Source organism: Lissotriton helveticus, chromosome 11, assembly GCF_964261635.1.
Source record: "Lissotriton helveticus chromosome 11, aLisHel1.1, whole genome shotgun sequence".
Taxonomy (NCBI): Eukaryota; Metazoa; Chordata; class Amphibia; order Caudata; family Salamandridae; genus Lissotriton; species Lissotriton helveticus.
In genome coordinates, this window is record NC_136072.1 from 358,896,589 (window position 1) to 359,473,304 (window position 576,716).

At 45.6% G+C, this 576,716-nt stretch overlaps 1 protein-coding gene across 1 annotated transcript; it reads right to left on the bottom strand.

The window, feature by feature from the left end:
* Positions 1-60,779: 60,779 nt before the first annotated feature.
* TM4SF19 (transmembrane 4 L six family member 19) lies at positions 60,780-356,799 on the bottom strand. The gene is made up of 5 exons (XM_078667357.1): positions 356,619-356,799; positions 270,321-270,398; positions 234,172-234,356; positions 203,730-203,919; positions 60,780-61,764 (listed from the first exon to the last, which is right to left on the bottom strand). The coding sequence occupies exons 1-5, from the start codon at positions 356,793-356,795 to the stop codon at positions 61,687-61,689; spliced, it is 708 nt and encodes a 235-aa protein (XP_078523483.1). The 5' UTR covers positions 356,796-356,799; the 3' UTR covers positions 60,780-61,686.
* Between the last annotated feature and the right edge of the window lie 219,917 nt (positions 356,800-576,716).

A 576,716-nucleotide genomic window follows, 5' to 3' on the forward strand; every position in this document is an offset into this window, starting at 1 on the left:
TCAAGGTTGTCTAAGATTTCGGAGTCAAAGCTACCATATTGGGGCCATTTTAGAACACCATCTTTCCTGGTGTATTTAATCCATACTTCGTTGTAAGTGATGGGGCCTACCCCATGTTTCACATATAGCTCGTAAGTCGGAGTTCCAACTGGAGGAACCGGACATGAGTCCTCCAATCGGGAGTCCCTATTATTATTACCAAGACAAAATAAATTCCCAAGTCTAAGACTAGGCATCTTCGCTCTCTAGTCTAGTTCCAAACTTCAAAGGATTATCGATTACGATATTTCTCGTGAATACACGAGTCCTTCGGTTTTGGTGCTTGCAAGTACCAACACAAACCTTTGTATCCCAAGGATACCCAAAACTAAGTCCAACTAAGGACTGGGAGACGCTCCACTTATACTTAACTGAAATATCGATGACGTCACCAGAAGACTCGTCTCAGTGTTTCGCTCTACCAAAAACTTCAAGGGTCCAAATCAGGGCGATAGCCAGGGCAGCAGTCCTTGTAGCCGTCGGGAAGCGGGGAACCTCGCAGCAAAGACCTTCGGACCACGTCGACATGCAGGGGTCGATGAGGTGGTTGGCCGTCCTCCGGAATTTCCACACGAAGCTTCTCACGATCTTCAGGCTGACTGGTACCACTGGAATCGCCCCAAATTTTAGGCGCCAACTGAGGTACTGGGTTTTTAAGAACCGGCACAGAACCGGTAACCCAGTGGTGCCAGGGAATCAACACCCAGAGACCTCGGGTTCTTCCTGATCCAGACCTACAGAAACTCTGAGTCTTCTAGGTGAAGTCAAAGATTAGTTTATTGGCTGCAACCAAGGTAACAAGTGTCCTAGAAGTACAACACGGGTATATTCTCAGGAGACTGCACACTTTTGCAAAGTCAGGCTTCTCTTCTTATACACAGTTTTAGGCCTGGTTGTAAAGTAAATCGTTAACATATTTCTAATACAAAGAGAAAGCAGAGTCATGATGACATGTCCATATTTCACTTCGTGCTGCCTACAACAAATCATTTGGCAAGGCCCAACATTTCATCAGATATCACTGGACCCCTAATAAAACCGGGCACCTCCCCACCATAAAGTAAGTGAAGCAAAAGAGTGAAGATAGATGTGAGCGAGATATGGCAGGTGTGCGCGCTGAAATGGTTTTATGGTTTGCTGAGCCTAGATGCTATCTTGCTTCGGCCACTGGGAGGGAACTGACCTAACGAGTTCGGCCTGGGGCAATGGTTCCAACTTGTACTGAGGTCATGGAAAAGTCGATTAAGGTGTACGTGTCCTTGTGGAATTGAAATCAACTGGATTAAGGCCTATGTAAAGGGCAACATATAAATGAAGCCAAGGTTCAGAATGCAAATGACGATTTCGAGGTGAAATCGCCACTCGAATATGCTGAAAATATATGTACATGATGTACTCGTCATTCTCGGTCTTTTGATACAAAATTCTTCATGTTTCGACGAAGTTTTAATTCTCGAGTAATTATAAGAAATCCAGTTTTTCAGAACCTCAACTCTGGTGACTGAGTGAAATATCTATCTATTGTTTCCACAACTCTGAAGATACGTTTTTTTATCTTGGGGAAACAAAGTTGTCATATTTATGCGGTTGTCAGAAACTAATCCCTTCTTGTTTATTCGAGAAAGTTTCTAGTGACCTCTGAGCTAGCTGGCACTCACAATTAAATCTAATATATTCGATAGAGACCTAGTCGACCTCAGTCCTACGTCAATTCTATAGGATATCTTATTCCAATGCGCAAAGCCTATTTGGAAAATAGGAACTACCCTACAGTTTCATTTAATCCTTAAACCACACAAGAGATCTCCTTTCTCTTCCTGAGCCACTAACACTAGGGTCCCTTTGCAAGTTAGTGTTCATGCTTTGCTCATCACCACACCTCTGTTTGGAACATCTCTCCATATTCCACCATTTCCCCTCACTCAGATTGACAGATCTGCCCTTGAGAACAATAATTTGCATTGGCTTGGAAAATTTGGAATGCCCCTTCTCAACTATACCAGGCAATCTCACCTTAACCCAATCTCCTGCTTTAACAAGCATTGGCATAGCCAATAGGTTTCGCCATTGGGACCTTATAAGTGGTTTGTTATCCAGCACAATATCCTTGGGGCAACAACATCAACTGTTGCATGGCTAAGCCAGTCCTACCCTTACCATCTTCCGTAAACTCTTGAATACCTGGTTATTCAATCAATGAGTCATCTGGTAGTTATCCATCCCAGGCAGTCCGATATGCGCCGAGACACCTTCGGGTAGTTGTGCGCAATAAAAATCTCAAAAACATAAACATAAACAAACATAAACAATTATAAGGTCCCAAAGGCAAGGCTTATTGGCTATGCCAATGCTTGTTTCAAATACTGTGTACCTTATTTTGTGGTTGCCTGCTGCAACTGTATGTTTTCTGAATATTTTCTACATATTTTTCTTTACAAACATATGCTCACCCCCCTTAGCAGCATTTTTACTTTTTATACATTTAATTTCCATTGCATGTACTTGCAAGACATATATTTGAAAAAAAACTTTGCATTGTCTTACCATCCTTATTTGAAGCACTGCTGTCATGTCCATAAAAACGTGATTTCAATGCATTATAAGAATCCAGAGGGATTTAAAAAAACAGCCGGGAAAGTGAAAATCTAAAAGAGTTTTGGCATTAATCTAGTCTAAATAATAAGTATGTCATAAAAAGAAGCTTAAGCATTCATTTAATCAAAGAACTGTGTATTCCGTATAAATGGACCACTGCACAGTCAGATCAGACTCCTCCTCTATATTCTGCTTAAATAAATACTTTCAGTATGCTGGGAGCTTAATGGACTTGGAAAAGAATTCCCTGATTGTTCAAGACAAATTATCCTTACACAAAGTTTTTTTAAATTAAAACAATATTCCTAAAGCTAATTTTAATGCCAGAATCTATATTTGCCGTCAAGAAATTATTCCAAATGACAGCCAAGTATGAAATTGGAAGAAGCAGGCCAATTGTCATCCGTCCATCAGACTCCTAAGACGCTAAAGCATTTTAAAAGGAAAGGTTTAGGAAATAACTGAAGTGCTAAACCTAATGGATACCGTTCATCATCATTTTCATGTTGTTTACCATATATATGCCAGTGTAACTTAGTATTTAATTACACACTGGTTAGTTCACGTCCACAAGTCTAACAGCAACAGTCCTTGTGAATTGAGAATTAATGAGAGTCCAAGAGGACTATGTACTTGTCTGCCTGGGGTGTTACAAACATGTTTTGGGCCCATTCCGTAGGGGTGAAGACTGGCCCTCAACTGTACTGCATGTTCTAACTAGATCATAGGAGTGTGAGGAAATGAAGTACTTGTGGATTAGTATTTCAATTGCTCGTTTTAAAATCCAGAAGATCCAAGTGTAATGCAGGTTTCCTCACTTGACCACATTGTGTGATCCTAGGCACATCAATTCATACAGGAAATTAGCACACCACCCAAATCTGACAAAAGTAGGAGCATTGAGAACTAAGCTGAGGGCATGTATACAATGAGATATAATTAACTGGACCTTTATATATTTTTTCACAGTAGTATGTATGCACATGGCCACAGGAGGAAGGGGTGGAGAGAAGTTAACAGTGCGAGGAGTCACTCATTCCTGGGGCAAATAAAGAGAAGATTAAAGTGCCATGTTCTTAAATTATGATATTATAGATTGATTCAGCCACGAACTTTGGAAGAAATAAGCGATACTGCACTTAATTTTTGACCACTGGTTCTGAGTCGAAACCTGTTGGCTAAAAGAAGGGGGGGGCAATGTACAGACCCTTTTTGAGACTACATACATTGCACACTTCAAAAGGATGTGCGCCTTACCTTTTGCTTAAAAATTGCAATACATTTGAGTTTTTTTGTTTTAGCCAACTCCCGGCTTTATAATGCTCAGAATATATCAAAAGAGATGAAAACATCCCTGGGCTTTTTTAAATTGACGTTGTACGAAATTTTTAAGTGTGTCCTCCTCAACATCAGTTAAGTTTTCTTCAAAACTCTGAAAGTAAAGGCTGCAAATGGTAAATAATAAAAAAAGTATTCTCCAATAGTAGGTTTTGTGTAAAAATAAATTGGAGCAAAAATTTGCTTTTGATCCAAGAATTCCTGTCCATAAGTTTTGTAATAAAATTCTTAGGCAATTAAAGTTTTGGCAAGTTTAGGAAACCATTCCATCTTCATGAAGCTTGCAGACCAACAGAGTGATTTAAAGTTCACCTCTTCCTGCCTTTAAAGCACCAGCCGATGTTTCTTTATTAATACTTATGTTTTAGTGAGTACAATTTCTGAAGAAGAGCCTGCTTTCTTCCTTAAAATGTGTTCACACACATCTATACGGGTGTGTATTATTTGTTTTGCCTGCAGGGTAGCTCAGTGAGATTAGCACCTTGCTGCTGAAACAGGCAGTGGCCGCGAGTCAGGAGTTCAAGTTCCCGACAACGTGAAATCATTCATCCATCCTTTCGAGGTTAGCAAAGGGAGGACCATTAAAATAGATAAAAGTAACATTTGCTGTTCACAGCTCATACAATTGTAGAAATGCGGAATACGGTATTAACATAAAATATATAGTTTTTTTATTTAACTCTAAAGTGAAGCTCGTTGGTGAAAGGGCTGCAGATATTTTAAAGACAACGAGCGATGCCTGTTATCTATTGCAGGCCAATTTACAAAACAGGCTCTTTTCAACCGGTGTCAAATTGTTGTGTGAATACACAAGGTTGGACAAGGAAGTCTCATCAATGGCGCCCAGAAAACACGCAGAAGTTCCACAGACGAGAGAGATTTCCAGGATTACCTGCGAGGAGTACACCAGTTCCATTCCGCTTCTTTAAATGGAATTTATCTGATGTGGCTATCCGGAAGGTCTGGCAAGGATTCTCCCTCTTGGATGCTCGCTCCTAGGTCCCCTCTGGATTAAAAGGGAAAAAAACATCTTGACATGGAATGAATACACAAGACATCTCTGGTTTGGGATTTCCTTAACCGAGCTTCACGCTCTGTTGTCGATCGAGAAATAAACTAAAAGTGAAAATGCACCATGTATCCATCGCAAAGCGCTTGAGAGCCTCTTTGGGGGTAAGAAGCGCTGACATGCCTTCATTCCTGCATACAACCAATTCAACCTGCCAGTGTTTTAAAAGAATGTCCTTTTCAATGCGTGTGTTTGACCTTTGGTGAGAATGTTACAGTATGTTATTATTCTAAAACTTTAAGTATTGATTTTAAATCCACGTCCGTTTCACTTCCTTGAATGACTTTGTGGCGTGTGATATGTCACTCTCTCCACAGTGCAGAGCACTCTTCCCTCACCCCTCAGATCTTGTCGAAAGCAGTCCGGCTCTATATGCAATTCGTTCGATCGTGCATGAACACTGACGTTTTTAGTCCGGGTGTTAAAGGAAGTCACGAAAATCTGTACACAATCTTGCACTTTGGCACCTATGCTGACAAAGTAGGACTGACCTTTGTGGCAAATCCATCTTCGCACGAGTACCCCGCAAAGTCAAACTCATCTTACTGCAAAAAACCACAAAGCTGGGCTTTAAATATCATGAAATAAAGCAAGCGTGTTCGACAAACCATGCAGCAACAGAAAGCCTATTATCAGGGCTGGTGCTACATTAAGACAACTGCAGACAGTAGCCTTCTAGTGTCACCACAAATAGCCACAAGAGTGCATTTGGTGGCAAAACATGGTCTAACAAGCATTGGCTGTAAAAGTAATGCGGCGTGCGGGCGTGAAAATACTGGCTCACTGAGAACAGCAAAGCGAAAGTGAAAATGATCGCGATTAAGTGCGGCGAGCCATGCGCTTAATGAGCATGACGAGGAAAGTCATATGGCGCCTCTGCCCGTAAGCGTGCGCCCGCGCACACAAGCTGTAGTCCGGCCATGGTAGCATTTTTTGAAGCCCTTACTAAAAGTCTCTCCAGATCAGTGCATGTGCTGAGTCAGGCGATACCTAAAAAGTGCTTGTCTTCTTTCCTTGATCGGGTCCCTGATAACATTCTTGCTTTTTGGCATCTCACAATTCTCCTTCACCAATTCACGCTTAACATTAGGTACACTTAAATCCCACATCTAAGGTCTAACCAATTTGGTGGACACCATTATACCCTTTAGCAAGACAAAGGGAGACTCCTTGGTAGTGGCACTAGGTGTAGCCCACAACAAGTTTACAATCTCCTTCTTCCAATTCAATCCACTGGCCACCAACAATTGTATGCTGTCCTTTGAAACCCTGTTACATCGTTCCACTAAACCATCACTGCGGGATGATGCAAGGAAGTGGTGATGTGCTTAATGCCCCAGTGACTCATGAACCCTTGAAATTCCTGGGCCATAAATTGCACTCCATTGTCGGTGACCAGTTCATCAGGAGCTTCTTCTCTCAAAAATAGGGACTGAATGAATTCTAACACCTCTTCAGCGTTGGCAGACTTCACAAATTTCACCTCAGGCCACCTAGAACCATAATCCACAGCTAGTGAGCCGTACCTGTTCCACTCATCCAAGACATAAATGGGTCCAATGATGTTTAAACCTAACTTGAACCATGGTTTGTCCGGAATAGACACCACTTCAATAGGATTAGGGAAAGTGACCTGGGTTTGTCGTTAACTGCACACGCCACACAATCTCTCTTGAAATGTTCAACTTCCCGATCCATCCCTGGCCACCAGAAGATTTTTCTGATCCTCCTCTTCATGGCCCTCATGCCTACGTGACCTTCATGGGCCAGTGCCAAAATCTTGGTCTGCAACTCCGTGGGACTACCAGCATATCCATTCTTCTCAAAACTCCCTTATGCATTCTTAATTCTGGAAAAACGTGTTTGAAAGAGCTGGCTTCTCCCTCCTTGGGTACCCAACCTTTACCTAACATCCCAACCGCCACCTGAATAATGCCATCCTCTTCCATGGTGGTTTTCCATTCTTCCTCAGATATGGAGCGAAACATGGACTGACCCAAAGAAGCCACCAAGCAAAAACCATCATCTTCCTGCTCCTCTACCTGCACATTGGAGAAGTGGCAACCTGGATAAACAATCTGCAAACACGTTCTTAACCCCAGGAATGTATTCCAGTTGAAGCTCCATCAACCTGTAGTGCCACTTGGCAATACGGGGAGTGGCATTGCTGGCACCCTTTGTGTTGAAAAGAGTTAACAAAGGCTGGTTATCCATTTGAATAATGAAGTGAGAACCCCACAAGTACTGCCTGAAATAATTCACACCCCACCAGCAAGCCAGGGCCTGAGGCTCTATTACCAAGTAGGGGCTTTTCACACCTCTCGAGGTGCTGGATGCAAATGCAACCACTACTTCCTTGCCCTCTCTTTTTTGGGGTAAAACAGCACCTAAACCATGCTGACTGGCATCCGTGATCACAATGGAAGGATCATGCATATCAAAAGGTTGAAGGGAAATGGCACAACTTAACTCCAGTTTTATTTGTTGGAATTCTTGCTCTTGCTCAGATGACCACACAAAGTGCTGGTTTCTCTTCATGAGTAGTCTCATGTTGTGTGCTTTTTCGCTGCACTTGGGAATGAACCTGGCATAGAATTCCAACATACCAAAAAACATTTGAAGCTGATCCTTGTTTTGTGGTGTGGGGAAATCTTTTATGGCCTTTACCAAATCCTCCTTCTGTTCCACTCCTCGAGCAGACAGCCTATAGCCTATGGATTCCCTCTCAAATAACTCCACTACTCTGATACATATTCTAATAGGGAACGCCAAACACAAGGTCACTAAACTGCAAACAGAGATTATCAATCTAGAGAAAGAAATTGTGGCCTTAGATCTTAAGGAGGCAACAGAAAAAACAATGTTATTTTGAATGAAATACTTACAAAACATCAAAATGAAATAAAAGAAAGATAAACAAGACAATTGAAACGTGATGAGGCCGACTATCGGGAAGGCCGAGTTTTTACTTTCGCGAGAACGTATGACAAACTAGTGCAGAACATCCAACGTGTTGACAAAACTGCCTCAGTAGATAACATTTCTATCTCCTCAAGTTCAACATCAATAAACAGCATTGCCACTAGTGAAAGTGAGGTAGAAACCGAGGGAGTGCAGCATCTGATCAGGTACCCGGCGCGTCCAATTTTTACGCGAAATCCAAACCATAATATGCGAGAATCGCATGCAATAAAGAGTGATTCCAAAAGACGTAAAACCCGCCGAGGGAAGAGAGCCAGCCAAGGAAGAATATAAAAAGAAGTTGAGATCCGGAGACGGGAAGAAACAATAACAACTAGTCAGGTGGTCCAGTAAGGCAATGTATCCTCTAAACCTTTAACAAACGACATGATCTCTCTCCTTAGTAAAGGCCTAAATTTCAATCCGCCTGAACAAGGAGACTCGTGCAGAGCCAAAATCGATCTATTCAGATTTATCAGAGGCCTCAAACTCAAAAAACATTTTGCTGGGGCACCACCAACCAATAGATCCAATATGACTACACTAGACGCCAATCCTTGTAGCTTTCAAAGTATCAACGATCTCAAAGAAACACACCTACTATTATCGATAGCGGACTGTAATGACCCTACTTACACTTTAGAAGATCTGTTCCATAATTTGGACATAGACACTATTCAAACCATAGCTAGTTGACTCAAAATGAATTCCAAATGGACACCCACTCTCCCAGGTGGTAATCCAGTGGACACTTTTTACAACCTAGTTTTACAGGACATAGAAAAATATGACAACAAACATAGTGCCACTAAATACAGAGGCAGAGATAACCTAACAAGACAAGAAAGATTGGCCCTAAACACCTTGAGCGCTGACACTGAAATAATAATTAGGGAGGCCGACAAGGGCGGGAATGTGGTGTTCATGGACAGGTCCGACTACCACAATGAAATCCTCTCCCAACTTCAAGACACTGCCTGCTATGAATTACTTGGTTATAATCCTATGGGCCCACTGACTATCCTCATTAATAAACATCTGAGTAAATGACACAGCCTGGGCATTATTGACGATAACGAGGCAATATACATGAAGGTTTCCAGATCAACATTTCCATGGTTGTACACCCTCCCTAAAATTCATAAACAATCGGTCTTCCCCCCCCAGGCAGGCCGATAATTTCCGGGATGGGAGGTCCCACTGAGAAACTCTCCCAGTACGTAGAACTAATTTTAAATCCCATGGTCCAGAACCTCCCTTCTTTCATACAAGATACTAAACATATTCTAAGCATTTTGGCAGACATTCAATGGCAACCAGGCTTAATCATGGCCACTATGGACGTTGTGTCACTGTACACATCTATCAAACCAGACATGGGTCTACAAGCCGTGACAAAATTCTTACACAATAGACCACCTACCCTATGGCAATACACAAACATGCTACTCTCCATGATGACCATCATCCTAAATAACAATGTGTTCATGTACGACAAACAGTGGTATAGGCAGACGAGGGGAGTAACAATGGGCTCCAAATTTTCCCCTTCTTTCGCAAATCTGTATATGGTCTCTTTGGAATCTGAATGGATATGGGGAAGAAAAGGGTCACAATGGACAGATTCAATCCTGTACTGGGGGAGGTATATCGATGATTGCCTTCCCCTCTGGTCTGGCACCCAAGACAGTCTTGAGGATTTCTGCAAACATCTGAATAACAACGACATTGACATGAAATTCACATGTGAATTCAGTACCACCAGGGTCACTTTCCTGGATGTAGAAATATACACCAAGGACAACCATTTGCAGTCTTTTCTTCCGCAAGGAAACCTCTTGCAATGCGGTGTTGCACGCCAAGAATTCTCACCCTCCACATCAGACCGAAAACATCTCCCTTGGAGAATTTGTTTGCGCCAGACGCAATTGCAGCGAGGACTCAGAATTCCAGAAATGTGTGAAGGACATGGAGATGAGATTCTCCAATAGAGGCTACAAACCGCAGATCATAAATAAAGCATCCAGAAGAGTCAACAAACTCCACAGAAACACCACACTCAAGAAATAAAAGAGCCGATAACCAACAACACTCAACCGGTCAGACTAATAATGGATTACAATTAAATCAGCTTCACTGTGAAGAAAAGTTTCAATAAACATTGGAAAATATTCCTTGGTGACAATTCTCTCAAGGAAGCTGTAAGCACAAGACCTCTAATCACTTACAGGCGAGGCAAGAATTTGAAATGTAGGCTCAGCCCTACCTTACCACGAACAACCAAGATGACCACATGGCTCATGCCACATTCAAGGGCTTCTTTAAGTGCGGATGCTGTGGTGTCTGCAAATGGGCATGCCATGGAACCAAGAATTTCTATGGTTACAACAAAAAGAAATACAACATCATTCACAACATCACATGCAACACCAAATACGTAACCTATGTGCTAGAGTGTACTTGCAAAAGCCAATATGTGGGCAGCACCGTACAAGCACTAAAAGAACGCATCAGTGAGCACGCAAGAGCAATCCACCAACAGGATGCACGCTACCCAATGGCTCTACATATTGCTTCATGCCCCTCGCAAGGCCCACACAAAAGATTTTAATTCTTTGGAATAGATGTCACAGAGGCCAACATAAGAGGGGGCAACCGAGAACTCAGGCTCAGACGCCAAGAAGCAAGCTGGATCATGCGCCTACAGACAGTCCGCCATGGGCAAAATTCGGATCATGAATTACAATACTTTTTGGGAAACGGATAGACAATATTGGAATATCCAGTGTGTATCTTGTACGCCATTAGCTTTCTTTCGAACCCAACCTATAGCCTTTTTCTCCACTACTATTTAAGGAAAATAATGCAAGTATTATACTGTATAGATGATTTATGTTTACTGAAACAGGCTTGCCCAATAATATTTTTTAAGGGGAAAAAAATACAAATTGAAGAGGGAAAAAAATCATTTTTTTCTATTGCTTAAATATTATTATTTAGATGATTTATATTTACTGAAACAGGCTGGCCTAATTTGCCTTAATTTGCACCTAATTGTCATAAAGTTGTCCGTAAACTGGACCACAGAAATATTGCACTTTAGCCCGATTGTTTAAATTTTGTTGTTTACCTGTGGCCTATACGATCTATAGACTGTCTTACTTGCTTTCTCATGATTTTCTGTGCTACAAGAATAACGTCCGCTTTAAACTTTTCTCGTCAGGCCAAAGTGGAGAAGCAAATTATTCAAAAGGAGGTTTCAGATCTTATGCAGATCGATGAGGGAGTTTTTGTGGAATGAATCTAGTTATATTGGCTATAGTAGGCCAAAAGGGCCATCTGATGGGATCTAAATTCGATAAACACATATTGTTGGCCTAGTATATACACAATATAACCCTGCAACTGTATAATTATATGATTAGAGTTCATTGTAGTAGCATAATAACCAATGATTCACTTTTTAGCTCGTATGCTCCTATTGATATGACCGGAGCCATTTTGTTTCGTTTCTCCCTGTACAAGTGCTGTTTCCCTGAAATCACGTGATCATGCTTTCTGCTCGAAACTGCGTAGGCCAGTCAAGCCGCCTACTCCATTTGTTAGCTTGTAGCTCAAGGAAACCCAAGGTCACACCTGCCCTTCTTGTAGGATGCGTACATTCTAGCAGAGCCCATTCCTGTACTCCCCGGTCTACAGATAGACAGGGAGGCACCTTACTGACCTGCCCCCGGAATAGCTTAGGCCTAGGCTACTAGCAAATCAATTGTGCCTTATATGGGTATTCCTCTTGGCTTACTGACAAGTTGTATCTTTCCTTGTAAGGTGGCATTGTGGATACATGAACGTATATATGCTTTGTATCTTGAATATGTAGTCAGTCTCCTATGCGCACCTCCGAGGGTCGTGTAGACTGAGGCTCCCCTGGCAGGGCTTGCGTTTGATGAATAAACGTTTGAACCTTCTCCATTGCCGACTGAATTATTATTACTGATATTGGTATATGGGCTATTGGTAAGTATAGTCCAACAGTATTTAATTTGTATTCCTTCAGTTGGCGACTCCGCCGGGACTCCACGATAGGGTCGTCCCCTCCTCTAAACAAGGGTGACGGGACAAGGAGGAGTTCTGGCCGAGTGGGTGGACAGAAAGAGGATCCTGATTTGAAACACCCGTTTGTGGTATGAAAACAAGCCGTTCCACTCTCGAGCCCAGTATCCCTCCCAGCTACTGAAGACCCTACGCCGGAGTCCTACGGGCTTAACCCGAGAGAAGAACGGACTGTGTTGGTCTGTATAGGTGTCGGCAGTGGAGAATTCGCAATCGACCTGAGTGCACCAGATGAGTGACATTTATGATTAGATTGGATAAGAATCACTCAGAGGAAGTGTTTCTTTTTGACGACAGTTAACTGTTTTTGTTTGAAGGTGGCCGGGGAAGCCGGACCACGAGGGAATCTGAGGATCTTCCGTTGTGGCGAAGGGGCTGCACGGGTGGGTACCTCATGGGCTTCTTTGGTGAAAATTTGAGACTACACATGATGCCTTAGCGGAGTACGGCGTTACTCGCTCGGCCGAATCCTCTCCGGGAAAGCCCTGGGAGCAACTGTTATGGTATGTTATGTTAAAAAGACTTCTATAGCGCACAGCTGCCCCAGCAAAGGGTCGTCCCGGCGCTTAGGATAGGCAGAAGAAACACAACACTAAAGAGAACAACAGAGAAACCAGAAGGGATAAATTACTAAGGTGCCAGAGGGAACAAAAAGGTTTTAATATCCCTCCTGAACTCAAGCAAGTCATCGAGGGCACGAATATGACATGGAAGTGAGTTCCAGAGTTTAGCAGCTAAAACACGAAAGGATCGTCCACCTGTTCTGCAGAGCTTAAACGGTGGGACAACAACCAGATTTTGGCCAAAAGACCTCAGAGATCGAGAGGGGACGTAGGGGGTAAGAAGATTCTCAAGAATCGGAGGGGAGGACAATTTGAGAATCTTAAAGGAGAGACATAAGGTCTTAAAGTCAATCCTTTGCACCATCGGTAGCCAATGGAGTGTACGAATAGTTCCTTTTACAGAGCAGAACCTCGGTAGACCTACCACGGCCCTAGCCGCAGCATTCTGAGCACGCTGTAACCGGGCAATTTCCGCTTGATTGGCCCCTAACAGGAGTGAGCTGGCATAGTCAAGTTGTGATAAAATGCTTGCCTGAATAATCAACTGCCTAGTAGGGGCATACATTTTTTTTAATACGGGCCTCAAACCGCGTAAAATCCCAAAACAGGTCGCTGCTACTTTTTTTTGTTTGGCCACAGAAAGTAAGGGTCGGGTCTAGCCAGACACCTAGATTTTTAACCTCCGAGACCGGGGTAGGAGTGACACCTAACTCTGGGGGCCACCAGGTATCGCCCCAGAGGTTGCTCTGCTTGCCCACAATCAGGACCTCCGTTTTCTTGGCATTGAGCTGAAGACAGTTAGCTGTCATCCAGCCGGCCACTGCCAGGAGACCATTTCGAAACTTAAGGGCATCAAGGTCGGAGTTCCCACTAAGAGAAACCGCCAGCTGCGTGTCGTCAGCGTAGGAGACAACAGTCATACCCCAAAGCTTAGCGACCGCAGCCAGCGGCTGCACATAAAGATTAATTAATGTGGGGCTCAATGCCGATCCCTGAGGAACTCCCAATTCCAAAGGGTAGGGTTTGGACTCAAAGGGCAAATTGGCAACCCTGAATGAACGATCTGCCAGAAAGGACCGGAACCATTTAAGTGCAATGCCAGAGACACCTGCATCTCTGAACCGTTGCAACAGTATCGTGTGGGAGACTGTGTCAAACGCGGCACTGAGGTCAAGTAACACCAGTGCTGCAGTTTGACCAGAATCCACCACAGTCCGCAGATATTCTGTCATCGAGAGTAAAGTTGTCTCGGTGCTGTGGCCAGCACGAAAACCATTCTGGGAAGAATCCAAGATATTGACCCTCTGCAGATGTTCAGATAAGATGTTTACATGGGCCTCCGCGACCTTCGCGGCCCATGGAAGAAGAGAGATGGGTCGATAGTTCTCTAATTTGAGGAGATCCAATGTGGGTTTCTTCAAGATGGGAGTGACATAGGCCTGTTTCCATTTCGATGGGACTATGCCTGATGAAAAAGATAGGTTTATAAGATGGCGCACATGGGGCAGACATCGGGTAGCGGATTCTCTCAACGGTGCCGGTCTAAGTGGGTCAGCAGGGGACCCAGATTTTACCTTGGTTGCCAAGCTGTCGAATACTTCCCCAGACATGTCAGGGAAGATCGAGAGGACCACATCGGTGGTACAGCAAGGTCTCAAGCCCTCAAGGCCTCGCTCACTGAGGTGGAGCTAGGGAAGAAGCGGTAGATGGTCTGCACCTTTTCAAGAAAGAAGGCCGCTAAATCTTCACAATGAGCCACCGAGCAGATTTCAGCTGCTGGGGCTCTCTTGGCAGTCAAATCTTTAAGTACTTTAAAAATCAGCTTCGAGGGATTGAAGCAGGTTTTAAACTCTAGAGCCTAGTAGGCTGCACAGGCTCTGCAAATGGCTCTATGATAGATTTTAACTTTAGAAAGATACAATACTTTCTTCTCAGCCTCATAGGTTTTACGCCAGCACCTTTCCGCTTGTTTACAAGCTTTTTTCAAAGGGAGTAAGGTACTATCGTACCATGGGCTGGGCTCTTGGGAGCGACATTTACTCTAAGTGGCAGGGATCAGAAGATCAAGAGCCCGAGTAATCCAGTCGCAGAATAGATCATAGCCAAGTTCCACATCAGTGAAAGGACCAAGCGGATTTTCATCAAGTAATCTGTGAAAATCTATAAGCTTTTTTTTTTTCCAGGGGCGTTTCAAGGCAACTTTCTCTAAGGGTTTAAAGAGGGGGTCCTTGAGCAGGAGATGAAATTTCACAAGAAAATGGTCAGTCCAGGCCCCTGGGCTGGGCCGCGACACCTTAGCTCCTGTTAGATTTGTAAATATGGGGTCCAGAATATGTCCGCCCTCATGCTTAGGGTGGATCACCAGCTGGCTAAGCTGTAATGCCTCCAGGTCTGCAAGAATGTTGCTGATAGCTGAAGTATGGCAAAGGTCGAAGTGGAGATTAAGATCTCCAAGGACACTAAAATTAGCAGAGCTTATCGCGAGAGAACTCACCAGTTCTGGGAGAGCCTTCCTGAAAGCAGTGTCATTACCGGGAGGTCGATAGATCAAAAGTCCCGAAAAAGAGAAGTGATGGTTAACCGTTATGCTAAAATGTGCACATTCACAGCCATCCACCTTCAAAACCTTCCAGGTACAGGGAAAGCAAGACTTAACTATCACGGTAATACCCCCACCCCTAGAGTTGCGATTATGGGTGTAAATGGAGTATTCCGGAGGAATAGCAAGATTCCCTATAGCTGTCGCTTCATCCTGTAGCCATGTTTCAGTCATGAAGAAAATATCAGGGGCCCCATTGGTAATAAGATCATATATACCGGAATGGTGTTTAGCCAAGGATCTGACATTAAGACTCCAGACTATTAGATCACGAGGGGCCTTCGACTCTCTATGCAGAGATACCTCCGAGGGAAGTCCAGCTAAGGCTGAGATAGGAGCTGATATCTTAAGGGAGAGATTACCACATGCACATTGGATGGGCCCTCACAACGGGTCAACCAATCCCGAAGTACAATGTGGGGACCAATGCCGAATGCTCAGAAGCTCATTCCTCGAGTACCTTACCTCGATTGATCTGAGACTGTGCAGCGTTCCTGGCGCTAAGCGCTTCCTTAGCGCTGACTGGCGCAGACGGGCAGGACTCTAGCACGACTTCGGCGCAAGTACGGCGCTCCCGCTGCGCATCACCGCTGCGCGTCTTCATGACAGGTTTGAGTAGGGGACTCGCCTGCACGCATGAGCACTAGAGCGCTCACCAAAATGGCGCCACAACACGTCCCAACCTACCCCCAAGATGGCCGCGAAGCGTGTATACCTGCCGAAAGACCCGCTAAAGCAGCCGTGAGTGTGACGATTACAGTGCAGGTAAACGCTATGATTCCAATAAAAACAGGGTATAATAAAGAAATTTAAATAAAGATTTGACAAAACAGGGAGTTTAAAAAACGCGCTCGCTTTCGCAGTTTAAATCGCCCAGAGTGTGGTGTCTAAATGTCCAGCGTTACACACACATACCTTATCCAAGGCCAAACTGCCAGAAAAGTTAATCTTAAGTAGGGGACTCGCGTGCACGCATGAGCACTAGAGCGCTCACCAAAATGGCGCCACAACACGTCCCAACCTACCCCCAAGATGGCCGCGAAGCGTGTATACCTGCCGAAAGACAAGCTAAAGCAGCGGTAGGTGTGACGATTATAGTGCAGGTAAGCGCTATGATTCCAATAAAAACAGGGTATAATAAAGAAATTTAAATAAAGATTTGACAAAACAGGGAGTTTAAAAAACGCGCTCGCTTTCGAAGTTTAAATCGCCCAGAGCGTGGTGTCTAAATGTCCAGCGTTACACACACATACCTTATCCAAGGCCGAACTGCCAGAAAAGTTTGTCTTAAGTAGGGAACTCGCCTGCATGCATGAGCACTAGAGCGCTCACCAAAATGGCGCCACAACACGTCCCAACCTACCCCCAAGATGGTCGCGAAGCGTGTATACCTGCCGAAAGACCCGCTAAAGCAGCGGTGGGTGTGACGATTATAGTGCAGGTAAGCGCTACGATTCCAATAAAAACAGGGTATAATAAAGAAATTTAAATAAAGATTTGACAAAACAGGGAGTTTAAAAAACGCGTTCGCTTTCGCAGTTTAAATCTCCCAGAGCGTGGTGTCTAAATGTCCAGCGTTACACACACATACCATATCCAAGCAAGTAACCGTCTTTTGTGAATATCTAAATAACGAAATTATCAGGAATAAATAAATACACATCTCTCAGGCCCAAAACAGGCAAGTATTAAAAAGGTTTACGATAGAACGCCGTTCTAAACACTTCATGATTTATAATCCAGAACATAGTGTGTGCCTAAATAACCACATATCCTGGCGTATAGAACTAGGATCTAATAAGAGCTAAAAAGAGTAATCTACTTTTAAATCATGTCTACAAGATTACCTTATGTATTTAAAAGGCAATCAAGGCCTTCCGATATCTTAAGGAGCTATCAGGACTCGGGGCTGTGAACCGAAACGGAGAAATAAAATAAAATAACATGCCAAGCAATCCTTTTGTTAGTACCTATATCGTTAAGCAGAAATACTGCGATTACCCTCAGTAAAAAGATCGATGACTGCAGATTTCTGATATGCTAATAGTTTTCAAATGGAAGTGGCTGCAAGGAATAGACAAAAAGACAGTATAAACAAGCGGGCTCCATTATTAAAGAAAACCCCCATCTGAGCTCATATGGAGAAACATATATTTTTATTTAAGGGATTACCTAATATGTGAAAGCCGCAGATTTTTAGTCCTCTGGTATACTGATGATTTACAGAGCGCGAGGCTGCATGGATAAGCAGTAATTTTACGTGGCGCAAAGCTTTGATAGTGCTTTGCCAATAGAGACCAGAGGGGAACAGCGTCCTACGTCATGAAGAGAGGTGAACTGGGTAAGCTAGGGTTCTGGAGCTGCGCGCCCAGATGCCCGGCCCAACCAGCACAGGACCATGGGATGGCCTGTGAGAGGGTTTGTGGTTCACCTATCAGGTGCTCTCAGAACAGTCTGACGACTGTTCCCTTTGGTGAGATTTGTTGGTCTGGAATTCTTTTGAATCGATTCCCCGAACAGGAGTCGACGGGCTCTGTTCGTATTTGAAGACGTAATTTCCATAAACTAGACTTTGAGGAATATTTGCCTTGCACCGTTTTACAGCACTTTATTGTGACGACTGAATGAAGAGTGTATGAGTGGCTGATGAAAAGGGACGCGTCCAAGTGGGCATGTATTTTGAGATGTTGTGAATAAAATCGTGTAAGTATTATTATAATGCCTTGTTTTAGCAAAATATGTTTTGGTTGCTGTTGTCGGAGAGGTACACGGCTGGAAGAAAGACAGCCTGCCCCTACCGAGGGCAGCCCCAGTTCCGATATGTATGTTAAACATGGTCTACAGACGATTCTATTTAATACCCTTTGGAACAAGTATACCAAAGATAATTCGGAGTTACAATGGCCTCTTACGGGGTCTTTTGATGAAAAAAAGATTAATTATATACAGAATAAATTATTCATGAAGAAAAGCCGTCAGTCGATGTTTGACTCCTTGAATTTGTGGTTGAAGGAGGCAAAAAGACGACGAATCAGAGAAGAGAAGTTGGGAAGGTTGAAATCGGGTCAGACGATCACTCAGAAGGCAGTGGCATACGATAAGGGAAAGGGGGAGGAGAATATTGAACGGATGGATAGGCAGTTTCGGTTAGAGACCGATAAAAGCTATGTGGCTAGACCAGAGACAGGAGATGAATTAGAAGAATTTCTGGAAGCCCGACCACCTCCCCCTTATGCCCCACAGGGCTTGTACCCAGCCGTACCCTTGAAACGAGTTGATTAGACGGGAGCCGCCTCGGCTGTCAAAACACAGATAGGGGCGGTCACCACAGCCCCCACTGGCGGATCGGGACATGATGTTCCGCTTTCCCTTCCTTCTCTTCGACAAACTACCACACCCTTAATATCACTTCAGCTGTCCCTTCTCCCTTGCACACTGTGTTTCTCTCCCCTCCGACTCAGACTACTTTAGATCTCCGAAATACAATTAGTCCGGGTGCCACGCCCAAGCGACCGTTGTCTGACTTGAGTGATCAACGAGCTTTCACTCGGTCGCTGTTGGGACTGGAGGAGAGAAGAGCCATTATAATTCAGGCATCCCAGTAGATGCGGAATCCTATTTATACTTTGGAAGATATTTGGAGCACCATGAAGGATTTTCAACCCGTTGCACAGCAGCTGGCTCTAGAGAGCAATGCGATCCGATTGATTTCATTATGGGAACAGTGCTTTGAGAAAGGATTTCCTCCTCAAATACTGCATGATATCAGGGATCATGCTCATAAATTTAGTCTCCAAATTGAGGAAGTATATCAGAATGTGACAACGCTTTTGCATTATCGGGAACGGATGCACCGAAAGAGTGCCGAGTGGGGAGCGCAGCACCCCATGAGAGAGGTGCATCCTCTCTTTTTCCCCGGAAGTACCTGAAATAAGGGATAATGGGGGCAATGTCACTAGGGCACGAGTGGACGCTAGGCTTCAGGAACAATGGTTCTACACCCCTTGGAAACGAAGTGAGGTCCTTACGTTAAAAGCCCAGCTCCCTGACCCCCGTAAAAACCCTACAGCTTATTATAAGGAATCGACCGAAGCTGCCAATTCCGCCATTATGACTATAGCTGACATAGAGCTATTTTTTGGTCTCTTGATTCTGGTAGATATTTGGAGACAGATACATGATACAGACCATGCCCGGGAATTAGGAGGAACGTGGGATTAATTAAAGAATTGGGATAAGGAACGGAAGCCCGGTGAGAAACCCTGGGATGAAGTATTAGCAGTACCGGGTAAAATTGTTACATATATGCAGACTCTTCTCCCTCCTAGAAAAGTAGATTGGGATAAACTAACAGCATGTAAACAGAAAAAGTATGAAAGTGTGTCGGATTTCTTTACTAGGTTTGAAAAGGTTTTCATAGATTTCAGCTGCCAGGACCTTTCTACCGAGGGAGGAGTACGATTATTTGTGAATAGATTTGTTACAAATGTACTCCCGGAGGTTATGTCCCACCTCCAATCGGCTGAGAGTACATGGACTACGGCTGCTCCGTCTGTCATTCTCAGCATGGCCCAATATTATGAGCATTGTGAAAACGAGAGTAAGGAAAAGTCAGAGAAAAAGACTAAGGATCTAAAAACTAGAGTGCTATTGCAGCAAGTAAGTAGAGGACAAAATTCTGGACGAGGGATGCGAGGTTCGTTTCAGAGAGGTACAATGCCGGGTAGAGGTAGAGGAGGTCCTCCGAACATTGGGATAAATCAATGTTCTTATTGTAAACAGGAAAGTCATTGGAGGGCGGATTGCCCTCTGTTGTCGGTAAGGAATGGATCCAGTAGAGGGCGAGGAAGGGGTCGAGGGAACATAGACCGAAATAGTATGCGACGAGAGGACACGTAATATGAGGGTTCACGGAAGAATTATTTCGATGACCCCCAGAACAGGCAGTACTACAATGAGACTTATCAAGACGATAGGTATGACGGACAGGATTATGCATGAGACAGCCATGGACAGAGCGGGGGCCATATTACAGTACCAGTTGACCAAGAAGGACCTTATGTAGAAGGGGAATTGTTGGGTACATCGGGAAAGTTTTTAGTGGATACTGGAGCGATGAATAGTTCAGTCGCCCATACATTGGTCCCGGGGGCTGCTCTGTCTGGCCAAAATAATGTATCAGTGGGATTGTCTGGAATACCGGTGGTAAGCCCCGTTTCGAAACCTCTGCCCTTCACCATAGGCCCAATTTCTATGCATACGCCTTTTCTCTTGACCTCTAATTGCGGTGAAAACCTTTTGGGTTTAGATATTTTGAAGAAATTACATGCACGCATTTATTGTTCCCCTGATGGTGTTTTCTTGACTATGCAGAAACCACCTGTGAAAGTAGCTCAATACTTTGCTAAGACTGAAACTCTACCCCCTGAGTTTTCTATGATTCCCCAGACACTGTGGGCTACAGGGGAAACTGATGTTGGTCTGTTAAGAATAGCCCCTGTGTCAATAACCTTGAAACCAAAAGCCCAGCTGCCCCGCATTCCTCAGTACAAGATTTCACCGGAAGGTGAACAGGCCTTGCTCCACATTATTCGTGACCTCGTTGAACGAGGGGTGGTGGAAGAGACAGCAGCTAATGTATGTAACAGCCCAATTTTGCCGATTCTGAAAAAGACGCCGATTGATGGTGCCCCGGATTATAAGACTGCATATCGTTTTGTAATTGACCTTAGAGAGGTCAACAAAATAGTGGTCCCACAGTATCCAGTGGTGCCAGATATTACGGCGATTCTTACAATGATTCCTCCCACGGCTAAATATTTCTCAGTAATTGACCTAAAGAACGCTTTCTTCAGCATTCCGATTCATCCTGATAGCAGACATATCTTCGGATTCTCATCAGGTGGCGAAGCTTTAGATTTACGCGTGCACCCCAAGGCTATACAGAAAGCCCTAGCATATATAGTCAGGCCTTGAAGGCAGTACTTGATGAGTTAATTTTGCCAGCAGGAAATTCAATCATCCAGTATGTGGATGATATTTTGGTAGACTCCGATACAGAGGACGGCTGTAAAGAAGCAACGGTGATGTTGTTGAATCATTTGGCTAACAAAGGAAATAAGATCTCCCTCTCTAAATTTCAATATTGTCGACAGGAAGTGACCTACCTTGGCCACTTACTGTCGAAAGCGGGGAGACGATTGACTCCAGAGAGAATATCTGTAATTACTAATATGTCTGTACCTCGTACCCAACGTGATGTTCGTGCTTTTCTTGGTATAACCTTTTACTGTCGCCAATGGATTCCTAACTATTCACTCCTCTCTAAACCCTTGTTGTATTTGACGACCAAAGATGTGCATGAAACCCTACCCTGGACGGATGAGTGTCAGGAAGCCTTTGACTCTTTGAAATCTGCTTTATGTTCTGCACTGTCTTGGGTTACCCCGGATTACCGGAAGCCTTTTTCACTTTATGTGCACGAGGTGGACGGTTGTTCGCTTTCAGTGTTAACCCAGGGTTTCGGTTGAAAGCAGAAACCCTGTGCATTCTTTTCATCGGTCTTGGATATAGTTGCACGAGCCCTTCCAAGTTGTCTGAGGGCCACTGCGGCAGTAGCGGTGGCCATCCGACAATCAGAAGGTATAGTTTTGAACACGGACCTCACAGTCATGGTACCGCATGCTTTGGATATTCTGTTAAATAGAACTAAGACCCAGCACCTTACGAGTGCTCGTTTAACGGAACTAAGACCCAGCACCTTACGAGTGCTCGTTTAACGGGATACGAGTTAACATTGTTTGCACCACATATTACGATTAAGAGATGTGCTACGTTGAACCCAGCAACATTATTGCCTCTCCCTTCCAATGACAAAAGGGAGGATACCCATGATTGTATATTTAGAACTGAGGAAGAGACAAAAGGCCGTGTAGATCTCACTGACACCCCTTTATCAGTACCCCAAGGAGAGCTGTATGTTAATGGTTCTTGTTTTAAATTACCCGATTGTACTGCAACAGCTGCATATGCTATTACAATAATGAAAACGGTGGTGGAAACCGCTAGGATTTCGCATCACTCAGCTCAAGCAGCTGAACTAATAGCCTTGTTACGACCATGTGAATTGAGCGAAGGACTAAGGGTAAATATTTTCACAGACAGCCAGTACACCTTTGGCTTTGCCCATAGCTTTGGGAGGCTGTGGAGGGAGAGGGGTTTCTTTACCACACATGGTCAGAAAATTCAACATGGTCCTCTAATTGATCGATTGTTATTTGCCTTGACATTACCATAAAAAGTAGCCATCATTAAATGCAGCGCTCACAAGAAAGTCATTGATTCCACCGGAAAGGTAAAAGCTTTTGCTGATTCGATAGCTAAAGAATCAGCCCAAACTAAGATGACTCCCATGTTTCCTAGTGCTTCGGCTCGGTGGGTGGCGAAAACATCTGTGTTTGATAATACCATTGAAAGTGTAAAAGAGTTGCAAAAAGAAGCTACCATAGACGAGGCACAGAGATGGGAACAGGAAGTAGGAAAATTAGACAAAAATGAATGTTGGATAGATCGAACTGAGAAGCAGCGATGGTTACTCCCTAATGCATTGGTATATGCTGTAGTGACCATGGCTCATGGCCCAGCCCACATAGGAGCAAAAGGTATTCGTGCCGTGTTGGACCCAGTCTGGAATAACCCAAATATTTCTAAAACCGCAGCGCATGTAGTTAAATACTGCCCTGTGTGTCTATGTTACAACCCTGGGGGCAGAGAATCTGTTCTGAGTGGAAATTTTGCACCACCATCCCTGCCTTTTGAAGTCATACAAGTTGATTACATACCAATGGAGCGAGTGAACAATTTGAAATATGTGTTAGTGGTGGTTTGTGCTTTCAGTAAATGGGTTGAAACCTATCCCACCAAAGAAGCCACCACGGTCGCAACTGCAAAAGCCCTTGTTAGGGAATATTTCCCACATTATTGTTTGCCCCGGATTATCTGATCCGATAATGGGACGCATTTTAACTCCCTGTTGGTTCAAAGTGTTTGTGATGGTTTGCAGATTAAGCAAAAATTTCATGCAGCCAGGCACCCCCAATCAGCTAGTCTTGTTGAGAAATATAATGGCACGTTGAAATTAAAGATGGCAAAAATCTGTGCCAGTACTGGATTAAAGTGGCCCGACTCACTACCTTTAGCGTTATTGTCTTTAAGAACAACCCCCCACACGAGGACTGGGTTATCACCTTACGAAGTAATTTTTGCCCGTCCTGCTAATGTGTGGGGAGTCCCTAGGCCCAGGTCTTTCAGAGACATTGATTATCCTTTGATGATAGACTATTTGTATGCCTTGACTAAAGATCTGCGTTCTATTCATCAGTAGGTATCCAAGACATTGCGGCCGCTATCAGAGGATCCTGGACATAGGTTGGAACCGGATCAGTGGGTCCTGGTGAAGAATTATCAACGTAAATCGAGTTTGGAACTGAAAAGGTCTGACCCTGGACGAGGTCGGCGGTGAAAGTGCATGGACGCAAGCACTGGATACATATCAGTCACCTGAAACACCTGCCGCTACCTTTGCCCTTTGATTTGCAAAACCGTGAAGGACTCTCGAGCCAAGAAGGTGAATTGCTGCAAAGCTTTTGCCCTTTTCAGATGCCCAAGAAAAGGGGCAGCCGAGTGAAGTGTTGCCCTCAGGCGAAAGGGCGGCGGCTTGACCAGCGGAGGCTGTTGTTTCTGGTGCATCACAGTGTCCGAATGCATCTGATACCCTTGCAACAAAATTGTTTTCTGACCAGGAGCCTGAACATACGACCTGCGGCCCCGAAAACAGCACGGTACCCCAGATTCTCATGGTAAGAATTAGGGAAAGACTTGAGTTGAAGAACATCAGATAGATTTACTGGGTTACTGAGCAAGACACTGGACTTAACACGTTGAGAGCTTGGAACACTGTGCTGATTAGCTCTGTTCAGAAAGAAAGACTGAGTTAAGGGCTGCGGTTGTTCCACGGGAAGAGGAAAAGTTGTTTCCCTTTTTGATGAATGGTAGAAGCCTAACTGTGAGGCTTTAAATGGACACAGGGAAGAAGATCCCTCAGTGGGAAGAAGAACCCCTGTGGTGGTGTGCGTGCTTTGTGGATACAAAGATAGTTTTTGGACTTATAGAGAGGGACCGAGTTAAATTTGGACTTATAGAGAGTATGTTTCCTTTTGCCCGATTTGCAATGGAGGATGATAGACCGCTAGCTCCTAGACGATATGTGGATAACATGCATTTGTTTTCCGGATGGCCCACCAGAGTGAAGGTGGCATTCGTTGCTTTTATTGTTACAATCACAGTGATTTTGATGTGTGTATTCGTTTATTTAGAATTCCAACATCCTGTACAGAAACTGCTAGGAACTACTGTTGCCCCGGAAGAACACCTCTTTTATTCCTTGCCCTCTCATAAGGCAAGACATAGAGAAACTTATGTGAAAAATGCTTCTATTGAAATGTTGCATCAGACTCATAGCACCACGAACAAAACAAATTGTTGGGTTTGTGGGTTACTGCCATCAGTAATGCATCAGCATGAATTATTCATTTCCCTACCGTTGTCTTATTTAGCTAGCTGCGAAGCCTGGTTCCAATTATTATCGTTGATGTATTCTCATTATGTAGCTGAACCAAAGATATATACTGAAAGAGATTATGAAGCCATTTTGAAGTATGTAGAACAACATCAAGGATTTGATGCAGATGGAAATGGAGGAGAAGGATCCCTAGATCCCAATGCTTGCATGAATGTATATACAGATTATAAGAATATGACTTGGTTGCAAGAGGAAATGCAGGATTTTGAACTTTTCAATTACACTATGTATTTTCAGCATTTTAAAGAGCGAAATGTCACGAATGATAAAGCCTTGCCGATCCCCATTATTAATACCACCTCCCCCTTTTGCATAAAAGGCAGAGGCCATGTTAAAGTAGGAAAGAGTAGATGTAATTACACTTACACTTTGCAGGTATATAGTACTCCACCTATGATTACCCCTCCAGATGTATATTTCGTGTGTGGTGAAAATGCGTATACTTGGCTCCCAAGGGGATGGGCAGGGCGTTGCTATCTCTCGTTCCTCTACCCTCCAGTTTATATTGCCCCCCCTGACTACCACAGGACACATCAGTTGGTCCGGAGGGGGTAGTGGCTAACCGGAACATTAGGAGTTTTGATACTGACAGTACTGACCAGACAGATACCTCCCTGCAGCAGTTCGAGGATTTCGCCAAAGGTCTCACCCCCTTTTGGGGACCTATATTTAATAGTCGCAGTATAAGACGCTTGTCTAGAATAGTTGAGAACGTGGTCCAGACCACAACTGGGATCTTAACGGACATTACTGTGGAGCTTCAGGCGACTAGGCTTGTTTCGCTTCAGAACCGGATGGTTCTTGACGTCATCCTCGCAGATAGGGGCGGAGCTTGTCGCGTGATCGGCAGCTCTTGCTGTGTGTACATCCCTGATTCAGCCCCTACCATTCATCTTGCAATACAAAAATGAAATCGATTAGCCAGCGAAGCACATGTGGATAATGGTACCTGATCCCTTAGTAGTTAGTTTTGGGGTCTTTTGGCTACTTGGGGTTGGAAAATATTTATGGTGCTTGCTGGAGCTTTTGGAGTAATATTTACTTGTTGCCTATGTCTCCAATGTGGCCCGGCTTGCTGCTCTTTCTGTGCTACAAGAATAACGTCCGCTTTTAACTTTTCTTGTCAGGCCAAAGCGGAGAAGCAAATGATTCAAAAGGAAGTTTCAGATCTTATGCAGATCGATGAGGGAGTTTTTGTGGAATGAATCTAGTTATATTGGCTATAGTAGGCCAAAAGGGCCGTCTGATGGGATCTAAATTCGATAAACACATATTGTTGGCCTAGTATATACAAAATAACCCTGCAACCGTATAATTATATGATTATAGTTCATTGTAGTAGCATAATAACCAATGATTCACTTTTTAGCTTGTATGCTCCTATTGATATGACCGGAGCCATTTTGTTTAGTTTCTCCCTGTACAAGTGCCGATTCCCCTGAAATCACGTGATCATGCTTTCTGCTCGAAACTACGTAGGCCAGTCAAGCCGCCTACTCCATTTGTTAGCTTGTAGCTCAAGGAAACCCAAGGTCACACCTGCCCTTCTTGTGGGATGCGCACATTCTAGCAGAGCCCGTTCCTGTACTCCCCGGGCTACAGATAGACAAGGAGGCACCTTACTGACCTGCCCCCGGAATAGCTTAGGCCTAGGCTACTAGCAAATCAATTGTGCCTTATATGGGTATTCCTCTTGGCTTACTGACAAGTTGTATCTTTCCTTGTAAGGTGGCATTGTGGATGCATGAACCGTATATATGCTTTGTATCTTTAATATGTAGTCAGTCTACTCTGCGCACCTCCGAGGGTCGTGTAGACTGAGGCTCCCCTGGCAGGGCTTGCGTTTGATGAATAAACGATTGAACCTTCTCCATTGCCGACTGAATTATTATCACTGATATTGGTATATGGGCTATTGGTAAGTATAGTCCAACAGTATTTAATTTGTATTCCTTCAATTATAAGTTTTAATTTTCACAATTTTCACTCCTAAGCCTACCTAAACTCCTGCTTTATATTTTCTTTCCTCACGCGATGGCTAGCACAGCTATTCAGTTCATTTTGTCATAGCTACAGAAGCCTCGAACACCACAGCACCTTCATTGTGCTTCCCTCGTTTTCGTACTGCATTATGCTTTTTATTTTAAAGGTTCTCTGAGACCCCTTCATAGTTTCCATTACAGTGGAACAAACATACCCACTTCCGGTTTCATGGAAAGTGCGGTTATCGCTCTAGTTCTCCATTCAGTTTTGCCCGAATTTTCCTGCCATATCTGGCTATTTCTATCTGACTTTGGCTGCGAGCGGTGTTCTCCCACACGGATGAGAAACACCCCCGTTCTATCTACTTTGGCCTCTTCATCTAGGTAAGCTCGATCCCCTTCAGCTGTTTGCACTCCTTTTGATTAAGGGACCGTTTCAGAGGCTACATAATTTCGTGCTTCTGTTTCCTTTAGATTGCCAAAAATACGACGGATGTACCCGCCCGTTGTTTATTTTACCTTCCTGTTATCTTTGACCGACAATCCATGGTACTTAACCCGTTAATGCCAGGTTGGAATTATCACCGGCTACCCAGTAAGTTTATATTATCACCTTGCCCTGGTTTGTTTGGATTTGATTCCTTTGCCCATGATTTGTTCTGAATGATCTAATTTCCATTCACTCCATCCCTTTCCTCTCCCCCACAGAACCTATTACACTCACACCGCCTACAGGTATTTACACTGATTACTTGAGCCCCGCGTTTCATTTTCCTTCAACTCTGTCCAGGGACATTTCTTTTCTGCTTTAATTTCACTTCTGCTGTCTATGTTAGGTATATTTACCAAAATGTTACACTTAATGTCATTGGGCATGTTTTGACTAGTCATATATTTAATTCTGCCTGCGCTGGATGAATGTTAATGACATGTTCCTCGACCCTAAAACTCTGTTCACGAACAATTATTTTGCTTTAATTGCACTCCTGCTGCACTTCTTAGTAAATTTAGCAAAATATTGTAGTTAGGCATTTTTTAATTGGTCATATATTTAATTCTTCCACGGTTGGATGATGGTCATTGTCTTGTCCTTTTCAATCTTGATATTCCACCCTTTTCCGGAGACAAGTAGCTTGTCAACAACGGGACCGTTTATTTAATATTTTTTCTTACGGATCCCTGCTACCGATTTTAATGTCAATTTGCAATGTACCAGAATGAAAGGAGAATGTTTTGATTTGTTTTCACGTAACTAGTCTAGTCATTTCGTTCCAAAGTTGGCTTTATTAATATCTGTAGGAGAGTAGGGTCTGCTTTCCTATGGGCACCCCAATTTTTGCTTTTTGCTTAACTGGTTTTTGACTTAATGTGGCTGTGGGCCTGCTAATCAGACCCACAACCTGCTGTTCTCTCTCTAAATTCAACACAATGTACTTTAGGTACATCACCATTTGGGTATTGGATCACCTTATGAGCCCCTGTACAGTGTACTATAGGTACCCAGGGCATAGGTGCATCCAAGGCCTACCAGGGGCTGCAACATATCTTTTTCCACCCCTGGCTGGCCCTCCAAACTGACGCAACTGGCTGATCACTCAGCCGGGGCAAGGTCGTGTAATCACCCCTAGCTTAGATATAGTATACCTATATCTAAACCTATATCTGGACACATATATACCTATAAGTCACTCCTATGGCAGGCCTTAACAATCCTGGAGGCAGAGTACTTGGTTTTATGTGAGATGGCGCTCTAGCATGAGCTGAGCCTGTCTGCAGCTTTTGGAACCATTCCTTATAGCTGTTCTGGGATACTGCCATACCATATACTCTTAAGTGCAATATAATCCTCTCGGTTATTGCTAACTTTGGTTTGGCTTTATCAAAACATTTAGTGTAAGGTGTCATACACTTTGGAATACTACCCCCTCGCCAGTTCTGGCGACGGGGGTAGCATTCCAACCTTCTAGAGGGCTAAGACATGTGGGTAACAGTAAATGCGGTTAAAACTAACCAGAGCCTCAGCATCACAAAATGGATGCTGCTGCCACAGACACGGGTCTGGCCTCCTGCTGCTGACCGAAACTCCGGCAGGGGAGGCCTGGACAAATGGTATCCTGTCACAGGGAGGTGTTACACCACCCTAGACAGGAGATAGTGGATTGAGGCAGGCAGGGCGAGTGAAACTAGACACTGCCTGGGGCGCACAAGGCTCCCCATGCATAGCCCAGTTCAAACCGGTCCCGGGGCACTCCAGCCCCAGCGCGAAACTGGACAAAGGGGAAGGGGTGTAACCACCCCCTTCCTGGGTCCCACCCATAGGAGGGACCTAGCAGGTAATCCAGCCCCTTGATTTGGAATAAAGGTAGGAGCTTTGTCCATAGACATTAGATTATCCTGATAGAAACTTTGATACAGAACTCTGGACCCTTCGACATCCCACTTGACGTGGAAGACTGAAGAATCTCCCTTGTGGTCAAGGAGTGACAACCCTGTGCAAACAGGCACCATCCAGCGCCCAACGGTTTGCTTTGTTGCAGCATCCAGATTCCCAGACATCCAACAGCCCAATCCACAGCCACAGCAAAGCTGAGACCCAAGGAGGCGACGTGAGACGTGGGACCGGCCATCTTGAAAAGACTGCAAAGTGCTGACCGTGCAGCCCCTGAGGTACCCTTGAAGCTGTGCATTGGGGTTTGAGAAGCCCCAGCCCCATGCAGCTCGTGCACTGAAGATCACTCCTCCACACTCAAAGAGTGCTGTGTGGGGCCCTTTTGCATTTTCCTGCTTGACCCGTCTGTCCGGTCACTTGCCTGTTGGCTAGTGGCCTCTACGACGACAAAACTACAAAACTACTCTGCTGGTCTAGTTGCTCCAGACTGGCCCTCGCTCCCCTGAAAAGGAGCAGCAGCTCTGACCTTGCTGGTCCAAGTAAGAAGCGATCTTCAAATCGTGCGTGGGTTGCCTTTGCCAAGGCCTGTTGACTCTGATCCGGAAGCCAACACCGCCGACAGCGAGAGCCTTCGTGGGACAGCTTGTGATCCACTCCTGATCATCGTCGATGCCCCCGAGTCCACGTGGCAGCGGAGACAAGCTTCTCAACAACCATTTGTTTGCGCCCGACATCGCCTGGTTCCTTCCTGGTTCCATCCTGGTCACTGGCCAGTGACCCAGACCCTGTCCCCTCTGCTTTCAGGTACTCTACATCTTCGATCCACCCTTGGATCCACCCGGACACTTCTCTCCTGGCCGCCTGCAGCATCTTCATCTCCAGGCTCCATAGAACTCCACGACGAAACCCGACACACTTTGGCACCTATGCACCCGCTTCCTGTGGGTGAGGTAATGATCAAACACCGGTGCTCCTGTAGTGGTTTACACCTCTAGTGTCATAGTTTAAAGTGGCTAAGTTCTAGTCCAGACGGAACACTTCCAAAACAATAACATTGTAACTTTTACTCACCATTGACTTTGCATTGGTGCATGCGTGTGCTTTTAGCGCTGCACCCGAGTCCCGCAGGCCTCTCCCGTCCTAACTGCTGTTAGTCCAGAGTAGCCCCAGCGATTCCCAAGGCCCTAGGCCTTACCATTGTTCGAAACGTGGTTCTTATACCACTTATTTAGTATATGGTTTAAGTGGCCACCGGGCCTATCCATAACTGTGCAACTTTTGTATGTTTAACTGTGCTTTTGTTTAAACGCTTGTGCCTCTGCCCTAATAAAGAGTACAGAGGATTATTCTAGTAATAAATACATATATTTTTATAATATATAACTTGTGTGGTGTCCTTTCAATTGATATTACAGGATTGCATATGGTAAAACAGCTGGCTTCACATGCCCTCTTGAGTTAAGCCTAAGACTGCTTAGTCCATGCTACCCCTTGGATAGCTTGTCTATAAGGTTGACTTTACAACCACCACCATAAGGGTTGTTTGGACTGATACTAGGTGCTCACTACAATAGTGAACATCATACATCAGGCCAACTTCTCACATTGGTGTGCAGCGGTTGGGATTTGAGCTTGCTGTTGTTTTACCAATTGTAATCTTTATATCATTTGAATAATCACATTAACCCCTTCCAGGCTGATGACGAGCTGGGCTCGTCATGAGGTAGCCTCCTGCTACGCTGATGACGAGCCCAGCTCGTCACGTAACATGCGCTTTTAAAAATCTCCGCGTACGAGCGGAATTCCGCCCGCACGCATGCGGTTAAGTACCATAGGTACATATAAACAAAGCTTACATACTTAAGTTCTACTGAACTTAGTATTTGTAGACCAAAGGGCTTAGCACACCCTGACTACAACTCACTAGCAAGGTTCCAGTAGGAAAACACATAGTGTAGGTAAGTGCACACACTTACACCTCACTAAGTCATGTGCACTACAAGGGGGCTGAAAAAGGGTCACAACCCTGCAATTCCTATCCTGATACAAGTCCTAGAGAAGTATGATCTTGAGACGTCTACTGCAGGCCCCTCAGGTAATCCAGGAGATGGAATAACACCCCTAGATGATGACCCCATCACCCCAGAGGTAGAAGATGTGGAGGTAGATGAGGGTCAAGATTCAGATGATCAAGGGGATATCCAGGTCCAAGTTAGGAGGCTTAGCCATGCTAACTTGAGCCTACATGGGCATGGAGAGGTGAACCACCTTTCCAGACCTAATAGGAGAATACTCCCTGGCAATAGAAGAGAGAGACCCCTTTCCAGGGAATCTAACCTTTCTAATGCCTCAAGGGCTTCTCAAAGGGGAATTACTTCCCCTCAGAGGAGAGAGCATAGGGCTAGGATGAAGGCTGTCCAACTCCAGATAGAGAGGGAAGAGATAGCCCTGGCCCGAGCTAAACTTTCTTTAGCAAGGGAGCAAAAATTGAGTGGATTAGATTCCACTGGTGGCAGCATTATCCCTAAAGATAAAGACAGGTCCTATGAACATAGAAACCTGACAAAGAGTGTGCCCCCCTACAAGGAAGGGGATGACATCCACAAATGGATGACTGCTCTGGAGAGAGCCTGCATGGTACAGCAGGTTCCCCAAGACCAGTGGGCAGCAATCTTATGGTACTCCTTTTCTGGGAAAGGGAGAGATAAGCTCCTCACAGTTAGTCCTGGGGATACTAAAAACTACACTGTCCTGAAGAGTGCTCTTATTGATGGGTTTGGCCTAACCACTGAGCAATACAGGTTGTTGTTCAGAGATACCCAAAAAGCTCAGACTCAGGACTGGACTGATTTTGTTGATTGTGCCACTAAGGCTCTGGAAGGTTGGTTACTGGGAAGTAAAGTTACAGACTATACAGGATTGTACAATCTAATAATGAGAGAACAGATCCTTAATAATTGCCAGAACCAGTTGTTGCATCAACACCTGATTGACTCAGATCTGACCTCTCCCCAAGAATTGGGAAAGCAGGCAGACAAATGGGTCAGAACCAGGGTTAAGCAGAAACCCCAGAACCATGGAGGTGATCAGAAAAAGGCAGACCAGAAGGGTGGAGATCAGAAACAAAAAGACCAGAAGTCTTCTTCAGACCCCCAAAATACTTCTAATGAGGGGGGGTCCCAAACTGGAAATAAAAAGAAGAAGAATGATGGCCCAAAGAAACCTTGGTGCAATACCTGTAAATCAGTTTCACACTGGGGTAGTGAATGCATTATGAAAGGTACAGCCCCTACCACTACAGCCCCTAAGGCATCTGCACCCCCTAGTACAGGTAGCAGTGGTAGTTCCCAGCCTAAGGGTGTAGTAGGGTCAACCCTGGATACTGAGATGGATTTTGGCCTAGTCAGGCAGTTCTGATCTGTGATGTGGACATGGCAATGTCCACTACCATGAGTCCCAATACATTGGACAAGTACAGGCAGACACCTTTAATAAATGAAAAAGTGGCTCAGGACTACAAGGACACATGTGCCAGTGTCACTATGGTGACACCTAACTTTGTGGACCCTGGACAAATTGTACTGGGTGAAAATTACCTAGTGACCAATGCTAGCATTGCCACTACTACACATAGTGTGGCTGTTGTTAACTTTTCCTGGGGAGGGGTAACTGGCCTCAAAAGAGTTGTGGTGAGTGCAGACCTCCCAGTTGAATGTCTTTTGGGCAATGATCTAAAGGATTCCTTATGGTAAGAAGTGGAGTATAGGACTCATGCAGAGCTGCTAGGTATTTCAGCACATGTCCTTGCTGTAACCAGGTCCCAGACCAAGAAGTGCCTACCTGAACCTGTGGTGGATCTTGAAACTAGAGACCAACCACAACCCAAGAGAAAGAGCAAGAGGGTTAAGGCAGTGCCTTCCACCTTGCCCCAGGTTGAGGATCAGCCCTCTCAGGAGGATGATTCTGTGATCCAAGAGGAGATGTCCTGGAAGAACTTGAACCTGATCAGGTTGAGTTTCTGGGGACAGGGGGACCCTCAAGGGCAGATCTGGGGCAGGCTCAGTTAACTTGTCCTTCTCTGGAACCCCTCAGACAGCAGGCTGCTGCTGAGGCTGCTGGGAATGCTCAAGGTACCCATAGAGTGTATTGGGATGATGGGCTCCTTTATTCAGAGGGTAGAGACCCCAAGCCTGGTGCAACCAGGAGGTTGGTCATACATCTGCAATTTAGGGGCTTCCTTCTCACCTTGGCCCAAGAAATTCCTCTAGCAGGACACTTATGCCAGAACAAGACTTGGGAAAGACTTGTCCCTCACTTTCACTGGCCTCACATGTCAGAGAATACTAAGGAGTTTTGTCGCTCCTGTGACACCTGCCAAGCCAATGGCAAATCAGGTAGCACCACAAAGGCCCCCCAAATACCCCAAGCAGCATCTGGGCACAGATTTATACTGGTGGTAGTGGATCATGCCACCAGGTATCCAGATGGTTGGAACCCAAAGGAGATAGGTCTATAAAAACGTGGTGAAGGCTAGACCCTTGTTCAGAAAAAAGCACACAATTTGCCTAAACCACACTTACTTAAACGAAAAAGCATTTTGAGGTTAGAATAATATTTATTACATTCCAACCAGGCATGCTTATTCAATGCCAATTATTTGTACATTTTTTTAAATGTATTTTCACATCAATAGGCAGAAGTGAAACGGACTGTACATTCAAATATTTACATCACTATACAAATTGATTTAATACACATGAAAACAATGTCAAAAAAATACAAGCATCAAACATCCTACAAAGAAATTAATCCATGACAAAACAACACTATCACATACATATAGAATCAATGGATGAAACAATCAAAAGAATGGGGAATATAGTCAACTAAATGACTCTAAATTGAAAATTTCTGGACTGGCTAGTCTTAGTGTTATTTGTTAATAATGCTCTATTCCACCAAAGCTGCCGACGCGTTTCGAGACCAGGATAAGCGTTCCTGGGCTCTCATCAGGGCTTTTTTTCTTTGTGTCTAGAAGATGCAAAGAAAAAAGCGTTTTACTATTTAGATAAAATAATAGCCTCTATTCCAAAATTGCATACACTACTAGTTTGTACATGGATAGAATCTACATACCAGGCTTTTTTTGGGGGATCGAGAAGGCTTATGGGACTTGTTTTCAGGTTCGGAAAAACCGGGGGGGTCACTCATTTTCTGTGGGCAGGCAAATTTGTCTGAAAAATCAGGGTTTAATTGATTATAGTTGGCTAGGCGTGTGCGTTTATGCCTAGTGAATAAATGAATAACCGGCATGACGTTTGCCAAACACTGACCTTGGTTGTGCCGCCAACAGGCGAAGTGGCTTATGAAGTATAACCATCCGTGTTATTTCCTAACAAGGGTAAAATGAGCGCATGTAAGTAAGTTTGAAAAGGGGAAAGTAATTGAAACCTCATATACATTATTAATGAGCGCTGTAGGGTGGCAGCTGCCTACCTTGTGATTACTTCGTTATTCTTCAATGAAATGTGTTCGCAGCAATCGCGGTCCTGTCAAACGAAAGGAACGCTTATGAAATATCAGACGGAAATCGAGTTTTGGCTTGAAATTGGAAACTTTAAAGCAGAGCATTACCTTGTCCAAACGGACTTTCTCAGAAACTGTGTGCCTCGAGGTTTCAATCAAGATGGCCGGCTGGTGTAAGTTCTGGATTTATTTAAATCGGGCCCAAGTGCATTGTGGACCTTGTAGTTTTTGCAGATAAATAATCGTGGTTTAACGAGTGGTTATTAAATAAATTGGATAAACTGTTATTTAACGTAAGTGCGGAAGCCACAATATGTTTGAGTGGAATGTGGGCGCTAGGTTATTGAAAAGTTAAACTGAGGATGAAAAAGCGTATGTGGTGCAATACAGGTGTGGTGCACTTAAATGCCCTTCGTATTTGGATTCAGTGTATATTGTATTTACGTATTGGTGGAATGCCAGGATCCCCTTTAGTAATTTTAAAAGTGTGTTTTTACAGTGAATAGAAGAGCGGGCCCACTGGACCAGCTTGGCAAGTCAAACCTGACAGAAAAGTCACGCCCGGGTTGCACGCTATTAAATTTCAAAATCAGGTATGCTTCCTTTTGAAGCAAAATCCGTTCGACATCATGGCATTGGTTCATAGATTTTACTGTAAATAAGACAGACCACTTAAAGTCATGCTCATCTTGTCCCTTTTCTAAGAAGTGCTCTACCATGGGAGCTGACGTTACTTTCTTCTTGATACGGGACCGGTGCTGGCTGATCCTGTGGTTAATCTGCTGGCTAGTCTTGCCAACATACATTTTAAGGCAAGGACACAATATCGCATAGACCACATTTTTGGTCCTACAATTAGAAAATTCTGTATGGGACCATGTGTAAAATCCTTGCCTTCGATTGTATTTGGGCAAGCCACACAGTTCCCACACTTGTGGTGGCCCTCAATAGGTTTTAAATTCCATTGTGACAGCAAGTCGCTTTTTGGCTTTGGTGTTGCAATATCAGCTCTGATCAGCTGTTGCCCTAAGCTCTGATTCTTTTTGTAGGCAAAAATCGGTTTCGGAAAGGGGCAATCAAGCCTTTCCAAAAGGTGCCAATTCTTCACACAGCCTGTCTTACTTTATGTGTGTCAGGACAAAACGTGGTGACACACACGAGTTTGTCTAGCGGTGTGCGTTTCTTGACCTGCAGGAGGCATTCTCGAGGCGTATATCTAGCTCTTTTGAATGAGTGTTTTAAGAGTTTTTTTGGATACCCTCTTTCTTGCATGTCAGAGCAAAAATTGTGGGCATGTTTGTCGTAATCTTGTATATCAGAGCAATTCCTCCTGATCCTAAGCAGTTGCCCATAGGGCAAATTGGATTTGAGGTTTCTCTGATGGGCACTTCTGTGGTATAAAATTGCATTCCTATCTGTAGGTAGGCTTTTTAAAAAGGGATGTTTTTAATTGTCCTTGATCACATACAAGCTCAACGTCTAGGAATGTCATGCGACTGGTGCTGTGTTAAATGGAAAATTGGATGTCTCTATGTCTCGTATTCAGCCAACTGTAAAACCCCATTAGTTCGGTCTGGCTCCCCTGCCACAGGAGCCAGACGTCATCAATGTAGCGATACCACTGTGTGATATGATGTTTAAAGGGGTTGTTCACCTCTACAAATTTCTCCTCGTACTCTGCCATGAAGAGCACTGCCATCTCTGGGGCATAAGGACACCCCATGGCAGTCCCCTTCAATTGCATAAAGTACTCACCATTGAAGGTGAAATAGTTCCTTAGCGCTATTTCCGCTAGTTCTAAAATGAAAGAAGTAGGGACCCTATGGGGTCTTTCTCTTTTGTCAAGATATATTTGCATGACCTCTAATGCTTCCTCTTGGGGGATTTGAGTGTAAAGAGATGTAACGTCTAGAGTGACCATTATTTGTGACTGGGCATCAAATGGAGTACCTTCCACTTTGAGTAAAAAATCTGTCGTGTCCCTAAGATAAGACTTTACCTCACTCAGTAAAGGCTTTAAGAAAAAATCAACGTATTGTGCTAGTGGTTCCAGGCAGGAATCACACCCCAAAACAATCGGGCGGCCTGGAGGCTCTTCCAAGCTCTTGTGAATCTTCAGTAGAAGATAAAGGACAGGAGTCCCCCGCCGAGGCAAGACGACCCGACTGACCTACGACACCGCCACTCTCAACGCACTCAATGCCGGCCGGACCCACGCCTGCTGCTGAGCCACCCCGAGACGCACCCACGGACCCTTCACCTGCTGCACCTGCAAGTTCACCTGCCTACGAACCTGCCCCGCACCCGCCAAGACAAACACCAGCAGCAACCACCTCAAGTGCATCCTGATCAACACCCGCTCCGTCCACAGACACGCCGTGGAACTCTGGAACCTCCTCGACGCTACATCACCGGACGTCGCCTTCCTCACGGAAACCTGGATGAACGCCTCCTCTGCACCCGACATCGCCATCCCGGACGGGTACAAGATCATCAGGAGGGACCGCATCAACCAGACCGGAGGTGGCATCGCCATCGTCCACAGGAACACCATCCGCATCACGACCGATGCCAACGACTCCTTCGCCGCAGCCGAACATCTCCACTTCCAGATTCACACCGACCCTAAGACGACCCTCAGAGGCACCCTCGTCTACAGACCCCCGGGACCACGCACACAATTCAGGGAAGACATCACAGACTTCATCAGCCCGCACGCCCTCCCCTCCACTGACTACATCCTCCTCGGGGACCTCAACTTCCACTTGGAGAACAACAAGGACCGCAACACCACCGCCCTGCTGGAAAACCTCGCCAACCTCGGACTCAAGCAACTGGTCAACACCCCCACCCACTACGCCGGCCACACGCTTGATCCCGTCTTCTCTTCCAGCAAGTACATCACCTTCAGCCACGCCACCGGACTCCACTGGACCGACCACAGCTGCGTCCACTTCAGCTTCAAAAGATCCACGACCTACCACCACCCGCAACAGGTACCTCACAGGAATTGGAGCAAGATCACCGCAGACCAGCTCACCACCTCCCTCAGCTAGAGCCCACCCACCAACACAACGGACCCCAACGAAGCAGCCCGCAACTTCACACAGTGGCTGACCGCCTGCGCCGACGACCTCGCGCCACTAAAGAACCCTCCCAGCAGACCCAGAAGCAAGAAGGCATCCTGGTTCACCGACGACCTCAAGGACTCCAAGAAGACCTGCCGCACCCTCGAGAAAGCCTGGCTCCTCGACCGGACCACCGACAACATGACCGCCCTCAAACACGCTACCCGCAAGCACCACCAGCTCATCCGCACCACCAAGAAGAAATCCCTGAAGGAACGACTGGACAACAACGCCCACGACAGCAAAGAGCTCTTCACTATCGTCAAGGAGTTCTCCAACCCCAGCACCGGCACCAACGACATCACTCCGTCACAAGACCTCTGCGACTCCCTCGCCTCGTTCTCCCACCGCAGGATCGCCGACATCCACAACAGCTTCGGCGCCCCACCCACGCACCCAACCGTTGAACCAACGCCCCCCACCGCCACCCTTCGCACCTGGACCACGGTGACCACCGAAGACACAGCCCGCACGATGAACACCATCCACTCCGGATCACCGACCAACCCCTGCCCACACCACGTCTTCAACAAGGCCGACTCCACCATCGCACCCCAACTCTGGAACATCATCAACGCCTCCTTCAACACCGCCACCTTCCCGGAGAGCTGGAAGTACGCCGAGATCAGCGCCCTCCTGAAGAAACCTACAGCGGACCCCACCGATCTCAAAAACTTCCGCCCCATCTCGCTCCTCCTTTTTCCTGCTAAAGTCATCGAGAAGATCGTCAACAGACAGCTGACCGCCTTCCTCGAGACGAACGGATCCCTCGACCCCTCGCAGTCCGGCTTCAGAGCCAACCACAGCACCAAGACCGCCCTCATCGCAGCCACCGACGACATCCGGACCCTGCTCGACAAGGGGGAAACAGTGGCCCTCATCCTCCTGGACCTCTCCGCTGCGTTCGACACGGTCTGCCACGGCACCCTAGTCCAGCGCCTCAGCAACATCGGTATCCAAGAGAAGGCACTGGAGTGGATCATCTCGTTCCTCGCCGGAAGAACACAAAGAGTCCGCCTCCCCCCGTTTCGCTCCGAGGCCACTGAAGTCATCTGCGGCGTCCCGCAAGGATCTTCACTCAGCCCCACCCTCTTCAACATCTACATGAAACCTCTCGCAGCCATCGCACACCAGCACAACCTCAACATCATCTCTTACGCCGACGACACCCAGCTGATCCTCTCCCTCACCAGAGACCCCGACACCGCCAGAACCTGCCTACACGAAGGGATGAAAGACGTCGCCGAGTGGATGAAGGACAGCCGCCTGAAACTGAACTCGGACAAGACGGAAGTCCTCATCCTGGGATCTTCGCCCTCCGCCTGGGACGACTCCTGGTGGCCCCCAGCCCTGGGCACCGCACCCAAGCCAACCGACCACGCACGCAACCTGGGCTTCATCCTGGACCCCTCCCTCTCGATGGCCAGACAAGTCAACGCCGTCTCCTCCTGCGTATGCTTCGCAAGATCTTCCGCTGGATCCCGACCGAGACCAGGAAGACTGTCACCCAGGCACTCGTCACCAGCCGGCTGGACTACGAAAACGCCCTCTACGCCGGACCACAGCCAAGCTACAGAAAAGACTCCATCGCATCCAGAACGCCTCCGCCCGACTCATCCTGGATGTCCCCCGACGCAGCCACATCTCCAGCCACCTGAGGAACCTGCACTGGCTCCCCGTCGACAAGAGGATCACGTTCTGGCTCCTCACCCACGCACACATGTCTCTCCACGACCTGGGCCCCAAGTACCTCAACGACCGCCTGACCTTCTACACGCCCACCCGCCAGCTACGGTCCACCAGCCTCGCCCTTGCAGCCGTACCACGCATCCGAAGAGCCACCGCCGGAGGAAGATCCTTCTCTTACCTGGCTGCCAAGACTTGGAACTCCCTCCCCATCCACCTTCGGCTGACCCAGGACCATCTCGCCTTCAGGAAACAACTCAAACCTGGCTGTTCGAGCAGTAGCATACCCCTCCCCCAAGCGCCTTGAGACCCTCCCGGGTGAGTAGTGCGCTATACAAATGGCATGATTGATTGATTGATTGATTGAGTCCTTGGAAATTTCTTAAGAAGAAAATCATATTCTTTACTACCTAAGAATCTGCCTTCTTTACCAAGTTCTAGAATTTGAGCAATCTGTCCCTGAATTTGCTTCACTGGGTCCTCAGATAGTGAACGGTACCAAGTATTATTTTTAACTTGCTACTCGCCTTCCGCTAGATACATCTGGCGGGGCCAGATTACTACTGCCCCGCTCTTATCAGCTTATTTTATAACAATCGAAGGGTCTTCTTGTAAAGATCTTATTGTCGCCCGTTGTTTTTGGCTCATGTTCTGTTTAGTATTACTCTTGGTCTTCTCCATTTTACTGATGGCAGATAACAGCACCTGCTCAAACGCTAATACTTGTTTGGGAATGTTGTTGTGTGGTACAAACCTGGATTTATTTCTCAACCCTGTTGGTTCCATATTTTCAATGGATGTTGTATTTGCAAAGAAGGCCTTGAGTCTCACCTTGCGGCAAAACTCAATAGCCTCCATTTTAAGCTTTGTGTAATCTGTTTTCTTACAAGGGACAAACTTGAGACCTAAATTTAATACTGTCTCTTCTTCAACAGAAAGTGCCCTTGTAGACAAATTCACTACCGTGCTGGCGCCACCTACGATTTGTAGTGGTTGTTCCGTGTGCTCATATCCCATGGTACCTTGTATCTGGGCTTGGGTTGTTTGCCTTGGTCTAAAAAAGACACACCCTTCTTTTTGTTCCTATTGTCAGATTCAGATGAATCCGATGACGACGTGCTTAAAAAGGTTGTGAATCTATTCCTAGATCGGCCTGGGTAACTTGATAGGGCCTGCCACGAGTCTGGCTGTGAATAGTAGTCGTCTCGTAGAAAGGGGTAGAGCTGTTCAATTTTAAAAGCCTTGATGTCTCTTTCGTATTTATTACTTTTATCGTTAATAGTGTTGTCCTTAAAGACCTGGATATCTTTCTCTATCTTTTCTAGGAGTGACTTAGCATCAGTGACCACCTGGCTGGTCTGTATAGCCTTTGTGAGTTCCTCTATTTCTTCCTCCTCCTTACGACAAAGCCTTTGTGCAGTTTGAATGGTATGGACCATCAGGTCCCGACTGCACTTTGTATTGATGAAACTGAAGCCTTTTTTGTATTCCGGATCTTCAGTGAAGATAACGGGGACGTTCTTAACCTGGAGGCCCCAAGGGATCGTGCCTCCCTTGAGGTGCTTAAGGAGAAAGTGCCTGTGTAGTTCAGTCCTTACCTGTTTTTTCCGCAGTCTGATCAATTTGTCAGACTCGTTCTGTTGTTTGGCACTAGTACTGAGTGAGGCTGTAGCAAAAGGAGATGAGGCTATCAAGTCCTGAATCTGGCTTTCACTAAATGACAGAGTGTCCTTTTCTGCCATAATTAAGAGAGACGTATAGTCTCTCTAACTAATATTTATCAAAAAGATCGGAGACCTCTTCCTATCCTACAATCTCTCGCGGATGAAAATCCGCCCTAAAGTTGGAACCCAAAGGAGATAGGTCTATAAAAATGTGGTGAAGGCTAGACCCTTGTTCAGAAAAAAGCACACAATTTGCCTAAACCACACTTACTTAAACGAAAAAACGTTTTGAGGTTAGAAAAATATTTATTACATTCCAACCAGGCATGCTTATTCAATGCCAATTATTTTTAAAAAAATTTAAATGTATTTTCACATCAATAGGCAGAAGTGAAACGGACTGTACATTCAAATATTTACATCACTATACAATTGATTTAATACACATGAAAACAAACAATGTCAAAAAAATACAAGCATCAAACATCCTACAAAGAAATTAATCCATGACAAAACAACACTATCACATACATATAGAATCAATGGATGAAACAATCAAAAGAATGGGGAATATAGTCAACTAAATGACTCTAAATTGATAATATCTGGACTGGCTAGTCCTAGTGTTATTTGTTAATAATGCTCTATTCCACCAAAGCTGCTGACGCGTTTCGGGACCAGGACAAGCGTTCCTGGGCTCTCATCAGGGCTTTTTTTATTTGTGTCTAGAAGATGCAAAGAAAAAAGCGTTTTACTATTTAGATAAAATAATAGCCTCTATTCCAAAATTGCATACACTACTAGTTTGTACATGGATAGAATCTACATACCAGGCTCTTTTTGGGGGATCGAGAAGGCTTATGGGACTTGTTGTCAGGTTTTTGAAAAAGCGAGGGGATCACTCGTTTTCTGTGGGCAGGCAAATTTGTCTGAAAAATCAGGGTTTAATTCCGGGGTTCCCAAAGTGTGCGCCGCGGCACCCCGGTGCGCCGTGATGGGAAGCCAGGGGCGCCGCGGCGCCACCCAGGATGTGGCTCCTTTGTGCTGAACGTGATCCCAGCCCTCGACCTCTGCATTTAAATGGCTCAATTAAGAGCTCGGTGAGGTTACGGAGAGTGCTGTTAACATCTTGACAGTGCACCCGAGTAAAAAAGCAAGCTTTACATGGAAGGGTTTAGAAGCCTCTTTATTTAGCGTTATGATAATGCAACTTTGCTTACATTTTGTAAAATTTCTGACAGAATGCAGTCTAAAAGCAGTTTGTATTGTAAACAGTTGTGGCTCATTGTGCTCGTGCTCTTAAACATGCTTGTGCATTTAAAATAATCAGTGTTTACCACAAAACGCTGTCACCTGTGTATGACACTTCTTGTGTACCAGTTACCTATAAAATGGTTTGGATATCGCATTGCCTGGGATCATTGAGGCAGCAAAACTACACTTCTCTGTGTGAGTTAATATCGTAGTTTTGCAGGAAGTAGGAGTCATTTAATATCTTTCTTATTTCTGGCCTTGTAACGATTTTTATTCTTAACTTGAAAAACCAATGCATGTGAGAAAGCATCAGACATTGTCCCTGTCGCCCCTTGTTGGTATATGGAGGTGGAATAACATTTAACACATGTAACTTCCCTCCAGTAACTCATGGAAATTGTAACTATGCTCTGAAATAATGTTCGTCCTCATGTAAAGCGCTCTGATACCTCCGAGTCTAGCCAGCGCTATATAAAACTTTTCAAATAAATAAAATAAAATTAAAAAAACTGTAGCAGCGGGCGAAATGGCTAAAACTGCAGCTGCCTAAAGGAAGAGATAGATAAAATGCTGTATCCCATAAAATGGTACAAAAGGGGGTGGTGATGGACGGAGCATTTCAAAGTGAGAAAGGGACTCGCGTCTGAGCATACTCTGCCATAAAATGTGCAGACTTTGTCTCCTCGACTTCCGAAGCACGATTAATCGAACGCGCGTGTTCCCAAGATTGCACATCTGACTCGGCGCGAACAGATAGGTTTTCCTTGGGCACACGTTTGTCTCTGAAATGAAAAGTTACATGAATTCGTAAGACATGACCATTGTGTTTTTGTGTGTGCAATTTTACAAAACGGGACAAGACGCAAACGAGTATCGTTTTGCATATATCACATGGTTCCTAGGGTTTAAGTGTGCTTCATGAGACAGTGAAACGTAATTGCAATTAAAACCAAGCAGAAAAATCTATACATTAAGATACATATCAGAACGTACACCCTTTGGTTTTATTTTTATTTAATGCGATTTTATATAGCGCAAACATTACCGGAAGGTGTCAGAGCGCTTTACATAAGAACCAGTTGCGATACATAAGGACTTAGGATTACATGCGTTACATAAAAGATACAAGCAGAAAAAAATTGCAAATGTACAAGTTATAAAGTCGCACAGGGAAGAGACAAATATTAAAAATTGCAAATGTACAGGTTGTAAAGTCACTCAAGGAAGAGATACAAATGGATAAGCTCTAAGAGTCACATAGGAACGGTAGAGAGTACAAAGGTCTACCTACTGCGGTGGTTCCCAAAGTGTGCGCCGCGACACCCCGGTGCGCCGGTAAAAAAATGGGTACGCAGACATAATATCGAACTTTTAATATCGAAGTGACATAATATCGAAGTTTAAATATCGATGATGAAAAATATCGGAATCACAAATATCGATTACAAAAATATCGTAATAAGTATGTGCGCTGAAATATCGATAACAAAAATATCTAAGTAAAAATATCGTTGTAAAGAAATATCGATAAATAGTAAAAATATCGAAATAAAATATATAGTAATAATTATGTAGTAATATGTGTTATTGTTGTGTAATAATTAATAATATTTAGAATTTATTAATAGTAATGTGTACCTATAAAATATAATAAATAAAAAAAATAAAACATATATAAATTTAGGAGCGGGATGTTGGGTTAATAGGGGATAAGGGTGGGGAGTGTATTAAAAATGTATATATTTTAAATATAAAATTGCTGAATTTTTATTTTAATTAGAAAATATTAAAAAAAATTATTAAAATATAAATTTTATATAAAAATTAATTAATTGATCTATAAATTTAGGAGCGGGATGTTGGGTTTATAGGGGATAAGGGTGGGGAGGGTTTTAAAAAAATTATTAATTTTTTTTATTTAATTGAAAAATATAATAACATTTAAAAAAAATTAAAAATTAAAAAAATTTAATTTTAAAAAAAATTCTAAATTTTTAAAATATGTTTTCAAATATATTTTTTACAACATTTTATATTTGAAATAGATGTTATTTTATAATAATTATTTTTAAATAATATAATATAAAAATGTTTATTAATAAATATATTTAAATAGGAGAAACATTTTAAAATGGTTAAATAATTCTACATAAAAAAAGTTTTTTTATTTTTAAATTTTTTGGGAAATTATTAAAATAAAAATACAAAATATTTTATAATTTAAAAATATATATTTTTAATTTTTTTAAAAAATATGTAAAAACATTTATAAAACCAATATGTACATTAAATACAAATTAAAAATTTCGATTTTCGATAAAATTTTGAAATAAATTGCGAAATTTTTTCTATAACATTTCTCAATATTGTTCTACTTTAAAATATAGTTTAACAAATTATTTGATATAAATAATTGGAATATTTTTTTACATTTATTTAATATTTACACATTCGGATTAAGTATATTTGTTTGTTGAGTGTATGGAGTGAGTAAAATTGTTAACAATCTATATTGCTGTACAGTTTTGTATATTATACTACATTTGAATAGTGAAAATAAAAATTATTAATTAGAAAAGATTATTTTTTAAACATTATTATTGTATATAGTGTTTAAGGTATGTATTTTTATTTAAGTAAACATATATATATATATGCATTTTATGTACCTTGGAGTGGGAATGTAAATGTATATGTAAATAGTGTGCTAAAGTATTCCTAATTAATGTAGAATGGAGTAGGAATAGTAAATTATATATAATTAGTGTCCACCATCTATCTCTAATTAATGTAGACTGGAGTGAGAATATTAAATTATATTTAATTAGTGTCCAGCACCTAACCCAAATTTATGTAGACTGGAGTGGGAATAGTAATATCTATTTAATTAGTGTCCAGCACCTACCTCAAATTAATGTAGATTGGAGTGGGAATATTAAATTATAATCAATTAGTCTCCAGCACCTACCCAAATTTAATGGTGATTGGAGTGGGAATATTAAATCATATTTAATTATTGTCCAGCACCTACCCCAAATTAATGGTGAATGGAGTGGGAATAGTAAATTATATATAATTAGTGTCCAGCATCTACCCCAAAATTATGTACACTGGAGTGGGAATAGTACATTATATTTACTTAGTGTCCAGCATCTACCCCAAAATAATTTAGACTGGAGTGGGAATAGTAAATTATAATTAATTAGTGACCAGCACCTACCCCAAAATCATGTAGACTGGAGTGGGAATAGTAAATTATAATTAATTAGTGTCCAGCAACTACCTTAAATTAATGTAGACTGGAGTGGGAATAGTAAATTATATTTAATTAGTGTCCAGCACCTACCCAAAAATAATGGTGACTGGAGTGGGAATAGTAAATTATATTTAATTAGTGTCCAGCACCTACACCAAAATAATGTAGACTGGAGTGGGAATAGTAAAGTTATCTAGATTGAAATGTCATTAAATAAAAATTTTAGTGAAGTAAAATATTGAATACTGTAGTGTTTTTTGGAACAAAATAATTTTTTTATTAACATGAGAACGAACAACAATAAACATTAGTATAACATATATTTTTTACATTTATATTTATTAATATATTTGTGTAATTTGTGTAAATTTTATTAAACATTTCAAACAATCTTGGTAATATTACTTAATTCAAAGAATACATATTTAATAAAGATAAGTATTGTTAGAAGTGAATAAAATGGGAAACAACCATTACAACGCAACTTTTACAACGCACTACCATTACAACGAAATTTTTACAACGCAAAAACTATTACAACGCATGTATTTACAACGCATTTTTTTACAACGCAGGTACCTTTACAACGCATACCATTACAACGTAAGTATTGGTAAGTATATAATTATATTTAATATTTTATATGGTAGGTTTTTTTTAAGGGATATTTTTAAGGGTCCAGTTTCAGTTTTCAGTTTTGGGGTAAAGGGGTATTTTTAGGGTTCAGGGTCAGTTTTGGGTTTTTGGGTAGAGGGGTATTTTTAGGGTTCAGGGTCAGTTTTCAGTTTTTGGGTAAAGGGGTATTTTTAGGGGTCATGCTCAGTGTTCAGTTTTTGGGTAAAGGGGTATTTTTAGGGTTCAGGGTCAGTTTTGGGTTTTTGGGTAAAGGGGTATATTTAGGGTTCAGGGTCAGTTTTCAGTTTTTGGGTAAAGGGGTATTTTTAGGGTTCAGGGTCAGTTTTCAGTTTTTGGGTAAAGGGGTAATTTTAGGGTTCAGGGTCAGTTTTCAGTTTTTGGGTAAAGGGGTATTTTTAGGGTTCAGGGTCGGTTTTGGGTTTTTGGATAAAGGGGTATTTTTAGGGTTCAGGGTCAGTTTTGGGTTTTTGGGTAAAGGGGTATTTTTAGGGTTCAGGGTCAGTTTTGGGTTTTGGGTTTTTGGGTAAAAGGGTATTTTTAGGGTTTAAGGTCAGTTTTGGGTTTTTTTGGGGGACAGGGGTACAGGGTTAAAATAAATTTAAATTTAAATTAATTTAATTAAATGAAATTACATTACATTAAATTAAATTAAATTATATTATTTTTAATTACTAAATTTTATATAAAATTAATTAAATGTATTTAAAATTCATTAAATTATATTAAATTAAAATAAATTATATTATTTTCAATTATTTTAAAATAAACAAATTTTTATATATTTACCAATACTTACGTTGTAATGGTATGCGTTGTAAAGGTACCTGCGTTGTAAAAACATGCATTGTAAATACATGCGTTGTAATAGTTTTTGCGTTGTAAAAATTTTGTTGTAATGGTATGTGTTGTAAAAGTATGAGTTGTAACGTCATACATCCAAATAAAATATACAGTTTGAAAAATACATATACAATGTATATATTCAAATACATGTTGTTAGTAAACAATACTTTAGTATTTATATTAATATAAATATATTAATATTACATTTTGTAACAAACATTTTAATTGAAGAAAATATTGTAGAATAGATTTATTTATATACATTTTGTTAAACATTTTGTTAATTTTTTTTACTCCATTTCAACATTTTTACAATTATAATAATAAATATTATGTATTTTATAATATTTATTTTTATAATTTTACAAATTGTGTACATTTTTCAAAGTAATTTAATACAAATAAAACATTACTATTTTTTCATAGTATTCCTTGGTTTATTAAATTAACAAATACTTTGCTTGCATTAAATAATAAGTGTGTAATTTCTATCATTTTCTTTAGTTTTGGGTCCTTTATTTTGTAACCGCTTTAGGTCGTTTTGTGTCATTTTGAGGAAGTTCAGCTAGCGGTTGGGAAACACTTCACGTCTCTGAAGGTAAGGTTTATTTAATATGTTTTAACTGTGTTTTAAATTAATTTTGAGAGTAGTTTGGTCGTATTTAGTGTTGTTAGAAGTAAATGTGTTGTATTGGCGATTATGATATGTTGTGTTTGCGGATGTACATTTAACGTACTTTTTAGTGTTGTATTGGCTTGTGTGTAGAGTTAGTGTTTCGATGTTTACGTTTATTATTCGAAATATTATGTTGCTATTACTTTTAGTAGAACTGTATGTGTTATTTTATGTGGGTGGGAATATTTCTTTTATGTCTTTCACTTGCAGGAGTTCCTGATGTCCGAAGGAAGCGTTTTTTTTTGGGGAGAAGTGTTCGTTAGTTTTATTAACTAATAGTTTGTAGACACTTCTTCAAATTTTTCGGCTTTCCTGGAGCGTTTTTTCTACATTTTTACATCTTTCGGGTTTTTTATGGTATTTCGAAAGAGCTTCGTGGAATGGATTTATCTATTTTGGGACACTTGTATTTTTTCATTTTTTTTGGGGTAACTGGTATTCGAAACTGGATTATTTTGGCGGAAATGGATTCTACATCATTTGGAATATCTTTGGTAAGTTTTTTTTAATTTTTATAATTGTGGGTGGGTAATGTTCTAATGAATATTGTTTAGTTTTATTTATTTCAAACATAATTAATGTGTGTATATATATTTAATTATTTAATATATATTCCATACATTAATTTTTTTCAAAATAAATTATATGAATGTAATATTATTGTATTAGAACATTTTTCTATTGAGATTGTTTGTGGCTTAGAGTAGTTTACAGTAGTGTTTTGGCTATTATATTGAGGTATTCCATGCCTGTTGTGCTAGGGTACAGCTTTACTTGTTGTTCTAGGTATTTGTGCATTTGTTTTGTTTGTTTGGATGTTTTTGGAGTTAGTTCAGTAATGGATTGCTGCATTCTGAATTCCTGATAACTTTGCTCTTTTTGGAGGCATGTAATGAATTTTTCTAATGTTGGTTTAGTTCGGCCTGTTGATTGGAGGAAGGCATTGTGCCAGCCTTCAACTGCGTTGTTTGTTTTAGATTCTCCATTTAAGGTGCTTCTGTAAACATTCCACCAGGGTATTAAGAATTTAGGATTTCTCCCGTGGCCAGATCTATGGAGTCTACCTATCCAAGTGTCCTCAAAGTAGTCTAAGAGAGCACTTAACTTTGCTTCATTTTGTTTGTAAAATGGACTGTCTATTAAAAGGTTGTAGTGTTCGGCCACATCTGTTTCAGGGACGTAAGCTAGTGCTATCAGTTTTTTTATTTGATATGCAAAAGATGAGCTTGTAGCATATTCTATGCTTAGAATAGTTTTTTGTAAATGCCTCCAAAGACACTGATTAAAATGATAATAGCAGCCTTGGATACAGGTATGGGGGTGTATTTTTAAAATAGCTGAGAGCATTGCTTGTTCAAAATCCAGTATAATTTTTTAGGGGAATAGTCATTTGTTTTTTGTTTGATAATGTTTAATAAATCCATATATGTTGAATTAGTTGTATTTGGAAGCAGTGCATATAGTAGAGGTATGTTACAGTTTTGATATAAGCCATGTATTGTGTAAAGTTGGTAGAAAGGTCTGGGACAGATGTTAAAAGTACCGTCCATCATCCAAAATTGGCATTGTTGGAGTTTTATTAAATTTATAGCAGTACCAAAGATTATTATTCTTTTCTCATTGTTTTTATTGTCGTAAATTATAAAAGGTATTTTGTTTAAAGTTATAGTTTGGTCATGAGTTAAATTTATATCACTATATGTTTTAGGAGGTGGAGTGGTAGTAGTAGTTGCTTTTTTGGTACGTGATATTGTTCTTTTGAGAGAAATTATATTAGGCATTTGGGTAGTGGCTGTTTTTGGGATTTGTGGAATTTGTTCTTTTAAAATTAGGCTTGTAGGTTTTTGGGAACCTGTACTAGCTTCTTTAATGTTTTCTAATGCTGTTCTGACTTCTATTTCTGTTACATTTGGAGGGTGGTTGTGTTCCCTGGTGTAAAGAACAGTTGCTTCTCTAGTTGTTGCTCTTCCATAACATTTGTTAGAGTAATATTTGCAACATTTCCAATTTACTTTCATCCCAAATTGTTTCTCTTGGGTATAAGTATAACCCATGTAGCAGAGTAATAGTTTCCCTTTTTGACTGGTAACAAATTCAGCTCCTTCTGTCATTTTCTCCTTTTTAAATCTATAAGAAATATATGGTATAGTTATAATAGTTATAGTTATATGTATTTTACGTGGGAATTATAAATTTCTATATTGAGCATGCTTACCTTTGGTTGAAGTTTAGTCTGTGATTTTGATGTTCTTTACTCTTTTCCTTGTGGTCTGTCTTTTATGGTGTTTTTTTGCTAGAAAAAAAACATTTATTTGTGTTAATTGTTTAGTTATATTTTTTTGGGTAGCTTTTACATGTTTTGCTATAAGTTAAAGCTTTTACTTATTTTATCTTTTTGAAAAGTGTTTGGATATACTTACTTTGGTAGTTGATTCTTTGTTTGTTGAATTCTGTTCTTTGATATTTGTTGTTAGTGGATGTTGTAGTGGTGCTAGAAAAAAAGAAGGATATATGCATAAATTATTACTATATGTTAGCAATTTTTAATTCTTTAGGAGTTACTGTTTGTCACATCATTTAATTGACTTACTTTGTATTAGTTGCTTGTTATGCAGAGTTTTAATGCTGTTGTAGGTGTAAGGCAATCTGTTCAATTTTCAGTTGTGGCCTGTATTTTCTTTGATGTCTTTATCTGTAAAAAAAAAAAAAAAAAAAAATCCATATTTAGAAACATATTTTTGGTAGCAGATCTGTTTGCTGTTTTAATTTTAAAGCTTCAATTAATTAATGTTGTTCGAGAAAAAATAAAAAATGATTACTTTGTTAGTAGTTTTGTAGTTTTCTTCTTAGTTTTTTCTGTTCTTTAGTAGTGAAGTTTTCTGTAGTGGTAGGAGATAATATACAATACATATGTATGAGTAATTTGTCCATTTTACTAATTGTGTAATTTTAGCAGTTCCTTTAATTAAGTTACATTTTGTTACTTACTTTCAATCCTCTTAATGGTAGGTTGAATCTTAGTTTTCTTGTAGGCGTCGTCAAATGTATCCACAATATTCTTTCCTGTCTTCTACTTTTCTCAGGTAATTTGTTTGTGGGATGTAATTGTTTATATAGTGTTTAGGAGTTAGTAATTAGTTAGCTATTGGTGAGATTATGTTTGTACTGTTTTGATTCGTTGGTTTGTATTTTTGAAAAACTGTTGGTGTAATTAATTACCATATATGGTAAACGCTAATTAATGTTGAGCATACATACCTTTATATAATATGTTAAAGAAATAACGTATAAATGTGTAAATCATTTATTATTAAATGTGAAAATATGTGTATTTATAAATTGTTGTAAAATGTTAATTGTAGTGCTAATAGTATTTTTTTAATGTTTAAAAGTGTTATAGAATAATAATAAAATTGTTCGATATTGCTTAAATAACGATATTATTGTAGCCGATATTTTTACTCTCGATATTTTTAACGTACTGTTTATAAATTTTATTTATCGATATTTAAATATTGCGATATATATGGGGTCGATATAATTGATATCGATGTTTATGTATTGCGATATTTTAATTTCGATATTTGTGTATGTGATTAAATAAGTATAGGATGACGATATATTTGATGTCGATATTTTAGTGTCGATAATTTTGTACTACGATAATGTGTGTTTCGATATTATGTCATAGATTCCAAAAAATGGTGGGGAGCCACGGCCAACTGCCAATTAGGTTAAGGGAGCCACGGGTCAAAAAAGTTTGGGAACCACTGGTTTAATTGATTATAGTTTGCTAGGCGTGTGCGTTTATGCCTAGTGAATAAATGAATAAACGGCATGACGTTTGCCAAACACTGACCTTGGTTGTGCCGCCAACCGGCAAAGTGGCTTATGAAGTATAACCATCTGTGTTATTTCCTAACAAGGGTAAAATGAGCGCATGTAAGTAAGTTTGAAAAGGGGAAAGGAATTGAAACCTCATCTACATTATTAATGAGCGCTGTAGGGTGGCAGCAGCCTACCTTGTGATTACTTCGTTATTCTTCAATTAAATGTGTTCACTGCAATCGCGGTCCTGTCAAACGAAAGGAACGCTTATGAAATATCAGACGGAAATCGAGTTTTGGCTCGAAATTGGAAACTTTAAAGCAGAGCATTACCTTCTCCAAACGGACTTTCTCAGAAATTGTGTGCCTCGAGGTTTCAATCAAGATGGCCGGCTGGTGTAAGGTCTGGATTTATTTAAATCGGGCCCAAGTCCATTGTGGACCTCGTAGTTTTTGCAGATAAATAATCTCGGTTTAACGAGTGGTTATTAAATACATTGGATAAGCTGTTATTTAACGTAAGTGCAGAAGCCACAATATGTTTGAGTGTAATGTGGGCGCTAAGTTATTGAAAAGTTAAACTGAGGATGAGAAAGCGTATGTGGTGCAATACGGGTGTTGTGCACTTAAATGCCGTTCGTATTTGGTTACAGTGTATATTGTAATTACGTATTGGTGGAATGCCAGGACCCCCTTTAGTAATTTTAAAAGTGTGTTTTTACAGTGAATAGAAGAGCGGGCCCACTGGACCAGCTTGACAAGTCAAACCTGACAGAAAAGTCACTCCAGAAAAAAGGTGAATTTCTTACAACCGCGCTATCTCCGAGAGGTTATTGAGCCCGGTTTGCGCGCTATTAAATTTCAAAATCAGGTATGCTTCCTTTTGAAGCAAAATTCGTTCGTCATCGTGGCATTGGTTCGTAGATTTTACTGTAAATAAGACAGACCACTTAAAGTCATGCTCATCATGTCCCTTTTCTAAGAAGTGCTCTACCATGGGAGCAGACGTTACTTTCTTCTTGATACGGGACCGGTGCTGGCTGATCCTGCGGTTAATCTGCTGGCTAGTCTTGCCAACATACATTTTAATGGATACACAACACTGGGTATGGGCTCCCAGACAGCAAGGCCAAACCCTGCCTAGTTTATACTATAGAACAACTGCCAATGCTGCCGATATGAGTCACAAGAATTCTATTTATATTCCCATCACACAAATTAAACACTATGAGGGCCAAATCGATTTTTTGAATTAATCTTGAAGTTTTAATTGATATTCAATCTATTACTTTTTCATTTGTTTCAGCGGATTTTATACATTACAAACAATAAAAAACATATCTACAAAAACATTAAATCAACATACATATCCCTAGTCAATACAGTACCCCTTGGTATCATTCATCCACATTCGCTCTCAAGAAGTTCTCACATTCAACACATTCATACACAAATATTTTACTTACAACAACCATTTTTTCACTCACTTGATCTCTTTGGGGGACTTTCTCTACTGCTGAAAAGAAATTAATGGAAGACTGTTTTAACTATGATGTTAAGTGCGTGGTCACTCCCTGTTATACTGTCACTGTTGTAAAACTTCTTACCTAATTGGGGATTAAAACTTCAAGATTAATTCAAAAAATCGATTTGGCCCTCATAGTGTTTAATTTGTGTGATGGGAATATAAATAGAATTCTTGTGACTCATATCGGCAGCATTGGCAGTTGTTCTATAGTATAAACATACATTTTAAGGCAAGGACACAATATCGCGTAGACCACATTTTTGGTCCTACAATTAGAAAACTCTGTATGGGACCATCTGACTCCTTGATGTGTAAAATCCTTGCCTTCGATTGTATTTGGGCAAGCCACACAGTTCCCACACTTGTGGTGGCCCTCAATAGGTTTTAAATTCCATTGTGACAGCAAGTCGCTTTTTGGCTTTGGTGTTGCAATATCAGCTCTGATCAGCTGTTGCCCTATGCTCTTATTCTTTTTGTAGGCAAAAATCGGTTTCGGAAAGGGGCAATCAAGCCCTTCCAAAAGGTGCCAATTCTTCAGCACAGCCTGTCTTACTTTATGTGTGTCAGGACAAAACGTGGTGACACACACAAGTTTGTCTAACGGTGTGCGTTTCTTGACCTGCAGGAGGCATTCTGGAGGCGTATATCTAGCTCTTTTGAATGAGTGTTTTAAGTGTTTTTTTGGATACCCTTTCTTGCATGTCAGAGCAAAAATTGTGGGCATGTTTGTCGTAATCTTGTATATCAGAGCAATTCCTCCTGAGGACCACAACGGCTCCTGTTGTGGCAAGGGCCCTACTTGGAGTCTTCTCCAGAGTGGGCTTTCCAAAGGAGGTACTTTCAGACAGAGGTACCAACTTCATGTCTGGATATTTAAAAGCAATGTGGAAAGAGTGTGGAGTGAACTATAAGTTCACCACATCCAACCATCCACAGTTCAATGGGCTTGTTGAAAGGTTCAACAAGAACCTAAAGGGAATGATAAAAGGGTTACCTGAAAAGCTTAGGCAAAGATGGGACATCCTTTTACCCTGCCTACTCTTTGCTTACAGAGAGGTCCCACAAAGGGGGGTTGGCTACAGCCCTTTTGAGCTTTTATTTGGACACCCTGTAAGGGGTCCCCTGTGTCTTGTGAAGGAAGGATGGGAGTTACCTCTCAAAAAGCCTAAACTTGATATAGTGGACTATGTACTTGGTCTCCGTTCCAGGATGGCTGAATACATGGAGAAGGCTACCAAAAACCTTGAGGCCAGTCAAGAATTACAGAAGGCTTGGCATGACCAAAAGGCTGTGCTGACTGAGTACCAGCCAGGACAGAAGGTGTGGGTATTGGAGCCAGTGGCCCCAGCAGCCCTCCAAGACAAATGGTCTGGACCCCACACCATACTGGAGAAAAAGGGAGAGGTCACCTACTTGGTGGACCTTGGCACCCCTAGGAGCCCCCACAGGGTGCTCCATGTCAATAGATTGAAGGCATATGTGGACATGGCAGACATGGGCTTGCTCATGGCAACAGATGGGGACCAGGAGGAAGAGAGTGACCCTCTCCCAGACCTGTTATCCCAAAACCCTGAAGATGGTTCAGTGGATGGAGTAGCCTTGGCAGGCAGCCTCTCTGACCAGCAGCAATGGTTCTGCAGGCTCACAGACATATGTTGTCTCTAACACCCAGTCAAACTAACTGGTGCACCCATGAGGTGGACACTGGTGACAGTCTGCCTGTGAAGGATAAAATCTACAGGCAACCTGACTATGTCAGGGATTGTATAAAGACTGAGGTGCAGAAAATGCTTGAGCTTGGAGTGATTGAGCCATCAGAGAGCCCCTGGGCCAGCCCAGTAGTCCTTGTGCCAAAGCCTCATACCAAAGATGGAAAGAGAGAAATGAGGTTCTGTGTGGACTATAGAGGTCTCAATGCTGTCACTAGGACGACAGATGCTCACCCTATTCCAAGAGCAGATAAGCTCATAGATAAATTCGCTTCTGCCAAATTTCTGAGCACATTTGATCTGACAGCTGGCTATTGACAAATCAGGTTAGCTGAGGAGTCTAAGGCCACAACAGCTTCTCAACCCCTGGAGGTCATTATCAGTTTGTGGTAATGCCCTTTGGTTTGAAGAATGCACCTGCCACTTTCCAAAGGTTGGTGAACCAACTCCTTGCTGGGTTTGATGACTTTTGTGCAGCTTATCTAGATGATATTGCTGTCTTCAGCTCCACCTGGGAGGATCCCCTGATCCACCTGAAGAAGGTTTTAGAGGCCCTTCAAAAGGCAGGCCTAACTATCAAGGCCATAAAGTGCCATATAGGGCAGAGTAAGGTTGTGTACCTCGGCCACCTTGTAGGGGGGGGGGGTCAGGTTCAACCACTGGAGAGTAAGATCCAGACCATACAGGACTGGGCTCCTCCAACTACCCAGACACAAGTCAGAGCCTTCTTGGGCCTGACTGGGTATTACAGGAAATTTCTAAAGAATTATGGGTCCATTGTGACACCATTAAATGATCTGACATCCAAAAAGATGCCCAAAAAGGTTCAGTGGACAGTTAGCTGTCAAAAGGTATTTGATGACCTGAAGAAGGCCATGTGCTCTGCACCTATCCTGTAGAGTCCTGACTACTCCAAAGAGTTCATTGTCCAAACAGATGCTTCTGAGTTGGGGGTGGGAGCTGTGCTTTCACAACTTAATGTAGATGGTCAAGACCAGCCCATTGCTTTTATTAGGAGAAGGCTGACCCCTAGAGAGAAACGTTGGTCAGCCATTGAGAGGAAGGCCTTTGCTGTGGTTTGGGCCCTAAAGAAGTTGAGACAATACTTGTTTGGCACTCACTTCAAGATTCAGACAGACCATAGGCCCCTCTTGTGGCTAAATCAGATGAAGGGTGAAAATCCCAAACTGCTCAGGTAGTCCATTTCCCTACAGGGGATGGACTTTACAGTGGAGCACAGACCAGGAACTGACCATGGCAATGCAGATGGTCTCTTCAGGTATTTCCACTTAGAACATGAAGACGTATATGGTTAAGGTTAAGTTTAATGTCCCTGCGTTTGGGGGGGTATGTAGGAGAGTATGGTCTGCTTTCCTATGGTCACTCCAATTTTTGCTTTTTGCTTCACTGGTTTTCGACTTAATGTGGCTGTGGGCCTGCTAATCAGACCCTAAGCCTGCTGTTCTTGCTCTAAATTCAACACCATGTACTTTGGGTACATCACCATTTGGGTATTGGATCACCTTATGAGCCCTGTACAGTGTACTATAGGTACCCAGGGCATAGCTGCATCCAAGGCCTACCAGGGGCTGCAGCATATCTTTTGCCACCCCTGGCTGGCCCTCCAAACTGACACAACTGGCTGATCACTCAGCTGGGGCAAGGTCGTGTAATCACCTCTTGCTTAGATATAGTATACCTATATCTAAACATATATCTGGACACATATATACCTATAAGCCACTCCTATGGCAGGCCCTTAACAATCCTGGGGGCAGAGTGCTTGGTTTTATGTGAGATGGTGCTGTAGCATGAGCTGAGCCTGTTTGCAGCTTTTGGAACCATTCCTTATAGCTGTTCTGGGCTACTGCCATACCATATACTCTTAAGTGCATTATAATCCTCGGGGTTATTGCTAACTTTGGTTTGGCTTTATCAAAACATGTCGTGTAAGGTGTCATACACTTTGGAATACTACCCCCTCGCCAGTTCTGACGACGGGGTAGCATTCCACCCTTCTAGAGGGCTAAGACATGTGGGTAACAGTAAACACGGTTGAAACTAACCAGAGCCTCAGCATCACAAAATGGATGCTGCTGCCACAGACACGGGTCTGGCCTCCTGCTGCTGACCGAAACTCCGGCAGGGGAGGCCTGGACAAACGGTATCCTGTCACAGGGAGGTGTTACACCACCCCCGACAGGAGATAGTGGATTGAGGCAGGCAGGGCGAGTGAAACTAGACACTGCCTGGGGCGCAGAAGGCTCCCCATGCATAGCCCAGTTCAAATCGGCCCTGGTGCACTACAGCCCCAGCTCTGGCACGAAACTGGACAAAAGGAAAGGGGTGTAACCACCCCCTTCCTGGGTCCCACCCATAGGAGGGACCTAGCAGGTAATCCAGCCCCTTGATTTGGAATAAAGGTAGGAGCTGTGTCCATAGACATTAGATTATCCTGATAGAAACTTTGATACAGAACTCTGGACCCTTCGACATTCCACTCGACGTGGAAGACTAAAGAATCTCCCTTGTGGTCAAGGAGTGACCACCCTGTGCAAACAGGCACCATCCAGTGGCCAACGGTTTGCTTTGTTGCAGCTCCCGCCGGAGCTCGAGCGACAGAGATCGACAAGAACCGGATTCCCAGACATCCAACAGCCCGATCCACAGCCACAGCAAAGCTGAGACCCGTGGAGGTGACGTGAGACCCATGTTGAAAGGAAAAATAAAATAAAAGAGCAGCCCGAACGTCCTCTGACACTGAATAATGAGTGTTGGAGCCTGAGAGTGTTGCTGAACCTGAAACTCTGTTGCTCTTTCCTGATTAAACAGTATTTGGGTCTGCACGATATGATCTGCACCCACGACCAACCAAAAGCACGATATCTGTAGTGCCTGCCGCAGAGGAGAGACACTGGTGCACTGCCATGAGACATTGAGACTTTCGAGGGAGCTGTGAGTGTTTGCCAGGAGGGCACTCCAACAGATACTAAGAAGCACTATTTTCATGGAAAGGCCTGGATCGAGAGGCCCAACGCCTAAGAAGACAATGGAAGCAGATTTGATGGACGATAGAAGTCTACCAAAGAGGTTTAGAACGGACTTTGGGCATAGTTGCACAAGCGATTCCAGTGCAATTGTATAAAGTGGGTGTTAGATATGTTCCCATTTGCCTGAATTGCCATGGAAGAGGAAGTGGCTCCGCCCCTAGCATCCACCAGAAGTGAATTTGTGTGATTGTTCTTACTGTTCTGCTGGCATTGTTTTAGAGTAGTGTTCGGTTTAGTAGAACAGCGTCAAGTCCGTACTCTGAAAAAGAGTATCCCCATTTCACCTGAGAGCATTGATAAGGATCGCCACTGTCTCACCTGAGTATATCTATGACCCGTTTGATTCCACACAAGGACTGACACAGATGGAGTGATGATAGTATCTACTAGCTGTAGGGCCCATGGATTGCTTCCCATTCTGATTAGCAAAAGATGATCTGGTTTTGTCCCTATTCTTGCTATATGTGTGTAGGTTGAGATGCCTAATTATGGTGGTATATATATTTATTACACTCTAAGTTAAGTAAATTAGGTTATGAAGATGTCCTAGAGTACAGTGCATTGCATTAGAGTTAGATCCTGAGAGAAGGACGGAGAAAAAGGTATCGTGCATCTAAGTGCTTGCCTGAATGTAATGAGGTAAGCATGAATGTTTCCTGGCTAGATAAGAAAATGAAGTGTAGGGTTTCCAATGGTTCAACATGACTGAGTACTCCAGGTCTCTCCATTAGCAGAATGTTTCCCATGAGCAAGTCAGTGTTTTTGTGTAATAACATGTGTATTCAGTTGAATTAATTAGACATATATAATGTGAAATGTCATTATTTGGATATGTATCCGGATATCTGCATATAATCAAGCAGAACAATATTATTTCATCCATGTCATCCAACAGAATAAGTTGACCTAGGCCTTAGGCCTCAATTTGTATTTTCCTCATGTAATCTCCTTGGCTTTCAGTGAAATGATTAATTAAATGAATAATGGTTTTGTGCAAGGTAGTGGTGATCTCACCCCTCTGCAGGCAATGGAATGTCAACTTGTTAGTTTCAATGGAACTGATAGAGAGAATATTTGAAGACTGAACTGCTTTAGTTAGCTACATCATGCTAAAAGGGGCGTTCTGAGGGATAAAAATCATGGGCCATATGTATCAAGCAAATTCGCATTCGCAAAGGCCGAAATTCGCAGAATTTCGGCCTTTGCGAATGCGAATTTGCTCAATGGTATGTATGAATGCAAAATGAATTGGATTTAAGGAATCGCTAAAAATGCGATTCCTTATCTTGCGAAATTGGCCAATCTGCGATTAATCGCAGATTTCCTACATTTGCAAGTTTTCTGTTTGCGAAATTCGCAAACGGAAAATCGCATATGTAGGAAATCGCAGATTAATCGCAGATTGGCCAATTTCGCAAGATAAGGAATCGCAATGATATGTATGAAAAAATCGCAATTAGCGAATTTTAAAAATTCGCTAATTACAGAATCGCAATTACCACCAAGTAGGAGCAGGTGGTAACCAGGTGCAAACTATTTAAGCAGCAACAGAATTCCACAAACTGTTTACCACAATGGCAGGGCTTTACCTCACAGCTAGGAGGATGCGTCTGAGAGCTGCTGCACAGAGGAGGCTACGCCAGGAGAGGATATTCCGTTTGCGCATCAGCATCTCCCAGCGCCTTGAGGAGGAGCTCTACACCCATTACAGGCTGGAGGAAGATAGCATTAATGATTTAATTGCAGAACTCAGACCCTACCTTGAACACCCCACACGCAGGACAAATGCCATCTCCACTGAAATACAGGTCCTGTGTTCATTACACCTGTTTGCCTCTGGAAGTTTTCAGGGGGTGATTGCTTCAGCAGGAGGGGTGTCACAAAGTGCCCTTTCGCGATTCTTCCATGCCTTCCTAGATGCCAAGGTTCAAAGGATGCCACATCACATTTACTTCCCCAGCAAACCACAGGCAATAGCACAGACAAAGCAGGACTTTTATCAAATCTCGCATTTCCCACACGTGATAGGATGCATAGATGGCACACATGTTGCTATACCCCCCCCCCTCAAGCAATGAATACATCTTTAGGAACAGGAAATGCTACCACTCACTGAACATTCAGGTGGTGTGTGATGCCAAACACATCATTACTGACATTGTAGCAAAGTACCCTGGCAGCACACATGACGCATTCATCTTCCGTCACAGTGGGATATACCGTAGACTCTCAAGAGGGGAGTTTGGCGAGGGATACCTACTCTGTAAATACCTTCAGACATAGGGATCATTTGTAACAACTACCATGTGCATTTCACAGACTAACCTTTTATTTCAAACCCACAGGTGATAGTGCTTATGCAGTACGGGATTTCATCTTGACTCCCTACCTCAATCCCAACAATGCTAGTAAACGCAGGTACAACAGGGCACACATTGCAACCAGAGGCACCATCGAACGGACATTTGGGATCCTGAAAAGCAGATTTCGGTGCCTCCATAAAAGTGGAGGTGCACTCCAATACAGCCCCAATACGTGTTGCAAAATAGTGGTGGCTTGTGCCATGCTGCATAATATTGCCACAAGAAAAGGGACACCAGTGGAGCTGAGTGACTCAGGATCCTCTGACGTTGACGGGCCTGAACCAGGACGTATGGTAGCTGGTAGAGCTGTTGCAGCGGCTGGCCGCCAGAGGCGTGATGAGATTACGCGCAACTATTTCTAGGTAAGAAAAAAATACACAAAGCCAAATCATGTACGTGTGAATGTGTTTTTTTAATCCTTACTTGCAGGATATATATTAACAGAAAACGTTCAGGCACAGTAGTCATACTACATATGTGTGGCACATGTTTCAGTCACAGTGCTCAGAAGAATAAAAGAGTGACATTAGAGTGAGATGATGCACAGCCTGATGCTAATTTGAAGGAGTAGGCCTATTGGTCCTGCCACTACGGCGCCTCTCTAAGGTGGGTGGTGGGGTGGTGCTGCTCCGACTGGACTGCATATCCTCTTCACTTGGAGTTAGTACTCCAGGGCCTGTTGTGCGTACTTGGCGCAACTCATCCACAGCAGTTGTTACTTGCAAAAGTGCATTTGCAATGTCCTGTGCAGTATGTGTGAATTGCCGCTACATCTCAATGCTGCGCCTGGCCTGGATGCTTGTTGTAGCCGCCAAGCGGTTGATGGCCCGGGTATACAAATCTTAGCGTTGCAAAGCTCCGCGCCTAGCATCACCCTCTGTGCGCAATTCCTCACATACCGCCTGTAGGCCATCCCTCAGGTCATTCCTCAGTCCCCTGAAGCCTTCCCTCATCTACCTTTGTAATAGTTTAATGTTTTTGGCTTGCAGGCGCTGCACCTGCAACATATTGAGTTCCAGGCCGGAAAAACAGAATCCTCGCCCTTCAACATTGTTGGTCGTGCGCCATCTGCGCCTGGCTGCATTTCGTGGGACATGCTGGTCTTTTGCAGGTCCCACTTGCTGTGCCTGTGTGTCATCATTGGTAACATTTTCAACACTTGCATCTACATCATCCTGTATTGGCGCAAGTGGTCTTACAATGTGTCTCCTCTTATGCCTGTGAGTGGTCACGGGGCTGTCCTCCCCGTCAGTGTTCACATCTTGGCCGGCATCTCCTGAGTCAAAACTCTCACCGACTGTCCCACTGCCTGAGGGCTGTGTTGATGATGGTGCTGTGGACAGAACAGGACACATTAATTGACTGTACTAACTTGCACTGTATAAATACATTTTTCACACCTATTTCATTTACATTGGTGTATTGTTTCCCTGTCATGACCTGCAGAATATATGTTTGACTATTTTAGCACCAATTTTCGCACTTTGATTTACATGTGACTACATCTCCCATGATGCATTGCTATGTCTCTCTAATAAAAGAGAGGGACCCCAACAACCAAAGGTGTAGGGTTCCAAAAGACTGTAAGTCAAGAAAATTTCCCCTTTGGATAAAGTACAAACCAGATACTACACTTACAACCTCATCCTTATCAACAGGGTTAGTTCACTCCACATAGCATAACAAGAGCAAAGATGATGCAAAAAATAGAAATTAAAAGCGTATACAGTTTATTTTAACATTTATAAAAGAAGAAAATACAATAAAATGATTGCAAACATATCCTAACACAATAAAATAGTTGCACAAAAAATCATGACACAGTGGGAATAATACATAGAAAATGATTCTATATAAAAATAGAAGAGGACACAGTAGTCAGACATAATTAAATCAAACTCCAAATTGTACGTATATCTTGAGTGGAGAAATTAATTCGTCCAATGACTTAGCCTGTCACAATTCAAATTGGCATTGACGCGTTTCGGTTTGGCAACTTGATTAAAAGCCAACACCTTCTTCAGGATTAAAATATAAATTCCCACATTTTACTGTACATCTGCAAAATACAAAGTATAAAATATAAGATACACCATATATGACTTAACACTATTTCTTCATCACAGTACAACATAATGCTCCTGCATGCTATGTGACACTGTAACCCCATACATTCAGACCGTTTTAACTTTCATCTTACATATCGACTCATGATTCATAATATACTTCAGGCATATAGCCTTGTTCAGATGGATTTATACAGCCTTGTCCATCATTAGAGGGTATACAAAAGTACTTTCACCTCTTAAAGCAGACGTTATCTTTACCTACTTATTATATACAGATAGTCCGTATTATGAACATTCAAACCTCATAGAGGTATATCCATTACACAACATTACATTTATCAGGGCAGTGTATCAAAATTTGATATTACCTCATTCAGGATATACAAGACCCTCCAAAAAACTCCAGTGCTTTGTCCAACCCTTCTTTTTAGGCAGGCCACACAAAGTGGAGCCGTCTAAAGAAATTATATACATATCAATATTTGTATCATTATAGTTTCTTGTCATATTATACATGAAGCTCACCTATTATGATTTCTTTTGACTCGTCACAGGGAGGACCGGCGATAATAAACCGCAAACTCTTGTGGTTCTACAAAACGGATCAAGGGAGAAGAATGTTCATACACCCCTTATTTTTACCTTTCCTATGTTTTCCACAGAAGGATCTCATTTATAGTAAAAAAAAATAAGTCCCATACATATCCAGCTATATATAGCCGTTATGCAGTTGCTGCGGTATAGATAGGACCCCCTGATTATTTAACTGCATTACGGCTATATATAGCTGGATATGTATGGGACGTGTTGTTTTTTTACTATTAATGAGATCCTTCTGTGGAAAAACATAGGAAAGGTAAAAATAAGAGGTGTATGAACATTCTTCTCCCTTGATCCGTTTTGTAGAACCACAAGAGTTTGCAGTTTATTATCGCCGGTCCTCCCTGTGACGAGTCTAAAGAAATCATAATAAGTGAGCTGTATGTATAATATGACAAGAGCCCCTTGCTATATGACTAAGAAACTATCATGATACAAATATTGATATATATATATTATTTCTTTAGACGGCTCCACTTTGTGTGGCCTGCCTAACAAGAAGGGTTGGACCAAGCACTGGAGTTTTTTGGAGGGTCTTGTATATCCTGAATGAGGTAATAACAAATTTTGATACACTGCCCTGATAAATGTAATGTTGTGTAATGGACATACCTCTATGAGGTTTGAATGTTCATAATACCGACTATCTGTATATAATAAGTAGGTAAAGATAGCGTCTGCTTTAAGAGGTGAAAGTACTTTTGTATATCCTCTAATGGTGGACAAGGCTGTATAAATCCATTTGAACAAGGCTATATGCCTGAAGTATATTATGAATCATGAGTCGATATGTAAGATGAAAGCTAAAATGGTCTGAATGTATGGGGTTACAGTGTCATAAAGCATGCAGGTGCATTGTGTTGTACTGCGATGTAGAAATGGTGTTAAGTCATATATGGTGTATCTTATATTTTATACTTTGTATTTTGCAGATGTACAGTAAAATGTGGGAATTTATATTTTAATCCTGAAGAAGGTGTTGGCTTTTAATCAAGTTGCCAAACCGAAAAGCGTCAATGCCAATTTGAATTGTGACACGCTAAGTCATTGGACAAATTAATTTCTCCACTCAAGATATACGTACAATTTGGAGTTTGATTTAATTAAGTCTGACTACTGTGTCCTCTTCTATTTTTAATTAGAATTATTTTCTATGTATTATTCCCACTGTGTCATGATTTTTTGTGCAACTATTTTATTGTGTTAGGATATGTTTGCAATCATTTTATTGTATTTTCTTCTTTTATAAATGTTAAAATGAACTGTATACGCTTTTAATTTCTATTTTTTGCATCATCTTTGCTCTTGTTATGCTATGTGGAGTGAACTAACCCTGTTGATAAGGATGAGGTTGTAAGTGTAGTATCTGGTTTGTACTTTATCCAAAGGGGACGTTTTCTTGACTTACAGGCATTGCTATGTCTGCCTGTGTGCCTGCTCTGGACTACCTATCTTGTTTCCTGATCCTTGGTCACAGCTTGGGGGTGTTTGGGGGTGTAAGGGGTGTGAGGGCATGCTTCTTACATTTTCCAGATGCTGGCTGGTCAGAGCTGTCAAGATCAGCCACTCCTCCCACACTCTCTGGTTGCAGGGTCCCCTCCACCAGTTCCTCAAGGGGTGTGGAGTCAGAAACAGATGAGGTCCCACCACCTGTTATCCTGGACTGCTCCAGCCTGGCAGCTAGTTTTTCTTTGGAGCGCAGGTGCAGGTCATACCAGTGCTTTCTGAGGTCCTCCACACTCCGGGGTGTCACACCCACAGCATTCACCTTATGCTGGATTTCTTCCCAAATTCTCCTTTTGCGGCTCTCTGGCACCTCCCTGGATTTTTTCCCAAATAATGATTCATGGTTTGACACCATTTCATTTATCAAAGCCTCCAGTTCTGCCTCAGAAAATGTTTGCTTTCTTTTCCTGGAAGTTTCGCTTTCCTGCTGCTGGGATTCCTGCCTGGGCGTGTCTCCACTTTCAGCCATGTTTCTCTAGGAACACAGTACACTCTCCCAAACACACCTTCACTCTGCCTCTGAATCAGGAACTCAGGTGCAGCATGGGTAGTCAATCACTTCCTGGTTGTGATGTCATCATGCTGCACCAGAGTACCTGATTGGCTTCATTGCGAAATTCGCAAAATTGCGATTTTTTGCAAAAATTGCGATTTTTCTGTGCGATTTTGCTATTTTGGCGATTCCTTAATGTTAAGGACTCGCACTAGGGAAAATCGCAAATAAATAGCGATTTCTAAGGAATCGCTAATTATTTGCGATTTCTTTCATACATACCGATTTGCGAATCTGAATGTGCGATTCTGTAAAAATCGCAAAAAAAGATTCGCAAATCGGTACTTTCGTACATATGGCCCCAGATTTGCCGTGCATAAGGGGTATTGGACCTATGTTCTGTAAGCATGATGTATCTATATGTATACTTTCCGCTTGATATATAGGTCTTTTTGCTAGGAAGAAACTCTCTTTTCCTTCTCTAAATCTGCTGCTAGAAGAGAAGGCCAAGAACCATACAGACATAATTTTCAGCACATGTGCTCGAGCACGGGATGCGATCACGTGCTGATCACGTGTTGTTTTCAAGCTCCCTGTTCATCTGAGTTACTGGTAGCAGCTGAAGATAGCCTGTTTACTTTACTCTTTTAGACTCCAGGTCGCATCTGGCTTTGGGAGTGATTAGAGCATTCCTGAAGGCGCCGCCTCTTCTTTCCCAAGCACTGAGACAAAAGGGAGTTACCCCTCCTGCCCTCCCCAGTAATAGATAGCTATGCCTTTGTTCCTATCCAAGCTGTGCCATATATGGTCGTTTCCTGGAGCTAGGGGGCCAACTGGTGTTTTCCTTTTACAGTGATTATATGTGTTGAACTGAAAAGTATATAACCTCATGTTTGAATGCAAGCCAGCAGTCTTCTCTGCGCACCTGATGGGTGAGGGTCAGAGAGGCTCCTCTATAGAGTATTTTTGCTTAATAAACGGTTGAACCTTTTTCACTGCCAACTGACTGAATATTTGGTAATGGTATTAGGACTATAGGTAGGTATAGTCCTTTATGTTATTTTTTATGGTACTTCACTTGTTCATTGAGGAGAGGGCAAATATTATTTAACTCTTTGGTGGTGTTGTATTTTTATTCTCCTCAACATGTATTTCTCATGAAATTTTCTTATTGCCTCCGCATATGCCATGTCTGACAAGCTTGGTTTGCGCTACTGCTTTCCATGTTGTATTGCTACTTTCTGCTTCTAGTTGTCAATTGTGAGACTATTCTTACAATTGCTTCATACCGCGTTGCCACATCAATACGTTACTGTAGAGCGTCTATGAAGCGCAACACACAAATGTCTACTAATAAGAATGGGAGTAAAGTACCTGAACAACCGCTCTTCACAGAAGTTTTGAAGCAATCTACTGCTATGCCAACGAAGGAGAACTCGTCCTCTTCAACAAATTTACCCCAAGTTTTGCCCTCTCATAGTGAACAGACATTAAAGGATACCATGCAATGTATATTACATGAAATTTCTGGGGTCAACCGTCGATTGGAAGGTATGGACCTCACAATTGCATCTCTGGCTGAAGAAACTTAGTCAATTAGAGCAGACCTCACAAATCTTCATACCAGAATTGAAAGACTTGACTCTAAAATAATGGCCATGGAAAATCACCTTGATTCAGTCTAAAACACAGAAGAAGATCTTCTCTTTCTGCACAGTAAAATCATTGAATTAGAAGATCGCAGTAGAAGAGACTATGTCCGCTTCTTTGGATTTCTGGAAAATATTGAAGGACACAACACAAACATATTTCTCTGTGATACCCTTCCAATAATGACTGGCATCTCCTTTACTCCACCTCTTGAAATTCAATGTGCTCATAGAATTGGCCCTCCACGCACAGACCTGCAGCACCCCCGAGGCCGATTATTGCCATGAATGAATGAAAAATGTATTGTTCAGTTGCTAAAAACTTACAATTAAAAAAAACATTATACAATTCTTCTTACATTTCATACATTATTAAGAACACATAATTAAAATAAACTTTTCATCAATGTATAAAACCAAGTATAAATAAAACCATCCTCATTGTCCACAATTAAGCAATTTCTTCTCCACTATTTCTTTAAACTTCAGAAGTCTATCCGTAAATTGCAAGCTTTCTCCTTGTAAACTGGGTATGACTACTAGTGGACATGTTCGTATAATTTGACTATTAAAGTCTGACCTTAGCAGCCTCCTACGTTCCTCTATTAGTGCAGTGCAGCTACAGATGATATGCCAAATGTCTTCCCTCTTGTAATAACAGAGGCGACACACCCTCTCACTACTCATCAATTTCCATATAGGGGCGTCTCCAAGAAATCGGCTATTTCCAAATCGGAGATTCATCAGCTTCAACTTTGCCCTTTGGCTATTTGAGTCTCCTAAATATCTTTGGGGTTTTAGCATACCATACGAAGCAATAACTGTCCATGCATGGGATCTCTTTGCCAGTACTGCTTTATCCCATAAAGACGAACATTTTTGCTGCACCCATTTATAACTTTATTAAAAGCCACCTGTGAAAGAGGTAAGGCCCGTAGTTGTTCCGCATTGAATGTATCTATCGCCAGTATGAAATATTCATGTGCCTGCTTAGGTTTATTATCGCATATTGCCTCCCACACCACTATCATAAGCGAGGAATTATTATCCCTTCTAATTTTGTGGCAGAAATTTAAATAAGCTCCTAAGCTATTTAGGTTCTATCGTTTAAGTCCGAACTCAAGTCAGATTTGTGCCGGTGAAGAATGTCGCGGAAGATTAAACAGACGTCAGTAGGTCTCTTTCACTAGCTTATCTATGGTGTTGTCAGCACAATCTCTTAAGGTCTCTACTCCATCTGCAAGAGTTGGCACATGTTTAACTGTCATAATTTGTAATAGTTGGTTATGGGGAAGCCCTTAAGTTATTCTGAAGTATGGAAAACTCAGTAATTAATGAGTTGTTTCTTCTCTGTAGTGCAGCGCACTGGTTTTTATCTGTGCCCCTAGCATCTATTATAACACCCAGATATCTATATTCAGTGACCGATTCTAATACAGTACCTTCCATTCTCAATTTTGGTCTTACAGCCAACCCTCTAGTCACCAGCATAGTTTGTCTTTTTTTAGTTAATCTCTAGGCCATGAGTGGAGGCGTATTGTGCACTTTCATTAATTAATCTCTGCAGACCCACCTTGGTATAGCTTATTGAAACAATATCGTCGGCATAAAGTGAATGTGAAACATTAAAACCTGCAAAAGTCGGAGAGTGAGAATTAATTTCACTAAGCCTTGATGAAATCCCAGCTAAATACAAGTTAAATAAGGTTGGGGCCAAAACACACCCCTGCTTCAGCCTTGTCCCTTATCACCATTTGTTTTTGGCCCAAACTTACTCTTGTCCAAGTATTAGTATATAGCAATTGTATCGCTCTCAACAAACTCTGTGAGATTCCCATTTTCGTTAATTTGTTCCAAAGAATATTTCTGTGCACTGTGCCAAAAGCTGAGCTAAAATCACTCGTAGCCATCTGCCTGTGCATTTTGGGTTTCATTTGTTCCTGCTACCTGGCTACCAAGGATCAACACTCTACTGCTCTGAACGCCGACTTTGGGCACAACAGACTCTACCTTATAGGAGCGGGACTGCGAGGACCAGCTAACACTGCGCTTGATGATCTAACGTAACTGGTGACTATTCCCGTCTCCAGTAGTACCTATTTAGACACGCCCATACCCGCGAGTCGCGGGACGCGCGCGGGCAAGCCGGGTTAAGCCTGGGACAAGGGCGGGACCATCTGAGGCCGTCCGAAGACGATCGAGGCCGGGTCGGGCATCCCCCCTAATCTTTGGGTCTTGGGTATTGTCTTTATTGTCTATACTGTTTTAATCTTTTTGTATCTTTTATCGTGTTTATAGTTGTTGGTACCTAGGCAAAATGGCTCAACGCTCTAGGAAGGGTCGTAATGTTACCCTCTCTACTACGGGTGGGGTGGTCACAGGTACTATTGACCAATTCATTAAACAGGCTGCAGTGGTGTTAGAAAAAGAGATAGCCCTTACTGAGAAACGCTTGTCTTTAGACCATTTAACAGGAAAGCGCTCCTCATTGGGTATAATTGGGTCAGCAGTTACCCCCGAACATCCCATACCAAAAGACACTTTAGATATTCTGAGCCCAAGATCCAGTTTTATGCAGGGAGAGACAGACAATACAGTGGCTTGTTCCATTCTAAGTTCAACACCAATTAGTACAGTTTCTAGTAACTCGCGGCGTATTGTTTCTACATCTTTCTCGCCACTTAGACCTCCACCTAAACCTATAACCCCGGTGCCACCAGCGAGTACAAATACGAAAGTTACTTCTATATCCGGTAAAAGAAAAAGAGGGGGTGGTCCCCAGAAGGGTGCCACAGCCAAAATCTCAAAAAAATCCAATTTAAACCAGGCTCCCCAACAGTCTGTGCAGCTTCCCTGCCCGCCCATGGCCTCTTCAGACATTTCCCAATCAGTTGCCCAAGATAGCATTAATGAGGGGTTCCTAGAAAAAAATAGAAAAGTTAGTTAAATCCTTGATGCTACCGTTACTCGAGAGAATGAGAATGATTAATTTCACACTGAACTAGCTAGAAAAACTAGTTACAGCGAATACCAGCACACTGGATAGGCTAGCGAAAGTTATGGAGAGTCCTAAGGCATCAGTTTCTGCTTCCCAAGTCACAGGATTTAGTAGTTGCAGTAGGGCTGTCCAACCAATTACTACTGCAAACTCTGTTACTCAGTCTGCCCAACCCTGTGTGGAGAAGTGCCCTGCAGAGAGCATTACATCTGGATCTACCGGGAACAAGGGTGTGGGGGCAGGTGTGGTGGTTAGAAAGCAACCCGCACCGTGTGCTCAAACAGTAGAAAGTCAGCCTAGTGGGCCTGTTTTCGTGGGTAATAAGGGTACTCTTCAGTGGCTTCCTTGTATAAATCTTCCCCCCGAGTCAGTACCCTATACGATTATTTTGGTGGGAGTACCAGGGATTGGTGCTGAGAAAGTTGAAACACACAGGGAATTGAGAAACAAAGTCATCTTCTGGCTTAACAAGAATAGAACACTCCCCCCCTTTTCCAATACAGAGATATTAAATGTTAGGAGGGTGAGTTGGGTGGGTAGTAGTGTCAAGGACCTAGAAGGTGACTGCGTTATTGTGAACTTTAGAGACCCTTGGGTAGTTGATTTTATTCGCAGAGAACCAAGGTTTGGGAGAGAGGGAGATATCCAAACCTTAGGTTTAAACTACTTCTATGTTGGTGTAAAATGTGGTCCATCCTTCCCCTCACATTATATACGTAAAAGGAGACCATGTGGTGTAGGGGAACAGCATTTACGACGCGGATGTTACACAGCGCGCCGTTACAATGCGCTTTTTTCAACGCAAGTCGTTACCACGACTTGCACTGGAGGGCGCTTCAGGACAAGGAATTTTTAAATTTACTATCCAACACCTTCCCTACTGTAGGTAGGCTGGTGTTGGAATAGTAAATTAAAAAATTCCTAAGTCCGCACCCCCTCCAACGCAAGTCGTGGTAACGACTTGCGTTGAAAAAACCGCGTTGTAATGGCACGCGGTGTAAAAGAACGTGTTGTAAAGCCGTACAACCTGTGGTGTAAGTCCTTTTGACAGGGTGGTGCACCACCTCCCCCTGTCAAATCGATTTGAGCCTTTTATAGGCTTAGAGGGGGTAGACTGACTTACACATTCTATTGGTGGTACTACTGAGTCCCAGGCGATAGGCAGTGACGCTAACGCAAGCATATCCGGTGGAGAGAGGGACCATCTAGTGGTTGGCACACCGGCGGGTGGTGAAATTGCTGGAAATGGCACGACGTCTGGTGTCTCTTTAGAGGTGGAGACTGTAGTCCATATTTTGAACGTTTTGGATAGGGTGTGGATATGCCGTCCTTGGGTTCCTCGGTTGAAGAGACCCTTATAGTCGGTGGGATGCAAACAGGGTTAAACCCGAGGGTGACTGCATATATTCAGCCAATTACCCAGGATGCTTTGCTTAAGATTGTTTCGTGGAACATCGCATCGAGTAAAACTGCTATTAGCGAGTGGGCTGATTTTGTGGATGACCACGACATCCTAATTTTCCAAAAAAAGCTGGGCCCCTGATCCTGTCTACCGTGTGGGGTATAATTTTCATAAACCCGCTACCAGGAGTCTAAGGGGTAGACTGTCAGGTGGTCTAACTATTTGGGTGAGGCAGTCGCTTAGCTTTAGGCCTACGGAAGTATTAGTGCACAGCCGGGACATTCTCGGGGTAAGGTTGACCGGGCCTAACCACATGGAAATTGTTATTGTAAATATTTATGTTCGTGGGCTACCAGGGGGGCGGAGCCGGGGTATTTTAAATGAGCTAGATCTCTTCCTTGACTTCATCGGGAGGGAAAAGTTTGTGGTTGTGGCAGGTGACCTAAATTGTACCTTCGAACCCCTGCCCTTTGAGGGGGATGATATTTTTGCAGAGGAAGATGCACAATGGAATATTCCAAGACTTGATATAAAACCTATTAAGAAATTGACTGAGGCTGCCTTACAGTGGGCGGGTCTGTGCCTTGAGTGGGGACTAAGAGCTGTCAATGGACGATCCAGTTCCGACAAAACTGGTCGGGCAACATTTGACAATGGTATCAATTCTACTCGAATTGATTATATCCTAATTAAGGCAGAGTACTGGCCCTATCTAGATGATATGACAATCTACGCTCGCCCGGAGAGCGACCATAACCCGCTCCTCCTTAGTTTAAAAATTGAGGGTAGACTGGAGAGTAACGTACCTACCGAGATCGCTACCGCAGAGACCCTCCTTTCAAATGATAGGCGTAGGGTCCAGTAGAATAGGGAAGTAGACGACCCCCTGATTTTGGGAAGGATCTCTAATGAGGTCTCTTCTACTATGACCGAGCTACATGCACTGGCCGAACAGGAGGTCTTGACAGTGAATATTACTGCACTCCATGAAAAGCTCTTTGGTGTTTTGAAAACACTTTGTTCTAAAAATGCTAAACCCGGTAAACCATTATCCTATAAATCAGGGAAAAAATGGTACAATAACTCATGCCGTCAGGCGTACAGTTCTTTGGTTAAAACTTTAAAATCTCTAGTTACAGTTAATATCAGGAAAGCAGGGTATGAGTATAAAAAAGCTTAAAGGCAGGCCAAGAAGGACTGGGATGAGCAACATTGGCAGGATTTATTCGAAGCAAGCAGCTCGAATAGCCAGACAAAGTTTTGGCAGATCGTCAAATGGGGTAGTACTGACGAAATGCAGCTTCCAGTAAATCTTGTGTCTGCAGCAGATTGGGTAAAACACTTTGAGTCCCAGTTTAGGGGTTCTGATCCAGAAACACCCTGCACTCCTCTTGACCATTTTCTAAAGGGTCCGACTATGCGCTCCCCTTTAGTGTTTATTTGTAAGGATGTAGAGAATGCACTCAGATTGGTACAAGCTGGTAAAGCACCAGGCATGGATTGCATTCCGGCCAAATTATTTAAACATGATTCCCCAAACTGGGTGCCTTATATCACTCTACTAGCTAATGCTATCGTGATGGGGGCCCCAATCCCGGATTCTTGGCGGGGGGGGCGAGATATTACCAATATTTAAAAAGGGGGATCGTTCGGCCCCGGGGAATTATCGTCCCATCAGCTTAATAGACGCCATTCAGAAAATCATAGCAAGGATGGTGTTAGCCAGGATTCAGGTATGGATGGACCAAGAGAACGTTCTGTCCCCACTACAGGCAGGCTTTAGATCCTGTGTCATTACGATCGACCAGGTGTATAGATTCCTTCTAATTTATTGGAAGGTGGTTACTTTGGGTGGTGGAACTATTTTTGCAGCATTTGTGGACTTAAAGTCTGCTTTTGATTTAGTTCCAAGAGTTAAGCTATGGGATGCATTAGGATCTATGGGAATTCCTCATGAACTTTTGGAAATAGTTATTAGATTACATGAGGCAAACTTTGCACAGGTTAGATGGGGTAATCAGGGGCAGGTGACTGAGAGATTCCCCGTCACCCGTGGTGTACGACAGGGGTGTGTTCTTGCACCGACACTGTTTTTGTTATTCATTAACAGGGTCGTGCAGTACTTTGCTGAAACTCCAACAGACGCCCCTTCTTTAGGTGGCACAAAGTTCCCGCTTCTTATTGTTGCGGATGACACCCTTATTTTATCAAAAACCCAGAGGGGTCTTCAGACCGCATTAAATAAGTTTGAGGAATTTTGCCAACATAATGACCTTCAGGTCAATGTCACCAAAACAAAATTCATGGTACTGACTAAAAATAGGCCGGGTAAGGGCCATGTTAGCATGAATGGTCATGAGCTAGAGCAGGTGAATGTTATGACATACCTAGGGGTTGTTTTGGAAAATAGGCTTAGATGGAAACCCCAGCTTGATGTACTTTCCTTGAAGTTTGCCCAGCTGACAGGGTGCCTAATTAAGGAGCAGAGAACATCCCTGACTAAAAGGATAGGTCCGGCGTTAAAAATATATAATGGCAAAATAAGTTCAGCAATCTTGTTACGGGGCGGACTTATAGGCTTCCTCTGATCTTTCTTCGTTAGTCAGAGTCCAAAATAAATTTCTCCGTAATCTAGTTGACCTTCCCCAATTCAGTCCCATGAAGCCCCTGTTGCTCGATCTGGGTTGCCACTCCATTGACGATGTTGCCCGTTTTAGAACAGTAGCTCTGTGGAGGAGAATCTGGACGACTCCTGATCTGGCACTTTTTGCAAACGAAATTTCGGACCTTAGATCCATAGTGGGGTCAGGTAGCCTTCCCTGGTTTAAACAAGTAAGAACACTTTTGGAAAATATGGGTCTTGGCCAGTTGTGGTCGGCACCAACCAATGATGTTTTTCCCACCAAAAATGAATTTAAAGCACTATATTGGGCTACTGTAAGACAGCAACTCATCACCCAGACAGATCCCACCTCTTTGACGGGTAGATTCCTGGTACACAAACTCGACCCCTCTTTAGAGGCCTACTGGGATATCATCACAAAGAGTGCGGATAGGAAGCTATATCATCAGTTTAGGGTCTTGTCGCTCCCCTTGAGATCTTTTACTAGTAAATGGCGTGGACAGTCAAATGAGTTTTGCCCATGGTGCAGGGATCAAAAAGAGTCAATAGGCCATGTTCTCTTTGTTTGCCCCGAGTATTCAGCTCCCCGGAGAAAATGGCTACAACCGATTTGTATAAACATGAGAACACGGGAGGGGTTGGAGGCACTATGGCTATTACGGACCAATACAACAGACCCAGTGGCTATAGCTGTGGCAACATTTCTGGGGTGGTGTTGGATCTTCAGAGCTAAGCACCCAACAGTCAGATAGTCGACCACCTGTTTTAATATCGTTGTTATGCATTTTCTGACATCTTTAAATTTAATCATGTCTTTTTATTGTACATAAGCATCTTTGTATGTCATTTGTAGTAGACTTACTTTGAGGTGCATTGTGCTTGGGGTTTAATTTTTATTCATAAATTCCTAATGTTATGATGGGCTGTTTTTAACAATGGTATTTATTGCATCACTGTGCTAAGTTGAGAGCAGAGTTTTTATGTTTGTCTTTTACAATGAAATACTTTAAAATAAAGACGTATGAACTGAATAAAACATAAGTGAAAGTTCATCTTATGGCTCCTGGCCATTTCCATTATAAGAACTAGCATTTGAATATTAATAGTTGTCCCCATGCCTTTAATAAACCTTGTTTGATTTTTTGGGAGTAAATTACTGGCAGCAACCCAAGCGGTGAGTTCTGTTAGCAGACACTTAGCAAAAAACGTTATTATCGATTTTTGCCAGTTTTCTTCGTCATGAGCAAACCCGACAAATATTGACTGCAGCTCGCTCACAAGGCTCTTTTCTTTTTAAGGGTCATAACATTCACGTAGCAGCAGACTTTTCTAAGGAGACGAATGAACGCAGGAAGGCATTTCTCTCCATGCGACCTCAATTACGTCAGCTGAACATCAAGTATGGGTTGTTTGAACCTGCGCGCTTCTGTATCACCAGAAATGGAGAATCCAAGGAATTCTATGATCCTGAACTTCTACAAAAATTTCTAGATGATGTCAAATCCCAGGATATGGGAACACAGCCCTCACATTGTGATCAGTTCCAACCATCTTCCTTTCCCTCACAATTGCCGGTGCACAGTCCACAAGCATCTAGTAACTCTAGGCAGCGGGGTAGAGATTTGAACAGAGTCAATTGTTTCCAGGAAGATAAAAACTCAGCTTTACATTCTGTCTCTACACTTTATTTTTATTTTTTTAAACTTTATTTAGCAGTTTTGAAAATGCAAAGCAGAGCACAGAGTTCAAGTGTATTACATATAAAGGTACAGTTAGACATATCCATTTCAGAAAAATCATTAAGGCACAATAGGGCGGCGCAACGGTAATCACAACACAGTTGTTGTATACTAAGACCCCACCAATATACCCGTTAGTCCTACACTCAAAGGAGACCCCTTCCGACCCTTCATTAGTCCATGCAGTCCCAGTTAGATCTATAGTTCCACTTATCATAGTATGTAGGGCATATACACTCACATTATGAATACTACGTCCCTTGCAACCCACCCCCGTCGGCTCAATGACTTGCTCTTGTTGCATAGGAGGGCCTTGCTGCTGTGACGCAAGAAACTTTCGGAACGGCCCCCAAATATCTTTGGGTCTAGAAGAAGTCGGAACAGTACAGGCATACAAATCACTTTTTGTTGAACAAGCTGCTAAGCTTTGGATTTATCCAGTCGTTGTCAGTGCTCTCGTGCTGCCCCAAAAAATAGCAACTTCTATTTTAGCTAGGAGTAGGGAGATGGCAGCAAATCTGCGAACTTTTAAGGGAATCTGTACCACATATCCCAGTAGTGCTATTTCCTGCAGAGGTACCATCGGGATTTGTATCATTTTGCTTAGAAGTTTATGGACTTCCACCCAGAAAGCGTGGATTTGTGGGCAAGTCCAGGCAAGATGTGAAAAGTCTGCTTGTGGGGCCTGGCACCGCCGACAGGTGTGGGGTCTAGAAGGATCTATCTTGTGTGTACGGGCGGGTGTAACAAATTCTACGCTGGAATTTAAAGTGTATCCGCTTATGTTTGCTGTTCAATGACACTGTTCTGGTAACCCTAAAGCATGCCAGACACTGTTCGTCCGTGATTGGGTTGCCTAAGTCTGACTCCCATGCTGAACGCACCCTTACATCGTCCACTGGCACCAGGTCAGAAAATGCCCTATACATCTGGGATATAAGGTGGAGCCCTTTGCTGTTGCCTATCACTAGTGTGAGGGGGGAAATGAAGGGGGTTCCAGCAGATAGTCTGGAAATCTATCTCGTAACTCTGAGCGTAGTCTAGCCAGAATGAACCTGTCCATGAACGTAGCCTCTGAGAACGTGGATATATCCTCCAGGTCAAACACATGGCCCGTGGGAAAGAGGTCTCCTAGTGTGTGAATGTTGATTTTGGTACAAGTTCTTTGCACCAGTTTTTCACTTGTGATAGGTAATAATTGGGCATTTGGTAGGGGGAGAGAGGAGGAGTACAGTGTCTGTGTGCGGGTGACTCTGCTCAGCTTGTGCCATGCCCAGCTGGTGGTGGAAACTGGTTGTATAACGTTAGGATCTCGAGGGATACCAGTGGGCAGGACCGAGGCTCGTGTGGTGGGTAGGACGAAATCCGATTCCTGACGGAGGTAGGTGACTCTAGCATCTGGGTGATACCCTGTGTGTGGGAAACTGCACTGTACAACTAAATAGTTTAGGTGTAGATCAGGGACCCCATATCCCCCCGATCACAGGGAAGGCTCATCACTTGCCATTTTACCCTGGGTGTCTTGGTGCCCCATACTAGCTTAATTTACTGTTATGTAATTGTCTATTTATATGCTTTGCTATAGTTATTACTATATGTTATTTTCAATCCTGGTCTCTATTCATCAATATTATTACTAGATTTAATTTGTTCGCCTCTTTATGTTAATATATCTATACATACATTGTTAGATGATTTATAGTCAGTATCACTTTCCTGACGTGAGATGTTCATTTGCCAATTATCAAATTATTTGTTGCATGTTTAGACATAGTTCATAGAAAACGACATGCGTATTCTTCGTCCTCATTCACTCTCAGAGGTATTGGAATTACTTTATCTATATATGTATGTTTTATCATTAATATATTGCTCAATGAATTACAGTTAGTATTGGTATTTATTTTCTTTTCATGTCCGAATTTTATGATTATGCATGCTTCCCCATCATTCAATAGTGTAGTACGTTACCTTTTCATTGTAGTACACCATTTCAATGTATATTTCTCTAGTTATTGTTTGGATATTAAGTGCTAATACACTTCGTGTCTTTTGTGCCCTTTTCATTATGAGTTTTCATATTAGTAACTCGCATTTTATTAGAAGTTACTGTTATTTGAACCCCTCATAATTCTGCCATCATGTATTGCACTCTTCCTATACTATATCCCTATCGTTTTACCATGTTACAGTTTTGTTTGTCACTATTGCATTCATAGAATGTGACATGATCCTAAGGGCATGATCTAATGTAGTTATTTTAGTATTTGGTTGATTAATTATTACTTGTGGCATTCTCAAATTGTCTTCATTACTCTTCTATCTTCTTTTATTGTACCTATATCTCTGTCAATTCATCCTTATGGGCTCCCTACCTTACACTGTCACCTACTCGGCTGATTTATACTTTTTTTTTTTCTTTTCTTTGATGGGGTCCTATCCCGCGGTGGTGCTCCAGTGCGCCCAGGCCCGCGGTTCACAGTCTAGGTTTCCCAACTTTCTTCATATCTCATTCACTTCTTTTAACTTCCCTACCCCCCACATTCCTCTCTTTATATTTATTCTTCCAAATAAACATTTGCCTCATTTTTACTTGAATATTAACGTAACTCTATTTTGTTTGATCTTTATTTCATTTCTAAAGTTTCTTTTCTTTTTCTTCCATTTTCTTCTCCTTTCTTTTTCTTTTGCATTATTATCCTATACGTTTCTGATACTGTGCCCTTTTTTCCTCACTTAATAGCCAGAGTAACTTCCCCTCCTATTCTGCCCTTTCCCCCCCTTTTCCATATACTTCTTCTTTATTATTGTTTGTTTACTATACTAATTATTACGATCTTTTGAATATTTTTTATTAGGACTCATGCTCATCCTTTATCTGTTATTACATGGAATGTACACGGCCTCACCCATTACATTAAAAGGGAGAAAGTTCTCTCTTATTTGCATTCCAAACATGTGGACATAGCTTTATTGCAGGAAACACACGTGGATGAAATGGAGTCTAACAAACTCAGTAGAGACTGGGTTGGGACGGTCATTCATAGCAGCATACATAAAAATGACTCTACCAACCCTAACCCTGTCCGTAAATGTGGAGTGGCTATTCTTATCATAACGATTTCCAAGACATGGTCAGATCCTGATGGTCGCTATGTCTTCGCTAAATTACAAATTGGGAATTCTTCAATTTGTCTTGGATCAATCTATGCTCCCATTGGTACTAAAAAACAATTTTTCCTTCAATTGAATCGTCTTCTTACAGAGATTAATGCTTCCCAATATCTCCTCGGAGGGGACTGGAATTTGGTACAAGATCCTATCCTCGTCAGTTTGACAGGGTTAATGCAGCAGATATACTCTCTGATAATGGTTTGGTTGACCATTGGCATCTCAGTCATCCACATAAGGAATATACATTCTTTTCTTCATTGCATGGCACATTCTCCCGTCTAGATTACTTTCTTCCCTCGCACAAAGCAGTTCCATTGGTCACAGATTCTAAAATTCTGGAAGCTGCCTTATCCAATCACTCTCCTGTTCTTCTAGCTCTAAATTTAGGATTATCGAAACCAGGACGCAAACCATAGTGAATGAGTCTACAGAAATATAGGACACCTGGGGGTAAACTTCATTTGCAATCTCATCTCCAAGATTATCTCACTATCAATGAGGACTCCGTCTCTTTTAAGAGAACAGTTTGGGTAGCAGCAAAAGCCACCATTAGAGGACAGTTCATGTGGAATGCTGCTCTTATTAATAAGAAAAATATTGCAAAACAAACAGAATTAGAACGAGACATTCGACATTACTCTCAATTATATCTATCGGACCCTACTTTACAAAATCGCTAATTATTGGAGCAAGCACGCATGTCCCTTAATAGTCTCTTTACATCTAAGGCTGAGTATGCGTTGCAAAGGATGAAAGAGAGACATTACGAACAAGGAGAAAAAGCTGGCCGATTGTTGGCTGTACAATTACGTCAAAGAGAAGCTGCTATGGCTATTCCAGCTATTAAGTCAATTCAAGGTGAAAAACTCACCAGACCTCAGGAAATAGTTAATGAATTTGCCTCCTTTTATCAATCTCTATATACCCCAAGTAATCAACTTGATTTGGATAAGATGTCATCTTTTCTAGCGGAGCTGAATCTTCCGCAGCTTTCTGATGATGGCAGAGCCTTACTTGAAGGTAATATCACAAGAGAAGAGATTTCTTCGTCTATCACTGCTCTGCCTTACCATAAAGCCCCTGGAGAGGACGGTTTCCCTGCCGAAGGTTATAGATGGACTGGTCACAATATGATTGATACTTTACATGTTGCGTTTCTAGAGGCTGACAAAGAATCCTCCTTGGGCCCCCTTTCTAATAAAGCAATTACAGCTGTTTTACCCAAACCAGGCAAAGACCCTCTTTTATGCGGAAGCTATCGTCCTATTTCCTTATTAAATTCTGATATTAAGATCCTGGCCAGTATTCTTGCATCCCGTCTTTGCAAAGTATTGCCCTCCTTCATACATAATCCCAAGTGGGCTTTGTCCCGGGCCGTTCCTCCAGAAATCATCTTCGCACATTGCCTCACACGTTATGGTCTGCTAAACATCTTCCAGAAGATGCCTTGGCCCTTTCACTTGATGCTGAGAAAGCATTTGACCATATTGAATGGGAATATCTCTTTACAATAATGCACAGATTTGGATTGGGTGACCAATTTATTAATAAAGTATGTTTATTGTATGATAGCCCATTAGCTCAAGTCAATTGTGGGGGCTTTTAATCTACCCCATTTCCAATTCGCAGAGGTACAGGTCAGGGTTTCCCGCTGTCCCCTCTTCTTTTTCTCTTAGCGATGGAACCCACGCTGCTGAAATTCGACAATCTGATGATGTTACAGGTGTCCCCGTTCCAATTGGACATTCTAAAATTTACTTATATGCAGATGACATTCTTCTTACTCTTACTAATCTTCCCCGGTCTCTCCCAGCCCTTCTTCAAATTATTAATGATTTTTCCTCCTTTTCCGGTTATAAAATAAATTGGGACAAAAGTAAAGCATTACCCATTTCAGTTGGCACTACGAAATCAGCAATTTATGGATTCCCTTTTCACTGGCAATCTTCACACCTTAAGAATCTAGGAATTTCCTGGAGGCTCCGAGGTTTGACCTCTATTATTATGCAGCACAGCTCCTGCCGGCCGCGAGGTGGTTCGCGGGCGCGGACAACTGGGAGCTATGGCTCCTGGCAGGCAGGGCGGACGAGACAACGTTGCAGGTGGCTCTGATGAAGGGACGGGGAGCAGACGAGGCCCTGCCCTATGTGGTGTGACATGCCGCAGGGGTCTGGCAGCGGTTTGTCGAGAAGATCTTGCGGCGGGCCCCCTTTCATAAGGAGCTGCCGGTGTGGATTCTGGCCCGGTGAAGCAAATGGAGGAGAATATGTCCTTCCGGGACTGGCAGGACGGCGGATGTGAGACTCTGGCGGACCTTTATCCAGACGACTCCTTCGTGTCCTTTGAGCGAGCTATGGAAGCCTTTGACCTGAGCAGGGGACAATACCTGCACTATAGGGGACTCCAGGAGATGGCGAGGGCGACATGGCCCCAGTTTCCAGAGGCGCCCCCGTTGACCCACTCCCTCAACATCCTTCTTTCCTGCGGCAGAGGGAAGCGGCTGATCACATTACTGTACTCAGCCATGCGACGGGATTCGGCCCCGCCGGTCGCGCCGTCTTGGGTGGCCTGGGAGGCTGACCTGGGGATTACTTTGGAGCCGGGCCAGCGCAGACGTATTGGGCTCCTGACTCGGAAGGTGTCCTGCAATGCGCGGTTTAAACTGATCCACTTTAATTTTGTACATCGCACTTACATGACCCCGGTCTCCCTGAACCGTATCTCTGCAGATAGGCGGGACAACTGCCTTAGGTGTGGGGCGGAGAGAGACGGATTCTTACATCTGGCCTGGGAGTGCCCGCGAGTCGGTGGCTTCTGGGAGGAGGTGGTGGAGCACATTGGCCGTGTCACGGGTCTCCGGATTGCCCTGACTCCGCTTCATTGTCTCTTGGCCCTGGTCCCCAAGCCCAAAAAGAGGAATTTGTCCTATAAGCTGCTACAGTTGCTACTGGTGTTGGCGAGGCGGCGCGTGGCCATCACTTGGATGGGGCAGAGGGCCCCCGAGCTATCCCTGTGGCTCCGAGACGTTAGGGAATGGTCCTTGGCTGAGGAAACACACATGCAGCGCACGCGCCGAGATGAGAGGCTTCAGGAGGACTTACTAGCATGGAGAATGATGTGTGCTGAGGGGTTGCCCAGTGATGACTCGGATGCCACTAGTGCCGAGCTGTTTACCCCTGAGGAGTCTGGATCCGAGGAGGAGGTAGCGGGAGGCAGGGGGGGAGGGACCTGTTTCTGGGTAGTGCCCTATTGGACGCGTACTAATGTTCCATATTGTATTGCTATGCGATTTGTCTTGATTCCCAGATGTTTGCTTATGACTGTGATGGCTGTACCCTAATGGGCCATGTGGAGGTAATCAAACTATTTACACATACTTTATTAGCGATGCCAAGTATAGGGGGGTTTGTTTGTTGTTATATGTTAGATTGTGGTTTTATTGAAAAACTAAATGTGAAGGACACTGAGAGATAAGATCAATGGGAGACATGTGAGGGGAAAAAACAAAACAGCGGATACTAGCGATACATATGTAGTTCATGCAAACATTTATGTTTTTCGTTGTGGCACTCTCCGACTTTCCGCCGCCTGGCCTCCGGGCTGTGGGCTACACGGCTGTGTATTATCCTGTATGATAATTTTGGCTATTTTCATTTTTCAGTGCCTATGAGTAGACTTGCTTGATTGTATTTCCTCTGCTCTCCGCAATAAACATTTTTTTTTTTTAAAGAATCTAGGAATTTTGATTAATAAAGGTTTGAAAAATATGGTTGCAGACAATTTAGCTCCTTTATTTTCTCAAATGCAGAGGGATTGGTCACCAGGGAGTGGAAAGCTCTAGGATTATCTTTGTGGGGTAGAGTTCAAGCGATTAAGATGGTTACTCTACCAAGATTCATTTATGTTTTAGGTATGCTCCTCCTCTAAATTCCTTTAGCTACTCTTCGATCAATTGATTCCAAGATAAAGCTCTTTATTTGGGCCTCAGCTAAACCGCGTCTTGCTGCTGCTAAACTAAAGGCCCATCAGTTATATGGAGGCATGGGTCTTCCATCCATTGAACATTATTCACTTGCCTTAGACATTTCCCAACTCTCATATTTTTTACCCAAATCTAAAGACATTCCACAATGGGTATCAGTTGAACGTCATGTCCTATCTCAAGATTCAGGACTTTCTCTTTTATATGGTAGTGGTACTAGTTCTTCCGATCCGAAAAATCCGATCTGAGCAGAGGCAGAGGGGTCATCGCATATTAAGTCTAACTCCGCGAATACGTATTAAAGCCCCCTTGTGGAATAATTCAGCTATTCGTATCAATGGTCGTACTTTATGGCCTTTATGGAAAGAAGCCGGCATTTATTCTCCAGATCAACTTCTTCATAATGGAGACTTTAAAACTTTCCCCCAACTTTGTGAGGAATTTTATCTTCCAATCCAGCATTCCTCTAAAAATACGTTCAACTTCAACAATGTCTAAAGAAACAATTGGGTTCTTCACCTTGGTTGCTTCAGGTTTCTCCAATATTATCTTATCTGCAACTATGGAGGAAGTTTAAGGGGGTGACCTCTGGTCTTTATAAAACCTTTTCGCTCCCTCTTTTTTCGCAACCTCTTTCTCATACTCTTCGGACTAAATGGCAATCTCGCTTATCTATCTTGTATTCTACTGCTCAATGTGATCAAATTCTAGAGGGGTTGCACAAAGGTGTTCGAGAGGTGCGCTCTTTTCCATGATTGGCACTGGTCACCGGCTAAACTACATCAAGCTGGGTTATTATTGCATACTACTTGCTGGAGATGTTCCAATCCTGGTTGTGACATAGTACATATCATTTGCGAATGCCCACGCACCAGACCCTTTTGGACCTTCGTTGGCAAAACTTTGAACTCTACAATGGCATTCATTTTACCACTTACACCTGCACCTGCAAGCACAGCACAGGGGTGACTCCAGTCCGTGTTTTCGCAGCGTCCGCATCCTGCATTCTGCATTCGGCAGTCAGCCGAGGCGAGGCGAGGCAGGCGGCAGGCACTGTCACGGCTGCGGCCCACCTCCCTGACCTCCACCCAGTTCCTCATCGCAGCCGGCAGTATCATCTGCGCTGCTCTGCCACGGCGAGGGAGACGCTTTGCTTCCACCGCTCTTGCACCCGCTCCCGCTGTCCCGACCTCCGCCTTCATTAGCGGCTGGCGTGGACCAGGACTGCTGAGGGCTGTAAAGCGGATTGCGGTGTTCCGTGTAGCGGCCCTTCCTTGGCCCCCTTGTGACACCTGTGCCCCTCCCATGGCCTGTGGCTTGTGGCCTGGGGGGGCATGGTGGCAGTCTATCACCATCTCTTCTAGACCTCCGCCCTCCGCCCTTCATCCACCACCCTAGTCTCTCGCCCCCAGTAGCAGCCACTGCAAGGCTGTGAGCAGGGCAGCGGCAGAGGGTGGCAGGTGGGGCGAGGTGGGGCAAGGTGAGGGTGAGGTGTGGGGAGCTGAGGTGCTACAGCATGACCCAGAAGTTGTGACCCGGCAGAAGAGGCAAGACACTGCGGGATCTCTGGACCCCTGAGACATCAGAGACAGCAGAGGCAGTAGACACGCGGACACAGAGGAGAGGCAGATTCAAGACACTCAGGGGGAAACTGCAACGACGAAATAGTAAGTGGGAGCCAGCGAAATTTGGGGGAGAAAGTCCGGCCGTTGGCGGTCCAGTGCAAGTCCCCGCAGAGGTGGTCCGTCTATATCAAGCATTGCCGGCAACTCTGCCAGAGCGTCCTGCCAGCTCCTCTAGCCCACTCCAGCTCTTCCACCACCTTTTACTAATCACTTCAAAAAAGACTGTCTGAAAAAAAAAACACCTCTTGCAAAATCAAACAATAATAACGGTCATCAGTTCCATCAGTACCAGCTCTAACACTGCGACCAACACATGGGAGGGTCTAGAAGGAAAAACTAGGAAATATTAGACATTCCGATCGCTCTGGACCCTAGAAAACCGGTCACCCAAGAATCATCTAAGGATCATCTAAGGGTCATCTGGCATTAGCAAGCAGGCAGGCTCTTAATATATAATAAAAAATAAAATAATCCCATCAAATCACCAACTCAGCAATCAATGAATTCACCGGAGAGAAAAAAAATCAGTGAAAACAAGTAAATAATCAATAATATCTGCATTACAATACAACAAAGCTACAGCAAAAAAAGTCAAGGGCTCATATTAATTCAATCTATCAATCTATCAATTAAGTAATCGCTTAACTAACCTCATTCACTTTATTCCTTCAATCCATCAACCAACCAACCCGAACCATTACCTTAACCAATCGACAGGAATCACCAGGAATGATCAGGAAGCCCTGCAGCCCTTTAAATACATTTTTTTTTAAAGTTCCCGGGATGAGAACAGGACGAGTAAGGAAAGCCCCATCAAAACCCTCTCAAAAAGGTGGAAAGAAATCGGACCTCCGCGATCTTCTGGTAGAACCCTCAATGGCATCCTCGCCTCACCAAACATCAGCAAATTCAAGGAAAGCTTCCAATCCAGGGCCTGTACACGCCTATCTAACCGCTGAGGAACAAACACTTGGCTCTAAAGAACAATCCAAACCAACAAAAATCAAGGCCTAATTAAGGTACTAATTTAGGACCACAGTACCAGCGATAGCATGGAAGAAAATAACAAGCACCCTGGACAAACAACAGGTACCACCCTCCCCCTCCTCCCCCCCCCCCGCAGGTACCCACCCTTGTAGCCTCAAAGCTATTGCCACATCAAATTACGGTTCTGCCACTGATCCACAGGGTTGCAGGAGGGCCTGACAACTCAAGGCAATCCGGTGCTTTATCAACAACAGAATCTCCATGCAAAAGCCCCCGAGAAGCCCTGGACGTCAGTCAATCACAACAGGCTCCCTTTCAACCCTCAGCTCAACATACAACTCATCTAAAACAAGCCTCTCCCAACGTATTCATCCCTAGAGACGTCCACCCGTCAACTTTTCAACTATTTTTAAATTTAAGCCTGCTTTCTCCATCTGCATTTTACTCCTCAACCGAATCTAAACCTGACAAGCTACGAAAGAGTCCCAAAGTCTTACTATCACAGGTCATGGCCTACTCGCAAGCCTTTTTCAGCAACCCAGACCAACCAGTATCGGAATGTTTTCTGGTCAAGGTGAAACAAGGGGATCAAGCCGACCAAACGGTCATCCGAGAAGGGTCCAACAGCAACATAATTCACAATTCTTTAGACCTATCGTTCTTTACTACTGAACCCAAAGAGTCTGAAAGGCAGGTCAGTTCTCCTCTGGCCAACCTTAATAACCTATGGTCCCAATTATTACAAACCTTTCAAACAACGTCAGCTGCACTAACATATCATTCAGACAAGATGGATCTGCAGGTGCACCTACTAAACACACTGGCCGTGTACACCGCTGGGATCAACCAAAAATTGGAGGCGCTCAAAGCTCTTATGAAAAAAGCCCAGTCCGAAACTCAACTGGTGCAATCAGTGTGCTGCTGCTACCCTAACGGAATTAAAGAAGCCCTTGGTGTCCGAGCCCTTAACTCAGGCACCTAGCCAGGCACAGGGCCCACCTCACTTGAAGTTCCAACCTGTCCCCCTTCCCTGAACCTCACGGAGACAGCAGACGCTAAATTATTCCCTATCGAACCATCCAAAAATCATAATTCACACCAGTTGTTGAAAAGGGAAAAGAAAAGACAACGAAAACGCCGGAATAAACAAAAAATTGGCACAACAACTTCAAACATGAGTAACACCTCTAGGAGCAACTCAGCGCCCTGAGGAAATGCCCCCTCGACATTATTTTCGAAAGGAGAACAGACGAGCCCGCAACTAACATCGAATCAGTTGCCCCCACAGACAGAACCTTCACACCAGACCAGTCAGCCGTCAGGGTTTCCTCAAGCCATCTGACACCCCCTCCAGCCATCAATACAAGCAAACCCGGTTCTAAACATCCACCAACCAAGCACCCACCATTGGAAGCAGAGCAATAGAGTTCTGCAACTCTCCAAATGCCAGCTCAAGAAGCTAGTTTCGCTCATCTTCTTACTGTTGAGGACAACAAATCACGTACACAGAGTACAGCCACAGAACCTGGTCGTAAGAATCTTACGAACTCAGCAAGCTGTCGCAAGTTGGTGGCCACAAATAAAAGTCATCTTTCACAATCCCCAATCATCCATTATGGCGAATTGCTTCTTCCAGCATTCACTATAACCACATCATCAAGAAAGCGCTTCGAAGAAAAATCAAAGCGAACACAGCCAGTAATGCCTAAAGAGCCCTGTGAACCCCCAAGCAGCACCCAAAACACCAAACTGCTGCTCATTCCAGAATTTACCTCCAGAGGCCCTCACAACATCCTCAATCGAGGGAATATACTAAAACTTTTCAAATCACTACCAGACCTAAGCCACCTACAATCGAGAGACATAATCGCTATTGAATTCATTCCATCTACCGGATCTAATACGGCTGAAGCTACGCAAGTAACACTGGTAACCCCGGCAACCCGGGATTTGGTCTTGACGAAAACTGACCAATTTAAATCCTGGGGTATAACAACAATACTACCAAGTGCCCCTCGTTACCCCTCAATACTGGAAAACAACCAGGCCCGTACTTCCAGCTCCTCCTTAGCCCCCTATTCTGTACTGAGGGCCGCAAGAGGCAGCTCACCAACAGTAATCGCAGAGCCCGCAACCGACCAGCGAAACCTTGACGGAGCAGACTGGCTATGGCTGACGGGGGTTTTATCCAGAAACCAGACCGATTGAACCGCCATTAATTACGGTTTAACGATTTCCTCCTGGAATATCAATGGATTTGCGCAGGAAAAACAATCTGCCGCCATCCTGGACTTTTTGAAAGAATACAACATTCTCCTTTTACAGGAGACATGGGCAAGAGAAAGTATCCCAATATTGGGCTTCCTCGAGTTTATGACAACCACCACCTGGAATTCCAAGTTCGGTAGACCAAGTGAAGGTCTACATATCAACAAAATTATCCAAATGCATTAAACAGATTACATTTGAGGAGGATTGGCTCTCTGGAATAATTCTGGGAAGTTCACTCACGGACCCTCAGCTGCTCATCCTCAACGTCTATATCTCCCGCTGCACCAAAAAACCCCAAAATGGACAGCTTGATTAACTCCATTTGTGACCTAATTGGCAAGTATGGCAGCAAACCAAGTATCATTTCAGGTGATTTCAAAACCAATCTTTGCTGCAATCTTGCCGACGACACAGGACCGGACCCCCCCAAGAGTCCCTCCATACTTTTGTAGTGTAGTTCCTATCTTCCCAATAGGCTCTGCGCATTGGAATAGTACCTACAGCAGTAAAGGCCTAGGCCAGACGTTAACTAGGTCTACTACTGTCGATACTAGACTTAATTTTTGGGTTTGCCAGCTAAGCTCAGAGTTCGCTAGAAACTTTCTCGAATGTTCAAGGAAGGATTAACTTCCCTGATTAGACAAGAAGGGATTTCGTTTCTGACAACCATAGAACATGACAACTTTGCTCTCCCCTAATCAAGAGTCAATCTCGAGAGTCGTGTGAGCACAAGGCAATTATTTTACTCAGTCAGTACGTGCATTCTTAGTCTCATCAGAATGTAGAGAAAAGGAAGAGACGGGCGTGTTCAATAAAAAGGTGTTATTTATTGATCAGTCTCTTTTCTCATACATGAGAAATGGATCGATATTATTGCAATACTTATAGTTAAGTAAAGTGCATACATTAAAAGCAATAGTATAAAATAATACTGTAAAAACATTGATATGGTTTCTGAGCCATATGATGTTTAAAATGATTAAAATATATTTACATACACATATACATTTGACTAAACGTACTCAACTGGTGTTTCTAAATACGCCTACCCCGTGTACCTGACCTAAGTCTAATGCGTGGGCGGGAATAGAAAGTTTACAGTTTAAGTTAAGTTTGTTTTTGCCAAGTGAATAACTAAAGAATTCTCTGTGAGGGGTTATTCAGTTCTGTACCTGGAATTTAGGATGAATGAGGAATGGTATCTCTTTCTCTGCTCTCGATATTCCAGGCTGCCTGCGAGGGCTGCCCGAAAGCGCCGGTGCTGTGTCTCTCGGCTTGAGATAGCAGCGCGTCTCTCAGCGCGTCAGGAAGGCGGGGCTGCGCCAGCGGGGTCTGCTTCTGCTCTCGGCTTCGGCAAGTATGGCTGCTCCGTCTTGTCACCACGCGTGTGTTTGCATAGGGCAAGGTCGGCAATATTTATACCTTAAAGGTGCCGAGATTGACGTAAGGATGGACATAGGTACGTCAATAAAGATGTCATACGACTTGCTCGTTAGCACATTCTTTTGCAAAAGTTCTCTGCGAAATCAAAACAATGGCCGCACGGATTATCCAGGTTGTCATAGGTTTGATTTGTTATGAGAACGTCGTATGCCTTATCAGGGGCTGGAGGAATGTCGCTTGTCTAATTAGATCTCAAGCGTTATGACCTAATCAGATAACACGTTCCTGTGCCGTAGTGTGACTGCGTCAGATAACGGTATCTGCATCATGGGGGTTTTCTTGCCTCATGGGCTGACTGTTAGTTAACTTGATAGTTAGTTTAACCAGAATAGGGTCAGGAATAGGGGGACTGATTCAGAACCTATAGAAATACACGACACCCACTCCACGCTAACTATGGTCATATCTACTAATCTATGCATAGTATAACATAGTACAACATACTATAGAGTATAGTGTATACCTTACCACCCCAAAATACATAAATGCATTTCGAAATTTTCAAATATACTGAAAAATTGCAGTCATATATATTGTATGCACTTAAGCTATGAATTAAATGCAAAAGTAAACACGCATTTTTATGCATTATTGCTTATCGGTATATGAGAAATACACATGAAATGGCTCTTAATATGGCTATACAGAAAGGAAGTTCGAGACCATTTCATCACATAATAAAATATTTGTGAACCTACCAGCGGGCAGCTAAAGTCTATATAAAGTATCTAAAAATAGAAATCTTAGTTCTCTAGGAATAGTTTCTTACTTTAAGCAGAAGATCAGTGTCCCGGGAAAAAATATGTAGAAAAATATTTTAAGGGGCATGCTGAAAAAATTGCTGTCCGTGAACTGGATTGTAATTGTTCATGTGACTTTATTTTTAAAGTTGAAGGCCGAATTCAGGGAACGCCGTGTGCGAGTTTACTCAAAAGTCTCTATTTCTGTTCTGGAGAGAACATCATATCATTCAGGCTTTCGAAAAAACTGTCAACAGCTTCATGGGAAAGTTCCACTAAGTCGGAAATAGGGGTAACCATGCATTCGTGCGCATGATTGTCTCCATCGACATTCTGATTTGCATTGCTGACAGAAGGTCGTACCTGTTCGATGCTGCTTTCATCTTGAACTTCACTACTCTTCAATCGCAGTGGTGAAGATTCCAGGAATGCCGTCATCAGGATTGGCAGCCTTTGAGGGCAGCACAAAGCGTGAACCTTGGTAGGAACCAACAGTGTATCTGCATCCACTGGCGCATCCGATTGTAGCGTCAGACAGGTGTCTAACACGCATTCTTCTCCGCATAGCAGACACCTTAGTACAGGTAAAACACACCTTTGCCACATTGGTCGAAATGATAGAAACCAAGTCATGTTTAGGTCTCTAAGCCGGGAGAGTCCCAGGATTTTTGATATCCGGTCCCGGTATCCAATGGCTAGGATCGTATCTTCCATTGTCGCGAGAGTTTGATCTGTGACATGGGTTGCCATAACGAAAAATAAGGACTAGGAATAGGATTCCTGCAATTAGTCCCAGGATCAGGGGAAGTCCGCCAAAAATCGAATGGACGAAATCTGGAAAAATACCCAGTATGGCTTTGAATGGTGTTAATGCCATCGAAAATACTGTCTTAAATACCTTTGAGACCCCAGTGGTATCAGAAATATTTAAGATTTCGCTCAGGATTTCCGCGAAATGTACGGGGGAATTAGTTGATAATAATGTATGTATCTCTGCAGTCGTCCTTGCGACTTGTAGATCATATGTTTCTTTTGATGACGTGAGCCTTGTAGGCGTCTGAAGAAGCACTGTTTTCATTCTGCTTAAAGTGTCTATTCGAATAGAAGTAATTTTCAAACTGGGCCATGCCCTTGCCTCCCTGTCTGGAAAGGAGCTGGGGAATAAAGAACGTCCACAGCACTTGACCTTCGCCGTTGTAGTTACTAGATAAGGAGTCCCGGGCATAAGACTGCAACATCTGCGGTCTACAATAAGAATGTAACTCCCATTATAGAGTCTTTGAAAGAATGGTTCTATTTCAGTTGCAGGTGCGCCTTGCTGGTGACATGAAAGGTTGTATGAATTCCCTTCACAGGCTCCATGCAAACTAATTCCGTTACACAGAAGCGTGCCGCTTAGTGACATAGCACAATTGTTGCCACTAAGAAACACTTTCTGTCCTTTATTACTGACACATGCATGTGAATAGGGCAGGTTCCATGTTGTTTTAAGGTACCCCTTTCCCAATTTCTCGTACATGCCAGCCTGTATATATTTTTGGCAGTATTGAAACCTGAAGGTTGAGATTGGAATATTTATGATTCCGTGGATTATCCATTCACTGACAGGTCGTTCTGACATTGTCATTGGTAATCTTTCTAGTTTTTCAATGCTCAAGATTGTATAATCAGCACCCTTTTGCGCCATACCGATTTGTCTATCAGTAAGGTTAAAGATTTGAAATAGTGACGTTGTGTTGATTAAACGCCAAGGCACATAGCCTGAACGCAGATTTTGTAACGTCCAGCCAAGCTGTACAATAGAACGCAATTGTGACTGAGCATGTTGTAATAACAGTAAGTCTTGCGATAATATATCGATTGCTGAAGACACAATGCTGTCCAATGAAAAAATTCTGGAGGACAGAGTCATTAACCCATTGTCCACTACAGAAAGTGATTTTTCCAAATTGATACGGTCAATTTCCCGTATTCTTTCTGCTGTTTCAATTTGAGTAACCTTCCAGGCCTCATTGTATGCTGCATATACAGAGGCTGCTATGAAACGCTTTTGACGCTGTTTGCGTGGTCCCAGTATGAAATCACGCAAGTCAGCACCATCAGTAAGTAAAGTTAGGTGTTGCTTAATTTCAGGCAGTGTGGAAGTCTGTAGCCATTGAAGGCATAATTTGCCCACACTGTAGGTTGTTATTATCCCTGGGTGATGTCTTTGGGGATATCTAGGGTCTGGCCTGGTCATTTTGAAACCCTGTGTTTTATTCAGGAATCTATCTTGACAGTTATTTGTATCTGTGGGCCAGATCAACCATTGTTTCCAATCAGGATGTGTTCTGTTTTGGTTAAGTATATGGTTTACGTCTATCTCTTCATCTGTATCAGAGCTATTGCTAAACATTGTTGGCTTTGGAATAGACGGTTTAATTAAATCTTTAATTTTCGCTAAGCCAAGACAGGTGGTTTGTTGAACAGTGTCATTTAAAAATATCATTTGTTCTGGGATCATGCAGGCTCTAAACAAAGCTTCTAAACCCTGTACTTGCCATTCTTTTGTACCCCAAACACTTTTCAAATCAACATTTTTGTCCCAATAATCAAATCCAAAAGTATTCATTTTTTCAAAGAACGAATCTGAATATATCAATTTTGTGTTGGTTATCATGGTTTTCATCCCTGTCTTGTTTGACAATTTAAAATAAAATGTTTCAGCATTACTTGTGTTAAAACCTGAAAAATATGAATATTTGTCATAAACAGTTCTAGAGCTCCCTTTTGGAGGTGTAGCACAATGTTCCCATTGATTATAATTTAAAACATTTCTAGGTTGTGCCGATTTATGTAAAAAAATGGTTACCATAATGGTTATAGCAATACATACTATCATAATTTATAGAACCTTGCAAATAATCATGTTTTGTAAATTTAGCAGACATTACTAAATCAGACATCATATTGTTAATGCTTTCGAAGTCCCAATCATCAGCAAATGAGTTTGGTTTTGCAAAATCACTCAAAGAGATCTTGATTTGGTGTGGATATTTCAGGATTTCGACCGGACCATAAATTTCATAGTCTGTGTTGTCCCAGGCTACCCCACCAGGTATCGGATTGGCTGTGAAGTTGGCTGAAGAAAGTTCTGGAGAAAGTTCTCTTTTCTCGACGTGTGAAGATGTGTGTGGTTTGAGGACCAAGTTGATGTTCTGACTTGCTGTGTCCATTTTAGCATATTTTCCCTCAATGAAGCGTCCCAAAGTAAATACCATGATGAGCCAAAGTATGAGGATAAATGCACCAAAACCCACCCAAAATTCAATCCATGGAGAAATCAGATATGTTTCTTTCAGTTGTTTCAAAAGTTCCTTCGCTTTGTCTTTAAAGGATTTTGATGATGGCTGTGTCTTTGATTCACTGAAGCCGTCAGAGGAATCATCGAAGTTGATGAAGTAACCAGATGCAGTTCTGTCAATTGTTCCAATTGGTTCAGGATTTTTGTTTTTTGCATTTTCACTTGGTACTTCAGTATAGATTGGTGTGTCTCTGCTAAATGTCTTTATTTGGGTTTTCAGAGGTCTGAGTTCTATTGCATTGTTGCATAGTCTTTCTTGTTCTTCTGCAGGCGTTTCGAATGTGATGAGCCTCTTTGTTAGGACCTCTGTACTGGTAGCAAACCTTGGTGTTCTGCTACTTATTGGGAGTCCACTTGGCCTACTGTTTGTTATCGGCCACATGTTGTGGTTTTACCAGGTCGATGGATACAACTCGGTTCTCCTTTTTTCCAGCAAGTGGCGGTAGTACAACTGATCTTGTCCCGTTGACAGACAAGACAGGAACTGCTTTTCTGTAAGAAGGCCCAAATTCCTTCTTTACCGCGATCTTCTCCCTGACTAGATCCCCGACTTTTGGAATCCAGACAGGTCTTGCTGGGACAGGTGGTGATTCTTCAGTGGTCGTTGGCTGTTGTTTCAACTGTATGTTGCTCAGGTCTTTTCTTGTTTTGTTTAAGTCCTGCAAAATAGCCAAACGGTCTTTGACATCAAAGGTTTTTTCTATTACCACTGAAGTCTGACTATCAAGGTCAGAGATCAACATCCTAGTTCCGAATAATAATTCGTACGGACTGAATCCCTTCAGAGAATTTCTTGGCAAGTTATTTAGACTTCGTTGGACACTTATTAGATGTTTGACCCACCCAGCTCCCGAACCTAATATCCTTTCCATTATAGATTGTTTTCTGCCTTGGTTTTTTCTTTACACCATCCCGTACCCTCAGGAAGGAAGTGAGAAGATTCCCGCTGGGCTGTGCTCATTTGGCCATGTTTCCCCCCCAGGCTGGATTGCCTGAGTGAAAACAATGGTCGAACGTAGCATGCTCTTAGCGTATATGCCATTTAGACTCGCAAATCTTGTATAATAGTCCGGACGTCAGCCGAGTGCTGGTGATCTACATTATAAGTGGAAACTAGCCTGTATATGTTAATCGCAAGCCATTCTTTTTGCTGGTAATATTATCTGCCTTGATACGACGAGGTATTAAACTGCTTCTCTCCCCACTGCGATCTCTGTTGCAGTTTGGGCAGTTTTTTACAAACATGGTGTAGTGCAGGCTCATGCCTGGCCACCAGTACCGTGATTGTAATTCTTCCAGAGAATCTTTTAATTTTAAGGTGTCTGTGACCCTCGCCCATGTGTGCGTCTGCGATTAACAAGTTTCTCCTGTCCATGTTTGGAATCACTCTATCCCCCACTCCAGGGATTCGAGCAAAAGGGACGGAGTTTGCATCGATTATGTATGTATAATTGAGTGGATAGTTGATCGGTAACGCTGAGCAGTCGCCTTTTGATGACGTTTTCACCGCCAGCATTGTTTCACCGTCAATGTATTTTAATGTACGCTTTTTTCGATCTACGGGAGCCGGTTTAGTGGCTGCCGCTGCGGCTGTTTCAGCCAATGAATTCCCCACAACGTGAACGCCATCACGCTGATGACTCAGTGAGTGTGTCACGTGAGTCTTTGGTAGTTCTTTTTTCAAAAGAGCTACTTGTTCCCAGAGCAGTTTCTGCTTTATTGGTGCATCTGTGTCATCTTTGTAACCGTTCTGAATCCATGTCTGCAAATCCTTGTTATATGCTTTGACGCAGTAATATGAATCTGACACTATAAGTGTCGGGAATTCGCGATCCGCATTATCTAGCGCCATTTTCAAAGCTATTATTTCAGTTTGTTTTTCTGAATTCGTTTCTACTGAGTGTGATTTTGTTAATAGAGGTCTTAGTTTACCTCCGCGCCACACTTCTTTTGTAATCTCACATGTGGGGTTGTATGCTTGTTCTCCCCAAACGGAGGGTTGAGCATGTCCGTCTGTATAGATTACACAGGCGTAATGTCGTAGAGGCAGAATGTCGATTGGCAGAGGATACGTCTTTTCATACTTTAGATTTTTTAATTCTTCTAGTTCTTAAAAAATTGTGAACCAGGCTATACTTGATAATTCATATCCTTCGTATAGAATTTTTAGATGGGCAATTCTGGACTTTTTGAAGTTGAATTTGTAACCCTCTGCAGCGAACCCAAGTATTATGGTGTTCACCCTTTTCAAGTGAGTCTCCAAGTCATCATCTGTTAAGTAAATGTCATCGACATACGATAACGCTTCATCATCATATAGTTGTAGTAATTCTGTTACTCTCGCTGAGAATACCCCCGGGCTGTTCTTGTACCCCTGGGCTAACCGACAGAATTGTTTTTGAGTGCCATTTACTGAGAATGCAGTTAAAGATCTGCTCTCTGGTGCTATGTTTTGACAAAAGAATCCATTGGAGATGTCCAAGGTTGTTTTGTATTTTTTGCGCACTATGTTATTCATTAGTGCAGCACTGTGTGAGTTTTGCACTGCAAAGGTTTTGCAACATGTGTTAAGGTGTCGGTAATCCAAAACTAGACGGTACGAATTGTCTGGTTTGGAGACCGGAAACAAAGGATTGTTCATTTGTGAGGTGCAAGTTTCAATCACCCCCTGGTATTCTAGCTGATCTAGTATTTCATTTACCTGTTTTTTAGCTTCTTGCTTAATTGGGTACTGCCTTTGTGCAGTAGGTTGTGATTTTAACTGGATTTTGTGAGGAGGAGAATCCTCATCCCATCCTACATGATTTTTATATAAAGCAGGTGCTAAGGCCACTGCCCACTTTCTAGCAAGTGTGTATTTTTTATGAATCGGTATTTGATTCGAGAAGGCAGGCATAATTACTTCTTCGCCATGAGGGCACTCCCTGACAAACTCTGGTGGCCAGTCTTTTTCAGCTAGAAGGATGTCATAGCCTTTGGAGAGGTTATCCCAAAATAGTCCCCTTATTTTCCTAGTCTTATCTCCCTCTATACGTAATGTTATCTCGTATATTTTGTGGGGCTTGCTAACTCTGGTGTCTGCAGTTTCCACTTGAAGGTATTCATTCGTGTCCACTGTCTCCAGATGATTCATAAGGACTTTGCGAGCTATGCTCACCTCTGCTGCGCTGTCTAGCATTGTCTGAGCCCACTCTCCGTTTTTCAGTTGTGTCCTCAGTATTTTCGGCATTGTTAACTACCTTGATACTGGCTACCTTCTTTTTTGGAAATTGTAATTTCTTTTTTAGCTGAGCAGATTCCTTGTCTTTGGACTTGGCGTGCTCTTTTGATCGTCCTCTTCTTTCCGATTTCTGCGAGGAATTCTGAAAAGATTGAGAGGGACGTGTATCATTGTCTTGATATCTATCAGGTTTTTTAATATTATCCCTATTTCTAAGGTTATATCTATTCCCAGAGGGGTCACTCTGCGGTGACCTCTGTCTTTGGTTTGGAGATTTCTCTCTTCGCCTCGGAGACCTTCCTCTGGACTGGAATTTCTTTTCTTTAGGATTGGATTGTTTGTTTCCATCCCAGTTCATTTTTGGTGAATTATTATTATTAAAAAATATTTTTTCTGGACTTGTAGTCAGTTGCGGTTTTACTGGTATTCCACCTAGACTATCTCTGCCTAGTTCTTCATAGGATTTTTCTATGATTCTGGCAATTTCAGCTGGTTGGTCTGCTCTATCTGTCTCTTTTAACCTCTGGCGGATCGCCACGTTTGCTGCTTCACCTTTTATGTTGGCTAGTAATATAGCCGAGACCTGCTTGAAGTCTTTTAGTAATTTCATACCAAGAGTTAAAGCAGGTTCTGGACCGTATTCATCTTGAATTTGTTTTAGCACATCTGGTATTACCGAAATGGATGGAACACCGTGCGTTTTTGTGTAGATGGAAGCAAAGACTGTATCCCAAGTGTCACAGTCCTCTATGTGTGGTGCGATTCCCATTGGGAGACATATAGTCAGAATCCTGTGTTTTTCTAGTGGGGTGGTGTCAGGAAACACCGCCTCTATTTGGGTGATTTTCTGTGCCAACCAGAATGGTATCTGTTCCCGTTTAGCTGGAACTTTACCTAGGCAGGATTGGATGTTCTGTGGTGTGATTTTATTTGTGTTCCCCTGGTGAGGGGTCAGCTGTGGAAGTTTAATCGCTGGCTGAATTGTTGAAGTCCGCATTACATACTGAACTAATTGTCTATGAATTTTTAGTAGTTGTTTTAGCTGTATTAACAGCTCTGCTGCAGGCATTCTTTCGATGTCTGGATGTGGTGTGTATCCGGCTAAGACCGGCAACGTTGCTCCTGGTCTTCCTAAAGGACCGAGCCTTGTAATGTGATTGTTATGTTTTAGGGCGCCATCAAATAAGAGCAAATGCTCTTGGAATTTGAGTGGTACTTCCACCTCCTCGAAAGGAGTGTACGTTTCAGGAGGTTCCTCTACTTTGTAATAGTGGAAGTACTTTGTTACAGCATTTGCTGCTGGAAAATGTATCCATGAATAGTATACATCTGTCTGCCGATATTCGTGTGCCTCAATTACGAATATGACTGTGCCACCTCTAGGTGTCAGTCCATTTTCTATAAGTTTTAAGGTTATAGATCTCCTTTTAATGACCGGAATGAGTATTATATCCGCGTCTGCTGCTTGCATGGTAGCATCAGCATCTGCGAGTTCAGTTGCTAATCTAACTGCCTCTCTTTCATCATCACTCTCTGCCATTTTACAGACAGGATGGTATTATGTTTGTTTGCAGATCAGGTTTCTTTATGGAACAAAGATTAGATGTACAATATTTTGGAACTGTTTATCCTTCAACGTTGACTTGACCAAGAACCATACATAGGAGTTCCCTCCTGCGAGGTTTTGGAGGATATAACCTTTCACCCACTCCAGACGTCTTTGGAGTATTTGGGAAAAGGGGTCTGAGTGAGAAAGCACGACTGAGTTACTCTAAATGTCTTACGTTAGTTTTATCGCCCTTTCCAAACGCGTTTGGCGCCATGTAGTGTAGTTCCTATCTTCCCAATAGGCTCTGCGCATTGGAATAGTACCTACAGCAGTAAAGGCCTAGGCCAGACGTTAACTAGGTCTACTACTGTCGATACTAGACTTAATTTTTGGGTTTGCCAGCTAAGCTCAGAGTTCGCTAGAAACTTTCTCGAATGTTCAAGGAAGGATTAACTTCCCTGATTAGACAAGAAGGGATTTAGTTTCTGACAACCATAGAACATGACAACTTTGCTCTCCCCTAATCAAGAGTCAATCTCGAGAGTCGTGTGAGCACAAGGCAATTATTTTACTCAGTCAGTACGTGCATTCTTAGTCTCATCAGAATGTAGAGAAAAGGAAGAGACGGGCGTGTTCAATAAAAAGGTGTTATTTATTGATCAGTCTCTTTTCTCATACATGAGAAATGGATCGATATTATTGCAATACTTATAGTTAAGTAAAGTGCATACATTAAAAGCAATAGTATAAAATAATACTGTAAAAACATTGATATGGTTTCTGAGCCATATGATGTTTAAAATGATTAAAATATATTTACATACACATATACATTTGACTAAACGTACTCAACTGGTGTTTCTAAATACGCCTACCCCGTGTACCTGACCTAAGTCTAATGCGTGGGCGGGAATAGAAAGTTTACAGTTTAAGTTAAGTTTGTTTTTGCCAAGTGAATAACTAAAGAATTCTCTGTGAGGGGTTATTCAGTTCTGTACCTGGAATTTAGGATGAATGAGGAATGGTATCTCTTTCTCTGCTCTCGATATTCCAGGCTGCCTGCGAGGGCTGCCCGAAAGCGCCGGTGCTGGGTCTCTCGGCTTGAGATAGCAGCGCGTCTCTCAGCGCGTCAGGAAGGCGGGGCTGCGCCAGCGGGGTCTGCTTCTGCTCTCGGCTTCGGCAAGTATGGCTGCTCCGTCTTGTCACCACGCGTGTGTTTGCATAGGGCAAGGTCGGCAATATTTATACCTTAAAGGTGCCGAGATTGACGTAAGGATGGACATAGGTACGTCAATAAAGATGTCATACGACTTGCTCGTTAGCACATTCTTTTGCAAAAGTTCTCTGCGAAATCAAAACAATGGCCGCACGGATTATCCAGGTTGTCATAGGTTTGATTTGTTATGAGAACGTCGTATGCCTTATCAGGGGCTGGAGGAATGTCGCTTGTCTAATTAGATCTCAAGCGTTATGACCTAATCAGATAACACGTTCCTGTGCCGTAGTGTGACTGCGTCAGATAACGGTATCTGCATCATGGGGGTTTTCTTGCCTCATGGGCTGACTGTTAGTTAACTTGATAGTTAGTTTAACCAGAATAGGGTCAGGAATAGGGGGACTGATTCAGAACCTATAGAAATACACAACACTTTGCATCCCAGTCAATTCCTGTTGGAAACAAATCTTCAACATTGGGTGAATATGTGGCAATGCAGTTCAGCAGCTTAGGATTTACCTTATTGAATGGGTGCCTCCCCACCGTCATCCCGCCAGCATGGACCCAGTCAGATGGCAGATCCCTCTCATTTTTGGACTTTACTCTAGGGAGTAGAGAAATACTGCCCTGGATCAAGAGCTATCAAATTGCACCACAAGGAGAGAGTGACCACTGGGCACAAATATTAACACTATCCACCAGCACGCTACACCATCAAGAACTGGCCCATACCCACTTAGGCAGCCACACAGAGGACCTAAAGCGGATAAAGTGGTCAGATTTCATGCCCTATCCCTGATGGAAAAAAGCAGAGCCCTATTACATCAATCCCTAGAGCTAAATACTCATGTCGTTAGTTGCTGGACCTCTCTTACAAATATCCTTCTCAATGAACTGCCACTCAAGAGGGGCCCAAGAAACCAAATCTCTCAATTTTACATCTCAAAAGCCACAAGGCAATTAAGAACCGAGATGAACCGAGCACTCCGTCTATCAAGAAAGAACCCAAGCAATAAAATCAACTTAAATAACTACAAGCAAGCCCAAGCAGCTTGTAGAATCGCTACACAAAAGGAAAAACTTGTGGCCTCGGATCAATTCTGGCTGAAGCTCATCTATGAAAGCAAAAATCCTAACCCGAGCCAATTCAGGTCTGTTGTAAATAGGAGCAAACAAAGTACAAGTGGGTATGGCAGTGCAAACATTAGCGAAGCCGTCTGGAGTAAGTTTTTATCACTTCACTTTGGAAACACCAACAAAAATTAAGCTTGCACCAATTCCTCCAGCCCTGTAAACCCTATGATCTCCCCCCCGGGACGGGAGTCCCGGAGGCGAGCTCGGCCTGCAAACACCCCATCTGAAGATCCGACACACAAGGAATCAATTAAAAGGAACGATACCTCACTAGAGCTCACGGTGACGCCTGATGCCTTGAAAAACAAGATCTCACGCTTCATAAGGAAAGCCAGAGCCGAAGGAGCCCCAGGCCCAAACGGCCTCCCTCAAGCCATGTTCAAATCTGATGTCAGCCTATGGTCAGAATACCTGACCCCCTTGTTTTTCTATTGTAGTCTATATAACACGGTCCCAGAGTCCTGGAGAGGTGCAATCATTCACCCAATCCACAAAAGTGGGAAGAGAAACGAGCCAAATAATTACCGAATGGTCGCACTTCTCGACGTGGAGTCTAAGTACTATGCAAATATTCTATTGGAGGAGCTACAGTCCTGGGCCGAAACAACCGCGCGCCTTCCTTTTAATCAGACGGGCTATGTGGCCAACACCGGTACTACAACCAATCTGTTAACACTAACATGGAGAAAGCGACAGTCCAACATATCCAGCTGCAGTGTTGCTTTATAGACTTCAAAGCGGCCTTCGATCGTGTGCCCACGGGTCTGTTAAGGTGGGAAACAACCTTTACAACGCGGTCAAAACACCGTAATACATTCACAACGCTGCTTTTACAACGCAAGTCCACTGGAGGGCGCTCTAGACTAAGGAATAGTGTGATTTACTATTCCAACACCTACCCTACTGTACGTAGGCTGGAGTTGGAATAGTAACTCATGCTATTCCTAAATCCAGCACCCTACAGCGCAAGTCGTGGTAACAACTTGCGTTGTAAAAGCTGCGATGTAATGTACTGCAATCATTTTGATCGCGTGGTAACATCATACATCCATTATGGCAGAAACTAAAATCGTGGGGCATACCCCAGCCCCTTCTTCAAGTAATAATCCAACTCCACACAGAAACATGGATAAGAATCAAGCTGGGTGAAGGCTGCCACGTCTCCAGGAAGATTCAAACCAAAACTGGCGTCAAACAAGGTTGTGTATTGGCCCCCACTCCTTTTTAATTTGTTTATATCTGACCTTTCTCCAGTTCTCGACAGAGTAAACTGCCACCCTCCTCAACTAGAGAGGATCCGCGTCAACAATTCGCTTTACGCCGATGATTTGGTGTTGTTAAGTCACATAAAAGTGGGTCTCCAGAGGCTACTGGATGAACTGCTACCTTACACTACAAGAAACCATCTGGAGGTTAACCTGTCAAAAACCAAAACTATATCTTTTGGGAAGCAAAAAAGGTCAATAGAAAGGTGGTACTTCAACAAAACAAAGCTAGAATCAACCCCAGTTATAAATACTTGGGCATCTTTTTTGACACTAGAGGTACTTTTATCAAGCACAAAGAAACATTGAAAGCTAAAGCCCTGTCGTTAGAAGTGGCCGCTGCAAAATTGGCAAAACAGCTATTAGGTCCCAGCCAAACTCCCATGCTGAAAGTAATGAAAGCTAAAGTAATGAACTCCTTGGCATATGGACACGAGATCACCAAGGGCACAACCAGTATATTAATAAACAAGTTAACAACAAACATTTTTAAAAGAGCCTTTCAGTTGTCAAAATCTGCCTCGCCAGCCCAAGTGAGACTCGAATTGGGACTCCAAGATCACCATGGAGGGGAGGCAGGCGCATTCATTAAACTATGTCACAGACTGCGCCACGCCCAGGAGGGTTCCTTGGAGGCCCGACTCTGGCAGGAAATACAGAAAATTGGACCAGCCACAAGCATCGGCAACTCTTGGATCACAGTTTACAGCTATTAGGTGCAAAAGACCTCTGGGACATAAACCCCTCTCACTCGGTGTTAAAGACCTTTATTAAAAAATCTGTTAGATTGTGGTCTTTTCACTCGGACAGGGCAATACTGTCAAAGAGGAGACCCGCCTGGGTTGTAATCGCCAATTTTAAAGTGGGTGTTCAGCCGCTCTACCTATCAAGCACATACGCACTTTTTTGGAAACACCCTTGAGGATGGGTGAATGGCCCTTTCTGAAGAACCTTCCCGAATGGCGCCGTGTAGTAGCACTGTATGCAGGTTGTGTGGCTATCATTCTGAAACAATGGAACACATCGTCTGTGCATGCCCTGCACTGCTCACGGCCAGACGGTCACTGCTGGGAGGTCAATGTATTACGATGGGAGCTCGATCTTGCCGCCAAGCCATATTAGCCGCTCTTAACCCTGACAACACCAAGCTAAACATTGAGCTTATGAAATTCATCCATAAAGCGTCATAACTACTTCAAGCCACAACCACATCCAAATCCTCCTCACCATAGTATGGCGGCTGAGGTAATAGACTCAACAATCAAATTCGAGACTACAAGAAATCCAGAGTGATGTCCTTCATCAGAACATTATTAGCCCATAACGGCCTCCCTAATTTTAAATCCGCAGTTTTTAACATTTATCCCAGTCATTTTTATCATTCAATTATTGTCATGTTTTAAATTGTAAATGGTTTTTTAAACCAATCAATAAAGAGTATTATTATCCACCTGCCACCATTATTTTACATGACCTCTGTGGTTTTCCAAAACTTTCTAAGCCACAGACTCGTCTTTTTCACACTGCATTGGCTACAGCGAAAATTTGCATTTTACCCCATTGAAAGTCTCCATCTGCTTCTTCTCAGGAAGAATGGTTGGTGGCAATGATGCAGACAGCCTTACATGAGCGCACAATTTACAATCTTCAGGGCCAAGTTGACATCTTTCTTCAAACTTGGTCCCCCTTTTTGAAAACCACATTGGATGACGAGCCTAATCCCACTCTCTCTTCTAATGTACTTACTTTACCTACTTAATTTTATTATCTCATATTCTTTCCCTATACTTTCTCATTCTCTTTACCCTTTATCTCCCCCCCCCCAGTTACTCTGGCGCTGTTCTGTTTTATTTTCCATCTTTTCTTTCTTTTAATTTTGATTATATTTATTAAGTCATTCCATTACTTATATATAGGGTACATTCATACATTTTGGTATTGTTATTTCATATAACAGATTATAGAGTATGCACTGTTAACCTCTTTCCTTATTCCTATTACTAGGTATAAATGTAATAATCTATCAATTCATATAACCATATTTCACTATTTTACAAGTAATGTTCTCATTTACATTATTTGTATGTTTTTATTTCTCATAATATTATTGGTTTCTATTTTTAACTGCTCTGCTGTTTTATGAAATTGACATTTGCCATGTATTTTATTGCATAATTCAACACAGAATTTCAACACAAAAAAGAAAATGAATGTCATTGTGTAATATAACTGGTGCTCATGTAAAGCGCTCCAATACCTCCGGGCCGGGTTTGCGCTTTATAAACAAAGCTGCGAAAGTGACTCCTCTCCCTGGGCCCCTTTTACTTCTGTAAGTCTCCCGAGTGTATGTGGTTGTCTCTTTTCTTGATTGTACGCTTTTCCTTGAGTATGTCTTAGAGGGTCTCTGGGTGTCCCCCCCTTCTTTTAGTGCCTGAGATTTAGTCTACTGGTTTTGTGAGTCTTTTAACTTGCTGTTGCTGCAGTCTTTCCACCCTCACTGCACGGGAGTAGATGCCACCAATCCAACTCTTTCATGTGTAAGCAGCCCTCCACTTTTTCCCACTAGTGACCGCCCATTGTCCACTACCGCATTTTTAGGCACCTTTACTGTGGCATAGTTTATCTCCCTTGCCATCTAAGTAATTGTTAAATGGCCCTCTGCATATGTAACCGATTTGTTTAGTCCTGACTTTTACCCAACATTAGCAAGTGGACTGTGAGTTGTAAGGCTATATTTCTGGGAGGAAAAGTGAAATAACAAATTCCATAATGGAAAATGGTTTGATTAAAAAAACAAAGAATGGTTGGTTGAGTTTAGACTCTGATACTGTCCAGGGGCCATATTACCAAAAGTGTCCCAGAGGCGGAATGGTTGTGTGTGTGTGTGTCTGCTTTTGCATACTAGGAGTATTACAGAAGGGGCTGGTGATACTTGTGTGGCCCATCTCTAACACAGATTGCACCAGAACACATGTAGCGCCGGCCCAATCTCAAGAGTCGTTCTGCCCCCATGTAAATGAAGAAACACTTTGTCTCTGCACTCATGTGCATCTTGGACACAGGCGGAGAGGCAAAGGATCTGGCAGTGGGCAGACTGACTGTGTGCCACAAACAGGTGGGGCACAGTCACTGTGCTGTGTGGGACACCCCTCGGGTGGGGAGAAAGTGGGCCTGTGGACCCCCCCCCCCCCCCCTCCACACAACCCCTCCCCAGTGGAGCAGTACAAATGCTTCAGCTCTGATGCTACCCTTTTGAGTTTGTGCGTTATGGTCACAACTTGCAGGCTTTCGAGGGCCACTCTCTGACCTGTTCAGTTTGTGAGCCAGGACCATGTCAGCTGTGAGGTGTCACCCACGGACTGCTCTTGGAGCTAAAATCTGTGGTGCAGTTAGTGGCCCCCTCGTGTCTGCTTTCTTTGGTCAGGCCCTGTCGTCCATGTGAATGAGTGCGTTTTTGAGCTTCTGTCTATCCTTGCTTAGCCTAATCATGATGCTGTGTTTATGGAATGCGATGAGTGTGAGTGCTGGCTATTATTAAGTTTGGACCAGGAAGCTGAGTGGAGAGGTCATCATACTCCAGATTGGGTGTCCGGCATGCTACTGACACGACAAGTGGTCGGCTGCCTGCATATTGCAGATATTTACACCTCCTACCTCCTTCTCTTTTTTACCTTCTGTGAAGCGTTCATTACCATGCTCTACACAACCGCCTACAACATGCTGGCACATTGAATGTGGTTCAAAGCACTGCCCTCCATAACTGACAAATGCAGCCTTATTGTCCACAGGAGTTCCTATTGATTCATCTCATCTCGATAGCAGATGAAATCCCCCAAGGCTCTCGCCTCTCACGAGTATTTTTAAACGTCTATGTAATACTGGTAGGAATCTTTCTGGTAAACTCAGACATCAGCTTTCGCTAGGATACAAATGACACCGAGCTTTAGCTCAGGATCGCAATCGAATCTTGGCATCACCTTTCCTCGTAACTATCCAAACCATGAAGCCCATGGCCTGCCTCAGACAAAGTCTCCCCAAGATTGATTTCATGTGGTCACCCACTGCCTGCTCTTTGCGACCAGACCGTGCCTTTGTCTCGAGAGCCACCCTTGCAAGCATTACAAATGCAATAGGTCTCGCCTTTCATTAAGTTAAAGCCATTTGCTTTGCTATACATTAGCAAAGCAAATGGCTTTAACTTAATCAAAGGCGAGACCTATTGCATTTTCAATGCTTGTTTCTTATCATGAAATTGCTAGTAAAGCAGCACAATTCAGCACTAAAACCGCAGCCCATCCATTTGCAGAAACGAATTCCACTGTTTTAACGTATTTTGTGGATGTGTAAGGGCATATGTACAAGGGGAGTGCGCCACCAGAACGTCACTTTTACCAACGTTCCAGTGGCACAATGCCCTGATCCACCCTTACAAAGCGGTGTTAAGCCACTTTTTGTAGCTTAACGCTGATTTGTAAATATTGTACCCTTTCGTGTCTGCGTGAAAGGGGCATGGAATGGATGTTGCTGTGTGTTACACTGCAACACCCATTGCTTTTTGACGTTGCCCCAGATTTACAAAAAACATTAAATCTGAGGCAGCACCAACAATTAACACCATGCAAAAGCAGGCGTAAGATTGGCGCAATTAGGAGAAATACATTTATTTCTCCTTGTTTTTGCTTTTTCTATGTGTGCTGCATTCTGAAGCACACGGAGAAAAAGCAACTCGCCATTAATGATTATTTTTAAGCATGAAAGTGTCCCGACATACACAAAAACAATCCTTAAATAATAGCGATTTGCTACTTCTATGTGGGCTGTGTTCTGCAGCACAAATAAAAGTAGCAAATCACCATAATTTATTGTTTATGTGCAGGAAAGGACACTTTACAAGGATGTGTGTGTTGGCGCTAGGCAGCTATTTTTAGTGCCAGCGCTATGAAAAACACAGGGGTGGGCCGTATTCTTGTAAATATAGCACATCCCTGCATTTTGGAAATGGTGCAGCACGGCACTTCAAAATTTTCCGCAGCGCCACTTCCTTGTACATATGACCCATAGTTTGAGTACTGTTCTACAGAAGAGTAGCAAATCACCGTAAATAAAGATTTTACATGGCGTCTCTATCATTATCAAATGTTCCTGTAAAGTCTATGGAAATATCCTTGCTAAGAGAATTGATAATATATAGAACGGAACAACAGGGCTCTGTTAGAAGACGGCAAACTGCCTCTAAAACAACATTTCTGTAAGATTTTCTATCTACAGCTGAGCACGAAGGTGAAAAATGGATCACCATAACATTGGACACCAAAAAATAATATGACAAAGTGGAATGACACTTTCTAATAATATTTGTGAGATGGCATATGAGAGAAGTTGGCCTGGCATATGATGTCCACTATTCTAGTGGGCACCTTGCACCAGTCCATACGACCTGTATTGATGGTAGGTTGTAAAGTCAACCTTATAGAAAGCTATCCTAGTGGTAGCTGTGGAGAGCAGCCTTCAGGCTAAGACTTAGAGGCGAGATAAGCAAGTTGTTTTACCAATTATAATCTCTTGAATTACCAAATGAAAGTACAACACACAAGGTATATATAAAATATATATGTATTTATTCTAAAAACAACGCCGCTGGTCTTTTTATGAGGTCAGAGGTAAAAGTACAGTACAAGGAACTTAATTAGCATATGATAAGTTGCACATTATACGATTTGCCCTAGGGTCCCGAAGAATCTGTGACACCAGACATGGACTTCCAGACATCTCTGAAGCTGACACGAGCTCCCAGCAAAGTGGAGACCTGTAGCTGACATGAGAGACGTGGGACCGGAACTCCTGGACATCCTACATCTTTGCAATTGCCCCTACTTACCGAAGTCTCAGGATTGTCAAGGCCTGCCATAGGAGTGACTTATAGGTTATGTGTCTATATGTAAAGGTAGATATAAGTATACTATATCTAAGTAAGGAGTGCTTACACCACCTTACCCAGGCTGCAAGTGCAGACCTGTGGTGCCATTTTGGAAGCCTGTCCAGGGGTGGCATAATACATGATTCAGCCTCTGGGGAACCTATGCCCTTGATACCTAGGGTACCATATACTAGGGGCTCACAAGGGTCACCCAGTAACCAATCTGGTATGTACCTAATGTAAATGCAATGAATTTGGAGAGGAAAGCAGATAGGCTGGGGCCCTGAATAGCAGGATCCCAGCCAACTAAGCCAAAAACCATCAAAACACCAAGCAAAAAGTGGAGGTAACCATGCAGTCAGATTCCACCTTCATGGTGGATGCAATTATTTAATCTATTGGCTTTCGACAGGAAGTTGAAAGCCAAAACATTTCTTTTTTCTATCCAGTGATAATACCTTTCATCCACACTGGATTATAATGCTGCTAGAATGACTTAACAAAACAAAAATTGCAACCATGCTACACAAACGTGGTATACATGAATGGAAGAGAGTACACAGTATACATTTATGTTAATGCTATGTTTCTTTTCCCATTACATTCCCCAGACTCAATGTCCAAACTCAGAGAGTACTGATATGTGCAAAGTAGATCAAAGCAGATATCTCTAGCAGAGGTCTATTTGGGAGACAAGCATTATTTTAAATATCCGAATTCCTTTCACAAAGAATCTCCGGGATACTGCCCTATCTATTAGGCCAAATGCACCCATGGATAAATACATACAATGGGAAATTACCACCTCCATCCATAATTCCAGTCTACCAACGCAGTGGCATAGCATGGGGTGGCGGTCCACAGGGGCCGGTTGCCCCAGGTGCAAAATTCTTATGGGCGCAAAATTTTAAAGGAAAGTATTGCACCCCCTGACCCATGGACCATTAGCCCTTCCTGAGCTAACAGTCCATGGGTTAGAGCGAACAATACTTTCTTTTTAAATTTTGTCCCGGTGCTGGCAAATCACACTTTGCCACTAAGCCAATGTCCAACCCCGCGCAGGAGGCCACAGGGCAATCAAGAGTAATCCTGGGCTTAGCACTACGATACGCTCGCGTAGTTTGCGCAACTTCGCACTACGCGAACTGCACATAGCATAGTGCGAACGCGCGTAGCGTAGTGTAGTGCAGCGGTAATTTTTTGCTTGCTCGTGGTCCTCAACATCATATTGGCGACCGCGAGCAAGCAAAATGACATCCCGGCGAGACTTTTTCCTCGTTCGCAATCAGCAACCTCAAGTTGCCGATCGCGAGCGAGGAAAATAAACCTCCCGGAGAGATTCTCAACGCAGGAAGGTCAGGTTTCTCATTGCGAGTGGTCGCGCATGCTCGCGACTGCTCGCGATGAGAAACTACCAGTTCGCGTGGAGAAAGTTGCCACTCGAGTAAAAATATACTCGAACGGCAGAAAACTACAGCTCGCACTGTGCAAGATGCCGTTTTCAATGATGCTTGTCCGCACTGTGCAATCATTGAAATCAGCATTTTGCACAGTGCGAACATGCTACTACGCAGTTCGCGTAGTGCTATGCATAGTTGGCATAGTGCGAAGTGCACTTCGCGTAGCTACGCGTAGCACTACTTCACGAACTACGCCCACCCTTAGTCAAGAGCTACTTTGTTCCAGATTTGGGGGCTGAGGTGGTTTCCTCCGCTGTCTAGTGACCTGTCCTACTATAGCTCTCCAAACTGGATGAAGAACAACCTTCTCAGGGAAGTTTGTGTGGGATTACTCAGGCTCAGCACTCAACCCCACCCCCAGCAGTGCTAGAAGTTGAATGTCGAGCTCATTGCTTCTCTTTATAGGAGAAAAGTACTTTATTACACAAAAAGAAGGATACTACACACTGCAATCATGTTGGACTACCCACATCTTGGTGCAAATCATATGCACTTCCAAGTGGATGCTCAGTCTAGATACTCTCCAAACCCCCTCCTCCCTCTACTCATTATCAAGGTCCTGGGATCTTTGGGATTTTGTGTTATACTCTTTACTTTGGGGTTGCAGCACTCTTCCCAGTTCTCTTAACACACAGTCACTGAGGGCACTTACCCCTTTGAGCTGCTCACCCATTCTTAACAGTGCAGCTCCGGCTACAGTGAAATGTCCTGCAAGCTGTGTATTCAACAACTGTGTGGAGGGGCCTGAACGCACAGCAGGCAGCAATCCCGATTTCAGGGAGCAGCTGCCAGCAGCATAGCAAGTCTCTGGACAACTGCAGCAGGAGCAGGTGCTTTGACTGTGACCCTTTTCCAGGCTGTGGCGGTTCTTTGGTGTAGGCGAGTCTCTATGATTCAGCAGGCACAGTCCTGTTGTTCCCATGAATCTTAGTCAGTCACACTGGGGCCTCCCAGCAATAGGCAGTTAGTAGTCCTCTTTTCGAGCTGCAGGGTTCCGACGTTGATGGCACATTTATGGGTACTGTCTTGGGACAAATGGCTGTAGCCCGATCATGCAGTGATCTTTAGTGCCTTAGCTGGCAAGCACTATCCTCAGCACAGAGGGCAATACGGTGATGAGCTCTCTAGGCACACTTTGCGGGGACCTCTCAGTTACAGTCTTCGAATCTTCAGAACAGTCGGACCTTATGACACACAGGGCCCGATTCACAGAACTAATCGGAGACAGTAGTAGTAAAGTTAGGGTTTTGTCTTAAATTGGACTTAAGACAGACTCAAGACATATTTAAGACAGACTTAAGACAAAATCCTAACTTTACTACTCCTGTCTCAGATTAGTTCTGTGAATCGGGCCCAGACTCAGTAGTGTTGCGGTCACACCATCCAGGGTTCACAGTTTCATAGAGGGTGCTGAATGTCGATTTCAATCCCAGGCTTCTGTCAGGCCGGCCAGTGGAAAAAACTCACCTTGCGTGGTTGCCTTGGTGGCGACAACAGGTACAACATGAGGAGACCCATGTTACACTTCAGCAATGCTGTGTCTCTTCTGATAAAGCTGCACAGTTTGATCAACGCTCCTAATCGTGTCGATCAGTCAAGTTGTGGGGCTCTGTTGGATGGACCAAGTAGGAGAGTAGGGTCTGCTTCCTATGGTTACCCCCACTTTTTGCCGAGCTTCACTGGTTTTTCGACTTTAGTCTGGCTGTGGCCATGCTAATCAGGCCCACAGCCTAGCTGTACTCTCTCTAAATTGATACCATGTACTTTAGGTACATACCAGATTGGTTACTGGGTCACCCTTGTGAGCCCCTGTATAGTGTACCCTAGGTACCCAGGGCATAGGTGCACCCTAGGCCTACCAGGGGATGCAGCATGTATTGTGCGACCCCCTGGCTGGCCTTCCAAACTGAAACCACAGGTCTACACTTGCCTATCTGCTTTCCTCTCCAAATTCATTGCATGTACATTAGGTATGTACCAGATTGGTTACTGGGTGACCCTTGTGAGCCCCTAGTATATGGTACCCTAGGTACCAAGGGCATAGGTTCCCCAGAGGCTGAAGCATGTATTATGCCACCCCTTGACAGCCTTCCAAAATGGCACCACAGGTCTGCACTTGCAGCCTGGGTAAGGTGGTGTAAGCACTCCTTACTTAGATATAGTATACTTATATCTACCTTTACATATAGACACATAGTAACTTATAAGTCACTCCTATGGCAGGCCTTGACAATGCTGGAGGCAGAGGGTTTGGTTTTGTGTAAGAGGGTGTCCTAGCATGAGCTGAGCCCCTCTGCAGCTTTCAGAACCATCTCCTTATAGCTGTTCTATGCTATAGCCATACCATATACTCTTAAGCGCATTATAATCCTCGCGGTTATGCTAACTTTGGTTTGGCTGTATCAAAACATGTCGTGTAAGGTGTCGTACACTTTGACATACTACCCCCGCCAGTTCTGGCGGCGGGGATAGCATTCCACCCTTCTAGAGGGAGAAGACATGTAGTTACTGGTTTACCCGGTTAAAGTTAAACAGAGCCCTGGCATCACAAAATGGATGCTGCTGCCACAGACACGAGTCTGACCTCCTGCTGCTGGACGAAAGTCCGGCAGGGGAGGCTTGAACAATAGGTTTCCTGTCAGGGGAGGTGCTGGCACCTCTCCAGACAGACTTTAGTGTATTGGGGCAGGGTGGGTTGCATTCAGTGAATGCTTTTCAGACACTGCCTGGGGCACACAAGGTGCTCCATGCATTTCCCAGTTCAATCTGGTTGCTGGGGCACTCTGCCTCAGCTCTGGCACGAAACTGGACAAAGGGGAAGGGGTGTAACCACCCCCACCCCCTGTCCTCCCATAGGTGGGACCCTAGAGTTATTCCATCCCCTATTTTTCCTATAAAGATAGAACCTCAGTCACTAGGACTTCGGATTACCCTGGACGAAACTCTGCAATGTATATCTTGGACCTTCGACATTCCATATTTACTGGAAGACGGAAGAAATCTCCCTTGTGGTCAAGGAGTGACCACCCAGTTCAAACAGGTACCAACTGTATCTTTGCCGGTCTGCATTTTCGAGGCTCCCGCCTGATCCCGAAGAATCTGCGACACAGGACACGGACTTCCAGACATCTGACGCTGACTCGAGCTCCCAGCAAAGCTGAGACCCGTAGCGGACCCGAGAGACGTCGGACCGGAACTCCTGGACATCCTGCATTTTGCAAACTGCACCTACCATGGCCTAGCATCTTCCTGTCGCCATCCTGATCACTGGCAAGTGACCCAGACTCTGTCCCTTCTGCTTTCAGGTTCTTCAGATCTTCAATCCACCCTTGGATCCAGCCGGGCACTTTTCCTCTGGTCGCCTGCAGCATTTCTTCGCTACTCTCCATTGGAATTGACGACGAAAACAGACATGAAAAGACACCTATGCACCCGGCTTCTCTGGGTGAGGTAACACGTGTACTTCAGTGCTCCCGTGGGTATTGACTCTCCAAGTGTCCTAGTCTAAAAGGGCTCCATCGTAGTTAAGCTCCTTGTGCCATTAATCTTTAGAACTGTACTTTGTTCATTCTACATAGAAAGTCATTGCTAACCCGCGACTGTGTTTAGACACTGCATGCGGCTCCCGTGGGACTCCTACATTCTAACCTTTGGTTGTTCTGAGTAGCCAAAGCAATTCCTCAGGCTCTAGGCCTGCTTTCTATTCCACATGTGGTTCTTATACCACTATTTTAGTGTATGGTTTGTGTGGCCCCTAGGGCAAAACATATACTGTGCAACTTATCGTATGCTAAATCAAGTTCCTTGTATTGTACTTTTACCTCTGATCTCATAAAGAGTGCAGAGGGGTTGTGTTTAGATTAAATACATAAATATTTGATATATACATTGTGTGGTGTGCTTTCATTTGATACTCAAGAGATTATAAATGGTAAAACAACTTGCTTAACTCACCTCTAAGTCTTAACCTGAAGGCTGCTCTCCACTGCTATCACTAGGATAGCTTTCTATAAGGTTGACTTCACAACCTACCATCAATAAGGGTTGTTTGGACTGGTGCAAGGTGTCTCACTAGAATAGTGGACATCATATACCAGGCCAACTTCTCACAGACCACTCCACCAGGGTCAGCCCCTTCCATTGGCACTTGTAATGTCGTGTGAGTTATCAATGTCTCCTGATGGACTATGTAGAACTGAGACAAAAGCGTTAGAGCATAGTGAAGTGAATTCAGGTTTAGAATGCGCAGTTCACACTTACACACAGGAAAATAAAGGCCTGTTACCCTAAGCTCTGTGTGTGGTGAAGTCATTAGCGGATACCCAGGCTGGGGAAGCTGGTACAACTTGAGACAAGATAGGGGATAAGCAACCCGAAGATCAACAGTGCTCTCCCAGAGACTTTGCCGTGGTCCAGCAAACTGCATGTGCGTGCCACATGTACCTCAGCTGAAGTGCCAAACCAAAGCTTGGAGTATGTAGAGGTAAAGCTCAATTCCATCCTGTGAAAAGCATTGGAAGTTAATGAAAGCTACATTGAGATGTCTACACATCATTGGCCAAGAATGTAATGGGAAGGCCGTAAAGAGAAGTACCTCACTAATACACAACCTAAAGTCGTACATCATACAGAGTGATAACGCTTTGAGAGAGCACCAACTAGTGACAGTGAATTGCAAGATAACACTGCTATTAGAAGCACTGCTTGGCACAGATCAACCAGGTGTCAAGCAGTACAAAGAGACGCTTACAAACAAAGCAGGTTAAGGACAACAAACGGTCATCTGCTCACCAGAACTGAGTGAAGAGAGTCATAAGATCACTTAGCTGGGTGGAATGGCCCCGGAAGAAGTGGTCAGGGTTGTGTTTGTGGAACTATCCATACCCTAAGAGGCACACCATCATAGTTGCTGGGAGGCAGCTCAGAACAACTCCAGAGATCTCCAGAAAAGTGAAGGGCACCCAAGAGGGAGGTCATAATATCTAACAGGTGGACATTGAATCCACTTTCTGGCTCCTCCCACTGTGCCCTGAAAAAGTGACCTGGTTGTTAGAAAGGCGATCCCGGGGGAGGCAGAAGATGTCTGACTGACCACCCCTAGGTCCACCCCTCCTTCGGGAAGTGGCCGAGCGTTGTCGAGAGGCCTCCTGGGTGAGGTCCCTCTCCTATAATCGTAACAGCAGAGTAATCACACCACTACAAATGGACACCACACAAGAGGATAGTTTCTTAGGCTTTATCAGTAAAAAGAAGGTTGATTATCTTCGGCAATATGTACAAGCGGATCGAGGGATCCGTAAAGTCTCGGTAACAGGGAACAGGGGGTAGCGGGACAGTCTTAGCACCGGATGGGTACAGGGATACCCTGCGCACAGCTCTCAATCCTCGAGCTGGGGGGTTCCGTAAGGTCGAGCCGCGGCAGCGCCAGCAGGGCTCCAAAGGTGGTTTCAGCGAAGATGGACCGCGGCAGCGCCAGCAGGCTCCAAAGGTGGTTTCAGCGAGGATAGGCTGCGGCAGCGCCAGCAGGCTCTGAAGATGGTTTCAGCGAGGATAGGCGGCGGCAGCGCCAGCAGGCTCCGAAGATGGGTTCAGCGAGGTTGGGCGGCGGCAGCGCCAGCAGGGCTCCAAAGATGGTTTCAGTGAGGTTGGGCCACGGCAGCGCCAGCAGGACTCCAAGATGATTTCAGCGTTCAAGGTAGTGAGTTCTTCTCGGGGTCAGCCGCGACAGCGTCAGCAGGTCTCTCGACTCCAAGATACAACTGGCGTCCTAATCCAGGGCTAGCCCAGATATAGGACTGGAGTCCTTTGATGTCCGGACCCTCACGCCTGGGGGCCAGAGGGGCCGGGATGAGGGTGTCCAGACACCCAGCAGGGGTGTTGAGCCAGCGCCCAGGGAGGCCGGAGGGCGATCGATACCAGGCGTCCGGGGACGGCTGGAGGGCCATCGAAACTCCCCTCCTCTTAGATCCGTCGAGTGGCCACTCTACCACCTGGGTGGATCTTGGTGCCTCGATGTCGGGGCTTCGCTGGGGCCGTGGCCGGGGTCGGGCTGAGGCCACGTGCTCGGGGCGTGATGGGCCCAAGATGGAGTCGGGCCTGAATTGGTGGTCCGGAGTAGTAGCCGGACCTGCAGCGGTGGGGCGAGTAGGGTTCGCCGGGTTCCAGGGGGGAGAGCCGTGGGATGCCAGGGTGGCTGCTCTCGTCGAGAGTTCGTGGAAGGTTTTGCCAGAGGGGACGACAGTGGGGCGATGGAGGGCCGATGTCGTCCCGGGCCCGCCATGCGGGAGGGGTAGGACCACGCCACGAGGCCGGGTCCAACACACGTCCCCTCCAGCTGAAGGCAGGGAGAGTCACCCATCTTCTTGGGGGTTCTCCTCGCCGAGGCGGAAGAAGCGGGACAGGCCATCAGCATTGGCGTGGTCGTTGCCAGGGCGATGCTCCACAGTGAAGTCCATTCCTTGGAGGGAGATGGACCATCGCAACAGCTTTGGGTTCTCGCCCGCATCTGCATCAGCCACCGCAGGGGCCGGTGGTCGGTCTACACCCGGAAGTGGGTGCCGAAGAGGTAGGGCCGGAGTTTCTTTAGGGCCCACACGACGGCGAAGGCTTCTCTCTCGATGGTGCTCCATCGTTGTTCTCTAGCCAGCAGGCGCCGACTGATGAAGGCCACAGGAAGGTCAACTCCCTCAGTGTTAACTTGTGATAGGACCGCTCCGATGCCGTGCTCCGAGGCGTCGGTTTGGACCACAAACTCTCGGCTGTAGTCGGGGGCTTGGAGCACAGGGGCGGTGCTCATGGCAGTCTTCAGAGTCTCAAAGGCTGTTTGGCACTCGGGGGTCCAGTGCACCTTCTGGGGTTGCTTTTTGGATGTTAGTTCAGTGAGAGGCCCCACAATGCTCCCATAGTCTTTTATAAAGCGCCGGTAATATCCCGTGAGCCCCAGGAAGGCTCGGACGGCTGTCTGGGTGGCCGGTGGCTCCTAGACCACGATGGCGTCAATCTTTGGTTGGAGGGGAGCCACCTGGCCGCTCCCTACTTGGTGCCCCAGATAGGTCACAGACCCTTGGCCTATCTGGCACTTGCTGGCTTTTATTGTCAGTCCGGCCCGTCGGAGGGCCGTCAGGACCTCCCAGAGGTGCGTCAGGTGCTCGTCCCAGTGGAGGCTGTACACCGCGATATCGTCCAGATATGCGGCACTGAACTCTTCTAGCCCCACTAGCACCCTATTCACCAGTCTCTGGAAGGTGGCCGGGGCGTTTTTCATACCGAAGGGCATCACCCTGAAATGGAAGTGGCCATCGGGGGTCGAGAAGGCAGATCGCTCTTGGGCACCAGGGGTGAGGACGATCTGCCAATACCCGGCCGTGAGGTCGAAGGTGCTGAGGTACCTGGCGGCCCCCAGGCGATCGATCAGTTCATCGGCCCGGGGGATGGGATGGGCGTCGGTCCTGGTGACGGCATTCAGCCCCCGGTAGTCTGGGGGGGCGCCGGGGGCGGCGGCTTTAGGGACCAGGATGACTGACTGGCCCAGGGACTGTCTGAGGGCTCGATCACCCCCAGGGCTAGCATCTTGGCAACTTCGGACTGGATGCAGGCCCGAACTCGGTCGGGAAGTCGGAAAGCCCGGTGTCTCATGGGCGGGCTGTCCCCGGTGTCGACATCGTGGACACACCACTGGGTGACCCCGGGAGTGAGTGAAAACAGGTCCGCAAATTGCCCCAGCAGCTTTCGGCAGTCCTGGTGCTGTTTGGGGGTCAGGGCGGAGGAGAGGAGTATTCCCTCGACGGAGCCGTCTTTTTCAGAGCACTTCAGGAGGTCGGGCAGGGGCTCAGAGTCGTCTTCGGCTCCGTCATCCGTAGCCAACAGCAGGCTCAGTTCTGTGCGGGCAAAGTGGGGCTTGAGCCGGTTGGCATGCAGAACCCGGAGGGGGTTCCTGGGGGACTCCATGTCCACCAAATAGGTGACGGGGCTCTTGCGCTCCACCACTTTTAAGGGCCCCGTCCACTTGTCCTGGAGGGAACAGGGTTCGACCGGGGACATGACCCAGACCTGCTGGCCCGGCTCGAACTCGATGGACGAGGCGTTCTGGTCATACCAGCGTTTAATTTCCTCCTGACTGGCATCAAGGTTGGCCTCGGCAAGTTTCCGGAACTTCTGAGTCTGGTTGCGGAGGGTCAGGAGGTACCGGTAGACATCAGGTGGGGCATCTCGGACTGTAGTCTCCCAGCCTTCTTTGACCAGGCTGAGGGGACCTCGGACAGGGTGTCCGTACAATAGTTCAAAGGGGCTGAACCCCAGGGACTTCTGGGGCACCTCCCGATAAGCGAACAGGAGGCAGGGCAGCAGGACGTCCCATTTGCGGCGTAGGGGCTCTTCTAGGCCCTTGATCATCCCCTTGAGTGTTCGGTTAAACCGCTCCACAAGTCCATTCCCTTGGGGGTGATATGGGGTGGTGAACTTATATGTGACCCCGCACTGTTGCCACAGGGACCGCATATATTTGGATATAAAGTTAGTGCCCTGATCACTCACGACCTCTCGGGGGAATCCGACTCTGGAGAAGATCCCCATCAGCGCCCGGCCCTCCACGGGGGCCGTTATGGTCCGGAGGGGGATGGCTTCTGGGTAGCGGGTGGCATGGTCCACCAGGACGAGGATGAAGCGATGTCCCTGAGAGGTGCGGGGGTCCAGGGGCCCCACTATGTCGATCCCCACTCGTTCGAAGGGGGTGGTTACCACGGGAAAGGGTTGGAGCGGGGCCTTGACTTTTCCCCCGCTCTTCCCGCTGGCTTGGCAGGTCGGACAGGTTCTGCAGTGATTGTGCACATCGTTGCGCATTTTTGGCCAGTAAAAATGGGTCACCAGGCGGCTGTAGGCTTTGTCCTGCCCCAGGTGCCCGGCGAGGGGCACGTCGTGTGCCAGGTTTAAGAGGAAGTCTCTGAATCGTAGGGGGACCACCAACACTCGGCTGGCCCCCAGTTCGGCAATTTTCTGCTCGCTGTAGAGGAGATCGTGGTCCCAATAGACCCAGTGGCACCCTGAGGGGTCTCCGGCGGCTTGAGTGGCGGCTTGTTGTCGGATTCCCTCGAGGGAGGGACAGGTTTTTTGTTCTTGCCGGAACTGTTCTCGCGTGGGGCCACTTTCTTGGCGCCATTGGGCTCGTTCGGGGAGGTGGCCGAGCTCGGTGATGTCTGCATGGCTGGGCCCCCGGGGGCCGGGCTCTGGGTCGGCGTCCTCGGGGACGGCGGGCAGCGGAGGTGCGGGCCACTCCGGTTCTTCAGTCGGGGTGTCTTCGTTCGGGGCGGTGGCCCGGGCGGCCATGGATCGGGTGGTCGCAAAGACCCACTCGGGAAGGCCCAGCATCCCCAGATGCTCCCTCCGCTCTACGTGGGCTCAGGGGGAACGTTCCAGGTCGTTCCCGAGGAGGCAGTCCATGGGGGCATCGTCCCGGACAGTCACTTTCAGCATGCCTGACACCCCTCCCCATTCGAAGGGAATACGGGCCATCTGGCACAGGCTCTCGGAGTTGTCTGCCGACCGTACTGGGCACAGGACATTGGGCAAGATCTGGTCGGGGGCCACCAAATGGCAGCGGACAGCCGTCACGCTGGCTCCAGTGTCACCGAGGGCTTCGGCCCGGTGTCCATTAATGGTGACCCATTGGCGGTACTTTTGCGTGTTGCCTTGGATCGGGCCCGGGGGATCATGTCTCTTTCACCTAGGCACACCAAAGACATAACGGCGGGCTCCCACTCGGCCTGGTCGGGGTCATCGTCTTCTTCTTTGCCTCTTTCTTCGCGCAGGGCGGCAGCCGCGAGCTTGCGGTTGGGCGGACCGGTGGGGCCGGGCCGTGTGTTCATCGAGCAGAGGGGGTCATTAGCATAGTGACCAGGCCGCTGGCATCTGTGGCAGGTAACGTTAGGGCGGGGCCCCGGTCGTGCTGGGGGGGGCCCTCTTCTGGCCAGGGATGGCGAAGTGGAGGTCGGGGGTGGCCCCGCGGGGGCGTCTCGGCCCCGGTTCTGGCCTCCTCCGCCGCCTCGCGGCCGGTGGCTCCCCGGGAATCCTCGGCCGTAGTCGCCCATCGGGCTCCGGGGGACTCGGGTGCTCACCCATCGATCGGCCTCGACGGCGAGTTTACGTGGCTCGGTCAGTTTGCTGTCGAGGAGATGCTGCCGGAGTTCGATGAAACAGTTGTAGGAGAGGTGTTCCCACACAATGAGGTTGAACAACTGCTTGTAGGTGGTGACCTGGCTGCCTTTAATCCATCCCTTTAGGGCTCTACTATAAAAGTTTACGTACTCCACCCATGTGGTACTGGGGAGTTTTTTACAGTCTCGGAATCGCTGCCGGTACATTTCGGGGGTGAGTCCGTAGCGAGTGAAGAGGGCAGCTTTCATGTGTTCGTACGAGGTCATCTCGGCATTGGGGAGCTCTAGCAGAGCGTCTCTTCCTTCGTTGACGAATTTCCCCCACAAGCCGGCGCCCCAGTCCTTGAGGGGTACTCGATGGGCGGTCATGGCTACTTCGTAAGCTTTGAACCACTGTTGGATGTCGTCGTTTTTATAGTACTCTTTGACGACATCCTTGGGGATGTGAACTTTCGTGTCCACAGGAGGAGGCGAGTTCCTGCTCCCGGAGGCGCTGGCCTCACTCGTTTTGGACTTGATTTCAAGTTCTTTAAGGCCACGTTCGTGCTCGAACGTGAGTTTCTTTTCTTCTAGGTTTCTCTGCCTCCGTTTCTCCTCAAGGTCTCCTTCCAGCCGTAGTTGCTCAAGGGGCTATTTTTCTTTCAGCTAGCTGCAGTTCTCTGTCCAGCCGGAGTCGGGCGAGCTCCAATTCGTGGAGCCGGTTCCTCTCTCGCTCTTGGGCGTCTTCGTGGGAGAGGCCCGTGTCTATGTTTGCAGGTCTTTCCCCCGCTGGGGTTGCGTCGGTCTCCGGGGGTCCGTTCGGGCCGGGTCATCTTCGCTCTGGGGTGGCGTCGCTCCTGCTTCCACCCATGTTTGTAGGGCCGACGTGAAGTCTTCTTTGGTGTTTAGTCCAGTGGTAGCGATGCCCAGGTCTTTGCAGAATTGCTTAAATTCTTTATGACTGTAATCTTCCAACTTTTCTTTCTGAAACTCTGCGGTCGGTCTGGTTTCTTTGGTAGACATGGTCGCGGTGTATTTCTGTCGGTAGTGGGTGAGTCACTCTCTGTACGATTTGCGTTGGCTCGGATCGCACCGCCTGCCACCAATGTTAGAAAGGCGATCCCGGGGGAGGCAGAAGATGTCTGACTGACCACCCCTAGGTCCACCCCTCCTTCGGGAAGTGGCCGAGCGTTGTCGAGAGGCCTCCTGGGTGAGGTCCCTCTCCTATAATCGTAACAGCAGAGTAATCACACCACTACAAATGGACACCACACAAGAGGATAGTTTCTTAGGCTTTATCAGTAAAAAGAAGGTTGATTATCTTCGGCAATATGTACAAGCGGATCGAGGGATCCGTAAAGTCTCGGTAACAGGGAACAGAGGGTTGCGGACAGTCTTAGTACCGGATGGGTACAGGGATACCCTGCGCACAGCTCTCAATCCTCGAGCTGGGGGGTTCCGTAAGGTCGAGCCGCGGCAGCGCCAGCAGGGCTCCAAAGGTGGTTTCAGCGAAGATGGACCGCGGCAGCGCCAGCAGGCTCCAAAGGTGGTTTCAGCGAGGATAGGCCGCGGCAGCGCCAGCAGGCTCCGAAGATGGTTTCAGCGAGGATAGGCCGCGGCAGCACCAGCAGGCTCCGAAGATGGGTTCAGCGAGGTTGGGCCGCGGCAGCGCCAGCAGGGCTCCAAAGATGGTTTCAGCGAGGTTGGGCCGCGGCAGCGCCAGCAGGACTCCAAAGGTGGTTTCCGCGAGGTTGGGCCGCGGCAGCACCAGCAGGACTCCAAGATGGTTTCAGCGTTCAAGGTAGTGAGTTCTTCTCGGGGTCAGCCGCGACAACGTCAGCAGGGCTCTCGACTCCAGGATACAACTGGCGTCCTAACCCAGGGCTAGCCCAGATATAGGACTGGAGTCCTTTGATGTCCGGACCCTCCCGCCTGGGGGCCAGAGGGGCCGGGATGAGGGTGTCCAGACACCCAGCAGGGGGGTGGAGCCAGCGCCCAGGGAGGCCGAAGGGCGATCGATACCAGGCGTCCGGGGACGGCTGGAGGGCCATCGAAACTCCCCTCCACTTAGATCCGTCGAGTGGCCACTCTACCACCTGGGTGGATCTTGGTGCCTCGATGTCGGGGCTTCGCTGGGGCCGTGGCCGGGGTCGGGCTGAGGCCACGTGCTCGGGACGTGATGGGCCCAAGATGGAGTCGGGCCTGAATTGGTGGTCCGGAGTAGTAGCCGGACCTGCAGTGGTGGGGTGAGTAGGGTTCGCCGGGTTCCAGGGGGGAGAGCCGTGGGATGCCAGGGTGGCTGCTCTCGTCGAGAGTTCGTGGAGGGTAGTGCCAGGGGGGATGACAGTGGGTCGATGGAGGGCCAATGTCGTCCCGGGCCCGCCATGCGGGAGGGGTAGGACCACGCCACGAGGCCGGGTCCAACACTGGTCATGTGGGACTTGTTCCTGGAGAAGTTCAATGGGTACTTAATATGGAGGGAAGGATGGGTAACTGCCAGAAAAAAAGCCCTCTTCACAGATGCAACAGGCTGCCAAGCGTTGGAGCAATATTAGGAAAGGCATGGTGCGCTGGGAAATAGCCCAATAGGTGGAAAGAGTTGGGCTTCACAAAGAACATCACCTTCCTTGAATTGTTGCCCACAGTGGTGGCACTGATAGTCTGGCGGGAAAAGTTGAGAGACATGAAACACATCCTCTGATCTGACAATCTAGGGATGGTGTATGTAATAAACAATGGTGCTGCCAGATACCCTAATATACTGAGACTTCTGAAGTACATGGTGAGGTTACAATTGGAGGGTACCCTCAACATAAAGGCAAGGCATGTGTCCAGGGTTGAGAACTCACTGGCAGATGGACTCTTCCATTTACAGATGATCACGTTCAGGAACCTAGCAGAGGCAGAACAGCAGATAATCCCTTTCCCATAAATTTTGTGGGAGCTGGCGGAACAGACTTGTCAAATGAAATTGAGCATGCACTCATAACCAGTGCAGCAAGGATTTATAAAACAAATACACAAGCACAGCGATGCAAATGACAGGGCTCCAGACACTGGGGGACTCTGGAGCCATAGCTAGAGCTGTGTGATGTTTCATTGAATGGGCATACCAACAGAAAAAGCCAAAATCATGGGTACAGGCCCATATAGAGGCAGTGGGTCATTTGCTAATTTTTCAAAATTGATCACAGGGAAATATCCTACCACCTCACACTACATAAGGGCAGCAATGAAAGGCTGGAAGTGCCTAGAAGCAAAGAGGCAGGACATGAGATGACCCACAGATTAAAAAAGCTGGCCCAGATCATGGATGCACTCGGTGGATGGTGGCACACTGACTTTTCTCTCCTGTTCCCATGTCCTTTCCCCCGTGTTCCCCCTCGTCCTCCTTCCCTGATAATCTGCGGCATCTTCTGGGCCACATCACCTCTATCGGGAGAGGTTATTTTATTTATTGTTTTTCCGGTTATCAATGTCTACGTAACGTTTGTTCTTGTGTTTTGAGTGTCTGCCATTTATTGCAGTATTATACCTCCACTTGTACTTTGTACGCTTTTTGTAACTTGCACACATGTCACTTTTTCCTCCTGTAATGTACCGTTTGCTACCTCCTGTGTTTTGTTTGCTCACAATTGTCACTTTTGCCTCATGTAACTTAATGTTTGCTTTTGTAATTTGTTCACTTGTAATTTTCTCCTCATGTATCATTACTGTTCTTAATGTGAAGCGCTCTGACACCTTCAGGTAAAGTCTGCGCTATATAAAAACGCACAAAATAAATAAAGAAATAGATGAATCGGAGATCTCCCTTTTCAAGGCTGCTTACACCACAGAGTTTTTTGAGTCATTCAGGGGGAGCAAGCGTGTGTCCCCAGCAAAAAGGTAGGTGGGCACAGCATGCCTGCAAGAGATGGATGTACAGTCAGTGTTGTCATAGTTGGAGCTACTATTGAGGAAATCAAAAATGGGCCAGCAGGGGGGCGTGGCTTGGACGGCAGGAGGAATGGCCGCCTAGTCTCTCTACGCGATACACAGGACTCAACAACGCGGCGAAAACAGTGTGTAGCAGGTCTAGAATTTATGACCCAAGGACAGATCCGGTGAGCGCTACACTCCGCGCACCTCATGAGCGATTCAACTTAGCCGCTCAGCTTCCGAAAACGGGTTGGGCCGACAACCTTGATGCAGCCCGGGTGACGCGAGGCACAGCCGCCATCTTGAGGACGGGGACACCGATCGGATACGGACGGTCCGTACAGACACATCAATCCCAACTAATACACGGGTGACATCATGAGGTGAGAGCTGCAAAGCACGGTGTCTGTGTGGAGCTCCGGGGGCCACAAATGTTGCGGGACTCTCTCATTCTAATATTGCCTGCCTGACCCTAAAATGGCGTTATAAACATAACGCGATGTGCACATGAATTAAGCCTGCGCCTTACCGCCCAACTCCGACCAACACAGCGTGCCCCTTTACTGCGGATCCCCCATATACTTATGTGAAGTCATACTAATAAGTAGGGCCACCTGGTGAACTAGAGGGAACCCACAACCACCCCATGCAGCCTGACCTCAAGATGGCGGAAAATGTGACACTTTCACTCGATACCAGGCCCTGTGACTGAAGCCAGTCTCACTACCACCAGGCTCAGGGTATGAAGCCTCGTCAACATGGCAACATGGCAGCGCAGTGCTCAGTGGGGTAGACCACGGTGACAAGTGCATGGCTTATTTAAGCAGCCGGATAATATGTGCCCATACAGCATCAGCCAGCAATCAATAGGCAAGCTCAAGCAGGTGCAGATGTTAGTGCGCAATCATCAGTGATATCAGTGATATCAATTACCGTCTGTGCCAGGTATAGCGCTAATCACGGATCCCTGAATCACGGCCCACCTGCGATAGTCCGAGCTGACCTGTCATCTGTCATCCGGCTCCACTACATTACTCTCAGTGTCTCAGTGACAATAAGGCCCATTTCACTCTGTCAAGGTCTATCAAGGTCAACGCTCTTAGGCACACAAGGCTCGTACCATTCGCCATACCTATTATCACAATTGCCTAAACTCTGTCTATAACTCTCCTCACTGGTCCCTTTGCTCGGTCAACCGCTACTATCTCGGAGCTATCTATTTCAAACAGTGATCCAGCACAGAGCCAACAATGGCGGACAGGGATTCCAAAAACAAGAAGGTTCACCCAGAATCCTCCATTTCGGACTCGCCCTTTAAAAATAAAAGAGATCTATCTGGCACCCTAGACACGATCCTAAAAAAGCTGGCGGACGTACATGACCTTGCCAAATCTATGAATAGCAACACCGACTCGATGCAACTTGAACTCACCGCAATCAGAGCCGACATGAACGCCATGAATCTCCGCCTTGACGAAACCGAACAAAGGATCAGCGACACCGAAGATAAAGCTTCAAACAGTGCCAAAATCATCCAACACCTCCAAGCTACTGCCAGTGACCTCAGATGCCAAACTACTGAATTGGAGGATCGCAATAGGAGGGGCAATGTGCGCATCTTTGGGGTGCCTGAACATTCAGAAAAAGATGCAGAATCATGTGTGTCATTCCTAGAAGCATGGATCCCAACAGTCACCGGGATCAAGTTCCAACATGGGCTGGAGCTGGACAGAGCCCACAGAGTACCGACTTTTTCACAACGTACGACAAGATGCCCCCGTCCGCTCATATGCAAACCACTCCGGTACCAGCACACGGAAGCTATCCTACAGTATGCCAGGAAAAGTCAACACATCACCTGGGAAGGAAACCGCATCATATTCACTCAAAATTACTCCAGAGAAACAGTGGGATTACGAAAAGGCTTCCTGGCTCTACAAGAGAAACTACGCGCTAGAGACATCCAATTTTCTTTTGCAGGTCCAGCAAAATTCAGGATCATAGACCAGGGGCGGCCACGTTTCTTCTGCAATCCACACGACTTGTCAAGCTACCTAAATGACTCACCTCAACAAGAAATGGACTTGCAGGTGGCCCATCCAATAAAAGAAAACCAGAGTCTCACGACAAAGGAAGTCAGGATTAACTTCACTGATATTTACTTACAGTTCTAAGCATTGGCACCATTGTATATCATACCAGGATCTACACTTCCAATCTGCCTTGCTTTCTAGAGTTGTCTTATTAGCGTCGTCACTCACGGACTACATCGCAGGTTCACCTTGACTTATGTTCCGCAATGTCTGCATAACTGTCTTCCTGCTTATTATGCCTTCTGTACTCATATCACTAGTAATGTCTGCCTGGCATAGTCCGATGATCAGGATCTGTAGCGCTGCTACAGGCTTATTCCTGTTTACCTGTTTGTGGCGGACCAACTGCAATCTAAATAGCAACCTACCAGTTGTTTTATCATTATATATATCTTACCTATGAGGAATAGTCTGCAGTTTGGTCCGTTCAAACTGAATAAGTAACCTCAGGTTTTGGTGGAGCAAGAACACAAGCTAGTCACTCTATGTAACATGCTCGGACTCCAAAAGAAAGGCCGGTTGCTTCTTCCTTAAGCTTCTAGTCGCTGTGGTAGCTTCTAGTGTAATCACTATGGTAGGCGATCCGCTAGACAGAAACACCTATACAGTGTCTCAGGTGGAATGTTATTGCTCTTAAAGTTTAAATGTTGATAAGGGTTTGCTTTCTAACAAAGTATGAAAGTCAGTATTTTTCGCACACATAAGAATAGAGAGGTGGTTACGACCTCACTGTTTCAGTTACCTATGCATTTTCCTGTGTGAGCTTAGACAGTACTGCCGTCGCAGCTCTTAAGTTCGAGTTTCAGGGGGGGAGGTGGTGAGGGAGGGGGGAAGGGTTGGGGTGGAGGAATGGGGGGGTGGGGTAGGGTTGGGGAGGTGGTGGGAAGGGTGTTTGACATTGGGGGGTAAATAGGGATGTTTCAGTATTGTTTTTGCTGTGCTCTATTCTCTTCTCTCCTTATTCTTTTCCTCTTTTCTTACTATCTTTCCTCTGCTGCCACCATGGGCACTTTCCGCACACGACTCGCACCAGACATGTGTCCTTATCTGACATAGATCCTACTACACATGTCCTACCACCGAGGACAGAAGCATACCACATAACTCAGATGTCTCTCTCTGACTTACCCAGCCCGAAAAAACTGTCAATCATTCCCACACCTGTAACAGGTCTGCCCCAACACACATACCTTTTCAATCTCTATCATGGCTCCAGATAAAAGTTAAGCAGCTTCTCTGAATATAGTCTCACTAAATGTTAAGGGGCTTAATCACCCAGTCAAACGTAAAAAAAATGTGGACTATCTCTCAGGAAACGCCACGAATTATAGTGAATTTCGGCGCTAAGATTATACACATAAGCGGTCTATTTCCATAACCAAGACCCACAGACTAAATAGGGCTGTGCCTACGACGGTGGTTAAGAGGAGCATCCGCTACCGTTCACTTCCACATCGCCTATTACCCGCCCACAACGATACAGGTTTTATTTAAAACAACGGGAGGGCTCTAATCATCTTGTGCATGGTGCGGCTTTTATATCTTATCAGAAGAAAGAAAAAATCCCCCGAACCACACTAAAGGTCAGAGGCCTTTATTCCGTGTATCGTGCCAGATTTCAACAAATAAAGAAACGCGATTGATTCTGGGAACAGTTCTCTTGTTGTACATACCTGGGGAAACTCTATTACCCCATGGTTACGACAGACATTGTGTTTAGTCTTGAGAAAGGTGGCAAAAATCAAGAAAATCCACCGAAACGCATCGACGCTGTCTAGTTCTGTATAATTCAAGACTCTATCATCGTTGTAGATATACTGATTTAAATACACGTCATCGGTGCTATAAACTAGGAGTCCGAATATACTAGTAGTATTGTACAATCTTTATGTCTTACTGTTTCTGTCTTCTTGTACCAATTTTGCGGGTCATAATTGAATGTTATGAATTTTATGATTTGTGTTGATATGTTTTTTTAAATCTCCAATAAGTGTGAAGTCCAATTTTCTATTGTATTTTATTGTATTTTTTATTGTATGTATACATAATAAATTGCGATCCCTTTTTTAATTAAATTTGTGAACTTGTTTATGTATCTTTGTAATTTAGGTTTTGATTGTTCTTGCCAAATTCTATATAGTCTTGTTCAAGGGAATTCCACTTTGTTCGGACTATCTATCTAAAACTAAAGGCGATATAATTCTCCTACAGGAGACCAAGCTATTCCAGGAGGATGCAGAATTCTTTAAACAACACTGGACCTCACTCACATTATGTTCCCCGGCTACCCACAAAAAAAGAGGGGTGATCACCCTTATCGCCAAAAAATCTAATCTAGCCCTGATCTCTCATTCTACCGACGCGGAGGGCAGACTAAATATTGCTCACCTCCAAAGGGATGAAGACCATATACACGTGGCAAACATTTATGGGCCAAACGCAGACCTCCCTGAATTCTGGGAATATGTCTCGCAAGAACTAGAGAACATCCCTCAAGATGAGCTCCTAATGGTGAGCGGGGACTTCAACCTCCCACTTGATCCCCTACTGGACAGGCTAGCTAAGTGTACTTATCACCCCTCACGCTCTCATGAGGCACTGTCGCGATTATGCTCTAAATTCTACCTACATGACTCGTGGCGTCTACAACACCCGGACGGACGTGACTACACCTTCTACTCCCCACCACACAACTCCTACTCGAGAATAGATTATTTATTGATCTCAAACCCTTCACACATCTAATTGACGAAGCAGGTATAGCCCCTATCTTGGTGTCAGATCACTCCTGCATACACATGAAGCTAGCAGGGTCACATACGCTTATCTGTCCGAAACGGTGGCGTCTCAACGAGGAGATCTTGTTGGTCCCTGAGAACAAGAGAATTATAGAGCTCGCCATACAACAATAGTTTGAAATAAACTCCCGCCCAGAATCGGATACCGCAATAGTATGGGATGCCTTTAAGGCCACAATAAGAGGTACACTAATAGGAATTAGGGCTCGAATGAACAAGGACCTGAACTCTGAATTGGACTTCCTGGAAAAAGAAATCAGACAACTGGAGACTTATCACACCTCTAATTTAAATGACAAGGCGACTGTTGACCGCCTGACAAACCTGAAATATAAGTATAACGCCATTCTTAGCAAAAGGGCAGGGATATGGATTAATAAATTCAAGGCGCAGAAACTCTGCGAAGGTAAAAAGGCAGGGAAACTCCTGGCGTCCTATCTTAAGCACAAAAGGAAACAATTCCACATCACCTCTATTAAGGATCAGGCCAACACCACCTTTACCAAACAGAAAGATATCCTGCGCACTTTCCAGTCTTTCTATGAGGATCTATATAAGAACAAAAATCAATTCCACTTAGAAGAATGCACTAATTATTTAAAATCAATACACCTACCTCGTATATCTGAGGCTGATAAGACTAAATTAGGGGCCCCATTCACACTTAAAGAAATCTCGAACGCGGTCAGGTCACTAAAAATAATAAGGCTCCAGGGCCTGATGGCTTTACAGCTAATTTCTATAATACTTTTGAAGACTAACTCAATCCCTCACTCCTCAACCTGTTTCAATCCTTCTCACAGAACAACAGATTCACCCCCTCGATGAGCCAGGCGACAATAATAGTGATACCAAAGGACGGAAAGGACCCACTGTTGACAAAGATTATAGGCCGATCTCCCTCATAAACTTAGATTGTAAGATTTACGCGAAAACATTAGCCTGCAGATTAAACTCCATCTTACCAACTCTAATCAATAGCTCCCAAGTGGGATTCTTAAAACACAGGCTATTAAATGACAATACAAGGCTCCTATGCCATATGCTAGAGAAACCAAAATCTCTGACGCCCCCGCAGTAGCAATTACACTTGATGCGGAGAAGGCGTTCGATAGGGTGTCGTGGCCCTTTCTGCGCCAGTGCATGCAAATATTTAACTTGGGAGACGCGTATATTGACATGGTTATGGCACTTTATGCCTGTCCTTCCGCAAGAATTGCCATAAATAGCTCGCTCTGAGAACCTTTTCAACTGGAACAAGGGACCAGGCAGGGTTGCCCCTTATCACCTACCCTTTTCCTGCTAGTTTTAGAGCCACTCCTTCGCGACATACAGCAAAACAACAACGTTAGCGGGATTGCGTTAGGTGACAGGAGAGTAAAGCTAGCTGCCTATGTAGGCAACATCCTGGTGGTTACTGAACAGCCAGAAATCTCTATAGCAGCACTGATGGATTCTATTGTATCCTACTCCACACACTCGGGTTATAAGCTAAATCGCGATAAATCGGAGGTCCAAACTCTTTTTTTTGTAAAAACTATTTTTATTGGCAATCATATCCAAAAAGAGATTGATACAGTCAGCAAAATGATGCATTGAATAATGACAATTCAGGATGATAACACTTTTCGTATACTAAGCCATTTATAGAACAACCCCCATAACAATCCCCGCCCCTCACCCCTCCCACCCTTGTCAGTGCGCCCTCCGTCCTTCCCTAGTGAGCTTGTTACCAATAGATACTCTCCCTCCTGTCAAACCACCAGATGTAATCTAATTCGATGGGGGAACCCTCCCCCCAGAACCCTTGTCATGGATGTAGTAGTCGTGTGTCACTTGGAAGTAGGGTTCCCTCTAAAGTATCACTCCTATGTTGCCGCCCCATCTTCTTCCTCACTCAGATTACCCTCAGGATGCTGGAGCGCCACCACCAAGGCCTCCCATGCTCTAGCTACATCCAAGGCCTTGTCGTTGTCTAAGCGCCTGGCCTGTTGCAGTCGTAGTGTGCCCTCAGCCCTCGCCCAACGCAGCAGAGCGGCCCTCCAACGCAAGTAGCTGGGACCCTGGTTGGACTTCCAGTGCATGGTGATCTCTCTTTTGGCTAAAATCAGGCCCAAATCATAGAACTTGCTAGTGACCCGTGTCCGGGGGGTGTGAGGGAACCATAACAATAAGCAAGTGCCCATATCCACCTCTATCTGCCGGTCCGTGACAGCATTCAGGCAAGCCAGCACCGCTCCCCAGTAACCAGTCAGCCCATCACAGGACCAAAACATGTGTGCAAAGTCCGCTCCAGCCGTCCCACAGCGTGGACAGAGCGAGGATGCGCCCTCAAAATATTGCGAAATCTTAACTGGCGTCAGGTATGCATGGTGCAGCGTAAAGAACTGGACCAATTGGAACCTGGCATTCCTAATGCCCTTCAATGTGCGGCGTACCAGCTGCGGCCACGTCGAGTCAGGGATCGGTCGCCCAACATCACACTCCCATTTGGCTCGTAACCCATCCATGGGCAGTAGGGTTTCAGTCGAGAGCCTCCGATAGAGGCAGGTGACGACCTTGTAAGTACCGGCCGCCATGACCACATATTGGCAGCTCACAAATGTCGGTGGCTTGATGAGCCCCCCCTTCCAGTGTCTCTGAATACCGGCCACCAGCGCAGCGTGTAGCAAGTAATCACCTCTCGGGAGGTCATAAGAGTCACGCAACTCCTGGAATGTAAGCAGCGTACCGTCGTTGTAAAGATCACCAAGCATATGCAATCCCAGTTCCTCCCAGGTTGCCAGCGCAGACCAGTCACCCCCATGTGAGAAGGCCGTGCACATCCCCAGTGGAATTTCAGGGGCATACGGGCGAGCAGTACCCGAGCGCCTATGGCAACGAAGCCAACAGCTGCGAAGAGTACGCTCCTCCAGAGTGAGCTGGGTACGGTTCATCTTCTGGCCCAGAATTATAAAAGAGATGACATGTCTGGGGAACAATCTGCCCTGTATCCCCTCCGGTCCCCGGAACTCCAAAGCCACCGCCTGAGTAAGCCACTGCAGTTGCGCCACCAGGTAATACCATTCGAAATCCGGGACCGCGAGCCCCCCATCTGCTCTAGGGCGCATCAAAGGGGCCAGCGCGATGCGCTGCCTGCCCGACCCCCAGATGAACCCGAAGGTTAAAGAGCGGAGTCTGCTAAAAATCGACGCCGGGACCCAGATTGGTAGGGTGCGGAACAGATACAATAAGCGTGGGAGCGCCACCATTTTCAGTAATGCCACTCGCCCCGCGACCGACAGAGGCAGCGTCCGCCAGAATCCCATGGAGCCCTGCAGGTTCCTGATCGCTCTTTCAATGTTACCCTCCAAGAGGGCCTGTGAAGAGTGATAGATATGCGCACCCAGGTAAGGGAGGCAATGGTATTCCCAGCGCAGGTCACCCTCCGGCTGGGACTCATCGTTCTTCAGCGTCAGCGGGAAAAGACAAGACTTTCCCCAGTTGACTCATAGTCCCGAAAGGCAGCCAAAATCAAGGAGCAAGCGCTCGGCACCATGAAGGAAGCTGCTGCTGTCTGCCAAAAACATCAAACAGTCGTCTGCATAGAGGGAGATGTAATGGGAATCACCTCTCAGCGAGAGACCTTCATAAGCTTGGCCCATCCGGGTGTGAGCCGCAAGCGGTTCAAAAGCCAGCGCGAATAATAGAGGGGACAAGGAGCATCCCTGTCGCGTCCCCCGACCGACCGGGTACGCGGCGGAAATGGTAGCACCCGTCTTGACTCGAGCAGTGGCTGCAGCATATAGCAAGGCAGTCCACTTCACAAACCGCTCACCCAGTCCAAAGGCCCCCAGTACCCGGAGCAGGTATGGCCACTCTACGCTGTCAAAGGCCTTCTCGATGTCAATCGAAAGGACAGCGGCCTCAGGTAAGCCTTCAACATTGCCCCCCATGACCCGAAGCAGCCGACGCACACAGGTGGCAGTGGTGCGTTGGGGGATAAAGCCCGCCTGATCGGGGTGCACCAAAGCCCGCATGTGAGCAAGTAGCCGCGTTGCGAGAACCTTACTCAGGATCTTATAGTCAGTCGTGAGCATGGAAAGCGGGCGATAGGCTGAGCAAGAGCTGGCATCGCCACCACGCTTCAGTAAGGGTATCACCAAAGCCTCGCGAGTGGTCGCAGGTAAAGCCCCAGTATCCCAGGCTTCCCGGTAAACAGCATGCAACCGCGGGATCAACACATCCGCGTAAGTTGCATACAATTAAATCGGTAGACCATCCACACCAGGGGCCTTGCGGCGAGCCATGTGCTTGATAGCTGCGCGTATCTCCCCTTCGGCGATTTCCCCGCCTAAGCGGTCCACATGGTCCTGATCGAGCTGGGGAAGCCGCGCCGCAAGCAAGAAGTCGTCAAGCTACGCAGGTGCACTCGACATCGTGCTCCTATAAAGGCGTTCATAGTGTGCCAAGAATTGGGTGTTGATCTCCGACTGAGTGTAGACCAGGGCCCCTCCGGGGTAGCCAAAGCCACAACCGGAGTACCGCGAGTCCCAGGATTGGCCAGCCAGGCCAGTAGGGAGCCCACCTTGTCGCGTTCAGCATGGGCTCTAACAAGATACTCCTTATAGTCGAAGCAGCGGAGCTTCTCCATCTTGGACGCAACCTCCTCTCGCGCAGCTGTAACGGCTCAGTGAGCCTCAGGAGTCGTATGACTACGTCGCTCCTCCGCGCGCAAGCGATCCTCACTCAGTGCGACGTCCTGCAGGAGGGTCTTGCGGGCTCCCGCGGTAGCTGAGATACAGACTCCCCGAAACACCGCCTTAAAGGCGTCCCACTGTGGTAAATTAAATTACCTGATATCTAATTTCTATGTGGTAAAGTTCAATAAAATAGCTCAATCAAAATAAGAGACACAGAGTCCGTGGCGTCTGAGTTTTAAGGGGTTTTATTCCATAAAATGGAATTGGTTCGAACCAGGTAGCATGATCCATCACCACGAGGGTTCAGGAAGGGAATCATGGACATGTACAATGATTTATTAACAGTACGCAGTATATATAATATCATTACAGTGGTGATGGGTTCAGAAGGCGTAACGGCTGAAAGAAACAAGATAAGAAACATGTGCGTAACAATATGTAATCAGAAGGCGTGCACAAGGGTGTACACGGAGGTGGGTGCCAGAAACGTCACATAGAAGAAGAAATATTTCAGCATTACAGTCATAGAAGTGGGTGGATCCCTAGAGGAATCCTGCAGTGTCAGCAGAAATATATGGCAGAGATGCGCGCGCAGCAGCATGACGTGTGACTGACGTGGAACTGGAGGGTGAAGGGGACTTGACATTTAACGCTAGGATTAGAGACAGAAGTCTGGTGGGTCAGATCAACTTGTTCCTAAATCATATCTGGTATTTTGTGTTTGAAGAACGGTATTATCTAAAGAAAAGGTCTCTCGGGCAGAGGCTATTCTATACTGACTGCTAATGCGTGCATGTGTGTCTACGTGTAATGCGAGGGCTATGGGCCTACCATGGCAACAGGAGCTATGAATTACGTACATGGAGATAGAAAAGCCGGGCACTTTACTCTGCAGCTGGGGGGATGTTTACCTAAACTACTAGACAGGAATGTATTTTCGAGGAGCGGAGCAGATAACTTGAAGGCTGAATACAGTTTTGGCAGGCAGTCAGGCAGAGCCGGGCACCACTTGCCGCGTAGAGAGTAAGTCAAAGTTCAGGGATGCAGATGCAGGTCCTCGCTGCAGTTTTCAGAGGCAGAAGTCAGGAAAAAGGCTCAATGGCAGAAATCAGGGCCTTCGCCAGAGCCATGAAAACATGAAAGTGCACCACGTAAAGACGGTGGCACGGCACACTTAGGAACTGAATTATTGATCCATTCATGGCGGATTAGAAAGAGGACATGTTAACGTTGGACGCAAATGTATTTGCGTCTTCATAGCGGGTTATGGAGGGAACTTACATGCGCTTTAGGCACATACATGGAGCCGTTGGGGTACGTAGTAGGGGACACAATTGAGCATAAAAATTCATATTACCTCATTCCCTCCTTGTCCCCTACGGACCCTTCATGATATATCAATCTTCATTAATCCATCTATGTGTTCATATAACATCATTTGCTCTTCCTTTTTCTGACGGGAATTTGAATTTGAACTTGAATGGGGAATACATGATGTGGCGCACAAACCGCATATCGTCGGCCCACATTGTAGACATAGGCAACAACTGAATACTATGAGAAGGGCTATCCCTAGGAAGGATAGGACTTTCCATCCCCAAGTGGATAACACGCTCCAGAACCAACCGGACCAAGTCCAGGTGCCTGGATTCTGGTGTATCTGACTAGCAATTTTGTGAAGACGGGTAATGGCTTTATATACTGAAGGTGCGTTTTGTGGAATGAAAATACAGCAACTCGATCCGATGACTCTACAAGCTCCGCCCCTATCGGCCAAGATGACGTCAAGAACAAGACGATTTTGAAGGACAGCAAGTCTCATAGCAGACTGTTCCTCTGTTAAATTGCCTAGGGCGGAAGTAGTTTCATTCACTACTGCTTCAAGGGTTCTGGTCAATCTACGTATCAGTTTACTATTCGAGACAGTACCTAAGTAGGGAAAGAAACCTTTATTGAAATCTGTATATTGCTCCCATGCCGTTTCAGTATAATCGACAATCGGGAGTTCTCTCTTGTGTCTAGTATGTACTAGGTGGGAGTTCCTATGATAGTCAGGTGGGGCTAGAAAAACAGGTGGCAGAAGGAATGCAATGTAACAAGTACCATCCCAATCTAGGGGTAAACGTATGTATGCTGTATGGCCACAAACAAAATAGGAATGACGGGAAGCTTTGAATGTAGACTTGCCTTTATCACTGAATTTGACTACAGTGGTACATTCGCTATGACCTAGGTGCACTGAACCATTCTTTCTGACACATAATTCACCTTTAACAGGTAATACTGACATAGAGGGTAAGTCTGGCTTGGTTTCGGACTCGACATTCAGAATCATGAGGTTAAGTGTAAAATTACCTAATCCATATACTTCGTTTTCTAGATCGGTCCCTGTCCTTTTGGGAAGACCCTCCTTGTCAGGGAAACATACTTTGTGCAGAACAGTGTTCAGATTTCCCCATACCCAATTGCCTTGGTAAACTACGGAATCAGAATCTAAGGAATTTATTAAACTAAACCATGCACCACAGGAACCATTGTGTGTGAACGGGTATGGAAAGAGGGGCAGAACTCCCTTGTATTTCTGATAGGGGGGGAGTCGGCCACATATCCAACAATTGGTAGCATTGCTGGTCTGATGGGAATGTTGTAACATACTAATGAATGTATTGTTGCGCAGCGCAAGTCTGTATGCCAATTCATGCGGGGGTAATTCACTGAAAGTGTGCTCGATAGTAACATTTGAAGAAGAATGTGTATGCTTGAAAATAGGGTAGTACAAGTTTAACAGTATACTTGCAGCAATAATCATAAGACTCAGAAAAAACATAATCAATAATGTCACTATGCAGTGACTGTGAAGAGATTTACAATATTCACGTTTCTTGAGCTGTTTCTGTCTATCTCTCTCTCTATCGGGGTCTAGCGGGAACATGTCAGAATCAGGTCTAACCGATTCACCTAGGGGAGGACTTAAACAATTAAACTGTCTGACTTGCTATACCTCAGTTTGGATTTATACTCCTCGGACGGAGTTTTCTCTATCAGGGGAAGTTTAGAGTCACTGAAATCTGGGCAGTCCTTAGAGGGGGAGGGCTGAGAGTCTGTAACTGGAAGCAGTCCATGAAATATCTTGACGTGGCTGGAGTGGAGCCACCCTTTTCGGCCCTCGACCTTGATTGCAGTCCTCGTGGTTAGCAGGACAAGTTTCGGCTCCTGCCAACGGGGCTCCAGCGGACTCCTCCGATCAAAGTTCCTAATGAGGACAAGATTCCCCGGAATGATCCCATGTGGCTTTACATCGGTGTTGTCGGGAAAGGCTGCAGCAACCTGTGAATGACATGATTGTAGTGCAGACATCAAGGAGGCAAGGTAATCTGTCAGCATATTACAGTCAACATCTGTGATTTTTCTAGGCAGAGGAGTCCCCCACATATTCGGTGGCCTGCCAAAGACCACCTCATACGGGGATAGCCCTGTTCTCGAATGTGCTACCATCCTCATGTAGAAGAGGGCAACGGGTAATGCAACTATCCAGTCTACGCCCTTTTCTTTGCAAATCTTGGCGAGACAAATTTTCAGAGTCTGATTGTGACGTTCCACGAGACCTGCTGCCTCGGGATGTCGGACACAGTGAAACTTCCATTGATAGCCGAGCAGGAGTGATACCTGTTTCATTAACTCGGACGAGAATGGCTGACCGTTATCTGAGTACACGACACGGGGCAAACCGTACCGTGGGAAAAATTCACGTACCAGCTGCTTGGCAGTGGTCGGAGCAGTGTAATCTGGGACTGGATATGCTTCTGTCCAACGGGAAAGTGCACAGACAACTACGAGGACATATTTAAATCCTCGACAACGTTCCATCTGGATATATTCCATCTGGAGGACTTCAAAAGGGTGATCGGGAGGATGAAATCCACCTTGCTCTACGGGAATGCTTTTACCTGGGTTGAACTGACAACAGATCATGCAAGTACGCACTTTCTGCTTTGCTGCTGCTCGTAAATGTTTATTGAACCAAAGGTTTTGAATACTGTCTAACATGGCTTTCTCTCCTAAATGTGCAGGACTATGTGCTGTGGTAATAATAACCTGAACCATAGAGTCGGGGAGAAACCATGTGGCCTTTCCCTTCGTCATCCATCCCTGTTCTGTCTGGATCCCTCCCAGTTCAGTCCATTTCCTGATTTCGTCTGGTGTAGCATGTGTCTGTATGTCAATTACATCTAGGGCGGGATCCTTAACTGTCATGCAATGAGTAGGTGTCGGGATTATTGTCTTTGTCAAATCAGGTGTGTGAGTCTGTGCTGTGAGCTTGGCGGTTCGGTCTGCCAGGTCGTTGCCCTGGGAAATGTTGTCAGTGACTTTAATATGTGCTTTACACTTCATGATGGCTATTGCTGTAGGCAAATGTATTGCTTCTAACAGAGCTTGAATGAGGGGACCGTGCTGGATCTTGGCACCGTGTGAAGTTAAAAAACCTCGTTCTTGCCAGAGGACTCCGAAGTCGTGTACAACTCCGAATGCATAACGGGAATCTGTGTATATGTTAACTTTCTTGTTCTTGGCTAGAATACAAGCTTGGGTCAGAGCAATGAGCTCTGCCGGTTGGGCTGACAGGGTGTCAATACGATGTGTTTCTATGACATCAGTTTCTGTTGTTACTGCATATGCAGCCACTAACTCTCCTGTGCTTGTTCTCATACATGAACCATCCACATAAAGTGTCAGGTCTGGATCTGGTAATGCGGTGTCTGTCAAGTCTTGTCTGGGTTTCGTCATGATGGTAATGACTTCGACACAGTCATGTGCCAAAGGGTCTGTCATATTTAATGGCAAAAGTGTAGCTGGATTCAATGTGTTACAGCGTCTGATTTCTATGTGTGGCTGAAATAATGTCAATTCATAACCTGTTAGTCGTGCTATAGTCAAGTGCTGAGTCTGTGTACGGTTTAAAAGAACTTCCACGGAATGTGGAACTTGTACTGTCAATTGGTGTCCTAACACTATAGAATCACTTTGTCTGATTGCTAGAGCTGTTGCTGCTACTGATTTCAAGCACGCAGGCAAAGCCTGGGCTACTGGATCTAATGTGCTGGAGAAATAGGCACACGGTTTGTGTGACCCTGCTTGGTCTTGAGTGAGGACTGACAATGCAGTACCTTCACGTTCTGTGACAAATAGTGTAAAAGGTTTGCTGTAACTTGGTGTCGCTAAGACTGGTGCTTGACATAAAGCTTTCTTTAATTCGTCAAAAGCCTGTGTATGTTCCTGAGTCCAAGGGAGGACAGTCGATGACGCTGCCTCCTGTGTTGTCAACTGTATAAGTGGCTTGGCTAGAAATGCATACTGAGGGATCCATTGTCTACAATAAGAAGTGAGGCCTATAAAGGCCCGCACCTCCTTCTGTGTTCTGGGCTGTGTCATATTTACAATTAACTGGATACGGTCGGGTGTTAGCTGTCTCCCCCATTTGGACAGCAAGTGCCCAAGGTAAACCACTTGCTGAACACAGAATTGCAACTTCGAAGGGGACACCTTGTGTCCCTTGTCAGCCAGAAAATGTAAGACTGTCAGTGAGGCATGTTCACATTCGTGTTCACTTCGAGCGGTGATCAACAGATCATCGACGTACTGGAGTAGGGCAGTATTGTCAGGCATGTGGATACTGTCGAGCTGTCTTTTCAATGCTTGGCTATAGATGCTGGGGCTTTCTGTGAATCCTTGAGGTGCGCGTGCGAATTTAAAGCTTCGACCATTTAAACAGAATCCGAAAAGGTATTGGCTATCCGGATTAATGGGGACACTAAAGAAGGCGTTCTTCAGATCAATTACAGTAAAGAACGTGGCTTCAGAATCAATTGCAGTCAATAAAGACGATATGTCTGGGACCACAGGATACTGTGGCACAATGCATTTATTCAATTCGCGCAAATCGATCACTAATCGATAAACTGGTGGTGCACTTGGATCAGTGCGTTTAAGAATCGGAATGATAGGGGAATTACAGATATTGGAGTCGGTCTCTACAACCACTCCTTGGGCAATGAGTTCGTCAATGATTTTCAGTAAAGCCACTACAGCATCTGGTGGTAACTTGTATTGTCGAATTCGGGGTAAGACAACTCCTGGCTTGAGTGTAACTCGATATGGTGTAATGTGCATACAACCTACATCAGTTGGGCTTTGTGCCCATAACTGTGCAGGAACATTCTGTAACCTGGGATCAATATCTCTCAACACATAGTGACCTTTAAAGTCACGTAAAAATAATCTAACTCCTTCCGGAGAACAACATATGACTGCTCCTAGAGCCTTCAGTGTCTTGATACCTAACAAGTTTTCTGGACATGATTTCGTAAGCAATAAGTCTGTAGTTTGTGATAACGGACCAATTGCTAGAGGAACTGGTTTTGATACTTCATTAATAATAGGTTTTCCTGAAAAACCAAGGGAAACATTCTGTGAGCCTGAGAGGGGTGCCCCTGGAACCTCGTCGTGACTTATCGTTGTTCTGCTTGCCCCTGTATCAATCAAAAACTTTCTATCTTTCCCTAATACCTGACTATGTACATAAGGACCCTCTTGATCTACAGGAATCTCAATGAGAGGCAAGCCAACTTCCCTCTCTAGGCTGTTTCATGTGTATCGCTGATACTCGGGATAGTCAGTTTGTGCATACTGGTACATCTGCTGAGTTGCGTGTTGTGTTGAGGCAATTGGCTGTGGCTGGGGTACCGCTATGGTCTGTACTGTCTGTTGTGGAGCATGCATAGGCTGTACATTCTGGGGTACGTGTTGGTGAACCTGATCCTGTCTAGGAGGACGCGGTCTCTCCTTAGTTTTGCCTGTTGCTATATTGTATTTTAAAACAGTGCATTCATTTATATAATGGCCTGGCTGTTTGCAGTAGTTGCATGTCCCTTTAACGGGAACTGCTGACTTATTGGACTGTGTCATGCCGTTTTTCTGACTGTCAGCTGGAACTGACTGAGCAACTAACATTTTCATTTTTGTGTCTTTCATACGTCTTTGTTCATGATCATGTTCTTCCCTGACTCTGTTCTGGTGGTACTGTAACATTTGTAACATCTGGGAAGGCGTGTTTGCTTGCCATGTGCTCTCGACTTTTAATACACGATTCTTAACTTGAGGCAAGGAATTCTCAACTAGTTTCATTACAAAAAGATGTGGGTATGACTCACTACTTGGTTTCAGGCCACTATTAATATTAAAACATTTCTCAAACCTAGAATAAAAATCACTAGTGTCTTCATCGGGTTTCTGTTTGCAGGCTGAGATTGCACCCCAGTCTTCCTTTTTAGTTGACAATAATCTTGGCAGAACCTGTACTAACAATCCTGGTAATGCTTTAGTTTTGTCCCCAAGCCCTAGACCTGGGGTTCGAGCCGTTTCTTCATTCTCTAATGCAGCCCAATCAATCTTTTGCTCTCCCACCTCCCAGTCTTTTTCTTTGAGTTTCTCGTAAATACCGGCAGGCAGTAATACTTTCAATATTTTCATAATGTCGGGATAGGTATAGTCTCCCATAAGTAACATGTCTTTTATTTCACGGTGAAAACCTGCTGGATCTTTATCATGACTAGGTACTATCTTCTTCATTTCTAATAATTCCATTTTAGATAACGGTGTGTACACGAAAACACGTCTAAGGGTGTCATCGGCATTCTGGACTGGATGTACTTCTCGTAAGGGATTCTGTCGGTCGAAGTAAAACATTTTCCTTTCTGGGGGTGGGGTTGAAACAAACTGTGGGTTCAAGAAAGCACTATATCTGTGTCGCTGTTCTAGAATTACTTTAATTAGATCGGTACCTAGACCTCTCCATTTATTCATGAGTAGTTCTATTAGTACATCAGATAAGGGACCTGGATCAGAACGTTGGCATTTATACAATAAAAGAAGGTGTTGTATCATGTACATACCAGCCAGTCGCTGTTCGTCTGGGGACAGATTCAAAAAGGTTTGTGCTACTGTGTCATCATTATACATACTAGAATTGTCAGCCCATTGCACTGCTGACCTGGCTAATTCTTGTTCATCCATAGAATTGAGTACATGGTACCCCATCCGATGTTGAAGTACCTTATCGGCAGCCTGAAATAGATGTTCAGGCGTTTTCGGATTTGACATAGCAGAGTGAAAAAGTCGCTTGCTTTCTGGGCGTAACGTTTTATCAAAGGATCTACCCTTACCTACATAGGCTATCGTGTCTTGACTTATTTGCTGCGATGTTTCTACTGTTTTCTCTGATTCATCCTCCTCCTGGGAGGAGGCTAGATCGTCTGATTCGAGTGGCTCCTCAGTTTCTCGACGAGCATGTATATCTATGATTTCTTTACGGACCTTTCTAACCATAGCATGTATACTTTTCTCTCTATCATGTTTACCCTCAGCCATGTTCTGACTCCATCTGTTCAATTTATCCATCTCACTTTGTGGAAATCCTGCCTGATCTTGTTCTCTTATCAGACAATTTACCCAAAATCGCATAATTAAACCTTTGTTCTCAATTTTCTGACGTGACATGGCGTCACCAACACTCTCGGGTCCTTCTCCTGTTCTAATAAAGTGATACATTTTGTCTAGATGTTCTGGCATTTCTGGTAACATTATCAGATAATCTGTAACTCGTCTTAAGCGTAAGGACGCTAACAACATGGGTCCTGACGTACCAGGCACAGTGTCGTATCTACAATCTGTAAGCTGTTGTCTGAGCTGTTCTGCTGCGGCACCTTTAGGTGTCCGCGCCATTGCGAAATCTCTCATTGTCACTCGATGTAACTGCGGCGGGGTTCGAAAACCTCCAGATGCGCCTCCTGAGCCGGAGGCTTGACCATAACCTGGCTGCGTTGGGACCTGAACTATGCCAATCCCAAAAGGATTAAGGGTATTTATAGGGGGTGCAAGATTCGGGACCAAAGCTGCAGCGAGGACCTGCTGTTGCGGACCCGGGGGCTGCTGATTATGGGGTGCAGGTACATGTGGGACAGGTACATGGGCAGGTGCATGAGTATAAGCTGGGGCTGCATCATCCAAATAGGAAGAAAGAAAAATCTCTGCTGCGGTCTTGTGACGTAATTTAGTCGGAACCAATGGAGGGGGCAGATTCTTTGGTACTTCTGGGGTCGCCTTGGGCAGGCCCTCGGCCCGAACTGGATACATGCCATTATTAAGCGGACTTAATTGTCGGTCTACTTGTTCTGTTCGAACTCGTATACCTTCCTTGACTAATTCGTTTTCTCGAGTCTTTTCTGAATCTTCTCTATGTTTCTCTGCTTTTCTGAATTCTTTTTCTGTGCGTCTATGTGATTCTTTACGCCATAATTCTATGGCGTCTTTCTGTGACTGTCGGGCTTTCTTTTTCAATAATGCTTCCTCTACTCTCATGATGCACTCGGCATCCCATGTTCCTGAAACAGGCCATTTATATTTCTCCTCTAAGTGTTTGGTATAATCGACCCACAAGTCTAAGTACAGTATGGCATCTAAGCCATGCTTGTGGTACATAAAGTGCCCTGGAGTGTCCCTAGGTGGAACAGGTACTGCTTCTTCTAGAATCCCCTTTCTAGTTCCTAACCGTCGTAACTTACTGAACAGCGGCATTTTTGAACCTTGATACTTGATACTTATTCGAACTCGAACACCATAAATACAATATACACAGTAATGTAGATCAAACAATCACTCATACCACGACATTAAAACCACATATTAACTAGTAACATTTACTGGATGTACTGCTAAACAGCACAGATACACTGCTAAACAGTGCAGACCGGGTCTATGTACCCAAACCCGTCTCGACCGGGGCAAACTAATGCACCCGTCTAGATGCGTCCCCAGCAAAGGTACTCACCGGGAAGCACGGAACAGAAGGCCTCGGAAAACTCGACACTGGACTGGACTCGACTCGACTCGTGACGTAGGTACTTCGGAACTTCGGAACTGGTGGGCCTCAAGACACCTCGGACCTTGCACTCTCGGCTGGACTCGGGTCGGGATCCTCCGCACTCCTCACCGCCTCGTCTGGGTATCAATCGCAGTCTCAGTCACCTCCGTTGGCCTGAGGGAGATACAGGAAATCCTGTGGATGCGCATGAGTGTCCGTCCGGCTGTGGCAGGGGACTAGGGCTGCAACGCACCGCCGGCGCGTAAGGTGGGGGAGTGTCCCATCTGGGGTGCCAATTTCTGTGGTAAATTAAATTACCTGATATCTAATTTCTATGTGGTAAAGTTCAATAAAATAGCTCAATCAAAATAAGAGACACAGAGTCCGTGGCGTCTGAGTTTTAAGGGGTTTTATTCCATAAAATGGAATTGGTTCGAACCAGGTAGCATGATCCATCACCACGAGGGTTCAGGAAGGGAATCATGGACATGTACAATGATTTATTAACAGTACGCAGTATATATAATATCATTACAGTGGTGATGGGTTCAGAAGGCGTAACGGCTGAAAGAAACAAGATAAGAAACATGTGCGTAACAATATGTAATCAGAAGGCGTGCACAAGGGTGTACACGGAGGTGGGTGCCAGAAACGTCACATAGAAGAAGAAATATTTCAGCATTACAGTCATAGAAGTGGGTGGATCCCTAGAGGAATCCTGCAGTGTCAGCAGAAATATATGGCAGAGATGCGCGCGCAGCAGCATGACGTGTGACTGACGTGGAACTGGAGGGTGAAGGGGACTTGACATTTAACGCTAGGATTAGAGACAGAAGTCTGGTGGGTCAGATCAACTTGTTCCTAAATCATATCTGGTATTTTGTGTTTGAAGAACGGTATTATCTAAAGAAAAGGTCTCTCGGGCAGAGGCTATTCTATACTGACTGCTAATGCGTGCATGTGTGTCTACGTGTAATGCGAGGGCTATGGGCCTACCATGGCAACAGGAGCTATGAATTACGTACATGGAGATAGAAAAGCCGGGCACTTTACTCTGCAGCTGGGGGGATGTTTACCTAAACTACTAGACAGGAATGTATTTTCGAGGAGCGGAGCAGATAACTTGAAGGCTGAATACAGTTTTGGCAGGCAGTCAGGCAGAGCCGGGCACCACTTGCCGCGTAGAGAGTAAGTCAAAGTTCAGGGATGCAGATGCAGGTCCTCGCTGCAGTTTTCAGAGGCAGAAGTCAGGAAAAAGGCTCAATGGCAGAAATCAGGGCCTTCGCCAGAGCCATGAAAACATGAAAGTGCACCATGTAAAGACGGTGGCACGGCACACTTAGGAACTGAATTATTGATCCATTCATGGCGGATTAGAAAGAGGACATGTTAACGTTGGACGCAAATGTATTTGCGTCTTCATAGCGGGTTATGGAGGGAACTTACATGCGCTTTAGGCACATACATGGAGCCGTTGGGGTACGTAGTAGGGGACACAATTGAGCATAAAAATTCATATTACCTCACCACTCCAGCGCCCTACTCGACGCCGTGCCCTCATTAGCAGTAAAATAGCCTTCCACCCCGGTACGTTCATCAGCTTTAAAAGCCGCGTCCTCCAGCGCCAGCGGGTTCAACCGCCACGTTGGGATAGCTTGGCGCTGCCGTGTCCATTGGACCACCACCAAGCAAGGGTTATGGTCAGATATCGTTTTAGCCAGGTATTCGCTGTGGCGGATCAAACACTGAGCGTCCGGCGAGCAGAGAATGCTGTCAAGTCGAACATGCAGAGCATGCGGGGGGTGGAGTAAAAGGAAAAATCCCTCTCAACAGGGTGTTGAGTACGCCATGCATCGACCAGGCCCCAGCTACCTTGCCACTCTCGCCTACTCTTCGCTAGCCTGTGAGCTGCTGACTGTGCCAGTGGTGGGTGAGATCTGTCTAATTCCACATCCAACACAGAGTTAAAATCCCCCCCGAGCAGGACCGTATTAGCCAGGACTGTCGCCAGTTTCCCCGACAATCGTGTGAAAAAGGGAGGCTGCTCCACATTCACGGCGTAAACACTGCAAAGCGTCACGTCCCTCCCATCCAGTCGGCCCTGCACAGCTACAAATCTCCCCTCAGGGTCTACCACTGTCACCAAGGGCTGGAAGGGAACCCCTGCTCTCACCCAGATTAAAACTCCCCTTGCAAAGGCCGAGTACACGGTATAAAGCAACTGACCCCGCCACCTGCGCTGCAAAGCCCGCCCCTCCGTCTGGTCAATATGCGTCTCCTGCAGGAAAGCTACTTGAATACCCCTGCGAACAAGATAGGCATGCACTTTATGACGTTTCAGCATGAAATTCAGTCCCCGTACATTCCAGGTTACACACTTCAGCTCAGGGAGGGTCCCCATTCACAATAACAGATACAGTTCTAATGAATGAAAAAACTCCAGGCGCACTGACCGCACTCCAAAACCCGAGTCCCAAAACCGCCCAACAAACCCGTATCCCACCCATCCCCAGAATAGGCACTAAACCGCAGAAACCCATCCAAATGAAAAAGTCCCAAAAAGAACAGCCTCTGGCAACTACCAGAGTCTCACAATAGGTGTGAGATGGGGGGGGGGGGGTTCGGTACCATAACCACGAGCCCCTACATACCGCAAACCCGGCCTCCCCCAGTACTTCCCAGGTGTCCCACATCCCCACTGTGTCAGTGGCAGGAGCCACTAAGCATACGAGGTAGCAGCCCAACAACCCTTAGCCAGCCCGGGGTAAACTTCCCCCTCCCCAACTCATAGCATGATCACATCAGCATATACGATACCACAGCGGGGGGGCACAGGGGTCATTCGTCCAGCAAGCCATCTGCAGTCCCAGGAGTGACATGAGGAGGCGCAGGGCCGCCACCGCCCGAGCCTTCCGACGTCCCATCCTCAGAGCCCCTGCGGGAGCCCGACTCCATCGCCGACACCGACTCCGCCGTCCTGGAAATGGTAGAGACCGCCCGGAGGGCCTCCCTGCGTTCCAGTTCAGTTTGTGACACGGAGGGGGTCCGAGCAGTTGGTGGTCGCCTCCTGGTTCTCCTGTTCCGTCGAGGCTTCGGTGCGGCGTCTCGCAGCTCCCCAGAAGGCAGAAGAGCATCTGCGCCGGCCCTGTACAGTTCCAGCCAGTCCCACACCTCTTCAGGCGAATTGTAGAAGGAGGATTTGCCCTCCATCATGATCCGCAGGCGGGCCGGGAACAGGAGAGAGTAACGGATACCCTCTTCATGGAGAGCCTTCTTGACCGCCAGGAAGGTGGAACGCAGCCTCTGGACCTCCAGGGAATAATCTGGGTAGATGGAAACACGGGCATTGTCCACTTGGTAGGGCCCCAGTGCTTGAGCCTTCTGCAGTATGATGTCCCGGTCTCTGTAGTGCAGGAGGCGCGCCACCACTGGCCGAGGAGGCCGACCAACAGCAGGAGGCCGGCCGGCACACGGTGAGCGCGCTCCAGCGTGTAAAATGGCGTCAGACCCTCCGGGACTACCACGTAGCGCAGCACCACGCGTATATTGTTGCGGCAATTGCGTCCCTCCACATCCTCTGCCCTCTTCTCAAGCAAGTGTACCCGCTGCTGCAGTTCGCTCAGAGAAGCCTCAGATGCCTTGTGAGAGGGCTCCCGTGTGTCCAACCGAGCCTCAGCTTGTTTGACCCGGTCTGCCAATTTGCCGTGATCTGCTCGCAGAAGCCCCAAACTCGTGGATACCTGAGCAATGTCGTGATGCAAGGCCTCTCTGGTGTCAGTGATGGCTTTCAAGATCTGATCCAGTTGGCTCTGCGGAAGGCCAGCCGCCGAACCACCGGGCAGAGCAGGGTCCTGACCGCTCACCGAGTCCTCTGCAGGGTCAGGAGGTGGTTTCAGGCGCTTCCCCATGGCGGCAGCCGGTCTCCAGCGCTCGGTCAACAGGCGCGGGGCACTCCTCAAGTCAGATCCACCAGGAGTCCTCACTGAGCCGGTGGGCCAGAGCTCATTCACGCAAACCAAAGGTCCGCCTCCCCGGCCGCGCACGTGGCAGCACCACCGTGAGTCCTCGGGTCTAGAATCCCACTCCCAGCACTGGCCCGGTGTACCGCCCAGCCCCGGGCAAATGCTGCTAGTAGGCTCCGATGTTGCGTCGCCCCTCCGCACAGATGTATGGGCAACCGGGTGTGCGGCGGCAGGCGCGCCCGCCTCAGCGCCGTAGTTTCAGTGGTAGGCGACGCCTGCCCCAGCCAGGAGGCGCCAGCGCCCCCGCTCCACAGCAACCGGTCACTCCCGGTACCAGGCCCCGCCAGGCCCCCAGCCACTCCTCCAGGGCCCCAGCCCCACACGCCAGCTGCAACCGGCAAGTCCACCATGCAGTCCCACAACTGAAGAGGAGTGCAGTCCCGCAGGCCGCGGCCGCCACAGGAGCCCACAGTGTCATCTCCCCGGGCCCTCCGCAGTCGCCAGGGCACACCAGCGCTGCAGCTCTGCCGTCCAGTGCAAGCAGAGCACCCCCACAGAGGCACCGCAGCGCCAGGCAGGCCCTGGGCCGCACGCAGCCCCGAGAGTCCGGGCGGCAGCCCGCCGAGGAACACAAGCGGCCAAGCGGCGAGCGGGCAGTCCCTCTGTCGCCGCGTCCGCCGGGCCTTAACTGCCGCAGGAAGCATGGGGTCCTCTCCCCGCGTGCACATCCCACTGGGCACCACGTCGATCCCTCGCCGGGTCGGCTCGTCATCCGCTGCCGCCGGTGAGCCGCAAAGTCGGGGGCCCCCAACTCTCACCGCAGGCAGCGACCGGCCGGCCCTCACTGCCAGGCGGCCACACAATCAATTGAGGCCGGGGATGATGCCGGGCGCACAGGCCGCAGAAGATGGCCGGCGCCATCCACAGGATCTCGCTTGCGGCTCGTCGGTGCACCGCCGCCGAGCCGGACTCGCAGCTCCGGGCCGCACCTCGATGTCCGCGGCTGGGGAAGCGGACAATCCTAGTCCGTTAGGGAGATCAGGAGAAAGTGCAACAGGATAAGTGGGGAAGGCAGGTACGGAGCACGGAGCTCACACGTCCATTTTTGCCGGTGGCTAAGCCACGCCCCTCGGAGGTCAAAACTCCTAACATTTTTACCAACAAAGAGGTGTTAGGCGACTAGGGACTCGTTTGGCAAAGTTGCTACATAAAATATTTGGGTATAGAGTTTGGCAGCTCCACTATCGAGACCCTCCAGCACAATGAAAACCTGACCCTCGAAAAAATTAAAAAGCAGCTAGATGGATGGTCTCCCGCTTCATCACCTGGTGGGGCAGGCTCGAGACCATCAAGATGATGATTACACCACTGGTAAATTACCTAGTCACCATGCTCCCTCTGTTGTTGTCCCAGGAATTCCACCATAAATTAGACAAGGCCCTTACTAACTTTCTTTGGAAAGGAAAAAAAGCACGCATCAGCCTTCAGAAACTTAGACTAGATAAGTCCATAGGTGGAGTCAACCTCCCTGACTTCAAGAGATACCAAATAGCCTTCTTAGCTAAGCAAGGCTCCTACTGGCTGTCCCCCCCGTGGATTATTCGCCTGTGTGACTAGATATAGAAACGGCTCTACTGGGAGATATCCATCCCATCTCGATCATATCAATGAGGGTAAACCAAATCCCTTGCTCAAAATCCATATTCACTAACTCCAAGCTAGCCCTATTTAAAATTGACAAATTGCTAGACACAACAATAAGAAGATCTAGATGGGAATCGATCTGGAAGAACCCTAACATCACATATAAAGGCAAACCGCTGTACAACCACACTTGAATTAAGTGTGGCATTCTCTTCCCCCACCAACTCTACGATGGTGCCTACCCTTGCCCTTTACAGGAATCCAATCAAAATTTGGTATTGATGCTGCCAATTTTTATATATTCCTAAACATAAAAACAGCCCTTACAAAAGCGGGATTGTCCCCCACACCTCCAGCCCTTCTCACATTTTTCTCCAGTCTAAATAGACTAGGCCACCAGGTTGCAAGGCTGTATAAATTGCTAAGCCCACAGTCCTCCAGACTAAATGAAAAATCTACACAATTTTGGTCCTCTCTCGCCTCTTTCTCCATTTCTGAGCCAGAGTGGTCAGCGATGTGGAAATCCTGTATGAGCCCTAAAATAAGCCCTACGTTATCACAAACCAAGTTCTGGCTCATGTACAGGGTCTTCTGGACGCCCGCTCACCTCTATACTCACAAAATCAGCCCGACACATTCTGCTGGAACTGCAAGCGGGCTGAAGGGAATTTGGATCATCTTGTCCTCCAATGCGACTGCGTCTCATCCCATTGGGACAGAGTATTTAACTTCATCCACAAACTGTTCAACATCAAGCCCTCCAAGGAACACCCTTACCTTGTTTTTGGCTTTGTTAAGGAACCCCAGCTCCCTGAACCAGACAGAGCCCTACTAGACCTCATACTCATGGCGGCTGTTAAGGTCGTCCTAAACGAATCACTGACATATTATCGAAAGACACATTATCGAGATGCTAAAATATCGACACAAATATATCGGAAGCATTAATATCGACATCCTATACTTAACTATACATATACCAAAATATCGGAAACATAATATCGATATACATAAACACCGATGTCAAAATTATCGACTACATACATATCGAAGACCATAAATATCGATCACATTAAAATGTATACACAAGTACTAAAATATCGATTTCACTAATATCGTCCACAATAATATCGTAATTTAAAATATATCGATAATATTAAATATGTATATAAACATAATTGCTATCGCCAAAAATTATTATTTTCTATAAAATAAACACCTCTCATTTATTTATACATTTTAAATAATTTTTTTAATTCAACAACATATAATAATTATTATTTATATTTCGAAAATATTTAAAAATATTTATTTTATTTACTTGTAATCATAGACGGTGGCAGAGTCTCTACGCCGCTTAGCCATTCAAGCTACCGCGATTGTGCCCGTTCATATTCTACTTGTGGTGGGTGTAAAAGTAAATTGCCTGTCTTTGAATAATACTCGTTTTTAAAAATTAAATCAGTTGAATCACTAATGATGTTTTTAATTGCGCACTGATACCTTGTGACACGCATACCTTTTAAACCACGCACATATTGACACTGGGGTGATTAATACCTCACTGCCCTTTTCTTGAGTACAAGGAGGAGGGAAACGATATTTACCTACCTAAAGGAAGCCTGTGCTCGTCTTTTCTCCTGACCCGCCCCGTTCTGACGCGGTAACCAGTACCGTTGCGCGGAGGGCGGGCCAGGGAGAGCCAGTCACTTCCTGCCGGGACACTCCTCGAGCGGTTAGCGCTCTAGTGCACCTATCTGGAGGGCCTATTTAGGCGGAGCCCAGACCTATGTGAACTGCGGACGTGAGACGGTGGCAGAGTCTCTACGCCGCTTAGCCATTCAAGCTACCGCGATTGTGCCCGTTCATATTCTACTTGTGGTGGGTGTAAAAGTAAATTGCCTGTCTTTGAATAATACTCGTTTTTAAAAATTACATCTGTTGAATCACTAATGATGTTTTTAATTGCGCACTGATACCTTGTGACACGCATACCTTTTAAACCACGCACATATTGACACTGGGGTGATTAATACCTCACTGCCCTTTTCTTGAGTACAAGGAGGAGGGAAACGATATTTACCTACCTAAAGGAAGCCTGTGCTCGTCTTTTCTCCTGACCCGCCCCGTTCCGACGCGGTAACCAGTACCGTTGCGCGGAGGGCGGGCCAGGGAGAGCCAGTCACTTCCTGCCGGGACACTCCTCGAGCGGTTAGCGCTCTAGTGCACCTATCTGGAGGGCCTATTTAGGCGGAGCCCAGACCTATGTGAGCTGCGGACGTGAGACGGTGGCAGAGTCTCTACGCCGCTTAGCCATTCAAGCTACCGCGATTGTGCCCGTTCATATTCTACTTGTGGTGGGTGTAAAAGTAAATTGCCTGTCTTTGAATAATACTCGTTTTTAAAAATTACATCTGTTGAATCACTAATGATGTTTTTAATTGCGCACTGATACCTTGTGACACGCATACCTTTTAAACCACGCACATATTGACACTGGGGTGATTAATACCTCACTGCCCTTTTCTTGAGTACAAGGAGGAGGGAAACGATATTTACCTACCTAAAGGAAGCCTGTGCTCGTCTTTTCTCCTGACCCGCCCCGTTCCGACGCGGTAACCAGTACCGTTGCGCGGAGGGCGGGCCAGGGAGAGCCAGTCACTTCCTGCCGGGACACTCTTCGAGCGGTTAGCGCTCTAGTGCACCTATCTGGAGGGCCTATTTAGCCATCGCCCCTTGAGAGCGCGCAGCGATCGCGCGCAGCATCGCCGAAGCCACGCCGAAGACCAGCCTAAGAGCTGCCCGTCTGCGCCCGTCCGCGACAGGACGAGGCAGAACAGAGGCACAGAGGCTATAAGGCGACCCCACGATGCTTCCCGACATCGAAGGTATTAACCTTGTCACTTACTCACCCCACACCCTCCGACTGTTACAGCCAAGGGTGAAGTGTGATACACGGTTACAATATAAACAGCTTGAAGGGAGTTTTTCTTGCCTCCAATGTCGTTTCCAGTCAGACTCGACAGGAAATAGCATTTGCGACAAAGCTACTATCACTATTACTCCCCCAGAACTTAAATGTCTCCTTTTAAATGTGCGTTCCATGCCTAAGCACCAACTACAGATTTGGGATCTTATTCATGCAGAACAACCTGATCTTTGTTTCTTTACTGAGACCTGGATGAAACCCCATACAACACCTGCTGTTGTGTTGGGTGTTCCCTCAGGATACAGAATTATGCATGTTGATAGGCCCAATAAAACAGGAGGTGGCTTAGCGATTATATGTAAGGACACGTTTAAGACAACTATTTTAGATAAAATATGTAGTCCAACGTTGGAAATCATGATTTTTAAAATCACATTAGGAAGTACTTCCTGGAAAGGAGCCCTCTTGTATCGTCCACCCACTCCTAATCCTGACTTCGCCCTGCTCCTTCTGGAAACACTCGCTCCCCATATAAAAGCCAAGGAGGATTTTATCCTCCTCGGGGACTTTAATATACATATGGACGTCCCAGAATTGGCGGAAACTACTCATTTAACTACTGACCTATCTCACCTGGGGCTTAAAATAAGCAACAACGGTGCCACACACATAGGTGGGCACGCCCTCGACCTTATATTCTCAAACTGCACCAAAATACGTTGTCTTCCTGCTAAAAAGATCCTTTGGTCAGATCATTTTTTGATTGAGTTTTATCTGGCTGGACCGATCAATCGACCTCAGAAAGCTCTGCCCCCGCCTATTCTTCGTCGAGAATGGCATAAAATCTCAGTGACCAATTTGCACAAATACTGGGTGCAACCGACTGTCACGGATGCAGATACTGCTGAGTCTGCATTAGAGAAATTTAACCAGTCCCTGAAATCTGCTATTGACACCATTGCCCCCCTTAAACTACACAAACAATTTCCCCATACCAAACAGGAGAAATGGTATACAGCTGATCTTAGGAAAGAAAAGCAAAAATGCAGAAGCTTAGAAAAAATATGGAGAACATCTAAAAATGAAGAGGCCAGGAAAGCTTTTCACGAGGCTCAGTCAGCATATTACAAAAATATAAAACTAGCCAGGAAAGTCCACTTCTCCGCTCAACTGGAGGAGGCAGGGAACTGTCCGCGTGAATTATTTAAAATTTTGCAAAATTTTATTAAACCCACAGCCACTGAAAGTACCGATGATGCTTCTCAACCACTCTGTGACGAAATTTCTGAGTTCTTCGAGGAAAAAATAAATTTGATCTATGACAAAATTTTAACCTCTAAAGGTGGGGTTACTACACCCATTCCCGAAGTTAAACTCGGCACTCAGGCCACAAACTCCCTGTTTGTCATTCCCCCCGTCACAGACCTAAATCTGGCAACACTTATTGGCCATATGAAAACAGGTTCCCCCAGCGACCTCCTTCCTGCCAAAATGGTGGCCCCTTTGATTTCCATCTTAGGCCCCTCGATCCAGGCAGTTATCAACACCTCCCTGGCCAAAGGCCAAGTCCCCATGGAATGGAAGACTGCGGTAGTAAACCCAATCCGGAAGAAGGCGACCCTACCCTGGACGGACCTATCTAACCTCCGACCTATCTCTCTCTTGCCTTACATCGGCAAGTTAACAGAGAAGCACGTGAACACCCACTTTTCCAACTATATCGAGACAGCGGGTGGCCTAGACCCTTCACAATCTGGTTTTAGGCCCAACCATAGCACCGAATCCGCCCTACTGGCTGTCACCAATAACATCAGGATGACGCTTGATAGTGGAGGGTCGATGATTCTGGTGCTATTGGACTTATCCGCTGCCTTCGATACGGTGTCTCACGATTTGCTTCTCTGCCGGCTGAGAGAGATAGGATTGGGAGGTACGGCCCTGTCCTGGATGGAGAGCTTTCTTTCGGGCCGCTCTCAAGAAGTCAGATTGGGCTCCCATAAATCCATCGCCAGGGAGCTCACCAGGGGTGTGCCACAGGGCTCATGCCTAAGCCCCACATTGTTTAATGTGTACGTGGCCCCCCTGGCTGACCTAGTGAGATCCTTTGGGTTTATACCGGTGTCCTACGCCGATGACACCCAACTTCTGTTCCCTTTTAAGACCTTCTCTCCTGCTTTACAAAGAACCTTCGCAGAAGGCATGAGGGCAGTTTCCAAATGGATGGCCAACAACTGCTTACAGTGCAACGTGACCAAAACAGAGGTTGTACTCTATGGGGAAGCAGTAACACTATGGTCCAATGAGTGGTGGCCGCTTGAACTAGGACCTGCCCCTATTCCTAAACAGACCATAAGAAATCTGGGAGTGCTATTTGATCAGTCACTGACCTTCAAAGATCACGTCAACCAGGTTGCTGGTACCTGTTTCGGGGTTATTTCTCTGCTGAGAAGGGTGTTTCCTTTCCTCCCAGATCACCACAGAAAGACCTTGGTCCAGGCTCTGGTCGTCAGTAGACTGGACTACTGTAATGGCCTTCTTTTGTCAGCTAATGAAGGCCAATTTAACAAACTACAGGTGGTCCAGAATACGGCCGCGAGGTTAGTCATGAAGGCTCCATCCAGGACTCCCTCCCGGCCACTACTGATGGAACTTCACTGGTTGCCAGTGCGACTGCGGACCAAATTTAAAATCTTGTGTACAATTCACAAGTGCCTGATGGGGAAAGGGCCGAAATATCTCACCACAGCCTTCCTTCCTTATGTTCCTGGCCGCTCACTACGATCGAGCAACCTCCAGCTCCTTAAGGTTCCAAAAATTAAAAAAACTCGCCAAGGAGGCAAGGCTTTAGCATACACAGGGTCTGTTCTCTGGAACACCCTGCCCCTCGCACTAAAACTAAGTACGGACCACCTGTCTTTCCGAAAAACCCTGAAAACGTACCTTTTTTCCAGCATTTAATTCATTCCCCTCCCACCACCCACTAGAACTGTTTTGGGCAGAGTAGCTGGTTTTCTTTTGTATGGCAAAAGCGCGGAGATACCCCTTCGGGGGTCTATTCAGGCGCTATAGAAGCATATAAATAAATAAATAAATAAATTACATTAACCTTATCTAACAACATGAAAATCCTAACCAAAATTCAAATATACTAACTAACCAATAAACACACAGAAATACTAAATTAACCAATAGCAAACTAATTGCTAATTACAATACTCTATATAAACAATTATCCATTAAACACAAACCACATGCTAAAAAAAACGAAAGGAGACACATCTATGGATGAATTGCACTACAACGACAAGAACATCAAAATTAGAAGAATTGATTCATGACTTTCAAGTAAGTAAATCAAATAATAAAAATATATTTTACTACTAAAATGTAAATTAATTACTAAATATGCACTTTTCCATTTCTCAATTAACTACAGATTAGTATACTAAGATATACCACACAACTGATTTATAATTAAATAAAACGCTAAAATTTGTAAATATATTGTCTATATTTAAAACACATTTAAATCTTTTTAATAAAATACAAACCATATTATGAAAATCCTATACTTTTTTATTTCTCTTCTAACGCTGCAGATAACTATCCTAACAAATACAAGAATACAGAACTCAAACATAAAGATACAACTAAGAAAGTAAGTATAATGACTCACTAAATTAAAAGCTAAAATCCAAATAAATGAGGACATTTTGTAACTAATTATACATATCTCCTTTCTATGTTTTACTACCACTACAGACAATTCGACAGACAACAAACAGAGAAAAATACTCAGAGAACGAAAGATACACAAAGCTAAGTAAGTATATTCAACATCTTCATTAACTAGTAACATGTTTAAAATGAAACACTGGTTTACATTTCTAAAACATAGGAAAATTTGTATTTCAGAAACGACTACATAAGACTATACGACAAAAGAATACGACAAACAATAACATTATACAATTAAAAAGAACACTTACAAAGTAAGTACCTCCAAATACAAAACTAAGAGTTAAAACGCCAAAAACAGCACATGTTCTAATTAATAACAAATGTCTACTTTTTTTCCCTCCTAAAACTACAGAAAACTCTACTGTCAAAAACAAGAAAATAAATTACCAATTCACAAAGATATAACAAAATAAGTGTGTATATATAATAGCGAAAGTAACAGATAAAATGATAAAAACCTAAAGACATGCTAACATTTCTAATAAATCTTTTTTTTTTCCAGATACTACTACAGAATACTCTACTAAGAAATAACAGACAGCTCTACTCCAACGTCCTATCTAAAGTAACAAAGTAAGTATATTCACAAATTTTTATAATATCCTAAAGTAATTAGCAGCCAATTTTATTGAAAAAATGGCCCTGAAACTCTAACAATCTGCAAAAGCAAAGCATTAAAATTACTCTTATTTTTACCTTACAGATCAGAGACAAACAGAAAACACAGTCAACAACCGAAGAATAAAGCATATCAAAATATTTCACAGATTTGAACAAATTGTAAGTATATACTAAAGTATTGTTTAATTAATTATTTTTATACACAAACATTACCATTTACATAACTAATAAATATATCTCTTGTAGATTTACAAACAACAAAATGACTGAGGGAGCAGAATGTGTGACCAGCCAGAAAGGAAAGCTATTACTCTGCTACATGGGTTACACTTATACCCAGGAGAAACAATATGGGTTCAAAGTAAATTGGAAATGTTGCAAATATTATTCTAACAAGTGTTATGGAAGGGCAACAACTAGAGAAGCAACTGTACTTTATACAAGGGAACACAACCACCCACCAAACATAACAGAAATAGAAGTTAGAACAGCATTAGAAAACATAAAAGAAGCAAGCACAGGTTCCCAAAAACCAACCAGTGTCATATTAAAAGAAGAAATTCCCAAAATTCCTAAAACAGCAACAACACAGATGCCAAATGTTCGTGCACTAAAAAGAACTATAGCACGAACAAAAAAAAGTACTACTACTACCACAACACCTCCAAGAACATATAGTGATATAAGTTTAAATGCCAACCAAACCATAACTCTAAACAAACAACCATTTATCATTTACGACAATGAAAGCAACGATAAAAGACTTATAATTTTTGGAACAAATCTTAACTTAATAAAACTTCAGCAAACTCAATATTGGATGATGGACGGGACTTTTACCATTTGTCCCAAACCATTTTTCCAATTATACACCATACATGGCCTATATAATAACTGCAACATACCTCTTCTTTATGCACTACTACCAAATAAAACTAATTCCACATATATGGAATTATTAAATATAATCAAACAAAAAACTAATGACTATTCCCCAGAAAAAATAATCCTAGATTTTGAACAAGCAATGCTTTCAAGCATATTGAAATTACACCCCCATACCTGCATTCAAGGCTGCTACTACCATTTAAACCAGTGTCTATGGAGGCATCTACAAAAGACAACCTTAAGTATAGAATATGCAACAAACTCATCTTTTGCATATCAAATAAAAAAACTCATTGCACTAGCTTATGTCCCAGAAACAGACGTAGCAGAACACTACAACATTCTAATAGATAGCTCCTTTTATAAACAAAATGAAGCAAAACTGAGTCCATTTTTGGACTACTTTGAAGACACCTGGGTAGGCAGACTCCATAGATCTGGCCACAGAAGAAATCCTAAATTCCTAATACCCTGGTGGAACGTTTACAAAAGCACCTTAAACGGAGAATCTAAAACAAATAACGCAGTGGAAGGTTGGCACAATGCCTTTATACAGTCAACTGGCAGAACTAAACCAAGTTTAGAAACATTCATTAAATGCCTTCAAAAAGAACAAAGCTACCAGGAGTTTAGAATGGAACAATCCATTACTGAACTAGTCCCTAAAACATCTAAACAAACCAAACAAATGCACAAATACCTAGAACAACAAGTAAAGTTATACCCTAGTACTAAAGGAATTGAATACCTAAATTTAATTGCCAAAACACTACTCTGAATAAATAATACCACCAAACAAGTACATAAAAATGGAACGTAAGCAATTAAAACAACATCAAAATCTTTATTTTCAAAACTCTTAAATGTATGCAATATATTTCATATTTTTTGACATAAATATGCACACGTTTCTTACAATGCATTACTATAACACAGAACAAAAATTATAAATACATTACCCACCCACAAAATACAAAAAAATAAATAACTCACCATGCATGTCGACAATCCAGGAAATCCTTCTCCCCCAAAATAATCCAGGTAGTGTAAAATGTTCCCAAAAAAAAATGCAAAATTGCAAATGTACCAAAAATCGATAATCCATCTAACGAAGATCCTTTGGAAAACCATAAAAATCCCGAAAATTGTTCAAAAATAAAATAAACGCTCCAGGAAAACCGAAAAGTTTGAAGAAGTGTTAGAAATGCAGTAGTTAATAAAACTAACAAACACTTCCTTAAAAAAAAACGCTCCTTCCGAAATGGCAAACACCTAGAACAGAAACATATAAAACATACATTCCCACCCACATAAAACTACACATAAACAACTACTAACATTAGTATTAACATTATATTCCTAATACTTATACTTTAAACATCTATATAGTAACTCTCCAAACAAGCCTAAAAAACGGTAAAACTACGTGTACCTACCACACGTAAATAAACAATAATAAATCCTGTAATACCACTCACTTAAATCTAACAACAATAAATATCACCACACTAGTCTCAAAAATAACATTAAATACACATAAAACATATAAAACAAACCTTACCTTAAGCGACGTTAAGTTTCTCCCAACCGCGAGCTGCTCTCCATCCAAATGACACAAAACGACCTAACCCGGTTACAAAATAAAAGACCCAAAAGCAACAAAATAGTCCATAATGACAAATATATTAATTAATCTGTGTAAAATGACCTTCAATATTTGCAAAATTAGTACAATATTTAACACAATGTTTTTTTTCTCCTTATATTAAATAATTGTGAAATATGTAGTAAAACTGTAAAAATAAATATAATAACAAAATGTTTAATATTAATTTAAAATTTTTGAAAAATTTAATGTAATGTTACAAAATTTTGTTATGACAATTTTCAAAATGTATATAAAGAAACCTATGTTAAAAATAAAATGTATCGAAATACATTGTTTAAATAATTGATATTAATATATTAAATATTAATATTAATACAATAATTGTATTTACTAAGAACATATGTAACACTATAAAAATGTGATATGACATTAAACAATACTATGTTTTATTTTTCTCATTTAAATTTTTTTTTTACATTTATATAATGTTTTTGTTTCAAAAATATAAATTTTTCACAAATGTCAATAATATATGTTGAAAATAATTTACTCTGCAAATTATACAATACCTAATAAATTTGCCGCTCGCAAAGGAGTGTTTGCTGCTTGGTCGTCCTGCCGTTTTTTAAATGCCCAGGAACTGTGCTGGAAAGTGAAGAGGCGCTCCGCTGAGCGAAAAGGGAGAAGGTGAAATCGTAAGGGGGACGGGACTGCGAGGCTCAACAGGCTGTGCGCACAAGATCTAGCACACCTGCTGCCTCTTCCCGGGTCTCCTCCCCTTACATTCCTTCCGGCATATGAACTGGCACTAGGCACGCGTGAGCGGAACGCGTGTGCGGAACGAATCCCGGGACAAAGCCCGGACTAAGGGCGGACCCTCCGAGACACGAGGAGCCAGGGGCCGGGCATACCCTCTTGCACATCAGGTACTGTTTGTTCCCTACTTTTCTTTCTCTCTACGACCATCGCTTATTTAGACAACGATTGCTTATCAGTCAGAGATGGCGACTACCAACATTGATCCACCCATGCAGGGCAATCAGGGGTTGCTGCATAATGGGACTCTGGATAGCTACTTTTCCAAACCAACATCGGATTTAACACAGGATATAACTCGTGAGATTGTCTTGGCGGAGCGGCGGGCTGATCGGCGCCGATCCGTGGAAAGTATAAAGAAGGGATCTGTTTCCCTACTCCCAACTAATGTGACTGCATCCTTTGATACCGCCATTGATATGATAGCGACTGAGCCACCCCTTATCTTGGACAGTTTGCTCCCAGAATTTAATACAGTTGTTCTTTCACCTGTCACTGTATCTGGGTCGGATATTATCAGTTTGCCCGGAACACCAACGGCGAGTAGCTCATCGACACTAAAGGGAGATGTTTCATCACAATTGTATGTAGCTCACAACAAGGCAAAAAAATTGCCGGTTGCGGGGAAAATTTATGGTCCACCACCGAACAAAAAACAACGTAAAAGGTGGGATCCTTTGCAACCGAAATTGACCTGCTCAGACTTTGGGAAAAAACTGTCTAAGGTTGTCAAGAATCCCTGCGTTGTTCAAGTTGATTTACAGGGCCCCCATATTATATCTACTCCCTTAGACCAACCTAATACATCTGTGGATGTGGAGGATAGTATGGTCACTGACGCAATTGATGATGTTTACATTGAAAACAAGGGTTCTGTGTCCCTATTTGATATTGAGAACTTGATTAAATCTTATTCTGCATCCATATTAGAAAGGTTGATGGAAATGGAGTGTAGATTGGTTAAAATTGAAAATGTATTGGTCAAACAAGACTCTGTAGGCCATAAAGGTGTTAGTAATGTGGTTAGTAAAACATCGAACGTTGCACCCCAAATCTTGGCACCTATAGCCCAACCACCTCCATCTTCTTCCTATCATGCTGTGGTAAGCCCTTCCCCAATCCCAGTTGTCCCTAAAACTTCGGGGAACATAGTATCAGCGATTGTTCACCATCATGCATCCCCCAGTTCTTCTCAATCGAAAAGTGCTGATTGTCAGCAGGGTAATGCCAAAACCACAAATAAATGTAGTGACAATACATCTAAAATCACTAGCAATTCTTCCAATCTGGTTTTGGCAAACCCGATAAGGGAAACTAGGGAAACTAGTCACAACTGGGGTAAACCAAAAAGGGTTCTGCTGCCCGAACTTCCACCAGAGGCAGTACCCTACGTGGTAGTTCTAACAGGTGTGCCGGTCCTGGAACCAAACCAAAAAGGGAGGGTTTCTTCCAATTAAAGAATAAGATTATGCATTGGCTAAGAATGTATAGGCCAATGGCAAATCATATTAATGGGGAAATAGTCCATGTTCGCCGTCTTGGATGGTTGGGGGGTAGACCCAAAGACATAGACGGGGATGTGGTGGTTGTCAACTTTAGGGATCCCATTGCAGTACACTACATATTGAACTGGCAGATGGGCAGTTCCAATAACACGATAACCCCCAGACCCTTAACGTATTTTTATCCTAGGTCAGTGGTGTTTCCATCCCAGTATCCCCCCCCACATTGCTCAACTCAAACTCAGCCATCTAACTACCCCTTCGTACAGAATGCCGGGTATGTCGGGAGTAATCAATATGCGCAGTACCCTTTGATTCAACAGGGTGCAGGAAGCACGTATTATCCCCCTTGTCTTATGACAGCCCCTGACCCCCTGGGTTGGAACCATGTTCCGGTTAGAAACCAAAACTTCCAAAATAGAAGGATGGACCATCTTAAACCCTTCACGCCACTGGAAACGTCAAATCGTTTTGATGTTTTCAGTGGTCTTGACAACTGTGATTGAAGTTTAACGAATGGGGGGGTTGAGGGAAGAGACATGAGTCATTGCATGGTTCCTGGCCCTGCAATAGTGTGTAGCCCATTGCCAATTGTAGTGCCAAGGCCATTAGTTAGATCTGCTACTGACATTATAAATATTTCCGAAGAACAGGTGGTACTATTATGCCCTCCAGGGAACTTAGTTTCCGGGGAAACTTCCCCGGCAGCTAAGCTGATGTCGAGGGCTAATGTATCTACACCCTCAGCACCTGGGGTGCCAGTTAACCTGGTTTGTTGGAATGTAGCTGGGGTTGCTAGTAACCTGAGGGACCCCGAGTGGGCTGCTTTTATAGAATCTTTTGACTTCTGCCTACTCCAGGAAACATGGGCTGTTGATATTCCCCATAGGGTGGGTTACAAGACTTATGGCATTGGGGCAACACCATCTAGAAGTGGTAGAGCGTCGGGGGGTCTTTTGATTTGGGCAAAAATTAATTTAAAGGTTAATATTGAGCAGATAGACGTGAATTCCGTAGATATCCTAGTCTTAAAAATAACAACCTCCAATGGGAATAAATTATTCTTAATAAATATCTATAATAGGCCGGCCCCCTCTTCAAAGGAATCCCTGATTGTTTTCCAGCTGGATTGTTTCTTGAGAGGGCTGGATCCTAGGGAGGATTTTGTTATTTTGGCTGGGGATCTGAACTGTAATTATGAGCCAATTTCGGGTTTAAGTGAGATTTTCGAGGAAGAAGACCAGGTGAATAAGATCCCTCTGCTTGGGAACTCTAAATCGGTTAAGTGCTCTACTTTGGCTCTTCAGCTAACTAAACTATGTACAGAGCACTTTATCAGGGCTTGTAATGGTCGGTTACCGTCTGACATCTCAAAAAAACCAACCTTTGCTAGAAACAGCTATAAGAGCAACTTGGATTTCGTGATGGCTTCTATCCCTCTTTGGCCTTATCTCGTAGATCTCGACATATTGGAGAGGACTGAAAGTGACCATTTTCCTGTAAATTTGTCCTTAGATGCAGCACTGTTTAGTGATTCTTCATCCGAGGAAGGTGCTGGTGATGGAAATGAAATTCACATTAGTAATAATAGGAGATCGCTCAATTGGCCATTTATTTTGGACCATAGCGATTTACTCAGTGAAATATATTCACTTTTTGCTGGGACATTTGCTATATATTTGAGCTTAACACCTGAGGAGGAAGTAAAAACCTCCTTTTTGGCTATACATCAGGAGTTTTTCTCTAAACTAAAATTACTGGTCACTAAAATGCCGAAAAAAGCTCAGCAGAAGACCCAGAATCTGTCACACAGCAAACCCTGGTATGGTAGATCTTGTAGAGAGTCGAAGAGGGAACTGATAATTGCGATTAAATCCAAGTCACAATTTGATGTTCACAAAGCTAGAAACAACTACAAATCTGTCCAAAAGATATCAAAAAGAGAGTGGGAGGAAGAGAAATGGGCGGATTTGCTGTCAGCCGCAAGGTCACGCAATACTGTGGTTTTTTGGAGGTTGATAGCAAATGGGAATAATGCAGGAAGGGTGGTTAAGGACACTTTCTTAGACGAGCAAACCTGGGTAACCCATTTTACTAACTTGTATAGTAAATACGACGATCCTAATTCAGTATCTAATATAGCAAGTTATGTAATTCCAGCTGATCCGCTTGTTTTCAACTTAGGGGAAACCGAGCTGGCATTAAGCCAAGTTAAAAGTGGGAAAGCCCCAGGTTTGGACAAAATCCCTGGGGATCTTTATAAGCACGATCCAAAAGTATGGGCACCCTATATTAATTATCTGTGCAATAAATTATCATGTAGCTTAGAATTCCCTGAAAGCTGGAAGGGAGCGGAAATTGTTTTAATTTATAAAAAAGGAGATAGGAAGGACCCTTGTAATTATCGGCCTATTAGCTTAATGGACATCCTGCAGAAAATTTACTCGCGTCATATTTTAGCACGAGTGAGTATTTGGTTGGATGAAAACTCATTCTTGACTAAATTTCAAGCCGGATTCAGGACGAAAGTCAGCACTATAGATCAGTGCTTTAGATTCTGCTGCCTCTACTGGAAGTACGTAATGATAAAAAAGGCCCATCTGTACGTTGCCTTTGTGGATTTAAGGGCAGCGTTCGATTTGGTGCCACGTGACCTCCTTTGGAAAACGTTGAGTGCAGCTGGTATGCCAGATAATATAGTTGCACAGATCATAAAATTACATGAAGGGAACTTTGCGAGAATTAGATGGGGTCCAAATGGCGAACTTTCCAGGAAAATCCCGATTGAACGAGGAGTTCGCCAAGGATGTGTTCTGGCCCCCACACTTTTTTCCATTTTCGTAAATGATATTCCCTCATATTTAGAAAGATGTATAAATGATGCTCCCAAATTGCATGGTGAAAGGGTAGCATCTCTATTATTTGCTGACGATACAATCCTGATTTCCCAAACAAAGAATGGTTTGCAGACTTTATTGAACACTTTTAATGAATATTGCTGTCAAAAGGGGCTAGAGATTAATGTTAAGAAAACGAAGTATATGGCCCTGAATCCAACCAAACCTGATAAGGGGTGTTTAATGTTAAAAGGAGTGAAGCTGGAGTCAGTGCCCCACTTCTCATATTTAGGGGTGACGCTAGATTCCAACTTCACCTGGAAAGCTCAATTGGAAAAAAGTAAATTAATATTCGCCCAGAATGTTAAACCAATACTTAGAGAGCAAAGTTTAAGTACCAGTAAAGCGGTGTTTCCAGTAATGGAACTTTTTAAATTCAAAGTCCAATCATCAGTGCTCTATGGTGCAGAACTGTGGGGGTCGGGTTCCAAGGAGACCTTCAGTGTCCAAGATAATAATTTTCTGAGAAGCTTGGTAAGGGTACCGAGAGGAACCCCATTAGTACCTCTGCAATTGGACCTTAATTTTAAAAGAACAGACCACCATGTTTGTATTAGACCTCTTATGCTATGGGTAAGATTGTGGCATGTCCCTGAATTACAAGACTATAGAGAGGGGCTTATAGAGATTATGGCGCTGGACACCCAGAAAAAAATCCCATGGCTTAGACATGTCAGCACCTGGTTTAACAACATAGGCCTGAAACATTTTTGGGAGAACCCTGAATTATTACCTTCCAACCCAAAATTAGTCCTGAAAAGGGCCTTTTGGTCCTATGTAGCAAATATGACTGTGAACTCCATAACTAGCGGTCCACTGGTTTCAAAATTCTTGAACTTTAAGGATGAACCGTTCTATGAGACCTTTATGGACGAAATAGAGCCTCCACTTGCCAAAACGTTGTTTTTAAAGTTTAGATACGGTAATCTAGTATTGAAATCAACCTTGGCTCGTTGGGCAAGGAGCCGTGATCCATCTTCTGAGGCATTGGACGAAGTTTGCTCACTCTGCGATAACAATCAAATAGAGAATGAGCAACATATTCTTTTTTTTTGTCCCCTGTATGGCCAAGAAAGAACAAGATGGATTAAACCAATATGCCTATTATTAGGCTTGAGATCCTACCGTCAGGCTCTGAGAATTTTGACCACAAACACTTCACAGCAGATAACATTTAGCGTTAGTAGATTTTTACTTTCTGTTTGCCACCGCAGGAAAAAAATGGGTCACAAGTTGTAACCAAGTTTCCCACTTCTATGGACCTGAATTATCTTTGGACTTGAATTATGGACTTGAACTCGTTTTTAATAGCACCGCTCAACTGAAATCGCTCCTAAATTTATTGATACGTCCTTCTATCTTGCATGATTTTTATTTTTATGCTCCAAGAGTCCTTCTACATGTTTTGCACAGTTATATAATATGTTCTGAAAACCTTTTAATTGTATGTTATTATTAATTCTTTTATTGTATTGTATTGCGTAAATTGTTCTTTTATGGCGTTAAGCCGAAATAAAGAGAATTGAATGAATAATAAATTTATGTTGTTTGAAAAAATTTATTAAGTGTGTGTTTTACTATTAATATCATAAAAATGTTTTTTTCCCATACACAAAAATAATATATATTATTTTATTATACATAAATCAACAACTCTTCCCAAACTAATCCACATATATATCAATTAGTTACTGGACACTAAATAAATATAATTTACTATTCCCACTCCAGTCTACATTAAATTGAAGTAGGTGCTGGACACTAATTAAATATAATTTACTATTCCCACTCCAGTCTACATTAAATTGAAGTATGTGCTGGACACTAATTAAATATAATTCACTATTCCCACTCAAAACTGACCCTGAACCCTAAAAATACCCCTTTACCCAAAAACTGAAAACTGACCCTGAACCCTAAAAATACCCCTTTACCCAAAAACTGAAAACTGACCCTGAACCCTAAAAATACCCCTTTACCCAAAAACTGAAAACTGACCCTGAACCCTAAAAATAGCCCTTTACCCAAAAACTGAAAAGTGACCCTGAACACAAAAACATACCCCTTTACCCAAAAACTGAAAACTGACCCTGAACCCTAAAAATACCCCTTTACCCAAAAACAGAAAACTGACCCTGAACACTAAAAATACCCCTTTACCCAAAAACTGAAAACTGACCCTGAACCCTAAAAATACCCCTTTACCCAAAAACTGAAAACTGACCCTGAACCCTAAAAATACCCCTTCACCCAAAAACTGAAAACTGACCCTGAACCCTAAAAATAGCCCTTTACCCAAAAACTGAAAAGTGACCCTGAACACAAAAACATACCCCTTCACCCAAAAACTGAAAACTGACCCTGAACCCTAAAAATACCCCTTTACCCAAAAACAGAAAACTGACTCTGAACACTAAAAAAACCCCTTTACCCAAAAACTGAAAACTGACCCTGAACCCTAAAAATACCCCTTTACCCAAAAACTGAAAACTGACCCTGAACCCTAAAAATACCCCTTTACCCAAAAACTGAAAACTGACACTGAACACTAAAAATACCCCTTTATCCAAAAACTGAAAACTGACCCTGAACCCTAAAAATACCCCTTTACCCAAAAACTGAAAACTGACCCTGAACACTAAAAATACCCCTTTACCCAAAAACTGAAAACTGACCCTGAACCCAAAAAATACCCCTTTACCCAAAAACTGAAAACTGACCCTGAACACTAAAAATACCCTTTTACCCAAAAACTGAAAACTGACCCTGAACCCTAAAAATACCCCTTAAAAAACAAAAACATATAATTTACTATTCCCACTCCAGTCTACATTAAATTGAAGTAGGTGCTGGACACTAATTAAATATAATTTACTATTCCCACTCCAGTGTACATAAAATTGAAATAGTTGCTGGACACTAATTAAATATAATTTACTATTCCCACTCCAGTCTACATAAAATTGAAGTAGGTGCTGGACACTAATTTCATATAATTTACTATTCCCACTCCAGTCTACATAAAATTGAAGTAGGTGCTGGACACTAATTAAATATAATTTACTATTCCCACTCCAGTCTACATAAAATTGAAGTAGGTGTTGGACATAAATATAGCAAATGTTTAATTGTTATATATGAAAAATGTTCTCATATTATAACAGTTTTAATTTAAAACTAAAAGACTATAAAACAAAATGATTTTTTAAAAATATTATATAAAATATATATATATATTTTATCATTTTTATACAAATCTAAATATTTATTTTAGAAATTTAAAATTTACAAATCAAAAATCAAAATGCGAAATTTAAAATTTTAATAATAAAATTTAACAATATTTATAATTATTAATACATATATTTGTAAAATTGTTATATATTTTTAATAAAAAATATATGTATAAATTTTATTTAGATTTTTTAATTTGTTATATATTGTACTATATTTCTAATCATTATATATTTATTAATAAATATATAATCTATATTTTGAAAATTTTATGAATACATATATTTTTCAAAATCTTTACATATTTTATTTAAATTTCGAATTTCGAATTTCGAATTTCGAATTTTTATTTGTATTTTGTAAAATATTACATTTTTTATATTAATTATATAAATATTTAAATTATATAATCAATATTTCGTTTTTTTTATACATATATTTTTCCAAATTTGTTAAATATTTTATTAAAATTTCGAATTTCTAAATTCGAAAAAAAAATTACAATTTTAAAATTGTTTTTTTTAATTTTATAATCATTACATAAATATTTAAAAAAATATATTATATTTTAGAAATATAATTTTTTTTAAACATATATTTTTAAAACACTTCCCACCCTTATCCCCTATAAACCCAATAATCCGCTCCTAAAAATATATATGTATTTATAATTATTATAAGATAAAAAAAATGTAAAATATTTTTTGTTCAATAACATTAACTGATTTCAATAAAATATTAACTTAATATGCATATTTTTTACTATTATGTACTATTATACGATATTTTTTTGATTCGATATTTTGTCTTCCGATATAATTACTTTCGATATTATTATAAACATACTATTTACGATATTTTTGTATACGATATTTTTTAGTTCGATATTTTTGACCTACGATATTTAAAGTTCGATATTATGTCAGTTCGATATAATAATTTCGATATTATGTCTGATTACCGTCCTAAACAATTGGAAAGACACCAAATAGGCAAGCTATGCTTGCTGGTTAAACTGGGTGATTAACCTCAGAGGGGCAGACAACATCACTCTCCAAACCACACCATGGCGACTCTCACGAAGGAGAATGTGGGACTCACCTGATATCTACTTTAACACCCATAAACCTCCATGATTTGCCACTCCTCCTGACTTCCTGAACTCCACGGAGTCCTTGTCAATCACACAGGACATACACATCTTGGGTTATACTGGAATGGTCAGAACCGCTTTGCTGCATCGTGGCGCTTTCCTTTCTCTTGTTCTTTTCTCTTTCCTCTTCTTCTATACGTCTATTCTCTCTTTCCTCTCCTCCTCTTCCTCTTTGGCCTCCGTCTCAATACGGCCTCTTAAATGAGTTGTGGTACTCACAAAAATTCCCGGTCACATCTGAATGTAACAATGTCCACCACGGTTAACCCTTCTAATGCTTTTGTCTGCCATATTCATCCATATGACTCTACCCCTGTTCAGATGTATTCTCACCTGCACATACAATGTATTCACATTATAGTTTGTCGTACTAAAATATTCAATAAAAATGTTTTAAATAAAAAAAAAAACGGACGAGCAATGTAAAGGGTCCTGGGTACAGCTGCATTACCTAGAAGACCCCAGTACTGTCCTGTGTGTTGCTTGCATTCCTATATGGCAGTTTCCCCCACGCAGAATGGGACTACTCTTCAAGCACAAGAACGGGGACCTTCTGAGCAAGTTTAAATTCACTGCAGGTATGGGCTAAGCAATCGAGCGGGCAGGCCTTCCATCTCCTTATTTGGGCCGCACTCATTCCGGATAGGGGCAACAATGATGGCCACACAATACGGGATGCCAGAGGCAGGGATCAAAGTGGTGGGCAGGTGGTACTCCAACAGGTGAGGCCCCAACTTTTGTCTCCATGCATGGACATCGCGACATGCAAATTGACCGTTGATATTGTTGACTTGGCAGGGGTCTGGCTCAGGACAGCTTGGGTGGTCGATCATTCATCTATCCACCAGATGCAGGAATAGAACTGCAGAGGAATCGTACTTGCAAGTTGGTCAGAGGCCACCAGCATAAGATGGTGGGAAACCCTGGGGATGAGATGGAGGCAGCTGGTGGCAAACCTGGCCAAGCTACAGGCAACAGCCACAAAATACCCAGATATTCAAATAATACACCTGGGAGGCAACAACCTTTCACAGCTTGGGAGGAAGGACCGCCTACATGACATCCAGTTAGGGCTGCCAGAAGCTGCGAGGTCCTTTGGCAGTGCCACCATCATGTAGTTGGAAATCATTCCCAGGCAGAAAAGGCGGGGGCCAAATCGGATGGGGCAGTGGATAAATCCAGGAGGACACGTAACTCCACAGTCAGCAAGTTCTGCAAGGCAAATGCCTTTGAGAGTATCAGGCACGGCCTGATTAACCTGAGGCGTCTGGATTTGTATGAAGGAGATGGAGTGCACCCATCAGTTGAAGGCATCAAGATGGTCTGGTTAATCTGTAGGCAGCCTTGATGATGGCTGGCTGTGCCTAAAAAAAAATATATAAGAAAAAAGCAAGGAATAAAACCCCACACATGGGGAGCTGCCTAGGGATATGAGCCCTACAGGTGGCGGTAAAAAGAGGAACAAGTATTGGTAAAGGAGGCACACCGGGGGGCAGTGTGCCAGATGAAGGCCACTTACCTGGGGATGCCTTACAGCAGGGTAAGCCGGCTGATCGGTAGAGGACCTGGAGCACGGCTCTCGCAGCCGACAGATGGCAGGGCACCAGTGGACAGACAAGGTAGCGTGTTGAGCCATACACCAGTGAGATGCTACCCCGCCTTGCGGTCAGAGGAGAAGTCTAATGCAAAAAAGCATTATTACTCCACAAATCTGACATGTATTATTGATGGCATAGCAACAAGTAAAGAATCTTATGAATTATATTTGGAGTTAGAGAAAACGTCATTGCTTTATGAAGGGGTATGATTTATGATCTTTCAGATAGTATCATAAATCCCTTTGACAGGGTCATGAAACAGTCAAAGTAATTTATCACCCTGTCAAAGGGATTTATGCCTGCAATGACATGCAGTTACCAAATATACATAATAATAAATCTGCAGCAAAGAATTCCCAAAAGCACAACCCATGCCTCATGCCCTTTTATCATAAGTCAATGTATGTAAATGTTTGAAGTGTGCCAATTGTAAGAGTTATATTAGAGGCCGCCCATGAAATGGCATAAAGGGACAGCACAGTTACAGTCGCAGGGGCCTGTAAACATTTTTTGTTTGTGCCATATCACATCATGCAGCGTTTGAGGGGGTTGAGGTAAAAAAGAGTGCCAAGAATGGCACAAACCTTTGGGCCGATCAGGGGTGCAGTGATGTTTTGAACCCCTCTATGGGAGAGCACCAATGCAGCACAAGCTGGGGTGAGAGATGGGTTATAAGGGCCATTGCCCCCTGACTGCCCTAAATTAAAGGAGTGGGAGCAGCGTGATATTCAAGCGGAAACCCACCCACCCACACCTAGAGCAGAAGCAATGTCGCCGTAGCTTGAGGGGGTCAAAAGAGGAACAAGTGTTGGTAAAGGAGGCACGCTGGCATTATGGTGTGCCAGATGAAGGCCACTTACCTGGGGATGCATTATAGCAGGGTAAATTATTTGACGGGTGTAGAAAGCAAAGCACGGCACTCGCAGCCCAGACCAGCAGAACAGCAGGGTGTAGTGTTGGGCCCTAGGCCCACTACACAGGGCACCAATGTACAGACAAGATAGCGAGTTGAGCCAGCCACCAGTGAGAGGCTGCCCCTCCCCTCACGGTCATAGAAGAAGTCCAACGCAAAAATATTTATATACCAACAAAATTGACATGTTTGATTGATGGCACAGCAACAAGTAAATGATGTTATGAATTATTGCAGGAGTAAGTAAGCATTTCTTTATTGCCAATTAGTTAAAATCTTTGAAATATAAAACAGAAATGTATCAACTAAAAGCATTAATAAGATTAGAATGTGAGAAGTTAAACAATGGCTGCATTAAAACACTGAGGCGAGGCCACATTATGGACAGCTGAAGATCAGGTTAAAATAGATGATTACATTAGAATAAACGTCACAGTCAGACTGGGCAACCATGAGTGCATAATTAATAACGCGTAGTGGCATGGTTGTAGCTAGTGGAGCATGTTGTGTTTCAGCATACCGAGACTCTCCGCTTAGAGGGCATGTAAAAATAATTGACCAGTGCTAATTAACTCATATTATCTTTCATGGAGAATAAATTTGATTAACAGGGTGCAGATGCCATATTGCAAGGGGGATAGGGGTAGGACTCATCCCAGACAGGTTATCGTGCAATGCCTATAATCTGGTGCGGATTACATACCGTTTGTTGCTGCTTTTGCACAAATGTTGATATACTAAATAAAGTGCTTACCATCGAAGTGTTCGTTGTGGTTTCCCCGGAATAGAGCCAAAACTCATTACATTCGTTATTCGGCGTTAGTTGAGGGAAGCTGGCATTTGTTGTGTAAACAGCCTGCCTACATAGAGCTGAAACCTGGTAGCCTTGCATGATAACTGAATGGAGTGTCTGTTCATTGTGTCATCACTGCAGGGTGGCAAGACCGGATCTGAAAAAAAAACCTTAAAGCAGGACATAGCAATTTCCGCCTTCACTGTAATAGGGGGGAAAACACACACACAAAGTGAAGTAAGCTTTGCTGGCTATGTCCAGCCTATGCTTCTCCAGGAGTGTACAAGGTCCTTTGATCGAAATATGCCCAGTCGAAATAGTAGCAGTTGGTGTTGAATGGGTGCTGCAGTGTGGTTTGTCAAATATGGTTGCAGGCTCCAAGAAGTGTAGGATTACAAAATTGCCGAGGCTTGCTATTTCTGGGCAAGCTCAGCCTTTTCAATAATCTGAGATTGTTGGTTTATGGCCTTGTTAATGATTTATTAGGTCTTGCCTGAGCCAATGCGCTTGCGCATTGCTCCGGCGACATCATAGTAAGCGTAAAAGAACAGTCTACCAAAACGGTTTTCGATCGCATACTCTTCATTAGGCTTCCCCACACCTCCCCGGTTCACCAGGGGATTTCTCCCGATTGTTGTGGAGGGAGGAGAGGAACAAACACCACTTCCGGGTTAGAAGGGAGGAGGGGGCGGATCTCACCGGCAAGCGCTCTACAAAACCTGCCACATCTCAATCGCGCTGCGGAAGCATGCTTAGGCAGAGCAGCGGCTGCTCTCTCCGGTACTGTTGCCACCTTTTAAAAATTATTGAACCAGTATTTTAAAATTGTATAATGCGCCACTTTTTAGATTTTAAATCCGCTATTCTAGCAAACTTACCCGCACTCCTGCCTGCACCCTTTGACACCCGGCTTCCCCGCACCTCCCCGGTCCACCACAGGATTTCTCCCGATTGTTGTGGAGGGAGGAGTGGAACAAACACCACTTCCGGGTTAGAGGGGAGGAGGGGGCGGATCTCACCGGCAACACCTCATATATTCAGATGCCTTTCACTGCACGCAGCGGGCACGCCAAAGGCAAGCCCGTCTGCGCCCGTCCGTGGCTGGCTAGGGGCCTGGGGCCACAGCCCCTGTCCGTCCGCACGTCCACATCAGGAGCTACAGTCCAAACCTCCTATACAAGCTAAGGGAGAAAATACTCCCCCCATGCCACTTCTCTTGGGACCCAACAGAGCAACATACTATCTGCCCTCAGTGTGGGTTTCAACTTCTACCTACACCCCCAACTAAAACCTCACAACATAGTATGTACCTCTTAAATTGCAGGTCTCTTCCTAGGCACTCCCTTGAAATCTCAATGCTACTAGAGGAGCTAAACCCTGATGCTCTATTCCTCACAGAGACATGGCTGCACGATCAGTCGGGAATACTTTTATATCACCCACCCGACGCCCAAGGGCAATTCCCTCTTGCCCTTCCATCCATCATAGCAAATCTTGCCTACTGCCCTTCTAACTTCACTCTCTTAGGAGACCTCAATGCCCACTTTGAGGATCCCAATGACTGCAACACCAGAGAAATATTCTCCAGCCTATCCGCCCTTGAGCTTACATAACTAGTGTCCTCACCTACCCATCTTAAAGATCATCTCCTTGACCCTATCTTCAATTATTGCTCGGACTTACAGATTGGAAATCCTTCCCCCCTTCCCTGGACAGACCACTTCCTTATCCCTCTCATGTGGACCGTCCCAAATCTATGCTCATCCAAGCACGTAGCAGTTCGCAAATGACGGAACTGACTGGAGAGGCTCGAAACCACCAAACCACCCAACACCTCCAACACCACCCAGGGGAATGAGCATTATAATAAGTGGATCACCAACTCACTTGACCTGGTGCCCCCCCTTAAAACCACTGAACCTAAACGCTGCAATACGACTGCCCCTTGGTATTCCGCTGCACTCCGGGAATCGAAACGTATCTGCAAAAAGATCGAGAGGAAATGGTGCCTAGACTACTCACCCTCTAAAAAAGTGGCCTATAGAGCCGCAATCAATTCCTACAAAGCCAGCATTAAACTCACACAAGCATCCTTCTTTGAGGAAAAAAAATCGCTAAATCAGCCTCAAAACACAAGGAACTATACCGCATAGCAAAATCCCTCCTTCAACTACCTGAAGAGCCTAAAGATTTTGCAAATATCCAAACCCACTGTGACAACATAGCTGAGTTCTTCCTCCCTCCTCACTGGTACGATCCCACTCCCCTGGAAGCAAGCCATGGTCAAAGCCCTTCTAAAGAAATAAAACTTGGATCAAAACAACCCTTCTAACTACCGACCTATCTCCCTACTGCCCTGGCTAAGCAAACTCCTAGAAAAACATGTCAACACGGTGCTAACTAACTTTCTAGAGTCCAACACACTTCTGGACCCCTCCCAGATGGGATTCCGCCCCCTCCACGGGACTGAAACCGCTCTGGTCGCAGTGACAGAAGAGGCCAGGAGGATCCTGGATAATGGAGGGTCGGCAGCCATCATTCTCCTTGACCTAAGTGCCAGCTTCGACACTGTAAACCATAACATCCTACTGCACCTACTTAGCGGGAAGGGAATTTCAGGAATGGCAATCACCTGGTTTAGGTCCTTTCTCCTCAACCGCGCATTCCAGGTATTCAAGAGTGAATGTACCTCCCCCAGCAAACCCCTGAAATGTGGGGTACCGCAGGGCTCCTCTCTAAGCAGCTACCCTTTTTAATGTTTACATGAGCCCACTAGCCGAGATCGTCTGCCCCTTTCCATCCACATCTGGGAGGGCCAAAGGGGGTCTGAGTATATATATATCTCAAATTTGGTGACGATAAACAAAATAACGTTTTTTAAAATTAGAACCCAATTACCAAATAATAATCCTTGAGATGGATAAGCAAAATGTGTTTGCCTTGATTAATTTTTACATTAATGTACAGAAGGAACATCTGGTTGACGTCTTAAGACAACTTAGAAACACCATGCAGGAAATTCAGAACGGTAGTAGCCAGAATGTTGTATTCATATTGGGGGGGGGGGGTTTAACATGACATCTGTACGACTAACAACAACCTAACATGTGGCATGGTTGATGAGGACAACGATAACCTACCCCACTTCCCCCATACAGTACATGGAGATTCTTTAAATTATGTATTATTTGTCCTGGAATTGGGCTTCGCAAACACATTGTGCTCCCCACCTATTCCATTTACTCAGACCTTCAATGGGAGAGGTTTAAGTGCAATCATAGATTTTATACTAATCTCAAAAAGGTATGCCTACCAAGTGATAAGGTTTGGAATGCATAAGAATGCTATCGGCGATCATTTCCCTAGGAATGTGGTCTTATCTCTTCCCATAAAAACTCGTAGACGTAACATTAAGAGGACACATGGACCACAAAACCTGGTAATTGACAAAATAAATGGTTATTCCCTGAAATGGGATAAAGTTGAACCGCAGTAGCTTACTGAAATAGTGGTGAAGAAATCCCTTGATTCCATTCTGAAATGTCTAGATCTTTCCACATCACATGAGGAAGTCTTAAAGACCTATGAAAAAATAACTGAAACAATTTAGGAATCGCCGAAAGCTCAAGCAAAACTGAGAAATAGGACGAACAAGGGGTGGTTTAATAAAACATGCACAAAAGCCTACACAGAGTTAAAAACCGCACTACATAAAAAAGAAAGAGATAGGCAGGAGATCTTACAGCTTAGAAGGGCCTATAACCGGGCCGTGAAATCACGGAAAAGAGAATTAAAAAAAGAAACCAGGGCCGATCTACATAAGGCAAGTGTCGACAAGGATAGTATAGCCTTTTGGCGTGTGGGAAAATCACCATTTTTGACAACAGAAGATACCCCAAGTATAGAAATAGCCATTGATGAAAGGCACTGGGTGGAAAATGTTTCTAAGATCGCCGGCCATGTTGATAAGGAGAACGATAACGTAGTAAACCTCGTCAGCCTTACGACTGTTTTATGTTTAATGGACCCTCCTCAACCTCTGGATATCACCTTGGTAGAGATAGAGAGTGCAGTAAAGGCTAGTAAAGGGGGAAAAGCGCCAGGCCCAGACGGTGTTCCAGTTAATATCTCTAAGTACAATATGGAACTATGGATTTCCCTACTAATGAGTGTTAGAAGCTTGTTGTGCAGTCATTGAATCTTGGTCAGACTCCATAATGGTACCGATATTTAAGAAGGGAGATCGACAGAATCTGGCCTGTTACCGCCCTATCTCACTGTTGGACTCGGTGGGCAAAGTGGCAGGTCGTATAGTTCTAAACTGTCTCCAACAGTGGGCAGAGGAGAACAACGTGCTATCAGACCTTCAATTTGGAGTCAGGGAGGGGCTAGGTACAAATGAACAGGGCCTCAACCTAACCCTTTTTAATGGTAAAATACGTGAAGGCGAGAAGAGGAAAACTGTACCTGGCCTTTGTCGATCTGACAGCCGCATTCGATTGTGTATCCCATGATAAATTTTGGAGCATATTAGAGGAAATGGGAGTGGAGACCCCCATAACCTATTTTTTAAGAGAACTCTATGGCAACGCAAAAGCCCAGGTACGTTAAGGTATTAATATAGAGTGAACAGACTCGTTCCAAGTGGAGAGGAGGGGTCAGACAGGGCTGCGTTCTGGCACCCTTTTGATTCACATTATACACTAATGGTTTGGAACAAGCCATGTTGAAAGGGTGCCGGGACTTACCACAGCTACAGAAAAGCCCCATAGCCGACCTACTCTACGCGGACGATGATGTAATCATGGCTCGTACTCTGTTAGGGTTACAATGTGCAATCAATAGTTATAATGAGTTCATGAAAAACCTTGATCTAAGAATAAATATTACAAAAACTTTTATTATGAGTTGTGGGACAGGTGGACGGAAGCAGAAGAATATTTACATAGAGCAGAAAAAAGTAGAGTGTACTTCTACATACCCCTATCTAAGTATTTTCATTGAGAACAAAGGCACATGGCGTCAAGCGATTAAAGCAAGGAAACTACCTTTCATGAGAACGACGACGGCCCTAGTGAATTTTTCACACAAGTTAGGCAAGAGTACTCCTGCTGAGATGCTTCAAATTTACCAAGCCAAGTGTGTTAGCACAGCGATATATATGGGGCTGTGGTCTGGGGATACTGCACTGTAAAACCAGAAAGTGGAAAATTCCTTTTTAAGATATCTATTGGCGGTCCCACGAGGTACCTCAACATATGTATGTCACACAGAGTTGGGGATACCTTATATAACAGACATAATAAAAGTCCAACCGGTATTATTATGGCACCGGATTTGTACATTCCCAAGAACAAAATGTAATCAAACATTTTGAGGGATAGCCTCAGTCTAGAAAATATTTTAAAAATTGGATGGCTTACGTATATAAAAGATTTTTTGACTGATCTGGGTTTATATGATTACTATAAAAATCCTATACTGATAGGCTCTATCCACAGGAAAACTTTTAAAAGGATTTGCTTGACCCACATGGAGGAGAATAGATTTGCCTCCGAAGCCAACAAACTTACCGTACAAAATAACCAAATGATGCAGACTACAATAAGTATCCAACCCTATCTAACATATACATTAAGCGGGTTCGATAGATTTGTGTTATCACGCTTTAGATTTGACATATTTCACCGATAGGTAAGCTTTTCGACAACGAATGATTGGGCAAAAATGTTGTCAAACTGCCCTTGCGACACGGTCACGCCCCAAACATCAATGCACACTATCATATTCTGTAAATTTTTCAAGGAGCAAAGGAAAAAGTTGATAAACCCAATATTGAAAATATGGGGTATAAGACAATGTCGTCCAGCATACTTTGCACTGCAATTGTTAGATATGGATTGTTTTACGAGATAAATTGCACAATTCTTGAAAGTTATTATTAGACACAGAAAGTATCTCTGAAGAATGTCTGATTCTGAATTCTGTTTCTCAGCTTTTGTCCTTTTTTTAAACTATTTATTAGACTTTTTTATATTATGTGCTTACTTTTTAAATTGGTCTATGTCATTTATATTGCACAAATAGAGATGAAATGGAATTATAAATTCATGTTAATATCCTAAATGTTCCACGATTATAGATTAATTTTTTGAAGTTGGAAACTGTTATTGTAACATTGCGCTTTTATGGTTTTTAAAACTTGTAAAATGGAAACCGAATAAAGCTGAATTTACTGACTGACTGACTGTTCATTCATGCATGCAGATTTGAATATTTTTGGAATGGTCTGTATATTCACACTTGCATCTTTTGTTAACTGATACTACCTATTCAATTTACTAAAACGCTTGCTTGTTCTTTGATTGAACTACAGATAATGAGACAATACACAGTCTATTTACTTTCATTTTTAACTAATTACACTCATCCGCTGTTCCCGACTTAATATGTTGGGAATAACCTCCCATCCTCGGGGCACTATCCTCCTAGCACTTGTCACTTGTTTCATTGCGCTATTGGCTATTTAACTTCATTCAGACACATGGTGCCGCACATTCTCATCTGTTTGCCCTCACTTATACTTTTCTGTGATTGTATCACTTGTGAAATTCAGGACGATCTTTTAACCATCTTTGCTATCTTGAGTTTCAATCCTTCACACAGGCTTCATCTTGTTCAATCCTCTGTTTTCACCATCCGTTTAACCGCAATCTTCTTCACTGGACATCATCTCCACTGCCAACCATAGATACGTAATCCATCATGGTGGCAGGTTCAATTTTTATCATTATTCTCCTAGGAGTGGTCTCCTCATGTTTTCTTTGCATTGTGGTTGGATTTCGAGCCAACCACAGCACCGAGACCACCCTCATCTCAGCCACAGATGACATCAGGACCCTGATGGACAACGGAGAGACAGCCGCTCTCATCCTCCTGGACCTCTCGGCAGCCTTTGATACCGTCTGCCACCGCACCCTAATAACCCGCCTCTACAACACTGGGATCTAAGGAAAGGAAGGCCCTGGACTGGATCACATCGTTCCTCTCCGACAGAACCCAGAGAGTCCGCCTTCCTCCCTTCCGCTCCGAGGCCACCAAGATCATCTGCGGCGTACCCCAGGGCTCCTCACTCAGCCCAACCCTCTTCAATATCTACATGAGCCCCCTCGCCACCATCGCACGCAAACACAACATCAACATCATCTCCTACGCCGATGACACCCAACTGATACTCTCCCTCACCAAAGACCCTCTCACCGCCAAAGCCAACTTCCATGACAGAATGAAAGATGTCGCAGAATGGATGAAGCACAGCCGTCAGAAGCTCAACTTGGACAAGACGGAGGTCTTCATCCTCGGACATCCCCTTCCGCCTGGGACGACTCCTGGTGGCCCACAACGCTGGGCACTGCACCGACACCCACGAACCACGCACACAACCTGGGATTCATCCTGGACTCCTCCCTCGCGATGACCAAGCAAGTCAACGCAGTCTCGTCCTCATGTTTCAACACCCTGCGCATGCCCCGAAAGATCTTCCGGTGGATCCCTACCGAAACCAGAAAGACGGTCACCCAGGCCCTCGTCACCAGCCGACTGGAGTACGAGAACGCCCTATATGAAGGAACCACGGCCAAACTTCAGAAACGCCTTCAGCGCATACGGAACGACTCCGCACGACTCATCCTCGACATCCCTCGCCACAACCACATATCCGCCCACCTGAGAAACCTGCACTGGCTCCCCGTCAGCAAGAGGATCACGTTCAGGCTGCTCACCCACGCACACAAAGCGCTCCACAACATGGGCCCCGAATACATCAACAACCGCCTCTCGTTCTACACCCCCACCCGCCAGCTCCACTCCACCAGCCTCGCCCTCGCCACCGTCCCACGGATTCGCAGAGCCACCACCGGAGGAAGATCGTTCTCCTACCTGGCAGCCAAGCCATGGAACTCCCTCCCAGCACACCTACGACTGACCCAGGACCATCTCACCTTCAGGAGACACCTCAAGACCTGGCTATTCGAGCAGTAGCGGCACACACCCCCTCCATTCAGCACCTTGATACCCTCACGGTGAGTAGCGCGCTCTACAAATGTATTGATTGATTGATTGATTGATTTCGGAGACATTCTCCCCTGACGAAGGGCTTTATTATTGCCCGAAACACATCAGGAGACTTGTTTTAAATGATGTGATCATTCAACCATCCATCTTTAAAGCATCTGTATCAGATATGAAGGATGAAATATCGATACAAGAATAAAAGTTTCATCATGATATAAACTCACAGAAGACTTGTGATTACTCGTTAATATATATCACTGCAACTTAGATTTCTCACTCAATCGATTGGGGTCTCTCAGCTGTGCTCAGGGGGACGCCCCCTAATTTAGGGGACGCTCCCTACTTCTTCAATTTATCACACTCACTGATCAGAGAGTGATACCCTTGAAGCACGCTGCAACTTATCAATCAGAAGAACATTTCTAAACAAGCTGTGCGCGTTCTACTACACGTTTTCAGCTAGAAAATAATGCCATTTTATCCACTATATAGACATCTTGAATGACACATTGATATAATTACAGGGTCACTTTGAAATAAAATTCGATATTTAAGGACTTCATGTTTATTGAGAGCATTGCGATTATCATCTGTAATTCCAACTTCCCTGTCATTGTGGAGCTGGTGACTAGTTAATACGGCCACATGTTGTTAAACTAAACCACAATGTAATCATTTATAGATCTCATCATTAAATTCACCTACTACCAGGATCTCATATTTGCTATATCAGCTAACAATTGAAAACAATTAGTCAACTTGTTTCTTTACATCTTGATGACGCGAAGGCTCAATGTTTAATAATGGAGATATGACAGGTAAAAAAGTTCACTCCCTAATAAAAGTGCCTAAATCAGTGTCAGTGATTCAGAGAAGAGTGAGATCTTACAATTAGATTCTGCTAACATCAGGCTGCCAGATGGGCACACATACTTCCTCAGTATTGCTGATGGCACAGAGAATTCCAAAAAAGCTAAGTTTGACAGAAAACTATAATTTGCACCCTGATGATATGGATAGCAGTGCCCAGCTATTGGGGTTTTCCCTATCTAGAAAAAAAGGTGATATTTTTCTTTACAGCAACAATGACAACTGCATACCGCTAGCATCATCCTTCTCTTCTCTAAAAAATAAACCTGCTACTGATGGAGCAAAGTTTAGCACGTACAGAAACTTGCTTGGACTCAGCCCTCTCGAAATAACCTATCATTAATTAATCAACATGTTTTGTTTACTAATATTTGCATTACACAACATATTTAGTATCTACGGGGAGCTTTACTATGTGCCTTTACTAACAGTAACCCGAGTGTCTTAAAATGGCTGCCGAAAACGCGGGAACTCTTCTGCACATGCGTCTGCCACATCTACGTGGTGTGACGTATCTGTGCTTTTGGAGGGAACTTCTTGCTTTTGCGCACTAGTGCCAAGATGGCCGCTTCATGTCTCACACATTTAAGCATCTGCTGCTGCTTGTACTAAACTGTGTTCGTTCAGCTTAACTATTAATGCTATAGTATAAATAAAATAATGGGGCTAGAGTAGAGATAAGTGGTATACAGTGTATTCATTAATATTTTCTATTGTAATTTGTTTTTCTTTAACTTTGTTATTAGCTCTTATTTGGGCCCAAGAGTGACACAAACTCCATATTGAAAAAGCTGCGCCTGCGCAGATGATCCTTGAAAATCCTGGAGTCACTGTCATTGAATGCCTGCCAACACTCATCTTACCCACGATGTTCCTGAGAAACTGTCCCTTTGACCTCAGGAGAGTAAAGAAAATGAACTTTATCAAATACAATGTATTTAATTTGAAACCAATATTGCTGGGTGGAATAAAAGTGCATGGGAAAATAAATTATGGGCGGGAACTTGATCAATATAATTCAATGAGAAACTACCTCATCTTAGTATGGTGTGATGACCTCTCCTCGTCTTCCTGACCAATCACTGAAGAAGAACACATAGATTTGCAACATTTAGGAGTGGTACATTGCCCTGGAAGTAATATAACTAAAGTAGGTTTAGTTAGAGAAATGTGTCCGACTTGTCTGAGTAGCTGACCTGTCACTGACCCAACGCATGCTATAGGAGATCGAGAGCAGAGGTGCTGGCCGAGCACTCTGTCAGAAGAATCGAGGTATTGCTGAGGGAGATATATCGATTACCCAGTCGGGGTACCTAATTTGGTTTAGAGAGGGGTGTGACGCTGGCGTTGCACTTAGCGGAGGTCACCTGTCCTGATCTACACCTGTCCTGTCCTGAGGGTACCTGATTAGTCGGGAGCCCTATCTTTGCCGCAGCCCATGGCCAGGGTTGGTCCTCACATCATTCTAGGTAAAAATGATACATGTGGTATGTCTTGTGCTATTTCCTTTTCTCACCCTTTCCAGGTACCAATGTCTAAAGGTGTTACTGTGATTTCTTGCAAACTTTATGTCCTATTAATCATATTCTTTCTTGTGAAGTTTATGGTCACTGTATTATGGACAAAACTTATCAAAACGTGCATAGATAAAGTGTTTACAATTTCTCCTGAGTCTGTGGTTATTTACAGGAAAGGTAAATGTGTTAAATACTACTGATTATGCTAACACCCTTTCGATCCTTAGGACTTATAGCATAGGTGACAAAGGATTGGTAAGTCATGGTTTAGAGGTATAAGTCCTAAACTGAATCAAAGTACTGATAGGCTGTAAGTAGAAGCAGGACTACTAGTTCAAAGTGTAAATGTTTAAGGGCCCAGGTGAGTATGGTAATTGAGCTGGTAGTCCCGCGCGCCATCAGTATACTTTTCTGGCACCAGAGCGACGGTTAGGGTTTAGTTAAAGATGTAAATGTAAATGTAATGTAAATATATTGGACTTGTAAAGCGCACGGCTGCCCGTAAGCGTCCCGGCGCTTGCTTAGGGAACCCGTCCTGGTATTCCCCTGTGAGAAACCCCCGGCAGGGGGTCCACAAGGTGAAAGCCAGGCATCCCGCCGCGAGGGGCCGTAGTGGAGATTAAGCAAGCTATTGCCCAGAGTCGCAGAGTGTGACCCCGTGAGTTGAGTAGGCACCAGAGCGAGAATTGTCGAGTCCGTGGAATTTTGAGCCCGAGACCCGCCGAGGCAGGGAATCGAACCCTGGTCCACGGTTGATCTCAGCTTCCAGGTCTGCCGCCTCTAACCACTGAGCCACGCTTCTCCACTATAGGATAAGATAGGTAGTTAGTTGCGAATTGATTGTTGATTTTATTGATTTTTATGTACTAACCAAACCCCTTTTGTATTGTTATTTGTTGTTTGGAAATCCCGGGATATTGAATACCGGGTGGTAAATGGAAACCACGCTGCAGTGAGGTTACTTGCCTTGATGAAGTAAGTGCGTAAAGTTAGGTAAAGCTTGAAGCACTAGTTAAGGATTATTTTCTAAAAAAGTGAGAGTGATTGATAGCAGAGGAGTTCGCTGGTGAAACTTTGGTCTTATATCACCTAGAAAGGGTCATTCTAAAGGAGTAACAGGTTATTTTTGCTTGAGTGAAGAGTGAGCGGAAGGTTGTTTTACTCATAGTGCATGAAGAGTAGACGGAATTGGGTTTACTCGATGTGAAAGAAAAATTGTCTTTTCTTTTGGATTTAGTCAATCAGGCACAATAACGAATGTTTACATTTTGTTAATTAATGAAATGTGTAATTAGAGTTTGAAAGAAATTTGTTATACCCTACTTAAATGTATAACATTTACTCTAGCCCTGCTGCCTCTAGCTGCTCAGCCAGAGTGTGAGTTGGCCATTGGAATGTTGGTGTGCCTGTGATGCGTGGAATGCCCGGGTGTCTGAGTGGGATGAATGTTGGCAGTTAGAGATGGGCTAAGCAGCTAGGCAGGCTGCTCATTGTGGGGCTGGTACCACACTAGGCTGGCTGGAATCAAGACAGATGTAACCTGATCTGAAGTGATAATAAAGAAGACCTAAATATACATCCTGGCTCCTGGTGTATTTCTACATAGGACACAACATAATTTTGGCGACGAGGATGGGATTCGAACCCTAGAAACTCTTGGTGCATCAAAGAAACAAAAGAACTAAGGAACTACAAGAGTAACCAAGAGATCCTACAAACTACTACTACTACAAAGATTGTATTTCCAGGCAAGCCAGCGCCAGCCCCACCAGTGTCCTTCCAACAGACAGCCCCAAAGAGCACTGTCACCACCAACTGACACTACAGCCTGGGAATACTACAGCCACGTAAAGGATTACAGTGAGTTGGAGGAGTAGTTCAACTACAACCAGATTTGGTGTTCCAGCCTCAAAGGTTCACAGTGAGTTGGAGGAGTAGTTCAACTACAGCCACATCTGGTGTTCCAGCCACATGGTAATGTACAAAAGTGTTTGCGAGTTGGATGGTTAGCCTCTCTACAACCAGGTGTTGGTGTTCCAGTCACATCGTGCAAATGTGTCTACAGTGTCTTTTAAGATTCAGACACAATTTTAAAGTGATTTATTCACAGTAGCTGAGATTTAAAGTACTTCCTAGACTACAGAGATCTATATTGCAAAAAAGTATTGTGTCACAACGATCTCCCTTCAGTAGTAGCACAGTTGGACAATGTTTTATGCCTGACAAGAATTTTAACAGAGATTGTGACCAGTATTTCAACCAAAGGCAGTACCTCTACCAGATACTATGTGCTACTGTGCAGCTGCATGTTTAAAGAAAGGAGGGACCTGCCTCTACTTCGTCACTCTCGGGTGACTATTCTTGAAGCCAGGTGCCAGCTCTATGTCTTTGTGTACCCCTTGGCTTCTACACATTGGCCCCTGTCTACATGGGTACAGAGATCTCTTATGCGTGCTGCTTTTGGGTGTGCTGTTTGAAGATTTGAGGGTCAACCTTCTTGTCTGGACGGTTGGTGGAGGGTGTAATGATGCCTGTCTGCTGTGGAGCAGAGTACCACAGTGACTGTCTCATGCACTAGAGTCTGCAAGTGTACGTTTGGTGCACTGTTTTGGTGATCCTGAAGTCTGCACGTGACGCTGTGCTACTTTTGGCGTTTTTGTAGCCGAAGTTGTGTTTCAGCTCTGGGACAAGCCCAAAGACTGGTACGTGTGATTCCCAAGCACAAGGCACGTGAACTATGTTTTTTAAAAATCTTTATTCATTTTGGTCCTTATGCTTTATGACCTGGTGTTGTTGCGCAAATGGTTGTTCAACTGTCGCGCATGATTTTAAAAGATTGGGACACAAGCCGTTAGACGCGCGAGCACGTTTACCCTCATGTACAGCATTTTTTTCAAAAGCAATTCAAAGTATGAGCTTACCTGTTTGTAGACAGCTACAGTCTCGAGGAACATCTATGACGCACGTTCGCAGCTCTGTGGAACTTCTGTGAAGCGAAGACCACCGCATATTCGTGGATTGAGTACGACGTTTGTGCTCCTGCTGGTGGATTCAATTAACGATGTTTGGTGCACGCCTGTGCCTGCAGCCATCCGGCGCATTGCACGTAGCGTGCCACCATTTTCAGATCGGCAGCTCCTTTCAATGCTGACGGATCCAATTACTCTGCTGCCAATCACACTGTTTCAATAAAGCTTAAATACTTTGTGTGGTGTAATACGTCATCTACGTTTTTATTGAAGTGGATTTGGAAGTTTCGGCGCAGAGTTTTTCTTGTCGGTCAGCTAGGTGGCAGAAGAATTTTCTAGAGAAGTAAGTGGATATGCAAATGGTAGTTACAAGACTTGCCTCCATTTCATGTATGTCGGAGGTAGTATGCATTGGATATCATTCCCGCATTGTTCTTCATTCATTTTACACGGACCTTGTCAACTGTAAGAGCATTTTATACATATGCCACATGTGTTGCAAGGACTTTGAGCAACGTTTTTGCGGCACAAGATTGTGTTTCTTCTTTGTGAAGATATGTTTTGGTATTTCTAGATCCATCTTACAGTACCCATATTTCCTTTATGCCTACTTTGGTAACCATATTGCCGTGTTCTGTGTTAATGAATTACACTCACAGATCGCACTGTTAGGCTTTGCTATGGGGCACTTTGTTCATTCCTACGAGACTGTGTGATTTATTATATTGTAAAGTGGGTGAATATCGAATTGTACCTGGTGCACATTTCGACACTTCTTTGGTTGTTTTGCATTTTTTTTAAAATATTTTCCACAGTGTTTGTAGAAATTTTGTGTGAGACTTATCTCACAGATGTGGAAGAAAGTAGTCTTGCTATTTGGTTTGTGCTGTTGTGTTTTCTCTTCCTTGTGCAGGGAAAATGCTTTCTTACCACAACTCGGGTGAAATATCGTTCACCGGCGTGGGCACAGTTCAGTAGTGTCTTATTTTATGTTTTATTATTTGTTACTCCCACATGGGGGTATGTAATCTCCGCGAGGGGTTTGGGACATGAGTTAGTTCCCATACTTATGTACCTGGGTAAACTCCTACGCAGGGTTGGTTGTGGATTTTTAATCCCTTTTACAGTTGCGCGCAGTACAATTGTACATACCTTTATGGTTGGTTCTATGGGTGATGACCCATTAATTTTTGTTTCCCTTACTCTTGGGATTGAAGTCGCAAGGTGTTCTACCTTTAGCACTGTTCTATGTTACGCTTATGGGCATTTGTGTTGTGGGGTCTTTTACCCTTGTGTTATAGTGCTTTACGTTACAGCATATGGTACAAAATGCTACATACTGAAATATGTTTAAAAATTCACTTTTCAAGGGGGATGGGTGATATTGCTATTCAAATGTATGTATCTTAACCATCCTTTCTTTACTTAATGGTTCTTTCTCCTGTGATGTTTTGTCTTCATTGCTGCATCCTAGAGATTTGTACCATTATTGATGTTTCTTGTTTTTATGGTTCTATCTTCTTTGATTCTTTGTCCATTTGCTGCATCTTTGAGATTCGTTCCATTACTTTACCTGTGCTTAGATCTCTAGTTTCCTTTTTGCTTTTGTTTAAGGAAAAAGGGATAATGTTATACCCTACTTAAATGTATAACATGTACTCTAGCCCTGCTGCCTCTAGCTGCTCAGCCAGAGTGTGAGTTGGCCATTGGAATGTTAGTGTGCCTGTGATGCGTGGAACGCCTGGGTGTCTGAGTGGGATGAATGTTGGCAGTTAGAGATGGGCTGAGCAGCTAGGCAGTCTGCTCCTGGTGGGGCTGGTACCACACTAGGCTGGCTGGAACCAAGACAGATGTAACCTGATCTGAAGTGATAATAAAGAAGACCTAAATATACATCCTGGCTCCTGGTGTCTTTCTACATAGGACACAACAAAATTAAGTTGTCGTATTACCTTGCAAAGGTGGAGTAGTCGCGGGTGCTGCACTGACTTCATAAAGAGCTGCGCTGGGATTGGTAGAAACAGCGGGTGTGTAGCCGTGAGAAAATTGTAAAGGAGGGGTGAGTGCAGAGAGTGGACTCACGTCACAGAAAAGCCGTACAATCATTGGTTAATGCTGCTTGTAAGTCAAAACCTCATTGGTCATTGAAAAATAAGAGATGCACTGGTATTTGAGAAATATTTCTGCAAAGTAAACAAAATAAAATAATTTAATTAATTTAAATTTTGAAGAATATTAGAAAACAGTATATGTGGCATTTAGATCCAGCAATCGTAGGAAATCGTCCAGATAGAAGATATTTAGGTTTTGCACGAGAACAGAGAATTAGAGGAAGACCAAACAACATGTAAGGAGAAAAGAGAAAATTGTGGTTTTTGCAGAAAATCAAGAATTATGTTTAAAAAGATAAACCAGTGAAGCAGGAATTATTATTCCACCACCAAAAACGCCCGCATCGTACATGATGATATAAAGAGGCTACCACACTTGATTGTGGTTAGAGAATTGGATAGAATATACCAAAGACCATGGCATATTAGCATTTTCAGAACATGGTACATTTAATGGTAGAATATTGCACAATTTACGAACTCGCATGAATGACTTAGACCCTGAACCAAGATTAACGCAATATAAAACCCTAGAAGAGTGGGAGACAAAGACTTTTGAGCGAGATAGATCTTCAGGTGACAGAAATTTTTGCAGATTTTATCCCAGATTTCCAAAAGATACTAGAGATAAAAACATGAAACAATGGATACAGTCTATGCTGGTGGAAGGATTATATCCTGTCTTTACCACAGAAGAACCGACTAGAAGTAAATGTACTGAGAAAACAAAATGTTTAATGACTAGTGGTGGTGATTCAGATGATGATTATTTAGAAGATTTATTAATGAAAAATCCACCACCTTACCAGGAAGAAACTAATAAAATTACGCCTGGTGCTCCAATTTTACAACCACCTTTGGTTCCGCAGATTATACATGAAACCTCATTGGAAAAGGTACTACAAGAAAGAGAGAAAGAAGCATTAAACAAACAGCGTTGTGAGTTAATACAGAAAATCACCCAATTATATACAAGTCCTGAAGCCCTGACAATACCAGTAACTATAGGTCCCACAGTTCCTCTATATGGAGATAAGCAAACCAGTCCTAAAACTCCCATGTTGACTACATCCATAGTACAGCCTAGGAAAGAAACCCTAATAGTTAATGATCAAGCAAGTGAATGCAAGTCCGTAATTTCCTTGATAGATTTACCTATACGAGAACCAGTGGGTGAGTCAATCAGGAAAATTACTCCTCGATGTACAAAGGAAGTTCAGATTGAAACATCCTCAGGAATGAGAGGTGCAACTGTAGTAAGCCCTGACGAATTGGAAAGGTGGACCCGAGACATAGAGAAGACAAAATCATAGCCAAAGGTATTGGATATATTCAAATTAAGGGTAGAATTGGAAGAAATGGTAGCTGGAAATGTAGGATTGGAAAGATGAAATTCTTTTAATGAAGATGAATTGTTGTTTATATGCAGCAGTATTACTCGAAATAGGAAAATATACTGTGAAAAGTTAATGAATCTGGCTTCTGAAATGGGAATTGACATTAGTAAATCAAAGGTTTTACAGAAACCGTATAGAGCTGAATTTTCTGACAAAGATTTAGAAAACATGACGAAATTGCAGATAAAGGAATTGTTGTCGTTGTTGCAAAAATGGAGATTTAGACAAATGGAAAGCCAGACGGACAAAGAAAAAGGAAGAAGCACAGGCAAATTAAACTACATCTGAGTATTTACTAAAGGAAACAGAAAAAGTCAAAAGGTTGTGTCCAATGAGAGAAGTGCCAGGTGGCGGTTATGTACATGTCCCATGGTCCTCACAGGATATTTTATAATTTACTAATGATTTCCCAAAGCTTAGAGAAAAACCTGTTGAAAGGTACCGGCAAGTTGAAAGGTTTGTGAAGGTTTCGAAGGTACTGTTAAAAAGTTTTAGATGGTTTATTTGACATTGTTGTTCCAGCTGATTTATGGACCGAGTGTAAAATTACAGTAGATTGGCCAAATGATGAATACCCTAGACATCCAAAAACAGGAGCCCCATCAGAAGAGGTAATGAAAAATAATCAGGTAATAACTTATTTAAAGGGACAGATTCCACCAAAGGAAATAGACTGGACTAAAATTGACAGAACCACTCAAAATAAAGATGAATCTGTACATGCATATTATTAACGCCTATTGCAGGTATTTAAACTGTACAGTGGTTTAGAAAATATTGACAATAAGGACATGACACATTTTATATATCGTTTTGTATCCGGACTAAAACCAGAAATCTCTCAAATGATTAAAGAACGTAAATTATGTTGGCAAGCAAAGCCTTTCGACGAAATTCTCAAGTATGCAAAATACCGTGAGGATGAAATTCATAATAAGCGAAAGAAATTAGAAGAAAAGGTAATGTGCCTCAAGTAAAAATGGCAGAACAACAGGAACTTCAGTTAAGTCAGAAAGCAAATAATCAGAAAAAAGGGGATGGCCAAAGCGAAGGAAGTGGAGGTAAACCCATAGGAAAGATGAGTAAAGAAGAGGTAAAGAAAAAGTTTCCCTGTCATGGGTCCGGAAAATTGGGGCATTGGAAAAACAAATGTAAATTAATACAGAATAATAATGTCCAAAATCAAAATTTAAATGCACAGATGCAGAATGAGGTGTGAATGAGAAAGCCACAACAGGTAATACAGAATCAGTTACCTCAAGCCCCTATGCCAGATTTTGAGAGTCAAGGCAAATACAGTATGGACACCAGATTTCGGGAGGAAAGTGGTAAGAAAAATACGGTAACACCACAGTTTTTTTTGCAGGACACATTCTTTGAAACAGAAGATTATTGACGGTGCCTGAGAGGGGGGTAGAGGAATGCGTACTTTGCGAATCCTTACCGGTAGATCAGTCAGGTCCTTACATTGAGGGAAAAGTGGAGGGCAATGACGTTACCTTTTTGTTGAGCACTGGTGCTACTCATTCTACTGTGAGAACAGCAGACATCCCAAACCGACCCCTCTCGGGAGAAGCAATCCAAGTAGTGGGCATTTCTAATAAACAAATTAGGACCCCTGTCACATAACCAATGGAAGTCTGTATCAGTAATTTTAAAGAGATGCACAAGTTCATGGTGTGCGACTCTAGCCCTGTAAACTTGTTAGGAAGGGATTTACTATGTAAGATGAACTGTACAATCTTTTGCACACCAAATGGTGTTGAAATTCAGACTCCAGATGAAGACTGAGTGTATGAAATGATGCTAGCCAAACAAGAAACAAAAGTTAAAAAGATGTGCCTAGAAGATTTACCCGAAGAACTAAAAATCTTTGTGAATCCTCATGTGTGGGATTTTACTGGAAAAGAAGTAGGTTTAATGGCAAATGTCGATCCCATAAAAGTGATGGTAAAAGAAGGTGCCATTTACCCAAATATTCGACAGTACAAAATGAGTTCAGAAATAAAAGCAGGTGTCGCAAAGGAAATAGAGCATTTGGTTGAACAAGGCATTCTAGAAGAAATAATGAGCAGTCCTTGCAATTCACGTATAATTGGCATAAAGAAACCAAACGGAAAGTACAGGGTGGTCCAAGACCTCTGTAAAATTAATAAAATTGTCGTCCCATGTTGCCCAGTAGTACCGAATCCAGCTGTGATTCTGTATCAAATACCATGAAGAGCAGGATGGTTCACTGTAATTGATTTATGTCATGCCTTCTTTTCCATTCCATTGCATCCAGATAGCACATTTTTATTTTCGTTCACATTTAATGAGCATTTTTACGTTTTGAATCGTGTTCCATAAGGGTACACGGAAAGCCCATCCATCTTTAACCAGATTTTGAAAAGATGTCTTGAATCACTGGTGCTGCCCGGACAATCTGTTCTGGTGCAGTATATCAATGATCTATTATTAGCATTGAGAACCGGAAATGACTGCATAATTGATTCCATTGCATTACTGAACCATTTAGCAAAGGGTGGACATAAAGTGTCCCCTGAGAAATTGCAATACTGTACAACTTCAGTTAAATATATGGGACACCAGATAGAAAGAGGGGTCAGGAGAGAGACATTCGAAAGAATCAAAATAATTCAGAACATGAAGCTACCCCAAACTCAGAAAGAAATTAATGTTTCTCAGAGTTGTAGGTTACTGCAGGCAGTGGATTGTGGGATTTGCAGTGCTAGCCAAACCATTGATTCAACTTACAAAGAAACGGGCAAAAGATCCAGTCGAATGGGATGATGAACGCATGACTGCTTTTCTAAAATTACGCAATTGCCTGTGTGAAGCACCAGCATTAGGAATGCCTGACTACTCAAAAGAATTTGCATTATTTTGTGACACAAGAGACAATTGTGTTCTTTCATCCTAACCCAGACCCATGGGTAAATGCGACGTCCTGTGGCATATTTTTCTCCCACATTGGACCCAGTGGCATCAGCATTGCCAGGTTGCCTGAAATCAGTAGCTGCAACTTGCATGAGTCTTGAAAAAAGTGAATCCTGTATCAGTGTATGTCCCACATGCAGTCGTGATTCTGTTAACCAGAACACGTACTCAGTACTTAACTCCTAGTCAGATGACTAACTATGACAGTGTCACGATCGCGGTTTTCCCGAACTACGTTTCCCGGCATGCTCTGGGCCGGAACTACCATTCCCGAGATCCTCCGCGACGCGCTGCATTCTCACGATGAACTAATTTAAAGAGAATGGCGGCCGGGGATCGGTGTCGGGTATTCCAGTCCGTGAGCCGTTTCTGTATTGGATTACGTCGGTCATGGTGCGGTAAGGGTGCTTGCACCACAGACCTTCGCAGCAGATCGCTGGTTGTTTCATTTTGGTTCCTGTTTGCTTTGTGGCTTAACGATAACGGCTGTTATCGTGGTTCTAGGCCTATGATTTGGTGTTCTGTGGAAATGACTCGGTTGGCATTTTCAGCCAACGGTGGTGATTCTGTTTGGTGCTAGCAGACATTGGGTAGCATCCAGTGCTTTACTGGGTTGCTTTACTGTACTTTGGATTACGCCTTGTACCCAGCTAAGAAGCATTAGTTGGGTGTTGTGAACCTTCACGAGTGCCAGTAGGAGCTTGGCGTGTTGACACCTGAACTGTGTTTAAAGGCAATGCGCTTAACTTTTCTTTAGGTGTTAACTGTGTATTTACCTCTTCTATTTAACAGGGGTTCTGGAGGTGTAGGCTACACTCTTCCCCTGTGAGGTTTAGTGGAGTCAATACTTAGGTATGTTATATGTCATGTATAGTTGGATGTGTATATGAACGCAGGATCTCCTTTTCCGAAGTATATCACGTTTTCTCCTGTCTTTTTTGCATCACTTTAGTTACACCGTACCAACCCCTACGTTGCCTCTACACATCTACAAGGATTTATTATTCTTTTACAGGTATAGCTCTTTACAGTACTTTCAGGAACATTGTGATGTACAAAGCATAGGAATCTAGTCTTATGTGTATGTTCTGTTTATGTCTTTCAGCTCTCCCTCCCTGCTGTCCCCTTCCTTTCCTTCCCTGATCTTTTCTATTATCCCCTCACTTAATCCTGTCAATGCTCAGTGCCATTACGGCAATTCAGGCGTTGGCTCGATTTAGAGGTGGGCTTACCGATCGACAAACCGATCCTGAGGACACAATATAACAGACAGGTATTAATGGTTCAGAAAATATGACAATAGTCAGGTGTACTATTTTAAACCCAGCAACACTGTTACCAAATTCCCATTTTGAAGAAGTAAGGGAGGAAGTCGAACATGATTGTGTCGACCTCACTTAATTCATTACTAAACCACGCCCAGACATACAAGAAGAACCTTTAAAAGATCCCGAACATGAGCTATATGTAGATGGCTCATGTATGCGACATGAGGAAGGAGGCCTGAATGCTGCTTATGCTGTATATACATTTTCTGGTATAGTCAAAGCATCCTATTTACCAGGAGTCAAGTGTGCACAAGTAGCCAAATTGATTGCTTTAATAAAAGCGTGCAAAATTGGGAGAAATTGGAGAGTAACCATTTACACTGATAGCCAGTATGGTTATGGGGTTGTGCATGACTTTGGCCAACTATGGATGCAAAGGGAGTTCATGACTTCTTCAGGACCCCCTATTAAACATTGACAGTTTGTAAAAGAACTACTTGAAGCAATTCAATTGCCAAAATAATTAGCCGTGGTCAAGTGTGCTGCTCACCAATCTGGAAATGACAAAGTGACAGCTGGTAATCGTTATGCTGAGCAAGTAGCCCAACATTGTGCCAGATACAGAATGACAGTAAACAAGAAAATCGCTGCATGTGGAATCAGCTGCCAACTTATGCTGTTGAGAGGAGTAAATACATGGGAGGAAGTGAGAGATTTGCAAAACTAAGCAGAACCCAAAGAAAAGGAAGACTGGGAGAAAATAGGGAGACCAGTACTACCTGATTGTATGCTTGCACCAATGGCCGGGATGCACCATGGGGACTCACACATAGCAGAGATGCTATGATAAGACTGTTTAGACAGGATTGGTGTAATGCAAGGTTCAGGAATATAGCTGAGAATCTTTGCCAGAGATGCTTAATTTGTCAGCGAATGAACCCTGGTAAGAAAACTGTGGTTTGTCCCAGGAAAATTGGGGCGGCAGAAGGCCCATGTATAAGACTACAGCTTGATTTCATTCAGTTACCTGTTTGTCGAGGATTAAAATATGTTTAGTCATCATTTGCTTATTTTCCAAATGGGTAGAAGCATACCTAACCAGGAGGAATGACAGCTTAACTGTGGCCAAGCTCTTTTAAAGAGAGCTCATTTCTCTGTTCGGTTTTCCAGTAACGATTGAATCAGACCGAGGGTATCATTTTAATAATGAAATAATTGGGCTGATTTGTGAAGCATTCAAAATTGAGCAAAAGCTGCACTGTGCATACTGCCAGGCGGCTTCTGGAGTGGTAGAACAACTGAATGCCACGATAAAAGCAAGATTGGGAAAGATGTGTGAATCTACCCAATTGGAATGGCCTGATGCTTTACCTCTTATCTTGATGGGACTCAGAAGCATTCCAGACATGAAAACAGGCTTCAGTCCTCATGAAATAGTCATGGGAAGGGCAATGAGGCAAGCATGTGTGCCAGGACACAAGCTGGTAACTATATCTGATGATTTAGTGTTGGAGTACTGCAAAGAGTTGGCTGACCAAGTGTGTTCTATCTCTCACCAGGTTGGGGAAGACGCTGTGGCCAGGAAATCAACTCCAGCACATAATTTGAACCCAGGAGATTGGGTAGTGATAAAAAAAATATCACACTCTGGAATCTTGCCTAGCACCAAGGTGGGGAGAGCCCTGTAGAGTGATACTGGTTATCACCACAGCTGTAAAGTGCAAGGGAATCCCAAACTGCATCCACGCCAGCCACACAAGAAGAGTAACAGCACCTGACAAAGTTGAGGCTGAAGGTTGCGCAGCTGAAGGGTCTCAAGAAGTTGATCCTGAAGCAGTTGACGAAGAACAACCGAGCACCAGTCAGGATGAATGGATTCCAGTGGTCGATATACCTGAAATAAGAATAAGTACAAGAAGCCAAACGTATCTAGACAGTCAGAGTGATAGTGAGGACGAGACAGGAATAGAAGAACGTACTCAGATTACAGAAATCAAAGCTAATGGTAATCTTGAGGAGGACCAGATAAAGAAAGAGCAATATGCTCATACCAACGAAACACTCACCAGAACACCTGTCTCCGAGGAGGGACAGATAGGTACAAGAGAAAATGCACAGGCAAAAGACAATCAAGAAATTGCAAGACCTGTGAAGGACCAGACAGGATTAGTAAAACGGGCTCAGGAAGAAGAACAAATTCCAGGCCCAACAAAGCAATATCCTGAACCAGGTCAGACTGGTGTTGAAGAACCCATCCCGGCAGAAACGTCAACGGTAATAGGCCCTGGACAAGGTCAGATAGAGAGGATACCTGAAGACGATGAAAATCAAATTGTGCCACAACTCAAAGAAAACAAAAGAGCATCTGAAGAAACTGAAAGCACAGTGCCAGCTAAAAGACTCAGAAAAGGCGGTAAATGGCCTGGTTTTCTTAAAAGACAGAAATATCGCCTAGTCACAATAAATGAAGAACCTGAACAAGTGGATGAAGTAACCAGTTGAATTGATCCGTCAACAAGTAATCAAAGACGAAGAAGTCCATGCTTGAAAAGGCTGAACAATAAATTCAAAGGTCCTGAATAGACTAAAGTTATTCTTGAAGAATTCGAGAATCTGGAAATCAGTGATGAAAGTGATGAAGAATTGATTGCTGATCAGTCTATCGAATAAGTGAGACCAACTTGAGATAAATTTACGGTAATATTATGTGTGAAATTTTACAAAGAGGGGCAAAGACTCCTTATTAAAAAATGGCTGATACTAGAGTTACTGGAAACTCGAAAATAAATTGTATAAAGACATGCTGTAGAATATGCATATGTAGTGTATTATTAGTGCTTATAGTATGGCTAGGACCGACAATAGCAATACCTTACTTGATGGTTGATAAACAGAATGACACTAGTATACACGGAAAGGTAGCACACCAAAAACAAGATAGAGTAGACTTAGAAGCACCAGATGAGATAGAAATGCATCACTTTAGAAATAAAAACAAAACAGAGATGAATGTGTTTGCTAACCTATCAGTACATTATATAGAGGCAATGAAAATTAGTGATTGCTATGTCTGTATGAAATTACCAACATCAGTAGCTGAAGGGGTTACTTACCATCATTTACCACTGACATAAGATATTACCTGGTGTATAGTAACTAGTTTGTTTTATAGAACAGGAAGGTTACAGTAATATTATTATAACCTAGATGTCATTTTTCCTGAAATTCCTATACGTGTAAAAATGAACCCTGTCCTTAGTGCTAAACATGCCCAGTTCTTTGGTGATTTTTCTCTAACAATGAAAACAATAGATATAGCTGAAGCACATCAAAGCAACTTAACCTGTAGATTATATGAAGAAGAGAAAATATATTTAAATTTAGTAGAGAAAAGGAGACAGGATTTCCATAGAAAAGCCACTGAACCAAAACCCAAGATACCCAAATGGACTGAAAGGGAAGAATTTATGGCAACTGGCAGGACTCATGCTGCTATGTCTCTGGATTTTGAAAAGAAGGGGAAAATCTGTCTTCATAGAGAGAAAACGGAGTATAACAATGTATTCATCGGTTCCAGTGAATGTGAACACAATTTCCTCATAGTTGGAGGTTGGGGACTAAAAGGGAGAACTGATCCAGTATTTCCTGGAGTCTATTATAATTGTGAGAACTAAGCTTATTTTAAGTTGCCTGATCATTGGTGTAGGAGTTGCTATTTCGGAATAGTATTCCCAAAGGTATACCATGTAAAAAGAATCACTGGAAGCAATGAAAACTATAATGAACTAACACGACATAAAAGAGCTCGTTTTTCAGAAATTGTAGGTGATATATTTAGTGCATTGATATCTTCAGTGGGAGTAATTCTGAATACACAAAGAATTTGTAAATTGTCTACAGTGGTGGATCACTTATCGACTGACACTTCTGGAGGATTCTTATTGATCAATACTGAATTGGTTGCGATCAGATCAATGGTTTTACAAAATCGACTTGCTCTTGATATATTATTGACAAAAGAGGGAGGAGTCTGTAGAATGTTGAAGGCGCAACATTGTTGCACTTACATACCGGATAAAAGTACTGAAATTGGAAAGTATATAAGAAGTATTACTCATTTGGAAGAAGAACTGAAACCACTGGAGGTTGATAGTGCATGGGAGAGACTAACTGATGGTCTCACCTCAGGAGGTAGTTGGCTTTCTAATGTTGGTAGAAGCATTGTAGGTAAAGTACTGATGCCAATAATGGGAATATCACTATTAATTTTGGTGATAATGATTTGGTGCAAATGCTGCAGAAACTGAAAAAGGTATGCAGTTAATGAGAACAGAAAGAAACGAAAATTAGATGAAATTCAAATGGAGGAGTTGAAAGGGGACATTTATAAAAGAATGAAAGGATTTCAAAAGAAAAGAGAAATGAAATCCTAAAGAAATAGAGGAAATATAATTGGGAGAGTACTAAAGTAGGCATCTGGTTCCGTAATTAGTGATGATATAAAATATCATCAAAGAGGGGATTGATGGAGCAAGGTTTCGCACGTACAGAAACTTGCTTAGACTCAGCCCTCTCAAAATAGCCTATAATTAATTAATCAACATGTTTTGTTTACTAATATTTGCATTAACCAACATATTTAGTATCTAGGGGAAGCTTTACTATGTGCCTTTACTAACAGTAACACGAGTGTCTTAAAATGGCTGCTGAAAATGCGGGCACTCTTCTGCACATGCGTCTGCCACATCTACGTGGTGTGACGTATCTGTGCTTTTAGTGGGAACTTATTGCTTCTGCGCACTAGTGCCAAGATGGCCACTTCATGTCTCACACATTTAAGCATCTGCTGCTGCTTGTACTAAACTGTGTTTGTTCTGCTTAACTATTAATGCTATAGTATAAATAAAATAATGGGGCTAGAGTAGGGATAAGTGGTATACAGTGCATTCATTTATATTTTGTATTCTAATTTGTTTTTCTTTAACTTTGTTATTAGCTCATATTTGGGCCCAAGAGTGACACAAACACCATATTGAAAAAGCTGTGTCTGCGCAGATGATCATTGAAAATCCTGAAGTCACTGTCATTGAATGCCTGCCAACACTCATCTTACCCACGATGTTCCTGGGAAATTGTCCATTCGACCTCAGGAGAGGAAAGAAAATGAACTGTATCAAATATAATGTATTCAATTTGAAACCAATATTGTTGGGTGGAATAAAAGTGCATGGGAAAATAAATTATGGGTGGGAACTTGATCAATATAATTCAATGAGAAATTACCTAATCTTAGTATGGTGTGATGACCTCTCCTCGTCTTCCTGACCAATCACTGAAGGAGAACACATAGATTTGCAACATTAAGCGGTGGTACATTGCCCTGGAAATGGTATAACTAAAGTAGGTTTAGTTAGAGATATTTGTCCGACTTGTCCGAGTAGCTGACATGTCACTGACCCAACGCATGCTATAGGAGATCGAGAGCAGAGGTGCTGGCGGAGCACTCTGTCAGAAGAATCAAGGTGTTGCTGAGGGAGATATATCAATTACCCAGTCGGGGTACCTAATGTGGCTTAGAGAGGGTTGTGATGCTGGCGTTGCAGTTAGCGGAGGTCACCTGTCCTGATCTGCACCTGTCCTGTCCCGAGGGCACCTGATTAGTCGGGAGCCCTATCTTTGCCCCAGCCCGTGGCCAGGGTTGGTCTTCACATCATTTTAGGTAAAAATAATCCATGTGGTATGTCCTTGTGCTATTTCCTTTTCTCACCCTTTCCAGGTACCAATGTCTAAAGGTGTTACTGTGATTTCTTGCAAACCTTATGTCCTATTAATCATATTCTTACTTGTGAAGTTTATGTTCACTGTATTATGGACAAAGACTCAACAAAACTTGCATAGATAAAGTGTTTAAAACTTCTCATGAGTCTGTGGTTATTACAGGACAGGTACATTTGTTAAATACTACTTATTAGGCTAACACCCTTTCAATCCCTAGGACTTATAGCATAGGTGACAAAGGATTGGCAAGTTATGGTTTACATGTATAAGTCCTAAAAGGAATCAAAGTACTGATAGGCTGCAAGTAGAAGCAGGACTACTAGTTCAAAGCGTAAATGTTTAAGGGCCCAGGTGAGTATGGTTATTGAGCTGGCAGTCCTGAGGGCCATCACTACCATCTCTTAAAAGCATTAAAAGCAATATTGTGAGAGACATCCTCTAACCAAAGTACATATGTATTTTATGTGGTATTTGCCTAGTGAAAAACAAGCAGAAAGGTGGGATATGCCCAGATTGTGATCCATGGTTCTTAGTATTCCTTTCATTACATCTGAGACAACCAATGTCAAGAGTGCAGAGGTAATATCTTTGCTGCGTAGGTCGCCAATGGAATTGTGTTTCTTGATATGAAAGACTATCTACCTGATTATGAGTGCCCGGGAGTGTGGTGTGCTATTTATCACACCCAATAACATCAGGTATCCAGGGATTGGAATTAATTGGTTATGATAAATAGCACCTATAAAAAGGCCTTCCAAGAAAAACAGGGACTAACATATATTTCCACACAAAAATCTTCATGTTCAGGTATGTATCAGGCCTTTTTCACAAGCTAAATGTCATCAGGCTCAATCTTCTGAAATGCAACTGGTAAAATTTCAGGGGTTCTACCCTCTTGTGATTGCGAACCATGCAGGAGAGTTTCACAAGCACTCACACTTGTTTTGGGTGAAAGACTTTGCCTGGTCGGTAAAGTGAAAAAGTACATTTAGGGCCAGATGTAGGTAATCCTAATTTACCGTTTCTAAAATACCAAATTTTACCGATTCGGTATTTCAGAATCGGTAAATGGGATGTAGCTAATTATTTGGTCAATTTTACCGAATCGATATTTATCGAATCTGTATTTACCGATTCGGTAAATACATACAGCCTGATTCATGTACGGGCCGTTTTGCGTGTCCCTAATAGCGATTAATAGCGACTCGCTATTGAGGAAACGCAAAACGGCATTCATGTACTTTTCGGGGAAAAAATAGCGACTCGCACGCGGGCGCTAAAGCCGTTAGCGACCGACAAAAAACGCAGAAAAATCGCTATTTCCGGCTACCTGCGATCGGGATAGCGACTCGCAATCCCGATCGCACGGGATAGCGACTCGCAATCCCGATCGCACGGGATAGCGACTCGCAATCCCGTGGGATCGGGAATGCGAGTCGCTATCTCGCGGGATCTGGAAAACGGGAAGACGCATTACGAGCACCGTGATGACATCACAACCAGGAAGCAGCCAAATCCCACCCCCAAACAACACAGTGACGCTATCAGTCGAGTGTTGAAGACCGAAAGCTGCCGCTAAACTGCCGTTAGCGACTCACAACCCCGCCGAAATAGCGACCGCCATGTCGGAGGAACCCCAGCCAGGCCCCAGCAACAGCGCTGCCCGCAAGCGCAAACTGAAATTCTCCGAACAGGAGCTGGAGAACCTCATCGAAGGGGTGGTGGCCAACCACGACCAGCTGTTTGGTGCCAACTCCCGGAGGGTCCCAGAGCAGGAGAAGAGGAGGATCTGGGTTGGGATTGCCTCCAGTGTGAACTCTGTGGGCGTTGCGGACAGGTCTCTGGAGGAACTCAAAAAGCGGTGGTACGACCTCCGAGGCCGTGCCAAGGAGAGGGTTGCGGAGCGCCTTGGTGAGGCATCGGACACCGGAGGTGGTGGACCGACTGTCCCACCCAACACCCCCCTGGAGGACCAGGTAGAGGACACGTTGGAGAGGGAGGCGTGTGTTGGCGTGACCCCTCTGGACTCCTCCCGCCCCACCCAAGACACCCAAGGTAAGTGGCATGCGACTGCGACCCTGTCCCCTATGACCGCCCCTGACCAAATAGGCTCACTCATTGGCCCTTAGTCATGCCTATGTTGTGCATCAGGAAATGCCCTGAAGCATTGTGGGAGACGTAGTATGTCCACAATGTAGTAGTACCACAATGCGGCCAGAAAGGTTCCGAAGTGCGCAAATACACAGCCACCCAGGGAATGACACCCAGCATGCATGTAACATCTGCACGTCTGACAGTCACATGCACCTAATGAGTATCCACTTACCCTCACAGGTGCGGGAGACAGCAGTGACAGTGAGAGGCTGCTGATCGATGAGGAGGCCCAGGAGGAGGAATCCCTACCTGAGACACAGCCACCAGCCCCTGCAGCAGCGCCAACACCAGCAGCCAGGCCCCCCGCCTCTGCTGCATCAACACCTACAGGCCCACCGGCTGCCAAGGCCAGGCCCCCCGCCTCTGCTGCATCAACACCTACAGGCCCACCGGCTGCCAAGGCCAGGCCCCCCGCCTCTGCTGCATCAACACCTACAGGCCCACCGGCTGCCAAGGCCAGGCCCCCCGCCTCTGCTGCATCAACACCTACAGGCCCACCGGCTGCCAAGGCCAGGCCCCCCGCCTCTGCTGCATCAACACCTGCAGGCCCACCGTCTGCCAGAGCCAGGCACCCCACCAATGTGCCTCCAGTGGCTGCGGCACCTGCAACACCAGCTGCAACAACACCTGCAGCACGGCCAATAAGATCTGGCCCAGCCACATCCGCTACACAGCGGCCCAACAGCAGGCGGGGCAATGGGCATCTCCATGCCTGCCTGAGCGTGTAGCGGCGCATGCTCCGCATACACCAGCGGCAGTCCCAGCAGCAGGGAGCAATCCAGCTCCAGCTCCATAAGACAGGCCGCAATGTGGCTGGAGTCGGGGAGAGGATGGACCGCATGACGGCGGCCATGGACCGCATGACGGCGGCTATGGAAGACAACACTGCAGCGCTGGTGAAGCACCGCAGTGTTGCAAGCAGGCGCCACCACCAGTTGCTGAGCCGGCTGTCCACCTACAGCCGCTCCAATTATGTCTCGGCAAATGCCACCACCCTGCTTGCGCGGCGCTCCCTGACCCAGCAGCACCAACTGGTCCAGTGCTGCGAAGATATTACCCGGGTGCTGGAGCATTTGACCACCGCCGTCACCGCACTGCACGCACCTGTGCTACCGGCAATTGTGGGGGGTGATGATGCTAGTGAGGGTGCCTCCAGTGTCAGCAGCCACTCTGCCACGCAGGCCCCCCCACCTAGGCGCAGCACAAGGGCTACGCCTGCTCCAGCTGCCCAGGAGGAGGAGGAGCCTCCCAGGCGCATGCAAATTGTGCGCCGGAGGCGCCAATGACATTGTGTCAGGGACACAGGCGTAGGCTGAACTTAAGCCTGCCATGGACCGTGTCATGCAGTATGCATGAATACTGCATTTTGTAAATAGTTGTTTCCAAGACGCATTATTTTTTGTGATAATAACAAATACATTTATTTTGGTGCACACATACGCCTTGTGTAATCATTACAGTTTGCATGCAATTGTGATATGTGGGGTGGGGGAAGGGGGTGGGCTAGAAATTGTTAGCTGTGATGTGGTTGCGACGTCTGTGGCCTTCAGCTGGGTTCTCCCCGCGTGCATGGTGCGCATGTGCTGGTGGCCGGTCGTCCCCCTCAGATTCACTGCCTGAGATGTCAACTGGTATCCGGCGCTTGGTTGCAATGTTATGAAGCATTGCACAGACAGCCACAATGCGGCAGCACGCTGCAGGACTGTAATACATGGCCCCACCTGTCTTGTGCAGTATACGGAACCTGCTCTTGAGCAGGCCAAATGTCCTTTCAATACAGTTCCTTGTCCGGATGTGCGCAACATTGTAGCGGCGTTGCTGAGGTGTGGCAGGGTTGAGGTAAGGGGTCAGGAGGTATTCCCGTAGGGCGTAGCCACTGTCACCTGTATGAGAGGAGCAGATGTTGATTGCCTGTGCAGCGCAGTTACTTCATAGCAATGTGACATTGTCGACAAAGTGTACTTACCGAGTAGGTGTCCTTCCCCAAACTCTCCCCTGATCAGTCGTGTGTGGAGTCCGCTGTGCCTGAAGATGAAGGAGTCATGGGTACTCCCTGGGTACTGGGCCACAATGTCAGTGATGATGGTCTTGGCATTGCAGACCATCTGTATGTTGAGGGAGTGGTACGACTTCCTGTTGCGGTACATATACTCCGTGCCAGCTGGTGGGCAGATGGCTACGTGGGTACAGTCTATGCAGCCAAGGACATGGGGAAAATGGGCAACATTATAAAATTGTAGTTTTGTGAGGTCCAAATCCTGTTGGCTCGTGGGAAATGTGATGTGCCGGTGGAGCTGGGTGAGCATGGCGTCAACAAAAGTGTGGAGGCAGCGTGACATGGTGGGCTGGGATATCCCCCCAGCAGCGGCTACTATGCCCTGGAAACTGCCGGATGCCAGGAGGTGCAGGCTGCACAATACCTGCACATGTGTGGGCACAGAATTGTTTCGCCTTGTTGGGTGCTGCATGATGGGGTCGAGTTCTTGTATCAGCCAGGTGATCATTTCCCCATTCAGCCTGTATTTAGCATAAATCTGTTCTCTGGTTTGCCCCAGCAAGGTGACCCGCTGCCGGTAAATCCTTGCCTGCCTCATGCGTCTCCTCCGTGCTGCTCGCTGTAGCCTTCGCCGCCTCACCACCATGTACATCCCAGGCATTGTGGAACGCCTATTGCTGCTGCTGAATGTCCTTATGTGTGATTGGTCAGGCCTGGGCCTGTTGGTGATTGGCTAACAGTTTTTCAAAATTTGGTTAATCATGGCTTTTATGGTTACCACCTGCTTTGAGTTGTCCTTAAATTGCGCCGCGCAAATGTGCGATTTAGCGCTTTTTCGCTAATGTATTTCTTTCATGAATGCCGATTGAGACAATATTGCGTTTCGCTATTCAATTCGCAGATTCCGTGGTTGGTCGCTATTTCATTATCGCTAATGCTCGGCTTCCCGGAGTCTGCGACTTTTACAGCGTAATCGCTATTCCGGTCGCTATTATTTTTTAGCGATTTCGCTATTTCGTACTTGAATGCCGATTCCGTGTTTTGCACCCGCAATTGCGTTTTCGCAGCCATTGCGGGCGCTATTTCGCTTCATGAATCAGGCTGATAATCAGTAATTCCCATTCATTCCTATGGGCCTGGAGGCCCATAGGAATGATTGGGAACTACCGATTCCGTATTTACCGAATTGGTAAATACCGATTTGGTAATAGGGGGACCATGTTCAAGGGTGGCAGGGTGTCACATTGACACCCTGTTGCACCCCTGAATAGTGCATGTGTGCACATGTGGCACACATACATGCCCTGAGGGCATGTATGTCTGCCAGATGGCACAGTAAAAAAATCACAAAATTGCTTTTTATTAAGGTTTTCGATATTTACCACCAACCTTTATTTGGTGGTAAATACCGAACCCTTAACTGTGCAATGCACTCATTTGAGTGCTCCCTACATTTCAGATTCGGTAAATTTACAGATTCGGTAAATTTACCGAATCGGTAAAATAGGGCCCCTACATGCCATTTCTTAAATGCCGGTCGGTAACGGCCGAAATCGGCCATTACCGAATGGTATTTTGGCTCCTACATCTGGCCCTAGGTAATTTACCGATTCCTTAAATTACCGAATCTGAAATTTAGCCACCTACATCCCAAATGCCCAATACCGGTCGGTAACGGCCGAAATTCTGTAATTTCGGCCGTTACCGACCGGTATTGGGCCACCTACATCTGGCCCCTAGTTCTGACTTAAGTTCTCACTCCAAAAGCGCTAGCACTGATCTGCCTAGAAGTGGATAAATAAACATTCATATTGTGAAATAGCATTAAAAAATAAAAATAAGATATGAGCTATTTTAAACACCACATCCGGGTACCCTGAATGCATAGTGCATAAATAAGGTACGCCTAGAACTTGGCAGGCTCAGCAAATGTAGGGTGCCTTTACAGGAATAAGAATTAAGTGGGCCATAAGGATTCACTCTTACCTTATTATGATCGCACAAGCCACAGAAGCAACCAAAGAGACTATTGATGATCTGGATAGCAGAAAGCAGGCTCTGAAGTGCGCCAGCTATGCAGAGGATGGAGAAAAATCCTACATTCCATGGGACAATCTGCTGTGGCTCCAGGCAAACCGAGTCCCAGAGTTTGTGGTCAAACAGGTAATGGGGAGAACTGAAAAGGTGAAAGACAGTGTTTCAGTTGGAAAAGCTAGAACCTGTGGCTATGTTGGTCATGGTTCACGGTAAAAGTATGATAGTTGCTATGGTGAGGTTGAAAATTATCAACAGTGTGGATAAACACATTTTGGCAGCATAATACTACTATTAGCACCCTTACATTGAAAACATAGGAAGTGGAGCTGGAGCTGCATCTTACCTGAAAGATAGATTGGAAAAAACACAGATCAATTCTCCTGCAGCACTCTATTTGCCTCATGTGAAGCAACCAGTCTGGATAAAAATGCTTGTCTTCTACCTTACCTGAAAGATAGGCTGAAATAAAACCAGCTCCATTCTCTTGCTATGCTCCTTTTGCCTCTTATGAATCCCCCAGACAAGCTACAGCTGTCAGGGGTCCTGCCTTGCTTTTGCTGAGAGAGAAGCCCAATCAGCCCAAAAAGAAGAAAAAGTCAGTTTTTCTTGAGAGCTGGGTACTGTTGCGCCAGTGATGTAACTGGTGTGGGGGTGGATAGACCACAGAGTCCAGGCAGGCAAGGTCTTTAGAGAGAGACCACCTGTTATGGAACTGGTTGACACACACCCTGTTTCTGTGTCCCCTTTGTCCTAGGCCCGACATGTGGTAGGCCACTTCACTGCTACCTGAAGAAGCAGCACTGATCAGTGGGTTGGTGAAGCCCTTCGACACAACAATTGGCGATTAGGGTGGTCAAGCCCTCCGTCCATGTCACCTCTCTTCGGTGTACCCCCTTGTGCGGTGGTCGTGTGCTCTGCAAGAGGGTGTGCTGCTAGTGCCGTGCGGCAAGGCTTTTGTGAAAAACAGTGCACGACCACTGCTAAGTGTACCCTGTGCTGCAGGAACAACACGCCTGCATGAGCGATGCAGAGAAGTTCGCTCCTGCTGTTTTCCCCTTCCATGAGGAGCACCCTGAGGTATGGGGCTAGACGATGCAGACCAGGCGGAAGGAGCACTGCAGGGAGTGGCTGGGGTGATCCTGCGCAGTCAGGGCCAAGAGGCAGGGGCATGGTGTGAGCTCCTGCTCAAGTGCCTATCAGCTGTTCAATGGTGCTGCCCCAGACATCCAGACTCCCAGGGGACCATTTGATGCACAGTACTACTTCTCAAGTATCCAGGTTGACCTGCCCAGCAGTAAGGTGAGTCAACCCCTGCAAGTCCTGCATAGGCTGTTCCAGCATTTTGCCCCTCCAGAGGCAGAAGGCTTAATAACTGTGTTCTCCTTCCCAAAGGGCATCAAGTCTCGCTTGGTGTAGTCTCCCCAGAAGAAGGGAGAAGATGCCAGTCTGATCTCTGTGCCACTCATCCACACTTCAATGCAGAGCACGTTGATCATTATAATGGTGAACATTCCCACCATTGAGCCATTCTTAGAAGCTGCTCCATCTGTGCAAGGGTCCAGGTGGAGAGGGTTGAGCTATACTTTCGAGGGATTGAGGTGGTTGACAACAGGAATGATACTACACCTGGGAGGCAAGGCCATTACCAGAATCTCTAAGACACCAATGGAAGTGACCCTGAAAACACACACTCAATGCTTTTTTCAAACCTATGGCTAAACAGGACTCTGAAAGATTTGATTCATCTTTTGCCAGGCCAGGCAGCAAGAAAAAGAGTCCATTGATATGTTTTACACTAGGCTGAAAGACTTGATGAGAATGTGTGATTTTGCCAATGAAGGGGGAGAAAATATACGAGATCAGATCATTCAAGGATGCGCATCAGCAAAGCTTAACAAACGCATCCCACAAGATTACAGCATCTCCCTTGTGGACATTTTGACCATAGGCAGAACCAAAGAACTGCCCAAAGCCAGGGCTTCACATATGGAAGCTCCCCTCCAGAAGACTGCAAAATCCAAATCTGTCAACACCATCATACCTTCATTGACACCAAAGAAACCCAAAGCAGAAGGATCATCACCAAGACCTTGTGGGTATCACGGCCGCTCCATGCACCACCTAACCAACTGCCCCTCAGAAGGTAAGAAGTGTGCAGGGTGTGGAAAATACAAACACTTTGCAAAAGAATGTCGCCCCAGCAAAGGGAAAGCAAGCCTCTCCACTGTTAATACTGTGTCCAAAACACACAAACAGAACAGCAACATTGATGATAATGAAGACGCCGAACACACCGTTTACTCTGGGTTCACGACCGGGATGGCAATGCAACCTCAATGACACTCAGAACAATGCCTGATACAGGTGGGAGTACACTCTGTACTAGCAACTGTGGACCCTGAAGCATCCTTCAACCTGCTATCTACAGAAACTTACTAGATGCTACAACCTCTATAGCTCCTCCAGAAAACGTCGATCAAAGTCTTGGCATGCAGGCAGAGTAAGCCCCTCATCATAAGAAGGAAGTTCTGAATGTTCATCACTAATGGGTCCCAATCCCTCAATTCTTTCGTTTCTGTAAACGCGGAGGGTCATGGCGTACTGCTGGGGTGCTGAATGGTAAAAGCACTTGGAATCATCACATTTGCCTTTGGAGTTAATCAAAAAGGAGATTCACACATTTTAGCAGAATTCCCTGAAGTGTTTGAAGACTTCAGGGGTTTGAAAGGCAAAGAAATAAAACTCCATATTAAACGATCTGTTCAGTAGGTAGCCCTGCAACACCAGAGAATCTCCTACCATATGAGTCTCAGGTTGACAAAGAGCCGGAAAAGCAGGAAGCCGTCGGGATATTAGAAACGGTGTCTGGACCCACCCCGTCAATGTACCCCATTGTGGTGACCGGAAAGCCAAAGCAACAGGATGCGGTACACATATGTATAGACATGAGGCTCCCAAATGTGAGGGTCAAAAGGGAACATCATTTTAACCCATTGATGACGTGATTAGGGCGCTGAGTGGAGCGTGCTGGTTTTCAAAGGTGGACCTCAGATCTGGCTACCATTATCTCCCTCTAGCAGAGGAGTCAAGATACATTATGACTTTCTCACATGGGTTTGTGGCAATACCAAAGATTGAACTTTGGCATCTCTAACACTGCAGAAGTTTTTGAGAACATGATACGAGAACTTCTGGTGGACCTGCCGGGAGTAGTGAATGTCAGTGATGACATTTTGGTGAATGTGAAATGTGTCTCAGAACACAATGATTGGCTGCAGATTGTCCACGTATGGATAAGAGACTCAGGACTCACTATTCACCATAGCAAAATGTAGTGGCTCAAGCAATTATTCAGCTTCTTTGGATATACTTTCTCACCAGAGGGGGTGGTGCTGATCCTGAAACGATACACAACATCAAAGTGCTGCAGTCCGACCTGCCATGATGTCTGAGGTCCGTAGCTTTCTGTGCATGGTCCATTATTGTGGTTGTTCTGTACAGGATCTGACCACCTTGATGAAACCTCTTCAGGAGCTCACCAAGTCAGCAACTATGTGGCACTGGGGAGAAGAACAAGAATGATCTTTCCATGCCCCAAACCAGATCTTTTAGCTGACATCACTTAGATGTAATGATCCACAGCAGGAAACTAGCATTGTGGTTGATGCCAGTCTGAAAGGACTAGGAGTGGTGCTGATAGAGAGACCCGATAATGGTGAATGGACACAAGTAGCGTTTGCAAGCCAGTCCTCTGCGGAGACAAAGCAGCCATACTCTCAAATGTAGAATGAAGCAACTGCAATACACTGGGGTGCCGGCACTTCCATCTGTAGGACTAGGAGTGGTGCTGATAGAGAGACCCGATAATGGTGAATGGAAATAAGTAGTGTTTGCATGCCAGTCCTTTGCGGAGACAGAGCAGCCATACTCTCAAATGTAGAATGAAGCAACTGCAATACACCGGGGTGTCGGCACTTCCATCTGTAGGTTTATGGCCAATGGTTTGTGGTCACCATCCTTCACAATAACCCCTATTCCACTCTTCAGAGGGAATTCGTCAAAGCCACCGCCACAAATTGAAAAATGGATGCTTCAGCTCCAGGAATACAATTGGCAGGTGGAATATCATCTAGACACAACCAACCTGGCCCATTACCTGTTGCAGCATCTCTAAGCAGCCACCCTGAAACAGAAGGAAGAAGCCAATGAAACCAAAGAATACGTGGGGTACATAGCCTCTGCCAATCTCTGAGGAACAGATACGGCAAACCATAGCTCATTAAGAATGCCTGGAAAGAGTGAACAGATGGCAGAAGGGCACAAAAAATGAGGGGAAAACAAGTGGAACAGAGGGCTAAAAGGCACAAAAAACGAGTGGAACAGAGGGCAGAAGGGCACAAAAAACAAGTGGAACAGAGGACAGAAAGGAACAAAAAATGAGCGGAACAGAGGGCAGAAGGGCACAAAAAACAAGGGGAAAACTAAGTGGAACAGAGGGCAGAAAGGCACAAAATACTAGTGGAACAGAGGGCAGAGGGCACAAGAAATGAGGGGAAAATGAAATGGCACAGAGGACAGACGAAGGGGTTTCAACCCCGAAATGCATTGGGTTTTGAAAAATTGTCTTGTAAAGATTATACAGTTGATATAATGTTTTGACCTTTCGATATTGAAAATGTATGTATGAATACCATGTATACTTTGTGAATACATTTGAATACAACAATGATAAAGGCTTTGAATAATGTCTAAGTGGAAAATTTCATTTAGTAGTGCACACTAGAGTCCTGGTAATCTAGCGATTCCGGGCCATTCATACTTATTACCACAGTTAGCAGGCACTGATCTAGTGCTGCACACATACCGATCAAGCATTTAAGTTTTATTTAAGCAGAGTGCAATACCCACATCTATTCATTCGTTGATACCCTACTGCAAACACGGGTTATTTGCACCACCGCCAAGATGTCATTTGATACAATTGCAGCAATTACCGATAATCGAGCAAATACCAAGGTTTACACACAAGATGAAGCAGCTCAAATCTACAAACTTATTAAGGAAACCAAAACTTTTGATGCCAAAGGAGGATCTGTAGTACAACAATTGAAACAACTTGAGTATTTATCAAAACGAGAATTGAATCAACGATTGCATGCATCAACACTTATTCAGTACCACCGAGTTAAACGAATCCCGAGAGGCCTCAGACTTGCCATACGGCCAATGTTATACAGACTGAACAATAACCCACAATTCATGAACAAATGGTTCGAAATACTAAATAAATGCTCTTTGGATCTGATCCTTCTATTGGTTGAAGAATTAGCCAAAACAATCAGCGATTTGAAGAGGAGATATTCAATGTAAAGAAGGAATTATCCGCCAAAATGGAGGAAGAGCCATGGAGCAAATTCCTAGAGGACATAAGATAAAACTGGACAAATATGGAAAAGAACTGCAGGAGACAAAATTACGCAAGTTTAAACGCGATACAATTGATTATAAATTAAATGAAGCATACACTTGGGCCGAGGTATATGCCAACAGACGCTACACCGGTAAGAAACAACAAGCAACATCATCACAAGAGAGTGTGGTTTCAGACAGTGAAGCGAGTACCTCAAGACAACCCTTAAATCAACAACAGGCTCATACAAAGGAATCGCAGACAAAAATCAACGGTGGATTTGACACCCACATCACCACTTGATCCTTTTTTAGAGAAGGGTCCGCTCCAACACAAACCTCCAGATCAGGAGTCGTCACAACCTGGCGACAAAAGACGCGAAGAGGAAAAGGCAAAGGAAAAGGAGAAAGAGCTGGCCAAGAAGACGGGTTTGCGCAGTCAGAACAGAACTTAGTTATAAACATCTCCAACTATCCTCTATCTAAATTCAAAGAGAAATTACTAAACAAAGGACCTTCGTTTGTAAGTACGTACTACACCAATGAACTTGAAACTGAAGTGGCTTTCTTTAAATTCATGTGAACATTGCGATTAAAATATTTCTTCACCATCTTGAGCCCAGTCACAACACTGGATAATACCACTGAGCAATTTAAGCCTAGAAGTAACTTTATGGCTCCGGTGTCGCATAAGAGCTTGGACACATTTGAAACTCTAGTCAAAGCGGATATGAATAAAATACAATACAGAAGCAACTTAAAGAATTTGACACGAGCAGAGCATAGCGCCATATGTGCCTTGGCTAAAAACAAAACAATTGTCATCCAAAGGGCAGCTAAGGGTGGAGGTCTGGTAATTATGGACTCGACGTTTTACATCCAAAAAGGCAATGAACATATACACGACGACAAAACATACGCCAAACTTAAACAAGATCCAACATTGGAAATTGCACAGACTTTGGATGAAATTCTAAACAAAGCAGAGGAGCTAAATTGGATAAATAACCATACCAAGAGATATTTGAGACAACTATTTCCGAGAAGACCCAGAATTTACTTTTTGCCTAAAGTGCACAAAGACTTGTGTAACCCCCCATTCAGACCTATTGTGTCTGGTTGTTCGTCAATTTTTGAAAACATAGGCATCTTCATAGACACGCACATGCAAGCTTTCATCCACGAATGGCCGACATATTTGGAGGATACATCTGATTTTTTGCGAAGCATAGCAGCAATTGAGTTACAAGATGACATGGATTTGATATTGTGTGCAATAGATGTCGTATCATTATACACATCAATACCTCACCGACTAGGACTGGAAGCGATGGAGTGGGCTTTGCTCGCAACAGACAAACCAATGGAAACTCAATACTTAATAATGCAACTTTTGGAATTCTGTTTGATCAACAGCTACTTCACATGGCAACAAGAATTCTACATTCAGCTCAGTGGCACAGCCATGGGTTTTCCCGGAGCATGTATATATGCAAATATATTCATGGCCAAGTTTGAATTTGATTACATTCTACAGGACAGCACTTGGAAGGAAGGAATCATATACTACAAACGCTACATTGATGACATCATAATCATCTGGAAAAAATCTGCCGTAGAGCTTCAACAGAATATCAAAAGCTTGAATCTCGTAGACCCAAGGATACAGTTTACAAGCCAGATGAGCAACACATCCATACCATTCCTTGATGTCATGGTGGAAATATCAGGAAACACAATTCAAACCAAACTGCATAGAAAAACCACAGATAAAAACACAGCACTATTGCATGGAAGCTTTCATCCACCAAATTTGATAAATAATCTTCCTATATCTCAATTTATGAGAATTAAGAGAATATCAACTGATGATGATCAATGTGCGAAGAGTATGGATCACCAAAAACAACGTTATCTAGATAGGGGGTACCCCATAAAACTGTTGGAAGCACAAATCGACAAAATCAAGACAATACCAAGATCAGTATTGCTACAAAAGAAAGAGAAGGTCGCGAATAAACGAATGGTTTTCGTTTCAAAGTTCTCTACAGCATCAAGGGAAATAAAAAGAATCATACAAAAAAGATGGGAAATAATTCAAGCTGAAAAAGATTTCGGGACAATATTCATTCATAAGCCGCTGTTCGCGTACAAAAGATCCCGTAACTTAAAAGAACTTTTAAGCAAACACAAAGAAGGTGAAGCAGAGAGTCTGCACCCAGGAATTTACAAAGGAACCATGAGATGTTTCAATTGCAAGAACTGCAATAATGTCATAACAGGAAATACGTTACTGCACCCATGCACAGGAGAAGGAATTCAGCTAATTGTAATTCAGAGCACGTAGTGTATTCAATAAAATGTCCTTGTGGACTACTTTACATCGGGAAGACTGATCGTAAATTAAAAACACGACTCTCTGAGCACAAAAGTCGCATCAGAAATAAAAATATCACTTCTCCGCTTGCAAAGCATTGGATTGAGATGAGACATACAATCGCTCAACTGCGATTTCAAATAATAGAACTTGTACCTCAACGTCTAGGCATGGATAATGCAAAAATTCTACTTCAACGAGAAACTTTTTGGATTCGTAAAATGCAGACAATGGTCCCGAATGGTCTCAATGATAAGATCGAAATGGCATGTTTTCTTTGAGAACAAATAAGACTATTCATGCTAAAAAATAACTGAACCTTAAGGGCTTCCAATAACACGGTGGCACACACATATTCAACATGCAGGAATAGTTCAAAGAAGCGCTACAGCGAACCTTGTTTCAGATAAATTGTAGACGGTAATATTGTAGAATGTAAATAGGCAGAGCACGAAAGTAATATATACTGGCCAGAATGTTATATTTTGTGTTTTTGTATATGTTTCAAGGATCAATTCTCCACTGTTCATTTCATCGCAATGTTTGATATATTAATGAACGAGCTTTCCATGCTATATTAGAAAATAATCCATAAGGTCCCCATTCACCTCAAACTAGAGAGATTTAAATTTCGAATCTTTTATTTTCCACTTCTCAGCGTATAACCCGCAATTATTAACGAACTAGTTTTCTTCTTTAATAATGGCAATCGTGTTTAACATGACGTGAATAGTTCTAGGTGTGTTACCACCATGTCACCACAACGAGTGAACATACTAAAAAACGGAGATAGTGCGATAGTAATTTGGGCAACCTTATTTCGGATTAGACTTTGCTTTGAAACTCAGTATGGACGCGAATACTGGAGACATCAATTTATTGGTTATTTACACAGAATACTATCTTATTTCACTGCCAACTCAAAAGGTAGTATTTACCTCTTTAATAATGGCGGCCGTTTTTCGCCATGATACGAATAGTCCCTCATCTATTACCACCATAGTACCTTCGTGAATGAACACATTAAAGAGCTGAGATAGCGTGCGAGGCATTTGAACAACCGCTTGAGGGAAACACCTGTTTCTGGGCAATCGAGTCGGGCACACAGTTGCTGGAAGGACTTTCAGTACAACTGGTAAGGGAAAACGAAAGAAAACGCTGGCAGTTTCACGTGTTTGTTCCGTTTTAGTTGATATATTTTTTACTCATCTCGGTTCCCCTCCATTTTTTTCCTAGTGTGTTGGACGTGACTAACACACGCGAGACCGCCGACAACTTTAAGAAGGCTCACAGGTAAATTTTCAACTAAAGCAAGGACTGAGGTCCTTCGTAAATTCGGAACTTATATCTCAAGCAAATACCCATTTATTTCACTGCTTGGTCTTTTCTAGATTCGCCAAATAAGCAACTCTAACCAAGATTTATAGGTGAGCTATTTTGTCTTATTTCAATGCCCATCGCCTGGGCGCAAACTTGAAGGGGAAGAGTATGGTACTTAACAATATTAAGTATGAGCAATCATGCTCAGAGCTTCAGTCAAATTTTCACGTATTTCAAATATCTTGCTTTACAGATTACCTACAAATATGATACAGGTAACATTCTCACTTCTTTCAGTCACGCAGCATTAAATTTTCTATAGGCCAGTGGCACTAAAATTTTTTACCTTTAAAATCAAGAGAACTTCCCTCTAATTTTGTTAATTTTTAATTTAGATCACCCTTAGTACAATGGTACGAGCGGTTTGATATTGAAACGACTGACCTCTAATTAGTGGTAAGCAACCTAGAAATTTTAAGCAATTAAGCAATGTAATAACTAAGAAGGCATCATTAGTAATGAAGTTTCCTTTTTTCCTTTCTTTAGACCCCCGACGAAGGGGTTTCAACCCCGAAATGCATTGGGTTTTGAAAAATTGTCTTGTAAAGATTATACAGTTGATATAATGTTTTGACCTTTCGATATTGAAAATGTATGTATGAATACCATGTATACTTTGTGAATACATTTGAATACAACAATGATAAAGGCTTTGAATAATGTCTAAGTGGAAAATTCCATTTAGTAGTGCACACTAGAGTCCTGGTAATCTAGCGATTCCAGGCCATTCATACTTATTACCACAGTTAGCAGGCACTGATCTAGTGCTGCACACATACCGATCAAGCATTTAAGTTTTATTTAAGCAGAGTGCAATACCCACATCTATTCATTAGTTGATACCCTACTGCAAACACGGGTTATTTGCACCACCGCCAAGATGTCATTTGATACAATTGCAGCAATTACCGATAATCGAGCAAATACCAAGGTTTACACACAAGATGAAGCAGCTCAAATCTACAAACTTATTAAGGAAACCAAAACTTTTGATGCCAAAGGAGGATCTGTAGTACAACAATTGAAACAACTTGAGTATTTATCAAAACGAGAATTGAATCAACGATTGCATGCATCAACACTTATTCAGTACCACCGAGTTAAACGAATCCCGAGAGGCCTCAGACTTGCCATACGGCCAATGTTATACAGACTGAACAATAACCCACAATTCATGAACAAATGGTTCGAAATACTAAATAAATGCTCTTTGGATCTGATCCTTCTATTGGTTGAAGAATTAGCCAAAACAATCAGAGATTTGGAAGAGGAAATATTCAATGTATAGAAGGAATTATCCGCCAAAATGGAGGAAGAGCCATGGAGCAAATTCCTAGAGGACATAGAGATAAAACTGGACAAATATGGAAAAGAACTGCAGGAGACAAAATTACGCAAGTTTAAACGCGATACAATTGATTATAAATTAAATGAAGCATACACTTGGGCCGAGGTATATGCCAACAGACGCTACACCGGTAAGAAACAACAAGCAACATCATCACAAGAGAGTGTGGTTTCAGACAGTGAAGCGAGTACCTCAAGACAACCCTTAAATCAACAACAGGCTCATACAAAGGAATCGCAGAAAAAATCAACGGTGGACTTGACACCCACATCACCACTTGATCCTTTTTTAGAGAAGGGTCCGCTCCAACACAAACCTCCAGATCAGGAGTCGTCACAACCTGGCGACAAAAGACGCGAAGAGGAAAAGGCAAAGGAAAAGGAGAAAGAGCTGGCCAAGAAGACGGGTTTGCGCAGTCAGAACAGAACTTAGTTATAAACATCTCCAACTATCCTCTATCTAAATTCGAAGAGAAATTACTAAACAAAGGACCTTCATTTGTAAGTACGTACTACACCAATGAACTTGAAACTGAAGTGGCTTTCTTTAAATTCATGCGAACATTGCGATTAAAATATTTCTTCACCATCTTGAGCCCAGTCACAACACTGGATAATACCACTGAGCAATTTAAGCCTAGAAGTAACTTTATGGCTCCGGTGTCGCATAAGAGCTTGGACACATTTGAAACTCTAGTCAAAGCGGATATGAATAAAATCCAATACAGAAGCAACTTAAAGAATTTGACACGAGCAGAGCATAGCGCCATATGTGCCTTGGCTAAAAACAAAACAATTGTCATCCAAAGGGCAGCTAAGGGTGGAGGTCTGGTAATTATGGACTCGACGTTTTTCATCCAAAAAGGCAATGAACATATACACGACGACAAAACATACGCCAAACTTAAACAAGATCCAACATTGGAAATTGCACAGACTTTGGATGAAATTCTAAACAAAGCAGAGGAGCTAAATTGGATAAATAACCATACCAAGAGATATTTGAGACAACTATTTCCGAGAAGACCCAGAATTTACTTTTTGCCTAAAGTGCACAAAGACTTGTGTAACCCCCCATTCAGACCTATTGTGTCTGGTTGTTCGTCAATTTTTGAAAACATAGGCATCTTCATAGACACGCACATGCAAGCTTTCATCCACGAATGGCCGACATATTTGGAGGATACATCTGATTTTTTGCGAAGCATAGCAGCAATTGAGTTACAAGATGACATGGATTTGATATTGTGTACAATAGATGTCGTATCATTATACACATCAATACCTCACCGACTGGGACTGGAAGCGATGGAGTGGGCTTTGCTCGCAACAGACAAACCAATGGAAACTCAATACTTAATAATGCAACTTTTGGAATTCTGTTTGATCAACAGCTACTTCACATGGCAACAAGAATTCTACATTCAGCTCAGTGGCACAGCCATGGGTTTTCCCGGAGCATGTATATATGCAAATATATTCATGGCCAAGTTTGAATTTGATTACATTCTACAGGACAGCACTTGGAAGGAAGGAATCATATACTACAAATGCTACATTGATGACATCATAATCATCTGGAAAAAATCTGCCGTAGAGCTTCAACAGAATATCAAAAGCTTGAATCTCGTAGACCCAAGGATACAGTTTACAAGCCAGATGAGCAACACATCCATACCATTCCTTGATGTCATGGTGGAAATATCAGGAAACACAATTCAAACCAAACTGCATAGAAAAACCACAGATAAAAACACAGCACTATTGCATGGAAGCTTTCATCCACCAAATTTGATAAATAATCTTCCTATATCTCAATTTATGAGAATTAAGAGAATATCAACTGATGATGATCAATGTGCGAAGAGTATGGATCACCAAAAACAACGTTATCTAGATAGGGGGTACCCCATAAAACTGTTGGAAGCACAAATCGACAAAATCAAGACAATACCAAGATCAGTATTGCTACAAAAGAAAGAGAAGGTCGCGAATAAACGAATTGTTTTCGTTTCAAAGTTCTCTACAGCATCAAGGGAAATAAAAAGAATCATACAAAAAAGATGGGAAATAATTCAAGCTGAAAAAGATTTCGGGACAATATTCATTCATAAGCCGCTGTTCGCGTACAAAAGATCCCGTAACTTAAAAGAACTTTTAAGCAAACACAAAGAAGGTGAAGCAGAGAGTCTGCACCCAGGAATTTACAAAGGAACCATGAGATGTTTCAATTGCAAGAACTGCAATAATGTCATAACAGGAAATACGTTACTGCACCCACGCACAGGAGAAGGAATTCAGCTAATTGTAATTCAGAGCACGTAGTGTATTCAATAAAATGTCCTTGTGGACTACTTTACATCGGGAAGACTGATCGTAAATTAAAAACACGACTCTCTGAGCACAAAAGTCGCATCAGAAATAAAAATATCACTTCTCCGCTTGCAAAGCATTGGATTGAGATGAGACATACAATCGCTCAACTGCGATTTCAAATAATAGAACTTGTTCCTCAACGTCTAGGCATGGATAATGCAAAAATTCTACTTCAACGAGAAACATTTTGGATTCGTAAAATGCAGACAATGGTCCCGAATGGTCTCAATGATAAGATCGAAATGGCATGTTTTCTTTGAGAACAAATAAGACTATTCATGCTAAAAAATAACTGAACCTTAAGGGCTTCCAATAACACGGTGGCACACACATATTCAACATGCAGGAATAGTTCAAAGAAGCGCTACAGCGAACCTTGTTTCAGATAAATTGTAGAAGGTAATATTGTAGAATGTAAATAGGCAGAGCACGAAAGTAATATATACTGGCCAGAATGTTATATTTTGTGTTTTTGTATATGTTTCAAGGATCAATTCTCCACTGTTCATTTCATTGCAATGTTTGATATATTAATGAACGAGCTTTCCATGCTATATTAGAAAATAATCCATAAGGTCCCCATTCACCTCAAACTAGAGAGATTTAAATTTCGAATCTTTTATTTTCCACTTCTCAGCGTATAACCCGCAATTATTAACGAACTAGTTTTCTTCTTTAATAATGGCAATCGTGTTTAACATGACGTGAATAGTTCTAGGTGTGTTACCACCATGTCACCACAACGAGTGAACATACTAAAAAACGGAGATAGTGCGATAGTAATTTGGGCAACCTTATTTCGGATTAGACTTTGCTTTGAAACTCAGTATGGACGCGAATACTGGAGACATCAATTTATTGGTTATTTACACAGAATACTATCTTATTTCACTGCCAACTCAAAAGGTAGTATTTACCTCTTTAATAATGGCGGCCGTTTTTCGCCATGATACGAATAGTCCCTCATCTATTACCACCATAGTACCTTCATGAATGAACACATTAAAGAGCTGAGATAGCGTGCGAGGCTTTGGCAAACCGCTTGAGGGAAACACCTGTTTCTGGGCAATCGAGTCGGGCACACAGTTGCTGGAAGGACTTTCAGTACAACTGGTAAGGGAAAACGAAAGAAAACGCTGGCAGTTTCACGTGTTTGTTCCGTTTTAGTTGATATATTTTTTACTCATCTCGGTTCCCCTCCATTTTTTTCCTAGTGTGTTGGACGTGACTAACACACGCGAGACCGCCGACAACTTTAAGAAGGCTCGCAGGTAAATTTTCAACTAAAGCAAGGACTGAGGTCCTTCGTAAATTCGGAACTTATATCTCAAGCAAATACCCATTTATTTCACTGCTTGGTCTTTTCTAGATTCGCCAAATAAGCAACTCTAACCAAGATTTATAGGTGAGCTATTTTGTCTTATTTCAATGCCCATCGCCTGGGCGCAAACTTGAAGGGGAAGAGTATGGTACTTAACAATATTAAGTATGAGCAATCATGCTCAGAGCTTCAGTCAAATTTTCACGTATTTCAAATATCTTGCTTTACAGATTACCTACAAATATGATACAGGTAACATTCTCACTTCTTTCAGTCACGCAGCATTAAATTTTCTATAGGCCAGTGGCACTAAAATTTTTTACCTTTAAAATCAAGAGAACTTCCCTCTAATTTTGTTAATTTTTAATTTAGATCACCCTTAGTACAATGGTACAAGCGGTTTGATATTGAAACGACTGACCTCTAATTAGTGGTAAGCAACCTAGAAACTCTAAGCAATTAAGCAATGTAATAACTAAGAAGGCATCATTAGTAATGAAGTTTCCTTTTTTCCTTTCTTTAGACCCCCGACGAAGGGGTTTCAACCCCGAAATGCATTGGGTTTTGAAAAATTGTCTTGTAAAGATTATACAGTTGATATAATGTTTTGACCTTTCGATATTGAAAATGTATGTATGAATACCATGTATACTTTGTGAATACATTTGAATACAATAATGATAAAGGCTTTGAATAATGTCTAAGTGGAAAATTCCATTTAGTAGTGCACACTAGAGTCCTGGTAATCTAGCGATTCCAGGCCATTCATACTTATTACCACAGTTAGCAGGCACTGATCTAGTGCTGCACACATACCGATCAAGCATTTAAGTTTTATTTAAGCAGAGTGCAATACCCACATCTATTCATTAGTTGATACCCTACTGCAAACACGGGTTATTTGCACCACCGCCAAGATGTCATTTGATACAATTGCAGCAATTACCGATAATCGAGCAAATACCAAGGTTTACACACAAGATGAAGCAGCTCAAATCTACAAACTTATTAAGGAAACCAAAACTTTTGATGCCAAAGGAGGATCTGTAGTACAACAATTGAAACAACTTGAGTATTTATCAAAACGAGAATTGAATCAACGATTGCATGCATCAACACTTATTCAGTACCACCGAGTTAAACGAATCCCGAGAGGCCTCAGACTTGCCATACGGCCAATGTTATACAGACTGAACAATAACCCACAATTCATGAACAAATGGTTCGAAATACTAAATAAATGCTCTTTGGATCTGATCCTTCTATTGGTTGAAGAATTAGCCAAAACAATCAGAGATTTGGAAGAGGAGATATTCAATGTAAAGAAGGAATTATCCGCCAAAATGGAGGAAGAGCCATGGAGCAAATTCCTAGAGGACATAGAGATAAAACTGGACAAATATGGAAAAGAACTGCAGGAGACAAAATTACGCAAGTTTAAACGCGATACAATTGATTATAAATTAAATGAAGCATACACTTGGGCCGAGGTACATGCCAACAGACGCTACACCGGTAAGAAACAACAAGCAACATCATCACAAGAGAGTGTGGTTTCAGACAGTGAAGCGAGTACCTCAAGACAACCCTTAAATCAACAACAGGCTCATACAAAGGAATCGCAGAAAAAATCAACGGTGGACTTGACACCCACATCACCACTTGATCCTTTTTTAGAGAAGGGTCCGCTCCAACACAAACCTCCAGATCAGGAGTCGTCACAACCTGGCGACAAAAGACGCGAAGAGGAAAAGGCAAAGGAAAAGGAGAAAGAGCTGGCCAAGAAGACGGGTTTGCGCAGTCAGAACAGAACTTAGTTATAAACATCTCCAACTATCCTCTATCTAAATTCGAAGAGAAATTACTAAACAAAGGACCTTCATTTGTAAGTACGTACTACACCAATGAACTTGAAACTGAAGTGGCTTTCTTTAAATTCATGCGAACATTGCGATTAAAATATTTCTTCACCATCTTGAGCCCAGTCACAACACTGGATAATACCACTGAGCAATTTAAGCCTAGAAGTAACTTTATGGCTCCGGTGTCGCATAAGAGCTTGGACACATTTGAAACTCTAGTCAAAGCGGATATGAATAAAATCCAATACAGAAGCAACTTAAAGAATTTGACACGAGCAGAGCATAGCGCCATATAAGCCTTGGCTAAAAACAAAACAATTGTCATCCAAAAGGCAGATAAGAGTGGAGGTCTGGTAATTATGGACTCGACGTTTTACATCCAAAAAGGCAATGAACATATACACGACGACAAAACATACGCCAAACTTAAACAAGATCCAACATTGGAAATTGCACAGACTTTGGATGAAATTCTAAACAAAGCAGAGGAGCTAAATTGGATAAATAACCATACCAAGAGATATTTGAGACAACTATTTCCGAGAAGACCCAGAATTTACTTTTTGCCTAAAGTGCACAAAGACTTGTGTAACCCCCCATTCAGACCTATTGTGTCTGGTTGTTCGTCAATTTTTGAAAACATAGGCATCTTCATAGACACGCACATGCAAGCTTTCATCCACGAATGGCCGACATATTTGGAGGATACATCTGATTTTTTGCGAAGCATAGCAGCAATTGAGTTACAAGATGACATGGATTTGATATTGTGTACAATAGATGTCGTATCATTATACACATCAATACCTCACCGACTGGGACTGGAAGCGATGGAGTGGGCTTTGCTCGCAACAGACAAACCAATGGAAACTCAATACTTAATAATGCAACTTTTGGAATTCTGTTTGATCAACAGCTACTTCACATGGCAACAAGAATTCTACATTCAGCTCAGTGGCACAGCCATGGGTTTTCCCGGAGCATGTATATATGCAAATATATTCATGGCCAAGTTTGAATTTGATTACATTCTACAGGACAGCACTTGGAAGGAAGGAATCATATACTACAAACGCTACATTGATGACATCATAATCATCAGGAAAAAATCTGCCGTAGAGCTTCAACAGAATATCAAAAGCTTGAATCTCGTAGACCCAAGGATACAGTTTACAAGCCAGATGAGCAACACATCCATACCATTCCTTGATGTCATGGTGGAAATATCAGGAAACACAATTCAAACCAAACTGCATAGAAAAACCACAGATAAAAACACAGCACTATTGCATGGAAGCTTTCATCCACCAAATTTGATAAATAATCTTCCTATATCTCAATTTATGAGAATTAAGAGAATATCAACTGATGATGATCAATGTGCGAAGAGTATGGATCACCAAAAACAACGTTATCTAGATAGGGGGTACCCCATAAAACTGTTGGAAGCACGAATCGACAAAATCAAGACAATACCAAGATCAGTATTGCTACAAAAGAAAGAGAAGGTCGCGAATAAACGAATGGTTTTCGTTTCAAAGTTCTCTACAGCATCAAGGGAAATAAAAAGAATCATACAAAAAAGATGGGAAATAAATCAAGCTGAAAAAGATTTCGGGACAATATTCATTCATAAGCCGCTGTTCGCGTACAAAAGATCCCGTAACTTAAAAGAACTTTTAAGCAAACACAAAGAAGGTGAAGCAGAGAGTCTGCACCCAGGAATTTACAAAGGAACCATGAGATGTTTCAAGTGCAAGAACTGCAATAATGTCATAACAGGAAATACGTTACTGCACCCACGCACAGGAGAAGGAATTCAGCTAAGACATTCAGCTAATTGTAATTCAGAGCACGTAGTGTATTCAATAAAATGTCCTTGTGGACTACTTTACATCGGGAAGACTGATCGTAAATTAAAAACACGACTCTCTGAGCACAAAAGTCGCATCAGAAATAAAAAATATCACTTCTCCGCTTGCAAAGCATTGGATTGAGATGAGACATACAATCGCTCAACTGCGATTTCAAATAATAGAACTTGTACCTCAACGTCTAGGCATGGATAATGCAAAAATTCTACTTCAACGAGAAACTTTTTGGATTCGTAAAATGCAGACAATGGTCCCGAATGGTCTCAATGATAAGATCGAAATGGCATGTTTTCTTTGAGAACAAATAAGACTATTCATGCTAAAAAATAACTGAACCTTAAGGGCTTCCAATAACACGGTGGCACACACATATTCAACATGCAGGAATAGTTCAAAGAAGCGCTACAGCGAACCTTGTTTCAGATAAATTGTAGAAGGTAATATTGTAGAATGTAAATAGGCAGAGCACGAAAGTAATATATACTGGCCAGAATGTTATATTTTGTGTTTTTGTATATGTTTCAAGGATCAATTCTCCACTGTTCATTTCATTGCAATGTTTGATATATTAATGAACGAGCTTTCCATGCTGTATTAGAAAATAATCCATAAGGTCCCCATTCACCTCAAACTAGAGAGATTTAAATTTCGAATCTTTTATTTTCCACTTCTCAGCGTATAACCCGCAATTATTAACGAACTAGTTTTCTTCTTTAATTATGGCAATCGTGTTTAACATGACGTGAATAGTTCTAGGTGTGTTACCACCATGTCACCACAACGAGTGAACATACTAAAAAACGGAGATAGTGCGATAGTAATTTGGGCAACCTTATTTCGGATTAGACTTTGCTTTGAAACTCAGTATGGACGCGAATACTGGAGACATCAATTTATTGGTTATTTACACAGAATACTATCTTATTTCACTGCCAACTCAAAAGGTAGTATTTACCTCTTTAATAATGGCGGCCGTTTTTCGCCATGATACGAATAGTCCCTCATCTATTACCACCATAGTATCTTCGTGAATGAACACATTAAAGAGCTGAGATAGCGTGCGAGGCATTTGAACAACCGCTTGAGGGAAACACCTGTTTCTGGGAAATCGAGTCGGGCACACAGTTGCTGGAAGGACTTTCAGTACAACTGGTAAGGGAAAACGAAAGAAAACGCTGGCAGTTTCACGTGTTTGTTCCGTTTTAGTTGATATATTTTTTACTCATCTCGGTTCCCCTCCATTTTTTTCCTAGTGTGTTGGACGTGACTAACACACGCGAGACCGCCGACAACTTTAAGAAGGCTCGCAGGTAAATTTTCAACTAAAGCAAGGACTGAGGTCCTTCGTAAATTCGGAACTTATATCTCAAGCAAATACCCATTTATTTCACTGCTTGGTCTTTTCTAGATTCGCCAAATAAGCAACTCTAACCAAGATTTATAGGTGAGCTATTTTGTCTTATTTCAATGCCCATCGCCTGGGCGCAAACTTGAAGGGGAAGAGTATGGTACTTAACAATATTAAGTTTGAGCAATCATGCTCAGAGCTTCAGTCAAATTTTCACGTATTTCAAATATCTTGCTTTACAGATTACCTACAAATATGATACAGGTAACATTCTCACTTCTTTCAGTCACGCAGCATTACATTTTCTATAGGCCAGTGGCACTAAAATGTTTTACCTTTAAAATCAAGAGAACTTCCCTCTAATTTTGTTAATTTTTAATTTAGATCACCCTTAGTACAATGGTACAAGCGGTTCGATATTGAAACGACTGACCTCTAATTAGTGGTAAGCAACCTAGAAACTCTAAGCAATTAAGCAATGTAATAACTAAGAAGGCATCATTAGTAATGAAGTTTCCTTTTTTCCTTTCTTTAGACCCCCGACGAAGGGGTTTCAACCCCGAAATGCATTGGGTTTTGAAAAATTGTCTTGTAAAGATTATACAGTTGATATATTGTTTTGACCTTTCGATATTGAAAATGTATGTATGAATACCATGTATACTTTGTGAATACATTTGAATACAACAATGATAAAGGCTTTGAATAATGTCTAAGTGGAAAATTTCATTTAGTAGTGCACACTAGAGTCCTGGTAATCTAGCGATTCCGGGCCATTCATACTTACACACAGAGGACAGAAAGGCAAAAAAACAAGTGGAACAGGGGGCAGAAAGGCACAAAAAATGAGTGGAACAGAGGGCAGAAGGGCACAAAAAACAAGGGAAAAACGAGTGGAACACAGGACAGAAACGCACAAAAAACGAGTGGAACAGAGGGCAGAAAGGCACGAAAAACGAGTGGAACAGAGGGCAGAAGGGCACAAAAAATGAGGGAAAAACGAGTGGAACAGAGGGCAGAAAGGCACAAAAAACAAGGGGAAAATGAGTGGAACAGAGGGCAGAAAGGCACAAAAAACGAGTGGAACAGAGGACAGAAAGGCACAAAAAACTAGGGAAAAACGAGTGGAACAGAAGGCAAAAGGGGCACAAAAACGAGTGGCACAGAGGGCAGACGGGCACAATAAACTAATGGCACAGAGGCAGAATACAGAAATATAGGGGCAGCTAAGAACAAAAGGCAGAATGGGCAGAGAGGCACGGGGGCAGCAAGGGGAACAGAAGGGAAAACTGGGCAGGGACACCGGCAGCGAGGGGTACAGAAGGAAAGACCGAGCAGAGAGAGCACGGGGACAGCGAGGGGAACAGAGGGAAGAAAAAGGGGCACGGACCACGTACAGGCAGCGGGGAAGACAGACAGCAGTCACAGACACAACAATGAAAATACAGGCAAGACAATAAATTTGCAAACTGCCCTTAAGACCCCTACTGTGGCTCTGTACCTCCGGGTAGGTCGCTTCCCTACCGCTGCAGCGCCACCTGGGCCTTTGCCTGTGACCTCCTCCTCCGTGCCAGCCGCCTGCTCTGCTGCCTCGGCTGACCTGCGCCGGCCCCCCGCCTTGCTCCGCCCGGGTCCCCTCCTGGGAGACCCTCCCTGCATGTCTGCTGCCACCTCTTCACTTCTGTACCCCCGTGTGCCAGTGCCTGCTTCCCTTTTATTTCTGTACCCCGTGTGCCTGTCGCCCCTGGTTCCCTTCTCACCTTCGTTCCGCTGCTCCCCCGTTTTCCTGCTGCTGACTCCGGTGCGGCCCGCCCCCCGTGCCCATTGGCTGTCCTGACCTCCCGCCTCCCAGCTGATCCCTCCTCCCTTCTCCCACTTATGGAGGCCGCCGCATGGCCGCACAGCGGACGCGGGCAGCGGGCGCGCCGCTTGCACACAGAAGGCGCGCCTAAGACAAGCCCGTCTGCGCCCATCCGCGCCTTGATCGCGCCCATCACCAGAAACCCTGGCCCCCACCAGACCCAGAGGACGGGACTGAGATACGACTCCACGGCCCTCCACGCACTCAACATCAAGCATCCACCCGCCTGCTACCGAGCCACCCCGAAGCGCACCCACAGACCCTTCACCTGCCAAGCCTGCAAATTCACATGCCTCCGAACCCGCCCAACACCCTCCAAACCCAGCAACAACAACAACAACCACCTCAAATGCATCCTCCTCAACACCCGCTCCGTCCACAAGCACGCCATAGAACTGTGGGACCTCCTCGACACAACAGCACCAGACGTCACCTTCCTCACGGAAACCTGGATGAATGCCTCCTCGGCCCCCGACATCGCCACAGCCATCCCGGACGGCTACAAGATCACCCGGAAGGACCGCGTAAACCAAACCGGAGGAGGAATCGCCATCGTCCACAAGAACAGCATCGACATCACAACCGCCACCGAAGGCACGCTCCTCGCCGCCGAACACCTACACTTCCAGATCCACACCAACCCCAAGACCACCCTCAGAGAAACCCTCATCTACAGACCCCCGGGACCACGCACACAATTCAGCGAAACCATCGTCGACTTCATCAGCCCGCACGCCCTAGCCTCACCAGAATACATTCTCCTAGGAGACCTGAACTTCCACCTGGAGAAAAACAGCGACAACAACACCACCACCCTGCTCGACAACCTGGCCAACCTCGGACTCAAACAACTGGTTGACACACCCACCCACCTCGCCGGCCACACGCTCGACTCCATATTCACCGCCAGCAACCACATCTCCTTCAGCCACTCCACAGAACTACACTGGACCGACCACAGATGTATCTACTTCACCTTCAAAAAGAACACATCCCACCACCGCACACAACAGATCCCCCGCAGATGCTGGAGCAAAATCACCACAGACCAACTGCGCTCATCACTAAGCCGGAACTCGCCAGCCAACACCACCGACGCCAACGACGCAGCCCGCAACCTTGCACAGTGAATCACCAACTGCGTCGACGACCTCGCACCACTGAAGAACCCCCCAGTTCTTACCGGCAACAGAAAAACGCCATGGTCCACAGACGCTCTCAAAGAATCCAAGAAATCCTGTTGAACCCTTGAAAAAACCTGGCGCCACTAACAAACTGCAGAGAACATGACACGCCTCAAGAACGCCACCCGCGAGCACCACCAGCTTATCAGAACCACCTAAAGGACATCATTCAAAGAGCGACTAGACAACAATACCCGTAACAGCAAGGAGCTCTTCAGCATCGTCAAAGAGCTCTCCAACCCCAGCGCCAGCAACAACGACGTCACACCATCACAAGAACTCTGCAACTCCCTCGCCACGTTCTTCCACTGCAAGATCGCAGATATACACGACATCTTTGGGCCCCAGACCCCGCCTACAGCTACCAAACCAGCGACCCCCACCTCCACTCTCAGCGTTTGGACCCCTATCAGCACTGAAGACACCACCAGAGTCATGAACTCCATCCACTCCGGCTCCCCCTCCGACCCTTGCACCCATCATATCTATAACAAAGCCGACACCATCATCGCACCCCATCTCCGGAACGTCATAAACAGCTCGTTCACGTCAGCCGCCTTCCCCGAGAGCTGGAAACACGCAGAAATCAACGCCCTTCTGAAGAAACCCACGGCGGACCCCAGAGACCTCAAGAACTTCCGCCCCATCTCTTTTCTTCCCTTTCCGGCCAAAGTCATTGAGAAGACCGTCAACAAACAGCTGACGGCTTTCCTCGAGGCTCACAACCTGCTCGACCCGTCTCAGTCCGGATTCCGAGCCAACCACAGCACCGAGACTGCCCTCATCTCAGCCACCGACGACATCAGGACCATGATGGACAATGGAGAAACAACCGCCCTCATCCTCCTGGACCTTTTGGCAGCCTTCGATACAGTCTGCCACCGCACCCTAATAACCCGCCTCTCCGACACCGGGATCCAAGGAAAGGCCCTGGACTGGATCACCTCGTTCGTCTCCGACAGAACCCAGAGAGTTCGCCTCCCTTCCTTCCGATCAGAGGCCACCAGGATCATCTGCAGTGTACCCCAGGGCACCTCGCTAAGCCCAACCCTCTTCAACATCTACATGAGCCCCCTCGCCGCCATTGCACGCAAACACAACATCAACATCATCTCCTACGCCGACGACACCCAGCTGACACTCTCCCTCATCAAAGACCCAACAACCACCAAAACCAACCTCCAGAAAGGAATGAAAGATGTCACAGAATGGATGAGACTCAGCCGTCTGAAGCTGAACTCAGACAAAACGGAGGTCCTCATCCTCGGACAATTGCCCTCTGTCTGGGACGACTCCTGGTGGCCCACAGCACTAGGCTCCGCCCCGACACCAGCGGACCACGCACGCAACCTGGGCTTCATCCTGGACACATCCCTCACGATGACCAAGCAAGTCAACGCCGTCTCGTCCTCCTGCTTCAACACCCTACGCATGCTCCGAAAGATCTTCAGACGGATCCCTACCGAAACCAGAAAGGCTGTCACCCAGGCCCTAGTCACTAGCTGACTGGACTACGGAAACGCCCTGTACGCAGGAACCACCGCCAAACTTCAGAACCGACTACAACGATTACAAAACGCCTCCGCACGACTCATCCTCGACATCCCCCGCCACAGCCACATATCCACCCACCTGAGAAACCTGCACTGGCTCCCGTCAACAAGAGGATCACGTTCAGCCTCCTCACCCACGCACACAAAGCACTCCACGACATAGGACCCAAATACCTCAACAGCCACCTCTTGTTCTACACCCCCACATGCCAACACCGCTCCTCCAACCTCGCCCTCGCCACCGTCCCACGTATTCGCAGAACCACCACCGGAGGAAGATCATTCTCCTACCTAGCAGCAAAGACATGGAACTCCCTCCCCACGCACCTACGAACAACCCAGGACCATCTCACCTTCAGGAAACACCTCAAGACCTGGCTCTTCGAGCAGTAGCAGCAGCGGGCTCTCGAACAGTAGCAGCCCCCCCTTCCCCTTCCAGCGCCTTGAGACCCCCATGGGTGAGTAGCGCGCTCTATAAATGCTTGATTGATTGATTGATTGATTGAAAATGCACCATCTTTTCACTTTTTAAAGTAAACGTTTTGAGTGCCATTTGGCGCCGCAGACACGCGCGGTTTGGTTCCTGGCGCACATAGCCATGATTGCAGCGCACAGAGACCCTCCACTGCCGCACACATAGGAAAAAAATTAGAGGGAACATTGCTCATGAATAGGGTACTCCACGGACATCAAGCCTATTCATCCGCCTATCTGGATGACATTGTGATTTATAGCCGCATATGGGACGATCATCTATCCCATTGTCAGAGGGTCTTTCAGGCCCTTAAAACAGCAGGCCTGCACGTGAACTCAAAAATATCCTGGGTGGGCTTCCAGAAGGTCAGGTATCTGGGTTACCTCCAAGGGAATGGGCTTATTGAACAACAACAAGAAAAGATCAAAGTTATCTTTGATACCCCCTTTCCAACTACCAAAAGAGAGGTCAGGGCTTTCCTGGATCTACTGGGTTAATATCGACGATTTATCCCCAGATATTCGGAAATAGCAACACAACTGACAGATCTTTTGAAGAAGCAGGTGAAACCAAAAGACCTCCTAAACCCCTCATCCCAGGCCATGCATGCCTTGTAAGACCTGAAAAACGCCATCACCTCCAGTCCCATCCTAGCATCGCCCAATTTTTCTGAACCAATCTTTCTACAGATGGATGCCTTGGATCATGGGTTAGGTGCCGTTCTCTCACTGGTGTCTGCCAACGGTATCAAAAACCCTGTAGTATTCATCAGTCGCAAGCTGTTTCCTTATGAACAGAGATACCCAGTGATCGAGAAAGAGTGTCTCACCATTAAGTGGGTGGTCGATAAATTGCGTTGCTAACTGGAGGGCTCCTGTTTTATCTTGTGCACGGACCATGCTCCCCTGTAATGGTTGAGCTAAAACAAGGGGAACAATACTCGAGTTTTGAGTTGGTTTTTTGTCCCTTCAACCCTTTTCTTTTGAGGTGAAGCATCGTAAGGGGGTCGATAACGGGGATGTGGACTTCCTTTCCTGTTGTCCTCTGCTCCCCGATCGGAATCAGTCTTGGGAAGGGGTGTGTCACTACGTACCTGGAAGTCCTATGACTGACGATCTATTCCCCTCTTACGTGTCTCCTCTTCTCTATTTTCAGTCCTCACCCAACGCGAGCATGCAAGACCAACACTGGACCTTTAATGAAAAGCCTTTCCTGGATGCACGAGCAACCCATGTGGCCTAGACACGAGAACCAATCAGGAGCCCAACAGAGACCGCAACCACCTTGATAGGCGGCCTGTTCCTCACTGGCGTGGGCAATGACTGGAAACTGAAGAAGTACTCCGAGAGCAACGCCCAGAAGAGCTGCGAAAACGGATCGCCAGCCAGAGAAATCCCCGAGAACCGATGAGAAAACTGGCGGGAGACCCCCTACGGACCGAACTTCAGCACCGCATAGCCATGAAGGGAGCCGGACCCCATTCGGCACTACGAGCTGGCCCTAGAGCGTGGCTATCTGAGCTACGTGCTCGTTTCAGTAGTTTTGCTGGGGGCTATAACACCTCTCCTGTTAAGAAAGGATGGGACAACCAATAGCGCTGCATACAGGAGGGTGCCGGTATAGCTCTGCAACAGGGAAGCCAGGCGGGCAACCGTCGCATATAGTGCGACACTGGTGGTAGTTCGAACCGGTGTTTTGTAAACCTCCCTTCAACCCCAAATTCCCTACAACTCTCCAAACAATAGGACATAATCCTCATAAGGTCATTCTCTTCTTTCCCTGAGGGTCATCCCTGACAGAGAAAATCAACAAGCATTTAAAATGCAATGGTCTCGGCTTTGTTAAAGTTAGAGCTATTGGCGTTGCAAATGGCATATTTTTCTTTTTTTTTAAACAGAAATAAATGGTATTGTCATTTACAATGGCAATAGGTGAACATTAGAGAGTAGTAGAGAGTATTAGCGGACACAGAGACACACACACACACACACACACAGACACACACACACACAGAGCCACACACACGCACACACACAGAGCCACACACACACACACAGAGCCGCACACACAAACACAGAGAGCCACACACACACAGACAGAGCCACGCACACACAGAGCCACACACACACACAGACAGAGCCACACACACACACAGACAGAGCCACGCACACACAGAGCCACACACACACAGAGACAGAGCCACACACACACACACACAGAGCCACACACACACAGCCACACACAGACAGACAGAGCCACACACACACAGCCACACACACACAGACAGAGCCACACACACACAGAGAGACACACACACACAGAGACACACACATACAGAGACACACACACACACACAAAGAGCCACACACACACACATACACAGAGCCACACACACACAGACAGAGCCACACACACACAGAGCCACACACACACACAGACAGAGCCACACACACGCAGAGCCACATACACACAGCCACACACAGACAGACAGAGCCACACACACACAGCCACACACACACAGACAGAGACACACACACACACACACACACACACAGAGCCACACACACACACACACACGCACACACACAGCCACACACACACACACACAGAGGCACACACACAGAGAGCCACAAACACACACACAGAGCCACACACACACACAGAGCCACACACACAGACAGAGCCAAACACACACAGAGCCACACACACACACACCAGCCACACACACACACAGACAGAGCCACACACACAGACAGAGCCACCCACACACACAGACAAACACACAGAGAGCCACAAACACACACACAGAGCCACACACACACAGAGCCACACACACAGACAGAGCCACACACACACAGACAGAGACACACACACACAGACAGAGCCACACACAGACAGACAGAGCCACACACAGAGCCACACACACACAGAGCCACACACACACAGAGCCACACACACACACAGCTCTCTGCCCAGTAACGCCCTAGGGAACAGAGGCACAAAAAACCGGATCACAAGCAGGGAACAGAGGCACGAAAAACCGGATCTCAAGCAGGGAACAGAGGCACAAGCAGGGAACAGAGGCACAAAAACCAGATCACAAGCAGGGAACAGAGGCACAAGCAGGGAACAGAGGCACGAGCAGGGAACAGAGGCACGAGCAGGGAACAGAGGCACGAACAATGAACAGAGGCACGAAAACCGTATCACAAGCAGAGAACAGAGGCACGAAAACCGTATCACAAGCAGGGAACAGAGGCACGAGCAGGGAACAGAGGCACAAGCAGGGAACAGAGACACGAGCAGGGAACAGAGGCACAAGCAGGGAACAGAGGCACAAGCAGGGAACAGAGGCACAAACACGAAACAGAGGCACAAACAGGGAACAGAGGCACAAGCAGGGAACAGAGGCACGAACAGGGAACAGAGGCACAAAAACCGGATCATAAGCAGAGAACAGAGGCACGAAAACCAGATCACAAGCAGGGAACAGAGGCACGAGCAGGAAACAGAGGCACAAGCAGGGAACACAGACACGAGCAGAGAACAGAGACACAAGCAGGGAACGGAGGCACAAGCAGGGAACAGAGGCACGAGCAGGGAACAGAGGCACGAAAAGCGAATCACAAGCAGGGAACAGAGGCACAAGCAGGGAACGGAGGCATGAAAACCGGGAACATCAAAATACAATACTACACTCACGAAAACGGAAATGGCTTAGTTGGTAATTGGCTGGGGGTTCACCTATGAGGAGCGAGCAAAATAGAAATCGGCCCTTGGAAGCCACATGACCCAATTCAGGAGGCGTCCCTGTAAGGTCTGCAGGGTGTCACCAAGATCAGGCAGCACCTAGGGCCTCCACTCAGGATCTTTATTGTGCCCACTGATCCAGGGTCATCACTGGGTCACAGTGCTTCAGATGCCGACACCCCTTCTATGGGTCCAGGCCAGGGGTCCCTAGAAGCCGCAGATGGAACGTGCATTCACTGCGAGCCTTCGTCACCAGTTGTTTGCTGCTCCGGAATACCCTGGGCACAACAGCGTGCCCTCTGCCCAGGTGGTCCCTATAATGTGGGTCTTCAGAAAACAGGGAAGCTCGTCAGTTAGTCGCACGTGCCATGCACAATAAAAGAGCCCGAGCCTGGGGTGCCCTAAGACGGCCACGACCCCGCTCTGCCTGCCTGAGTGCACTCCAGCCCTGGCCTGCCCTGGCACTCCTGGCCCCTGGGCCGCTCCCCTGCTCGCTGTCTCACAGCCCATTTCCACTGGGTAAATCCGGCCTCCACCCATGCACCACCCCCCCAACGCAGTGCCGGCAGTTCTCAGATCTTCAGCCCCGATAGCAGCGATGTTACAAGCAGCTTACGCACCAGAGCAGCACAGCCGTCCGCCACCTCGCAGCCAGCACGTTACCAGAGCGGCGTGCACCAGTCCACAGATGCCCCTCACTGTTATTGCTGGCCCCACGCAGCGCCCAAGTCTATATGTGGGCACAGGTTCCCACTGCCAGGCACAGGGCCCGACCGTACCGCCCGCCGCCTCTGTTCTTTTCTCGGCCTCAGTTCACACAGAGGTTCTCATGCTTCCCAACCTCTGAAGCCACGGAGCGTGTTGCGAGTTTACCTGCGTGCCTATCTGTGCCAGGCAAACGTGGGCAGCGGGCCACCATCTGCTTGCAGGCTCTCTTCAACGGCGTCTCCTCCCTGGGGCTTTTCCGGACTCCTGCCTCCCCCACCACCTGTATGGAGAATGGCACCGGAGCAGGGTCAGACCTGCAGCGGAGCACACCTCGAGCGGGAGTCAGCGGAGTCTGGCTGAACGTGCATCTGCCCCCACAGGCGAACAAGCGAATCAAGAATAGATCATAACAAAGCACGCCCCTCATCACGCTGCCTGCACGCGCCAGGCGGACCTCTGATTGGTTAATAAGGAACAGCAATCAGAGAGCCGACTTGAGCGTGCAGGCAGCGTGATGAGGGGCGTCCTTTGTTACGATGACGTCAGGGAGAGAAAGAACACGAAAAACACACCCCCAAATCCCATCTTGAACTGAGTGACGCCCCTCTCCTCAAATGGCTGGCCTCCATTTAGGAAGCCAGCCAATGGAGAAGAGGGGCGTGTTCAAGCCCCCCATACTGTAAACATAAAATCTCGGCTGCGCGACACTGCTGCGCAGTGTACGCTAGGCCGAGACCTAAAAAGAACCAACCCCTGCGGACCCTTATTCGAGAAGAAGGAGAAGAACCGTTTCTGTGTACCCTTATAGAAATTAAAGCCAAGTTCTAAAGAGTAAAGTGCCACAAGGAGATTGTTTTTTTTTTACCTATCTTGCTGTTAAGGCACAGCTCCTGCTCCCACAAGCCCTCTCAAGTCACACAGCTCACCTGTAGAAGACTGTAAGCTGGCAGCACACAATGCTTCTTTGTCGGTCTGTACAGTAGCCATAGCTCGCAAGTGTGCATTCTGATTCACGTTCTCAACCTTCTATCCAATGTGTTAAAATAATAATAAAGATGATAAATCTTGGGAGGTGATACGGGACACATTTGCCGACTCACTGCCTTAAAAAAGTGTTTCAGCAGAGGACTGAGCACTCTTGCTAGAAAATGCCTTGCAGGAAAGACGTTGGACCAATAGGGCCCGCAGTACTATGATCTGAATAGGTTGAATAATTTGAAACTCAAGAGAAAAGGAATTTAAACATACCCCATAGGGACTTAAAATTTGAAATGCATGAATGCAACTTATATTTTCTACAGTGCACGCTCAAGTTAACACATTGACACAAATGAAAAAATGAAAAAGCGGCACACATCCAGTCACATTCTGGGGCATTCATATAGATACATTTTTGATAAACTCAGCACCAATATACAATGCTTACAAACTCCCCCATACTTTTGTTACTCTTCCACAAATATACGCACACACTACAGGCTCACTTATCTGCGTGCACTCACACAAGCACTTGTGCATGGAAACATGGTCATATTCTCTAACATGCAGGGTATTTTTTTCTCATACCTGCTGAGGAGTGCCATCTTTTCACTGTCTGAGAAGGGAGAACCCCAAATCAGGGTCCGGGTCTGATTGCATAATGGGTCATAGTGCAGGCAGTAAGGCCCAATCACCAGCCCTGCACTGGCAATGCCAAAATTAATAGCCGATCCTAGCAGTGCCAGCCCAGAAAACAGCATGGACAGGAACATCTAGAAGAAAAAAACATAGATGGTCTAGCAGAATTTTTCAGCTCAATTACAAATTCACAAACAAGCAATGGCAGTGATGGGACTGGTTGCGATTTCTAGACAGAGTCAGGCGTTGCATGATAATCAGTGCAGCTGAGGAAGGACTGGATTGGTTATAGGACACTGTCAACAGTGACAAATTAGAAAAAAAACAATCCAAAGGCGAGGTTAGCAATGGCACAAGATAATATTCAGAAAAAAGTGTGACATTTTGAATGTTTAAAGTATGTATTCAAGTGATGGATAGTAATATATTTTTATTTGTTCTGAAGAAGGTGGTTGTGATTGAGTAAATCCACCAAAACGCGTCGGCAAGCATAATTTGTACATTTCTGCTGCCTCCAATTTTTGAAGAATTTTTATTTATGAATGCAAGATCTCAGATGTATGATGAATAGTGTGGTGAGAAATATTTATGTCATTTTATTTTGGATGATTTGTCTTTGTTTTGAACGTTTTATTGATTTTCTGCGATTCAAATTTATAAATATATCACATTTTTGTATATCCATGTTTTGTTTGCATTTTTGCACAATCTGCACTTTAACTAGTTCTCATGTTCTGTTGTTTTTCTGTCCTTGCGATCTTGCCCCCTTGATTTGACAGGTTTCTCTCTTTTTGTTTAAGGGGGCAATGGAAGCCAGGACTAGGGCGGTCAACCAAAACCAGTGGCAAAGGCCATTTACATAAATTGACGTACAGAAACTGACAAAATGACTGGCTTTTTATTAGATAGGGACATTGCTAAAACACTTGAATGGGGTTTTAAAAAAAGTTTCAGGCTTAATTACCAAGGTCATAGAGGAAAAAAGTGGGGGGATAATTTGAAATTAGCACGAGCATCACAAAATGTGGTTGTATGGCAGTATACGTTGAAGAAAGAGATTCATGAATAGAGAGTTGTGTGCTCATTTGACAACTGGCCTTTACCAGATTTGATAATATTCTCCTGTACAGGGATAGATGATGGTATGCGAAGTGATGGTGGAGCACTGGTTAAAGCAGGTGAGGAGCATTGGAGCATTACCGTCTTGGAGTTTTTTCCATTATTGGTAACTTTAGTTTTGGTGGGCAAAAATGTTATCTTTAATGTGTGTAACTAAACTGTGGTGGTTCTTGTTGATGGCCGAAAGGCTAAGAATGTTAGAATGCTGGAAGGGTTGCATATGTTCATGATGAACAGTTTCTGTCCATCAACTGTGTTTTTTGCATGATGAACAGTTTACATACCATTAATTTTAGGGTCAAACATTTGCCAGAACCATATTAAAATAGTTGAGGTCCCTGGGAGTGGACTTGGAAAAGACCGGAATGCCAAGGAGATTAGGGCTTAAAAAGCAGAGGATCGAGAGCTGAAAACTCACTGGCCCTGTGAAGTTAAATTTAAGCCTGGCGAGAATTCTTGGTTAGTGGAGCACAGTGAAGGGTTGTTTCTAGGGCACAAATGATGGATAGAAGAAATTATGTGGTTTGGATTATGAAAAGTTTAATTGAAAATAATCTAACAGTGGTAGTAATTGCAGTTAAACTGTCAGGCAATTCATCCTATACAGAGTATTTTGAGGGTATGACCAGTCTGAAGGTGAACTGTGCAAAAGGATTTTGGCAGGGTAGGCTAGGAACGCAATTTTTCCTCAACAATAGAAAATCCGTCACTCAAACTGTTGTGGGAATTTGGGAGTTTTGAATGTATACTGTTATTCGGATTTTGAGTTTGTTATTTAGGCTTTTTATGGTTTGGTTATTTTTGACAGCTTTCATGGTTTCTGAATTAATAGGTACTAAGAAGGGGGAAGGGCTTTCGCGCTGGGAGGATAAATGTGTAGATGTAATTTGGCTTTGAGATTGAGCCAATATAAAAGTGATCAACTGTGATCAACTGTGTAAGGAAGGCAGGTTTCCTTTAATATGATAAAGAGAGTACATTCTGTCCACTGGCATTCAGGTGGGCTTTTCTGCAGGCCCAGATTCATTCTTAAGGGAAAGTGTTTTGCAATAAAGGTGGAGGTGACATGGTAGCTTCTTAAGTGCCTGCCTTTTTAAGAAAACCTGTGAGGCTATTTGGTGTATTGGCCGAACAGTTCAGAAACACCCATTGGGAGAATGGTAACCACTGATATGTCTTGGTAGGCGTTTTCCTGGAATTTTCTATGAATGAGATAAGGCACATTGTGAGATGGAAATGTGCTTGGTCTGACTTCTAGATGAGAATGTTTTTCATTAAGTTAGGTGCTTGCGCTGCCTTTATTGACAGCTGGTCTCTGACATGGGTTCCCCCAACCTACTAGTCCTCCATCTGGGAGAAACGATTTGGTGCAATGGTTGGGAGTAGCATTCAAGAAAGTCGTGAATGCATACTTGTTGCTGATAAAGCAGTTCAGGCTGGTAGTTTTCTTGTCAGAGACAAATTTTTTCTAAAGATTTTGACAGAGAACATTAATCCAAGTGCTATTGAGAAGGCTCACATGAACCTGAATAGGGAGATGCAGAGGCTTTGTAAGAGCTAAGTCATGGGCGTATTAACTTTTGGTTCTTTAGAAGGCTATTACAAGCTTTTGAGGTAGAACCTATGGCTTTAGAGCGGACTTTGTCAAGTTGAGGTCTTGGCTATGAAGTTTAGGTGGCATTACTGTTAAGGTTGGTGGGGTTAGGACCCAGTGAAAAGGGAACACTTAGTTAGGATTTTCCAGGTTGGAGGGAGGGGTAACTCACAATTCTGTATTCCGAAGTGTTTGAACGTTACTGAGCAGCTATGACGCTCTGATGGAGAAGATGTTGTCCAGATATTAAAGGTACTTGGATGACGGCTAGATGGGTAGGATTAAGGATTTAGGGAAGGTGAGAATTAAGAGCATTGGTGTGCTAACTGACACTGGTTGATTGAGGTTGTTACTTGTTTTTTGGGGTGTTTGGGGCAATAGGAAGAATAAAAGTGGGCTAATGCAAGATGTTTTGGGATGTATTATTGAGGTGCGGACTTTATATTGCTTATGTGATGTTTATATGATGACGTATAGAACTGTCCTATTAAAGCGGCATGTTAAATTACAAACTGCCTCGGTTGTGGCTATTTTTTATTTTAGTGTGTGTGTGAGGGTTTAAAGATGTGTTGTGTGTGTGATACACCACTCAGCACCCTAGAATCACACTGCCACACATGTTCAGTGAAGATATAACTCCTGTGGCCAAGTACCAGAGGAGCGCAAACCACAGGCACACTACCTTTGGACCTCTAATTTGGACCTGTCAAGCCAGCATGTTATGTTATGTTATGTTATAACGCTTTTGTATAGCGCACGGCTACTCGAAAAGAGTGTCCCGGCGCTTTCCACTGCAACTCAAGATAAAAATAACACAACACAGCAAGAATAAGAAAAGATCTAAACAGAAAACGGTGAGAACAGCCTAAAGATTAAAAAGCCAAGTCTTCAGGCTCTTCCTGAACTGGAACAAATTGGCAGTGCTGCGAAGCGTGAGAGGGAGCAAATTCCACAGCTGAGGAGCTTTGCAGCTGAAAGAGCGCCCTCCCGCGCGAGCCTTCCTCACCCGCGGGACCACTGCTTTATAAAGGGATTCTGAACGCAATGAGCGGACTGGTCGATAGAAGGCGAGTCTCCGCCGCAGGTATTCGGCCCCAGGTCCATACAGGGCTTTGTGCATCAGGGTCAGGGACTTGAACTGGATCCGCTTCCGGATGGGCAGCCAGTGTAGCGCCTCTAACAGCCCGGAGGCTCGGGCTCGTCTACGCAGACCAAAAATAGCCCGGGCGGCCGAATTCTGTACCACCTGTAGGCGCTGGACTAGGTAGTTAGGGAGGCCGAGAAAAAGGGCATTGGCGTAGTCAAGCCTTGAGCCAACGAGAGCCTGCACAGTAATCCGCCTGTGCTCCTCAGACAGCAGGGGCAGGAATTTGCGGAGCATTTTCAGAATTCCATAGCAGGTGCCAGCCAGACCCAGAATGTGAGTTCTCAGCGACAGCTCGTTGTCTAGCTTGACACCCAGATTTTTTGCTACCAAGGAAGACTGTGCAGGAGGGCTCATGTCAGACGGCCACCAATGCTGCCACTCCGGATCGGCTACGCAACCAAAGAATAGAACCTCGGACTTGCTTGAGTTGGCCCTTAGACTGCTCCGTTGGAACCAGTCAAAGACCAGAGCAAGTCAGTCCCGAATTCTCCCTCCATCAAACTCCTGATCTTTCTCGCATGTGAAGAGGAGTTGCGTGTCGTCGGCGTAGGAGACGATCTGGGCCCCATATGCTTCCACCAAGGCCGCCAAAGGGGACATAAAGATGTTAAACAGCGTGGGGCTCAACACAGAACCCTGTGGAACCCCAACTCCCAGTGGTGGCATCTCGGCAGAGCTCTGGGAAACCCAGACCGTCTGGCGGCGGCCTTCAAGGAAGGATGTGAACCACCTGAGCGCCGTCCCCCTAAGGCCGATGTCGTAAAGCCTCGCTAGGAGCGCCCTATGGGGGACGGTGTCGAAGGCCGCCGATAGGTCTAACATGACCAACATGGCCCTCCCGCCGACATCCAGAGTCTCCCTGATGATCTCAGTAACTTCTAGCAAGGCAGTTTCCGTACTAAAATTAGGGCGGAAACCGGATTGAGATGGGTGGAGCAGATTGTTAGCTTCCAGAAAGCTCGACAGGACACCGTGGACGTGTTTTTCCGTGATCTTCGCGAGGGCCGGAAGAAGTGAAATTGGCCTATAATTGGCCAGAACCTCGGCGTCGAGACCCGGTTTCTTTAGGAGGGGATCACCATCGCTCTTTTCCAAGAGCTAGGGACCCTCCCCTCCCTCAAGGAGGCATTGAGGATGGGATTGACTAGCGGGTTCACCACCGCCGCCATCCCAGCCAGGAATTTGGCGGGGCAGGGGTCAAGTGGCGAGCCAGATTTCAGATTGGCCAGCAGCTGCCTGGACCCATCGCTGGATACAGCAGGGAAATCAGACAGCACCGCCGCAGGTGTATGCGGAAGTCCGCAGCCCGCCCCGGTGACGCCGCTTCCATCCTCCGGTCCTTCCACAAAGGAGGCCTGAATCGCCCTGATCTTATTAGTAAAGAAACCGGCAAGATCACATGCCCACGCATCCGAAGAGACTAAAGGGGGCGATTGGGAGCTAGGGGTCGTGAACTCCTTCACAATAGTGAAGATCTCCTTACAGGAGTTCGCAGAAGCCTCGATCCTCCTAGCCAAATAGTCCCTCTTAGCTCCCAGGATATCCCGATGGTAGGCCTTCACCACCGCCTTATAGGCGAGTTTAGCCTCCCCATCATACAGAAGGCGCCAGGCCCTCTCGGCCACCTTGCATTGGCTACGAGCCACACGAAGCGCCTCTGTAAACCACGGTGCAGATTGCCGTGCCGCCGTGGACCGGGGGGCTCCCTTAGGGGCCAGATCATCCAGCCTATCAATGAGCCATAGCTGTAAAGCCTCCGTGTCGCTTTCCAGATCGCCCGAAAGATGGCAAGGGTGATCTAGAAGCGCCTGTTCCAGCATATCAGGTGTCACTCTGTACAGCGCTCTCGAGGCTGGTCTAGACAAGGCAGATGTGCTGTTATCCAGCCGCGCATTCTCCAGCACCGAAAATCTGATCAGCCTGTGATCGGTCCAGAGCACCGGCAGGGTGTCAACCTCCATAAGAGGGACAGACGAAAACACCTGATCCAGGGTATGCCCCTTCTCATGTGTTGGCCCTGACACGAACGGTATAAGACCCAGCGGAGATGTAATATCCAACAATTTGGCCGCATCCGGGTCGTCCGCTACGTCAAGGTGGAAGTTGAAATCACCAGCCACGACGCAATGCTGTGAGGTCAGCACCAACTCAGAGACAGCTGTCTGCAGATCTTCCAGGAAGGAACCCACAGGGCCTGGTGGTCTATAAACCAGCAGCACCTTCAGAGCCTGGCCCGGGGACAGTCTGAGCGTGAAGGCGAGCGACTCAGTGCTCCCAATGGAGTTCAGGGGAAGCACTGAGCAAGAAACGCTCTTTTTCACCACTACCGCCACTCCCCCACCTCTTCCCTTCCCTCTATCCTGCCGAAAGATATTGTACGCCGAAGGAATGGCTGAGAAGACATCCGGGTTGGAAGCCTCTCCCAACCAAGTTTCGGTCAGTAGCAGACATAGGGGATTTTCCCTAACAAGAAGGTCGTAAATATGCAGGGCATGGCAACCTACCGACCTCGTGTTCAGCAACAAGCAGAGATGCTGTACGCCAGCTGTTGCTGGACAAGGGACAGTGGCACGAGTCCAGGAAGGCGTCCAGCCACAACCCGGGCAACGTCGTTTACCCTTAAATCGCCCCGTAAAAACGGAACGGCAGGAGCTAGAGTGGCTCTGGAATTATTGAAACCAGGGTTTTCAGTAACTCTGAAGGGGTCAGGGATATAGTGTGGGGGGTTGAAGTTAACGTGGAATCGCGGTTTGGGCCCTGAGGATCCAGTAAGAAATGGGGAATTACTGGGAGTATCAGAATTTCCGGGCCCAATTCTCCTAGTAATTCATAATTTTCACATTCGCTTCACCCGTCGATTTCAGCTGTTCTTAGCAGCCACAATCTCCAGATGAAACAAAATAGATCTGCGGGGCTGCCAGAAACCTGGTAGAAAGAAAAGCCTGATTGGAATTACCAGGTACCTAGTAATGAGGTTTTTAATATAATGTGGAGTGAAAATAAAGAAACCCAAGTAGCACATTTTAAATCTGTATGAGAAGTGGAGCTAAATGTTTTTTCTTCGCAAACCTTAGCATTTGCATAATGTTTCAGACAAGAGCAAAACATTTTGTGAACTGATTTTTCACAATTCTTCTAATGGGATACTGGTAGAGCGCAAACAATTTTGGATCATTTCTAAAATTGAAAGACAGACGGACACAAGTTTAAGGCTAAATTACTTTACTCCCTACAATTTTACCTAAAGAACAGCAAACATACAAACTCGTTTTGCTTTAATATTTGCCCTAGTGAATTTGTTTGGGGGAAATACGGCTCATTAGTACCACTTGTTTGCTTCACTGCTTATCACGAAAAGCACAAAAATAGTGTGAATGAATTTGCTCTCAGAGACCTCATTTGGGGGTCATAGGGCGAACCTTGTCTTACCCCTTGTGACCCCTGGTACTACCTGTGCAACCCCTAGCCTCAGAGGTGGCAAAAGCAGTCTCATAAGCAAAAGGTAAACGGTGCCCTGCTACTCAAACTGGAATCCATGTCCTTTAAGTAAGAATTTTCGGCAAAGTAAGTACCACATCATCTGCATAGGAAAGATGCAATAAAGGTAGCGCTCCCAGGTTCGGTGGGTGGGAGTTGATCTCAATGAGCTTTTGGGACAAGTCGGACATAAACAAATTGAAGAGCTGCGGGGCCAAAACACATTCTTGCTTCGGACCCTTGTTAAGTGTGAACTTTTCTCGACTCAGGAGTCGTCGCCTATTTTCATTCTTAGCCAAGTTTCAGAGTAAAATAGCATTATGCCTCTTACTGTTCTTTCAGGAATCTTCCACTGTCTGAGTTTATTCCACAGAAGTTGCCGATCCACACTGTCAAAGGCCACTTTTAAGTCTACAAAACAAAGATGGAGTTTTTTTTCTTCTTCTTTCTGCAATAAGGAAGAGTGGTAGAATATTGGTGGTTGTTCCTATCCTCTTTTTTAAACCACTCTGATTTGTTGGGCTCAAGATAAGTTTGTCCGTCCAGGTGATCAGATCAGCTAGAATCAAAGAGGCATATTTTGCCTCTCCGTCTAGCAGCGCAATAAGCCAGTAGTTTGTTGGGTTAGTTCTGGCTTCCCTTTTGAATATGGTGTAATGATGGAGCCTTCCCAGCTAGTTGGCATTTGATTTAATACTTCTGTCTCTTTAAAGAGTGCAGCCAGATGGTTGCTCCAAAACTCTGGGTCATATTTGAATATGGCTTGAAGGATCGCATTTGGCCCTGGAGCCCCTTCTCTTTTTTTTCTTCTTATGATGTTAGTTATTTTGTCTGCTAGTGGAGTGACGGGTCTGTTTTGTTTTCGTTTGTTATGGCTGTACTTTCCATACTACAATTAGACTGTATTGGTGTTCTGGTCAGCGTCACTCGATCTTGCCATTTTGGACCCTCTTGGTTTTTTTTGTGGAAGTTGTACAGGTCTAATGTTGTCTGTAAATGTATTTGATATAAATTGGGCCGGATCATGGTCTTGTAAATTAGAGGCTATGGTGTTCACTGGTCTATTCAAGTTGTTTATCATTTCCCAGAAGCTGCTCGAGTTGGTTTGCCTTGCTATAAACAGTAATTTGGACCAGAAAGTTTCTTTACGGTTTCATTGGTCTTCCCAAAGTTGTTTTTTGTACTCTTTCCTCAGTTGCCAAACGGTCTCCCATGCTATTTGGTCCAGGGGCGGTACTCTTAGTTTTCTGATAAAAATTTTTAAACTCTTGTTTCATGGTTAGGACTCTACTTGATACTGCTTTGTAGTTTGTGTTTCTTGACGCCCGATTGTTAGTTTTTGTCATTAACCGCATGCGTGCGGCGGCTTTTTTCGCGCTGTGCGGCGTTTTGAAAAAAGCCGCGTTACATGACGAGCTGAGCTCGTCATGAGCATGCGAGCGGCGCAACTCATGACGAGCTCAGCTCGTCATGAGCACGGGAGGGGTTAAAGATGTCAAGTTTAATATCAAATACGAATAGAGATGGACATTAGCAAATTCAATGTAAATAATATTTATTTCACAGAAAACAGCCAGTCTAGGTCCTGAAGAGAACCTTTAAATCATAGAGTTTATAAACCCGTCGACGACAAAGGTTAGGGCAAGTATATTTTGTTGTAATTGTTTGTAAAAACAAATTCTGTAAAAAATTCCGTTAAAATATTTCTTCTTTTGTAAAAATTGTTTTTCATTGTTTCAAATGTCTGTATATTGATTCAGCTATGCTTTTCACTTTCAGTGAATATATTTGTTTTTCTATAAAAAGAAAGGTCTTCGTTGAAAATGAGAAGAGTGGTTCTGTAGGATATATCTTTCAGTATAATAAATGAATATATTAATATTTGTATAGTTGGATGTGAAATACACAGGCCAAGATCAAGAGTTCATTTGACTTGGTCTTTTGAAATCAGTGTTTTTAAACTATCACAGCCAATTACTATTGTTATTGAGCTAGGGTCCAACCCCCAGTACATAAACTTTCTAAAAGTGGCATTTTCAAACTTATAATCAAAACCTTTAGTTTACCATTAAACAGGGTATTTCATTACAGTTCCAAAGACAACAAACATGGTATAGTATCCTGCTCCAAATGGGAAATTACAGCTTATTAAATGTAATAAGGAATCACCAATGTTATTAAGCCTTACAGCATGGAAAAAAGAATTTAGGAGTTTTTCACTACCAAAACATGTCTAGCCTTTTAATTACACAGAATACTGCCTAATGGGCTACCTAGGGCCTACCCTAGGGGTGACATATGTAATAAAAGTGAGGCTCAGGGCTTGGAAAGGAGGTTTTAATTGCAAGTCAACATGATAGTTTAAAACTGCATTCAGGCTACAGTGGAAGACCTGGGTCAATCAATCAATCAATCCATCAAACAGGATCCATGTTTAAGGGCGATACTTGAGTGCTGCATGGCCACAAGTAACATTCAATTACACGCCCTGGGCATCTGGTATACCCCTCTACAAGGGGTTTACAAGCAAATTAACCAAACCAATCAGGTGTAAACCAATTCTATCATGTTTAAAGGAGAGAACACAAGCACTTTAGCATCGGTTACTAGTGATAAAGTGCACAGAGACCTATGGTCAACAAAACTGAAGTCAGCAAACAGTAGAGGGCAAAGGTAAAATGTTTGGAGTGGGCCCTGCAGAGAGGGGCAGGTCCAAAAGCTACTGAGAGAAAACATGACACAAAGCCCTATAGGCATGAGAACACAACCCACAGGTGAGGAAGTCACCACACAAGTAGATATAGATATGGCATTTAGACACTATTACCCCCAATCTAAACTCAGTGGGCCCTGAGCTGGCCGATGACCAACTACTTGATTATGGCCATGACAAACCTGTATCCAGCACTGATCCACAGCAACGCAGTGAACTCAAAGGATAGATACAGTTAGAATAAATCCAAACTACCATCACACAAAGAGTGAAAAAAACATTATGGGGACAGATGGCTTGCCCATTGTATTCTATTCTACATACAGTGCTCACCTGACACTGAAGCTACTCCAGGTATAAGATGAAGCAAGGGACGAGGAAATACTACTGGTTCTTAAGGGAGGTGCTGATAGTAGTGGTTTCTAAACCGGGGCGAGATCCTACGAATGTGAAATCATACAGGCCACTATTCCTGCTCATCTTAGATTACAAGATACTGAGCAAAGCCCCAGTGAACAGGCTATTGCCAGTTGTTGGGTATCTGGTCCTCTCGGACCAAAACGGTTTTATACCCAAAAGGAATTATATTAGGCGATTACTGTACATCATGGGTGACCACACAACTGCCAATGCAGAAAGCCTGGCTGTATCATAAGAAGTAGAAAAGGTGTTTGATACCACAAGTTGGTTCAATTGAAAGAGAGGGTTTTTAGGATGGGGGAAATACCGGGCACTCAGCCCCTCTTCTATGCATAGGTATAATGTAGTGATGGTAAGGACGGTGGTGCAATAAGGCAAGGGGATGAGCTCTGTAACCCCTCAATAGTGTGTAGCCAAACCACACGCTAAACAAAGACAACTGAATGCCTACTGCACCCACCAAAAGATATGTACAAATTTGTGCCACGATGGACACCTGAATGTTCAAATCGCAGCTGTCATAGAGAACACCAATATCTTTTGTGATCAAATCTTCATTCAATATTCTTTAGAGCCAGCCAACACGAGTTTCGTCGCATTGGAATGTAATGATTCCGCGACTCCTCAGGGCTGAAAGATTAGGGTGGCGCACCACAGGTCGCTAGGCCGGTGATATTTCCAACCCAGCCCCGCTCGAGACCAGGTTAAAAGGTGTGGGTCCGTTCACAGACTGCGCGATTCTCAAGGTGAACCTTGTTGTCGGTTAATCGTCATCAAAAATATTCTATGGCGATGTGATCGGTGTTGGATTCTTCAAATAGGATTTTCTCTTGTTAAATATTAAGGTAATGCCTGTCCTGTCAATGGGATGACATAGGTCAGGGAGTGCGAGAGCTCCCAGTCGGTATATCGCCCCGGTGGTGGGAAATACTTCGGAGCGTGTTCTCCGGCCGAGTTGCGGTGAACCTTGTTCCGAGTTCGGACCCGGCTCTAAAGAATATTAAATGAAGGTTTGATCACAAACCATCGGAGCCGCGTTGAGGGGAAGAGGGCACATCGCATCCTAAAATACTCATCACTGAACGTAGTGTGAGAACCCCCAACAACAGGCATAAGGCTCATGAGGAATTTTGTGATCAAACATTAAGTCTATAATACACGCCAAATGGGCGAATAAGACTACAATACTGAACAACGAATTAGGTACATAACACCTATAGTTCACCCCCTTGTGCAGTTCCCGTCCTGAAGAAGGAGTTTTTGACTCCGAAACATGTCCATGTAGACGCACTAAAGAGGTTGATGTACATAATTATACACTAACAACCTCCCACTGCACCCTTTTAATGATACCAGCCGGGGGCTTAATAAAAGTCTATTTTTCACCCCACGAGCCAGGTATTCTTTTAAAACCTCACCACTTCACCACTCACATTGATTACCCCACACACATCCACACATAGTCCACAGATAGTGCTCCCACGTAGTCGTCGGTCGTAGCACGCCGCATCCCGTAGAGGGGTGCGAAGACCACGATGATGAAGCATGACACCAAGGGGCCTGTTGGTGTGTGAGGGGTATTTAAACAACACTGTGTGCTCCCCACCATAGTAGGGACCGCAAGAACCCCCTGTCTTAGTGGATTCCATTTTGTTTGTAAAAATATTACCGGGGAGACTGAATCCACTCTTTCTCTCTCCCTCCCTCTTTTGTTAGTTACTTGATCACAAAAGACATTGGTGCTCTCTTTTTTTTAATGAATTTTATTTTTCAGTTCATAGCATTAACATAAAAGCTCACTTAAATAACACAATGTTCGGTGTGCTGTAGGGAAGGCAGATCAAAAAACATAACAAAACTAAGCATTAATTGGCTATACAAAGATACTCAAAATACAGTTATTGTTCCAAGCAAAGAAAAAAAAATATTTAACAAATCACACACTTTCCAAATGATGTATCATAGGCTGCCAAATCTGAACCCCTAGTTGTTTTTTTTCGGTGCCTTAAGACGGTAAAGATTAAATTCTGTATAAAAAACATTATAAAACTTCGCTCGCCACATTTCATACGTAGGCGCCTCCGCTTTCAGCCACATTGAGGTGATGCATAGGCGAGCTACTGACATGGCCATGAACAGAAAGAATCTATATGGATAGTACTGTTGACATATATTACCATTTCTACATAGCCCAAGCAGCAACATCTCTTTAGATAGCATGATGTTTACATTAGTAAGATGTGACAAAAACTGTTCAACTGATGAAAAATAAGGTGCTAACACATTGCAATCATGAAATATATGCACTATGTCGGCATGCGGTATATGACAACTAAAACAATTCCCTGCATGGGCACCGCCCCACTTCATCATTTGAGCAGGTGTATAGTACAAATTAAATATAGTTTTATAATGCTGGGATCGCAAAATGGCAGTCAGAATAGCTTTGGAAGCCAAATCAATAGATTCTTGAATAAACGGGCCAGAAATACTCAGCCTAATACTCCATTTCGCGTCGTGAGCTGAAATGTCATCACGATTGTGTTGCAAGCAAAATATTATACAATGTCCCAATCCTAGCACGTTTAGACATAGCTTCAAATTGATCATTAACTACTATAGGGGTTGTTTCAGGGTGCTTAAAACAGAAGTCCCTTAGCTGCAAATATTTAAAAAAAATCATTCTGCAAGATTTCATATTTGTCCCTTAACTCCATAAATGACAACATAGTACCAGAATTGAAAATATCCCCAACTTGACAAACCCCTTTATCCCGCCATGTCCTCATCTTAGCGTCCCAGAATATTAATGGAAGTAATTCTATAGAGTCGAGTGGGGTATAATAATTACTTCTATTAGGGGAGATAGCCTTGCACACCCATCTCAGCCCTTTAAATGCAGCAAATACGATCTTAAATCTAGTTTTTTAATAATAACTCTGCTCGATAAATTTAAGCAATAAATGTCGCGAGTGGTCTCCCAATATCATCAAATAAATATTGGGGGTTTCAAATGGCCTTGTCTCTCCACCGGTTACCAGAATATCAATCTTTTGTAAAAGGCAGGCAAAAAAATAGAAACAAAATTAGGCACCCCCCACCCCCCTCTAGAAAGTGGTAACGTCAAATATTTGGAAGCCCACCGGGCCTTCTTCCATCCCCAGATGAACCTATTGGTAATAGATTGTAACATCATTAATTGCTTATGTGACAACTCTAGTGGTACTGTCCAAAAATAATAAAGTACCCGAGGTAATATGCACATCTTCAATACATTGCATCGCCCAACCAAAGAAAGATGCAAACATTCTACCTTTTCAAGTTGCCTTTTAACCGTACCTAATATATCCGCCCAGTTAACGGCTACAATTTCTTGAAGGGACATCCTAATCTTAATCCCCAGATATCGAGCCTCTTGTGTCACTCGCGGCTCGCCGGGGCATAATCCTGGGGTACAAACAACCTGGGTTTTTGAAAGATTTAATTTGTACCCGAATGATTTCCCGTACTCAGAAGTCACACGTTCATTTTCCAATAACACTCGTTCCAGATCAGATGTAACTATTGCTACATCGTCAGCATATACTAGAACGCATACATAGTAGTTCCCCACCACCATTGATTGTATAGCCTGCGAAGTTTCAATAATACGTAACAAAGGTTCAATATACATCGCGAATAATAGTGGTGAACATGGGCATCCTTGCCTTGTGCCATGCATGATATATACATAGGCAGATTCATGACCCATTGCGCAAATCTTTGCACTAGGTCGCTTATACATCGTCTGGAGAGTGAGCAGGAACTGAGGCCCAAACCCCATTTTGCACATAACTGCCCAAAGAAAAGCCCAAGCGACGCGGTCGAACGCTTTTTCAGCGTCTAGGAAGATTAAACCAATATTTTTATGAAGTACTGCAGCATAATCTAGCACGGCAACAACTTTATGCAAATGGTTCACAGTACTCTCCCAGGTAAAAAACCATGTTGATGGCGGCTTTGAACTAACCGGGATGCTAGAATTTTAGAGTACACCTTGGCATCGGCATTTATTAACGATATAGGCCTATATGAGCCAGCCAGTTCAGCAGGCTTATCTTTCTTCTTAAATACAACAATATTTGCGTTGTCCCAGGATATAGGGGGATTGCCTATCTAGGCAGCAATAAAAGTAGCCAGCATATCGTCTTTTATTACCGGAAATAGAATACGATATACCTCTAAAGGCAGTTTATCAGGTCCGGTTGCTTTTCCATGTGCCAAGTCCTCAAGTGCAGACTGTAATTCTGTCATAGAAATAGGCGCCTCTAGCTCCTCTCTTATCATATCTCCCACCTCAGGTAGATCTATACTTAACAGGTATTGTTCAATCAGATCTTGGAGTACAACATCTTGAGTATAAAGTTCCTTATAATATTGCTGGAATATCTCCATTATACCCTCTAAAGAGGCCACTAAACGACCCTGGTTATCTAACAGCCCCTCAATTCTCTGAGACACTTGTCGGCCCCGGAGTCTTTGAGCTAGACATCTGCCCAAGGTTTCACCGGACTCGTATCGCTCAGTTTTATTGATTTTATACTGGATTGCTATGTCCTTGCTCCAGACACTATTAATCTTTGCCTTACAGCAAGCGACCCTGGTCTGAGCGATCTGACTGTCACTGTTAGTACTAATTACTAAAATTAAGTCTCGCTCAGCCGTTTTTAAATCTAAAATCAAATTTTCAATTAATTCTTTCCTTTTACGTTGTTGAGTCCAACCATAACTACAAGTTTCCCCCCTTATGCCGGCCTTAAAACAGTCCCAAACCATTGCTTGAGAAGCAGTAACCCTATTGCATTCAAGAAATTGTTTGGCCCATAATTGAATATGGCATATGTAATCCTCCTCTATTAGAAGTTTTTTAGAAAAAGTAAATGAACGTTGTGTCGGTGCGAAATTAAAGCGGGCAAGGTCCATAACTACAGGGCCATGTTCTGATGTTATACGTGGTGTAACCTGCATCTTGGCCCATACCATTAAAAATCTAGGCACAAAAAAATAATCTAACCGAACAAACTTATTGTGGGGAAAAGAAAAAAAAGTATATCCCGGGTCCCCCGGGTTAGCCAATGACCATCCATTAACCAAGCCATGCTGAGCCAATAATTGTTGGAGTGCATAAAACACTGTTGGCTTCCGACTCTTATAGTTAATAAATTGGGCATCCCAAATAGATGGCTCGCTGTGTATATTAAAATTCCCTAATAATACCAGGGGGGTATCCCACAAAGCAAGCTCAACATGCAAAAAATCCAAAATCTGCACTTCATCAACATTAGAACCATACACCGTGCAAACTGTGATTTTATTACCCCCAATTATACACTCTATGATAGCCCAGCGGCCAAGGTTATCCACCTTAGTTTTGCCTGCCACTACTAGTGCTTGCCGTCCCAAGATTGGAACCCCTCGATTCACTGTAACTTGTCTAGATGCAGCTAGTAGTGAATATCCCAATTCAGTTAGTACTTTCCGGTTCCCCCAGGGTATATGGGTTTCCTGAAGGCAAATAATGTCAGGATTAATTAATCGTATCTCCTCCCTCATGCGCCTCCTCTTCATCACATTGTTCAGGCCACATACATTAAATGTACATATCCGTAAATTATTATCAGCCATTATCATTGTCAACGAATCGCTGGTCGTCACAACATTCTCCAAATAAAATTGCTCCTGAGTCCCTACAGCAACCACTGTGAACTGAATTTTTCCCCTTTTCACCCAAACCCCGTGACTTCCCATTCCATTACCCTCAAAAACCCACACCCTCCCTGCAAGGCCCTTCCCCATAACTAAGGCAATAGGGCCTAGCGCCCCTTGATGAGTGTGAGCGTCTCTCTGAATGCTCGGACATACCCATATAAAAAAAAGATAGTATTACAGTAGCATTAGTAAATTAATCCATAACAATATACCAAGCCTTTAAGGCAAAGACTGCAAATACTCTTTAGCGGAGGCCTCAGACGTGAAATAGCGAGTTTGGCCCTTATTCACAATTTTGAGAGTTGCGGGTAGCAGAAGAAAGGCCTGCAGGCCCTTAGATTGAGATGGTGCAATTAGTTGTCGCAGCTGCCAGCGCTTCTCAACCGTTGAGTGGCAATAATCTGGGCGTACGAAGAATTGAATCCCTTTACCGGATCACTTTTTTTCAGGACGCGCAAGATCATATAGAGCCTATCTTGCCAGAACGTTATTCAGTGAAATTAATATAGCACGGGGTGCACAACCTGGCCTGTTTGTACATTTCTTGCCGGTCGTTGACGGGATGGAAATTGATGTGCCCGCTGGACTTCTTGATCCCAATTCCATTCTCTCACATCCGGAAAAGCCTCCTCAAATAATTTGATTATAAATTTGTGGACATCCTGACTTTCAAGGCCTTCAGGGACACCAAGGACACGCAAGTTATTGCACCGCAGTCAATTCTCTAGATCAGCGAGTTTATTAAGGACATCCTCCCTACCAGCCTTGATGTCAGCAACTTCCTCCCTTTGGCTTGTCATTTGATCTTCAAGCACAGATATACGCCCTTCGGCTTCAGTCATACGATCGGTAAATTCATTGCAAGATTTGGTCAGGCGGCGCACATTATTTTGCAGCTTACTACAGGCTGTATGTATTTTTAAGTGTTCTGCACGTGCCTCAAGCCTTTGGTCTGTGACGGCTCTATAGATTTCTTCAAGTGACACCGGACCCGTTTGCTCCAAAGCAAAGTCACCAGTTGCCTGATCAGATAGATTCATGTGTTCCACCGACAGCTCCTCAGCAGAGAGATCCCAGTCAGGAATTCTAGAAGTAAGTGCTTCGTCCCCCTCGACCCTTCTCCTCCTAACTGTAGATATCGCCTCTACAGATATCGCCCCAGCAGTTACACCAGATGTATTATTACTTGCATCCATTGAAGCCATTGCACTGGGTGTAATGCCACCCGACCCTCCTTCATGAAGTGAAAGGTCGTCTTCAAACTCCTCGTCTAAAGCTGAGCCATCAGAGTGCTCCAAAGGGAAAAGAATTCCCCATCCTTACTACTCGCCCGGTCAAGTATATCCATTGCATCATCTGTAATGGCTTCTTCGACCAAATTCAAATCATCAGGCTGGTCAAGAGTTTTATCTACTATTGCTGTATGAAGTACAGAGGGAGGTTGCGCACGTGATAAAGGGTCCACCGGTATTGCAGGTGTTGCAGGTGTTACAGCCGCTGCATTGCCTTCGTCGTTATTACCAATAATGCTAACATCAAGCGTCGCAGTTCCTGACGCATCAGCTTTCTTCCCAGTATTAGGCTGAAACATTTGTGGTATCTTTAGAGCGGGCTGCCCCGGAGTTTCAGAAGCCTTACTAACTTGAACTTGATCTTGAGCCAATTTAGCAGCTAGTGCAGCACGAGTACCAACCAGGCTCTCCCCAATAGGTCTGATTTTTCCCCCATGTGCTGTTTTAGGTGGCATAATCAATAAAGAAAGTCTCTGCAGGAAAGAGATGAAATGTGGACTAGAATAGCAACAGGCTTCTTCAAGAGTTCAATGTGAGCTTTAGTTACACAATCACTACAATGTATCGTATCGTCGGGTTTGTTCAAAAGTTAATACTACTAATAGCTGCACCGCTACAATGTATCAATGTGGCAGATTACTCAGGAGCCCAGGGAGTCACTTAGTCCACTCTGCTCTGCTCAGCTTACACTCGGCAATCTTTTTTTTCTTCTTCAAAAACTCTGTAAGTTCTGTAGATTTTAGCAAGACTCCCCCGATCCTCGTTTCCAACAAGGGAGAAGTATTTACCGCACTGCCAAGTCGTTTGTTTGTATAAAGAGCGCTGCCTCATTTCCAACAAGCAGCTCCCAGCGGCCAGTGGCCACCATCCGCCGCCGCAGCGTCGGCCGAGTGCCGACTCCCGAATCCGGGGGAGGAGCGGCGTCAATCAGTCCGGCGAGAAACCGGCAATGAAGCAACAGGGAAAAGCAGCCCAAAATCGTCCATGAGAAGGGCTAACTCCTGACGAGAGAGCTCAGATACTGCAAACCGCAAATATCACACGCCGCCGACCTCCACTAACAACGTTTTGGGAAGTCCGAGCGGAGCCGCTCACACAAGCGTCTGCACTGCAGGCACCATCTTGCCCTTTAGTTTCTCAGACATTGGTGTTCTCTCTGACAGCTGCGATTTGAACATTCAGGTGTCCATCGTGGCACAAATTTGTACTTATCTTTTGGTTTGTGTGATACAACAAGTTGGCACTATTGCCTGGCTGTTCCTGAAAACACTGGCACGGGCCCAACATTCCTAAGTTCAATCAATCAATTTATATCCTAATTTGTTTACATTTAAAACCATAAAAGCATACATCTGAATCATAAAAAACAGTCCATAAAAACAGAGCAACCATAAAGAGAAACATTACAATTTTTGCAGCATAATTAATCTTGCTGTAAACTCCTGAGGGTAATAACAGCTTTTGAGAAACATGCAACATTAAAAAGAATAAACTTATCCGGTAGCATCTGTAAAAACAGGAGAGGTGGAAGGACTTGTAAAAAAAACTATCTCTGAGTAGTGGAACAATTAAGGTTCTTCTGGGCACAGAATATAATTTTAAAAACCTGATAAAATGCATTGTGTCCTCCAGAGACCTAGGGGCATATGAATGAGCATCCCGTTTTGCGAATCTCAAATTGCGATATTTTGCAAATTCCAGTTTGAGATTCGCAAAACGGGATGTATATAAAAAAAATCGCTAATTATTAGGGATTTCTTAAAAATCGCAAAAAAGTCTCAGAAACATGATTTGCGATTCCTTAATTCCGAAATTCGCAAATTCAGAAATCGCAAAAGCTGGAATCTGCAAAACAGGTGCAGCCTGATGACATCACAAACAGGAAGTGGGAGTGATTTGCTGCACCTGATTGCCTGAGCCACAGTCAGAGGCTGTTTGGAGAGTGTGATGAGTCAGCACAGCAAAGAAACAACCCAAATGGTGTCCAAGAAGCAACATGAGGGCAAGGAGGGAGAAAAAAGGAAGAGAAAACACAAATTTTCTAACAAGGAGCAGGAGGTGCTCATAGAGGAGATGGTGTGCAGCCATGAGCTCCTCTTTGGAAAAAAGGCACTGCAAGTCCCTGAGTCCAGGAAAAGAAAGATTTGGCTGGACATTCAAGAAAAAGTTAATGGTGTGGGTGTCACTCATTGCACTGGGGAAGAACTGCGAAAGAGGTGGTATGACATGCGGCAAAAGTCAAAGGAGAGGGTGGCAGCCAGACTGAAGCAGTCGAACAAGACCGGGGGAGGATCATCCACAGCAGCAGAGCCAACACCCATTGAGGAGCTGGTGGAGTCAACCCCCATGCCTGAGAGCGTCAGGGGTGTGGCTGACATAGACAGCTCCGACCCTGCAACTAGCAGCCAAGGTAAGATGCATGCCAAATATATCTGCACAGATCCCCATCCCATGCTCACTTTCAGGAATGCGCAAAATAGAAACAACACAAGTCACTCCAGTCCACTTCTTACAGAACAACCAGCAATGCATCATGGGAGACGTAGTAAGATGTATGATAGTGTGTCCATGAGACATAGGAAATCAAATGCAACATGTGGATCAGTGATAAGGGAATAAGACAGTGTCAGAAGTTAGCCAAGACAAATTGTAGAAACTTTATTGAGTGCAAAATGCAGACAATGACACAAACTCATGTATTCCCCTTTACATCCACAGCACAATCCAGGGCACTTGATGACAGTGCAGAGGGAGATGACTTTGGAAATCCGGAGGACCAGGCTGATGATGGGGACTCAAGTGAAGAGACAGAGCACACAACAATCATGTGCAGGAAGTGCACACATGTGCCCCCACTGCCTCCATTGGAGGATGACGGAAGCCACAGGGGAGGAGAGTGAGCAAAGAGGCAAGGCAGGGTGTGCCACACATGCGTGGGCAGGAAACCCCACGAATAAGTGTGCCAGGAAGGGAAACACGCAGGTCAAGGCCCAGGACCAGCACTGCCATCGATGAAGAACACACAGTCTTTGCAGGTCTTGAAAACAGCATGCTGCACGTACAGCGGCTGCAACAGAAATCATTGCGCTCCATTAATAGGCAGCTCAGCACACTCAACAAGAATCAGCGCTACATGGGGGAGGGCATCATGGTCATGGCAGGTGCCATGCGTGACCTCTGTGACACTCTGAAGCATAACCAAGACGCTAGAGACAGGGCTGCCCAACGTGCCAACGCACAGCTGCATAACTACATAAAGGCGGTTAACCGCCTGTGCACCACTGCCAGCAACTTGACCCGTCGCAGCATTACCATGCAGGTGGAAATGTCACACTGCTGCCACGACATTGCAAGAGGCCTGGCACACGTCACCAGTGCAGTTGAGCAAATGCAGACGGCAAACTCAGGTGGCACAGCACTCATGGTCTCTGGAGAGAGTGAGGAGACATCAAGTAGGAGTAGCGAGACACCAACATTGCCAGATGCAAGAAGGTGCAGTGGCAGACAGGGTGCAGTACCTAGGTACCCAACGGAGGGCACTCAGCCTGGAGACCGACCAGCACCAATCTATCACCAGAGGAGGCGAACTGTACAGTGAAACAGTTGCGTCAATGGGTGATGCCACCAATTAATACATATTGAACACTTTTTTGGTAACTACCTGCACTGTGTGCATAACGTGCTGGGTACAGTTACCGTGAATGTGTTTGAACTATGAATAAACACAGCACTGATTTCAATCATTTATTTTGCCTCATGTCATCATTACTTACCTAGAAGTAGTTTTGTGTGATCTCAGTCCATCTCAGACATCCGGCAGCTGCCCCAACTCCTGATGCTGGTCTGCCAGGGGGAGCAGGGCAATCGTCATCCAATGTGTCTGTATTGGTCACGTCAATTGTGGTGCCTTTCCTCATAGCCATGTTATGGAGCATTGCACAGCTTGCCACGATTTTCCAGCAGGTCTCAGGGCTGTATTGCAGTGCTTCTCCGCTTTTATGCAGGCACCGGAACCAGCTCTTTAGGATTCCAAATGAACGCTCTATGACACAGCGCGTAGATCTGTGTGCCCTGTTGTATCTCCTCTCCCTTGCATTGGCTGGATCCAGATACGGGGTCAGGATGAAGTCCCGCACTGCATAGGAACTGTCACCTGCATGGATAGACACACTAGGTAAGTCAATGTCCCCCGCCCGCAGGAGATGTAGTGGATGGATGGATGTGTGCCATGCATTTACCTAGCAGGTATTCCTCTACAAACTCTCCAGCACTCAGAGGTCTGTGTATCCCACCATGTCTAAAGATGAAAGAGTCATGTGTACTGCCAGGGTATTTAGGTACAATGTCATTGATGATATACTTAGCATTGCACACAATCTGTATATTCAGGGAATGGTAGAATTTACGGTTTCTGTAGACATATTCAGTTGCTGATGGGGGTGCGATGGCCACATGGGTCCCATCAATGCAGCCAATGACGTGGGGGAAACGTGCAATCTGGTAGACGTCAAGTTTTGATTGCTGTAATGCCTGTTGGGTGCTGGGGAAGTATACGTGATGTGATAGCCTCTGCAAAATTAAGGGACGGGATGTGTGTTTTTAGGGGAATAGTGTGGAGAGTGTTGTAAGAATGTTAATTTTGAAAATTTAGATAATTTAAATTAAAATTATTTTACTTTTTTTTTAAATTTAAAAAAAATTCAAATTGTGGAATGTGAATTTAAAGGGGAATAGGGTGGCGAGTGTTTATAAAAACTGAAATTGTAAATAAATTAATTCAAAAATTTGATAATTAAACAACATTTTAAAATTTATAATAAAATTATGGATTTTGATGTGTGTTTTTAGGGGAATGTTGTGGGTAGTGTTTTAAAAGTGTGAATTTGTAAAAAAATTGAAATACATTTTAAAACTTTAATTAAAAAACAAATAAATAAAGTGTTTTTTTATTTATATTAGTTCTGTGTTCAGTACTTTCTTTGAGTTTATACTTGGTGGAGTGGGAATACTTAATTATTTTAGTTTTGTGTCCAGCACCTTCCCTGAGTTTGTACTTGGTGGAGTTGGAATAGTAAATGATATGGGTTATGTGTACAGCACCTTAGTTGAGCTTGTATTTGGTGCAGTGGGAATAGTAAATTATATTGTTTGAGTGTCCAGCATCTTCCCTGAGTTTATACTTGGTGGAGTGGGAATAGTAAATTATATTGTTTGAGTGTCCAGCGCCTTCCCTGAGTTTATACTTGGTGGAGTGCGAATAGTAAATTATATAGGTTTATTGTCCAGTGTCTTCTATGAGTTTATATTTGGTGGAGTAGGAATATTCATTTATATTGTTTGAGTGTCCAACACCTTCCCTGAGTTTGTACTTGCTGGAGTTGGAATAGTAAATGATATGGGTTTTGTGTCCAGCACCTTAGTTGAGTTTGTACTTGGTGGAGTGGGAATAGTACATTATATTGTTTGAGTGTCCAGCACCTTCCCTGAGTTTATACTTGGTGGAGTGGGAATAGTAAATTATATTGTTTTAATGTCCAGCACCTTCCCTGAGTTTATACTTGGTGGAGTGGTAATAGTAAATTATATTGTTTGAGTGTCCAGCACCTTCCCTGAGTTTATACTTGATGGAGTGGGAATAGTAAATTATATTGTTTGAGTGTCCAGCACCTTCCCTGAGTTTGTACTTGGTGGAGTTGGAATAGTAAATTATATGGTTTGAGTGTCCAGCACTTTCACTGAGTTTATATTTGGTGGAGTGGGAATAGTAAAGTATATTGTTTGAGTGTCCAGCACCTTCCCTGAGTTTATACTTGGTGGAGTGGGAATAGTAAATTATATTGTTTTAATGTCCAGCACCTTCCCTGAGTTTATACTTGGTGGAGTGGAAATAGTAAATTATATTGTTTGAGTGTCCAGCACCTTCCCTGAGTTTATACTTGGTGGAGTTGGAATAGTAAATTATATGGTTTTTGTGTCCAGCACCTTCCCTGAGTTTATACCTGGTGGAGTGGGAATAGTAAATTATATTGTTTTAATGTCCAGCACCTTCCCTGAGTTTATACTTGGTGGAGTGGTAATAGTAAATTATATTGTTTGAGTGTCCAGCACCTTCTCTGAGTTTATACTTGGTGGAGTGGGAATAGTAAATTATATTGTTTGAGTGCCAAGCACCTTCCCTGAGTTTGTACTTGGTGGAGTTGGAATAGTAAATTATATGGTTTGAGTGTCCAGCACTTTCACTGAGTTTATACTTGGTGGAGTGGGAATAGTAAAGTATATTGTTTGAGTGTCCAGCACCTTCCCAGAGTTTATACTTGGTGGAGTGGGAATAGTAAATTATATTGTCTTAATGTCCAGCACCTTCCCTGAGTTTATACTTGGTGGAGTGGGAATAGTAAATTATATTGTTTGAGTGTCCAGCACCTTCCCTGAGTTTATACTTGGTGGAGTTGGAATAGTAAATTATATGGTTTTCGTGTCCAGCACCTTCCCTGAGTTTATACTTGGTGGAGTGGGAATAGTAAATTATATTGTTTTAATGTCCAACACCTTCCCTGAGTTTATACTTGGTGGAGTGGGAATAGTAAATTATATTGTTTGAGTGTCCAGCACCTTCCCTGAGTGTATACTTGGTGGAATTGGAATAGTAAATTATATGGTTTTTGTGTCCAGCACCTTCCCTGAGTTTATACTTGGTGGAGTGGGAATAGTAAAATATATTGTTTGAGTGTCCAGCACCTTCCCTGAGTTTATACTTGGTGGAGTGGGAATAGTAGATTATATTGTTTGAGTGTCCAGCACCTTCCCTGAGTTTGTACTTCGTGGAGTTGGAATAGTAAATTATATGTTTTTGTGTCCAGCACCTTCCTTGACTTTGTACTTGGTGGAGTGAAAATAGTAAATTATATTGTTTGAGTGTCCAGCATCTTCCCTGAGTTTATACTTGGTGGAGTGGGAATAGTAAATTAAATTTTTTGAGTGTCCACCACCTTCTCTGAGTTTATATTTGATGGAGTGGGAATAGTAAATTAGATAGGTTGATTGTCCAGCGCCTTCCCTGAGTTTATACTTGGTGGATTTGGAATAGTAAATTATATGGGTTTTGTGTCCAGCACCTTAGTAGAGTTTGTACTTGGTGGAGTCGGAATAGTACATTTTATTGTTTGAGTGTCCAGCACCTTCCCTGAGTTTATACTTGGTGGAGTGGGAATAGTAAATTATATTGTTTGAGTGTCCAGCACCTTCCCTGAGTTTATACTTGGGGGAGTGGGAATAGTAAATTATATTGTTTGAGTGTCCAGCGCCTTCCCTGAGTTTATACTTGGTGGAGTGGGAATAGTAAATTATAGGGTTTTTGTGTTCAGCACCTTCCTTGAATTTGTACTTGGTGGAGTGGGAATAGTTAATTATTTGTGTTCACTGTTCTGTACCTTGGTAGAATATATAGTTGATGGAGTGAGAATAGTAAATTATTATATTTGAATGTTTAGGATTTGGTGAGAGTATGTAGTGCCTATTTGGGTTATAGATTGCTCCATTCGGAGTTCTTGGTAGCTTTGTTCCTTTTGTAATGCTTGAAGGAGTTTATGTAGGGTTAGGGGACCTCTGCCTGTACCTGCTTGGAAAGCATTGTGCCATCCTTCGACGGCGTTGTTGCTTTTAGCTTGTTTATTTAGTGTGCTTAGGTAGACGTTCCACCAGGGGATTTGGAATTTTGACTGCCTTCTGTGTCCGGATCTGTGTAGTCTCCTTACCCATGTATCTTGTTGTAGCAAACATTATAATAAGTTTTTCTTTAGATGCATTGTCATATATGATGAAAGGTTCGTTATTATGGCTTATTGTTAGTTCAGGGGGAATTTGGATTTGCTCAAAAGTTTTTGGGGCAGGTGATGTAGCTGTAGTTGTTCTTTTTTGACTAGATATTGTCCTTTTTAGAGAATCTATAGAAGGGAGTTGGCTTGCTGCATGTTGTGGGAGAGTTTTTAGATGGTCTTTAAGAATAGTTGTAGATGGGCGGTTTGTGTTAGTGCTTGCTTCTTTTAGTGAGTCAAGCATTTGTCTAATTTCTATTTCTGTTACGTTGGGAGGGTGGTTATGTTCTGTTGTGTTAGTTACATTTGTTTCTTGCGTTACAGCCCAACCATAACATTTATTACTGTAATATTTGCTGCATTTCCAAAACACTTTCAATTGATGTTGTTTTTCTTCGGTATATGTATAGCCCATATAACAAAGAAGCATTTTGCCTTTCTGAGAAGTTATACATTTAGGTTCTTTTGTCATTGTTCTGTTTTCTTTCTATAGTAAATTAATGTTATATCGAGAAATTTAGAATTGGTTTAGGTTTATCATTACATATATCACATTTTCACAGTATATTTACCTGTTTTTCAGTTGTTTGGAGGGCTCTGCTGTGTTTTTTGATGCTTCTCTGTTTGTTTTGTTGATGGGTCTGTTGGTAAAAGTAAAAAGATTCATTTTATATGTTTTGTTTAGCATTTTTGGATTCCTTTCCATTTGGACGTTTTCTTCCTAAGTTTAGTTATATAAGTTGTCTCTGTTATTTTAGTTACTATACTTACTTTGTTTTTAGAGTTGATAGGATTGTAAATGTTGGCCTTTTTTCCTTAAATTTTGGGATATCTGCAACACATGGTAAACATGAAAGAAAATGATTAGTTTATTGTTTAATTTTTATTTCTAGGTTTTAGTGCTAGGCTTAGTAGTTAATGTTAGGTATTGGTACGTTTTGTGGAACCAAGTGGTATCTAATTTTGTGTTTTCTTTCTTTATATAGTGTTTCAATTATGTGTTGGTTGATTTGATTGGTGTATTTAATTGTTTGGTAGTTTTTATTGGTTGTTTGAGGTATTTTGAATTTTTTGGGTGGTTATGTGGTTCGTTTTGTAGAAGAGGTAATGCTTTTTTATTGTTGAGCTTTTATTAATCTTTATTTTTATTTAATGTTGTTTTGTGGTGTGAGGTGTTTAATGTTTTATATGATTATATAATGTGAAGTTCTTGTATTATAAAAATGTTTTATATGTTATAAATGTTGCTGTTTATTTATTTATACATTGTAGTATGTTTTATTTTAGATAAGTATGCTAATTTATGTTACCATTTACTATGTATTTTTCGTGATATATTCGTAATTTTATTATGTATAGTGAAGTCGATAATATTTTTGACGATATTTTAGGGGTCTATATTTTTGTTTTCGATATTTTTGATGTTTTATATGTTAGAAGTCGATATATTTCCCGCAGCGCCGGTAGAGGCATACTGTGAGGGAAGCTGTTCCCGCTCCAGGAGGAGCCCCGCACCACTCGCCTGATTGACGCACAGGACTCCATTGTCCAGGAGCCCGTGCAGGATCAGCACAGCGTAGAGGCACGCCCACCCGCCCACCGGTGCACAAAACACCTCGCCGGACCCGCTGGCGCGGGTCCCGCAGCGCCGGTAGAGGCATACTGTGAGGGAAGCTGTTCCCGCTCCAGGAGGAGCCCCGCACCACTCGTCTGATTGGCGCACGGGACTCCATTGCCCAGGAGCCCGTGCAGGACCAGCACAGCGTAGAGGCCCGCCCACCGGTGCACAAAACATCATCAGGCTGACGCAGCGCGGAACGCAGCGCAGGACCAACGCCGGACGAAGCCCGGACAAAGGGCGGGCCCTCTAAGGCCCTCAGAGGCCAGAAGAGGCCGGGACGGGCTACTCCACCTGACCCTACCATTGGATGAGGTATTGAGACGCACTTTACGTTTTTGACTTGCTCTGTACTGCTTATTGTCGTTTTTGCGGGGGATCGTATACTAAACATGTCCGTTTGGGAGGAGCTCAATGCCTTATGTGGCACCAAGTATGTCCCGGATGCATCACCCCCCCCAAGTATTACAGTCGTGGGCAATAATTTTGACAATGCAAACGGTACTCCGCGGGACCTACCTCTATCTTTAAACAAAGACAAAAATGAGCCCATTGCTCTGTCTCGGGGTTTCAATATTAAAAGGAAGTATGATGGGGCAAATGTCAATGAGAACCCACCAAAAACTCAAAAGTTATGCACCGGCCCCACATCATTCCCCTCTAATTCAACCACACCTATGGCGGATATGGAAGTGGACATAACAGATGACCCTGTACCGACCACCCAACTGACTTTGCTGGCTCAGCTCGAGCAATTGTTCCTATCGGCTATATCACCTTTGGTTACAAAACTTAATGACTTGGGGGACAGGCTGACTAGCATGGAGATACAAATTAAAAGGAATATCTCACCAACCAATAAGTTGGTAACACCCGCTTATCCTAATCCTCCCACCACCCCTGTTAAGTTCAAGTCAACTACTCGTAAGAATGTCCAAACCAACATACTTCCTCCTAACTCACCTACCGCAACAGCTTCCAAAGTGGCATTGAAACCATTGTCAATCAATTACTCAGTGGCCAGAGCCGATCCAGTAAGAATGCCACATATTAACTTACCTCCCGAAGCCGCCCCATACGTGACTGTCCTCTCTGGGGTTCCCTCACTTAGCCAGGGAAAACACAAATCATACCAGGACCTGCTAAATAAGGCTATTTTTTGGTTACAGAACAAAAGACCTTTGCCACCTGATCTAGACGGTGGAATCCTGTGCGTCAGGAGGGTGGGGTGGATAGGTACGTTCCCCAAAAACACCTCTGGGGACCTGGTGTTAATTCAATTTAAGAATAAGAACACCACCCCATACTTACGATCCTGCCTGCCCAACGAAGGAGATGGCCCCATTTGCATCTGTGACTTGCATGACTTTTACCCAAGTATCCCACACATTCCGTTACCCAGATTAATGGCAAAGAAATACAACCCCTGGGGAAGGGGACCCTGTGCATCTAGCACCACTAACCATCTAGTCTCTAACAGATTTGAACCATGGCTTAAAAATTGTATTTTCTGATAACCAAATTTTAAGAGGCCACTCATGTGTACCAGCTCAATTGACTCGATTGTAAGCAATTAACAAGTGAAGTGCCGATATAGGTTTGCCCGACGTTCTTCCCCTAAACATTAGCTATTTTATGGCACTGTATGCATGACCCTTCTTGTTTCTTTTAGAGCTGTTATGAAATGTTTTATATTGATTAGCTGATCCGTCATATCCATTTAATCTTGTTTCAATAGTTGATATTAACTTTGTAATGAAATGTTAAGGTATTTATCTTTGTATTGTTGCTGCTTTCATGATTTTTTTTTAAAAATCGAATAAAGCTAATCTGACTGTTGAGCTTTTATTAATCTTTATTTTTATTTAATATTGTTTTGTGGTGTGAGGTGTTTAATGTTTTATATGATTATATAATGTGAAGTTCTTGTATTATAAAAATGTTTCATATGTTATAAATGTTGCTGTTTATTTATTTATACATTGTAGTATGTTTTATTTTAGATAAGTATGCTAATTTACGTTACCATTTACTATGTATTTTTCGTGATATATTCGTAATTTTATTATGTATAGTGAAGTCGATAATATTTTTGACGATATTTTAGGGGTCTATATTTTAGTTTTTGATATTTTTGATGTTTTATATGTTAGAAGTCGATATATTTTACTTGCGATATTTTTTAGGGTCGATAATGTGTTCGATATTTTTTGTGTACGATATTTTTTACTCGATATTTGTGCAGTTTATTGTTTAAGTTTTGGTAGTCGATATATTTGTACTCGATATATTTACGTCGATATTTTTTGTACTCGATATTTGGTCCGTCGATATTGTTTCAGTGATCCCTGAAACTGCCCAGGTGGAGCTCTGCTTCAGCAGCTGTGAAAAACTCCATTGGCTACCAATCTACAAGAGGATCCTATCAAAGGTCCTACAAATAGTTTTCAGATCCTTAAAGTCCACCTCACCCAAATTCCTCACTGTTCAATTTTGCCACGACAGGACTCATAGAACGCTAAGATCATGCACTGCCAATCCCTTGAAGACCCCGCCCTGCAGACTCAAATCCCAGGGGTAATGTCCTTTATGGTGCTAAGCTCTAAAGCCAGTAACCAACTCCCCAGCTCTCTCCGCTTCATTGATACTGAAGATACATTTGAAAAAATTCCCCTGATGCTCTCTGACACTCCTTAATCTAACCATTCCTTCTTGTTTTTCCTTCTCACCTTCCCAGAGCTCTCACATAAGGATCCTTGTCGGTACCCAGCTTAGCACCAGGATGCTCAGCTGCAAGTGACAGTGCACTCTAAAAGTTCAATAATCATTCATTCATATGCGCATGGTACGAAAATAGGTGTATGACTACAAAATGCTTTATTTTTAAAACTGAATAAAGAAATGTAAACAAAAAAGCAGAGAATCCCCATGCAGGTAAACATCCAGCAACAGTTGACCTCACTTCCTGCAGATCATCTGAAAAGCCTGAGGGTAAAGTCTGAATATCACTTATAATAGAAAGATCTGTAGTGGTGGATATGTTCAAATGTTATAATTTTTTTAGAATACAAAATGCTGATAGTGAGAGAAGATGGGATTCTGCCAATTAATATATTGCAAAGCTATGTACACTAAGGAGTCTATTATGATGGCGGGCGGACCCTGGGAAATGGCCCACCCGCTAAGGGTACGGCGGTCCCGCCTGCACGATTAGGAGGCGCCCGCCACCCTGGTGGGCGCATTCCACATTTTTTGTATGCGGCGGGCGGTGATGTCAGCAACATCTGCCACAATACAAAAAAGGCATGTGTGCATTTGCATGCACTACATGGCAGGCACCGCACGGTGCCTGCCACGTCACCCATGCAAATGCAGGGGGAGACATGTGCCCCCCTCACCCCCCCAACATCCTGGGGGCCCGCATCAGGCCCCCAAATCAGTAAACCACATGCCTTTCGTGGTGGCAATACCGCCACGGAAAGGCTGCTTCCCGCTGCCTTCTTAATAAGAATGGCGGTGTCTAGCAGACACCGCCACCATATCAGGCCCCTTTTCCGCCCGGTCACCTGTGTGACCAGCGGAAAACCGGCAGACGGTCTTTCCATCTGCCAGGGTCCCCCCGCCATACTAATATGGCGGGGGCAAATGGGTGGCGGGCGGGGTATGATGTAGAGCGGATCGCCTCGCCCGCATGGTGGTGGCGATCCGCCCTACATCATAATGGACCCCCAAGTGCGGGGATTGAAATCCCCCTGTCAATTTATGAGCACCCTTGCTGTCTGTTTTTAAAGTACGTACTAGGCCATATTCAGGGATTTACATTTTGCCATTAGTTCCTTCCAATTGGAGGATTGTTTGGACTCCTGTGGCAGCCAACAAGCTTGAACTGATTTGACCATGAAGATTATTCTCCACCCCATGTGACTGTCATCAGTAGTAATCACTACTGGAGTCGAAGGGTTTAGAGAAACTCCAGACAGAACATGATTGTCTGTCAACCACCAATCCATGACTGTTTTTTAATTTACTGACAAACTGGAACTAGAAGCTTTGTGATTTCAAGTGGGATAGAAGATAGGAAATATTAGGTTTGTATTGAGGGGACTACTTCTGTTGTGACTGCAAATAAGCTCTGGTCACTTAGTCAGACCGGGGCTATCACTTCCTGAGATAGCGAAACTTATGAAAGTAGATGATCAGACACTCTTGCCCTCATCATCTCATTAATCGATTGACCAAATAATTTCTGTCCTGAAAGAGAAACATTGGAAATCCAGACTTTCTGGTTCACTTCAATCTTTGATGGGTTAGTCATGATCAGTGCTTAATTTGTAAAATATTGAGGGAGGGTGCGCAAAAGCTTTTTTGGGGGAGGCCACACCCACTTCCCCTAGCTCCACCCACTTCCTCCACTGGCTCTACTCTTCTCTCTTTTTGCTCTATCCACATTCACAACTGGCACTGCTGAAAGCCAGATGTAATACCCGATCAGAATTTCAGCAAGCAAGACTTCTTCATGTAAGTGTTTGATAGGAGGTTCCCCATGCCCCAGAGAAAATTTTAGGAAAGAAAATCAAATCAAAAAGTGCATTTTAGGCACAATTATGGAACAAATTTGCTCAAATGACTAATGTACTGAAAGGACACACATCAAATATTCCAGCGCTCTATGCAGAGATTTGAGGAAAGGACTATAAATAGAGTATGTGCAAAGGTGTAGTATGTTGTCATTTATAATTGTGTGTCACAAGTTCAAAGATACAAGTTTTACATATCTTACATTGCAAAATAAACCAAAATGTTCTGAAAACACCTTTGAACAGAGAAATTAAATAAAATCATACTATGCACTTGAATGAGCCACTTGTCACTTCCAGTGGCTGAAAGGATTTGGTTAATAATTAGTTGAGTATTCCCTCAAAGAAATTCATTTAGAGAAACAATAAAAAAGATTATTACCAATTGGGCTTAGACTGGATTCGATCTTTCCTCTCAGGCAGAAGACAAAGAAGAAGACTCCGGCCCTTCGTCTCCGACACTACAGAGATCAGATACAGAGTACCCCAAGGAACCTCCTTCAGCCCCACGCTCTTCAATATATACATGGTCCCCCTCACAAGCATTATCAGAAAACACAGACTCAACATGGTCTCATACGCTGACGATACCCAGCTCATTCTCTCCCTCACCAAGGAACCTGACATCACCAGGCAAAGTTTCCAAGAATGGATGAAAGATGTTGCAACCTGGATGAGCAGCAGCTGCCTGAATCTCAACTCGGAGAAAACAGAAGTCTTCATCCTCGGCCCCACCCCCTCCGCTTGGGACACCACCTGGTGGCACCCCACCCTCGGAAACCCACCCACCCCTACAGACCACGCGCACAACCTTTGCATCATACTCGACTCTTCACTCACCATGAACCGCCAGATCAATGCTGTGTCCTCCACATGCTTCAACACCCTCTGCAAACTCTGCAAGACTTTCAAATGGATCCCCCTGACTCCAGGAAGACCATCACCCACAAACTCATCACCAGCAGACTTGACTACGGAAACGCACTCTACACCGGAATCAACAAAACGCTCCTCCACAAACTCCAAAACGCCACAGGCAGACTCGTCCTCAACATCCCACGACATGACCACATCACCCAACACCTCTGTGACCTCCACTGGCTCCCAGTGAAAAAACAAATAACCTTCAAACTGCTCACACACATCTACAAAGCCCTCTACAACATTGGAACCCAATACTGCAACAAAAGAATCTCCTTCCAAGCCCCCAAGAGAAACCTCCAAGCTGTCTACCTTGCCCTAGCCATGATACCTGCATCCACAGGGCCAGAGTGGGTGGCAGATCCTTCTCCTACACCGTGGCCAAGACCTGGAATGAACTCCATCTCCACATCAGACGAAGCCCGACACTGCACCTATTCAGAAAGGATCTTAAGACCTGGCTCTTTGGATAACCACAGAACTGCTCCAACTCACCAAAGGTATTCGGAATCGATCACTATCAAATATGAATAGGCTGAAGGTTTATTAGTTGTCTGCAGAATTGGTCACTTTCAGAGAAGTGCAGAATAAAAGACTATCAGTTGTAGAGAAGGGGCCATTAGCATAAGTGTGCAGAACGAAGTGCATGCAGAGGTGTTCACAGTTCACAACTAGCAGAGGTGCACAGACTGGAACATATTGCAAAGATGCAGAACAGAATACTCACCATTGTTCGGATGGGAGCACCATCAGGCGAATCCGATATAGAGCACTGTCAAAGGAGTGCAAAATGGCGCACTAGTTGAGGAGTGCAGAATGGAGTACTATCAGAAGAGTGTGGAATACAGCACTATGAAAGATGAGGAAATTAATTAATGTATTGTAAGCTCAGAATAGAGCACTACCAGAGGAGATCAGAACTGATGTCTTACAGATGTGTGGAGAATGAATCCCTTGTATAGGTTCGCAGCATAGACTTCTGTCAGAGATGTAGAGAACTGATCATTAGCAAGATGTAAATAATCTAAAACTGTCAGTTTTGTGCAGAAAAGATCACTACTGGAGAAGTGCAGAACACTTCACCAGCAGGGGTATGTAGACTGGGTCAGCATTAGATACATGCAGGAGGAAGCTATTTCAGTACACTGTATTTGCATAATAAATCACGACCAGAGACATGTGCAGAATATACAATTTGCACGGATGTGCAGCATGGAGAATAGTCCCTGTTATTCAACATGTGGCAGAACAGAGCATTATCATTTGTGTCCAGAGCGTAGCAAAAGTGCACATAAGTTTATTTTTTTGGTTAAGGACAATCTTTTAGTACAGAAAGGTTATTTAAAAACATTTTCTATGGACCTTTAGTAGGTAATTAATGGCCCGTTCTCGTAAGTCGAGTATGGATATGCATGAAGTAATGTTGGCAAGGCCAAGATGTTTGGCGATGACCACCAGCATTTTAACTTTGGCAATCCGTGTTTTGTTTTTGCAAAACCTCTATTATTACGGAGGCAGCCAGGCCCTCATCAATCTAAAAAAACATTGAGTAAAAGGAAAAAAAGCTTTTGGTCCCTAAAGGCGCAAATTGCTATAGTATTCCCTGGCACTAATGGAAACTTTTTTGCGTGCGGATGTGCCCTTTGCGAAAAGGAAACATGTTGTGACTCACAGTAAAGACAGAAAAAAGCTGATTTGGGCTGTGGGGGGAGTAAACGCGAATGACAGAACAACAGGCTGAAGTCCGTCGGAAGACCCGTATAAATAACTATCTGGCAGATGCATCAAAGTTATGTTTTGCGAGTCCTTAATAGCAAATTTTAAGGAATCTCTATTAAAGACTCGCAAAAAGGGATGCATGTAGGAATCGCAATGTTATTAGCGATTCCTAAACATTCCTTATTAGCGATTTGGTAATAGCTAATCGCTCATAAGGAATGGCTTTCCCATTCATTCCTATGGGCCTTTAGGCCCATAGGAATGAATGGGAAAGCCATTCCTTATTAGCGATTAGCTATTACCGAATCGCTAATGTTCCGCTATTTCAAGGGTGCCAGGGTGTCCAAAGACCACCCTGTTGCACCCCTGAAATGGACCTGTGCACAAATGTTACACACACACATGCCCTAAGGGCATGTGTGCGCGCAACATGTAACTTTGAAAAATGCACAAAATGCATTTTTCAAAGTTTTAGCAAATTACCACGAAGTTCAACTTCATGGTAATTTGCTCCCCCTATTAGCGAATTCGCTATTTTTTTGGGTTTCATGCATTGCATTTAAGGAATCTCATTTTGGGATTCCTTAAATGCAAGAGCAATTTAAGGAATTGCTATTTAGAGATTCATTAAATTGCGATTTCTGCATTGGGATGATGCATCCCAAATGCAAAAATACCGGGAGCAAACGGCCATATTCTGAGAATCTGCCCGTTTGCTCCCGGTATTTTCTTTGATGCATCTGCCTGTATGTTATACACATAAATTTAGTAAAATCAGAACGTCAATCTAACACCCAATGTAAAAAGCCAATCCATCTGGTGTTAGCTTCAAGCCTCTTGCCTTTGCTATTTCTTTTTTGCATTTTTTTTGTAAATCAATATTGCAAATAGTGAAGGTTGACATCACTGATGGAGAGGCTTGCAAGACAGACAAAAAGGGTTGTATAGACAGTTTTGCTGGATAGATATTTAGATAGATAGATAGATTTAATTAGTGATATAATAGTTAAATATCTATATAAACTCGACATACAAGAGAGTATTAAAAGCAATACAAATTCATACAGGAGACCAGTTATAAATGCATTCACTGTGTGAACCTTAAAATGAGAATAGAATAGATTCAAATAGACCCAATCTAGTATAGTCTGAAATAGTAGCAATTGGATAAGAAAAGGCAGCTCCAAACGGAATTTACATCATTAGCAGGAGCAGGAAATTATCATGTTGGAATGTGTCCTGTGCTTTGAAGAAAGCATTCTGCTATCACATCAGGCTCTAAACACAAGGCCAATAATTAAGTAATATGTACAAACAAAGACACTGGCACTGAAGGAAACCCTGGCTGCGGATGTGCTCCTTGTGAAAGGACAAAATAAAGTCACTCAAAGTTAAGTTATCCCGTTGCTGAAATAGACTGAACCATTGCCCCATGCTGTGTGCTTTAGTGGCCGTAAGCAAAATGTAGATGGCACCACAAACTAATGGATGAAAGAGATGACTGAAAGACCCCTTAAGTAAGCCCTACAAACTCTGTACCCCTTTTGAACCCAAGCTATGGTGATAAAAAAGAACAAACAGTCAGTAACTGCACCAATGTATATCTGTGCATAAACTGAATGTACTCTCTTGAGGTTTTGCGCTGCCATTTACCAACCCATACGTGGTGGTAAAGGCACATGCAGACTAGAAAATATCGAACACAGAAATGGTTGAAATATTTCATAAGCACGTTATTAACTGGTTTTCAAACAAAAATAACAATTTAGAGCAAAACTTCAGATGACCTCTGGCACAAATATTATTTGCACCATTCAATTTTTGCAGCATTCTTAAATTTGCTGACTATTGTAATTCCTAGGTATAAAAGGTATGATGGCCCTAGCAGGGCACATGACAAATAATAACGTTCACAGAGATGGTAACTCATTTTACTTACATCCCAGAGGGGTCCACAGCATTTGAAGAAGTGGAGTTTGCTTCCTACAGCTTTAATGTGAGTGGCTGCCAGAAGCACCTAGGAACGCAAAGGGAGACAGAAGTTTATGCACGAGGAGCTGGGCTAATATTATCTAGCATGCTTCTGAGCTACGAGTTGGCACTAAGGAAAACTGAGACAGTTGGTCCATTCGGACCTCCTTCCAAGTTAGCTGAAGATTTTTTAAACACTTTTTATTAATTTTAATTGTAAGGTCAGATGAAACACCAACAATTGTGTTGATTATCGTGGATGACAGTAATATACACTTACGTCAACCACGTCCTTCCAAAGATATGAGAAAAATACATCCATGTCTTCCAGGTGGGTCTGAAATACATGACTTGAAGCATTGTCTTTAAGAGAGCCCGTCTTTTGCTTTAATCACCTCTTAGCGCTTATAGGTGATCAAACAAAAAGGGTGTTGGAAAACTCTATGTGCTCAGCTCAGATGATTCATGTTCCCTTACTCAAACCCATAGCATGTAATCAATTTCTTTTGGTTAACCCCTTCCCCTTTTTACCAATTTCTCCACAGCAATGCACAAGTCCACGTTCCTATTAAATTCTGCAATTATTGGCAGTGCGCCACGGTACTCCACAGTTGTGTTAAGCCACTTCTTTAATATCAGCTCTTGGTTAACAAAGAGTTACTGGTATATATTAACTTCCTGTTTACCTCAAATGCCCATCTACATGGTAAGCACCTCCCCCCCCCCCCCGGGTAAACTATCTGCAAAACCGCCTAGACAGATTTGAAGAGTAGTTATTGCTGAGCTTGAGGATGGCATGGTTGAGCAGCCCAAAACCTTGCAACTGATTGAGAAGCAAGAAGCAGCCTTAGAAGCTGATTAGGACCGCGGAATGTCAGAAGACCTTTGAGGACCAGACGAGCACTATATGATGCACCTGAATGTGGTTAGTCCCTAAATGATGTAAATAAAGAAGTTTGAACAGTCCTGGCTTAAATTGACATTAAGGGCAGAGTTTGTCCAGTGCCTTTCATTAGCCATAGACTATTTTCTAGGAAACAGAATTAGGTGACCATTGACCAAGACTGTTTTGGATGAGTAGGTTCTGACTTTCCTCTTTATTACCAAATATGTGGTGTAGGCATATCACATACCACTCAATTGGTTGATGGCAATGACCAGTGAGAATTACAAGTTGATTAGATCATCTATTGCATTACAATGCCTTAATTTCACAGTGCCTCATAGGACTGCAGGTGAAGTTTCCTGCTGGGTTTGCCAATCCAACAACCAGGCTTTTCTAATGAAGAAGCTGAGATCTGGGTTGTCAAATTAAAGAGTAGCATCTGTTGTGATGGGGATGTCCCCTTTATCGTATACAGACACAGACCCCTACCCTGAGTACCCAATTACAGGAGTTGCCTACCCTATTTTTTGCTGCTGATTACTGTGAGAAGGTGGCTTGGTTTATGCTGTCCACTAGTTAAAGTGGGTACAATAAATCAATCCACACGACCCTTATGATGTATGAGGTCAAAGATAAACTTTAGAAAGCTATCCTAGTGGTCGCTGTGGGGAGTAGCCTTCAGGCTTAATCTCGAAGGAATGTAAAGTAGCTTGTTTTACCAGAATATCACCACCTGAATGACTAAATGAAAGGAGAATCACACAGTAGTTATATAAAAACATTTATTTATTAATATAACGCCCTTTACTAGTCTCTACACAAGATTAGAACACAAAGCAGACAATACTGAATCAATAGAACATTTGTAAGTTGCACAATACACAGCGGGCTCCAGGGGGAGACCGAACCATATAATAAAAAATGGTATAATAATCACGACTTGACTAGACACGTTGCCTAGAGCACGTAGAATCGCTGGGACCCCAAGGAACCACCCAAGGTAGTGACACAGGGGGCCTACTTAGGACGGGTGCAGTGAGGAAACACGACAGCGTGCTCCGTACAACTCTATGGGAGAGTCATGGTTGTAATGTTGAAGTTTATGGACACTTCTACGAGGACTTCAAGCAAACCCTTTGGAACATAGGAGGTTCTAGAGCCAACCCACCAGTAAGTACCAAGGTACCCGTGTTACCTATCCCAGAGGAGCCGGTGAATAGGGGTCAAGTGGTATCGGAAACCTTTGTCGTTTTCAATAGAGAGCTGGCAGGAAGTACTACTGCTGGGAAGGCGAAGAGTGTCCGGTGTAATCCAAGCCTGGATTCTAGGTGAAAGGATCCTGAAAGCAGAGGAGACAGAGTCGGGTCACTTCAGGTGACCAGGGGCTCGGTAGACAAATGCCCACCGATGTAGGGTGCTTCAGGTGCGAAGAAAGGATGTATGACTCTGCAGCCATGGGGACCAGGAGACGTTGAGGTGAGCTGTCCCACGAAGCATGTCGAGTGCTGAGAGGTTGATGTCCTGCTGGAGCACCAACAAGCCTTGGCAAATGCACCCCACGGAGGGAGGACATACAGACTATGGTGTGGACCTGCAAGGTCCAGGGGCCTCTCCAAGCAATGGGATGTCAGGCACATCAGGAGCAACCAGGAAAGCCCCAAAACACACATGGTGACTCTCACCAGGACCCACAGACCAACGGACCAGGGATCCTGAGAAGACTTCAAGCAAGTCTGCAAAGCACCAGCCCACGGAGTACTCACTGCGAGGAAACCGGATTTCTTCAGTGCAGATACTGCTTGGGTCAGGTCTACTTGGAGTCCAATGCACAAGCTCAGGGGTCGCCAACAAGCATATGCACTTGCAAATGTATGCTGTGCACAAGGGTTTGGGTCACGCAGTCCCCACAAGGGATGCTGGTCTCAGAATCACAAGAGGGCAGACCGACCTCAGTAACCTTCCAAAACCAACCTCCTGTGTTGCTGAAATCTGCAGAGTCCTCAGGAGCTAGGGAGATGCAAGCCGGTCAGATGCTCTTAGGTGCCTGCTAGTGCAGGGGAGTAACTCCTTTATTCCAAGGGGGATTCTTCAGTCTTCCAGCATTGTGCAGGCAGTCGAAGTACTTGGTTTCTCCTTCGTAGAATCTTATCCAGGTAGAATCTAAAGTCCTTTAGCGAGGTATCCCACTTTATACCCATAGGAAAGGGTTGGACAGATTCAGGGGACCCTCCCTCCTAAGGGAGGGGCAGGACAGAGGGGTGACTACACCTATGTCCTTTGTCCAGTTTGGCACCAGAACAGGAGCCAATGGCTCCCAGAACTGGTTTGAGCTGGACTATGCACAGGGACACCAAATGGGCCCCCAGTGCAGACTTTCTGGCACTCTCAGAGTGCACTCACCAAGCCCCAATACACTAAACCCTCTCTGAGAGAGGTTCACACCTCCCTGTGAGAGGATACCTATTGTCATGTTTTCCTCTGCAGGAGTTTGGCTCAGCAGCAGGAGAGCAGAATTGTGTCTGTGGCTGGCTGTGTCCATTTTGTGCTGCCCGGTTCTAGAAAGCTGGTACTCTGTAGACCGGTGACCCACAGTTGTGGTTTCAGAAGGTTGGAATCATACCTCCCACACCAGTTACTGGTGTGGAGGTATGATTCCAAGGTGCTTGACACCAAACACAACATGTTTCTAAGCAGCCGTTTTAAAGTTAGCATTTACAGTGAGGTTATAATGCAACTTAAACTATATGTCTGGCTGCATCACAGACAACCCCGGAGAATGGTCTCCGAAGGCTGCAGAGGGGCTCTGCTCATGCAGGGGCACCCTCTCACGTAAAACCCAGTGCCCTGCCTTCATGATTGATAAGGCCTGTCAAAGGGGTGACTGATAAATTTTTAAGTGTAGTGATTTAGATATAGTGAACCTATATCTAAGTAAGTGGTGCAAGCACCAACTTACACAGGCTGCTGTAGCAGACCTGTTGTGTCATTTCGAATGGCCTCTCGTGGGTGGCATAATACATGCTTCAGCCCAAGGTAGGCCTCTGGGGTACCTATGCCCTGGGTACATGGTGTACCATATACTAGAGACTGATAAGGGTACCCCAGTATCAAATCCGGAGTTTACCTAAAGTACATACATAGCAATGTAAGGGAGAAAGCAGATAGTCTGGGGTCCTGAATAGCAGGATCCCAGCTGGACTAGTCAAAAACCAGACAAACCCCATGAAAAAATGGGGGTAACCATGCCGGCAGATCCTACCTTCCTACAATTACTGCCGCAGAGACACTAATGATAAGTCAGATGCAGAAATCTTATGCTGATTGTGTCCATGTTGTGGGAGTGCTAGTTTGGACACAGCTCTAGTGCTACTTTCTGTGAGAAGCATCACTTTACACCAGTTGTCTCTGGAGAGCAACCGGAGAAGGTGAGATGAAAGACAACCATCCTAAAAATTTTCTGAAGATTGAGACAGTGGATCCAATACCCCTGTTTTTGTCTAGAAATTGTGTCTAAAGTGGGGAACAAACAACCCCCTTTGTTCCAGTTCCAAGTTCTTCGTGCCAAGGAAGAATGTTTATCCCAGAATTACTCAAAGGAATGCTGAGTGGCTGCCTACCAGCCAGCCTCTTAGAGATAAAGGGACATTACCTGAAGGCTGCACTTTCTGCTGGAGATACTGAGGGTCTGCCTTTTACATAGAAACCTCTCTGCCTGCTGAGAAAGGGAAGGTGACTGTTTAGCCCTCAGAAGGAGAGGCTGTCTGGGAGGAGAATCCCAGCTTTTTCTTGGTCTGAGGAATACCCATAGAAAGTGAAGGGCCTGAGAAACCAAAACTAGGAGAGAACCATGCTACAGAGGGTATCCCAGTCTCTCCACAGTTCTTGGTGAGAACCGTGAAACACTATGTACTTCCTTGCATCAGCCTGCGGCACGCTAAATCTAACTTGCATGTGCATTTGGCCGGGACAGGGCTGTAACTGCCTACCATTTGGTTCAGCTAGGGGTGGCTGCAACTTCCTCATCATGTGTATCAGCCGGGTTTGCATCCGACATTGCTGGGCATCCATACTTGATGAAGACAGAACCTGTGCTCAACCTCTCCGGTGGCTGCTGCTGAAGCACATAGGATTACAGCAAGCCCCAATCTCGGGTCAGACTGTTTCCACTCCTTTCTTGCTGAGGTGAGTGCGATAATTAACGATAATAGGGGTAAGAACAAGAGTAGACAAATAAATAAAAGCATACTTTACTTGTGAGGAAAAGTATTCTGTCCCTGATCCTCATTCGTGGTTCTACCAAGACTTGCCGGGGGACAATCCTATATAGGTCATCCTGGTCTTCTTAAAATAGAGATAATAAAAGTTTTAAGGGAAGTCACATAATACTTACAAAGCAAAAAATTAAACATGTCCTGTGGAAACTTAGCATCGCAGCCACAGGAATCTAAAATCTGACCTCTACTACACCCGCGTGGCTCTGCCAAAAATAGGTAGAAATGATCAAAGCGAAACCTGGTCAGTAAGAAATACTCATATGTACCAAGAGGCCCTAGAAGATATAACCCAGTCGATTGTACAGTTTTCAAGATAATGAATTTGCGGGAACTAGGTTTCCTCAGTTCGCGCTCTTCCCTATCTAGTGTTCTTTGTTTATGAAGTCTCCCTCACCCATCCCAGGTCTTTCTTGATCACTGTGTCTAGATTAGTAAATAAGTTGGTTCTTCTCAGTCTTTCAAAACCTCTCTTTATATAGTTAAGCCAAGGAATGTGGTGAGCATGGTCAAGAGCCATGCACTCCTGCAAAATCAATTTACTTGAGGACGGACCTTCATTCAAGCAGGTCTTTAACCATAGTATTAAGAGGCGAAGAGCCAATAGATCTGAAAGGTAGGGCACCCCCAGATCCAACCGTGAACCGATAAAGGTTTCTAGACGGGTGTCCCATCTGCATCACATAGGATTTGGAATTGTTTATTGACAGGTTCAAATCCACCATGAAGGAGGAAAAAGAGTTACGCAGTACTTGCAGCCCTCTTGCGGGTCAAGACATAAGGACTGCATCACCCGCGTATAATAAAACCGGTAGGCCACGACGACCCACCTGAGGGTAATCTATCTTTTTATCTAATAGAACTTTTTCCTATTTGTTAATATACAAATTGAACAAAAAAGGGGCTAAAATACACCCTTGACTTACTCCTCTTCTTATTGAGATCTGACGGCAGACCCTGAGATCTTGTGAATATCTAACCTCAGCCTTTGTGTCTCTGTGGAGGTCCTCCACGAAATGAACTATATCCCCAAGCACCCCGATGGGCAACTAGGTCTGCCAAAGCTTAACTCTGTTCATGTGTTCAAATGCAGACAACAGATCCATGAAAGCCAAATAGATGGTACCGGGGCAGGCAACTGTATATTTATAAATAAATTGAGGCACTGAGCTACAGTGGACCGTCCAGGACAGAACCCGTACTGGACGTCAGTCAAAATATCATTTTCCTCTGCCCAGCAAGTTAGTCTATCTAGTAGAACTCGACCCACCACCCTGACCACAGAGTTCAATAAAGAGATTGGTCTGTAGCAATGAGAACTATCTAGATGACCTTTTTTGAATACTGGCACTATGGTGGAAATTGCCCAAGATTCAGGTGGGCCCGTTTTATTACTGCATTGATGACCGCTGTGAGGATGGGTGCCCAAAGGCATGGGTCAGGATTTATAAAGATCTGACGGGATGCCATTTGGGACCGGGGCTTTATTGTTTGACAACCCGACAATACATTTCTTGACCTATTCTACTTTGAAGACCAATACTGAGTTCCATACCTCACATCCATTGAAACTGTTTAAATCAGAAGGACATTGGAACATGGCTTCAAAGTGGAGCACCTAATCCCCCTCTGTGATATGGGCGCCTACTGCTTTTCCTACATCTTCATTAAAAAATAGGCTATTTATTATACTCCAAAACCTAGAGATATTTTAAAGAGTACTAACCTCGATTAGCTCCTTCCATATTTCCACCTTTAACGTTGCCCTGCGTCGAGGTAATTCTGTCTTATGCTCCCTTCAACAAGTTCTATTTAAAGTGATATCTCTTGGACTCTTGCTCAGTGCTTCCTTTAATTTCCTAGCCGCACAGGAATAATCAGAATCAAACTATCTAGGAGCCTGGGTAACAGGTTGTCGTGTGGGAGCACTGAGAAGGTCTCTTACATTAACCGAGATAATATTAAAGGTTTCAATAACCTCGTCTGAAGCAGTTAGTGGTGCTATGCACAGAGCTAACTCATTAAAACACAAGGTGGTTAGTGATTCATAAAGTGACTCTTGGGTTATCTAGGCCCATTTTAGCCTTCTTTCTTCATCCTCATTTTCAATACTCCACTCTGCCCAACCCCCCTCTGTGAGCTAGTAAAGGCCCACGAATGTGGACACGTAAAGGGTTATGGTCACTGTGTATGCTGGCCTTGATGGTAAATCCTGAGATTTGTTTGAGGAGAGGATTTGATACCAAAATGAAATCAATAAATGAACCACCTCCCCACCCATTGCCTTACTGCGGGGACCTATTGTGCCCATCGCCCGAGATAAATCGAATTCATGCAAAGGTTGTTGGTTGTTTATCAAGACTACTGGCCGCTTGCTTCTGAGTTGGGGATAATTCAGCCCCCCAGTGCAAGTAACCACAATGAAGGGTGAAAGAGGTATGTTCTAGCCAGCCATACAGCCGGCCAAGCCCTCTGCTTCTTGTGCTACAGTACTAATTGATAGATTGCTGTCGTTATTTGGGGATCACGGGCGTCCTGGGAAAATTAACAAGAATATGGTTAGTAGGGAACTGGAAAAACCCTGGGTTACCAGCTCTGTCTCTTTATCAAGCACTCCAGCCGCCCTCAGTAGGAAAGAATTCATAGTCTCTACTGTGCCTCGTGCGGCACTCCCAGATTCCTTGATCACTTTGCATTTCCCCATAGCAGATCCAAACAAATGTCCACACTGCAGTTCTTCAATTGTGGGTGTACAATGAGCTGTAACTGTGCGTGTACTATAAGTTGGAGCACGTAAATCCAGTGGGGACTATAGCACACAGTAAAACAGCCAGGGCAAGTCTGAGGTGCCTTAAGATCAGTTCAGAGAGTCCACAAATCACATAGGCACTGTAACACTACAGCCAGCGACAAATAAATGTTGGGGTACCAAAAGTATAACACCAGGTGAGTTGAATGATCCAGCTGCAGCTCTGGCTATGATCAATGCCGACCTCCACCTCTCTTGATAAGCCGAATAGTGAGTTGTTGCAGTAAGATGTTAAAATGTTAAGAAGTAAAGAGACCAAGAGGGTAGGCCCAGGCTCATGGGCGTCCGCATACTTTTTTTCCGGGGGGGAGGCAACATTTTAATATCATCACTCGCCTTCCAGGGGGGGGCAAACTTTTAACTTCATCACTCTCCTTCAAGGCACATTAAAGGCAGACGGCCCATTGTCATTCTTTATGTGATGATCAGCAGCAGACAGAATGACAATGGGCCTGTCCACAGTCTGCTCGAGGTCAGGGAGGAGCTGCTGCAGCCTCTAGATCAAAGAGAAGTGTGAGAGGCCCCAAGTGAGAGAACATTTAAACTCCTGGGGCTTCTCGCAGGGGAACAGCCTGCTGTAATCGTGAAAATTATGGACCAAAGGCGTCCATAAATGGAATGAGACCGGCGATCCAGCGGGCGGGGGGAGGCAAGTGCCCCTCCTTTCCCTCCCCTGCGGATGCCCATGCCCAGGCTTCTCCGGTCTCTGACGGGCGCAGACGGGACTGCCCTTGGCTCGTGTGCGTCCCACACCGTGAGAGGCAGACTGCGCTTTTCAGTTCAGCGCGGCGTCCCACTGTGCTCCTCCTTCTCTGCAACAAGAGTTCAGGGACACAGAGTCCACACACGGCAGAAGAGTCAGTGCCACAACAAGAATGGATCTCCTGCACCGTGGAAGGCAGACTACACTTTTCAGTGCGGCACGCGGCAGGCATCTTGCTGTGCTCCTGCGCTTTTCAGCGCAGTGCCGTCGTCCAGCTGTGCTCCTCCTCCTCCGCAACAAGAGTTCTGGGAGACCGAGTCCCCACACAGCAGCAGAGTAAGGGCCACAAAAAGAACGAATTTCCCGCGTCGCGAGAGTCAAACTGCGCTTTTCAGTGCGGGCGTCCCGCTTTGCTCCTCCTCCTCCACCACCTCCCAAACAAGAGTTTTGGGACACCGAGTCCCCACACGGCCGCAGTGTCAGTGCCACAACAAGAATGCATTGTCTGTCATTTTTCTGGAGTATTAGCCATTTTTTAAAGTTTGTCAAAGTTCTTTCTGCATGGGGCCGGAAAGAAGTCTGCATCACCTAGAGGAGGACATAAAGGTAATGAACGCGGTCTGCTTCCTCCAATCTGCTTCCAGCTGCCATTGTGCCAACGTAGAAACTGAACACGGTGCACTCCTGTGGTAAGCTCTGGGTTATTTAGGATGGTTATCACAGCATTCCATACTCGAAAGACAGAGCTCATGACCAGGTAAGAGTAAAGTCCCCATGCCCTATGCTTTCCATGAAGCAAGGGTTCAATTCAATTCAAATCAACTTTATTCGCATTTGATAAATGCATGAAAGTACAAATATTAAATACACAACAGATAAAACATATGCAACACATCTATTAAAAATTTTAAAAAACAATGCTGGATGAATTTAAAAAACGGCCTCTAGACCGTCTCTACAAAAAACAAAAGGCACCTACTTCAAATGTAATAACACCGCAACATAACACCTACAATACATTAAGATCTGTGTCCGAGGAAACATCATCAGATATAACATCCCTTCTTGTAGATGACTTCTTTCTAATCTGTAAGATTGATTGCAGGAAGCACGCTGTCATATGGCATATAAATGGGGGTTCTAGAGAGCTTATTAAACCAAGAGCATAAGAATGCAAATTTAAACTCAGTTTTCCCAGCATAGGAATAATAAAAAAAATCTAGCTTATAAAATAAGTAGAAGGATAAAATATTAGAAATTGATTGGGTAGGCCTCTCATTTCATGGACAAGGGGAATAATTGATATAATGAATAAAACCTGAGATGGGTAGCCAACCATTAGAGCAAAGATATTCAATCGTGACCGGCCTGACGCGCTCAGAGACGGTCGCTCCCCAAGCTGCCTGCTGCTCTTGGTATCGTAACTGCTTCTCTGTGCCTCCCGCTAACTGCCGCTTGACACAACGCTAGAGCGTGTTTAAGTGATTAATTATCGCGCTTGTGTACTCCTCTAGCTGCCGCCTAACATAACGCTAGAGCGTATTTATTTAATTAATTACCACGCTTTATACTCCTCTAGCTGCCGCTTGACATAACGCTAGAGCGTATTTAATTTGACATAACGCTAGAGCGTATTCAATTTAATTAATTACCGCGCTTTGTCCTCCTCTAGCTGCCGCTTGTCTCTACGCCTCACCACTCTTTTGCCTCATCGAGTGCTCTGAACTAATAGTGCCTGCCTTCCAGCTGCCGCGTGTAATAGCGTTTTACTATTTAAAACCTTTGCAGAGTGTTTGGAGCCGCTGCTGACGATTTCCCTACTCTCACTATTAGTAGCAATCACTATTTACATTGTTGTGCGCAGGGCAGGTAGAATACGCGCTGTTGTGGCTTTGACCCCATTTGACTGAATTGGAACATCGCGCCATTTTGTGGTTGTTGTTGTGCCTCGGAGCCCATCTCCTACGACCCGATCCCGCCTCCCACCATCCATATATGACAGATGCTTTCGCGTGCAGCGTTCACGTGCAGCGGTCGCGCCCCATGCGCGTCGAAGGTGCGCCAAAGGTAAGCCCGTCTACGCCCGTCCGCGCCTGGACCTCGGCCAGCGCCAGACCCCCTGGTCCCCGCCGCTCCCAACCCTCTAGAGTCACATATGCTGCCGCTACTCTCCTCGCCCTCTACCCCGGACGTACACCACTATGCTGCGAAGCTATTCCAGGACGTACCCATGGCCCATTCGCCTGCCTCCCCTGCAAGTTCAACTGCTTCAGAACACTCACCAAATCCACGTCCTCCAAGCACAACTCCGACTCTAACCGCCTAAATTGCATCCTGCTCAACACCCACTCGGTCCACAGACACGCAACAGAACTCTGGGACCTAATCGACACTGCGTCACCTGACATCGCCTTCCTTACTGAAACATGGATGAACACATCATCAGCTCCCGACATCGCCATAGCCATACCGGATACTTACAAGATTATCCGAAAAGACCGCACCAATCAAACAGGAGGAGGCATCGCCATCGTCCGCAGAAACACCATCAAAATCACAACCAGCTCCGACGACAATCTTGCAACCGCCGAACATCTCCACTTCCAGATCCACACCGACCCCAGGACCACACTTAGAGGCACCCTCATTTACAGGCCTCCAGGCACCCGCACTCAATTCAGCGATGACATCACGGACTTCGTCAGCCCACACGCCCTCGCCTCCGAGAACTACATTCTTCTAGGAGACCTCAACTACCACCTTGAAAACAAACACAACAGCAACACCACCACCCTTCTGGACAACCTGGCCAATCTCGGACTCAAACAACTTGTTGACACCCCCACTCACACAGCCGGACACACGCTCGACCCTATCTTCACCTCCAGCAAGCACATCTCCTTTGATCGCACTACAGCTCTCCACTGGACGGATCACAGCTGTGTTCACTTCCGCTACAAAACCACCCTGACCCACAACCGTCCACAACCTTTTCCCCGGAGAAATTGGAACAAAATCACCACCGACCAACTCCTCACATCACTCAACCAAAACCCTCCCACCCTCTCAATGGACCCAGACCAAGCAGCCACCAACCTCAGGCAATGGATTACCCACAGTGTGGACGAATTAGCACCCCTGAAAAAGCACCAGATGAAATCAGCCAGCAAAAAGGCTCCCTGGTTCAATGATGAACTTAAAAAATCCAAGAAGCTATGCCGCACCATGGAGAAAAATTGGAGAAAAAACCCAACCTCAGACAACATGGCCTCCCTCAAGACAGCCACCCGCAAACACCACCAACTGATTCGAACCGCCAAGAAATCAGCATTCAATGATCGCCTCGACAACAACACTCATAACAGCAAGGAACTCTTCAATATCGTCAAAGAATTCACCAACCCCACCGCAGCATCTAACGACATCACTCCCTCCCAAGACCTCTGCGATGCGCTATCCTCCTTTTTCTACAACAAAATTGCCGACATCCACAACAGCTTCGAGAATTCTCCCAGCGATCAACCAGCACCACCCCCTTCATATCCTACTCCTCCAACTAACTACCTCAGCGCCTGGAACCCAATCACCACTGAAGACACCATTCGCCTCATGAACTCAATCCACTCTGGCTCGCCTTCTGACCCCTGTCCCCACCACATCTTCAACAAAGCTGACTCCATCATCGCACCACACCTCCGCGATGTCATCAACTGCTCTTTCAACTCTGCCACCTTTCCAGAAAGCTGGAAACACGCCGAACTCAGCGCCCTTCTGAAGAAACCCACAGCAGACCCCTCAGAACTGAAAAACTACCGACCCATATCCCTCCTCCCTTTCCCGGCCAAAGTCATCGAGAAAGCCGTCAACAGCCAGCTCGCCGCCTTCCTTGAATCCAACAACTCCCTTGATCCATCTCAATCCGGGTTTCGAGCCAAACACAGCACCAAAACCGCCCTCATTGCAGCGACCGACGACATCCGAGCACTCCTGGACAACGGAGAAACAGTGGCCCTCATCCTACTCGACCTTTCCGCCGCTTTCGACACAGTCGCCTCAGCAACATCGGAATACAAGGAAAAGCCTTGGACTGGATCATCTCATTCCTCGCAGGGAGAACTCAAAGAGTCCGACTTCCCCCATTCTACTCAGAGGCCACCGAAGTCATCTGCGGCGTACCTCAAGGATCCTCACTCAGCCCCACCCTCTTCAACGTCTACATGAGTCCTCTCGCTTCCATCGCACGTCAACACAACCTCAACATCATCTCTTACGCCGACGACACCCAGCTAATCCTTTCCCTCACCAAAGACCCCAACACCGCCAAAACCAATCTTCACGAAGGCATGAAAGAAGTAGCCGAATGGATGAAACAGAGCCGCCTAAAACTCAACTCAACTCAGACAAAACGGAGGTGCTCATCCTAGGATCTTCCCCCTCAGCTTGGGACGACTCTTGGTGGCCTTCCGCTCTGGGCACAGCACCCACACCCACAGACCATGCACGTAACCTTGGCTTCATCCTAGACTCCTCTCTCTCGATGTCCAGACAAGTCAACGCCGTCTCGTCCTCCTGCTTTAACATACTTCGTATTCTCAAAAAGATCTTCCGCTGGATCCCCCCCGTGACAAGAAAGACTGTCACCCACACACTGGGCACGAGTCGACTGGATTATGGTAACACACTTTACGCCGGAATCACAACAAAATTACAGAAAAAACTCCAGCGCATCCAAAACGCGTCAGCGAGACTCATACTAGACATCCCGCGCCAGGATCACATCGCCGGACATCTGAGAGACCTCCACTGGCTTCCCGTCAACAAGAGAATTACTTTCCGCCTTCTCACCCACGCACACAAGGCCCTCTACAATCTAGGACCCGAATGCCTCAACACTCGACTATCCTTCTACAAACCCACCCGCCAACTTAGATCGTCCAATCAAGCCCTCGCCGCAGTCCCGCGCATCCGGAAATCCACCATGGGTGGCAGATCCTTCTCCTTCCTGGCTGCCAAGACCTGGAACTCACTCCCTTCCCACCTCCGCCTTACTCAGAACAATATCTCCTTCAGAAAAGAACTTAAAACCTGGCTATTCGACAAATAATGAACCCCTTCCCCTAGCGCCTTGAGACCCTCTGGGTGAGTAGTGCGCTATACAAATGCCCGAACTTAATCTCATCCTCAACATTAAAAATCAATGCAAGTTATTAGAGACAAAAGGAAAATAGGAGGCATGACCCAATAGTACAGAGGGTAATGCCTGGTTAGTTAGTATTGTAAGTTTTCACTGGTTTTGTTGCCACCTATCATGATCTGACTTAGCAATGAATACATCTTTTGGTCTTGATTTGGGGAGCAGAAAACAATGAGATGGCGATTCAAACAGGAATAGTAGGTCCATATCTCTAAAGGTCCGCTTTACATAGGCTAACCGAGAATACTGGCCGCTCGGTGAAGAGTGAGTAAATCCCCAAGCACCATTTGGTTCAATGTAACTGAGTCCCTTTTCCAAATAGTTAGCCATATTTATAAACAGTAGGTGTAGCTCTTCATGAACAATGATGTTCGGGCATGAGGGTGGGATTGACAGCAAATTTTTAAAGAATGTATCCATCCTCAACCACCTGGGTAACATCAACTTGAGCTGCACCCCAAATTGCAGCACCATATGATGCTGTAGATGCTGATTATGCAGGATAGATGTCCAACATTTCCTTACACGGTGTCTTTCCTAAATTGTAAGCAAATTCCCACAGTGCCGCTAAACTTTTTTTCATGTGTCATCCTGTTTAAAACCATTGCCGACCAATTTAATTTAGCATCGAAAAATATTCCCAAATACATAAAATTCTCCTCACGTTCCAGTGTTTTAGTATCAAATTGAAGGGGCATTCATTTTTTCTTTCCGGTACCAACTACCATCACAAAATGTTTTTATTTATTTACCAAAAGTCCCAATTTTGCCATATATTCTTAATAAATACCAATGGATCGTTGAAGGGCCATAGGAGAACTGACCATAAGAACCGCGCCATCGGCATATAGCAGTGTAGCAGAGTATGCCTACAACTAGGACGTCCTTACAGACAGTACTAAGTACTTTGCTTAAATTATTAGTGTATAACAAGAAGAGGAATGGGGCAAGGACGCAACCCTGACATACGCCCTTTTCAATTCTGAAAGAGTTTGTACATTTTCCCTGTGTCCCGTATCTAATTACAGCCTCTGTAGAGCTCCCTAATAAAAAAAGATTATGGAGTTACCCATGCCCATCAACTTCATGGCACACCACAATTTGCAGTGGATCAGGTATTCAAAGGCCGCGGATAGCTTCATAAAGGCCAGATATAGATGATATTTCTTTGCACAGGCAAATTTAGCTCCTATTAGGGCTACATTTAAACACATACCCCTTCCCTGTCCAAAACAATATTAAATTTCAGCCATTACATTATTCTCAACCACCCAACTCTCCAACCTATTTAGTAACAGTCTCCCCATTAACTTGAATGTACTATCCAGTAAGGAGATTGGACTATAATTAGATGGATTCAAGAGATCTCCTTTCTTAACAATTGGAATGAACTATGATAGTTTCCACAATGACGGGGGACCCGTTTTTGCTACAGCACTAACAACTAGAGTCAAAAGAGGGGCCAATAATGTTTTTTTGCAAGAAAGATATCCAGTGGAACACCATCTGGTCCGGCTTCGTTTATGGTGGGTGATTGTAAAAGGGTGAGTTCAATTTCCTCATATGAAAACTCCAATGCCAGAGAAGTAGAAGAGGAAGTCACTGAAGGCGTACCATTACCTTCTGATTGAGCATGGAATATATATTGAAAGCATGTTAACCAAGTAATTTCATCTACATGAAGATCAAGAGATGGACCCCCCCTTTCAAGAGTGGAGCATTGGTCGCTTTCCAGAAAGCATTGCTGTCTTTACTCAGTGATGCTTGTCTCAGACTTTCACATGTTTCCTCCCGAAATTGTCTCTTCCTCACTCCTCTTGCCACTTTGGGCCAGATGTAGGTAACTTCCATTTAGAGAGTCCTTAATAGCGATTTTTACCAAATCGCTATTAAGGACTCGCTAAATGGAATGTAGGTAGGAATCGCTAAAATATTAGCGATTCCTTAACATTCCTTAATAACGAATCGGTAATTGAGATTCGATATTAAGGAATACCTAGCCATTCATTCCTATGGGCTAGGAGGACCAAAGGAATAAATGGGAAGAGATTCACTATTAGCGATTCGGTATTACCAAGTTGCACCCCTGAAATACGCTTGTGTGCACATGTGGTGCACATACATGCCCTCAGAGCTTTTATAAAGGAAATCGCAACTTACCACCAACTTGAAGTTGGTGGTAATTAGCGATTCCTTAAGGCTGAAGTGCAATATTTTTAGTGCTACGTATATTGCATTTAAGGAATCGGTATTTCCGATTCCTTAAATGCAAGAGCAAACTAAGGAATTGCTATTTAGCGATTCCTTATTTTGCAAGTAGGTTTGAACTCACCTACATTACACATGGCTAAATACCGGTCGGTAACGCAGTAATTTACTGAATTTTGGCGTTACCGACCAGTATTTAGCCACCTACATCTGTCCCTTTATATTTTGCCCTAAGGTCTCATCAGTTTTAGATTTCTAGGACGTATTTTAAGGGCATTCCACAATTCTCGAGATGCCTTAGAGCAGTTAACCATAAGCCATTTAGTAGACTGTGAAGACTTTTGAAAGACTGGTCAAAATAGATGGGTTCTAATACAAGTAAAAATGTTACTGAGAGCGACCACCACTTGTAAGCTACTTGTTTGTGGCTCTAAGCAGATTTGAATACCCAGGTAACATTTCCCCTACAACCAAGGGGAATAAAGAATTAGAATCATTTTTTTGCCATTTTAAAGTAAAACCCTTTATTCTAGATAAAAGCGGTATAGGGCAGAGAGTGAGCTTGGTTTACTAAGATATGACCAGGCGAAGGAACAATGAATTAGAGCATGGTCACTAATTTTGGTCAGATGCACAGGATATTCTTCACACATTTCTTGAAATTTGCAGGGATAATTCTAAAATCAATTGTTGAGGTAAAACCAGACAGCAAAAAGGTTGGGATCATTTGTTCTGTAGAAAGGTATAATGGATTTATTAATACTAAGTCCCAAATCAACAGAAGGCTATTTAAAATGTTAATATATTTGTGATGATTGAAATGGGTAATCACAGATTCACTCAAGTCAATTTTTCTACATGTATTCGTATTTAAAGCCAGGGTTCCTTCCAGATATGGGAACCCACCACTGCCTGGTCCATGGAACATCAGTTTTCCTAAGTAAGCAGCCTGCTCCGTTCTACTAAGAACCGTAACTGTGAGGTCTGATAATACCGGAGCAAGGAAGTCCTTGCGAGACCACCCTCACGGGTTGAGCAGTATATAAGATGTTTGTGGAGACAAGGCTTCTTCCTCCTAAAAACAACCCTATTGATGTCTACCTGCATTGGTCGAAGGGCGAGTTTAGGCGGGGCCATCAGAAGGGCTTGAAACAGGTAAAGAATACATGGTAAAATGGTCATTTTAGTGGCTGCAACTCTGCCAAGCTAGAAAAGTCCACATGCTCCCAATTATGTATATCTGACCAAATATGATTGGCCAAAGTGTAATTTATAGAAAAAAAAATTGGGATGAAATTTGGAATTTGATCCCAAGGTGGGGGATAAAGTCAGAGGCCCATTCGAATGGGAATTTGGAACATAGAAGATGTTAAATCGGAGGCAAGACAGAGAGATTCAAGATTTGTCATTTTTACATGTTGACCTTGAAGCCAGAGATGGCACCAAAGGTCTGAAGCTCCATGACCAAGGCAGAGAGAGATACCTGTGGGTTCAAGATGGCTAGGATCACATCATCAGTGTAAAAGCTGACGAGGGGCTGTTCACCCCTGAACTGGATACCAGTGATATCAGGATGTGCTTATACATGTTGGGCAAGGGGCTACATATACAGGGCAAAACGGAGGGGAGGGTTCAGCCCTGTCTTGTGCCACAACAGACATGGGATGAGAGTCTGTTGAGGCACACCACTGCCCAAGGGGAGCTGTAGATGCGTTAAATCCATCGTATGACCCTATTTCCAAGGCCTAAAAGCTCCAGGGTCCTAAAGAGGTAGAGCCAGTGGACTCTACTAAACACCATATCCACATCTATTGAGAGGAGAAGGGCTTTACTTTGTGCTCTCAATACTTTATCTAGTAGGTGATAGATGCCTCCAGTATTGTCTCCACATTGGCATGCTGGTATGAAGCCAGCTTGTTCGGAAGAGATCAACCTTGGCATGTGAGAATTAAGAGGCTGGGTCAGTATGCTTGTGAATCATTTGGCATCAATGTTTATTGAACAAATCTTTTATTGATTTTAGTCAAATGGTGCTGTCACACCTGAACACAGCCATTCGCCTACAACAACAGGGGCCGTCGGCTAAGAAGACCTGCCACATACATATGTATCACAGTGTTGCTTGCAGTCCAACAATTGGTAGGCAGGCGATACTAAAGGCCCAGTAGAACAGGCAGGGAAAACGGAACATTAGACAACCTATGCTATAGCAAGCCGACCTGCCAGAATCTGCTGACAGTAAAATAAGAAAAGCCCATAACACAAAGGAATAAAAAGGAGAAAAGAAGGAGATCGGAGGGGGAGAACCGTATCTAGTTTACATAAGGAACGTGGGAAGGGGGGAGGAGCCAAGCTGGCGACCGAGATGGCTGCATAGACGCTCGGCTCCGTGAGCCTTCTCACCCCGCGCATACATCCTGGCAAATATCCTGAGTCGTACCGGCATATTTAAGTAGGCGAAGGACAACTTTCACTGACCGTTTGCTCCTGAGGCTTTTACGTGCGGCAGACCCGTGGAAATGTTCCCGGTCCTTCACGGAGCTGGGACCGGGGTGTCGAGTGAGGAGAGTAGCCGGCCGCGACTTCGACAACAGCGGCCTCTGGTGGAGGTGGGGAGTCGGCCGGAGGGCACCGAAGATCTGATGGGCCGATGGCGACAGTGCCGACCCAGTCCATCTAGCGGAGTGCCTTGTGGGATGTGCGGTAAAGCAGGATCGAGGGGAGTGCACGATACTTGGCCCCCTTTCCAGTGTTGTGTCCGGGCATGACTAATGACTTCTCCCGGACTCGGCGGGCAGCTCCCCGGGAGCGGCAGAGATTTTGTTTAGCCTTTTAGTGACCCTTCCCTGGGAAGCCTGCCTTGACCTTCGGGGTCCTCGTGGTGAATCCTGTTGCGCCCTGGTGTGGGGCCCGGTCCCGAGGTGAGGTGGAGAAGGACGAGGCCAGATCAGCTAAGATGGCGGATGGCACCCTCTTACGCAGACCACATCTGGGCAGAGAAGCTGCTGTGCGGGAGAGTCCTGGGGTCTGGCGACACGAGATGGAGCCCACGTCCAGAGATATACTGGCTGCGCTAACAACCCTGCATATGACCCTGATCCGGGACGCCCGGGATCTGGGAAGAAGGATGGCCGCCATTGTTGTCCCACCGTTCCACACGGACATAGTTCGATCTCAAGGAAGCGCCGATGTGCCTGCCTCTGCGTCAGTGATGAGTGCTCCAGCTACGCCTATGTTCGTGGAGACGCTGGAAGACCCGGTTCATGAGATCGCTTTGGACAGATCTGTTGTACATGTGAGTGACTCGTCGGGGCACTTATCTATTCGGCGGCTGGGGAAACAACGTCGATCTATGGTTTGGGCTGCCCCGGCGGCGTTTCAGCGCTTACCGGATGGTGTGACTCTCTTTCCCTGGCTGGTGAGACTGTGTTCGGACTGGAGGATGTTTTCGGGGTCGATACTGACACAGTTGGATTTCCGCCATACATATTCGGCTGGGTTTTGGTGGCTGAAGTCCCATGGAGTAACAACACTGCCCGGTCCGCCCGGATCACTTGGACCCTCCACGCTGCTCTGTATGCCGATTGATAAGTGGATGTATGTTGGTACTACTGATAGAAAAGGCCAGGGGTGAGACCGTCTAGGACATAGTGGAACTTATTGTTGGCTGACGGTGATTTGGGGGACACTCAGCGGAGATGTTATTGATTGTGCTATCGGTGATTAATGTTTTCCATGGCTATTCTGATCTTGCTTTTAGGATGTTTACTGTGCGCGGTGGTGGGGGGGGGGGCGGGTGGCCAGATCGATGGCCCTTCCCCACATTTTTCCTCTTTTTCTTCTTTTTCTCTTTTTCTATATTTCGGGTCTCTTATTTAGGGCGACAGGCTCGCTGCTGGGGGGGGATAGGCCGTAGCCTTCTGCAGGGTGGGGGGTAGGGGGAAGGGGTTTGTTAATTTGTCCTTTCTTTGTTTCTATGGCCCTTTGTCTTTCTTCCTTTTTGGTGTCGTCTTTTTTCATGTTTCCTACAGTATGTTTCGTTTTGAGGGGTGGGGTGCAGCTTTGCTACAAAACATGTTTGTTTTTACATTTATCCTGACTTATATGCCTTACCCCAATACTTCAAACGTATTTGCACTATTTGCGGATTTCCTGCTTTATGCTTGCTATTGTAGGACCTTGTATGACCGTGTGGCATTGATTCTGAGTTTTTCTTTATTGTAAAATGAACCTTCTCGAATCCTGAATCTTGCATTGTACGCTTGAATACAAGTTATATCCTGGACACTTATTAGACCCCGATTTTCGGGCTGCTGTATTCTTCTATATTGATTTGCTGTACTTACGACTTGACTAGCGGCCGGCCGGGGTGGTTGTAGGCCCATGCGTGTATTTACTTGAAGTAACAATAAAGGTTCTAAAAAAAAACAACAAAAAAAAGAAACGTGGGAAGCTCCTCAGAGCCCGATGAAAGCCACCCAAACTTCCCTGCCCGCTCAGGTCGGGCCAATAAGACTGGAGGAGGAGGGATAAGGAGCAGCACCTGTAGTAGTTTGGGGGCTTGTAACCTCGTGCAAGTCCTTTGTGAGCATATTTATAAGAGGGGCCCAAAGTTTGAGGAATTCCTGGAAATCCTGGTCCTGGCTCAAAGCAAGCCTTTCCATGGCCACGATCATCAGGAGCCTGTGTAACCAGGCCGAAAGATCCAGTACTGTTGCGGTCCCCTAGTGGATAAGGATAGCTTGGTGTGCCACAAGCAGGGCTAGTGCTATCTGTCTGCCTCTGAGAGATCGCAGCAGGAAGGTGATTGGATTGGACAGTCCTAGCAAAGTGTAGGCCGGGATGTGAGGGATTTCAGTTTCGAATGTAGCATCGATGTTGTAAGCACCTGGTCCCAATACCTTTCCAACCGCAGACAGTGCGATAAGAGGTGCGAGAGGGGGCCCGTCAAGCCACAGCCCCGCCAACATTCTTCTGTGGTTTTTGTCCCAATGGTGTTTCCTCGCTCGTGTGAGGTACCAGTAGGTTGCTACCTTGAACGCAGACTCAGTACCCCCAGTATTGTAACCTGTCTGGTGAGCCCTAGAGTAAATATTGTCCCAATTCTTATCTGTGAAGGCCTGTCCCAGTTCTGCTTCCCATCTAGCCTGCCCGCATGAGTGCTTCCCTGTCGCGCATGGAGCCAGCAAGGTATAGCGTTCTAAGATAAGGTGTTTATTGTCAGACTTGTGTGCTATCCATTGTTCGAACGGCGTGAGTTTACGCGAGGCGTGGGAATGGAGGGCCGGTGAAGAAGCCCAATGGTGGAACTGGAGGTAAAAGAACTCATCCATCAGGGGGAGTGAAAGATCCCGGTGAACCCGATCAAAGGGGATAATGCCACCTGGGTCAAACAGGAGGCCCAAGCGCTTGAAGCCTGCCTCTCTCCACCGCTGGGCTATGGCACTCCTACATCCCGGAGGGAAATCTGGGTTATCTACCAGCGGAGTCATGGGAGAGGGAAAAGTTGTTAGACCCCTCGCCAGTGCCACCGCATCCCATACTTTCATTGTTGCTGCCGTGACTGGGGAAGGATAAAGGCCCCATGAACGGGCACGGCGGGAGAGCCACAGTTCCCGCCAGACGTTCACTCCTGCCACGGCCTGATCCATGAAGGTCCAGTATTTCTCCGAAAGGGGTTGATTCCACTCCAGCGCATAGCAAAGATGTGCAGCCTGGAGGTATCTAGAGACCAACGGTAACTTTACTCCTCCTTCAGTTTTGGGGCGTGATAGTTGTGCTATAGATTAACACGCCTTCTTGTCACCCCAGATTAATTGGTTTAAAGCAAGCTGGATAGTACACAGAGATTTAGGTGGCGTTGTCAGCGGGAGGGTCTGGAAGAGGTAGAGTATGCCCGGTAGGATTGTCATTTTGAACGCCGCCGAGCGCCCAAACCAAGACAAATTATGCTTAGCCCATCCTATCAATTCTTTCTTCCACTGTGACACCAAGTAAGAGTAGTTAAGCTCTAGCAGGCGTGGAATCGATGGAGTCAAAAGAATGCCCAGGCAAGGCACAGGATGATCGGACCAATGCAAGGGGAGGGACTGTTTAAGAGTTTCTGTGTGGTCTTTTGGTAGAGCGAGATTAAGGACCTGGGATTTGCCAAGGTTAACCTCAAAACCCGAGATCTGCCCAAAGGAGTCAAGTTCATCTACGAGTGCAGGAAGCGAAGAGGAGGGCTGCGCGAGGAAGAGGATGACGTCATCCGCATAGAGGCTTATTGTATGGGTCTCACGCCCAAATTTGATGTCATGGATGGCAGGATGATCCCAAATTTTCGGCGCCAGGGGCTCCATATAAAGAGCGAATAAAAGAGGCGGGAGTGGGCGCCCTTGCCTCGTACCCCGAGCTATCACAAAAAAAGAGGAGGACATTCTGTTAAAATGTACAAAAGCCCGGGGAGCGTGGTAGATGCACTGCACCCATTGGACAAAATGGGGCCAAACCAAAGCATCGCAGGATGTCGAAGAGATATGTCCAGCATACTCTGTTGAACGCCTTTTTGGCATCTACTCGAAGAATATCGCAGCCTTTCAGGAGCAGTGGACAACATCAATTAGCTGAAGCAGGCGTTTGGTGTTATCGCTACCTTGGCACGTGGGAATGAAGCCCACCTGGTCCGGATCTATCAGACCCGCCATCAGGGGGTTCAATCGAGTTGCGAGAATCCCCGTAAAAAGCTTCACATCAATGTTGAGCAACGAAATTGGGCAATAAGAACTACACTGCGGAGGATCTTTATTGGGCTTAAGGATCACAGAGAGAAGTTTTATAAAACACAGCAGGGCTATGAGTACGAACATGAACAGATTAACCTTAATACAGAACCTTGCGCATAGACACCCCAGGACCCCGATTGAACCTTAAAACTATCCATCCCACGCCCTATCGGGTGTTAACCTGACTATGATTAAAAAGCACCATTTGTAATCAGTTTCTGTCCGGGAGTAAGACGTATCCAAGGGAGGTATAACACATGCTGCAGTAACAACTAACCGGGTGTTCATATGACACCAATGCAACCACCATAGATCTCTTCCGCAGCACAAGCTTGAGCGGTTAATAAGGATCGCCGGCCACATAGACGCTTTGTGAACAAAGGAACACATGACTGTTCTTTTGCATATCTTTATGTAAAGAGATAGTTTGTGAAATTAACCTGAGTGAGCAGCGCTGTATCACGCATGCGCCATTTGCATCAGGGATCGCTTGTGTGGAATGGACAAGGGAGAGCTGCATTCAGCGAGAGACACTGATCGTATGCGCAAGCCCTGTAGAGACCGTGAAGTAAGCACAACTGTAATTGAACCGGGCAAAGACGGGCTGACGCGAGTAGTGACTCTCCTGAGACGCATGCGCTCTAAGAGGTCTTTTCACAGAGCGAGCACCGACAAACCCATATTAGGCTGCACCCGACCTTCCAATTAAGCAATAATTAACCTTAAATTGCAGACAAACCATATTTGGGCCCATCCGGCACACCCAGTCCAGTAATTAACCAATTTCAACCCAAACGAGGAGAGTATAAAAGCCAGCGATTCCCATACCGGTCATTATCGTCAGAGCCGGCAGAAGGGGCAGTTTAGGAGACATTTCCTCGCTGAGAACCTCGTGAGTATGAAAGAGACAGCTAGTACCGCCTCCATAAGGACTATGTAAGTACTTACAACCCACTAATGTACACCTCTGTCTCAGGCAGCAGATTGGCTCAAAAGACCCCGAAGCCAGGCTCATGGAGCGACAGATCAAGGTTAAAACAGTATGTAGATACCAAACATTGCTTTTGGTTGAGAGGCTAGGAGTCACTAGTCACTGTACAGCGGTAGCATTAACCTCTTCACCACTGTATGATATCATTCTCTTAATACCAATCCAAGAGTATGTTTAGTGTGTTCTGTGTGTTTGTGTATAAGTGTTTGTGAGTCATGTCTCCTTTTTTCACAAGAGGCACAATATTCATGAATAGCATGACGAACTGACCTGATTTTTGAACCGCACAGTGATGACCACATCCTTAGGTATTCTTTTCCTTTTTCCTTTGGTTTTTATTAAAGATGTGGACCACCACAAAAGATTTTTTGTCCCCTTCTTTTACAGGTCCTCACAACAGCGGCAATCGGCTAAGTACATTGTAATACCTGCACTATTGACCTCACTTTTTACAATTTAGTTGGAAAGTAGAGAAACATGAGTAAGGTGGGGATTTGTGTACCCCAGTCCTGAAGAAGGTGCTTGGCACCGAAACATGTTGACGCACACAGGTAGGAGTTAATGCACATTGTTTTGCATAATCTATCTCCTCACCTTTTTTAATAATACCAGCACGGGGGTCCATTAAAATGTTCTTGTTACCCCACGAGCCAGGTATTTTTTAACATCACTTTTTTAACAAACCCCACTATTTTTACTCACATAATCATAAAAATAAACCCCTCACCTGCACCACACATAGTCTGTATTAGTGCTCCCACGTAGTCGTAGGTAGTAGCATGCCGTACCCCGTTGAGGGGTACGAGGACCCCAATGATGAAGCAAGACACCAAGGGGCCTGTTGGTGTGTGAGGGGTACCAAAAACACCAGGGTGTTCCCTACAATTGTAGGTAACACCATCTCTCAAGGAGTGGATTCCTTTTATTTAAACGTATATGCCCAGGGAGAACGAATCCATTTTCAACTCTCTCTCTCCCTCCATTGTTAGTTATATGATATTTAGGCAGCGCACAGCTGCGGGAGCTCCCCTATCCCTTTTCTAGACACTGACACTCACAACACATAATTTACACAAGACAAAACGATTACAAACACACATGATGGATTCAGAACATGGACTGACCTTTGGCGAGGAGGTGATAGATGAGATACTAACAGCCATCAACCCTTTCGAAGGCCTTAGTAGTACTGAACCAGGAGCCAGTGTGGCAGACTGGGATGAACTAATGAACGTAAGGAAGGCGCAGATCAGAGCGGCACTACATGGTTTGCTGATGACCGAATACTTGCGGACCAAAATTGCACCCCAGGGATTACTGGTGAAAAATGAACCTTTCATTTTTCAGAACGATAACGTTTTAAAAAAGGAATGGTCACTAATCTCGTGGCATTGTACACGGGATTGGTTGGTCCTGATAGTAAAAACAGCTACCAGGATCGCACAGGAACTAAAAGTGGACATCCAGAAAATTGAGGTGCAACTGAGGTCATACCAAAAACCTGCAGAACTTAAAAAGAGACTGGAAGAATTATACCAGCAAATGTCGGATTTTGAAGCAACACTTAAGCAAAGTAAATTTAAGACACTAAATAAAGACAAGGATCGTTTCTCTCCTGAGACCGCATACCATTACACCAAAGACGATTATGTCTCACGCAACACAAACAGCGACATCGATAGCGGCGGGTCCGACAGTGGTTCGTCCAGCTCAAGCAACAGCGGTTACCAAAGACAGAGGGGAAACCAAAGATATCAGGGACAACAGTTCCCGAGACAAAGAGGATGGAGAGGGTACCCAAACCAACCGTACTACCCACAGTACAACGGCCCTTTTCCACCATCCAGTATGGCCCACTACCACCCGGCCAGATGTACCCACAATGGGGCCCTGATTTCGATCCAGGTTTTTACAATAACCAGCCTTTTTTAGCCTCACGCCAGGGAACACGCAGAGGCAGGAACCGGAGAGGCAACACTGTCACCTGGCAGGACCCAAACCAAAACCAAGAAGATCCAAGAGTCAACAGGAGAAGCATGACGGGGGCCCTCCCGAGCAATCCATCAACAAGCCGGAAGGGGACCTAGTGATTAACATCACCCCCTGGGAATTGACAACAACCAACGGGCCATTCTCAACAAAGGGTTAGGTTTTGTCCCGACAAACAAATTGGACTCATTTAAACTCCACACCGAAATGCAGGAGTTCATACGCAAAATCAAATTGCAGGTTTTCTTTAAGGACAAAGAGAAGATGACAGAGACGGACACAGGCCTGAGACCAAAGTTCACATTCACACCCCCAGATACAACATTACCTATCGAGGTCCTGACATTTGAGAAGGCAGTAATGAAGGAGTTGAAAGAGCTTGACTCATCCCAACGGAATGGCTTTCAAAACACCAGTCTCCTTGAGCAGGAAGCCATCTGGGAATTGACAAGCAATAAAGAACTGACCATCAAACCTACCGACAAGGGAGGAGCCATAGTGATCCAAAGTAATACCAGCACGGGGGTCCATTAAAATGTTCTTGTTACCCCACGAGCCAGGTATTTTTTAACAGCACTTTTTTTTAAAACCCCACTATTTTCACTCACATAATCATAAAAAATAAACCCCTCACCTGCACCACACATAGGGGCCGATTAGGATGGCGGTTTTTCCGCATCCTCCGGGCCGGCGGAAGTGTCCGCCGGCCTGGAGGATGCGGAAAAACCGCGGCGGAGACTCCAAAGACCCACCGCCAAATTAGGATGGCTGGTGGGTCTGGAATTCCGTCCGCCGCTTTTCCGCCGCTGTCGGCTTCCGACCGCGGCGGAAAAGCTATAACATGGCAGGCGGTGTCTATGAGACACCGTCCGTCATATTATGATGTTGGTGTAAATATGCTTTTCCACGGCGGCTTTTCCGCCATGGAAAAGCATACGGACATTCACTTTGGGGGCCCGTTGCGGGCCCCCTGGGTGAATGGGGGGTGGGGGGTGCACATGGGGGGTACCTATGGTACCCCCCTGCATTTGCGTACACAAAGTAGCAGGCACCGTGCGGTGCCTGCCGCTTTGTGCATGTAAATGCAACACATGCATTTTTAACATTGCGGCGGGTGCAGCTTGAAGCTGCACCCGCCGCAATGTTAAAAATAGAGGATGTGACCGCCACCCTGGCGGTCACATCCTAATTGCCATGGAGGGACCGCCGCTGCCCATGCGAACGGTCCCTCCTACTCAGGGGTGGCGGACGGACGCAAGTCCGTCCGCCATCCTAATCGGCCCCATTGTCTGTATTAGTGCTCCCACGTAGTCATAGGTAGTAGCACGCCGTACCCCGTAGAGGGGTACGAGGACCCCAATAATGAAGCAAGACACCAAGGGGCATGTTGGTGTGTGAGGGGTACCAAAAACACCAGGGTGTTCCCTACAATTGTAGGTAACACCATCTCTCAAGGAGTGGATTCCTTTTGTTTAAACGTATATGCCCAGGGAGAACGAATCCATTTTCAACTCTCTCTCTCTCCCTCCATTGTTAGTTATATGTTTTATAAAACAAGGCAGGGAAGCCGTCAGGGCCGTGTGATTTATCAGGTTTCAGCCAGGAAATGGCGGCGATTACTTCGTCCAGCCTAATGGGGTCCTCTAGTTGGTCCGCCTGCGTGGGCAGGAGGCGAGTGAAATTGCTGGACTCAAGGTAAGCTTGTGCTTCAAGGGATTTGCAAGGCTCTGTGCTGTAGAGAGACCGGTAAAAGCTACAGAATTCTTCAACAAACAGGAAGTCCAAACGGACCTCCTCACCAGTGGGCCAAGTAAGATGAGGGATATTCCCTGCTATAGTCCTCGCATGCAGTTTCTGAGCTAACATTTTCCCACACTTGTCACTGCCCAGATAGAATCTGTGGTGGAGGCAAGAAGCGCAAATTCCGCTTTATCCAGGTCCAATCATTTAAGAAGCAGCCACTTCTTTTCTAAGGAGCTCCAGACCCTCTGAGCTCCTGTGTGTTTATGTATTGCCTCTAGTTCCGAATCTTCCTTCTCAAGTTCTGACTGGGCCTCCCGACGTTTCCAGTTGTCTGCCGAGGAGATAGCAAGCATTCCCCGTGGATGACCGCTTTTCAGAGCTTCCCAAACGGAATGCAGGGACGCCTCCCCATTATCGTCGTGTTGGAGATAGTCTAAAAGCTTGGTACTCACGCCTTCAACTATGTGAGGGAAGTGCCTTCTCGCAAGCGCCAGCGGGAAGGAATACGCTCAACCCCTTCTGGAGTCAGGGATATGGAAATGTGTGCATGATCTGATAGAGAGGGGGGGGCTATTATGGAGTTGCTGACCTCAGGGAGGAGCATCGGAGAGACCCAAAGCATATCTAAGCGCGCATAGGATTTATGGGCTGCAGAGTAGTATGTGTAGTCCCGGAGATCTGTATGGTGTATGCGCCATATATCAGGAAAGCCATTATCGGCCATCCACTGTTTCCCTTCCGGGGAGAGAGCCCTCACCTGAGAGCAGCGCTGTCCCGAACAATCCCATTCACCATCCATGACTAAATTGAAATCCCTGCCTATCACTAAAGCAGCGTCCGGGGAGGAAAGACCCTCGGAAATATGACGGTGAAGAAAAGCTTCCTGGTGAACATTAGGTGCATAAATGTTGAGTAGTGTGAAAATAGTGGATACCTATTGAATGCGAAGTGCTAGGACCCTACCTTTGAGCTCGTACAGAGTAGACAGCACTTTACCCTCAAACTTAGTCCCAAGCAGAATAGCTACCCCATTCTTCTTAGAGGAATCAGAAGATCAGTATTGATGGGGAAAGCGCCGCAAGCGCATACGGGGGTGTCTTTGGTAAGTAGGTGGGTCTCTTGTAGGAGTAAAATGTCTCCATCGGACTGTTCTAATAAAGAGAGAATCGCTGTTTGTTTTGTAGGGTGGTTAAGGCCCCTTACATTGAGGCTGACTATCTTTAGAAGTCTAACCATGGCGGGTAAAGACTATGAGGAGGTGGCACAGCATGGGTACAGGGAGTGGAGCATGAACTGTGGGCGGGAGGGAACACAGGTCCTCGACTGCAGGGTGTGATCGCAGAGACAGGTACGGGGCCCCAAAAGAAAAGGCAATAAAAAACTGAAGGAAAAACATTCCATAAAAACTCAATCCCAACAAGAAACCGTAGACAACAGTTTGTCTGGTAGGCATAGCCTAAAGGGAACATGGTCCTGAGGAGGACCGTAGTGTAGGAGTCTTGGAGAACCAAGAGCCGCGGAGAGGCACCCATGTGGATCAGAAGACGTGGTCATCCCAATTGCCCCTCCAGCCGCACTTCATGACATCCATCTCCGGTGGTCTTGAGCTGAAATGTTCAAGGGGAAGCTGAGCGACCTTGAGACTGGGAGAGGGAAGAGAGCACTGCCTCGCGGCCTTTTGCTGCTTAATCCGGATCAGGCTTCAGGGAGGCCGAGGCCTTTCCGACTGTCTGCCAACGGGGCAGTTGCTGCAGAGAGCGTATCCTGGGGCTGTCTCTCTTAGTTGCATCGCCATCCTGATCTAGTCCCAGCAACTCCACACCTTCCCGCAGCGAGTGGATCTGTCAAAGCCTCCCCTGGTACTTAAAGATTATTTGGAAGGGGTGGCCCCAGGAGTATGGGATGCCTTTGTCACGCAGAAAGGAGGTGACCGCTCGGAACTCCCGTTGCTTGGCCAAGGTGGAGGCGGCTAGGTCCAGGAGAACGTCCTTGGAACTGTATTGGCTACATCGGCCGAGCCCTGCGTAAGATCTGCTTTTTAAGCTGGAAGTCGTTCACACACACATGAGGATATCTGGTGGGGGTGCTTTCTCTTCCCTAGTAAGGCCCGCACGTAGTACTCGATCCATCTGGATTTCTTGTTGACCATCGTCACCTAGAACATGTCTAAAGAGGGCCAGGACGTAGGACCGCAAGTCTTCTCCCTCTGCTTTCCAGGGCACAGCACGAATGCGGACATTATGCCTCCAGGAGTGGTTGTCCATGTCTTCCGCATGTGCCTGGCGGTCCAGTGTCTGGTCCTGCAGCCGCAGCACTTCCTACTGAAGTTGATGGAGATCGCCGTCTCACATCAATTCATGTTCCTCCAGGACCTCCACCCTTTCGCCAATCTCATTGACATCCCTCCTGCCCTCTTTGAGGTTGGCCGTGAGCTGACCTTTAAGGTCCAGGATATCTTCTTTGATGGCGGTGAACAGTTCCATCATGAAAGCCTTTGTGGCCTGTTCGTTCACGCCTTCCACCAACTTGGAGTGGCCCGGTGCTGGGGAGCCTGCCTGGGTGGTGTCGGAGGAACCAACTTGCTTCACTAAGAGGTCCTTGGGGTTTTCTCTCTTCGGGCTCGGGCCGCTGCCATAGCTGATCAGTAAGTCGGATTTATGCGACCACAGGGGCCGCAGATCGGGAGCTACTGAAGCGTGTAGTGTGCAGCACTACTCTCGTTTCCAGGGCCAAGCGGCAGGCCTCCTATCTGCACCAGGAGCTCAACCTTTAATCGCTTTAGGGCTGGTGAATACAGTATGTTAGCGCCCTGACTGGTGCCGTTGCTGTGACTCCTCGGTGTAGCGACCAAACCAGCCCCTAAGAGACCGAGCTGTCATTGTCACCAGGAGGACCCAACTGTTAGCCTGCCAATAGGAGGGACAGGTTTGGGCACCCCCCCTTTTTTGAATGCCAATAGGAGGGAGCACGTGCGAGTATGGGAGATCGCTCGTGTAGCAATCTGTCTGAGCACCTTCTCACGAAAGAACACAACCGTCCACAAGGCCACCAGGAAGCTGCGCGTGGCCAGCGCTATTGAGACTGCGGTAGAGGAGCCAAGCCGGCCCTGCCCCGGAAGGAACCAGGGCCTGTGTAGAGAGGAGTGAGGTCTGAGTCTCTTGGGCCTCTGAGGCAGGGTTGTGGCGAAGATCCCAAAGACAATGCAAGGTGTTCTCCCTGACGCAGGCCGAAGTGTCACTCTGTAATTGGAGGTCCAAAGTGGTGACAGGCGCCTGAAGGAGAGTGGCAGTTCACTATGTCCCCGGAGTCACCACTCGAGGGTCCATCAGGCACCCGGGAGAAGCACACAAGTCCGTAGGCCGCAGCTCCTGTCAGGAGATGTATTGGAGAAGGCAGCAGATTGCGGGTCGCGGCTCCGGCTGGCCTGGCACTCCCGCCGAGCTAATGGCGGCCGAGGGGAGAGGTCCACAAGCAAAATGGCCGATGCTCAACAGTTTTGCCCCGAGGAGGAGGGCAGCCCACAGGGCGATGGAGGCCAGTGTCAGTATTCAGAGACAGGCAAAGGGGGCAGGCTCACCCTCAACAAAGTCTTTACGCGCTGGGCCCCAAAGCGCTGCCGCGAGCTGGTGAAAGGGAGGCACCGCCTCAGCAGTCCGGTGAGCGAAATGGTGGGCACTCACCTACCTCCGGTCCGGGCCGCCATCGTGTCTGCACGGTCCGTCTTCAGTCGAGCCACCAGGCGTCGCGAGCCAGGCCCCGGAAAGGTCTCCTCAGAGGCAGCCTCGCGGAGCACGGGTACAGCGCTGCCGCAGTCCTCGCGCTAGGCTCACTGGGAATGTAGTTGTAGGAGAGTAGGGTCTGCTTCCTATGGTCACCCCTACTTTTTGATGTGATACTCTGGTTTTTCGACTTTAGTGTGGCTGTGGGTCTGCTAATCAGACCCACAGCCCAGCTGTTCTCTCTCTAAATTGATACCATGTACTTTAGGTACATACCTAATTGGGAATTGGGTCACCTTTGTGAGCCCCTGTATAGTGTACCATAGGTACCCAGGGCATAGGTGCATCCTAGGCCTACCAGGGGCTGCAGCATGTATTATGCCACTCCTGGCTGGCCATCCAAACTGACACCACAGGCTGATCACTCAGCTTGGGCAAGGTGGTGTAATCACCCCTTTCTTAGATATAGTATACCTATATCTACCCTTGTATATAGACATATATATATACCTATAAGTCACTCCTATGGCAGGCCTTGACAATCCTGAAGGCAGAGTGCTTGGTTTTATGTGAGAGTGTTCTTTAGCATGAGCTGAGCCCTTCTGCAGCTTTCGGAACCATGTCCTTATAGCTGTTCTATGATATAGCCATACCATATACTCTTAAGTGCATTATAATCCTCGTGGTTAATGCTAACTTTGGTTTGGCTTTATCAAAACATGTTGTGTACGGTGTCAAACACTTTGGAATACTACCCCCCCCACCCCCCCACCAGTACTGGTGGCGGGGGAAGCATTCCACCCTTCTAGAGGGAGAAGACATGTAGTTACTGCTTTACCCGGTTAAAGTTAAACAGAGCCTCAGCATCACAAAATGGATGCTGCTGCCACAGACACAAGTCTGACCTCCTGCAGCTGGACGAAACTCCGGCAAGGGAGGCCTGAACAACAGGTTTCCTGTCGAGGGAGGTGCTAGCACCCCCCCAGACAGCCTGTATTGTATTGGGGCAGGGTGGGTTCAATGGAAAGATGCTTTTCCAGACACTGCCTGGGGCACACAAGGTGCTCCATGCATAGCCTGGTTCAAACCAGTTGCTGGGGTACTCCAGCCCCAGCTCTGGCACGAAACTGGACAAAGGGAAAGGGGTTTAACCACCCCCTTCCCAGGTTCCACCCATAGGAGGGACCTAGCAGGTAATCCAGCCCCTTAGTTTAGTATAAAGATAGGAGCTGTGTCTAGAGACATTAGATTATCCTGGACTGAAACTCTGAAATGAAACTCTTGGACCTTCGACGTTCTATTCCGACTAGAAGACTGAAGACATCTCCCTTGTGGTCAAGGAGTGACCACCCTGTGCAAACAAGCACCACCAGTAACTTGCCGGTTTGCTTTGTCGATGCTCCTGCCGGAACCTGAAGACTCAGCGACTCAGGAACTAGACATCCAGACTTCTCCGACTCCGACCCACATCCATAGCAAAGCTGAGACCTGTGGCGGACACGAGAAACGTGGGACCGGACACCCTGGACTACCTGCTCTTTGCTAACCTGTGCAGCTTCTGAGGTATCCTTGAAGTTGTGCATTGGGGTTTGAGAAGCACCAGACCGGAGCAGCATTTGCACCGAAGCTTAGCCCTCCACATTCCACAAGTGCCGTGTGGGCCCTGCTCCTGCATTTCAGCTCGACGCGTCTTCCTGGTTGCTAGCCTGTTGGCTAGTGAGCTCTCCGAAGACTTTCTTTTGAAAGTACACTGTTTGCCTTATTGCTCCTGGCTTGCTTCAGCTTCCCTGCAAAGGAGAAGCTCCCCAGACCTTGCTGGTCTGAACTGAAGCCATTCTTCCCTTCCTGTGTGGATTGCATTTGCCAAGGCTTGTTGGGTCCAATCTGGATACCGACACCGCAGTCAACTAAAACCTTCATGGGACAGCTCGAATCCAGGTACTGGTTATCATCAACACCTCCTGGTCCTCGTGGCTGCAGAGACAAGCTTAACCTTCTTCACCTGAATCAGCTTGACATCGCCTGGTTCCTTCCTGGTTCCTTCCTGGTCACTGGCTAGTGACTAGTGACCCAGTCCCCTCTGCTTTCAGGTTCTTCACATCTTCGATCCACCTTTGGATCCACCCGGACACTTTTCTCCTGGTCGCCTGCAGCACTTCTTTGCAGCTCTCCATAGCAAACAGCGACGAAACCCGACACGAAAAGACACCTATGCACCCGGCTTCCCTGGGTGAGGTAACTCGAGTCCTCCGGTGCTCCCGTGGGTGTTGACTCTCGAAGTGTCGTAGATTAACAGGGTTTTAACGTAGTCCATCCGGAAGTGTCCTTAATCTACTACTTTGTAACTTTTATGTTACTATTATAACTTTATGGTAACTCGCGACTGTGTTTAGACACTGCACGCGTCTCCCGTGGGCCTCCTACTTCCAATCCCTTGGTTGTTCAGTGTAGCCCCAGCGATTCCCTAGGCTCTAGGCCTATTCACTATTCCTGAAGTGGTTCTTTACCACTTACTTAGGATATGGTTCGTGAGGCCCTTAGGGCAGAATTGTATTTGTGCAACTTAGAGTATGCTAATTGAGTAACTTGTGATGTACCACGATCTCTGACCTCATAAAGAGTTCAGAGGGGTTGTGTTAGTAATAAATACATATATATTTTGATATATACCTTGTGTGGTGTCCTTTCAATTGATATTCAAAGGATTATAATTGGTAAAACAGCTTGCTTCACATGCTCTCTGAAGTTTTAGCCTCAGACTGCTGGTCCATGCTACCACTAGGATAGCTGATCTATAAGGTTGACTTTACAACCACCATCATAAGGGTCGTTTAGACTGGTGCAAGGTGCCCACTAGAATAGTGGACATCATATACCAGGCTAACTTCTCACAGTAGTTGCCTCCGTCGCCGCTTCCCGCTCAGGCCCGGCTTGGGTCAGGTCTTCAGCTCGTGTAGGGAGCGACCCTTGACCTTGCCAGGTAGGTCGCTCCCCCCCGCTACAGCTCCGCCAGCGTTTGAGTGCCCCTGTGCCCAGCTGCCCTGTTGCCTCAGCTGCTCCTCGGTGCCCATTTCTTCCCTTCTGTTCCCCACTCCCTGCCGCAGTTCCCGCCGCTGCTACCCCTGCGGCCCCACCTCCCAACACCCATTCGCTCGCCCCTGCCACCCGCCTCCCAGCTGCTCTTCCCTCCCACCTCCCCATAAAATGGTGGAAACGCCGCTGGCTCGCCAAAGGCGTGCCTAAGGCAAGTCCGTCTGCACCCGTCCGCGCCTGGACCGCGCCCAGCGCCAGAACCCCTGGCCCCCGCACCAGCCGTGTTGACCACCTCCGATACGATGCCAGCACCCTCATAACTCTCAACCCAGGATGAACCCCCACCTGTTGCAGAGCCACCCCGAAGAGCACCCACGGTCCCTTCGCCTGCCAGAACTGCAGTTTCTCCTGCACTTTAGACACAGAGACTCCCGCCATGACAGAACACAACCGGCTCAGATACATCCTGATTAACACCCACTCCGCATGCAAACACTCCATCAAGCTCTGGGACCTGCTCAACACCGCGTCTCCAGACGTCGCCTTCCTGACCGAGACCTGGATGAACTAAACCTCCTCCCCAGACATCGCAATAGCCATCCCAGACGGATACAAGATCGCCCACAGAGACCGCACCAACGGAGTCGGAGGAGGAATTGCCATCTCCACAAGAAGACCATCAGGGTCTCAACAAACACCGACGACAGTCTCAGCACCACCGAACACATGCACTTCCAGATCCACACGGACACCAAGGCCACCCTAAGAGGCACCCTTGTCTACAGACCACCCGGACCCCGACCACATTTCTGTGACACCATCGCCGACTTCATCAGCATGCACGCACTGACCTCCACCAACTACATCCTCCTTGGAGACCTGAACTTCCATTTAGAGATCAACAACGACAGCAACTCCTCCACCCTGATAGAACCCTCGCCAAACTCTGACTGGAACAGCTCGTCATGTCGCCCACCCACATCGCCAGACACATGCTCGACGCCATCTTCTCCTCAAGCCCACGCGTCTCCTTCAGCCACGTCTCCGAACTCACCTGGACCGACCACCACTGCATCCACTTCACCTTCTGGAAAGCAGTCGCACATCACTGCACTCTACAGATCCCCCGTTGCTGCTTGGGCAAAACCACGAAGCAGAACTACAGACAAACCTCGCTCTCAACCCACCTGTGAGAAGTTGGCCTGGTATATGATGTTCACTATTCTAGTGAGCACCTTGCACCAGTCCAAACAACCCTTATGGTGATGGTTGTAGAGTCAACTTTATAGACCAGCTATCATAGTGGTAGCATGGACAAAGCAGTCTTAGGCTAAACTCAAGAGGGCATGTGAAGCCAGCTGTTTTACCATATGTAACCCCTTTAGTACCAAATGAAAGGACACCACACAGGTTATATATATAAAATATATATGTATTTATTACTAAATTAATCCTCTGAACTCTTTATGAGGCCAGAGGCACAAGCACATAACAAGATACTTAATTATCATACAATAAGTTGCACAAGATACAGTAATGCCCTAGGGGCACTTCAAACCATATTCTAAAGTAGTGGTATAAGAACCACGTCACGAACAAAGGATAGGCCTAGGGCCTGGAGAATTGCTGGGGCTACGCTGTACTACCAAAAGATAGGGAGCAGGAGGCCCACGGGATGCGTGTGCAGTGTCTTTACACACATGCGAGTTACCATAGAGTTAGAATGAGAACAAAAGAATTGGAAACTAGTTCTTTTAGGTCACTTCCGGATGGACTAGGAGAAAGCTACAGAAAACTAGGACACTAGGAAAGTTAATACCCACAGGAGCACCAAAGCACTCGCGTTACCTCACCCACAGGAAGCGGGTGCATAGGTGTCAAAGTGTGTCGGGTTTCGTCGCTGAATCCTATGGAGCCTTGAAGAAAGATGCTGCAGGCGACCAGGAGGGAAGTGTCCGGTTAGATCCAAGGGCGGATTGAGGATGAAGAGTACCTGAAAGCAGAGGGGACAGAGTCTGGGTCACTAGCCAGTGACCAGGAAGGAACCAGGAAGGTACCAGGAGATGTCGTGAAGCAATCAGGTGATGTCGTGAAGCTTGTCTCTGCAGCCACGTGGACCAGGAGGTGTCGACGATGACCAGGAGCTGGATACGGACTGTCCCACAAAGGCTCTCGCTGTCGGCGGTGTCGGCTTCCGAATTGGAGTCAACAAGCCTTGGCAAAGGCAACCCACGCAGGAATCGAAGATGGCTTCTGGATCAGACCAGCAAGACCTGATGGGCTTCTCCTTTTCAGGGAAGCAGGGACCAGTCTGGAGCAACCATACCAGCAGTGTAAATTCAAAGGTTCATCGTCACAGAGGCCACTAGCCAATGGACAAGTGACCGGACAGATGCGTCAAGCAGGAAAATACAGAAGGGTTCCACGCGGCACTCGTGGAGTGTGGAGGGCTGATCTTTGGTGCAGATGGTGCTCGGGGCTGGGGCTTCTCAATCCCCAATGCACAACTTCGGGGGTGCCTCAGAAGTTGCACGGAAAGCAATTCGCTGGCTTTCCAAGATGGCCGGTCCCACGTCTCTCGTCGCCTCCACGGGTCTCAGCTTTGCTGTGGCTGTGGATCGGGCTGAAGGAAGTCTGGAAGTCCATGTCTTGTCAGGCTCTGTGCTCGGGCTTCTGCGGGAGCATCGATAAAGCAAACCATTGATCGCTTGATGGTGCCTGCTTACACAGGGTGGTCACAAGGGAGATTCTTCAGTCTTCTATCTTCAGGTAGAACGTCGAAGGTCCAGAGTTTCATTTCAAGTTTCAGTCAGGATAAATATAAAGTCTCTTGACTCACTCCTACCTATATACCAAATTTAGGGGCTGGATTACCTGCTAGGTCCCTCCTTTGGGTGGGACCAGGGATGGGTGTGGTTACACCCCTTTCCCTTTGTCCAGTTTTGGGCCAGAGTTGGGGCTGGAATGCCCCAGCACCGGTTTGAACTGGACTATGCATGGGACACCTTGTGTGCCCCAGGCAGTGTCTCATTTCATTCAGCCCTCCCTGCCCCAATACACTATTGCCTGTCTGGGTGGTGCTAGCACCTCCCAAGACAGGAAACCTATTGTCCAAGCCTCTCTCACTGGAAGGCCTCCCAGCAGCAGGAGGTCAGACTTGTGTCTGTGGCAGCAGCATCCATTTTGTGATGCTGAGGCTCTGGTTAACTTTAACCGGGATTAGTAGGAGCAACATGTCTTCTCCCTCTAGAAGGGTGGAATGTTACCCCCGTCGCCAGAACTGGTGAGGGGGTAGTATTCCAAAGCATATGACACCTTACACGACATGTTTTGATAAAGCCAAACCAATGTTAGCATTCAACCGCAAGGATTATAATGCACTTAAGAGTATATGGTATGGCTATATCATAGAACAGATATAAGGACATGGTTCCGAAAGCTGCAGACAGGCTCAGCTTGTGCTAGAGCCTCATCTCACATAAAACCAAGCACTCTGCCTTCAGGATTGTTAAGGCCTGCCATAGGAGTGACTTATAGGTGCATATAGGTCTATATATAATGGTAGGTATAGGAATACTATACCTAAGCAAGGGGTGATTACACGACCTTGCCCCAGCTGACTGATCAGCCAGTTGTGTCAGTTTAGATGGCCAGCCAGGGGTGGCATAAGATATGCTGCAGCCCCTGGTAGGTCTTGGGTGCACCTATGCCCTGGGTACCTGTGGTACGCTGTACAGGGACTCATAAGAGTGACCCATTTCCCAATTGGTGATGTACCTAAAGTACATGGTATGAATGTAGAGAGAGAACAGCTGGACTGTGGGTCTGATTAGCAGGCCCACAGCCACATTAAAGTTGAAAACCAGTGAGGCAAAAAGAAAAAAGTGGGGTGATCATAGGAAAGCAGACCCTACTCTCCTACATACCCCCCCAAACGCAGGGACATTAGACTAACCTTGACCAGTTGTGTCTTCATGTTCTAAGTGGAAGTACCTGGAGAGACCATCTGCATTGCCATGGTCAGTCCCTGGTCTGTGCTCCACTGTAAAGTCCATCCCCTGTAGGGAAATGGACCACCTGAGCAGTTTGGTATATTCACCCTTCATCTGATTTAGGCACAAGAGGGGCTTATGGTCTGTCTGAATCTTGAAGTGAGTGCCAAACATGTATGGCCTCAACTTCTTCAGGGCCCAAACCACAGCAAAGGCCTTCCTCTCAATAGCTGACCAACCTTTCTCTCTAGGGGTCAGCCTTCTGCTAATAAAAGCAATGGGCTGGTCTTGACCATCTACATTCAGCTGTGAAAGCACAGCTTCCACTCCCAAATCAGAAGCATCTGTTTGGACAATTAACTCTTTGGAGTAGTCAGGATTCTTCAGGATAGGTGCAGAGCACATGGCCTTCTTCAGGTCATCAAATGCCTTTTGACAGCTTACTGTCTATTGAACCTTTTTTGGCATCTTCTTTAAAGTCAAGTCATTAACCCCTTTGATGCTGATGACAGAGCGGTTCCGTCATCAGCATCGGTTGGGCTATGCTGATGACAGAACCGCTCCGTCATCGGCACAGCCCTCGGGGGGCGCTGTCGCTCCGCCCCCCGGGGCATTGATCATAGTCTTTTAAGCAGGGGTGGCAGCGGAAGACTTCCCGCTGCCACCCCCGGGCCACCCACGCTTCCTGGTGACGTCAGCACGCGCTGACATCATCAGGAAGTGCTGGACGCGCTGGAAGCCATTTCTTTCCAGCGCGTCCAGCGAACAGGTAAGGTTTCTGCTCTCCGGTGGAGCGCGGGGGACGTTTCCTGGTGCCTTGAGGCATCGGGGGGAGGAAACACTGTTTCCTCTCCCCTGATGTCCCAATGCAGGGCATTCCTGGTTCATGATCGCGCACACATCCCAGGGATGTTTTTTTGAAGAAAGGAAGCAACCCCTTGGCAAGGGTTGCTTCCAGGGGACAATTTTAAATCTTTAGACTTTCTGGGCAGATCGCGCGTTTTTTTCGCCGAATCTGGACCGGGGGGGGGGGGGCAGAAAAGCCCACTAGACACCAGGGCTTATTGTTTTTATGAAAAGGAAGCGACCCCTTGGGCAAGGGTCATTTCCTGGGGGCAAAGTTATAATTTTAGACTTTTCTGCCCCGCCCGTTTATTTGGCCGAATCTGGAGCCAGGGGGGGTAGAAAAGCCCACTAGACACCAGGGATTTTTTTTTCTTGAAAAGGAAGCGACCCCTTGGGCAAGGGTTGCTTTCTGGGGGTAAAATAATTATTTTAGATTTTTCTGCCCCCCCTGGGGTCAGATTGGCCACTTTTTTGGCCAAATCTGGACCCAGGGGGGGTAGAAAAGCCCACTTGACACCAGGGATTGTTTTTTTCTTGAAAAGGAAGCGACCCCTTGGGCAAGGGTTGCTTTCTGGGGGCAAAATAATTATTTTAGATTTTTCTGCCCCCCTGGGGTCAGATTGGCCCCTTTTTTTTGCCAAATCTGGACCCGGGGGGGGGGGGGTAGAGAAGCCCACTAGACACCAGGGATTGTTTTTTTTTTGCAAAGGAAGCGACCCCTTGGGCAAGGGTCTCTTCCTTGGGCCCATAGTTTTTATTCAATATATTCTGCCCCATAATTTTGCCTTTTTGCCCTCAGGAGGAAGCAAAAAACCCTACTAGACACCAGGGAAATCTTTTTTTTTTAAATGGAAGCGACCCCTTAGGCAAGGGTTGCTTCCAGGGGGTCCAAATTTTAAAAAGATTTATATTCTGTCCCCCATTGGGACAGACACCCCCATTTGTGACATAACCTGGGACATAGCCTGTTGTAATTTGTATTGTTTTTGTTTTCTAAAGTGTAACATTTTCTTTTCTCTGTAGACTGTTGCAGTGTGCGGTTCCGTTACTGGTGGTTCTGCTGTTTGTGTAGTTGCATGTGTTTGGTAGAGATCTTTTTTGTTCAATTTTAATGTAAATGTTGTAAAAAGTGTGTAATAATACGAGTATGTTTGGTTTTTGTCTTTTGTGATTGTAAAACATGTTTTGCATTTGTGCTTGATGTGTACTTTGCTTTCTGTAGATGTAAGTTTTTTTTTCTTCTTTCTAGTGGGATATTGTTGCCTATTTGCTGTGTCTTTGCAGAGTAGGTGCTGGTGAGTGTAGCTGTCTCGTGTAAGTGAATTTTATATTTTTTCAGTATATAGATCTTTGTGATAAAGGCTTACATTTTTTTACTTACTTTGCACAGTGTTGGTTGTTGAGTTGTTTGTGCAGACTCCTTTCTTAGTAAGGATAATGGCTAGCCGCCGGATTACTGCTCAGCAAGTTGTTGGAATACTTTTTGATTCTTCCTCTGACCATGGTCCAGAGACTGACTCTGATTCTGAGGCAGAGGTGGGAGGTGAACATTCAGGTAGTGGGTTTTCTCTACACATGGCTTCATCTGATGATGAAGATACTCTGAGTGCTGATGAAGCTACTTTTGGTGTGGATGAAGTGCCTGTGTTTGCGGAGGACATTGCTGTGCCGATAGTGCAGCAAGAGGCATCTGGGCTGCAGCCTGGGGCTGCTAGACTTCCAGTTGGTGTAGTGATACAAGAGGCAGCTGGGAGGCAGCCTGAGGCTGCAAGACTTGTCGTTGAAAGTTCTGACCTCTGGGTTGCCCCAGGCATGGTGCAGCCGGCATTGCCTGAATTTACTGGTGTTCCAGGGTGTAGGGTGAACACTGAAAACTTTTTGCCAATTGATTGTTTCAAGTTGTTTATGGATGATGTGTTTTTGGCAGAGATTGTAGAGCAGACTAATATGTATGCAGAACAGTTTTTGAGGGAGAACAGTGCCAGCCTTAAGCCCCACGCTAGAGCCACCCGGTGGACTCCCACAAATTTAGAGGAGATGAAAAAGTTTTTGGGTTTAACTTTTTTGATGGGCTTGCTTAGGAAACCATCAATGGCTTCATATTGGTCTACTAGTCCCTTGATGGCAACAGCTATATTTCCGGCAGTCATGAGTCGTGATAGGTATTTGCTTCCGCTTCGGATGATGCATTTTGTTGACAATGGTTTAGCTTTGCCACGAGATCACCCTGATTGTGACCGTCTTTTCAAGATTCGGCCTGTCATTGATCATTTTGCTGATTGATTTCCTGAGATCTTTGCTCCTGGGAAAGAAATTGCAGTGGATGAGTCTTTGGTGTTGTTCAAGGGCTGCTTGGTATTTAGGCAATACATTCCTAGTAAGAGGGCACATTATGGAATTAAGCTTTATATGCTGTGTGACAGTTGGACTGGATATGTCTCTAATTTCAGGGTGTACACCGGTAAGGAATCCAGGATTAACCCCCCTGGTTGTCAGTCCACTTTTGGAGTGACTGAGAAAATTGTGTGGGAACTTGGTAGAGGATTTTTTAACAAAGGCCATCATTTATATGTAGATAACTTCTACACTGGTGTGCGGTTGTTCAGGAAATTGGACACTGTTGCTTGGGGCACAATCCGCTCTAACCGTAAAGGTTTCCCAAAATAACTTGTTTGTCAAAAGCTTGCTAGGGGACAGTGCAGTGCATTGCGTTGTGAGGAGCTTCTAGCTGTGACGTTTTCAGACAGGAGAGGTGTATACATGTAGACTTCCATACATGATGAAAGCACTGAACCGGTGACTGTTTGGGATCAGGTTGCAGAAGCGTGCAAACCTGTGTGCATTTTAGACTATAAAAGGCACATGGGTGGTGTTGACAGTAGATCAGAGGTTGGAACCGTATGCTGCTCTTCGTAAGGCTTACATTTGGTACAAGAAGTTGGCTATCCATCTTTTCCACTTGGCAACCTTTAATGCTTTTGTTGTGTTTCAGCAATCTTGTCCTCAGTTAAAAATGACTTTTGTAAAGTTTCAGGAGTCTGTAATAGGCAGCCTTGTTTTAGTGGAACAGGCAAGTGTTCCTAGAGTTGGAGTGGTGGAGGATGTTGCCAGATTGAAAGATCGCCACTTTCCCGATCAAATTCCTCCTACAACCTCAAAAGACTTTCCCAGTCGGAGATGTAGAGTCTGTTGGCGATTGACACACAACTGATCCTCTCCCTCACCAAGGATCCCCTCACTGCCAAATCGAACCTCCAACAGGGAATGAAGGCCATTGCCCAATGGATGGAGCATAGCCGCCTCAAACTAAACGCAGACAAGACGGAGATCCTCATCCTCGGGCCCAACCACTCGGCATGGGACGACTCCTGGTGGCCCGCATCACGGGGAACACCCCCCACACCCACCACCCACGCTCACAATCTGGGAGCCATCCTCGACTCGAAACTCACCATGACCAAACAAGTCAACGATGTCTCCTCCACTTGTTTCAACACCCTCCGTATGCTCCGCAAGATCTACAGATGGATCCCGACAGACACAAGGAAAACTCAGGCCCTAGTCAGCAGCAGACTCGACTATGAAATCGCCCTCTACGCCGGAGCCCCGACCAAGCTCATCAACAGACAAAGAATCTAGAATGCCTCTGCACGCCCGATTCTCGATGTCCCATGCCACGACCACATCAGCCCCCACCTGAGTAACCTGCACTGGCTCCCTGTCGACAAAAAGATTCTCCTTCAAGCTCCTGATCCATGCACACAAGGCACTCCACAAGACCGGCCCAGCCTGTCTGCACAGTCCGTCTTCGGTTGGGCCCCCAGGCACCGCATGCCAGTCCCCGGAAAGGTCTTCTCAGAGGCAGCCTCGTGGAGCACGGGTACAGTGCTGCCGCAGTCCTTGCGCTAGGCCCACCGGGAGTGTAGTTGCCTCCATCACCGCTTCCTGCTCAGGCCCGGCTTGGGTCAGATCTTCAGCCTGTCTAGGGAGCAGACATGGCAGCAAAGAACCTCCCAAGCTTCATCAGAGGTTCCGCAAGCCGTGGAGCATTGGTTCTCATCGGGAGGATGGGGCAATAACAAGGCTAATGAATGGCGAAGCTGGAGGGACAGAGAAACACGTCCTACCGAGCCGCCCTCTTGGCCACGCTGAGGTTCTGAAAATCTGGATTTGTATAATTATTCTGGACTCGAGAATTAAAACTTCGTCGAAACATGACGAATTTGGTATCAAAAGACCGAGAATGACGAGTACATCATGTACATGTATTTTCGGCGTGTTCGAGTGACGATTTCACCTCGAAATCGTCATTTACATTCCGAACCCTTGGCTCCCATTTATATGTTGCAATTTTCATAGGCCTTTATCCAGCTGAATTCGATTCCACAAGGACACATACTCCTTAATCGTCTTTTCCATGACCTATACAAGTTGGAACCATTGCCCCAGGCCGAACTAGTTAGGTCAGTTCCCTCCCAGTGGCCGAGCAAGATAGCATCTAGGCTCAACAAACCATAAAACCATTTCAGCGCGCACACCTGCCATATCTCGCTCACATCTATCTCCACTCTTTTGCTTCACTTACTTTATGGTGGGGAGGTGCCTGTTTTTATTAAGGGTCCAGTGATATCTGATGAAATGGTGGGCCTTGCCAAATGATTTGTTGTAGGCAGCACGAAGTGAAATATGGACATGTCATCATGACTCTGCTTTCTCTTTGTACTAAAAGTATGTTAACGATTTACTTTACAACCAAGAATGTTTTGCCCGAAGCCTAATATTGTGTATAAGAAGAGAAGCCTGATTCTGTGAAGGTGTGCAGTCTCCTGAGAATATACCCGTATTGTACTTCTAGGACACTTGTTACCTTGGTTGCAGCCAATAAACTAATCTTTGACTTCACCTAGAAGACTCTGAGTTTCTGTAGGTCTGGATCAGGAAGAACCCGAGGTCTCTGGGTGTTGATTCCCTGGCACCGCTGGGTTACCGGTTCTGTGCCGGTTCTTAAAAACCCAGTACCTCAGTTGGCGCCCAACGTTTGGGGCGATTCCAGTGGTACCAGTCAGCCAGAAGATCGTGAGGAGCTTCGTGTGGAAATTCCGGAGGACGGCAAACCACCTCATCGACCCCTGCATGTCGACGTGGTCCGAAGGTCTTTGCTGCGAGGTTCCCCGCTTCCCGATGGCTACAAGGACTGCTGCCCTGGCTATCGCCCTGATTTGGACCCTTGAAGTTTGGTAGAGCGAAACACTGAGACGAGTCTTCTGGTGACGTCATCGATATTTCAGTTAAGTATAAGTGGAGCGTCTCCCAGTCCTTAGTTGGACTTAGTTTTGGGTATCTTTGGGATACAAAGTTTTGTATTGGTACTTGCAAGCACCAAAACCGAAGGACTCGTGTATTCACGAGAAATATCGTAATCGATAATCCTTTGAAGTTTGGAACTAGACTAGAGAGCGAAGATGCCTGGTCTTAGACTTGGGAATTTGTTTTGTCTTGGTAGTAATAATAGGGACTCCCGATTGGAGGACTCATGTCCGGTTCCTCCAGTTGGAACTCCGACTTACGAGCTATATGTGAAACATGGGGTAGGCCCCATCACCTACAACGAAGTATGGACTAAATACACCAGGAAAGATGGTGTTCTAAAATGGCCCCAATATGGTAGCTTTGATTCCGAAATCTTAGACAACCTTGAAGTAAAACTCTTTAAAAAGAAAGCCCGGCCGGCGATGTTTGACTCTTTCCGCTTATGGCGTAAAGAAGCCAAACAAAAAGAAATTAAATTAGCTAAGAAAAATAAGAGAGAAGGGGGACTTTCAGTAATGCAAGCTGCTGTGCAGTTTAAAGATAATGAAGAAGAGCAGATGAATGAACAGTTGCACAGACAACGTAAACTGGCAATAGATAAGTGTTATCCAGTTTTGCCGTCTCTTCAGCAAGAGGCAGCAAAAGAGCATGAAAAAGACCCATTAATGTCGCATTTACTAAATTCACCACCCCCCTATGCGCAGAATGCCACAGCACCCCCGCAACCTTTAGTTGTGCAAACTACGCCTCCTGCTCCTCAACAGCACCCACCAGCTGTTCTTCAGCTGGCTCCTACTTCTTCGGTGCAGCCTCCTCCAGGCCCACCGACCACTTCTACGATTTTGCCTACTATACCTCTTACGTCTCCTAATGCCCCCTCTACGATTTTGCCTAGTGTCCCCTCTATTTCCCCTGATACCTCTTCTGCTATCTCTACCCCTACCTTATCTCGCCCCGTTTTTCCATCTGTTTGTCCTTCAGTTTCACCTTCCATTCGGCAGAAAATGGCCAGCACTGTTACTAACTTTCTTTTACCTCTTTTCGGGTCGCCTACCACGACCCCTAACATGGGAAGAAGACAGTTGCGAAGTCGATTGCCCGATTATCAAGAGAGAGACTCACTGAATAGTTTAGCACGGAAATGGGTCATGGACACTGTGAGATATGATGTACAGTCTGTCATGGAAGTCTTCCATCAATGGGAAGCAGCGACCCAGAGATATGTTTTCGAACAGATGTGTGTTTTCCTTTGCGAGGATTTAGAAGACAATGATCAGGAATGCATCCCACAGGAGATGTGTCGTGTACGGTTTAAGTTCGGAGAGGGTATGATTGTAGGTCCAGATGTGGAAAAAGCAGTTGAAATGTTGTTATCATATCGAAGTAAGGGAAGCAGTTCGGGGTCACCGTCTGAATCTAGTACATCCAGTAGGAAAAAGGCGCGACAATACCCTATGAGAGAAGTTCCCCCACAATGGAGAGAGGGTGACACAACAGCTAACCCACCTATTCTGCCACACTTCCAGCGTGTATGGGTACATGTCCCATGGAAGCGAGCTGAAGTTTTAGCACTCAAACAAACATTACCCGATCCACGTAAAAATCCTGCAGGGTACTATAAAGAGTTGTCACAAACTGCTGGGTCATGTATAATGAATTTAGCCGATATCGATATGTTATTTGGGAATGTTGTTCCACAGCCTTTATGGGGTAAAATCCGCCATATAGACCATGACCAGGAATTAGGTGACTCATGGGCTAATATTACTGCTGCAGATGCCCGACAAGTTGGTGGTGCCAAGCCTGAGCCTTTGATAGCAGAACTCCCTGGTAAAATAGTAGATTACATGAAAACGATAATGCCTGCAATACGCGTAAATTGGGATAAGTTGTCTGCATGCAAGCAAAAGAAAGAAGAAACTGTTTCAGATTTCTTCACCAGATTTGAAGAAACATTCGTTGACCACAGCGGTCAGGATGTGACCACAGAAGGTGGTCAGAGATTGTTTGTCGACAAATTCGTGCACAATCTACTTCCAGAATTGTGTAAAAAATTAAAAGATTCAGAAAGTTCTTGGGCAGTCTCATCTTCAGCCCAGATATTGGCTACCGCACAATATTACGAGAATAGGGACAAAGATGAGAAAGATAGAGTAGAGAAGAAAACTAGAGAACTGAAAACGAAGGTTTTGCTACAGCAAGCATATCCGCCACGTGGTGGTGGTAATCAAAATAATAATGGTCAGAATCACTACCAAAATACTTTTCAGCAGCCTCAACAGTATCAGAGAAACTCGCAACGATTCGAGTATACTCAACCCCGTGTACCTGTAGGCCCCAACCAGTGTTTATATTGCAAACAACAGGGTCATTTCAAGTCTAATTGTCCTATTCTATTACAACGTGCAAATGGAGTTTCTGGTGTTAGAGGTTGTGGCAGTCAGCAAGCACCTAGAGGTAGAGGGCGTGGAAACGCCCCTCAGGACACACGTCCCCTTCCACCACAAAACTCTATGAACAGGTTTGATCAGCAAAATAACGTATCTGACAGGACAGCTCAATACTACGTTGATGATTATTACACAGAAGATGAGCAGTGGGAGAATAATGATTGCTAGGACAGCCATAGACAAAGAGAGGGAGTTGTTTCAGTTCCAGTAGATCAGAGTGGACCTTACGTTGAGGTGATTACATCAGGTGTGTCAGAACCTTTTCTGTTGGATACTGGTGCTACAAAGAGTTCTATTATGCACTCCAAACTCCCTGGCGCACCTTTGTCTGGCGAAATGAACGTTTCTGTAGGTTTTTCTGGCGCCCCAGTTAGAAATCCGATTTCTGACCCTTTGTCTCTTTCTGTTGGTCCCTGCGAATTCGAAGCACCCCTCATACTGACAACAGGTTGTGGTGAAAATTTGCTAGGATTGGATTTGTTAAAAAGATTGTATGCGACTCTGTACTGTTCTCCTTCAGGAGTACAACTTACTTTAGGTAAGAAAGTGGTTTCTCCCATGTATTTGTCGAGAGATGCACTTCCAGCAGAATTGTCACTTCTCCCAGATATTCTTTGGGCTACTGGTCCTAATGATGTAGGCCTTTTAGAAATTCCACCATATGTTGTAACATTGAAATCCAATGTCAAAATGCCACGAATTCCCCAATACAAAATATCTAATGAGGGTGAAAAAGCTTTGCTAGCGATTGTTTACGAATTGATTGAAAAGGATGTGATTGAGGAAACACGAGGCAACGTTTGCAATAGTCCTGTTCTGCCTGTTTTAAAACTAACTGACCCTTCTCAGCCACCTGTGTACAGATTCGTGATTGATCTTCGAGAAGTAAATAAGATAGTTGTGCCACAATTCCCAGTTGTCCCCGACATTACCACAATATTGACTATGATTCCAGCTTCTGCTTCGTGGTTTTCGGTGATTGACCTAAAGAATGCTTTCATCAGCTTAGGAGGTCGAAGCTTCCGCTTTAAACGCGCTCCTCAAGGCTACTGTGAAAGCCCCTCAATATACAGTCAAGCCCTGAAAACACAGCTTGACACGATTACTTTGCCTAAAGGTGCCACTCTTGTACAGTATGTGGACGATTTGCTCATTGCTGCAGATACTGAGAAAATTTGTAAAAAGGCCACATTGACATTATTGCGTCATCTGTGTGATCTGCATCACAAGGTGTCACTTTCCAAGCTTCAACATTGCCGACAAGAAGTGACCTACTTAGGTCACCTCTTATCGAAGGAGGGAAGGAAACTGACACCAGAAAGAATTCAGGCAATAGCGAAATTGAGTGTGCCAAGAACACAGAGAGAAGTGCGTGCTTTCTTTGGCATTACATCGTACTGTAGACAGTGGATTCCAAATTTTTCGTTATTGGCCAAACCCTTGGTGGCATTAACGTGTAAAAATACACCCAATCCCATTCCTTGGTCTGAAGAGTGTCAGAAAAGTTTTCTCGAATTACGCACAGCATTATGTTCGGCTCCTGTGTTAGGTACCCCCAACTACAGTAAGCCTTTCACATTATATGTCCACGAGAAGGAGGGCTGTGCATTGTCTGTGTTGACTCAGTTATTCGGAGGTAGACAGCGGCCATGCGCCTATTTTTCGACCACTTTGGATCCGGTAGCACAAGCATTGCCAAGTTGTTTAAGGGCCACAGCAGCAGCAGCTGTTTCTATTCGACAGTCTGCAGGTCTAGTAATGAATAATACACTAATCGTGATGGTCCCGCATGCAGTAGACACATTGTTAAATAGGACCAAGACACAGCACTTAACTAGTGCTCGACTGTCTAGTTACGAATTGACACTGCTAGCGAGCCATGTGCACATAAAAAGGTGCAGTACCCTAAATCTAGCCACATTGTTACCAATTGCAGAGGAATCAGATGCTTTAGAGCAGCACGATTGTTTCCTCACAACAGAGGAAGAGACAAAAGGGAGAGTGGATTTATTTGACACTCCTCTCGCTGAATGTGATGGTACGTTATGGGTGGATGGTTCATGCTTTAAGCTCCCAAATGGGAACGTGACTGCAGCATATGCTGTCACAACTTTGCACACAGTCGTTGAAACTGTACGAATACCACATGGTTCAGCTCAAGCAGCAGAATTAGTCGCACTAACGAGAGCATGTGTATTGTCTAAAGGAATGAAAGTGAATGTCTACACCGACAGCCAGTATGCGTTTGGAGTGGCTCACAGTTTTGGACGATTGTGGAGAGAACGTGGGTTCCTGACTTCGCATGGAACTAAGATTCAGCATGGTCAGTTGGTGAATGAACTTCTTGAATCACTGACCTTGCCCCTGCAAATGGCGATTGTGAAATGTAGTGCTCACAAGAAGGTGACTGATGATGTTGGTCGTGGGAATGCATTTGCTGATGAGACCGCTAAGGAAACGGTAAAGAATGTGATGAGCCGAATGTCTGTTGCCGGCCCTGAAAGATGGACTGGTGATGTTGGAATATGTGAGGACACGATAGAAAGTGTGAAGTCCATCCAAGCTGAGGCCACAGAGAAAGAGTTGAGCACGTGGAGAGAGAGTACGGGTAGAATGGATGCAAATGGTTGTTGGATCGAATTGACAGAGCATCAGAGATGGTTGTTACCCGATGCATATGTGCTTGCAGTGGTTACAATGGCTCATGGAATTGCTCATATCAGCGTGAAAGGGATTTGCGAGTTGTTGGCCCCAGTGTGGAAGAATTCAGGGATTCCCAAGTGTGCAGAGAATGTTGTCAAGAATTGCATGGTATGTCTGAAGCACAATCCTGGTAGGGGAACCCCAACTCCAGCTGGTCATTTTGCACCTCCTATGTATCCGTTCGAGGTTTTGCAGCTAGATTTCATACACATGGAGAGGTGCAACAACTTAAAATACATGCTCGTTGTTGTTTGTGCTTTCTCGAGATGGGTAGAAGCGTATCCCCTAAAAGACAATACTGCCTTGTCCACAGCAAAAGCCCTTGTGAAAGAGTACTTCCCCAGGTTTGGAATGCCTAGAATGGTCTGGTCTGATAATGGAAGTGAATTTGTGGGTCGTGTGATGAAAAGAGTGTGTGAAGGGCTAGGCATTAGGCAGAAGTTCCACGCTGCAAATCACCCTCAATCAGCTGGATTAGTAGAATGTTACAATGGCACGCTTAAACTTAAATTGGCCAAAATCCAAGCGAGCACAGGTCTTAAATGGCCTGACGCTCTACCCTTAGCACTCCTATCCACCAGAATGACTGTGCATTCGCGAGTGAAACTCAGCCCTTATGAAATTGTCTTTGGCCGGCCAGCCAACATATGGGGAGTGCCTAGGCCCACGAAGTTCAGCGAGCTACAACACCCTATTTTGCTTGACTACTTGTATGAATTGACGGCTAAATTGCGTGTTTTGCATCAACAGGTCCACAACACCCTGCCTCCGGTCTCTGAGACTCCAGGTCACTCCATTGTCCCTGGATCCTGGATTCTCGTGAAAAACTTTCAAAGGACAAAGAACGACCAGCCCAGGTGGACCGGGCCGCACCTCGTCCTTCTTTCCACAAGGTCAGCAGTTCGAGTGGAGGGGAAGGCCAACTGGATCCACGGGGTCCACTGCAAAAGAATTCCTTCACCTCCGCCACATGACCAGTCGGTCCAGAAGGGTGTCACTGACTCAGAGCTTACAACTGTGCCATGTATCATACCTGTCAGCGATGACCGTGTAAAAGGAACTAACCCTGAATGTGAAAGCAAGAACATTTTTCAAAAGACTGTGCCACCACCAGAACGATTGAACTCTTTGGAGCCTGAACTGCTGTTTCAGGACCAGACAGTACCAGGAAAAAGACGCTATAATCTGAGACCGAGAAAAACAGACTAATAAAAGTGATTCCTTTTTACAATTTGTAACTAAGATCCATGGACAAATAAAATACTTCTTTTTCCCCCAAGGCCTATTTTTTTTAAAAGTGCAGATCTCCCATCTAGGTAACTTGCTTATTTTTGTTTTTTTCGAACCGCCATCCGGGTTCCGCTGCTAGGGCCGCGGTTGATTAAAGTCTTTGGGGTGCAGCTGACGACGTTAGGTCGGTAGTTCTGGTTGGTCCAAGGGAGTTACCCTAGACTGACGGAAGCATCCTTTAGCAGAGGCAACCTACCACCGCGGGCAGCACCTTAGAGAGGATGGAGTTTCCTGATGTGGAGAGACCTGCCAAACAAATGAACTTTAAGCAGAGACTGTGTAACACGATGACAAAGAAAAGTTTTATAATATTGTGTATTTTTATGCTATCCAGCGTAATGATCTTTTTGATAAGTTATGTTTTATTCTCTTTCCATGTAACATTTGTGCCCACTGCATCACCCATACCTCCTCCTACTGTTTCCTCTCATTCTTTTCACCCTCTGCCTGACCACGAGTCAAATAGGAGATTAGAATTCATTAATAACTCCTTTGTTCAGTTATTACACCAACACCAACTTGCAATGAACACAACTAACTGTTGGGTGTGCGGTCTCATACCCCACACAACGGATAAAGGTATTCCCTATTTGGTCCTGCCATTTAGTCACAATGGTTCAGTATGGGCATATAGGACCATGTTCATATATGCACGAGAAGTCCAACCCCTACGTTCTGTAAAGGACAACCTCAAGACTAGCGCCCTAGTCAAAGGTATAGTTGACATGATCAGGGAAGTAACTTCTTATGAAGACACTCCGGATGATGAAATACTTGCATATGTAGGTTGGAACGTGACCGGATATGGAACTACTTTAAGTGAGAAACAGCAAGCTAAAAGACCCTCCCCAATCTGGATCGTACCCCATCAGGGTCACCTGTGTCTGCAAGGTATTGGCAAGAATCCCAGAGCTCAGCTAGGGAAAAGTATCTGTACAGAAACTTATGTTTTCGGATCTCAGACTTCCCCTGCGTTTTTAGCCGCTAAGGGTACTTATTTTATCTGCCATGATAGAGCCTATACATGGTTGCCCCCTGACTTCTCGGGCTCATGTTTTGTTTCATTCCTGTTGCCTCCCACCTACACAGCAGCAGCGGATTACCACGGGACAAGGGTAGTTAGAGGTGTTTTGAGTAAAGAAGACACTGCAGGTCAAGAATTTGGGGACTTTGCAAAGGGTTTTCTGCCGTTCTGGGGATCAATGGCTAACAGCAGAAACATAAGGCAATTAACAAGGGTAGTTGAGTCCACTGTGACTGAAACTGCTGGTGCCCTTACTAACTTGACTGCTGAGCTCCAGTCAGATCGACTTATGACCCTTCAGAACCGGGTCGCTTTGGATGTTATACTTGCAGACCGAGGTGGAGTATGCAAATTGATCCAATCTAGTTGTTGCATTTTCATCCCAGATAATGCTCCAACCGTGTACAGGGCCATCTCCAAACTACATAAGATTTCTGAATCTATTCATGTGGAAAAAGGAGATTGGTCATTAATGGGATGGTTCTGGGAACTGATATCTGCCTGGGGATGGAAAATTCTGATGGTCATTGGGATGGTCTTAGCCATTCTTTTCCTGTTCTGTCTGTGCATACAGTGTGCTCCTGCAATGTGTGGCCTCTGTGTTACATCATGTGTAAGGAAGCCTGTGTCAAGAGATGAACTAAGTACTAGAATGATGTTACAGCAACATCTCAATGACTTTAGGAATATAGATCTGGACTCAGACTAACATGAGGATAGATTAATTGCCTATGTAAGGGCAAAAGGAGGGATTGAGGTTCTGAAAATCTGGATTCGTATAATTATTCTGGACTCGAGAATTAAAACTTTGTCGAAACATGACGAATTTGGTATCAAAAGACCGAGAATGACGAGTACATCATGTACATGTATTTTCGGCGTGTTTGAGTGACGATTTCACCTCGAAATCGTCATTTACATTCCGAACCCTTGGCTCCCATTTATATGTTGCCCTTTTCATAGGCCTTAATCCAGCTGAATTCGATTCCACAAGGACACATACTCCTTAATCGACTTTTCCATGACCTATACAAGTTGGAACCATTGCCCCAGGCCGAACTCGTTAGGTCAGTTCCCTCCCAGTGGCCTAGCAAGATAGCATCTAGGCTCAACAAACCATAAAACCATTTCAGCGCGCACACCTGCCATATCTCGCTCACATCTATCTCCACTCTTTTGCTTCACTTACTTTATGGTGGGGAGGTGCCTGTTTTTATTAAGGGTCCAGTGATATCTGATGAAATGGTGGGCCTTGCCAAATGATTTGTTGTAGGCAGCACGAAGTGAAATATGGACATGTCAGCATGACTCTGCTTTCTCTTTGTACTAAAAGTATGTTAACGATTTACTTTACAACCAAGAATGTTTTGCCCGAAGCCTAATATTGTGTATAAGAAGAGAAGCCTGATTCTGTGAAGGTGTGCAGTCTCCTGAGAATATACCCGTATTGTACTTCTAGGACACTTGTTACCTTGGTTGCAGCCAATAAACTAATCTTTGACTTCACCTAGAAGACTCTGAGTTTCTGTAGGTCTGGATCAGGAAGAACCCGAGGTCTCTGGGTGTTGATTCCCTGGCACCGCTGGGTTACCGGTTCTGTGCCGGTTCTTAAAAACCCAGTACCTCAACGCCCCCTGGTATCAATGTTTAACAGGGATATAAGCCTGTAAGACCCACATAGCGTCAGATCCTTGCCTGGTTTAGGGATGACTGAAATCGAGGCCTCCAGCATAGAATCCGTGAGGGAGCTCGTAGTGGAGAAGGATTTTAAAAGTCTGTTGAGGATCGGAGCTAGCTCTTGGCAAAAGGTTTAGTAAAATTTCAGAAGGAAGTCAATGGACTCCAGGGAATTCATGTGTTTCAGGCAAGCTATGGACCCCATTACCTTGTTTGTGTATGACGGATCACTCGGATAGACAAAGAATAAAACGTGGTCTTCAGGCGATGCGCTATGAATCGACCAAAGCGATTGCTACCAAGATAGAACTTGTGCATTAGATAAACTAGGAGGTATTCTGCTCTGTCTAAATCTAATCATTTGAGGAGAAAGCATGTTTATCCCAGCTCTCACCAGACCAGTGGAGCCCTGGCGCGCATGTGGATTGCCTCAAGCTCTAAAACTTTCAGCTCAAAGATCTGCTGTTTTTCTTTCCGTGAATGAGTCCCAGAAGCGGATATGGCGATAAATTCTATGCAAACTACTAGCTTAATGCCTCCCACAGGGAGGCCAGTGTGGCCAGTGTGACCTGATCAGTATCATTGTACTGTAGGTAGTCTAGGACTGTCTTCTGTGTGGCTGTATCCATTGAGGGAGGGAACTTACTTACCTTCGGTAATGCTTTTTCTGGTGGATACAGTATCGGCCTGTGGATTTCTCACCTTTCGAATAACCCTTGCGCCAGCATTCCACTGAAACCCATTTTCATAGTTCTCCCAAGTCAACAAGGATTTCACAGAAGCGCTGCTCCGCTCGCGACTCTGTATGATGTCATCGGAGCCATAAGAAGACCTCGTCGGCGTGCTGACTTCAGTTCCACTCATTTATTCCGTGCCTTCTAGGCGAACGGGTGAACCAACATCATTTCGCAAATATTCACAGTATACAGCATATGCACCAATATACACAGTATATTATTTAAAGGAGAAAAGAGACTGGAAATATTAGACATTTCCTAGCAACAAACTACATCTAATTTCAAAAGACAATGAAATACCAGTAATGTCAAATACAAAATTCCTTTCGGTATAGAAAGGCAGACAACGGGGAGGTGGGAGGGTCAGTGAGGAATCCACAGGCAGATTCTGTACCCACCAGAAATAGTGTCACCAAAGGTAAGCAACGTGTTCTTCTGATGGATACATTTGCCTGTGGATTCCTCACTTTTCGAATTGAGTCCCCAAGCAGTCCTGCTCCCAGAGGAGGGTGTCCGCCTACCTATACTAAAACATCTTACAGCACAGAAAGTACAAAACGATCATCCCTCCTCACCTCTGAATTCAAGCAGTAGTGCGTCACAAAGGTATGGAGGGAGGCCCATGTTTCTACCTTGCATATGACTACAACAGGGACACTTTTAGCTAAAGCCGAAGAAGAAGACTTAGCTCAAGTGGAATGAGCAATAATACCTTCAGCCGGCTCCTTCTTGGACAAGGCATAGCATATCTTAATGCACAAGATGATCCACCAGGGCAAATCTTTGAGGTAGTCTTTGTCTCCCCACCCCCCGTTTTAAAAAGTGTCCGCAGATTATCATAGCTGTCAGAAAATGACCAGTGAGGGATGTTATCAGCTCAGCCTGCCCCGTGCCAAAGGCAAGTTTATCTATTACATCTTGACGCTCTTGTGCTCGCGCCTCAGGGCCAGAGCGTGGGAGCTGCTGGCGCCTTCCCGAGGTCTGATATGCCAATGTTTGTGTCAGAGAGTCACAAGGGGAGCCTTGTAGTGGAGCAAACTCTCTTCTCAGAGAGGCCCAGGACCCGGTGAGCCTCTTTCAGTGATAAAAGTTAGTGGAATTGACCCTCGCAACAGAAGATCAGTCTTAAGGGGTGTCCCAATCTGTAGGATACCTCCTTGGTATGTAGGAAATTAGTCTCTGGCCTGAATTCTCTGTGACGTTGGAGGGTACCGAGAGAGACATCCTGAAATAGGCCTATGGTGTGCCCTCTTAAGTTGATGGGTTGTTTCATTCTGGCGGCTCTTAGACATGACACAAGCCAATATGTCTGAGTACTAGGGCTCTGCACCCGAGGGCCAGCAGACCCTGTGGACCATATTGAGGCGCAGTTCAGAGTTGTAGTCCCACTCCAAGATGGAGCAGAAAAGCACCTGGGTGCATTTTGTTATGTCAGTGCTCTCTGCCCCTGATGGAACCCCTCTGAGAGGAAAGGAATTACAGCTGGACCGATTTTCAAGATACTCTGTCTGAGCCCTTAGCGCATCTTGTCCTTCATGCAGGCGTATCATTTCTTGACGTAGTATCTCCAACTCTTTTCACATTGGAGGACAATTAAAACTCAAATGGAGAACGGGATCTCCAATTGAGGACAGGTTTTTATTGCATTTTCTGCATGCTTTGTGAAAGGTCATTTTTAAGAGGTTGAAGATCCATCTTCAGGGAGTCAAAAAGAGAGGCTACAAAATCCTGAGACACTGGGGCATGTTCTGCATCCAGCAGTTCCATCTGCTCAGTGTGAAGGGGGCTGCTACTTTTTTACGCTGAGTAGGCGTAGAGCGGGTGAGCATTTCCCTGACCGATTGGGCCAGCTTGCCTTTGGAAGACGCCATTATGAGATAGAAGTAGATGAGGCGAAAGTAGAGCAGGGTAGACATGCCTATGTGGCTTCAGCCGGGAGGATTCTTGTTCTACATGTATAAGGTGGGGCAAGCTATGTTGAGGAACTTCCAAAGAAGCAGGCCACACTGTTGTGCATGTTGTGGCACAGTAGGGGCAGGGAGCAGGATGCACCCTGAGTTGAGTTGACCACAGGGCTCAGCAATTCACCCCACAGACTGGTACTGGCAGTCTCAGTGGAAGGAAGTAGGAAGTAGGAGAACTGTGAGCAGGAAGGCAGGTCACCACCTCTGTACAGGGTGCTGCCGTTCATCTCCCTCCTGAGGTCTTAGTTTTTGAAAATCAAGTGTTGCGGGAACTTGATGAATTACAAACTAAAAAGATCTTCTATAACATGAATTGTAGCAAATCAGAGATATTGGCCCTTAAAAATCTTTCCTCCAATCCAGTAGTAACTGTGAAACTGGCAGATAAGGGTGGTGGAATTGTCCTATGGGATACATCCAAATACGATCAAGAAGTGATGAATCAATTGTCGAATCGATTACACTATAGACCATTGGAAACTAATCCCACCCTTAGACTTAAACAGCAGATTCATGAAATAACACAGGAAGGCCTTGATGAAGGATGGCTATGTTAGAACAAATTTGAATTTCTGAATAATGACCAAAATAAAAAAATTCCCAACATCTACATACTTCCTAAAGTACATAAGTCACTGATTAATCCGCCCGGTAGACCAATTGTGGCAGCATGTGGCTCTATATTAGAGCCCCTAGCTAAATATGTAGATGTATTTTTGCTTCCCCTGGTAAAGAATACTCCAGCTTCATTAGAAACACTATGGATTTGATATCGAAGGTGGAAGGGCTAGCATTTAACCCTGAAGAACAACTCCTTACCACCTTCGATATCGAATCCCTTTACACGAATATACCACAGGACGAAGCATTGGAAGTAATGAAATTGGTCCTGGATTTGAGAGATTGTCCACATCAGGTGCCTACTGAATTCATAGTAGCACTGGCTAAACTGTGTTTGAAGAATAATTTCTTCAGTTTTAAAGAAAATTTCTACCTACAAATATTTGGAGTGGCGATGGGCTGTAGCTTTTCGCCCGAAATAGCCAATCTAGTCATGTCCCAATTTGAACTCAAGTGGATATATAGCGACACCAACCCATTTAAACATCATGTGGAATTTTGGTGTCGCTATATAGATGAAATTGTTCTAATCTGGAAGGGGGACAAAACTCAATTAACAGATTTCCATAATTGGCTTAACTCTCGTACACAAGAGTTCAATTTTACAGTCTCAAGTGACAAGGAGAAAATTAATTTTTGGGACGTATATGTCCAACATGATGAGGGTCATCTATCCGTTAGTTTGTATACCAAACCAACAGACAAAAATACATTGCTACATTTTACCAGCAACCATCCCCGGTCTTTGAAGGATAACCTTCCCTATGGTCAATTCCTCCGGGTTAGGAGGAATTGTAGCTCTAAGGATGATTACTTTTACTATGCTGGAAAATTGAAAGAAAACTTGTGTCTAGGGGTTACCCAAAAAGATTAGTGAAAGTGGCATTAAAAAGGGCATGGTATACCCCATGAGAGACGTTACTGGTACCAAAAACACATGAAAAGATAACACCTCTTACATGTGTATTAACATACGACCCAAGAGCCAATAAAGTCAAAAAATTGATTCTAAAAAATTGGAAATTAAATGAAGAATTGGGGATACCGAAACCGTTGTTTGCTATTAAAAAAGGTAAAAACATTTGAGACCAATTGGTGAAAGCTACTACTAAAATATTGCCCCCACACGAGATACTCGAGACTTTCTGAAATTGCCTCCTATAATTGGACATTATAGATGTCATAATTGTCTGGCATGTGGATCAACAAAAGATTCAAAAGAAATTGAAATTAATGGGAAAATCCACTACCAGAGATCTTTCTTCAACTGTAATACAAAGTACACCATATACTGCATAAAGTGCCCGTGTAATACATTTTATATAGGACAGACAGTTCAACCGGTCAAAAAACGCATATTACAACACAGGTCAAGAGTGAGATGCAATACACCAGGGGCTCCTTTGGTGACACATTATCAAAGATACAACCACTCAGAAACTGATATGGAGTGGTCAGTACTATGCACAGTGACCAACACAAACAGAGGAGACGCTGAGACTAGATTAAACCGATTGGAGGCAAGACTAATTGAGAAATACCAGACAGCTAGAACAGGTCTTAATGACAGAGATGAGATCTGGGCATTACTAGAATAATGAGAAGGAATGTGTACTATAATAAGGTGCTGTTTATCTGTAACTAATTGAAAAGATTGTGAGAGGTGTTGGCATAATACGGGGCTATAAGGGAATTGAGGAATAGAATTTGGTAGATATACAGAGTTTTAAACTATTTTTAAGAAGATGCCTTAGGCGGGAGTACTTTGTCCACACAGGATATTCCCCTTGATTTGGACTGCTTTAAGTCAGACTGCTTTACGATAAAGACTGCCATAATATATGAGAGAGTGAGACCTCTGTCTTTTTCTATGTTGATTCAAATAAAGTTGGTAAACATTGCGGTATTTGTTAAAGAGAGGAGAGCCGGGTGTATGTTAGCCCCTTGTTCGTGCTTAATACGGAAGCAGTGGAGGCTACTTAGAACACAGAATACCTGCGCCGGTCACACTTGGGATTGTGATGGCGACCTGAGAGGATTCCCTTACGTACTCAGGATCGGCTTTAAGGTATTTGGGTGTTAAATTCCGGAAAATACGTCCTTCTTAATCGGAAAGCCTAGTGTGGAATAGAGAGTGATTATGTAACATTATTCCCTAGGGATTGTTCCGGAAACATAGGAATTTAGAAATAGTGAAGAGTTCTCATTTCGGCGTTCATTGATGGAGGGTAAGTCTGAGAGGACCTTTAACTATAGCGAAAGGATTAATTTAGTGGACACATGATGATTTATTGGTTGTTTTACTCGTTCCCTTACAGCTATAACGAGAGAGTGGCCTGGGAGGGATTGCGATATCCGAGTATTGAGACTGCGGATGTATGTATCAATTCCCGTTTTAGTTTTGGTCATATAGGGGGATTATTAACTGCACGTAGGTGATTACACGTGTGGACTGTTTATTGCTTTAATCACTGGTATTTGTTTGGTTCTGGTCTATGGATTTACTTTATAGATGGCTCCCGAAAATAGCTATTGAACGAATGGGTAGGTCTCTTACACTTTGGTGCAAAAATTAGGGTGATTACATTAGGACTAGTTTTATGCCATTCACCTCGAGAAAGTAGACATATCATTACTTTAGATTGCTTAAAATGTATAGATATAAATATAGATGTGTAGAGACGTTGAATGATATCCCTTGATATGTATATAGAATATATGTAAATATATGGCATTTGATTTCTTTAGGTAGAATTTGGTTTGCCCTTAAAGTCCTGATGAGGCCTAAAATGATGAAATACTGAAACGCGTCGACACAGTTGTTTTGAAGGCACCATTGCAAAAAAATGTGTTCTGATTTGGAATACAAGACAATGAACTGTAAGGAGTGCTAAAAGTAGATAGGTTAAAATTATTATACCTTAGACGGTCCTATTTTGGATTGGTGACCTGAAAATAAGGAATGTTTTTGTATAATTGCGTTGACAAACATCCTTTTTGATATTAATATGGGCAAAAGAACATAAAACATGGTTCAAGGAAAATTATGTCTGTAAATATATAAATTTGTTTGTTTATTTTGTATATATGTATGAGTTGTGTATATATTTATGTTAAAAGTGAGATACAACTAATCAAGTGAAAAAATGGTTTGTTTAAAAGAAATATTTAAACCATATAAGGGGGTATTATTTGTTTTGAATGGCCGTTTAATTGGTGAAACCCTAAAAATGAACACAAGCCAATATGTCTGAGTACTAGGGCTCTGCACCCGAGGGCCAGCAGACCCTGTGGACCAAATTGAGGCGCAGTTCAGAGAAACCCTAAAAAGAATTTCATGATTTATTTCTAAGAAAAATGATTTAATCAAAGAATGGATAACTTATGGTATCCGTTCTGAAAATAAGATGGACATGTAATGATTCCGTAGGCTTCACTTTTCTTCTATTGTTCATCTCCCATAAGGCGAGTGAGGCAGGACTGCGCTGGGAAAGATCCTTCAAGACCCTGCCTTAGCTTCAGAGGCAGGTAACATGCCCAAACACTGGGAGCCCAAAGGGGCCCAGCAACTCACAGTAGGTGTGGATGCCACAAGGGACTGTTAGAAAGGCGGTCCCTGGGGAGGCAATAGATGTCTGACTGACCACCCCGAGACCCACCTCTCCATATGGAGTTGGCCGAGCGCCGTCGAGAGTCCTCCTGGGTGAGGCTCCTCTCCTAGGATCGTAACAGCAGAGCAATCACACCACTACAAAGGGACACCACACAAGAGGATAACTTCTTAGAATCTTTATCAATAATAGCGATTGGTTCTCTCAGTAGTATAATCAAACGGATCGAGGGATCCTTAAAGTCTCGGTAACTGAGGAAAAAGGGGTAGCGGGACAGTCTTAGGACCAGCAAGGTCGGGCCGCGGCAGCGCCAGCAGGCTCCAAAGATGGCTTCAGCGAGGTTGGGCCGTGGCAGCACCAGCAGGCTTCGAAGATGGTTTCAGCGAGGTTGGGCCGCGGCAGCACCAGCAGGCTTCCAAGATGGTTTCAGAGAGATTGGGCCGCGGCAGCGCCAGCAGGACTCCAAGATGGTTTCAGCGAGATTGTGCCACGGCAGCGCCAGCAGGCTTCGAAGATGGTTTCAGCGAGGTTGGGCCGCGGCAGTGCCAGCAGGCTTCCAAGATGGTTTCAGCGAGATTGTGCCGCGGCAGCGCCAGCAGGCTTCGAAGATGGTTTCAGCGAGGTTGGGCCGCGGCAGCGCCAGCAGGCTTCCAAGATGGTTTCAGAGAGATTGGGCCGCGGCTGCGCCAGCTGGACTCCAAGATGGTTTCAGCGAGGTTGGGCCGCGGCAGCGCCAGCAGGCTCCAAAGATGGTTTCAGGGTTCAACGCAGCGGGTTCTTCTCGGGGTCAGCCGCGACAGCATCAGCAGGGCTCTCGACCTATTACAGAGCTGCCCCAGATATAGGTCTGAAGTCCTTTGATGTCCGGACCCTCGCGCCTGGGGGTCAGAGGGGCCGGGATGAGAGCGTCCAGACACCCAGCAGGGGGTGGAGCAAGCGCCCAGGGAGGCCGGAGGGCGATCGAAACCAGGCGTCCGGGGGCGGCTGGAGGGCCATCGAAACTCCCCTCCTCCTTGATCCGTCAAGTGGCCGCTTTACCACCTGGTCGGTTCTTGGTGCCTCGATGTCGGGGCTTCGCTGGGGTTGCGGCCGGGGACGGGCCGAGGCCACGTGGTCAGGACGTGGAGGGTCCAAGATGGAGTCGGGCCTGCGAGGATGGCCCGGGTAGGGTCTGGACCAGTAGAGTGGGGCGAACAGGGGTCGCCGTGTTCCGGAGGGGGAGAGCCAGGGGTCGCCAGGCGTGGTGGCTCTCGTGAAGGGTAGTTGCGTCGGGGAAGACAGGGGTCATGGCTGTCCCGGGCCCGCAATGCGGGGAGGAGTGGGACCGTGCCACGAGGCCGGGTCCAACACACGTCCCCCTCAGCTGAAGGCGGGGAGAGTCACCCATCTTCTTGGGGGTTCTCCTCGTCGAGGCGGAAGAAGCGGGACAGGCCGTCGGCGTTGGCGTGATCGTTGCCGGGGCGATGCTCCACAGTGAAGTCCATTCCCTGGAGGGAGATGGACCATCGCAGCAACTTGGGGTTCTCTCCTCGCATCTGCATTAACCACCGCAAGGGCCGGTGGTCCGTCTGCACCCGGAAGTGGGTGCCGAAGAGATAGGGCCGGAGTTTCTTGAGGGCCCACACCACGGCAAAGGCCTCTCGCTCAATGGTGCTCCAACGTTGTTCTTAGGCCATCAGACGTCGACTGAGAAAGGCCACAGGCTGATCAATTCCATCGGCGTTGAGTTGGGAAAGGACCGAGGCATCTGTCTGTACTATGAATTCCCGGCTTTAGTCGGGGGCTTGGAGCACGGGGGCAGTACACATCGCTGTCTTTAGTGTCTCAAAGGCGGCCTGACACTCGGGTGTCCAGTGCACCTTCTGGGGCTGTCTTTTGGAGGTGAGTTCGGTTAGGGGGCCCACAATGCTCCCATAGTTTTTCACGAAGCGCCGGTAATACCCAGTGAGCCCCAGGAAGGCTCTGACTGCTGTCTGGGTGTCCGGGGGCTCCCAGGCCATGATGGTGTCGATTTTGGGTTGGAGGGGAGCCACCTGGCCGCTCCCCACTTGGTATCCCAGATAGGTCACGGAACCTTGGCCTATCTGGCACTTGCTGGCTTTTATTGTCAGTCCGGCCCATCGGAGGGCCGTCAGGACCTCCCAGAGGTGCTTGAGGTACTCGGCCCAGTGGAGGCTGTACACCGCAATATCGTCCAGGTAGGCGGCGCTGAACTCTTCCAGCCCCGCCAGCACCTTATTCACCAGCCGCTGGAATGTCGCAGGGGCGTTCTTCATCCCGAAGGGCATCACTCTGAAGTGGTAGTGGCCATCGGGCGTTGAGAAGGCGGAGCGCTCCTGGGAGCCCGGTGTGAGCCCGATCTGCCAGTAGCCGGCGGTGAGGTAGAAGGTGCTCAGGTAGCGGGCCGCCCCCAGGCTGTCGATCAGTTCATCGGCCCGGGGAATGGGATGGGCATCCGTCCGGGTGACGGCGTTCAATCCCCGGTAGTCGACACAAAACCTTAGTTCAGGGGTGGTGCCAGGGGCGGCGGCCTTGGGGACCAGGACGACAGGACTGGCCCACGGACTGTCAGAGGGTTCGACTACCCCCAGGGCCAGCATCTTGGCGACCTCGGATTGGATGCAGGTCCGAACTCGGTCGGGAACTCTGTAGGCCCTGTGTCGCACAGGTGGGCTGTCCCTGGTGTCGACATCGTGTACGCACCACTGGGTGACTCCGGGGGTGAGGGAAAATAAGTCTGCGAATTGTCCCAACAAGTTGCGGTAGTCCTGGCGCTGTTCTGGGGTCAGAGCGAAGGAGAGGGTGACTCCCTCGACGAAGCCGTCTTTCTCGGAGGTGCTCAGGAGGTCTGGTAGGGGCTCTGAGTCGTCTTCGGCCCCGCCATCCGTAGCCATCAGCAGGCTAAGCTCCGTGCAGACAAAGTGAGGTTTTAGCTGGTTGGAGTGGAGAACCCAGAGGGGGTTCCTGGGGGATTCCATGTCCACCAGGTAAGTAACAGGGCTCTTGCGCTCCACCACCATGAAGGGCCCCGTCCACTTGTCCTGGAGGGCACATGGTTGGACCGGGGACATGACCCAGACCTGTTGGCCCGGTTCGAACTCAATGGAAGAGGCGTTTTGGTCATACCAGCGTTTCATCTCCTCCTGGCTGGCCTCGAGGTTGGCTTCGGCCAATGCTCGGAACTTCCGAGTCTGATTTCGGAGGGTCAGGAGGTATCGGTAGACGTCGGGGGGAGCATCTCGGACTGCAACCTCCCAGCCCTCTTTGACCAGGCTGGGAGGTCCCCGGGCGGGGTGTCCGTACAATAGTTCGAAGGGGCTGAACCCCAGGGACTTCTGAGGGACTTCCCGGTAGGCGAAGAGGAGACAGGGCAGCAGCACGTCCCACGGGCGTCGCAGGGGCTCTTCCAGGCCCATAATCATCCCCTTAAGAGTTCTATTGAAGCGTTCTACCAAGCCATTCCCTTGGGGGTGGTAGGGGGTCGTAAACTTATAGGTGACCCCGCACTGTTGCCACAGGGACGTCATGTATCGAGAAATAAAGTTTGTACCCCGGTCACTTACGACCTCTCGAGGGAAGCCCACCCTGGAGAAGATCCCCATCAGCGCCTGACCCACCACGGGGGCTGTCACGGTCTGGAGAGGGATGGCTTCGGGATAGCGGGTGGCATGGTCCACCAGGACGAGAATAAACCGGTGCCCTTGGGAAGTGCGAGTCTCCAGGGGCCCTACAATGTCTATTCCCACCCGCTCGAAGGGGGTGTTGACGACGGGGAAGGGTTGGAGGGGGACCTTGTGCTTCCCTCCACTCTTCCCGCTGGCTTGGCAGGTGGGGCAAGTTCGGCAGTGATTGCTCACATCGTTCTTCATCTTTGGCCAGTAGAAATGGGTCACCAGGCAGCTGTATGTCTTGTCCTGCCCCAGGTGACCAGCGAGAGGTACATCGTGTGCCAGGTTCAGGAGGAAGTCTCTGAATCGGAGGGGAACTACCAGCACCCGGCCGGCCCCTAGTTCGGCAACCTTTTGTTCACTGTAGAGGAGATCGTGGTCCCAATAGACCCAGTGGGACCCCGATGGATCTCCGGCAGCTTGAGTGGCGGCTTGTTGTCGGATTCCCTCGAGGGAGGGACAGGTTTTCTGCTCCTGTCGGAACTGTTCTCGGGTGGGGCCACCTTCTTGGCGCCATTGGGCCAGTTCCAGGAGGTTGCCGAGTTCAGCGATCTCTCCCCCGGGGGCCCCCAGGGGCTCGGGGTCTGGCTCGGCGTCCTCGGCTACTGCGGGCGGCGGAGGTGTGGGCCACTCTGGTTCCTCAGTCGGGGCGTCCTCCGTCGGGGCGGAGGCTCGGACGGACATGGAGCGGGTGGTCGCACAGACCCACTCGGGAAGGCCTAGCATCCCCAGATCCTCTCTCCGCTTGACGTGGGCCCAGGGGGAACTTTCTAGGTCGTTCCCGAGGAGGCAGTCCACGGGGGCATCATCTCGGACAGTCACTTTCAGCATGCCGACACCCCTCCCCACTCGAAGGGAATACGGGCCATTTGGCACAGGCTCTCGGAGTTGTCCGCCGACCGTACTGGGCACAACACATTGGGTAGGATTTGGTCGGGAGTCACCAAGTGGCAACGGACGGCCGTCACGCTGGCTCCGGTGTCGTGGAGGGCTTCCGCCCGGTGTCCATTAATGGTGACCCATTGGCGGTACTTCTGAGTGTTGCCCGGGATCGGGGCCCGGGGAATCATGTCCCTTTCTCCTAGGCATACTAGGGACATAGTGGCGGGCTCCCACTCGGTCTGGTCGTGGTCGTAGGTCTCTTCTTCACCCCTCTCTTCTCCCAGGGCGGCGGCAGCGATCTGGCGGTTTGGAGGGCCGGTGGAGCCGGGTCGTTGGTTCATGGGGCAGAGGGGGTCGTTAGCATAGTGACCAGGCCGCTGGCATCTGTGACAGGTAACGTTCGGGCGGGCCCCTGCCGTGCTGGGGGGGCCCCCCTTCCGGCCAGGGACGGTGAAGTGGGGGTCGGGGGCAGCCCAGCGGGGAAGTCCCTGGTCCTGTTCTGACCTCCTCCGCCGACCCGCGGCCAGTGGTTCTCCGGGGGATCTCGACCGTAGTCTCCCATCGGGTTCCGGGGGACCCGGGTGCTCACCCATTGATCGGCCTCGACGGCGAGTTTCCGTGGCTCGGTCAGTTTGCTGTCGAGGAGATGTTGTCGGAGTTCGATAAAGCAGTTGTTGGAGAGGTGCTCCCATACAATGAGGTTGAACAGCTGCTCGTAGGTGGTGACCTGGCTGCCTTTGATCCACCCCTCTAGGGCTCTACTATAGAAGTTCACGTACTCCACCCATGTAGTACCGGGGAGTTTCTTACAGTCTCGGAATCGCTGCCGGTACATCTCGGGGGTGAGTCCGTAGCGCGTAAGGAGGGCAGCTTTCATGTGTTCATAAGATGTCATTTCGGCGTCGGGGAGCTCTAGCAGGGCGTCTCTCCCTTCGTTGACGAACTTCCCCCACAAGCCGGCGCCCCAGTCTTTGGTGGGTACTCGATGGAAGGTCATGGCTACTTCGTAAGCCTTAAACCATTGTTGTATGTCGTCGTTTTTGCAATATTCCTTGACGACATCTTTGGGAATGTGGACCTTATTGTCTGTAGGGGGAGGCGGGCCCCGGTTCTCGGAGGCGCTGGCTTCCCCATTTTTGGCCTTGATCTCAAGCTCTTTTAAGCCCCGTTCGTGCTCGAACGTGATCTTCTTCTCCTCTAAGTCTCTTTGCCTTCGTTTCTCCTCGAGGTCTCCTTGCAGTCGTAGTTGCTCCAGGGCTATTTTTTTCTCGGCTAGTTTTAGTTCTCCGTCCAGGCGGAGTCGGGCGAGCTCCAATTCGTGGAGCCGGCTCCTTTCTCGCTCTTGGGCGTCTTTGTGGGAGAGGCCCGTGTCTCCGTTAGTATTTCTTTCCTCCGCTGCGGTTGCGAGGTTTTCTCGTTGCACATCTGGGACCGTGTTTTCTTCGCCCTGAGGTGGCGTTGCTCCGGCCTCCTCCCATGTTTGTAGGGCCAGCTTGAGATCTTCCTTGGTGCTTAGTCCAGTGGTAGCGATGCCCAGGTCTTTGCAGAATTGTTTCAATTCTTTATGATTATAGTCCTCTAATCGTTCCTTCTGGAACTCCGTGGTCGGTCCGGTTTCTTTGGTCGTCATGGTCGCGGTGTGTTTCTGTCAGTAGTGGGTGAGTCACTCTCTGTACGATTTGCGTCGGCTCGGATCGCACCGCCTGCCACCAATGTTAGAAAGGCGGTCCCTGGGGAGGCAGAAGATGTCTGACTGACCACCCCGAGACCCACCTCTCCGTATGGAGTTGGCCGAGCGCCGTCGAGAGGCCTCCTGGGTGAGGCTCCTCTCCTAGGATCGTAACAGCAGAGCAATCACACCACTACAAAGGGACACCACACAAGAGGATAACTTCTTAGAATCTTTATCAATAATAGCGATTGGTTCTCTCGGTAGTATATACAAACGGATCGAGGGATCCTTAACCCCTTCCACGCTAATGACAAAGCCAGCTCGTCATGGGCGTTACCTGCGCTGCGCTCATGACGAGCTGGCTTTGTCATGTAAAGTGTGATTTATGAGTATTCAGCACACAGCGGGAATACCCGCTAGCGCTGTAGTGGTTAAAGTCTTGGTAACTGAGGAAAAAGGGATACCGGGACATTCTTAGGACCAGCACGGTCGGGCCGTGGCAGCGCCAGCAGGCTCCAAAGATGGTTTCAGCGAGGTTGGGCGGCGGCAGCGCCAGCAGGCTTCGAAGATGGTTTCAGCGAGGTTGGGCCATGGCAGCGCCAGCAGGCTTCCAAGATGGTTTCAGAGAGATTGGGCCACGGCAGCGCCAGCAGGACTCCAAGATGGTTTCAGCGAGGTTGGCCCGTGGCAGCGCCAGCAGGCTCCGAAGATGGTTTCAGGGTTCAACGCAGCGAGTTCTTCTCGGTTTCAGCCGCGACAGCGTCAGCAGGGCTCTCGACTCCAGGATACAACTCCCGACCTATTCCAGAGCTGCCCCAGAAATAGGTCTGGAGTCCTTTGATGTCCGGACCCTCGCGCCTGGGGGTCAGAGGGGCCGGGATGAGAGCGTCCAGACACCCAGCAGGGGGGTGGAGCCAGCGCCCAGGGAGGCCGGAGGGCGATCGAAACCAGGCGTCCGGGGACGGCTGGAGGGCCATCGAAACTCCCCTCCTCCTTGATCCGTCAAGTGGCCGCTTTTCCACCTGGTCGGATCTTGGTGCCTCGATGTCGGGGCTTCGCTGGGGTTGAGGCCGGGGACGGGCCGAGGCCACGTGGTCAGGACGTGGAGGGTCCAAGATGGAGTCGGGGCCTGCGAGGGTGGCCCGGGTAGGGTCTGGACCAGTAGAGTGGGGCGAACAGGGGTTGCCATGTTCCGGAGGGGGAGAGCCGGGGGTTGCCAGGCGTGATGGCTCTCGTGAAGGGTAGTTGCGTCGGGGAGGACAGGGGTCATGGCTGTCCCGGGCCCGCCGTGCGGGGAGGAGCGGGACCGCGCCACGAGGCCGGGTCCAACAGGGACAGGCCCCGCAATGGAGTAGGATGGGCCCGTAACGGAGTAGGCCCCGATGAGAGAATGCCTGGTCTAGACAGTGCTGCGAAGGGGCTGAATAGTAAGGGCTTGCCCGGATCTCTGAAAGTGCAGCCCGCTTTAGGATCGATCTCCTCAGGGCTGGAAGGCAGTCTCCTTGTTGAGCCTGTGCTGGGCTGTGTTATCAACGCCTGGGTAGTTTGCCAGATGTCCCAGCTGTGCCAAGTCACATAGCAGAGTGGCTTGGTTGATCTCATCTCGCCACCCTAGTGTTGTGAATGCTATATGCCAATATTTAACGGTCTCTGAGGTTGGGATGGTTTTTGATGCCTCTCTCGCTTCCCCATAGATGTCTCTAAGGTGGCCCGATCGCATATTACACCTGTCCATCCTATAGGCCAATTTGTCCTGTGCTAGGTGGACCCAGTGGTTATTCACTGTAAGTTGTGCTGTCCAGTAATAGTACTGAAGCACCAGAAGAGCAATCCCTCCATCATACCAGCTCCTTGTCAATTTTTGTAAAGCTATCCGTGGTGTCCCTCCATCCCAAAGGCGCATTCGCAGCACCGCTTCTACCACTCGAAAATATGTATGCGAAACGAGATAGGGTGTATTTTGTAAAATATATAAAAAGTATGCAATGCCATCATTTTATATAGGTAAGCCTTTTCTAACAGCAACAAGGGTAAAGGCCTCCAATGCTGTGCATCTTCCCAGAGTCGACGCAGGGGTTCTAAATTGCACTCACAAAAAAAATACAGGGTCTCTGGTAAATCCCAAATATGTAAATTTCTATGTCACAACTCTTGCTGTACATGATCTGGGATGTTGTGGTCTTGGGCCACGGAGGACATTTATCAGCCACTTATAATATACCCTAAATAATTTTGATACAAGGTAAAAATATGGAGTATCCTGTGTAGGGAGAAGTAAGGGTTTGCCCGTAGAGAAGAATATCATCTGCATAAAGAGAGATCTTATATACAAAAGTCGTACCCATGCAAAAAATAATTGGTCCAAACCCCAATCTCTCAAGGAGAGTGAATAGGGAGGGCCACTCTATCATGACTAATGACACTACAGCAGCCTCCTCCTGAATATTTTACTCCCTTCCCAAAACTACATGAAGGCGTCCCAGGTTGAATACAGTATTTCTACCAGGCCTGAATCCTGATTGATCCGGATAGATCAACTTATTTAACACTGGAGCTAATCAGGTTGCCAGCATTTTCGCAAAAATCTTAATTTTCATTCAGCAGGGAAATTGGTCAATAAGAAGTGCAACTCTCCGGTGGCTTACCGGTTTTAAGTATCACTACAATATAGCAAGTCTTTGATTATCTGGTAATTTCCCGATTTTAAGACTTTCCTGATACATCTTCACTAGATAAGGGGCGGTCTTGAATGCAGTTAATTTATACAATTCAATAGGCAGGCCGTTCAGGCCCATTGCTTTCCTAGCTTTCAGCGGTTTTGATTGCCTGAACTTCTTCACTATCCGTAAGGTCTGTCTCTAAACTATCTTTGTCAGGTGCCCTCAGGGAGGACATGTTATGAGTGACTAATGGCTCCCCTGCGTCATTCTTGGTGTTTCGTGACAACGGCGTATGTAGCATCCTGACGTGACTTCTGTTGTTGGGACCATAAACTGCCCGCTCTTACCTGCTGTTCTACACGTGACTGTACTGCTGGTTCTCTGACTCTTCATAGTCCAGGGGACTGCAACGATCACTGTTACGCTGTTTGGTTGTACCGGGACCACAACTCCCAGAGTCCCTGTGGGCGCGGGCCCATAGCGTCACCAAAAGCGCCGGAAAGTGCTTAAGAACACAGAGGCTCTCCCGCAGCTCGGGACGTGACTTATGTTGTTGGGCCCATATACTGCCCGCCCTTACCTGCTGTTCTACATGTGCCTGTACTGCTGGTTCTCTGACTCTTCACAGTCCAGGGGACTGCAGCGATCACCGGCGCGCTTTTTGGTTGTACCGGGACCACAACTCCCAGAATCCCTGTGGGCGCGGGCCAATAGCGTCACCAAAAGCGCTGGGAGGTGCTTAAGAACACCGAGGCTCTCCCTCAGCGCGGGACGTGACTTCTGTTGTTGGGACCATATACTGCCCGCCCTATCCTGATGTTCTACACGCGCCTGTACTGCTGGTTCTCTGACTCTTCACAGTCCAGGGGACTGCAACGATCACCGTCACGCTGTTTGGTTGTACCGGGACCACAACTTTCAGAATCCCTGTGGGCGCGGGCCAATGGTGTCACCAAAAGCGCCGGGAGGCACTTAAGAACACCGAGGCTCTCCCGCAGCGTGGAACGCGCGCGGGCGTGCCCGAGCCAAGGGCGGGCCTGTCCGTGCCCGTCGAAGCCCGGAGGAGGCTGGGCTGGGTCCCCCCTTGTTCAACCACACATTGGCTACCAACTCACAACCTGTCAGTGACTGAGAACTGGTAACTGTTGAACTCTCGCTACTGCGTTATTTTTGTAATTAGCCCTTGCTCTTACAACACTAATATGAGCAAGAACACACAAAAGGGGTTTGTTGGGACACTAGACGCCTTTCTGTTGAGAGCTGAATCTGTTCTCATTAAAGAGATTGAGCTCACTCAAAGACGGTTATCACTTGATCCACGTAGGGTTTCAGCTGGGGCTCCTCCTACCAGTGTAAAAGAGTGGGTTGGTTCAACAACGGATCAATCTGTACATCTACCCTCTGGCCCCATCCCTTTGGTGGTAATTGTACCCGGTTCCCCGTCTATAGCGAGTGATCAAAATTCCAGCATTTCCTCCCCTGATATTATTCTAACTCGCCAGCAACGTCAATCCCAGGCTAAAAAGGGTGAGGGGCGGGACTCACTTGCATCTAAAAAGAGGAAGGCGGGTGGGCTCCCTACTACCCTGCACCAGGCTAACAAAGTGGCTAAAACCAAAGGGCCCCCTCTTGGGAAAAAAGGGACATACAGGAGGTTGTCATACCCAAGATTTTAACCCCGTCACCAAGTAATCCCACGATTTGTTCCAACCCGATGTGCTCTGATGTGGAGGTCAGACTTATTACTAAGTTTGAGGAATTACTGCAGGCAAAGCTTGATCCATTGGCTTCAAAATTGACAGATATCAGCCAGAGACTAAGCAAGATAGAACACCATTTATTGGCTAGTATCCCTAGTTGCACTTCAGCTACTAGTAATGCCCCAGCTTTAGTCCCACCTGTTTCAAATGTTTCCGCTGGTTTACTCACCACCCCTAATGTGTCGGTAAGCTCGCATGTGGTAGAACTCCCCCAGGATCCGAATGTTAATACACTGGATCACAACCCACCAACATCAGGTAGAGGTGCTACATTGGGGCCCGTTAGTCACAATAGGATTTGAGTAGTTCCCATCACAATGAAATCTTAAACTTACCACCTGAGGCAACACCGTATTCTATAGTTCTTTCTAATGTTCCCCACCTCCAACATGGTATTAAGGAAAACTGGGTGTCACTGAGGAACAAGGCACTCTATTTTATAGACTCCAACACAGGATTGGGGGGTCAGTTATTTAGGGGCTACAAAATGGCACGTAGAGTTGCCCGGATAGGAAATTCTAATAAAACTAGCAGAGGCGACAGTGTGGTGGTCAATTTTGGATCTCCCCATTTAGTTAAGTCTATCTTGGATAGGGCTGGCTCATGGCATTTGAGTGAGGAAAGCACCAACATCCTACCCCTGGGGTATTTTTACAGAGATAATCGGTCGATACATTTGGCAGTAGGTAATGCCAATAGGGTTCCATCAGCACAGGGGCCTTATGAGTGCAATGCTCCAACCTTTAATAGATTCGATTCATTTACCAACTTGGAGGACATTGACTGACTGGATCTAGCGCCCCAGGCAAATGATGTTTCCCGACGACGGGTCTGCGTACCTAGAGGTTTTGAGGTATCTAGCCCTTGTGGTGAGGATTATAATGCATCTCAAACTCACTGTCTGGGTAGTGAGGTTGCACCGAAGTCCAGTGTCATAGACTTTGGCCTTTCTCCCTCATCTCTTTTGTGACCCTTGGTTATTTTTATTGTTTGTACCGCTGTCTCCCCCCTGCCCCCTCTTGCCCTCTGTGCCACCTTTTTCCCGCCCATCGCGTTCCCCGTGGCCCCTGCTACCCATTGGCCGCCCTGTTCACGCCTTCCAGCTACTCCTCTCTCTCCCCCTCATATGGAGGCCGCGCAGCGGCCGCACAACGGCCGCGCACAGAGGACGCGCCGCTGCTGCGCCGAAGGTGCGCCAAAGGCAAGCCCGTCTGCGCCCGTCCGCGCCTGGACCAAGCCCAGCGCCAGGATCCCTGGCTCTCACAGATGCCAGCCCACGCAACTGAGTTACGACGCTGCCACCCTCCACGCACTCAACACCAGCCGGACTCCCGCCTGCCACCGAGCCGCCCCGAAACACACGCACGGACCCTTCACCTGCCAAGCCTGCAAATTCACCTGCCTCTGGACCTGCACCACACCCGCCAGACCAGGCACCAGCAACAGTCACCTCAAGTGCATCCTGCTCAACACCCGCTCCGTCCACAGGCACGCTGTCGAACTCTGGAACCTCCTCGACACAACAGCACCGGACGTCGCCTTCCTCACAGAAATCTGAATGAACACCTCCTCAGCCCCCGACATCGCCATAGCCATCTCAGATTGCAACAAGATCACCCGGCGGGACCGCATCAACCAAATCGGAGGAGGCATCGCCATCGTCCACAGAGACACCATCCGCATCACAACCAACTCCGACGAAACCCTCACCGCCGCCGAGCACCTCCACTTCCAGATACACACTGACCCCAAGATCACCCTCAGAGGGACTCTCATCTACAGACCCCCGGGTCCACGCACACAATTCAGCGAAGCCATCGCAGACTTCATCAGACCGCTTGCCCTCACCTCCTCAGACTACATCGTCCTAGAGGACCTCAACTTCCACCTGGAAAACAACAATGACAACAACACCACCACCCTGCTGGACAACCTCGCCAACCTCGGACTCAAGCAACTGGTAAACACCCCCACCCACTATGCCGGCCACACACTTGACCCAGTCTTTTCCTCCAGCAACCACATCTCCTTCAGCCACTCCACCGGACTACACTGGGCAGACCACAGCTGCGTCCACTTCAACTTCAGGAGAACCACGACCTACCACCACCCGCAACAGGTCCCCCGAAGATGCTGGAGCAAGATCACCACCGACCAGCTCACTACCTCACTGAGCTAGAACCCTCCCACCAACACTACGGACCCCAACGAAGCAGCCAGCAACTCACACAGTGCCTCACCAACTGCGCCGATGCCCTTGCACCACTGAAGAATCCTCCCAGCAGACCCGGCAGCAAGAAAGCCTAGTGGTTCACCAACAACCTCAAGAGCTCCAAGAAATCCTGCCGTACCTTCGAAAAATCCTGGTGCCACAACCAGTCAACAGACAACATGACAGCCCTCAAGAACGCCATCCGCAAACACCACCAGCTGATCCGCACCACCAAAAGAACAGCATTCAGAGAACGACTGGATAACAACACCCACAACAGCAAGGAACTCTTCAACATCGTCAAAGAGCTCTCCAACCCCAGCACCAGCAACGACATAACACCCTCGCAAGACCTCTGCAACTCACTCGCCTCGTTCTTCCACAACAAGATCGCAGACATACACAACAGCTTCGGCGCCCAGACCACGCACCCAACCACAGAACCTACGCCCCCCACCACTACCCTCTGCACCTGGACCCCCATCAGCACTGAAGACACCACTCACGTAATGAACACCATCCACTCTGGCTCCCCAGCCGACCCCTGTCCACACCACATCTTTAACAAAGCCGACTCCATCATGGCACCCAAACTCCAGACCATCATTAACAACTCCTTTGCATCTACCACCTTTCCAGAGAGCAGGAAGCATGCGGAGATCAGCGCCCTCCTGAAGAAACCCACCGCGGACCCCACGAACCTCAAGAACTTACGCCCCATCTCGCTCCTCCCCTTCTCCGCTAAAGTCATCGAGAAGACAGTCAACAATCAGCTAACCCCCTTCGTCAAGACAAACAGCTCCCTCGACCCATCACAGTCCGGTTTCTGAGCAAACCACAGCACCGCGACCACCCTCATCGCAGCCACCGACGACATCAGATCCCTGCTCGACAACGGGGAAACTGCTGCCCTCATCCTCCTCGACCTTTCGGCCGCATTCCACACAGTCTGCCACCGCACCCTATCAACCTGCCTACACCACGCCGGGATCCAAGGAAAAGCTCTGGAATGGATCACCTCCTTCCTCTCCAACAGAACTCAGAGAGTCTGCCCCCCCCCTTCCGCTCAGCAGCCACCAAGATCATCTGCGGCGTTCCTCAAGGTTCCTCGCTCAGCCCCACCCTCTTCAACATCTACATGAACCCCCTCGCAGCAATCGCATGCCAACACAACCTAAACATCATCTCCTACGCTGACGACACCCAGCTGATCCTCTCCCTCACCAATGACACCGCCACCGCCAGAGCCAGCCTCCAGAAGGGAATGAAAGACATCGCGGAATGGATGAAGCTCAGCCGTCTGAAATTGAACTTAGACAAAACAGAAGTCCTCATCCTCGGACCATCCCCCTCCACCTGGGACGACTCCTGGTGGCCTACTGCACTGGGCACCGCCCCCAAGCCCACGGACCACGCACGCAACCTGGGTTTCATCCTGGACTCCTCCCTCACGATGACCAAGCAAGTCAACGCCGTCTCGTTCTCATGCTTCAACACCCTGCGCATGCTCCAAAAGATCTTCCGGTGGATCCCCACTAAAACCAGAAAGACGGTCACCCAGGCCCTCATCACCAGCCGACTGGACTACGGGAAAGCCCTCTACGCCGGAACCACAGCCAAACTACAGAAAAGACTCCAGTGCATACAGAACACTTCTGCACGACTCATCCTGGGCATCCCCCGACACAACCACATCTCTGCCCACCTGCACTGGCTCCCCGTCAGCAAGAGGATCACAGTCAGGCTCCTCATCCACGCACACAAGGCTCTTCACGACATGGGCCCCGAATACCTCAACAACCGCCTCACGCTCTACACACCCACCCGCCAGCTCCGATCCGCCAGCCTCGCCCTCGCCACCATCCTACGGATTCGCAGAACCAACACCAGAGGAAGATCTTTCTCCTACCTGGCGGCCAAGACGTGGACCTCCCTCCCCACCCACCTACGGCTGACCCAGGACCATCTCTCCTTCAGGAAGCAACTCAAGACCTGTCTCTTCGAGCAGTAGCAGCACCCCCCCTTTTTCCCCCAGCGCCTTGAGACCCTACCGGGTGAGTAGCGCGCTCTATAAATGTTGTTGATTGATTGATAGACTTGGCTGGAACCAGTACTCCCAGCAATAACGTTACATCCCCACCTTTGTTAAATACTGATATAGGTCCCCCACAAAGTTTATCTATGTTGCCATCTGCAGTCCTCAAAATAGTGTCCTGGAATGTTGCAGGGCTTATAAGTAAATCAGATTTTACAGAGTGTCAAAAGTAAATGGAGGCAGCACCAAAATTTGAAAGTAAATCAATGGAGCCAGAAGTTTATTCCAAAGATAATTTTTCTTTTTATTTTCTTATTTCTCAAGGTGCACAAGACAGCCAACGCGTTTCGCTCCAAAAAGGAGCTTCGTCAGGGCAAATATGATGAACGATAAGTCTTTCAATACTGCAGTCAGGATGAATAAAGAAGTTCTAACCAATATGATAAACCACGGAACTATGATAATTAGTCCTAGTCGGAAGTAAGATTATCACATAGGGCCGACTAGTCAGTATAGATGTCATGGGCAGTCATGGGCGGACTGTTCCAAAATATGTATTGATATTCTAAGTGTAGTGCATAGAGCAACATTTGCGCAGTCCTTGATAAGCTGCCATACCACGAGCTGCAGGAAGAGATTACAGCACGAACAGCCCAACGCGGAAAGGTTCGAGTGTTTCCGCGTTGGGCTGTTCGTGCTGTAATCTCTTCCTGCAGCTCGTGGTATGGCAGCTTATCAACTGCGCAAACGTTGCTCTATGCACTACACTTAGAATATCAATACTATGTGATAATCTTACTTCCGACTAAGACTAATTATCATAGTTCCGTGGTTTATCATATTGGTTAGAACTTCTTTATTCATCCTGACTGCACTATTGAAAGACTTATCGTTCATCATATTTGCCCTGACGAAGCTCCTTTTTGGAGCGAAACGCGTTGGCTGTCTTGTGCACCTTGAGAAATAAGAAAATAAAAAGAAAAATTATCTTTGGAATAAACTTCTGGCTCCATTGATTTACTTTCAAATTTTGGTGCTGCCTCCATTTACTTTTGACATTTCTCGTCTGGGATTCCAGTGGGACTCAATCACAGCAGGTCCTGGAGGTTTACAGCACAACTATATATACAATTTATGGGACTTTGGAAATCTGAGGTGCTTGCTAGTTGATCCGCTGTGGGACATTGGTCTTTAGATTTTACAGAGTGGATTACCTACATTGAAGAACACGATATCATATTCCTTCAAGAAACATGGGCGGTGGACAAGGTGTTTCACGAGGGATATTCTAACTTCTCTAAACCTGCAGTACAGGGAGAAAGGGGTAGACCGAAGGGTGGGCTGTCAATTTGGATTAGGCAGTCTCTACCACACCAACTTGAGGAGATTCCAATTAATTCTATGGATATTCTCACCCTCAAGCTATCCCACGGCAACATTTGGAATACTCTTCTTATTAATGTCGATTCAAGGGGTTTACAAGGTGGGAAGATGTCTGACACAGTAGATACATTAGATGTCTTTCTAACACACCACAAAGGGACCTGCATCATTATTATTGCAGGAGATGTTAATTGCACTTTCGAACCACTTGACTGAGGATTCTAATTTTAGCCAGGAGGAGGACGTCCAGTGGTTAATCCCTTTACTGGACATTACCCTGATTAAAAAGTGGACTAGAGCAGCGCTTCAGTTAAAAGCTCTGTGCCTAGAACATAGGTTAAGAGCTGCCAACGGCCGCACGAAGTCAGATAAGCAGGGGGCTGTAACTTTTAGCATAAGGGATCGCTCTAGACGGATATACTACTTTCTGGTTAACTTAGAATTGTGGCCAGATCTGCTCGATATGGTGGTTGTTTCCCGGCCTGAGAGCGACCATAACCCTCTTGTAGTCTATATGCGGGAAGCTGCTCTCAGCATTTCGGAAGTACAGCATAACAGACTTGACTACAAAGAGGCCCAGTTGACTAACGACACCAGACATCTTAAATGGTGTAAGGTAGTACTAGACCCGGCGAAGCTGCAAGCTATGAATTCTCTGGTAGCAAATTATACTGCTACCCTTCAGGCTGAGGTTGTAACTGGGTTGTCCAGGGATGGAGCGGTTCATATACATGAGCATTTTTTTAATCAATCAAAGGATTTTTTTATCGCACAGAATTTAAAAGGCCATGTATCTTCCAGGTGTAAAGCAGTACCATGGTATAACTCAGACTGTCGTGCCGCCTACAAACTACTAGCTGCTGCAATAAGGAGTAAGAACCAGGACTGGATAAGAGAAAAGCGGCAGGGTTGTAAGTTATCCAAACGTAAGGCACAACGAGATTGGGACAAGCTACATTGGGCGGAACTCCGCCATGCCTGTTCTGGAAGGGACATGTCACGCTTTTGGCATCTGGTGAAATGGGGGAGCGCGCTTCTGCCACAGCTCCCACCAATCATGTGGTGCCGGACCTGTGGGTTTCACATTTTAACGGTCAATTTGCAAATAACTCAGGCACACAGGATTTTTTTTTGTAATGCCCTCGTCCCCCCTCCCACTTAGTATCTCTAGCAAGGAAGTAGAAGTAGCACTCCTCAGAGTTCCAAAAGGGAGGGCGCCGGGTCTGGACTGCATTCCTGCAGATCTTTTTGTCCAAGACCTGGCATCATGGTCTAAATAAATCCAACTTTTAATCAATGCCATCGATCAAGGGAGTGCGGTTCCTAGTTCCGGGGCTGGTACTGTTATTCTCCCAATTTTTTAAAAAGGGGATCGGTCACTCCCAGGTAACTACAGACCGATCAGTTTGATCGATTGCATTCAAAAAGTGGTGGCTAGAGTGATACATGGGAGACTACAGACATGGTTGGACGACTGCCATGTTTTATCAGACCTACAAGCTGGCTTCAGACAATGTATAAGTACAGTGGACCAGGTGCTAAGGTTCATTCTTATCTACTGGTGTACTGTTACTTTGGAGAAAGGTGCTGTTTATGCAGCTTTTGTGGATCTAAGATCTGCATTTGACTTAGTTCCTCGCTCCAAATTGTGGCACAGCTTGTTAAAGCTGGGTATACCTTTGGAAATGTTGTCGTTCGTAATTAAATAGCATACAGATAACTATGCCCTGGTTAGGTGGGATCCGGCTGGTCATACTACAGACAACTTTCCTGTTGAGAAGGGGGTTAGGCAGGGGTGCGTCCTTGCACCTACCCTATTTTCCATCTACATTAATGGGGTTCTGAAATATTATGAAGATTGCCCAACGGATGCCCCGTGTATAGGTGGAAAAAAGATACCACTCCTACTGTTTGCCGACGATACTCTCATTATATCTAAAACAAGACAGGGCCTTGAACGTGCCCTAACACGCTTTGAGGAGTTCTGTGAGGACCTTGACCTTGCGGTCAATGTTGACAAACAAGGTTTATGGTCCTCCAAAGCCCTTCAAAGCCCATCGGCGCAGTTAGGATGCGGAAAGATGCATTGGAACTAACAGAGACTTTTTCATATCTTGGGGTAATACTAGATAAAAAGTTGAGCTGGAAGCCTCAAATCGATTGCTTAATGGTTAAACACGCTCAACTTTCGGGGGTGTTGCTTAGGGAATTTAATTGTTACCACACCAAACCGGTGGCCCCAGTACTCCAGATATATAACTCTAAAGTTAGTGCAGCTATTTTGTATGGTTCCGAGTTGTGGGCGTATGTGAACTTGGACGCTTTAGTAGTAATCCAAAACAAATTCCTAAGATCTGTAACGGGTCTGCCGCAATCAACCCCCCTAATTCTGCTCTATTTGGACCTGGGGTGTCACTCTCTAAGAGATGTCACCCGACTTAAATCAGTTTTATACTAGAGAAGACTTTGGGTGACTCCCGAATTGACCCCCTATGCATTGGCGGTCCGGGAAATTCGTGATCTGGATGTGTATAACAAAATTGAGTGGTTCAGGGGTATTACATACATTCTTACCGAGTTGGGTTTTGTTCACCTGTGGTTTTTCCCTGAGGGAAGTGTATTCCCTACTAAAAAAGAGCTCAACACAACATATTGGAACTGGATTTATTCTCGACAGTTTGCGTCAACCAATAGTCCCACACTGTCTAGCACCTTCCTATATACAAAGTCAGAACCCCGATTTGAGCAATATTGAGACCTAATTACCTCTACCCGTGACCGCAAGCTTTTTCACCAATTTAGAGTTGGTACCCTACCAACCAAGGCCTTTAGTTCCAAGTGGTTTGGGTCTTTAGACAACAATAATAAATGCCCATTCTGCCCAGACAGGGTAGAATCGGTGGCCCACATCTTTTTCGCATGCCCAGCTTATTACAACTCGAGGCGATACTGGCTCAAACCCGTTTACACCGCGATGGGGATCAGGGATCACAGCGAGGCATATAGATTATTTAAATCTGCTGTGGATGGCCCCTATGTGGTTACTGTAGCCACGTTTCTGGGCCGCATGTGGGTCACTCGATGGGCTGAAGGAAAGCGCCTGTAATTGTTATTATGTGTCTTCCCACACCTGTATATGCATTTATATTGCTCTTTTTAACCTTTTGATGTATTTCTAATTATGAACTGCTACTGGTCTACTGAAAGGAAGGTTTTTTATCCTAGATTTATAATTTTTATAGTTTTAATGTTGTTTTATGGGATCTCTATCACAGTCACGTGTATTGGGATAGTGCAATGATGATCATTCCCTTGATTCTGTATTCTATATTTTTATATATATTGCGCCGACTTTTGTGATTTTTTTAAAATCGAAATAAAGTATATGATGATGCAAATGCATCAGCTATTCCCTGTCTGTCCGTAGTTGACTCTCTACTGTCTGAAATAATCTCAAATACCTATTTAGAAGCTGCTTCCCTTTAATCCAACCATGCCAGAAGTTTGCCCGCTCTATCACCTACCTCAGATAAGCGATGTAAGGTCGCGCTGTGTTTTGCTCTGGCTGCCTCCTTTGCAATATCTCAATACTCGATCTGTTTACCTGGTAGCCTGCACTATGCATCTGTGTGGTCTGGCAATAACAGCTCAGACTCCAATTTCTGGATCTCTCCTTCTAACGCCTCCAGCTGCTTCAGTTTCTTTTTATCTATGACCCGCTATTAAGGAAACCTCTTGACCTTTTATCACCTGAAGGCCTCCCATAGAACTTGGGCTGATTCTACAGAACCCTCATTTTCTTGACAACATCAGTGCATAACCTTTTGTTGGTTGGCAAGGATGAGTGGCACCTGGATGCAGGTCTTCTGCCATAAATTGAGCAGAGCCTCATGATATGAGATTCCCCTCGGTGGGGTTCACCTCACCGAATATTGGAAGTTGTGCTGCTAGCCCAAACATATAATCAATATGTGATAGACTCCCATGCATGCCAGAAGGAAAGGTATACTGGCAGGCTAGTGAATGGCGCATGTCTACCAGGCCAATTGCCAATAGAAAGTCCACTAGGACCTTTCCGGAGAAGTCTGCCTGTCTTGCAGGCCGCGGTACAAAAGGCCAGCACTCCATTTCTCCACTGACAGCTGCATTACAGTCTCCCCCAAAGAGCAGCTTTCCCTGCAGCAAACTGACAATGAGAGAGCCCAGGTCTGTGAGTGTGGGGCATGGAGTCTCGGGGGGATGTAGAGAGAGATTATGTTCAGCGTCCGCTCCTCCCAATGTCTTGATAGTGCCACGAATCACCTGTGTGGGTCATTCGTTATTTTCTGTATGCAAATAGAAAGGATTTGAGCAGAAGGATACCCACCTCGCTCGATCCTCTAGTATAGCCTGCATGCGCTGCTAATTTGTAACCCCATCTATTAAGTACACAATAGGTGGCTCCGGGTAAGTGTCATTTTAAGTGTTGTAGCACCACCCTCCCTTTTAATATTTATCCGCCCGACCATTCACATTCCAAGGAAGGATTTTAAAGCTGCAGGAGCCTTGGATAGTATTCGTGTTACCATGCATATATAGCATCTGGACAATTCAGCCGGGATACGGGGTCCTGGGAGAGATTATTTTTCTAAGCATGGAGTGCCTGGAAACAGCATGTGACCCCTTACACACATCCATGGGTCTGCTTGGGAGATGCCCTGCCTTGCACTGCCCAATTGATTGAGACATTTGCCATGTAACAATATCACGGCCATCAACATACCCAGCCAATTAAACACATAAAAACAACTTAAGTAACATTCCCCCTCCCTGCCTCCCTGCATCGTGGACCTATAACCTCCCTCCCCCAACTTTGCAGGGCGCATGTGTACCCTATCTCTCATGTCCTGGTGTTAGGGAGTATGTCTACACCTGCCGCACCCACCCAGTCACACATGTAAAGGGTTTACTAGACCGCAGCAGTTCAGTTGGAACCCGGCAGGGTCCCAGGCCATCTCAGCATCACTTCACAAAATCAAAAACTCAGGGCAGCAAAGCAGGGAAGTGGTCTTTAGGTAGTCCCTTGAACCCCAGGTAGTGACATTGCATGGATGCCCAGTGGGCCCTAGTGAGTCCAAACTTACTATCTCTGTCCAAGTTACTGTGTGGCCCCACTAGACGTATACGGACCCTGGAACATCCCTGAGTCTTAACAGATCCAGATGGAATTCCTATGGTGGTAAAGTGTCAGAGGTTCCCTCCTCAACAGCATCTGTCTCCTGACTTTGATGTAGTCTCTGTTGCCGCCTTTCCTTGTTTCTTTTCTGACCATGGGTATTAGGTCCTCTACTCCCTGTGTGTCACCAGTCATCAAGCTAGCTCCAGGCTTCTTCAGGAGAGTAAAAATCTATGTCTTCTCTCTGCTGCCACTCGGAGCTTGGCCAGAAACAACATTGCATATTTTAGTTTTTTCTCCCGTAGCGCCTTCTTAACTTTCAGGAAGGAACATCGCAATCTTTGAACTTTATTCGTAAAGTCTGGGAAAAATGTGAATGTGGCATTTTCATATTAGAGTGGGGGGCAGAGCGAGCAGTCTGTAGTATTACATCTCTGTCTCTGGTCGTGGTGGGCCCCCGGATTTCAGTGGGCTTACTCCACAGAGAAGTAATTAGAAAGAGCAGGTGGCTGCAGCTGTTTTTATAATACAATCCTTGTCACAGAGATCTGAGGCCAGGCCTTCTACACGTTCTGGCACCCCTAGGATTCTGACATTGTTTCTGAGTGTGCATCCTTCAAAGTCTTCAAGTTTCACCTCCAGCGTAGCAGTGGTCGCCCAAAACTCTTTTACTGGAACTTCAAGCATTCTTGTGGAGGTTTGGAGCTTGGCTATAGAGCCTTCGGGGGGCCTTGATGCTGAAGCCCAAATTGAAGAGGTCGGCAAGCATCAATGTAACTTCAGAAGCGACTGTGTCAATTTTATTTTCCATGGCTGAACGTACCCCTTGAATCACAGCCATTATATCTTGTACTGTGAGGGCTCCCTTCTCCGCAGCAGGTCTCTGCTGTTGCTCATCTCATCTCTCGGCTGGAGCATCTATCTTGGGCTGTGCAAATGTAACCAGCTTTGTTTGGCGCTCTGGGCCCTTTGTGTCATGACATCGTATTTGACTGGTACTATGCACCACGGCCTTCGGACCGCAATGGCAGGGCACCCTCGCCTGCCCCTAATAAAATGGTTTGTGGGATGGTGGAGTTGCACACCCACCACTCTGTTGCTTCACGTCTCTGCACCCTGGTGTAGGATTGCGCTTGTCTATGGGGATAATCTCACCGGAGCGGAGGGCAGTGCCCGATCGTAGTGCTTGGCAAGGTGACTCCTCTCATATACACAGGGCTGTTCCATAAAGCAATTCACAGCAGGCCGCTCCCAGCCCCCAGCTCAATCCAGTCCTATCGACCTTTCCGGGCTTACTTTGTGCCCTGCATCCCGGGAGAACTTGAATTCACAAATTTGCTCCTTGAAGAGGGGAGGGTGGGGGGACGCCCCAAGACATCTTTGTCCACCAAAAATGTTGTAGTGAGGGGCCACAGAATCACTGACCACCACTGTTTCACTTGCAGAACTCAAACCAAGCCCTTAGCCTTCAGGGCCCTCCATTGTGTAGGTCTGAACAGTGGGGCCTCCGCAGTAGACCTCTGCATCACTGCCCCACAGTCGCCGTCTTGGCCAAAGAATGGCCCCATGTCTTCACCAATTGCCCTTGTGTGATGGCTGTCCCCCCACCGCAGGCACATTTCCTTTGCCACTGCTTCCCTGCGGAGCGGACTGTAACTGGTGTCTGCTTTAGCCCTCGACTTGCATGCAACCGTTCACTTTGTTTTGATGGATAGTTGTGGCACCCCTCCACCTCCAGCTTCTGGCAGGCTCCCGGCTCCAGGACCCCCTCACCTGCCCCTCAGTAGCAGTCAGTTCTGCCGTCCCAAAGGTAGTGCTGGCCCTTTTGGTACCACCACCTGGCTACACACTGCAGAGCAATCCACCTCTCGTTAGGCCGCACCTCGTGGCCACAGCCTCTCCAGGCAATGTCCTCTAATGATCTGATGTGGGGATCAGGAACGCAGTTGAAGCCTCTGGTGCAGCAAAGGGTCTTCTCTACACCGCCAAGCAGTGTGACAATCGTATATTTGTATGGATATTCAGCGATTTATATGCAGGTCGCCAGAGCTCGCTTAAGATGCAGCCATCTTGGCTAACTTCTAGCCACGCTCCTTCCCAAGAGACAGATCTTGGGGTCTAATAAGTTCTGTTTAACCCATTCAGATTGAAAGTAAGTCTGTAATGGTGACAAAGAATTTCCCAAGACCAAGCATGACCATTCCATGTGTGTAAATGTGGTGTAAGGGCCTGCACATCTATGACAGGAATCTGGTACCAAGGGAACTATTTTATGCAGTCTAGTATGGGATACATCTGTGCGATTAAGATAATTATATTCTAGCAATTTAAGCCAGGCATTTCATGGAGCTCTTCCCACATGTTTAAATGTGTTTGCCCAGTCCTCATCTGTGAATGTTATACCAAGGTCTTATTCCCAACCAGCTCTGAGAGCTGAAAGCTTCTCCAAGTGAACGGATTTCAGAGATATACAGAAAGGAGAGACCATATGGTGAGCCCTTTCTCTGAGTGTCAGTAATTTGTTGTCTACCTCAGGCCCCTCACAAGAGGGACCCCAAATGGATCAGTTTACATTTCAAACAATTAATCAATCACTACATTTATAAAACGTGCTACACACCCGTGAGGGTCTCAAGGCGCTGGCGGGGAGGGGGGCCGCTACTGGTCGAAGAGCCAGGTCTTGAGGAATCTTCCGAAGGCCAGCAGGTCCTTAGGCTGTCGTAGGCTGGTGGGGAGAGCGTTCCAGGTCTTTGCGGCGAGATAGGAGAAGGATCTTCCGCCAACTGTGGTTTTCCGGATACGGGGAACTGTGGCGAGGGCGAGGTTGGCTGAGCGGAGGTTTCGGGTGGGGGTGTGGAAGCTGAGACAGTTGTTGAGGTATGTGGGTCCGGTGTCGTGTAGGGCTTTGTGTGCGTGGATGAGGAGTTTGAAGGTGATCCTCTTGTTGACGGGGAGCCAGTGCAGGCCTCTCAGGTGGGGTGTGATGTGGCTGCATTGGGGGCGCTGAGGATCAGTCGTGCCGAGGCGTTCTGGATTCGTTGAAGTCGTCTCAGGAGCTTGGTTGTTGTTCCAGAGTAGAGGGCGTTCCCGTAGTCGAGGCTGCTGGTGATGAGGGCCTGGGTGACGGTTTTTCTCGTGTCAGGAGGGATCCATTTGAAGATCCTGCGGAGCATGGGAGGGTGTTGAAGCAGGACACGGAGACGGCGTTGACTTGCCTGGCCATGGAGAGGGTGGAGTCGAGGATGACCCCCAGGTTGCGTGCATGGTCTGTGAATTTTGAGTAAATTGTTACATATTGGGTTAAATTGAAAATGAATGCAATTGTACTTTTTGTGAAATGTTTACTTTATTACATATATTGTATAATACTGAATACAACCTCAATAAAAAAAAAAAGAGAATATCTATTATGGGTTTTCTTTAATATAAGAACAAGGCAAACATTTTCCAAAAGGGTGGCCAGGGGCTCATAGTGCATGGAAGGCATTTTGCTTGGATATGTGCCTCCAGATCACTTCTTGAGTGGTGGAGAAGCACTGAGCATGGCATAACAGAGTAAGGACTACAAGAAGTTAATCAATCAAGAGGTGATCTCCCTCCTACTGATGAACTTCACTAATCCAAGTATTTCTCTTCACAGTCTTACATCTAATCCTCCCGTCCCATTGATCATAGCCCTCCTATCATGCTGAGATAACTTGGTATCCTACAGAAACATACATAGCATGGGCCTGTTTTGCAGTCAAAGGAGACCAGGTTTTAAATAAAAACACCACAATTATGACACATGATCTAAAAAATAAAACTGTCTCTAATTCTAGATATAGAGATAGATGTCTCCAGAATGTTGCTTCATTCACCTCAAAACCTAAGGATGATGGCAAGGATGAATTGAACATGAAGTAATGAGAATCACCAATAAATAATCAGGGCAATTCAAAATATACATATGTATTTATGCCTGCTCTCCTCTACTCCATTCATGCACCTGCAATTATCTAGCAGCCATTGAAACTCTAATGTTTAATAGCATAAAGGAAGAAGCCTTGGGGACATAATGCATTACAAAAATCTTGAATAGCATAAAGTAACAAATAAAACATTGCTCCCAAATGTAGCATTGGTTAAAATAAGCTGAAAAGTGCAAGCCTAGGAATGCACAGCACTTCTTGTTACAAAAGAAATGTGTCTGAGTAGGTTTAGGAAAAGCAAGTGGTTTTCCTTTTTTCCTAATGCTCTACTAAATACACATTGGGTGGCATTGAGGAGCGTCATAACACATATTGAATACATTATTCAATTACCATTAGGCCTCCACCCCAGATTCCGGGTAGGAGAAGGGCTTGTGTGGTGATGAGACCTCCTGCTAAGTACTTCCAGCTCCAACTGGGGAAAAGCAGAAAGGCATTGGCAGTAATGGACACCAAGGCCAGAGATGTTAGGCTTAGGCCCACAAAGCGAGAGCACCTGCCAATGCACATCACAGTGAGTGTCTGTGAGAGAGAAAGAGAGAAGAGAGATGGTTATTCACTTCAGAAATAAGCGCAGGACAATTTCCAAAAACTTGTTAAAAGGGGTACCATGCTTGTATACAAACAAGAGAAGGTAAAACCAATAGGCTTTTGCTTGGCAAACTGGTGCTATAATTAAATTTTCTATTGCAAACATAGGCCACAACAATTAAGAAGAAAATGTGAAAACATACTGCTACCTAAACATAGCAGACTTATACTTCCAATAAAAAAGTAAATAAAACAAATCACAGATAATTTTAATAGAACATTACGGGTGCTTTCTAGAAAGCAAGGGTACTTAGAATAGGTGCAGCAGCCCTTTTTAGTTTTAATGCACATCACAGAGAACTATTATTATTATCTGCTCATAGAAAAGGTAGCATTGGCTTTGAAATACTATAACTTGGCAATATAGGTAAAAGACGAATGTGACTAAAAAACGTTGGCAAAATAAAGTACTGAACCACCGTCTCAGAAACACTGATGCCCAATTTATTTCAAGCTGTGCACAAGTGATCGGATAAAAGTCCAACGAGAGGCAATATCTGGAGAGGGTTTAAGTATTCCCATGCTGTGTAGTATACTGTGGTGGGGAGAAATGAAATGTAAATAACAGTTGAACAGACCAATAGGAGAGGGCTGGCTCAAGGCCCCTCGATTTTTGAATATATGTTCAAACTTTTGTTTATGATTTCTTCATTACATGAGTCTGGTGAAACAACTAATGCTCTCTCTTGACTAGACCAAAAAATGTGGAATGCAAAAATCACATCGGAGAAATAGATCTGCAGCATTTTAAAAAGTAACATTTAGACAGTCAATAAGGAAGAAGAGCACGCTTGTGACAGAATATCCCATCCACCAAAGTCTAAGTCAGGCCCAAAGTCATTCTACACAGAAACAAAATGGGATTTCTTGCCAAATTACCTGACAAAGAATCATGTATATTCCGCAAAATGTCTACAATAAACATAAAGTGAAAATATATGCATGTATTTATGACTTCCATGGGGAAATCTAGAAATCAATCTCATACAACACCTTCAATTTGGTGTATGAATGAATAACAAGTTACTTACTGTATCCACCATAAAAAGCGGTAAGGAAGTTATCTGCATGTGGATTCCTCAACTTTTGAATTATCCCTGCTCCAGCATTCCATTGAAACTCTTTACCTAGCTCTCCCACGTCGACAAGGACGTCACAATGGAACAGCTCCGCACGCAACTCGCCCTGACGTCATCAGAGCCATAAGGAGACCAAGTCAGTGTGCTGACGTCAGTTCCCACCCATTTTTCCCATGCCCTCGTGGCGAATGGGCAGACCGACAACATAATACAAGTATACACAACATACAAAATATATATACACAAATACATACAGTATATAGGTAAAGAGGAAAAGCTAAAAATCAAAGCATTTCCTAACAAAATGTACGGTAAGCAAAAAATGACAAATAAAAAACAACAATGTCAAACAATAAGAATTGATTTTGGCATATGCAGGTGGACAACAGGTAGGCGGGTGGGACAGTGAGGAATCCACAGGCAGATACTGTATCTACCAGAAAAAGCGTAACCGTAGGTAAGTAACTTGTTCTTCTGATGGATATATCTGTGGTGTTCTCTGTATGAAATGAAGCTCAGGAACCAGTGAAGTAAGTCAGGAGGTATTTATTAAACCTCATCCACAGGAGACAGCATAGTAACTGCTCAAGAGGGAACACAAGCAAGCTCAGGTTCCAGAACTACTACAGTAAAGATTCTTAGTATATTAAAGATACAGTAACAATAATAAATAAGCATCTTCACATATCTCCCACCAACAGAAAAAGAAGAACATCAATTAAAACAGATAAAACAAAATTTCAACAAGAATGAAAATGAAAGGTCATAATGCATAGTCTCTCAAATAGGAGGGTGGTCTACGTATTCTTTGACATCTAGAGGAAAGCATGGGTGAGTTTGGATCATTGACAGAATTGGAAAACCTATGACATAAACCTTGTCTATCATAAGAGGAATCAGGTATAGATATTCTTGACCTAACAACAACAACTCTGCTTTTGTTCCAAATTCTACCATCCTCTGTTTTAACGGCATTCCTGAATATTTTCACAACAGCTTTTACATCAGAGAATTTGGACCAATTTCTACAACCAACAGGAGCTTTAATGCGAACTAGGTCACCAACAAGAACTTTTTGAGCATTAACACACTTTCTCCTATCAAAGTAGATCTTTCTCTCATCTTGCTTCCTCTCCTCCCTCCTTCGCCATTCACCTATTCCATTATCAACCAGGCCTTTATTAAGATCCATCCAACCAGGACACAGATAGGTGTTGGGAGCCCTTCCTTTAAACAAAACAAAGGGGGATCTACCAGTAGTTGTGTGGGGAGCATAGCGATAAGCATTTATTCTGTCTTGCAGGACAGATTTCCAATTTAATCCAGATGATCTTGCTAACTGTATAGCCTCCTTCAGGGTTTTATTAACCCTCTCAACAGCACCGTTGGATTCAGGATGATATAAAGAACATTTTTTATGTAAAATACCTGATTTTCCCATAAACTCTTCAAAAACCCTTGAACAGAATTGTGGTCCATTATCTGACAGGAGACTATTAGGGAAACTTTCTTTTTTAAAGATGGCATCTAAAAACTTTATTACTTCTTCAGATGTGATCTCCCTAACAGCACTCACCTCAATCCACCTGGAATAGAGATCCATAAGGACTAACAGATAAGGTGTATCACTTACACCTGACAACGGACCAACTATATCTATGGCTAGTTCATCCCAAGGATGTTTTGGAAGAGATCGCTTAACCATTGGCATCTGTCTAGTTTTAAGTATTTTATCACTTGCAGAACATTCTGGACAATCCCTCACTAATCTTTCTATTTCCAAATCCATCCCTGGCCACCAAAATTGCATGCGTAGAATTTCCTTGGTTTTTACAATACCAAGATGTCCAGAATGAGCATGAGATAAAAGTTTTTTTCTTATTCCCAATGGAGGAACCATTTTTGTTCCCCTAGTTAAAAACCCAGAGTGAATAGAAAGCTCGTTAGAAACCAAGGTCCACGGTTTTTCTAAGCGAGAGTTATTGCTCAAGGACAGCATAACTCTTTTTATTTCTTCATCTTTTTCAAGTTCATCTCTCCACTCCTTTTCTTCAATCGCTCCCTCTGTAATCTCACATACATTTATAGATTCATCACAATAACCTACAGCATCATCTTCATCAAAATTCTCTTTACCAACCATTCTCGAGAGGCAATCAGCAGATTTGTTTGATACACCTGGGATATAATCAACAGAGAAATTAAACTCTTGTAACGAAACAATCCATTTTCTAATTCTTGAAGAGATTGAATCCAATCCCTTCTTATCAAAAATTTCTTTTAACGGTTTATGATCTGAATAGACTAAAATCTTAGTACCCCAAATTAGGTTTTTTAATTTTCTCAAAGCCCAATAGATGGCAAGGGATTCTTTTTCTATGACAGAATAATTTAATTCCGAGCCCCTTAGGCATCTTGAGGAGCAGCAAATCAAGTTGTCTTTCCCATTTCTTTTTTGAATCAAGACAGCACCAAGTCCCTTTTCACTTGCATCAGTGAATAAAATTGTAGGAAGACCTGGCACAAATGCTTGAAGAGAGGGAGCCTTGTTTAATTCTGATTTAATCCCTACAAATTCAGTTTTGCATACATCAGACCACACATACTCCACATTCCTCGATGTCAACCTTCTCATAAACTGTGTTTTGTCTGCAAAATTAGGAATAAACTTCCCATAGAACTCCACCATACCAAGGAAAGAAATTAATTCTTCCTTATTCTCTGGATCTTTTATTTTGTTGATGGTGTCAACTAATTCTTTTTTTTGGAAAGATACCCATGTCAGTTATTCTATGTCCTAAGTAATTTACTTCCTTCACACCAAATTTACATTTGCTCTTTTTAAGTGTCATACCTGCATTTTCCAAACATTTGAGCACCAAACAGACACGATCAAAATGTTCTTTTGAACTGTTTCCATAAATAAGTAAGTCATCTTGGTAACATCTTACACCAGATATTCCCTTTAAAATTCTTGCCATGATCCTTTGAAAAACGGAAGCCGCTGACACAAGGCCAAAGGGCATCCTTTTATACCTATAAGTACCCATGGGGGTGATAAAGGCAGTTAGGTCTTGAGAATGTTCATCCAATACAACCTGATGATAGGCTGAGGCAAGATCAAGTGTGGTGAAATATCTGGCACCTTCAAGTGTGCTAACCATTTCATCAATATTCGGAAGGGGAAATCTGTCCACAACTACCTCTTTATTTAATGCTCTTAAATCAACACAGAGCCTAATCTCACCTGTAGGCTTCTTAACTATGACAACGGGAGCCAACCACTCAGTAGCCTCCACTTGTTCAATGACATCATTCTTTAACAATTTGTCTATTTCTTCTTTCACCTTATCCTGTTCCATCAATGGTATTCTTCTAACTTTCGCTATGACAGGGACAGCATTCTCTCTTAATCTAATGTGATGTTTATAACCTTGTAAGCAACCTAAGTTTTCTCTAAATACTTTTGGGAATCTTCTAGCTAAACTCTCCCCCAGCTCCTTATCTGACTCATTCCTCTCCACTATCTCTACCTGATGAATTTGTACTTGCGGATCTGCATTGGGATCTAAAGTTACGCCAAGTTGACCTTGATGTACCCAGCCTAACAATATATCACCCTTCTTTGCCACATATATTTTCCCTACAATAATTCTACTCCCAAGTTCAATCTCCGCCATGAAACATCCAACCATTTTAATTGGGTTATCTGAGTATCCAAGAGGCCTAACATCTGATCTCATTAGTTTTACTTTTCCTGCGAAATGTTTACTAAATAATTCTTCGTTAATTAAGGTGATACGAGAACATGAGTCGAATTTAAAATCTATCATTACATTTCCTACTTTTACAGGATGAATTGGATGATCTCCTTCCTCACATTTTATCTCAAATGTAACAGTCCTAACTTGTGGTTGGAACTGATTCCAACGTTTTCTAGACATGTCAGGTTTAAACATTCTTGATCTGCAACATTTACCATAGTGTCCCTTCTTGCCACATACATTGCATATAATTCTTAAAGCAGGACACAGTGGAGAATTAGCTAGATGGCCTATTTGGCCACATCTAAAACATGTAAATTTATTACTTTGTCCCGGAAAATTGCTTTGAAATCCAGGATTTGTAGAAAAATCATCTTTTCTTGAGGCAGATTGAGTTTCATTCTTATCTTGTTTCTTGATTTGACATATTACTTCTTCAACTTTTGTGTCTTCTTTCTTTTCAACAATAAATGTTTTATCTCTTTCTTTTTTTAATTCCCCAACGCACTTTGTCATGTGTTCCACTTGTTTAGCTATCACCAGAACTTCTTCAAGGGGCGGTTCATCTTTTAACCAGAGTTCTTTTCTTATTTCATCATGGACACATCTGAGGACAAATTGATCCCTAATCCTTTCATCAAGTGTTAAGCCAAAATTGCAAGAGGAAGCTAGTTTCCTCAATGAAGAAACATAGTCCTCTACAGTTTCATCTCTCTTTTGTTCCCTTAAGCCGAAGTGATAGCGTTCCATAATGGTACTAATCCTTGGAAGATAATGTTTATCCAGTTGTGCAATAGCAATTTCGTATTCATTTAAATTGCGTTGTTCCCCAGCAGATAGATCAGGGAGATGTTCCAGGACATCTTGTCCTTCTCCTCCTAAGCAATGTAAAAGGAGGGCTAGCTTCCTTTCAGCACTCAGGTTAGTTCCACAAACTCTTGCGTAATTGGCAAAAATCTTCTTCCATTTTTTCCACTTTATATTAGGTTCTCCTGGAGTATTTAAAAAAAATGCAGGTTGAGTTACATTCTGCATTTCAGAGGCCCTCTTTTAAAGTATTAATTATGTTGAATTCCCCTTTTTTTTTTTTTAGAATGTTCACAATAAGAAGAGTTTGTTTTTGGAATCTTCTTTTCTCTCACTGTGTTCTCTTCCTCCAGGCTAAGCAATTGTTGAGTTAAAGAAGATCATAGAACCTTTCATAGAATCATTCAACAATGGAAGATTAGAATGATCTGTCTATCTTTCTTGCATGTGATAAATTCTTTTGATGGTTGCGCAAGAAAAGAGAAACGTTCTTTTATTTCAGTGCAAAGAGGACAGCAGAGGGCGCTGTTACATCATAATTGAACCATCAGAGTAGCGCGAGCAAAAGAATTCATGCGCGCGTAACACTCGTGATGTCTATTTCATCAACACGAGCGAGTCAATTTAAAAACAAGCAGTGTAGCGCGAGTAAAGAAATCAATGCGCGTGTGACACTTGTGATGTTGATTCTTTGAGCGCGAGTAAGGCAATTCAAGCACGAGCGTTGTTCAGCGCGAGCTTGGTCCGTTTTATCTGTTCCAGTCAAAGACGGTCCCTTTCTTTTAATAAAATTATTCTCCTCGAGAAACCTCCCACCTTACTCCTCACCGTTTTTACTGATACCAGCCGCTGGGAAGACTCCGCTTCCTTTTCTTTATATTTAACTGCCGCTGGAGGAGAAGGGGAAATTCTCTTCTTTCTCAGTCCCTGTGTTGAGGCGAAAAGTGGTGTGGATTCACCCGATCGTCGCCATAAAATGTGGTGTTCTCTGTATGAAATGAAGCTCAGGAACCAGTGAAGTAAGTCAGGAGGTATTTATTAAACCTCATCCACAGGAGACAGCATAGTAACTGCTCAAGAGGGAACACAAGCAAGCTCAGGTTCCAGAACTACTACAGTAAAGATTCTTAGTATATTAAAGATACAGTAACAATAATAAATAAGCATCTTCACAATATCTGCCTGTGGATTCTCAACCTTTTGAATTGAATCCCCAAGCTGTTCCTCTCCCAGAGGAGGGTGTCCATCTACCTATACCAAAAATTCCTGCAGCACAAAATTTAAAAAAAGGCCATCCCTCCTAACCTCCGAATCTGAGCGAAAGTGTGAAGGGAGGCCCAGGTTTCTACCTTTCAGAGGTCTACAACAGGGACACCTCTAGCCAAATCAGAAGAAGATGACTTAGCTCTGGTGGAATGAGCTCTAATACCTTCAAGTGGCTCCTTCTTGGCCAAGGCGTAGCAGATCTTGATGCATAAGATGATCCATCTGGAGAGTGTTCGTTTGTGGCCAGCTTTGCCCTTCATTCTTTCCACATAATCAATGAAGAGGTGGTCATCAAGCCTTAAGCCCTTAGTTCTGTCCAGGTAGAAGCTGACTCCCCTGCTAGGGTCAAGGCGGTGAAGTCACTTCTCCTCCTGGGAAGGGTGACGGGAGGATGGAAGATAGGTAAGGTAATAGACTGTCCAAGATGGAAAAGAGTAACCACCTTAGGCAGGAAAGCAGCCCTGGTCCCGAGAATCATCTTATCTGCATGAATGTTTAAAAAAGGGGGTTTAAAACTGGGAGCCTGAAGCTCACTTACCCACCTGGTAGAGGTAATAGCAATCAAGAAAACTGTCTTGAAAGTAGAAGCCTCAAAGGGCAACTAGGAAGATGCTCAAAAGGAGAAGCTATCAGAAAGGTAAGTACTAAATTCAAATCCCACTGAGGCATAATAAAGGGAGCTGGATGGAACCTATTGGTGAGGCCCTTCATGAACCTCATGACAATGGGGAACTTAAACAAAGACAGCTGGTCCGGAAAACAAAGGAAAGCTGACAAGGCCAACACTTGCTTCTTTCTACACCTCTTGCTTCTTGTCTCTTTCTGCACTTCTCTTGCTTGTTTCTGCAACTCTCTTGCCTCTTTCGGCACCTATGTTGCTTCTTTCTGTACTTCTGTTGCCTTTTACTGCACCTCTGACTTAGAGGTAGTTTTAATCCCCCTGCTCTATAATGTTTTATGCCCTTACTGGGGAGGTCATGTCAATCACAGGGGTACCCCAACCCATAGTGTACCCTAGTGTATGAAGGTATTTTCACTGTATTTTAAGTGTCTTTCAGCATAGCATTGGCTCCGGGGCTGGTTAGTGATAGTCAGTTACCACCAGTATCAGTCAGCAAAAAGTTGGGGGCACAGGATGACTTTGCAACAAGGCCTCTTTCTGCACCTCTGTTGGTTCTTTCTGCCTATCTCTTGCTACTTTCTGCACTTTTCTTAATCTTTCTGGACTTCTGTTGATTCTTTCTGCATTCCTCTTGCTTATTTCTTTGCTTTTCTTCCTCTTTCTGCACATGTCCTGCCTCTGTAGGCATAGTTAGAAATTAACATTTGAAAAACCTTTGAAATCCACTGAAAAAAACATATGTTTCAGGGACATTATAGTTAGGAATTAGCATTTAAAAAAACGTAGAAATTCACTGAGAAATCCATAGGTTTCAGGGACGTTGTAGTTAGAAATTAGCATTTAAAAAACCTTTGAAATTCACTGAAAAAACAATGGGTATCAGGGAAGTTATAGTTAGAAATTAGCATTTAAAAAACCTTTGAAATTCACTGAAAAAAACACAGGTTTCGGGAACAATATAGATAGAAATTTGCATTTCAAAAACCTTAGAAATTCACTGAAAAATTTTCGAAACCATAGACATAACAATACCAGTTACTACATACCCACTATCTGATTCCTAGGTCTACACACACATCTACTCATTCACCCACGCAGTCATTCATACGTGCAGTCATTCATTAATACAACACTATCATATGCACTCATACCTCCTATACAGATACTCACACACTACCACTCATCCTTTGAGTTACTCACACACCTAGTCTGTCATGCAAAGAATAAATCACACTCCCATTTACTCACCTATATAGTTATACACACACAACCTCACTTATTCATACATATACTAACACATAATTACTCTTTTATACAATCACTGATACAAGTATACACTCATTCATACAGGCACTCTCACAATTACTCACTCTTTCATATAGTCATTTATATATGCCAACACTCACATATACTTCCTTTCACATATGTAGTTATTCACACATGTACCACTGAGACATCCATTCACTCACCAACACACCCATACACATACTCACCCACCCATACAGCCCTTCCCAGATGCACTCTTGAACCCATACACACAGCGAATCACCCACTCACACATCTATACACAGAGTCACACCCACCCACCCACACAGACACTTAGGCACCCATACAGATACTCAGACAACTAATTAATAACCCATATAGACACTCATGTAGCTACTCACCAACCCATGCAGTCGCTTACACACCAACTGACAAACTGATACAGACATTCACACAGTTTAGTCACTAACCCATGCATTCAGTAAGACACATTTAATCACTCACTTATACAGTCAGTCATGTACCTACTCAATCATCCATTCAGACACTTTTACACCCACTCATTCTTCAATACAAATTGGTATATATCATATTTAAACTAGACAAAAACAAACAGTCACTGGATGATTTTATCAGTGATGTCATTTGAGATCTCACTGACCATGTCATGAATGATGTAATATGTGATGTCATCAGCAGTGCATTGCTGGGGCGCGAGTTATAGTTAGCTCAACTAACTATAACAGCCGAATTTTGTTGGTTTTGTACGAACAAAATGTTCAACTAATTATAACGTCCCTGAAACCAGTGATTTTTTCAGTAAATGTCTATGTTTTTTTAAATGCAAATTTCTAACTATATTGTCCCTGAAACCTGGGTTTTTTTCAGTGAATATATATACAAATTAAAAGTCGAAATGAAAAAAGGATTGAAAAAAGAGGAGGACAATATCCGCCAAAGGAAGGCATACAAGTTTCATCGGGATAGATGTGACTACGAAAGTGGACATATTTTCACTTTCGCTAAAAAATACTATTCTCTAAAGGCTTCAAAATGTGGTACAGTGCAAACAAACATACAAGGTCTCACTAATTACAGCTCTTTGCCAGACCTAACCTCAACTCAGAATTCAGCTCAGCTGTAGAAAGCGAGTTGGAAGCAGAGACTCACAAACAGTTATCAAACCAAATACCGGCAAAAATCTCACTAGTAAATGAAGGAGATTTTTTATGCTTAGAACGCATGCAATCATTGCGTCTGAGGAAACTATCTAACAGACAGCAAAGAACAGAACCACAACACGCAGGGAAAGGTGGAGGACTAACAAATGAAGAAACAAACAAAAAACGACAACCGAAAAGGAACTGGAAGAAATAATTCAGGATGAACAATTCAACAATCAGACAGTAATAAATCTAACTGATGTTGTCCTGAATAAGACAGAAAAACAACTGTTGACATTAGAATTATCATAATGTCCTGAGACCTCAATCAACTATTCAGCCACCAGAGTCGATATATACAAAAGCGTTCGAAAATTAAAGCTAAAAAAATACTTCATGTTACAAAATAATTCAAAAATAGGCATAACAGATAAGGAAAAGCAATATTCTAATGATGAAATTGCACAATTTAATTTCAATGCATCGGATTTAGCAGTATTACAGGATATGCAAGATTTAGTTAATGAGAATATAGCCATCAGTCCTAACATTGAGGAACTAGAAAAAACAAGTGGTAGGGGCAAATGTTTGACCAAAATGACACCTTTCAAACCTCCTTCAATGTTCAATCCTATTATGTTAAAAGCAAACAAATCTAAGACAAACAAAAGGGAACTGCAATACCACCAATTGATGTCCAAATTAAGCTAAGAATGAAATAGCAATCCGAAATGTTGACAAAAGTGGCAATCTGGTGTTATGGAATAAAGTGGACTATGCCAAAGAAACCGTGAGTCAACTAAGAGACACAGAATGCTACTGCCGAAGTGCCCAATTGACATTGAGAACAGTATATAATGAATACAAAATGAAATTGGTTGCTTGGAAAAATGCAGGTTTACTATCTTTGGATGAAAACAAATATCTGAAAAATGACAATCCGGTGACACCAATCTTGTATTTTATACCTAAAATACACAAGGACTTACAACCTCCAGGAAGGCCTATTATTTTGGCCCGGAACAGTTTACTTGAAAAAACTTCTAGGTATATAGATTTTTTTCTGCAAGATCATGTCCAACAACTGCCATTCTACATAAAGGACACAGGTGACTTTCTGACAAAAATGTTAAATTTCAATTGGCATGAAGATTATCTTCTTATTACCCTGGATGTCGCATTCCTATACACATCTATAAAACATATTGATGGATTGAGAGCACTGCAACATTACCTAACACAAAGGGTCATAGACTACATGAAACGGATGTATGACGTTACAACGCATACTTTTACCACGCATACCTTTACAACGCGGTTTTTACCACGCATACCATTACAACGCATAGCGCTTAGAGGTGCTGGATAGTGGTAAGTATAATTTTCTATTCCAACTCCAGTCCCCGTGGACACTAGGGAAGGTGTTGGATAGAAAATTAAACGTATTACTTACCCTAGAGCGCCCCCCAGCGCAATGCGTTGTAATGGTATGCGTGGTAATGCCTGCGTTGTAATGGTAGTGCGTTGTAAAAATTTCGTTGTAAACGTTACATACCACATGAAACACAATCATATGTTGATACATATGGTTGAATTCTGTTTAAGTAACAGCATATTTATGCTTCAGAACTCCCTGTATCAACAACTAAGAAGTGTGGCAAAGGGAGCCAGCTTCTTGCCCAGTTACGCCTGTCTCCACATGGGTTGGTGGGAGGAGCAGGTTTTACTGAAAGAACACACTATGTATGTCGAGAACAATGTTAAAGTTTGGTGGAGGTTTATTGATGATCTCTTTCTTGTATGGCAGGGAACAAAAGTGGAGGAGGAAACGTTCATTGAAGGGCTAAATGTTAATCAGCTCAACCTGCACTTTACAGCCTCAATAGGCACAACTGGTATACCTTTCCTGGATGTAGAGGTCCTTATCAGAGAAGGCAAACTAGAAACCAAAGTCCACAGAAAACCAACTGCTGGGAATGCCGTATTAAATGCCGGGAGTGCACATCCCCGCCACTTAATTCAAAGTATCCCCTATGGAGAAATGCTCATTTTAAAGCAAATATGTTGTTGTGAAGATGATTTAAGGATCACGCAAATTAGGTGTAAAATCAGATTTATGGAAACAGGCTATACAAAAAAGTGCATAGATACAGCCATCAGAAAAAGTAACATGTTCCTTAGGGAAACTCTCCTCACAAAACAAAGTAAAAGAGATGAGGTAGGGGCACAGGACACAGGAGCCTTCAGGTCTATTTTAAAATACAATAAACATGAAAAGGTGGTCAGAAACATCATAAAGAGGAATTGGCCCCTAGTGCTAGGTGACCCTACAATAGGACACCTACTCCCCAATAGACCAGCCATAACCTACAGTAGGGCTCACTCTATGATGGATTCCCTCGTCCAAAATGATCCAAGAGGCCCACAAAAGAGCACATGGCGAGGCCAGAGAATGGGGTTCTACAAATGTAAAGTGTGCAAGGCTTGCCAATATGGGGTTAACAGAACCTCCTATTCTTTGCCCTTTAGTGAAAAAGACAAGATCATGAACAAGATATTAACCTGTAAATCGGATCATGTGGTTTATGTGCTGGAGTGCTCTTGCGGCCTGAGAAATGTGGGTAGTACCATTCGTCAGGGACACAAAAGGGTACTCCAGCACATAAGGGCGATCCAAAATATTGACCAGGCGTACACGGTGGCAAGACATTTCAGTGAAGTACATGGGGCAACCCCAAGGAACTAAAATACTTCCTGGTTGACTCCATTCCTCCCAACACAAGAGGAGGGAGGGATAGGGAGAAAGCCCTCAGACAACTCAAGATACGGTACATTCTGGATTTAAATACAAAGCATCCTGGAGTTCTGAACGCAATGGAGGAATCATATACATGTCTGTAAAAAACGGCCAGAGCAAAGAATGAAAAGAATAGGAGGTAACAATTAAGCAACTAATAAACAAGTATACATCATTAAACTTAAACAAATATAGCAACATTAGGGTTTGAAATTGCAACCGCCAGCCAAATCCTACTTTTTAATATACAAGGGCAGTGAGGTTTTATAACACATATTTTAGAAATTAAGTAGATAGCACAGAGCACTTTTTTAAATACTTTTTTGCACTAGCAAAAGGTACTTTAGGTCGAACAGTTTACAACAAAAAAGTCAGATCATAAGTATTGTATACACATTAGCACTTTTTCTGGTGAAGAAAGTACATTTTATTTCTTCGCTAAAAAAATGGAGTGTACACAGTACGTCAACGACGGGGGACAGCTACACGACGCACGGAGTAGGCGCATTAAGCGGTGGAGGAGACGGCGGATCCCCGCCTAGTTCCTACGGAAGACCGAACAATGCTCGACCGGCCGCATCAGTCCCGCTCCTAATGCCACAGGCACAAAACGCACGATAGGCCGCTACTAACTACAAAACTCGCCTGAAGCCTCGCAGGTGCTGGTAGCCCCATGAGTATCCTCTGCACAGGCGACCACGGCTGAACTTACGACCACGACCGCGGACCAGGAGTGATAACACCACTAGCGACACGTCACCGCGACCGAGTGGGGAAAACACAGCCTCCTACTCCAGTACTGGCCTTACGCGGAGCCACTCGCCCTGTGCCTGCAGGGATTGACAACACCCTCGACACCCGGAGGGCTGGAAGGCGGTGACAGGATAGTAGTGTGCAGGGGTGGCCGACAACACACCGACGCAGTGCCAACACGCTAAAGGATAGCTCTAGTGACAGCAGGTGCCTGCAGAGGACCCTATAACAATGGCTGGCAGGGGCCCCAAGAGTGGTACCACGCAGACCCGCATCGACAAATATGCGTGTGACAAGACCACGTCCTCCCCGAAGGATGGGAAAACGTCGGCCGGCAAATCCGGAGATGGAACGGGCAGCAAAGGGGCGACGCTGGACGATGAGAGCATTAGGCAACTGTGGGATCGATCTCCACTGAAATTACGCTGATCAGAGCAGACTTTCATAAAATGTCGGAAGAGGTCAATACGATGGAGATTGTGACGAAATCGTTGGTGGAAGATGTATCTGGGCTACAGACGGCGGTGGAACGGATGTCCGCTGAGAATAAAGCGTTGAAAGAACGACTGGATGATCAAGAAGGATGGTCCAGACGTAATAACGTCCACATCCTTGGAGTGCCGGAGTCTGGGGGGACGAGGGCAATGGACCTCTATGTGGAGGAACTGATTAAAAATGAACTGAAACCGAAAGGTCTGTCCACATTCTTCTCCGTAGAAAGGGCACACCGTGTTCCGGGAGGACACCCAAAACCGGGAGCTGCTCCGCGACCTATTATTGCCCGACTGTTCAACTTCCGTGATAGGGACGCGATCCTTCAGGCAGCGCGAACATCCCCTCCAGTCAAAATACAGAACGCCACGCTGGCTTTCTTCCCGGACTATACGGCCGAAGTCGCACGTAGAAGGAGAACGTTCTTCGAAGTGAAGAAAGAGCTCAGGACAAGGGAGATTCCATACTCGATGCTCTTTCCAGCCAGACTACGTATTGTGGCGGATAATAGGACATGGTTCTTTGACACCCCGGAGCTTGCACAGGACTGGCTGGAAGGGTGGAGACCGGCTAATCCACCACGCAGATCTAACAGGACACAGAAACATCGGGACAATGGCCACCGTCCGAGCTCCCAAGCCTCAGGAGGCGAGATGGGGGAAAATTCACCACTGAGAGAAATTGAGGGCGACAAAGAGGTCGAGGAACAATAACTTGCCGACTCGAGCAATACGACTTTAATACAAGGCTTGCCCGACGGACTGCCATTGGACTCTGGGCAGAAGGCCTCCGAGGAGATGACGAGAGGCCGCCGAATCCGGAGATTCCTTTACCCCAGCGCGCAAGTACACTGTATTGGGGATGGGTCAAGCACTCTGCTAAGTTGGGGGGGCGGGCAGTTCTAAGTCCGTACAGCAGGGGGGCAGGGAGGGGGGGAGTTCAGGGAAGGGGTGTTTTCGACCTTTTAAATAGTTTAACTAGCGAGGTTAACTATTTGACTCATGACATCACGACACGCCACAAGAATATCACTGAGGGGGATCACAAGCGGGTAGAACTGACACACGTAAGCACGACTACATCACAGACATCTAACTCACCACGGGTGAGAAGCCACAATCCAGGCGAACAGGAATGGGTTTACCCCCCGGGAGGTTCACTTATAGAGGGATGGCTGCATTCATTCCAACGGCATAATGATGGCCCCAAGACGGAATAACGCATTAGGCGAAGTGGACCAAAAGGCCCCGGTGGTGCCGCTCCAGATAATGTCTTGGAACGTCAGAGGGTTGGGGGACAAAATAAAGAGAGGACTGGTACTTCAGGGCATTAAGAGAATGGGCCCGGCCCTGGTACTTCTTCAAGAGACACACTTAGCGGGCAATGCTCGACGGGCTGTAGATAGACGGGGGTATCAAATGATAGCACATGCTGAGTTCACTTCCGGCTCACGCGGAACAGGTATATTGTTACGAAAGTCCTCTCAATTTATACTTCAGTCCACCAAGGTAGACGATCAGGGCCGCTTTGCTGCTGTACACGGACAATGGGAGGGTAGGCCGCTAAACGTGGTATCGGTTTATGTCCCCCCAGCACTACATGCCGTGGCATTGCCGGACCTCGGCAGGTTCCTACTAGAACTTCCGGAAGGCGATTTAATTGTAGGGGGAGATTTCAATGCAGTCATACACAACACACGTGATAGGTTCCCCGCACGAACGCAAGTAGATGGCGTTAATAGGTTGAGCGGCTTTTTGGAGGAACAGGGCTTGGTCGATAACTGGCGTCAGACACACCCGGAAGAGCAGCAGTACACCTATTATTCCGCGACACACAATAGCCTGTCCAGAATTGATTATTTCCTCACACTAGGCAATGGTCTGCTCACTGTAGATGATGTTCAGATAAAACCGAGGGGCGTCTCGGATCACTCACCACTAATTCTGTCCCTGGCCAGTCATGAGAAGACCCGTAGGAGGGTATATCCGATATATCCGGGGTATTTGAAGGTACCGTCCATTGGTAAAGACCTGAGGACGGCTACCCGTCATTACTTTGAGGAAAATCTAGCCTCAGTGGATTCCTCCTCAATCCTCTGGGAAGCCTACAAAACAGTCCTCAGGGGACAAGCCATTTCCGCGATAACAGAATATAAACGTGCTCAAAGGAGAGAGTTGGTAGAGCTTGAATTGGAGCTCGGCAGGGCAAACGCGTCACACATGGCGAACCCCACGAACGACACACTACACTCCTTACAACTGTGCCAACGCCTTCACGATGACCACTTGAGACGCCAGACGACGGCGGACATTGAAGCAACCACACATAGGGTATATGACATAGGAGATAAGGCAAGTAGACTCTTGGCTTGGCTAGACAAGAAGAAGGGGGGCAGCAGATGTATACTAACCTTAAATGATGTACACGGGGAGTCGCACACACGGCCTGAGGAGATAGTGGACATACTGGCCGATCACTTCCGGGAGGTCTACACCCCGAAAAGAGAGGTGAATGAAGTCACAGCTTTGGCAACCCTTCGTGACATACGAACACCAACACTGACGGCTGAGGCGGTAAATGACCTCGACGCTGATTTGTCGATTGAAGAGATTCAGTTGGCTATCAACGCGACTCGATCGGGGAAAGCTTTGGGCCCGAATGGGATACCCATTGAATGGTTTAAAACGATGTCTGAATCCCTGAGTGCACCTCTTCTACGGATGTACACAGAAAGTAGGGAGAAGGGAATACTGCCCCTTGATCAACGGATGGTGACCATTGTGGCTATACCGAAGCCAGGCAAACCACCTAGCGAATGCACGTCCTACCGGCCCATATCGCTCCTCAATGCTGAAGCGCAAATCCTTGCGAAACTGTTAGCGAACAGGCTGCTGCCATACCTGCAGCAGCTGATACATCCGGATCAGTCGGGCTTTATGCCACATAGAAGTACGGCGCTGAACCTCCGGAGGGTACATGGGGTACTGGCGAAAGCACCGTCCTTAGAGGAACCGGCGGCAATACTGTCACTTGATGCCAAAATGGCATTCGATATGGTGGAGTGGCACTACCTGTTTGCGGTACTGACCCGCATGGGGTTCGGTCCCAATTTTATTTCCTGGGTGAAATTATTATACACTGACCCCATGGCGCGAGTAGTGGCGAACGGGCACATATCACGCGAGATCCGCCTGGCAAGGGAGACAAGACAGGGCTGCCCGCTGTCGCCCATTTTGTTCGCGCTGGTACTGGAGCTGCTGGCGATTACCATCAGAACAACGCCACTGCTCAAGGGAATACGCTGGATTAACGACTGGGAGAACAGGGTGTCTTTATATGCAGATGATATGCTGATCTATCTGACAGATCTGGAGAGAAGTATCCCGAATCTTCTAGCAGTATGTGACACGCACGGTCAAGCATCGGGCTACACTATCAACTGGGCAAAGTCGATAATTTATGTACTGAAGGGCTCCCCCCCTGTGCTTCCTGACACCTGCCCTCTGGCAATGGCCACCACAGCCTTCAAATACTTAGGTATATACATCACACAGGACTCTGCGGTGTTTTTCGAATCCAACCTGCTGCCTCCCCTCACACGATTCCGTAACAACGTGAAGCACTGGAAGGGGCTTCCACTGACTCTACTAGGCAGGGCGGCCCTGTTCAAAATGATGGCATTGCCTCGTTTCCTCTACATACTCGAAAACACACCACTTCTAATACCTCAGAGTTACTTTCAAAAAGTGACGGCGGTGATGTCGGGTCTACTGTGGGGCGATCGCCCAGCACGCATAGCACATATAAAGCTGAATAGGAGCTGGTATGAGGGCGGGATTGCACTACCAAATATGCAATTGTATTACTGGGCGGCACAGCTTAAAATTATTAATCAATGGCTCCACGCCCCACAGACCGACCCGGCATTCATGGCTGACAGGGCGCAACTAGGTGTGCATAGCCTACTGACACCGCTATATCACAAGGGAGCTGCTGGAAAACTGATAGGACCCATCAGACATGTAGTAACACTGTGGTATAGGGCACAGGCGAGACTTAAGTGGGGAGGAGTTATAACGAAAATGACCCCACTATGGGATGCGAAAGTGCTGGGACACCTTAGACGCACTAAAGGCTTCAACCGATGGGACGATATAGGGATTTCGACAGTCGGGGACATGTGGTCGGGAGAAGGGGTGGTCCCATTCACATATCTTCAACAACACTACGAGATGGGACCCACAGAAAGATTTAGATACATCCAAATCACACACGCTATGCAGGCAGCTATCCCACCAGGGACACACATCCCGGAATCCTCACCACTTGAGGATCACCTACTTACGGACTTTATGCAGGAGGGCACGACTTCCCTCACATACCGGAAATTACTGAACAATTTGCCCGATGCGTTGGAGAAGTTGCGAGAGAAGTGGGTGGAGGATGTGGGAGCCTTGGCAGCATTGGCATCGCCGCGGGAGGCTGGCGTGTCGGCTAGGTTTGTGGTTCTGAAATTCTGGACCCTACCATTGTCCCGGTATCGAGGTCCAATACCCGTGTCCCGAAACATCAACGTACCATGGCGAATTTGGTGTCGACAAAGCGATAATGATTAGGACATCATTCCTATGCATTTGCGTCATGATCGAGGCATGCTAACACCCCTGAATCGTAGTTTCCGTCCCGACCCCCCCAGACTCCATTTTGTAAACGGTATCCATCTTGTGTCTTGCCCTCATGATAAGTCAATTAAAGGTCGAGCTTGATCTAAAAGGACACGTCCACCTTCCCTGACTTCCCCCTGACCTGTCCCAACTGACTCCCTTGCCTCCAGCCAAACCTGTTTAGGCAGCTCCTCGCCCAGTGGCCAAACACGATAGCATCAATGCACAACATACCACAAACCATTCACCACATACAGATCATGTTTTCTACACACATACACACCTGTCCACGCTCCCTGTTTATGGCCAGTTTTATGACTAGGAGGTGCCTTCTTTTATTGGGGCTTCACCGATATCTGATGGGAATTCCGGGCCTGGCTAGGTAATCTATCACGAATTGGACATCTAAAATACGGGCTTGCCTACATGACTTCGCTCTTTTGTATTATTGTAGAAATATGTATATAACCATATCATAAACTCAAGAATTCTTGCTTGCAGCTATTATTTTTGTATATAAGGAGAAGGCTGGTTCTGTAAAAACGAACAGTCTCCTGAGAACACATGACCCGTGCTTGTCGTGCTTCTAGGACACCTGTTACTTGGTAGCTATCAATAAAACTTGATCTCTGACTGCGACTAGAAGACTCAGTGTTTCTGTGGTCCGAAACAAGGGGGAACTCAGAGGTCTTCGGGTGTTATCCCCTGACACCACCGGGTTCTTAAAAACCCGGCACCTCAGTTGGCGCCCAACTCGGGGCGGTATCAAGCGGCGACGGTCCAAGCCAGATGTTCGTGAGGAGCTTCGTGTGAAAATTCCAGAGGACGGCCAGCCACTTCAGCGACCCCTGTATGTCGACGTGGTTCCGAAGGTCTTTGCTGCGAGGTTCCCCGCGTCCCGACGGCTACGAAGGACTGCTGCCCTGACTATCGCCTTGTTTTGGACCCAGTGATCCTTGGTAGAGCGAAACGATAGACGAGTCTTCTAGCGACGTCACCGATCTTCAAATACTTCAGTTAAGTATAAGTGGAGCGTCTCCCAGTCCTTAGTTTGTCCTTAGTTTTTGGTATCCTTGAGATACGCTTTGATTTGGTACTTGCAAGCCCCAAAGCCGAAGGACTTGTGTATTCACGAGAAATATCGTAACAGATAATCCTTTGAAGTTTGAAGCTAGACTAGTGAGCAAAGATGCCTGGTTTTAGCAGACTTGGAAACTTGTTTTGTCTTGGTTATAGTAAGGACTCCCGATTAGAGGATTCCTGTCCGGTTCCTCCGATTGGAACTCCAACATATGAGCTCTATGTAAAGCATGGCGTAGGTCCTATCACATATAATGAAGTGTGGATAAAATACACCCGCAAGGATGGTGTTTTAAAATGGCCCCAATATGGTAGTTTCGACTCAGAAATATTAGATAACCTAGAGGTCAAATTATTCAAGAGAAAAGCCCGGCCGGCGATGTTTGACTCTTTCCGCTTATGGCGCAAAGAAGCCAAACAGAAAGAAATAAAATTAGCAAAAAAGAATAAAAGAGGTATGTCAATGGTGCAAGCTGCCGTTGCATACAGGGATAACGAGGAAGAGCAGGAAAAGGAACAAATACTTCGGAGCAAGAAACTAGCAGTAGATAAATGCTACCCGATGTTACCAAATAAGGGACAAGGTCAAGAGGAGAGATCCGAGAAAGATGCATTAATGTCCCACTTATTAAGCTCACCTCCACCGTATGCGTTAGACGCTACTACAACGCCAAAGCGTTTTTCTATACCGCGCCCCGGCGCACGAAACACAGCTCTTGCACACACGCCAGCTACTCTTCAGCTGGTTCCTACTTCTCCGGCGCAGCCTTCTCAAAGGCCGCCATCTTTGCTACATACTCCATCTACTTCTACGACTTTGCCTACAGCTCCAGCTATTGTCTATGATACTACGTCTGCGACTACTTCAACTTCCTCTACTATTGCCTCTACTTCTTCTTTGCCTCAGCCTGTTTTTTCTGATGCGTTTGCCCCTCCGCAAGCTTCTCCTTCTATTAGACAAAGAGTGACAGGTACCGTCACTGGTCTGCTTTCACCTTTCTTCGGGTTGCCTAAGACGACCCCTAAAACAGAACATAGACAGTTACGTAGTCAACTGCCTGATTACGAGGAAAGAAAAGTGCTGAGTGAACTAGCGCGTAAATGGATTACGGATATTGTTAGATATGATGTTCAGTCTGTTATGGAAGTTTTCCGTCAATGGAATGCACCCACTCAGAAATACGTATTCGAAGAAATGTGTGTATATCTGGGCGAAGATGTGAAGACAAATGATCCCACATACACAATGAACGAACTATGGCGTACACGCTTTAAGTTCTATGAAGGTATGATTATAGGTGCAGATGTTGAGAAAGCGATAGAGTTATTGCTCTCTTATAGGAGTAAGGGAAACGTCTCTAGATCATGTCACGAAGACGATGCATCAGGCGGGAAAAGAGCGAGACAGTACCCCATGAGAGAGGTTCCTCCGGTTTGGAGGGAAGGTGATGCGAATGCGAATCCGCCAATTTTGCCTCATTTCCAGCGTGTATGGGTACATGTCCCCTGGAAAAGATCCGATGTCTTAGCACTCAAGCAGACATTGCCTGATCCTCGTAAAAACCCGACTGGGTATTATAAGGAGTTATCGCAAACTGCAAGCTCATGTATAATGAATTTAGCGGATATAGACATGCTGTTTGGGAACGTTGTTCCACATCCTCTATGGAGCAAAATACGTCATACGAACCATGACCAAGAACTAGGTGACTCATGGGCGAACATTGCCGCTATAGATGCTAGACAAATTGGTGGTTCTAAACCTGAGCCGTTAATAGCTGAACTTCCCGGTAGAATTATCGCGTACATGAAAACGATAATGCCTGAAGTACGCGTAAACTGGGACAAGCTATCTGCGCGCAAGCAGAAGAAAGATGAGAATGTGTCTGACTTTTTCACAAGATTTGAGGAGACTTTCACCGATCATAGTGGTCAGGATATGGCTACCGAGGGTGGTCAAAGATTGTTTGTAGACAAATTCGTACATAATTTAATACCTGAACTGTGTAATAAACTGAAAGATTCAGAGAGTGCTTGGGCTGTCTCTACGTCAGCTCAAATTTTAGCTACAGCCCAGTACTATGAAAATAGGTGCAAAGACGAGCTAGATAAAGTCGACAAAAAGACAAAAGATTTAAAAACTAAAGTTCTTCTCCAGCAAGCTTATCCGCCTCGTACGGCTAGTCAGCCCAATTATCAACCACAACAGCAGTATTCGAGAAACGCGCAAGGAAACGAGTTTTCCCATCAGCGTATTGCTTATGGCCCGAATCAATGTGTGTATTGCGAGGAAGAGGGTCACTTTAAAGGTAATTGTCCGGCTCTTGCGCGACGTTTGAGCGGTGCTTCAGGTGTAAGGGGAAGAGGTGTTCAACATGCCCCTAGAGGTAGGGGCCGTGGAAATTTCACCCAGAATACCACTTCTTTTCCGCCTCAGAATTCGATGAACAGCTTTGACCAACAGAATAATGCGTCGTCCAGGTCAGCTCAGTACTATGCTGACGACTATTACCCCGAACACGAAAATGAGGGTAACGATTGCTAGGACAGCCATGGACAAAGAGAGGGAGTTGTTTCAGTTCCAGTAGATCAGAATGGACCTTATGTCAAGGTAATTACGTCAGGAGTGTCAGAGCCATTTCTGCTGGATACTGGTGCTACAAAAAGTTCTATCATGCACTCGAAACTTCCTGGCGCACCTTTGTCTGGCAAAATTAATGTTTCAGTAGGTTTCTCTGGCGCCCCTGTTAGAAACCCGATCTCCAGTCCTGTATCTCTTTCTATTGGCCCATGCGAATTAGAAGCACCCCTCATTTTGACAACAGGTTGCGATGAAAATTTGTTAGGCTTGGATTTGCTAAAAAGGTTATATGCGACTTTGTACTGTTCACCATTGGGAGTACAACTTACTTTAGGTAAGAAAGTCATTTCTCCAATGTATGTGTCAAAAGAAAATATTGCAACTGAATTGTCGTGTCTTCCTGATGTACTCTGGGCAAACGGTTCTAATGATGTAGGTCGTTTGGAGATAGCACCGTATGTCATAACATTGAAAGCCAACGTTAGGTTGCCACGCATTCCCCAATACAAAATATCTGGCGAATGTGAAAAGGCTTTATTGACGATTGTTTATGACCTGATTGATAAGGACGTCATTGAACAAACGACAGGAAATGTTTGTAACAGTCCAGTCTTACCGGTTTTAAAGCGTACGGATCCTTCACAGCCCCCTGTGTATAGGTTCGTGATCGACCTAAGAGAAGTAAACAAGATAGTTATCCCACAGTTTCCAGTTGTCCCCGACATTACTGCTTTATTGAGGATGGTTCCAGCTTCAGCAAATTGGTTCTCGGTGATTGACCTGAAGAACGCTTTCTTCAGCATCCCGATTGCTGAGGAGAGTAGAGATATTTTCGGATTTAATTTAGGAGGACGAAGTTTCCGCTTCAAGTGCGCTCCTCAAGGGTACTGCGAAAGCCCATCAATATTCAGTCAGGCCCTGAAAACACAACTAGACACGATTGTTCTACCGAATGGTTCAACTCTGATTCAGTACGTAGACGATCTGCTGATCGCTGCAGACACTGAAGAGATTTGCAAGAAAGCTACGTTATCATTATTACGTAACTTATGTGACATGAAGCACAAAGTCTCTCTTTCCAAACTACAATTTTGCCGACAAGAAGTAACCTACCTAGGTCACATCTTGTCGAAGGAGGGAAGGAGACTGACACCAGAAAGAATACAGGCAATTGCAGAACTGAGTGCCCCAAGAACACAGAGAGAGGTTCGAGCTTTCTTGGGCATTACATCGTACTGTAGACAATGGATACCGAATTTCTCACTACTAGCTAAACCCTTGCTGGCACTACTCTGTAAAGACACGCCAAATCCTATGCCTTGGTCTGAAGATTGCCAGACGAGTTTCCACGAGTTGCGTGATGCATTGTGTTCGGCTCCTGTGTTGGGAAACCCCAACTACAGTAAGCCTTTTACATTATATGTCCATGAGAAGGAAAGTTGTGCCTTATCAGTTTAAGCTGCCGAATGGTGATACGACTGCAGCATATGCCGTAACGACATTACACACCATTATAGAGACCGCGCGCATTTCCCATAATTCTGCACAAGCTGCAGAGCTAATTGCGCTTACCAGAGCATGTGTCTTAGCGAAAGGAAAGTGAGTGAATGTGTACACTGACAGCCAATACGCCTTTGGTGTGGCTCACAGTTTTGGGAGATTGTGGCGTGAACGTGGGTTTCTTACGTCACATGGTGCAAAGATACAACATGGTCAGCTAGTTAATGAGCTCCTCCAGTCACTGACCTTGCCACTACAAGTTGCCATTGTAAAATGCAGTGCACACAAAAAGATTCAGGATGATGTTGGCCGTGGGAATGCATTTGCAGACGAGGTTGCAAAAGAGACTGCAAGGAACACAATGAGTCGAATGTATGTTGTAGGTCCCGCTAGATGGATTACTGATGTAGGAATGTGTGAGGACACCATCGAAAGCGTGAAATCTATACAAGCCGAGGCAACTGAGAAAGAGGTGAATGAATGGAGAGAAAGTAAGGGTAGGTTAGATGCGAATGGCTGTTGGGTCGAATTGTCAGAACACCAGCGATGGCTATTACCTAACACATATGTACTTGCAGTAGTAACAATGGCTCATGGATTTGCGCACATCAGTTCGAAAGGAATCTGTAAAGTATTGGCCCCAGTATGGCAAAACAGCAATATCCCGAAATATGCAGAGAATGTGGTCAGAAACTGTATGGTGTGTTTGAAGTACAATCCCGGTAGGAGAACCCCAACTCCAGCTGGTCATTTTGCGCCTCCAACGTATCCGTTCGAGGTTTTGCAGCTCGATTTCATTCACATGGAGAGATGCAACAATCTGAAGTATGTGCTTGTTGTTGTTTGCGCTTTCTCCAGGTGGGTGGAAGCGTACCCCCTTAAAGACAATACTGCCTTGTCAACTGCCAAAGCCCTTGTCAAAGAGTTCTTCCCGAGATTTGGCATGCCTAGAATCGTCTGGAGTGATAATGGAAGTGAATTCGTAGGACGCGTGATGAAGAGAGTGTGTGAATGTTTAGGCATACAACAAAAATTCCACTCTGCGAATCACCCCCAATCAGCTGGATTGGTAGAGTGCTACAATGGCACTTTAAAGCTCAAACTAGCCAAGATCCAAGCCTGTACAGGTCTTAAATGGCCTTACGCCTTGCCCCTAGCACTCTTGTCAACCAGAACGACAGTCCATTCCAGATTAGGACTTAGCCCCCATGAGATAGTGTTCGGCCGCCCAGCCAACGTCTGGGGCGTGCCAAGGCCAAACAAACTCAGCGAAATAGAGCACCCCGTACTGCTTGACTATTTGTGCGAATTGACAACTAAATTGCGTGTTTTACACCAACAGGTTCACAGTTCCTCTCCACCAGCCTCTGACGATCCAGGTCACTCCATCACACCCGGCACGTGGGTCTTGGTGCGGAATTTCCAGCGCACAAACAACGGACAGCCGAGGTGGACCGGACCTTACCTGGTACTTCTTTCCACGAGATCAGCGGTTCGGGTGGAAGGCAAAAAGAACTGGGTGCACGGGACCCATTGTAAACGGGTCCCTCTGCCCCTTCCATACGACCGGTGGGTCAACGAAGGAATTGCCGACTCCGAGACAGAATCCATACCTCGTTTCATCCCTTTCAGCGATGCACGTTTAAAAGAAACTGGTACCAAAAAGGAGAGTGATCATATTTTACAAGGATTTGTGCCACAGTCTATGCAGTTGGACACTACCGAACCTGAGACATTGTTTGAAGACCACACCGTACCTGGGAAACAACAATATAATCTAAGGTCAAGACAAAGAGACTAATAAAAAAACAAACGAATGTGATTTTCCCTTCCCCCAAGAACTATTTTTGATTTTTCAGCTCTCTCACTCTCAGGAAACGTGCTCATTTTTGATTTTCGAACCGCCATCCGGTTCTGCTGCTAGGGTCGCGGTTGAAGGCTGGGGAGTGCAACTGGGGACGTTTAGGTCAACGGTTCTGGTTGGTCCAAGGGAGTTACCCCGGACTGAACAGAGCGCACCCCCTGGCAGAACCAACCTACCACCGCGGGCAGCAACTAGAGGATGGAGTTTCCTAGGGTAAAGAGACCTACCAGACTCCCGAACATTGAAAGACAACTATGCACTGTACTGGCCAAAAGAAAGTTTTTGATAACATGTATTTTAATGTTGTGTAGCATAACGATGTTTTTGACTGGTTATACTCTATTCGTATTCCAAGTTACCTTTTCAAATGACACCCGGCCACAGCCTCCTCCTACTATCTCTCCACACTACTTTCACCCTCTACCTGAACACGAATCTGCCAGAAGACTCGAATTTGTAAATAACTCATTCATTCAACTCCTACACCAACACCAGTCCATCATGAACACATCGAACTGTTGGATATGTGGACTCATGCCACACACAACGGATAAGGGTATCCCATACTTCATCCTGCCTTTCAGTTATTATGGTTCTCTGTGGGCTTTCCAGACCATGTTCCTATTCGCCCTAGAACCATACCCGACACGTTCTACTGAAAGTGATTCCAGTAACAAGGCACTAATAGCAGGGATAAGAAATATGAGTAGAGAGTTCGACACCTATCTTACGATTCCCAAAGATGAACTCACTCCGTACACTCGTTGGAACGTAACTAAATATGGGGTTTACCTGAGTAAGAGCCAGACAGCAAAGAAATCCCGCCCAGTTTGGATAGTACCCAACCGAGGTCACTTATGTTTACAAGGTATCGGCAGGGATCCCAAAGCACAATTAGGAAAGAGTATATGCACGGAAACGTATGTGTTCGCTTCCCAAACTTCCCCTATACTATTAGCAGCCAAAGGCACGTATTTCGTCTGCCATGACCAAGCTTACACCTGGTTGCCCCCTGACTTCTCAGGTACATGCTTTATCGCATTTCTGCTGCCTCCCACCTACACGGCCAGAGCAGATTACCATCGGACAAGGACAGCTAGAGGTGTCGTGAGTAAAGACGACACCGCGGGTCAGGAATTCGCTGACTTCGCAAAGGGTTTTCTGCCATTCTGGGGGCCTATGGTGAACAGCAGGAATATTCGCAAGTTATCGAGGATAGTTGAATCCGCCGTGATTACAACGGCCGGAGCTCTTGGCAATTTGACGACCGAACTTCAGTCGGATCGACTTATGACCCTTCAGAACCGAGTTGCCCTAGATATCATACTCGCCGATCGTGGTGGTGTGTGTAGAGTGATCCAATCCAGTTGTTGCATTTTCATCCCTGATAACGCACCGACGGTGTACCAGGCCATCTCTAAGTTACATGAGATATCTGGTTCCCTTCACGTAGAAAAAGGGGACTGGTCCTTGCTAGGGTGGTTCTGGGGACTGATCGCTACATGGGGATGGAAAACATTGATCTTCATTGGGATGATCTTAGCACTTCTCTTTATGTTTTGCCTGTGTGTACAGTGCGCTCCTGCACTGTGTGGCCTCTGTGCTACGTCATGTGTACGGAAGCCTGTGTCAAGGGACGAACTGAGCAACAGAATGATGCTACAACAGCATCTCCACGAATTCCTTCATACAGATTTAGACTCGGATTAACATGAATTATTGCCTTATATGAGGGCAAAAGGAGGGTCTGTGGTTCTGAAATTCTGGACCCTACCATTGTCCCGGTATCGAGGTCCAATACCCGTGTCCCGAAACATCAACGTACCATGACGAATTTGGTGTCGACGAACCGATAATGATTAGGACATCATTCCTATGCATTTGCGTCATGATCGAGGCATGCTAACACCCCTGAATCGTAGTTTCCGTCCCGACCCCCCCAGACTCCATTTTGTAAACGGTATCCATCTTGTGTCTTGCCCTCATGATAAGTCAATTAAAGGTCGAGCTTGATCTAAAAGGACACGTCCACCTTCCCTGACTTCCCCCTGACCTGTCCCAACTGACTCCCTTGCCTCCAGCCAAACCTGTTTAGGCAGCTCCTCGCCCAGTGGCCAAACACGATAGCATCAATGCACAACATACCACAAACCATTCACCACATACAGATCATGTTTTCTACACACATACACACCTGTCCACGCTCCCTGTTTATGGCCAGTTTTATGACTAGGAGGTGCCTTCTTTTATTGGGGCTTCACCGATATCTGATGGGAATTCCGGGCCTGGCTAGGTAATCTATCACGAATTGGACATCTAAAATACGGGCTTGCCTACATGACTTCGCTCTTTTGTATTATTGTAGAAATATGTATATAGCCATATCATAAACTCAAGAATTCTTGCTTGCAGCTATTATTTTTGTATATAAGGAGAAGGCTGGTTCTGTAAAAACGAACAGTCTCCTGAGAACACATGACCCGTGCTTGTCGTGCTTCTAGGACACCTGTTACTTGGTAGCTATCAATAAAACTTGATCTCTGACTGCGACTAGAAGACTCTGTGTTTCTGTGGTCCGAAACAAGGGGGAACTCAGAGGTCTTCGGGTGTTATCCCCTGACACCACCGGGTTCTTAAAAACCCGGCACCTCAGGTTCCGTCTGATACAATTGAAAATCCTACATAGGATATACTACACACGAACCATACTGCACAAACTACAGAGGGCAGACCATCCACACTGTCTCAGGGGATGCGGAGAACAGGGTACCTTCATACATACAATTTGGGGTTGCCCGGCCATCGAGGGTTACTGGCAGCAGGTGATGCACACCATTTCACAGACATTGGAAATCTCACTGACCCCCCAGCCCCGAGTCTGCTTACTGAACATATGGGGGCCTACTGATATATCATACCACGGACGGCTGTGGACTACGATCGGCCTCATGACTGCCAAGCGTGACATCGCGCAGAAGTGGGGGGCGGCAGAGCTTCCTACTTTGGCGCAATGGTGCAGAAATGTAGACGCACTTATGGTAACAGAAAGGGCGGTATACAAAACAAGAGCTAACCCGCGTAAGTGGAACAAAATCTGGCAGCCGTGGAATACATACAGGGGGGACATTTGAGACCCATTATCAGAGGACGAAGTGGATAGCTCTGAGGATGAGACAGAGGAGAGCTAATTGTTTGCCGTAACTAACCGGGGATATTGTTAGAACTTTAGGATAACTTGACTACTGTTTAGATTACGATTGTGGACCTTCCGGGTGGGGGATAGGTGCCCATATCCCGCAATAATGAGATGCCTAGCAGGATAAAATGTAAGATCTATGAAACAAAGTAAGCCGTGTGTAATTTTACTGAGTCACAAGTTGAGTTGTTGTTAATATAAAAGAGAAAAGCAAGATGATAACACATGTATGTAATAGAATGAATCACAGCCTGATAACTGTTAACGCCCGCAGAATCCGTGAACCATGTGACAGTAACAGCCGGCCTCAGGGTTGTAGGCGCAAAGATGTATGTTGTTGGTACTTCAATAAAATCTTGCATTTAAAACAAAAACAAAAACAAAAAAATGGAGTGTATTTACACCTGGACGTTTGTGGTAAATGGCAAGATACAAAAGAAAGACAAATTATCTCTCTTTTTTAACATCAATCAGATTTTATAAAGCCTTTTACTTAATTACAGCACTGTAGTGACTTCTATGGTTTTAGATACAATGTGATGAAGATTTGAACTATTTACATGAATTTGGTATTTTTTCCTTCATTGTGTTATCTATATATATATATTTATAGATTTATGTTTGGTCAAACCTGAATTTATTGTTGATCTAAACCATGAAAATCGTTATTTTATGTTTATTGTTGAACCTGACTATTTAAATGCACATATCACTTTAAAAATGGATATCACCACACTTCCCTTGCCAGGGATTTTCTCACCGCACTCGCTGCTCCGTATTTTTGTGGAAAGCAATTAATCACAGATCATCCATTTGTAGTTCAAGGGTGTTTATTTCTGAGAGCTGCCAACACACACCAACGCATTTCAGTCTCAGCAGAGACCTTGCTCACGGGGATAAAGACAACCACAAAGCGGCATTTTCTTTAAGCTGCATTTAAACAATCGTGACATCATTTCCCATTTTGGCCACTAGTTGCATTATGGTAATGGGAGTATTAACATTTTCTACGTTTTCGCCTATCCTTGTTACCAAATTTTTTTTCAAATAAAATCACATTATGGCAATTAATTGCTTAGTAATATTACAATTGCACCATTTCATTTACTTATAATCTATGCTCGTTACATACATCATTTGTTATATTCCTCGTCACAGTGTAATCTGTGTATTACCAAATAGTATCTATGGTTGGTAATTGTTAGATTGTTGATACATTTTAGCATGTACAGGTTTATAGAATTTTAATTTTACCATCCCCGGGGCTCGAACGCTGGTTTCCTTTCTCATTTGTGATGTTTTATCATGCTGCGCTATTCTTTCCTCATGCCCCTTTCAACAATTCATCTTTCAATTAATCTTTTAACCTGAATGGATTCCTTGCATATATGTTATCCAGTTCTATACTCTCAATATCTTTGCAGGCATCTCGTGAATGGGTTAGTATTCTCCACAAGAGCATATGATTTTCATCCCTGTAAATTACCCGGTTCATAACTTTTAAATGAAAGGTCTCGTCTATCCCTATGATGTTTCATTTCAGGTTCTGAAAAACGCGCAGACATGCCTTTCTCTGGTCATTTGCCTGTTTCAATGGTTAGGCCCTCTAGTGGGCCAGCACACAACTTATGTAATGTATGTATCTCTGGGTTGTACCCATGCATTTCATTCTTTTCCTTCATTTTTAACAATTCTCCTTCACCCATCCTTTGTCAGTTTAGTCATTATCAGTGATTTGAGCAATTTATATTTCATTAAACATTCGTACCATTAAGTAACTATATATGATATAAAACACCTTTCTGATCAATGTCAAAAGCACCATTAGGGTTTCATTGTTCCATATATACAGTTAAAACAGGTACTAGGAAGGTTAATGTTCATGTCAATGTTCGTAGTTCCTGAAGCTACCATTCGATGTGACTCAATGCAAACCTGATCGTATAGTGTGCATTTTGATTTAGTCAACATGCCTTTATGTTGCAAGATAGGTGTGAATGCAACTCCTCATCTTGATTCAACCCTCTCGGGTCAGGGTTCGAAATTTAGTATGTGTCTAGATTCCTTTTGCTGCAGGATTTTTTCACTGTTTCCACCACAGGCTTGTTGTTTCACCTGTTCCACAGCAAAAAAGGTCAACAATTTCCAATTCCCACCATGTTCTTTTTCCATATGTCTTGCTATGGCATTACTTCTATCAGTGTTTACTGTTGCTCTAACATGTTTTAGTATTCTTTTCTTCAGATCACATATTGTGCTGCCCACATATCTGAGAGGGCAGGGGCACTCCAACATATAGATTACAAATTGACTTTTGCAGTTTATGTGTTGTTTAATTTTCCATGTTTATTTGTTAGCCATTTCTATTTCTTTTGTATTTTTAGCTATGATACAAACTTTGCAGTTGGTGCCTTTGTAAAATCCTGTACTTTGTAACCATGTTGTCTGTTTTGTTTTATTTCTGAAGTGGCTGTGTACCAATATATACTTTAAGTTTGTGGCTCTGCGAAATGTCACATTTGGGTTATCTCCCACAATTCTGGCGACTGTTGGGTCCAGGGTTAGGATATTCAAATTTTTACGTAGTATATTTCTGGTCTGTTTGTTTTCTGTGGAGTATGTAGTGATCAACATTATTTTCTGGGTATTCGACTCCATGTTCGGGGAATGTTGTTTTTTGGTGATCAATTCGGCCCGTGACAAACTCGCAGTTTTTTGTTGGCATGCTGCAACCAATTTTTTATTGTAATTTCTTCTTTTAAATCTTTCAGATATTAATCTGCTATATTTATTTCCCTTCTGATTCTTGTGCGCATATCCTTCTTGCTCTCAAAAATTCGCTGTATGGGATGTTATTGATTAAGCTCTTTTGATGACAGCTCTCCGCGTGGAGGACACCATTCGTGGCAGTTACTTTCCGGTGTAGTGTGGTATGAACCTCATTTTGGCTGATGTAAACCTCTGTGTCAAAGAAAACTACCCTTTCATCACTGATTGTATATGTGAATATAAGACCAGTTGCCGTGTTAACATTTAAAAAAACAAAGAAATTCACTGAAAAAAACATAGATTTCAGGGACGTTATAGTTAGAAATTAGCATACTCTTAGAAACCTTAGAAATACACTGAAAAAAAATAAGCTTCTTTGACATTATAGTTTGTTGGACATTTCACTCATACAAAACCAGAGAAATTCTGCTGTTATTGTTAGTTCAGCTAACTATAACTCGCTCACCCACAATGCACTGCTGATGATGTCACATATTATATCATTCATGACATGGTTAGTGACATCAATGATGACATCACTGATGACATCTCAAATGAAATCACTGATGACATTATCCAGTGACTGTGTGTTTGTTTGAAGTTTAGACTCTGCCTTTCCTGTACTTGTTCCTTGCCTGCCACCACTGTGGGGAGCCTTTCTTCACCCTTTTTTGCTGGAACTAACGCCCTGCTGGAGGACTGTTGTGCGGGTCCATTCATTACTGGTATTTTGACTTGGAAGCGTCCCGCATTAAAGGAGGCAGCCTACAGTTTCCAGGATGCATCACACCAAGCGCAGCTGCCATGAGTGAGGGGGGGATGTGGTGATTGCGCTTAAAGCGCTGCCTCTCCCCCCGCGGTGTGGGAGATTCTGCCTTACTTGTACTTGTTCCTTGCCTGCCACCACTGCAGGGAGCCTTTCTTCACCCTTCTTTGCTGGAACTAATGCCCTACTGGAGGGCTGTTGTGCGGGTCCATTAATTACCGGCTTTTTTACTTGGAAGCGCCCCGCCTTAAAGAAGGAAGCCTACAGCTCCCAGGGTGCACCACACCAAGCGCAGCTGCCGCGAGTGAGGGGGAGGCATGGTGATCGCGCTTAAAGCGCTGCCTCTCCCCGCGGTGTGGGAGACTCGCTCATACCTGTACTTGTTCCTTGCCTGCCACCACTGCGGGGAGCCTTTTGTCACCCTTCTTTGCTGGAACAAACGCCCTGCTGGAGGGCTGTTGTGTGGATCCATTCATTACCGGCATTTTTACTTGGAAGTGTCCCGCCTCAAAGGAGGAAGTCTACAGTTCCCAGGGTGCACCACACCGAGCGCAGCTGCCACGAGTGAGGGGGAGGCGTGGTGATCGCGCTTAAAGCGCTGCCTTTCCCCCGCGGCATAGGAGACTCTGCCTTACCTGTGCTTGTTCTTTGCCTGCCGCCACTGCTGGGAGCCTTTCTTCACCCTTCTTTGCCGGAACTGGCGCCCTGCTTGTGGGCTGTTGTGCGGGTCCATTCATTAGCTGCATTTTTACTTGGAAGTGTACCGCCTTGAAGGAGGAAGCCTACAGCTCCCAGGGTGCACCACACCAAGCGCAGCTGCCGCGAGTGAGGGGGAGGCGTGGTGATCGTGCTTAAAGCGATGCCTCTCCACCCGCGGCACAGGACGCGGGCGAGACGCGGCCCGGACCAAGCCCAGATCAAGGGCGGGCCCGTCTGAGCCCATCAGAGACAGGCAGAGGCTGGGCTGGGCCACCTTATGTACATTTGTCCTTCCCATTATCTTTAACAAGGTACTGTCTAGTCCTAACTGACTTATGGCGATGCCTCCCTTGGGGACTGGTCCGACCAGCAAATACAAGGCTGGGGTTGTTGGGGGGAGGGTGGCGGGAACGCTTGATGCCTTCCTGATAAGGGCAGAACCCATGTTGATCCATAAGATCCAGTTAACAGAATGTAGGCTTTCATTAGACCCCTTGCTGCCCCTGACCAACGATTGCATGGTTTCCTCACCGTCTTAGTACACACTGACACCTCCCCCACCCCACCACCCTCTCTCTTAAGACAGCCCAGTCTGGGCTCTTGCACTCCATTACCAGACATTCCAATCAGTCCAGACACCAATCCACGTACACAGATGGTTTCGACAAAACATGTTGAGAAAGGGAAACCACCATCGAAGAAAAGGAAAGGTTGGGGCCTACCCGAGGCTAACCAACCACCCTCTTGTGGAGTTAAACGGAAGGCAGCCACGAGGGCAAACAAAAGTAGTAGACAAACCATCACCGTACCTGCCAATGTTGCTAGTCTACCAATAGCCACTGAGGAATCACTCCATACACGGATAGTGCAGGGAATCTAAAATCTCCTTGATCCCCTGATGCAAAAACTGAGCCAAATAGAGGAAAGACTTACAAAATTGGAGCAGGCTCTGTCCCACCCCACATCAAACTGCGCTGGAGTACGGTTTGATGTTGGGGGCAGCACCAAAAATCGATTATTTAATGAATTTAAAATGGTCCGCAGAATACCGTGGGTAGGGAAGTCCTAAAAGTCCCTCAGAGGTGACTGTGTGGTATTAAGTTTCCGGTCCCCTGGCTTGGTTCATCAAATTTTGGAGAGGGCTGCGGACCTTGTTGTTAAGGACGACATCGCTGTTCTCCCCTTGGGTTACTCCTACCGACCCTATAATACCACCAGTATGGTTGGAAGGAGCGGGTTTTCCCAAACACCCAGTCATATTAACTACCCTGTCCCCCTCAATAACCATTTTGATGTTTTCACCTCCCTAGAAGACATTGATTGACTGGTCGAGACCAACTGCATGGATCCATCTTGGTCCTCCTTGCTTAGGGAGTCTGAGGCTGTTGGCAATTGCCACCCCCCCATTTGCATCCCTCCAAATTTTCCCATAAGAACTTGGGCTAACACGAGAGGGGGATGCAACATGTAACTACCTAGGCCATCTTGGGGGAGTTCGCCTCCCCCAAGGGACATGGAGAACGGAAGGGTGGGAAGACTCAGGCGACACCCATTTAGCAGGTCCCGCCACATCCAACTGTTATCATGGTCCTGAAGTACAGGTGGACAAGAACGTCCTTCTTCTTCATTCCCCTTATGGAAAACTGGGACAAGGGCAGGCTAGGTCTGTTATTTTTAAAATTTTCAAAACCTGCGCAACGGGGTGGGAAAGGTAGACCCATAGGCAGTCTCACTTGCTGGGTGGGACAGCCAAGGGGGTGCAGGTATGAGATGGTGCATATTGACAGCCCAGATATAATGGTATTACGGCTATGGTCGGACCAAGACTGAGACACACTGATAATTAACATCTATGCTAGAGGGCAACTGGATGGGAGGCGTTCGGAGACAGTCACCCTCCTTGACAACTTCTTAGACAGCCAGAGGGGTGGGTGTAATTTGATAATTTTGGGGGATTTTAATTGCACCTTTGAACCGCTTGATCTAGAGGAAGTTAATCTAAGCTCCGATGAGGATTCGCAGTGGCACATTCCGTCCCTAGACTTGTGCCCTAAAAAAAAATGGACAGAAGTTGCCTTCAACTCAAGGGGCTATACCTGGAAAGGGGTGTGCAAGCAGTGAATGAGAGGTCTCAATCAGATAGGAATGGTGCGCATACATTTAATAATGGGTTGAGGAGTAGTGGCATTGATTTCATCATGCTTAACATCGAATCATGGCATTCCCTTCTTGACATGTTGGTCCAGAAACGCACAGAAAGCGACCATGACCCTCTTATTCTGACAATTAAGGCCCCAGGCACAATAAACATCCCAAACAAGGCAGAGGAAGGCATATGATCTGAAGTCTTGCTTTCAAATGACATGAGGAGAGTAAGATGGCCCTGGATTATTGAGAATGAAGGGGATTTGGGTGCAATGAAGGCCCTGGTTGCCCATTCAATAACCTGTCTCCAAAGCTGCTTCTCCCAGGGAGATATTAACAAATCATGCCCCAGGTTCAAAAAGATCTGTTTTTAAACCTTAAAACCTTTTTTCTTAAGACTAGCAAAAAGAAGGCAAAGGAAGGGATACCGATGGCTACTTGGTACAATAAAACCTGTAGAGAGGCTTACCGGCAATTGACAAGGGCTATCAGATCGAAAGATATGGGAAAAGTCAAACATGCCAGGGCCAACTATAAAGCAACCCAACTAAAAGCAAAAAAGGAGTGGAATGACACCGCTGGCAAGATTTGCTTGTGGCAAGCAAGGAGAAAAACATAGTAATATTTTGGCAGTTAGTGAAGTGGGGGAGTGGTGGGACACCTAACCCACCTACAAATTATGTCCCACCGGACCAGTGGGCCAGTTTTATAAAGCCCAATTCTCTATGCCCACTAATAATCTGGTAGATTTTAAAATCCACACACCGATACTCACCCTACTATTCAACAAAACCAAGGTTGCGACAGTCCTCTCTCTGGTCCCGGGTGGAAGGGCCCGGGCCTTGACTGTGTTCCTGCAGACTTATTCGCCCATGACAAGGATGATTGGGTGATTTATATTACTTACCTTGCAAATGCCATCGCCAGTGGTGGGAGTATTCCTGATACCTGGTCTGATGCTGTCATCATTCCGGTGAATAAAAAGGGGGACCACTCATTACCCGGCAACTATAGGCCAATTAGCCTCATAGACTCCAGTCAGAAAATAGTTGCGAGGCTAGTACTGAGCCGAGTCCAGCAGTAAATAGAGGAATTTAACATATTATCATCCATGCAGGCAGGGTTCTGCCCCCACACCCGTACAATCGACTAAGTGCTCAGGTTTGTGATGATATTTTGTCGGTTTGTTATTCTAGGCGGAGTACGCTATATGCGCCCTTCATTGATTTGAAGTTTGCATTCGACCTTGTACCTCATAATATAATGTGGAGTGCCTTTTTGGAAGTGGGGATGCTGATGGAGCTGTTAGCAATGATAGTCAAATTGCATGGCTATAACTATGCCCAGGTACGATGGGGCACACACGGAGATGTTACAGACAGATTCCGGGTGTTAAAGGTTGTGCGCCAGGGATGTGTCCTTGCCCCTACCCTGTTTTCCTTATTCATTGACAGGGTTGTACAGTATTATTCTACATGTCCTACCGATGCTCCAACCTTGGGGGGCCTGAAATCCCCCCATCTCATGTTCGCGGACGACACCTTGATTCTATCTAAGACTCAATCTGGTCTATAGGTGGCCCTGTCCCGTTTTGAGGAGTTCTGCCGCGACTATGAGCTGGTGGTCAATGTGGACAAGACTAAGTTCATGGTCCTCTAATCACAAAAGGTTATGAGGGGCAAGGTCGATATGAATAGTGTTTTTTTAGAGGAGGCTGATGTATATACCTTCCTTGGGGTAACCTTATATAGGAAATTGCATTGGAAGCCCCAAATCGATATGCTTGCCCTAAAACCCGCGCAGCTGGCAGGCGCTCTTTTAAAAGAACATAGGCTCTCCTTTACCAAACCCCTAGCTCCCGCTTTTAAAATATATCATTCAAAGGTTACGAGTGCAATTCTATACGGCGCAGAATTGTGGGGTCATGAGGACATTACTCCCATAGTTATCGCCCAAAATAAATTCATGAGGGCGCTAACAGGCTTGCCGCAATCTACCCCTTTGGTGCCCTTGTTTTTGGATCAAGGACCTGACCCGATTCAGGCCTATAGCCTTGGGGAGAAGGCTGTGGGCCCTCCCTGAGCTCTACTTCTACGCCAAAGCCCTATTGGATTTCATGGGGGTTGGGTGCCTAAGCAAGATTAAGTGGCTTAGGCATATCAAAAAAACCCTGATAGATATGGGGATGTGTACATTGTGGGAGAACCAGTGTAGGAGGGTGGCTGCCTGACTATGGTTACCCCAAACCTTTTGCCTAGTGTTTAGCTGGTTTCTGACTTAGTTGGCCTGGGATCCTGCTAATCAGGGCCCCAGGCTATCTGCTCTCTCTTAAAATGGACTCCATGCACCCTAGGTGCATAACCAAATTGGTACAGGACCCCTTGTCAGCCCCTGTACAGTGCACTATAGGTGCCCAGGGCATAGGGGCATCCAAGGCCTACCAGGGGCTGAAGCATAGCTTTTGCCACCCCTGACTGGTTCTTAAATTGACACAACTGGCTGATCACTCAGCTGGGGCAAGGTGGTGTAATCACCCCTTGCTTAGATATAGTATACCTATGTCTAAAGCTATATCTGGACACATATATACTGTGAGAAGTTGGCCTGATATATGATGTTTCCAATTCTGGAACCACCTTGTATCAGTCCAAATATCCCCTTATGGTGTCTGGTTGTAAGTCAACCTTATTAGACAAGCTATCTTAAGGGTAGCATAGACTAAGCAGCCTTAAAGGCTTAACTCAAGAGGTCGTGTTAAGCGAGCTGTTTTACCAATCGCAATCCTGTAATATCAAATGAAAGGACACCACACAAGTATATATTATAAAAATATATGTATTTATTACTCAAAATAATCCCCAGTATTCTTTATGAATAAAGGGGCACAAGCGTTAAATCAAAAGCACAGTATAACATACAAAGTTGCACAATTTTGGATGAGGCCAAGGGGCCACTCAAACCATATACTAAAAAAATGGTATAAGAGAGACCATTCGATCAGTGGTTAGGCCTAGGGCCTAGGGAATCGCTGGGAGCAGTCGGGACAAGCAATGCTGAAGTCGGGAAAAGCCCGCGGGATTCGGGTGCAGTGCTGAAAGCACAAGCATGCATCAATGTTAAGTCAATGGTGCGTAAAAGTTACACAAATAGAGTTTAAGGACACTTCCGCTGAACCTAGAGGAACAAAACTTAAGACACAGACCCTAGAGGTGTGTACCAGTGTGGGAACACCGGCGTTGCAATGCTACCTCACCCACAGGAAGTGGGTGCACAGGGTCGAAGCTGAAAGGGCTGCAGGCGAGGTGAAGGGGAAGTGTCCGGTGGAGTCCAAGTGTGGACTCAAGTCAAAAAGTACCTGAAAGCAGAGGGGACAGAGTCTGGGTCACTCAGCAGTGACCAGGGTGGAACCAGGACGGAACCAGGCAATGTCGGGCGCAATCAGGTGGTTGTTGAGGAGCTTCTCTCCGCTGTCACGTGGGCTCTGGGGCATCTACGACGTCCAGGAGCAGGTCACGATCTGTCCCACGCAGGCTCTCGCCGTCGGCACTGTCGGCTTCAAGATTGGAGCAAACAACACTTGGCAAAAACAATCCACGCGAAACCGAGATATTGCTTCTCACTCGAACCAGGAGGGTCAGAGTGGGGGCTCCTTTTCAGGGGAGCGGGTGCAAATCTGGAGCAACCAGAATCGCAAGTTGAATTTCAAGTTTCGTCGGCACAGGGGCCACTAGCCAGCTGGCAAGTGACCGGACCAATGCGTTGAGCCAAAAGAAGCAGAAGGGCCCCACGCAGCATTCGTCGACTGTGGAGGGCTGAACTTCGGTGCAAGAGTGGCTCAGGGTGGGGGCTTCTCAAACCCTGTTGTACAGCTTCGAGGGTCACTCGTGGGCTGCACGGTCAGCGTCTCGTGGTCTTTTCAAGATGGCGTGCCCCACGCTTCCGGTCGCCTCCACGGGTCTCAGCTCTGCAGGGACTGTGGATCGGGCTGTTAGAAGGCAGGCAAGCTTAATCTCGTCGATCTCTGTCGCTCGAGTTCCAGCGGGAACTGCAACAAAGCAAATGTCGATGGCTGGATGGTGCCTGTTTGCACAGGGTGGTCACTCCTTGACCACAAGGGAGATTCTTTGGGCTTCTACGTCGAGTAGGATGTCGAAGGGTCCAGAGTTTCGTTTCTTATGTTTCATCAGGATAATCTGAAGTGCTTTGGCACTGCTCCCATTCTTATACCAATCTAGGGGGCTGGATTACCTGCTAGGTCCCCTCCTATGGGTGGGACCCAGGAAGTGGGTGGATACACCCCCTTCCTTTGATCCAGGCCGCGCTGGCACGAGGGCTGGAGTGCCCCTGAACCGGTTTGGCCGGATTATGCAAGGGGCAGCCTTGTGCTCCCCATGCAGTGTCTGGTTTCTTTCAAACCTCCCTGCTACAATCCACTATCTCCTGTCTGGGGGGGTGTAACACCTCCCTGCGACAGGAAACCCTTTGTCCAGGCCCCTTGGGCTGAGTTTCGGTCAGCTTCAGGGGGTCAGACTTGTGTCTGTGGCAGAAGCATCCATTTTGTGGATCTGAGGCCCTTTTAGAAATTAACCGCATATAAGCAAAGTAACATGTCTTACCCCTCTAGAGGGGTGGAATGCTATCCCCGTCACCAGAACTGGCGAGGGGATAGTATTCCAAATCGTATGACACCTTACACGACATGTTTTGATAAAGCCAAACCAAAGTTGCTATATAACCGCGAGGATTATAATGCACTTAATAGTATATGGTATGGCATTATCCTGAAACAGCTTAGGGATTTGTTCCCGACGGCTGCAGACAGGCTCAGCTCATGCTAGAGCTCCATCTCACATTAAACCACGCACTCTGCCTCCAGGATTGATAAGGCCTTCCATAGGAGTGGCTCACAGGTTTATATGTGTCCAGATATAGGTTTAGATATAGGTATACTATATCTAAGCAAGGGGTGATTACACCACCTTACCCCAGCTGAGTGATCAGCCAGTTGTGTCAATTTAAGAACCAGCCAGGGGTGGCAAAAGATATGCTGCAGCCCCTGGTAGGCCTTGGTGGCACCTATGCCCTGAGCACCTATAGTGCATGGTACAGGGGCTGACAAGGAGTCCATTTCCAATTGTGGTATGTACCTAGGGTACATGGAATCCATTTTACAGAGAGAGCAGATAGCCTGGGGCCCTGATTAGCAGGGAACCAGGCCAACTAAGTCAAAAACCAGCTAAACACAAGGCAAAAAAACTGGGGTAACCATAGTCAGGTAGCCACCTTCCTACATAACCCGCCCCCCCCCAAACGAAAGGAGATAAGGCCAGGTAAGCCTTTATTGCCTGAGTGGCCATATAAGGAAGTACATGCACTAGCATGGGTACCCCCTGTCTCATGGTCCACTAAGCAGTCCCTCACCCTGGGGGTATTAGAGGGTCTCCACCATAGGGAATCACTACCTTGGGTGTGTTCATGCAAAGTTAAAGGCTGGTTTGGATATGGAGTATTGAAGTGAGGCTCCACTAATTTAGGGCTCAGCTTCCTCCAATAATCTTCCACCATTTGTGCCTTTTTTTCTTTAACTGAGTTGCACTGTGCTCTCAGGGTCAACCTCTGGCTACCTAAAGCTGGAGGCTGGGTCCCTCTGTTTGGCTTGCTGGAGGGACAGTTCAGGTTTGGGCCCTTTGGGTCCCAGGTTTGGCTGTGCCCAACAGAATCCATCTGTGGGAGGTCCCTAACTACTTTTAAGGGGGCTCCCTCAGGAGTTTTTAAAGTTTTCACCTCACTAGGGCTACTAGTTTTGGTGCCCCTAATCTGTTGATGGGGGTACTTTATTTGACAGGGGGCCCTCTGGGTCTCACTGTCCTTCTTGTCCTCTGCTGCCCTGGGCTGACTAAGGCAAGGTGGAGAGGGGCAGGTTACCTGCTCCAGACTGGGTCCCACCTGAGAAGGGTCCACTGACATCAGAGGCTCTGTCAGGCTAGGCCTAACCACCTCTGGGGCAGTTCCTTCATCAGGGGTAAGATCAGTTCCCTGAGGAGGCTGATCCTTTCCTAAAGTCTGGCGAGGGGGAGATTTCTCGTCCTCCTCTGTGCTCTCAGTTTGTGTGAAGTTATCCATCATTTCAGGTTTCACAACACACATATCAGTTTGAGTTTGGGCTGTGGCCATCACAGCCCCACCAACCTTTTCAGGAGGGGACTCAGTTTGGGTTTCTGCTGTTATCATAACAGCTTTGCTATTCTGTTCAGGAAGAGCTTTTGCTAAACATGGGGCAGAGAGTTGCTCAGCCCTACCAACCTTTTCAGGAAGGACATCTTGAATTGGGGCTGTAGCCATTACAGCCCCACTAACCTTTCCATTGGAATTTACCATTCTAGAATGGGTTTCCTGTTCAACCTCAGCCCAGGCTGAGATTTCCAAATTATTACCAAGTAGGCAGTCTACAGGCAAGTTTGGTGACACTGCCACTCTCTTTGGGCCAGTGACACCTCCCCAGCTGGGACTTACTACTGCCATGGGATGATTTGTTTGTATGCCATCAATGTTTGTTACCTGGTATGTGGCACCATGTAAAAGTTGCTTAGAGGGGACTATACAATCTGCCACCATGGTGATGCTAGCCCCTGTGTCTCTAAAAGCTTCAACTTTCAAACCATTGATGATGGGTTCTTGTCTATATTTGCTCAAAGTATTTGGGCCATCAGAGAAGTTGGCAAACCCCATGCCAGTCTCATAAACAAGATTATTTGGGGATGGGGACCTGGATAGGCCAGGGTCCTCCTGGGCTCCAAAAGTAAACCCACCCAGATTCCTGGGTGTGCTCCCACTTCCTGGGGGATTACTGCTGACAGTAACAGGAGGTGCTGGAGCTGGCTTTGGAGGTATATTCTCTTTGTTGCCATTCTTGGGACAACAGTTGTCTGTTTTGTAATGCCTAACCTGCTTACAGACATGGCAATAGGGCTTTTTCTCAGTTGAAGAAGTGTCTTGGGACCCACCCCCATTCTTGGAGTTTTGGGGCCCTGGGGAAGTCTTTTCTTTACTTTTATCCCCACCCTTATCTTGAGGCTTGGTAGACTCCTTCTTCTGGTTACTGTCCTGATTCTTAGGCCTAATCCTGGTTCTGACCCATTTATCTGCCCTCTTTCCCAATTCTTGGGGAGAGGTCAAATCTGAGTCCACCAGGTGCTGGTGTAAGAGCTGGTTCTGACAATTACTTAGGATCTGCTCCCTCATAATCAAATTATACAATCCTGTGAAGTCATGTACTTTGCTGCCATTTAGCCAACCCTCCAGAGCCTTGGTAGCACAATCTACAAAATCAGTCCAGTCCTGAGTCTGTGTCTTCTGGGTATCTCTGAACCTTAACCTGTATTGTTCAGTGGTTAAGCCAAACCCATTGTAGTGACGGCCACAGATGACACAGACGTCACGTAGGTTGAACAGAAATATTTAATCAAGTAAGATGATATACACTGCGACCTCAGCCACAGCCTCTGCTTCCGCCGCTCGCTCCACGATTCCCCCGGCGCTCGCCTTGGAACGCTGGTCGCGGTGACATTCTAAGTGATGTCATCGCGAGCAGCTCCATTACACGCGGAGACGCCGGGGGGCGAATGAGGTGGAAGATACCACACATCCCCCTACCCTGCTGAAAGAAAACATGGAACAATGCAAGAACAATAGGCAACAAAAGAGGACAGAATAAATCCTGATCCGAAGGTCTTGAGAGACTGGTCCCTATCCTGCTAGGAGGGATGACTCAAACAAGGCAAAGTAGAAGTGGCTACATTATAATATATTGATCGAAATGCCTGGGGGGTCTGGTCACTCTCCTGTTAGACCTACTAACTGGGTGGGAGACTGACAACAGCTTCTTTGTCCTGGGACCTGGGTCCTGCCTTGCGTCCCCCTCACCCCCCCTTTCACTCCCAGAGTCTTTCCCAGGTGGGTGGAACCTCACTACTCTCCCTAGGTTCCATATCTTTCCCTCTTGGGTCTTGACAGCATTCTTGAATAGTTTAGTGATTCTGGTAGGACTACTGTACCCTGACCAATTTGTTCTCCCGGTGGGGGTTCTGATCTTTATGCTATCCCCTACCTTGAATTTGACTTCCCGTGTGGCCTTGAGCTGGTCATATCTTTCTTTTCTTTTTTTCATGGCTTCCTCCTGCTTCTTCAAGCTTTCCGCTCCTTTGGTTTGGTCTGACCACCCCTTGTGCCACTCCATCCACCCTGGGGATAGCTTGGTATCCTTGCACGAAGCAGTTCGAATGGGGTGACTCCCGTCGTCTGATGTGGCGTGAACCTGTATGCTTCTAACCGCCTCCACGCCTCTTCTTTCCAGCTCATGCCACTGGCCTTGGCTAACTGGATGCTCTCCTTGAGGGTTTTGTTAAAACGCTCAACCATGCCATTTGTTTCGGGGTGGTGCAAGGCGCAACGCTTGTGTTTGATGCCTCTCTCTACAAGGAAATCTTCCATTTCTTTCGGACATAGTTGTACCCCATTATCCGTGAGGATGTTGCTGGGCAGCCCTTCCCTGATGAACACCTCCTCCAGGAACCCGGTGACTGTCCTGGTCGTGACTTCATTTACGAATTTTATCTCCGGCCACCTAGAATACAAATCCACCAGCACCAAGATGTAAGGTGTTCGCAGTTCTCCAGACATTGGGCCCACGATGTCTAGCGCCAACTCTTCCCATGGTCCTGACGGTGGCGGCCTACAAACCATTGGGGGCGTCAGTTGCTTCAGGACTTTGTCACTGTTGCTGCACGGAATGCACTCTCTGATTCTCCTTTCGGTGACCAGGTCCATGTTCGGCCACCAATAGCTCTCCCTGAGTCTTTGCTTAGTCTTGGTGATACCCAAATGCCCTTCGTGGGCTATCTCGACCAGGTTGTCTCTCACTGATGCAGGTTGTACAAGCCTCGTCCCTCTGAATAGGCATCCGTCTACGATGGACAACTCATCCTTGACAGCCCAGTATGGCCGCAGGTTTTCTTCCCGTTTGTCTTCGTTCTTCCATCTGCCTTTTATTCTTTTGCACACCTCCTCCAGTATCTTGTCCTCTTCCAACGCCCTTCTCCATGTTTCCTCTCCCAACGCTCTCTGGATGGTGCAGACGTCTTCCATCTGAAGACCATCCTCTTCTTCATCCAACTTCCTTTGCATCTCCTTCGCCTCATCTTCACTGACGAGTCTCGATAGACAGTCTGCTGCAAAGTTTTGCGTTCCTGGGACGTACTCGACGCTGAAAGTGTACTCTTGGAGGCTGACCACCCACCGCCTTATCCTGCTGGAGATGGCATCCAGACCTTTCTTGCTGAATACTTCCACCAATGGCTTGTGGTCAGTTCGAAGGGTGAACTGAGTTCCCCACAAAAAGTCTCTGAACTTTCCCACCACCCAGGATACCGCTAGGGCCTCTTTTTCAATTACCGAGTAGTTGTTCTCGGACTTCTGGAGTGACCTTGAGGCAAACGCTATGGTTTCTTCTCCTTCTTCGCCTACTTGGGTGAGGACTGCTCCCAACCCCTTTGCACTAGCATCGGTGGTGACTACCGTCGCCCGGTTGGGTAAATATGACTTTAAGCTGGGGGCCTCTGCAAGTGCCCTCCTTACGTCTTCGAACTCCCTCTGGCACTCTTGACTCCAGCTGAATTCGTTCTCCTTTTTCAACAGTAGCCTGATGGCGTAGGTCCTCCCTGCCAGGTTTCTTATGAACTTTCCGTAGAACTCCAACATCCCCATGAATGACTTGATTTCATCCTTGCTCGTGGGAGGTGCCAAATTCACGATGGTGTTTTGCAGTTCGGCCTTGGGACATATTCCTTCTGTTGTCACCTTGTGCCCCAGGAAGTCTAGCTCTGCACTGCCAAACACACACTTATCTTTCTTCACAGTAAGTCCTTGTGACTGGAACCTCCCTAGCGCGCATCTCAGTCTCCCATCGTGCTCTTCATGGTTCTTGGCGAATACCAGCACGTCATCCTGGTAACACATGACGCCCGGGATGCCTTTCAAGATGTTGCCCATGATTCTCTGAAACACGGCGGCCGCCGAGACTAGCCCAAAAGGCATCCTTTTGAACTTGTATGCGCCCATCGGTGTCACAAATGCAGTGAGTTCCTGTGACTCTTCGTGTAGTTTAATCTGGAAATAGGCTGAGGTGAGATCGAGAGTGGAAAACACTTTAGCTCCCTCTAGCATGCTCATCATTTGGGTGATGTTCGGTAGGGGGTATCGGTCGACCACAACCTCTTTGTTCAACGCCCTTAGATCGATGCAGAGCCGGACCGACCCATCCTTCTTTGCGGCCACAATGGGTGCCAACCATTCCGTCGCTTCCACTGGTTCAATGACTCCAGCCTTGCACAATTTCTCTAATTCGGATTTCACCTCTTCCTGGATGGCAATGGGGAGTTTTCTGACTTTTGCCACGACTGGCATGGCGTTCTCCTTCAATCTTATCTTGTGACAGTAGTTTTTTAGGCATCCAAGTTCTTCTCTGAACACTCCTTCGAACTCTGTCACAATGTCCGCTTTGTGCTCTTGTATCTCCTGTATCAGGATCTGGGGATTACTGTTGGGATTTAGATAGACCCCTAACTCCTTCTGTGCTTGCCACCCCAAGATGTTGTCTCCTACAGTGGACACGTACACTTTGGACACAGTTGTCCTGTTCCTGTATTCGATTTCCCTAAGAAATATCCTTTCATAGAGATGGGGCGACCTGCATACCCCCTGGCCTCAAATCCATTTTCCTCAAGGTTATCTTTCCCTTAGACACTCGAGAGAACTCCTTCGCATTGATGATAGTTATTCTAGAGCAGGAATCGAACAATGCTTCAGCTCCCCTACTCTTATGGTGTCTTTTGGGCTGTTGACCTGACCTTCATCAACCTGCACCACGATTTCTTCACACATGGGGTCGCTGGGACTCGGGACCTGCAACTCTTTTATTTGTACCACGATCTCGTCGCACACTACATTCGTCCTGTCTCTACTCTGTCTACTGACCCCTTGCCCACTCTTGCAGTATTGTTTGAAATGACCCTTTTTGCCGCACTTGTTACATGTGAATCTGAGGGCGGGGCATTCTTTGTCGTTAGCTAGGTGTCCTTGCTTGCCACACCTATAGCAGGTACCCTTGAACGATCCCCCTAATCTGCTCTCCTTCTGTTCTCTGCCCGCTACCTTCTGGCCTTTGACCACCGACACTGCCTCACATTCAGTCACCACTTCACTGACATTGGTCTTGTCCTCGTTTTTCTTTTCCCCTGCGTCTTGCTTTATCGCCTTGACACACTGCAGCATGTGCTCCACTTGCTTGGCTATGATGAGAACCTCCCTCAACGGTGGGTCATCTTTAAGCCATAACTCTTCACGCACTCGCTCCATCCTGCAAGCCAAAACAAATTGGTCCCTAATTCTTTCCTCACTCGCCCCACCGAACTTGCAAGTAGCGGCTAACTTCCTCAACTCAGAAACGAAATCTTCAATAGACTCTCCTTCCTTTTGTGCCCTCTTACCAAAGTGATACCTCTCCATGATTGTGCTAGTCTTGGGGAGGTAGTGTAGATCTAATTTCTTTAGACTTACTTCAAACTCATTCAGACCCCTTGCTTCCTGCGCTCCTAAGTCTGGGAGGTGATCTAGAACCTCCTCTCCTTCTGCACCTAGGTAATAGGCTATCAGCGCAACTTTCCTTTCTAAACCAAGGTTAGGCCCACATACAGTAGCGTAATTTAAAAACACTTTTTTCCATTTTTTCCACTGGATAGCGGGATCACCTGGGTTGGTTAAGAAAAAAGGTGGAGGAGTCACACTTTGCATGGTTATTCGTCAAAAGGGCTAATATATAGTTTTACAACCCAGATAGGAATGTACGCGTCCTACCGGATTAACTATAACCGTAGGGGAAAGTACTAATAGCTTGTACCAAACGAAGTAACTGTACATAAACTACCTGCGAATACACTCCTACTCATAGTGTCATTTTACAACCTCAAGGAACTGTTGGGGTGTGACCCTGTAGGATGGGCTACCGGGTTTCTATGGTGCAGGACAGTTCCACTAAACATGTATAGCGCAGTCCACATTTAGCCCACAACCCAAATGCTTCAGAAACCACCTGCACGGCCCACACTCCCTGGAGCAGACAGCACACTGCATCAGCTGACTGCAGGGTAATGCTGACTATAATGATGCGTGGCCACCCCCCTTCAAAATGTCATTTCTACATTCGCTTGGTGCTCTGTACAGTGTTCCTTTCTTCTATGCTGCCAGCACAGTCTAAGTTGAACCACGCCCGTGGTGACAGGGACAAGAAAACTGCTTCTTCACGTGCCCTTCAAAGCATTGGGAAACAGCATACAGTTAGAACGAGTCTGGTTAGAACGACTTCCACATACTGGCAAAGCTCATATTCTTTAGGGACAGTGCGTGCGATACACTCCTTACACTCCGTCTTTGTGTTGCTGGCAAAGTCACTTATCAAACGCCCTCTGAGGAGGCAGGAGAGCTGCCTGTGCCACACGCGCCTCGCTGCAAAGATTCTAAACAGCCGACATCATCCGGTCGCCACAAGATCTTAAGCAAAGTCACTGAGGGAGGAGGTTCGCACACAACAACCTGTCCTAGCCCGTGCTGTTCACTCCACGTTGCCCTTTGTATGCGCTAAAATGCATTCGAGTCAGACTTGGGTCAAAGGTGTCAGCTCTGCTCTTTCGCGACTGCCTCACAGGCTCCCATAAATCCTCAAGTGAGTGAGGGAACCGCTTGCCTTGCTCTCGCTTGGCGGGTCGACTAAGTAGATGCTTCACTTCACCGCTCACCAGACCCCACCGCACCAGGACGCCTCACACGCATTAAGCGACCCCAGAAGCTAATACCTCCCATGCGGGTCGTTACTCGTAGGACTAAGTGCAACGCGCTAGGATGGCTGGCAGGCGTTACCTCACTTCTTGCTCGCACAGACAGGTGACTTGTTCTTACTGACCCGCAGTCGTCCTTTTTCTCATTCTATGTTACGTTGCGCCTTCTTCAAAGGTTTTTTCTCGACACCTCTCGACTCCGCAGCTGCTACTAATTCCTTAAATTCCTCCGCGACGCGGACTGCTCCCGCTGCATCCGGATACCTTTCTCTCTCATCCGACTCCGTTTCCAAGTGGAAGTTCCTCTTGCTTCTTAAAATCAGCTGTTTTCCGAAACTTCCTTCAGGCGTGTTGAGGTCGCGGGATTGTTTTCCCTCGTCGCCAGTGTAGTGACGGCCACAGATGACACAGACGTCACGTAGGTTGAACAGAAATATTTAATCAAGTAAGATGATATACACTGCGACCTCAGCCACAGCCTCTGCTTCCGCCGCTCGCTCCACGATTCCCCCGGCGCTCGCCTTGGAACGCTGGTCGCGGTGACATTCTAAGTGATGTCACCGCGAGCAGCTCCATTACACGCGGAGACGCCGGGGGGCGAATGAGGTGGAAGATACCACACCCATCTATCAGAACACTCTTCAGGACTTTGTAATTGTTTGCATCCTCATGTCTAACAGTGAGGAGCTTATCTCTCCCTTTCTCTGAAAAGGAGTACCATAAGATTGCTGCCCACTGTTCCTCAGGAACCTGCTGTACCATGCAGGCTCTCTCAAGAGCAGTTATCCACTTGTGGATGTCATCCCCTTCCTTGTAGGGGGGCACCATCTTTGTCAGGTTTCTACTATCATAGGACCTGGGTTTTTCTCTAGGAATATTGCTGCCACCAGTGGCATCTAAGCCACACATTTTCTGTTCTCTTGCCAAGGCAAGTCTAGCTTGAGCCAGGGCTACCTCCTCCCTCTCTATCTGGAGTTTGACAGCCCTCATTCTTGCCTCATGCTTTTTTTTCTGAGAAGGAGTCATCCCTCTCTGAGATTCTCTTGAGGCACTAGAAATATGAGAGTCCCCTGCTGGAGATCTCACTCTTCTGTTGCCTGGGAGAATGTTATAGGGTCTGGGGAGGTGCTGGCCCTCTCCATTCCCAAGTAGGTTTAAGTTGGCCTGGCTAAGCCTGACAACTATAACCTGGCTACCCCTCTGATCCTGATCCTCTAGGTCCTCTACATCTGAGTCCCCCTCCTCCTCTACTTCTTCCTCCTCTGGAGTGGTATCAGTTACAGGGGGTTCACTCCATCTCCTGACTCTAAGGGAACTGCATTCGCCTTTTCTAAGTCATCCTGTTCTAGAATGGCTATCAGGGAAGGACTGGTGGGACTTCTGCCCCTTTTTAACCCTCTTGAGATGCACAAGGCAACCAAGTCTTTGTGGGTTAGTTTGTCATAGCTGGAAGTTGCCTTGGTAAGGTCAACTGTCACAGGCAGAGAGCCTGAAGCTTCACCTGTGCCAGACATGACTGCTAGTGAGGTGTAAGTGGTGCACTTACCTACACTAAGTGTTTTCCTACTGTACCTTGCTAGTGAGTTGTAGTCAGGGTGTGCTAATCCCTTTAACCTAAAACTACTAAGTTCAGTAGAACTTAATATGCTAAGCTTTTGATTTATATGTACCTAAGGTACTTGATGTGATCTTTCAATTTGATAAAAAGATTGCAATGGTAAAACAAACAGCAAGCTCAAATCCGCACCGCTGCTCACCAATGTGAGAAGTTGGCCTGATATATGATGTTTCCAATTCTGGAACCACCTTGTATCAGTCCAAATATCCCCTTATGGTGTCTGGTTGTAAGTCAACCTTATTAGACAAGCTATCTTAAGGGTAGCATAGACTAAGCAGCCTTAAAGGCTTAACTCAAGAGGTCGTGTTAAGCGAGCTGTTTTACCAATCACAATCCTGTAATATCAAATGAAAGGACACCACACAAGTATATATTATAAAAATATATGTATTTATTACTCAAAATAATCCCCAGTATTCTTTATGAATAAAGGGGCACAAGCGTTAAATCAAAAGCACAGTATAACATACAAAGTTGCACAATTTTGGATGAGGCCAAGGGGCCACTCAAACCATATACTAAAAAAATGGTATAAGAGAGACCATTCGATCAGTGGTTAGGCCTAGGGCCTAGGGAATCGCTGGGAGCAGTCGGGACAAGCAATGCTGAAGTCGGGAAAAGCCCGCGGGATTCGGGTGCAGTGCTGAAAGCACAAGCATGCATCAATGTTAAGTCAATGGTGCGTAAAAGTTACACAAATAGAGTTTAAGGACACTTCCGCTGAACCTAGAGGAACAAAACTTAAGACACAGACCCTAGAGGTGTGTACCAGTGTGGGAACACCGGCGTTGCAATGCTACCTCACCCACAGGAAGTGGGTGCACAGGGTCGAAGTTGAGTCGGGTTTCGTCACGCAGGTTCTTGGTGCTTGAAGCTGAAAGGGCTGCAGGCGAGGTGAAGGGGAAGTGTCCGGTGGAGTCCAAGGGTGGATTCAAGTCGAAAAGTACCTGAAAGCAGAGGGGACAGAGTCTGGGTCACTCAGCAGTGACCAGGGTGGAACCAGGACGGAACCAGGCAATGTCGGGCGCAATCAGGTGGTTGTCGAGGAGCTTCTCTCCACTGTCACATGGGCTCTGGGGCATCTACGACGTCCAGGAGTGGGTCACGATCTGTCCCACGCAGGCTCTCGCTGTCGGCGCTGTTGGCTTCAAGATTGGAGCAAACAACACTTGGCAAAAGCAATCCACGCGAAACCGGGAGATTGCTTCTCACTCAAACCAGGAGGGTCAGAGTGGGAGCTCCTTTTCAGGGGAGCGGGTGCAAATCTGGAGCAACCAGAATCGCAAGTCGAATTTCAAGTTTCATCGAGCACAGGGGCCACTAGCCAGCTGGCAAGTGACCGGACCAACGCGTTGAGCCAAAAAAAGCAGAAGGGCCCCACGCAGCACTCGTCGAGTGTGGAGGGCTGAACTTCGGTGCAAGAGTGGCTCAGGGTTGGGGCTTCTCAAACCCCGTTGTACAGCTTCGAGGGTCACTCGTGGGCTGCACGGTCAGCGTCTCGTGGTCTTTTCAAGATGGCGTGCCCCACGCTTCCGGTCGTCTCCACGGGTCTCAGCTCTGCAGGGACTGTGGATCGGGCTATTAGAAGGCAGGCAAGCTTGATCTCGTTGATCTCTGTTGCTCGAGTTCCGGCGGAAACTGCAACAAAGCAGACGTCAATGGCTGGATGGTGCCTGTTTGCACAGGGTGGTCACTCCTTGACCACAAGGGAGATTCTTCGGGCTTCTACGTCGAGTAGGATGTCGAAGGGTCCAGAGTTTCGTTTCTTATGTTTCATCAGGATAATCTGAAGTGCTTTGGCACTGCTCCCATTCTTATACCAATCTAGGGGGCTGGATTACCTGCTAGGTCCCCTCCTATGGGTGGGACCCAGGAAGTGGGTGGATACACCCCCTTCCTTTGATCCAGGCCGCACTGGCACGAGGGCTGGAGTGCCCCAGAACCGGTTTGGCCGGATTATGCAAGGGGCAGCCTTGTGCTCCCCATGCAGTGTCTGGTTTCTTTCAAACCTCCCTGCTACAATCCACTATCTCCTGTCTGGGGGGGTGTAACACCTCCCTGCGACAGGAAACCCTTTGTCCAGGCCCCTTGGGCTGAGTTTCGGTCAGCTTCAGGGGGTCAGACTTGTGTCTGTGGCAGAAGCATCCATTTTGTGGATCTGAGGCCCTTTTAGAAATTAACCGCATTTAAGCAAAGTAACATGTCTTACCCCTCTAGAGGGGTGGAATGCTATCCCCGTCGCCAGAACTGGCGAGGGGATAGTATTCCAAATCGTATGACACCTTACACGACATGTTTTGATAAAGCCAAACCAAAGTTGCTATATAACCGCGAGGATTATAATGCACTTAATAGTATATGGTATGGCATTATCCTGAAACAGCTTAGGGATTTGTTCCCGACGGCTGCAGACAGGCTCAGCTCATGCTAGAGCTCCATCTCACATTAAACCACGCACTCTGCCTCCAGGATTGATAAGGCCTTCCATAGGAGTGGCTCACAGGTTTATATGTGTCCAGATATAGGTTTAGATATAGGTATAATATATCTAAGCAAGGGGTGATTACACCACCTTACCCCAGCTGAGTGATCAGCCAGTTGGGTCAATTTAAGAACCAGCCAGGGGTGGCAAAAGATATGCTGGAGCCCCTGGTAGGCCTTGGTGGCACCTATGCCCTGAGCACCTATAGTGCATGGTACAGGGGCTGACAAGGAGTCCATTTCCAATTGTGGTATGTACCTAGGGTACATGGAATCCATTTTACAGAGAGAGCAGATAGCCTGGGGCCCTGATTAGCAGGGAACCAGGCCAACTAAGTCAAAAACCAGCTAAACACAAGGCACAAAATCTGGGGTAACCATAGTCAGGTAGCCACATTCCTACATATACCTATCAGCCACTCCTATAGCAGGCCTTAACAATCCTGGAGGCAGAGTGCTTGGTTTTATGTGAGATAGTGCTCTGGCATGAGCTGAGCCTGTCTGCAGCTTGCGGGACCATTTCCCTATAGCTGTTCCAGTGATACTGCTATACCATATACTCTTAAGTGCATTATAATCCTTACGGTTATTGCAACTCTGGTTTGGCTTTATCAAAACATGTCGTGTTTGGTGTCATACAACGTGGAATGCTACCCCCTCGACGATTCTGACAATGGGGGCCGCGTCCCACCCCTCCAGGAGGGGAAGACATGTTACTTACTGCAAATGCGGTTAATCCTAACCAGAGCCCCAGCATCACAAAATGGATGCTGCTGCCACAGACACATGTCTGACCTCCTGCTGCTGACCAAAACATGGCAGTGGAGGCTTGGACAAAGGGTTTCCTGTCACAGGGAGGTGTCACACCACCCCAGACAGGAGATAGTGGATTGTAGCAGGGAGGGTTGAATGAAACTAGACACTGCCTGGGGCGCACAAGGTGTCCCTGGGCAGATTCCAGTCAAACCGGTTCTGGGGCACTCCAGCCCCAGTCCTGGCAGCAAACTGGACAAAGGAAAGGGGTGTAACCACCCCCTTCCTGGGTCCCACCCATAGGAGGGACCTAGCAGGTAATCCAGCCCCCAGATTTGGAATATAGGTGGGAGCAGTGCCAATGCACATCAGATTATCCTGACTGAAACTTATGAAACGAAACTCTGGACCCTTCGACATCCCACTCGACGTGGAAGACTGAAGAATCTCCCTTGTGGTCAAGGAGTGACCACCTTGTGCAAACAGGCATCATCCAGCACCTCAATGTTTGCTTTGTTGCAGTTCCCGCCGGAACTCGAGCAACAGAGACAGACAAGAGCCAGCTATCCTGACTTCCAACAGCCCGATCCACAGTCCATGCAGAGCTGGGACCCGTGGATGTGACCTGAAGCGTGGAAGCGGCCATCTTGAAGTAACTACGAAGCGCTGACCGTGCAGCACCCGAGGCTCCCTCGAAGCTGTGCATTGGAGCGTGAGAAGCTCCAGCCCCGAGCAGCTTTTGCACCAAAGCTCACCCCTCTACACTCGACGAGTGCTGCATGGGGCCCATCTGCATTTTCCTGCTCAACGCGTTGGTCAGGTCAATTGCCCATTGGCTAGTGGCCCCTGAACCAACGAACCTTTAAATTTGAACAGCTAATCTTTTTGCTCCGGATTGGCACTCACTCCCCTGAAAAGGAGCACCCGCTAAGACCTTGCTGGTCCGAGTGATAAGCCATCTTTGAATCCTGCGTGGGTTGCCTTTGCCAAGGCTTGTTGACTCCGATTGTGAAGTCGACACCGCCGACAGCGAGAGCCTTTGTTGGACAGCTCGTGATTCACTCCAGCACATCCTCGGTGCCCCAGAGTCCACGTGGCAGCGGAGACAAGGCACTTGACAACGACCTGATTGCGCCCGACATTGCCTGGTTCCTTCCTGGTCACTGCCCAGTGACCCAGACTCTGTCCCCTCTGCTTTCAGGTACCCTTCAACTTCAATCCACCCTTGGATCGCACCGGACACTTCTCATCTGGACGCCTGCAACATCTTCATCTTCAGGCACCATCGAACTGCGTGACGAAACCCGACACACTTTGGCACCTATGCACCCGCTTCCTGTGGGTGAGGTAACTTACTAACGCCGGTGTTCTTACACTGGTACACACCTCTAGTGCCTAACTCTAAAGTTTGGTAGTCCTAGTCCAGTCAGAAGACTCTTTAATCTGTAAAACGATAACTTGTATGCACCATTGACTTTGCATTGGTGCATGCGTGTGCTTTCTACACTGCACCCGAATCCCGCGGGCTACTCCCGTCCTAACTGTGGTTAGTCCAGTGTAGTCCCAGCGATTCCCAAGGCCCCAGGCCTTACCCCCGATCGATTAGTGATTGTTATACCACTTTTTTAATATATGGTTTGAGTGGCCACCGGCCTCATCCAAAAACGTGCAACTTGTATATGTTATATTGTGCTTTTGTTTAAACGCTTGTGCTTCATTGCTCATAAAGAGTAGTGGGGATTATTCTGAGAATAAATACATATTTTTTATAAAATATAACTTGTGTGGTGTCCTTTCATTTGGTATTACAGGATTGCATATGGTAAAACAGCTAGCTTCACATGCCCTCTTGAGTTAAGCCTTTAAGGCTGCTTAGTCCATGCTACCCCTAGGATAGCTTGTCTATAAGGTTGACTTACAACCATCACCATAAGGGATTGTTTGGACTGATACAAGGTGCCCACAGAACTGTGGACATCATACATCAGGCCAACTTCTCACATTGGTGAGCAGCGTTGCGGATTTGAGCTTGCTGTTGTTTTACCAGTGCAATCTTAATATAAAATTGAAAGATCACATTAAGTACCTAGGTACATATAAACAAAGCTTAGCATATTAAGTTCTACTGGACTTAGTAGTTGTAGAGAAAAGGGCTTAGCACACCCTGACTACAACTCACTAGTAAGGTACAGTAGGAAAACACTTAGTGTAGGTAGGTGCATCACTTACACCACACTAGAGTCATGTCTGGCACAGGTGAAGCTACAGGCTCTCTACCTGTGAAGTTTGACCCTCCACAGGCAACCTCCAGTTATGACAAATTCAGCTACAAAGACTTGAGTGCCTTGTGCACTGCAAGGAAGCTGAGAAAGGGTCACAACCCTACCATTCCTATCATGATAGCCATCCTGGAGAAGGATGACCTTGAGAGAGTTATAGTAGTTCCCTCAGGATCAGGAGAATGAGTGAACCCCCCAGACACAGAGAACACCCCCCCCCAGATGTAGAAGATGAGGAGGCAGACCCTGAGTCAAATGGTGAAGATTCAGATGTGGATCAAAGGGTTAGCCAAGTACCAGTTGGAAGGCTTAGCCAAGCCAACTTGGACCTACATGGAAATGGAGAGGGCCAGCACCTCCCCAGAGTACATAACAGGATTCTCCCAGGCAATAGGAGAGAGAGAAGCCCTTCCAGGGATTCTCACATTTCTAGTGCCTCAGGGGAATCACAGAGAGAAATGACTTCCCCTCAAAGAAAAGAGCATAGGGCCAGGATGAGAGCAGTTAATCTCCAAATAGAAAGAGAGGAATTAGCCCTGGCCCAAGCTAGACTAGCTCTTGCAAGAGAGCAAAAGTTAAGTGGGGAGACTCCCACTGGTGGCAGCAATATCCCAAAGGATGAAGACAGGTCCTATGATACTAGAAACCTGAGTACGATTCTGCCCCCCTACAGAGATGGGGATGATATCCACAAATGGATAACTGCTCTGGAGAGGGCCTGCATGGTACAGCAGGTCCCCCAAGATCAGTGGGCAGCAATCTTGTGGCTCTCCTTTTCTGAGAAAGGGAGAGATAAGCTCCTCACTGTTAGAGCCGAGGATGCTAAAAATTACACTGTCCTGAAGAGTGCTCCTATTGATGGGTTTGGCTTAACCCCTGAACAATACAGGTTGTTGTTCAGAGACACCCAAAAAGCTCGGACTCAGGACTGGACTGATTTTGTAGATTGTGCTACTAAGGCTCTGGAAGGTTGGCTACATGGCAGCAAAGTACATGACTATACAGGATTGTATAATTTGATTATGAGGGAGCAGATCCTAAGTAATTGTCAGAACCAGCTTTTACACCAGCACCTGGTGGACTCAGATCTGACCTCTCCACAAGAATTGGATAAGAGGGCAGACAAATGGGTCAGAACCAGGATTAGGCCTAAGAATCAGGGTAATGACCAGAAGAAGGATACTTCCAAGGCTCAAGAGAAGGGTGGGGATAAATCTAAAGACAAGTCTCCCGCAGGGCCCCAAAACTCCAAGGATGGGGGTGGGTCCCAAAACAACTCCTCTACCCAGAAGAAACCTTACTGCCATGACTGTAAACAGCCTGGCCACTGGAAAACAGACAGCTGTTGTCCAAGGAATAGCAATAAAGAAAATATACCTCCAAGTAAAGCTCCAACACCTCATGTTACTGTCAGCAGTAATCCCCCAGGTGGTGGGAGCACCCCCAAGAATTTGGGTGGGTTTACTTTTGGAGCTCAGGTGGATTCTGGCTTAACCAGGTCCCCTAGTCCAGATACTCTTGTCTATGAAAATGGCATGGGGTTTGCTAACTTCACTGATTGCCCAAACACTTTGAGCAAGTATAGACAGGAACCCATCATCAATGGTCAAAAAGTTGAGGCCTACAGAGACACAGGGGCTAGTATCACCATGGTGACTGAGAATCTAGTCCCCTCAAGGCAACTTTTACCTGGTGCCACATATCAGGTGACAAACATTGATGGAGTGCAGAAAAATCATCCCATGGCAGTAGTAAATCTTAGCTGGGCAGGTGTCACTGGCCCAAAGAGAGTGGCAGTGTCATCAAACTTGCCTGTAGATTGTCTACTTGGGAATGATTTAGAAATCTCAGCCTGGGCTGAGGTGGAACAAGAAACCCATTCTAAAATGGTAAGTATCCATGGAAAGGTTAGTGGGACTGTGATGGCCACAGCCCCAATCCAAGATGTCCTTCCTGAAAAGGTTGGTAGGGCTGGGCAAGACTCAGCCCCATCTTCAGCAGATTTCCTTCCTGAAAAGGTTAGCAGAGCTGTTATGGTAACAGTCCATACCCAAACTGAGTCCCTTCCTGAAAAGGTTGGTGGGGCTGTGATGGCCACAGCCCAAATTCAAACTGATTCCTGTGTTGTGAAGCCTGAAACTATGGATCACTCCACACAAACAGAGAGCATTGAGGAGGAAGATAAATCTCCCTCCCACCTAAGCATGGGCGGATTTTGCGGATCCACGATTCACGGATTTGCGTATTCACGGATCCGCGGATTTAGCGGATTTGCGTATCGGCGGATTTGGGGCGGGGCTTCCATGTGAGTGCACATGCATCTTGTGTGTATTAAAGGTCAGAGACCGATCAGAGCAGCAGATGAAGATACAGAAGCTCCTGGCCACAGGAACAGCACGAGGATTGCGCTCGTGAAAGTCAAGGATGCAAAGGCTTCTGTCCAGCATCACAGCTGATTTTCGATGGTATATTTGGGAAGAAGGCACACCTGCCCAGCCTTGACTACGCTCACGAATGTTTTTTGGGCCGATGAATGAGTCACTGAATTTAAGCTTCAACTAGACGGTGCTCACCGTGAGTGTGTGAGCGGGGCCAAACGTGCGGGGCTTCCATGCGAGTGCACATGCCTCTTGTGTGTATAAAAGGTCAGAGACCGATCAGAGCACCAGATGAAGATACAGAAGCTCCTGGCCACAGAAACAGCACGAGGATTGCGCTCGTGAAAGTCAACGATGCAAAGGCCTCTGTCCAGCATCACACCTGATTTTCAATGGTATATTTGGGAAGAAGGCACACCTGCCCAGCCTTGACAACGATCACGAATGTTTTTTGGGCCGATGAATGAGTCACTGAATTTAAGCTTCAACTAGACGGTGCCCACCGTGAGTGTGTGAGCGGGGCCAAACGTGCGGGGCTTCCATGCGAGTGCACATGCCTCTTGTGTGTATAAAAGGTCAGAGACCGATCAGAGCAGCAGATGAAGATACAGAAGCTCCTGGCCACAGGAACAGCACGAGGATTGCGCTCGTGAAAGTCAAGGATGCAAAGGCCTCTGTCCAGCATCACAGCTGATTTTCGATGGTATATTTGGGAAGAAGGCACACCTGCCCAGCCTTGACAACGCTCACGAATGTTTTTTGGGCCGATGAATGAGTCACTGAATTTAAGCTTCAACTAGACGGTGCCCACCGTGAGTGTGTGAGCGGGGCCAAACGTGCGGGGCTTCCATGCGAGTGCACATGCCTCTTGTGTGTATAAAAGGTCAGAGACCGATCAGAGCAGCAGATGAAGATACAGAAGCTCCTGGCCACAGGAACAGCACGAGGATTGCGCTCCTGAAAGTCAAGGATGCAAAGGCCTCTGTCCAGCATCACAGCTGATTTTCGATGGTATATTTGGGAAGATGGCACACCTGCCTGGCCTGTTGTTACTATTTTACGATGGCGCCGGCAAGCTGCCAGCGCCATCCTAAACTAGTTACTAAATTAGCTTCAACAGGAAGCTCGAATAGATAAAATAAAGCAGATGCACGAGCAGCCGCTTTATTTTATCTATTAGTGCTTACTGTTGAAGCTAATTTAGTAACTATTTTAGGATGGCGCTGGCAGCTTGCCGGCACCATCGTAAAATAGTTACAACAGGCTTGAACTTTTGCCCTCGGAATCCGTCGCTCGCGGATTTGCGAATTCGCGGTAAATTCGCGGGAGTTCGCGGATCGCGAATTTACCGGAAATTCGCAAAATCCGCGAACGTAACGGATTTTGCGCTCATGCTTACTCCCACCAGACACTAGGAAAGGATCAGCCTCCTCAGGGCACTGATCTTACCCCTTGTGAAGAAACTGCCCCAGAGGTAGTCAGGCCTAGCCTGGCAGAGCCCCTGCTGTCAGTGGACCCTTCCAAGGTGGGACCCAGTCTGGAGCAGGTAACCTGCCCCTCTCTACCCTGCCTCAGTCAGCCCAGGGCTACAGAGGTCAAGGAGGTCAGGGAGCCCCAAAGGGCCCCCTGTCAAATAAAGCACCCCCATCAGCAGATTAGGGGCACCAAAGCTAGCAGCCCTAGCAAGGTGAAAACTTTAAAAACCTCTGAGGGATCCCCCTTACCACTAGTTAGGGACCTCCCACAGATGGAAACTGTTGGGCACAGCCAAACCTGGGACCTAAGGGCCCCAAACCTGACCTGTCCCTCCAGTAAGCCAACAGAAGGGACCCAGCCTCCAACTGTAGGCAGCCAGAGGTTGACCCTGAGAGCACAGTGCAACTCAGTCAAGGAAAGAAAGGCACACATGGTGGAAAAGGATTGGAGGAAGCTGAGCTCTAATTTAGTGGAGCTTCATATCAGTACTCCATCTCAACACCAGCCTTTTACTTTGCCAAAACACACCACAGGTAGTAATTCCCAATGGTGGAGACCCTCTGATACCCCTAGGGTGAGGGATTACTTGGTGGACCATGACACAGGGTGTAACCATGCCAGTGCAGGTTCCTCCTTATATGGCCACTCAGGTAATATAGGCTTACCTGGTCAAGGATAGCCGTATCTCCTTTCGTTTGGGGGGGTTATGTAGGAGGGTGGATGCCTGACTATGGTTACCCCAAACTTTTTGCCTAGTGTTTAGCTGGTTTTCGACTTAGTTGGCCTGGGATCCTGCTAATCAGGGCCCCAGGCTATCTGCTCTCTCTTAAAATGGACTCCATGCACCCTAGGTGCATAACCAAATTGGTACAGGACCCCTTGTCAGCCCCTGTACAGTGCACTATAGGTGCCCAGGGCTTAGGGGCATCCAAGGCCTACCAGGGGCTGAAGCATAGCTTTTGCCACCCCTGGCTGGTTCTTAAATTGACACAACTGGCTGATCACTCAGCTGGGGCAAGGTGGTGTAATCACCCCTTGCTTAGACATAGTATACCTATGTCTAAACCTATATCTGGACACATATATACCTATCAGCCACTTCTATAGCAGGCCTTAACAATCCTGGAGGCAGAGTGCTTGGTTTTATGTGAGATAGTGCTCTGGCATGAGCTGAGCCTGTCTGCAGCTTGCGGGACCATTTCCCTATAGCTGTTCCAGTGATACTGCCATACCATATACTCTTAAGTGCATTATAATCCTTACCGTTATTGCAACTCCAGTTTGGCTTTATCAAAACATGTCGTGTTTGGTGTCATACAACGTGGAATGCTACCCCCTCGACGATTCTGACGATGGGGGCAGCGTCCCACCTCTCCAGGAGGGGAAGACATGTTACTTACTGCAAATGAGGTTAATCCTAACCAGAGCCCCAGCATCACAAAATGGATGCTGCTGCCACAGACACATGTCTGACCTCCTGCTGCTGACCGAAACTTGGCAGTGGAGGCTTGGACAAAGGGTTTCCTGTCACAGGGAGGTGTCACACCACCCCAGACAGAAGATAGTGGATTGTAGCAGGGAGGGTTGAATGAAACTAGACACTGCCTGGGGCGCACAAGGTGTCCCTGGGCAGATTCCAGTCAAACCGGTTCTGGGGCACTCCAGCCCCTGTCCTGGCGGCAAACTGGACAAAGGAAAGGGATGTAACCACCCCCTTCCTGGGTCCCACCCATAGGAGGGACCTAGCAGGTAATGCAGCCCCCAGATTTGGAATATAGGTGGGAGCAGTGCCAATGCACATCAGATTATCCTGACTGAAACTTATGAAACAAAACTCTGGACCCTTCGGCATCCCACTTGACGTGGAAGACTGAAGAATCTCCCTTGTGGTCAAGGAGTGACCACCCTGTGCAAACAGGCGCCATCCAGCACCTTGACATTTGCTTTGTTGCAATTCCTGCCGGAACTCTAGCAACAGAGACGGACAAGAGCCAGCTATCCTGACTTCCAACAGCTCGATCCACAGTCCATGCAGAGCAGGGACCCGTGGAGGCCACCTGAAGCGTGGGAGCGGCCATCTTGAAGTAACTACGAAGCGCTGACCGTGCAGCACCCGAGGGTCCCTCGAAGCTGTGCATTCGAGCGTGAGAAGCTCCAGCCCCGCGCAGCTTTTGCACTGAAGCTCACCCCTCTACACTTGACGAGTGCTGCGTGGGGCCCTTCTGCATTTTCCTGCTCAACGCGTTGGTCTGGTTGCTTGCCCGTTGGCTAGTGGCCCCTGAACCGACGAACCTTTGAATTTGAACAGCTTATCTGGTTGCTCCAGATTGGCACTCACTCCCCTGAAAAGGAGCTCCCGCTCAGACCTTGCTGGTCTGAGTAATAAGCCATCTTTGAATCCTGCGTGGGTTGCCTTTGCCAAGGCTTGTTGACTCCGATCGTGAAGCCGACACCGCCGACAGCGAGAGCCTTTGTGGGACGGCTCGTGATTCACTCTAGGACATCCTTGGTGCCCCAGAGTCCACATGGCAGTGGAGACAAGGCACCCAACAATGACCTGATTGCACCCGACATTGCCTGGTTCCTTCCTGGTCACTGCCCAGTGACCCAGACTCTGTCCCCTCTGCTTTCAGGTACCCTTCAACTTCAATCCACCCTTGGATCGCACCGGACACTTCTCATCTGGACGCCTGCAACATCTTCATCTTCAGGCACCATCGAACTGCGTGACGAAACCCGACACACTTTGGCACCTATGCACCCGCTTCCTGTGGGTGAGGTAACTTACTAACGCCGGTGTTCTTACACTGGTACACACCTCTAGTGCCTAACTCTAAAGTTTGGTAGTCCTAGTCCAGTCAGAAGACTCTTTAATCTGTAAAACGATAACTTTTATGCACCATTGACTTTGCATTGGTGCATGCGTGTGCTTTCTGCACTGCACCCGAATCCCGCGGGCTACTCCCGTCCTAACTGTGGTTAGTCCAGTGTAGTCCCAGCGATTCCCAAGGCCCCAGGCCTTACCCCCGATCGATTAGTGATTGTTATACCACTTTTTTAATATATGGTTTGAGTGGCCACCGGCCTCATCCAAAAACGTGCAACTTGTATATGTTATATTGTGCTTTTGTTTAAACGCTTGTGCTTCATTGCTCATAAAGAGTAGTGGGGATTATTCTGAGAATAAATACATATATTTTTATAAAATATAACTTGTGTGGTGTCCTTTCATTTGGTATTACAGGATTGCATATGGTAAAACAGCTGGCTTCACATGCCCTCTTGAGTTAAGCCTTTAAGCCTGCTTAGTCCATGCTACCCCTAGGATAGCTTGTCTATAAGGTTGACTTACAACCATCACCATAAGGGATTGTTTGGACTGATACAAGGTGCCCACAGAACTGTGGACATCATACATCAGGCCAACTTCTCACATTGGTGAGCAGCGTTGCGGATTTGAGCTTGCTGTTGTTTTACCAGTGCAATCTTTATATCAAATTGAAAGATCACATTAAGTACCTAGGTACATATAAACAAAGCTTAGCATATTAAGTTCTACTGGACTTAGTAGTTGTAGAGAAAAGGGCTTAGCACACCCTGACTACAACTCACTAGTAAGGTACAGTAGGAAAACACTTAGTGTAGGTAGGTGCATCACTTACACCACACTAGAGTCATGTCTGGCACAGGTGAAGCTACAGGCTCTCTACCTGTGAAGTTTGACCCTCCACAGGCAACCTCCAGTTATGACAAACTCAGCTACAAAGACTTGAGTGCCTTGTGCACTGCAAGGAAGCTGAGAAAGGGTCACAACCCTACCATTCCTATCATGATAGCCATCCTGGAGAAGGATGACCTTGAGAGAGTTATAGTAGTTCCCTCAGGATCAGGAGAATGAGTGAACCCCCAGACACAGAGAACACCCCCCCCCCCAGATGTAGAAGATGAGGAGGCAGACCCTGTGTCAAATGGTGAAGATTCAGATGTGGATCAAAGGGTTAGCCAGGTACCAGTTGGAAGGCTTAGCCAAGCCAACTTGGACCTACATGGAAATGGAGAGGGTCAGCACCTCCCCAGAGTACATAACAGGATTCTCCCAGGCAATAGGAGAGAGAGAAGCCCTTCCAGGGATTCTCACATTTCTAGTGCCTCAAGGGAATCACAGAGAGGAATGACTTCCCCTCAAAGAAAAGAGCATAGGGCCAGGATGAGAGCAGTTAATCTCCAAATAGAAAGAGAGGAATTAGCCCTGGCCCAAGCTAGACTAGCTCTTGCAAGAGAGCAAAAGTTAAGTGGGGAGACTCCCACTGGTGGCAGCAATATCCCAAAGGAAGAAGACAGGTCCTATGATACTAGAAACCTGAGTACGATTCTGCCCCCCTACAGAGATGGGGATGATATCCACAAATGGATAACTGCTCTGGAGAGGGCCTGCATGGTACAGCAGGTCCCCCAAGATCAGTGGGCAGCAATCTTGTGGCTCTCCTTTTCTGAGAAAGGGAGAGATAAGCTCCTCACTGTTAGAGCCGAGGATGCTAAAAATTACACTGTCCTGAAGAGTGCTCCTATTGATGGGTTTGGCTTAACCCCTGAACAATACAGGTTGTTGTTCAGAGACACCCAAATTGTAGATTGTGCTACTAAGGCTCTGGAAGGTTGGCTACATGGCAGCAAAGTACATGACTATACAGGATTGTATAATTTGATTATGAGGGAGCAGATCCTAAGTATTTGTCAGAACCAGCTTTTACACCAGCACCTGGTGGACTCAGATCTGACCTCTCCACAAGAATTGGGTAAGAGGGCAGACAAATGGGTCAGAACCAGGATTAGGCCTAAGAATCAGGGTAATGACCAGAAGAAGGATACTTCCAAGGCTCAAGAGAAGGGTGGGGGTAAATCTAAAGACAAGTCTCCCGCAGGGCCCCAAAACTCCAAGGATGGGGGTGGGTCCCAAAACAACTCCTCTACCCAGAAGAAACCTTACTGCCATGACTGTAAACAGCCTGGCCACTGGAAAACAGACAGCTGTTGTCCAAGGAATAGCAATAAAGAAAATATACCTCCAAGTAAAGCTCCAACACCTCATGTTACTGTCAGCAGTAATCCCCCAGGTGGTGGGAGCACCCCCAAGAATTTGGGTGGGTTTACTTTTGGAGCTCAGGTGGATTCTGGCTTAACCAGGTCCCCTAGTCCAGATACTCTTGTCTATGAAAATGGCATGGGGTTTGCTAACTTCACTGATTGCCCAAACACTTTGAGCAAGTATAGACAGGAACCCATCATCAATGGTCAAAACGTTGAGGCCTACAGAGACACAGGGGCTAGTATCACCATGGTGACTGAGAATCTAGTCCCCTCAAGGCAACTTTTACCTGGTGCCACATATCAGGTGACAAACATTGATGGAGTGCAGAAAAATCATCCCATGGCAGTAGTAAATCTTAGCTGGGGAGGTGTCACTGGCCCAAAGAGAGTGGCAGTGTCATCAAACTTGCCTGTAGATTGTCTACTTGGGAATGATTTAGAAATCTCAGCCTGGGCTGAGGTGGAACAAGAAACCCATTCTAAAATGGTAAATATCCATGGAAAGGTTAGTGGGACTGTGATGGCCACAGCCCCAATCCAAGATGTCCTTCCTGAAAAGGTTGGTAGGGCTGGGCAAGACTCAGCCCCATCTTCAGCAGATTTCCTTCCTGAAAAGGTTAGCAGAGCTGTTATGGTAACAGCCCATACCCAAACTGAGTCCCTTCCTGAAAAGGTTGGTGGGGCTGTGATGGCCACAGCCCAAACTCAAACTGATTCCTGTGTTGTAAAGCCTGAAACTATGGATCACTCCACACAAACAGAGAGCATTGAGGAGGAAGATAAATCTCCCTCCCACCTAAGCATGGGCGGATTTTGTGGATCCACGATTCACGGATTTGCGTATTCACGGATCCGCGGATTTAGCGGATTTGCGTATCGGCGGATTTGGGGCAGGGCTTCCATGTGAGTGCACATGCATCTTGTGTGTATTAAAGGTCAGAGACTGATCAGAGCAGCAGATGAAGATACAGAAGCTCCTGGCCACAGGAACAGCACGAGGATTGCGCTCGTGAAAGTCAAGGATGCAAAGGCCTCTGTCCAGCATCACAGCTGATTTTCGATGGTATATTTGGGAAGAAGGCACACCTGCCCAGCCTTGACAACGCTCACGAATGTTTTTTGGGCCGATGAATGAGTCACTGAATTTAAGCTTCAACTAGACGGTGCCCACCGTGAGTGTGTGAGCGGGGCCAAACGTGCGGGGCTTCCATGCGAGTGCACATGCCTCTTGTGTGTATAAAAGGTCAGAGACCGATCAGAGCAGCAGATGAAGATACAGAAGCTCCTGGCCAAAGGAACAGCACGAGGATTGCGCTCGTGAAAGTCAAGGATGCAAAGGCCTCTGTCCAGCATCACAGCTGATTTTCGATGGTATATTTGGGAAGAAGGCACACCTGCCCAGCCTTGACAACGCTCACGAATGTTTTTTGGGCCGATGAATGAGTCACTGAATTTAAGCTTCAACTAGACGGTGCCCACCGTGAGTGTGTGAGCGGGGCCAAACGTGCGGGGCTTCCATGCGAGTGCACATGCCTCTTGTGTGTATAAAAGGTCAGAGACCGATCAGAGCAGCAGATGAAGATACAGAAGCTCCTGGCCACAGGAACAGCACGAGGATTGCGCTTGTGAAAGTCAAGGATGCAAAGGCCTCTGTCCAGCATCACAGCTGATTTTCGATGGTATATTTGGGAAGAAGGCACACCTGCCTGGCCTGTTGTTACTATTTTACGATGGCGCCGGCAAGCTGCCAGCGCCATCCTAAACTAGTTACTAAATTAGCTTCAACAGGAAGCTCGAATAGATAAAATAAAGCAGATGCACGAGCAGCTGCTTTATTTTATCTATTAGTGCTTCCTGTTGAAGCTAATTTAGTAACTATTTTAGGATGGCGCTGGCAGCTTGCCGGCGCCATCGTAAAATAGTTACAACAGGCTTGAACTTTTGCCCTCGGAATCCGTCGCTCGCGGATTTGCGAATTCGCAGTAAATTCGCAAGAGTTCGCGGATCGCGAATTTACCGAAAATTCGCAAAATCCGTGAGCGTAACGGATTTTGCGCTCATGCTTTCTCCCACCAGACACTAGGAAAGGATCAGCCTCCTCAGGGCACTGATCTTACCCCTTGTGAAGAAACTGCCCCAGAGGTAGTCAGGCCTAGCCTGGCAGAGCCCCTGATGTCAGTGGACCCTTCCAAGGTGGGACCCAGTCTGGAACAGGTAACCTGCCCCTCTCTACCCTGCCTCAGTCAGCCCAGGGCTACACAGGTCAAGGAGGTCAGGGAGCCCCAAAGGGCCCCCTGTCAAATAAAGCACCCCCATCAGCAGATTAGGGGCACCAAAGCTAGCAGCCCTAGCAAGGTGAAAACTTTAAAAACCTCTGAGGGATCCCCCTTACCACTAGTTAGGGACCTCCCACAGATGGAAACTGTTGGGCACAGCCAAACCTGGGACCTAAGGGCCCGAAACCTGACCTGTCCCTCCAGTAAGCCAACAGAAGGGACCCAGCCTCCAACTGTAGGCAGCCAGAGGTTGACCCTGAGAGCACAGTGCAACTCAGTCAAGGAAAGAAAGGCACACATGGTGGAAAAGGATTGGAGGAAGCTGAGCTCTAATTTAGTGGAGCTTCATATCAGTACTCCATCTCAACACCAGCCTTTTACTTTGCCAAAACACACCACAGGTAGTAATTCCCAATGGTGGAGACCCTCTGATACCCCTAGGGTGAGGGATTACTTGGTGGACCATGACTAGGGTGACCAACCGTCTGTAAATTTCACGGACAGTCCGTAATTTTGGCCGTCTGTCCGTTGTCCGTGAAGGATTCTTTAACGGACGTCATTTGTCCGTCATTTTAACAGGGCACCGGTTGCCCCACCCTAAAGCCGGCACAGCTTGCCCCCACCTCCCTTCTTCACTCCGATGCTGCACCAAAGCTCCTCAGATACTCAGCAGCATTGGAGAGGCACAGCGGGACGGCAACCCTCACACCTCCAGCCCTTTATGACCTGTTAAGAGGTGCTTCGAAGGTGACAGAGGGGGGCTGCAGCTTCAGGAGCAGGGGCATCTATTCAGATGCAAACAGCCCTGAATGCATCATGTCTCTGCTATTTAGAGGGGGGCTCACACATTCCAATTCTACCCAGGGCCCCAAACATCCTAGACTCGGCCAGATTACACCCCTGATTACACCGAGGCAGCATGTGCTTCTCTTCACCGAGCTTAATTACTGTCACTAAATTGTAAGCAAACCTCAGTTCTTAAAACATGCAGTCTATAATGTAATACAATAAAGAAATGGCACAATCGCACCCACACTGATTAACAAAGTATGGAGGAAAATCAGTTCAATCAGTTCTCTAAGAGTATCTCCTGTAAGTACTGTACATCACAGTGGGGGATGGCATTTTGGACAGAGAGCCTGTCTTCTCGTTGTCTTGTGCAAGAGGGGGAAAGGAGCCCACGATGATACTAGAATACTGCATGCCCACCCCTGTGCCCACCATGGTGGATCCTGTTCCCTCTCCTGTGATGGCTCCTGTCCTCCCATGTTGTGGCTCCAGTCCACCCCCGCCTGTGATGGCTCTTGTCCTCCCCTGTGGTGGATCCTGTCTCCGCCCTGGGTGGCTTCTGTCCCAGTCCTGGAACGGCCCCTTCAGCGAGGGTGAAGTTCTTGATGGGCCTCTTCTCAAAAGGGCTCAGCTCAAAATTAATACGGAAAGGTGGGCGAGTGAGTAAGTGAAGGGATGGGTGGATGGCTGGATGAATTAGTGAAAGGGTGAATGGATGAATGAAAGATTGAATAAATGGATAATGAGAGAGGATGGATGGATTGATGAGTGAGGGGAAGGATGGAGAGAAAATGTAAATAGCTCGATGTATGGGTGGAAGGGTAGCTGGATGATGGATGAGGGGAAAGATGGATGAGAGGAAGGATGGATGGATGAAAGGATGGATGATGAGGGGATGGATGGATGAGGGGAAGGATGGATGGATGAGGGGAAGGATGGATGGATGAGGGGATGGATGGATGGATGGATGGATGGAGGGATGGAGGGATGGAGGGATGGATGGAGGGATGAGGGGAAGGATGGATGATGGATGGAAGGATGGATGGATGGATGAGGGAAAGGATGGATGAGAGGAAGGATAAATGGATGGGATGGATGGATGGATGGGTGAGGGGAAGGATGGATGATGGATGAAAGGAAGGATGGATGAGGAAGAAGGATGGATGGGTGAGGGGAAGGATGGATGGATGAGGGGAAGGATGGATGGATGAGGGGAAGGATGGATGGATGAGGGGAAGGATGGATGGATGAGGGGATGGATGGATGAGGGGAAGGAAGGATGGATGAGGGGAAGGAAGGATGGATGGATGAGGGGATGGATGGAGGGGATGGATGGATGGGTGGGTGAAAGGATGGATGGATGATGAGGGGAAGGATGGATGATGAGGGGAAGGATGGATGGATGATGAGGGGAAGGATGGATGGATGATGAGGGGGTGGGTGAAAGGATGGATGATGAGGGGAAGGGTGGATGGATGGATGATGAGGGGGTGGGCGAAAGGATGGATGATGACGGAATGGATGGATGATGAGGGGGTGGGTGAAAGGATGGATGGATGATGAGGGGGTGGGTGAAAGGATGGATGGATGATGAGGGGAAGGATGGATGGATGATGAGGGGAAGTATGGATGGATGATGAGTGGGTGGGTAGAAGGATGGATGGATGGATGATGAGGGAAAAGGATGGATGGATGATGAGGGAAAAGGATGGATGGATGGATGATGAGGGAAAAGGATGGATGGATGATGAGGGGAAGGATGGAAGGATGATGAGGGGAAGGACGGATGGATGGATGGATGATGGGTGGGTGACAGGATGGATGGATGATGAGTGGGTAGGTGAAAGGATGGATGGATGATGAGTGGGTGGGTGAATAGATGGATGAGTGGGTGGGTGGATGGTGGGTGGGTGAAAGGATGGATCAGTGGATTGGATGGTGGGTGGGTAAAAGGATAGATGAGTGGGTGGGTGGATGGTGGGTAGGAGGGTGGATGGTTGGGTGGATGATGGGTGGGTAGGTGGATGAGTGAAATGATGAATGGATTGATAAGTGCAAGGGTGAATGAATGGACATATGAGTGAAAGGGTGGATGTAAGGGTGGATGAGTGAGTGAAAGGGAGGGTAGATGGACAAAAGGATGAATAGATGTGTGAAGGAGTGAAATGATAGATGGATGAATGATAGGGTCAATGGATGGATTCATGAGTGGATGAGTAGATGGATGGATGGGTGGGTGGATGGATGGATGGAATGAAGGATGGCTAAGTGAAAGGGTCAATGGAGAGAGAAAGGGAGGATGGATGGATGACTAAAAGAGTCGATGGGTGGAAGGATTAGTAAGCGAAAGGATGGCTGGATTGGTGAAAGGGCAAATGGCTGAATGGATGAGTGAATGGATGGATGGATGAAGAGTGGATGGATAAGTGTACAGATGGATAAGGTGAAAGGGTGGATGGATGGATGGATAATGGAGGATGGATGAGGGGATGGATGAGTGAAATGATAGATGGAAGGATACATGATGGATAGGTTTGCAAATGGTTGAATATGTTTTGAAATGGCTGGGCTTACTCATATACTATTGCGCGACCTCTGATGTGTCTGTAAAACGTACCTATTGTCCTGAAGTTTTGTCCTGAATTTTGACTTCCTGTCCTGAATTTGTGTCCTGAATTTTGACCCTTTGTCCTGAATTTTTACACTCACCGTCCTGAATTTGCACCAATGCCAGTTGGTCACCCTAACCATGACACAGGGAGTAACCATGCCAGTGCAGGTTCCTCCTTATATGGCCACTCAGGTAATATAGGCTTACCTGGTCAAGGATAGCCGTATCTCCTTTCGTTTGGGGGGGCGGGTTATGTAGGAGGGTGGATGCCTGACTATGGTTACCCCAAACTTTTTGCCTAGTGTTTAGCTGGTTTTCGACTTAGTTGGCCTGGGATCCTGCTAATCAGGGCCCCAGGCTATCTGCTCTCTCTTAAAATGGACTCCATGCACCCTAGGTGCATAACCAAATTGGTACAGGACCCCTTGTCAGCCCCTGTACAGTGCACTATAGGTGCCCACGGCTTAGGGGCATCCAATGCCTACCAGGGGCTGAAGCATAGCTTTTGCCACCCCTGGCTGGTTCTTAAATTGACACAACTGGCTGATCACTCAGCTGGGGCAAGGTGGTGTAATCACCCCTTGCTTAGACATAGTATACCTATGTCTAAACCTATATCTGGACACATATTTACCTATCAGCCACTTCTATAGCAGGCCTTAACAATCCTGGAGGCAGAGTGCTTGGTTTTATGTGAGATAGTGCTCTGGCATGAGCTGAGCCTGTCTGCAGCTTGCGGGACCATTTCCCTATAGCTGTTCCAGTGATACTGCCATACCATATACTCTTAAGTGCATTATAATCCTTACGGTTATTGCAACTCCAGTTTGGCTTTATCAAAACATGTCGTGTTTGGTGTCATACAACGTGGAATGCTACCCCCTCGACGATTCTGATGATGGGGGCAGCGTCCCACCTCTCCAGGAGGGGAAGACATGTTACTTACTGCAAATGTGGTTAATCCTAACCAGAGCCCCAGCATCACAAAATGGATGCTGCTGCCACAGACACATGTCTGACCTCCTGCTGCTGACCGAAACTTGGCAGTGGAGGCTTGGACAAAGGGTTTCCTGTCACAGGGAGGTGTCACACCACCCCAGACAGGAGATAGTGGATTGTAGCAGGGAGGGTTGAATGAAACTAGACACTGCCTGGGGCGCACAAGGTGTCCCTGGGCAGATTCCAGTCAAACCGGTTCTGGGGCACTCCAGCCCCTGTCCTGGCAGCAAACTGGACAAAGGAAAGGGATGTAACCACCCCCTTCCTGGGTCCCAACCATAGGAGGGACCTAGCAGGTAATCCAGCCCCCAGATTTGGAATATAGGTGGGAGCAGTGCCAATGCACATCAGATTATCCTGACTGAAACTTATGAAACGAAACTCTGGACCCTTCGGCATCCCACTCGACGATGAAGACTGAAGAATATCCCTTGTGGTCAAGGAGTGACCACCCTGTGCAAACAGGCGCCATCCAGCACCTTGACATTTGCTTTGTTGCAGTTCCTGCCGGAACTCTAGCAACAGAGACGGACAAGAGCCAGCTATCCTGACTTCCAACAGCTCGATCCACAGTCCATGCAGAGCAGGGACCCGTGGAGGCCACCTGAAGCGTGGGAGCGGCCATCTTGAAGTAACTATGAAGCGCTGACTGTGCAGCACCCGAGGCTCCCTCGAAGCTGTGCATTAGAGCGTGAGAAGCTCCAGCCCCACGCAGCTTTTGCACCGAAGCTCACCCCTCTACACTTGACGAGTGCTGCTTGGGGCCCTTCTGCATTTTCCTGCTCAACGCGTTGGTCTGGTCGCTTGCCCGTTGGCTAGTGGCCCCTGAACCGACAAACCTTTGAATTTGAACAGCTGATCTGGTTGCTCCAGAGTGGCACTCACTCCCCTGAAAAGGAGCTTCTGCTCAAACCTTGCTGGTCCGAGTAATAAGCCATCTTCGAATCCTGCGTGGGTTGCCTTTGCCAAGGCTTGTTGACTCCGATCGTGAAGCCGACACCGCCAACAGCGAGAGCCTTTGTGGGACAGCTCGTGATTCACTCCAGGACATCCTTGGTGCCCCAGAGTCCACGTGGCAGTGGAGACAAGGCACCCAACAATGACCTGATTGCACCCGACATTGCCTGGTTCCTTCCTGGTCACTGCCCAGTGACCCAGACTCTGTCCCCTCTGCTTTCAGGTACCCTTCAATTTCAATCCACCCTTGGATCGCACCGGACACTTCTCATCTGGACGCCTGCAACATCTTCATCTTCAGGCACCATCGAACTGCGTGACGAAACCCGACACACTTTGGCACCTATGCACCCGCTTCCTGTGGGTGAGGTAACTTACTAACGCCGGTGTTCTTACACTGGTACACACCTCTAGTGCCTAACTCTAAAGTTTGGTAGTCCTAGTCCAGTCAGAAGACTCTTTAATTTGTAAAACGATAACTTTTATGCACCATTGACTTTGCATTGGTGCACGCGTGTGCTTTCTGCACTGCACCCGAATCCCGCGGGCTACTCCCGTCCTAACTGTGGTTAGTCCAGTGTAGTCCCAGCGATTCCCAAGGCCCCAGGCCTTACCCCCGATCGATTAGTGATTGTTATACCACTTTTTTAATATATGGTTTGAGTGGCCACCGGCCTCATCCAAAAACGTGCAACTTATATATGTTATATTGTGCTTTTGTTTAAACGCTTGTGCTTCATTGCTCATAAAGAGTAGTGGGGATTATTCTGAGAATAAATACATATATTTTTATAAAATATAACTTGTGAGGTGTCCTTTCATTTGGTATTACAGGATTGCATATGGTAAAACAGCTGGCTTCACATGCCCTCTTGAGTTAAGCCTTTAAGGCTGCTTAGTCCATGCTACCCCTAGGATAGCTTGTCTATAAGGTTGACTTACAACCATCACCATAAGGGATTGTTTGGACTGATACAAGGTGCCCACAGAACTGTGGACATCATACATCAGGCCAACTTCTCACATTGGTGAGCAGCGTTGCGGATTTGAGCTTGCTGTTGTTTTACCAGTGCAATCTTTATATCAAATTGAAAGATCACATTAAGTACCTAGGTACATATAAACAAAGCTTAGCATATTAAGTTCTACTGGACTTAGTAGTTGTAGAGAAAAGGGCTTAGCACACCCTGACTACAACTCACTAGTAAGGTACAGTAGGAAAACACTTAGTGTAGGTAGGTGCATCACTTACACCACACTAGAGTCATGTCTGGCACAGGTGAAGCTACAGGCTCTCTACCTGTGAAGTTTGACCCTCCACAGGCAACCTCCAGTTATGACAAATTCAGCTACAAAGACTTGAGTGCCTTGTGCACTGCAAGGAAGCTGAGAAAGGGTCACAACCCTACCATTCCTATCATGATAGCCATCCTGGAGAAGGATGACCTTGAGAGAGTTATAGTAGTTCCCTCAGGATCAGGAGAATGAGTGAACTCCCCAGACACAGAGAACACCCCCCCAGATGTAGAAGATGAGGAGGCAGACCCTGAGTCAAATGGTGAAGATTCAGATGTGGATCAAAGGGTTAGCCAGGTACCAGTTGGAAGGCTTAGCCAAGCCAACTTGGACCTACATGGAAATGGAGAGGGCCAGCACCTCCCCAGAGTACATAACAGGATTCTCCCAGGCAATAGGAGAGAGAGAAGCCCTTCCAGGGATTCTCACATTTCTAGTGCCTCAAGGGAATCACAGAGAGGAATGACTTCCCCTCAAAGAAAAGAGCATAGGGCCAGGATGAGAGCAGTTAATCTCCAAATAGAAAGAGAGGAATTAGCCCTGGCCCAAGCTAGACTAGCTCTTGCAAGAGAGCAAAAGTTAAGTGGGGAGACTCCCACTGGTGGCAGCAATATCCCAAAGGATGAAGACAGGTCCTATGATACTAGAAACCTGAGTACGATTCTGCCCCCCTACAGAGATGGGGATGATATCCACAAATGGATAACTGCTCTGGAGAGGGCCTGCATGGTACAGCAGGTCCCCCAAGATCAGTGGGCAGCAATCTTGTGGCTCTCCTTTTCTGAGAAAGGGAGAGATAAGCTCCTCACTGTTAGAGCCGAGGATGCTAAAAATTACACTGTCTTGAAGAGTGCTCCTATTGATGGGTTTGGCTTAACCCCTGAACAATACAGGTTGTTGTTCAGAGACACCCAAAAAGCTCGGACTCAGGACTGGACTGATTTTGTAGATTGTGCTACTAAGGCTCTGGAAGGTTGGCTACATGGCAGCAAAGTACATGACTATACAGGATTGTATAATTTGATTATGAGGGAGCAGATCCTAAGTAATTGTCAGAACCAGCTTTTACACCAGCACCTGGTGGACTCAGATCTGACCTCTCCACAAGAATTGGGTAAGAGGGCAGACAAATGGGTCAGAACCAGGATTAGGCCTAAGAATCAGGGTAATGACCAGAAGAAGGATACTTCCAAGGCTCAAGAGAAGGGTGGGGATAAATCTAAAGACAAGTCTCCCGCAGGGCCCCAAAACTCCAAGGATGGGGGTGGGTCCCAAAACAACTCCTCTACCCAGAAGAAACCTTACTGCCATGACTGTAAACAGCCTGGCCACTGGAACACAGACAGCTGTTGTCCAAGGAATAGCAATAAAGAAAATATACCTCCAAGTAAAGCTCCAACACCTCATGTTACTGTCAGCAGTAATCCCCCAGGTGGTGGGAGCACCCCCAAGAATTTGGGTGGGTTTACTTTTGGTGCTCAGGTGGATTCTGGCCTAACCAGGTCCCCTAGTCCAGATACTCTTGTCTATGAAAATGGCATGGGGTTTGCTAACTTCACTGATTGCCCAAACACTTTGAGCAAGTATAGACAGGAACCCATCATCAATGGTCAAAAAGTTGAGGCCTACAGAGACACAGGGGCTAGTATCACCATGGTGACTGAGAATCTAGTCCCCTCAAGGCAACTTTTACCTGGTGCCACATATCAGGTGACAAACATTGATGGAGTGCAGAAAAATCATCCCATGGCAGTAGTAAATCTTAGCTGGGCAGGTGTCACTGGCCCAAAGAGAGTGGCAGTGTCATCAAACTTGCCTGTAGATTGTCTACTTGGGAATGATTTAGAAATCTCAGCCTGGACTGAGGTGGAACAAGAAACCCATTCTAAAATGGTAAATATCCATGGAAAGGTTAGTGGGACTGTGATGGCCACAGCCCCAATCCAAGATGTCCTTCCTGAAAAGGTTGGTAGGGCTGGGCAAGACTCAGCCCCATCTTCAGCAGATTTCCTTCCTGAAAAGGTTAGCAGAGCTGTTATGGTAACAGCCCATACCCAAACTGAGTCCCTTCCTGAAAAGGTTGGTGGGGCTGTGATGGCCACAGCCCAAACTCAAACTGATTCCTGTGTTGTGAAGCCTGAAACTATGGATCACTCCACACAAACAGAGAGCATTGAGGAGGAAGATGAATCTCCCTCCCACATAAGCATGGGCGGATTTTGCGGATCCACGATTCACGGATTTGCGTATTCACGGATCCGCGGATTTAGCGGATTTGCGTATCGGCGGATTTGGGGCGGGGCTTCCATGTGAGTGCACATGCATCTTGTGTGTATTAAAGGTCAGAGACCGATCAGAGCAGCAGATGAAGATACAGAAGCTCCTGGCCACAGGAACAGCACGAGGATTGCGCTCGTGAAAGTCAAGGATGCAAAGGCCTCTGTCCAGCATCACAGCTGATTTTCGATGGTATATTTGGGAAGAAGGCACACCTGCCCAGCCTTGACAACGCTCACGAATGTTTTTTGGGCCGATGAATGAGTCACTGAATTTAAGCTTCAACTAGACGGTGCCCACCATGAGTGTGTGAGCGGAGCCAAACGTACGGGGCTTCCATGCGAGTGCACATGCCTCTTGTGTGTATAAAAGGTCAGAGACCGATCAGAGCAGCAGATGAAGATACAGAAGCTCCTGGCCACAGGAACAGCACGAGGATTGCGCTCGTGAAAGTCAAGGATGCAAAGGCCTCTGTCCAGCATCACAGCTGATTTTCGATGGTATATTTGGGAAGAAGGCACACCTGCCCAGCCTTGACAACGCTCACGAATGTTTTTTGGGCCGATGAATGAGTCACTGAATTTAAGCTTCAACTATACGGTGCCCACCGTGAGTGTGTGAGCGGGGCCAAACGTGCGGGGCTTCCATGCGAGTGCACATGCCTCTTGTGTGTATAAAAGGTCAGAGACCGATCAGAGCAGCAGATGAAGATACAGAAGCTCCTGGCCACAGGAACAGCACGGGGATTGCGCTCCTGAAAGTCAAGGATGCAAAGGCCTCTGTCCAGCATCACAGCTGATTTTCGATGGTATATTTGGGAAGAAGGCACACCTGCCTGGCCTGTTGTTACTATTTTACGATGGCGCTGGCAGCTTCCCAGCGCCATCCTAAACTAGTTACTATATTAGCTTCAACAGTAAGCTCGAATAGATAAAATAAAGCAGATGCACGAGCAGCTGCTTTATTTTATCTATTAGTGCTTCCTGTTGAAGCTAATTTAGAAACTATTTTAGGATGGCGCTGGCAGCTTGCCGGCGCCATCGTAAAATAGTTACAACAGGCTTGAACTTTTGCCCTCGGAATCCGTCGCTCGCGGATTTGCGAATTCGCGGTTAATTCGCGGGAGTTCGCGGATCGCGAATTTACCGAAAATTCGCAAAATCCGCGAGCGTAACGGATTTTGCGCTCATGCTTACTCCCACCAGACACTAGGAAAGGATCAGCCTCCTCAGGGCACTGATCTTACCCCTTGTGAAGAAACTGCCCCAGAGGTAGTCAGGCCTAGCCTGGCAGAGCCCCTGATGTCAGTGGACCCTTCCAAGGTGGGACCCAGTCTGGAGCAGGTAACCTGCCCCTCTCTACCCTGCCTCAGTCAGCCCAGGGCTACAGAGGTCAAGGAGGTCAGGGAGCCCCAAAGGGCCCCCTGTCAAATAAAGCACCCCCATCAGCAGATTAGGTGCACCAAAGCTAGCAGCCCTAGCAAGGTGAAAACTTTAAAAACCTCTGAGGGATCCCCCTTACCACTAGTTAGGGACCTCCCACAGATGGAAACTGTTGGGCACAGCCACACCTGGGACCTAAGGGCCCCAAACCTGACCTGTCCCTCCAGTAAGCCAACAGAAGGGACCCAGCCTCCAACTGTAGGCAGCCAGAGGTTGACCCTGAGAGCACAGTGCAACTCAGTCAAGGAAAGAAAGGCACACATGGTGGAAAAGGATTGGAGTAAGCTGAGCTCTAATTTAGTGGAGCTTCATATCAGTACTCCATCTCAACACCAGCCTTTTACTTTGCCAAAACACACCACAGGTAGTAATTCCCAATGGTGGAGACCCTCTGATACCCCTAGGGTGAGGGATTACTTGGTGGACCATGACACAGGGGGTAACCATGCCAGTGCAGGTTCCTCCTTATATGGCCACTCAGGTAATATAGGCTTACCTGGTCAAGGATAGCCGTATCTCCTTTCGTTTGGGGGGGGGGGGTTATGTAGGAGGGTGGATGCCTGACTATGGTTACCCCAAACTGTTTGCCTAGTGTTTAGCTGGTTTTCGACTTAGTTGGCCTGGGATCCTGCCAATCAGGGCCCCAGGCTATCTGCTCTCTCTTAAAATGGACTCCATGCACCCTAGGTGCATAACCAAATTGGTACAGGACCCCTTGTCAGCCCCTGTACAGTGCACTATAGGTGCCCAGGGCTTAGGGGCATCCAAGGCCTACCAGAGGCTGAAGCATAGCTTTTGCCACCCCTGGCTGGTTCTTAAATTGACACAACTGGCTGATCACTCAGCTGGGGCAAGGTGGTGTAATCACCCCTTGCTTAGACATAGTATACCTATGTCTAAACCTATATCTGGACACATATATACCTATCAGCCACTTCTATAGCAGGCCGTAACAATCCTGGAGGCAGAGTGCTTGGTTTTATGTGAGATAGTGCTCTGGCATGAGCTGAGCCTGTCTGCAGCTTGCGGGACCATTTCCCTATAGCTGTTCCAGTGATACTGCCATACCATATACTCTTAAGTGCATTATAATCCTTACGGTTATTGCAACTCCAGTTTGGCTTTATCAAAACATGTCGTGTTTGGTGTCATACAACGTGGAATGCTACCCCCTCGATGATTCTGACGATGGGGGCAGCGTCCCACCTCTCCAGGAGGGGAAGACATGTTACTTACTGCAAATGCGGTTAATCCTAACCAGAGCCCCAGCATCACAAAATGGATGCTGCAGCCACAGACACATGTCTGACCTCCTGCTGCTGACCGAAACTTGGCAGTGGAGGCTTGGACAAAGGGTTTCCTGTCACAGGGAGGTGTCACACCACTCCAGACAGGAGATAGTGGATTGTAGCAGGGAGGGTTGAATGAAACTAGACACTGCCTGGGGCGCACAAGGTGTCCCTGGGCAGATTCCAGTCAAACCGGTCCTGGGGCACTCCAGCCCCTGTCCTGGCGGCAAACTGGACAAAGGAAAGGGATGTAACCACCCCCTTCCTGGGTCCCACCCATAGGAGGGACCTAGCAGGTAATCCAGCCCCCAGATTTGGAATATAGGTGGGAGCAGTGCCAATGCACATCAGATTATCCTTACTGAAACTTATGAAACGAAACTCTGGACCCTTCGGCATTCCACTCGACGTGGAAGACTGAAGAATCTCCCTTGTGGTCAAGGAGTGACCACCCTGTGCAAACAGGCGCCATCCAGCACCTTGACATTTGCTTTGTTGCAGTTCCTGCCGGAACTCTAGCAACAGAGACGGACAAGAGCCAGCTATCCTGACTTCCAACAGCTCGATCCACAGTCCATGCAGAGCAGGGACCCGTGGAGGCCACCTGAAGCGTGGGAGCGGCCATCTTGAAGTAACTATGAAGCGCTGACCGTGCAGCACCCGAGGCTCCCTCGAAGCTGTGCATTGGGAGCGTGAGAAGCTCCAGCCCCGCGCAGCTTTTGCACCGAAGCTCACCCCTCTACACTTGACGAGTGCTGCGTGGGGCCCTTCTGCATTTTCCTGCTCAACACGTTGGTCTGGTCGCTTGCCCGTTGGCTAGTGGCCCCTGAACCGATGAACCTTTGAATTTGAACAGCTGATCTGGTTGCTCCAGATTGGCACTCACTCCCCTGAAAAGGAGTTCCCGCTCAGACCTTGCTGGTCCGAGTAATAAGCCATCTTTGAATCCTGCGTGGGTTGCCTTTGCCAAGGCTTGTTAACTCCGATCGTGAAGCCGACACTGCCGACAGCGAGAGCCTTTGTGGGACAGCTCGTGATTCACTCCAGGACAGCCTCGGTGCCCCAGAGTCCACGTGGCAGTGGAGACAAGGCACCCAACAATGACCTGATTGCACCCGACATTGCCTGGTTCCTTCCTGGTCACTGCCCAGTGACCCAGACTCTGTCCCCTCTGCTTTCAGGTACCCTTCAACTTCAATCCACCCTTGGATCGCACCGGACACTTCTCATCTGGACGCCTGCAACATCTTCATCTTCAGGCACCATCGAACTGCGTGACGAAACCCGACACACTTTGGCACCTATGCACCCGCTTCCTGTGGGTGAGGTAACTTACTAACGCCGGTGTTCTTACACTGGTACACACCTCTAGTGCCTAACTCTAAAGTTTGGTAGTCCTAGTCCAGTCAGAAGACTCTTTAATCTGTAAAACGATAACTTTTATGCACCATTGACTTTGCATTGGTGCATGCGTGTGCTTTCTGCACTGCACCCGAATCCCGCGGGCTACTCCCGTCCTAACTGTGGTTAGTCCAGTGTAGTCCCAGCGATTCCCAAGGCCCAAGGCCTTACCCCCGATCGATTAGTGATTGTTATACCACTTTTTTAATATATGGTTTGAGTGGCCACCGGCCTCATCCAAAAACGTGCAACTTGTATATGTTATATTGTGCTTTTGGTTAAACGCTTGTGCTTCATTGCTCATAAAGAGTAGTGGGGATTATTCTCAGAATAAATACATATATTTTTATAAAATATAACTTGTGTGGTGTCCTTTCATTTGGTATTACAGGATTGCATATGGTAAAACAGCTGGCTTCACATGCCCTCTTGAGTTAAGCCTTTAAGGCTGCTTAGTCCATGCTACCCCTAGGATAGCTTGTCTATAAGGTTGACTTACAACCATCACCATAAGGGATTGTTTGGACTGATACAAGGTGCCCACAGAACTGTGGACATCATACATCAGGCCAACTTCTCACATTGGTGAGCAGCGTTGCGGATTTGAGCTTGCTGTTGTTTTACCAGTGCAATCTTTATATCAAATTGAAAGATCACATTAAGTACCTAGGTACATATAAACAAAGCTTAGCATATTAAGTTCTACTGGACTTAGTAGTTGTAGAGAAAAGGGCTTAGCACACCCTGACTACAACTCACTAGTAAGGTACAGTAGGAAAACACTTAGTGTAGGTAGGTGCATCACTTACACCACACTAGAGTCATGTCTGGCACAGGTGAAGCTACAGGCTCTCTACCTGTGAAGTGTGACCCTCCACAGGCAACCTCCAGTTATGACAAATTTAGCTACAAAGACTTGAGTGCCTTGTGCACTGCAAGGAAGCTGAGAAAGGGTCACAACCCTACCATTCCTATCATGATAGCCATCCTGGAGAAGGATGACCTTGAGAGAGTTATAGTAGTTCCCTCAGGATCAGGAGAATGAGTGAACCCCCCAGACACAGAGAACACCCCCCCAGATGTAGAAGATGAGGAGGCAGACCCTGAGTCAAATGGTGAAGATTCAGATGTGGATCAAAGGGTTAGCCAGGTACCAGTTGGAAGGCTTAGCCAAGCCAACTTGGACCTACATGGAATGGAGAGGGCCAGCACCTCCCCAGAGTACATAACAGGATTCTCCCAGGCAATAGGAGAGAGAGAAGCCCTTCCAGGGATTCTCACATTTCTAGTGCCTCAAGGGAATCACAGAGAGGAATGACTTCCCCTCAAAGAAAAGAGCATAGGGCCAGGATGAGAGCAGTTAATCTCCAAATAGAAAGAGAGGAATTAGCCCTGGCCCAAGCTAGACTAGCTCTTGCAAGAGAGCAAAAGTTAAGTGGGGAGACTCCCACTGGTGGCAGCAATATCCCAAAGGATGAAGACAGGTCCTATGATACTAGAAACCTGAGTACGATTCTGCCCCCCTACAGAGATGGGGATGATATCCACAAATGGATAACTGCTCTGGAGAGGGCCTGCATGGTACAGCAGGTCCCCCAAGATCAGTGGGCAGCAATCTTGTGGCTCTCCTTTTCTGAGAAAGGGAGAGATAAGCTCCTCACTGTTAGAGCCGAGGATGCTAAAAATGACAGTCACGAAGAGTGCTCCTATTGATGGGTTTGGCTTAACCCCTGAACAATACAGGTTGTTTTCAGAGACACCCAAAAAGCTCGGACTCAGGACTGGACTGATTTTGTAGATTGTGCTACTAAGGCTCTGGAAGGTTGGCTACATGGCAGCAAAGTACATGACTATACAGGATTGTATAATTTGATTATGAGGGAGCAGATCCTAAGTAATTGTCAGAACCAGCTTTTACACCAGCACCTGGTGGACTCAGATCTGACCTCTCCACAAGAATTGGGTAAGAGGGCAGACAAATGGGTCAGAACCAGGATTAGGCCTAAGAATCAGGGTAATGACCAGAAGAAGGATACTTCCAAGGCTTAAGAGAAGGGTGGGGATAAATCTAAAGACAAATCTCCGCAGGGCCCCAAAACTCCAAGGATGGGGGTGGGTCCCAAAACAACTCCTCTACCCAGAAGAAACCTTACTGCCATGACTGTAAACAGCCTGGCCACTGGAAAACAGACAGCTGTTGTCCAAGGAATAGCAATAAAGAAAATATACCTCCAAGTAAAGCTCCAACACCTCATGTTACTGTCAGCAGTAATCCCCCAGGTGGTGGGAGCACCCCCAAGAATTTGGGTGGGTTTACCTTTGGAGCTCAGGTGGATTCTGGCCTAACCAGGTCCCCTAGTCCAGATACTCTTGTCTATGAAAATGGCATGGGGTTTGCTAACTTCACTGATTGCCCAAACACTTTGAGCAAGTATAGACAGGAACCCATCATCAATGGTCAAAAAGTTGAGGCCTACAGAGACACAGGGGCTAGTATCACCATGGTGACTGAGAATCTAGTCCCCTCAAGGCAACTTTTACGTGGTGCCACATATCAGGTGACAAACATTGATGGAGTGCAGAAAAATCATCCCATGGCAGTAGTAAATCTTAGCTGGGGAGGTGTCACTGGCCCAAAGAGAGTGGCAGTGTCATCAATCAATCAATCAATCAATCAGGTCATTTGTAGAGCGCACTACTCACCCGTAGGGTCTCAAGGCGCTGGGTAGGGGGGGGGTGCCGTTACTGCTCGAACAGCCAGGTCTTGAGCTTCTTCCTGAAGGAGAGGTGGTCTTGGGTCAGGCGTAGGTCGGTCGGGAGTGAGCTCCAGGTCTTGGCGGCCAGGTAGGAGAAGGACCTTCCTCCTGTTGTTGCTCTTCGGATGCGGGGGACGGCGGCGAGGGCGTGGCTGGTTGATCTGAGGGGGCGCTTGGGAGTGTAGAAGTTGATCCGGTTGTTGAGGTAGCTCGGGCCTTGGTCGTGTAGGGCTTTGTGTGCGTGGGTGAGGAGGCGGAAGGTGATTCTCTTGTTGACCGGGAGCCAATGCAGATCTCTCAGGTGTCCGGAGATGTGGCTGCGTCGGGGGATGTCGAGGATGAGTCTGGCCGAGGCGTTCTGAATCCGCTGGAGTCTCTTCTGGAGCTTGGCGGTGGTACCGGCGTAAAGGGCGTTGCCGTAGTCCAGTCGGCAACGCCAGTTGGGTAGGTGCATCACTTACACCACACTAGAGTCATGTCTGGCACAGGTGAAGCTACAGGCTCTCTACCTGTGAAGTTTGACCCTCCACAGGCAACCTCCAGTTATGACAAATTTAGCTACAAAGACTTGAGTGCCTTGTGCACTGCAAGGAAGCTGAGAAAGGGTCACAACCCTACCATTCCTATCATGATAGCCATCCTGGAGAAGGATGACCTTGAGAGAGTTATAGTAGTTCCCTCAGGATCAGGAGAATGAGTGAACCCCCCAGACACAGAGAACACCCCCCCAGATGTAGAAGATGAGGAGGCAGACCCTGAGTCAAATGGTGAAGATTCAGATGTGGATCAAAGGGTTAGCCAGGTACCAGTTGGAAGGCTTAGCCAAGCCAACTTGGACCTACATGGAATGGAGAGGGCCAGCACCTCCCCAGAGTACATAACAGGATTCTCCCAGGCAATAGGAGAGAGAGAAGCCCTTCCAGGGATTCTCACATTTCTAGTGCCTCAAGGGAATCACAGAGAGGAATGACTTCCCCTCAAAGAAAAGAGCATAGGGCCAGGATGAGAGCAGTTAATCTCCAAATAGAAAGAGAGGAATTAGCCCTGGCCCAAGCTAGACTAGCTCTTGCAAGAGAGCAAAAGTTAAGTGGGGAGACTCCCACTGGTGGCAGCAATATCCCAAAGGATGAAGACAGGTCCTATGATACTAGAAACCTGAGTACGATTCTGCCCCCCTACAGAGATGGGGATGATATCCACAAATGGATAACTGCTCTGGAGAGGGCCTGCATGGTACAGCAGGTCCCCCAAGATCAGTGGGCAGCAATCTTGTGGCTCTCCTTTTCTGAGAAAGGGAGAGATAAGCTCCTCACTGTTAGAGCCGAGGATGCTAAAAATGACACTGTCACGAAGAGTGCTCCTATTGATGGGTTTGGCTTAACCCCTGAACAATACAGGTTGTTTTCAGAGACACCCAAAAAGCTCGGACTCAGGACTGGACTGATTTTGTAGATTGTGCTACTAAGGCTCTGGAAGGTTGGCTACATGGCAGCAAAGTACATGACTATACAGGATTGTATAATTTGATTATGAGGGAGCAGATCCTAAGTAATTGTCAGAACCAGCTTTTACACCAGCACCTGGTGGACTCAGATCTGACCTCTCCACAAGAATTGGGTAAGAGGGCAGACAAATGGGTCAGAACCAGGATTAGGCCTAAGAATCAGGGTAATGACCAGAAGAAGGATACTTCCAAGGCTTAAGAGAAGGGTGGGGATAAATCTAAAGACAAATCTCCGCAGGGCCCCAAAACTCCAAGGATGGGGGTGGGTCCCAAAACAACTCCTCTACCCAGAAGAAACCTTACTGCCATGACTGTAAACAGCCTGGCCACTGGAAAACAGACAGCTGTTGTCCAAGGAATAGCAATAAAGAAAATATACCTCCAAGTAAAGCTCCAACACCTCATGTTACTGTCAGCAGTAATCCCCCAGGTGGTGGGAGCACCCCCAAGAATTTGGGTGGGTTTACCTTTGGAGCTCAGGTGGATTCTGGCCTAACCAGGTCCCCTAGTCCAGATACTCTTGTCTATGAAAATGGCATGGGGTTTGCTAACTTCACTGATTGCCCAAACACTTTGAGCAAGTATAGACAGGAACCCATCATCAATGGTCAAAAAGTTGAGGCCTACAGAGACACAGGGGCTAGTATCACCATGGTGACTGAGAATCTAGTCCCCTCAAGGCAACTTTTACGTGGTGCCACATATCAGGTGACAAACATTGATGGAGTGCAGAAAAATCATCCCATGGCAGTAGTAAATCTTAGCTGGGGAGGTGTCACTGGCCCAAAGAGAGTGGCAGTGTCATCAATCAATCAATCAATCAATCAGGTCATTTGTAGAGCGCACTACTCACCCGTAGGGTCTCAAGGCGCTGGGTAGGGGGGGGGTGCCGTTACTGCTCGAACAGCCAGGTCTTGAGCTTCTTCCTGAAGGAGAGGTGGTCTTGGGTCAGGCGTAGGTCGGTCGGGAGTGAGCTCCAGGTCTTGGCGGCCAGGTAGGAGAAGGACCTTCCTCCTGTTGTTGCTCTTCGGATGCGGGGGACGGCGGCGAGGGCGTGGCTGGTTGATCTGAGGGGGCGCTTGGGAGTGTAGAAGTTGATCCGGTTGTTGAGGTAGCTCGGGCCTTGGTCGTGTAGGGCTTTGTGTGCGTGGGTGAGGAGGCGGAAGGTGATTCTCTTGTTGACCGGGAGCCAATGCAGATCTCTCAGGTGTCCGGAGATGTGGCTGCGTCGGGGGATGTCGAGGATGAGTCTGGCCGAGGCGTTCTGAATCCGCTGGAGTCTCTTCTGGAGCTTGGCGGTGGTACCGGCGTAAAGGGCGTTGCCGTAGTCCAGTCGGCTGGTGACGAGGGCCTGGGTGACCGTCTTCCTCGTGTCGGTGGGGATCCACCGGAAGATCTTGCGTAGCATGCGCAGGATGTTGAAGCAAGACGAGGAGACGGCGTTTACTTGTCTGGTCATGGAGAGGGAGGAGTCCAGGATGAAGCCCAGGTTACGAGCGTGGTCCGTCGGTTTGGGTGCGGTGCCCAGGGCGGGGGGCCACCAGGAGTCGTCCCAGGAGGGCGAGGAGCCCAGGGTGAGGACCTCCGTCTTGTCTGAGTTCAGTTTCAGGCGGCTGGTCGTCATCCATTCGGCTACCTCTCTCATCCCTTCGTGCAGGTTGGCTCTGGCGGTGGCGGGGTCGTTGGTCAGGGAGAGGATCAGCTGGGTGTCGTCGGCGTAGGAGATTATGTTGAGGTTGTGTTGGCGTGCGATGGCCGCGAGGGGGCTCATGTAGACGTTGAAGAGGGTGGGGCTCAGTGAGGATCCTTGAGGGGACGCCGCAGATGACTTCGGTGGCCTCTGACTTGTACGGTGGTAGGCGGACTCTCTGTGTTCTTCCATCGAGGAAGGAGGTGATCCATTCCAGTGCCTTGTCCTGGATTCCGATGTTGCCAAGGCGCTGTACTAGTGTGCGGTGGCAGACGGTGTCGAAGGCCGCGGAGAGGTCTAGGAGGATGAGGGCCGCTGTTTCTCCGTTGTCCATCAGAGTTCGTATGTCATCTGTGGCAGCGATGAGGGCGGTCTCGGTGCTGTGGTTCGCCCGGAAGCCAGACTGTGAGGGGTCGAGGGATCCGTTCGTCTCGAGGAAGGCTGCCAGCTGTTTGTTGACGGTCTTCTCGATGACTTTGGCTGGGAACGGGAGGAGCGAGATGGGACGGTAGTTCTTGAGGTCGGTGGGGTCTGCTGTGGGTTTCTTGAGAAGAGCGCTGAGATCGGCGTGCTTCCAGCTCTCAAGGAAGGTGGCGGTGTCGAAGGAAGTGTTGATGATGTCCCGCAGGTGGGGTGCGATGACAGCGTCGGCCTTGTTGAAGACGTGGTGAGGGCAGGGTCAGTCGGAGATCCGGAATGGATGGAGTTCATTGTGCGGATGGTGTCTTCGGTGTTGATCGGAGTCCAGGTGCGGAGGGTGGTGGTGGGTGGCGTTGTTGCGGTCGTGGCTTGCGTAGGTTGGTTGCTGAAGCTGTTGTGTATGTCCGCGATCTTGTTGTGGAAGTAGGAGGCGAGGGAGTCGCAGAGGTCTTGCGACGGGGTGATGTCATTGCTTCCGGCGTTGGGGTTGGAGAGCTCTTTCACGATGTTGAAGAGTTCCTTGCAGTTGTGTGCGTTGTTGTCCAGCCGGTCCTTGTATGTATTGCCTGTAGATTGTCTACTTGGGAATGATTTAGAAATCTCAGCCTGGGCTGAGGTGGAACAAGAAACCCATTCTAAAATGGTAAATATCCATGGAAGGTTAGTGGGACTGTGATGGCCACAGCCCCAATCCAAGATGTCCTTCCTGAAAAGGTTGGTAGGGCTGGGCAAGACTCAGCCCCATCTTCAGCAGATTTCCTTCCTGAAAAGGTTAGCAGAGCTGTTATGGTAACAGCCCATACCCAAACGGAGTCCCTTCCTGAAAAGGTTGGTGGGGCTGTGATGGCCACAGCCCAAACTCAAACTGATTCCTGTGTTGTGAAGCCTGAAACTATGGATCACTCCACACAAACAGAGAGCATTGAGGAGGAAGATAAATCTCCCTCCCACCTAAGCATGGGCGGATGTTGCGGATCCACGATTCACGGATTTGCGTATTCATGGATCCGCGGATTTAGCGGATTTGCGTATCGGCGGATTTGGGGCGGGGCTTCCATGTGAGTGCACATGCATCTTGTGTGTATTAAAGGTCAGAGACCGATCAGAGCAGCAGATGAAGATACAGAAGCTCCTGGCCACATGAACAGCACGAGGATTGCGCTCGTGAAAGTCAAGGATGCAAAGGCCTCTGTCCAGCATCACAGCTGATTTTCGATGGTATATTTGGGAAGAAGGCACACCTGCCCAGCCTTAACAACGCTCACGAATGTTTTTTGGGCCGATGAATGAGTCACTGAATTTAAGCTTCAACTAGACGGTGCCCACCGTGAGTATGTGAGCCGGGCCAAACGTGCGGGGCTTCCATGCGAGTGCACATGCCTCCTGTGTGTATAAAAGGTCAGAGACCGATCAGAGCAGCAGATGAAGATACAGAAGCTCCTGGCCACAGGAACAGCACGAGGATTGCGCTCGTGAAAGTCAAGGATGCAAAGGCCTCTGTCCAGCATCACAGCTGATTTTCGATGGTATATTTGGGAAGAAGGCACACCTGCCCAGCCTTGACAACGCTCACGAATGTTTTTTGGGCCGATGAATGAGTCACTGAATTTAAGCTTCAACTAGACGGTGCCCACCGTGAGTGTGTGAGCGGGGCCAAACGTGCGGGGCTTCCATGCGAGTGCACATGCCTCTTGTGTGTATAAAAGATCAGAGACCGATCAGAGCAGCAGATGAAGATGCAGAAGCTCCTGGCCACAGGAACAGCACGAGGATTGCGCTCCTGAAAGTCACGGATGCAAAGGCCTCTGTCTAGCATCACAGCTGATTTTCGATGGTATATTTGGGAAGAAGGCACACCTGCCTGGCCTGTTGTTACTATTTTACGATGGCGCCGGCAAGCTGCCAGCGCCATCCTAAACTAGTTACTAAATTAGCTTCAACAGGAAGCTCGAATAGATAAAATAAAGCAGATGCACGAGCAGCTGCTTTATTTTATCTATTAGTGCTTCCTGTTGAAGCTAATTTAGTAACTATTTTAGGATGGCGCTGGCAGCTTGCCGGCGCCATCGTAAAATAGTTACAACAGGCTTGAACTTTTGCCCTCGGAATCCGTCGCTCGCGGATTTGCGAATTCGCGGTAAATTCGCGGGAGTTCGCGGATCGCGAATTTACCGAAAATTCGCAAAATCCGTGAGCGTAACGGATTTTGCGCTCATGCTTACTCCCACCAGACACTAGGAAAGGATCAGCCTCCTCAGGGCACTGATCTTACCCCTTGTGAAGAAACTGCCCCAGAGGTAGTCAGGCCTAGCCTGGCAGAGCCCCTGATGTCAGTGGACCCTTCCAAGGTGGGACCCAGTCTGTAGCAGGTAACCTGCCCCTCTCTACCCTGCCTCGGTCAGCCCAGGGCTACAGAGGTCAAGGAGGTCAGGGAGCCCCAAAGGGCCCCCTGTCAAATAAAGCACCCCCATCAGCAGATTAGGGGCACCAAAGCTAGCAGCCCTAGCAAGGTGAAAACTTTAAAAACCTCTGAGGGATCCCCCTTACCACTAGTTAGGGACCTCCCACAGATGGAAACTGTTGGGCACAGCCAAACCTGGGACCTAAGGGCCCCAAACCTGGCCTGTCCCTCCAGTAAGCCAACAGAAGGGACCCAGCCTCCAACTGTAGGCAGCCAGAGGTTGACCCTGAGAGCACAGTGCAACTCAGTCAAGGAAAGAAAGGCGCACATGGTGGAAAAGGATTGGAGGAAGCTGAGCTCTAATTTAGTGGAGCTTCATATCAGTACTCCATCTCAACACCAGCCTTTTACTTTGCCAAAACACACCACAGGTAGTAATTCCCAATGGTGGAGACCCTCTGATACCCCTAGGGTGAGGGATTACTTGGTGGACCATGACTAGGGTGACCAACCGTCCGTAAATTTCACGGACAGTCCGTAATTTTGGCCGTCTGTCCGTTGTCCGTGAAGGATTCTTTAACGGACGTCATTTGTCCGTCATTTTAACAGGGCACCGGTTGCCCCACCCTAAAGCCGGCACAGCTTGCCCCCACCTCCCTTCTTCACTCCGATGCTGCACCAAAGCTCCTCAGATACTCAGCAGCATTGGAGAGGCACAGCGGGACGGCAACCCTCACACCTCCAGCCCTTTATGACCTGTTAAGAGGTGCTTCGAAGGTGACAGAGGGGGGCTGCAGTTTCAGGAGCAGGGGCATCTATTCAGATGCAAACAGCCCTGAATGCATCATGTCTCTGCTATTTAGAGGGGGGCTCACACATTCCAATTCTACCCAGGGCCCCAAACATCCTAGACTCGGCCAGATTACACCCCTGATTACACCGAGGCAGCATGTGCTTCTCTTCACCGAGCTTAATTACTGTCACTAAATTGTAAGCAAACCTCAGTTCTTAAAACATGCAGTCTATAATGTAATACAATAAAGAAATGGCACAATCGCACCCACACTGATTAACAAAGTATGGAGGAAAATCAGTTCAATCAGTTCTCTAAGAGTATCTCCTGTAAGTACTGTACATCACAGTGGGGGATGGCATTTTGGACAGAGAGCCTGTCTTCTCGTTGTCTTGTGCAAGAGGGGGCAAGGAGCCCACGATGATACTAGAATACTGCATGCCCACCCCTGTGCCCACCGTGGTGGATCCTGTTCCCTCTCCTGTGATGGCTCCTGTCCTCCCATGTTGTGGCTCCAGTCCACCCCCGCCTGTGATGGCTCTTGTCCTCCCCTGTGGTGGATCCTGTCTCCGCCCTGGGTGGCTTCTGTCCCAGTCCTCGAACGGCCCCTGCAGCGAGGGTGAAGTTCTTGATGGGCCTCTTCTCAAAAGGGCTCAGCTCAAAAATAATACGGAAAGGTGGGCGAGTGAGTAAGTGAAGGGATGGGTGGATGGCTGGATGAATTAGTGAAAGGGTGAATGGATGAATGAAAGATTGAATAAATGGATAATGAGAGAGGATGGATGGATTGATGAGTGAGGGGAAGGATGGAGAGAAAATGTAAATAGCTGGATGTATGGGTGGAAGGGTAGCTGGATGATGGATGAGGGGAAAGATGGATGAGAGGAAGGATGGATGGATGAAAGGATGGATGATGAGGGGATGGATGGATGAGGGGAAGGATGGATGGATGAGGGGAAGGATGGATGGATGGATGGATGGATGGATGGATGGATGGATGGATGGAGGGATGGAGGGATGGATGGATGGATGGAGGGATGAAGGGAAGGATGGATGATGGATGGAAGGAAGGATGGATGAGAGGAAGGATAAATGGATGGGATGGTTGGATGGATGGGTGAGGGGAAGGATGGATGATGGATGAAAGGAAGGATGGATGAGGGGGAAGGATGGATGGGTGAGGGGAAGGATGGATGGATGAGGGGAAGGATGGATGGATGAGGGGAAGGATGGATGGATGAGGGGAAGGATGGATGGATGAGGGGATGGATGGATGAGGGGAAGGAAGGATGGATGAGGGGAAGGAAGGATAGATGGATGAGGCGATGGATGGAGGGGATGGATGGATGGGTGGGTGAAAGGATGGATGGATGATGAGGGGAAGGATGGATGATGAGGGGAAGGATGGATGGATGATGAGGGGAAGGATGGATGGATGATGAGGGGGTGGGTGAAAGGATGGATGATGAGGGGAAGGGTGGATGGATGGATGATGAGGGGGTGGGCGAAAGGATGGATGATGACGGAATGGATGGATGATGAGGGGGTGGGTGAAAGGATGGATGGATGATGAGGGGGTGGGTGAAAGGATGGATGGATGATGAGGGGAAGGATGGATGGATGATGAGGGGAAGGATGGATGGATGATGAGTGGGTGGGTAGAAGGATGGATGGATGGATGATGAGGGAAAAGGATGGATGGATGATGAGGGAAAAGGATGGATGGATGGATGATGAGGGAAAAGGATGGATGGATGATGAGGGGAAGGATGGAAGGATGATGAGGGGAAGGACGGATGGATGGATGGATGATGGGTGGGTGAAAGGATGGATGGATGGAGAGTGGGTAGGTGACAGGATGGATGGATGATGAGTGGGTAGGTGAAAGGATGGATGGATGATGAGTGGGTGGGTGAAAGGATGGATGAGTGGGTGGGTGGATGGTGGGTGGGTGAAAGGATGGATCAGTGGATTGGATGGTGGGTGGGTGAAAGGATAGATGAGTGGGTGGGTGGATGGTGGGTAGGAGGGTGGATGGTTGGGTGGATGATGGGTGGGTAGGTGGATGAGTGAAATGATGGATGGATTGATAAGTGCAAGGGTGAATGAATGGACATATGAGTGAAAGGGTGGATGTAAGGATGGATGAGTGAGTGAAAGGGAGGGTAGATGGACAAAAGGATGAATAGATGTGTGAAGGAGTGAAATGATAGATGGATGAATGATAGGGTCAATGGATGGATTCATGAGTGGATGAGTAGATGGATGGATGGGTGGGTGGATGGATGGATGGAATGAAGGATGGCTAAGTGAAAGGGTCAATGGAGAGAGAAAGGGAGGATGGATGGATGACTAAAAGAGTGGATGGGTGGAAGGATTAGTAAGCGAAAGGATGGCTGGATTGGTGAAAGGGCAAATGGCTGAATGGATGAGTGAATGGATGGATGGATGGATGAAGAGTGGATGGATAAGTGTACAGATGGATAAGGTGAAAGGGTGGATGGATGGATGGATAATGGAGGATGGATGAGGGGATGGATGAGTGAAATGATAGATGGAAGGATACATGATGGATAGGTTTGCAAATGGTTGAATATGTTTTGAAATGGCTGGGCTTACTCATATACCATTGCGCGACCTCTGATGTGTCTGTAAAACGTACCTATTGTCCTGAAGTTTTGTCCTGAATTTTGACCTCCTGTCCTGAATTTGTGTCCTGAATTTTTACACTCACCGTCCTGAATTTGCACCAATGCCAGTTGGTCACCCTAACCATGACACAGGGGGTAACCATTCCAGTGCAGGTTCCTCCTTATATGGCCACTCAGGTAATATAGGCTTACCTGGTCAAGGATAGCCGTATCTCCTTTCGTTTGGGGGGGGTTATGTAGGAGGCTGGATGCCTGACTATGGTTACCCCAAACTTTTTGCCTAGTGTTTAGCTGGTTTTCGACTTAGTTGGCCTGGGATCCTGCTAATCAGGGCCCCAGGCTATCTGCTCTCTCTTAAAATGGACTCCATGCACCCTAGGTGCATAACCAAATTGGTACAAGACCCCTTGTCAGCCCCTGTACAGTGCACTATAGGTGCCCAGGGCTTAGGGGCATCCAATGCCTACCAGGGGCTGAAGCATAGCTTTTGCCACCCCTGGCTGGTTCTTAAATTGACACAACTGCCATTGACCCTATCATTCATCCATCTTTTAAAGCAAACTATTCTCACCCCAAGCCTTTGGCAGTCTAAAGCGGACCCTCCGCTGCTCAGAAACCGGCGCGCAAAGCGCTTGCCACCGCCACGGCCGACTGATAGGCCATGCCCCCTTCGGAGGCCACGCCCACCGCCCACAGCATAAAAGCGACGCTGAATACTAGCGTCCCTAGCTGATGACACGCTGCTCCTGAGGCGAAAAGCCGGGAGAGCGTTCGTTTTTTAAAATTGTTCACTTGTGTAATTTTGTGATTTTAAAGCAAACTATTCTCACCCCAAGCCTTTGGCAGTCTAAAGCGGACCCTCCGCTGCCCAGAAACCGGCGCTCAAAGCGCTTGCCACCGCCACGGCCGACTGATAGGCCACGCCCCCTTCGGAGGCCACGCCCACCGCCCACAGCATAAAAGCGACGCTGAATACTAGCGTCCCTAGCTGATGACACGCTGCTCCTGAGGCGAAAAGCCGGGAGAGCGTTCGTTTTTTAAAATTGTTCACTTGTGTAATTTTGTGATTTTAAAGCAAACTATTCTCACCCCAAGCCTTTGGCAGTCTAAAGCGGACCCTCCGCTGCCCAGAAACCGGCGCGCAAAGCGCTTGCCACCGCCACGGCCGACTGATAGGCCACTCCCCCTTCGGAGGCCACGCCCACCGCCCATCTACTCACTATCCCATAATTATGTGCCTCCCCAGGAAGCGCAGCGGACGAGCGCAGCGGGCGCGCCGTTTGCGCGCCGAAGGCGCGCCTAAGGAAAGCCCGTCTGCGCCCGTCCGCGACCGGCCGAGGCCATACACCCTGCTCCCCGCATTCAATACTCCCACTCGCAACTCACTGCTCACCAAGGCAAGTGGATTCTACCTGCCGCTATCTTGGCTCGTATTTCCGATCTTGGACTACTAACTTTACATGATTCTCTCCATACGAATACCTTGTCCTCACCCCTAAGGTCCAGTTCCTCTAATTCACTCCAAGACGTCCTCCCCCCCACAGGAATAACTGCTATGTACTTAAATACAAGATCGGCAGTAAAACACCAGCTCGATCTTTTCACCCTACTGGAATCCCATAAACCCGACTTATTATTTCTCACCGAGACTTGGTTCTCGGACAGTTCTCTTCCCTCCCTGCTGGCGATACTCCCCCCGACCTATTATGCCATTCGAGCCGACCGCCCTTCGGGCAGGCCTGGCGGGGGGGTAGCCCTGATCGCCCGTAAGGAGCTCACCTTTCACCCTCTAGTTTCCCCCTCCATGGGAATCTCAGACTGCTTAGTGGTTCGATCCCTCTCCTTCACTCCCCCTCTGACCTGTGTCCTCGTGTATCGACCCCCGTCTTCTCCTCAAACGTTCCTCCCCTGCTTTCAGGACCTAATGGCGACTTTGGCTGTTAACCACTCCTCCATCATTGTTCTGGGAGATTTTAACTTCTGGCCCTCCGACCCGGCGGAATGTGCCACGTCTAAGGAATTCTCAGACTCTCTTCATTCGCTCAACTTTACATCAGTTGTCAATGTTCCCACACATAGGTTGGGACATATCTTGGACCAAATCTGGCAACGCGATTGCCCGGTCAGTTCTCTCTCCATCTCGCCATGTCCATGGTCGGATCACTCATTGATCACCCTATCCCTGTCCCCCGTTCCACCATCCAAGCCTACTCCTGCGAGGAATGTCTGGGTGCGCTCATGGAATCGTGTCGACATCGAAGCCCTATCGACCCTTCTATCCTCTTCCAGCCCCGATTTGACCGCGCTACCCTCCCATGGTCAGGTAGACGCTGTTACCAACTGGCTGCGAGCCGGGTGCGATACCGTCGCCCCTCTAAAACGCATCGCAACCAAACGACCTAAAGATGCAAACCGCTGGTTCTCAGATGATCTAAAGGTCCAAAAACTCGCTCTCCGCCAAGCTGAGCGACAATGGAGACGAAACTATTGCCCCACTGCCAAAACCTGGTATACTGAACTTCTTACTCAGTATAAGAAAGCCATATTAGACACTAAGAAAAACTATTTCTCTTCTAAAATCCAACTCGCGGAGAACCGGCCAAGAGAAATCTTCTCTATCGTCCAAGACCTTGCCTTTTCCGATAGAGCTTCACTCAAACCATCACCTTCTCAAGCACTTTGTGACTCCCTCAATCACTTTTTCCTAGACAAAATCACTAAAATCAAAATCAAAATCCCTCTTCCATCCCCGACCTTCACCGACTTCCGACGTCCTCCAGCTACGGCACATCTGGACTCAATTCCCCCCCTATCGACCGATTCATTTCTCTCTATTCTTCCACTAGTCAAGTCCGGATCCCCGCTGGACCCCTGTCCTGCCTACATCCTAAAGCAGATTTACACCTTCTGCCCCATACCACCTTTAGTGCTCCTCAATAGCTCACTGGCTCAAGGCATCGTTACCCCTGCACTGAAATCGGCAGTGATCGTACCGATCCTAAAAAAACCTGGAGCAGATCCTTCCGACCCTGCCAACTTCCGCCCAATCTCCCTCTTGCCTTTCCTGGCAAAGGTATTGGAACGACATGTGGTTAAAACACTGAGCGAGTTCGTGGAAAGCCACGGTGTTCTGGCCTCAAGACAGGCCGGATTCCGCCCAACCCACTCCACTGAATCCGTCATAACATCGGTCCTGGACAATCTCCGACAAGGAATGGACGCCAATCAACATCAGGCCCTGATCCTCTTAGATCTTTCCGCCGCATTCGACACTGTGGACCATACTATCTTACTCTCACGTGTCGAGGCGGCGGGAATCCGAGGAACAGCCCTACTATGGCTATCCTCCTTCTTGAGCGGCCGGACTCAGGCGGTTCATCTGGGAGAGTTCTCTGCGGAATCTCTACCCATTCAGTGCGGTGTCCCCCAGGGTTCCTCTTTATCCCCCCTTTTATTTAATCTTTACATCGCCCCCCTTATTTTTGCTTTACAGCAACTGGAGGTCTCTGTGTACAACTATGCAGATGACCTCCAGCTCATTTTTCACCTTTTCTCTGCCCCCGAGTCTATGTCAAAGGTTAAGTCCATCATGACCTTCATCCAGGACTGGATGAATTTCAACCACCTGAAACTCAACCCCGATAAAACGGAGTTGGTGTTGACAGGTGGTTGCTCCAGTCCTTGGTCCTCCTCCTTTTGGCCCCCCTCATTAGGTCCCCCACCCACTCCTGCCACCTCTGTCAAAACCCTTGGTTTCAAAATCAATAACCAACTCTCCCTACACTCCCAAGTCTCAGCTGTGGTTTCCTCGGCCTTTCTCTCACTCAGGACTATCCGCAGAGTCTCACGATTTTTCGCCCCAGACGCGCTCAAACTAATCCTTCTGGCCATGGTGACATCTCGCCTAGAATATGGCAATGTCCTTTACCATGGCATGCCCGACTACCTTATGAGGCGCCTCCAGCTGGTTCAAAATCAGGCCGCTCGGCTGGTTTTCAACCTCTCTAGATCACACCATGTAACTCCTCTCCTCTTTTCCCCCCACTGGCTCCCTGTCCGGCAGCGCGTCTCATTCAAGCTCGGCTGCACCATCTTTAAAGCCAGGACAGGCTCTGCCCCTTCTTTCATTAATTCGGCATTTCAAACCTATACTCCCTCACGAGACCTCCGATCCTCCGCCCACCACCTTCTCGTGGTTCCCCGCTTCAAACGGAAGAAGTGGGGTGGCTCCAAATTCGCAACCACGGGCCCAGCTTTTTGGAACTCTCTCCCATTGTCCCTCAGAACCTGCACCCAATACCCCCTCTTCCGCAGAGATCTTAAGACCTTTCTTTTCACCCAAGCCTTCCCATCCAAAATCTTCACTTCTCCCCCTTTCTGACCTGCCGAGTAGCTGTTGCCAGTGAGCGCCAAGAAACCGCCAGGTGTACGAGCGCTATATAAATCCCTTCAAATTCAAATTCAAACTGGCTGATCACTCAGCTGGGGCAAGGTGGTGTAATCACCCCTTGCTTAGACATAGTATACCTATGTCTAAACCTATATCTGGACACATATATACCTATCAGCCACTTCTATAGCAGGCCTTAACAATCCTGGAGGCAGAGTGCTTGGTTTTATGTGAGATAGTGCTCTGGCATGAGCTGAGCCTGTCTGCAGCTTGCGGGACCATTTCCCTATAGCTGTTCCAGTGATACTGCCATACCATATACTCTTAAGTGCATTATAATCCTTACGGTTATTGCAACTCCAGTTTGGCTTTATCAAAACATGTCGTGTTTGGTGTCATACAACGTGGAATGCTACCCCCTCAACGATTCTGACGATGGGGGCAGCGTCCCACCTCTCCAGGAGGGGAAGACATGTTACTTACTGCAAATGCGGTTAATCCTAACCAGAGCCCCAGCATCACAAAATGGATGCTGCTGCCACAGACACATGTCTGACCTCCTGCTGCTGACCGAAACTTGGCAGTGGAGGCTTGGACAAAGGGTTTCCTGTCACAGGGAGGTGTCACACCACCCCAGACAGGAGATAGTGGATTGTAGCAGGGAGGGTTGAATGAAACTAGACACTGCCTGGGGCGCACAAGGTGTCCCTGGGCAGATTCCAGTCAAACTGGTTCTGGGGCACTCCAGCCCCTGTCCTGGCAGCAAACTGGACAAAGGAAAGGGATGTAACCACCCCCTTCCTGGGTCCCACCCATAGGAGGGACCTAGCAGGTAATCCAGCCCCCAGATTTGGAATATAGGTGGGAGCAGTGCCAATGCACATCAGATTATCCTGACTGAAACTTATGAAACGAAACTCTGGACCCTTCGGCATCCCACTCGACGTGGAAGACTGAAGAATCTCCCTTGTGGTCAAGGAGTGACCACCCTGTGCAAACAGGCGCCATCCAGCACCTTGACATTTGCTTTGTTGCAGTTCCTGCCGGAACTCTAGCAACAGAGACGGACAAGAGCCAGCTATCCTGACTTCCAACAGCTCGATCCACAGTCCATGCAGAGCAGGGACCCGTGGAGGCCACCTGAAGCGTGGGAGCGGCCATCTTGAAGTAACTACGAAGCGCTGACCGTGCAGCACCCGAGGCTCCCTCAAAGCTGTGCATTGGAGCGTGAGAAGCTCCAGCCCCGCGCAACTTTTGCACCGAAGCTCACTCCTCTACACTTGACGAGTGCTGCGTGGGGCCCTTCTGCATTTTCCTGCTCAATGCATTGGTCTGGTCGCTTGCCTGTTGGCTAGTGGCCCCTGAACCGACGAACCTTTAAATTTGAACAGCTGATCTGGTTGCTCCAGATTGGCACTCACTCCCCTGAAAAGGAGCTCCCGCTCAGACCTTGCTGGTCCGAGTAATAAGCCATCTTCGAATCCTGCGTGGGTTGCCTTTGCCAAGGCTTGTTGACTCCGATCGTGAAGCCGACACCGCCGACAGCGAGAGCCTTTGTGGGACAGCTCGTGATTCACTCCAGGACATCCTCGGTGCCCCAGAGTCCACGTGGCAGTGGAGACAAGGCACCCAACAATGACCTGATTGCACCCGACATTGCCTGGTTCCTTCCTGGTCACTGCCCAGTGACCCAGACTCTGTCCCCTCTGCTTTCAGGTACCCTTCAACTTCAATCCACCCTTGGATCGCACCGGACACTTCTCATCTGGATGCCTGCAACATCTTCATCTTCAGGCACCATCGAACTGCGTGACGAAACCCGACACACTTTGGCACCTATGCACCCGCTTCCTGTGGGTGAGGTAACTTACTAACGCCGGTGTTCTTACACTGGTACACACCTCTAGTGCCTAACTCTAAAGTTTGGTAGTCCTAGTCCAGTCAGAAGACTCTTTAATCTGTAAAACGATAACTTTTATGCACCATTGACTTTGCATTGGTGCATGCGTGTGCTTTCTGCACTGCACCCGAATCCCGCGGGCTACTCCCGTCCTAACTGTGGTTAGTCCAGTGTAGTCCCAGCGATTCCCAAGCCCCCAGGCCTTACCCCCGATCGATTAGTGATTGTTATACCACTTTTTTAATATATGGTTTGAGTGGCCACCGGCCTCATCCAAAAACGTGCAACTTGTATATGTTATATTGTGCTTTTGTTTAAACGCTTGTGCTTCATTGCTCATAAAGAGTAGTGGGGATTATTCTGAGAATAAATACATATATTTTTATAAAATATAACTTGTGTGGTGTCCTTTCATTTGGTATTACAGGATTGCATATGGTAAAACAGCTGGCTTCACATGCCCTCTTGAGTTAAGCCTTTAAGGCTGCTTAGTCCATGCTACCCCTAGGATAGCTTGTCTATAAGGTTGACTTACAACCATCACCATAAGGGATTGTTTGGACTGATACAAGGTGCCCACAGAACTGTGGACATCATACATCAGGCCAACTTCTCACATTGGTGAGCAGCGTTGCGGATTTGAGCTTGCTGTTGTTTTACCAGTGCAATCTTTATATCAAATTGAAAGATCACATTAAGTACCTAGGTACACATAAACAAAGCTTAGCATATTAAGTTCAACTGGACTTAGTAGTTGTAGAGAAAAGGGCTTAGCACACCCTGACTACAACTCACTAGTAAGGTACAATAGGAAAACACTTAGTGTAGGTAGGTGCATCACTTACACCACACTAGAGTCATGTCTGGCACAGGTGAAGCTATAGGCTCTCTACCTGTGAAGTTTGACCCTCCACAGGCAACCTCCAGTTATGACAAATTCAGCTACAAAGACTTGAGTGCCTTGTGCACTGCAAGGAAGCTGAGAAAGGGTCACAACCCTACCATTCCTATCATGATAGCCATCCTGGAGAAGGATGACCTTGAGAGAGTTATAGTAGTTCCCTCAGGATCAGGAGAATGAGTGAACCCCCCAGACACAGAGAACACCCCCAGATGTAGAAGATGAGGAGGCAGACCCTGAGTCAAATGGTGAAGATTCAGATGTGGATCAAAGGGTTAGCCAGGTACCAGTTGGAAGGCTTAGCCAAGCCAACTTGGACCTACATGGAAATGGAGAGGGCCAGCACCTCCCCAGAGTACATAACAGGATTCTCCCAGGCAATAGGAGAGAGAGAAGCCCTTCCAGGGATTCTCACATTTCTAGTGCCTCAAGGGAATCACAGAGAGGAATGACTTCCCCTCAAAGAAAAGAGCATAGGGCCAGGATGAGAGCAGTTAATCTCCAAATAGAAAGAGAGGAATTAGCCCTGGCCCAAGCTAGACTAGCTCTTGCAAGAGAGCAAAAGTTAAGTGGGGAGACTCCCACTGGTGGCAGCAATATCCCAAAGGATGAAGACAGGTCCTATGATACTAGAAACCTGAGTACGATTCTGCCCCCCTACAGAGATGGGGATGATATCCACAAATGGATAACTGCTCTGGAGAGGGCCTGCATGGTACAGCAGGTCCCCCAAGATCAGTGGGCAGCAATCTTGTGGCTCTCCTTTTCTGAGAAAGGGAGAGATAAGCTCCTCACTGTTAGAGCCGAGGATGCTAAAAATTACACTGTCCTGAAGAGTGCTCCTATTGATGGGTTTGGCTTAACCCCTGAACAATACAGGTTGTTGTTCAGAGACACCCAAAAAGCTCGGACTCAGGACTGGACTGATTTTGTAGATTGTGCTACTAAGGCTCTGGAAGGTTGGCTACATGGCAGCAAAGTACATGACTATACAGGATTGTATAATTTGATTATGAGGGAGCAGATCCTAAGTAATTGTCAGAACCAGCTTTTACACCAGCACCTGGTGGACTCAGATCTGACCTCTCCACAAGAATTGGGTAAGAGGGCAGACAAATGGGTCAGAACCAGGATTAGGCCTAAGAATCAGGGTAATGACCAGAAGAAGGATACTTCCAAGGCTCAAGAGAAGGGTGGGGATAAATCTAAAGACAAGTCTCCCGCAGGGCCCCAAAACTCCAGGATGGGGGTGGGTCCCAAAACAACTCCTCTACCCAGAAGAAACCTTACTGCCGTGACTGTAAACAGCCTGGCCACTGGAAAACAGACAGCTGTTGTCCAAGGAATAGCAATAAAGAAAATATACCTCCAAGTAAAGCTCCAACACCTCATGTTACTGTCAGCAGTAATCCCCCAGGTGGTGGGAGCACCCCCAAGAATTTGGGTGGGTTTACTTTTGGAGCTCAGGTGGATTATGGCCTAACCAGGTCCCCTAGTCCAGATACTCTTGTCTATGAAAATGGCATGGGGTTTGCTAACTTCACTGATTGCCCAAACACTTTGAGCAAGTATAGACAGGAACCCATCATCAATGGTCAAAAATGTGAGGCCTACAGAGACACAGGGGCTAGTATCACCATGGTGACTGAGAATCTAGTCCCCTCAAGGCAACTTTTACCTGGTGCCACATATCAGGTGACAAACATTGATGGAGTGCAGAAAAATCATCCCATGGCAGTAGTAAATCTTAGCTGGGGAGGTGTCACTGGCCCAAAGAGAGTGGCAGTGTCATCAAACTTGCCTGTAGATTGTCTACTTGGGAATGATTTAGGAATCTCAGCCTGGGCTGAGGTGGAACAAGAAACCCATTCTAAAATGGTAAATATCCATGGAAAGGTTAGTGGGACTGTGATGGCCACAGCCCCAATCCAAGATGTCCTTCCTGAAAAGGTTGGTAGGGCTGGGCAAGACTCAGCCCCATCTTCAGCAGATTTCCTTCCTGAAAAGGTTAGCAGAGCTGTTATGGTAACAGCCCATTCCCAAACTGAGTCCCTTCCTGAAAAGGTTGGTGGGGCTGTGATGGCCACAGCCCAAACTCAAACTGATTCCTGTGTTGTGAAGCCTGAAACTATGGATCACTCCACACAAACAGAGAGCATTGAGGAGGAAGATAAATCTCCCTCCCACCTAAGCATTGGCGGATTTTGCGGATCCACGATTCACGGATTTGCGTATTCACGGATCCGCGGATTTAGCGGATTTGCGTATCGGCGGATTTGGGGCGGGGCTTCCATGTGAGTGCACATGCATCTTGTGTGTATTAAAGGTCAGAGACCGATCAGAGCAGCAGATGAAGATACAAAAGCTCCTGGCCACAGGAACAGCACGAGGATTGCGCTCGTGAAAGTCAAGGATGCAAAGGCCTCTGTCCAGCATCACAGCTGATTTTCGATGGTATATTTGGGAAGAAGGCACACCTGCCCAGCCTTGACAACGCTCACGAATGTTTTTTGGGCCGATGAATGAGTCACTGAATTTAAGCTTCAACTAGACGGTGCCCACCGTGAGTGTGTGAGCGGGGCCAAACGTGCGGGGCTTCCATGCGAGTGCACATGCCTCTTGTGTGTATAAAAGGTCAGAGACCGATCAGAGCAGCAGATGAAGATACAGAGGCTCCTGGCCACAGGAACAGCACGAGGTTTGCGCTCGTGAAAGTCAAGGATGCAAAGACCTCTGTCCAGCATCACAGCTGATTTTCGATGGTATATTTGGGAAGAAGGCACACCTGCCCAGCCTTGACAACGCTCACGAATGTTTTTTGGGCCGATGAATGAGTCACTGAATTTAAGCTTCAACTAGACGGTGCCCACCGTGAGTGTGTGAGCGGGGCCAAACGTGCGGGGCTTCCATGCGAGTGCACATGCCTCTTGTGTGTATAAAAGGTCAGAGACCGATCAGAGCAGCAGATGAAGATACAGAAGCTCCTGGCCACAGGAACAGCACGAGGATTGCGCTCGTGAAAGTCAAGGATGCAAAGGCCTCTGTCCAGCATCACAGCTGATTTTCGATGGTATATTTGGGAAGAAGGCACACCTGCCTGGCCTGTTGTTACTATTTTACGATGGCGCCGGCAAGCTGCCAGCGCCATCCTAAACTAGTTACTAAATCAGCTTCAACAGGAAGCTCGAATAGATAAAATAAAGCAGATGCACGAGCAGCTGCTTTATTTTATCTATTAGTGCTTCCTGTTGAAGCTAATTTAGTAACTATTTTAGGATGGCGCTGGCAGCTTGCCGGCGCCATCGTAAAATAGTTACAACAGGCTTGAACTTTTGCCCTCGGAATCCGTCGCTCGCGGATTTGCGAATTCGCGGTAAATTCACGGGAGTTCGCGGATTGCGAATTTACCGAAAATTCGCAAAATCCGTGAGCGTAACGGATTTTGCGCTCATGCTTACTTCCACCAGACACTAGGAAAGGATCAGCCTCCTCAGGGCACTGATCTTACCCCTTGTGAAGAAACTGCCCCAGAGGTAGTCAGGTCTAGCCTGGCAGAGCCCCTGATGTCAGTGGACCCTTCCAAGGTGGGACCCAGTCTGGAGCAGGTAACCGGCCCCTCTCTACCCTGCCTCAGTCAGCCCAGGGCTAGAGGTCAAGGAGGTCAGGGAGCCCTAAAGGGCCCCCTGTCAAATAAAGCACCCCCATCAGCAGATTAGGGGCACCAAAGCTAGCAGCCCTAGCAAGGTGAAAACTTTAAAAACCTCTGAGGGATCCCCCTTACCACTAGTTAGGGACCTCCCACAGAGGGAAACTGTTGGGCACAGCCAAACCTGGGACCTAAGGGCCCCAAACCTGACCTGTCCCTCCAGTAAGCCAACAGAAGGGACCCAGCCTCCAACTGTAGGCAGCCAGAGGTTGACCCTGAGAGCACAGTGCAACTCAGTCAAGGAAAGAAAGGCACACATGGTGGAAAAGGATTGGAGGAAGCTGAGCTCTAATTTAGTGGAGCTTCATATCAGTACTCCATCTCAACACCAGCCTTTTACTTTGCCAAAACACACCACAGGTAGTAATTCCCAATGGTGGAGACCCTCTGATACCCCTAGGGTGAGGGATTACTTGGTGGACCATGACTAGGGTGACCAACCGTCCGTAAATTTCACGGACAGTCCGTAATTTTGGCCGTCTGTCCGTTGTCCGTGAAGGATTCTTTAACGGACGTCATTTGTCCGTCATTTTAACAGGGCACCGGTTGCCCCACCCTAAAGCCGGCACAGCTTGCCCCCACCTCCCTTCTTCACTCCGATGCTGCACCAAAGCTCCTCAGATACTCAGCAGCATTGGAGAGGCACAGTGGGATGGCAACCCTCACACCTCCAGCCCTTTATGACCTGTTAAGAGGTGCTTCGAAGGTGACAGAGGGGGGCTGCAGCTTCAGGAGCAGGGGCATCTATTCAGATGCAAACAGCCCTGAATGCATCATGTCTCTGCTATTTAGAGGGGGGCTCACACATTCCAATTCTACCCAGTGCCCCAAACATCCTAGACTCGGCCAGATTACACCCCTGATTACACCGAGGCAGCATGTGCTTCTCTTCACCGAGCTTAATTACTGTCACTAAATTGTAAGCAAACCTCAGTTCTTAAAACATGCAGTCTATAATGTAACACAATAAAGAAATGGCACATTCGCACCCACACTGATTAACAAAGTATGGAGGAAAATCAGTTCAATCAGTTCTCTAAGAGTATCTCCTGTAAGTACTGTACATCACAGTGGGGGATGGCATTTTGGACAGAGAGCCTGTCTTCTCGTTGTCTTGTGCAAGAGGGGGCAAGGAGCCCACGATGATACTAGAATACTGCATGCCCACCCCTGTGCCCACCGTGGTGGATCCTGTTCCCTCTCCTGTGATGGCTCCTGTCCTCCCATGTTGTGGCTCCAGTCCACCCCCGCCTGTGATGGCTCTTGTCCTCCCCTGTGGTGGATCCTGTCTCCGCCCTGGGTGGCTTCTGTCCCAGTCCTGGAACGGCCCCTGCAGCGAGGGTGAAGTTCTTGATGGGCCTCTTCTCAAAAGGGCTCAGCTCAAAATTAATACGGAAAGGTGGGTGAGTGAGTAAGTGAAGGGATGGGTGGATGGCTGGATGAGTTAGTGAAAGGGTGAATGGATGAATGAAAGATTGAATAAATGGATAATGAGAGAGGATGGATAGATTGATGAGTGAGGGGAAGGATGGAGAGAAAATGTAAATAGCTGGATGTATGGGTGGAAGGGTAGCTGGATGATGGATGAGGGGAAAGATGGATGAGAGGAAGGATGGATGGATGAAAGGATGGATGATGAGGGGATGGGTGGATGAGGGGAAGGATGGATGGATGAGGGGAAGGATGGATGGATGGATGGATGGATGGAGGGATGGAGGGATGGAGGGATGGATGGAGGGATGAGGAGAAGGATGGATGATGGATGGAAGGAAGGATGGATGAGGGGGAGGATGGATGAGAGGAAGGATAAATGGATGGGATGGATGGATGGGTGAGGGGAAGGATAGATGATGGATGAAAGGAAGGATGGATGAGGGGAAGGATGGATGGGTGAGGGGAAGGATGGATGGATGAGGGGAAGGATGGATGGATGAGGGGAAGGATGGATGGATGAGGGGAAGGATGGATGGATGAGGGGAAGGATGGATGGATGAGGGGAAGGATGGATGGATGAGGGGATGGATGGATGAGGGGAAGGAAGGATGGATGAGGGGAAGGAAGGATAGATGGATGAGGGGATGGATGGAGGGGATGGATGGATGGGTGGGTGAAAGGATGGATGGATGATGAGGGGAAGGATGGATGATGAGGGGAAGGATGGATGGATGATGAGGGGAAGGATGGATGGATGATGAGGGGGTGGGTGAAAGGATGGATGATGAGGGGAAGGGTGGATGGATGGATGATGAGGGGGTGGGCGAAAGGATGGATGATGACGGAATGGATGGATGATGAGGGGGTGGGTGAAAGGATGGATGGATGATGAGGGGGTGGGTGAAAGGATGGATGGATGATGAGGGGAAGGATGGATGGATGATGAGGGGAAGGATGAATGGATGATGAGTGGGTGGGTAGAAGGATGGATGGATGGATGATGAGGGAAAAGGATGGATGGATGATGAGGGAAAAGGATGGATGGATGGATGATGAGGGAAAAGGATGGATGGATCATGAGGGGAAGGATGGAAGGATGATGAGGGGAAGGACGGATGGATGGATGGATGATGGGTGGGTGAAAGGATGGATGGATGGAGAGTGGATGGGTGAGGGGAAGGATGGATGATGGATGAAAGGAAGGATGGATGAGGGGGAAGGATGGATGGGTGAGGGGAAGGATGGATGGATGAGGGGAAGGATGGATGGATGAGGGGAAGGATGGATGGATGAGGGGACGGATGGATGGATGAGGGGAAGGATGGATGGATGAGGGGAAGGATGGATGGATGAGGGGATGGATGGATGAGGGGAAGGAAGGATGGATGAGGGGAAGGAAGGATAGATGAATGAGGGGATGGATGGAGGGGATGGATGGATGGGTGGGTGAAAGGATGGATGGATGATGAGGGGAAGGATGGATGATGAGGGGAGGATTGATGGATGATGAGGGGAAGGATGGATGGATGATGAGGGGGTGGGTGAAAGGATGGATGATGAGGGGAAGGGTGGATGGATGGATGATGAGGGGGTGGGCGAAAGGATGGATGATGACGGAATGGATGGATGATGAGGGGGTGGGTGAAAGGATGGATGGATGATGAGGGGGTGGGTGAAAGGATGGATGGATGATGAGGGGAAGGATGGATGGATGATGAGGGGAAGGATGAATGGATGATGAGTGGGTGGGTAGAAGGATGGATGGATGGATGATGAGGGAAAAGGATGGATGGATGATGAGGGAAAAGGATGGATGGATGATGAGGGAAAAGGATGGATGGATGGATGATGAGGGAAAAGGATGGATGGATGATGAGGGGAAGGATGGAAGGATGATGAGGGGAAGGACGGATGGATGGATGGATGATGGGTGGGTGAAAGGATGGATGGATGGAGAGTGGGTGGGTGACAGGATGGATGGATGATGAGTGGGTAGGTGAAAGGATGGATGGATGATGAGTGGGTGGGTTAAAGGATGGATGAGTGGGTGGGTGGATGGTGGGTGGGTGAAAGGATGGATCAGTGGATTGGATGGTGGGTGGGTGAAAGGATAGATGAGTGGGTGGGTGGATGGTGGGTAGGAGGGTGGATGGTTGGGTGGATGATGGGTGGGTAGGTGGATGAGTGAAATGATGGATGGATTGATAAGTGCAAGGGTGAATGAATGGACATATGAGTGAAAGGGTGGATGTAAGGATGGATGAGTGAGTGAAAGGGAGGGTAGATGGACAAAAGGATGAATAGATGTGTGAAGGAGTGAAATGATAGATGGATGAATGATAGGGTCAATGGATGGATTCATGAGTGGATGAGTAGATGGATGGATGGGTGGGTGGATGGATGGATGGAATGAAGGATGGCTAAGTGAAAGGGTCAATGGAGAGAGAAAGGGAGGATGGATGGATGACTAAAAGAGTGGATGGGTGGAAGGATTAGTAAGCGAAAGGATGGCTGGATTGGTGAAAGGGCAAATGGCTGAATGGATGAGTGAATGGATGGATGGATGGATGAAGAGTGGATGGATAAGTGTACAGATGGATAAGGTGAAAGGGTGGATGGATGGATGGATAATGGAGGATGGATGAGGGGATGGATGAGTGAAATGATAGATGGAAGGATACATGATGGATAGGTTTGCAAATGGTTGAATATGTTTTGAAATGGCTGGGCTTACTCATATACTATTGCGCGACCTATTGTCCTGAAGTTTTGTCCTGAATTTTGACCTCCTGTCCTGAATTTGTGTCCTGAATTTTGACCCTTTGTCCTGAATTTTTACACTCACCGTCCTGAATTTGCACCAATGCCAGTTGGTCACCCTAACCATGACACAGGGGGTAACCATGCCAGTGCAGGTTCCTCCTTATATGGCCACTCAGGTAATATAGGCTTACCTGGTCAAGGATAGCCGTATCTCCTTTCGTTTGGGGGGGGGGGTTATGTAGGAGGGTGGATGCCTGACTATGGTTACCCCAAACTTTTTGCCTAGTGTTTAGCTGGTTTTCGACTTAGTTGGCCTGGGATCCTGCTAATCAGGGCCCCAGGCAATCTGCTCTCTCTTAAAATGGACTCCATGCACCCTAGGTGCATAACCAAATTGGTACAGGACCCCTTGTCAGCCCCTGTACAGTGCACTATAGGTGCCCAGGGCTTAGGGGCATCCAATGCCTACCAGGGGCTGAAGCATAGCTTTTGCCACCCCTGGCTGGTTCTTAAATTGACACAACTGGCTGATCACTCAGCTGGGGCAAGGTGGTGTAATCACCCCTTGCTTAGACATAGTATACCTATGTCTAAACCTATATCTGGACACATATATACCTATCAGCCACTTCTATAGCAGGCCTTAACAATCCTGGAGGCAGAGTGCTTGGTTTTATGTGAGATAGTGCTCTGGCATGAGCTGAGCCTGTCTGCAGCTTGCGGGACCATTTCCCTATAGCTGTTCCAGTGATACTGCCATACCATATACTCTTAAGTGCATTATAATCCTTACGGTTATTGCAACTCCAGTTTGGCTTTATCAAAACATGTCGTGTTTGGTGTCATACAACGTGGAATGCTACCCCCTCGACGATTCTGACGATGGGGGCAGCGTCCCACCTCTCCAGGAGGGGAAGACATGTTACTTACTGCAAATGCGGTTAATCCTAACCAGAGCCCCAGCATCACAAAATGGATGCTGCTGCCACAGACACATGTCTGACCTCCTGCTGCTGACCGAAACTTGGCAGTGGAGGCTTGGACAAAGGGTTTCCTGTCACAGGGAGGTGTCACACCACCCCAGACAGGAGATAGTGGATTGTAGCAGGGAGGGTTGAATGAAACTAGACACTGCCTGGGGCGCACAAGGTGTCCCTGGGCAGATTCCAGTCAAACCGGTTCTGGGGCACTCCAGCCCCTGTCCTGGCAGCAAACTGGACAAAGGAAAGGGATGTAACCACCCCCTTCCTGGGTCCCACCCATAGGAGGGACCTAGCAGGTAATCCAGCCCCCAGATTTGGAATATAGGTGGGAGCAGTGCCAATGCACATCAGATTATCCTGACTGTAATTTATGAAACGAAACTCTGGACCCTTCGGCATCCCACTCGACGTGGAAGACTGAAGAATCTCCCTTGTGGTCAAGGAGTGACCACCCTGTGCAAACAGGCGCCATCCAGCACCTTGACATTTGCTTTGTTGCAGTTCCTGTCGGAACTCTAGCAACAGAGACGGACAAGAGCCAGCTATCCTGACTTCCAACAGCTCGATCCACAGTCCATGCAGAGCAGGGACCCGTGGAGGCCACCTGAAGCGTGGGAGTGGCCATCTTGAAGTAACTACGAAGCGCTGACCGTGCAGCACCCGAGGCTCCCTTGAAGCTGTGCATTGGAGCATGAGAAGCTCCAGCCCCACGCAGCTTTTGCACCGAAGCTCATTCCTCTACACTTGGCGAGTGCTGCGTGGGGCCCTTCTGCATTTTCCTGCTCAACGCGTTGGTCTGGCCGCTTGCCCGTTGGCTAGTGGCCCCTGAACCGACGAACCTTTGAATTTGAACAGCTGATCTGGTTGCTCCAGATTGGCACTCACTCCCCTGAAAAGGAGCTCCCGCTCAGACCTTGCTGGTCCGAGTAATAAGCCATCTTTGAATCCTGCGTGGGTTGCCTTTGCCAAGGCTTGTTGACTCCGATCGTAAAGCTGACACCGCCGACAGCGAGAGCCTTTGTGGGACAGCTCGTGATTTACTTCAGGACATCCTCGGTGCCCCAGAGTCCACGTGGCAGTGGAGACAAGGCACCCAACAATGACCTGATTGCACCCGACATTGCCTGGTTCCTTCCTGGTCACTGCCCAGTGACCCAGACTCTGTCCCCTCTGCTTTCAGGTACCCTTCAACTTCGATCCACCCTTGTATCGCACCGGACACTTCTCTTCTGGACGCCTGCAGCATCTTCATCTTCAGGCACCATCGAACTGCGTGACGAAACCCGACACACTTTGGCACCTATGCACCCGCTTCCTGTGGGTGAGGTAACTTACTAGCGCCGGTGTTCTTACACTGGTACACACCTCTAGTGCCTAACTCTAAAGTTTGGTAGTCCTAGTCCAGTCGGAAGACTCTTTAATCTGTAAAACGATAACTTTTACGCACCATTGACTTTGCATTGGTGCATGCGTGTGCTTTTTGCACTGCACCCGAATCCCGCGGGCTACTCCCGTCCTAACTGTGGTTAGTGCAGTGTAGTCCCAGCGATTCCTAAGGCCCCAGGCCTCACCCCCGATCGATTAGTGATTGTTATACCACTTTTTTGATATTTGGTTTGAGTGGCCACCGGCCTCATCCAAAAACATGCAACTTGTATATGTTATATTGTGCTTTTGTTTAAACGCTTGTGCTTCATTGCTCATAAAGAGTAGTGGGGATTATTCTGAGAATAAATACATATATTTTTATAATATATAACTTGTGTGGTGTCCTTTCATTTGGTATTACAGGATTGCATATAAGGTAAGGTAAATTTATTGTGCATAGTTAATTAAAACCAGTGCAAAACATAGTAGAAAACAGTTAAAAGAGAGCTATAAAATATCATAAAAATTTGTACATTATTCTCGTCATTAAAAGTCATGTGCAAAGGAACCCAGTCAGATTAGCCAGGAGCAATTGTCTTTATGGCGGAGCAGCGTGTTCCCGTGAGTCCCGTGGGCCACCTACATATTGTCTATGTCAATGATCGAGAGATTTTTATTTTGACAGTTTTTGCTTGATCATTACAAGGAACTTGACATATCTGCAATTCAGTTGTGTATTCGAAGGGTTCAGGCACGCAAGGACCGCTTGCCTTCTCGTGCAAGTCCCTAGCTGCTTAAGCAGGGCCTTAGGAGCTGTTGACGGGCTGGCCGTAGCTCTTCACAAAGACAGGTCAAATGAAGTATGTCGCCCTTATCTATGTTACAAAACGGACAAACCTCGAGGCCATTGCTCCTGAGCCATGGTGGGAGATGCGGATGTATGACGTTACAACGCATGCTTTTACAACGCATGCCTTTACAACGCAGTTTTTACAACGCATACTTTTACAACGCATAATGCTTTTAGGCGCTGGATAGTGAATAGTTTAATTTACTATTCCAACTCCAGTCCCCCTGGATAGTAGGGAAGGTTATTGGATAGTAAATTAACCTATTCCCTATCCTAGAGCGCCCCCCAGAGCAATGCATTGTAATAGTTTGCGTTGTAAAAGTTGCGTTGTAATGGTATGTCGTTGTAAAAGTTTCGTTGTAAAGGCTGTATACCGGGAGATGCTCTCTGCTGGGCAGAACCCCTAGTCTGTATTTCAAGAACTTCAGTTTCATTATTTTGGGATAACCCTGGCTGAAGTAAGGTTGTGGTATCAGTGTTTTGTAAGAGTCTAGTACCATCCAGGCATGGTTTCTTTTGGCGAATGTGGCCTTGTCCTCTAGTAAGGATAGAGTTTTGACCGTTTTCCAAACTAGTTTCTTGAATGGGTTGTGCCCGAGTTGCATGTCCCAGATCGCAGTTAGGTTGGTAGCCGCCAGAGCTGCCTTCAGGTAGGATCTTGCCTGAGATATGTCCCTGTCTTGAATGTCTTGCCATAGCAGCGAGTTTAGAGTGTTGGCGCGAGCCGAGCGGAGTTTGTGGCAGCAATTGATATACGCTCCCTGTCTAGCAAGAGCTTGCTTTTGCAATCCAAATTCCAGCCTAAGTTGGGCCGGCGATGTGTAGGGCGGAAGGGAAAACATTGTTCTGTAGGCTTTTGTCTGGATTGTGTCCAGGTTCTTGGCGTCTCTCCCGCGAAGCGCCTCGCTGCCATAACAGATAGAGGGGAGTAGCTTGGCCTGGATAACTCTCAGGTAGGGGGTTAGAATTGGCCCCGTCAGTTGATTGGCTATATTTTTTAATGTAACAGCGAGGCACGCCCCTCTCCTTTTTGCTTCCTGCTTTTGCTGTGCGAAGGTGCCGTCTCTGTCGAAGAGAACTCCCAGGTATTTATTGACAAGTGCCGAATCTATTTTTTGGCCGCCTAGTGCCCAGGACTTCTGAGACTTCTTCTTGGTGTTGATCGACATGGTGCGTGTCTTGCTCCAATTTATTTTGAGTTTGTTTTCCGTGGCGTAGCTGTGCATTTGAGTCAAAAGGTGCTGGAGGCCGATGTATGTATGGCTAAGTAGCACAACGTCGTCCGCGTACAGCAGGTTGCTCAAGGTTTCCAACCCCAGCCTCGGGGAATGGGAGTTGCATATATTGAGTGAGGCCGATAGATCCGACATGAACAGATTAAAAAGTATTGGGGCAAGCACACACCCTTGCTTTAGGCCTTTGGTAGTGCGAACTTTAGATGACAGGTGTGTGCCGCCTCCTAGCTTCACCTGCACCCAGGTATCAGAGTGTAGGAGCTTCAGCATGCTTAGGATTGGCTGCGGTATTCCCCATTGTGCCTGTTTCCCCCACAGTCTACCTCTCTCGATGTTATCAAACGCTGCACTGAAATCGATGTAGCACATATGCAGCGGCAGTTTTTTCGTTTTTGCTACATCGATCATTAGAGAGATGGCCAGAATGTTGGTAGCTGTTCCAGAATTTTTCCGGAAACCGGTCTGGTTCAATGGTATAATCTGGTTAGAATCCGCCCATAGCGCAATTTCCTCTAGGAGAGTTCCCGCAAAATATTTTGCCTCATTATCGAGGAGGGCTACTAGTCGGTAATTATTGGGGTCCATTTTGTCGCCTTTTTTGAATATGGGGACAATCGTCGACCCTCTCCAAGATTCTGGGATTTTGTTTAAGAGTCTTACTTCCGAGAATAGCGGTTGCATGTTGGTAGCCCATTCTGTAATCTTTTCCTTAAATAGGGCTGGCGGGATGCCGTTTGGACCCGTTCCTTCCTGCCCTTGCAAATCTGTTTTTTTATGATTGCTATTTGCTGGCCGACTGTTGTATCGGTGATGTTTTTGGGTAGGCTTTGCTCTCTCTTTGTCAGGGCCTTCAGCGAGATTATTCTGGAGTTAGGCTCTGTGGTGTTCATTTTTTGCACTCCTGCGTATTCCGGCTGGTCATTGAAGTGGCTAGAGAGGTAATTAATCCATGACTCTTCCAGTATGTGCAAGCCTAGTTCTTTGTGCTGTGGTCTTAGGATCCTGTTTGCTGATTGCCAAAAGTGTGTGCTGTTGCTACTTTTGCTGTCATGTAATAGTTTTGCCCATGTCTCATTTTCAGCGTCTTTCTTTATGTTCCATTTTAAGTTTTTGAGCTCCGATCTTTGTTTCTTCAGCACTGTCCGAAGCTGTGCGTTGTCGGGGCTGATCTTAGCATTCGTAAGGTTGAGTTTATTAATCTTTTATGCTGCCTTAATTCTGCTCTCGGTCCTTTTTTAGGTCTCGCGACCTATCGATGCGCGCAAGCGCATCGAGCGGAGCGAGAATTCAAGTAGCCAAAATCCTCATGAAACCACCAGCTTTTTGCTGGCGTTTTCATGAAGTTCACGTGAACCACGTGATCAAACACGAACGCGCATCAGCCTCCCTCCCTCGTAATTGCATTTGCCGCACAGCACATCAAAGGGCTTCGCCCAGCGTGCGCTCTGCGGCTTCTCGGCTTCTCCTTCCCTAATTATTCTTGGATGGCCGGCCGGCACACAGCCTTCCTTGCATTTCTCCTCCCCCTCCCCAGCCAGCTTCCCCCAGGCCGTGTTCCCTCATCCCTCACACCCCCTCCTCCTTCAGGCCCCCGCCATTTGCTTCCATTTGTTCTCTTTCCCTTTCACTCTGTATTGTCGTGTTCGTTCATCATTTTCCTTTCTCTCTAACTTTTCTTTGTCTGCGCCCAAACACCTTTGTCATGTGCCTTCTGTATAAACGCTTCCCCCACCGCCCCATTATTACCGTACCCAGTACCCCCCCCCCCTCTTCATAGGGATTACATCTGATCCTTCCAGCACTGGAGATTTCCAGTCCGCGCTAGCGCCGTGCACACGCTGTACTCTGCTGCTGCCTGCGAGGTACAGTCTGTCTGTCCTGCCTCAGAGCACACTCGAGTCCGCGCTAGCGCCGTGCACACCCTGTACTCTGCTGCTGCCTGCGAGGTACAGTCTGTCCTGCCTCAGAGCACACTCGAGTCCGCTCTAGCGCCGTGCACACACTATACTCTGCTGCAGCCTGCGGGATACATTCTGTGCACTGTTTATTTTATTTATTTATGCGTTTTTTTATAGCGCGGACTTTACCCGAAGGCTTCAGAGCGCTTCACAATAGGAACAGTAATGATACATGAGGAGAAAATTACAAGTGAACAAATTACAAAAGCAAATGTTAAGTCACATGAATCAAAAGTGACAATTGTGAGCAAACAAAATACAAGAGGAGCAAACGGTGCAAAACAGGAGGAACAAGCATTGGCATTGCCAATAGGTCTCGCTTGTGGGACCTTATAAGTATTTAGTTTTGCAGCACAATATCCTTGTTGCACCAAGGATATTGTGCTGCAAAACTAAATACTTATAAGGTCCCACAAGCGAGACCTATTGGCAATGCCAATGCTTGTTTGAGTTGGTTTTGCTGCTTACATTGTGCAAGTTAATTTTTGCCGGGGTCTTGATTGGCAGTTCTTTTAGCAAAGATCCTGTGTATTGCTCCCAGTGTGGGATGTGCCCAGCTATACTAGGTTTGTGTGTATTATATCGTTGAATGGCAGTATCGGCCAGAGTTGTTAGATTAGTTGGTGTGCATTTAATCCTTTTTTGATTGATGGTATAGATCGCCCCCAGCGTTTTGTCTGGCCGGATTGTAATAGGAGACTTTAGTATCAGATGGCATTCCTGGGGGCGGTGGTCACTTTCTCCCTTGTCCCCCATTCTAAATTCTGAGATGTAGGGGAAGAGTGCCAGACTGGCAAATGTGTAGTCCAAGATGGAATTGGCTGTTTGTGAGTAGAATGTGTCTACTGGAGGACGATCTATCATGAATCTGCCGTTTAGTGCCCGGAGATTTAGATGTTCTAAGTCTTTGAGAAAGGAATTGTATGGGTACTTTCTCCTGTTTTGCGGGGAGCTTTGTGGTGGTATGGTGTAGAGCCAGGACCTCTTCCTCTGCCGATGAGCCAAGAAGGTTTTGGTTGAAGTCCCCTGACAGGAGGAAGAGTGGCTTTTCCATCTGAGACATGTACTCCGCGAGTTGCTTAGAGATTATGTTGGAGTCTTCACCTCTGTGTTTAGGGTGAACGTATGCATTGACAAGGCATATCTCTTCTTCTTTATTACAGAGCTTCAGTTTTATTTTTACTGTTAAGGTTGAGGATGTGGACGAGTTCATAAGAACTGCCGATGATATTGTTGTATTGGATATATATGTAACTGCTGCTGTTGAATAGCCAGTGAAGCCCGTGATGTGTTGTGTAGATGTGAGCCAGGTTTCCTGCAGCATTACTATATCAAATAGAGAGATGTACTTTTGGAAGTCTGGGTCATCCGTTTTTGAGATTAGGCCGTTTATATTCCAAGAACAGATGCCTATAGTTGGTACACTACCCTTTATGCCATCTCTCATTTGTTGGTGGCATCAGTCCTCTTCAGGGCGTAAGAAGATTGTTCGAGAGAGAATTTCTCTTGTTAGTGCTCGGTTTTGATGTCGCGCCCCCGTTGTGCTCGCTTCTGTCCATCCCCGAGGGCTGCGTGTATTTTTGGTTGGCGGACTTCTTCTCACAGGCTTGGTCATATTGGAAGTGCGGATCTGATGATACTTTTGCACTGGGCTTCTCCCGCTTGATGTGAGTGCTGGTTCAGTACCCACTGCCGCCCTCGACCTGTCTTCCGGACGCTGCCAGTGTATGTTCTCTCTTTTTTTGGGCGAGCTTCCCAAGGCACCTTTAAGGACGCTAAGAGTGTTTGCCTGTCTTGCCTCCCATTTTGAGCTTGTCCTCCTCTGGAGGGGAGAGGGGTAGGCTGGTTTTAAAATGGGGTCTAGCTTGATGCCCCAGGACTTAAATTGCTCTGCTTCTGCTGCAATGGACTCCGCAACGTTGTTCGAAGACCAGGTGGTCTTGGTCCCCTCCGGGCTATTTGGGTTTGCGGCAGGCAAGAATTCAACCGAGATTAAGTCTTTAGTGCTTATCCCCTCCAGGCTGGGAATGTTTTCCATTAATTTAAGAATGTTGCCACGGTTGAGCGTGTCATGCTGCCCTTGTGACTTATATTCCGGACGAAAGACCAACATCTCTGTTGTATGTTTAGTGTTTCCTGCCTCCTTGTATTGTGATTGATGTGCTTGAGGTAGTGATGCATGGCCTGTGTGAGTTTCACGAGGTACCCGGGTGGAGCCTTCACCTGGCATGTTGGTGGTGATTGTTGATGTTTTGAATGAGGTTGTTTGCTTTGATATTGTTTGTGTTTCGGATGGCCGTTTTACTTGGAGACGCTCAGTTTGATTAGAAACAAGGTGAGTAGTGAAGTCCAATGTATCTGTGACATAGGCTCCATAGGTTTGGGTTGGCGTTGGGCCAGGTTTTCTGTTCCTGTCCCACGCCTCAGCATTTGACCTTAGAGGATGGTTGCTGTCATTTGGTGGTGGCGGGTCTTGATTGTTTGTCGGATCTGATGTTCCCCTTCCCATTTGGGGAGGAGGCTCTCTGCTTTGCAGTGTTAAGACTCCCGCTTGATCCTCAGAGGTCCTTGCTGTCTTGTTCTTGGTGCAGTTTGGCGGTGTAAGGTGATTGATCTTTACTACCGCCTCTCTTAATCCATTTGTTTGTTCCGTTTGGTCTCCAGCCCGTGGTCCTTGGGACCCTTGCCCTTCTTGTTTCGGCTGGCTGCTGTTTGTTTTGTGCTGCTGCTGATTTGTGCCAAGGAGTAATTGGTTTTCGCTACCTGTGGGATTGGCAATGTTTGTGCTATCCCAAGATCTCTCCTTTGTGTCATAGAAGATGGGCATGGATGTTTCGTTTTTTTGCTTACAACCTTTTCTTTTTTGTTGGTGGCGTTGTTTGGCGTTGAGTTTTTGCGAGTGCTCCTGTCCCGTTAGGGTTGTCTCTTCTATTGCGGTTGCGGAATGGATGGTTGGCTCTGCCGCGATTCTGGATGCTTCGCTGTTGGTGTCTCCTGTTACAGGGTTTGTTGTGCCCATTTCTTTGGTTGTATATCCTCTGTGTAGAGTCTTCATGTCTCCTATTAGGTCAGTTAGCATTGATGGCAGTGAGGCTACTTTGTCTAGTGCCTGACTGCAATTACAGCTCACATAGGTGTTTGATTGTGCTCTCAAAATTAGATTGTTTAGATTACCTAGCTTGTCGTCAATGCCAGCTGTGAAGACTGCCAGTGTATTGAGAAGATTACGTTGAAGCTCCATTTTCTCTGATTGATATTGCAGGGTATCTACTGCTAGTTGGATTGTGTTTAGCAGTGCGTTCCACGTTCCGGTGTTTTGTTCCTTTCTCCGCTCTTTCTCTTTAAAATCGTTGCCGGGCGTGTTTAGGTTTTTGACTGCCAAAGGTGGATCAGGGGCAGTAATCTCTTTGGGATCAAGTGTGTGAGGGACTAACATTTCTTCCCATTCTTGTGTGTTGAAATAGGACGCTGGTGCCCTTGCTTCGGCTTTGCTACTGGAGTCGTGAGAACTTGCAGCCTCCCTGCCAGGGGCGCTTCTTGCTGAGTTGTGGGTTTCCTGATCATAGGTTGGTAGAGCGCATTCAGCCGTTTGATGAGACTTGATAGGTGTGCTGTGGTTGTGGCTCTTGGATTGCATATGGTAAAACAGCTGGCTTCACATGCCCTCTTGAGTTAAGCCTTTAAGGCTGCTTAGTCCATGCTAACCCTAGGATAGCTTGTCTATAAGGTTGACTTACAACCATCACCATAAGGGATTGTTTGGACTGATACAAGGTGCCCACAGAACTGTGGACATCATACATCAGGCCAACTTCTCACAACCAGGAAACGACCCCCCTTCCGACCAAAAAAGAGCTTAAAGCAGTGGTGAAGTCCAAGCGGTTTTCTTCTACCACCAGGCCTACCCTGACTAGGGATTTCTTGTCAATCAAACACGAGGTTGGATTTGAACAATACTGGGACACAATATTAAAACCATTGGGTAGGAAGCTTTACCATCAATTTAGGGTAGGCTCCCTTCCTACTAGTTTTCTCTAGCAAATGGCTCAAGCCAATGTCTGATCTGTGCCCGCTGTGCTTAGTCCAGTCAGAATCAGTTGCCCATATCCTATTTGTCTGCTAAGCCTACAAGCCACCAAGGACGAAATGGCTTAAACCCATTTGTTCCTACCTAGGCACGAGAGTCGCCACAGAGGCCCTGAGGATCCTACAGACTTGTACTCAGGAACCTATTGTCTTTCTAATGGCAAAATTCCTGAATTGGGCATAGGTGATCCGGGCAAATAAAATCAAGGGCTCATCATCCGGATTTGTTTTAATTCACTTTATTCTTAGTTTTTTGGGATGTGTGATAGCCTGTGTCTGCCACGATGCCATGAATCGAGGTAGGGCTTCTGATCTTCTGATCCTCTGGAAGACCTGGGTAAATCTTTCACCAGATTGCAGGTTCCTTGGTTTTATGTTTTCCGCTCCCTTCATAAAATTGTAATTGGGTGGAGATGTTATCTCATATTTTCTTAACTAGATGTTTTAATAGTCCATCAGTGTTTATCAAACTAATGGTTTAATGTTCCTTTTAAATATCCTAATGTGTCCGTCCTAGATATGTGTAATCTTGGTTTTGCCCATTCATCATGTTACAAAGTTTTGTATCCTGCCTATTTATTTGATTGTATGTCTTTTATGGTTTTATAATCAGAATAAAGACTGATGAACTGAACTGAACTGTTTAAAGTTTAAATATGTTTTATATATATGCCAAGGTGTATTGAAGAAGGAGTGGGTGTATAAGTGTCTGGATGGAGGATTTAGTAGGTGTATGACTGACTGTATAAGTGAGTGATTAAATGTGTGACTACATGTGTCTTACTGAATGCATGGGTTAGTGACTAAACTGTGTGAATATCTGTATCAGTCTGTGTGTTGTTGTATAAGCTGCTGCATGGGTTGGTGAGTGCTACATGAGTGTCTATATGGGTTATTGATTTGTTGTCTGAGTATTTGTTTGGGAGACTGAGTGTGTGTGTGGGTGAGTGGGAGGTGTGTGACTCTGTGCATAGAGTGTGAGTGGTTGATTCACTGGGTGTATGGGTTCAAGAGTGCATGTGGAAACAGCTGTATGGGTGGATGAGTGTGTGTATGGGTGTGTTGGTGAGTGAATGGATGTCTCAGTGGTACATGTGCAAGTAACTACATATGTAAAAGGCAGTGTATGTGAGAGTTGGAGTATATAAATGACTATATGTGAGAGTCAGTGATTGTGAGAGTGGTTGTATAGATGAGTGTGTACTTATATATGTGATTATATAAGAGAGTAAGTATGCATTAGTATCTGTATGAATAAGTGAGGTGGTGTGTACATAACTGTTTATGTGAGTAAATGGGAGTGTGATTGATTCTTTGCATGACTGACTAGGTGTGTGAGTAACTCCATGGATGAGTGGCAGTGGATGAGTGTCTGTATAGGTTTATGAGTGCATATGTTAGTGCTCTATTGATGAGTGACTGCATGTATGAGTGATTGTATGGACGAATGAGTAGATGTGTGTGTAGACCTAGGAATCAGTGAGTGCATATGTAGCAACTGGTATTGGTGTGTTGATCGTTTCGAAAATGGTAGTCTGTATTTTACAGTGGGTGTATTAAAGGTTATATTAGAGTGTGAGGATAATTAGAGTACTGCAATTTGGAGGGTTTTCTAACTGCCTATGGGGAAAGCACTGATGATTATTATAACACACTCATTCTGGGAGATTTTAATACTCTCAAAATGTTTGGGAAAGTGGTCCTGGAGTGTATAACAGCTTGGCTGGACAGCATTAACATTGTATCGGATCTGCAGTATGGGTTTAGGCTGGGGAGGGGGACTTTGGACCCGTGCCTTAACCTCCACCTGGTAATAGGAAAGTATACTTTCGCCGGGGGGGGGGGGGGAATTTGCATTTGGACTTTATGGACCTCTCCTTGGCTTTTGATTTAGTTAATAGGTCCAAGCTATGGCTGATCCTTCAGGAAATGGGGCTAGACACCTATCTGATCAGTTTCCTGGTTACTGCCCATGACAACACTATGACTGCAGTCCGCTTTAACGAAGACGGCAGTCTGACTGATTCCTGGGCGGTTAAAAGAGGGGTGCATCAGGGATGCATATTGGCCCCTCTGTTGTTCACCCTTTATATTAATAAACTAGGGCACTCCTTGACAAATTGCTGTAAAGATATTCCTAGAGCAGGCACTAAAATGATCCCGGCACTTTTATATGCCGATGACGCGGTCTTAGTATCTAGAACCGCCAGGGGGTTGCAACTACTATTAAATTGTTTTATAGATTTTATGGATTCTTTGGATTTAATTACAAATTTTAAAAAATCACATGCAATGACAATAGGTTCAAGGAGGGCAGCAAAATCAAAATCTTATTGTAAGGGGACTGAGCCAACTAAGGTGTCCACTTTCCCATATCTTGGGGTGCTCTTTGATGATAAACGCTCATGGTGTGCACAACGCACACTTAAAAAGAATGTTTTAGCCAGAGCAGCAGGAGCAACATTGGATTTCACAAAAAGAATAGGCTCTAAGCCGTTCCCTGCAATTTTAAAGATTTATAATGCTAAGTGCATCCCTATGACCACCTATGGTAGCGATATTTGGGGCTATATAGACACGATAGAAATACAAGGGGCAGAAAATAATTTTATGCGTAAACTACTTTCTGTCCCAGCATCCGCCCCAACTTTTAACGTACATGAGGGGATGGGAGTGGGTTACATCTCAGGCCTGATTGCCGTTGTCCTACTCCTCTGTTGGATGAGAATCTGGGCTCAACCATCCCCAAACTTAAATCAATTAATAATCCAGGATTGTTTATCCTTGGAGAAGGCATTAACAATCCCATGGCTTAAATATATTAAAGATCAGACCGAAAAGCTTGGCTGCTCCGACTTGTTCATGTCTCCTACTCCTCTGACTAAGCCCACCATTAGAGAAGTTAAATTGATGTTTCTAGATAGGTGTCAATGCTTAATGGAGGGAAAGGAATTAATTAAGCCCTCGGTGAGAAAGTATGTCACACTGAGCCTGGGCCAGCAGATGCAACCATGTTTAACTTATATAAATAAAGCTTACCATCTCTTTGTTTTAACAAGATTTCGTTTAAATATGGTACCCTGGTTACTAGCCTTTCTGAAAGGCTTTTTTCAATCGGATTAATCAAATAGGTGCACATGTGACAACTTCTCAGAGCAAGACACTCTACACATTATGTTTTTCTGCTCCCATTATGACCCCCTACGCAGAAAGCACTTCCTCCCGCTGCTAAGGGATCAAAACTTTGTGCAAGTAAGGTCAGCTCTGGTTTACTTGCAAATGTTAAGCTCTCCTGTAATCCGTTTGGGGGTAGCTAGTTTTTAACAGGCGCAATCAGACATAGGAATAGGGTGTTGCAGAGTTAAACCTTCTGAATAAGCTGGTAGTATGTCTATGCGGATTTTCATCTAATGCTACCCAATAGTCACAATTGTGGTTTTTATCACCCTTTTGTATAATGTTTTTAATGGATTTTAAGTACACTAAGATATGAATTATTAATGGACTTATATGATGTTTTATGTTTATTGATGTTGTTATGCTGTACTTTTATGGCTTTCTTCAGCCAAATAAAGTTGATTTTGACTTTGACTTTATTGGTTCTACGTCTACTATTTTCACTTTGTGATGGTTCTGACAGTGGCCCAATGGGTCTTGTCATGTGTATATAATCCCCTGTAAATATTGCCCAGTGCCAGTTGGCACAGTGTATATTGTGTGATTACTATTCTAATGTGTTTATGATAATACAAAGGCTATTTTTATATATAACCTTGTGTGGAGTTCCTTTTGTGATGCGCATAGTATGTTGTTGCTGTGTGTGTGTTGCGCAAACGCTTTACACATTGCCTCTGGGATAAGCCTGACTGCTCGTGCCAAGCTGCCAAGGGGGTGAGCAGGGGTTATCTTCAGCGTGTAACTCCCTTGCCCTGACTAGAGTGGTGGTTTCTGCCTGGCTTTGGCGCAAGCCTTAGCCAACCAGAAATCCCATTTCCAACAGTCAGCCTTCTGCTAATAAAAGCTACTGGCTGATCCTGACCCTCTTCATTCAGTTGTGATAACACAGCCCCTACCCGCAAACTCAGATGCATCAGTTTGAACAATTAATTGTTTGGAATAGTCAGGACTTTGTAGAATGGGAGCAGTGCGCATGGCCTGCTTCAGGTCATCAAATGCCTTTTGAAAATTAGATCATTCAAAGGGGTCACTATGGAACGATAATCTTTGACAAACCTCCTGTAGTACCCAGTCAGGCCAAAGAAAGCTCTGACCTGAGTCTGGGTGGTTGGAGAAACCCAATCCATTATGGTTTGGATTTTGCTCTGCAATGGTTGAACCTGTCCTCCACCTACAAGGTGGCCTAGGAATGCAACCTTACTCTGCCCTATCTGGCACTTTGTGGCCCTGATAGTGAGGCCTTTTGCAGGGCCTCCAGAACATTTCTCAGGTGGACCAGGTGATCCTCCCAGGTGGAGCTAAAGACAGCAATATCATCTAGATAAGCTGCACTATAGGCTTCCAGACCTGTGAGAACTTTATTCACCAGCCTTTGAAATTTGGCAGGTGCATTCTTCAAGTCAAAAGGCATTACCACAAATTGGTAGTGCCCACTAGGGGTTGAGAATCCTGTTTTTGGTTTTGCATCCTCAGCTAATCTGATTGGCCAGTACCAGCTGTCAGGAGACGGATGACGGACATCAAACTATAGTGCTATATTGTCCTTCGGACACCTTCAATGATGTACTGTTCTTGTGTATACAGGCTGTGGAGTGATCAGCGGCCACAAGGATGAGCTCCAAGGGGCGTGGCCAGTGACACTTCCCTCAACAGTCCTATCAGGAGACAAGCAGGATGGAAGAAGACCCCAGGGAGCCATGTCAAAGTTGGAAGACGAGGCAAGGACAGAGGGAGAGGAAACTAAGATGCCGAAGCAGACGAGTATCACCGCTGAGACAGAGGAGCCGTGGAGAGATGTGGGTAGAGACCCGTCCTGAAGGGGATCGAGACGCCAGTAGGCCAACGGGACCACACCTCACCCCGTCACTCTCTAGGAGGAGGGTCGCTGTACAAGGTGTGGGCGAGAATCTTTGTCTGTTGACTTGTTGCAACTCCTTGCATCGTTGTGCGACTTGAACCTGGTGCTTGACAAAACACCAGATATTGCTTGATTAGTAAAAAAACACAGACTTACTTACAATAAAGTGCTGGAACAGGGAAAATCCATGATTTGAGCATCGCTTCATTTTATGCAAAAAATGTACAGGTATCTGTAAAGTATTTCTTGTGGTCACTAATGCACAATTCTTCTTTATGAAAAATCAGAAAGCAAGATGTTGCTCCCTAAAGCGAGGTACTGAGAGAGGGTGAACTTGAGTAACTGTTATACACAGTACTATATTGGAGCTGGACGAGCGAGTGAAGGCTCTTAGAGTCCAGTTGGCTCCAAGATCCTAGGCAGAAGCTGAGCCATTGTAAAATTTGGCAGGAAGTCGTGCAACAAATATTATGTAAAAATATGATAAAAAATCTTCAAAATTAAAAAAAAGAATATTTCTTTTACAAGGGTTTCACCTTAGTACATTAGAGTATATCACTGCATTGGGAGGCATTTATTAAAAGTGAGTTTTTAAACATGAATTTTAAAAAATCATACCCCCAACCCCACTCTGATTACGATACAATTAAGGAAATAAGACGCTAGTTAGTTGTCACGTGCACCCATTACGTGTACTATATTCTAGTTTAACACAAAGTAGCATTATAAGAGAAACACAAGCATTATAAGTCAAACACTAGAGAGATTTGTGTACAGCTCACACCCTTGCATATTTCAAGATGTTCTCATGTGTCATAATGAAAAATTTGAGGCACAATAAGATAAAATAATTGCTTAGTATCACACAGTTTGATCAAGTGGTCAAGTCAGAATTTAGTCCAGTTTATCTGGTCTCTAATTGTGTAATTTAGCAACTATCTTGGTATCCCTTTCTGACTCCTGTTTGACATTAGCATTTAAGTCTTTCATTCATGGGAAAAGAGGTTAGAGCGTGGGAAGCAAGCAGAAGTCACAAGAAAGCTCAGCTCTTTTTGGTCTTTAGCTGGAGCTGAACCAGAGCCTAAGATTTGGCTCAAGCCTTCGCTGAATCACCTAACTATATATTTCACTCTATGTAGTCTGTGCCTCAAATAAGCTTAGGTGCTTCTGCCAGTGTGATACCTGTTTAGCGTCTGAGGATTTCTTAACTTGCACTGTTGATGACTATCATGCACCTGTGCTGCATGTGGCGGTAACTTACACTGCTGCCCAATGTTGAAAATTGTGTGTATGTGTTTACATTCAGGCCTTGGCTGCTTCTGTAGATGTTGTGCATGTTTTGTGCTAGTGAAGGAAGCTTGAATTGCTTCTGACCAAATCGGTATCTGTTCTATGGGTCTGAATGAAGCAGGTACACCAGCAAGGTGCCACACCTTCTTTGTGCATGGAAATTTTACTAAGCGTCTGAGTCAAGTTTTCACTCATACACCTGTGCTGTTGCTGACACTTGTAACACATTTGAAATGCTGCTTCTAGTTGCATCTAAGGAAGGTGTCAAATGGTGCTGTCCAGCTCCACACGTGTTGCATGTCTTTGACGGAAACTTGAACTGGCTGACCCTGTAGTACCACATTTGTTCCATGTCTTTGAAGCAAGATTCCACTGGCCCTGAGTACCACACTTGGTCCGTATTTTTGAAGGAAGCTTTCACTGGCACTGCAGTGCCACACTTGTTCATGTCTTTGAATTAAAATGTCACTCTGCCTGCAGTACCACATTTGTTCCATGTCTTTGATGAAAGATTGCACTGACTGGCCCAGCAGTAGCATATAGCATACTTGCTCCATGTCTATAAAGGAAACTTGCACTGCTTCCTCAGTGCCATACTTGTTCCATGTCTTTAAGCGACTAATGTGATGATCTTGACAAGTGTACCCACCACACCAATTCCCTGTGGTCTATCTATTTGTGTGTGTTTTAGGTGTGACTAAAAGACCATGTAAATGTCTCACCAGCCGTGGTATTCTAGAAAATAATACATAATATCACTTAGAGAATATGGGCTTTAGGTAAGCACACTTCAATTATTCATCAGAATTCGATTTGCATATTGGCTTAGCCCTTCAGAATAGCATAAATACAGTTAGGCAGTGGGTCAGCCCTTTCAGCCATTGGTTTTGTTGACAATGTTTGGTTTTGCCTGGTAACCAACTGCTGGTCTTTAGGATGTCAATAAGTCTGTGTAACAATATTTTGCCTGCCTATTCTGTATTACTCTGCATACAGTGAAGTCCCACCCCAGTAGACATTTCCTTTACTCTATTCCCCAGCAGCACACCTGCAAATGCAGACTAATGCTGAGTAATGAGAATACCAGTGACTCCATTGCCTTTGATACTGGACCAAACATTTCTTATATAGAACGCCAGGAATCACTGCTGCAAGCCTTAAAGTCATATGACCATCACAAAACTGTTTTCTGCATCGTCTATCGTTTTTTAATGTTCCATGATAGCAGACCAGTATAGAATAATAATCCACATTTGTAAAGCGTGAGCAATCACCCGTAAGGGACCCCAGGCGCCTTCGGGAAGATTAAGCATTAAGCAAGATATTGCCCAGAGTCACATGGTGCTGGGCTAATCTGCCACCGGCAATCGAACCGTGAGCCCCAGATTCGAGCATCAGTCTCCCTGGCCGCAGCTCCACACCTCTACCCTTTTGAAGTATGAAGCTTTACAGCTTGTGCCACCCGGTGCGACAATTTTTGTTGACAATTCCCACCACCTCCCCTTAAAAGACTTAGGGGCATATTATCAAGAACAGCGTTAAAATTATCGCTGGTTTAGCGGCAGAAAATTGCTGCTAAAGCGGCGATGATGGGCTTGATAAAATGCCCTGGAGAATTCTAATAGAAGCCCATGTTCACACCAGAACATGGACATCTATTGGAATTCTCAAGGGCATATTATCAAGCCATTATCGCCGCCTTAGCTGCAGTTTTCTGCCGCCAAACCGGCGATCATTTTTAACGCCGTTCTTGATAATATGCCCCTTCCTTCTACAAGGATTTTCCTAGTACCACCCTGCAATGGTGCCCCTCATCTCTACACAGACCCTCTCTCATGTGTATTTACATTTTTTATAGCTTTACTCATCCCAGTGTAGGGTGTAGGAGTGCTACAGAGACAGAGACATATACAGAGACAATGACTCATATGTGTGTAAATCAATGTATAGGAAATGCTACTCGAGACAATGAGTGCTACATGGTTTAGGAGTCATATGTCATCAACACTGGTAGCCATTCTAATTTAAGAGTACTTGGTCTGGAGAAATACAAGCTCGGGATTTAAAACTTGACCTAGTGGTTAGGGTTGTCTTAACTGATAAGTATTTATTATTATTTAAAGGGACCCTATTTATCAACCTTTGAATAATGAAAGAATGGGGGGAAAACAATCAGGTTCAAACCCCATGGCTAGCAGTTTCCCTAATACTATTTGATCCTGGTTTATAGCACACTTTTAAATTAGGACTGCCCCTTATGACCTGCATGCAACAAAAATAACTTTGTGATAACAGCACTAACCCTTTGAGCTATCTATATTAAAATTCATTATTTGATCTGCATGTTAAACGTAGTGCTCTGCAGGTGGCACACTATCCTTCTTCGCTACTTTATGAAGAGTCAAAATTGGGATTAGGCAAAACTCTGATCTCTCCGACAAATACATAAAGCCCAAGACTTAAACTGACATTTTTATTATGCCTAAAAATTGCTGGCCCTTAGGTGACTCAGCTCGAAGCCTTTATGCCTGTCACATATTTGAAAATACAGCACCCAAGCTTGGCTCCTGGTGAGGTGGCACTGATCGCAGCACCCTAAAGCCGGCCCTGGCCAAAAGAAGAATGTCATACCGCACCGCTCTTTTTTCTGAAACCTTCCAGCTTATAAATGCACTTTTGTTGATGAAGAGGCAATTTTGTAGCAAGATTATACATTGCACTGCTAAAGGTGATTAAGAATCAAGGATCTATTGATCCTTCACTCTATATATCTACACATGTCAAGAAGTTAATAGTAAGTCTCTTTAAAAATACCCATGTTTCTGCGTTACATTACAGGTTTATTTTATCAATCGAGATGACACACTTGATAACACATTCCCTCTACCTACCCGCAACCTGTAGGCGTGAATGTCTTTCGAAGTGAGCTGTAAACCAAGAAATTAAAATAGAGTTACATTGAGAGCCGTGATGTGCGTGACCATGTTTCTAAGAACTAAAATAGCCTTTACAATACGTAAAGAGAACAGCGTACGTCACCTCTTAGGTCCATTACCCTTTAAAGGAACTGGCCCATTGGCTTCTTTCTCTAGAGACTCACCCAACCCCTCGGTGTCGTGGAATATACGTAACACACAGTAGTGGGTACTTTATGCCATATATTGTCACCATGATTGTTATTAGTATTAGAAGAACTTGCAGCAATATCATCTTTACTACACACATTATCGGTAATGCTCTTACCTCAGGACGCAGTAATTTGCAGACTAAATCTCCGGAGTACAGTGTGAAGCTCCCTAGGATATTTGCACGTCTTCTCAGAGGCAGGCAGCAAAATTCTGCTTCTTGGACATGGCAAAGGCCAGTAGTGACTAGGTTTTTATTCACTATAGGAATGAGGAACTGAGTCTGATTATCCGGTATTACTACTATTGCACAAGGAAGTGGTCAATGGATAAGCAAACAAGATGATGAGTGTTCAAGGCTTCCACCCACCCCTGCACCGCGTTTTGTTCCTATGTGTCTTGTCACGCAGGGACAGGAATGCATGAATCACAATGCAGAAGTCATGGATGTGCAGCAAGAGTTGGCACTCATGGTATGCCTTTCCGACTTCTTTACACTCTTGTTATGTCTGCTATTCACGTCATTATTAAAATCCGAAATCACAGAAAAGTGTGCACCGCTGTTGCTGTGGACCTTAGTATCAGTATTTTACACTGTGACCATCCATTTGAAGTCTGCCTCTCTGCTAAGGATGCTTTTTGATTGATCTTTATTCGATGTTTATCAATATTAATTGACATATTATTCGTCACTCCAAAGTACACGTGGCCCTACTTCTAACGAGACACACACTGTGGAGTGATATGTTAAATTTCGCATAATCCCGAGGCGTCTTTATAGCTCAGTTTTCAAATTATGGGGCATATTATCAATAACGGCGTTAAACTTATCGCCGGTTTAGCGGCAGAAATGGGCTTGGTAATATGCCCTGGAGAATTCCAATAGAAGCCCATGTTCACACCAGAACATGGACTTCTATTGGAATTCTCAAGGGCATATTATCAAGCCCAATATCGCTGTTTTAGCAGCAGTTTTCTGCCTCTAAACCGGCGATAATATTTAACGCCGTTCTTGATAATATGCCCCCAAGAGACTTCAAAAGAAGGTAAACATATAACCCACTGTGAACACAAAACAATCTTAGAGCTGTTTAGCCTAGAGTGGGCGCTATTGCTGAAGTTATGGACAAGCCAAGAGAAAGCTATGCTTTCGACTCTTTGGTGTGATAATTCTGTGTAACATGAGGGGTGGCACCTGACATAGGCTCCAGCTTTTAACTGCTCTCTTACCTGCCGGATAGATCTGTCTCATAGGTCTCATGTCTGAAAGACAAATGTGCCGAGGGCTCTTCACAGCTCTAGCTTTGTACATATGTAATAAAATGAAGGTTAGCTATGATATCTGAAGATCAGGCCTAGAACTTCCTTATAACAAATACCTTTGACCTATCGGATAAAATGCTGTCTAGGACCTGATTTGCGACATATGTCTATCAGAAGGATAACTCTGAATGGTGAGATAGTTAGATGCAGCTATAGGTCTGTGTTCATTTTTTTGTGTGGTTTTCTTATACTTTGCCACCGTTTGACGAAACTTCACAAAACTTTTTTTCAAGAAATTCTCATCCACCTCAGCTCCTTCTAGGAAAGTTTCAGGGCAAGTCCATCAAGTGGGACTAAGGAAATGGGGGAGGTCCTAAACACATTGTCCCCATTCTTTTTTCTATTAAAAAATTGAACAGCGATACTGAAAAAACTGCTGAAAGGAACAAAGCTAAAATGTGGTCCAAAAGCATGCTTTTTGGGATTTGGTGTAAATGTGTTCAGTAGTTTTTGAGAAATTAAGGCTCAAGAACTTTGTGTATATATCACACTGCAGAGGATTTTGGGAGCCAACGGATCTTAAGACGTCTCTCCTGTCATTCCAAAGTCCACAAGACCGTCTCCTGTGTTAGATGCCTATGCTCAGCCACCCACTTACCTGTAACCTTTCCACCGACCAGTCCAAGGCCCTTTCTGACCCAGCTTATTGCTGCCTCAACGCTCCAACCTGATTCCTTCAGCTCTCTCATCTTCACACATCTCTCTGATTTAATCAGCCTTTCTCCTTTGCACTTTTGCACGTTTGCTCTTTCACCCTTCTCTCAGCACTTTTAAATTCTTTCTGGCTCAGCCCTATTTTCACTTTTACTTAAGGTATTTCTACTTTTACCCCGTTTTGCTGATTTCAGCTGTTTTGCTCTTTTACTTAAGCTTTTTCTGCTTTCACCCCATTTTGCTCCTTCTTTTTTCAGGCCTAAAGCGATCTTCCTCTGTACGCTGCCGGAGGTCCTTGGCCCCACCACACCTTCCTGCATCTTTTTTCCACCCCTGCCTTCTCCCCTCCTTACCTGCTTCTTCTCTCCTGTGTCTTCTTCCCTCTCCACAGCGTGATCCCACCCACCACTCACTGCGCTTCTCTCGCCTCCCAGGACATAAGTAGTAGTGGTGGCCACTGCATGATGCCAGTAAGCAGGTTCCTTGGCCCAGCCCCCTACTTACCTGTAACTGGTCTTCAGACCAGTCTAAGGTCCTTTCAGACCGGGCTCGCTGCCTTGAGTCTCCCGTCTCATTCCTTTGTTTCTCTTTCGCTTTGTTTTTCTCTCTCTCCCTCTCTTTCTCTCTGTCTCTCTCTCTCACCTTCACATTCCTCTCTTCCATCTCCTGGTCAGCCTTTTTCTTTTACACTTTTGCTCTTTCGCCCTTCTTTGAGCCAGTTTAAGCTATTTCTGCCTCAGGCCATTTTTCTCTTTTACTAAAGCGCTTTCCACTTTCAACCTGATTTTCCTCTTTTGCTTTTGATCGTTTCAGCCCGTTTTTCTCTTTTACTTAGGTTCGCTTTGCTTTCACCCCCATGTTTGCTCTTCTGTTTTAGCTCTTTTTAGCCCACTTTTTTTTTACTTGATTTTTCTCCTATATTTTTCTTTTTAAATCGTCTTTATTGGTTTTCACGATGTGTGCATAATACAATGGGCCAGTGTTAACATACAAAACAGTACAGTGAAGTTATTTCACACGTTTCATTTTGGTGAGAGAGAGTGAAGACAAAGAAAAAACTGTCCACCAATTGTGCACGTCCATATATTTAAACACTTTACAAACTGAAAGAAAAATACAAATCGATTGACGCTCTTCTCAGGCTACATAATTCCACACCAAACGATTCATGAAACAAACACAAACTGTACGATCTCGATTTACTCCTGTACATTATACGATTCGGGTCTTCTATGTGCCAAAGTGATTACTTACATGTGGACCCCCTTAGAAGAAGGGGGGGAAAGCAGAAGCGGCGAGGACGATAGAGGGGGTGGCGGAGGGAAGAGAGGAGAAAGAAAAAGAGAGAGAGAAAGAGAAAAAGGAGAGAAAAGGAGATGCACAGAGGGGAGGATGCAGCATATATCGCGTTGTCGCATTGTTTGCAAGAGTATGAAATCTTGCTTGGGCAGACAACAACCTGCCTAGTGTAGAGCAGTGGCGTAACGAAACTTGAGGGGGCCCCCTGCAAAGTACATGGAGGGGGGCCCCCTCCCAGCGGCCCAGCTCACCACCTACCTCTTTTCCCCACCTCCCAAATATCTGGTATATTTTTCTTTGAAACCGCCAACATTTAATGAAATGCCTCTCGTTCAAAGTTTTAATAAGAAAGTGGGAAACACTCTTAATATATAAACTACACCATTTGTAACATTATTGTCAAGAGCATATAATTTAACTGAGACAACAATCACATAAGTCCTTACCACCACCACAGCAGACTGGAACTGTGTTATGGGATACGTCCTAACCACCACCACTAACCACCACAGTAGACTGGGCCTGTGCTGTATGGGATACGCCCTCATCACCACCACCACCCAAAGTAGACTGGACCTGTGTTATGGGCTACGTCCTCACCACCACAGTAGACTGGACCTGTGCTGAGTGGGATGCATCCTCATTACCACCACAGTAGACTGGACCTGTTTTATGGGATTCTTCCTTACCACCACCAGTCACCACCACAGTAGACTGTACTTGTTTTATGGGATACGTCCTTACGCCCACCACCACAGTAGACTGAACCTGTGTTATGGGCTACGTTCTCACTACTACCACTAACCACCACAGTAGACAGGACCTGTTTTATGAGATAAACCTTACCATCACCCCCACCACAGTAGACTGGACCTGTGTTATGGGCTACGTCCTCACTACCACCACTAACCACCACAGTAGATTAGAACTGTTTTATGGGATACTTCCTTACCACCACCACCACAGTAGACTGGACCTGTTTTATGAGATACATCCTCACCACCACCAAACCACAGTAGACTGGACCTGTGCTGTGTGGGATGCGTCCTCACCATCACCAACACCACAGTAGACTGGATCTGTGCTGTATGGAATACGTCCTCATCACCACCACAGTAGACTGTACTTGTTTTATGGGATACGTCCTTACGCCCACCACCACAGTAGACTGAACCTGTGTTATGGGCTACGTTCTCACTACTACCACTAACCACCACAGTAGACTGGTGTAGGAGGGTGGATACCTGATATGGTTACCCCAGATTTTTTGCCTAGTGTTTAGCTGGTTTTCGACATAGTTGGCCTGGGATCCTGCTAATCAGGGTCCCAGGCTCTCTGCTCTCTCTTAAAATGGACTCCATGTACCCTAGGTGCATAACTAAATTGGTACTGGACACCTTGTCAGCCCCTGTACTATGCACTGTAGGTGCCCAGGGCATAGGTGCATCCAAGGCCTACCAGGGGCTGCAGCATATCTTTTGCCACCCCTGGCTGGTACTTAAATCGACACAACTGGCGGATCACTCAGCTGGGGCAAGGTGGTGTAATCACCCTTGCTTAGATATAGTATACCTATATCTAAACCTATATCTGGACACATATATACCTATCAGTCACTCCTATGGCAGGCCTTAACAATCCTGGAGGCAGAGTGCTTGGTTTTATGTGAGATGGTGCTCTAGCATGAGCTGAGCCTGTCTGCAGTGGTCGGAACCATTTCCGTACTGCTGTTTCAGTGATACTGCCATACCATATACTCTTAAGTGCATTATAATCCTTGCGGTTATTGCTAACTTGGGTTTGGCTTTATCAAAACATGTCGTGTTTGGTGTCATACACTTTGGAATACTACCCCCTCGCCAGTTCTGGCGACGGGGGTAGCATCCCACCCTTCTAGAGGGAGAAGACATGTTACTTTACTAAAAACGCGGTTAATCCTAACCAGAGCCCCAGCATCACAAAATGGATGCTGCTGCCACAGACACATGTCTGACCTCCTGCTGCTGACCGAAACTTGGCAGTGGAGGCTTGGACAAAGGGTTTCCTGTCACAGGGAGGTGTCACACCACCCCAGACAGGAGATAGTGGATTGTAGCAGGAAGGATTGAAAGAAACTAGACACTGGCTGGGGTGCACAAGGTGTCCCCGGGCAAATTCCAGTCAAACCGGTTCTGGGGCTTGCCAGCCCCAGTCCTGGCGCAAAACTGGACAAAAGAAAAGGGGTGTAACCACCCCCTTCCTGGGTCCCACCCATAGGAGGGACCTAGCAGGTAATCCAGCCCCTTGATTTGGAATAAAGGTAGGAGTGTGCCAATGCACATCAGATTATCCTGACTGAAACTTATGAAATGAAACTCTGGACCCTTCGACATCCCACTCGACGTGGAAGACTGAAGAATATCCCTTGTGGTCAAGGAGTGCCCACCCTGTGCAAACAGGCACCATCAAGCACCTCGACGTTTGCTTTGTTGCAGTTCCCGCCGGAACTCGAGCAACAGAGATCAACAAGACCCAGATTTCCTGCTTTTCAACAGCCCGATCCACAGTCTATGCAGAGCTGAGACCCATGGAGGTGACCTGAAGCGTGGGAGCTGCCATCTTGGAAAAACCACGAAGCGCTGACCGTGCAGCTCCCGAGGATTCCTCGAAGCTGTGCATTGGAGTTTGAGAAGCGCCAGCCCCAAGCAGCTTTTGTACCAAAGCTCTTCCCGCCACACTCACCGAGTACTGTGTGGGGCCCTTTTGCACTTTCCTGCTCGACGCGTTGGGCCGGTCACTTGCCCGTTGGCTAGTGGCCCCAGAACCAACGAACCTAAGAATTTACACAGCTGGTCTGGTTGCTCCAGACTGGCCCTCGCTCCCCTGAAAAGGAGCACCCGCTCTGACCTTGCTGGTCCGAGTAAGAAGCGATCTTTAAATCCTGCGTGGGTTGCCTTTGCCAAAATTTGTTGACTCCGATCCGGAAGCCAACACCGCCGACAGCGAGAACCTTTGTGGGACAGCTTGTGATCCACTCCAGGACATCCTCGGTGAACCAGAGTCCACGTGGCAGTGGAGACAAGCTTCACGACAAGCACCTGATTGCGCCCGACATCGCCTGGTTCCTTCCTGGTTCCTTCCTGGTCACTGGCTAGTAACCAAGACTCTGTCCCCTCTGCTTTCAGGTACTCTACATCTTCGATCCACCCTTTGATCGCACCGGACACTTCTCTTCTGGACGCCTGCAGCATCTTCATCTCCAGGCACCATAGAACTGCGTGACGAAACCCGACACACCTTTGCACCTGTGCACCCGCTTCCTGTGGGTGAGGTAACTCTTGAACGCCGGTGCTCCTGTAGTGGTTTACACCTCCAGTGTCTAAGTCTAAAGTTTTGTCCTTCTAGTCCAGTCGGAAGACTCTTAAAACTGTAACTCAATAACTTTTACGCACCATTGACTTTGCATTGGCGCATGCGTGCGCTTTAAGCGCTGCACCCGAATCCCGCGGGCTACTCCCGTCCTAACTGCTGTTAGTCCAGTATAGTCCCAGCATTTCCCAAAGCCCTCCATAATTGTTCAACTTTCATATGTTATATTGTGCTTTTGTTTAAACGCTTGTGCTTCATTGCTCATAAAGATTACTGGGGATTATTCTGAGAATAAATACATATATTTTTATAATATATAACTTGTGTGGTGTCCTTTCATTTGATATTACAGGATTGCATATGGTAAAACAGCTGGCTTCACATGCCCTCTTGAGTTAAGCCTTTAAGGCTGCTTAGTCCATGCTACCCTTAGGATAGCTTGTCTATAAGGTTGACTTACAACCACCCCCATAAGGGATTGTTTGGACTGATACAAGGTGCCCACAGAACTGTGGACATCATATACCATGCCAACTTCTAACAACTGGACATGTGTTATAGGATATGTCCTCACCATCACAGTAGACGGGACCTGTGTTATGGGATACGTCCTTACCATCACCACCACCACAGTAGACTGGACCTGTGTTATGAGATACGTCCTTACCACCACCACCACAGTAGACTGGACCTGTGTTATAAGATACATCCTCACTACTACCACTAACCACCACAGTAAACAGGACCTGTTTTATGGGATACGTCCTTACCATCACCTCCACCACAGTAGACTGCACCCGTGTTATGGGTTATGTCCTTACCACCACCACCACAGTAGACTGGACCTGTGTTATGGGATACTTCTTACCACCACCAAACCACAATAGACTGGACCTGTATTTTGGGATATGTTCTCACCACCTCCAAACCACAGTAGATTGGACCTGTGCTGTGTGGGATGTGTCCTGACAACCACCACCACAACCACTGTAGACTTGACCTGTGCTGTAAGGGATACATCCTCATCACCACTGATAAATGGACAGCTATGTCTCTGATTGGTTGTAGACTTGCAGGCCTGCATTTCAACCGCTTTGCTTCTCACACCACCTTCTTCTGTCTCAAACAGCTCCCTTTTTCAACCCCGACATCCAAAATGCCCACAAACAACATGCCCTTGATAATAATACCACCTCCCCTTCGCTCTTACATACCTCAGGCAGCGACTACAAAACTCCCCTCAACACAGCCAATGAGATTTGCCTCCTCACCCTCTGGCACCCGTCTTGCCCTGTCCCCCACCCTTCCACTGACCTCCTCTACATTTCCTCAGCCAGTGGCTGGTAACCTCTTAATAGCATAAAGCAATCCCTACTACCTTACCAGCGATTGTCACTAGGACCGACCATTTTCAATCATCAACTTGTTAAAAGTGACCACATCCTTCCTCCGATTCCCACTGTGCGCATCCTCCAATGGCTTCCTCTTTGCTCCTGCCCAGATCTGAGAAGACGCTCCTTTTTATGACGCCGCCAAGGTCCCCTGGACCAATGCGACAATCTGCTTCCTCCTGTCCTCCATCATTCTGTTGGCTTTGGAGCCTTCCCTCAATCTTCATATGGTGCAAGCCCACAGCATCACCATCACTTAGAATGAGATAATGCTTGTGCAACGTCATTGTCAATACCTGGGACATCCTATGCCCTAAAGATGATGCTGTAATTCAGGCACCCTGAGACAATCACCTGTAAAAGTACTAGATCGTGGACATCATGGGCAGGCTGCTCCTTTACAGGGAGCATCACTGCCACAGTATGAACATTAAACAGACCCTGCATGTTCCTGTATTGATCGCCCGGCAATGCCAAAAGCCACCAGAAGTAAAAAGAATTCTAAAAAGGCGAAACTCTGACCCTCCCTTCTCCAGTCCACTGGCCACTGCTCTGCACACCGTCTTCCCCACCAAAAAACGCTCCTCTTACATAATCTGATTAGATCACAAAAGATGAATGTGCCTCATCACCCAGATCACACACAGAAATTGTGTTAAAATACTTCAGAAACACCCTCCATGCTTTCAAATCTGACCTCACTCTCACTGACTATCTGGCTGTATGATGCGTCCAGCCCTGCCCTGGCAGTGAGAAAACAAGCCTCCTGCAAAATGTCCTTGCTTCCCTCACCACTCTGCATGCTAGATTCAGAAGGCCTCAGAGCGCTTGAACGATCTTCACTTGAACCTTCCTTTTCACCAACATGTCGTGGAACAAATGCACCATTGACAGTTGTTGTCTGCTGGTAACCTGGCCTCCATACTAATAGAATTAATCTCAACCCCTAGGAATGCCAAAACTGCACACAGAACCAATGGAAGGCCAACATCCAACTTGAAATCTTGAAAAGAGGACAGCTACTCATTACAATGTCTAGGGTTCTGAGGGCAGCAGAAAAGAAAACGTCCAGCTAGAGCATCACAGTTATAAAAGTAAAAAAACATGCACTGCAAAAAGGAACTAAACTTCTGAAAAATACAAAAGAGATTGAAAAGCCCATGCATAAAGCCTTATTCATGAACATCTGACCTTCAAACTGCATGCCTGACACGTCATAATCTCCAGGAGGAAGCAGTCAAACTGTGTCACTGTTCGCCATATACACCCCTGCTTCTGCACCAGTCCCATAACATTACATAAGGACACATTCATTGTTGTTATGCACAGGGAGATTAAGTGATTGGTCCAGAATCACAGGATGCTGACCCGATGCCGAAACTCGAACCTGCGCTAAAGTCAGCAGCTCTGGTCGCTATGCCACATCCTCTTCTCGCTTCTGCAGCCGCTCATGGGCTTAGACACCTGTGGAAAATGAACATAATTTCTGCAGCGCTGTGAAAGGGAATTGGAAATGAAAGAGCAGTGGCCTCGGAAGGAAAGTAATTAAGAGTTTAATGCCAGGAAGGGCTTCCAGTCACTTACCCCTTTGCCTGCATGAGACTTCATTCACTGCGGGGGCAGTGAATTACGTGGCCCCACAGCTGGGGTACCTCGGCTCGGGGCGCCCAGCAGCTGGACATTACAATCAGTCTCCCTGAACTGCTGTTAGGGTCTCTGGGCGCTAAAAGTGGTGTTTCTAGATTTGCAGAGCGCCGATTTGTGATGCTGACAAGTCTCGAGTGACACTTTGACACTTTACCCCAGTCACCTGAACAAGAAAGCTGGTGCACCCTTAGCTCTTCCGTCTTGGTATTTTTTGTGTGTTTTTTGCAGTTGAGAAACTGTCGCTTAGTCTTTATAACTAAACTATTAAAAATACAAGTAGAAAAAAACTGTGAAAACACTGCTGATGAACTGCAGACTGCAGAGTAGTGAACATACCTAAACTTAACCCAGTAGTGAGCGACTGGACTGCTACTGCCAGTCACGCCATAGCCTTACTCTCTTTTACCAACTCCCCTGAGACCCCAGCTTCGGTGGAAGGCACAGGGCGGCGCTGGTGGCAGAAGACTGCAGCTGCCAATTCCATTTTGCTTTGGTCTGACACGGACACATCTGCACGTGTAGTTTACACTGTGCATAACAATTCTATCACACCAGCACAGCTCTGCCCCATCCTGAGGCTGAAGACAGCGCTGAAGCGTGCGCGCGTGCATGCAGAATGCAAAACATGCAACGGATATAACTTTAAAACTTGTTCCCAAAGACGGACGCTTATAGTATGAGTGTACTGTGGCTGCAGGGGGCCCCTGGAGCTCATGGGCCCCCCACACCCGAGGGGCTGCGGGGGCCTTCGTTACGCCCATGGTGTAGAGGTCTACTTGACTTGCGCGCTGGTATGTGGCAGCATGTTCATATATGTACCTAGCAGAATATGCCTAGTAGAAGTTAGCCAATCAGTTTAGTGTGGCGCTAGGCGTATTCAATTTACCTCCCACGAAAGATAAATAATCTTGCCAGTGCATGGGGTTGGCTCGCGGTCTGTCTCGGTGTACCCCCAATGTTTGTGTCGTGTGTTCAGCCACCAATGCTTTGCGAAGATCCAGTAACCATATACGCGTGCTGGGAGCTACACTGGATTTCCATGCCATTGCTGTTCTCCGCTTTGCCAACACCAGAGCGAGATCTAGGGATTTCTTAAGATTTTTTTCTCGCAGCAGTACGCATGGTATCACCAAATAGAAAATTTAGGCCCTGTACAGGGATTATTGTATCAGTTGCTTCTCCCAAAGTCGCCGCAATCTCACCCCAGTGGGCCCCAATTCAGGGACATGTCCATACCCTATGTACGAAATTTGTGTCTGTCCTGAAACATCGGGTACAAATGTCTCTAGACGGATGATACATGCGTGACAGCCTATATGGCGTCAAGTAAGTATGACGTAAATAGCTGAACTGCATGTACTTCAATCTAGCATTTGTAGACACAATTTTAGGGTATTCTATACACTGCAACCACTGCTTGTCAATTATGTCAATCGATAGGTCGGATTCCCAATATGCCTGAATCGTTGTCAATTAAGAGTTGGTCCAGGTCTCAAGGAGCTATATAATGCCATCACCACTTGCTTGCCCTTTCCATGCGTGAGCAATGTCTGCAACACCTGCGACGTGTTTGGTTCTTTCATCTTTTCCCCATGTTTGATGAAATTGATGAGCTAATAGTGTGTAAAGCAGAAATAAGCCCTGCGTGACACCAAAGTCACCTAGTGGTAAATGCGCGTAATACATCCAACCCACAGTGTGAGGCAACCTGATAGAATGCAGTCAAATGTCTTACGTCTTATGTTTTATTCATTTTAAAAATCGTTCTTGCCTGCTGGAACCTGCCTGTTACCTGTGTGTCTTCCTGGCGCCTTGAGACTCTTGAGCGCCCACTTCCTTGAAGCGCTACTTCTCGCAGGACCCGCTCCGCGGGTCCCGCTTCGTGGCGCTTGTCGTTTGGAGTGCGCAGAGGAGGGGAACTTTGTACGGACTGTGCTGGCGATAGGAGCTGCAGGGCTGCGAGCGTGTTGGTCGCTGAACTCCAAGTTCCAGGAGTCCCTGCTGCTGACCCGCCCGAGTCACCTGGGCCGCTCTCCCTGTCAGACACGCCCCTCAGACATTAGACTCCTATAAACCACGCACAGCACTTCCGCTGCGCGGGAGCGCGCGGGAAGCGCCCGGGACAAGGGCTGTGGCCGTCCGGGGCCGAAGGAGGCCAGTGCTGGGCCCTATCCCCTTATAATTAGCCAAAAATCGACTGTTTTGACTCTGGACTCTATTCTCAATATCGTAAGAGTGTTTTAATATTGGTATTGTTTTATATAGTGTATTATATATATTGTGGTAAATTTTAAATTATCATGACGGCAAAAAAACTCCGCTCTGGCAGAGTTATAATGGGAAGGTCAGGCTCTAAGACAAAATCGAATCCCCTGAGGAATAAAATTAATTCCTCTATGCAATTGAAAGGGCAATGTCAACTTTTCAGTTTATGGGAAAGGGGAAAGGAAAAAATAGTATCGGATGTTTCCAATACTGATAAAATACTCGAGGCAGTCAATCGATAGGTCGGATTCCCAATATGCCTGAATCGTTGTCAATTAAGAGTTGGTCCAGGTCTCAAGGAGCTATATAATGCCATCACCACTTGCTTGCCCTTTCCATGCGTGAGCAATGTCTGCAACACCTGCGACGTGTTTGGTTCTTTCATCTTTTCCCCATGTTTGATGAAATTGATGAGCTAATAGTGTGTAAAGCAGAAATAAGCCCTGCGTGACACCAAAGTCACCTAGTGGTAAATGCGCGTAATACATCCAACCCACAGTGTGAGGCAACCTGATAGAATGCAGTCAAATGTCTTATGTCTTATGTTTTATTCATTTTAAAAATCGTTCTTGCCTGCTGGAACCTGCCTGTTACCTGTGTGTCTTCCTGGCGCCTTGAGACTCTTGAGCGCCCACTTCCTTGAAGCGCTACTTCTCGCAGGACCCGCTCCGCGGGTCCCGCTTCGTGGCGCTTGTCGTTTGGAGTGCGCAGAGGAGGGGAACTTTGTACGGACTGTGCTGGCGATAGGAGCTGCAGGGCTGCGAGCGTGTTGGTCGCTGAACTCCAAGTTCCAGGAGTCCCTGCTGCTGACCCGCCCGAGTCACCTGGGCCGCTCTCCCTGTCAGACACGCCCCTCAGACATTAGACTCCTATAAACCACGCACAGCACTTACGCTGCGCGGGAGCGCGCGGGAAGCGCCCAGGACAAGGGCTGTGGCCGTCCGGGGCCGAAGGAGGCCAGTGCTGGGCCCTATCCCCTTATAATTAGCCAAAAATCGACTGTTTTGACTCTGGACTCTATTCTCAATATCGTAAGAGTGTTTTAATATTGGTATTGTTTTATATAGTGTATTATATATATTGTGGTAAATTTTAAATTATCATGACGGCAAAAAAACTCCGCTCTGGCAGAGTTATAATGGGAAGGTCAGGCTCTAAGACAAAATCGAATCCCCTGAGGAATAAAATTAATTCCTCTATGCAATTGAAAGGGCAATGTCAACTTTTCAGTTTATGGGAAAGGGGAAAGGAAAAAATAGTATCGGATGTTTCCAATACTGATAAAATACTCGAGGCAGTTCCTTCCCTTACTAGGGATAAGAACAATCTGATGGAAGTTTCTGCCTTGTTCCATCAGGATAACTGTCCCCCTGAGATAGTGAAGGAGCTGCCTCCGGCAATAACAACTTTGCATAGGCAAATACTTACTCATCCTGTGGTTTCTGATTTTTTTACTTCAAATACTTGCAATGTTTCGTCAAAAACGATGGTTTCTCTTTTGCCAAAATCACCGCATCTGATTACAGAGCAGTCTCCGATTGATCCTGACCTATTCTCTACTCCGGTAATCCCGGTGGGTGATTTTACTTTACCAGACATTGATCTAATGCCCCTTAAAAAGCACTTGGAAGTTAGTCCTGCCGATTGCATGATTAAAACAAATTCTAATGAAGTTCTTTTAGTCTCTGATCATCATCCTCATAATAGTACTCCTTCAAATAAATCTGATTTTATTTTACAACAATTAAATCTTACCTCATGTTCGGGCACTAATTTGGATGATGTTCCTGCGGGTACTCCCACTATTGACGATGATGTGATCTCCAAAACTTTATTTTCTCTGGAGTTCTTATTATCGTCAATTCTGCGTTTACTGGAAAAATTTGTGGGTGGGTCTGATTGCGTCTTGGATACGGTAACTCATATCCTAAGAGTGCTTTTACTTAACCAAGGTGATCCAGTGTCTGGGAAAGTTCCTGAGCCCGATAGAACCTTTTTAAATCTGAGGGAAACTAAAAAGCTTTCAAGTGAAATGGAGACGTTTTAGAACCGGTACAAATGGTGCAACCTCTCATTCCTCCCATTCCTGATGGTCAGATAATAAAAATGCCTGTGTCAACTCTAGCAAAGCCTAATATCAACAATGTTGCTTTTGCTGGGGGAAATTGTATCGCTATCTTGGATGAAGACATAGTATCTTCTACGGTCCCCATTGAAATGCAAAATGTGGAAGAACCTCCTATGTTTCCTATATTCAATGTCCACACTGAAAAAGTTGAAGTAGCTTGCAATGTTTCACATACTACTGGTGAGAAAGTAGAGATTAACAAGCATAAAAAGAATAGATTAAAAAAAGGAAACTGATCCGAAGGATTTCTAAGAAAAAACAGAGGAAGCTTGTGTTTGAAAATGATCTGGAGGCGCAGGTAGAGCTTGTCGGCCTCAGTGAATCATCTATTATTCTATCTGATGATATAACTGTTCCTCCTTCTGAGGCAAACCCTGCTGGTGGTGTCGATTCTGAGGGATCTAAGAATCAATTTCTTCCCATAGAGTCTGCAGTACCAGTAAAGGTGCAATCGCTTGTTCTTGACCCCCTAGCTGGGCCTTTTCAGGTTTCTTCCGCAAATGTACTTCCTATTTGTTTGCCTAAACGAGAAAAAGTAAATGTAGATACTGATTTTTTAGATTTTGTTCCTCTTTTCGACACGGACCTAATCTTAAACAGATCGGCTCTTCTTAAATGTTTTAGTGAGATTGAAAGTTTAAGGCTAATTACTAGCCATCACGGAAACCTGGCTTCAGGACACGGATGTAGCTATTCCAAATCTGGTTTGTCCTCCTGGCTATTCTATGTTCACTCTGAACAGACCTTCCAGAGGTGGCGGTATAGCGCTTATAGTCAGGTCTTGCTTTGCATGCGTGTGGAGTGGCCTTAACATCGCCGGTTGTGAAAGTGCCTCTTTTAAAATCACTGTCAGCCCTGAATTTACATTCTCTGGGATGGTGGTGTACCGTCCGCCGGGTAGTGATGTGGTGTTTCGAAGTTCGTTCCCGGATGCCCTTGGCACACTGGTCACAGGGTGTGCCAATTATTCTATCTTGGGCGATCTGAACTTACATTTCGACATACCCTCCAGCTTGGCGGTCCGCAGCATCGCCGCTGACTTAGAGGCCTTTCAGCTTGTTCAGCTGGTTTCGCAGCCTACCCACATAGGAGGTCACACTCTTGACCCCTTTTTTACCAACTTGCCGGAGACTAAAATTACATCTATTTCTCCGTTAACATGGACCGACCACTTTCTGGTGACCATTCTATGTCCCATCCCGACGGCTCCTTCCATCCCGTCGGTGAGATGTGTTCCAAGGAGATTGTGGAATAAACTTAGGCTTGAGGATTTTCACCACCTTCTAGCGGAAGATCCGCTGGGTCCACTGGAAGATGTGGAGGAGGGGTATGACCGCTTCTGCTCCTGGACTACCAGGGCTCTCGACACTCTGATCCCCATCATATCGAGTAAAATCAGTGCTAGAGAGTCGAGCCCCTGGTACGACAGTGCCCTGCGCGCCTTGAAGGGAGCCTGAGACGGGCAGAAAGAGCTTGGCGAAAGACATATGGAGCTGATTTAAAAGCTGCATATGCGGTATCCACTAAGACTTACCATCGGGCCATTTGTCGAGCTCGGGCAGCCTACTATGCTGCAGAATTTCGCTGTAGCCCAAACCCGTCGAAAACTATCTTTAAGGCCGTGAAGGATTTGGTAGCAAAGCGAACTTCCTCTGTAGTGGTGAGTTCCACCTCCCACTGTGAATCCCTGGCAGCGTACTTTCTGGGGAAAGTCCAAACAATCTATCGGGCATTCCCTAATACAGGGATCGACTTGGGAAGTTCTAATGCGACGCCACATTCTACCACCCTGCTTTCCTTTCCCCCTCTTTCCTTAGATGGGTTTGACAAACTCGCTTTGCGAGTTAAATCTGGCTCTCCATCTGATCCAGTTAGACCTGCTCTGTTTAGAGAGCAGGCCTTTATGGGGCGCACTGTTGTGTGTTCCCTTGTCAACCTATCTTTGGAGGCAGGGGTGGTTCCAACTAAGTGGAAGCAGGCGGTGGTGTCTCCCATCCTCAAAAAGCCTTCCTTGGATCCATCTAAGCCCGAAAATTATCGTCCCATCTCGCTGCTGCCTTGGCCGGCGAAGATAACAGAGGCCCATGTCAACTTGGCCCTGTCTGAGTATCTCGCACGAACCAATGTCCTCGACCCCACACAAAACGGCTTCCGTGCTGGACACAGCACGGAAACTGCCCTTCTTGTGATGGTGGAACATCTCCGTGCGGTGCTGGATGCTGGACAGACGGCGGCGCTGATACTGTTAGATCTCAGCGCCGCCTTCGATACAGTCTCTCACAGCATCCTCCTGCATCGGCTCGAGGAGATAGGTGTCGGCGGACAGGCTCTGCAGTGGTTCCGCTCCTACCTTGGCAATCGTTCCTTCTGTGTTTCCATCTCTCCCTTCAAGTCCAACTTCCAACCACTGGCCATGGGGGTTCCGCAGGGATCCTCACTGAGTCCCACGTTGTTTAATCTATACGTGAGACCGCTAGCTGATGTCGCTAGGCAGTGGGGCCTAACATTGGTCTCATATGCCGACGACACACAGCTGGCGGTTACTCTCAGCGGGGATGCGGAAGTGGATGCCCCCAGGTTTCAGGATGGATTGAAGGCGGTGGCTAGCTGGTTGACAGGGAACTGTCTCCAGCTGAATGCCACTAAAACAGAAGTTATGGTTGTCGGTAGGGGAGCGGAACTCTGGGGTGATCAATGGTGGCCATCTGAGCTGGGACCATCCCCGGCGCCGGTTTTGGAGCTGAAAAATCTGGGAGTGTGGATAGACTCGGGTCTGACTTTCGTAGGACATACTAAAAGAACAGCGGCTTGTTGCTTTGGTCTGCTGAGAGGCTTAAGACCTGTTCTTAAGTACTTTGATGCCCCAACTAGACAGTTAGTAATCCAGGCCACTGTCATCTCTCGCCTGGATTACGCGAGTTCTCTTCTCGCCGGGGCCAATCAGGCTGAGCTTACTCGATTACAACGGGTACAAAACGCCGCAGCCAGGGCGATTGTCGGCCTCCCTAAATTCTGCTCGGTGGCGAATGTTCTTCGCTCCCTACACTGGCTCCCAATAAGGAAGCGTATTCTCTTCAAGATACTCTGCCTGGCTTTTAAGATCTTGAGAGGCATAGGCCCTGAAATCTTGTCTGGCTCTCTTTCCCTTTATGTCCCTACTCGCACTCTTCGCTCCCAGGGCCATGCCCTGGTTGTAGTCCCCAGATACAGGCTGTGCCGCATGGGCGGCCGCTCCTTTGGTGTAAAGGCGGCATCAGCCTGGAACTCTCTCCCGGTGGAATTGCGCCTGTTAGAGGATCTTATGGCTTTTAGGAAAGCCTTGAAAACATTCCTGTTTTAGTCTCTAACCCCTAGCCTGTGTTATGTATTTTAGAGTGTTCTTCCCTGGTTCTCTTTTTTAGTTGTGTTATGTTTTTTAGGCACTTCCTTGTCAAATGTGCCAGGACGCTCCTTAGCTGGAGTAGCTGTGCGCACAATAAAAACCAATAACATAACATAACATAACATAATTCAGACTGTGGACTTGGCCTCAGTACTATTGTTAGATTCAAATACAGGGAAAATTGCAAGGGTCAGGTTCCACTCTAAATTAGTTTTGAACCATATTTTTCATTGGGCAGAGGAATTGCAAATTAGAGGGATAGATGTGTCACCTCATTTTATGAAAGATCCGAATGACAATCTATTTTCTAAACATTTGGCAACTTATGGTGCTAGCTCGAATTCCTCTGTTTGGTCATCAGCTAAAACTGAGGATTTAAAAATACGGGTATCTAAAAATGAACGCCAAGTTTTATATAAAACTCCCTCTCCTACCAAACGAATGTTAACGGATGACAACTTCAAATGGAGTTGGTTGCCTGGCGTTCTCTCTAGTAACCCCCTTCCTCTCTTAAACCCCATTCAAATTTTTAACAAAGAGTTGAAATTAATTTCCTGGAACATTGCGGGCATCAAGAATGCACAGGAAAAACTGACATATTTATCTTGCTTAGATGTTGACATAGTTTGTCTGCAAGAAACCTGGATCGATGGAAAATTACTGTTAAATAAAGATTACCTAGTATTTGATGGCAGTGCAGTTCCCTCGAGGAGAGGTCATGCAAAGGGGGGAATTGCCTTCTTACTTACTAATACAATTAATTGGAATTTTACTTATTATTTAGAGCCAAATAAAATGTTTCAGGTATTAACTTTGAAAAATCTGTTTTTAGATTGTCCTAATAAATTGCTTATTCTAATTAATATCTACATTCCCCCGGATTCTAAATTCAATGTGGGTTTAAAGTTACTCTTCTCCTTTTTGGCTAAGGTTATGGATGCCTCGCCCGCCCCATATATATTGTTAGTAGGGGACCTTAATTGTAAGATCTCTAATTGTGGTCTTGACCTATTCAGAAATAAACTTAGGGAAGAATCTCTCCAAATCCCCCAAGCCGAGTTCCCTATGAATATCAAAACCAACAAGAGAGGAAAATTAATTTTGGAAGGTCTCTCTAAGGTGGATTGTCTAATTATAAACGGTAGACTCCCCTCTGATATTCCTGCAGCTTATACACATAAATCAAAAAATGGAGAGTCAATTATCGATTATGTAGTGTCAGACAGTTCCTTCTTTTCTTATATGAAGGATGTCTTGGTTGTTGACTCTGATTTAAGTGACCATAAGATTTTGATTATTACAGCTGCTCTTAGGCCTCCTCTGGCTGACCCTTGGCATCTAGACTCCGATGCGGTGAATTTTAGTGCCAATTCTGGGAGATGCTATTGGAATTTAAGGACTTGTGATGGGTTGTTGAGAATCTTAACATCTACCATTGAGAATCTGCCCCATTGGGAGGGGAGGGAGTTCCTAAGTTTTGTAGATTTCCTGAATTTGGTAACCACATTAGCAAGGAAAGCCCCTACCAGTAAAAAACTAAGAATATCACCTGAACCTCTTCGGAAATTAAACACTGAAATAAATAAATTAATAAGGGGACAATATTTATCCTTTAATCAGGAAAGGCATCATTTATTAACTCTGTTAAAGAGAAGGATATCAAGGATGAAGGCAAGATTGAGAAGAGATAAAGTGGACTCCTTATGGATCAAACTCCGGGAGTCATCCTTTAAGGGTCAAGCCAGATTATTCTGGTCCCTGATAGGCAAAGGTTGTGGTACTAGATCTTGCTCCACTCCAATTGCCATAGACGAGCAAATTTGGGTCCACTACATTGAGCTTTTATATAGTAGTAATAATTCGCAACGGAACATCACCCCTTTTATTGCGTCCTCTACTCCATTCGACCCCCCCGTCTGAAAAAGACATTGAATTAGCTATTAAAGATATGCGCTCTTCTGGCGCGATGGGGCCGGATGAGGTTCCCATCTCTGTATTAAAACAGCAGAGTAAATTATGGAGCAAAATTCTTTTTCCTGTGTTTCGGTGCTGCTTTTCAACCGGCACTGTCCCTTTATCTTGGAAAGGGAGTATTTTGATTCCGTTATTCAAAAAAGGGAACAGAGCTCTTCCTCAAAATTACAGACAAATCGCCTTACTAGATGCCATAGGCAAGGTCTTTTCAAAATGTCTCCTTAAACTTATAAACGATTGGGTGGCAAGGGCTTCTATCTTGCCCTTTGAACAAACAGGTTTCAGGAAAAAACACGGTACCCTGGATAATTTAACTGCATTCCAGGTTATATCGGAGAAATATGTTAAAGTCCGTGGAGGTCGAGTTTATGGAGCTTTTATCGACTTCTCCACGGCTTTTGACAAAGTTGATAGAACACTACTGTGGGGAAAGCTATATGATCTAGGGATGCCTCCTTTTCTTATTAAAATAATTCAGGCCTTGCACTCTGACACTTGGTGCAGAGTGTTGATGGGTGGGGAAAGAGGATTATCCAGAATTATTCCCACAGCGAATGGGTTAAAGCAAGGTTGCCTACTGGCTCCTCTGCTATTCTCCCTTTATATAGCGGACTTACCTAAGGTGCTCTCTGATAATACAGGTATTGCCCCATCCTTGGGGGGCTCCCCAATTGTGTGTTTGATGTATGCCGATGACATTTTAATACTTGACCTAACGCCTATTGGGCTGAATAATCGTTTGCAAGCTTTACATAAGTTTGCCGAAAAACATTATCTACTAATAAACATTACTAAAAGTAAAGTGATGTGTGTATCTGGTAGGAAGAGACCTAAATTTGTGAATTTCTCATGGACAGTGGGGGGTCAAAAATTGGAAGTTGTGAAGTCCTATACCTTTTTAGGTAAAATTGTTATGAGCAATTTATCGGAAAAAGCCCATATAGCCAATAACATCCGGAAAGCTATTTTGCAGGGTAAGAGTCTGATATCCCTATATAAGGCAGGCCACAGGTAAAAGACATTTCTCGATATTACTAGATGTTTATCGAGCCAAAATTCCTGCCTCTCTACTCTATGGTATAGAGTTAACGGATATAAAAAGTTGGAGCTTTTTAGACTCCACGGAAGGAAAAATCTTGCGTAGCCTCCTGTCTGTCAATACAGTTAGCTCTACAGCTGCTCTCAGAAAGGAATTCGGTCTACGAAGTTGCTGGGTTCAAGGTTTAGCGGGGATAGTTCACTGGGTGTTTTGCTTAGCAAAGAGTGAACCAGGTACGTTAAGACATTTAATAAAAAATGAGTTGCTGGGTCTCCTTAATGACTATTCTTTAATTATAAAGAATTTTAGATATGCGGTGAGCCAACTACAACTGGATGAAATTACTTTATTCTCTTTATCGTCATATCAATTAAAAACCCTTTTGAAAGCTACTTCGTGGGAACTAGGGTTTAGATTAGATAGAGAGCTTCGAATTTTGAAAAAGGGTATTAATCCAGCTATTGATTCTTGTCTGATGAGGAAAGCTCAACCCTATGTTCAATGGAATATACCCCATGGTGTGAAGCGCCTTATATTTCTAGTAAGACAAGATTTACTCCCTTTGAAATCGCTCCAATCCAGATGGTATGGCTCTTCCGCGGCTTGTGAATATTGTCACGTAAAAACTCAAGACTTAATGCATGTAGTGTTTGTTTGCCCAGCCCTAATGTCTTTTAGACGTAAATGGCTAAGATCTATTTGTTTGCAATTGAATGTCTTGTCTGCCTCTGATTTTATTTCTGCTATGATGATTCCCCCTAATGAAGTATTTTGCTGTAAATTATATAGATTCTTTACATGTTTTTTGAATCTTTATTAAGGAGGCATTAATAGAGATTTTGTGTAATTTTGCCTATTTGATGTTTGTTTTATCATACTCTGTATTTCTCTTATAAATTTCTATTTGGGATTTGTTTGAATGTATACCTTGTGTATTTTTATGTGGACCTCGTAAGAGTTCCGTAATCATAAATAAAATAAATTGAAATTGAAATTGACACCAAAGTCCTCAATTAAGCCCTCCAGACTTTGCAGTTGTGCATCCGCAAATAAGTCGCCCCAAGTATCCAGCGCCAGTTTTGCCCAGGATTCCAATCCCGGACGGTTATGACAGGCAAATGTCCTTGGTAAAATCTCGAGTGGTAGCGCGGGTGCATACGGCATTGCCCGGGTGCTAGGTATACTTATCTGAGCCAACTACAGCTGGCTGCAGACATTAGCAGGTTGCCTGGCTTCATATGCTCTCGAGTTTTAGCACCCGATAACCATTCCATTATGGCTGTGCGTCATAAGGATAATGCCCAGCCGGACATCTTGCTGAGCTGGACGCCCACTAGCCACCTCATTGACCACTGGAGCTGTGCGGCAGTATAATAATGCTCATAATTTGGGCCCCCCGGTCCCCCCTCCGCTAGCGGCTGATACAATTTACTGAGGGCCATTTGAGAGTTGGAGCCTTCCCATATGAGCGCCACCAGAATCACCTTGAGGTCCTTAAATATGTTCCCGGGTGGTTTATGAGGGAGAGCAGTAAAGAAATAAAGTAGCCTCGGACGGAGCAGCATTTTGGCAATGGCCACTCTCCCTTTAGGGGACAAGGGTAGACCGTGCAAGAACGGTAACATCGCTCGAGCTCTGGACACTGCCTTACCCAGGTTCCCATCAATGGCATCTGCACTAGTATGATAGATCTGCACACCCAGGTACTTAAAGGTGTCAAATGCCCCTTTCAGCGGAGTTCTAGGCATGCCCTGTCTCTGGTCAGGCAGGATCTCTCTCCTTGAGTTCTCCCCTCTTTCACCTCATTTTTGCTCTTTTCCTTAAGCTATTTAGCCCATTTTGCTCTTCTACGGGAAACATTATTTACCCCGGAGGCATAACCACAACCTGCCTTTACTCAGTAGTCAATATCCCAACTGCGACATTACCAAGCGTTCCTTTATCTTGCGAGTCATTACAACACCTTGCTTTAGACTAGTGTTGGATTTTAAGTCTGACACCTTCCTTACTGACACAGTGACTGGAGTTGGAATAGTAATTTACACTATTCCAAAGTCCAGCGTACCACTAAAGCAAGTCTTTGTACAGGAAAGCATGGTAACATAGCAGTCGGGGTAATGACTGTGGAGTAACGGCATGCATGTGAAATGCTTGTGGGGTTCCATCCTACATCCCTCTTCTACTTACTTAAGCTCTTTCTGATCTCACCACATTTAGGGACATATTATCAAGGATCGGTGTTAAAATTATCGCCGTTTTATCGGCAGGAAACTCTAAATAAAACAGAGATAATGGGCTTGATAATATGCCCTTGTTAATTCCCATCGAAGCCCATGTTAACATCAGAACATGGGCTTCTATGGGAATTAACAAGGGCGTATTATCAAGCCCATTATTGCTGTTTTATCGGCAGTTTCCTGCCGATAAAACGGCGATCATTTTAACACCGGTTCTTGATAATATGCCCCTTTGTTCTTTTGATGGCAGGGCTCTAGTTCTCCTCCTCTGTAGGCTCCCTGCTACCCTTGCCACTCTCAAGCATTCCTGTGAATCTTTCTCACCTCTTGCCTCCCTTGCTCCTTACCTGCATCTTCTTTCCTATGTCTTCTTTCCTGCCCTCGTGCTCATCCCTCCTTCCAGGACCTACTTAATGGCGGTCACTACACGTCCACTCTGTGGCGCGGCTGGAGAGTGTGTCGGGGGCAAGTCAATCTATATATAACAACAAATCTCTCAGGGTCTTGTCAAATGAGCCTAAAAGGGTTCACTCAAAAATTCGTGCGTTTCATGGTCAGCCCAAATACCTAGTACATTTAATGTCCTAATGTTGCACCTATTGGGGAATCATCCCTTAAGGACTGGAACCCTCACTCACCCTTGGGTGACATGCTTCATCATTTGGGTTCCTCCTTACCAGCAAGAAATCCTAGTCTTAGCTGGGAGCTACGACTTCCCAGATATCATTAATGAAGGAGCTCAGAGATGTTTTCAAAAAAGAGAAGGAGTGTTGTAGGGAGGAACTAATTCCCAAATGAGAGCTAGTGGGGTAATTTACAGTGCAGTGTGATTTTTTTTAAACAGAACTATGTGTGCCAGGGAAAATGTGGTGTATTAAAACTATCTAGGTTGATACACTTAAGTATTTTATTCATGTGTTCAAACTGACAAGATTAAAAAACAAAGCAAAAAGTAGTATGGATTTAAAACTACTTATAGTCAGGTCGACATGTTTCAGCCAAATGATCTAAAGTATCGCAGGTTTTCTTCAGGACCTAATACAAATTTCTGCTACTCTTAACAAGTGTAAACCCAAAAAAGTGATACTAATATACTACACTAGTATTCCTTTGGCGTGATGCCTGGTAATACCGCGTATATCCTCATAGGTAGGATATTTAACTTCACCTCTACCTGGCAGGTAGCTCAGGCAAGGAGGCCCGCACTCTCCGTCTGTACCTCGTCGCAAGTCTCGAGTCTACCCCGGCAATTCAATCTATGCCCGTCCATGCCTGGAAAGCACCCAGTGGCACAAACTCCAGTCCAGCTGCCCCCAGCTACACACTGCAGTGCTTCTCCATTCGCTTAAAACTGGAATGTTCCCCTCTGCTGCCATATTTCACCTGTACTTACTGCAATTTCACCTGCAGCAGCCTATCCACACCCCTCGTGCAAGCAACAGCCACAAAAACACTCCCACACAGCACCAGTTACAAGTGCAAACCAGCACCCCAAGACTCACTCACATGCATGTTATTCCACGCCCACTTGCTCAGAAAACACACAACCAACATCTGGGACCTGCTGAGCAGTTACTCATCGAACCTCCTCTTCCTCAAGGAAAAGTGGATCACCCCGGCATCAATACCAGACATTGCCACAGCATTTCTGGCCGGCTACAAGACTGAAAAACAGGACCAATTTCAGAAGTCAGGAGGGGAAGTTGTGATCGTCTACAAAGACCCTATCAAGTGTTAACTGACCACAGAGAATTAACTCCATTCATGGAACAACTGCACTTCAAGCTGTAAATCTTCAAAGATCTCATCCATAGTAGAACCCTCATCTACCAACCACCAGAAGACTGAGCTACCTTCACCAACCTCATCAAGGACTTCATCTCCACTTTCACTATCAACTCCAAAATCTATCTAGTCCTCTGGGACATCAACTTGCACCTGGAATACAGAATCGACCCCTGCCTCACATCACTCCTGGAAAGACTAAACAACCTCCGACTGATTCAGCTCGTCACGGAACCCATACATATTGCCGGACACATGCTGCATCATATCTTCACCACCTTTGACGTCATAAAGTTCAAGTCAACCTCACTCTTCATATGGACCGATCACACTCTATTCCAATTCCAAGTCAACACCCCCACATGCCAGTACCACAACCAATGTCAGCCTACTCAGCAGCAGTAAGGATGAAATCTCAAAATCAGACTGGCTCCACACCCTCCGCATTGACCAACTCAATTTTTTGGGCAACATCGATGAGGACATCGACAAGTTTAACAACTGGATCAAGAACTACGCAAACTCTCCTGCACCCATCAAATTAAACAAACAGAGTAGAGCCAACAAGCAAGCCAGCTGGTACACAGAGGGCTGGGGATTTTATGAGACAATGCAGACAGCTAGAGAGAAAGTGGAGAGCCAGCTGTGAAACCACTGACAGATCCACCTTCTAAAGTTGGACTAAGACAATACCACCAGCTACTAAGAGACACCAAGGAAAGAGCATTAGCATAATGCATTAAAGTGAGGTCCAACAGCGACAAAGAAATCTTCTTGATCATCTAAAATTCCACCACACCTGTGGCCTCCTTAATAAATCTAGCCTCTCAATAACTGTGTGATGATCTATCCAACTTCTTCCAAAGCAAAATCGCAAGCATCTACAGCAACTTTACACACCAAGCAAACCCAAACAAACTCATTGCCAGCCTGCCCATAACTAGACAAGACAGACACCTAACAGAATGGAAGGCCTCCAACCGTGAAAAAAATAATCATGCAGACCGTCCACTCTGGGGCCCCAATGGACCCATGTCGCTTCCGCATCCATAATCTTGGCACATCACTAATTACCAGAACCCTCACCCACATCCTGGACTCCTCTATTACCTCCTACACCTACCTAGAAACCTGGGTGCACACAGCAGCCAACGCCCTCCTCAAGAACCCTTCAGTTGACCCAAAACAACTAGGCAACTACTGCCCTATCTGCAGAAAAGGTGATTAAGAATGTCATTACCAAACAAATCACAAACCTACTCAAGCCCCACCATATTCCAGACAGCCCACAATCAGGCTTCAGAAAGAAACACAGCACAAAAACCGCATTCATCACAACCAGCAACAACACCAGGGCCATCCTAGCAGAGGAGAAACAGCTGCCCCATCCTGCTAGAAATCTCAGCGGCATTCAACACAGTCTCCCACAACACACTCCTGAGAAGCCTCCACGAGTTTGCCATCCAAGGACAAAGGCTCAAATAGATCTGCTCCTTCCTCATGGAAAGAACCTAGAGTTAGACTACCAACTTCTACATCAGATGCCAAGAAATCAATATGCTGAGTCACCTAGGAAACATCCCTCAGCCCTACTATGTTCAACACATACATGGCCCACTCACCAACATCATCAGATCGCAAGGCTTCACCATCATCTCCTATGCAGACAGCTCATCCTCTCCCTGACAGATGAGATACCCATCACCAGCACCAGCTTTACCAACTGCATGGCCTCTGTAGCAGAATGGATGAGAACCAATTGCTTGAATTTTTGATGAACAGAAGGCCTGGTCTTCGGAAACAGGAACTCACAGTGGGACGCCACCTGGTGGCCAACAGAACCTACACCCACTGACCCTGTTAGAAATCTGGGTATCATTCTGGACAACAAGCTCAACATGACAGTACAAGTGAACACAAAGAACTCCATATGCTTCTACGTCCTGCAGATGCTGCAAAAATCCACAGAACATGAGACAAACGATCAAGCAAGCACTGATCACAAGCATACTCAACTACAGCAACGCACTGAAGACTAAAAGTTCCAAGCAGTTCCTGGACAGATTTCAGACCATTCAGAAGTCTGTTGCAAGACACTCACCCTTCCCCGCAGCACCCACATCTCACTTCAAGGAGCTTTGTTGCTTCTGTATTCACAAACACAGACAGTTCAGCCTCCTCGTGCACACCTACAAAGGCCTACACAACACTGCACACACATACCTCAACAGCAGCATACATTGGAGTTCTGGACTTTTTGGTTCCGTCCAGAGGTGTCAGGGACAACACCCGAAGACCCCGGAGTTCAACCTGTCTCGGTGCACAAACAAACAGAAACACGGGCTTCTCGATGGTGGCGTCAAAGACCAAAGGTTTATTACTGCAGGGACACAGAAGTCACAGAAACTGCACACGGGCAGTGTCTAGGAGCCTGTTCAATTTGTACAAAGAGGGTTGTTCCTTATATACCAAATATTCTGCTCGGGGCAAATTCTTTACATGTTACCACAGTTCTAAACATTCGTGTCTTAAACAATAAATATTTGGCGTTTGCACAGGAATCGTCAACAGTATCTGATGTCAAAACATTACGAATGAGGGGTTCCCACTAGTCCATCATAATCCCATGTCAATTCTTCATTCAAGACCCGGACCGCCTCATCGTAAATTTCGTTACCTCCCCCTAATAAAGGCCCAGAAGGAAAGGAGCAGAGCCAGGTGTGGAAGATAGAAAGACAGGATAAGAGATGTTTGTGGGTCGTAAATGGGCACGGTTACCAGCTTCGGCCGCCTAATCATGATCAGGCCAACGAACACAAGAACCAGTATAGCAGGACTGGCCTCAGGCTGGGGAGGCAGTTCTTGCCGAGTCATGCTGCTACAGCGTTGCTGGCCTAAGTTGCACGTGTCACTCGCAAGGTGAATCGCCGGCTAAAGCCTACGTGTCCTTAAATGAAAAAGAGGTCATTGCGTGTCCATTGACTATGTGAGGGCAAGGAATACAAAATGTCTGCCGTAATCTAAGATGGATGCCATGGGTAGAACAGAAATGTGTTTGTAACTGGAGTGCTCTTGCTCGTAGCATAGCGAAAACATCAGGATATACTAAATGGATCATTTGCGGTTCACTGATACCGAAATTATGTATTTACGACAATGTTTACAAACACGAGTAAAATCGTCACGGAACCTCAGACCCTCCTTTTGCCCTTACATAGGCAATTACTCAGTCTATGTCAGAGTCAGAGTCTAATTCTATGCTCATTAGGTCAGTGACATGTTGTTGTATCATCATCCTGTCTCGTGCCTTTTCTCCTAATGCAGGTGGTTTTCTGAAACAGGTTGCAGCACAGAGACTACACAGAGCGGGACCACATTGGATAATAAGACAGCACGAGAACAGAAATACTAGGATGACACCAATGACCATCAGAACCTTCCATCCCCACGCTGATACCAGAGTCCAAAACCACTCCATGAAGGACCAGTTTCCCTTATCTACGTGTATAGAGTCGGAAATCTTGTGTAGCTTAGAGATTGCTTCATAGACTGTTGGAGCATTATTTGGAATAAAGACACAGCAGCTCGATTGGATCATTCTGCATACCCCACCTCGATCTGCAAGTATTACGTCTAGAACCATACGGTTCTGCAACGTCATGAGACGATCCGCCTGAAGCTCAGCTGTTAAGTTACTAAGGGCACCAGCAGTTTCTGTAATAGTAGATTCAACTACCCGTGTTAGTTGACGTAGATTTCTACTATTGGCCATAGGCCCCCAAAACGGAAGGAAACCTTTGAAAAAGTCTCCAGCTTCTTGACCAGCGGTATCTTCCTTGCTGAAGACACCTCTTGCTACTCTGGTCTTGTGATAATCTGAAGAAGCAGTGTATGTCGGGGGTAACAATCGAGCAATATTAACATGAACCTGAAAAGTCAGCAGGCAGCCATGTATATGCTCTGTCCTGACAGATGAAGTAGGTACCCCTAGCAGTCAGGAAGGCAGGGGAGGAGTTAGACGGAAATACGTAAGTCTCAACGCACTCACTCCTCCCTAGTTGAGCTCTCAGATTTCTCCCATTTCCTTGCAAACAGACCTGACCTCGGTGAGGCACGACCCAAACTGAAGTGGAGCTTTTACGCTTGCTTTCTCCCAAACTAAGGCGATACTCTGTAGAGTTCCAACTTAAATACACCCGTAATTCATCTCTAGGGTAAGATGGAGTATTATTGACGTCTTTAATCATGTCAATAATTCCCTGGACTAAAGCTTTGTTGGCTGAGTTGTATTTAGTGGACCGTGGTGGACACGGAGGATAGGTCTCAAGGGCATATGAAAAAATGGTCTGAAAGGCCTGAAATGATCCATTGTAGCTAAAAGGCAAGACTAGATAGGGAATGCCTTTATCCATAGTGTGAGGTATCAAGCCACACACCCAGCAGTCTGTAGTATTAACTACCAGTTGGTGTTGATGCAAGAGCTGTACAAATGTATTGTTAATAAATTCTGAGCGTCGAGCTTGTTCGTGTTCAGGAAATGAGTGAAAAGAATGCATAGAAGAAACCGTAGAAGTAGTAGGATCAAGGGGAGGTACTGTAGTTACTGGCATAAAAATCAAATGTACACCAAAGACGATTCCACCCACCAACGTTATCAAAACAATTAAAAATGTAACTGCACATTGCATTAGAAAGCATTTGCTGTGAAGTATTCTGTACAGTCTATTTCTACGAACATAAATTACATTTTCTCGTTGCAGCTCAGGAAGCTCCATCTTCTACGACCGTTCGCGACCACTGATGATGTGTACGTAGATGAAAATGCCTCTATCAGCCCTGGGAGTTCCCAGAACTAACAGAAAGATCGACCTTGTGTCTGACCCCCGCAGATTCAACTAGGCACACAGCCACGACCCTACGGCTACCCAGACGGCAAGGCAATTTTAAACAAAAAGAAACAATACAAAGTATTTAGCAAACTTCCTGGCTGGAGGCAATGTATAGAAAATTCAAATCTGAAAATAGGCAGTTTCCTGCTTTATTTGTCCATATTGCGAGGTCGCAAGTTGTATCTCAGTTTTTCAGGAGCTGTCTGATCTGGAAACAATGTATTTTCAACTGACGTTGCAATGTTCACGTTCGCAGATGGCAAATGTTCAGCGTTCAAAAGAGCAGTTTCAGGAGGAGAGTCAGAATTTGGTGAATCCGTGATCAGTTCTGCATCGCTGAAAGGTATGAACCTGGGGACTTGTTCCGTTTCAGAGGCACCGATTCCTTTCTTTACCCAGTTGTCGTAAGGAAGTGGCAGAGGCACACGTTTGACATGTGTCGTATGGATCCAGTTTTTCCTTCCGGCCACACGAATAGCAGTTCTCGTTGCTAGTAGGACTTGGAAAGGGCCAATGAATCTGGGCTGAAGATTTTTCGTTCTTGCAAAATTTTTGATGACCACCTGATCACCCGGTTTCAGCTGATGGCCTGGACTCTCCGGTGGCTTTGGCAATGCATCGAAAACCTGTTGGTGAATAAGACTCAATTTAGCAGTCAAGTCGAAAAGGTAATCAATTAACATTGGGTATTCCAGCTGCTTGAATTCTTTTGGTCTAGGTACCCCCCAAACATTTGCAGGACGACCAAAAACTATTTCATAAGGACTAAGCCCTACTCTAGAATGTACGGTTGCTCTTGTTGATAGCAAAGCCAACGGCAATGCGTCTGGCCAGGACAAACCCGTGGATGCTTGTATCTTAGCAAGTTTCAGTTTAAGGGTGCCATTGTAACCCTCGACTAAACCCGCGGACTGGGGATGATTCGCACTATGAAACTTCTGTCTAATCCCTAGGCCGGCACACACACTCTGCATAACTTTCCCTACGAACTCACTTCCGTTATCTGACCATACAATCCGTGGCATTCCGTATCTGGGGAAGTATTCTTTAAGAAGAATTTTGGCAGTGGATAAGGCAGTATTGTCCTTTAGCGGGTATGCTTCGATCCATCTGGAGAAAGCACAAACTACCACTAGGACGTATTTCAGGTTATTACAACGATCCATGTGAATGAAGTCTAGCTGGATCACTTCAAAGGGGCAGGAAGGAGGAGCGAAGTGACCTGCAGGTGTGGGGATTCCCTTGCCAGGATTATGCATCAAGCATACCATACAATTTCTCACCACTCTCTCTGCACACTTACTAATCCCATCATTCTTCCAGACCGGAGCCAACATCTTACAAATCCCTTTTGAACTGATGTGCGCTGTTCCATGTGCCATCGTCACTACTGCAAGCACATACGCATCAGGCAACATCCAACACTGTTGTTCCGACAAGTCAATCCAACACCCACTCAAGTCCAATTTACCCGTGCTCTCTCTCCATGCAAGTTTTTCCTCCTCAGTCGCCTCTTTCTGAATTTCCTTCACGCTTTCCACTGTGTCTTCACACATTCCAGACTCAGAAATCCATCTTGCAGACGTTGCAACATACATTCTACTCATCATATTTCTAGCTGTCTGTTTTGCAGTCTCATCGGCAAAAGCATTCCCACGACCAACATCATCTGTGATTGCTTTATGAGCACTGCATTTCACAATCGCAACTTCAGTCGGCAAGGTTAGAGATTCCAACAAGTCATTAACTAGCTGACCATGTTGAATCTTAGTCCCATGGGACGTAATGAAACCTCTCTCTTTCCACAAACGGCCAAAACTATGGGCCACGCCGAACGCGTACTGACTATCTGTGAACACATTCACTCTCTTTCCCTTAGCTAAAACGCACGCTCTTGTTAGCGCGATCAATTCTGCAGCCTGGGCAGAATTCTGACTCACTCTCGCAGTCTCCACAATCGTACTCAAAGTCGTTACTGCATAAGCAGCAGTCACATCACCATTCTCCAATTTGAAGCAAGACCCATCAACATACAGCGTGCCATCTGGATCTGATAACGGAGTGTTTTTTAGATCAATACGTCCTTTGGTTTCTTCTTCAGTTTTGAAACAACAGTCGTGTGGTTCGGAATCACTCGACTCTTGGCTAGTCGGCAGCAATGTTGCTGGATTCAATACATTGCATCTTTTGATCTGAATATGACTAGCTAACAGTGTCAGTTCATAACCTGATAATCTAGCACTGGTAAGGTGTTGCGTCTTGGTTCGGTTCATGAGTGTATCCACCGCATGAGGAACCATAACCACTAGCATATTGTTCATTACTAAACCAGCAGATTGTCGAATGGAAGCTGCAGCTGCGGCTGTAGCTCTCAAGCAACTAGGCAACGCTCTAGCTACTGGATCTAATGTTGATGAAAAATACGCACAAGGGCGTTGTTTATCACCAAATTTCTGCGTCAAAACACTCAATGCACAACCTTCTCTCTCGTGGACATAGAGCGTGAATGGCTTACTGTAGTCGGGTGTACCCAATACAGGTGCTGAACACAGTGCATTTCGTAATTCAGAAAAACTCTGCTGACATTCTGCAGACCATGGTACCGGACTCGGAACACCTTTCCCAGTCAAGGCTACCAATGGTTTTGCTAAAAGAGAAAAATTTGGGATCCATTGCCTACAATATGAGGTAATACCTAAAAAGGCACGTACTTCTCTCTGCGTGCTAGGAACATTCATCTGTGTAATTGCTTTTATTCTCTCTGGGGTCAACTTCCTTCCCTCCTTTGACAAGAGATGACCTAGGTAGGTCACTTCTTGGCAGCAGTATTGCATTTTTGAAGGTGACACCTTGTGATTCAAATCTGACAAGTGATGCAATAAAGAAATCGTAGCTGTTTTGCAAGTTTCCTTGTCATCAGCAGCCACTAGAAGATCATCGACATATTGTATTAAAGCAGAACCAAGAGGAAGTACGAAGGAATCTAACTGGCTTTTTAATGCTTGACTGTAAATGGATGGGCTTTCACAATAGCCTTGTGGAGCGCGTTTAAACCTGAAGCTTCGTCCTCCTAGAGAGAAACCGAAGATATCTCTGCTTTCTTCGGCTATCGGAATGCTGAAAAAGGCATTTTTCAAGTCGACAACCGAAAACCATGCTGCTGTAGCAGGAATCAACGTTAACAATGCAGTAATGTCTGGAACCACAGGAAACTGTGGGATCACAATTTTATTAACCTCTCTGAGATCAATTACAAACCTATATACTGGAGGTTTTGTAGGGTCAGTTCGTTTCAAAATAGGCAGTACAGGACTATTACAGACATTACCTCTAGTTTCTTCTATAACGTCTTTCTCAATCAGATCATGCACTATCAGTAGGAGCGCACGCTCACCTTCACTAGAGATTCTGTATTGTGGAATTCGTGGAAGTTTGACATTTGCTTTCAAAGTTACTACATAGGGTGGAATTTCCAATAGATCTACATCATTAGGACCAGTCGCCCAAAGAGTATCAGGGAGTGAACGCAGCTCTGGTGGGAGCGCATCCATCGACAAGTACATCGGAGAGATTATTCTTTTACCCAACGTAAGCTGTACTCCTTCTGGAGAACAGTACAATGTCGCGTACAGGCGTTTTAACAAGTCTAAACCAAGCAGATTTTCATTACAACCTGTCGTCAAAATCAGGGGTGCTTTCAATTGACAGGGTCCAACTGAAATAGACAAAGGACCAGAAACAGGGTTATGAACAGGGGCGCCCGAAAAACCTACTGAAACGTTTGTTGAGCCAGACAAAGGTGCGCCAGGGAGTTTCGCATGTATGATAGAACTTTTTGCTGCACCAGTATCCAACAGAAACGGTTCGACTATACCTGATGTTGCTACTGCGACATAAGGCCCACTTTGATCTACTGGAACTGATACTACTCCCTCTCTTTGTCCATGGCTGTCCTAGTACTCACTTTGCTGACCTTCCTCACTAGCTTCATAATAGTCTTCAACATGATATTGTGGAGACCTATTCTGTTGGGCAGATTGTCCATTTCGCTGGTCGAAATAATTAGAAGGGCGATCACTCGTCTGCGGAGGCATAGCACCTCGTCCTCGACCTCTAGAGTTTTGCATAGAACTACCACGACCTCTCTGAGCTGCCGCAGCATTATTTTGTGCCCGAACTGGACACTCATTTTTGTAATGACCTTCCACTTTGCAATAAGCACATTGATTCCATTGGTATTGTGGTCTTTGAAAATTATATTCCGTTCTTTGATATGACCCTTGCTGCATATTAGTCTGATTCGTGCGAGGCGGATAAGCTTGCTGTAAAAGTACTTTAGTTTTTAAATCTTTCGTCTTTTTATCTGATTTTTCCTTCTCTTCTTTACCCCTATTTTCATAGTACTGGGCAGTCGCAAGTATTTGCGCAGTCGTAGAGACAGCCCACGCACTTTCAGAATTCTTTAATTTACCACTAAGTTCTGGCAACAGATTGTGCACAAATTTATCAACAAATAATCTCTGGCCTCCTTCTGTGCTCATATCCTGACCACTATGATCCACGAAAGTCTCCTCGAATCTTGTGAAAAAGTCTGAGACGCTTTCGTCTTTCTTCTGTTTGCACGCGGACAATTTGTCCCAGTTAACGCGCAATGCTGGCATCAAGGTTTTCATTAAATCGATTATTCTACCAGGCAAATTAGCAATTAGGGGTTCTGGTTTGGAACCACCTATTTGTTGACCATCCGCTGCAATTATAGCTGCCCAGTCACCACCTAGGGCAACTGGATGATTCTCTTTACGAATTTTAGCCCAAATTGGTTGCGGTACTACATTACCAAATAGCAGATCTATGTCAGCAAGATTCAATACACAAGCGTCAACCGTTTGAGCCAACTCTTTGTAGTACCCTGCAGGATTTTTACGCGGATCTGGCAAGGCCTGTTTCACTGCTAATACTTCAGCTCGCTTCCATGGAATATGTATCCATACTCTCTGGAATTGGGCCGGAGCGGCCGCAATACCAAGGTTTACATTAGCTTGCACAGCTTCACGCCAAATTGGTGGAACCTCTCTCATTGGGTATTGACGATTTTGTTTCGTACTGCGTTTCTCTAACTCTCTCGGTGAACGAAGGGATGAGTCGGTCCTATAACTTAGAACCAGTTCCATCGCTTCTTTTATATTTTGTCCAACTATCATACCTGCAGCAAACTCTTTCTGAACATTAATTAATTCTTCTAGATTTGATTCAGGGTCATCCTCTTCCAATTCCTCACGTAGAAGGAAACACATTTCATCGAACACATATCGTTGTGTCGGTTCATTCCATTGCATAAATGTATCTAATACATCTTGTACATTATATCTTCCAACTTTTGAAACCCATCTAAGAGCAGTGGAATCTAATATTCCTCGCTCTTCAGTACTGGGAAGCTGACTACGCCTCTGTACAGAGTCAGAGGTAGGAGTCTTAATCAGAGTTTTATAGAAGGGAGATAGAATATTGGAGACAGAATCAGTGATTCTCCGACGAACAGAAAGCGGAGTCATAATATTAGCAGAAGCAGTAAATAGAGTAGCAGTTGGAACAGATAGATTAGGAACAGTAGGAGTAGCAGGAAAAATAGCTTGTGAAGTAGCAGGTGTGAGCGACACAGGCATAGGTAAAGAAGCCGGCAACCCTAGAAGAGGGGTTGTCGAAGGAACATTAATATTGACCACAGGAGGTACAGGAACTTGATTCAGGGGAGCGGGAACAGGGACACCAGGTTGTCCAGCAACCGGTAATTGTACATTCGGTATAGGTGGAGCCGTAGCACCCTGTGCATACGGTGGGGGTGATCGTAACAAGTAAGACAACAGGGGATCCTTTTCAGGGTCCTCTACTATCTTAGCCGTACTCGATGGTAAAGCAGGATAGCACTTGTCTATCGCTAAATTACGCTCTCTATCGGCCACCTCCATCGCTTTCTCAGACTCGTTGAGTTGCAGCTGCCTAGCAGACTGTTCTAAAGTCAACTCTTGCTCTTTCTGTTCTTTCTTCAACTTTTTAATTTCTCTCTGCTTAGATTCTTTTCGCCAATAACGGAAAGAATCAAACATTGCCGGCCGGGCTTTCTTCTTAAACAACCTTCTTTCTAGATTATCGAGAACTTCAGGTTCAAAACTACCATGTAGTGGCCAACTAAGGACACCATCTTTCTCTGTGAAGCGGATCCATACCTCGTTATAAGAGATAGGGCCCACACCAAATTTGCAATATAGATCATAAAGGGGAGTTCCAATCGGAGGAACCAAACACGAGTCTTCCAACTGGGAATCACTGTTGCAACTAAAACAAGACAACATACAATTTTTCCGACTTACCATTTTATAATCCGGAACACAAAACAAACAAGACACAAACAGAAAAGATGCGCACTCGAACCAAGAACTTAGGCCTACCAGAACTGACAAATGTATCGATACCTGAACTGAACAGAATGATTATCGTAACCAGAATAACCAGTGATAATCTTACAGAACTGAACTGAACTGAGAACTAAAAGGATTATTCAAACAGGAGCAACCCTCACAAAATACTTAACTGAGGTACTGAAGACGTCACCAAGGAGAAACCCGTCACGTCTCGCCGTACTAAGGACTGCACCTCGGGTCCAAGACAGGGCGACGGTCAAGGCAACGGACCACTGCAGCCGTCTGAACGGGAACCCTCGCGGAAGAGAACGTCGGGGCCACTTTTGCGATATGCCGGGATCGATGAAGTGGGGCGCCTCCCTCTGAAATCTTCACACGAAGCTCCTCGAACTCTTCAGGCTTTTGGACCGGTACCGAATGACGTCGCCCCACGTTGGGCGCCAATTGGAGTTCTGGACTTTTTGGTTCCGTCCAGAGGTGTCAGGGACAACACCCGAAGACCCCGGAGTTCAACCTGTCTCGGTGCACAAACAAACAGAAACACGGGCTTCTCGATGGTGGCGTCAAAGACCAAAGGTTTATTACTGCAGGGACACAGAAGTCACAGAAACTGCACACGGGCAGTGTCTAGGAGCCTGTTCAATTTGTACAAAGAGGGTTGTTCCTTATATACCAAATATTCTGCTCGGGGCAAATTCTTTACATGTTACCACAGTTCTAAACATTCGTGTCTTAAACAATAAATATTTGGCGGTTGCACAGGAATCGTCAACAGTATCTGATGTCAAAACATTACGAATGAGGGGTTCCCACTAGTCCATCATAATCCCATGTCAATTCTTCATTCAAGACCCGGACCGCCTCATCGTAAATTTCGTTACCTCCCCCTAATAAAGGCCCAGAAGGAAAGGAGCAGAGCCAGGTGTGGAAGATAGAAAGACAGGATAAGAGATGTTTGTGGGTCGTAAATGGGCACGGTTACCAGCTTCGGCCGCCTAATCATGATCAGGCCAACGAACACAAGAACCAGTATAGCAGGACTGGCCTCAGGCTGGGGAGGCAGTTCTTGCCGAGTCATGCCGAGTCATGCTGCTACAGCGTTCCTGGCCTAAGGTGCACGTGTCACTCGCAAGGTGAATCGCCGGCTAAAGCCTACGTGTCCTTAAATGAAAAAGAGGTCATTGCGTGTCCATTGACTATGTGAGGGCAAGGAATACAAAATGTCTGCCGTAATCTAAGATGGATGCCATGGGTAGAACAGAAATGTGTTTGTAACTGGAGTGCTCTTGCTCGTAGCATAGCGAAAACATCAGGATATACTAAATGGATCATTTGCGGTTCACTGATACCGAAATTATGTATTTACGACAATGTTTACAAACACGAGTAAAATCGTCACGGAACCTCAACACTTTCACAATTTCACAATCCATCCAGACATCAATGCTTAACCTCACTCTCACATACACCCCTGCATTCACAAAAGAAAAACAGGAGTTCACTTGTTCTCCTACATCGCACCCAAAACATGGAAGAGAAACATAAATACAAATAAAACATGAAGGCAAGGGAAACCCTGCCCCCTAGGATTTGTATGGGAGTCTAAATATGAATTGATTTAAGAAAAAAAATATCACTGAATTCGCTGTGGATCTCTGAATCCAAAGTAAAATGTACAAAAAAGTGCTGTCTCCCGTGCCTAATTAAAAAAAAAACATGGGGTTGGTTAGGGTAGCAAAATCAGAATATTAGGAGAGGGGCCATGAGCCTCTGTGAGACCCCGGGGACCCCATCACTGGGGCTGTTTGAAAATATAGGGAAGGAGGCGCATGGCCCCACTGCCCGGGCCTCAATGAGATGCCGGGGACCACATTCCTGACGCCATTTCACAATATAGGAGTGGGCCCGAGGCCCCACTCCTTGAGCCTCATTGAGCTTCCAGGGACCATTTTCTCCCATATTTGTACAATGGAGGGGGTGTTTCTTTCAGGAACAAGCTCTATCTTTCTGACAAATTTGAGGTAATTCCGTTCAGCCTTTTTTGTGGTATCGCTGTTCAATCCTCCTATGGAAAATTGCATGGTGGGAATACATTTTTGAACCCCACCCCCCTTTTTCTCAAACCCTGATTGAAAAACTTTCCAGGACGGAGCTGAGGTGCAGAGACCCTTTTTGGAAACTTTTGTGAAGATTTGGCAACCAACACCAAAGATAATAGGAAACCCAAAAACATTTTCCACTGGCAATTTTATATATATATATATGTATATATATATATAAAACCACATTTTCCAATTATAACTGAACCCTAAGAGCAAGTTATGAGGTGCTCCAAAGATGTTTTATTATAATTCTCAATTTGTGTTTCGACTGCAGAACGGTCTTGATCACGCACCACCCCTTGTGGGTCCTGGTCCCAGAAGGAGCTGGTGTATCATATTCGTGCACGGTGGGGAAATTAGGTGCCTGTAAGTGGTGGCATATGTTACACCCAGCCCTACTCCACACATGGCAATCAACATCTTAATTAACGTTTAAAAAAATAGCCAAGCATGGCTAGTTACCTCGGAAAATACTTCACTCATGACATCACTGATAACATCACTGCATCACCTGCAATGGCATCAATGATAACAACACTGAGCATGGTGGAGGCACAAGTTATAGTTACTTTAGGGCATGAGCTATAGTTCCCTGGTAAATTTGGTTTGTTAGTTTAACACTGTATGTATTACCTACTGGCAGTCGCCAGTAAGAAGTTATAGTTAGGACCTTGTTTCTATTAAAAAAACATTTTTTTCTCCAAAAACGTTGGCACCGGTTGACGAAACTTTGTGAAATTTTCAAAGTAGTGGGGCGCTCCGGTCAGCTCCTGTCTTGAAAGTTTTGGGGTGATTCGCCAAGCGGTGGCCGATTTAAAAGGGGGGTCCCAAAATGTGTTTTCTCCATGTTATTTTCCATAGGAAACTTTAGACCGGGCTACAGCCCGAACCGCTGAACGGAATTACACCAAGTTTTGCTAAAAGTTAGCCCTTGGTTCAGAAAGATACCTTTTTTTTAAATGGTGTAAATCTGTTCAGTAGTTCCTCTGAAATTAAAAAAATAGAGGTCGGAAAATCAATTTCCCATAGGAAACTTTAGCAAACACCACTGCACTACCCTAAACCACTACCCCAGCATAACCCTTATACTACCCAAATACCACTGCACTACCCTAAAACACTATCTCCAGTATGACCTTCTACACTACCCAAACACCACTGCACTACCCTAAACCCTAACACACTATCCCAGTGTGACCTCATATACTACCCAAATACCACTGCACTACCCTAAACCCTAAAACACTATTTCCAGCATGACCCTCTACACTACCCAAACTCCACTGTTCTATCCTAAACCTTAAAACACTACCCCAGCATGACCCACTACACGACACAAACACCACTGTACTACCCTAAACCCTAAAACACTACTCCCCACACTACACAAACACCACTGCACAACCCGAAGCCTCAAAACACTACCCCCAGCATGACCCCCTACACTACCCAAACTCAACTGCACTACCCTAAACCCTAAAACACTACCCCAGCACGATCCCCCACACTAGTCCAACACAACACTGCTCTACCCTAAACCCTAAAACACTACCCCAGCTCGACCCCTACACTACACAAACACCACTGCACTACCCTAAACCCTTAACCCCTACACTGCCCAAACACCACTGCACTACACAAAACCCTAAAACACAACCCTCAGCATGAACCCCTACACTACACAAAAACCACTACACTACCCTAAACCCTAAAACACTACCCCAAGCACTACCCCTACACTGCACAAACACCACTTCTTACCCTAAACCCTAAAACACTATCCACAGCACAACGCCCTACACTACCCAAACACCACTGCACTACCGTAAACACTAAAACACTACCTCAGAACGACCCCCTACACTACCCAAAAACCACTGCACTACCCTAAACCCTAAAACTCTACCGCCAGCACGACCCCATACACTACCCAAACACCACTGCACTACACTAAACCCTAAAACACTGCCCCCAGCATGACCCCCTACACTACACAAACACCACTGCACTACCCTAAACCCTAAATCTACCCCCAGCACGACCCCTAAACTACACAAACACCACAGCACTGCCCTAAACCCTAAAACACTACCCCCGGCATGACCCCCTAAAGTACACAAACACCACTGCACTACCCTAACCCCTAAAACACTACCCCCAGCATGACGCCCTATATTACCCAAACACCACTGCACTACCCTAACCCCTAAAACACTACCCCCAGCATGACGCCCTATATTACCCAAACACCACTGCACTACCCTAAACCACTACCCCAGCATAACCCTTATACTACCCAAATACCACTGCACTACCCTAAACCCTACAACACTATCTCCAGGATGACCTTCTACACTACCCAAACACCACTGCACTACCCTAAACCCTAACAGACTATCCCAGTGTGACCTCATATACTACCCAAATACCACTGCACTACCCTAAACCCTAAAACACTATTTCCAGCATGACCCTCTACACTACCCAAACTCCACTGCTCTATCCTAAACCTTAAAACACTACCCCAGCATGACCCACTACACGACACAAACACCACTGTACTACCCTAAACCCTAAAACACTACTCCCTACACTACACAAACACCACTGCACAACCCTAAGCCTCAAAACACTACCCCCAGCATGACCCCCTACACTACCCAAACTCAACTGCACTACCCTAAACCCTAAAACACTACCCCAGCACGATCCCCTACACTAGTCCAACACAACACTGCTCTACCCTAAACCCTAAAACACTACCCCAGCTCGACCCCTACACTACCCAAACACCAATGCAGTACACAAACCATAAAACATGACCCCCTATACTACACAAACACCACTGCACTACCCTTAACCCTAAAACACTACACCCACCACAACCCTTACACTACACAAACACCACTGCACTACCCTAAACCCTAAAACACTACTCCCTACACTACACAAACACCACTGCACTACCCTAAACCCTAAAACACTACCACCATCATGACCCCCTACACTACACAAACACCACTGCACTACCTTAAACCCTAAAACACTATCCCAGCACGACTCCCTACACTACCCAAAAAAACACTGCACTACCCTTAACCCTAAAGCACTACCCCCAGCATGACCCCCTACAGTGCCCAAACACCACTGCACTACACTAAACCCTAAAACAATACCCCTAGCACTACTCCCTACACTGCACAAACACCACTGCACTACCTTAAACCCTAAAACACTATCCCAGAATGACTCCCTACACTACCCGAAAACCACTGTGCATTCCTAAACCCTAAAGCACTACCCCCAGCATGACCCCCTACACTGCCCAAACACCACTGCACTACACTAAACCCTAAAATATTACCCGCAGCACAACCCCCTACAGTACCCAAACACCTGTACGCTACCCTAAAATGCTACCCCAGCACAGCCCCCTACACTACCCAAACGCCACTGCACTACCCCGAACCCTAAAACACTACCCCGGCACGACCCCCTACACTACCAAAACATCACTACGCTACCCTAAACCCTAAAACAATACCCCCAGCATGACACCCTATACTACCCAAACACCACAGCGCTACCCTAAACCCAACAACACTACCCCCAGCACTACCTCCTACACTATACAAACAATACTGCACTACCCTTAACCATAAATGTACCCCCAGAACGACCCCCTACACTACCCAAACATGAATGCACTACCCAAAACTCAAAAACACTACCCACAGCACGACCCCCTACACTATCCAAACACCACTACACAACCCTAAATGTTAATGTTATGCTAATGTTAATGTTATGGGATCTTATATAGTGAGGTTCTTTGAAATCTGAACCTGTGTTTAAAATATCATTATTCTGCTATGATTTTGATATCAGAGAAACGAAAATGGCAAGTTTTATATGTGTGTGTATTTTCATCACGATACAATGATGAATGCAGAAGTTATTGACAAATTCATTTTGAGCCCACAGGTCTCCAGGTTGTGAGCAGCGTCCATTTTAGTTGTTGCCCTTTACATAGGCATATACATGAGCCAATGATTCTTAAAGGACACGTATTCCTTAGCTTGAGTTCTTCCTGACTCCCATTTGACCTGAACAGGCTGAATCTGCCTACGTGATGTTGGCCTCACCAAACCAGTCCATGCCCTCTAGTCAATCTATATTATAGATCTGAGCAACTTGTTGTGTACATTGGCCTGAGCAAGATTAGAAGGCCGAATACAGTAGCCATGCCTGTTTATGACCCACAAGCACCCCTTATCCTACATTTCTATCTTCCACACCTGGCTCTGTTTCTCTGCTTCTGGGCTTTTACAATGGGGAGGTGACTGTTTATATGATGGGGAGGAAACCAGTTCTATTGTGAGCTTCTCCGGTCTGCACAGGAAAATATGTGAAGTTTGACATATGTTCATGATGGAAGATGGGTTGGTCAGTTTGGGCAAGTAGAATGGAATTCATAATTATAGCCTGCTTTGTTATGGTACCATGGGAGCGACCTACAATGATGTGTTTCACAGCAAGAATGTGAGCCTAGGGCCAAACTTTTTGTATAAAAGGCCTGCCTGAGAAAGCTCAGGCAGGCTCCCTCTTTCAATTGTAAAACTACGGTTGGACGACGAAGCCTCATAATTAATTATAATAAAGATGTCTTTTACTTTTACAGATTGCCTGTCAATTCCTTTGCTGCTTTATTATGCAAACTGCTGGATAGATCCCTGGTGGGGAGAGTGAGTCATTTTCTACTTTTCCTCAAATGGCGCATCCAACTGTGGGCCTTATAATGGAGTGGTTATCTTCAGTAGTGTTTTGTCAAAGGATGGAAAAACTGCTGGGGAAGACAAGACAGAATTCTACCAAAAAGAGGTACTCTGGGCACAGGGTTTTCTGGGGGATTATCTGTCTCTGTGGCCCAGTATGTTTTTTTTTTTTGATTTTTCTGACTTAAAACTCTCCTGAAGTTGCCACTCCTGACTAAGGAACCCATTTTTTTTTTTTTGCTGTAAGTATTTTTTAACAGACTGTTAGTGCAGTGGGGAATTGACAGTTATAATTTGGACAAATATTTGTGTATATGCAAATTGCAATTTGTATAGGCAGTTAATGAAGAGATATTTTCTCCATCTGCTTTAATTGAAGAATAAGTGGGTCGCTCCCACTCCTTTTTGGTTCTGAGTCCTTAGTTATTTATTGGTCGCGGAAATGTGACGCAGTCCTTCGTAAGATTATCACTGGTTATTCTGGTTACGATAATCATTCGGTTCAGTTCGGGTATCGGTACATTTGGTTCGTTCGGTAGGCCTTTGGTTGCTGTGGTTCAGATTATCGCAGGTTGCTGTAGTTGGATAATCTTCCTCAGTATTGGTTCCTCAGTATTATTTGAACACTGCAGTATTCAAAAACCGTGGGTCACGTACATTTGCGTGTATGTCGTTGGAGATAGCCCCATGAAGTCTGAAACCCGACTAGTGAGCGCAGATGCCTGGTCGCGGTATTTTGTTTTGTATTAGTATTGACTAGGTTGCAACAAAGGATTCCCGGTTGGAGGATTCGCGTCTGATACCTCCGGTTGGAACTCCAATTTATAAGCTCTCTCTAAAGGTCTGTGAGGCTGTCCCTTTTGCAGCCTTCTGGAAATCTGTTGAAGAATTTAAAAAAAACAAACAAAAAAAAATAGGAACAAAAACGTTTTTGTTGTAAATATGGTTTACAACTAATATTGGCAGGTTATTTTTGAGCACAGTCTGTAGGCTGTTCCTTGTTTCTGTCCTAAGTGTTGACCTATGGGTTAAAATGTGTGTTTAAATGTCTATGTTGTTTGTGGATTTTGTTGTAAATTGCGACGGCGCTATTTACAAGAAATGGTTAGAGCACGCTGTTTTGTGTGGCCTGAGTGTTTGACCCCCTTCTGTCTTGTGTCTGGAATGAGCTCAATGTATGTATGTGTATGGGTCAGGTCCAATAGATGTAAATAAGGCTCCAAAGAAAAAAAAATGAAAAAACGAAATTGCCTGTTTTTTAGATGCACGGAGTTAGATGTTCACAGCCAAGTCTTTTCAGCTGCAGTATATCTAATAAGAATGTTCATTCAGCCATCACCTCTTTAGTTAAACACGGGTGGTGGAATTCTGCAAACAGTCCTTTTTAAATAAATATGGCGCAGTAATCTCACGCATTCTCAGTTAGGCAGCTGCGCCTAGGTTTGTGTGTTAATATGTATCTAAATAATAAACTAGGGATGTAGTGAGCGTTTTACATGTAGAACAGTCACAAATAGCAATAATTAGGCTTCATTAGGAGGAAAAAATTATTAATTATGAAAAATAATTATTAAAAACAAGTACTACAAAAATCGTTTTTTAATATTTGTGAAGCTTAACACTCATACTATGACCCCCTAGCATTAAAATGTTTGATTTAAGTTATGTTGTACCACGAAAATGACCAAACACTTCTGTGCGCAATTTCCCTTACCCTAGGCGCAAACAAGCTCATTTCTATAAGGTATAAATAATTATTTTCAAATGTATGACTCCTAAATTTGGTATTAGACATTCTAGTAATACCCATTATGCAAAAAAAATGTAGGATATTTATTTCTTAGTATCCAGAATGCAAAAGTCGATTTTCAGATAAATAGACTGTTTTGAATGGTTTCAGGGCCCCTTTTTAAAGTGTCACTTCAGTAAAATGCATACATTTAGGTCATAATATATGTTTGCAGGTTGTGCCTTCTTATGATTCAGCGAGTCAATGTGTCATAGAAATTGTTTTAAATATAGTGAAATATTGCAGGTTATGTGGAAGTGGTTAAACCTACTGGCTTTGTCAGCTTCAGTTACCACGAGCAGGGGACTGGCAGAACCTGTATAACGTGTTTAGCGGCCGAGATGTTATCTTGCAAGGCTGTCTTGTTGACATTTGTGACCTTTTAATTAGGGCCTCGCCTGTGGAATGCAGCATGACATGGTTAAACATGCATCTGATGCTAACTTCAGCTGCCTCTTTGTATTTGAATCCCTGCCCCTGCCACGGTCCTGACCTGAGGTCACTTGAATAGCCTGACTTGCTCCGATAAATTTAATTCCTGCTCATATTAATTTAAAAGTAACTTCTTAGAGCATTACAAATATGACATTAGCTGGGATGGGATTTTCGTTTTTGGGAACTAAAATGAGCAAAGGATGCAGGGCACATGTACAGCAAATGATCATTGCATTTTAGCCAAAGAATAAATAATAGCTCCAGCATGTTCCCACAAAACGCTTGTTGTTCGGTAAATTATGTCATCAACACATTTATCTCAAATTAGAAATACGGCAGGGCTGACACAGCATTGCATCCCGCTAATAATAATAAAAGGAACACTATTTAATTTGAAAAACTGCAGCCTCATTTGTCAGTACCCTGAAGGATTCTAGAGCCCACACGTGGTTTGCATAGCTCCCAGTTGCTTTCAAAATGCTGCACACAAGCGCTTTATATGAGATGTAGTTGATTGTATATGATTTAAATCTGTAACCTTCATTCATTGCAGGCTGGCTTGTTCTCATTTGCCGCATTCACATTACATCTGCCTTAAAAGCGCACATCTGAGATAATAAACAAATAGGAAAGGTATTCCTCATGCAAAATTGTAGCACCTGCACTTCATGTCTTACAAATTAAGCACTGTGTAAAATGAGGGAATATGATTTTAAAAGGGCAAATGCAAAAGTGATTTCTTTAAAAAAAATATCAAACATTCTGCTAAATGATCTGTAGAACTGGTATATGTGTGTATCCATGCTAGGAACTAATTTTTTTTAGTTAAGTTTATTTGACAAAAAGAAAAACGAAGTGTTACATTAAGTTTTAGATAGGCAATAAGTAGAAGCCCTTCCCCAAAATTCTGCAACTTAAAGGCCTTAGGCCTGAGTAAGAATGGGCGGTTTTTGCAAGGTACATGGACAAAAAGTTACAGGTAAATAATGAAAAGTTTTTTGTATGTCACATTGTGTCATGTTTTTTAGTCTGATAAAAAGGGTTATAATTGATGTTGTATTATGAGAAATGTGTGTGTTGTGTATCTTTTCTGCTTCTTCCTACAGATAATTCATGGATTAATTCACAAGACACGTGAGTTGGCTGGTTGAAGAGAAATGTTTTTTTTTTTTGCGTAATTTCTTTAAGAAAAAAAATGTGTGTTTATGTTTCATTTATACATTTGGTCCACTGAAACGCGTTATTTGACACAGCGACATTATATTTTTACAGCAGAGTATCAATTACCTGATGCCCTGCTGTCAAAAGTAGGGTATAGGATTTTAGACTTGACAATTGAGATTGGGCTGCAGGTTTATAGTATACAGTACATGTGCCATGGTATTATGCATGACCGTTTATTCATATATGCTGTTTGTTTGTCTGGGCTGTTTTTTTTTTCCCTTGTGCTTGATATACAGCAAGTATATCTTATGGCTTGAGATGGCTTGATATGTGTATTTTTTTATCCCCTGTGCTGTGAAGGAACACATATGACGATATGTGTTATTTCACAATAAATTGGATGAATATTGTATTAAGATAAATTTCACAGATATGGACCTCATACTGTGAGCGAGTAAGGCAGCAGTTTTTCTAGTGCATGCCTAAATTTGGCTGTAATGATATTTAAGAAAACTAAAATGATATACTGGATCAAAGTGTGCCATTCGTTGTTAGTCACTTAACTGCCCTTTTTCCTTAAGGCCAGGCAGCTCTGCATTTATGTATCCTTGATTGGGCCTAAGGATGGAATTATAGATCCGTGACTAAAGGTGGCCTAATTTCGATATCGCATTTTTTGATCGCATTTTTTTTGATTAGCCTATGGATTCATTTTTTTCTCTTTCCCTGAAGAGACAACTGAACATTAGTTGGAATTACCGTGTAGGGTATAGATTGTCAGCGGTAGAGTTAAATTTCTGTAACATTGGTCTTTCATGTATCCCCGTGCTCTTGGTGCTGCGTCACACGCCTTAGGCCACCCAGGCAAACTCTTGTCCTTCCTATAGATTTTTCTTTTTGCTTCTTACCTGACCAATGTTGCATCATGTTTATTTATTGAAGATTTTAGCTGTGTTCTACGTCCATTTTCCCTTCTCCATCTTCCTTTCACCAGTCAGCCCATTTATTATTATGGGTGTATTGTTCATGTTCACACTTCTAGACTGCAGTGATGTATTAGGAACCCCCCTTATGCTACATACTATTCCCTTTTGTGTGACCAGACTGGTTCTCAAGAATTTTCTTTAGGCCTACTTCAAATGCCTTTTCAGTCTGACTGTCAGGATAGTGATAGCCTGGTTGATTGACCCAATACAAGTTTTCCATCTCAATAGGAGATACCCCCAGTTTTGTTTCTGCTGCCTCAAATTTTTTTTAATTAGATGTGTTCTAATCATGCAGATACCAGGAATCTCTAGTTCTTGTCCTTTTGACTGCACAGTTGATCAGTAGCCTTTGTATTACATAGCGCACCTGATGCACATTGTTTTAAAACGGGACTTTTCTTCATGTCCTTGATAATGTGCATTATGTCATTTCTCTATTTGAGATGTTCTAGATAAGGAGTTTAGGAACACCTAGGCTTCATCATTAAGGAGAATATGTATTTACCCCATTAAATAATGTATCCCATTAGATAATGCCACTGTGTGAGGGCATCCATTTAGGTTCCCATGACGTATTGCCACTCCTTTGCAGATTACAGGCCACTTGCTTGCAGTCCTCTTGCCAAAAAAGCCAACCCATGAACTGTTTTTATATCTGACTTGAAGGAAACTAACAATTGTGTTACACTTCCTATATCACTAGGTTCTGCGGGAATCTTCCAGAGTCAAAAAGGAAGAATGTTACCCTGCAGACCGGTGATCAAGAAAAAGTCTGGTCCCCATCAGTAAACATGGCAGACGACTACAGACTTCTTGGCCTTGCAATTCCTGACAGCAATCAGCAGCGTGACAGCAATCAGCAGCGTGAACAGCAATCAGCAGCGTGGGCAGCGGTCATCAGCATGGACAGCGATCATCAGCGTGCCTTCAGTGGTACCTCCTAAGCAAGCCATTTGTTTCATCAGAAGGCGTTGTAAAAAGAGAAAAAAAAAAAGGAGCTGATTTTCTGTTTTGCCTCAGAAGTTCAGTGCAAAGATGCGGAGGATCCCTGCTTCTGATGGCAGAACTGTCATCTACTTTGTTCAACTTGTTCAAACTGTCATGTGCTTGAACCTCTGACAGCGCGCGGTCCCCTGACCCCCCTTGGCCTGAGTTTTTGGCCTTTCCCCACACACACCTCTTTTTCTTTGCTCCAGCGGAAAGGCAGTGCACCTGAGAATATGAGTTTGGAAAAAGGCACTACATTCTGGTGCCCGTGAGAGAGCAGCTTGAGCGTCCTCTGACACTAAATAATGAGTGTTGGAGTCTGAAAGTGCTGCTGATCTTGCTGGCTTGTTTTTCAGTAGTGCTTGGATCTGCATGAAATGCTTTGTGCCCTTGATCAATGAAGGGCGCATCATCTGTAGTATCTGCCACGAAGAAGAGACACTGGTGCACTGCCTTGAGACATTGAGACTTTGTAATTGAGCTATGAGTGTTTGCCAAGAGGGCACTCCAACAGGATACTGAGTCATGAAGAGCCTGAATGGAGAGGCCCAACGCGAAGAAGACACTGGAAGCGGATTTGATGGACAATAGAAGCCTACCAGTAGAGGCTTTGACGGACTCTGGGTATTTTCTGTGAGCTTGTCTAGAATTGGAGTTTGGAAACTAATTTTTGCAGCTTTGCTAGCATTATTTTAAAGTACTATTCCCTTGAGTTGAAGCAGAATAACGTCCATTTTCTGTGAAAGAGTACCCCCTTTTCACCTCAGAGCATTAATGAGAGTCACCACTGTTTCACTTGAACATATGATGAATTACAGAAATGCATAAGAATACCTAAAATGTACTAGATAATTTTAGGATTTACGTTTGCTTAGGGTTGTGGAAAATTATGATTCATTTGTAATAGCGGTCACTGCTTTGTTTATATGTTCCTAATGACGTGTTTTCTAGTGTGTTTTAAACATGGCGTTGTCTTTTATGGGTAGGATTGTTTTTTTTTTTTTTCTCTGCCCAATTCACATCTGCACCCACCTCCCACACCTATGTCTTTCTTCTACTTCTTTGCATCTTTCCAGATGTTTCCCTAACACGGATAGTTAGGAGATCAGAGTTTACTGATAATTCCTTTTGTATCGTTTTCATCAACACCAGTTAGTAGTTGGACATCACTTATTGTTGGGTATGTGGCCTTGTACCACATACTACAGATAGAGGCACTCCCTATTTTTGTCCTGCCATATATGGCCTTTGTTCTACCGCGTGTGTAGGGAGACCTGTCCCGAGAGAGAGACGCTAGGTAATAGGATTATGCTTCAGTAACATCTTGAGGATTTTTATAAAATATAGATCTGGACCCAGACTAGCGTGAGTATAGGTTATTGCCTATGTAAGGGCAAAAGGGGCGTCTGAGGTTCTTTGAAATCTGAACCTGTGTTTAAAATATCATTATTCTGCTATGATTTTGATATCAGAGAAACGAAAATGGCAAGTTTTATATGTGTGTGTATTTTCATCACGATACAATGATGAATGCAGAAGTTATTGACAAATTCATTTTGAGCCCACAGGTCTCCAGGTTGTGAGCAGCGTCCATTTTAGTTGTTGCCCTTTACATAGGCATATACATGAGCCAATGATTCTTAAAGGACACGTATTCCTTAGCTTGAGTTCTTCCTGACTCCCATTTGACCTGAACAGGCTGAATCTGCCTACGTGATGTTGGCCTCACCAAACCAGTCCATGCCCTCTAGTCAATCTATATTATAGATCTGAGCAACTTGTTGTGTACATTGGCCTGAGCAAGATTAGAAGGCCGAATACAGTAGCCATGCCTGTTTATGACCCACAAGCACCCCTTATCCTACATTTCTATCTTCCACACCTGGCTCTGTTTCTCTGCTTCTGGGCTTTTACAATGGGGAGGTGACTGTTTATATGATGGGGAGGAAACCAGTTCTATTGTGAGCTTCTCCGGTCTGCACAGGAAAATATGTGAAGTTTGACATATGTTCATGATGGAAGATGGGTTGGTCAGTTTGGGCAAGTAGAATGGAATTCATAATTATAGCCTGCTTTGTTATGGTACCATGGGAGCGACCTACAATGATGTGTTTCACAGCAAGAATGTGAGCCTAGGGCCAAACTTTTTGTATAAAAGGCCTGCCTGAGAAAGCTCAGGCAGGCTCCCTCTTTCAATTGTAAAACTACGGTTGGACGACGAAGCCTCATAATTAATTATAATAAAGATGTCTTTTACTTTTACAGATTGCCTGTCAATTCCTTTGCTGCTTTATTATGCAAACTGCTGGATAGATCCCTGGTGGGGAGAGTGAGTCATTTTCTACTTTTCCTCAATAGCGCACGGCTGCCCCAGCAAAGGGGCGTCCCAGAGCTTTGCAGAAAGAAGGAAAGTAGGCTACAGCGGACGGAGACCTGGGATTCACACACCTAGATGTTTAGCAGAAAAGGTGGTTTTTATGGCCTTTCTGAAAGACAGCAGGTCGTTAAGACCGCACATTTGGGAGGGTAGAGCATTCCAGAGCTTAGCTGCGAGGTGCCGGAAGGAGCGGCCGCCCATCCAGGCCAGCTTGAAACGGGGGACGTCTGCCAAGTTTTGGCCCTCTGAACGGAGGGCACGACAGGGTGAGTATGTAGAATGAGAGGCCACCACAGCCAGTGGTTGAACATAAATATTAAATAAGGTCGGACTTAGTGCAGACCCCTGCGGTACTCCTTGACTGATAGGGCGCTCTTTGGACAGGAATGGGGGGGTGGAAACCCAAAATGACCTGTCTGATAAAAATGCCTTAAACCAATTCAGGGCTTGTCCCGATACACCTGCCTCCGCCAACCGGAATAGCAACACTTCGTGAGACACCGTATCGAAGGCAGCTCTGAGATCTAAAAGTATCAGTGCTGCCGTCTTACCGGAGTCCAGAATGGACTGGAGATGTTCCATGACACTCAAGAGTGCCGTCTCGGTGCTATGTCCTGCACGGAAGCCATGTTGGGAATTATCTAAGATGGAATTAGATATAAGGAATTTAGTCAGGATGGTATTGACATAGGAATCGGTTACTTTGGCTGGCCAGGGGAGCAGCGAGATGGGTCTGAAGTTAATCGGGCAAAGAGGGGTCTAATGTGGGTTTTTTAATGATGGGAGATACCCAGGCCTGCTTCCATCTGGTGGGTATAATGGCAGTGGAAAAGGATAGATTTATAATATCTTGAAGGGGACTGAGTATAGTCCAGTCCTTTGCTCTAAAAAGTTCAGGTTTTAGGGGGTCTGCAGGTGAAGCTGTTTTAATCCTGTCACAAAGTTTGAGGAACTCCTCTAGGTTCAATAAAGGAATCTCAGTGAGTTTGTGGGTGGCCCTGGTGGCTAAGGCTTTGAGACATGGCCTGGCTGGGAAGACGTTATATATCTTCTGAATCTTATCAATAAAGAAGGATGCCAGGTTCTCACAGTGTGTCGGAAGAGTATTTAATTCCTCTGCTGTTTTTTGTATACTTAGCTCTTTTAGTATTTTAAAAATAGTTTTAGAGGGGCATTGGCTACAACTAATCTCCCTAGCATAATACGTGGCACGAGTTCTACAGATAGTTCTGTGATAGTTTTTTTGTAGCTGGACATATTGTGACTTCAGCGCGGGGTCATAGGCCTTTCTCCATTTGCGTTTGGCAATTTTACAATCTTTCCTGAGGGAGGTGAGTTCTTCGTTGTACCACGGACTCGACTCCTGGGAGCGTGCCCTGGTCCAGCTAGCTGGTAAAAGAGCGTCTAGCGCCTGGGTGATCCAGGTGCAAAAGCCTTCGTAACCTAATTCAACGTCGTCGTTGATTTTAGGGGGGTCGGCTTTGAGGAGTACGTGAAACTCTTCGAGGCGAAGTTTTCTCCATGGTCGCTTTAGCATGCGCTGGGCAGGTTTCGACTTGGATGTGGCCCTAATGGGTAAGGTCCTGATCGCCAACAGGTGGTCGGTCCACGTCCTGGGGAGAGGGGCCTCTACTGTCACGTCCTCCACATTAGAAAAGATGGGGTCCAGGAGATGACCACCAATATGCGTAGAGCCGCTGACTAACTGGCAGAGCTGAAACGCGGCCAGGTCTGCAAGCAGACTGCCAATCCTCTTGTCCGTGGTGAGATCGAAATGGATGTTTAGGGTACCAAAAATATTGAAATTGGCTGTCCCTGTTACCAAAACCCTAAAACGCGACCCCAGAACGACCCCCTACACCACACAAACACCACTGCACTACCCTAAACCCTACAACACTACACCCTACACTACACCAACACCACTGCACTGCCCTAAACCCTAAACACTACATCCAGCAAGACCTCCTACATTACACAAACACCACTGCACTACCCTATCCCATAAATCTAACCACAGCAAGACCCCTACACTACCCAATTACTACTGCACTACTCTAAATCCTAAAATACTACCCCCAGCATGTCCCCCTACACTACACAAACACCACTGCACTACCCTAAACCCTAAATCACTACCCCCAACACTACCCTCTACACTACACAAACACCCTAAACCCTAAAACACTACCCACAGCATGACTCCCTACACTACCCAAACACCACTGCACTACCCTAAACCCTAAAACACCCCCCCAGCACTACCATCTATACTACCTAAACCCCACAGCACTACCATAAACCCTACAGCACAACACCCAGCACAACCCTCTAAACTACCCTAACACCACTGCACTACCCTAAACCCTAAAGCACTACCCCCAGCACACCCCCTACACAACCCAAACACCACTGCACTACCCTAAACCCTAAATCACTTACCCCAACACTACCCTTTCACTACACAAACACCACTGCTTACCCTAAACCCTAAAACACTACCCACAGCATGACTCCCTACACTACCCAAACACCACTGCACTACCCTAAACCCTAAAACACTCCCCCAGCACTACCCGCTATACTACCTAAACCCCACAGCACTACCATAAACCCTACAGCACAACACCCAGCACAACCCTGTAAACTACCGTAACACCACTGCACTATCCTAAACCCTAAAGCACTACCCCCAGCATACCCCCTACACAACCTAAACACCACTGCAATACCATAAACGCTAAAACAATACCCCCAGCATTACCTCATACACCACCCGAACACCACTGCACTACCCTAATCCCTAAAACGCAACGCCTACACTACACAAACACCACTGAACTATCCTAAACCCTGAAACACTACCCCAGCACAACCCCCTACACTACCCTGACACCACTGCACTACCCTTACCACTAAAACACTACCCCCAGCACTACTCCCTACACTACACAAACACCCCCTACACTAGGCAAACACCATCTTACCCTAAACCCTAAAACACTACCCCCAGCACGACGCCCTACACTATTCAAACACCATTGCACTACCCTAAACATAAAAACACTACCTCAGCATGACCGCCTACACTACCCAAACACCACTGCACTACCCTATACGCTAAAATACTAGCCCAGCTCGACCCCCTATACTACCTAAACACCTCTGCACTACCCTAAACCCTAAAACACTACCCCCAGCATGACCCCTATACTACACAAACATCATTGCACTACCCTAAAGCCTAAACCTACCCACATCACAACCCCCTAAACTACAGAAATACCACTGCACTAAACTAATCCCTAAAACATAACCCCCAGCATGACGCGTGCACTACCCAAACACCACTGCACTACCCTAAACCCTAAAGCACTATCCCCAGCATGACTCTCTTCACTACCCAAACACCACTGCACTACCCTAAACCCTAAAGCACTACACTCACCACAAGCCCATACACTAACCACACACAAATGCACTACCCTAAATAACAACCCCTATACTACATAAACATCACTGCACTATCCTAAACCCTAAAACACTACCCCAGCACGACCCCTACACTACACAAACACTCTGCACTACCCTAAACCCTAAAACATTACTCCAAGTACTACCCCCTACACTAGGCAAACACCATCTTACCCTAAACCCTAAAACACTACCCCCAGCACGACGCCCTACACTATTCAAACACCATTGCACTACCCTAAACATAAAAACACTACCTCAGCATGACCGCCTACACTACCCAAACACCACTGCACTACCCTATACGCTAAAATACTAGCCCAGCTCGACCCCCTATACTACCTAAACACCTCTGCACTACCCTAAACCCTAAAACACTACCCCCAGCATGACCCCTATACTACACAAACATCATTGCACTACCCTAAAGCCTAAACCTACCCACATCACAACCCCCTAAACTACAGAAACACCACTGCACTAAACTAATCCCTAAAACATAACCCCCAGCATGACGCGTGCACTACCCAAACACCACTGCACTACCCTAAACCCTAAAGCACTATCCCCAGCATGACTCTCTTCACTACCCAAACACCACTGCACTACCCTAAACCCTAAAGCACTACACTCACCACAAGCCCATACACTAACCACACACAAATGCACTACCCTAAATAACAACCCCTATACTACATAAACATCACTGCACTATCCTAAACCCTAAAACACTACCCCAGCACGACCCCTACACTACACAAACACTCTGCACTACCCTAAACCCTAAAACACTACCCCCTACACTACACAAACATCACTGCACTACCCTAAACCCAAACCACTACCCACAGCATGACCCCTACACTACCCAAACACCACTGCACTACCCTAAAACACTAACCCTGCATGACCCCCTACACTACCCAAACACCAATGCACTACCATAAACCCTAAAACACTACCACCAGCATGACCCCCTATACTACACAAACACCACTGCACAACCCTAAACTCTATAACACAACCCCCTACACTACACAAACACCACTGCAATGCCCTAATCCCTAAAACACTACTTCCAGCAAGACCCCCTACATTACACAAACACCACTGTACTACCCTAAACCCTAAATCTTTCCCAGCACACCCCCTACACCACCCAAACCCCACTGCATTACCATAAACCCTAAAACATAACCCCCAGCATGACGCCCTATACTGCCCGAACACCACTGCCCTATACTGCCCGAACACCACTGCACTACCCTAAAACCCTAAAGTACTACCCCCAGCATGTCCCCCAACAGTACACAAACACCACTGCACTACCCTTAACCCTGAAACACTACCCCAACACTACTCCCTACACTACACAAACACCACTGCTTACCCTAAACCCTAAAACACTACCCCCAGCATGACCTCCTACACTACCCAAATGCCACTGCACTACCCTAAACCCTAAAACACTACCTTAGCACAATTCCCTATACTACCCAAACACAACTGAACTACCCTAAAACCTAAATCAACTACCCAAGCAAGACCCCATACACCACCCAAACACCACTACAGTACCCTAAGCCCTAAAACTCTATCCCCACCACTACCCCCTACACTACCCAAACACCACTGCACTACCATAAACCCTAAAGCACTAACACCAGAATGACCCTCCACACTACCCTAACACCACTGCACTACCCTAGACCCTAAAGCACTACCCCCAGGACGACACCCTACACTACCCAAACACCACTGCAATAACCTAAACTCTAAAACAATACCCCCAGTACATCCTCATACACTACCCAAACACCACTGCACTACCCTAAACCCAAAAACATAACCCCTACACTACACAAACTCCACTGCACTATCCTAAACCCTAAAACACTACCCCAGCACGACCCCCTACACTACCCAAACACCACTGCATTACCCTTACCCCTAAACACTACCCTGCCCCATCACTACCCCCTACACTACCCAAACACCACTGCACTACCCTAAACTCTAAAACAATCCCGCCAGCACAACCCCCTTCACTACACAAACACCACTCCACTACCCTAAACTTTAAAATACTACCCCCGGCACTACCCCCTACACTACAGAAACACCACTACACTACCGTAAACCCTAAAACACTGCCCCTAGCACAACCCCCTACACTACCCAAACACCACTGCACTACCCTTACGCCTAAAACACAACACCAGCACTATCCCCTACACTACACACACACCGATGCACTACCCTAAACTAAGGGAAGCGTAGTTCGCGAAGTTCGTGAGCGGTTGCGAGCATACGCGACCACTCGCAATGAGAAACCTGTTCTCCCTGCGTTGAGAATCTCGCCAGGAGGTTTAATTTGCACGCTCGCGATCGGCAACTTGATGTTGCTGATCGCGAACGAGGAAAATGTCCCGCCGGGATGTCATCTTACTTGCTCGCGGTCGCCAACATGACGTTGAGGACCGTGGGCAAGCAAATAAATGACCGCTGCACTACGCTACACTATGCTACGATTTGCGTGTTTGCACTGTGCTACGTGCAGTTCGCGTAGTGCGAAGTTGTGCAAACTTCGCAAACTACACGAGCGTAGCGCTTCGCCAGGGTTACCCGAAACCTTACAACACTCCCCCAGCACCACCCCCAACATGCCACAAACCAGTGCACTACACTAAACCCTAAAACACTCCCCCAGCACTACCCCCTACACTACACAAACACCACTGCACTACCTTAAACACTAAAACACTATATCTGCTTGACACCCCACACTAACCAAACGCCACTGCACTTCCTTAAACCCTAAAACACTACCCCCAGCATGACCTTCTACACTGTCCAAACACCACTGCACTACCCTAAACCCTAAAAGACTACCCCAGCATGACTCCCTACACTACCCAAACACCACTGCACTACCCTAAACCCTAAATCAACTACCACCAGCACGACCCCCTACACCACCCAAACACCACTTCATTACCCTAAATCCTAAAGCACTATCTCCAGCACGACCCACTACACTACCAAAACACAAGTGCACTACACAAAACCCCAAAACACTACCCCCAGCACGACCCCCTAGCCTACACAAACACCACTGCACTACCCAAAAAACTAAACACTACTTCCAGCATGACCCCCTACACTACCCCAACACCACAGCACTTCCCTAATTCCTAAAGCACTACCCCCAGCGTGACCCCCTACACTGCCCAAACACCACTGCATGAGCCTTAACCTTAAAACACTACCCCCAGCATGACCCTCTACACTGCCCAAACACCTCTGCACTACCCTAAACCCTTAACCACTACTGCAGCATGACCCCCTACACTGCCCAAACACCAGTGCAATACACTAAACTCTAAAACACTACCCAGGCACGACCCTCTTCACTGCCAAAACACCACTGTACTACCCTAAACCCTAAACACTACCCCCAGCAAGACCCCCTACACTACCCAAACACGACTGCACTACCCTAAACCCTAATACACTACCCCCAGGATGACCCCCTATACTACCCAAACACCACTGCACTACTGTAAACCCTAAAGCACAACCCCAGCACGACTCCCTACACCACTCAAACACCACTACACTACCCTTAACCCTAAATCTAACTCCAGCACAACCCGCAACACTACCCAAACACCACTGCACTAACGTAAATCTTAAAATACTACCCCCAGCATGACCTCCTACACTACTCTAACACCACTGCACTACCCTTAACCCTAAAACACCACTGCACTTCCCTAAACCCTAAAACACTGCCTGCAACGTGACCCCCTACACTACCCAAACACCATTGCACTACCCTAAGCCCTAAAACACTTCCCCCGGCACTACCCCCTACACTACACAAACACCACTGCACTACCTTAAACACTAAAACACTATATCTGCTTGACACCCCACACTAACCAAACACCACTGCACCTCCTTAAACCCTAAAACACTACCCCCAGCATGACCTTCTACACTGTCCAAACACCACTGCACTATCCTAAACCCTAAAAGACTACCCCAGCATGACTCCCTACACTACCCAAACACCACTGCACTACCCTAAACCCTAAATCAACTACCACCAGCACGACCCCCTACACCACCCAAACACCACTACATTACCCTAAATCCTAAAACACTATCTCCAGCATGACCCACTACACTACCAAAACACAAGTGCACTACACAAAACCCAAAATCACTACCCCCAGCATGACCCCCTAACCTACACAAACCCCACTGCACTACCCAAAACCCTAAACACTACTTCCAGCATGACCCCCTACACTACCCCAACACCACAGCACTTCCCTAATTCCTAAAGCACTACCCCCAGCGTGACCCCCTACCCTGCCCAAACACCACTGCATGAGCCTTAACCTTAAAACACTACCCCCAGCATGATCCTCTACACTGCCCAAACACCTCTGCACTACCCTAAACCCTTAACCACTACTGCAGCATGATCCCCTACACTGCCCAAACACCAGTGCAATACACTAAACTCTAAAACACTACCCAGGCACGACCCTCTACACTACCAAAACACCACTGTACTACCCTAAACCCTAAATACTACCCCCAGCAAGACCCCCTACACTACGCAAACACCACTGCACTACCGTAAACCCTAAAGCACAACCCCAGCATGACTCCCTATACCACCCAAACACCACTACACTACCCTTAACCCTAAATCTAACTCCAGCACAACCCGCAACCCTACCCAAACACCACTGCACTAACGTAAACCTTAAAATACTACCCCCAGCATGACCTCCTACACTACTCTAACACCTTTGCACTACCCTTAACCCTAAAACACCACTGCACTTCCCTAAACCCTAAAACACTGCCTGCAACATGACCCCCTACACTACCCAAACACCATTGCACTACCCTAAGCCCTAAAACACTTCCCACAGCACGACCCCCTACACTACCCAAACAGCACTGCACTAACCTAAACCATAAAACACTACTGTTAGAAATGGCAATTACCGGTTGGCTAAGGCTTGTGCCAAAGCCAGGCAGAAACCACCATTCTAAGTCAGGGCAAGAAAGTCACCCGCCAAGATAACCCTTGCTCACCCTCTTGGTAGCTTGGCATGAGCAGTCAGGCTTATCTCAGAGGCGATGTGTAAAGCGTTTGCGCGCACACCCAGCATCAACAGCCAAGGCCCACCACAAAGGAAACTCCACACAAGGTTATATATAAAAAAAGCCTTTGTATTATACAAAACACATTAGATAATAAATACACACTTTACAATGTGCCACTGGCACGGGCAGAATTTACAGGGGATTATGTACATGGGACAGGGCCACGTGGGCCACTGTCAGGAATAGGCACTTTTAGAACTAGCACTTGGAAGAATTAGCACTTTGTAGGAATAATGCTTAGCACATAGAACATATAATAACTGTAGCATCAAATAGCAAATGTAGCACACAACCAGTAACCACTGATAACAGGTAAGTACCACCTACGTAATCCTAAACACCTTAGGAAAATATCACGCAGGGAACCATGAACTTACTAGCATAACCTATACTAGGAAAAACAACCTACTAAGCATAAACATACATTCAGAGGTATAGGCATAAAGCATTACACATGATGCAGAAATCACATTAGGCAGGTAATCACAATTGCGCCAAATATCACATGGGGCAAAAACAAGTACTCCTATCAAAGGCACAACACATGAAAATGCCCCTAGCCCAACTTGGCCTCTCAGGGGCTAGGGCGCCCTGTGTCCACAATGTCAGGGCCGGCTGCGCAGGGGCTCTCCTTCTGGGCACCACGGGGCTCTCCCTCTCTCTCGTGGTCCCCGGGTGCCAACGCCGTCTTTGTCCTTCTTCTTATTACCGGAGCACGGGGTGGGCTCCCGTCGGCTTCCGGTTTTCTGGGCCAGTACTTCCGGGTTGCCGTGGGCAGAGCGGCGGCCCTCAGGGCACTCCTCGGCGATCTGGGCAAAACAAGGGGTAGGCTCCCTCTCAACTGGAGATGGGACGCGGGGTAAGCCCCCGATTAAACCAATACATAAAGCGGGGTGGGCACCCGCTAGGAGGCACTAAAAATCGGCAAATATGCGGCATGGGCAGCCGCTAAGACGGCTCCCAAGGCGGCCAAAATGCAGGGTGGGCACCTGCTTTCACCTAGAATAAAAAGGGGCAAGTGGCCATTAAATCAGCGCTCCTGGCAAGTGAAAAGAAAGCGCTCCCAAGCTCTAGTGGGACAAATACAGCGTTCCCAAGCGCTGCAAGTAACAAAGTTAAAAGTCCAGGCAAAAAGGTCTTTAGGAAGGTAGGCAGGGGGGCAAAGGCTGGGCCCAGGGGCCAGCTCACAGGGCACTCTAGGCAGGGAGGCAGTGCCCAGTAGCGGTTCCTCTTTGCGCCCAGCAGCAGCAGGTCCCCCTCTTCAGGTCAAGAACAAGAGAACCTTTTAGAGGGGGTCACAGCCCCTTTTTATATACACATTTCCTTTGTCTGGGGGTGCAGGGTGGGGGAAAAAACAGTCGCAGCTGGTTTTGGAGCACTCTGATGTGCTCAGCCCCTCTTCCCATTCACTGGCCAGGCTAGGGTCATCAGTCGCACCACAGGGGGCAGAGCCAGCATTGTGTGGGGAAAGCCCAGCCCTATTCAGGTCCCAGGTGTACTCCTCCCTCACATCAATCATTCAGATTTCTCCACTCACCACCGGGGCAGACCCATCCTGCCTCCTGGAGCCAGGCTCACCATCCAGCTCCAGCCAATCACAAGCCAGACAGCCAATTCACATAAATTACACAGACATGCCAACGTCTAGAAGTGGCACTTCCACACTAGGCACATTAATGCCGCACACATCATCACGCAGCATTTAATCACATGAGTCCGCACATGCCAAACTCGACCCTGCACTCCCCACACATCAGGAACTTACATGGACACATACATTCCCCATGCATTCCTATGGGAGGGCAGGCCAACCTCACCACACACACGCACTTTCACCTGGGGCACAGTGGTAAAGTGCACAGAAGCCAAAAATCACTAACACCAAGTCACAATTAAAAGCAAAAAAGTCTAGGGGTGAACCTGCCAGAAGGGCCAAGTCCAACAACTACCCCCAGCATGACCTCATACACTACTGAAACACCACTGCACTACCCTAAATCCTAAAACACTACCCCCAGCATGACCGTCTACACTACCCAAACACCACTGCACAACTCTATTTCCTAAAACACTACCCCAGCACGACCTCATACACTACTGATCCACAACTGCACTACCCTAAACCCTAAAAGACTACCCCAGCATGACCCCCTACACTACACAAACACCAATGTACTACTCAAAACCCTAAAACACTACTCCCAGCACAAACCCCTACACTATCCAAACACCACTGCACTACCATAAACTCTAAAACAGTACCCCCAAGCACGACCTCATACACTACTGAAACACCACTGCACTACCCAAAACCCTAAAACACTACCCCCTACAGAACACAAACACCACTGCACTACCCTGAAACACTACCCCCAATATGACCCCCTACACTACCCAAACACCACTGCACTTCCCTAAACCTTAAAACACTACCCCAGCATGACCGACTACACTACCCAAAAACCAATGAACTATCCTAAACCCTAAAACACTACCCCAGCACTACCCCCTACACTACACAAACACCAATGCACTACCCTAAACCGTCAAACACTACCCCCAGCACGACCCCCTACACTACACAAACACCACTGCACTACTGAAAACCCTAAAACACTCCCCACAGCATTACCCCCTGCATTACACAAACACCACTGCACTACCCTAAACCCTAAATCTACCCCATACACACCCCCTACACTACCCAAACACCACTGCACCACCCTAAACCCTAAAACACTCCCCCAGCACTACCCCCTACACTACACAAACACCACTGCACTTCCTTAAACCCTAAAACACTATCCCTGCCCGACACCCTACACTACCCAAACACCACTGCACTTCCCTAAACCCTAAATCACTACCCCCAGCATACCCCCTACACTGTGCAAACACCACTGCACTGCACTCAACCCTAAAACACTATCCCAGATCGACTCCCTACACTACCAAAACACCACTGCACTACCCTCAACCCTGAATCTACCTCAAGCATGAGCCGCTACACTATCCAAAGACCACTGCACTTCTCTAAACCCTAAAACACTACCCCCGGCAATACGCCCTGTACTACACAAACACCGCTGCATGACCCTAAACCCTATAACACTACCCTTAGCATGACCCCTACACTACCCAAACATCACTGCACTACACTTACCCCTAAAACACTACCCCCAGCACTACCCCTACACTACACACACACCAATGCACTCTTCGAAACCTAAAACACTCCCATCAGCACTACCCCTACATGACACAAACACCACTGCACTACCTTAAACCCTAAAAAAACACACAGCACTACCCCCTACACTACACAAACACCACTGCACTACCCTGAAACCTAAAACACTACTCCCTACACTACACAAAGACCACTGCACTACCCTAAACCCTAAAACACTACCTCCAGCACGACCCCCCAACCTACACAAACACCATTGCACTACCCAAAACCCTAAACACTACTCCCAGCATGACCCCCTACACTACACAAACACCCCTACACTACTCTAAACTCTAAAACACTACCCCAGGCACGACCCCTACACTACACACACATCAATGCACTATCCTAAACCTTAAAACACTCCCCCCAGCACTACCCCCTACATGATACAAACACCACTGCACTACCCTAAACCCTAAAACACTACTCCCTACACTACACAAATACCACTGCACTACCCTAAACACTAAAACACTACTCCCTACACTACACAAAAACCACTGCACTACCCTAAACCCTAAAACACTACCCCCAGCATGACCCCCTACAATGCCCTAAACCCTAAAACCCTACACCCCGACACAAACCATTACAATACACAAACACACCAATGCACTATCCTAAACCCTAAAACACTACCCCCAGCATGACGCCCTACACTACACAAACAGCAATGCACTACCCTAATCCCTAAAACACTCCCGCAGCACTACCACCTACACTACACAAACACCTCTGCACTACCTTAAACACTAAAACACTAACCCAGCGTGACTCCCTATACTACCCAAACACCACTGCACATCCCTAAACCCTAAAGCACTACCCCCAGCATGTCCCCCTACACAGCCCAAACACCACTGCACTACCCTTAACCCTAAATCTACCACCAGCACAACCCGGTATACTACCCAAACACGACTGCACTACCTTAAACCCTAAAACACGACCCAGGAAGGCCCTCTACACTGCCAAAACCCCACTGCACTACCCTAAACACTAAAACACTACCCCCAGCATGACCCCCTACACTGAAGAACCAAGCAATTACCGCCCCATATCTTTACTCCCTATCTTTTCAAAAATTTTAGAAAGACATATCCATAAACATCTTAACCTTTTCACAACCACACACTGTCTCCTCCACCCTTCCCTGTTGGGCTTCAGAGCAGGCTTCTCGACCGAGACCACCTTACTAGGAGTCACTGAAAAGTTACGTAAACATCTGGACAACGGGGACACGGTAGCGCTCATCTTGCTAGATCTGAGCCCTGCTTTCGACACCATATCTCATGAAGTGCTCCTAGACACACTACACTCACTAGCATAAGAGACTCCGCGCTCCACTGGCTCACCTCCTTTCTTGACCAGCGCACCTTTCAAGTCTTTTCGAACTCTGTTTGTTCTGAAACACTCTCTTTCACCCATGGAGATCCCCAAGGCTCTATCTTGAGTCCTCTACTGTTCAACCTATATGTCACACCTCTGTCTGAAGTCGCAGAAAAATCAGGACTCTCTCTTTTTTTATATGCAGACGATTCTCAAATCATCTTCTCTCTGTCCTCTCAAAACAAAAACGACCCTTCTAAACTCAAAACTGGCCTTACCAACATAGCACTCTGGATGCAGCAAAATTTCCTTAAATTAAACGGTGAAAAAACAGAGGTTTTAGTTCTAGGAAAAGAAAAAGAACTATGGAACCCCATACACTGGCCCCCTGAAATGGGCTGCCTCCCCCTCCATCTTCTAAAGTAAAAAATCTAGGCTTCATAATAGACGATTCGCTCAGCATGCACCCACAATCCATCAAAGTCACAGCTACCTGTTTTACCATTCTCAAATGGTTAAAAAAAATCTGCTGGATGCTACCAGAACCTACCAGAAAAACAGTAGTCAATGCTCTACTAACATCCAGACTCGACTATGAAAACATTCTATATTTAGGAGCATATAAATCTGTCATCCACAGACTGCAATTAGTGCAAAACGCTGAAATCCGACTCCTATGTAAGGTTCCAAGAGCCTCCTCTATCTCAATTCACAGACGCTAACTACATTGGCTCAGAATAGAAAATAGAATCAAATTTAAGACTTTGAGTTTCAGGCATAAAATCAAAAACAACCACGCTCCCCGCTATCTTCAATCCCTGGTCAGCCCATACCTACCTTCCCCCAATCTCCGCTCCGCCACCCATGAGAGATTCATTGTACCCAAAGTCAAGCGAGCTAGGATGGGTGGGAAAGCTTTTTCCCACCTGGGCCCCACAACTTGGAACTCAATACCTACAACTCTTCGAAATGAACTCAACGACGCTCAGTTTTGAAAAGCAGTAAAAACTTGGCCCTTCAACAAATAACCACCGTGTCTATCCTGTGCTCTGCAACCTCTTCGCACCTTGCGTCGGGAAACTCTACTTGGGTATCTGTTGCGCATTACAAATTAAATAACTAACTAACTAACACTACCAAAACACCAGTGCACTGCAGTGAACTCTAAAACACTACCCCATCACTACCCCCTAACCTACACAAACACACCTGCACTACCCAAAACCCTAAAAACTATTCCTAGCATGACCCCTACAATACCCAAACACCACTGCACTACCCTAAACCCTAAAACACTACCCCCGGCACTACCCTCTACACTACCCAAACACCACTGCAATACCCTTAACCCAAAAACACTACCCCCGGCACTAATCCCTACACTACACAAACAACACTGCACTACCCTAAAACACTAACTCAGCATGACTCCCTACACTACCCAAACACCACTGCACTCCCCTTAACCCTAAAGCACTACCCCCAGCATGACCGCCTACACTGCCCAAACACCACTGCACTACACTAAACCCTAAAACACTACCCAGGAACGACCCTTTACACTGCCAAAACACCACTGCACTACCCTAAACCGTAAAACACTACCCCCAGCACGACCCTCTACACTGCCCAAACACCACTGCACTACCTTAAACACTAAAACTCCACCCTAGCATGACCCCCCACACTACCCAAACACCACTTCACTAACCTAAACCCTAAATCAACTACCCCCAGCACGACCCCCTACACCACCCAAAGACCACTACACTAAATCCTAAAACACTATACCCAGCATGACCCCCTACACTACCAAAACACCAGTGCACTACACTAAACCCTAAAACACTACCAGCATGACCCCCTAACCTACACAAAAACCACTGCACTACCCAAAACCCTAAACACTATTCCCAGCATGACCACTACACTACCCAAACACCACTGCACTACCCTAAACCCTAAAACACTACCCCCGGCACTACCCTCTACATTACCCAAACACCACTGCACTACCCTAAACACTAAAACTCCACCCCAGCATGACCCCCCACACTACCCAAACACCACTGCACTAACCTAAACCCTAGATCAACTACCCCCAGCACGACCCCCTACACCACCCAAACACCACTACACTAAATCCTAAAACACTATACCCAGCATGACCCCCTACACTACCAAAACACCACTGCACTACCCAAAACCCTAAACACTATTCCCAGCATGACCCCTACACTACCCAAACACCACTGCACTATCCTAAACCCTAAAACACTACCCCCGGCACTACCCTCAACACTACCCAAACGCCACTGCAATACCCTTAACCCAAAAACACTACCCCCAGCACTACTCCCTACACTACACAAACACCACTGCACTACCCTGAACCCTAAAACACTACCCCCAGAACTACCCCTACACTGCACACACCAATGCACTATCCTAAACCCTAAAACACTACCCCCAGCATGACGCCCTACACTACACAAACACTACTGCACTACCCTAAACCTTAAAACACTCCCCCAGCAGTACCCCCTACACTACACAAACACCAGTGCACTAACCTAAAACACTAACTCAGCATAACTCCCTACACTACCCAAACACCACTGCAATTCCCTAAACCGTAAAACACTACCCCCAGCACGACCCTCTACACTGCCCAAACACCACTGCACCTACCATAAACACTAAAACTCCACCCCAGCATGACCCCCCACACTACCCAAACACCACTTCACTAACCTAAACCCTAAACCAACTACCCCCAGCACGATCCCCTACACCACCCAAACACCACTACACTACACTAAATCCTAAAACACTATACCCAGCATGACACCCTACACTACCCAAACACCACTGCACTACCCTAAACCCTAAAACACTACCCTCTGGCACTACCCCTACACTACCCAAACACCACTGCACTACCCTAAACCTTTAAACACTACCCCCCGGCACTACTCCCTACACTACACAAACACCACTGCACTACCCTAAACCCTAAAACACTACCCACAGCATGACCCATACACTACCCTAAAACCCAAAACACTCCACCCCGGCATAACCCCCTACAGTACACAAACACCACTGCACTACCCAAAACCCTAAAACGCTATCCCCAGCACAACCCCTACACTACCCAAACATCACTGCACTACCGTTACCCCAAAACACTACCCCAGAACTAAACCTAAACTACACACACACCAATGCACTATCCTAAACCCTAACACACTACCCCAGCGTGACGCCCTACACTACACAAACACTACTGCACTACCCTAAACCATAAAACACTCCCCCAGCTCTAGCCCCTACACTACACAAACACCACTGCACTACCCTAAAACACTAACCCAGCATGACTCCCTACACTACCCAAACACCACTGCACTTTCCCAAAACCCTAAAGCACTACCCCCAGCATGACCCCCCACACTGCCCAAACACCACTGCACTACAGTAAACCCTAAAACACTACACAGGAACGGCCCTATACAATGCTAAAACACCACTGCACTACCCTAATCTCTAAAACACAACCCACAGCACGACCCTCTACACTGCCCAAGCACCACTGCACTACCTAAACTCAAAAACCCTACCCCAGAATGACCCCCCACACTACCCAAACACCACTGAACTAACCTAAACCCTAAATCAACTACCCCAAGCACGACCCCCTTACCACCCAAACACCACTACACTACCCTAAATCCTAAAACACTATACCCAGCACGACCCACTACACTACCAATACACCAGTGCACTACACTAAAATCTAAAACACTACCCCCAGCACGACCCCATAACCTACACAAACACAACTGCACTACCCAAAACACTAAACACTACCCACAGCATGACATCCTTCACACCTAAACACCACTGCACTACCCTAAACCCTAAAACACTAACCCCTGGCACTACCCCTACACTACACAAACACCACTGCACTACCCTAAACCTTAAAACACAACCCCCCGGCACTACTCCCTACACTACACAAACACCACTGCACTACCCTAAACCCTGAAACACTACCCCAAACATGACCCCCTACACGACACAAACACCACTGCACTACCCTAAACCCTAAAACACTACCCCCAGCACAACCCCTACACTACCCAAACAACACTGCACAAACCTAAACCCTAAAATAAACCCTACACTACACAAACCCAACTGCTCTACCTTAAACCCTAAAACACTATCCTAGCATGACATCTTACATTTCACAAACTCTACTGCCCTACCCTAAACCCTAAAACACTACCCCCAGCACAACCCCTACACTACCCAAACAACACTGCACTACCCTAAACCCTAAAACACTACCCCCGGCACTACCCTCCACACTAAACAAACACCACTGCAATACCCTTAACCCAAAAACACTACCCCGGCACTAATCCCTACACTACACAAACACCACTGCACTACCCTAAAACACTAACTCAGCATGACTCCCTACACTACCCAAATACCACTGCACTTCCCTTAACCCTAAAGCACTACCCCCAGCATGACCGCCTACACTGCCCAAACACCACTGCACTACACTAAACCCTAAAACACTATCCAGGAATGACTCTTTACACTGCCAAAACACCACTGCACTACCCTAAACCCTAAACACTATTCCCAGCATGACCCCTACACTACCCAAGCACCACTGCACTACCCTAAACCCTAAAACACTACCCCCAGCACTACCCTCTACACTACCTAAACACCACTGCAATACCCTTAACCCAAAAACACTACCCCCGGCACTACTCCCTACACTACACAAACACCACTGCATTACCCTGAACCCTAAAACACTACCCCAGAACTACCCCTACACTGCACACACCAATGTACTATCCTAAACCCTAAAACACTACCCCCAGCACGACGCCCTACACTACACAAACACTACTGCACTACCCTGAACCCTAAAACACTCCCCAGCACTACCCCCTACACTACACAAACACCACTGCACTACCCTAAAACACTAACTCAGCATGACTCCCTACACTACCCAAACACCACTGCAATTCCCTAAACCCTAAAGCACTACCCCTAGCATGACCGCATACACTGCCCAAACACCACTGCACTACAATAAACCCTAAAACACTACCCAGGAATGACCGTTTACACCGCCAAAACACCACTGCACTACCCTAAACCATAAAACACTACCCCCAGCACGACCCTCTACACTGCCCAAAACCACTGCACTAACATAAACACTAAAATTCCACCACAGCATGACACCCCACACTACCCAAACACCACTGCACTAACCTAAACCCTAAATCAACTACCCCAAGCACGAGCCCCTATACCACCCAAACACCACTACACTACACAAAATCCTAAAACACTATACCCAGTATGACCCCCCACACTACCAAAACACCAGTGCACTACACTAAACCCTAAAACACTACCCCCAGCACGACCCCATAACCTACACAAACACCACTGCACTACCCAAAACACTGAACACTACTCCCAGCATGACACCCTACACTACCCAAACACCACTGCACTACCCTAAACCCTAAAAAACTAACCCCTGGCACTACCCCCTACACTACCCAAACACCACTGCACTACCCTAAACCTTTAAACACTACCCCCCGGCACTACTCCCTAACCTACACAAACACCACTGCACTACCCAAAACCCTAAACACTATTCCCAGCGTGACCCCTACACTACTTAAACACCACTGCACTACCCTAAACCCTAAAACACTACCCCCGGCATTACTCCCTACACTACACTAACACCACTGCACTACCCGGAACCCTAAAACACTACCCCCAGACTACCCCTACACTGCACACACCAATGCACTATCCTAAACCCTAAAACACTACCCCAAGCACGACGCCCTACACTACACAAACACTACTGCACTACCCTAAACCCTGAAACACTCCCCCAGCACTACCCCCTACACTACACAAACACCACTGTACTTCCCTAAAACACTAACTCAGCATGACTCCCTACACTACCCAAACACCACTGAAATTCCCTAAACCCTAAAGCACTACCCCCAGCATGACCGCCTACACTGCCCAAACACCACTGCACTACATTAAACACTAAAACTCCACCCCAGCATGGCCCCCCACACTACCCAAACACCACTGCACTAACCTAAACCCTAAATCAACTACGCCCAGCATGAGTCCCTACACCACCCAAACACCACTACACTACACTAAATCCTAAAACACTATACCCAGCATAACCCCCTACACTACCAAAACACCAGTGCACTACACTAAACCCTAAAACATTACCCCCAGCACGACCCCATAACCTACACAAACACCACTGCACTACCCAAAATACTGAACACTACTCCCAGCATGACACCCTACACTACCCAAACACCACTGCACTACCCTAAACACTAAAACACTACCCCCTGGCACTACCCCCTACACTACCCAAACACCACTGCACTACCCTAAACCTTTAAACACTACCCCTCGGCACTACTCCCTACACTACACAAACACCACTGCACTACCCTAAACCCTAAAACACTACCCAGAGCATGACCCCTACACTACCCTAAAGCCTAAAACACTCCACCCTGGCATAACGTCCTACAGTACACAAACACCACTGCACTACCCAAAACCCTAAAACACTATCCCCAGCACAACCCCCTACACTACCCAAACATCACTGCACTATGCTTACCCCAAAACACTACACCCTGAACTACCCCTACACTACACACACACCAATGCACTATCCTAAACCCTAAAACACTACCCCCAGCACAACGCCCTACACTACACAAACACTACTGCACTACCCTAAACCATAAACACTACCCCCAGCACAACGCCCTACACTACACAAACACTACTGCACTGTCCTAAACCCTAAAACACTATCCCCAGCACAACCCCCTACACTACCCAAACATCACTGCACTACCCTTACCCAAAACACTACCCCCAGAACTACCCCTACACTACACACACACCTATGCAGTATCCTAAACCCTAAAACACTACCCCCAGCACAACGCCCAACACTACACAAACACCACTGCATTACCCTAAAACACTACCCCAGCATGACTCCCTACACTACCCAAACACCACTGCAGTTTCCCAAAACCCTAAAGCACTACCCTAGCATGACCCCCTACACTGTCCAAACACCACTGCACTACATTAAACCCTAAAACACTACCCAGGAACGGCCCTATACAATGCCAAAACACCACTGCACTACCCTAAACACTAAAACTCTACCCCAGAATGACCCCCCACACTACCCAAACACCACTGCACTAACCTAAACCCTAAATCAACTACCCCAAGCATGACCCCCCTTACCACCCAAACACCACTACACTACCCTAAATCCTAAAACACTATACCCAGCACGACGCCCTACACTACCAATACACCAGTGCACTACACTAAAATCTAAAACACTACCCCCAGCACGACCCCATAACCTACACAAATGTAACTGCACTACCCAAAACAATAAACACTACCCCCAGCATGACACCCTTCACACCAAAACACCACTGCACTACCCTAAACCCTAAAACACTAACCCCTGGCACTACCCCCTACCCTACCTAAACACCACTGCACTACCCTAAACCTAAAACACTACCCCCAGGCACTACTCCCTACACTACACAAATACCACTGCACTACCCTAAACCATTACATGACACAAACACCACTGCACTACATTAAACCATAAAACACTTCCCCAGCACTACCCCTACACTGCACAAACAACACTACCCCCAGCATGACCCCCTACACTACCCAAAGATCACTGCACTACCCTTACCCCTAAAACACTACCCCCACCACTACCCCTACACTACACACACACCAATGCAGTATCCTAAACCTTAAAACATGCCATTTACTGTTCACCAGATGGTATTGAACTTCAAACACCAGATGAAGATAGATTGTATAAAATGACATTGTCACTGATAGATTCTGAACAAAATAGTATGTTTCCTGTATTTGACTGAGAAAATATACCTGGTGAGCTAAAAGAATCAGTCAGAGAACAAGTGTGGGATTTCACAGGAGAGGATATTGGATTAATGAAAGGTGTAGATCCTGTGAAAGTTTCTGTAAAGGAAGGAGTGAGTTGCCCAAACATTCCTCAATATAAAATGACAGCAGAAATAATTGAAGGAATAACTCCAGTAATAAACAAGATGATTGAACAAGGAATTTTGAAAGAGATAATAAGCAGTCCATGTAATTCACCTCTAATGGGATTGAAAAAGCCTAATGGAACATTTAGGATAGTACAGGATTTACAAAGAATTAATAAAAGTGTTGTCCCATGTTGTCTGGCTGTACCAAACCCAGCAGTAATCCTGTACCAAATTCCTCATGATGCAGTATGGTATACGGTGATTGATCTATGTAATGCGTTCTTTACAGTTCCATTACACCCGGATAGCAAGCCAATATTTGCTTTCCGGTTTGGAGATCGTATTTTGGCATGGTGCCGAATTCCTCAGGGGTATACTGAGAGTCCCTCCATCTTTAATCAGCTGCTAAAGAAATCATTGGAGAGTTTGAACATGCCTGGAAAGTCAGTATTGGTTTAATATACTGATGACCTGTTAGTGGCATCAAGAACCAAGGATGCATGTGTTTCAGATACCATTGCATTACTGAACCATTTGGCAGACGGAGGACATAAGGTGCCATCATCAAAGTTACAGTTCTGTTAGAAAGAAGTACAATATTTAGGTCACAAGATTGCCCAAGGAATCAGACTAGTTACCATAGAAAGTATCAGAATGATATAGGGAATGCAACCTTCTAAGACCCAGAGACAAGTGAGAATGTTCCTGCTAATGGTAGGTTACAGTCGACAGTTGATCAGTGGATTTTCACTGACAGCAAAACCATTGCAGAGGCTGACAAGAGCAGATGTAAAAGATCCAATAGTGCTGGATAAAACAGAAATGGAGGCTTTTGAACGACTAAAAACCAGTCTGTGTGAAGCACCAGCATTGGGAATGCCTGATTATGAGAAAGAGTTTGAACTGTGTTGCAGTGAACGAGAAGGATGTGCATTTTCAGTTCTAATTCAAAGGCATGGAAAACTGAGAAAGCCAATTGCATATTTCTCAGCTGTTTTGGATCCAGTTGCTAAAGCATTGCCAGGATGCTTGAAAGCAGTAGCTGCTACAAGTGTGAGCTTGGAACAAAGTGAAGGTATAGTGATGGGATATCCTTTGAGGGTATATGTACCTCATTCCATAGAAATTCTCCTCACTAGGACAAAAACACAGTTTCTTACCAATAACATGACAAAATATGAAAAGGTAATCTTAGGTGCAGATAATGTGACAATTGCACGGTGTGTGAATGTAAATCCATCCACATTATTACCTGATGTCATGGATATTGAGGTGAGAAATGAAGTTGCTCATAAGTGTTTGGATGTTCTTGAATATTGTACCAAACCAACACCTGATACTAAGGATGAGCAATTACCTGAATCTGACAATGTAATGTTTGTAGATGGCTCATGTTTGAGAACGGATGAGGGTGATCTAAGTGCTGCATATGCTGTATGTACAGTGGCAGACGTTCTGGAAGCATCTTGTCTGAAAGGAATTTGTTCTGCTCAAATAGTGGAATTGATTGCTTTGATTCGAGCATGTGAACTGGGAAAAGAAATAAGAGCCACAATAGTGACTGACAGTCAATACGGATTTGGGGTTGTCCATGATTATGGCCAACTGTGGTCCCAAAGAGGTTATTTAACTTCTGCAGGATCCCCACTCAGAAATGCTGAGTTTGTAAAAATGTTGATTGATGCAATCCAATTGCCAGAGAAAATTGTTGTTTTAAAATGTGCAGCTCACAAGAAAGGAGATGATTATGTCACTAGACGCAACCGCTTTGTTGACACTATTGCTAAGTACTGTGCCAAAAATCTTGCATCTATAAATCGAGAAGGAAAAACTGAACATGTTTCAAGTCCTTTAATGCTAACCACAGTAGTTGAGACTTGGCAGGAAGTAAGACAGATGCAGGAAGAAGCAAATGAGGAAGAGAAGGAAATCTATCTAAAAGCAGGATGTAGACAAAGAGAAGAGGATGAAATTTGGGTTTATAAAGAGGAAAGACCAGTAATGCCTGATAACATGATTTCTCATATGGCCCGAATGTACCAAGGTCAAGCCCATATTGGGAGGGATGCTATGATTAGGATGTTCAGACAGACATGGTATAATCCTAAATTCAGGATGATCACTGAGAGCCTTTGTCAGCGATGTCTTTTTTGCCAGCAGTTGAATCCAAGAAGGAAAACAGTTGTGAGTTTGGGAACCATAGGACGGGAGGGAGGCCCATTTACACGAAAGCAATTAGATTTTATCGAGTTACCACCCGGTAATCGGCTTCGATATGTACTTGTGATCATTTGTCCATTTTCTCGGTGGGTGGAGGCCTTCCCTACTAGGAGGAACAATGGAATGACTGTTGCCAAACTGTTGTTGAGAGAAATCATTCTGCGTTTTGGTTTCCCAGTAACAATTGAGACTGATCGTGGAACACATTTTCACAACAAGTTAATGCAAATGATTTGTGAAGCACTGGACATTCGCCAGAAATTGCATTGTGCTTACAGACCAGAGGCTTCTGGGGTAGTTGAGCATGTGAATGGAACAATAAAGAACAGAATTGCAAAAATGTGTTTGGCCACTGGACTTAAATGGCCTGATGCTTTGCCACTTGTTCTGATGACCCTAAGGAGCATACCTGAAAAAAAGACAGGATTGAGTCCACATGAGATTCTGATGGGAAGAGTAATGAGACAAGAATTTATGCCAGTTGATAAACTATTGATTATTAATGATGATATCATACTGGATTACTGCAAAAACCTGTCTGACGAGGTAACTTCTGTGTTCCATCAGGTTGGAACTGGGGCAAACTCGAAAGAAAAACATCCAGCTCATGATCTAGTCCCTGGAGATTGGGTTCCAATAAAGGTACACAGGAGAAGAAACTGCTTAGTCCCTCGTTGGCAGAAACCCAGACAAGTCATCTTGGTTAGCACAACTGCAGTTAAATGTGCTGGAGTAAAGAGATGGGTTCATGAAAGTCATACTATCCGTGTGCCTGAACCTGAAAATCCACAGGACGAAGCAGAAAGCACAACTGACTCAGATTCTGAAGGTGAACCAGATAAAAATCAAGATACTGAAGCTCGACCTGTTCGTCGACATCTGGAAGTATCAGATGTCAGCTCTGTGTCTGAAGGAGAAAGTGAAGTCATTGAAGTACCAAATTCTGAAGATCGACCTGAAAGTCGAGAGTTGGTAAGAACTGATACCAGTGTGACACTGAACAAAGTAAGGATAAAATTGGTAGTCAGATAACTATTGAAGGACAGTCTGAAAGCTCGGAAAGCAGGAACAGGAATCTTGAAACTGGCGAAAAGAAAATAACTCACGATAAGGATGAGCTTCCAAGTACCAGCTATCGAGAAGCTCCTAACAGAATGAAAGAACTGACCCAAGAGAAAACCGATTCCGTAAAGGAAACAAACATTATAAAGTTCGCCATAAATTAAACAAAGGAGAATTCTGAAACTGAGTCTGATGATAGTGAGGATGAAACCCAATTGAGGAGAAGCAAAAGAAAAAGAGCTTGGAGAGTGGAATGTTACACAGTTAGACCTGAAACCAAGAAACCACGTAAAGGAGACAATTGGCCTAAAGAAAATGATGGTCTGAAATTTAAACTGGTTAAAGCAAAAATCCAAGAGGATCAAGTAAATGAGATAACCAGTCAAAAGGAGTTGTTGGGAAAAAAGATAGAAATTGTGCAAAGGCCAAAATGAATAAGAAGACCAAATCAAATATACAAGTCACCTGAATGGTCATATATGGTTTTGCCTCCAATAAATGAAGTGAATAGCAGTCAAGAAAATTGTAATTGTCAAATTGAAGAAAAAGAAAGTGAGTGAACTGAAACTCAAAAGAGAGAAAAAGAAGTACCTAAATTGGGAAACCAAAGAAAGAGAAAAAGTGAAGGAACAAGATTGTTGAAACTATTGGTAAGGACACTTTAAGTTCAAAGGAGATTTGAAAAAAAGACAATATAAGGACAGAAAAGATTGTGGAAATCCCTGTGTTAAAAAAAATGGCTACTAATGATGTAACAAGCTCGAAATGCACAATTTTTTGAAAATGGTGCAGAATGTGGCTAATATGTACAGAATTATTAATGTTGGTATGGTTGATTTTAGCTATTATAATTCCTTTTAGCCCGAATTTTGAAAAAGCAAAGGCAAATGAGAGTATGAAATAAAATGAGTCAAAGGGTGAAATGATGCACGTGTATAGGCCTGAAATAAATCAAGATAATTCGATCAGTGATTTTTCAAAGAACATGTTTTCAAAGTTATTGTCTGAATAAGTGGAAACGATGGATGCAAGTGACTGTTACGTTTGTGTGAAATTACCAACATCTGTACCATCACCTTCCATTAACATATGGGGTTACATGTAGTGTATTATTATTCTAATTCTGATGATGTTTTTGCAAAATTAAAAATTGTAGCTGATTTGAATTGAATCAAACCTGCGAAAGTTTATGGAGAATATTTTTTGGAAACACAAGAATTGACCCATGAATATGCATTCAAACATAATTTCACTTGTAAAATGAGAAATGAGTAAAACGTCTTTTTGGATATGGTAGAAGAAAGGAGAAATCAGTACAAAAGGAAAGAAAAAGCAAAGCAATCTAAATCTACATTGTGGACATTTGAGGATGAAAATATAGAAGGACATAATGTGAATGTGGCTATAAATATAGATACACCATTATTAGGGAAATTATGTATTCGAAGAGATAACACTGTGTATGATAAATATTTTGTGGGAGCAAGTCAATGTGAAGATACATATGTTATAATAAAAGGGGGTTGGGGATTTAAAGGAGGTAATGATCCAGTTTTCCCTGGGATTTATTTTCTGTGCGGGAACAAAGTTTATTATAGATTGCCTGATCACTGGTATGGGTCCTGTTATGTAGGTCTGGACTTTCCTAAATATATTTATGTAGATAGCGGAACTAATGGAATTCATGTGATAGGTAAACATTTGAGTCGTAGAAGAAGAGAAAGTGTAATAGAAATAGTAGGTGATGTTTTTGGAGCATTGATACCAACAGTGGGTATATCTTTTAATGCAAACAGAATTCGAAAATTGTCGACAATAGTAGCTTGTTTGTCAACAGATACTGCAGGGGGATTTTTAATGATAAATACAGAAATGGTTGCTATGAGAGCTATGGTGATGCAAAATAGACTTGCTCTTGATATAATTTTGGCAAAGGAAGGAGTCGCCTGTGGAATTTTGAAGGTACAACATTGTTGTACATACATACCTGATAAAAGTCAAAACATTTAAAGATATATTACAAATCTTACAGAGTTGCATAAAGAAATTGTACCACTGGAGGTTGATGGTGTTCTTGAGAAACTTGGTAAAAGTGTATAGCAGTTAAGAAATGGTTTTATGAAATAGGTAGATCCATAATAGGGAAAATATTAATTCCAGTAACACTAATGGTAGTCCTATTTTTAGTTTTAAGATTAGGTTGTAAACTAAGAAAAAGAAGAAACATTAAAAAGACTATAAAAAGGGAATTTGAAGAAAAACAAGAAAGAAAATGTGAAAAGGGGGACATTGAAATGGAAGAGTTTAAAGAGAAACTTTATCAAGATAGAAAGAAATTGGAAGAAACTAGAGTATAATTCATACTAACTGAAAGAATTTGAAACATTCTGATGAACATTTTTCGAAATTTTGGATGTTATTTGTTGATAAATCACCAAAGAGGGAAGTTGATGGAGCGAGGGAGAAAACAAAAAAGGTTTGTATACCCCTCATGAAATCTCTTTCCCATAACTGTAATATGTATTAATCGTGTGGTTTTGAAATTAACCAACATAGAATAGAAAACACATACACAAATACACGAGGGATACTAATTTGCTTGTGTTGCGAATCATAATATATTAATTAAGTGAAATCGTTATACTAACATAGTACGCAAATGTCATAATCTGATGAAAACCTGTGCATGTAAGCTTCTTATATGTATTATTGTGGCAGAAATGATGGAGAATGGTAAGAAAACAATGCTTAATTGTTGCCTAAACTCTAAGTAATAACTAATATGGATATCTTAGAATGGCGGGAGGTAAACAGAAGGGCTATACTTCGAAATCTAACGTTTAATTGTGTTTGTTTCTATAATAGTTCCCTTTATGGCCTTTGTGGCCTAATCCAAAATGAAGGTTTACGAGACTCCGAAACTGTGGTGATCTACGCATGTGAGACTATGCTCGAGAGATGTGCAAGCAGTCTGTGCCTGTACAGCGTGGGTCAGGTCAGCGTGGCCTGGAGTGTAAAACAGTGCCAAGATTTGCATGAATCTTTCGTGAGCCTGAGAAAATTGCTCCAAGTGACAACTTAAAGGACACGAGTGAAAAAAAAAAAAAAAACGAACAATCGGAACCTTATATTGATTATAAAGATGACTTGGCGGAAATATGGACAATGAAGAGATGAGGTGATGCTCATCCACCCCTTAAATGGACCATGAAATTGAGCGAGGACCCTTAAAAGTTTCGAAATTTAGATAGATAGTTAGGGAAAAAGGGTATAAAAGAGGGCGTTTGAAAGTGAAGAAGTAGCTTGCTTTGATTTTATTTTCGCACCAGGACATGCTGTTGGACTGAACAATTTTTCCATGGTGCAAAGACTTTGATATTTTCTTGACTTTAACTTTTGATGGATGCAGAGTCCGGATGGGAGGTGAACATCAAGAAGGATAGAAAGGCGGTTTTTGAGAACTTTACTGCGCTAATCCTGATGTCCATTTACTGAAATCTTGATTATATGGTTTTCACTTATTTTCTGAACTATTCTGCTAATAAATGTAAAACTGTTTGTATTTGTAACTTTCTTTTCTTCAGGTTAATTAAATGTCTAATGATTATTGAATTGTGACTAAAAGAATAAAAAGATCATGCTAGGAGATTAAGTCTCTACATAAAGATTAAATAAATGGAGAATTAAGCTGGTCTTGTTGTCCATTAGTTAACTTTTACTAGCTGATCCACTGACCAAATGGTGGGGTGTTTTACATGTTTCTTAAAGGTAAACCATGGTAAATCTGATAAACTGCAGATGCATATAGTGAATACAATTTTATATTAATTAGAATGAAATAAGACAGTCGTTAAAATCCAGCATCTTCTCCTCTAGTCGTCACTGAATCTTGGGAGCAGAGTGATTTGTGTGTATGAATGACTCACGGTGTCATAGGCCCCACCGACGAGGAAAGTGTGATAGCTCCTAGGAAATATAGTGATGATTTGAATGATTGTTTCGAGCAGCGCTGGATCAGGGGTAATCAGCCCTTTGTGTGGGACCCAGGACTCTGCCCATTCAAGTGTACGTGTCAGCTCCCCTTCCCTCTTCCTGCCCAGGAAGGGAAATCAGAAAGGGAAATCAGAATGTAGATGAATGCAGATGAGTTCTCTATCACAGCCACAATTGCTTTGTTTGTGGCTGTCTATAAGGAACGCACAAAGTGTAGCTGTCACCCACCACAGATGTGTATTGGAGACAGTAATGTTAAACCCGATTTTACTAGTAAAGAGGATTTATCAATGCCATTCCAAAGATATGAAACATGTTACAGATACTACTTCCTAATCAGGATGTACAGCTTTAATGTGTTTTAAGTAATTCCCAATGCTAGCAAAAAACTAATTGAGCTTTTTGTCACTGCCAGGACATGTAAAACTTAAAAGTACATGTCCTACCTTTTAATTGCACAGCACCCTGCCCTTAGGGCCAACTAGGGCCTACCTTAGAGGTCACATGTTTAATAAAAAGGGATTTTTAAGGATTGGTAATTGGTTTTAAATACCACATTGAAGTGGCAGCAAACTGCAGACACAGGCTTTGCAATGGCAGGCCTGAGACAGGTTTGAAACGTTACTTGTGTGGATGGCACAACAGTGCTGCAGGCCCACTAATTTTGTAAAGATAACAGGAGTATGACCCGTAAACCTAGTCGGGATTAGGGTTCAAAGGTATATAAAATAACAATATCCCAACCGGAGGAAATTAAAAAGACAATTGCTATAGTATGCAAAAAGCATTACACGAACAGAAAAATAAGGAGACAATTATTCCAATGATTTATATATAATATTTGCATATATATTTAGTTCAGAGGGACAAAAAAGGACAATTTGGACAAATTGGAACAGCACAACGTTCAAAGATTCAGACGACAACCCAAGGTAAACTTGGTGCTCAAATATATACAAGTGGTGGAAGGCGACGCAAGTGGGGGTGAACAGCGTGGACGGCGCAGTGAACAAGATGAACATATTATACAGTGGGTAGCTCAATGTGTGACATAATTAAGCTGACGTAGAATCACAAATCACAAATTCTTGAAGAGCCACACTGGCTGTTGTGTCTCAAATAGCGCTGTGTGGTCGACGGCGTTTCGGTCCCTGATCAATTAGGACCATCTTCAGGACGGGGTTGTCTCAATTAGGATGCTGTGGGGCAAAAGGACAGGGTGAGGGTGGACCAAGGAAGGAAACAGAAATGATAGTAAGTGAGTGGCAAGAAGGGGAGGTCGGGTGATCCCAGGTGGGGGTCGCTCATGGTCGACCCTGTGAAAATTAAAAGGAATATAGGGCCGGAGGGGCCATGAATGGTGAGTCTAGAACATAAGCGCTAATGCGGGGGAGAAATGGCCCGCGGTCAAGGGTTGGTCAAGCGGGCTCAGAAAGGCTGGATCAGCCGCATGGAGGTGGACTAGGAGCAAGGAGGAAGGGCACTTAAAAGTGTAGAGTGCCCGCGAGAAAAATCCAGCGAGGAAGGTTACAGCGCTGAGTAATTCGGAATTAATCTGCAAGGATCAAGTGGGGACTGGAGTGTGGGGGAGGGGAGGCGGTGAAAGCGCATTACCTGTAGGAATGACCAGACGAGTAAGCGTCGTCAGCTTGTGGAATCAAGGCAATCTCTAGGCTGTGGCGAACACAACATACGGAGTAAAGGGAGCCAGAGTTACGAGTGGCGTACAGAGAAAGAATGCGTGAGGCGAGACGCCCGGTGAGCGGTAACCTACCAGTAGGTGGAGGGGGTCTGGGGTAATTCCTATAGCCGGTTCAGGAGACGAGAGTAATTCATGTCTCATCGGTGGGGAAATCCTGTGGGCGAAAAAGCAGGTAAAAACCATGCGAATATCGGAGCCCAGGAGACATGAGTAATGGGGGGGAGGAAACCAGATGAGAGAGAGCAGGTGGAATTTGAATACCTCAATAACCCCTGCCCACGGACTCCGGTCTTGTATGTCCTGCCGAAAATCCACAAGGACCAAACAAATCCCCCTGGTCGCCCGATAGTTTCCGGTTGCGGATCTATCTTGGAACCATTGGGCAAATACATTGATTCTGTCATCAAAGAGTTTGCCCCAATTACGGATACATTTATCCGCGATACCATGGACCTCATAAACACCACAGAGGACCAACCATTTGATACTAGTTCCCAACTGATGGTCAGCAGGGACATCGAATCCCTCTATACAAATATTACACACGATGAGTGATTGCTAGTTATACAGACATTGCTCCTCTCCAGACCCCAACCGACCAAAATACCCACGGAATTCATCATGTCTCTTCTACGCATTGCTCTACAAAATAATTACTTTCTGTATTGCAACACCTTTTATTTACAGATAAAGGGCGTCTCAATGGGTGCTTGTTTTGCTCCCAATTTTGCGATTCTGTTTGTACACAGTCTGGAAAAATCTATCATCCTCACACCCCTGAATCCTTACCATCTGCATATAAATCTCTGGCGTCGATATATCAACGACATCCTGCTCATCTGGTCTGGAGATTCTCCATCTCTGAATTCCTTCATTACATGGCTGAACCAGGCGCAGGAGCATCTCAGATTTACTAGTGAGAACAAAAGTAACGACCTTCCATTCTTGGACGTAACCATCCACGCAGAAGAGGGCAAACTTGGAACCAGACTTTACCGTAAACCCACGGAGAAAAATACCTTCTTGGAATATTCTAGTCACCACCCGCGAGGCCTATGGGATGGTCTGCCAAATGGACAATTTTTGCGCATCAGACGAAACTGCAAGTGGCGCAAGGATTATTTTCGGGAAGCTGAAATTCTCACCAATAAGTTGATCCACAGAGGCTACCCATGCCGCTTGGTCACTCAAGCTAGAAAGAGGGCATGGTACTGCCATAGAGATAATCCTGATGCCGCAACCTAAGAAACAAATGACGAGGATCCCTTTCGTGTCCAAGTTCAGCCCTGATAGTAACACTGTGAGCAAAATCATCAAGAGGATCTGGCCCATCCTCCTGTCACATGAACCGTTCCAGAATCCACCCCTATTCTCATACCAACGTGGCCGTAACATTGCCAGTCACTTGATACACGCCATCACATGGCCCCAACCCTCCAAGGAAAGAAATACCATCACTGCAGCCTGGGGACAAGACCCTGTGATCGGACATTATAAGTGTCAAAATTGCAGCGTGTGTGAACTGACGCTCAACACCAAGGCCTTGACTAACAAAGAGTGAACGTACAAACTAAAGGGCCACACAAACTGCAGAACACAAAACGTGATCTATGCCATAAAAATGTCCTTGTGATCTGGTCTATATAGGACAAACCACCCAGATGATCAAACAAAGGATCATCCAACATAAAAGCAGGATCAACTGTCAAGTAACAACGGCTCCTCTTGTTCCCCATTTTCTTGAACACGGACATTGTGACACGGACATCAGGTGGCAAGTCATTGAAAGACCTACACTTCCTACGCGCGGAGGTGACATAAAGGTCCTGTTAAATAAAGCAGAATGCAAATGGATGACCCTATGTGACTCTGTTATCTCTGGTTTGAACACTCTAAATGAATGGAACAACACAGTCACCACTTGATGTCTACCCGTCCATCCTTTGCCACTGCTTCATCCACCTTCTGAAATACTCTGTATGTGATACCGTGTTCCCCGCCCTCTCCCGTCCTTCCCCTCCCTTCCCCCCCTCCCTTCCCTGGGTCTACCCCTTTCTCCTTCCTGCGTTCTTCCATGCCCTTGCGGGGTACACATTAATACCTTTTTCTATTAGACATGCTGACCTTATGACTTCTTTGTGTGTGCGCAAGCATTTCATTCTGTATATGACTTATGTGGATGTCTCTATGTATATACTGTACAACTATGGAGTTGTGAATCAGTACACCAAATGCCTTTCCAATGTTAATTGTGAACCACCTCCCAATTAGTTGTCTCTTCATACTCACACACCCATATATAAGCACGGTATTCTCTAGCATGTACTCATTCTCCTATTCACATTAGAACCTCTATCCCATCTTATGCAATCCGTTTTAACACCCCCCTGCCCTCGCTCTTCCTTTCCGTCCTTAGTTCCACCCCCCGCACCGCCTCCGCCCACCTCGCGCAGGCCCACCACCCCCTTGCCCAACCACGCCCTCCCTTCCTTTTTATTCCAAGGGCTCCTCATGTGACTTCCACACCCGGCAGTCATTTTCTGCCTGACCCACCGCTGGCGCCGTGCTTGGATCCGTTCCTGCCACGAACCTTGATTTTTACAGGTACGAATGAGCCACCCGCGCTCTCTCATCTGGTTTCCGTTACTCATGTCTCCTGGGCTCCGCTATTCGCATGGTTTTTACCGGCTTTTTCGCCCACAGGATTTCCCCGCCGATGAGACGTGAATTCCTCTCGTCTCCTGAACCGGCTATAGGAATTACCCCAGACCGCCTCCACCTACTGGTAGGTTACCGCTCACCGGGCTACTCGCCTCCCGCATTGTTTCTCTGTACGCCACTCGTAACTCTGGCTCCCTTTACTCCGTAGGTTGGGTTCGCCACAGCCTAGAGATTGCCTTGATTCCACAAGCTGACGACGTATACTCGCCTCGTCATTCCTACAGGTAATGCGCTTTCACCGCCTCCCCTCCCCCACACTCCAGTCCCCTACTCGGTCCTTGACAGATCAATTCCGAATTACTCCAGCGCTCTAACCTTCCTCGCTGGATTTTTCTCGTTTGCACTCTACACTTTTAAGTGCACTTCCTCCTTGCTCCTAGTCCACCTCCATGCGGCTGATCCAGCCTTTCTGAGCCTCTTGACCAACCCTTGACCGCGGGCCTTTGCTCCCCCACATTAGCGCTTATGTTCTAGACTCACCATTCATGGCCCCTCCGGCCCTATATTCCTTTTAATTTTCCCAGGGTTGACCATGAGCGACCCCTACCTGGGATCACCCGACTTCCCCTTCTTGCCACTCACTAGCTATCATTTCTGTTTCCTCCCTTGGTCCACCCTCACCCTGTCCTTTTGCCCCACAGCATCCTAATTGAGACAACCCTGTCCTGAAGATGGTCCCAACTGATCAGGGACCGAAACGCCGTCGACCACACAGCGCTATTTGAGACGCAACATCCAGTGTGGCTCTTCAAGAATTTGTGATTTGTGATTCTACGTCAGCTTAATTATGTCACACATTGCGCCACCCATTGTATAATATGTTCACCTTGTTCACACTGCGCCGTCCACGCTGTTCACCCCCCACTTGCGTCGCCTTCCACCACTTGTATATATTTGAGCATCAAGTTTACCTTCGGTTGTCATCTGAATCTTTGAACGTTGTGCTGTTCCAATTTGTCCAAATTGTCCTTTTTTCTCCCTCTGAACAAAATATATAAGCAACTATTATATATGAATCATTGGAATAATTGTCTCCTTATTTTCTGTTCGTGTAATGCTGTTTGCATACTATAGCAATTGTCTTTTTGCAGGCCCACTAATAGCATTCAGATCATAACCCTTAGGTATATGGTATACCACTATACCAGGGATCATGTATACCAATGTCACCATTTTTAGGGGAGAAGTACATGCATTTTAGCAATGGTTAGCAGTGGTAAAGTGATCAGAGTCCTACGCCCAATAAAAAGATACAGCAAAAAGAGGAAGTAAGCAGGCCAAAAGTTTGGGGGAAGACTACAGTAAGGATACCAGGTCTACCAGTCCCATCACTTGGAAATTGGAGATTACACTTATAAAATGTAATAAGGCAATCTCAATGCTATACCATGGGTAAGTAGGCCTTGCAGTAGTGGAAAACTAAATTGAGAGTATTGCACTACTAGGACGTGTAAAACGTAAAAGTACATGCCCTATTTTATAAATACACTGCTTCCTGTCCATGGACTGTCCAGGGACTACTTTAGGGGTGGCCTTTGAGTAATAAAAGAAAGGTTTGGGCCAGACAACTGAATTTACTTGCCATGTTGGCATGGCAGTTTAAAACTACACACACGCCCTGCCCCTGCACTGTCGGACCTGAGACATGTTCATAGGGCTACTTAAGTGGGTGGTACAATCAGTGCTGCAGGCACACTAGTAGCATTTAATTTACCGGCCATGGGCACATGCAGTGCACTTTAGTAGGGACTTATAAGTAAATGAAATATGCCAATTGTTGATAGACCCTGTAAGAAGATCTACGTAATAAGTGGGATATATCAGTAAATAAACCGAATAAAACCATCACTGGGGTCCCACTAGGGTACTTCTATAAGCCGGATACTATAAATCACAGTCAGCCTAGAACAGGGTCCTATGAAAATGGAAAATGGAAATGGCTCTGTTTAATAGATTTTTACCTCTTAGACGATGTAGCAATTTAGATTGACTACATGAGGATATGGTACAAGATTCTGATCCTCTTGATGAGAAATCATTAGAGAGATTACCTCTAACACACACATTGAAATATAGAAAATTGTTCTTTGTAACTTGGACTACTGTGGGTATAAACAAGAAATCGAATGATAAGACATGGCCTGCTTTTTTAAATGATTGAGATATGATCTGTACACAAGAGACCTGGCACACTGAAAGGTTCCATATTGATGGTTTCTCAACCGTGGATACCCAAGCAATACCATCACGGCATGGAAGAGCAAAAGGTGGCCTAGCAGTCTTACTATTAGTAACATGTCCACTGTCTGTAAAGAACGTGTATACTTACTCCCCTTTTTTTCGTATATAACAATATCTTTTGTAACACCAGAAACCAAGCAATACTGACACTTGAGAGGGAGCAGGACATATTTTTAAAAGAAATAAAGAGTGATTATCTTTTGATTTGGGCAGGAGATTTCAATAGTAAAAAAATGTATCATCTCAGATGGGAAGCTTTGTGGATATAGTAATGAGTGTGTGGATAGTTATCCCCATTTCCCAATAACAATCATGGTGAATCTGGTAATGAAGTAATGTCTAAATACAACTTAGACCTATTAGATCAGTATGTGCCTGATTGGCAACCCCAACTAGCGACTTTTGAAGGACATGGCCAAGGTTCAATTATTTATAGGTCAATCTTACCATGCTTTAAGTATAGAGCACATGCACTTCAGCTCTGATTAGCAGTGATAAAGTCCCAATGTTCCTGAAGCCAGCAAAACGAAGTCCGCAACAACAGTAAAAACAGAAGGTCTGACGGCAAAAGGTATGGGGAAACCATGCCAAGGATGTCAGGTCTAACAGGTAATACATTCAGAGTTGCTTCTAACAAGGGGCCCAAGGCGTATCTTGCCCGCCGCAACAATAATCTTTAGGATGGCACTGATGCATCTATTGTGATGTGTAAGTATTTTGGCGCGATGTTTTTGTTTAGCCAACTGGTCCCTGAGAATGTCACTAGCTCCTTAATACAGCACCAATTGACATTTTACTTTCAAGATATAAGGAATATTGTATCTTGTGGAATACATTATAAGGATATTGCAAGTCATCAAAGAGTTCCATAGTCCTTATAGAGGAAAGAGGCCAAGTTCCTTTATAAGGTTATGGACTCTAAGGTGACCTGCAATATCCCTATTATGTACATCAGGGGGTAATTCTCATATATAATACATGGCCACGCCATCACCTTTTCCACAAACCAATTAAATCCTTTGTATGTTGCTCTTTCATGTGAAAAAGTGAGCATTTTTGCGAATATGAAGAATAAAATAAAATCTCTAGTGCAAAGTTAAACACATCAAAAACCTGTTAGATTTTTGTTGCTAACAGACATTTAAAAAAAATCAGCATTGTCTCGGAATGATTAGAAACATGTAGAAATATTTTAGCTTATCTCTAAGGAGTGCAAAAATAAAAATATTATCTCTGCTTGTCATTCTAAGCTAGTAAAATAGAACAGAAGAAAGAAAAGCTATGTTTCATTTTTGTTACTTTATACACCTGTGCCAATTATGCTCCGTGACCTGATCTGCCTTTCACCTGGGCTCATTGTGACGTCAAAACTCGACTGTATTATAGCCTTATAGCTCACTGCCTAGGGCTATACCATGGCTATACCAGTTGTTAAAGGCCCTGAACCTGGTTGCAGCTCGGTCCTAGAATGAGAGAGCTTCCTCAACGTTCCATTTTCTAATAACTTATAATAGACAAGCTCTGGAGTCTTTCTTTATAATCAGACACTGCATGTGTCACAAGAAGTAGATCAAAATGAAATAAGAGACTACCATTGATACAGGGATTACAGAATCAATCTGTATTGTATGATTTTAAAGTTTATGAAAAATATACAGCACAGAAGTTGCACCAGTGGCAGAAAAGATCAAAATGGTGAGCTAAGTCCTGCCCCAATTATGCAGTGCCATTTACTTTGCTCTGATTGACCAGCCTTCCATTTACAGATCTGGCCAGCTAACCAAAAATATATTGATAAGCTACTGAAAAGAGAAACTCATATGATGACAAATCATGGGGTACACAGTTTAAAAAGCCAACAGTTTGTCATTGATTAATACAGTCATCTTAATCAACCTATAAGACAAAAATGACTATCCCCAACACACCCTCCCCCCACAAAAATTGTTTCGTTTTCAGAAATTCAGTTAGTAAAGAGAAACGTAAAGGAACTATAGCATCAACGAGAGATAACGGCATCATGGAGAACGATTGCCATCTACTGGTCAAAAGAGATATAAACTCATCATACTCCGATTTGTGCAGCACGTCCTTGATTCACCTTTTTTTTTTAGTAATAAAACAAACCATGCCAATAATAGGACCAATGCATTGAGAGCAATGTACTTAAAGATCCGTTGCTACTCATAGGTAGGTCTCCAATGAGGTTCAGATCCATTCCAATAAATTTAGCAACCCTTTGAAAGCAATGAATTTTCACTTTGGATAGCTAAGGCTCAGATTTAGGGGCATATTTATGAAAGGCTTGCTTCACGTTTGCATCACTTAAAGCGATACATGTGCACAAAAACAACCCTGCATGCAAGGAAGGAACCCTTGCACCATGGTGCAGTAATGCTTGTGAGGCTTCCAAAGTGGCTCCAGCACAAGAGGAAAGGATAGGAATGTGCCGTATTGAATAAATATGGTGCATTCTTGCCCTTTCCCAGCGAAGCAGTACACCGAGGCAAGGTGACTTACTGCGCTGCCTTACACCACTATTTTCATAAATATTCCCCTTGTTGTCCAATTGGGCGCTCCTGTGATGTAAATCGATGTTATGCATTGTAAAATAGTGGAAACAGCAGAGTCAATCAATTTTTCTACTGCAAATATATATTGGGTAGAAAAGCTGATGAATGGAACACAAAATTACTTTGCATTGTTTAACACAAAAATCTAGTTAATAAATGCAGTAGCCTAGCTTGGATGACAGAGGCAAGCATGTAGAATTGCTCCTTTGACTACTGCTGTAGCAGTAGAATACAGTAATTAACAGTGTTCAATGGTCCCTTCAAAGCATTGGGCCTGGTGCAGCTGCACCTGCTGCACAATTGTATTACTCCTGAATGAAAAGAAAGAGGCAAACATCAGAAAAACGCCTAGGGCTTCATGTTATCTCCTGAAATAGCATGACCTCACTTTGTGGAAATCCTATCTCCACATAATATTAGATGTAAATAATATGCGAGGAGAATATCACAGATTATTCCCATATATAACATGTAACTTCTGCAAAATTTCACATTTTGGAGGGCCCTATCCTGAGCCATTTCATGGAAAAATAAATTCTACTGTAGTGTATGCACATTATGTGCAAATGTCACACAAGATCCATCTTTCTCAGCTCTGTGCACTGGCGCAAAACCTTCACATGAAGTTAATGCTGATTTTTCCCACAAGCACTACCAAATACATCATTACAGCTGTTTGTAAGCACTGCAGATTTTTTTCAAAGTGCTCTGGTACTCATTACAGTAAATCTGGGTCTGTGAGCGAACACATAGTGGAACACCTTTACATTGTAAACCTTGTGATAGATAAAGTTATCATGAAGTTGCATCCAGTGGCAGCTGCAATAAACAAATGGTGGTGAGGCGGGTGGGGTTGCGCAGTAAGTGTTACGCGGACAGGGAAGGTGAAAAATACAATAAACACATTTTTAAATCTTACCCTTTTGGTGCCACCTCCTCCAGCGTAGCGTCTCGTTGCGCCACCTCTCATCCTCCCGCCTGTGCCCAGTAGAACCTGTGACAGACTCCCTGCCCGATTGGCCTGAGCAGGCAAGAAAGATGCCCTGCTCAGACCAGGCAGTCTGTGTAGTCTCTCCTATCCAGGTGCAAAATGCGGCTGGGCTAGAGAAAACCTAAGTGCGCATGTGTGTTTAGGTCAGCCCTGCTTCAGCCCCACCCCTCTCAACACCACTTGCTAAGAGCCAGCAAATGTCAAATAAAACGATGCAAGAACACCATTTTGTTATACATTTGCTGGCTCTGAGCCAAGCAGTGGGGTGATGCTCCTCTGCCATTGCATCAAATAAACAGATGTGTGACAGACTTGTGAATACAAGTGCAGCCCAGTTAATTTTTCTGGGTGCAACCAGCAGTGTTTGTAATGTGATTAACATGCTGGAAAAAAATTGGTTAAGCCTAAAATGTGCAACACAAGGGCCTTATGTATGACACTGGGGGGTCTATTTATGACCCGGTTTGCATTGCTCTTATACCACGTAACGTGATGCAAGAGTGACACAAACCTTAAGTTAGATCTATGAAGCCATGTGAAGACATCCTGTATGGCCCTGAATGGCTCCATAAATCTGGAATAAAGCAACACAGAGAAAATCTATGTGTTGCATTACTTGCCCTCGGAAGGTGATCCATAGGTGTTTTGTGGGTGTTCCCCCATAACACCCATGGATTTGATGCATTGCCAGATTTACCGGAACTGGTAAACCTGTGAATGCATTTTGCTGCATTTACAGATTTACCAGAACTGGAAAACCTGGGAATGTGCATTTTGCAGCACACATAGATAGAGGAATATGCCTCTCAGGATTGTTTTTTGTGCAAGAAGGTGTCTCTTGTGTCTTTTTCTAGCATGAATAGATGTGCTAACAAGATTGAAACCAGTGCTATCTTGAGCTATGTGGGGTCTCCTTGCCATAGGCATACTTGATTTGACAAATTATGGGAAGCATCATCAACCCAAAGTGATAGTGTTCTAGCCGGTGTCATCGTATTTTACAAAAATACAAGAGAAACCTGAGGATATATGGGGACCAGGGTACTTAATGATTTAAAGGAACAAGAGACACTATGACCAACAATCATAGAGTTACTGAGAAGAAACAATAGGAACCAGACACAATGTCCATGAAAGCAATTAAAATCACATTTACAACACAAATAAGCCAAATGGTAGGTAGAAACTAAAGACACAATGGACACAAAATCATACAGACAAACTCATTTCAGTAATATGTGACATAAATAAAAATAAAAATTACGTCACAAATAAATATCATAGGGCAAACTTCCTGCTATATAATTACATACACATTACATGGTCAGTGCACAACAGTTGACTACATTTCGATCCTAAAAAGATATCAAGATCATCATCAGGACATTATAGATTGATGCCTGAGAAAATTACTCAACGGTACAGAAGGAATAATGAGGGGAACCACCAGGATTGAAAAACAGAACAATGCACAATAAGGCGGAGATGATATGAATGGAACCATCATGGCACTAGGAGACTGGGGGCTTTATTTACAACCCTTTGCGCTACTGGTACATCACTGTTCCCATTTTAAAAGTGATGCGCTGGCTCTGAAAATAAGTGTGGGAAACGCAAGCACAGTCAGTGGCCAGTTGCATACATACTGCCGCAAAATACCCAAGAGTAGGGTGGCAGGGATGGAAGGAATAGGGGCCTATTTACAAGCCCCTGGCGCCTAATACCAGAGTTGCAAGGGGCTTGTGACTAAGCCCCTTAATGTCCATGAAATGTTCAGCAATCTGAACCAACAAGTAGTTACTTGCACAGTCCAATTGTGAGCGCTTACCTGTGCCTGATTTCTGCCTATGATATTTTTTATTGTGCTAGAACTCTGTAGTCCTATGTGAGATTTCTGTAAAACTTTGCCTGAGTTCTCTAGTTGTAAAATCTTATGGCTGAACTCCCATTAATGTATGTAGTCTTTCTTTTTATTATGCACTTAATATACTTCTTTTTTTAATAAGACCAGCACTGGGCTGGACAGTGAATTATTAATATACTTTAGAGGCCTTTGAATGCTCACCCTTACTACCCTGAAAGTCAATTTTAGTGGATTTTCTTAGCCCAGTTTCAGAGCCATAATGGGGATGTACCCAGGACACTTGAGGCGTAGGACACCAACCACCACAATTGTGGTCCATTAGCCCAGGCTTACCCTATGTGCCCTGCTCATGTCTTGTTCTGGTCCAGTATGAAGCCTAGGTTTCATAATGCCATGTCTCAAAGAAAATAAAACCAAAGGATAGTTTACCACGTCAAGTGTGGCATGTCTTTGCGATCTAGCATAATTTGTTTTGTCCTTTTCTTCAACATTGAGGGCTATTGGGGGCATTACGTATTTGAGGAAGATTTTGTAAAATGACCTGCGCTATTAAAAAAAAAAAGCCAAATTGAATAGACCTTGCTTTCAGTTTCAACCCTGACTAAAAGATTTGAAAAGCCTGCTAGAGTGAGAAAACAATTGAAAAAGTATTGCTTTCAGTATACAAGCATCATTAGATAGATCAGTTACTGTGTAATGGTTGAGTGTCCCTTTGAGATCAAAAATATTCTCTCATACATTGTAACCCAGCACTTCATAGAAGAATGAATGATACATCAGCCAGACAATACCATGAGGTGAGAAAGCAAATACTCCTATGGATGAATTCAATGCCCACTCTCTACCAATATTAAGAATTTGTAAAAATAGATATAAACAGAGCTGGGGGCGTGGCTTGGAGCCCAAGGAAAATGGAGGTGTTGAGGTATACCTCCGGGACCCAGTACGACTGTGAGCACTCTTGCAGAAACTCCCTGCGGCTTTTCCTTGCCCAGCGGGGGTGTCCGGTGATGTGGTGAGACCGACAACATTTTCTGACATTCGCGATCTTCATCTTGACCACGAAGCTCTTCTTCAGCTCACGGTTCAAATCTCTTCAGCGAGCCGGACGCCATTTTGCATAATCACCAGTTACGCACGGACATGGATTCCTATCACGGCTGAGTGAGTTTTCTTCAGGCAGCAGCAAATTCTTCTTCCTCTTAGATGCCCACATTCAATGACAGCTTTTCAACAAGGGTTGCTCCTGTTTTATGGGCTTTTTTTTTACTATTTATTGATGTTTGCTTGTATCCTAATGAATTCTCCTCACGTCCTTGCTGCAGAGGTTGAATTTTCCATTTCTTTGTGATTTTTGCCTATATATGGAGAGCTCTTACTCAGTTTCTTAACCGTACTTTTGAAATTAGGGTTTTCTTTTTTGTGCTGAAGTGCTGGTTTTTGATGGCATAATTGTTTTATCAGTTGTTATCCCATATTCCAGAACATATATGGGACGTCTGAAAAAGGCAAACAACCCAATTCCATCCTGCTCACAAGTTTATTAAGAATTCCACTCTTTTCTCAAAACTTTCAAATATGGAAGACTCCTTGGTCGCCTTTAGCGCTTTATCTTGATTTAACGGCAACCTTGTACTTTCCACTACTAGGAAGGCTACCACCAAACATCTAAAAAAGGACCCTCCTTCTCCTACAAAGTTTGCTTCACCTGTTTCATTTGAGCTCTTGTTAGAAGAAATATGTGCCTTAAGACCATTAATGGAAGATACCAACTCTAAATTGCAGCTTCTCACTGATAAGTGATCTCAAATGGAGGAAAGGCTGAATATAGCGGAGTAGA

What these genes read in the sequence shown, in the direction of transcription:
- TM4SF19 (XM_078667357.1), bottom strand. Translation starts at nt 356,795, where the DNA reads ATGTGCATTGGCAGGTGCTCTCGCTTTGTGGGCCTAAGCCTAACATCT. An exon ending in GCTGTGGACCCCTCTGGGAT is followed by an intron (nt 234,357 to 270,320) that starts GTAAGTAAAATG and finishes TTTTTCTTCTAG; the next exon opens with ATGTTCCTGTCCATGCTGTT. An exon ending in GCTTGTGCGATCATAATAAG is followed by an intron (nt 61,765 to 203,729) that starts GTAAGAGTGAAT and finishes TTCTGTCCACAG; the next exon opens with CACCATCATCAACACAGCCC.